The sequence below is a fragment of the Anopheles coluzzii genome, chromosome 2, assembly GCF_943734685.1.
Source record: "Anopheles coluzzii chromosome 2, AcolN3, whole genome shotgun sequence".
In the NCBI taxonomy this organism is placed as follows: domain Eukaryota; kingdom Metazoa; phylum Arthropoda; class Insecta; order Diptera; family Culicidae; genus Anopheles; species Anopheles coluzzii.
The window spans coordinates 6419409-6879412 of record NC_064670.1 but is presented as its reverse complement, the minus strand read 5'-3'; the positions used below and the strand labels follow the sequence as shown (position 1 = coordinate 6879412).

Below are 460004 nucleotides of genomic sequence, written 5' to 3'. Positions count from 1 at the left end.
AGCGATTAAAGGAATTAAAAAAACGCCTAAAGTTATGCAACACTCAGTGCAAAATTGCACCAATAACCCAAGATCAAAGCGTTTATAAAATTTGTTAAACACTTTACAGCTGGAAATGATGGAAACGACTCCACTCCCTTCAAATCAACCTCATCAATCGGTCAGCCATCATCGAACCGCCCCAAAAAGGTAATTGCCCCGAAGCAAAACGGAAGGTCGGACCAACTCCCTTTTACAACCTGTTTACTCATCGTTGCGTTCAGTTAGTTTTGCCCCGATGTTCGTAACTGGTAATGAGCGTACATCGGCCGTGCGCATCGATTCGTGCTTGTAAGTAGAACAAAGCAGGAAGAACGAAAACCGGGCGCAAACACCCTGCCCGCTCACCCAAGCGACCTCCGAAAGATCCTCCAAGACGCATGCTGCTTGTAACTTGTGTTTTGTACTTACATCATCCATTACCGGCGGTAGTACCTGTTGTTTCGGGCCACTTTCCGTCACGGCTAATTTAGCACGAATGAGAACCCCCCTCCGCTGTCCCCGCTTCAGCCCTCAAGCAGTAGGAAAAGCTTGCGGTACACGTGTGCTTCGCCGTTTGTGTGTTGGTTTTTGTGTCTCAAATTTAATTATACGCATTTTTGTGCATGTTGTGTTTTTTTAATGGCCTTATAATTAATTCATATTTTATTGTTCTCGCATTGCCCTACCGTGGCCGAGGGGTGGAGATCGGAGCTTGTTGTTGTCCTGTTTTGTGGTTTGTTCTTTTTTGTGTTTTGCTCTTCTTGCTGCTATGCTACACCATCATTTGCTATCGTCGTTGATAAGACGACTGACTGAAGGTGGAGTCGCGATCAGGGGACAGGCGTTTTGCATAACAATTGCATGTCAGTGTCGAAGCTGGGTGGAGACGCAGGTGTGTGACGCAGCGCAGAGTCGCAGCCCGGTGAAAGCTGTCCGTTTTGTGGCAGTGAGAGGTTGCTGTTGCTGATGATAGGAATCTTGAGGGTTCTTTAAGAGCTGTATGCATTTCACGGTACCAGATAATTAAATTAAGGCAACACATTCTTTTGGCAGCACATTCTACAACAGTGCGGTTAATTTATGGACCATACTTATCGTTTTATTGATTGATTTTGATCTTGATTGAAGCGCTACGTGGACACGGGCGGAAAGAATGCGTGTCTTTCTCAGTGTTTTTTGTGTGTGTAACGAATCTTCAATATTACAGCCACTTATTTGAGTCCTACGCTCTTCGTTCACGAAAATCAATCATCACTCGATTCGGCACCAGTCACATCCCAACTACCAATCCGTGATGCAATTAAAGTACCGTCAAATGTTCTCCACGACCCCTTGCTGCACAAAGACACCCTTCCGAGCACAAAACATACCATTCTGATGCGGAATGCAAAGGCAGAACAAGAGAATGAGCGAAATTATGATTAATTACACGATTGATAGGGCATTATCAGTCGGAAAAGGGGTGGAAAAGGGGGGCTGATGATTCTGGTGCACCGCTCAAAACATCGATCTGACAACTTACTCCTGTTTTGATGGTAAATGTCGTGCAATCGGCCCATTCTGCCTCGTTACCAGCATGTTCATTTCAGCACCACGTTCCTTCCACTCGAGAGCTCGCCCCGGCAGTCTCGTTACCGAAGCAGAGGCTGCCTTTATGAAACACTAATATTTATCTTAATTACGTTCACTCCTTCCCATTGCTCCTGTACCGAGGCGCGATCGTTCCACGGAGCAGCTGATGTGTGCTGCCCGTTTGGTTGCTGATTGTTGATCCACCTTGAATGGTTCTAACTTCGGCACAATGCTTACTCCCTCGGCACTGGTCATTAGATGTGATCCGGATCTGGTGGGGTACGAAAGGGTAACATCAGCTCGATGAACAATCAGACACTCCGCAAACACAATGGGGCAACACCGTCGAACTAAGCGCCAACAAATTACCACCAGTGCGGCAGCAGCAGCAGCAGCAGCGCAAAAAAACACCCCGGCCGGTGGCTCATTTGCATAATGGATTTTCTTATTGCAGTTGCACGGATGTTGGATGATTCGAGGGGGTTTTTTTTTTGTTGCGATCACGAATTGCGTATTATGCTCGCGCCACCTCTTCGCGTTGTGGTTTTTCCGTTGAATTCGAACCCGATTTTCACTGGTTTACACCCGGTCCATTCAAACGATCGGGCCACTTATCGGTCCTGCAATCGGATGCCGTTGTGGCTCTGCCTGGCTGGAATCGTGCTAGTACGCGCTCATTACCTTGCGTACAGTGCACCCTGTACGATCCCTGATCGGTGCGGGGATACGTGCGAGATAGCATTAAGCTTCCGAAAAAACAACCAAGGCTCAGTTGCTTGCTCGTTTGTGGCGTCAGGTTGTTAATTAACGATCATTTGCCATTCAGGGATGGTTTCAGAGGGAGGAAAAGGTGATAGGGAAGATGTTGATCGGTGTTGATAGAAGCAAGCTGGATGAGGAAAATCAATGTGAAAGAGGTCAAACGGCCTAGCATGAAATTATGGAGCAGTAGAGAGATTGATGTAAAGTTGTGATGAAAGAATCTGGATATTTTTTTGCATAATTTTTCATAGCATGATAATATCATGAGATTGATGCCCAACAATCCACACGAACAACGCAGTATTCAGCAATACATCTTAGACTCTTCTGATTTTACATCCTGCTAGTATTTGCTGCATTTCGTTGTTTCGTTCAAATTCTCCGAGTTAGGTACCAAGAAACGTGACATTAACGCTTCCCTCCAAAAAAACCCCAAGCTCACGCTCACACAGCTTCCTGTCCAACCGATCATGCGATTGAATGATTTGCTGACAGCCACTTTTTTTTTGTTTGGTCTCAATGACGACATATTTCAGCTCATTTTATTTCGAATGGGTCGTTCCGTCAATCATAGCATCTAATTAGTCTGAGCTTTAGCTTACCACAATCTCGAATCGGGCATCTACGGGCAGTTGATCGTAAAGCAGTGTGTCACGTCCAGTGTCCTTCTCACCGTCTCAATAACATACGACCGATCGCATTACAGGCCCATTTCTTCACCAGCTCCTCGTGCCCCTGCCCTGTCCGCTTCATCTGTCCCCACCTTTTCGTCACACTCGTACGCATCAAAATCAATCGTCAAATAGACTGGCTGGGAGACACAAACTAGCCCCTAACCCATTCAAAGGGGCTAACAACAAACGGCCGTGTTAAATGACCACTCCATTAAGATATCTTTCGCCCAGCCCAGTGTGCCAAAGGATAGGCAGATAAGCAGATGAATCCTAAATGGCTGTCCGGGCTTGTTGGGGTTTGCTGCGGATGAGTGATGAATGTTTTATGCCATCGGCTGGTAAATGAAGCAACGCGTCCCGGGACTCTCTGGCGCTGAGTTTCCGTTTTCACCTGCGGGCTGCGGGCTGCCCAATCAACGATTGTCAGCTGGGAAATGGGCTAGCAAACGGAACCGTTTTCATGGTGCAATCATTTGCCACAAATCAGTCACACTGGAGCTATGCCGTTGTGGAGTTGCGTGGAGTTGGCTGGACCATTGCTGGACCACATGCCAGTGATCGAATGGGGCAGATAAGAAGGCCACGTTCCAATCAGTTTTTTGTCTAGGAATTTATTCCATTTTTTTGGACACGATTTGTTCCTGCTAATTTTACTAGCCAGCGTGAGGCTGAAGAATGTTTACCCAGATGGGAAAGAGCTGAGAGCTCTCTGGAGGAAGTCAAACTTTTCACGACTAGTTTAGATGACTTCTTGTCAAGAGCCTTTTGCGGTGATGAGCTTCCATTCGCATATTGCTCTTCAATTTTAACACTTTAAACAACAAAATCCTCATCCTCACCAATCACACAGCTGGACAAATGGACTAATCTGTGCTGAAACGTTTTCACACCTTGCCAATCCTACCGGCTCGCTACCAGCCATAAATTGCAAAAAATGGCAGCACACACCACACACAAAGACCATACCCCCGGACCCCAGGGATTAAGCAGTCAAGAGCGGTTGGCGATGCATTTCCATAACAAAAGTCATACTCAATCATCGCCTTTTTGTGTCTGTTTTGCGTCCAGCTTTTTGGCAAGGCGAGAAATCGATACCCTCTTAAGCGTGTTGATTTAACACCTTTGGCACAAAGTGTGTCACACGATCCCTCACCAAAGCCCGCAGGGTCCGTGGCAGAAGCTGACTTTGTGCAGTTTTTATTATTTTGTGTTGTTTGGGCGAAGCCCAAAGCCACTCTCGTCCCTCCCTGGCAGTGACGTTTAATTGAGTGTGAAATTGAATTTATCTAAATCCATTGATTTGCTGTTAAAATAAGCATCAAATACATTAACCCAGCATCCATGGAAAGGTGCCCGCTCTTGACTTCTCCTTTGCAATGCTCGTCAAACGGCCCACAAGGATCACATTTCCCAAACGCGAGCCCCTAACGAGCCGCATTCTCTCGGGCCGCGGCCGAGCGATGAATGCCCAAAACGAGGTGCAAGTGCGAACGGCTAAAAACAACAGCCTCCGGGTAAGGAGGCCGCAAAGAGGGCACCCCAGCAATACAGAAGCGAACGCAACCGATCATCGCAACAACGAGCTCACCCGGCTCGCAAAGCACGGCACGGGGAGGGCAAAAATGGCCAACAGCCACTTGAGAGTGTGAACCAGTACAACGCCGCACAGGCGAATCAGCGCACTAAAACCCTGGGCAGTAAACTAAATTAGCATAAATTAAAATATAAATTGCTTGTCGAAGCAGTCGGGCTTGTCGGAGTAGTCGTCGTCGTCGTCGTCGTAGTCGCTCGGTGCGAAAATCGGTTTGGCCATTATTTTTAAGAGCCGATTTCGAGGCGAAATCTTTCACCAAAGTGGCGATAAGTGCGCTGGGCAGAGGACAGGCGCAGGGAGCGGACGGTAGGCAGCACCAGTTTTTGGGGCCCGGCCGGGTTTACAGTGCAGTGGCTGTGCGAAAGGCCTCCGGAGGGCTTTGGGTTTGTTAACACTGCCGAAGAAGTTAAACCAGAAGGGAAAATTGCTCCAAGCAAAACTGGTGACAGGGGCATAGGGCGGCTGAGAGCAAGAGAGCAAAAAGGGCTGTCTTGCCGCAAGAAACAAAACCGAAAAAAACGGTGTCAGCTAACGAGGTGCAGAAGTACGCTAACAGGGCACACCATTCGACAGGAACAAAAAACCTCATCACCGGAGCCACTACTTAAAGTCAACAAAACGACGCTCTTTAGCCTAATTCCAGCCACTTTCAGGCGTGTAGTGGCGCTGGTCAGCGCAGCATTCCCCTTTCGGAGCTGGTCGCTGGCAGCAACCGAACGATGATGGACGTTTTGGATGGTTTTCGGTGCCTAGCAACCCGGGGCCCAAGTCACGTGATGCATCGATCGCTTACGGGCGGAATGCATAATTTTGTGCAACCAGGAATGCAACGACATGGCGCCCGGGTTGCGCGGTAGTTTGCGTGCGCCAGAATGACAGAAGCAGTTCGATTTTGTAAACGGATGTGTTTAGAATGATTTATTGTAAGCCCGGTAGCGAAGCGTTAGTCAGAAGCTGCTGGGAGTTGTATGGGGATGCGTTTGATTTATAGATGCAGTGAAATGTGTGACCGTTGTTTAAAGTTTGCGGGCAAAATAGCTGCATAGATAAATATTTACTATGCATTACAACAATGTTGAATTTAGACGTTCTTGTGTAATGGTTTAAAGATTGCTTGTTAGTCTTTAGACACTTGATTATATGGAATTTCAATTTAAATATATTAATAAGCATATCAATAAAAAGAAACTTAATTTCACATCCTTTTTCCATCCTTTTTCACCCAAGCATCGTGCAATGTGTACTGATAATGATCAATAAAAACCGTGCCCTCACCCCCTTTCAATTACTTCCTCAAATATCAGTAATTAAGAGATGCTTACGATAGCTGTAACATGATCGTGCAGCGCTCATCCCGACAGCGTAAGGGAACAAACAGTTCAGCAAAAAAACCCGTTTATCCCTGCTGGAAAGCGTTTTGCCCACTACCCCTTCCCGCCTATGCACAACGCGGGCGAATATGTGAAACTAATTGAATCGTCCCGCTAACACCGAGTGACAATGTATCGCCTTCGCAACGGGTCTATCGACGGCGATCGAAGCAGCGATCTGCAAATTGTCCTGTAAAAGCTCAACAAGACTCTGTACGCGATCGTCTTATTATCACACACACACACGCACGCACCAGGAGATTAAATTTCAGCAAGAGCAACACTAAACCGGCGAAGGTGTGGCTTGCTGCCGACACGTTGGGGCTCGTTGTGGGTTCGTTAATTAATTTGTTTGGTTATTTTGCAGCCACGGGTAAGGGAGCCCGAAAGAAAGTTCTCTTACACGGTACAGCTCATCATTTAGCGCCTGTAGAGTGAACGAAAGAGAGAAAGAGGGCGAGAGATGGGTTGGGACACCTGAAACGGTGGTACAACTGACTGCAAAAACGTACAGCAGAAGCGTGTTGCGTGTCTGGCAGTCGTTCCCGGGCCGATCGCGAAGGCAAAGTGATTACTTTACACTCAAATCATAATAAGAAAGTTTATTGCCGAAATGATTCCCCCTACAATCGGCTGGAATGGTTTCGTGACCGAAGGAAATCACCTGTAGGTTCTGTAGAATAAGTGGCTGGCTGTGTGTCGGAGGGGGTTGAAGAGAAGCGCAGGGTTGAGTTTGAAGGGGAGGAAACTACAAAAGTGTTCTTGAAGATGTTCTTCAAATCTATCAAAATTCATATTTTCTGCGAAATAAATGCACAAATCAGTGTGAAGTATGCTATTAGTTGTGATTTGCAATGCGCATTGCATACTTTTAGGCATTATCTCTCAGTACAGTAAACTTCACAACATAAAACATTTAATTTAATAAAATAACCTTTCAAAACAGCACACTACAAACCATCCAGAACCATCAAGGTGGATACACCGGTTTTTACCCCAACGGTGGCAGTAACAAGGTTCTCATTTTCCTCCTTTGTTTTCGCTTCTCTGCTGCTGCTGCTGCTGCACTCCCCGCTTACTCGCTCGCACGCTCATGACGCTGCCTTCGCTCGATGACCCCGGGGGTAATTTGTAGCAGGGTAATTTATTTCGTATATTATTTTAACATTTCGATATTAAAAAAAACGAACCCACCAAATCCTTCCACCTCCCGTTACCGCCCCCGTTCGTGCAGCCTAAATGCATCGTTAATCGGTTCGCTCGTTTACACGCTGCTCCCTTACCCTCCTTGCGCCATTTGCACGGACCAGCGGGACAACACCGACCATCGCGCGTTTTTATCATCGCACAATTTATCATCATGTGCAAAATTATAATTAAGTAAATATATTGATTTTGGTCCCATCTTTATCGCGCTATGTGCCGTCGTGTCCGCTCGGGGAGTCCCCGTTGCGTCGGTCAGAACGGCCGGGCGTACGAGTACGGCACCGGTTGATCCGTGGAGCGTAGGAGGAACATTACTGATGGAAATGAGATTTATTCACTCCCGCCGGGCCAGTCAGCCCGGGCGAGGAACGCATGTGTGCAAGATTGGATGAATAATCCGCTCAAATTACCGGGACACCGGGACGCAGCGATCGATGCGGCCATAAACACACCAGCCAAATATTCACCGTAAAAAAATTACAGCTAATTTTGTAACATTTCATAAACCGAACGCCAGCGCTTGTTAACGTTCCGAAAACAAAATCCCTCCCCCCATCCCGGTGCCGAAATAGCCAGGCGAGAGGAACTTATTATAATATGACTCCTTTTGCCACGTATCAATTATTTAATATTTATAACTTCAAACAAATTTACCAGCGTAATTTATTACGTACAAAATATAGATTGTGCAATAAGCGAAAAATAAATAACCTTCCAAATTGATCCCCTCGCTTCCCTTTTTCTCGGGGTCCACTTACACAAAAAAACTGAAAGCTTCCACACACACACACACCGCATGTCTGAAGGGAGTCTGCAAACGAGTGCCCTTAAGCTGCACCCGTCCAGCAAGGGAACTGGTTCCGGAGCACACGCGGTGCTCGAAAAACTCATTTCTACCGTCCATCCCTTTTGGGGCCCGGGCCCTGGTGAGTCCATTTATGCCAAAGTAGGTTTTTAAATGCAAAAGTAAATGTTCGCCCGCAAACCGTGCACACGCATCACCACCATCATCATCATCGTCGTCGTCGTCCTGAGGTCCCTGAGGTGAGCAAGGAGTGAAAATGAACCAACATTTTCAGACCGAACGCAAGCGGCCGAGTAGTGCAGAGCGTAATTTATTACCCTAACAACAGCTTGAAATTATCGAACTTTAGTTTTCGACTCGTAACGCCTCCTTTCCGCAGGAAATGTGATAAACTGTGTGTTTTCCTTCGGCGCTGATCGGAACTTGGGGAGTAAGGGGTTTTTTTCGGGGAGTTTTTTTTGAAAATTGTGATCCTGATTCAGATTAGGGCTCAGATGGGAGTGGTAGAATGAGGAAAGGGAAGTGTAAAGAAGCATCATGTGGTTACCGCGAGTTTAGATTATTAATTTGGAGGTTCATTAAAAGGAATAGGAAGTTGGAAAAGAATTAAGAGCTCATAAAAGCTTTTATATCGGCTAAATGATAGTTGCAATGAGTAAATATCGTAAAACCTGAACAAAAATCAAGCAACTGGATTACATTTTAAAAACATTTTAAGATGTTTTACCACCTTAACTGTAAACCCCAAATTATGGAGTCGATTTCGCTTTCCTGCCCAGCTCACTAATCCGTTCCACGGGCAAACATTTATCGATCGGGGATCTCATTTTTTGCAATCCCCAAAAATGCCTCAAATTCAGCTTTCCATCCCGAAAGGGCATAACAGCAACAGCAAAAACCCCTCCACACCGAAATGTCATAAAATAATTCATCGTTTCGCCTTGCCCCGTTTTTTCATCTTGGTTTGGAGGATCGCGCTCTCGCGCGCACTCAAACAAACTCGCCGTTTCTAATGTGTGATCGCTTAACACAGGGACATTTCGAAATAAATTCATGATCAAATAAATTATACCATGATTTATGACGTCATTTGTGCGATCGAGAATGCGCTTTCTTGTTCGACCGTTTTTTTTTTTTTGTTTTTGAATGTTTTCGTTCGATTTGCCAGAAGCGAAAGCCAGAAAACATGTGTGCATGTGTATTGATTTTTGGCGTTTTGGGTTCTCTTGAGGAGTGTGGTTTGGTTTTGTGCTGTTTATTTTTATTCCCCTTTTTTTACTGCTCTCTGTCGTCTGCCTTCGGCTGTGTTAACCTTCGCGTTCTTCAAATACAAATGAGATGCCATTTTTTTATCGCGCTGTTTTTTTTTGCGTTTGTTTGTGCACTGCAGCCGCCCTCCTCCGTTTAGCCGACGCGAGAACGCCTTCCGTTGCACGGGTCGGTTGCTTTCAAATCCACCGGAGGCAATTTAGAATTTTCACAATCAAATTTGTACGCCCATTCATTTCAAATTGGATTTGGTGTGTGTGTGTGTGTGTGTGTGTGTGTGTGTGTGGGGGGGGGGGGGGTTCTGTTGCTTTTTTGCTCGCGAAAGAGAAGGGACCGAGGTCCGGGACCCCGTGCGCGTTACAACAAATATCAATAAATGAGGCTGCCACCATTGAATTGGAACAAAGGAAATCGAAGCCGGTGGCGTCCGCACGAGACGGCGCTGGATCGGCCCTGGAAATGGAATCATAAATTCGGAACAATCGAAATTCGGTCGAAAATCCGGGTGGAGAGAGCGGATCTAAGGGATTTAAGCAAAAAAGGGGTAGATTCGGTGGAGCGTTTGGGGTTTGATTAGGATGGTTGCTCGGTTTGTTTGCAGATGAACCTCAGATTGTAAAGGATCACGTAGTTTAGAGAAGGAATTTTAGAATTGGTTCCTAAAAAGTGTAAATAAAAATAACTTTTATCATAAATTTTAGAAGAATACAAGTATTTTCAGTTGCAGTATTTCACATAAATTGTGAATAAAGCTACATATACTGGAAAAGGAACGGAAGCTCCCGTTTTAAACAACACTTTAACCTTGCACGCAACCTCCAAAAAAGCTCACTTCCCCCATATCATTGTTCTCGTTTCGGCCCTTCCTTTCTAAATTCACTTCCTGCCTACATCAAGCGGGAGCGTAAAGTGGGAAACAAACACCCCCAAAAAACTTGGACCCCAAAACCGCGCTATCGCAAAACAGGAGGAAAGATTAAAGCGCAGCGATTACATTTATGCAACAAATTATGCATTGTATTATGACTTAAATTGGAAGCGGGCTGCACTCGGCATCCCGTTTGTGGCAAAGACAGCACACACACACAGAGCTATCGCTTTGTGCTGTGTCCCTTCGTGTCGCCTAAACGAGACCGCCGAAAGACGCCAAAGCGTTCCGTCGCGACCGCGTCGCGCCTGGCCGATTTATGACCTCCAGCGCGGGCGCGCGCACACACACAGCGAACAGCGACAACTACCAAATTGGGCCACATTGAAGGCGCTGGCGCGTTCGCGATTATTGTTCCCCATAAATAACCGTCCAAATGTGTGTAATTTCATGTCTTTTAACAAGTTAACAGTCAGAACAAATGGGGACCGATGGTGGGCACCCGGGAAGGCCCTTTTCGGTTGATGTTGATGCCGCCACCGGCCGCCCGAAATGTGCGTGGAACGCGCGGGTGCTAGTTCCTCTGTCATGTGTGGTGTGTGTTGCGTTTGCAGCAAAAGTGTCAGAAGTTGGTGGTTGGCGCTATCTTTCCGGCTGGAGCCTGGCTCTGAAAGATGAAAGCGGACCGAATGCTGCACCGAACGAGTTACGAGCGTTTTGGATGCAGAATAGGGGTCGTTAGGTGCTGTTAACAGCCGCGAACAGGATTGTGTTCGTTAAGGTGCACGATTCGCAATCCTTTTTGTTGCTTTCCAGGTGACAATTCATGTGAAACTTTTGTTTTTCGTTTCTGTTCGTGTTCATCGCTCTCTTCACTCAACTACTCAACCTTAGATTTAGTACTACAAACATCCACCAGAGAGCGTTGTTAAAAGGAGATGTTAGTACTGATAGTAGTTAAAGTAATCTTAACTTAAGTAACGCTTTAGGAAGAGCTTAAAAAATATGTAAATCGATAAAACTCTTTTTTTAACTAAATTATCAACTGCCAACTACTACCAGTAATCACTCACAAATGTATATTTCCACACATTTATCATAATTGATGCTCCACACAAACAACCCCTATCATAAACAATCGCTTTCCCTCTCGCTTGATGAGTTTCGCATATTGTGTAGCCGTTCGCACAGTGCAATCATACTCACCAAGTACAATTAATCAGCAAATTGGATGTCACTAAAGTTGATGATTGAATAACTGCCCATACAAGCAGGAGGTGCCCCACAGCACCGTCCCGCATGACTCATATTTTGCAATACGCCCATACGCCCATTCGTACAATCATAATAATCTACCTCGTTAACGGGGTACGGTAGCGATCGAACGAGGAGAGTCACTTCCATCCAGTGCACCTCGGCATCATTAACTTCATCGTCCACCCATTCCCGCTGTTTGCCAGTTGATGCGTGCCACACCAATGGCAATGGTGCAAAATAAAGCTGTTAAGCAAATTCTTCCTTAATGTGTTTCGTTTTGTTTCGGTGTCGGTTTTGCTCATTTAGTCGCGAACACCGCGGCCCTGCGTGAATATCAACCGGCTGCAGGTGCAGGTTCGTGCCTTACCGCGCGCCGAGTCTCTTTCCCCTTGATTAGCTTTATACGGGAGCGTGTGGAGGTGGACTCAGCTGCCACGGCGCTGCAAACGCTCGCTGATCGCTGCTGCTAGCGTCATAATTAAATGTGTAATGTTCAAAACATTCGCTTAGGCCGCGTTGCTACTTACCACGTTCCTCGCTTACCCAAACGCCCCGCACGCTGCAGTAAAAGATGGCTGGTGGCTAGATTGTGAACTACGGTGTGCGGCACCAGCCCAAGCTGTGCATGGTTTGCTAATTCAAATTTAATATTTATACTTCATAAGTACAATAATTAAGCTGTATGTATTAGCGGACGTAAGCGATCATTAGCAATCGCACGCATGCTGCCTTTCCTGTGCTTTATCTCTCTCTCTCACTCACACTGCCCGCTTTACACATGGCCTCCCTACACTAGCTGACAGTAAATACACTAAGCGCAGTGCGCTGTTAGTGCGCAGCGCCGCAGGTCGGCTGTGCGACGGCAGAGTGGCCAGCGAGTTTCCGATCCACTGACCACTGCGCCAGCCAGCCAAGCGGTGGCAAAATGGAGGAGAAAACCGAAACGGATACAATCAGCAAAGGAAGATTAATGAGTGTGATTATAATCGCATTTGAAAATCTATACCCCACCGACGCGGCAGACCCTGGCGCGAAGGTAACCGCGCTAACGCTACTGCGCCATCCACCACTTCTAGACGCCCGACGTTTAACCCTTCCGCGCAGCCCGTTGTTACGACCCTGGTGGCAGGAAGAGAGGATTTCCCCAATTTAAGTGCGAAACCGTGGAAAGCTGCAACCTTAGCCCGCGCGGAGCGGAAGCCAGTGCCAGTTTGCCCAACACCGGCACCGACCCATTCAGCACTGGACAACCCTTTTAAGCGGCTGTGAATGTGTCGTAAAATGGGTGGCTAGGTTTAATGCGCGATGTTGTAGCATGAGCAGCAGGGAGATGAAAAGGCAATTCGAGACAGGAAACGGAGCTTAACAATATCTCGGACCGGTTGCAATGGACTTCAGGGTGTGTGTGTGTGTGTGTGTGTGAGTACTTATGACAGTGGTGTGATTATGGTGATCGGATATGATGTGCATCAGTGGAAGCTTAACTGCAGCCGAGGGAAAGGTGGCGGTGGTTTATGAATATTCCGGTCACGAGAGCTGATTGTTAAATTGTCGAGTCCTTGTATTCCTAATTGCTGAATCTATAAGCTGTATTGATGATGATTTTTACCGATTGATTCAATAATATGGGGAACGTTTTGACGTTTGGAAATCAAACGTTTAGCACCTTGGACAGTTTACTGGTTGATTGCGAATGACAAACATTCCGTTGTTGATTTTTATTTGAACATTGCAGTGAGCTTAGGCGGTCAGCTTCCCGAAATAGAATTTCTTTTCCAATTTTCATTATTGGATTATTCTATCATTAGCTTTGACAGTATGATAGAATTTGTGTTCTCGAAAGCCTTAAAAGGTAAGTCGATTAGTTCATTTGTGTGTTTTTAGACCATTGGTACCAAATATTCAGGATCTAGAGCCTCACAAATTCACAATTCTTAATTCAGTTAAAGCTGTCAGGTAAACTCATTGAATAATCATTTTGAAATCATTACCAAACATCCTAAGAATAAATTACTGATCTTTCAATCATCATACTGATCGTTCAGAAATGGCTGCTAATTAAAATTCAAGAGCGATGGAGAGATATCTGTCCTAAAAGGCCAACTACGCTCCCTAAAGCGAGACCTTAACCGATCAGCTTTCCACACAACTTCCTTACAGTAGATTAACTTAATTAGGACAGGATCATAATTGGACTCTTTAACGATTGTTAACCATATCACAAAGAGCTGTTAATAATTTTATGATTCATTCGAACAAACACTCATCCGCCGGACACCCGAAAATCTAGCCTTCGGCTCTGGAACGTCCCTTTCGTTCGACGTTTCCGCTGCGAGGGCATTGTGCACAACCGTCATTATGTTGTACTTTTTAATATCATTTCATAACAATTTCATGTACGCACTTATGATGGTTTGATCTTTTTGGGCACCACAACAAGTACACACCCGCACACACACACACACACACACTGCTCGGGTCGGGTATTGAACAATCTGCCGAGGACGATCTGTGCTGCCCGTTTACTGCCGGCACGAGCCAACAATTATTTGTTCTCACCCTTCCAGCGTGAAGGCGTACGTTGTGCGAGGGAAAGAATGGGGAAGACTTAAGTTGTTTAAACAAAATTTCACCATTTTACGATCCATTGTTCGGGTGTTGGATGGTAATGGTGTGTGATGCGTGCACTTGTAAATGCACAGCAGCACGCAGCGCATTCGGTAGTCAATTTTATGATTGTGTCCTTGTTTTTTTTCGGATCTTCCTTCTCTCCATTAAAACGACACCCCAAAATTCATCCCCATAATTCCATCCCCATCCCGCAGCGAGTGCATCCTGCAACCGAACATTGTTCGATCGTTGCGTTTCGGGCATTGTTTTGTGATGCGTTGGGTTAGTTTACTAGTGGCACCTTTTAATTGTCCAGCCGAAATAAAACGACAGAACAAGTGCGTATGGCACGCGCAGGAATGAATAAGTAAGTGCATCGTTTAAACCCAGCCCGGGAAGTCCCAAAACACCGAGAGCATGTACAGTAAAGCCCAAGTAAACAAACAAACCACGAACATCACTCGGCTGGTGAAGAAGATGAAACAACGACGGAACGGAACGAATCGTGGCCAATCGTTTAAAATCATTTTCCAATTCAATTTATTGCTTTGACACCGTAAGGTTACGGCTTGTTTCGGTTTGCGGGCGTCGTTTGCCACGCTTCGGCCACCTCAGCCCCCCCCCCCCCCCCCATGCCACAAAGCCCCACTGCCCGGGCTCGATGATCGTGATGCAGCGATCATTAATCAAAGAAATATCGATCCTCACCCACGAGCCACACCATTCGATAGGTGCGGAAGGTTTGGGGGAGAGCTGCTTGAGATGGGCTCGTTTCTCAAAACCCGCCCGGAGCGAACGCAACCATCCATCCGCCCGAAAATGGTAAATCGAATCGAAAATCAAACAAACCTGAACGAAAATATCATTTACCAGGGTTGGGGGAATATAAAGCTCGGCTCACCACGAAATGCCGGTTTATGGGTTTCTTTTTCACTCTCCCGCCAGGTTCCCCTTGCATGATCCTCCGACGTCCGGTGTGCGCATTCGCGGTCATTCGCTCTTGATTCGCCCGGCACCCCGTGTCCCGATGTCCCCGCGAGGGGTGGGTGAGTTCGGGCAAAGTGTGAAATGGTTGCTGCTCACTAAGGGGTAAACCACTCGGGCTGAAGCTCCAGCTCCAGCAGGGATGTGGTTGGGAGTGGACGGGACGACGGTGGCGGCAAAGGCGAGTAAAACCAGGCCCCATTATAAAGACGCCTATTTGGACATTATCTTAATATCTATCTTATTGAAATATTAAAAGGATAAAGACGTCTTAAAGCCAGCGGGAGGCCTCCACCTTCGAGCGGGGCGGTCGTACGGGGTACCGAGAGGTACAAGCGAGGCGGGGAACGAAAAAACCTCCAAAAGCTGGCGGCCTCCCGCAGGTTCTGGAATGTGTTCTAATCGTTTGGCCATCAGCATCGGGGTTCGCTTCCACGCGCAAACGATTCGTGTCCAATTTGGTCCGGTGCGGTTACACCACGCACCACGGCCATTCGATGGCTCGCTGGTGGTAAAACATACATTTTCTCTGCTCTTGTAGAGCTACCTACCGTGGAAAGGGCAGGCCGGAGGAAATGGATGCAGCGAAGCAACAAGTAACACCCGAATGTTTTTGTACATTAAAAGATAAGAAGAACAAAAAACATGCCAAAATTCGAATGGATGTTGAACATGCATCCCGTGCGCGATTGGGAGAGAGAGACAAGCACACCGTGAATCATCGAGTGAAATGTTTGATCATATTTTATTCCCAGCCAATGTATCAAACTTTACATACATTTTATTCTCAAATTCTTATCCGAAAAACAACATCATTTTGGCTAAATTATGCATGCAATAGCGAATATTTTGTGATTTTTCCATGAATTTCTACTTTATTTATGATAACTCAACAATTAAATATCGATAAAGCAGTTTGTTCATGCCTTTTTCACTGCTTTCCTTTCACCCTCTTACCTTGGCAGCATGATCACCGATCTGCCCCATCGCCCCAGTCGCTCCATTGTGCACCAATGATACACCCAGCCCAACGCTGCGGGATACCACACGAGATGCTCACACCGTAGGAGCAGCCGAGCCGAGACACTCGCACACTCACAGGCCGCGGAGAGCGTTTTGCGCGAACATCATCGCACCCGATCAATCGGGCACGGGATGTTGATTTTCGTTTTGTAGCATGCTTATGACATTGTAGTCATATCATGACATCATATTTTACACCTCCCGCAAACCGTCCCGCGTCCCTCGCCCGGGCGGACGGGCGGACAAATAGCACCCCTTTTAATAGGTGCCAAACGAATGGACGCTTACAAAAGCCTAAACGTAGTCGTTCGTCGTCGTTCGTCGCTTCCAAGTTTGTGCTGCAACGAGAGAATAAGGATCTAACGGGTGGAGAGGGAAGCGAAACCAGTCAAACATAGACTCCATTTAACACGATGCTTAATAATGATGTGGAAATTAATATGTTGGATAGTAATCTCTTAATAACATCTTCCGAGAAGGAGTCCGCACATATGGAAAGGGCCACAAATCGTGATCGTCAGCTTTTGGGAGAAGACTCTTGGGGCATTGGTTTAAGGGGACGGGACAGATACATGGGACAGTCAGCTCCATGGGACATAGTTTAGTTATGATGGGTATCCACGCGATACGCGGGCGTTATGATCGCCCTCTCTCCCTGCTGCCCTTGGTCCACACATGGTCATTTGGACACGGTGAACCTTCAGTGGGGAGAGAGCGCGAAAAGAACGCTTCGAGACTGAGTTTCATTCTTTGCATATCGCGCACCAACGATCATCTGGCCGGACAGTGCTGCAGGAAACGGTGCGATGAATGCCTTTTGTGTGCAGGACCAGTGTGTACGATTCTCATTGCATCGAATCACACCGCACCAAAGCACCGTGGTCGTAATATGATCAAATTAGTTTTGATACGGTGATAACGCCGAAAGGTTTCATAATTTTCCACCATTCTTTCACTGTCCATTCACTTCGCAGTAGGGGGATCGTTTCGTATAATCACCCCCAACTCACAGACACACACACACACACACTCAATGTCTACAATGTCCCCACGGTGTCTCGCAGTGACCAGAAGTTGTCGCAGAGGGCGACGGAGAGCTGTGAGGCTGAGGTTGGGCAGCTTCTTCAGGTTGCAAGCAATTTAGCGTCGCAATGATGCGAATGTGACAGGGACATGATGTACGAACCGTGTCGTTTGCTTGACGGCTGCCGGTGTCTGATGTTCCCGGTTTTCGAGCTGCACGTCCGCCCGGACCCGTACTGCCGTGCGTTCGTTTTGGGGGGCGAGGATCGACGCGAGCACGATGACACGTTGGTTCACCCCGATTGTCAATTGTGATTATTGTTGCTACAAGCGCTGGGTGACAGGACAGGCTTCAGGGGTGTCTTTGGGCTTTACTCATTCGGATGCCTTGAAGGTGAAAACACTTCTCTCGCCTGTTGATCATGGTGGAAGTTCTTGTGAATTTACCAAATCTTTTCTAAAAACTCTTATGAAATTATGTTTATGTTAAACAATTAAACATTTTAACTCTATTTTGATGTCTTTTTCAATAAGAATTTCTTACGCTGACATCCATAGACATTGGAGTACTTATACAGCTGATATTGAAGATGCAGATAGACTAAGAACCAAAAGTGGAAACCAGCGCTCGTTCTTATCATATCATTTGACAACGATTCGAATGATTGTATAAACATCTTCAGATAAAAGGAAAACCTCCACGCTTGTTCCTTCAAGGGTTACATTCACGCGCCCTGCGATGACAAGCGCTCAGCGCTCTCGTATTCAATGCAAATGAGTACACTTACTCCGCACTTATTAGCAAGTAAGCGCAATCTAATAAAACACGCCCTGTAATTATCCGCTTTCTACCATTTGCCCGACCACGCATGTGTCGTACACCGATCAACCGTGCAACAGTGTCATCGCTGTCGTCTCCGACGTGCTACAGGTGCCTTCGTGTGTGCCTGTGGGTATAGAATCTTATCTCATACTACGCGAACGAAAGTTGCCCTTCCTCGTGTCCTTCCTTAAGGTAATGAAAATGTGCTCAAAATGTGCAAGCGCAAGCATCTAATTAACGGTGGCGTGCGTGTGTAAGCTCTCGTACCAGTCCCAAAAAACCCCCACCAAAACGGTGACACTGTTCAGCTGCCTACCGTTTGAAGACATTGCAATAGACACGTTGATTGACGGTGAGGCGTTGTGCTGTAGTTCACGCAAGCCAATTATGGCTGCTGTTGATGGCTCTTTGCTCCGCGGGGACGAAGCGTATGCTTTCTTTGTTTTTCCGAAACGGAACCACGCTAATTCTATTTGAATTTACACCGTACAGAATTCACCAAAACACATGTTTGCCATGTTGTGCCGTGTTTCGTTCACTTTCTGCTTTCGATCTGACGCCAGCGACAGCTACAAAGTAATGGTAGCAAGAAAAGTAAAGCAGCTCATCAGGCAGGAAAGCGTAAAACGACCCGTCAAATGACTCATATTCAATACTGAGTTGTTCGCCTCAAGTTTGTTGCAATCGGGTCGTTTTTTACTGTTTGTTTTATTTTGCTTAATTCTATTGTGTGCACCCGTTTTTTTTTTTTTTCGTTATGTTCATCTGCTAATGCTTCCCACCGGTGCACCGTTGGCCCCCTGATGCACCGGTGGTTTCAACGGTTTCACACGGGTCCGTGTTTCATTTGCCCATAACTCTTGCCCAATTACAGCTGACAGTTTTAGGGGAGCCAGATAAAGTGTATCTTTACTCCACATCTTTCAAAAGCTGTTGGCGTGGCCCCCCTGCCAGCTCGGGAAACACATTACGGCAAATGTGCAAATTTCAGCCAATCCAGCCAGTCCCTTTTGACTGCGGGAATTCAGGCTTACCCGAACGCGAAGTAATCTCCGGACAACAGGCAAGCTTAAAGTAAACATATATGCATTTATGACGGAATTTACACACAAATTTTATCGCCTTTCGAACGTCTTCAGCTCCAGACCGGACCGGACCATGCCGTACAAACTCCAAAACTCTGCCTCTTTAATCTCTCAATCATCAACCGTCCGGCACGGTTGCTGCCCCGATAGGACGATGATTGTGAGCCACACATTTTCTTTAGGTCAGCAGCAGCAGCAGCAGCAGCTTGCAACCAGCTCGGGTTGCAATTATGACGTTCCGAGTTCGCCACTGCTTCTTGCTTCAGTGCCGTGCATGGCGAACTTTTATGGGAGGCTTCTTAATTAACCGATACAGATTGCTCCTAAGCAATTTCAGATAAGTCACTTCGGAGCCGATTCTTTCCGCAGCCAGTCCTCGACTGGCTCGATCTCATCGATCGGGTGAAGGAGAGCGCAGAGACAAGACAAACTTCCTGTCTGGCTGCTGATTACGCCACACCGCCTCATGAGCCTGATGATGGCGTCTCGGAGGCTCAGCGAACGCCTCTCAGCATTTGAGGTTTTAGGTACAAAAGCATGAAGAATTCACCTTTTCAAGTTGAGAAGAAAAGGCCACTCGCTTCATTTTATCGCTTGCTGGAAATCGTAAAGCCAAACTTCTGCATTTAGCACGGTATCGGGGAGTAAGCGCGACCAGCGTTCTCAAAACCACGGCGGTGCGAACGATTCGGAAGCAATTTCCGAAAAATCCGGGATCAATGCGCAGTTTTATGACGGTGCTGTAGGGACATAAAATTTCACCCATAACCGTTTGCCGGAGTGTGAGTTTGTGAGTTGCGGTGCACCTTTTAAACAGTATAGCACACGGATCTAATTGCTTCAAAATTGAAGGTTTGCAGCATTCTTGGCATGGGAATGGTTTGTGAACGTGGAATGTTAATGAGTTTTCCACTGCGTAAATTAAAAATTAGTCTTAAAAAAGGCGTTTAGTAAGACAAATAAGCATAAAATATACAGAGATCATTTTAGATAACAATAACCTTTCCGTCACATAATCATTTTTTCCGAAGGATATTGCTGAATTTGCAGCAACTGCACAATTGTTGTGGCCCTGCACCAGTACAATCCAACCACATTCGGCCATTACAATATTTAATTAGACATTTAAATACAACACATGCTGCAAACCATCTGTTACCTTCCCCACCAACCCGCTATTTATGACGCACACCAACACTCTGCTAAAATTGATTCCGAAACCATACATCAAATTCATTAACCACTGTACAGCACTCCGTACCTTTGTGTCTTTTGTGTGCTTCTCATTGAATTGTGGTTTCCGTTGTCATCTCGCACACAAAAACTCCGGGACCCGGGACATTTTTCTCTTTTCCTCCGTTTTCCAAACTGAAACAACCGCATACTGCCCCGGTGTGTGATTCAATTTTCGCTTAACGAATCTACACCGCAACACGTATTGCGTCTCCGGTGTCTCTCGAAACCTCAGAAAAACACACATACACAAACACACAAGCACACACCGCACCGCACAGTCAGACTCAATGTTCAAGTACATAGCGAGTGCCAGTTTCTCGTCCTCGTTTGCTCTTTCGTCCGTTCGTCCGTTTATAACGCAACCACACAACCCTTTCCCGCAACAGCAAATGTCGAATCCTTGGGCGGCATTCTCCGTGCTCCCTGTGTGCGTGAGTGAAATGAAGCAAGATCGATAATAACGATAAATGATATCAATAAAATGCGACAATTTTCACATTAAATGAACCGTACACAATGGCCGAGTGGGTTCGGCTTTATTAATCGAGCAGAGCTTTTGCTTGTGCCGCGAGAAAGAGCTGGCAAAGGACGCATCATAAACAATCACAAAAACCTCCCCGCTGATGATGGTGGTGCTGGCAGTTGGAGATTGCTTCTTCATTGAATCCTTTTCAATTAAACTTTAATGCGATGGTAATAAAAACCGAACCACAGCTTCTTTAGTCTTCTTTGGCTGGCGGTTTTGATGTCACCGTTTTGTTGTTATTATTGTTGTCTCTCGCTTGCGCTCATTTCGACGCTCAGCAAGCTTTCTTTTCCACTTAAGGACTTCATAAAGATGGATTTTTTTTATTTCTTCTCTGTTGTTATATCTCGGCTCATTCTTCGCTACATGAAATTGTACATGTTTAAATCGTTTTTTGTCTGTTCAGTAAAATCATGCCAAGCTTCACCAGCACCTTCGCCACACAAAATCGATCCGACCGCACCGACGCGGCCATTGCAATGCGCAAGAAAGCATGGCGTGTTTCGCACCCCGCGCTCCGAAAACCGCGCAATTAATTGCGAAGCGACCCGATAAATGGTGTGTTTGCCAAAGTGGATTTGATACCCGTTTAGCAGCTAGTGATGCGTGCATTTACTAAACCTCATCGCTCCCCTTCCCCCTTTTGCGTTACATTTCCCCGGAGTTCCCAGCATCCGTACGGCGAGGCGTGGCCATGCAAAAGCACATCAATTTACACCGCATTTACACCACTCTCGGTGCTAGCACAATTTGCACCTTGGCAGGCACGGTGGCTGCTATGTACTGACAGCGCTTATTTACCTCGCAAGCTTACTGGAAGGGGAACGCAACCCTCTCTACGTGTATGTATATGTGCTTGCCGTGTTACAGGGTTACGCCTACTTTTTCGAATGTAGAAAAGAAAAGCCCACCAACACAGACGCAGTTTCGATTGGGTTCAGCTTCAGAGAGAGAGACAGAGGGAAAGCTTACTCAACGAAACGCTCCCACCGTACATAACACGTTGGGGTTCGAAAATTGAAACATAAAACCCTAACCACGCGCTGTATGTACTGCAACCAAGCGGCTGTCCTAGCAGGCGCAGAATGAAAAGCGGAGCGAAAGAGAGTACAAAAGGAAAATATTGCTTCAGCAGCAGCAGCAGCAGCAGCTACGCTATTCAAAACGTGACGTCTTTCGTTTATCTGTCATTACTTAATGCTTGCCTTTATTGCTTGGCGCAAGATGTGTTTGCGACACTCTAGATCGCGCCCCAAAAGCGCCAAACAGTTCACACGAAACGTGATGATTTCTGGCGTTGGTTCGTTGTTGCCGGGAGATGATTAGATGTTTTGATTGGATATCGTTTTTTGGGGGGGAAGAAAGCGAAATACATTGCTTCAGGGACAGAACTAAACTAAGGAGATGTACGAAGCATTTTCAATCATCAAACGAGACGAGTTTCAGCAAAGTTCCAACACTGCTCCAAACATATGCTTTGCTAGGTTTTCTGGTATTTTTTGTTGATTACAATATCTTGAGTCGTAAAACAGTATTGATTTAAGACCAGCTTTACTTCCACGAACCTCTCCTCAGGTCTACAAAAGAAATAATAGCTTTGCTCAACCGTATCCCGTATGTAATCATTCTCATCATGATAAATGGGATTAAAGACCCATTTTCCAGCCCGGCCTTTTCTACACGCTTTTCCTCTGCACTTTCTGCCACTTTTGCCACTTAAAGCAACTCTACCATTTACAACCTCAACGCTTCTCTACGCTGCCTCAATGCCCCGCTCTCGGGCCCGAATATAATAACATAACAATTTGAAATCATTTCACCAAACACTTCCTCACGCGTCAGACATCCTTTTTCCGTGCCAAAAAAAGGTTCACCAGTATTGTAGTTATCGCACACTCCGGCCAGCTAGACCCGTAACGCTTCACGGGATTTTATTCACCACCTGGAACCGGGGCTATCATCCCGGGCAGCTCAGATCTGTATATAAATTTCCACCACCAAAGCACCAAACCAGCACCACTGCATCCGTATTACATACATTTGCACTGTACACCAGCATTCTCCGGGTGTAGCCCGGGCGAAAAATCGGTACCATTTGTTTTTTTTTTTTTTTGGGTGAAACTTTTCATGCCAGGGGTTACTGCACGCTGCTCCAGCAGTCGAATCCGGTGACCTCCACGTCGGCGCACTGCTCATCTCTCGGGCTAGGTTCGGGCTGTGCATTCCCGTCCTCGCTGCACCTCCGTGTTTCCCCCCCGCGGCTGTGGGAAGCAATTTTCGTTTCACAAAATAATTAGGGTTATTTATGTTCTTTTTCATTTTTCCGAATAAATTAACATCTTGTTAAGGAGGGCACTTAGCAATTACCCTGGCGTTCAGAATTTTCCGTACCGCTTTTCCTCCTTGCGCTGCGCGAACTCCAGAACGTTTTTAGACGCTGGCATACAAGCCCCCTTTGGGTAGAGTTCGATTCGGTCGGCTTTGGGTTCTGGCGATCTGTTGTCGGTGGTGGTGGTGGGGTGATAGAGAGAAATTGTTGCACTCTCTCCCCTACGAGCAGGAAAGCCAGGCGGCACCGAAATAGGCTAGATAACAGACGTTGATTGTCGACTAATTCTTTCCGACTGGTGGTTGGCAGCAGAGCCTGGTACTGGAGTGGAATTTTTAGACCGCGATAAGCGCTTTCCAGGAATTGTGTGTTGCATGTGGCTTCAAACCGTGCTGTCTACAATGTTTAGATGTGTATACGTTTTTACACTTTTGCTTCAATCATTACAGTTAGTTGCTAGTTTGTTTAATAAAACCATAAAAATAAAGCAAAGCTACGAGCAGATGCTCATTATGTGAAACAAATCTTTTGATTGTCCTTCAAACATTCAGATAATAACAACGTAGATAAAACCTTCCCATTAAACTCTCTTCTAGCAATTATTTTATTACCCATTTCGGTATCGCTTTGACAGAATCGGTAGCTAAAGACGGTAGCCTACCTTTCTTTCTTTTGCTCTTCCCCTAAAACAAAGCGAACCCAGTGAAAGGTGTTTAGTTTTATTATCATTCTAGCTGCTGTCTTATACGAAGCAGCTTCCAGCTTTCCAGAAATCGTTTCTATCTCTTTTTCGGAACCAAAAAACCAAACATCCCTCAAAGAGATCAGACCGATGATATCACCGATGCTTACCGACGACATTACGGCTGAGAATTCCTTTGCTTTATTTTATTACGAGCACTCTTTTAAGCGACTATAGTATAAAATCCTTCCAATCCGTGTTTTGGCCGAAGGATAGAGAATTACATACAATACGTAAAGGAAAGTTTAGCTCTATAAAACAGGACACAGCACAAAAGGACACAGAAAGCGTACACGTTCGGGTGTAAACTTTTGCCCACCGTACGACCAAAACTGAACCATTTCTGGCAAATGCGCACCCAGGACCGTGGCAGAAAATTAAACCATCTTGCGTACCGAGCAGTACAGTTGTCGGCTATGTGATAAAAATAGGAAGGAGAAGTTAAAAGTTTTCACCAGACAGTGCTTCTTGAGCGGATAAAGTATGGGTTTATTTAAGCTATGATTTATTGCCCGAGAGAAAAATGTAATAATGTTGTTTTCTTTAGCTTCTGAAGCCGTGATTGGAGCATTGAGTCATACATTGAGGAATAAGAGAAAAGAATAACGAAAGGTGTCTGATGTTTATGTAAAGTAGTTTGGTAGTTGGAACAATTTTCTTATGAGATGGGGAATAATTTTAAATGAACAAATTACCCTGGAAGCTGCTTTTTTTCCAACGCATACCTTTCAAATCCCTTAAATACCGTCGCCATAACCCTTATGACTCACACGCTCCACAAAGCGTTCCATTTAATTGAAATACCTCAACAGTGATGAGTAAACACATTCCGATTAGCGTTTCCCAGGACCCCACACCCCAATGCAATGCTGATCTGTACCGGACCGGGGAGCTCTTCTTTACTGTTTCTCCACCAACGGTCCTCAAATCCAATTTGTGTCTGAGGGCTCACTCTCCACAAATAATGTATACCCTCCGCTTTGCTTTCCCACCCTGTTCTTCTAGCTTTTCCAATTCCAATTATTGTAACGTCCCTGTTCGTAGCTTCACCTCGAAGCTCCCGGCTTTTAAGCAAACATTCGTACATGTAACAATACCACATTCGAGCTCGGCGCAGTGTAAATATTTTCCCAGTGATTAAGATTTTAATTGGGTTTATCGACTACCCAATTGCCCGATAGATGCTTGCCTTCCCCCGGTGTGTGTGTGTGTGTGTGTGTCCACTACCCAACCCATAGCGCCATCATCAACCCCGCCATCATGGGCCCGAAAAAGGATTGCAAATATTGAATCGTCCCAATTGCCTGCGATTAGTTGATGCGTCCTCCCGGCGACAAAACGGCACACATTGTTCACCCGTCTGTAATAGGCCAGCACCTTCGCTACCTTCGCTACCTATCATCATTCGTTTGGAGTGGTGGATGGTTTTGCCAACTCCTGTCTCGTCACCCTCGTCACCCTTCCACCATGCTTTTGCTGCACGACAAAACTACAATTTCGTAAATTGTGTTTCATTTTTGGACAGCGGACAAAATTTGCTTGCAATTATCCATTAGCAAACACACCGCACACCGACCGATTCGCCCCTGCTTTACAGGGCTAATTCAACAACGATAATCGAACCATCTTCATCATCATTCATTATCACCATCGCACCATCGTTGGGACGTCGTTATCGCGGCACACGTTGCACACAGGGGCACTTGAAACTATTTTGCATTTCAGTTTGATTATTTCAATGCCTGCAATTTGCCGAAAATCGCACTCCATGTGCGCTGCTGTGTGTGTGTTTTCATGCAATATAACTCGTTACGTACCTCGACATTGAGAGCTTTTAATTTAATTCAATCAATTAGAAAACTTTAATTGCGTCACGCTCTTTGGGCGCTGTTGATGGTCATCCAAAAATGGAAAGACAAACATAATAAGGGACAAGAAGTGAGAGTGGTGAGGTGTAGTTTATCACTTTCCAAAAATTCAATTTTGGCGTGAACATCTATGCAGGTAAGCCTTGCTTTCATTTTGTTTAGTTCGTTTTTTTATAATCAATCGTACGATGCTCAGCAAATGATTGATCATGTTTGCCTTATTTGTAGTGTAGCGTTTTTCGAGATAGTGTCATAGGTGATAGAGACAGGACTGCTCAAACCCGTGCAAGCTGTTTCGATGCGATCAAGCCGCATCTAATCTAATTAAAAGCTCGGAAAAAAGCCGAACAATCTGCCTTCCTTGGAGCTCGAGGGCACTGTAATAACTGGAACTGTGCGAAGGTTCCAGTGTGCTTTCAAAGTAAACGTAAATGTCCAAACAACCAATCCGAAGGACAATCCTGATGCTCGTCGAGAAAACTGTTAAGTCTACTCTGCTCTACTTTTATCCACTAAAAACTATTCAACTTATACCGTTTAATGTCCTTAAGCTGAACCTTAATTCTAGAATTATATTCTGCATCATTTTTTACCTCTCTTGCTGTTAGTAAAGAGCAATTCCGGTAGAGGGCAGAGCCGTCAAAAAGATCCAATTAAGATCGATCGATCTTTTAGGTCCTTATGCAACTTGAATAAAGGTAAACAATTACATGATTCTTCATACACTCATTAACTTTATTGTGTTTAGAATGTCGTTTGTAATATCTAAGCATGTATATCCTTATGTAATTGTATAAATGTACAAACTCCTATCATCAATATGAGCTCCTCAACTATTAATTTATTTAAAATAAAATGAAAAACGCTATACTCCCCAAAACACTGCCAAACCAATTTGCCATTCGCAAGCGCCCACTCTTAATGCATCACTCTGCTGCACAGCATGATGAAAAAGGCAGAGGAAAAAAACGACAAAACATTAAATTTCCATTTAATGTAATTGCTAAGCGACAAATGTCGCCCCGTGTGTTTCGCAGGCACCCAGCTAAACCCGACCAGAAAAACCCTGAGCCGTGCGCTTTTGCTCAGTAAAACGCTGCGTGTTTTTGCCTGCTCAAATTCATCTATTCAATCGCTACTCTTTAATGCGCCACTTCCAAATGGAGCACACAGCACACATAACGAGCAAAATGGGCCTGCGTCGCACAGTCCGCTGCGCCGCTTATTTTCACAGCCACTTATTCCCAACTATGCTCCACCAGAGGGCTGGTTGGGAAATGGACTACGATACACCGGAGGAGGGAGGAGGGAAGGGGGAGGGGTGGAAAGAGTGTCCACAAACGAACACGGAGTCGATCAATCTGCTCAGTACATTTGTTTTCGGCACCATCGCTCTTTAACAGTGCGCTCTGCCCTCTCTGTGTGTGTCGGGTGCCTGTTTGCCGCCTGCTTAATCGATCGTGAATGCAAAATCCAACAGCTTTCCTTCGCCCCCCCCCTCTCGGCCACTATTTTGCAGAAACAGAAAAGGAAATCAGAAATCAATAACTTCCAGCTTTATGCACGATTTAATTTAATCAATAGCTGCTCACCCCTTTACCACCCGCTTGCGTTCGGTCTTCCCACAACCACTGCATGCAAGCCCCATTGCGCTTTGTCACTTTGAAGGCGTTGAGTTGAGCAAAACGTGTGTGAGTGTGTGTGTGTTTTTCTTTGAAACCCCACCGTTTGCCTCCCATATTTGTCCAGTGCTGTGTGGCGGGGTAAGGGCCAGAAAAATCCGCACTGATTGGTCACTTTGGTACCAGACGCGCACAGACACACGCACCCCCGGACTAGAGCTGGCGTGAGAGCGCGACCAGAGAAGGTGAAGAAATACTGCGCTGGCCGTAGTAATTCCAATACAATTACGCCAATACTTGCCAATACCGAGCCCCCTCGCTGTTGTGTTGTGTGTACGAAGGGCCTAGCACGGGGAGAGCAGCGAGGGAGCGTTCCAAACATCTCCTTTTACGGCGCGCAAAGTGTACCGTGGCTTTCGGGGGGCTCCTGCACAACGGCAGCACAAGGGCTGCAGTGAGATATATGTTTGTTATTATTGTCATCCATTATGGTGCTCGATTGAAAATTATTGGCCTTTGCTGACGCTCTGCCAGTCGTCGTGCAGCCGATTGTAGCTTTCCACGCCATTAGCCATTCGCGATCGGGCGCGATTGAAAAATGATACAGTGGTGAAAATCGCCAGCCCGTATCCGTGGCGCAAAAGTCGTCCCAACTCAAAGGGACGTTGAAGGTACTTGTGTCGTGTGGATGCGAACCAAGCGAACCAAGCGGAGGAGACGGGCAGGATCCGGAAAGACGTAAACGTGAAGGTAAATTAGTGCCTCTGCTCCATCCTCGCTGTAGTGTAAATTATTCTACCGTGAGTGCAGTTTTCGCAGGTACAACGCGGACGACTGACTGAGCTGTGGAAAATGGTTTACGCAAAGGGGGAGGGAAGGGGAAAAACGTAACGCCAATGCCACGTCCTAACGGCGCACCGGCGTAAATAGAGATGTTTCCGATGTGGACGCTTTCCAGGATCTAGCAGGAAGCACGAAGGGGAGCAACAGAGAAGAGCTTCATCCAACCCATGAGTTCGCTCCCGTGGGTCACTTCACCTTCCTTCCCTCTTTTGGTTTTCGGGCTGAACACCACTGGCAGCCTAGAACGCGCACAGCACTCCCGTGATCGAGCGCTATAGATTACGGCGTGATAATGGACCGATAAATATGCCTCGGTCTGTGTCGTCCCGGCGGGATTGGCTCGGGCGACTCATAGGCCGTGATTTCTGCCCTCGAACGGGCGCGGTCGGTGAAACGATTTAATGATAATGCAAAGGGTTTACGACGTCTGACGGTGGGGATATGCCGGGATGCCTGGTGGTTGCTGCTCCCTACTACTGGACCATGAACCACGGGAAACACATGTTCGGCTTGTGGGCCTCGGGTGGAAAGGGACGCAGGTGACTAGTATCATGAATCGTGATGTGGTTGCAAGTCGACGCTAGGTGCTAATTTGCAACGGCTTCCCTATTCCCCTAGGAGGGTAGCCTAGTCCTTGCATTACATTGTATGTTTGAGCTGCCCGGATACGTTGTATGAATTCGTTGATTGCACTTTTGCATTTATATTGCTGGGTTAGAATTTTTTATGAAATAATTGACTATGTTTGACGCATTTTGTATCGAAATGTTTTTAAAAATTGATTAAGTGACTTGCCTTCCATTCAGTTTTCCATCTGGATCACTCCTTTTTCGTACAAACAACATAGCCATCCGGCTCGAAGGACCATTAAATATGACGTCATATTCATTTTGCAATGTTGTTATATTTCTATATCCCTTTGTTCTGATAATGTATAGATATTCCTCTGAGATTTGTACAATGACTATGACTATTTGTAGTAAGACTTGTCCATAAATTCTACTTCCAGAAAAGCAGATCGCAAATGCCTCTTATTGTTACATAAATACACTTGTTACAATACCTTTTCTATTCCAAACCGAACCACAATCCCTAGACCGAACCGTTCGCCCGCCCGGTCTAACGTACCGAGAAATCCTATTCTTTGCCCCGCCAACCACAAACACCGACCGCTTCCGTCCGCTTCCACTGAGGCCGCTGTATAGCATTACGGCAAACGGCAAAACTCCAGCTCGGGGTCCGTGCAGCCCGTCCGCGCCTAGTGCTTACTTTATTTATTTATGCACATTAATGCAGGCTCTAGGTAATAGATTAATAGCTTTTCGTGCTATTACAAGCATAATTTGAAGTCATGATAAAGATATCCCCCTGGCTGGGCAGGCGAGCATTTTCTTCTCCCCCCAGTTCGCTTGCTGTCGCTGTGGAGCGCTCTCTATCCACGGCAACGGTCACGGTTTTCGCTGCAGCAGCTTGCCGCAACCACCGGCCACAGAACGGGCTTTGCCCCCATTTCGCGATCCCGTAAGCTGCCCATGCACACAATCCGATGCCCGGGAACGCGAACCCGATCATCGATCACCATCGAACCATTCAATTATCACATTATTAAACGTTCACGCTCTGCCCGATCATCGTTTGTCGATCATTTTTCACCGCATGCCCGGTTTTGCAACTTGCACCCGTGCACGGTGCCGACAGTGCAGTTCGTGTCGAGCTTGTGGGCGCATCGTCCCGCGGGAAACGCGCCGCACACTAGCGCGACGGTGCCGCCGGGATAGTCGCCGCGACCGTGCACCGTGCACGATTTGCATCCGGCACAAGAACAAAGCAAAGTGGGGGAGGAAATGTGTGCACCGCCACAGTACACACGGTTGCAGTTTCGGCTTGCAACAAAAAAAAAAAAACGGTTCGGGCCGATTCCGAAACCGTGCGGTTTGCAACATTGTTCACGGCGCTCACGATCTGGCGGCCGCAATCGCGCTTTGGCTACTTTGTTTTTGCAGTGCCTCAATTAAACCGATCTACTAATCGCACCATGTAATTCGCCATTTCACAGCCTGCTGCTTGCTGCTGCTGCTGCTGCCAGCTTTCTCAGGCGGTTTTCCTCCTGGGTGCCTGGGTGCTGATTTTGCGCAAACGAAACTGACCTCACGACTTTGGCTGCGGACTTTGGTTAAACGGTTGGGAATGGGACAAAATGGTCGGCACTCGCTTAACGCATCCACCGTTGGCTGGAGTGTTGTTATTACGAAAGTGCTGCTAGCAATTTCTGCTAGATACTGGAGGGAAGCGTACACAAAGTAAGCGCTTCTGTCCATCGTCCAATCGTGGCACGCTGTGATAGTTTAGACAGCTTTCAGCGTATTGCCACGATTGACTCTTTTGAGTAAGTGCAAAAGGGAATTTTAAACATTCTGAAATCTTTTGAGAAATAACTGCGAAATATCTTGTTATTTTTATACATTTTCTGGATGACAAGCCATTGGAACAAAAGAAAAAGTGTTTCTTGAAAGCAGCAAATTGATTTTAATATTTTCCAATGCCATAAAAAGCATCAAATTAGCGCTACCAGGGCGGAGCAAACCCTTCCTAGAAACCTTCTAATTGCCGATCCGTGAGCTTCCTGAAATCGCGCAAAGTTGCGTCCTGCTGCACGATTCCGCTGCGCAAACAATGTACCAATACGCTTCGAGCGTGGCAGGGCAGAAGCTCTTATTTAAATAAACGAGTAAATTATATGATTGTTTTACTGCCGCAACAAAACGCAACCAACATCAACAAGAGAAAAACACACACATTACAACAGTGTTGCACATGGTTGATCCTTTCCCCCCCCCCCTGCGGTAAGCCGACTCCGCTAAATGTACCTCGCTAATTACTACATCGCGCCGATTGCCAGCGTGCCGTACGCAGGCAAATATGTATTCTTCGTAGCTGTTCGTTTGGGGTAGCTTTTTTGTTGTTGTTGGTGCTCAGGCCTTTTTCTCCCCTTTCTTATTTGCGCCACTTTCCACCGGCATAGATCATAAACGTAAAAGTTGCATTTCCCGTTTATGGTGCCCTAATGAAGACAGCACTTTTTTCCAACTGCGAGCCACGGGTTCGGCACCAAATCAAACTTGGAAATTGGACAAGCTCCCACCATGTGATTGATGCTGATTACTCCATCTTGTGAAGCGTGTAGGTGGAGTGGATACACTGGCGAGGTGGTGGAGTGGATGTGTGTAGAGTGTGCGGGGTGAGAAGTGCCAGTAACAAGCCGTGCCAGGAGGTACGGTATCACTTTCCCGCCGTGATTCCATCATTCCACCTCGCAGCTCGATCCTGTAATACGATCCGTATCGGTTTCGCTGCGTATGCTCGCGATCAACCCCGGACGAAAATCTATCATCAAACAGGGAATCACATTTTGTCGGCCATGGTTAACCACACAAACACACGGACACACGGAGGTACGTGCATTTTGATTGGATTCACCTTGCCTAACGACGTGTCCGAGTTAGGACCGTCAAACCTCTCCGGAACGAAACCTTCAAAATCCTTCTGTTCTGTATTCTCTGTCTCCCTTCCATATCCCTCTCACGTCAATTTTGCCCATCTTCTGCTTGAAGCTGATGATCGATTGATGAGCACCATCGCTTGAGACATTTCACCCGCCCATGCTTGCTTGCTTGCTTGCTTGTTGTGGTTGTTGTCGACATGTTATGTCATATTAAAAATTGAAACCGACCCGGCGAGTGTGTGTATGTTCGTTTGGTCAACATTTTGACTATTGATCGAATCATCTTCCTGCCCCTCTGCCAGCCGCAAAAACACATTCCAATCGTGGAAGATGATGCCTCGAATGAAACCATTTCCGTTTGTTCCACCTCCATCCTTGGCTGCACAGCCGCTCGACAATCGATTATTCTACGGCGTGACAATTGGTTGGAAAGGTTTGAGCTTCCTTTTGAAAGGGGGAGGGGGGGGGGGAGGATGAAACATTCCCCACCACCGACACCGAGCGCAGGCTGGCCAGCCGTGAGCTATCGTGTTTCCTTCCCTGCGGTCAGCAGGTTCCAACTATTTCGGGGTGAGCTTTTTCTGTTTGTTTATTTTCCATTTCGATAATGATGCTTTTGGGTTGCTCATTTTTTGATCATGATTGATCAATTCAAAGCCTTAGCTTTTTTCTTTCTCTCACTCTTTTTCTTTCCATGCTGGAATGTGCGATGTGAGGTGAGCGCGCAGGCGCAAACGAACCACGAAAGGAACGCGGGGCGAACGCAAACAAATAAAAATCTCATTAAATTAAGTTGATTATTTGATTACGGAGCGATGAATTAACATAATGGTTTTGATGGCTGAGGGGGAAACAAATTTTTCACCTGATAACGAGGCTAGCTTAGAAGCACGGCGTACACGGGGCCCGGATTGAGATATCTTGCGCGCGTTCACGTTTAGGCTTATGTTTATGAAAGATTTAAGTCATGTTTCGCGATAAACCCAAGCACACCACATGCAAAGCCGTGCGAGGACTGCGGACACGGGTTTTATCGCTCGATTAAAATATTTAATTTCCTGTCAAGCTGAACGCTTTGGGTATGATCGAAGCGGTTCCTTATCTCTGGCTTTACTCCGACTCGCGTGCAGCATATTTTTGTTTTATTTTCACACCATCTTGCACCACTCCATTGCCCATTCCTTCTCGCCCCATTCTTTATAATGCCACAAATATTCAAATGAGCAAATCGAGAAAGTGATCGATAAGTCCTCGCGCTCGGCCCGGGACAGTACGATCGCGCCGGGTTTTCATTCCTCTTTGACGCTCAACGCGAAGAAGAAACCGAGCTCTGCTCAAAAAAACAGAGGTTGTTGGAGAAAGAAAAAAATTGCACTCCATTAAATGCGACAACACAACACCAACGTGTGTGGACAAAAATCGATTCCCGTCCCTAAAATCTCCCTCCCGGGCTTCCAGGCCTGTTGCTTTCGGTCCACAGCGCACAGTCGGGGTGCTAATTGGAATCTGAATCTGAGCATCCTTTGCCCTTGTTTTTCTTGTTTGTTTTTTCTTACCAACTCCCTTCCCTCCGAGCCGGTCCAACACGTCCAGCAGGAAGAAGGAATGTGTGTTTCTCGATACTGCTCTCCCGATATCCGCACCCGTGTGTGTGAAGATCGCTATTTGGTGTTGAATTGAAATGTTGTTTCGACACCTTTTTTGGACGAATTCGATTCGGACCTGGGACGGCCACGAGACGAGGATGAGGAGTCATTTTGTAGCATGTCGTTTTGTTGAAGGAGTGCGTTTTTCTTTACCCCCTTTTCCCCCCAGTTTGGATAGCCTTGGATAGCATGAAGCAATCGGGTGAGAATTTGTGTGTTTCGTTTCTCATTTTACTTGATTTATTCCCGATCGTGGCCCGTTTTTGTTGCTGTTGTTGTTGTTTACCAGCCCCACCGGTGCTCTTAATCGCAACGGTATCCCCGGATCCAAACCGGCGCGGCCAATCGGTGGAATGCCCTCGTCAAATGTTTTTACTTTTATCGGAATTTATCTTAATTTAACAAGCTTTAAATGTGAGAAAATGAGAATAGTTTGAATAAATCAGCGAAACCGAGCGAGCGAAGCGGATGATGATGGCTTCGATCCCATTGGACCAAACCAAACTTTGTCTCGATGGCTAATTGATTGGAGTTTTATAGGAGTTCATTTATTAATTAAACCCGCTCCCAGAGTACTCTGCCCGGGGATGGTGCTATGGGATCGGGCAAGAAATAAAAGCACAGACAAACGCTCACACACGCGCTAATAAAGAAGATTGGTACCGGAAGGTTTGTGGCCAGCGCAGCCGTGTACGTATCCGAGCGATCGCGATTCCACAACAGCAACAGACGGTCTGTCTACGCCGGTCGGTCGAAGCATTAGTGTTTGGTAGGATGCTTCCTTCCCTCTTCCATCCTTTACTCGTAACGATCATACACGATCGAATTCCGGTTTGCAATTATGTTTTCGCCAGTACACCGCCCCCGGGGAGAGTGATTGGGGCGGGTTAGGGCGAATGGGGATTTTTAAAACAAATAGCCCATGTTGACCACCCGATGCAACGGTTGGGATGCGTTCCAATCACGGACGAAGGTAGCCTATTAAAAGCGAACGGTGAGGCTGAACCTTCCGGCTCAGAACACATACGGCAGACGGTCGGGACCGTTGTGTTCCTTCGCACTAGTCGGGTGTGTTTGTGTGTGCTACATGTTTGTGTATTGGCTGTAGCACGGGTGAGGGAGGAGGGTTTTTTTATGCTGCGGTATCCGTCGGCCGAATGTCGAAGATTGCGCAAGAGAGATATCATAATCGATATATGCGCGGATTGTGTTTTATTTCGCTCCTCTTGTATGCTTTTTTTGTTTCTCCCCATTTCTTTGGTTCTTGCCAGCCTCTGTATTCTGTTACACTCTTGTGCTGTGCTGTGTCTCCATCCCTTCCACTGCTCATTCTTGTGTGCTCTTCACAATACAATCTCGTCTGTCCCAGCAGCCGTTGCCGTTTGCGCGAACGGTTCGTGAATGAATCCGAATGAATGGATGCACGCGGGCTTGCTGTTGCCAATCGATCTCGACGATCCAAACTACACACACACACACCGACCGCAACCCGCCCACCCCGCAACTGCCAAGAGCCGCGCCGAACCGCGAAACAGAGCGCGCGCGGTGAAACGTGTGTTTCCCAATAACAGAAATTAATTGCATAAATTTTATTTACTTTTTACGTGCCCCCGAGAAGCAAGTCCGCCAAGGTTCAATGCAAACCGCGACGGTGGTTTCCCCCTGCCCGAAAGATTCTACTACAGCTCTTGCAGTACTGTACGGAATCGGGAACCGGGGACGTTGGACGGTTTTGTGCCGTTTTTCTTCGTACAAATAATGGCATGTTTATCCTTATTTTCGATTTGAATTGAATGAAGATAGCTGGCTTTAACCAAACAGGGAAGCAGGGAGGGGGGAGCTACGAGAGCGGGGGCCGCTACAGCACTACCTTCCAGAGGACGCGGATCAGCGCGAGCGCGAGTCGCTCAGCCGTGCGAAATTAGTGCAGAAAAACTACGCGACTAATAATTTAAGAAGTGCGGAAAAGATAATCACCAACCGCCTTCGGGGCGTTGTTTTTTGTTTTTGTTTTTGTTTTTTTTTGTTTCGTGCCGGAACGTGAGCCGCAACTTTGAAACGGACTTGAGAGGCAAGAGCTGCCGAGCACAGGACGAAAGGGTTGGAAAGCGTACGATGCGCCTTTGCACACCGGAAGCAAATAATTGATCACACCGAAGAAGCGACGTTCTGTGTTTTGTGTGTGAAGCGATGGATCAACCTAAAACCCAACAGTGTTGCAATTACTTTGCGATGCAATTTAATGCGTAAAGCTTATTAATTGTGTTACCATAACCGTGATCTTCGTTTGACGCATTTTAAAGCTGAAACTTTGCTTATTGACCGTGCTGTTTCATGACTCACGCTTGCTTGTCTATTTCAAAATGCCCAAATTTAATCCATTTCTGTGAGCTCGATCAATCTTAAATCCTTTCTTCATAAATAAACAAACCCATTGTCGGTAGATCGTTCCTTGATATTCAGACAACCAGCAGCAGCAGCAGCAGCACAAAAACAAAAGCCATTGCTTAAAATCTGATTTAAAGGTGAAAAAGGGATGTTTGCGTCTGTGCCGAAAGGCTGCTTGATTTCGAAAACGATATAAAACATTCGTAACGAGTCGTTGGGGTTTTTTTTGTTTTGTTTTTGGCGAACAGGACGGTCTACTTTACGAGCCGCTCCTCGGCGCTCATTTATTACTCACTCAGGTATCATAATTAAAAACGGACTCGACTTCGGCCCTTGTCGGCGAACGCTTTGCCATCCCCAGAAGCTAGGCTTCCAGATGAGGACATAAAAAGATGAAAAATTATTTTAATGATGTAGCATATATCTCATTACGTGTGCGTGTTTGGGGAAGCGGACGGGGAGCAGATGAAAGAGGGAAGTAGGGGTTATCGTTGGTAATCTTTCCGTGAAATGGATACCGACAGGTTCTGGAAAACTGTAATAAACTAAACACTCTTGGTTGGGAAAGAGTATTTATTTTGTAGTGAAATAATGTGGATAAAGATGAATTTTAACTCCGTACTGCATTTTTATGCTTCTCGTTAACTTCACATTTTAGCTGACATGAGCAATGAATTTGTTCATGCAACTTTATTAGTGCCTTTATTTGTCGCAACCAGTAAGCATTCTCATAAACGCTTCTCAACACATGCTATCACGCACCATTTACATCAGTTCGCTTCTTCTAAACTGTCACCTAAACACATACCTGCCGTAAAACATAATATCCCAAACACGCCATTTCGAGACGTTTGTGTTTTCCCCGCAACAACATAACATTTAGTTCCAACATCCCTGTTGTAGTCGGGTTTGGCTTATTTACATTTGCTCGCCACGCCAGACCGAGCGCGGTACGCCGAGATTAACTGGTCGCGATAACCTTTTGCTGCTTCTTTCCAAAAGTTTGCGCAAAGAGCCATGCCGTCCCCGTGCCGACATAGCTGACGCGACTCAATTTGCACGAAATTGACCGCCGGTCTAATTAGATACTTTTCCTCTCGTTTTTTTTTGTTTGTGTGTTTCGGGCGGTTTTGCCCACCGTTTTGTGACATTTGATTAAAACGCCGGCCGTCACCGTTTATCGCTGTTTCGCGATAAAAAGCGCGGCACCTTTTACCACTGGGGCCTGCTGCACGATGACAAGACGCAACGCCACGCCATTCGTGGGAGAATGGTCTTCACGGTGATGTGTCAAAACAGATCGCAAAATGGTACTAAAGCGGGGCCTGTTTGTGTTTCTCTTTCTCTCTCTCTCTCTCTCTCTCTCACGTGGAAGAATATCTGCCAAGACGGTAGAACATTTGCACATTCTTCGCAAATGATTCACTCGGTGGCGGGATGCGGTGGATTGCGGGCTCCAAACGGGTTGGTTATGAATTCTTCCTTTTCCTGGCTTTCACCGTGCCAGCGGTTTGGACGGAAGGAGCGGAATCGGATCGAGCCTGTGTCCTCGTTCCCAGACTGCCTGTCTTCTATGGGGTAATTATTTTCTCAACGCACCGGCTGGATAAACGATTTCGCTCGGGTCACAGTTGCAGTTGCAGTCGTTTTTCATCACGCTCGTTTGTGGTAGCTCCTTTTGAAACAGAGGATGAAAGAGGCGCTGTTCGTGCGTTGAACACTGAGCACTACGCTCAGTGTAGGGACAGAAATTATGATGATGAAATTTTAATATACCATACATGTTTAAGCACTTTACTGCATTTAGCTCCCAACAATGTACGATGTAAATCTGTGTCTTTTTCCATTTACGTGTACTAAAAGACTAAAATTATAAGGTTCAGAAATTATAATTTGAAAAAAAGTATTGCCAAAAAGTATTCTTCATAACTGATTAAACAAAACAAATAATGTTTTCCTCTATTTCGGCCATTTTTGTCTTTTCTTACTCCACTAATCGTACTCGATCTTTCACTACACTTGAAACCATTTTAGCCCACAGTGCAATTGCACAACCAGACACACTAAACAACCATTGCACAGAAGCCTCTCTTGCAGCTTCAACACATCATTTAACACAGCCCGTGCACCGCATCCGCCGCTGACATTAGTTCGGTGTAATAAAGCATTTCGCGAAGGCTAATTAAAAGTGCGGTATCCAACACCGCAAGAAGCCTTCCTTCGGCCGTTTCAATCCGTTTGCTGCGTTTCAGTTAAGCAACCCTTCTTCCGCAGGATTAACCCGCCCTCCATCAGCCATCAACTGAAACATCCTTTTATTCGTTCACAGACGATCGTTCGATTGCTACCCGGTGCAGCAGAAGGTTTTTGGGAACGGAAAGCACGGAGGTGCCATCGCACAAGAGAATCAATTCAAGCGATCGTTTAAACCTTCATTAATTATCATTACGATGCTTCAGCTGATTTCGGGAGTAGATGCCGCCAAGAAAGCGGCATCACTGCGCCGACTCATGGAAAGCAAACCGAAACAAAGCTTGAAAGGTAAATATTTGTGTCCTTCTTCAGCAGAGCCTGCCTTTTGGGAGTACGCCGAGAACACACAGCAACAAACGAACAAAAACTTCCGAGGTTCCTCCAAGGTTGCTCCCAAGAGATCATGGTCCGTTGTTTGGAGTGGTTAATTCTTTGGAATCGCCAAACCAGCACCGGTAACACTTCATATTAATGATCGTTACAGTGTTGTTCAATACACCCAAAGATTGAAGAATTTCTCATTTATCTTCAAAACCTCCCCGGTGCTGCGGCGGTATGATATGGCGTTGTGCGGGCCCCGGGAATACCAACTCCCTGGAGGTAACCTTTTGAACCTGGGCTCGTTTCTAAGCTGAATATCCTTTTTTTTCCTTGTATAATCCAACCGGCCGGACAAAAGCGGGGTTTAGAAAGGCTTCAAGTGTGCTCTTCAATGCCGATCAGATAATGCTTGTTTGACAGGTTTTCGTCAATTATGCTTTTTTTCGGTTGGAAATTTTCTGGAAGAATTGAGCAAACGATTCCGGGATCTACCAGGGTGGGTTTTATTTCTGTTGGTTCGAAACCGTTGTAGGTCTAATTCTCATGGATACAATCGATCATGTTAAATACGATGGCTCATACCGTATTGTATGCATGAAATCATAATCAAAATGAGGATGAATACCAGAATCAATATAATAACTCAAGAATAAATATTCTGAAAATTCGATCAAAAGTTTTCGTTCCTCTTTGTAGGCCCTCATAAAAAGGTTTTCATAACTAAAAGCGAATTAATTGAACCAACCCATAACTCCATCATTTCGCGCATCAATTCACTTCACAGCTTCACTTGCTCAGATGATATTTTTAGCGTCACATTACAGTAATCAACCGCTTTCCCGAGTGCATTAAGCCCGACCAGTGCTTTCTTTCCAATGCCTTTATTAATATTTTTGCGCTCCACATCATACCGACACGATCGCTTTAATTGATTTTTTACTACTACCGTAAATAGCACAGCGAGATTAACACTTAACACGAGACTGAAATCGATTTTCCATCCATTTCATGCATCTTTTCACCCGCTCCCGCTCGAAAACTCATCATTATGGCTGTCATCACCTGCGTTAATTTGTATATTTATCGGCTCACTTTGGCACAGAGGCGATGCATTCCAAGTCAAAGGCAGCTGCAGCTTCTTCCTGTCTCTCTCTCTCTCTCGCTCAGCTGCGAAGTCACTCGCCCCGCTATGCGTCAATCGTCTCTGCACGCGAGGATCATCTATGCACCATTTTCCTAAAACCACCGTTCCAAATTATGATTGCCGATGTACCAGTGACTGCTGGTGAGCAATTAAACATTCTTGCGGCAGTTGCTGCGCTTACTGCAGACCGCCCCGGGGGCAACTTCTAACGATTCCTCAGAATCACACCGCATCACCACCATCATCATCATCGTCATCATCCTGTGGCTGCGGTACTCATCTGCAGTCAAAGCATGTCATCGTCACCTCGCGATAAAAGCGCTCACCTTCTGCTGTCACCTTCTGCTGTCCCGCCGGCGGTGGGCCACAGACGCGCCCGATTCCGCCAGATACCCTCGACACTCGGGAGTAATATCTCGCAGGGCACTTTACCCCGGCCCCAGACCACCCGAAAGAAAGTTAAATTGCCCCGAGAGAAAGCCTTAACGACAGTCATTTCCAAGTGGCTCACCGTCTGGAGCGCAAAACCAGACACCCCGATTCGAGTGCGAAGATGCTACACACCAAATCACACTCCAGCCCGCTCAATCAACCGCATCTGCTGCTCCTGCAACGGATCCGTTAGACGATGATCGTCAACACTTTGCTGGTACACGCTCTTTTTCCTCTAGTTATCGCTCTTTCTTCGTTAAATTTCTCCTAACAAGATGCACTTTTCACCGCGATCTCGCGCGTCCCCCGAAAGCCATCATGAATAATAATTGCTTACTTAATTTGAAAACACATTTCAATTTGTACCCAACAAGCCCACTCAAATGCATTCCCTGCTTTCTCACCGTCTTTCTCCTCTCAATTTTAATGTACGCTACCGGGCGGAGGGTACTGTAAGTAAAACCAAAAAATATATTAAGCACCACTTCTAACAACGGCCAAACAGGCGGCCCGTTAATTGTTGCCCTGTCCGTCAACCACCGACTCCATTGCGCCGCCCGGAACCACCGAGTTCGGTGTTGATGGGTTTCGGACGGACCCGGACCGAAAATATCGCCATCGAAAGATAGGGGTAAGGGCGGGTGTAAAATTATTGATAAAATGTGTTTGAAATTTTAATGCACTTTCCAAGCAGTCCCCATCCCGACCCGTGGACTCAAGGGTGTTAAATGTACGGGTGTTAATAAATTTTCGACAGTAAATTGTTTTTGTATATCATTGTCACGGTGTTGCTTCGGTTTGTTGCTTCTACTCTTTCGCCTAAGTTGCTTTATAGTGAGTGTGTGCGTGTGTATGGTACGGGTCGGTGGTGGGTTTTGTAATGTAATGGGTGTTTCTGCTTTCGTTCAACGAATGCACATGTGTCGCGGCCGTGCTGCCGCGCACATTGAGTTGATGATAATTTTTTTGATGATTATTATCAAATGAAGAGGCGCGTTTTGGGTTCGGACCACCGTGAAAGTGATACGTACACCATTGTCTCGTGCGAATGCTACGGCAACATTAAATGGATCCGGTTTGCGAATGTTTGTTGTCGAAAACGTTCGATAGTCAAACGTAATTTGGATATATTTTAAGGATTTTTTTTAAAGCTAGCGACAAGAAAAGAAATAAATTCAAAACTATTCCTGTGTTGAATAGGCTTTTTGGTCCTGGAAACTATGTTTGTTGAACTGCTGTTTTCACTTAAAAGCATTCAAAAATACCAGAATAATAAACCGTTTATCTACTTCATTCTCCTGCTTTTCTGTACTTCTATTCTACTGCCTGCAATTGATGCGACACACACGCTCCAATATTCAGTAATCAAACCATCCAACCATTATTCGTCCTACGAAATCAACAAGCCAGACGAGCCCTCCTCCTTACCCATTACACTGCTGAAAGGGCAATTTCCGTACAGTGCGTCACACGATGAACATGTCATCATTTATTCTCGTTAAAATCCGTTTTCCCATGTACGTACAACACTCCCAAAGCGGTTTCGGCGAACAAATGAGCGATAGCGTCCCATCCTATCCCGGGGACGGGATGACGCGATACAATAAAATCTTAAAAGGCAGCAATTATTTTACTATCCTCCGGATGAGCGCGACAATCGAGCCAGTTGGCCAGACAGTTGGCTTTATTTCCGTATCGATTTTCCCTACCCAATGGCTGGCTTGAATGGCTTGGTTTTACTCCAACCCCCACTACAGACAGTGTAATGCATTTATCTAATCGGCTACATTTTCAACCACTTTTCCACTATCTTCTGCTCAAGTGCCCCTGTCAGAGAGAGAGAACGTTGGTTCATTACTTCTGAGTTTAACGAAGAATAGCGTCGCTAATTTTCAAAAACCCTCGCCAGCTCAGAGGGGACTGCTGTTCAAACGATGTCGTTTTGCAGACCCACCGCGCTTCTACCATTTTATAGGCAGTGTTTAATTGCCTGGTTGGGATTTTCCAACCCTCCAGCGCTGGGAAACGATGCCGGATTGTGCGATCTCGTATCGTACCTAATAATAATTTCATGATTAAGTCTCAATAACTCTCTTTGTTCTATTATCGCTTCCCGTGCCTTTCCCTCGGTATTTCGAAACGAAAGCTAGCTCTACTCTGGGCCACGTGATGAGTTGTTAGGCACGACCCTTCGCAGTTCAATTCCGCGCTGCACACTAATCCTTGTGTTCTGGCCAATTGGAATCGATTGCCTTTTTAGGGGGATAGGAGGCAATCCGTCGGTAGACTCAAGCGCATTTTTCACACCTTTCATCTGACTTTCATTATGCTAGCGGGTTTAGTTTTGTTTTTGTATCCCCGTTAGCCTTTTAAGTGTGTTTTTTTTTCTAACATTGCCCCTACCGCATCATCCGTGCGCTTTGTTTTCCCCCTCTTTGTTACGCTGCCATTTTTGCGCTGCCAAACACAATTGAGCCTATTGGTGCGAACAATCAAAGCACTCGACTCGACTAGACCCAAAAACTGGCAGGCTTCGGGAGCTTTTGGGTGCGGTGGCTTCTACCAAACAATGGTCAAACAATAAACCAATTTTCCGAACCCTCCCAAGCATGATGATCCGTTTTTTCGGTTTGCTTACTTTCAATAAAACCATTCCCAAAATTGTCCTTTTCGTCGAGCAATGTGTTTTATTATTATGCCCAGACCAACAGCACCGTTCCAAATGACCGATCGGGTCGGGTGGATCTGCTTCCAGCAGGCCACTCGAAGCCCAGCCCAATAAGCATCATCCTGATCCGGCGTGCAAATCGATTCCAAGGAAGCCGAACAACAACAGAAAAAAGGCTAACGAGAATCGAAACATCAAAAAATCATTTATTAATTTATTGTTGCCGATTTTATGCGAAACGAAGAAACACGACACAGCGATCCGTACCGATCGTCGGCTGACCATAGAAACGTTAGCGCTTTCAAGAGGAGGGTTGCCTGTTTGTCTATTGTGTCGATTGTATTGTAGTTAGCGCGCTAACAATCGCAACTGTTCAACCTCCAGCAACAGATGCAATAGAAAGGAACGTGACAAATAGTGCCGTGCAAAACATGGCGGAGCGGAATCATTGAGTCGAGATCTATTTATCATTCGATTTTACGGCTTCTTAGCTTCCACTGCCGAGCAGGTAAGGATGGGACGGGATTAAATGAGGTCCCTGAACACACACACACACACACTTGAGAGCCGTATCATCTGGCGGCGGAGGCTCTAGAAATCGCAAACAAGGAAGCAACAGTTACAGAAAGGTCACAAATTAATTTGTATTTACCTTTCCAGCTCATCTTGACATTGCCACGCAGCAAACAAACTTTTATTGTCACGTTTATTTGGAAGCTCTCTGCCCGGACAAAGCGTCAGCGAGAGGCTGAACGCTTGTACCAACTTGGGCCCCGGATTTCAGCTGGATCATGTTGTTTTGTGGTCGAATTGACCCTCCGTTCGAATCGCTTTCCAAGCACTGTTCCCGCTGTGTTTTATGAATCTATCTGGAAGCCAGCGCACACCCGGTGATCATCCGGTGGTACCGTTGCCGTTTTTATAGGTTCCAGGTTCCAGTCCTTCCTCGAAATGGAAATGCATTGCTGTGCCTATGCAACGTAAGGCTCTCGGATGCGTGTGTGTGTGTGTGTATGGGTGCATTTTTTTATGTTCTGATGATGGCTGATAAATTGAGGAGGGCGTCATGATGTCTTCGTCCTTTTGTTTGCTCGATTCGGCCAGAAGTGCTGGCGTCTGCGGCAGCAAAAAAAGGGATCGTATTGATTTACGAAGAAACACCTTTTGTATTATATACCCCGAAATCAATGCAGTAAAAGAATGGGACTTTTGTTTCGGCAATTAATTGCATTTATTGCATTCATATTCGGAATAAATATACGCTGTTTTATGGGACTTTTTTTGAAGAATTTTGTTTTTTTGTAACGAATTTTAGATGCTATGAAGTTTGAAAGATTTTTGAAATAATTCCAAAACCATGTAACTTTAAATGCAACCAAAAGACTTCAAAATATAAACGGTTTTTTAGCTTTCATTCCTCAAAGACTTTTCGTTTTTTCACGCTTTCTTGATATCAAATATTAACGCAAAATAACAAAAACGATTTGTCCACAGCTTGTGCTGTCGTCGTCTCTCCCCAAAAGCATTTTTCACCGTCTCACGCTACCAAAAGGCAACTACCAGCCAGCCATTTTATTACATTACTCAATTCATTACAATTCATTTAGATTCAAATCGTGTACAATCTCCAGCCAGCCGGTATCCTAACCGTGCGCATCGTCACCGCGGGAAACATGATATTTTTCTCCCCTTTGCCGTGCTCGGTAGCGTCATAAACCGTCAAGCGCAATTTGAACGATTATCTCCCTCTAAGGACACGAGAGTGCCGCCGTTACGCCGTCACCAGCGAAACGTATCGAACGGCTCATAATTTCCATCGTTTTTCTTCCCCTATTGCCGCTACCTTGCAGCCACCAAAGCGACTGCAATCTGTGTTTTGCGCTGCGACAGAGAAGTTCGAGAAGCAAAACCTCCCAACGCAACGCAACCAACCCGGACCGGCCGGGGGGAAAAAGAAAGATGGCCAACCAGCGGCCGACCGTTATCCTGATTGACGAATCACCATTTTCATTTCTCCTGGGGTCGATTTCGGCATGTCGACGTTGTACGCACGCGTATAATGAAGTGCCACCGAGAGTCCTTCGTCCTGCGTCGCTCGCGTACGGTACAATGCGAGGGGCATCTCGCACGCGCACCCTTCCGACTATGTACCGTGTGCGCTGATAAATACAACCACCCTTCGGTCCCACCTCACATTTGCAAAAGCGCTCACACACACACACACAGACACAGACACTCAGACGTGCAGACAAATATCATCCAGCCGGCCGGGATGAAGCTTACCGCATTACGCTAAAGTAGAAAATAAATTACTTTTTTCCTTCATAATCGTAAACGTCCAGCCCAAGGTGAGGGAAGCTGCCAGCTGAATCGACACGGGAAGGGCTGCACCTAGCGAAGCACGGTGGAAACTGTCATCCATCATGCAAAAACAAATATGTAGCTAAAAATGTAATTTACATTTATATTTGCACACCATCTCGAACAAATTTGGGTATAGCTTAGGGAAAGGAGCCACGGTTCTGTTTCGTGCTCAAAATGGTTGCTCGAAGGTCTGACGTAAATCGTGTGCAATGGTTATGATTTAGGGATTTTGTTCAAGTGCGGAACAGATTAACTGTTTGACATACGTTTTTATGATGTAGTGGTTGAAAAAATTGGAGATGATGTTGAAAAGGGAGATCAATTGAGCTATTTTAAGAATTTAAAGAACGACTTTTGATGTAATAATACTTGTTTTTGTGCAGCACAATTTAGAGATTTTTTGTACAACTTGTTCAAATATTACATAGTTTATTATTGCTAAAAATAAAGCTAAAATTTCTTTTCAAGTTTCTCGCACTCACAAATATCTCTTTTTTATTTAAATATCATAAATGCGACGCAATAAACAGCACCACTATGCCACTTACCAGCCAGCCAGGGTTACCGGGAGCTAGGAGATTCGTCGACAGTTTATACGGGCCGCTGATACACATCGCCGTTTCAACGCATAATCATTTCCATTTGCATTCGAGCCTCATAAAACGATGGGTGTTTATTTTATTACACCTTCTGACCTCAATTTCTTGCCGCCCCACGATCGATACGGTTTGGCGTTGGAATGATGGTAATGATGAACAACGCCGGCCACCTCCCCAACCGGCACTGCGCGCGCGTTAAGTGTCTCGCTAGCTAGATTCATCCTGCCGATTGATCGATTTTTTCCGTCTTAATATAAAAGCAAACAACGCACAAGCGCCGATGCAAAAGAGGGCCGCAAGCGAAAGAAAACTTCCGCCAAGTATTAATAGAACGCAAGGAAGAGGCGCCCAAACGCCCGGCCGGGGTGCCGGTGGCTGCCGGCACCGGAACACGTAGTGCAGTAAAATTCAAATTTCCTGGCTGCCATCTTCTTTTATCCGGCAGATATAGCGGGGGGCAATTTTTACAATCCCTGTTTCATCGCTTTCCCGCACACCATTTAACGGGGATGCTCTTTTATAACCTTCCCCTTGTCCCTGTGTGTGTGTGTGTGTGTGTGTTTTTTTTGCCACCATCCGTTGCACAACCTCAATCTTTGCGCCGTTTCCAAACCGTGATTGCGTCGCAAAAGGATGGATGGAAAAGGAAAATGGTTGTAGCGTTAAAGTAGCCTGCTTTCCACACCGGTTTTCTGCTGCCAGTTTTGTCACCCTAGTTTCGTTTGGCCGTGCACGCAAACGAACCCGAGGGAATAGAAGCATTTTGGGTGTGGTGGTACGAACAATCAACTAAATTTGCTGCCAGACTACTTCCACCACGGGAGCCTTTGCACCGTAATACAAGGGATGATTTGCATTATTCATGCCTATTTGAACTAAACGGCAGCAAACATGTCCTTGGGGGAAATGTCGTCCTGATTCCTAATCGGTGTGGATAAGCGTCAGGAGAATGAAAGCGTCGGTCTTTGCCGGTCGTTCCTGGTGCAAGGGATCAAATTTTGCTGTAATAGAGTGGTTTAATATTGGCCAGATGGTTGCTAATCACGGCTCGGATGTGATAGTTGGTTGCTATAATCGATCATAAGAGTAGGGTTTTATTTTTCGAGGGGAAGAGATGACTGGAGCAATCCATAGCATTTTTGATTAGACTAATTCGGAGTACAATTTGTATAAGGGTAATCATATCTTGCCTTTTCCCAGTAGAATGATTCATCTAATTTTTTTTTAAGTTCAGCGTTAAAATTCCGTAGAAGACATTGTTTTTCAGGCTTCTGTTACATTCTATTTAAATTTCAACGACACAACATTTGTCCCACTAATCGACTTGTTAACTACAAATTAAATCGCTCCAAATTTGTATTGAAATTCCAGCCAGCTCACGTACAGCAGCGAGCATTTAAAATCTACACACCCTTTCGTTCAATGATCTTCAATGATCGCTGTGGAAGAAAAACAAAGACACACAATCTTAATTTGCCTTTCAAAGGAAGCGACAAATCTGTATATTTTGTAGAGCCCCTCCGTCTGCTCAAAACTCACCGAATTAAGTCGAAACGATCGGTTGTTACCTGAGAGGTGGAACGATGGGGAGGGGCTTTGAGGGGAGGAGATTATTTTTTGTTGTTCTTTACGGCTCGCTTCAGTAGGCCCTACGCGCCCAGTTCCGCTACCATTGCTCAAAGAGCCAAGATCCGCCCGGTTCGATAGCTCGATCTTGCGATCGGGTGCGCTGAATACGTTACAAAACTTGCCAACTCCTGAACCCGATCCATACGTGGGCTGAACGATCGTTGTTCCGTTTTTTTGTTGTTGTTATGTGTCGAAGAGGGCTACAGGTGGGCCTGGACGGAGGAAACACAAAATCCGTCGGACATGTGTTCTTTCGCACTAATGTCCCCTGCCAAATAGACTTTCAAATTCGCTCATCAAACCGTGTCTGCTGTCCGGGCGCGATTTCCGATCCGACCGGCCGTCGGTGGCATGAAGGATTACACACCACGCAGCCCGCAGCGTCTCTCCTCCTCGAGGCAGCGAGCCCTCGTGGAGCAATCGGTGAATGGAATTGGATGCATCGGAGGAAGCACCATAATTGAATAAAAACTTTTATTGTTCTTCACGGGCGCGCAGGAAGCAAACCGGGCCTCCCATAACTGTAAACGAGCTATCGGAACGAGCGACCTTTCGCCAGGCGGTACGAACTTCCGATCGCGCTGGCCGATTTCGGCGCGGTCGGTCAGGGGTGGACCGCAAGGATGCGTGGAATGCTTTTGTTCGGTGGAATCCGTAAAATCATTTAAATGGACGCATGGTCACATCGATTCCGCCACTACGGCTACGATTTTGGGGGCATCGTTTTTGTGCGAGGAATGTGTTGCTCTTTGTTGTTGTTGTTGTTCTTGCGACAGTTTCGCTTCGCACCTTTTCAGTTTGCTTTTTGGTTCGCGTGCACGTAGAAAGAGAAGATGTTTACAAAGAATAACAACAAAAAACCCCTCGAGATGAAAGGTAGGAACATCTTCGCACACACCGACTTGTCATGTTGACAGCAAGACGCGTTCGTCATGTTTGCTTCTGATCGGTTGATTGGTGTGTAGTTGCTCGTGCATTGTTGAAGCGTGTTGCCTGTGCTTTCGACCTGCACAACGCGCTGTGTTTAATGCTTGTGACGGACGTTGATTATTTTGCAATTTGGTTTATTTGTTCAAATAAAATTGAGGCTGTGAAACGAGACTTAAATTTTATACTTCAATCAAGGAATTATGTTCTATGCATGACTTATTGCAACTGCTCAAAAAAACTTCCCCCAGTTGACATTCTTCCTAGATAACTCTGAGCCATGTCTTGAGGTTTTGTTGCAAAATCTGCGAACAAATCGAGCGAAAGAAGGTGTCTAAGTAAGTTCATACTTACTTCTGTATCTTCATGCTTTTCTTCAATATTGTAACAAGCTACCTCGACATCAGTAAAATACCCGCCAGCACATAACACAAATTATCCAATCAATGTTGTCGAGTAAAACCGCACCATTGCATAAATCTTCTCGCACATCCCACCGTCGTTGCGTATAATGTATTCAAATTATTTCACGAGACATCCAGCAACGCGCATCGTTGCGCAAACACGAAAGCGATTAATTCATTCCAGACTCACATAAACACATCACATCACGCCCGTGCATTAAGGTACTAATAGCACACACACCAGGGCGAACATTGGATTTGGTTTTTGGAACTCGCCTAAATTCCCTTCCTTTTGGCGTTTCTCCTCAATGCCCCGATACGCGGTGCATCGTTCCCACGGGTCATAAGCGGGCAAATGGAAGGACATCCTTCTACCAGCGGCCACACGCCCACCTAGCGCATTCATGACGACCCACAGACCGCAGTCGAACAAACACGATAAATTTCCCTCCTGGTAGACGTCGCTGTCGTTGAGCTGTCGCCTGGGCAGTGCCGTAAAACTGTACAAACACGCTTTCAGACAGTCGAAGGATACGGTTCGCTTGGCAGGCAGCTACAAGGATCTTCGATTCCGCTCCGGGGCCCCTTTACTCCTGCACCCAGCCAGCGGACACATGTTGCTCGATTGGAAATTGAATCCTCTCGGACCTCCCAGACCGCTGGCTGGCTGGCCTGTGCCTTGATTGTTCTTCCATTTTGCCCCTTTGGAACCACCAACAAGCTCATTTCGGACAACACGACAACCGTTGTTTGGCGCTACGGTGTTCACGGTGTTCTTACCTCTTTGTTGTTGTTTTTTTTTGTGTTGTAGCAGCAGCGTTTTCTTTCTCTGCGGAAACAAAGAAAGACATCTTACATGTTTTCTTTTCACCCTCCCATCATTTGCAGGTGGGAATCGTTACCTGTGTTTATGTGATGATTCGTTTTCGGTGATGTTTTGTCCTTGTGGTTTTTGTACTGCGAGGGTTTCCCACCACCCTCTTCAACAGACAAACCCACACACACACACACATACACACATACTCCTTTGGACACTACACAACACAAACCCCTACATTATCCCATCCCAGTGGGAAAGAAATTAACTTTTCAACTTCCGACCGGAGCCTCTACAATGCATCCTTGTTAGCCGTGATTCGAAAGCCTCCTTGTGTGATGAATTTTGGTTTTGTGGCGAAGGGATGTTTTTAAAATGAAGATGTATCATTTCGACGACATGATGGATCGCTCTCGGAAATGGCAGCCAGTAAGCAGCAAACAGTGGGAAAGAACACTACTTCCGACAACTCCGGATACAGTGGAATTGTGCGATGAACAATTGTTAAACCTGCCCCGCATCGGCCAACGTTCCCCCGCGGGTGTGTTGGGTGCGAATGAGCGCAACCTCATTCTGTGGCACCATCTTTCGGACGATGCGTTTAAATTGAACTAATTAGAGCGCATTAGCTCCAGATGTTCCAGTGTAGAATAGGATTGCAGTGCCGTTTCGGTAGTCTGCCTGCTGTCAGAATGCATTTGTTGCAACTCCCGCCCCTTTGCACACTGATTGAGTGGATTACATTGCGATGTTTTGAGAGGTTGGTAGCCAAATTTTCATGACCACTTCCGTTCTCATTTCTGGTGTAGTTTATGATGTCTTGTTTTGAAGACTCAATTCGTAGAAATGCTGTACTGCAAGATATTGGAACGGATTTCGAGGCTTTAAGAGCGTTAATTGGCATATCACAGCAGCGTGAAATCCTGAAGTATGGACACCTTGTAAACACCATCATTTCTATATTGTTCCAAATAAACTAAACAGCTCAACAAGAAGAAATAGGCTATTTGTTTTCAAAACTCACACAAATGCGATTCTGATTTACTGTCACCAATCTGCTATTATTTGGATCTCCCGCACAATATCCATCCAAGCTACAAACCAAAAACGGTAATTGATTGTGTTCACATTTATGCAACGAAATCTGCAACCAACAAGATTCTGTTTTTCCCCTCCTTTCCTCGTATACTGCTTTCCTCTCATTCGTGCTCTTCCATCGGAGGCCATAAATTCAAACGCTTCTTGATGCGGCCACGAAACACCGACAGATCGCGATATATCGATCAACCGAGTGTGACCCTACATCCCACTACAATTCCCCTGTCGCTGCAACCCACGTTTGTCACCAAGGATGTCCAGCTGTGTGTGTGTGTATGTGCGCGTGTGTATACGTACAGCACAAAACAAAGGGCCCGCGCTGTCTACATCATCAGCAGAACATCAGTCACTATCACGCATCACGTCGAAAATCGTGATTTGCAAGACCGTGGGGTTGGTTTCGCTTTGTCCGGCGGAACACTCGTGGCCCGTTTTGTGGGCTCCGCTGCGGACGACACAAAAACAAATGTTTAACAAATTCTTTACATTAATTCTATTGTTCTCGTACTAATGGATTCAAAATTATTGATTTTTTCATTACCCTACGGGTGTTTTGTGCCGTTTTTCTCGTTTCTGGCCCGATCAGCTTAACGCTTTGGTTTGGACTTTTTTTGTTTGTTGGTACTGCCTTTGTTTCTTGTCGCGCAAAGGAGCAGCGGTTTTTGTGAGTGCATTTCCCAAATTTATGCTTCTGTCCGAAGCGAATCAACGATCAACGAAGCCGCCGCGGTACGCTTCATCACCGTCAGCTTTGGCAGCCCGTCAACCGGGTTGAAGGATTGCACCGGATGTGGCAAAACATTTGTGAGGATTTGTGGCTCGTTGCTTGTTAAATTGTTGTATTGAAGGTATTTTGAGCAAGGAGGATCCAATTCCGTTCGCTGCTATTTTCTCCGCGCACTTACTGGTGGAGGAAGAAACACTTCGAAGGTGTAAGGTTTGGCATTTCTTTTTGCATTTGTTTCACGAGAAGACATGCACAATTTAACTCTCGATTTGGAGAGCTATTGTAATTATATTCTAACCTTTATTATTTCCTTGGGTGAGCTTGCGATCTTTGACTTCAATATTCCTTCATCAAGGTGGGAATTGAACCACGTCTGGCTTAGCAGACACTAAAATGTATTATATTTAGCAAACAGGGCGATCCGAGCTCATAAATATAAGTGGTGAAGTTTTGAACGGTCTAAGAACTAAACGGTTTTTGTAGAAAATATACATGACAAAACTACTAAAAGATTTACTATTAATGTTCACCTTTCTAAGAATTATGAATTCATTCATTATAAAGCCCTACACAATAACTTAAGGCCCATTTTTCATGTGCATCAGTTAAAAGTCCCATTACAAAAGGCGAGTTGGTTGTTACAATAAAGCTTTACTGTAATGTTCTGCGTGATGTCGTGTAAACGTCTCGTTAAATAACCCATTCAAACCGAGCTTTATGATGCACAAAGCAACCAGCAGAGCGATTTAAAACATCAACTGCACTGCCAAGCCCCCTTGAGCTTGAGCTGCACAACGGAAGGCTGCATCCATTCTCTCTTCAACCACCCCGTACAAACAGCACGTCAACCGACAATCGCACACTAGCAGGACAGCTAGACACCGTACACGGATCAGCCCGCGAGCAGATGTTAATCGTCCTAATGGAACGAATTATGCTAAACCGAGCCAGGCAGCGAGCAGCGAGCATTTTGCACCAACGTTTTGCCCATCTTCGCGCACTCAAGGTGTCCGTAGCGTCCGGGCGTCATCATCAACACCATTAAGTGCAACTTGATCAGCGGCCCCGGTCTCGGATACCATAAACGGATCATCCGCGATCGAAATCCTGCCCGTGCATCGCCGCGCTGCCGTCTGCTTTGGCTGCTGGAGGAGCATCATGGTGACGATCAGCGTCAGCCGATTGGCAATAGATTTATCCGCCCCGCCCTCCGGTCTCACTCCCCGGGTTGAAGCGTTGATGATCACGTCAACTAGCGGGTCGGCAACGCGATACCGAGACCTACGCGCGGGACTGTGAATTATTCAATGTGAAAATCGCATCCCATTTTGCAGCACGATGTGCTAAGAAAAGATAAACACACACATAGGACAAGAGGGAAAGAAAAAAGCCTACAACACGTCAAGATGCTTCCTCGATTGGTGTATCAACGCACGCTCCCGACATGATAGTGTCAAATGCATGCCGTCCTCGAGACGGATCGGGCAACTAGCCCCGATCGCTCGTCATCGGTTGATCGCCAACCATTTCTAAAGCAAATGGTGCTCCGCGAACAACAGCATCAACGGCAAAGAAAATTCCCCTGCATACCATTGAATCTGTTCCTAATCATCGTTTTATTCACACATTACCCAGCTCCAAGCTCCGGCTCGCATTGCGTCAACAACCCAACGGGGCAGCACACGGCCGATGAGTCAAATAATTTTAATGAACTATATCTATCATCCGGCAGTTAAGCTAGCCCCATAGCAAATGATGCCTTATGCAGCCTTTCAAAATGACCCTCCGAGCAGCCACCCCGAATGTCTCAACACGCTAAAGATTGGAACCTTTTTCCTTCTCATTTCGGGTTGATTCTCTCGCCTAAACCGCTCATTTATATTCCTTAATTTCAGCTCAATATATACACACACGCGCGCAGGAAGGATTATATCGATGGTGAGGGATATATTGGCGATGTACAAGAGTTCAAGGGCGGGATGGGGACAGACGGGGGACGCTGGCAAGGCTTTGGGTTTAACGATTTCCAAATATTTTCCAAAACGGCTTCAGCTCTACCATTATCATTGTTCGGTGCTATTAAGACACCTCCTGGGCTGGTACATGGCCGGCGTACGCCGCTGTGCCTGATTGCCTTCATTTATCATGACGGTTAATCATCGCCATTTTCTAATTATATCCAATCCATTTGGAGGTCTTTTTGATTACTCTTTTTCCCTCCCACTTTCCCCCGCCGCACACGGGCGAGACCTCGCCACGAGACACGATTAAGCCGTTTGCGTTGGGCTTTCGTATTAATGCGTATGGTATTTGCTTTAATCGACACAGATTAGACGCAGAAAAATGTGGATGTTGACACGAACGGACACAACTTAATAATCGTGCCCGAATGTCGATAATCGTTGCATTCCACTGCTGCGGAATGTGTGTACGGCGTTGTTCGATGGTGTGATGGGGGCCTATGTAAATAATCTTCTATTTTTTATTGTCGCCTCACAAAGGCGGGAGTAATATCTAGGCAGTACTGATCGATTTGAACCAATCCACAGCGGACCGATAACGAAGAATCAATTTGGTATCAAATTACATGAGCTTCATTGCAATGGTGAGTCCTTTTTTTCCTGTGAATGCACAACACACTACAAACAGACTACAACACCATCGTTTAGAATCATACACATGGCTTCGTATTTGAATTCGAAATGTTTCGATTATGCTCAATTCCCAGTCCATGAGGTTGGGTTTTCAATATTCTACTCCTTTTTTGTTTTGTCTTTTTTTTTGGTCTAGATTAAGCTCCCCAGATTGCAAGGGCTCATCTGGGACGGAGCAGCAAATCGAATTGGATTCGTTCAATTTATAGTGCCATACCTATTCCAAAGAGACCAATACCGAAACGGCCTCCAATTTCGACGGTTTTCTTCCACAATTTCGACCCAACCAAACGATTGCTACCGATTACTTGTAGGCTTATCAATTGCCTGCTGGTGACGATGGTGCTTCATTTTCAGCACTTGTCCAATGTTAGTTAGTTTTCCCTACTGGCCAGAAATGGTTGTCTCGTATTATGAAATCGGCACAGTTTGGGTACACGGTTAGAGGATTATTGTATTTTTATAGAGGGGCCTTTAGATTGATTTTCTGCTTGGTGTCTATTTTAAACTATCAGGTCAGTTTGAAATCGATCTCTAGGGAGTGATTATCTGCAGGAATGTGTGTTTTTTCTAGATCCTTATTTATTGTGATCAAACATTATATTCGTAGCTATAAAAAAACACTTTCATATCGTAACAACCATCAATCCAATAACATAATAAACTGTGTTAAACAAAACAAACTTCCTTATCTCTTACCCTTATCTCTGAAGATAAGATTTTCAAAATATCATACCAATGATTCGTGATGCCCTCAGGTCATTATTACATGCTGTAGGAATCGAAACTCTTAAATTTTACAATTTTCATACACTATTCACTAACCATCGTATGCCTTCAAAAAGGCCCAAATACTTTATTCCGTTTGCATATATAGCTTCAAATAAAGACGAAGACACTCGCTCCTCTCTGCCTATCATAACTTTACATCACACTTCCAGCATCACGACCCTGCCATATCGAAACGCCCCAAAACAGGGATCATAAAGTTTACTGTAACATTTATTCGCTTCCTCTGCCCTTTTGCCTTACTGCACACGTGCACGGCAGCACGCAACCGAAACGCTTTCGAATGAATGAATGAATGAACGGTGTTGCTGCTCACAATCAATCTGTCCGATCGCATCGATTCATTAGCATATTCCATCCATCCGCTCCGGTCACTTCCCAATCACCTGAAATGGCTGCTCTTTCTCACCTCGTACGATCGTAGGACGCCGCTGCGGGTTCGGGGTTGAGAAAAAAGAGCCATCTCCTCATCCTATGATCGGTTGGAAATTAAAGCTGCCCATCCCGCAACCGCCCTTACCATTCGCACCACTCGAAACAGATGTAATCGAGCGTGTAATTTCCGGTGTACCATTTCGGGCACCTCATAACTTTTGCTGCTTCCCGAGCCCTAGACGCAGCAGCCAGTGGACGACACGATTTCCAGTTGATGCTGCCATTGATAGTGTCGAAAATTGCTCTGTGACCCTTTTTTCTCTCCCTCTTCTCTTCTCTGGAACATTTAAATCAGTCTGGAAGTTTGTGTATTTGTTCATCAATTTCGTTTAACGGCTTATCAGGTGGCTTTCGATCTTTATTATACCAGCCACTCAGCTGAATCCCTTTTTCAGGGGGTGACGTTTCCGCACCGGTTAATCAAAATATTTTGGACTCGAAACGTTTGGCACTGCCTCGCCAGCGGATCGTATCAACAACCGTGTCGAACGATCAGCGTTAGGCTTCGCGTGAGTCGCATTATCTCCATTGTACATTGCTAAGTGTCCTACCGGAGCGCATGTTGCTTCGTCCTGCGGTGAATGCAGTGCCAAGAACGATCGATCGAGATGCGTTAACCGTACCGGGAAGGAAATCAAACAGCACCAAAACAGCAATCGATCATCGGTGCCGGATTCCGATCAGTGACTGAGCACTGCACGAAGTCACCCGTACGCTCTTTGCCTCGCTTGGCCCTCCAGGCACTCAAAACAAACTCAGCCCACTGCTTGCGTTGATTACGCAATTAGGACTCTCCCTCTCTACCCTGTCTCTTCTCTCTCCAACCTAACCAACGAAAGAGGAGAAGAAAGTGCAAATTAAGCGATGGCACGGAGGGAACGCCACAGAACGCCACATTCTTTAGACCAAACAGCTCAATTGCGGTGTTAGCTCGTGTGGCTGCTCCCTGCCTTTGCCACGGTCATAATCGAAAACCGTGGCTAATTTGACCCGAGCATAATTAATTACCGGCAGACCCCTCGCCAGGGTCCGCGTTCTAGACGGCCAGTATCGAAATCCGAGACCGAGCGAACCACTGCAAACGACTTGCAAACGAAACAGGCCCGAGTGGGGGGGGGGCGGTATGAAGAGCTGATTGAATGGAGAAACAAACACACGAACCCACGGCAATTGGTCCGAGCGTATCAGCCCTTACCTTTTTTTGTTGTTGTTGCTGTCTGTGTTCAACCATTTAGCGGCCGCGTCAGCACCGTCAAAACCCGTGGCGCACACTGGATGAAGGCATAAAAATTAGCTTAAATACCGAGCCGCATCAACGCGAACCCCTGGACGGGTCCCTGCCACGGCCAGTCAGCCCACGGCAGTGCGGGAGAACAATTGAACAATCATTAATATTGAACGTGAGACTTAGGTAAAGACCTTACGGTCCGGGCCAAACGATCCAAAGCCCGGCATCCAACGGCAGGAACGGAACGCAACATTTAACAACATAATTTCCTTTCCCTCTGGTAGAACCTCGATGGAACTCGCAGGAGGGCGAGAAGAAGGTGCCCAACCGAATGGAATGGACAGCAGTGGAAGGAATCGGTAATGAAGATACTCTCCCCGAAAAAAAATACCCAAATCTACTCCGCCGCACACCCGCAGACCATCGGGGCCGAAACAAAATGGTTAAAACAAAGCTTGTTCAGCCCGGCCCTCCTCTCCACGATCTTTACATTCACAAGACGTGAAGAAATAACACCACCAGGTCTATCCGCTGCTCGGCAAACTAGGCAAGAGATTAATGATCGCTCGCGCACCAGGTTCGTTGTCTATTCCACCGCCCAAATCACGCTGCTCCGAAATAGTGCTCGGCCCGGATCGCCCCCAGGCTCGTTTTCTAACGTCTTCGTCCGCTGCGCAGGCACTACACTCATTTTGCTCAATGTTTTCTCACCCTAATGATCGTTTGATTGATGATCGTTTATTTATTTATTGTTATTAATTTCCTATCGATTTTACGCCCGCTGATCGCGTTAAACTCGATTTAATTGAGCGCAAAAGGAAACGAAACGGGGCAAAAGGTGTAGCCCAGCGCGCTGCGCCCATAGACCGAAAGGAAGGAAAGACGGTATGCCTGTTTTCCAGTTCAGCCGGAATTCCCCCTTCACTCCGCGGCCGTGCTGCGCTCTGTGGCCGTGCAAATAGCTTCGCAATAGCTTCCAACCATCCTGTGCGATCATTAATTTTTATTAATTCCTGAATGGCGCTGAACTAATCTTCCAACATTTTTTATTAATTTTCTCCCATCAACTGAAACACTACGTACCCTACGGTCAGACGTAAGTCGTCTTTGATTCGTGGTGTTGAATTCGTTTCACCGGCTCAGCACACTGTAACCCGGACGGGGAGGGAAAGATTTGCACGGTTCGGGCACGGCATTGGGGATGCAGTGAAGTGGTATAATTCGGAGTGAAAATGAAGTTGTTACGTTCGACAGGCTGCCAGCGAGAGGGTGGTGAAGCCAGTTCCAGTAATAATAATAAAACAAACAACTCCAAAACAATCGAAATCGATTGTGAGCGCTGTTTTGGGAGAAGCTGGAAGGCATTTCCCAGCCATGGTAAAATCGAGCTAATGATCCATTTGAATTCATTATGCTGAAGCCATTTGGCGAAGGTGATCAGAGGAGCAGAGCGTAGAGAGAAATAATAAACGTAAATGAGCTGGAAATTCCTTGCAAAAACGGAACACTCCAATAATGCTAGCTGAATGGAGCAATCAGCCCCGTTTAGCTAATTATAATTAGATAAACTTTTTTTTTTTTGACTGGCTAAAGTATATGCAACGACCGTGAAATTTCTCCCAATCAAACATTATTTTCATTTTCTTTTCACAAAGCATATTTCTACTCACAGCGCAAACTGTGTTACTTTGCTATCCTTGCAAACAAGTGGACTATGGTTTGCTTCAGTAATCGCATTCCGGCTCCACGCGTATCACCACAACACCGCATACTGGAGCTTTATTTTTACAATCAATCACGCGTATCATTCATGCTGAATTCCACCGTGCAAAGCCCTTTGCGTTGCTGCCTCAATCGAACCATAAGCTACCCCAAAACCAAACAAACAAACCGCACAGTCCGGGCTTTCCTAATCCCCGATCTCAATCGCATTGCCAAAATAAAACCCGGCCTGCCAACACACAACCGTCGAGCGCGCGCGCTAAGCTGACCCGAGCACCGAAGCCACCCCACACCCTTTGGCCGATGCAATCGAGGGCACGTATCAAATTAATAACGAGAAGATCGTTAGCCTGCTTGCTTTACCCGAAAAAAAACCAACGAACCCTTGCACCGGTGGGCCCCAGCCAGCTACGAATTATCTGTCTACCACGGGTTCGGGTTCGTGGCTTGCCGGTCGCTTAAGTCTTTCGATAGGTTTCGTACACGCCTGTACGTACGATATACGCGCTTGTCTTCGCGTGTTTCTGCCCTCCGTTTTATTACGAGAAGAAGTTGTGTTGATCGGTTGGTTGGTGGGGTGTGTTGTTGTTTTTTTTTCTTTCTTTCTTCTGTGAAATGTACACCATCATAATTTTCTCTTTTGAAGGCTATTATTAATTTTGACAGATCGCTTTCCGAGTGCTCCGATTCCTGAATAAAACCCCGGCAGTGTTGACCGGGGCCAATTTCTTCCATTTCGGTGTTAGCTGACCTTCCCCCCCGCCCTGTTAGCTTACCGCCACACGTCTGCCGTTGTTGCTGATGATCGCGAGAATGATGAGTCGTGAGTGGTGATTGAGCTCCTCACACACAAACGCGGGGAAGCAACGTCGGCGACAGCGAATGCAAGGGGGTAACCCGCACGCCCCAGGTACTAAATCGTTTCAACGGAATGTTCACAAAAGTGAAGGAAAGCACGCCTTGCTCGACGGTTGGTGCGCGATCGATTTGGCGGTTTTGTTGAGGCGAGCTTATTATCCCGGGGAGGGTGTAAGCACGCGCATCCCCCACCGAGCAGACTTTGAAGTGAGGGGAGGGAATTTGAAGGGTCAAAAGTTTGGAAGCTATCCATTTCCATCGTGTGATGTTGGTATTATTGCACGGTGGGTTTTGTAAAGCGATACATTTCAGCACGTCCACTTTAAAAGCTTTATTATAGCTTTATTTAACACTGAAGCTCCCTGTGGAAACCATGATATTATTTAATTTTATATCTAAAAGGAATGTTTTAGAAGGCTTACTACATTCCCGTTTTTGGTTTTTCATTCCCTAACAAAACCTTGAAAAAAACAACTTTTTTATTATCAATCCGTTAACAATAAAAAATAATAAACCCAATCGTTGATCTTTAACAAGGATAGTCTTCCCTTTTTCTTCCAAACAATGCTTGAAGTAGAACTACACAATCTCGCTCCCATTTCGAAAAGCACTGTCAACACTTCCTCCCGTCATGGGAGGTTTCCACGGCTGATGCGCCCGATGCTTTCGTTCCCTAATTTCACTTCAAATCGATTTAATGAACGAACCTGAACGGCCTACAAGCATCGTCATCATAATCGCCGTGATGAGAAATATTGTGACAGCTGATGGCACCAGCTCGCCCGATGTCCCGATGTCCTTACGCCGATGTCCTCCCGAAAGCTGCCACGAGAAATGTCATCACGGCTAATCCAATTTCATAACAAAGGATTAGAAATGGATACGCTTACTGCGTTGGTTCGAAGAGCCGTCGATGAAGCAACGAAAAGCGTTGCAGAGGAAAACAAAAAAACAATGCGTACGTTTCTTGCCGACCCTTGCCCCTTTCGGACGTACGATACGATCGTGGAGAGCAGCGGGGCCCAAATCCTGGACGCTGACTGACGTGTGTGCTAAGGGATCGGAAACATGGGCAATGGATCGAAAACAGAAGTGCAATCGTTAGGAGCTTAGCCCAAGTGTTCCTCTCTACCTGTGCGGTGCTTCCCAGAAGGAGCCAGCGAAATGATCCTCTAATAATCCTGTGTCCCTTCTTTTGCACTGATGAACCTCATAATTGGCTTCGTTCCTTTGGTTGAACGCACCCCGTCTCAGCTAACGCAGTAACGCAACCCTCCCCGGATTTTGATTGTGTTCTTTGCGCGTCTTCAGGATGGAATTTCGGGACGCGTCCCGAAGTCCAGTGCGCTTCAAACTGGGCTGATTTATGACATCAATCACTGGACTAGGCCCATGTTAGACATATTATTGTTTGTTCCTCTCCTTCGCTCTTCCAAATCTCTGCTGGAACTTCTAGCTCCTTAGAACTTCTGAACAGCCATCAGCAGTCAGCGTGAAGTGCAATCGAAACACACCAAAACCAGAGCTTAATTCGTTAACGTTACCATTACTACCACCTGATCCGTGGTGAAGCAACGGGTGGAAACAGAAATATGATCAGCTCGCTAGATATCACATTAATTTCACTCACTAACCAGCAAACGGCCAGCTAACGAAACGTGTGAAAGAGAAAAATCTGTACCAAATTTGTAGCCATAAATTTGTAACCAACTCATCCGGTTCCATATCTTCGGAGCTTGCCACTAATACAACAGCTTTCGAACCACTAGGTTCCTCTCTCTCCCTCTGTCTGTCTCCCTCTCTCTCTCTCCTACCCCTGGGGCATAAATTAATTTCTAAAGCCCCAATTAAAACACATTGTGTCATTCGCCTCATTATCGTTGATCGAACATCGCGGGAAGGAACAGGATTGGGACTTACCTTTTCCAACCCTTCCCAATACATCACAATAACTCTTCAGCGATAAAGACAACAACAAGAAAACATACCCAGCATGCGTTGCGATTAAAATCGACCAGCATTGGGGGCTTTGGCTGTCGTCCCCATTCCACACCGTCCAATCCACGAGGCGTCATCTCGATCGTTTGCCGGGGCTAACTAGCGAACGGGTCCAGATACCCCCATACGTACACCGTAATTAAGTCATCTTCTCCTAATTCCAATCAATTATGGGACCTAAATAACACACAAAACAAATGTCCTCTCCACGAGCCGATTCGATCACGGTGATCGTGATGGGGTTCCGTGCCCCAATAAGTATCACTTTTCCCCGTACGTCCCGGGCGCATCGGCTGGGGCTACTCGGCGGTGGGAAAACGTTGTCACGCAAAAGACCATATTGACCATTTGTACCTTTTTGCTCTCGGACACTCATAGAAAATGACCCATAAAATACACACTAGCGCACACAAACACATACAAACAAACAGAGATCCCTTTGGTGCTCGGGAAGGGAGAGATGTGGGAGGTAGGGTGGCCCCCGAAACCTCCGCGGGGGGAAAAAAACCTCCGTTCGACACGGGCGAGCTGATCTCGCCTAATCAGTGACAACACATAAATGTCGAATTATAATAATGCACATAAATTAGATGAGTCGCGCGCAGGACCTCTTCACGCTGCGAGCTCGAAACCGTTTCCGAAATGAAGCATAATAAAGAAATAACACAACACACACACGGAAACCAACGACACGATCTTTAACTCGTCGAGGTGCTTGGGGAAGGTTTTTTGTTATGTGTATGATTATTGTTGTCGCTGAGTGTCTGCCTCTATCCCGTCCAGCTCACCAGTTCATCTGCTGCCTTTGCCATGATTCAGCCACATTCGAACGAAATCTACCCACAGCTACCACTAACCACTAACAAACAGAAAATAGCAAAACGATCACAGCCTGAAACGAAGGAAACATCATAACTAATGTCTATGGGAAAATTAATAGGTTTATAATTGAATAAATTATTTCCACTATTTTATAGTCACACGCGATTGCGGACGGAGACACATGGGAAGACGGAAATCTGCCACACTTCTAGCACGAAAACGTACCGCTTGCAGGCCATTCCCATTACTCACCGCAAGCTCCACCGATCGTGTCGTGATGGCGAGGGAACGTAGCGGACAAGGGATTAAGAAAATCAAATTAATTGAATGATGGGCTGATTAGAATGGTGGAACCGTTTACAAACCAATATTCCTGCATCTAACCAGCGATGATGTGTGGTGTGCGGAATGGAACGTTTTGTTTCAGTGTTAGCAAGCCTTGAGGCATTTCCTTAATTGTAAATTTATCTGAGCCTTGACAAGAGCGTAAATAACATTTTCTAGTAAATAATGGATTATAACACTGTTTCTCTTGATTTCTAACGACTCCTCTAATATATTCACCAGCTAAAGCTAAATTTATTTACTTTCAAGCGTATTCAAATCAGTCCAGTGTGTCGGTTTTCTATTTCACCTTCGCATCAAATATGGCAAGCGTGTGATTTCCAATCCATCTTTTCCTAGATGCAAAAATTGCCCTCAATTGTCGATTTGCGACAAAACGTGCGAAACGTTTTCGTTTTCATCCCACATTCCCAAAACCCCACCGCTCGCTTCGGTTCCGTTAAAGGCTCCATCGGCAACCGGTCACAATGTGGAATAATTACGGTGCATTAAATTATAAACGATCGAGCCCGTCTGGAATGAGCAAACACCTCCACCAACGGTGCGGGGCGAAATTTCAAAGAAATGCGCCCTACCTAGCCGGCTGCGTACGGGGCACGGGATGAAGAAAGCTAACCCGCACAGTGTTAAACATATCAAACACAACATGTCTCCCGCTTGCCTACCGGACCGGACCGGAGACCGGAGAGCACTGCTGCTGAGTTAAACATATCAAACACAACATGTCTCCCGCTTGCCTACCGGACCGGACCGGAGACCGGAGAGCACTGCTGCTGAGTTTAATATTCATCGCCGTTTGAAATCAACGTCTCGACGAGCCGAAACGTCACTGTCGGGATGCGTCTCGGAACCTATCGAACTCACATCATCATACCCCCGTTTAATGTCGTTATTAAGAATTCATGATAGGAGACGGCCTCAGAAATGGTCCCCCATTCTCATTGCCCGGGGACAGCTTCACATTAATGTACGTGCACTGAAACCCACCCCAAACCGCACACTCGGTACGTGAGATAGTTGACGACACGCTCGGACAGGCTCGTGAAGGGAAATTTGAAGAAAAAAGTGTCATATTTTAAATGCCATCTAATGTCCACTTTAAATCAGGTATCGACGGTCCCGCCCGTCCAACACGGATGCCGTGAGAATTAAAAATATTGCCTCGCGTTTGTTTCTTCCTCCCCTTCTTCCGTTGATGGACGAACCTGCAATGGACGGGCACTTTACATAAAGTCAGGCGACAATTGAAGTTTGTTAGTTTACACTCATCGGGCTAACCGCACGGTACGGTTGCCACCTGTCCCGTGGAGGCTACAATGAGGTAAAGCCCCATTAAAACCACCGACCATAAATCTTGCAGGCTCATACAGTTGTTTTACAATCGCTTAATTGTTTGTTTATGTTTATTTCGCGCTTGTGTGCCTGCACATTACTGTACGGCCGTGCAGCCGTGTTAACCCGGCCCAAAAGACTACGCACCAACAAAGGTAATTGTGGCACAAATTCCGAACGCGAACAGAATATTTGTGCTGCGTCTGTATTTCGAGCCCTAGCCAAAGGAAGGAGCGAAACACAAACCAAAACAACAACAAAAAAAACGATCTTAAAAAGCAAAACAGCGCAGAAACGCTTTCATCATACACGAAAAAGAACGCTCATAAACGCTTTCCTCACGTATGTGTCCGAGCGATGTTGTCCCGATGTTGGAACAGTTTGAAACACGCACTACACTACACGGCTGGACGCCGCTTGTTTCGTCCTGGACGGTGTCGGAATAGATAATTGCATACGTCATTTACCTTACCCCTTCGAGAGAGAGACGAAGAAAAAAACAACAACATGCAGCCTTGCTTGAATGCTTGAATGTCTCGAAATGCCAGCGTGCTGCTGCTTCGAAACAATTCCAGCTAGTAATTAAAAGGAATTAAGCTTGCTCCACACACATCATCAGTGCGCACTGTGTCAACATGCATAATTGTTCCGAAGCCATTAAAATACACCCCGAACATTGCATTTCACACCATTTAGTCCACCATGCGCAAGTGCGTGTGCGTGACGTGCTTATGTGTGTGTTAAATCTGTGACTTTAAACTGTTTTTAAGAAAGGATGTTGTCGATGTTTCACTTAAGATGCCCAGCATTCACTGGTTTAGATATCTGTTCGAGCCAAGTACAGATACCCACAGCCATACGTTCCTCAACCTTACCTCGACGATTTTGGTGTGTCTTTTATGCGGTAGACACAAAAGCCACGGATATAAATTATGCCAAATTCTTCGCCGCGAAAGACGGGTTCGCATGACGAAATTCCTGCTAATCTAGCATCAGATAACTGGGCGACCGGAGACGCGCGGAACAAATTCATCTCTCAGCCAACAGTGGGACTGCGAGTGGTCGGTGAATAATTGAGGGCATTATTTGTAAGGGATTGGCGCAAATAAATTTGAAACTCAATACATGGTGATATTAATTAATTGCTGCTAATGAACGATGCCAATTATGGTCTTGTATTTCTGAGTATTTGATGAAAGTAACTGTACAGTTTATAAACAGTTTTGCAGGATATAAGAACTTGATCTTATGAACAAAAAAGGCAAAGAATCTTTTAAAGTTTTATATATCTCTAAATAAAGTATACCATTTTTAAATTAGGCTATATCAATTGAGTCCAGAATGTTTTGCCACTAACGCAAATCCAACACAACAAGATCCTTTTCTCCTACGAGTAACTTCAAATCATTTCTAAATCATCGTCTTCCCAGGAGAGTAGTATATCCTACCTGATGTGCTTATTATTTCCCACTAACGACATCAATCTAACCCATAGTGGCCCATAACTCACGCGCTAAATGAAGACATTCGCATTGCCGCGTTGCGGAAACGGCCAGTACAGCTTCGGTGCAGAAAAACTGCAACATCCGTGACCATAATGCACCGTTCGCTAAACATTCCCTCCGTCGGCAGCGTGCCTCTTTGCGTCTTTGCGCGCACCGTACCTCCAACCGTACCTACTGGAATGAAGTTGTCCGCAAAATTTGTCAACCGATCCGATGCTCTGCTCCTTCGCACAAAACCCGGCTCCGCTTCCCCCCTTCACGGTACCGTATGTTTCGTTAGCTTAATTGTTATGTTTTCTTATCGTAATGGCTTAATCGCATTAAAATGATCACCATTTTCGGTGCGGTTCAAGTTTCGCGTCTGTGTGTAGCGCTGTTTTTTTTCATACCTTTTTTCTTACCCTCAGATCGTATCACACGCCACTCCACGGTACGGTGACACATTTGTGCGTCGTGCCGTACGGTGTCGATAAATTTGCAACTCGGTGGATGTAAGCCGGTGGAACAACGCTCATAAAAATACTTCTCACGAAGCATGGGGCAGCATGGTGCAGCTCGGAATGGCAGAAGCAACAAACGGCAGAAGCGGGCCAAACACACGAGCCAGTGCTGCACAACGGCACACAGCTCGATGCAACAACTGCAACACCTCAGCCGCTGCAATGTGTGCACCTTTGTGCTTGAAAGCTCCAACGGAGCGTTTGGTGTAAGCGTGTGATGTGCAGTGAGGGAAGGTGTGCACTAGCTGCCCCGGACCGAGTGGAGGGAAACAATTTAATCATCTCTAATTTTCAATGTAATAAATTTTATACCCATTATCACGTCCATTCATTTAAAGCGAATTTCATCAATATGTACACAGCGTTGCTCGCAGTGCGTTTGTGCTCGCCCGCGGTGCAGCACCGTCCGGAGGATACATGCACAAGCACACCCTTTGCTGACAGGGCTTCTTGGACACACACACACACGTTGGGAGCGGAGAAGAAGAAGGACGTAATCTCCCCCTCCCCACGCTCCATGTAACGCCGTGCGCAAATAATCTGCACCTAATATTATAAACAAACCAGCATCGATCGATGGCTTTCTCGTATTGTGCATTCTCGTAGGCGCACCAAAACGCGTGGTGTGCGTACCCCCGTACAGCCCCGTTTTGCGCCGTTTTGGATAAAACAGATATTACACGTGTAATAAATTATCGCCTTTTCGTTCGTGGCCTGCCAGCGTGGTTTTGCTGGGAGTGCATTTATTGCCAGCAACCACCCTCCAGCGGCTCCACCAGTCCAGTGATCACGAGCCAAGGGGGGAGGCGGTTTTCCATTCGGGGAGCAGTAGTAGGAGTATGAGCAGCGCGCACTGCAATCGTAACCGGAACGGGCTGTCTTGTCGTGTTTGTGGCGTTTTTACGAGCCACCAATGTGCGCGCACATTGAAGTTTCCTTTTGCGATTGCCTCGATTTACATCCTCGCCCGCGTATCGTTTCGCTGTTTCACCGGACTCATGTCTTCTACCGGTACATCTGCCAGCGTGGCTGTCCGGAAGAAGAAGAAAAAGTGTTGAAATGTTTGCACACTTCACATGCTCAGCCCGAGCATCGATTGCTCCCGGTTCGATGAGCGGTAATTTATAATTCCTTCCAATATATCCTAAAGCTAGACCACAGCAGGCCGGACGCTGGGGATGGAATTCTCCGTACTCTCTGATAACGGACCCGGGAGGGAAATGCACAATACGTGTGCTTGTGCTTGTGTGCACCCCATTGCACCGGTACATGGGATGGGAGGATGGGTCCGCTTTTTTTATTGCACCTAAATGGTGTTATTTGATAGCGAAGGTTCGTTAAGCAAATACACCAACCAATAAATTCGCTCCGGGTCGCCAGGGTGTGCGCTAGGCGAGCGCTTGACCTCCTGGTCACTTGATGTGCGGACGGATCATGCCAAATTGATGATTCAATAAATGTGTTCATGGGTACAAGCGTACAAGCAACGCATAAAACAAATGGCAAACAAGGCATTTCAAGTTTGGTGCGATTTGTTTTAATTATAGAGAAGCAGTTTATTACAAAAATTGTTTAAATATAATATTTTCTTCAATGCATAGCTTTACTTTCCAATAAAACATTCAGTATTCATGGTGCTGTACAAATTATTATTATTAATTTCATTTCAACCGTTTAGGACTTCCATGAAAAAATCCATCAAAAACGCTCATCTTCTCCTTGTCTTTCTTGTCTCATTTCCGGAAATGTAAATTATCGCTTCCTAACGACGAATAATGCCGTACCGGGATTAACGACGCTCATTTCCAGCGCTGGTTAAACAAACCATTCCTCAGCGGACCCAATCAGCGCCTTGTTAAAGCTTACATTCCTGTACTGCACTGTATCCTTACTGACTTCAATTTACACTGCACCATTTGCAGTGTTTCTGTCTCTTCTCTCTTCTCTCTTTCCAGCCGGGTCGAATTGATGTGCTCGGGGCGCACACTGCGGAATGCATTCATAATAAGATATAAAATATCTATCCTAAATAGGTACGAAATGGAAATAAACTCCACTATAAAGCAAACGCACCCGAACTCCAGTTGTGATCGTGGTAAAGGGAGACAGAGAGCAAAAGAGAGAGAGAGAGAGAGCGAGAGGCATAATATGGAGACAAGCAGAAGCGAAGCATAATACAAAATTAATATGATGATTATTGGTGAGGCTAAGCGCGAAACGAGAAGAAAATGTTTACTTACACCCCGGAGCGAGTTAATATAAATAAATGAATATATTTTGTCGATTCTCACCTCGGGACACCTTCCAGGCATGCTGGATGATGTTTTTTAGTTTTCTTCTTCGTCTGTTTCTGTGTTTTCCCTACTCCGCGCGCCAGAGCGTGCCCGTCGTCCCAGTCTCCGACATTCGATTCCATTTCGCGCTCCGAGCTGCACTTGGCCACAAATAAGCGTCCCTGTCCGGTCAGAATAAAGCTCGAGCTCAGTTGCACTTCTTTCACTTCCCGTTCCGTTCCGCTCGACCCTGGTGCGCCCTGTGTGCCGTGTTATAGTGAGAAAGTTTTGATGATCATTTTGATGAGAAGCATGAGCTTGTTTGCATATCATAAAACTATCGACGATTTGCTTTCACAACCTTTCGCCGCCAATTTCTGCTGCGACCAAGTGGCGTGCTGGTAGCGTTTCTTTCTGGTGCGCAACGGTCCGGGAGAGCCTTTTACGTGCTCTGTCGCTTCATCTTGGAAATAACGAATGATGACTCAATTTAATCGTTGCCATCAGAGCTCCCCTTTCCAACATGGTTCAACATCGAAACAGATGGAAAATGTAAGCAATCAAACAAACAAACCATATCGAACCATTAGCTTGATCCACGGTGCAGCCCGTTTTCCCACGCGCGAATCTTCCCCACACACCCAAAAGTGGGCCGGTTGTTGAACCGTTTCGCAGCAAAGCTTTCCCTCCAACCGGGAACCGAACGGACGCAACCGACATGCTTTAATTACTTTCGAATCGCAGATATTGCATATTCTTGCCACAACCATCGCGCACACTATTTCGGCCTCCGTTTGTGGCGGCTTTAGCGCGGCATTCTGTAGCTGTGTGCTGTGTGCTTATAAATTCTGAGCACAGATCGAGCTAAACGGTCCCCATCATGTCAGGTGCGGGTATCGATGGGTGGCTTTCTGCTGGAGACGAGCTCGCAGACGAAACCCTCTCTCTCTCTCTGTAAGTTCACAGCAAGCGGGACCGTGTGAACTAGGGAGGATGATTTTTATAGAATGTTCGTTTGTGAGGTTTTCGAGCAGGAGAAATGAAGATGTTGTTTGCCGGTATTAAAAACTATTAAATCAATTATGGTCTAAATTTTGATGTTGTGAGAATCTTTGGGTGAGAAATTTCATGGAATCTGCAGGTGAGAATGGATCCAAGATTCAACATACAAATAGTACATTTTATTACATATCGCTGATCAGAGATGGCTGATTTTGAGATTCTTGAATCGAAAAACTCGGGATCATTATTTGTAGCATTGCTGTGTCAGCTTGTATCGCTTTGAGTTGTTTGATTGGCAAATTCATTTATTCATAAGCCATGATCACTGTTGTTAAGCATCACTTTAAAACCACAAAATAGAACGTTTTGTTTTTGTTTGTTCAGTTTTTAACCGATTCAATCTAAAGCCTTTTACTTCACTTAAACAAATGAACACAAAACTAACCACTGCAACCAGCACCGATTTACAGCTATAATGACCCTACAAAATCATCCGAAAAACCATCCTCATCAGCTGCTTAAATCCACCGCCGACTCGGTCCCCTCGCCAAGACTGTGCGCTTTCACGCTAAATGTCTCAATCCCATCGCCGGACCATTCGGACTATTCCGCTTCTTCCTAAGACCCACTTAAGTGCAGATCATTTGTCTTTTTCATCTCCCCGGTGAAGCTCCGGCATTGGACGGTACCGTAAATTGTCCGTACGGCTTCGGACCCCGTAACGAGGAAGGCGTGAGGCGTAGTTTTTAATGTCTTAATCAACCGCTGAAATCCATCACCGCTCAGTCACCGCGCATCACACTACGTCCACTACGGTGCGAAGCGCGGTGGAACGAGTTTTGTTTTGGGACAGCCCCATTTGATGGCGTCGTTGTTCGAGCCCTCCCCCAACGGTGGGTAGCTTTGGCAGAACGGCTCCAAGTAATTAAGCTCATGTTTCATGCGCTGGCAGGATCGCGAGCCGTTCACGCTTCATACCCGGTCCAGGCATTTGGGCACGGCGTGCAGCAGTGCTTCGTGTTTTCCGTTGGATCGTTTATCCGATGGAAGGTACTAAATGGTTGAAGCATGCCCAACACAGACAAAAGACCTGTGCAAGATTTATTTGTTGGTTTTATGAAAACAATAAGAACGAGACCATATCTCCGCCGTACTAGACAGGAAGTCGTTACAATATCGCTTCGCTAGAAATCACACCACTCGAACGTAAAAACCCTAATTCTACGAATTCCAGTGCGCTCACACACCTCCACTCCATTCAGAGTTCAGTCTTTGCTCCTACGCAGCCTGCGACACAGACTCCCGGCGTAATCCCCCGAGGATCCGGGGGGCATGAATCAATTATTCCATTCATCCAGGAAGCATCAATCTCGAGATGATCCTTATCTCGGACACAACTTCATTCATGGCTCGACCGGGCGCTACTCCCGAAGCACACGGAACGAATAATAAATTAATTTTCATTCAATTGCCGAAAGACGAGACTGCAAGAGGGAGCGTTCTCGGACGCATTGTAATACATGATACTTTTTGGTCATTAATACCACGGTAGCAGCAGCACCACCACCACCACCAACAACAACAAAGACGATCATGTTTGGAGTGTCCTACGATCGTAAGCACCCGCGATAATAATAACAATAACGACCATCGAACAACACGCGTTACGGCTAAACCTCCTCGGCTCCAATGTGTCTTGTGACATTTGAATGTGTTTTGAACGACTTTACCCTTTCTTGTTAGATTTCATTCATCGTCTTACCCCGTCTGAAGCGATCAAGGTGTGGCAATGATCCCAATTCCATTTCCTAGTTTAGTATTCTTGTCCTTTTCCCTAATGTGCAACTGTCCCCTGCCCGTTAAGCTTCGTTGTTCGAAATTTGAAATTATTATCATCTCACCTACAATATCAGCGCCCAGTGATCTTTCTTTCCCCTCTTCTGCTGGACCGTCCCTGCACACACACCAGCACGACCACGGCGGATGATATGTTACCCGTGAAAGGGGCGCTTTTAGCTTTATCTTACGCCCGTTTAGCTTTCGAAGAAGTGATTTGAATTACAAACGAAGTCCACCAAGCTTTCTTTCTCCGCCCGTCTGAAGATGACACTAACTTCGCGGAAGAAAAGATATCCCGCAGAGGCATCACAGAAGAGGCAAGAGGACGCATAGGGTACAAACACACACCGATGTTGAAGCGCAGTTAAAATTATGCCTTCATGCGTTTTACCGTTTTTTTTCTCTCTCTCTTCTTCCAAGAAGCTCCAAGTGTGACAAACAATAAAATTATGCACCACCATCACTACCTCACCCCGCCCGGACCGCAGCCCTGGAGCCCCTGAAAATGTACGCCCGCAACCATTTAGCGAGCCCGGGGACAAAAAGGTGGCATATAACACGGTGACAATTAAGATCAGCTCCGATGATAAACGCTTCTTCTTGTTGCCGTTGGGGTGCTTCGGGTTTCGACTCCGCATTGTCTGATGATTTGTACGAGGCTTGTAAGCCATGCCTGAAAGACTACGTTTGAACGTGTTGACGATGAAAAGGGGTTTCTTTGGAGTTGCTGCTTTATTTCATTTTTGTTATGTTAAAAAATAAAATACAAATCTTGCAGCTGAAAATTAATTTTATATTTTTAAATGAACAATGAAATGATGATTATCTATAAAAATGAATAATTTAATTGCTCAGGTTATTAACAACCTCATCTCAAAATGAAGCAATGACAATCAGTATAGCTTCACCTCTCCATGCTTAAATGAAAAAGAACCTTAAAAATTATTAAGAATTAAGTGCACCACATAATTGTGGTATTCACATCATTGAACACGAATCTAACTTGTTGACTTTGTGCACACAGGTAGCAGCACTCTTGTGTATGTGTGTGTTCCAAAAGCCCTTCCACACCATGACACGATATAAAAAAAACATCCCTCAGGAATGCAGCCCTCCCTTCGTTCGGTAGCAACAAACTACCCCATATTCCTCATCCTCACCCTGGCCTTCAGAAAGCTTCATGTAACGGCTCGAAGAAAATTGTGCAATTTTCTAATTACTACCGTCATCGTAAACGCCTCGCGGAACGGGCGTCTGCCTTTCCAGGGCACGCCACGCCACTTTGCCCTGGGCCAAAAACGAACACACACACACAAAATCGATGAGGTGGTCCCCGATCGAACCGAAGCACATCTTAAAACGAAGCAGCAGTAGAAAAAAAACTCCTCGTAAAAATAACGTTAAACATAAAAAAAACAACAGCTCAAGTGATGAGATTAGCTTCTTGAATTTAAGTCTCCTTTTGTCTCGGATGCACCAAAAAGATGCACGACTGTGGACGACGGTGGTGTCCGTACGGGAGCGTTGAGTGGCATTTAATGAGCAAACGCAACGGCCCTTCTCGAGTGAGTTTTAAAAAATTGAAAGTCAACACTTGACTTGCACCGGACAATGCGTGCGGTGAAGGAGTGAAGTGAACAAAAAGATAGAGAGGCTCAAGTAAACCAAAAAAAACGAACCTAGAAACATAAAACATAAGATGCATTCTCCTCCTCCAACACTCTTTCGCTTTCTTTCTCTGCCGTGTATTCAGCCTTTTTGCGCCTTCGAGAGTGTGTAGGAGTGTGTGTGTGTATGAATCGTCCCTTTTCGAAGCTACCGGAGCTTCCCAAGAAACAACCGATGCGTGCAATAGGTGCTTTCTTTCCCGAGATTGCTTGCAACGGACCGTCCAAAACAGGCCAAACTTGGGATTGACTTTTTTGTGCACAGCATCAGCATCTCATCACCACCACCACCACCACTCCACCGCACCACGTTAAATGGCGTTTGCCGGGCCGGGCTCTGCGTTCCCGGGATGCTTAGCGTTTTTGGGCGTTTTCCTTCGACCGAGGCTTAAAGTATATCATTATCTTCGCTTGCGATAATCCCGTGCCCGGGCCCGGCAGAAGGCTAAAAGTCAAGGGAACGAGTGTCCCGTTTCGTGCCCACGCCCCTACCGATCCAGTAGCAAATGCGACAAAGTGCCTTCGGAAGGATCGTGTTTTCTTTCACCGGTAGCACACCACCACCAACACCACCACCGGACCACCTCGATAGGAAAAGCCTAGATGGCCGCCCTTGCCGAATGCATCCTTGCCGAAGCTGTTCAGCGTCTTCGGCGATCGGACGGCGCAGCGTGATTTGTTTTATCTGCCTTTTGCTAGCTTACAGCCCTAAGAAATTGGCTCTTGTGATTAGGAAGGATTTTGGAAACAATCCGGGAGGAAAAAGGCCGTATGGTAACGTGTATGGGCGGTTTTTCTGGACTTTGAACGGATCAATCTGCCAGCGGGCGTCATACGCTAGTTTTCTTGATTAGATTACCGCCGTAAGCTTGGCAAAAGTCTTAAGATTAGCTAAAGCTCATCGTTGCACCCAGGGCAATGCCGTGCGACGCTTAAATGCACCTTATTTGGTGAGGATTTTCTTATCACGATAATTGTAAAACAAAAGGATCATACATGTCTCCCTCGCCAGATCGCTGGAAATTCCATTAAAGGATGAGGATCGTTCCGAGCGATGATTGATCGTAAATTATGGGATATACCCTTTCTTGCCTGCTTATTGTTATACAATTCATTACATCTTTTCAGGTAGTATAATGCTGGCGTAATGAGGAGAAGATTTTTTTACAGAAATTCAACGATTCTTGTAATCTTGTAAAGTAATCTTACGAACATAACAATTTACTTACAACTAATGAGATGTAATATGAGATTTAGTAAGCTCTCATTTTTTCATGTATGTTATATATTTTTATTTGAATAATTTCTATCAATGTCTATTGGATCTTCAAGTTTAAGTCTAAATACTGGACTCTACAATGTCTTACTACCATTTGCAATCTACATAAAAAGTGAAACGATACAATGTACACGTTACTGACCTACGCAATTAACATAAAAACACATTCACTACTAAGCTTTTACACGCCATACATCCTATCATTACTAATTCATTATTAATGTCCATGAACCATCGCGCAAGCGCGCAATCCCTCCTTCCTGACACTCCACCCAGTAAACCACCGCCTGCCCGCCATTGTTGACCTGATTGCAGAACGGTCGCTACAGGGCAGACGGCTAAAATAGCGCCGTAATTCCGGAAAGGATCCCGGACAACAAAATGAGATTAATTTTACTTTAATCGTAAACGGTTGTTGTTTTCTCCCTGCGCTCCACGATCATGACTAGCGTGCGATCACGCGATCATCAATTTGCGTTCAGCTTTCAAATCAACAAAACCTCCCGTGCCCTCCCGTGCGAGCGGGGGGAAAATCCTTGAACCACATATGATGAGCCCGAACCGATGCCGAGCGAGGGTCCCAGTGGTCGTGGCCAGTCCCGGGCAGAAGCTGACTTCTGGAAGCTACGCTCAAGGGCTCTTGGCTGGCATAATTCTACACCGGGCAGCTGATCTTGAGCCACACCGTTCGCTATTACCCGGCCCTGCCAGCTCACCTTCATCCACATTCCTCAGCCGCTCGCTTCGGCGCGTTGGCTATAATTTCCATCAATCTTCCATCTTTCCAACGATCTGCAGTCCGATTTAATGTTAATTGTACACATTTCCCAGCACTGCAGTGCAATTGCCGTGCACTGGTGTTGGCCATGATGTGCTCGATGTGTCCGGTAATCGGTGCCCAACGCCTCATCCCACCGGGAAAGGGACAGTCGCCCGGCCTTCTCCCGGCTGGAGTCGTTTTGGGAACGAAAGGGGAGCAGTAGAATGCTACCGAATCGCCTAAGACACACGGCACATGTACCGACTGCAAAAACGAGCTTCTCGTGCCCAGGCAGTTAGGGCCTTGGACTTCATTTCCTGTCCCAAAACAAAGTCCACAAAGGCTACAATGTTGCGATGCTCCTGCTGCAACATCAGTAATGGCCCCGAGTGGGAAGACGAGCGTTTACAAATGGAACTGCTTTAATGTCATGAGTAAAGCAAATCAACCTCAAATTACTGACGCACGGACAGAACGCCCGCGAGGATGCAGCATGAAACGGTCCACATGCCGAGATGATTTTATTCCTCCCCGTTGGTAATTACGTGTGATGGGCCAATTTAAAGAAACAGGGATGAACATGGTTGGATCTTTATAATATGCCCGTGCACATCATATCTTTAGTTCTAAACTATAGAAAGAATACTTAATCATACCAAAACATCAAGAGTTTACAAATCTTGCATCAGAATCAATTCCCCAAACCACCACACACTGTACACAAACGCGAAACGCCCGCTGTAAATGATTGTGTGAAATGTTAACACAATTTTCACCTCATTACCATCTCTGCCCTTTATTTCCCCGTTTTGTTTTCCCCCGTGCCTTTTGTACGCGAATCGTATCGTTTACTTTGCCGTCGGCTGCAAGACATTACACAGCACTTCAATCACTGCGCGACGGTTAAATAGCACACGGGCTCAATTTAGCCTACCGAATCACGATGCACTTTTCCCCTGGTGATCGATCGTCTGCAAACGGTGGATGCAATTTTGTATCGCTGCTTTATGTACTAATTTAAATTTTTATTACACTTCCCGGTTGCTCTCTGATCGAGCTGCAAGGGCCGAGAACGAGAGACACCCGGGCAGAGATAGAGAGGGAGTGAGAGGGAGAGAGAAAGAGACATCAAACGCCAACACGTTTGGTAGACTGCAAGTCCGGGGAAGCGACTGGCAAATCAACCCTCCAGAGATAGGTGGAAACGGTTTCGTAAATTACTCCCAACTAGCTAAGTACAGGCCTTGTCGGTACAGGAGAGAAGCTCAGTGCCCTATGTCCTCGCATTTCATCTCTGCCAGCGCCAAGCGGTTTTTAACTCGTGATCTGCACTATGTTCCACGCTTCTCACATGTAATGGACAACTTATCGCTTAGGGAGAAACTACTAAAAAATATATTTAAAATTATAACTTTCCCTTCGCATCAATTCCGTCTCCAAACTATTGCGGATCAAACTGTCAAACATTCACTAATTATTATAAACCAAAACTATCGATCAAACCAAGCGAAATGCTCCCATTGTTCACTAAAACCTCCCTGCAGCGTTAGCAGGAATCCGTTAGTTAGTTGGAAGCAGCACAACAGCCACAAATGGTGCAGAAAACAATCATGTTTGTTAAAATCAATTTGTAAATAACAAGTTTTCCTTCGTCACTTGCGGCACTCGGCGTCACGTCCTCGTCATCGTCGTCTGCAGTGAGCGTGGTTCCGGGCCCGGGAAAATGCTCTGCCCCCCCTTCATCCATCTCGAGGCAGAGCAAGGCACGATCAATAAATTACAGTGCGCTTTGTACGGGGCAATCAACCGGTGAGCCCGGAGAGCATTGGGTATCTATTGCTTGGGCATCAATTTTGGGCAACAAGATAAAGTTTGCACTAGATTGCGATCCGTTCGCTGCAGCTTTCAGCCCGAACTACACGTATCGGAATGATCATCCATAGTAAGATGCAATTTGTATGCGCTCTGTTTGATCTTGCATTGCTCGTCGGGTTTTTTACGGTGCTGCAACTGTTCAATTGATTGCAGCGGGAATTGCTCAAGACATTCCTCGTTCATGTTAACAGCTCTGTTTTCCATTCTAATTACCATATGCTCTCCAATGGTTTGGTCGCGTCCCAATTGTGTATTCTAGCCAATACTTTTGTGTACAAAAATGATCCTACCATCAGGACCCGCATGTCTCATAAATAGTTGGCCACCCCATGTCACCCTCATGCAGGCCTTTGTTTATCACAACGCGTACGAAAAGTGCTTTCTAATCGTGTCACACAATTATTATGCATCAAACGCAATAATGCAAGCCACCGGAAAGCAGATGCAACGGTCGTAAACTTTTCAATATCCTTCACTACCGCGACAGAGCTGGTGGTCGGCTGTCGGCTTACACTCTTTTTTATGGCCAAAAATATTCACCCGCAAGGATGCCGCTAGGGTTGTAACAGTTGGGCTCGTAAAATTTAAAGCACTCCACTCCCGTTTTGGGGAAGTAGCGTGCGTGAAGGACAAAAGGGTTCCCGACAATTTCGGGCAGAATGTTCATTCCCATCGTAAATCGATCGATCGTTGTTGCATCGTGACAGAAACGGCAACGCACATAGTTTGCAACATTTTGTTGCAGTAGCTCACTCAACCCATGCAAACGGATGACTCAAAACGACTTCCAAACGCGCTCTCTCTCTCCCTCTCTGTAGTCAAAGTTTGGATTGGTAGAAGTTGTTTTAATTAAATCATTCATATGCTGCCAAAGTCACTGACCTAAACGCGCCCATAAAAAACACATCGATGATGCACCAAAATCGCTTCGCCCGAACGATAAATGTTTTCTGCCCCGTGTGTAATAAAATCAAAAAACGTACTAAATTATGTGGAAATATTGTAAAACACAAACATGAATGAACATAAATTCGTGTGGACGGTTCCAGCGACTCGTACTCATACTCGGGCACAGCCAAAAGCCTTGGTCTCTTCCTACTGGCTGACTATTCAAATTCACATCGTTTTGAATTGATTATGCAGCGGTGAACTGTCAACACGCCGAACCGCCATGACCGGCACTGCGAGCTGTGGTGGAGCAAAGTGTACCCTCGTAAACCTGCCCCGCACATGGTTTATTTCATGTGACTTTAAACACAAACACGGCTATCGATTACACCTGCTGATGGGCGTGTGGAATGGTTTCGATCCGTGAGAAAGCGCCAATGGCACAGAAAAACAGGTGGGGAGGGCGAGTAACAGAAAAGTAATAGAGCTATAAAGAGGATGAAATATGTTCTAAATGTATGATGGACATGGAAATGGAATGGTTTTTATTGTGTTTTGTAAACTTAAGCTAGTGTTCTTGTAATAAAGGAAAACGTTTTTACTATTTTACTTTACCGAATGATTCTACAAAAGATAAAGATAAGTTTATATTTGTATAATAAAAGATTAGTTTCATTCTCCTTTTCAAACCACCACTTTCCATTAGTTTCATCTGTTTAATCCTCATTCTACATCTCACTTATACAAGGATTCCAGCCACTAATTAAGCTGTTACACTTCTCTCTCTTCACACCTTATCCTTTCGAGAGGGACAAGAAAAACAAAATAATGCCACGCTTCAGCTATGTGACAAATTCCCAACCCGAAACGATCGCAGCACACCTGAAATCTAATAAGCAAGGCCAATTATATTAACATCCCCCAGTTCTTAGAAAATACCCCGGATCGCAACAACTGGATCGCGCGGTGTGAAGACATCTTTTTTGGAGATCGAACACCAACAAGAGAAAAAAAACACTCCGAACAGCAAAGCAAAAGAATGCACTAACTGTAACAACGCGAACAGGAATTTCAAACCGTTTTCCCCGCTCCGAGTCCCAACACTGTCCGTCAGCAAACCGTGCGGTGCAATCGTGGGCCCAAAACGTTCGAGATATCACACTGTTTTATGGTCGAATTTATACAAATTTATTGTTCATGCTTTTTGGTGTTTTTGGACGATTTCCTTTATTATTTGCCTTTGTGTGTGTGTGCCCTGTGCTGCCTTACGCCACACGACTGCTGCTAGGGAGTGCTTAGGAGTGCAAGCATTTACAGCCTTTTTTGGGAGCAGCTCCTGCTGACACACGGTCCAGTTCCACCGGACGGTGTGTGTGTGTTGCTTCCGTGAGAAAGGCCTCGGACATTTTCAACCTGGCCCGGGCCCGTGGGGCAGCAGCAACACGAAACCCGCACGAACCAAACGAACCGTCCCACAGGGTGTGGAGAACCCAAAACAAACTAGAAGTGTTGTTTTTACCTCTTCCGAACATGTTTAATATGAGAACAGCAGGTCTTAACGAGCCGTCGGACCCGATCCCGCAGTCATCGATGTTTTTATTACACCCTCTCTCGCCTGCGCATGCAGTTCAGCCAGGCTCCGGTCGGTCCGGTCCCGGTAGTAGGCGCACCCGTATAGGTAACCCAATTGCCCCAAACCTGTCGCCCGACACCGGGAGATAGGGGGGGGGGGGGGGAATGGGAAGACTTGGTGAACATTTTTATATGAGCTTATTTTAATTTGCTCAAAATGAATCGCTCATTAAAGAGCGCCGATAAATGATTGGAACGTTCTCTTCTTAAAAGGTGATTGAATCGATCGAAGCTATGTGGTGGACGGAGAAGGGTCCAGGGATGGTGGATGATTCAAATTAGCCTCCGCAACCTCCGGTTAATGATAATGCCGATGCTGTTGATGTTGATGATGATGATGATTATGATGATGGGGAGGACATAATCAAGGCGAACATGCTTTCCCACAGTTTTGATGGACCGATTGACAGCGACACAGGAATGGCAGCTCGAGATGCGAAATATGGTCGACAACACGATTGGGGTGATTTTAGCTTTCTTTTGATGAAAAACTTGTCGATCATTTGCATATCACAGGGAGTTTATGGGACTGTTTTTTTATTGAGGAACGTGTTCATTCGCTCCGATCTTTCACGCCCATATAAATCTTGGACACTATCCCAAAAAAGAACTTCGAGACATAATAGTAACTAATTTACCCGTCCAAACAAAACAATGCTCAGCTTCATTAATTCAATTTCAAAGAACCTCAAACCGGTTGCACCAAAGCTTAGCACTCATTTAAATAACGCACCAATAAAGTAATGCTTCTCCGAAACGCTTTCCCAGCGATCATTAATCATACGACGGCCATGCGGTGTGTCCATTTCAATCAACCATCCGGCTTTATTGATGTGATCAGTGCGAGAAGCAACCTTCCTAGAACGATTATGATTTCAACATTCAACGACGGGTGACCCGCGCTGCACATTAATCAGCTTCCCCCCCGCCCATGCTCGCATCCGTAACCAATCTAGTTTCCTTTTCGATCGAAACTTAATAAACCATTTCCGACCTAAACATGTGCGCCAATGCTGTGCGAATCGATTCCCGCCGCGACGCATTACTATTAACTATTTTGCGAACGCGACCGCAATGTTTGATCAAGACCAGCTCGCGAACGCTCGCGGGCGCCTCCGGGAGATTGAATCGTACGTCGCTCGCTGAGTGGCTTTCACACATCTACAGCCAGCGTGCATGCGCATACAAACACACACGGTTCGCGACCGAAACGAAGCAAAACGGCCCCGTAATGGAGAATGATGACCGGGTCGTAAAGCGTTATTAATTGTTCGTCCACCATTGCCATGGATTGATCGGGGCGTCCGCTCCGGTGCGCGAGAAAATAACCAACACCGGAGAATGGTTGTTACGAAGCGTTGAAACTGTCCTGATTATGGGACATTTTCAGCTCGCAAATTGTCACCCTGTGTCGCTCGTTGGCTCCGGAGCCACCCGTCTACGAGGCGGCGTTCCATCGGACCGTCGTCCAGCCGTCCAGCCGTTGTAAAATGTGTCATAAAAGTGGGAAATTATATGCTTCCAGTGCCTGGTGGCGCAAACGTATGACCGTAGTGTGTTGGGAATTTCAGTGTGTCTGCTTGTTTGTTGGTGCGGACGTTTTGGCAGGCAACGGTGACGGCCGTTCATCATCGTCATGGTAAGGTTCGAGTCTTCAGTCCCGTCTTGACGCACGGAAGATACGGCGAACAGCGAAAAAACCAAATCTCATCCACCTCTGCGTGGAACTCCGGACGGCGGAGGATGGACAGCGAGCATGATGCACACACCGAAACGATCCTTGCACCTATAATTTCCAATCTTTGATAAATCTAATTATAATAAAAGATTAGAAAATCTAATAACAGCCCACTCAATTAGCCGGAAGATTAACGTTAAACATTTCAAATTAGACATCATTAAGTGTAATTTGCTGTTTATTGGTGCGAGCCTGCCTTTTTGCCTTACGCTGTTTGCAACCGTTTCCAGCGATCGTGGAGCGTGGAGAACAACTTCTAACTTTAAAGACGCCCAGGCGTAGGCACGGGATCTCGCGGGAGAACCGGGCGGACGGACCAGGCACCAGGCTGATGATTCTAATCCATTCCAAAACGTTGGCGCCGGATAGTTTTCGTAAACCCATTACCTCCAGCCCAAATGGATGTGCGCGTACGAGTCTTCTGGCAGATGGAGAAACGGGTGAGGCTGGGCAAAAAAATACAAACCTCACGAATGGCAGTCATAGAACTCGTGTGCGTCCGGAATTGGTCGTAGATGTTCATTTGGCTCACTACCAACTTCTGTATTTGCGGGCTGTTTTGGGGCGAAGCCTCCCATACGAAATACACCCTAGGTACAGGTGATTATTAGCTTTGGCTTGGGCTTGATTTATATCGATATATAGTTGCGGCCGGTTTAATGCTGCTGCCGTGCATTTAAAGGCGCTTGCCCGGGGTTATTCCCCCACGCCAGCCACCAAGCAACAATTCCGAATGGGGAAAAAAGTGTCTTCGCGAGAAGGTGGAGCGTGCGTGCGAAGCGGAAAACCATTACGTACACCATCCTCGATTATAGATGTTTATCGGCGATTAGGTGAATTACACAAATTATGTGCAAAGGCCTGTGAACGCAACTACACATTCCGGGGTTTTCCGGGTTCCCCATCGCCGGATGGGCAGGCTTTTTTGGTGAATGAAATCTAGCTAGCAACGCTGGGAAATATTTAAAACTATATATAGGCCACAAAAAGCTTACCACGCTTACTACACCTTCCAGCTTCATTCATTTTTTGATGCCTTGTTCAGTGTAAATAAGGCACAACAGGTTCCCGAATTATCGCCGAATCATTTCCATTTCCATGAGGCGAAAAACATTCGTTTCGACATCGTTTTAGCGGGGTAGCGCTGATTGACTCCTGAGCAACGAGATTGTCTCACTGATTGATTCATGCTGAAGTTGTAAATAATGTCAAACACAAATCTCATTAAATACGGATAGACGACGACGGTGAGCTAGCTTTTTTTTTCTGGGGGTTTAACCATTCTTAGCCAGTGTCAAAACAACCACAAGAAGGAACGAGCAACACAGATACCAAAAATGTGTGCTCCCATACACTAGATTAATGTGTTAAATTTATAATACACCTTCACTTCCCCAAGGTTCACCCATTCGGGTATGGGGAGCTCTCACTTCCCCAAACCCATCAGCCGGCAACTTCGTCTACCTGGAATGGTTCCACTTGTGCGCGCTCGATTGATTTATTATCCCACTGATTGGGATGACATGTGACTTTACGCTTCGAATTTCGATTGATGGAAATTGGCTCGGTTATTCAAATTACGCGTACGCAACCACGGGCCCCGGAGGTGTGGCCACGGGGCTCGTTTTCGGGAGTATACGACACACATACAAGAGCAACACAGCCCAACCATTATGTCCCGTGACAAATCATTCAATTAATTTTATTATTTAAAGTTTTGAAACATTTTATCTGCGCTTCGCTTTCGTTTCGTGCGCGTTTTCGTTCCTATTCATACACCAGCACGGTGCAGCCGAACCGAGCTGTCGTGAGCTTAATATCGACAGCCAGCGTAAGCTTTCTACGCGATACCGATCACGTGTGCGTTAATCATGATTGATCATCTGGCCGTGTTGGGAAATGAACTTTAGTTCTCTTTTTTTGTCATGAGTGGATGAAAAAGTGTAATTGCTTTTGAGTTATACTCAATATTAAGCTGCTGTTAAAGCCCTTTAAATGTGTCATTTGTGTAGCACATATATGTAATATGATATTTACTCAAACTCTAGCCATGCACAATTAATGTTCAGGATGTATTAATACCATTTAAAGAACGTAAGAAACTTAAAACATCGAACATCTTAAACAATCCTTAGATGAAAGAATAAAACCAAGCACACTACAAAAATCGAAACCAAGAAAAAAAAACATAACCAAAGGTATGAATGAACCTCATAAATAGTGCGCCAAGACTGGCGAACCATCGGGAAGGAGGCGTGCATCGTTTGCAGATGAAAACGATTTGCTCCAGACAGACGGCTCAGTTTGGTTGTGCTGAGTGTTATTTCAACTCGTTTCTCCCGCTTTGCCTCCTTGTACGATGGCTATATACTTACCAGTCATAAATCATTAATAATTACACACCAAACCGAAACGCGATTAAATGGTATTTAGCTAAACGAATAAATATTTGGCAACCGACGAAAATCGCCGAGCGAAGGCAGAACGCTGGGAAGGCTCACCGATCGATGTTGGAATTCAGTTAGTACTTCGAGGATTCGATAATAATTTTAACTTTTACGCCAATGCTTTCCCATGGTCATCAACGGTGCACAGACCCAGCGCACACAGAAAGTTTGTTCTGACGAGCTAGCTTTTTTGTTCAATTTTAAATGAGGATTACATGTAACCGATCCCTCGATCGTATCCTTGCGTCCCGATACCGTGCCCAACCAATACAAACCACCCGGAAAAGCACAAACTGTCAGCCAAATCCCATTAGCAACGGGTGGCCAATGGGTGCAGTACGACGCACCGATCCGGAGGCCACTTGGCTAAGCCGATTAGCATAATTGTATTAATGTTTGTTCGGGCCATTGGCAGTGGAAGACACACAAAAATGCCTACCACACCATTGATCTTGGCCAAAGAAGCAAACAAATTACCTCGGCCATCGTTGGGCACGTTGGGCGAATGGTTGCAAATGAAGGAACAAACACCAGTAAAACACAAAACACGATTGTCACAAAGTTCCCCAGGCATTCCCTCGCCACAATCAAGCTGACAATAAGAATAGATAATCTACTGACTCCGCCCTTCTTTACTGGGAGGATACACCAGATGACCCTACACGCCGATCCGATCGGTCCTACTCGACCAACAGAACCTGTACGGACAGGATGCGTACCTGTCGATACGTCAGAATATGCATCCTAGGAGTCACGCTGGGCCTTTAATATTTGGCAGCTTCTGCCCCGATGTGGAAAACCCCGATAGTTCTCGGTGGTGCTATAAACAGATAATGAATCCTCAACCACAAATTTGCATTCCAGTCCAAAAGCCCAGCATTCCTCGATGTAGGAGCTACCGGAGCCCAAAGGAGAAGGATTCTTCCGGTACAGCCGCACAAGTAAAGCATACATTGATTTACAACTTACACCTTAGCCCTTGCACCCTTATCGTAGCTGAAGGATAATGATCAAACGTCAATACGAATTACGCTCTTGCTATATCTCGGTTATGCTCAGGCTTCTTTAAACCATCTCCAAAAAGTACACTGGACTCACTACTGCTGCTGCTGCAGAGGAAAGATGCTGAACGCAAAGAATCACACCATGAAATTGATCGTACCACAGGACCAAACAAAACATTAACAAATACCCTCCGAAGACAGCAGGGAAGATCCCGGGGGCCGTGGGCCAGGCAGTGCGGAGGTGCGACCACGACACGGCCAACCAGATAAAATAAAGTTGTTCTCGGTCCAGCTTATTTCTTAATAATGACAGTCTGCTTTGTAATATGATAAATGAGCTGAAGATCGTTCGGGTTCCGATAGGTTAGTTAACCCGTTTCCGCTTGCGCCGTGTCGCCATCGGTTAACCTTCCGCTCCTTTACTCCCTCTCCATAGTCCGGGGGAGGCTGGTTTGTATTAATTTATTTGTTCGAACTCCTCTCCCGCCTAGCAGTCTCTCCACAATCCTTTTCTCAGCTCCTTCGATGTGACCCCAAAAAAAAAGCATAGTCTTGGTCGTGTTTGCCGTAGTCAGTCGCATTATGTGTTATGGCCGTGTTATGGTTCGTGTTTCGGGACGCAGGAGGTAAACAGGCAAACTTTAAGATGCTAATCGATTAGTTATTATTTGGATCCTCTCTGTGTTCCCTTTTCGGTGACCATCTGGGACCAAGGCTGGAAAGCGACGAGTAAATGAGCTTCTTAATGCATTTGTTGTTGTCCGACGACGCGACTGGCGAATAAATCAAACTGGAACCCCATACGGAAGGGTTCACACGGCTGAGGTGTTTTATGTTGAATTTGGGAATAGCGAACCGAGTAAATTTTTAATAAATTTAAAGCAAAGAAAAGAAACAAAACCCCCGACCGAAGGCTCTGAAAGCATTCGAATGTCATTCAAACGTCGTCGATACGGCCTATAACTCTTGCGGCTAATACCTCACCCTAAAACGGCGTCTATGCGTGAACGCATTCATCGTTTCTCCGATGGAAATGATACAAATTAGAGCAAATTAGATATTTCTTCTCTGCTCTTCCTGGAATTGATCCTAATACACTCTGCTGCTGCTGCTGCTGCTGTTACTGGCACTCAATTTGGTTCGGGAAGGAACAACGGCCAATCTAACCGGAGCTAACCCTTAGTTAGCGAAACGCCTTCCAGGCACCGTTTGCACGAGAAAAATAACCTTCAATTTTGTACACAGAAACACCGGAGATCCCGAAACCTCGCACGACTAGCCTGCCAGTGAACAGTTTGCCTCGTTTTTCGACCTGCAAACGAGTTCCACACGCTCTGCAGCGAATCCGACTGTGTTACTTTCGAAACACCAAACGTTAGAAGAAATGGACCTCATCGTTTATGATTAAATCAATATAATTTTCTGTATTTCGCCGTAATTGATTGCCTTAGAGTGTGCATTTGTGTGTGTGTGTGTGTGTGTGTGTGTGTGTGTGTGTGTGTGTGTGTGTGTGTGTAAATAAAGTGGAAAATTGTAACCCCAAGTGTCTTTAAACCGTACCATCCCTGGGACCGGGCAGAAGCAAGAAAAGCGTAACGTCATCGCCTAGATGAGTCACACCCAAAGCCAACAGGTCCAAAAGTTGGCACCATGGAAGTAATGGAATTTAAATTGCTCTATTCAGTCATTCAGTCCTCTATTCGCCTCAATTCTTCATCCCCTCCCCACTGACAGCCTGTGACGGCATGGCATTCAAATATCGGTGAAACAGGAGTGTTTGGGAGTAGCTTGTGTTGTTTAAATATAATTATTGTTCCTGGAAGTCGATTGAGGCTTGGGCAATAAAGCTAATCTGCTTGCTTTGCCGTTGGTTTTGCCAGGTAACACGCGCATCGCAGTACGTTCGCTCGAAACCTTCGTTCCGGGAACGGCCACCAGTAAGAGGCGACCTCCGGTGAATAAATAAAACTCCTACGTTGCTTTTTTTTTGATGGTGTCAAATGATAAGACCAACTCTATTTTAGCTCAACCGGGTGTGACTGCAAAATGCTAAATATGGTCACAGTGAGGTGCACAAAACACTGTTTGTTACTGGTTTGAAATGTAACGCAACTTGAGGAGCCTCTCCTAGTCACGGCACCAAATGTGTTAAATAGTGTTGGCTTAGATGGCAGTAGATCCCGGAGGTTTGGTGATCGATTGAGAAATTAAATAAAATAAAATTTAAAAACCTTTACTGACGCATTGATAACTAAGCATCTTCTTTCATCTAACTCGGATAATAAAGCGTAAAATTTCCACAAAAATGGCGCAAACTTTAACTCTAATTTTATCTGCACGCACTGTAAAAGCCTCGCCTATGCGCGTGACTTTGCACATGCTAGACGCAACACGGTCGGTGGCACCGAAACTATGAATTCACATTAGTTTATAGCTTTTCCGGGAACCCTGGCAATGGTATACGATGAACAGAAAACACACACACAAGCACACTTGCACCACGCCAACTACAGCTTGCGGTTGGTATTTGGCGTATGCCGCCCCTAAAATCCTCCATTAAATAGTCAATGAGCCATCCGATGCGTCCGTAGGCGCATGTGAACTGGCTACAAATCGTCTTTCCCCGTTCAAGCAGGTCACTCCGCCACCCTGCCTCGCTGCCCAACGACACCACCGCAAGTTCCAGTGTTGATGAAAATACTTTAATCTTCGATTTAACACCTCCACTAACAGTCGCGCAGCCTGGTACCACCGAACCGGATATCGGATGGGCAATTTTGTTTCCTACGGCTTTCCATCCTTACGCTGCCTGTTGTTACACATTGTGCACGAGAAGTGCAGTCCAGATTTGCAGTGCGCGCCGTGCACTCATCTGTTTCTCCGCTTTCGTACACTTTCGTACTGTTTTCCTTTTTTTCCATGAAGCGATGAGTTATGAAGTGTTGATTATACAACGTATTATAATTGACTTTTCTTCTCTCTGGTTGCTGGACTCTTTTCTCCCTGATCCCAACCCACCCCACCAGCTTAAACGCTTCGACCGAAGGGTGGAAGGTTTTTCACTTCATGTTTCAACACAACCGTTTATCACCCCCGTCCGTTTCGTGCGGCCAGTGCTGGTCGTTCCGGTCCCGGTCCTGCGTCGACGGTAGTGCCGAAGTGCGTGGCAAGAAAAATATTTAAGTTTCACATTAAATCACCAATATTTATTTATTGGAAATGTTATTAATATTTCCTCCATCTGCGGCACTTCGGCGACCACACCGGGCTGTCTCGGGCTGCGTCCGTTTGCAACCCGGTAACTAGTTTATTTCTTTTCTCCACTCTACCCTAATTTACACATCCAGCTCGATCGATCGATCGTGACTCCCAGTTTGGACGCGGACAAGGTGTCGGTTTTGGCGGATGAGGGGCGGGGGTTGTGGGGGCCATTTTTTGGCTTGTTTCTTTCTTTTCATATTTACTAACCAATTTCACTCCCTCGCCCATCGCTGCTGCTGAGGGGAAGTAGTAAATTTTAGATGATCGAAAATGAAACCCAAAACCCTGAAGTACTCAGGAAAACAAGCGGGTGAAATAATTTCCCTCCCCACCGGGTTCCGTGTTCGTCACCTGCAGGTGAGGAGAGCCCCACTACTGGCAAGGCATCTGGCCATCGAAGCTCCAAAAAACGCATGGTACCCATCGAGTTGTTACTGTTTCGTTTCTTACACTTTTCGAGGCACTTTTCGGTTGTTTTTTTTTTCTCTCGTTCATCTGTTTGTGTGTTATTTTCGCATACGGCCAGCATGATGCTGCTTTGGGGCTTTCGAGGTCCGTGAGATGAGAGTGTGGTATTTAAGCTACGAACGCAAGCACATACACACACACGCATACAGCCACAACCGCCCCGATGTGTTGCGATCGTCTTTGTTATTTTCGCAACATAAGCACCCAAGTCGGTTAGGGGTTGGTGTAAATTGCCTTATTGGGCGAATTAATTATAACAAGAGCATCAATTTTCGATTCTAAATTACAGGCTCTTAGTGGGGTAATTTTCGAAAACAGCGTTCCGTTCGCTTGCTGTTTTTGTTTTTTCTTCAGCCAGTCGTGTTCTCCCTGACCCGCTACCCTCCGCCAGCAAGGACTGCCTCCTCTTAAACCCTGTTTTGTTTTTTTGTTTTGTTTGGTGCCACAGCTTCACGCTCGTCGGGATCCGGGATGGAGCCCGAAATTGATTTCGACCGTTTTCCTCCTGATGGAACTCCCCACACAGGAACTTCGTGTGGAGCGATTTTTGCCTCCCTTTGGTTTTTTTTTCCTTCACCAAACTTCATGCCAAACGGTAATAACAGAAACAAGACTATCCTGCCCCAAAAACACCGAGTGTTGAGCATATTCTGCACTAATTCGAGTGTTTTGACTTTGAAAAGCGTCGTCCGGTGCAGGGCTAATTATAGGTGTTTGAGCCATACATCTATCTACACTTCTTTTCATGTTTCTTTGCCATTAAACGCCACCTTCAGTTGTTGTTTGTAACTGCGAGCCTGGACCCTCGCTGGAGTCTGCAGTTTGTATGATAGTTTGGGCGAAGCTTGTGGTTCAGTTCATTGCAAACGGGTAAGAATAAATACACTCACACAATGCCGTTTGTGATATTTGAAGCTATTTCATGCTAAAACTTATATCCTTTCAATTCACTATCAGGAATGTGTTTTATTTATGTTACAGTTTGTACAGAGTATTTGTTTTAAATGGACGAACTTTTGTTTAATTATGAGAACACAGTGTAGTACAACAAACAAACTTGCAGAGCAACGAAACAGATCATGGTAATAAATAATATTTTATTTACGTTACTTTGTTATCTATCTACCTCATCTTAAATCGCTAAACGGTTCGTTGGTTAACTTTACAAAAATCCTATCGTTTGGCACATACTTGTTGCGTGACTCAACGAACATGTTGCAGATGACAGCTAAATTACACACAAACTTATTGTTAGACTTCCATTTACTGTTCCAAATGAAATCCGTTTACATTTACTCCTTGAGTAGGACACGCGCTACAGGTCCTTTGTCTTCTGCATACGAGTCAATTCAATTAAATCCATTAAGCTAAACTACCAACGAAATACAACAGGGAGGAACTTTCATTACAACTGTGACCACCAGTCATTTCGACAATCGGATTAGTTGATTATCCTGACGTACAAGCGTGCTCACCAAGAGCACTCACACTCACACAGTTATCAGCAGCAGCCATCTTCGGCTGAGCGGGCTCTATTAATTGTCAACACGCAGTAATATTTGCTTCACTATACTCCACTCCATCATCCATGCTCCTGCTCGTCCTCATCACTGCCACACTCATCGTCCATTTCCATATCGATAAGCTCGTCCTCATCGTCCTCCTCATAGCCCGGGCTGTGGCGCCCATCTCGGCCACCCTCACCGCTGCCTCCGTTCGATTTGGCGTCCTCTTCCTGCTGCATCCTTTTGTGTTTGGTGCGCCTGTTCTGGAACCATACTTTGACCTACAAAGAAAAAAGGAAGAGTAAACCAGAGCTCCTGATCAGAACGTGAGCGACTACCCGAGAAATGGATGCTTAACCTCGATAAATCACTTCATTTCCTGCATGGATCATTAAATTTGTATGTGTGCCACGTGTCCGTAAACGATTATCAGTAGCAGTTTGGAGGGAGGAATTGGACGCGTTGAAAGCATTTATCTCACAATATAAGAATTGATATTGTATTCTTATGTTTTACATATTATTGCTGTTTTAGGACTACGTTGGGTAAATACACCACCAGCGTTCAAAAAGTAAACTAAAACTCTGTTTTAGCAACTCTCTCCTCATCCAAACCATTGCGCGAATCCTTAGCTTCTCCTCTCCCTGCTAGAAATTATCGCTTTCACCCTTCGCAACAAAACACCGATCCTACGCAACTAGGGGAATTGATACGCATTTCATTAACTGCTAACTACCTTATCCTCCATTTTATTACTACTCCAATTATGGCAACCCTCCCAGCGCAGGATATACCGTGCCGGAAGGACGGGACGGTTCATAATCAACCAACCACAAACGATAAATGCGCAGAGGAAAGTGGAACCGACAACAACTTGCCAAACTCAATGTTATTTCAGCATCCCTTTTCGGCACCGCCAACCGTTCCATGCCGTTCACCGCCATCGCCGTTTATTATGAGGGAGTTTGACGCGGTTTTTCATATTTTCCTCCCGCAAGTGGCTCGGTAATTCTCTAGAGAAAGAGTGAGAAAGCGAACTAGCACCAGAGAAGGAGAGTGAGAGAGGCAGAGCGAGTGAAAGATAAAGTAACGATTCGCCTTTCCGCCGACCCCGGCAGCAAATCGTCCTTATTTACTGGCACACTTTTGCCCCTAAGCGTGATACCCCATGGCTGGCAGATTGCGAATATTTGTTCAACAAAGTGCTAACAATTTATTTTATCTCTGCGTGCAGCAGAGATGGGAAAAAAGGGGGACACAAAAACAGGGGAAAAACGAGGGCGAACAGGGAAGGAAGTCGTCACCGGGACGTGATCAAATTTTGAACCAATCCAATAAAATGGAGGGAAAATTGCCATCATCATCCTCGGCTGCTGGGCTGCAGGGAGCGAGGTCGCGCAACGGGCTTCCTAGCACTGCCCTTTAGCACGCTTGTTTCGCAAAGCGGTGCACGTTCCAACTTTCGGCTAGGGGGTAATCTGTTTTGTGGCAGTGACAACTGTGGCAGTTCATTTTGCAGCTAGGGATAAAAACGTAATAAATGACAATAGACGTAACGGAAAGATGTTCTGTATTCAGTTACTCCTGTTCTGTTCGGCTGTAAGTGAGAAGAACTCATTCCTGGGTTAACATTTGCAGACATCTACTTTAACCCTATTTTGGAAGGCAACTCTATGTTTAAAACCAAAATAATCATTTCTTCGCTACAGTATTCTTAGGCTTTACAATTAAATAGAGTGTTAGAAATAACAGAAATAATTTTATATGCAATCTTTCAAATCATCCCGCTTAGCTTACCTGCGTTTCTGTGAGGCTTAGTGACTGCGCCAACGATTTCCGTTCCGCTCCAACCACGTAGTGGTTGTTCTCGAAGGCATGCTCCAGCTTCAGTAGCTGCGATGGCGAGAAGGCCGTCCGGACTCGCTTGGGTTTGCGAAATGGTAGCAAATAGCCTGCCGAGGAAATGGAAGAAACAGAGCAGTGCTGGACATTAGGCATCTTCAGACTCGGTAGTTACTTGGACGCATTACTCATAGTTTCAATTCTACCTCTTAAGCTAATCTTTCTTTCTCTCTGCTCCAAAAAAGGCAACTTTCAATCAGCTTCCTTAGAGTCCCAAACCCCACCAAAAGAGGCTCCATCTTCTCGAGGGCATTCTGCGATGATGGCATTCCAATGGTACCTTGGAGGCCATTCTCGTTAGAAGACTTACCCTTGCTGACCAGAACCTTCAACCAGAACTCCAAATACACCAGCAGGGCACTGCGTCGCCAACCGGGCGCAAACCGCGGCCACGAACGGGACGAACACTGACAGGAAGGTAATTTGCCTGATAATTCCCACCGACCGGACCGGACCGAACGAACCAAGCGACGACGCCCGGAGGGCACTGTCAGCTGTCCCGGGGAATGCGAGCTGAGCATCGAAATTCGAAACGCTTCTCTTTCAACCCCCGTTTATCCCTCGTTCTGGCTGCGTCACGTGAGCGTGAGGGCAGGGTAGATTGGGGCACAAACTGGCACAAACAGAAGAAAAGAAAGGGGTAGAAAAAAAAACTGCGTGCCACGATAATAACGTTTTCACGATTTTCTACGCTTGCCTCCATTATGTCCTAATGTTTATGAGGAGTTTACTTTGGCTGCGATGTGATAATTTACTAACAAGCCGATTTGATGGACGTCAGGACGAGAACTGTGTGGACGAGCTGGTGTGTACGTGTTTGTATGTGTATGTGTGTGTATTGGCTGCTTAGCCTATTCCGTTTAGGGGTTCTGCTGTGGTGGCGAGTTGCGTGCAAGATTTGATTTCGAGTAGCGGAAAAAGCGGTTCGTGCTCGCCTAAAGGTGATTCCGGCGAGCAGCGAAGAAAGCAATCCCAGAAAGTGTACGCCGTAATTTTGAGGCTAGCACGAGGTTTGAAGAAAATAAAGGAAAACGAAACAAAAAAAACTGCACTCGAACCGAACCTGCCTACCAATGCCCCCAAAACGTGTCTAGTTGATTTGTTTGATGATCTAATTTCTGACAAAACCAATTGAATGCGTGCCAATCGTGCGGCTAAATGGATGGCTAAATAGTTGATAGGCGTATGTGTTTTTAAAGCTTCCAAACTCCGGAGAGAGTGCTTATTGGAAACGCTATTTCTCTTTTTGCGCTTAAAGCAGATATTGAAATGCTTTCAATGCTACCCTTCAATCACTAGAGCGTACACAACCAATCTAAATCCAAGCCCCACCTACATCAGCATCAATCGGAAGGCAATCAACAGCCCAACAGGCTCGATTTGCATCTGCGGTTTCGCTCCATGTTTGGTATTTGGGTTTTCCTGTCCCTCGTCACGCCGCTACCTTCCGCTCCCTTCGCTCCCTGTGCACAAAAGCCGCTCAACAATGCTGCCACCGGTCCGCGGCGGAGTGCGCAACCATCGGTTGTTCTCTATAAAATACAATATAATTAAATAATTACACATCATTATGATGCATACATTTGCATCGATAAGGGGAAGGGAGGGCGAGACTGAAAGGGGGAGACGAATGAGATGCAGCACGGTAAAAAAAAAACGTATCTTTAAACGAGGCTACCACGTCGCTCACCCAATGCAGCCCATGCAACCAAGGCTCCACCACGTGCAGCGCCGTGAGCTGACCATCGCGGGCCATCATGCGCGCACCGCCGCTCGTTCGTCCGGTTTACGCTTCGGAGCTCTGCCCACGGTCCCCAATGGTGGGGCGGTACAGTGAGATGATGAAAACGAGAAAAGAATTGGTCTTTAATAAACAGTTTCTTAATCGGTTTCCTATCACAGCGAGGGCGAAAGGGAAGGAGAGAAGAGCGAGGGGACTAATTTATCGCAAAACCGTTAATGATCGCAGCAGACCGACTCGGGCTCGGGCCCGGGTGCAGTTTCCCTCCTTGCCCGCCATTATATGGCTGTTGCACGTTGCATCTCGCCGAGCCGGGCAGAAAACGGCAGCCAATCGTCCGATGTGTCACCCGGAGCGACTCCATACGTGCGGCACATTACCGAGCGACCATCGGGCCATCATCGGGAGCCGGCACGCTGACGCCACAGCCACCAGTCAAGGATGATTGTGATCGCTCTCGGTGTAGTGGTATCATTACACACCGTACCCATACCTCCTTGCACACACACACGCACATACATACACATGGCAATCACATGCTGCGTTTTATGTGCAATATTTTATAAACTTGTCACTTTGCTTGTCATGCCTAATGAGTTTTAATAAATAGTTAATCTACTAATTGGCACTAAACGCAAGCGTTAAGGAAAAATCGATCTGAGCGTCTGAGTGTGTCCGTGTGTGTGTGAGTGTTTGTGTTACGCTGTTGGGTTAATGTAAGCAAACCCGCAACCGGTGGCTGATTACGCACGCCCCTAATCAATGGCAAGTGGCACTGCTGCGACGGCAACCCAAGGCAACCGGTTTCCCACCGATCGATCACTCCGAGCAGGACTCCGAGCGGGGTACGATCAAACGAACGATAAGCGCAAGCAAAACCGTCGTCCCGTACCGATTGCGCACGTTTCGTGATGGGAAAGTGCGAGACGATCGGTGTTTGCAGATGTTGAGCCCGGGCGATGCAAACACACAATTTGCATGGCATCGGATTAAGTATGTTATTTAATGAAGTCATTCAATCGCAAGATGCTATCGGCTTGCGCGAAGCGTAATTGTGGGTTTTGGAGTTGTGAGGTTTCCGAAGAGAGTGATTTTATTTTTATCAAACTGTGAGATCTGCTGCTTGCCAGTGTGAAGAGTACAGTTGTCACACTTCCTCGATATTTGGACCTAAAGTTGGAAACTATCAACATTCTGAAGCATCGTTTGTCTCAAACAAAGTGAAAACTCTGTAACAGAAAGTTCGTCTTATTGAAAACAACGTGAGACTCAAAGTCGTCGCCTGCAAAAACATTGTGTGTCAGGATAGCTTGCGACCCCCCGAAAACGCCCGATCAAACTATGCCAGCAGGCGCATTAGCAAAAATCCATAATTCCGACATAAATGTACACAAATCGAGCACGCAAAACACTGCCTCCAACCCAAAATTCTAGCACTTCAAGAGTGCTTCAATTGCCCGTGGCTCAAACCATGCAGCCTGTCACCGCCTGTTCGCACAGGAGGGTCCTACGAAACATTCCAATTGAAATGCCAAATCGGGTTGTACGTTCCATCGTTTCAGTCCGTTTCCAAACAAATGTTTGAATCATTCCACACACAACAAAAAAACAGGCACAAAACCTGCAGCAAAACAAATCCTGCCCCACTGGAAGCTATTTGCAGGATTGCAGGAAGTCTTGGGGCACCCTTCCCGACCCCCCCGGGCGAAGCGCAAACAAATTCGAACCTGACAGAACTTCACTAGCTTTTGATTAATGGCTTTATAATTGAACACTAAAAGGCCAAATGGAAGGCGTTTTGGCCGTTGTTTGTTCGTTCGAGGGCCTCTTCACTTTATCCATGACCCCGTATTGCAAACCGTGCGCCACTCCATAGTGCACTGGAAATACTTTTTTTGTGTTTTCGTTTTGGCGAAGTACAAAAACAGGACACCGCTCGATCGATCGCCGACGGCTCTGTGACAGATCGAGGTTAACCGTTCAATTGATGCTAATTTCCGCTGCCCGGAACCGTCTGCCGGACGGCCGGTTCCTAAAATCTGCAACGGCCATTCCTAGGGTGCCAGATGTTGATGGATGGTGCGCACGTAAATGTCATCCTGACAGCTGTCCCCGCTGCCGCAACGCTCTAATGAGCCATTGGCGAGGTCGCAACATTGTCTGCTTGGCGCTCTGCGACCGACACACCGCAGTCGTCGGGTGAGATGCTGGCCCGTCCGCACGTCCGCCCGAAACAAAGCGAACCTCTCAGTGATTAATATCGCATTAGCTGATCGTCACATCACACATAACCAGCGTCTGCAAAACCCTGGGTGCATAATAATCGATCGCAAATGACTGTGAGTGTGTGTTTGCAAGTGCATGACACCGGACACAACAACAGGACATTGCGGTTGATTATTCCCATCATTTGCAGCTCTCCCTCTCTCTGTTTTTCTCTCTCTCTCTCTCTCTCTCTCTCTCTCTCTCTCGCTCTCTTACCCGAGGTCGGTGTAAAGTGTTCAGCAATTGATTCCAATTATTTCCTTCTACCACCGCACGAAATAAGGGAACGACGAAAATCTGCCGCTCACCGCGCCTGTTTCGCAGCGCCGCGGTTAAAAGCTGCGAAAACAGAAACTCCCTTTTTTGCAGAAAACACTGCAGTGTACCAGAGGGCGAGACCTTGCCACCACGGCGAAGGAATTAATTCGCAAATATTCGCACAAATTGAACAAGCACAAAGCAGCGCGCGAAAATGGAATGTGAGTCTGGTCGCCGGGTGTGTGTGTGTGTGTGCAGGAAGAGTGCTCAAGAAATTACCAACAACAACTGCAATTCCAGCTAGTGCAAACAACCTGGCCCGGGTCGGTATGCTTCCCTGTTTCCCTCCTCATTCCCCTTTCACACCCCATTTGCCCACCGTTTTAACAAGCAACCCTTTTTGTCGTTTCACTGCAAAGGCTTCAAATTGACCGCCAAAGGGGTGGCAGAGGATGAAGGAGAAACGGACAGAGAGAGAGAGAGAAAGAGAGAGAGAGAGAGCAGCACGACAGAGCGAAATGGCGACTCGATCGCATCGCATTAATGGCGGTGTAATTATAGCATGTGAGGTACCGGCCCATCAACATCCGTGCCGACCCGAAGGCGATCATTTTACTTCGATTGTCCATCATTTTGATAATGGTGTTTCCTTTCCACGGCGCGCTGACGTGCGTTACCTCGGCCGGTCCGTTGCCGGTCCTCCACCCGCACCACCGTCTCTCTCTCTCCCTTTACAGCCCTTGAAGCGGGTACGGACGGGGTTTGCGCGACGAGCTCTTCGCGCAAGGGCCCGATTTTAATGAGTGCGGTGCGTGTGCTGCTTGGTAAAGGCCCCGTGGTTAGGCAAGGAGGGCGAGCAAGGGCATCGATCGATCCCGCACACACACACACACAGCGACGTTCAGGTGCCCATGGTGGGTACCGGAGCTCGCTTAACGATGCTTAATTTGATTGATTTCGGTGCATAATGTGCACTAATCGTGATGCACATTACATGCACGTACACACACACACACACACAGGACACTGGACGCAGGACGCGAACGACGTGCTTTGCCTTTACGTGTCGTGTGTTTTCTCTTTCATCTTCCCTCCCCGGTTCCTTGGTGCCGGGACCGAAAAGAGTGGAGCCTCAAATAACGCAACGCTTAAATTAACTGCCAACCTTGCCGGCCCGGTATGCAGCCAGTGCAACCGCGGTGCGCGGGTACGCGGTAAGTGCAAACATGATAATTTCCATTTTCATTCCACTGTTCCGCGGGCCTTTGTTTCGCTTGCCTGCTCATTTCGTTTAACCCGCGTGCTGCTTGCCTCTTGCGGTGGGTTAATAGATTTGTAACAGGGTTTGTTGTATTTTTTATTATCTTATCAACCCGCGAATGGTTTAGTGTAAATAGTGCAATATACATGTGCGCAGAGCGGGTGAGTGGGGATTGCAGTTTTCCAATCATGCTTTGATGATTGAAAATATAACAATCAAGCTGAATTATATATCATTCTAGGGGATGAAGAGATCGATTCATGATGTCTTAGAACATCCTTTCAATAGAAATATTATTCTCAAGCAAGGCAGAAAGCATTTCATAACGTTGAGTGAAGAAAACCCCCTACAATTTCATTTGAATTTTCTTAATATTCTATCAACCTTCATTGAGTCCTAGTGGAAAGTAACAAAACGCTTCCTACGCTTAGCCCCAACTTGCACGTAATCGAACGCTCAAGTAATCGCCGCACGCATCAGTTGTAATCCGCACGATATCGCAAAACGGCCAGCGTTTAATTAAATTATCTCTAATTTGGTAGCAATTAAGAGCAATGAAGATAAGAGGAAATAATTGTGCCCACATGAGTTCGCTTGAGCAGACGCGGCAGCAACCACGTCGCGCCATGCCGGCCGCAGCACCACGATGGAATCTCGTCTCCGATCACGACCAGATCACGATCAATTGCTCGCGAAAATCACCCCTGCCCAGGCTCGCGCAATCATGCCCGTCGACTGGCAGTGGCTGACCAGCTCCGGCTTAATTATGATACTAATGAATTTGTTGTCTCACTGGTACCCCTGTACTCCCGCCGTTTGCAATTGCGCGTGTGGTTGCTGGCTTTGCTCAACACCATCACCAGTTGCACACCCGCTAGCCCAGGACCACGCGGGCGACCACTTGCTGCCGGTAGAATTTCGCAGAAAATTGATTTAATAATAATATGCACACAATCGTTGACCCCATTCGAGTGCGTCACGATCACGGCACGGCCGGCCGTGTTCCAATGAGGGACCGTTTTCCCTTTCGCCGGTTTGGAACGGGCCCCTCGAGACGCTCCCCGCACATCGGGGGACTGCTTGGATTGTTGGCGGCTTAGAGCAGCAGCAGGAGCACACTTGCGCTACTTGTCCAACCCCATTTCGGGAGATTTGCGTTTTTCACACTGCATCTAAAGCAAACAAACTCCCCCCCAAACGCGCGCGGCTTTGGCCGCACAAACGACGCTCGTGGCTCGTTTGGGTTGCAAATTGATTTGATTAGCCGCGCGGAAGGGAACGCGTCATTACCGGGCACCCGTTGGCAGCCGGTGTGTGTGTGTCTTGCGGATTTTGGTCCGGCACACCGTCCCCGCCAGTGCAAAGTTGTGCAATCATCATGCTGTGTGCCTTACAGCATGCGCAAAGACACACACAGAAACGCTCAAGCAAAACAGAGCTAACAAGCAGTGGTCGAGATCGTTCGTGCAATCCCTAATTAGCGACGCAAGTGCATCCAACGAGGCACTTTATTAATGTTTATTGTTCTTATCCGCGATCCGAGATCAGTGTTAGCTCAATGATACGTATCGTACTGAACTGGTTCGACCTGATTTCCTAATTACGATATCAAGATACCGGCCGGTCAGCCAGCCAGTCAGATGCGGATCAATTACGATCGTACCGAAAAAGGTCGGGACGTTGGAACGACTGATTGCTGAAATGGTCTGCCCGCTCCAGACCTGCACAGAGAGCATCGAGAGATCGATGCAATCAGACGTCATAAATTACCAATCAAACGATACGGATATCGTATTAAGGTATGGAACGATGAAGTAACACATGAGAGCGAGAGATCGAAAAAAAGCCCCGAAGAAGCAAACAAACAAGCTAACGATTAGAAAGGCTCGACTGTTATTGTACTGCCGACATAAAAAAACACAAACTGTTCCTCATCTGCCCGTACTTCGATTGATCCTAGGAAACCGCGCACACTTGCACAGCATCTCTATCCCTATCTAATGACCATAACTGTTACCAGCTGGCAGGGTTTGGAGGTGGATTAAAAGGTAAATAATAAAACTTTACCCACATTAATCGCGCTCCATAAATTTGTTTTATTTACCCAGGATCCGCTAGACGATCACCTTGCAGTCCACACTCGCGGGCGTTCACGGATCGAACCTCGTTTCCTCAAATGACACGTGTTCGGGGTGTCTTCACACGCCAAACCGTCCGGCAGGGAGGAGGAGAAGTCATCTTTCAACGCGCGCTGGAAGATGCACGCAAAACACGAACGCATCACAAAACAAATCTCCGACAAGCGAGCAACCGGACCGGCAACAAGTCCGGTGCATTATACGGACGACGGAAGGGGGTGGGGAAGGAAGGTGGACATAAGCATTGCGTGTTCACTCGGCACTCTTTTCTGCTGTATTTTTTTTTTTTTTTTTGGGATGAAACTCCTTGGGTCCAGCTCCAGCTGCCAACGTCAACTGACTCCAGGCCCTCCTGGCCTTCATGCTCAGCAACCTCGGCAACAACACCTTAGCCTCGGCACGCAATGCATAGGCCTTCTTCCGATGGCTTCTGAGTCCTCAGCAAAATAAGATCTCACTAATCATTTTTATTATGAGCAGGGTGAGCGCGCGATAAATGTGTTATGGATTTTAAACGCCCCCGCTTAAGTTAGGGGAGGGAACGTTCACCTTTTTTTTTGTTTTTTGCTCTCTTTCTCTCTGGTGAGGAGAGAGCGACAAAGAGAAATGAAAGGGAACATGCTCCGTCCAACAGCCTGTCCGATCTTCTGGACCCATCCCGAAGCCTAACGAGGTGGTAAACTGAACAGGCAAAGAAAAACAACAACGAACGACGGAGCGACGTAAATAGTCGAAAGCGATGGTCCAAAGATGCTCGCAGCCAGTTCGCGGTGCAGTTGTCCACAACGGAACGTGTGGCGTGTAGATTATCTTTATTTATATACGCACTGATATATGAAAACACCTTTTTGGCGGGCTGCCCGACCCCCACTCTCCCTCAGTTCCCGTTTGTCGTCGTGTCGTCGTCCCTGGCGTGCCTCACCGTACCGATGTAAACTAATTAATTATTGTCCGTTTGCTCGTTCATCGCCGCTCGTTTGTGTGGCTGTGTTTCTTTTATTATTTTTTTTTTTGTTTGCCTTTATGCTCTCTATGCTCTCGGGCAGGCCAGTAGGCCTTCTCTCCCCTGTCTGCCTTTGCTTTCCACCGACACTCCGCCCGCAAAGAACGATGCTTCTCCGAGGAGTGTGGCCACAGAACAGAAAATTTATATTTCTCACTTTTCGATGAGTAATTAGCTTGTTGAAGGTTTCGGGGCCAAGCTTCTACTGAAACTACTACTACTACTATTGCCGACTCCCTGCCACACCCTACCTTGTTAAATCTGGCGAAAAATGCATCATTTTTTCTTTTGCACTCTTGCCCGGAAGGCAAATTGCTTCGTTTACGCTGGCCTTTACACACGCTCGTGCGCGCTCCGCTCCAGTCCTGGCTCGCCAACCCTGTGCGCCACCTTAAGACACGCCAGCCAGGACAGCAGCATTTCGTCGCGCGTTAATAGCTACTGTCAATTATGCATTTCGCATACACACACGCACGCACGCACACCGAACACCTCCTACATGGTCGGCGAAGACGACATCGTCTGTTAGCCCTCTTGGTACGCGTCCATTGCTTCATTGGACTGTGCCGAGACTGACCGCATGTGTGTGTGTGTGCCTGTGTGTCGATGGTGGCAGACGACATCAAAACATGCAAGAGTTGGGACGGAGATCTTAACTTTACCGCCAGCGTCTCACCGGCCCGGGAATTGATGGTCGACTAATTGGAATTTTCATACGCACCGCGCGCTTTCGCCTTACAACACTCTTTCGGGGCGGAACAGGGAGCGTTTAGCCCGGGCGAAAGGCTGAGCGGTTTGCTAATTCGTTAGCTTTCCATGCCTCCCCTCATCCCAGGAATCCCGGCTCGGTGGACACTGGTTTTGTGCAAAATAATAGGCTTGGTGATGGTAGAGACGTGTCGATAACACCTTCGCTCGCACTGGTGCGCGGGTGCCCGACTAATGCGGCTAAGGAAATGACTTTTTAAGCTGGCGAGAAGTCAAGGTTCCGGTCCGGTTTTATGTAAAGTTGTTGAGGTTTTTGGAGGAACAATTTGTGGAGGTAATTACCACAACTTAATGTCAAAAGTCAATTGAGGAGCGTCCTCCTTTAAATGAGGAGGAAGGATTTACTTAAGAATCTCCAAATTTATAAGGAATACCAATTTATATATTATAAAAACATAAAGAACTGTTCCAGAGAGTACAAACCCACCTTCTTCAGCATTCAAATTACTTCAATCATTAACGTACTCCTCAACATACCTCGTTCACTAAAACTGCCTAAACCTACAACTTCAAGGCACTACAAAGCAGAACATGCAAACTATCCTACTTCACACTTCTATTGGCATTCCTACCCAGACTCGCCTGCTCGATTCCGTTGAGCCATAAATATTGATTTACTATTTTTGCGAACCCTGCCACCGTTCGCCGACACTTTGGCATGCGAAACAAAAAAATGGGACACCCAAATGCGCCAATATTGTATTTAACCAATGTCATCACCATATCGACACCGAGCAGCGAACAACAAACAATCCATCGAACAGGTCAGGTTCATCGCTAGCGACCAACTTTGCAGCAGTGTTTGCGATTATGTCGAGCTGATTTTATAAATGTGAAAGTGATTCAATGCGCACACAAAGAATCAATCACTTTTACACAGTAGCATTATGATTTTCCAAAAAAAAAAAACAGAAAAAAATGAACCTAAAGATTATATCCCAATGTGTCAGTCAGCTTAGACAGTCTAATTCCCATCATATATTCACTCCACTGTTCTGCTAGCCACTTCATTTGGTGCGACCCTCCAATGGGTAATGTGACTCCCGGCCCTGTCATCAACGCCCCCTGTTCTGTTCGCAATGTTCCGGCCGGCAAGATTTATGGAATTTTAAATGGGACGAAATGAGTACAAACCGTCTGCCCCGGCTCGGTGACTCGTTACACGCTCAATTATTGAACTTTTTCAGCGGCCTCAAAATCTGCATCCCTTGGCCAATACCAACGACCCTTCACTATCTGTTGCCCGAATCATCTTCATCTTTCACCATCGCCTTCACCGGTGCGTTAGCTTGTTTGGGACTTCGTCGACAACCGACGCCACCGACGGTTGACATTGTTCCCCATGAAACAGTAAATTATGTCCCATTGCAGGCAATGTTGCGTGTGAGCCAACGGCCTCGCTGCTCTACTTACGCCTGCGTCGACCGTGTCAGCATTTGTTTAAAGTGAAGAAAAGCAACATGTCCCTTTTTTCTTCTTCATTTCGTACACACGCACGTACACTTCGTACACTTTCTTTGGCCGCTATCACACGGTGGTCCTTCTGCAGATGTTCCGATGGGTCTAAATATGTATCAGTGTTCTTGCGTTTGGTTTTTTTCACTGTCACTTGAAAATACTTCCTTGTTATACCAATTAGTTATTCAACCTTCTCCGCAAACCTTCTTCGCGTGCGGCGCAATTCTTCCCACCAGCCCCCTTGCAGATGATCCCTGCAATATTAAACGTTTCATCAGTCGGGTTTTTCCTCCCTTTCTTTCGGCTTTCTTTCGGTGCTACCGGAACGGCTTTCTTTGATATGGACCGCCAAACTACACGGCCACCGCCAAAAAACTGGCCCGTGGCGACCACCATCAGCGATCAGGGTTTGTTTTCGGTGTCCTCGCCACTTGAGCCCTCTCGCAACGAGACGAGGCTAAATGGCGTCAAATTGGAATGATACAAAAAAAGAAAGAAAGAACCTTGCGCTTTTCGCCCGGGCGTCCGGATGTCTGGCGAAGGAAAAAGTGGAACGAAATTGTTGCCTTTTCGGTTCGGGCATGACTAATCAGAGCCCTGAGCACTTCCGGTTGCGCAATACGAGTCTTATTACAAAGGAGTATTGGTGTTGCTTAAGATTTTCAACTGTTGCTTATACATTCCAAAGTCTTTGTGAAGTTTCAAAAACGTGTTTGTGAAGTTTCTTTATCAATACCAGTATCATGTGTAGAACAGTTTAAAACAAACTGCTGTGAATAGAAATAGCTATATTTCCCATGAGGCTATATAACACACAATTATTCTCTAAGAAGGTGAGCCATATCCGTACGCAGCTTAGCACAAAGGATCGGCACAAATGGCCAAATGAACTATTGAAACTATTTAAATGCCAATTTTGACTCCAGAAATGGAGCAACTCTCAAATAGTCGCGCAAGAATGGTTCATTTTTCAGCTAATTAAATTCTAAAACCATTCATTGAGGTACTCTCGGCAACCTACCCCTCAATGCTCAATCAGCCGCATTCAACAATAGCGCATCATTATACCCGCAGCTACTTTATCCGTTTCTCTCTTTCGTTACAAAACCTTCGCCTCCCCTTGGTGTCTGCCCTAGCACTAGCAAACCCGGCAGCGCACGCAATCGTTCGTACTGTCAACTGCCTGTACAACACAGAGCCGTATGACAAACAATGTGCCCATGGTGTCAATCAAAATGAGACCATCAGATGCCGCATTCGGTCCTGTGCGGATGTGTGTCCCTGGGTTCCCTCTCCTGGGTTCCACCAATCGCGACATCTGTCCCGGGAACTTCAGTCCGCTAGCCGCTCTGACTCGGCCCCTGTTGAAGGTTCTCACATTAAACGCCGAAGTACGCGGTAGTTGCCCGGGACTCTAACGATCTGCTGCGGTGGAACGCGATCACGCTGTTGTCGCTGTTGTTTGTCCCTATCCCTGCAAACCCCTCACGAGTTGGGAGTGCATTCGAATCTATCACTCAATTAAAATCGAGCACACTTTAAAGTCGGGTACACTGACTTGATGCCATAAACTCTGCGCCCGCTCCGTGTTAATCCTTGTTAATAAACAAACCTCCGCGTTTGGGCTCTGTTTTCCCCGCTTCGGTGTGAGTTTAACGCCCTATCTGGCAGCAACGATCAAAAACGGAAACGACCCACTGAGATTTTGACGGACGAGGTTTTCCCCGTTTCTGTTGTTTCGCGCGACTTTAAGCTGATCGTATCGGGTGCGAAATAAGAATAATATTTATTTTTAATCTCACACCACGTACGGCGACCATTCATTTTGTTCCACGTTTAATGTTGAGAATCAATAGTTTTAGGCAAAAAACTTCATACTTACTGCCTGGAAACCGGGGTGGAAACACATTTCTACCGTGCCGGCTTAGCAGCCACGGATACAGTGGGTAACTTTCGCGCGGCATGTTGGCAGGATGGTTGTGCAGATGGGCCGGATGACCGCCGAACCCACCGTGCTGGCCGTGCACGTGGGCCAACGCCGCCTGGAACTGGGCGGCCAGAAACTGCTGGTTGTGGGCCGCCTGAACAGCCAGCTCGGCCGCACTGTTTCCGCCCATAAACGGGGGCAGCGGCTTCAACGGGTCACCGTTCGGTGCCATCGGAAACGGGCGTACCAAGCCGGCCGGTATGCCCGGCACCATGATGGGGCCTTTGTTCGTCGCTGGACTCGCGGCGCAGGGCGCTGGAGAGTGATGAGGTGATCGCGGATGAGCATTCCGAACACTCGCTTCACACTCGGGAGACAACCGTGTAGCGGGTGGTGGTGAACTGCGACTAGAATTGCTGCTCAAATCAATCATTCGCAACGAGCCGGACCGATTCGGAGTTCCCTCGCCGGGAAGGCTTGACGGGGAGTCCTGGCAACGCGCGCGGTCCGGCTCGCCGCGGAACTCCAGCGGTGGTGTTCCGGTCGATCCTTGCGCTATTCTTTCCCTCAGTGCAAACAGCTCACGGGCCTGCTGCTCCTGCTGCCGCTGCAACAGATAGGCCCGCTGGTGAGGTAAAGGCTGATGACATCCCGCCGGATACGCTCGGAACAGCGCGGGATGCGCTTCCGGTGGCAAGTGACTGCCATCGCCGGGTGGACTCAGGGGCCGCTCGGACGACTCGCTGTGCGGCGAACAGTGCGATGGCGGTGGAGGCGATTGCGACAGCCGCTTCTGGCTTCCGACGATCGACTCGATGCTGAAACCGATGCGAGGCTTATGTGTGGGCAGCGCCATTATGAGTGCCGCTGCCATAGGTGTACCCGTGCAGTGTCAACGCCTTCTTGGAGCACTCTCAATACTGTCTGCGGCTGTCAAAAAACTGTAGCACACTTTCAAACTTACTGCTATCACTTGAAGTTTACATGTTCAACTATCGCGCCATGTTTTTGTGTTCCTAAATGTTTCACTATACCATACTAAACTGCTACCAAAACACTGTATTATGTCGATACAGAGCACTGTATCGACGCAACTCACAAACTACACGCGAAACTCATTATGCAAACGTTCCACAGGGACTCGACACACACTCATAAACGCTCCCCGTGTGCCCCAGCTGGATGCAAATGAACAATGCCACATTCCAGTGTCCATGAATTCACTTTAAACATTACATTTCCACACGGCCACGCTCTAGCCACGGGGCCCGCAACGAACCGCGACCATTCGCGCGTCTTTATGGCTTGTGGGAGAAGGCGGAGGGGGATGAGGGCTTTTACTTGCCGATAGTGCGCCTACCAGCGCAGGCACTAGAACAGCAAAAACCACAAAAACGCCTGGCCACTACTTGCCATTACTGTGAGAGAGCGCAGTTACGTTCGCAATTCGAGCCATTATAACCTCATCAGCATCTGTATCTTCAATCCTTCAATCCATAGTAAAAGGATGATTTTAATGCTCTCACTCTCTCTCTCTCTCTCTCTCTCTCTCTCTCTCTCTCTCTCTCTCTCTATTTTCCTCTCTCACACACACACTCACAACACACTCGCTTTTTCACTCGCACGCACGCACGCACGAATGTGGCGCTCCATATTCCACGAACGCTCAACACATAATAAAAATGCGGCTCCTTTGCTACACCGGCAGCCCCCAATAATATCGGCCGTGCCGTTGTTGCGCGTTGGTCGTTAGCTCACGCAAACAATCGAACGTGCGATTGAACCCCCCCGTTCACGTGCGGTTGCTACGGCAACCAGGGGTGGCTGCCAAAACCAACACCGTCCGTCCTGCACACCATAAAACAGTGTCATTAGCGCTTGCTCAAAGTGTTTTTTTGCGCGTTCTGTTGCCCTGTTTTTGTTGTGTTGCTTCGCACACATAAAGCGCATGATTATTGCGCGAACACGCACACACACACACCCCTACCCGGTAGGGTGGTATTGAAAATAAAGCCTTACTCTCCCCCAACGGGTCGCCTCTTGCTGAGCGGAGAGCGCACGAGAGCGCAAAAAAGGCGGAGCTAAAACGGGACCGATTTCTCGGAAAGGGGGGAAAGCTTCCACACAAATCCGCCATTGGTTGGCCCGGTTGGTTGATAGTACTGCCGCTGCTGCCGTCCTGTGTATGTATGCCTGTGTACGCGTGTTTGCCTTTCGCGAAGGGCTGATATGTACTCCATTGCGTTGCTGGGATGAGCGATCAATTTAGCCCGTTGGATGCTGGTGGTACGCGAGAGTGTGTACCTTCTGTTCGCGGCGACTAGCGCGGCGGTTTGCGCGGGCAGGACGCTCTCGCGCTTAACAAATGGGAGGATGTGTTTTTTTTTTCCTCCTTTTTGCGCCTCGCCATAATGGCATATATTTACTTTATTTATTATATATTATTAGAAGCTTGTTAAAAGTTCATTCTATAATTGCTGCGACCGTGCTATGGGTGCGTTTGGAGTGTTTTATTTTCGTTATTATCGCCATTTGCTCTTTCGCACCGCATCCTTCGCATCGCTCATCGGCTGCAACTCGAAGCTGTGTTTGTTCTCCCGCACCGAAACAGGACATCGGCAAACTAGTGAGCATCCCCTTACGTTCTACAGCCTTCGCACGCCTTTCCCCATTGGCGTGTGTGTGTGCGTGTATCTGTATCTTCACTCAAATGGCGGATTGTTTTGCTGGAGCAAAAACACTACACCGAACCGGAATGAGGCGATGTCTGGCGGGCATCTACTAGCGAAACAAACGGATATTTCCCTGCCACGGTTGTCCTGCCGGAGTCGCTTTGTCCATTAATTCTCCAGTGCAAAACCATTTCCACTGATTGCGCAAGCCATTTTGATTCCGTTGCGCTTTTTTTGTCTCTTTCTTAGTCGCTTTTCTATTCCCAGCGATGGCGCATATCGCCACCGGTGGAGCCTAGCAATGAAGCGAGGTAAAATATAATTGTTGAGTAAACGAACGAGCAGCGTGGAAATTAAGTGACGCAATTAGGGAGTTGATTAGTATTACATTTTTATCCTCACTCAGCTTTAGTGTACAGTCATTATTTCGATGTACGTGAAGCATACTGATGCTTGGGTCGATTTCAGTAAGTATTTTGTGTTTCAATACCGCTTAAATGACAATTATATAGTTAGAGTAATTGTTACCAAATAAGATCTAATATAAAAATTTTGAACTTTGATTTTTATGTTGAAAAACAGCAATTAAAGCTATATCAATGAATCAACATTTCACAAGCATGAAATAAACAATTCAAATACCTGCTGAGATCTCATTTCGCTTTATGAACAACAGTTCCCTGTTCAGCGAGAGGGTTCACACGCAATTTTCCCACCTCGTGCTGTACCATTGTCAACTGCTGCTAACGCCACAGTCACACTGTCTGCTACGCCAGAGCCCACCAAGTCTCCCAGGACACTGACAGGTACCGACCGCACCATTTCAAACCCCTAGAGCAAAGCGAAGCACCTTCCTTGTCTCCTGCGACAAAAATCCTCCCAAAACGCTCAGGTATAGTTTTTTTTTTTTTTTTTGTACTCTCCTCCTACTGCCCTCACCTTCACAGAACACACTATCCTCTCCTCTATCTCATTAGAGCCCGTTTCACACCTTTCTCCATAATGAATAACAAACAAAGTGCGTCCTCCAGCTGAGCGCCGATGTCCTTTTCTTCGGAATTCCTTAACACAACAAGCAGAAAAGGTCGAACGCCTACGACCCGGTCCAATGTCCTTCCGTGAAAAACGATCGATTCGGGGCGTAAGGTGACCCGGGGCAGTGTTTCAACACCGAAACACACACTATTCTCGCCTCTCGTCGCACGGTACCTGTGCCTTCATTCCGTGCGATTTGATCAATTATTTTATTAATCGACAACCTGTTGCTCTGCTGTACACCCCTTGTTGCAACCCAGCAAATGTCCCGCGGCCCCGGGACACACAGCGGGACGGAACATTGACCAGAAGACCCAGCACATGTAACATGCTGCAAACAATCGTAACAATAGAGCAAAACGGACCACGGTGGGGTGTGCTTTCTGTGTTTTCGGTTTTGGGATGAAATTATGACGCTGCTGAAGGAAACGTGTATATCATTTCGAAAAAAAAAGAAAATACATCCCGCTAAGTCTACGGCTAACACATGGCCGCTTTATTTATTGAGATACACCTCAGAGGCGAAAGACGCGCTAGCGCCATGCGTTTAAGGACGGAAGGCACACCCTGCGGTGCGGTGGGATGAGCGCTTGCCTTTATTTCTTTTTGGAATTAATACATCCTTTTGCTACATCCAACCACGTCTGGACAATTAATCGACCAGCGGACAATGGCAGTGGTGGAATTTGTGGAAAAGAGCTCATGCGAAGGAATGTAAGATTAGCCCGTCTGCCCGTGACAGCACAGTTCGACAGCATAGCTTTGGTAAAAGGTATACAAATTTGGGATTGAAATATTCGAACTCTTCTTGCCAAAGAATGTGTTTTGATGTACCATCAAATGGAAACGTTTCGTTTAATAGCGTCAATTAATTATCCACGATAAGATGATGTTCGTCATTGAATAGAAAAATAGAAACATAATCTATCATTCTGATTTTAAATTATGGTTAAAGTTATTCATTTCTCATGAAAAAAAATATGGTTCCCATTTTCTCGTGCATATTCCAAACGTTAATTGGGTGCAATTTAATTTCATCGCAACGGTACGTTCCACATAAATAGGTCATTTCTTCCCACTCAATACCATTCGAAGCTATGATATCAATGCTCTCACCCTGTCTGAGCATTTGAGGTTTTGGTGTTCGGGTGCGTCCTTTCCCCCTTGTCCCATACCTTCCTGCATCCCCTGCAGTGCTCGCTTGCTTCGTGCTGGTGCAGTGGCGTACAAAACGATAATTAAAACATCACACGATCAGACATTTCGTTCGACCGATCCTAGCAGGCCATCCTCATCATCATCATCATCACCACCATCGCAACGCTGACCGCGGGATACGCACCTCCCCGGCACCTCGCTTTACACGCTTTGTTTTTTCGGGACGGAATGGAATGGAACGGTGTTTGCTCGAATAAATCAACGCCCGAAACATCGGCCCCGCAACGGATATGGACGGGAGAAAGCAGGCAGGGCAGCGCAAGGGAGAACTTAAATGAAATATGTATGATTGGCCGGACAATGGGAACAGCACGGAACGGCACAAGGCGGACCGGAGGCCCCGCAGTGACCAGCATGGTCAGCGCACGAACAACAACACATTATCACTTTCGGGGCTGGTTAACGAGAGCATTGCGACGGTGGAGGGCACTGTTACACTGCCAACAGGTCATGGGGTCCTGGAGGAATGCCAAAACTGACCGAAAGAAGAGCAAGAAAAAAAACACTCACACACACCGGGTGCTTCACGAATGATGATTTACTCCAACCCGCGGGCACACCCGCTGGTCCCAACATTCGCAGCGAAGGCGGGCACAACGCAACCTCACCATGTGGTGCAAATATTTGTTTAACTTCAAGGGAGGTCACCCCTCCTTGCACTGGAACATTAGCATCAGAGGGAGCGCTCGGACCTGATTCCACGCACACACACACACACACTAAAAATTAAATTCGCCCCATCATCTCCATCAGCATGCTGCGGAAACGTGAAGGGAAGTTTTCACAGTCGCCCTTCACGCGCCAACGAGTCTCCGGTGGGTATGTGTGCGCGCGCGGACACGAGACGAGACCCTTGCACAGGTACGGTGCGGTGTGGAAGAGGCCTGTTGGGTAAGTCACTCTGTTCACCGACGTCATAAAACTTTGCCGTTCATAATTGAGACGTTCAAACGCTTCATCTTGCCACATTTGTTTTATTTGCCATGCTGCGTTTGCCCATTTTGCCCCACTTCCACTGCTCGATGCAGCAGCAGCAGCAAAAAAGCAGTCCCGAGGTCGTGACAGCTGGAAATCTGATTTTACAAATCCACCGGGTACCGGCTTATTTATTTGCTTGCGGTCACGTTTCTCGCAACGCTGTGCAAACAACAATAAATGGAGCCACCTTCGGCTGCAAAATGGTAGCGCGAACCTTTTTTTTTTTTTTTTTGTTTACCGAATTTGGCCCACGTCCACGTCGGTGGAGGAAATTTAATTTTTTAGGAGATCTTAACGCAAACATTATGGGCTTTCGCCCGGGCCGCTTGCCACTTTAACCTTTTGCGCTTTTATGGCTCCACAAATCCGAGTGGGTTTTTGGCCACGTTTGTTCAGTATGTCATCGTGTCGGTTAAATGGGAAGAGGTGCAAAAGCACGGTATCAATCTCCCGCTTTGGGAGTGTTACTATATTCAGAAATCATTTTGGTGCCGTGACCAGGATGCAATCCGCTCCGCTAATCTGCGTATGAAATAGCTCGCTATGCGCGAACCATGTCTTGTTAATTAAACCTTCATTGATGTTATTTTTTTAGTCAACAACATCTACAAAAAAGAGGCATAATATCAACCCTTTTACGCCTATCTGTCTTGTCACAGCAGCTCGCTACAGTTCATTTGAAACTAGGGGCCCCACCATCAACCTTGTCTAAAATTAAGTAGCAAGAATGTAGCTCGCAACACGAACTCGCATGGTCACAAACAGCACCAACCCCCAAACCCGCACCGTTTATTAATCGTTAACGAGCGAAAAATGTTACTTGCTGTAAAGGCTTTGCACTGAAACTGGCTATGAAAACAACGAAAAAATTCCCCCCGGCTCGTAACCCAACCATTAAGTGCCACAACACACAACGTTATTAAAATTAAATGTCCACAATGAGTGATCTTTATGTCTTTCTGTCCGGCTTGCGTTGCCATTCCCTCCACGGCTGGACTCTGCAGGCCCTCCCGGATCAGTTCCTGCTTTTAAGGGGAGACACAAACCGCACCGTCCCGATCAGCACTCGACCACAGCACCGGAATCCATCAGCTCAGCTTGCGCACAGTATAATCAGCATAATTTAGTCACTCATTAAGTTTCATGTGTCGGATTTTCTTATCTAAATTTGATAATAATTTTATTGCTATTTTATTACCACTCTCGGTGTCAGACTCTTTGGCTGCCCCCTCCGCTCTTTTCCGGTCAACTCTTTCGCTCTGGCCGATGTATTGTGTGCACTGCGTTTACGTTCATCGCCAGTGAAACCTTCACGGCATCATTCATTTTTTATTTCCGTCGCTCTCCGTCCGTTATTCTACTTAATCTTTGCACCGGAGCATCCGGCGGGGGCATATAAAGCTGATACAAAAACACATGTGCGCACATTAGCACACCCTGGTCACAGACACACATTCAACACGCGATCGAGCGGATCAATACTGAAAACCCCCCAAAGCCACTGCATGTCCCATCGTCCCATCGGCTTTGTCCTTTTGTTTGCTGTCCCCGATCAGCGGACAAGTGCGTGGATCGAGCCAATGCGGCTCCTGATAAGTGGCTGTGATCAGTCTTCACCCCCCCCCCCCCCCCCCCCCCCGTCCCCGCTTGCAGTCCACATGTGCCCGGATGTGGCCGCGGCCGCGGGTCGTAAAAACTTTGGGTGTACCGCGTTTATGGCTTGTTGTGCGTCGGCTTGCGCGACGTTTGGAGATGATTTCGCCTCGAGATGGTTTGATGGTTGTGCGTGTCTTTTTTCCTCTCGCTTCAGGCCCATTCAACCCTGTTTACAGCCGATCCGAAGACTCTTCCGCTCGCGGGATTTTATGGCATTTTTATCAATTTCTTGTGTGTACACACGCCTCGGCCCCTTCATCTCCGTCATCACCGCCTGGTTCCCGCGAGCAAACCGTATGGAAAATGTGTACTGTGCAGAGCCCAAACCCCGTCATTAGTTAATTAGGCCGGCGAGCGGGGACGCCCAGTTCGGGCCCGCGGCAGCTCAGGAAGCAGCTCGCGCAGTTCGTGGAAGTTGGAGTTGGCCCCTCCGAAAAGGGCAAGGTTTGTGCTGCGTTTGCGCCGGCTGTTTGCGGGCGCGATCATGAGAATCGACATAATTAACCGTGAGTTTAATGTCTCTGTCTTCGCAGAAACCCGATCCAACCGGCGCTGATAAGAAATCGTCCGTCCGTCCGGCTTCAGCTCACCGTAGCCTCACCTTTTTCACCGAGCAATTGCCGAGTGCACACGGGGGACAGAAAAAATGGCTTAATTTAAGCACAAAACCGGTAACGCTTCCACTAATTATTTGCCGCGCTCCGGAACCCTCCGGAGTGGCCATCACAACCACTCTCTCGCTCAATTAGGTGCGGTAAAGTGTGAGCCACCGGACACCCCACAACTCACCGCGGCCCAGTAGCTTTGGGTGCTCGTTTTGGACATCGGTGTTCGGTGTTGATAGAACGCGAACGCGGCGAGTAATTGCAACTAGCCGGCGTACGAGTGGTGGTGGTACGCGTTGTCCCGAAATGCTTCCGACTTGACGACTTAGCTTGACTCAAGACTCAATCTCCACTGCGCGGAGTTGAATGAGTTTCTAATTAGGCAGATGAAGCGTTTGGTGGCTTCGGTGAAGGTGAGGAGACTCTCACACGTGGAATTCACGCCAATGGCTAAATTGCTGCTCGCGTACTACCTTGCTGCGTGGAGTTAATTGAGTACCATGGGAAACTACTTTTTTATTTCTTCATTTTCTTCTGCAAGGAGTTTTGTAAATTGGTCCCGGAGTACAGGTGGTACCAGGCATCACAATCGATTAAAAGATTTTCGATCGCTTCATGGCTTTTGGGAACACTATTTTCCTCACATTTGCCGCAGCGCGGTAAGCACGCGGTGGTATTGGGAATTGGGGCTCGATCGATCGCTTGCTCGGAAAGGTGGGAAAAGGCGTATGAAGCGGGTTTCTTTGGAGTGGATTTAAGCATTTTCTTTTAACAGTTTGACCATCAAACGGATGCGTGGGAAAATATTTCACCCTTTTCGTTGGAATTGGATGGCGATGACAGCTTGCTGTTATGGTTTGTTAAAGCAAATTATCTTTGTTTTTTTTTCGTCAACATCTCAACATCATCCTGGCAGTGCTCTCATCAAAAAGTTTTGTATTATTCGAACAATTACCTTCGGCTTTAGATCGTTGTCCGTTTTCAGAAAACGGTAACGCTCGTCACAAGTCATCTTGAAGACTGTGGTTGTCATTTGTTTTCATTCAATTAAAATCTCTTCGTCAATGAAAGCACTACTTGCATGGCTAAATTACGGAAGCACACAGGCATGAATAAACAAATATTTGCCCCGAAAGGTATCGCTCATCGCACACCTCTTTTTTGCGGCAAAATATAGCTCCAGTCAATGCATCACAATGAAAAAGGATTGCGTTTTTTGGTTTAGCTTTCTGGCCACTGCTCAACAGCGTAACCCATAAAATCACCATCCTCGTCACCATCATCATCATCATCATCATCACCATTATCAAGCTGAAGTGAAACTTGATGAGCACGGGAAACATTAACAATCTCTGGTGCGAAGGTTACACCAGGGCAGTGCGATTTTGACAAGACCCGGCTGTTGTTAAAGGGATCGTTTTGAGATGACCACAATCATTCCCTAAAGTACGGACAAAGAGAGATAGAGAGAGAGAGAGCGATTGAGAAGTGTTTCGACCCAATTGGAAAGTGCTCCAGCAGATCCTTTTCACAGCCTTCACAAGCCTCCTTCGCTTCGCTTTCTCAGGCTCAATATCCAATGGGGAATGATACACAAGCTCTCGTACACCGTACACGCCAACAGCCAGCTCACGATCAATTCTACCCACTTGGCGCGCAAAAAAAAAACAGAATGGCCCTTCCCCATGTTCCTGGACCGGTCCTGGATCTTTGCAAGAATCGTTCGTTCGCCCCGCAGGCGTCACGCTGACTTTTCGTCCCCATTCGTCGTCCGTACGGAGCGCGTCTGGGTTCTTCGCCGTTTCGATTACCGCGGAAATCCACCGTATTGCCTCATAAATATTTCATGTTTAACGTGTTGATTTATTTGTAAATAAGGCAAAGTTTATGCCCATGATGTTTTAATTAATAAGTGGTAAATTTGTGTAATTTTATTCTCGTGAGCGGTCGTGAGCGGGCGTACCGAACCGAACCCTTGGAAACGGGAAGGAGAGATGAAAATCAGGAAATAAATGAGTAAATGCGTCAGTGTAAACACCCTCCCATTCGGTGTGCCGCGGGAAGGGGAAGCAGAGACAGAGAAAAAGCAATAAACGGTCACGCAATGCTAACAAAAACATCCTCCATTACCGGATCGATCGATTGTGGTCATAACTTTAAGACAACCTCGCGGGCAGCGGCCATGTTGTCAATTGCGACGACACTATCACGAATGTTTGTTTTCGAAGTTTTGTTTCTTCTTTAAATCATACTCACCGTGCAATCGTGATTGTTAACATTCCGTCCTCTGGTTTTGCTTGTTCACTGTGCAATTTCATCACATAAGTCCCTACCCGTAAGCCGCTCCAAAACAGGAAGAAGAACGGGGCGCCTAGCTTAAAATAAGTTTATCACCCTGGCGCCACTTTGACATCATTTATCCAATTACTTTCAAACGGCCACACTCATCGTCTTCAAATTTTTCTCACCTTTCCACTCCCGCCTGGCAGACAGATCATCCCTTTGCTGGCCGTGGTAACCGTCCAGACCCTCACGACGCGCGAAGCCCCACTCGAACGCGGAAGACGCTGAGTGAAACCTCACGAGAGCGTACCGAGGGCTGTGGGAATTACATTCTCACCGAGGGCTCCGAGCTTTGTGCCTTCAACTTTGGACAGTATTGTAGCTGAATATGTCACAAACAGACACGCAGGTTGGTGGCGAACACTCACAACGGTTCGGTAATTGTTGGTTAAGGTTCGACGATTAAACTACAACTTTGGCTCGGCTTTGTGGCCGTTGTGGGCGACGAGGTCCCAAGGACTAGGTTCCCGATTGACATCCGATACGGTTGTACTGGGTGGAACCTTCCCCCCGGCGAGGTGAGGAAGGTTTGTGCGGGGTGAAAAAGGAAAGCAGTGATAATGATTTACAATCTCCCGTGGCGTCACACATCGCAATGATAATCACTGAAACCGTCTCGCGTGGCCCCGCGTGGCATTACCATACATTGCAGCCCACTAACATCATTTGCTGTTGGAGGAGGTAACATTTCGACTGAGGAAAAGCAAGAAGATCCGACTAGAATCCGGCGCATGGCGCTTTGCTGGTTAATTCCACCCGATCCACTTGTGCTTGATAGGTTTCGGGGTGGGGGTGAAGTAGTAGGTTCTAGTTCTTTTTTTTTTGTGAAACATCAACAACATCAGACAGATCCTCCAGCAGCAGCCACACAGTCGTAAAATTCAATCCCCACTTGTTAGCTTAGTGCGTTGTGTAATATTGCTGATATTGTTGTGTGTTCGTTGTGTTCTCAAGCAGACAAACGGCCGGCAAAAAAAAACATTAAGCCGGTCCATTGCTGGTCACCAGGAGGGCAACGTTTGTAGCATTATTCAACAAGATTAAAATTATGAACCTCCATAACCAATGGCCGAATGTTACTCTGTGGAGCTTTTTTTTGTTGGTCCAAAATAGATTATATTTGCATTTGAGGACCGTTTTCGAGCAAGCAATTAACGATCACTTTGAAGTTTGAGGTTAGGAACGAATCGTGCTGCGCTCTGTCTTGCAAGCTCATTTGTGTTTGTTTTATTTTCGGTTTACGCAAATTGATAATTAGTGTTTTGTTGATTCAGTTTTTTTTACAATAATTTTCAATCTTCTTTTAAATAATTCCCTACTTAGTTTTCGTGATGAGATTTTTATTAATTTTGGGGTTGTTTTTGGTTCGGATATTTTAGGAATACCCAAAACAACAAATAATGTTTGCGACAAGACATTTTACCACAATTTCTGAAGCACTCTGTACACTATTCCCCATACCATACGATCAAGCGCAACCTCTTATTACTCCTCACACACTTTATTTCCGTCAATTTACATCACTCAACCTAAAATTAGTGCCCATCTATCTAACACACCCACCCTTGCCCATCCAACATACGACCCGATTCGGTCTGAGATTTTTTGTCACGCACATTAACACACCTCCCACCGCAATGAGGCGAACCGTCCGGGGCCGGGCCAGCCGGGGACAGCCGAGAGAGCGAGCGAGAGAGCCTTGATGAAGTAGGGCTAATTAATTGCGCTTATCAGTGAATCGCAATCGCAATCCACCCCAACAGCCCGAAGGTTAATTTCCCTGTCGGTTTCATTCCCGTCCGCAACCGTTGCTGCTGACAGCATTGCGAGCGTTGAGAGGGAACGCAAAAGCGAGAGAGAGAGAGAGGGAGAGCAGCAACGAAGGCGAAAACATACATTAATTAAACAAATAAAGACAATTATCATCTAAATCAATCTTGACAATCGCGTTTTTGTGTGGTGATTTAATTCGCCTCCCCACAAAAAAAAAACAGACTAACAGCCCAGCTTGGTTACTAACAGTAATGAAATTGTCTGCCCTGTGTTGTTGGCATTAGCTGGAAGTGGAAAAGGTACAAAAAATACTAAACTCAAAGGTTGGAAGTGTCACGACCTTCAGCCAAGCTCAACCACTCTCGCTTCCCTCTCGCGACAGCACAACTCCATGTTAGCACAACTGTTAATCATTATCCAACGGGGGGGGGGGGGGGGGGGGGGGGGGGGGGGTAGCCTAAAAACCCACAGTCCAACAACACCCAAGCGCGACAAAAGTGAAAAGAATTTCGTTATCGCTGTAATCGAACTGACACATCGACAGCGTGCGGATTACAGCAAAACGGGTGACACTTTGCGACGATGTAAAACACAACCACCACCTGGGCGAAAGGGGAATGCGAATGAAAGGCGGGGGGGAGGGGAAGGGGGTAAAACAACATCAGTAACAGCAGCAGAGAAGAAAAGAAAAAACGCACAACGATTGTACCAATTAAAATAGCAGCAAAGCGGTCGATGGGGCCCTGAAGAACGCGCGGCCGGCAGACAGAGTTCACCGAAGTAAAATAAACACAAATGAACTAGACCAATTAAAGAATGGACTTATAACAAGCGCTTAATAGCAGCATCATAAATAAAGCGAATGTATACAGCATTGCGCGAGCAGCAATGGTGGGGTAAAAAGAGAGAGAGAGTAAAAGGGTGAACAAACAGAAGAAAAAGGGATCGCAAACCTTCAAGCAAACACAGAAACACACACAAAAACACCATTTGCGAAACGAGCCAACAAAGCTCTCACCTCACGGTTTTGAAGCTTAATTCGTTTCGATCGATAAATTCACTCCAGCTACCGGTCGATCTCGCGCTGCAGACGAAATGAAACATCCGCAGCATCCGCATCGACCGTAAGGGAAGCATGCGCTCTCTCCCTCTCTCTCTCTCTTTTTCACTCTTTCAAGGAAAAGCGAACCATTATATACCTTCAAACCCGGACGGCTGGACTACTAGACGAGAAAAGTGTGAAACGCGCAGCCAGGAGTAGCACACCAGCACGATCGGCAACACTTTTCCTCAACCCTGAGCAGGGAAGAGCAAAGCAATACATAACGGCGCACGCAACCAACGCTGTAGCTCCGCCCATTTGCTGCAACGCCGCCGAGCCCGTATCGCAACAATATGGCGCATGCGTGTGTGTATGGGTGCGAGCAGCCCGAAACAAAGAGCCCCCGAGAGCTTTGCGGAGAAAAACTCGCCCTGCCTGTACTCATTCCGAGTTATGCGTTCGCTGTGCGCAGACCGACCGATCGTCATTCCGTCTTCGACCGCGTGCGCCTGGTTGTGATCCATTTCGTGTGAGCCTGTCGTAAGGGTTTTTTTTTAACGTTTAGTGTCAATTGAAGCAAGGTGCATCATTCGTGCGTAGGTGTATGTGTGACGTATGTATGCGTGTGTGTGTCTATGCGTAATTTTGTGAAAGCAGCAATTGTGCTTCAGCAAGTGTGTGCGCTAATTGCATCAAGCAATACTGTTTGGGATGCAACATCAACTGAAGATTTTCCTGTGACGTTTCAGTGAGTTTCGGAAAGGAAACGAGTGATTGCTATAAAACGAAAAGCTATAACACAAGTGGAACTAGAGTAGAGCCCACCCGATTGCAGCTGTCTTAATGTCGGTGTGCGCGTGTTCCGTGCGGTGATGAGCGTTTGAAAAGTCGCGTAAAAGTGCCCACAAAGAAACAAAACAAAAAGAAACAACCAAAACTACCCGACAAAATTGAGTCGAACAAGCGTGCCAGCTGCCCCCCGACCGCCCCCTTCATGATCGACACGTGCCGCACGGAGGAGAAGGTGTTCAAGATTGCCACCAACTACAAGATGCCGACGCTGCAGCCCCGCATCGGTTTCAGCATCGACTCGATAGTGGGCAACACCACGCCGAAATCGCCGCCCTCGCCGCCCCACACCATCACCAAGCAGGGCGACACGACGATCGGCGGTGGCGTTGGTGGTGCTGGTGGTGCTGTCCCGCCCGGCAGTGGCCCGGGCGTACGGACGCCCAGCCCGCTCGCGTCCGAGAGCTACTCGGTGCGGTTGAACCGGCTGCAGAGTCTGTCGCCGCCGCACAACTACAGCATCACCCGGCTGCCCGAGAGCCCCCAGAGCCTGGAAGGCAGTCACGCCAGTGTCCGCTCGCTGGAGGCGCTGCAGTCGCGCCTCTCACCCCCCGTCAGCCACACGGTTAGCCCGGGCGCGGTGCCACTCTCCCTCAAACGGCCACGGAGCTCCTCGCCACCGGTATCGCCACCGCCGCCGCCGCCCGCAACGGGCGTCGTTGGGCTGGGTGGTGGTCCGCAGGGTGGTGGTGGTCCGGTACCGCCGGCCCACCCGGCCGGCCCGATCGTGGTCCCCGGCCTGCCGCCCGGTCTGGTGCGCCCGTTCCCCGTCAGCCCCTCGCAGCACGCGCCCGGTGCACACCCTGCCCAGCCCGGCGGTCCCCAGCCGGAGCTGAAATCGTTGCCCCCGTTCCTGCACACGCCCGAGATGGTGCAGGCGGCCCATAATCAACACTTTCTGGCGGCCCAGTTCCAGGCGGCCGCCCTTGCCCACGCCCAGGCGGGTCAGCCGTTCCCGCCGCATCCCGCCGCCGCCCATCTGCACAATCCAAATATGCCCCCGCGCGACAGCTACCCGCTCTACCCGTGGCTGCTGAGCCGCCACGGACGCGGCGTGTTCCCGATCGGCTTCCCAGGAAGTAAGTGTTTGTTTTTTAAGTATTTACAATCGCTCTCAAAAGTGCACAAAAATGCATCCACATCGAAGAAAAAGCGCGTCCTTTAAGGTACTTTCTTTGTCCAGTGTCTTGGTCTTAGTTTGATGGCCGTTTAATACATCCCCGTCGGCATTTTCTACCGACGCGTGTTACAAACATCTCGATTGCGATCCTCCTTATCGGGACTGGAACGGCTCAAACCGTTGTTTTGGCTTTATTTAAGTAGCCTAATTTTGTTGACTCTCTCTCTCCCCCTCTCCCTTACTCTCGCTCTTTCTTTTCTCGACAAACCTTTTCCTAACATTCGCTACAGAGGGAAAAAAGGGACTTTAATTGGAATCCCACCCGCGGGGGGAATCTATTTCTGATGACCCGTGGAAGATGTGTGTGTGTGTGTGTGTGTGTGTGCTGAAAAGGATGATGTTGAAAACCCTCAACTCCCTTAACCTCTTGCCAGGCTTCCAGGAACTCCCAGAACGGTTCTGAGGTTTGGCCACTTATCTCGAGTTCGTTTTGGTTTCCCTTTTTTCAAAAAAAAACCCAATTTCCAACGTGTGCCACTTCACACGATCGTTTTCAAGCCAAAGCAAAACAATGCACCTTTCTCTCTTTCGACTCGTTTTGGTGTTGTGCCGTTGTGTATCGGAATGATTGTTGGAAAGTTGATTCTGATCTAATTAAGATACTTTCTTACCTGCCTGCCTTCAGGGATGAATAGATGAAGCTGGGGGCCGATGGTTTTATGACCACAACTCTACCCTTCTAGCAATAAAAAAAAACCCACCGTGCTGCAACAGAATGTCCTCGCAAATGGTCGTGCTGTAAGCAATGCTTTACATCATTCGTTTGTTCCGGAAAATTGATGCGCTCGTAAAACTGTGACCATTTCAACGTTGTTTTTTTCATTTTACACTTTTATTGAGCTACACAAGTACATGCGGCCAAGTAGGAGGGGGAGGGGAAGGTTATAAATATTGTGAACAAACCCATCCATCCCGTTTAGCAGCAAGGACAGCTTGCATGCTCTGTTCTAGCTTCCTTATAAAATAAATAATAAATCAACTAATTAAAAGGGAAACGCAGCGATGACTGCCGTTTCAACAAGCTAACCAAGAGCTTGGGAGAGCGAAGATAGCTGCAAATGTGAAAGTGCGACGCAAAGGGGAGGAAAAAACCCGAAACACTTTCAATGTGTTATCGATGTCGTGTGCATGATTCGACAAGCAGCTTCCGATCGGGATTTGCTATCCATTGGCTTCCACGAGCTGTTAATAAAAGCTCATTTATCACTAATTTATCACCTCTCTCTCTCTCTCTCTCTCACTGTGCACGAGGATTAACACTCAACGAAGTTGCCAATGTATCGATACGTCCGACCGTTCCGGTTCGGTCTTCAATGCACTTCACCCCCTCCCAGTTCCCTTTTCCCCCGTCTCACAGCGCGATCGCGCCCACAACGTGCGCTCGTTCCTCATAATTTCATCGGATGCTGGTGCAATAAATCGAATTCCACAATTTATACGCATTTTAACGACTACGTCCGAGGGGTTTTGGATAATTTATGCCACCTTTTGTTACACATACGCACACCTTCCGTCCCGGACCGCGACTGGGGTGCTCCAAGGGGTAGCTCAAGCTTACCACGGTTTTGCTTTTGCACGTAGTTTTTCTTCCCTCGCTTCGTCTGTCTTACACCACCTTTTTGCACCACCCAAACATCTCTCCCCGCAGGCGCTTGTTAGTTTTGTGTGTGTGTGCGTCTGCCTTGCATGATTTTCTGCTCTTTTTTTCTCCACTCTCGCTCGCTGCATCCTCCAAAACCCGGCATAAAATCTTAGCCGGACTCCCCAAAACAACAACTCCCAAAAAATGCTCTCCTTTTCGCTTGGGGTAGGGAAATTTTTGCTCCGGCTGCTCCGGTGGAATTTTAAGTACAAAATTACACTCAACGCAGCGGAAACACTCCCCACCAATTACTCGCACATTAAACCAAACAAAACACAAACCGACACACACAGGGAAGGACACATGCGTGGCAAGTTGTTTACAAAATTCATGAAGTGCAAAACATGTGACCACTGTTGCGCAAAACGACCGGGTCAGTGTGTGTGAGTGTGTCGGAATGTGCAATGTTTCTTGTTGCTAAATTATCACATCACTTCTTCCGCCCTTTTTTCCAGTTTGAAAAGCAAACTCATAAACAGTTAGGACATAAAGGACGGCAAGCCCAGCCCGGAGGGGAAAGGGAAAAACCAGCCGTGCAAATATTATTGCAAAAAGAATTGGAAAAAAGGACCCACCCGGGATGCCACTTTTGGTGTTTTTGGTGGCAACTCCCAGCTTCCAAAAAAAAGCAATTATTATGCATCCACTTTTTCGGAAGAATGGGACAATAAAACTTTTCCATGCATTTATAATTATCCTCATTTACCCACTGCTTGTTTCTGCACTGTTTAATGAGCTGTAGTGGCAGCTACCAAACGAAAGTGTTTCAGAACACCCCCCGAAAAAAAAGACTCTCTCCATTCCCTTCATTATCGAGCATTCAAAATATCAAAAAAAAATACAAAAAAATCATCACCACAAATGACGAGACCTTTAGCCGGAGAGACGGGTCCTGCGTCTGCCTGCCTGCGCCTTAAATCAAGCCATTAATTTATGGCGATGAAAATAAATTAATGAGATATTTAATACCGATATCGTTCAGGGTTCCAAGACGAGCGCGACACCCTTTTTCTACTATTCTTCCTCTACCCGATCGGTGTGGTTCTTCGTTCCCAATTGTTCCCCAGGCCCCATGTGCTTTGCCCGGCAAGAGAAACGAACCCCGCACCACCTGGCCGGTTGGGTGGAAACATGAGATCCCAGGCTCGGATCTCGTCTGCTAACGCCACAAACGACAGCCTCGAACAACAACAAAAAACCCAGGGAGGGAGGCCGAACGATCCCAATCTTTCGCGCAGCTTCTCTTCATTCATAATTACACACCACACGACACAGCACAGCGAACGAACGAGCGAACACGCAACGGGCCGAAAAAGATGCGGGATAGAATTGGAGAAATCAAGCAGCTTCTTCTCACTCGATCACGCAGCAAGCAGAAAACGCTATCAAAAAACGAATCATTTTGCGCGAGGCTTTTACGGTGCAAGCTTGATCGGTTGGATAATCCGTTGGGCAAGCTCGAAACCATCATCATCACCATCATCATTGCCGCCCGTCACCGCGATCGTGTATGGTTGACTAACAAATTGATCTACCCCACAGCTCGCCGCGTTTTCGGCTGCGGCTGCGCCTCGCCTGCTGTGTCGCGCCCGATCGCTCGCAAACGCTCGTTAATTAATTATGCACTAATTTAGTTCCTCGGGTTTATGCTGCACAACGAGCATCGAACCGCAATGTGCACCACCCTCCCCCCCCCCCCCCTTGACGCACCGGTTCTGGTGCTCTTAATTGCTTGTTTTTTGGAAGGTGTTTACGTGTGCCGGTGCCTGTCCGTTTGAAACCGTTTGCGCATTGTGAGGTTGTGCAAACGTGAAGTGCACATCCGGTGGCGCCCAACGAAAAAAAAACAAGACATTAGAAGACAACTACAGCAACACGCAGAAAATGGCATGCATCGGATAGTGGGGTAGTAAAAAGAACACCCCGATGATGATGAAATATTCATTTGTGCAGTGTGCAGTGCCGCAAATACATCAAGCACTGCGTGGAGTGGCTTTAAAGTGGTGAACCTGGATGGAGGACTGAGAGTAGAGAAACAAAAAAAAGACAAAATAATAAACTCATAAACAGGCCAAGCAGAAGTAGCAGATAGAGGAGAGCAGCAAAGAAGCGGAGAAAAAACGTACCAAAATATTGTAGAGTAGAAAAAAAACGCGATGCATGATAAGGACGGCTTCATACTTCAAGACATCAGAAAAGCGGTCGAACCACACAAAACAAAAAAGTAACATAACCAAGCAGCAAGTGTATGAAACTGAGCAGCAGCAGCAAACAAGCAGCAAAGCCAAGGATGCGAAACGTTGCGGTAGAGGTGAGGTAGAAGAAGAAGCAGAAGAAAAAAATATGAATTTGAAATGAACAAGATCTTATCGAGCACCGGACTCATTGTTCTTAGCACTCACTCCGGGGCTCACGGGCACGGGACCAAGCAAATCAACGCGTGCTGAAACGCATGAAGAAAAGACGCAAGAAAAAGTGAAACCAATCATTAGATCACACGGATAACCGGCGTGGCCGTACGGCTTCGGAAATCAATCATTTCCCCCCCTGCGCTGGATCGAGCCTAATTAAAGTGACATGTATATGCGCACTAGAATGTGACGACGAACCCTCCAGTGGCCACGCGTGATCGTGCATGACATATCGGTACAATGTGTTTGCTTTTTTCCTCTTCTGTTTTGTGTTGCAAGTGACAAAACTTGCTACCAGAAATCGACTCCACACACTCAAACATATATCATGGTAATTGCGATCAAACTACACTGCACAGGAAGCTCGAGTTGGGGGGGGGAGGAAAAACAAACTTGCCTAATGATCGCACTCAAATCAACCGTGCTCAAATGTTGCACTGCACTAACAATATCGATGGCGATGGAAGTGGGAGTTCAAAATGGGTGGTAGATTTAACGCAAACACCCTACACAACTAATGGCCCCCCCTGTAACAACACAGCACAATTGACGGAAGGCGGGCATAAAAAAAACGACCATTTCAAGCGGTTCCAACCGAATGGCCCACGGTGCTGGTGGTGGCGGTGGAATTGAATTATCTAAATTAACTTAATTTTCAACTTCTCGCCTAGTCGCCCAGCCCGACATCGACATCGGCCAACCAGCGGGGCGGAGGGCAGCGATCGCGAACCCTTTTTTATATGTACAAAAAAACACCTCCTGCGGCGGCTTTCGTGCCCACCAGCAAGCGATCGAGCGATCGGCTTTCGGTCTCTTTCTGTTGCCGTTGTGCTGTGGCGAACGGAGAGAAAAAGGGGTGCCCCTGTTGTATCGAGTGACAGACCGTGACACACACACACACACACACACACAAAGTCACAGAGAGCCGGCGGTTCCGGAAAGGTGGTCGCGATCGCGTCACAGTGATACGATTATTTTAATTGAATTACACGCAGCAGTTTCAGCAGGTTTCAGCCGCTCAATGGCGTCGACAGTCGCGCGCTCCAGTAAACGGGGCGGTTGGTTTCTGTTATTTTTCCACCGTTGTTTTGTTGTTTATTGGCTACCACTACTGCACTACGACTGGCTACGACTACGACTTGCCTTCACGACCAGCGCCATTGCTTGGGTTTTAGTGTATAGTGGCCGTGGCGTTTTTTTTTATATCGGTGTTGACGATGCCGCTGCCCGCTGCCAACCAAACGGCTTTAGTGCTGCAACTGCTTGCGGGGGGGACACGTTGCTGTGTGTTTCGTATCGCGGGTGGAAAATGTATTAATTAGTGTGTGCTGCGAGTTGATTAAAAGGTAATTACGCTCTCCCGGTCGGTGGGTGGGTGTGTGTGAGCGTCTGTTACACTTTGCGAGCGTTGCGCCTGTCAACCTCCGCGATGACGGGGGGAAGGAAAATGCGAACACACGTAAATCGAGCCGTGTTGATTGCATTTTAATTGAGCGAACAATTCTAACCTCCCATGACACTGAGAAAGAAGATAGAGGGGGAGAAATCCGACAGTTTAGGGCAAAGAAAATGGTGCATTTTAATGCAAATGGAGTGCGCATCTACGCGCCACTAAAAGAAGCGTTACGCGTAATCCGGCTCGAAGGACCAAAACTTAATTTTTATTGCTTGTTGTGACAACAAATTGCTATCTCAAACGGTTTTCTACAACGCCTTCCACTAAATGCTCCACTAACTGACCATAAAGGTATGTTAAGCACAACCTTTCTCAATAGGGGGAAAAGCGGCTAGCAGATGCCTCATTTGCAGCGTTTAAACTCACCCAAACACAGCCTGTTAAACAACTTCGACCAGCCGGCTCTCTCTTCCATTAAAAACTCATTTACACATGCAAGGCGGAAAACAAACGCACGCTTGCTGTAGCGCTCTGGCTGTTCCCCAGCCCAACGGTCCCACGGGCTGTGGACGAACCCCTCCACCCTTTGCAAAAGTCCTTTTTCGCGTCTATTTATGCTCCACGGCGCACACATGCACACAACTCAATAAGCTTGCGGGAGCGGCACCAACACCCTTACCCAAGCCCCCCCCCCCCCCCCCCCCCCTCCCTCTACCTCAAAAACAACAGCCAGTGTGTGTGTGCAAGTGCAATATATTTACCCGTAATGATATATAATTATTTAATTACACGTACCGTGAACACTAGTTTGTGTGTTAAACGCACAAGAGCGCGGCCGTTGGGGCACACAAAGCAGCTGTTGGCACAAATGTTTCACACTGATTGCACCTACACATCGAAACCTTGCGCGTGTGTGTGTGTGTGTCTGTTCCAGTGTGCGTTTCCATTTCCATTCCGATCGCCCCTGTTTTTCCCTTGGGTCCTGGAATCTACCTTCTACCCGCGCGAAAACATTAGCCGCCTCATCTAGGCTACTTACGCGGCAGCGGCACTTTCGCTAACGCTTCTCCGACCGAGTGTCACGTGTCACCTCTTCAAACCTGCATACTGATAATCTCTTTTCTTCTCTCCCTCTCTCCCCAATCTACCGACAGACTACCTCATACCGTTCCGCAAGTCGAAGCGCGTCCGGACCGCATTCTCGCCCTCGCAACTACTCAAGCTGGAGCATGCGTTCGAGAGCAACCACTACGTCGTCGGGGCCGAGCGCAAGCAGCTCGCCCAGAACCTCAACCTCTCCGAGACGCAGGTAAGCATGGCACAGCCACGGTGGGGGGGGGGGGTTGATTTTCCCGTAAATCCAAACAAGCGAAAGGTCCTTTGATGTCGTCCTGTCCCGGGGAAGCCCCACCAATGGGTGCTGGGGATTAGGGAAATATTGGATAAAGCTTTATATGTAGCTCAGCAGAGGCAGGGCACAAACTAGAGTCTTACTAGCGTCATTTATAAGGGAGCTTATTAGGGGGCCGCCGCCATTCTCCCGCGCGCTAAGCAGGTCGCTCAGCCAGTGTAAATTAGATTAAATTACATTTATATCCCTACTTCAGTGCATAATTACTACAACGCTCGTACGCTCGCTTGCCGGCGCTGGCCAGCCGGTTGATCATTTGGTTGGCTTGTAATTTCCTCCTCCTCCTCCTCCTCCTCCTAGCGCGCTTGGCGGGGCATGAAAACACCAACGCCATACGCGATTGTCACCTTGTTGGGGTGTCCAATTGTGTCATATTACGCACCAACCAACCAGCCGTGCTGACCGAACCGTTGATTGACAGCGTTTGAACAGGCCGCCATCTTTTTATAGTAACACTCGCAGAGCAAGCATTTTAACTAGTACATCTTAAACTTATCCTTGAACAAAAAAGTTTCTCTCTGCAATTTTATTTCATGGTTTTAATGGTTGTCCTTCCTTCGTTTGCTTCCAGGTGAAAGTGTGGTTCCAGAACCGGCGCACCAAGCACAAGCGCATGCAGCAGGAGGAGGGCGGTTCCGGCTCGGGCAAGTCCACCGACGGCGACCACCAGAATCGGTCCGCCTCCAGCCCGACCGGCAGCTGCGACGAGGAGGACGACGAGGACGAGTTCATCGACATGGACGACTGTCCAAGCGATGAGGAAAACATGCACCACAATGGCTAAGCCCGCAAGCCACTGTGCGCGCCCGTTTCAGTGCCAAAATGGCGTCACAGCCGTGTCGCAGAGTAAAGCGGCTTGCAAAACCAGTGTACCAGTGATTCACGTGTTTCCACTAGCTTTGGCTCCCCCACTTTTGATGGCGCAAAGTTAGTGCGAGATCACCAAACCCCACGTCAAGCCAACGCAACCGGAGCAAACGGTGGAGCAGATACCCGCTCCATTGCATTGCAGCGAAAGTATTGAAAGTATTATTATTGTGTTTTTTTTTTTCTTTGTACATTTGTGAGTTAGAATTGCCTGGAGGCGGCTGGCACTACAGAACGGAAAACAGGGGACATCAACCCACACCCGCATTACCATTAGGGATTTGTTTGTTTTTTTTTTAGATGCTAACCTTTATTCTTGTACATAGGGCAGGCTGTAGGATAGTGCAAAGCGTGTTGCGAGAGCAGAGAGTTTTATTAGTCATATATAGTTTTGGGGGATCCATGCCCTTTACCGTGTACTGCTACTACTACTACTACTATTACTACTACTACTATTTGTGTTGCTAACTGAGAAGATGTAGCAAACCACTTCATACGAGGCTAACGATGCGTGAAACGAGAAGAAGTAAGAGAGAGAATTAGGGCGTTTGGTGTACATTGATTACGATTAGCACTAGAGTTCCATGCAGCTCAGACAAACGCCGATCTGCCACACAATCATGCCAGCAGAAGGTGGCAGAGCCGATGGTTGAGTATCCTGTAAATTATCGGAAATATTTAATAAATGTAGCTATAAAAAACGAGTACTATAAGGCTGTAGTGCAAAGCTGATACCCGAGATACCCGAACACAATACACCCAATTGTAATCGATCGTAATAAATATTAAACAAAGCATAACATTCCGTTTGTCAGTTTATTTGAATTGTAAGACAAAAAAATGCATTTCTGCATACTGTATTTTCTACTCTTTTGACATCTCTTTCGCTATAAAGGGGGCTTTTGTGTTGTACATCAATTTATAATGTGTCCATTTTCGCTTTCTACAGTTTTGCAGCTTACTTTTTTAATGTTTTCGACTCAATTTCCCCTTCTTATCTTCTCTCGTTTTGCCACTTTTCTATTTCAACTTTTTCAACACCCAAATGCACCCGCGATTAACAACCGGAAACATTCAATTGAATTTCACATCTCTCCTCTTCTTTTCTTGTCTTTCAATTTTCACTTAAGGATGTTCTGTTTTCTGTCATCCCTTGTTGTCGTCTTGTCTCGTTTTTTTGCACTCCTCTGTTCCCAACAATCAACGCCGATCAGCTCAAAACGGCTCAAATGCAGCACGAAACCACCAAGTCATTAGTACCGATCGACACCGTTTCACTTCGTTTCGTTTAGCGAGCCGGCTCCAGGACAGTTGCACTGCACTGCTCCCCCGGGGTGTGTGGTGGGGCGGAGAGGACCTGAGCCCTGGCGGCCATTCGGCTGAACATCATTTTGTGCGTTTAAAAGCACATTTCATCAGCAAACGAGCCTGATAATTCCCTTTGCCTTCTTCATCGTTTTACAACGCACTCTCCCATCCCCCGCTCAGTCTGTCCCCCTTTTCCGGACCCTACTGAACGAGACCTACCTAAGGGGCTACCGTTTTGGTTCAATTTGGTAGTGTAAAGAAATCATCCATCGTTTCACCACTACTTGCGGAGACAACTGCGTGGCGTGGCAAAATGCGTCCCCACTTACACTTACACGCATCATCGCGAGTTCTCGGCCATAACGGGGGGGCTGGAGTGGTTGGATGGCTACAAAACTTGCGCCTTTTTGCAGCAGGAATGCTTTCGTCCCTCCCCCCCCCCCTCCTCCCATCCCTCCCTCTTTCCGTTGCGTTCGATGGTGCTTGTTGCTTTTGCGCCTCGAGCACACCTAAACTGATCCCATTTTGCTGATGCCCGATTATCGTCAAGTACGCAAAGAACGATTACCAACACGCACACCGTGTGCCGGTAGGCGAGGGAGGTAGCGGGAAGGGAGTGTTCCCTTTTTTAAGTATCTCTAATCATCGACACTCAGTGTGTGATAGAGAGAGAGACGCCGTTTTAAAGATTTTTGCACTGTTGCCCGCTCGGCCGGCACCGTTTAGGCCGCGCGAAAAAGGATGCTTGCGGAGGTTTGCGCAAAAATCGCATCGCAAAAGGGAGCGAAAACTAACACACACACACACATACATGTACGCACTCTCCGCGATGTGAGGGAAACTATTTGAGCTTATTTTCGTTCATTATCCACACTTGTTTGTAATTTGTGCGAGAGTAAAAAAAAACCTTAAGCACCCTTCGTTAGCCCATGCGCTCTGTGTGTGTGTGTGTGTGTTTGTGTGAGAGAGAGGATGTGTTGAGAACAAGGTGCGGGAAGGGTGGCAGTTGTTGAACGAAATGTTCGAAAATTGAACAACCAACAACAGAAATCACTTGCCGCTTGGACCGCTTGGAAGTTTGGCTGGTGGTTCGACGAAAGCAAATGTGCCCTCGGGGCGGGTGGAGAGCGCCGTGGCCAACAAATCGTGCCCGGGAAACTCGTGTCTAGAGCGGGGGGGGGGGGTTTGGTTGGGGGGTGTTGAGGGGAAGGATTGGTTGCGTTTTTTTGCTTGGTACTATTGCAAGTGTACTGAAAGGATACGAACAGGTTGTGGAATTTCAGCACAATTGTTAGCCTTTTTTTTTGGGACTGTTGAACAGCTTTTTGTCCAAAAATTTGCCTGCAATCTTTTTTTTTTTATATATATCTTGCCATCTTATCGTGTTGTATAAAAGATGATGAAAGTTTCCTTTTATTTAATTTTATTTAATTTAGTTTAACAGATATTATATCAATTTTATACAATTAATTAGTGGTTTTGTGTGTTTTTTAAATTTATTTTTTTAAATATTTTTGTCTGAACAATTTTATCATCAATCCTTTCCTATACCGAAAAACTAAATCTTGACACATGATGAAGTATCCTGGCCATCGGAATAATTGCATTTTTGGCCATCGGTTCAGTCCCGCGTATCACCGTGCCTACCGGATCAACGCCAAACCGAGAGCTGCATTTGCAGAAAACCTCCCTGCCTGAACTTCTCCACCCTCCACCCGCCACCCTCACTGCACGGTTCCGACCTGTGCCGTTGGTGCAACCCAGCTCAAATAACATAATTATACGTTATAAAGTATTTTAGATTATACGTAATATACAAGTGATAATCATATCTTTGCCGCATTCCCTTTTGTTTGGCGTGTTTCGTTTGGCGTTTGGCTCCCTCTCCCTCCCTCCCCCCTCCTCCCCCCCCCCCCCCCCTCAAAACTCACTCTCCGTGTGGCGTGGTCCTTCTTTATCTCCTTGCAGAAGGGTTCTTCTTATCCACGCAGACCCTCGGTTACAGTCAATCCGTCGTCACGTCGGAAGCGTCCACAAAGCCCCGTGCGCAATGGTGCCATTTTCCCCGTTGACAAACTGCACTCCAGTTGGTATGATATGTTTTCGGGACTCGTTTTAATTAACGACACACGCACACACGCACATTTCAACGCATGTGAGAGTTGTGTGTAGAGCCACCGTTTGGCGAAGATGATGGATTGGTCCCGATCTGGGGTCCTTTTCGGGGTCGGCCGTGCATCATGCAACGGACGGCCTCACAGTCCTCACCACTGGCGTCTAGGTGCGCCCTGCTACCAACGAAGCAGATCGATCGATCATTCCTCAAATGCTCGTGTGTGTGTGTGTCCACGTGGCCATGTTCATTATGTAGCTTGTGAACAACATCATTCTACTGCAATCACACTGCCCCGTACCTGGCAACGGACCGTGTGCAGTCTATTTAACCTAATTAAGGTCGATATTGTGCACGGCGAGCACATGATTGTGCTCATGTTGGTAGCTGCAGCTTACTTCCCGTTAGACAATGCGGCCCTAAATTGGGCCCTCCTCCCCCTCCGGCACCAATGTCACCTTGATCGAGTGAAATCGAACGCTTCCATCCCGATCGAGTACCAAACGGTCTCGGTCGGTTTGGCCGGAGGGAGTATCAAACTCGGAGTGGTATCGATGGACAAGCGCATTCATAGCGCACTTAATTACTTGCTCATTATCGCTTGAGTGTGACGTAGACGCAGGCAGCCACAGGGTCCGAAACCGATCCGGGAAAGTTGATCCAATTGTCCAGCCGTGTCACCCGGGCTCATCATCATCATCATCAGCATGAGCGCTGTGCGATTGTTTCGCATTGCCACTGCGCATGTCCCTTCTTGTGCAGGCCGTACAAAGCGGCCACTTATTGACCTTTTTTTTCCTCCTCTCCCTCCTCCTGATCGGCCAGTCCCGGTCAGTTACGGGCGGTAAAATGACTTTTCCGTCAGGTTGCAGCGTGTGCAGCGGTAATGGAAACCTGTCCGGCGGGCTTTCGAGCGTTATGGGAACGCTGATGAGGTGTCCCCGCTCTGGGCGTCCCGTTGCGCTGCGTTCAATGCGTACGTCTTGTCAATTGTTGCAGAAACGGTGAGGGTATTTACCAAAAATGTCCCATTTTAAGAGATCCATTGTGCGTTGAATGGTTTGATATCGTAACCTCCGGGCTGAGGTACTGCTACAACAAATGGTGGGAATGAGTGTAAAAATGCGAAATTTATTGCTGATGTTAAACATCTCCCAAGAAGTCGTAAAACATTCCAGTTGATGCTATTTTTTCTCTTTCAAATTTTCTCTCTTCAATCTCTCTCTGGTTTTTGGGCTAAAGATTGGCATGGCGGTACCTGCTGTATGATAAACACGCTACCAGTCGGAAGCAAACGATCCTCTGCAATCAATCCCTGGGAAAAGCCCACAGCTCGCATATCTGCGTAAAACCACAATTATGATGATTTTATTATGGCTCCGTACAATTATCATAATCGTTTTACATCCACCTACAAAGCGACGATGAAACCCAAACGCTCTCGCTCCTACCCGCGCACTCTACCGCTCAGGCACGGTGCTCTGTGCGCTCTGGCTGAAGTCGTTCGATCTTCTCGCGACCTGCCGCATGCTGCGAAAAAGGGCACCGGTGGGAGGATCCCCGCACACGATTATGTCCCTCGCATTGTCTTATCCTTTTTTTTTTTTGTACTCTCGCACGGTTGAGGTCACTCCTTAACTCCTTTCTTCTACCACCCTTTCTACATGCCCCGGAGGCTGCCGGGCACAAACCTTTTGTCAATGTTTGTCGATTTTACGCTTCAGCTTCGAATTTTTAATGCAATTAGCAAAAGTAGATTAGAAATGTATCCTTTCACCCCACAGCGGACCGACCGAATGGACCGACCGACTGACTGGTCGGGGTGGCAGGTTGTGGATTGTGGATGGTCGACAGGCGTCGAAAGCCATGCACCTTTTTGCTGTGGCTGTTCGATGCTGCTGCTGCTACAGCATTTAATAAGATTTTGTAGGATTTTCTCGACTGAGCAATTGTACAGAGATAGGATTAGATGCAAAAGGCTCTGCTACCGCTCACAGGGTATCGATCCAGTAAGGCTGAGCATACATAGGGATATATATATATTTTTTTTTTTGCTGTAAGCATCACTGCATTTCTTTACAGTCGTTTCCCCTCAAAACGCCTGTGCTGTGGACTTGATTTATGACTTTTTAACTGACGATCAGTGAGGTATAACTGTCAAGCTACATTAATCCGCTTGACTCTTAGTGGAATGGATTAAGAAAGCTGAGAAGGGTAGGACAGTTTTTAAGGTTTTCAACATTAAGTAACTATAGAAAATATTAATTTCAAGAACAACATTATCGTAAAAATGAATAAAGCAGGTTTTTTTTTGTGTGCAACATTTTTTCAAAATCAAGGAAAGAATCCCGACCTAACAGCATCCCCGCGATGGGTTGAAGCCCCGAATGGGCTATGCCTTCCATACTGACTACGTCCCTAATGAGTAATAAGTAATAAGTAAAGTAATAAGTCACTAATAATCAAGCTCATTAGTGGTATGCCAAAAAAGAAGAAGAAGAAGAAGAAAAGGAAGAAGAAGAAGAAGAAGAAGAAGAAGAAGATGAAGAAGATGAAGATGAAGAAGAAGAAGAAGAAGAAGAAGAAGAAGAAGAAGAAGAAGAAGAAGAAGAAGAAGAAGAAGAAGAAGAAGAAGAAGAAGAAGAAGAAAAAGAAGAAGAAGAAGAAGAAGAAGAAGAAGAAACAACTATTTAAATCATTCTCATTAATACTCTCAACCAATTGAATTACAAAAAGACATAACACGGAAAATGCCGTCAACTGCCGTTTTGAAATTTGCCTCTGTCAAGAACTCAACTCTTGTGCTTAAACGCTTACAACCGCAAAAATCATCAAAAATGTTTAAAATGTTATTAAATAAATTCGATAACTATTTCAAATGCCTTGGCATACAAATTTTTTATATTGTAAAGGTACATCTCTTCAAAAGCTAAAAAGAAAGCAAAAATAACCAATCATCAATTCACTAATGGATTCCCACTGTGCAGAGCGAAACGCATTTTGTATGCTTAGACCGCGCTCTAGCAATTGTATGGTACGTCCGCATTTATTCTACATTTCTTTACATGTTTCACCGTTTGTGATATTTATTATTCTTAATCATCAAGTTTAGATATCTGTTTATTTTTTTATTAAATAATTTGTGATTTTGCGAAATTATGTCGGTTAAAACATCGATTCAAAACCACTCTACCCGATCGATTGAGCAAACATTCTTGCGCGATGTGTGTGCTGTTTGCGTGCACTGTCATACGGTTGCTAAGGCGCTGACTTAATGCTCGAGCGAAATCCGTCTTTCACGCAGCAGAGGAGAGAAGGACAGAAAAAAAACTAGTCAGAAAACAAAAACGCAAACAACGAGCAATCTCGGAGCTCCCGCAGAGTGAATTCGTGAAATTGCAGGTATTAAAACAGTGCGCGTATTGATCGCGTAGTGCGAAAAGGGTGGTGCTGTTGTAATTGTAAGCTAAACATGCTTCCGTAATCGTGTGTTGTGTTTCCGTCCATCGTTGTTCGTTCGTTCGTCGTCGCTGTGGTGCCAAAGGCATTCCAGCACGGGCTCATTTGTCTTCTTCAGGCCCATTGGAGGATGCCCTTTAACGCCCTGAACGCGCACTTATCGCGGACGGCCTGTGCCACATCCCACAGAGTGCGTTTTCCACGTACACGGGTGGTTCAGTTTGGGTGGCGTCCGAGTCGAAAATCAAAGAGATTGCATTTTTCTATCGACTGCTTTCTTCCGTCCATGACGTACACACACATACACCGTCACACAGTCACCCGTCATCCGCCAGTGGTGCTGTTGGGACGGGCGGAAAGACGCAGATAAGCGCAGTGTGTGTGTTGGTTTTCTACGTCGTTCCCTCATAGCTAATGACCTGTTTTTTTCCTTCTTCTGCTTCTTCTTCTTCTCCGTTGTGTTCGTCACTACGCCACTTGTCTGTGCATTAGAAGAGCAGCTTAGACACGGTGCGGTCACTTTTCCTGCCCCAAACCTCACTGTAACCTCGCACTGTGTGTGTGTGTGTGTGTATGTGTGCATGTATGTATGTGTGTTCCATCTCAGGTCAAGGAAGTTCTGTTTTATTTCGCGAGTTTTACAACCAAAGCAGCTAACCAGTGCGTGTACCTGTGTGTACCTGACTGTGTGCGTATACTTTTGTTGGTGCTGAGTATCCGTGTGTGTGTGAGTTTGTTGGTGAGCAATAGAGAAATAGATAGGGAGTGAGAGAGAGAGCAATAAAGGTTTATTGCGTTCTGTTTAAATAATCTTTTTTTTTGGTTCCGTGACAACAAGAAATGACGTGTGTGTGTGTTTTGCTTTGTGTGTCGCCGTAGTGTGATCATTGTTGCATATCATTCGCATGATTCGGTTCTAAGCGCCAGAGACAAACTCGTTGTGGAAAGGGCGTTGGAGGAACGCAAAAATCTCTCTTCCTGTCCCAATCTACTGATGACGTAAAGATCCGCTACCTTCAGAAGTCAAAGCACAAGAAGCACAGTGCAGAAGAGGAGGCACACGCACTCGTAAACAGCATTTGCATGGCTGCTGCTGCTGTTGCTGGCCCATTGTGTGTGCATGTGTGTTTTTTGCAATACGCGGAACCTGCTGGAAGGAACGGAGGCGCACAACACTAACAAACGGCTCGCCCGTGACTCACTAACGAGTATGACGAGTGGGGTGGTTTCGATGAAAACAAAGCCTGGCCTGGGCTAAGAATAATAAGAATAAGCAGGAGAGAGGGAGGAAAAACCATCGATATCGAATATCTCTAGCCTACGGTCCTTGGCAGCTAGCGACAGTGAAAATATCCTATAAGTATTACACGAAGAAAAAAGAAAAAATCCTATAGGTAGTACAAGAAAGTGCAGTGCATTCCAATTGCGTTTCCAATTGGAAATCGTCACAAATCAAAGTACGTCGCAGAAGGGGTTATTTCTTTTTGTTTGCTGGCTCCGTCTGCAGCCCCACAGACAACTGTTGTTTGTTGTGTATGCGAGGGTATGTGTGCAAAGCGTGCATGGTGTACCCCCAACTCATCCAAGGGCTGCTGCTACGCAATGGTCCGTAGTTCTTTATGTCTCAATATGTGCACCTCAAGACCACCACCACCACCACCATGCGCTCTTTGTTATGGAATTGGATGTGGATGAGGGGGAGGGAGGCGGTGGAGGTTAGGTGCTGTTGGGGTTTATTAAGGGCCTTCAAGTGACTAACAACAGCTCAGCTCAGCACAAACAACCACAAGAAGGAAATATTCGCAAACAAGCAGTCGCATTTAGCATGGAATGGATGATGATGGTGGAATGTTTCGCTTGCAGCACAGCTCTAGTGGCGATAACAACCGACCCAGCCGACGGAATCAATGTGTCACACGCCACAGCCACGAAGGGGAGGCGATAGGCAACAATGCACACAAACACAAGCACAGCTCATCATAATTAATGTAGGAAAGAACACATACACACCATAGAAAGAGGGACGGTTGATTCATCAAACATGCTGGCTGATTGGAAAACGACCGCTTCACCTAAATCCTCCATGACGACGAAATCATCGCAACAAAGTAGCCACGGAGAGGTGTAGTAAAACAAACGGGCAAACTGCATTCCCAAGTACACGCGCCACCACGGACGTTATCGTTTGTTTGTTCGTCTACGATGTCCACCCGCGAAAGATCATCCAGCCTACCAGGATGTTGATACTTTTGTGTGTGTGGTTTTTTCTCCCTTAATCTACTTCAGTGCACGACCACCATTCATTGACGGGGCTGTGAAAAGTATTGGTTCTAATAATAATGCGGGCTCTCCCTGTGGTTCAATGAACGCATCGGATTTTGGGACCGATTAAATCCAATCGTATACACAATAGGACGAAAAAAAAAAGAATAATGATTCATTACTGATACCACTACCCTACTATCGCAACGCGACACACACACAAAAAAGGCGCTTTGTTCGACTTTTTTTCCTCCCTTTTTATGAGATACTTTATCAAATTACGCAACCGAACAGTACAGAAGACGGTCGAAATTCGGTTGTTTCCTTTCCTTGATTTGAATGGGACATACTTGAAATCTTTGTATTACAGCCGACGAAACGCGTTCTGCTGATGCAAAAGTTATCTTAAATGGTCGTATTTAATCGCTGCTTTAGCGTTGGCGGTATAATCTCCTCTTATCTGCTGCTCCAATCGTGTGAGACCTTGCTCTAATGTTAATACTTTCCACTACATTGTTCTTCTTTTTAGACAGACTGTGTGCAAACTTACCGTACCAACTCAATAGTAAGCCGAAAGTGAGTGAAAGGTGTGCATTTTAAGATGGCAACCAGGAAAAAAGCGCTTCTGAAGGTGATCGTGCTCGGCGACAGCAGCGTGGGCAAGACGTCGCTGATGAACCAGTACGTGAACAAGCGCTTCTCGAACCAGTACAAGGCGACGATCGGGGCCGACTTCCTCACGAAGGAGGTCGTGATCGATGAGCGGGTGGTAACGATGCAGGTATGGCGGTCGGAAACAATCCCCCCTATTGTATTGTCCCCTAACCACTGATTCCGCTTGCATTCCAGATCTGGGATACGGCTGGCCAGGAGCGGTTCCAATCGCTCGGCGTAGCGTTCTACCGTGGGGCGGATTGCTGTGTGCTAGTGTACGATACGACCGCGCCCAACACGTTCAAAAATCTCGAATCGTGGAGGGATGAGTTTTTAATCCAAGCGAGCCCGCGCGATCCGGACCACTTCCCGTTCGTGGTGCTGGGTAACAAAATTGATTTGGAAAACCGAGCTGTAAGTAAAGAATGCATGGTGCAACTTAAAAGTTAAGGACGATCTTACCTATTTCTTCCTGCACCCGGTAGGTGTCGACAAAGCGTGCTCAGCAGTGGTGCCAGACGAAGAACGACATACCGTACTTTGAGACATCCGCCAAGGAGGGCATTAACGTTGATCTAGCTTTCCAAACCATTGCCAAAAATGCAATAGCCCAAGAAACGGAGGTACGGGGTGTTGTACACAATTCAGCCGATCGTTGCTCATACTCATCACCAAATTGTGTTTGTTTATCCCTTTTTTTCTATCACAACCACAGGTTGACCTGTACAACGATTTCCCCGATCAGATCAAACTGAACACACGGGACAGCCGGCCACGAAATGGGGACAACTGCTCGTGCTAATATTATCGAACTAGTAAAATTGACCGCCCTCCTTCTGACCCAATAGCAGCAGCAACAACACTGCACGAAACAAACGGTGGCACTTTCGGTGCCGCCCTCAACCACAATAATCACAGCAACCACAGCAGTAGCAGCAGCTTGAGCATAAGCAGCTGCAACGGCAGCACCAGTAGCGACAGCATGAGCCACACCAGCAGCAGCGATAACGATAGCGACAGCACCAACAGTGACGACAGCAACAATAGCAATAGGCACGAAGCGGAGCACGGTGGTAGTGGTAGTGGTTGTGCTACTACCGCAATAGACGCAATTCTTCCGAGATGAAAAGAAGAGCATGCATAAACAAACAAACAAAAACAATCCTCTTCCAGCTTACAAACACACATCCTCTCAGAAGGCGGAAGGTTCTCAAGTAACCAAATCCCCCCCCCTGCTGCAACCCCTTAATATTATGTTCACCCAACGGGTGCGAGCATAATGGTTCGGGCGCTATTTCGCTGTATGTGTGCAGCATTAGCATGCACCGCATGTCGCCAAATTAATTTTCGCGATTTTCACTTGTTTCGTGTCGCCCTCTACTGGCTGGGATTTGGACTTGAGATGCAATTTTAGCTATTTAAAAAAAAAAAACAAAAAACAAATGATCGAATCTTCGATACAGGGCAATAGGCAAGAATGGTAGAGGTAAAAAACACATACACACACATAAGGAAATATTTACGACGAGAGGCTGCGAAGATCGCAATAAGCATTGCAAACCGTGATCGCGATGATTGTGTTCCATTTTTCTTTTCCGTACTCCGGTATTCAAAAAGGTTATACTCTACATGTACTAGATTTGCCTCAGCAAACGCTTGAAAGCTTGAAAGATGCAAAAGTGCAAAGAAGAGAAACTCCAGCTTTTGTGCGAGCTGTTGGGCGTATCAAGAGCTTTTCCCATGAATGATGATGGGTGGATTTGTATCAACACACACAATGAAAACATACTGAATGATCAGTTGTGCAAATTTGCCCACGAAAAGAAGGGCTTCAGCACACATGAGAGAGTAGACGCAGCCTAACCCCAACCCCCAATGGTCGATCTAGCTTCGCTTTCTTAGACGCGCTCCACGTGGCAGCAAAGAAGCATCGGGCGATAAGTGTTCTATGTGCGTGTGTATTTTTAGCGTGTTGTGTATATTTCCCCCGCCCTGGTAAATGGATGTTAAAGAAGTGTGTCACCAAACTGCCGTCTGGTGATTTGGCAAAGGCATTGTTACAAGCTAGCTAAATTATGCATGAGATCGCTGCACACGACGACGACGCCGTGTACACGTAGAAATCGAACCGCTCCAGCACGAAACTACGATACCATCCCCATAGACAGATGGCGTGTCGGCAACAGGATGAAAGAAGGACGGAATGTGAAGAACGGAGCGGCTAACCTCACTCCAGGAAACGTTAGACGACGAACCCGATGTGGATCCCTTTGCGGATCCCCAGTAAGTCGTGCGCAGACAGACGACGACGACGACGCAGCAGCAGCGAGTGTGATGTGGTGCAAGGGAACGAACACGGAAGAATGGGGGAGGAAAAAGGTGTAGAAATAGTAATGCCGTAATTGATAATTCTATCGAACATTATACATATTACATTATATAGTAAAGAATGAAAATTATATCTCATAGAGAAAACCCCCGCCCCCCCTCTATTAACCCCAGCTACATTATTAGTGGAAGTATAATTTCTCGACCTCGATCCTCTTTGAAAACAACGTACCCCACCCCGCATACAGGCTTGCTCTGGAAAGGAAAAGAAACTGGCAATGAAATGGTGTTGTTTGCTCCCTGCACACGATAGAGAGCGAACAGAGAATGTGCATCCGATGCAAGTGCTCCCCATTCATTCCATGTTATATGTGTGCGTGTGCGTGTGTATGTGTACTATCACAATCTAGCGGAGGTAAAAGAGCAACTGTGTTGCGTCTTTTGCTTCTCGCAACCTCACTTCCAGCATCACGAACCAAGGTTGTTAGAATTGAAGAAGTTGCTTCGCCATCTCTTCTAGCGCGTGTTGCCCGTTATTTTGTTGCGCGGTGTTTAAATCTTTGTTTCGTTCGTTAAAGTTAAATCAACGCGAAAGTGCAACCCCAGTCCCAGTGCTGGTCCTTCCCGTGTGTTTGCATAACTTTGAATATTTGCACAGCTCGGGACGCGGGAATTACGATAATGTGCGAATAGAAACGCCACACAACCTACACATGCTTTCAAAATTCGAAGTGCACCCACGGCAATTAGATAAACGAACGGTATGCTGTAAGTTCCAAAATTGCATTAGCGTAACATTTGTAACAGGATGTGCGGCAGATTGTGAAGCAAGAATTTTGATTACGCTGCAGAAGCCGGAGAGGAGGGTGTAGAGCGCGGACAGACGGTATAGGGTGTATAAATCGGATACCGAGCACGGTTCCACCACCCGGAACACATACACACATTCGTAACATTTTAGCTATGAGAACTAAACGTGATCGTTAGAATGATTAATGGAGGGCGATAAACAATGGAAGAGTGTAGCTGAACAAAACAAACAATAAACCTTTATGATAACTGATTATGGTAAAATGGTGTCAATCTTTTGTACATTTGAGTAAGAGACGGTCCCGTGATACAGTCGTCAACTCGAACGATTCAAGAACAAGCCCGGCATGGGTTCAAGCCTAAAATAGACCGTCCCTCCGTAGCAATCCGGTTGCGTGGTAATGAATTAAGCCTTGAAAGTCTGTATTTGTTTGTAAGCCGACATGTCCGCGAAGGGCGTTACGCCAAATAGAAGAAGAAGAGTAAGAGAAACTTCCTTGACTTGAGGATTTCATATCGCAATCTTAATCGTAGTGAGCATTATTGACAAAGAACAATGCTTTGTTTCGTATTCAGCATCTTTTACTAGCTTTTTTTTATTTAATTTGCTTTGCTAAAACAATTAAAACTGATTCAAACCCCCTGCCCTGCACGGTGAGCACCAATACAAAGCCTGCAACGCCTCTTCAAGCGCCTCTTAACAAGCACTGACAGCGCTCGCGCTATTAAGGGGCGCCCTCTTCGTGCGCCCGTACGCGTTTGTCGCCTGGGTCGGTGACGTTTTGGAGAAAAAAAAGTCGCGAACACATCGACGGTGCGTGCAAATAATCGTTTTATTTCATGGTTTCGCCGACCAACCCGGTGCCACTGCCGCGATGGAGGAAGCCAAACTGGCCAGCTTGCTGAGCAACGTACGAAAGTCGAACGACAAGGGCGCAATCTACCGCAATTTGGTCGCGATTCGGGCGAACTTTGTGACGAGCGATGGGGGAATCAAGCTGTTCACGGCCCAGGACGGCATCAACGTGCTGGTCGAGCTGCTCAGCAAACCGTACGAAAAGGTGATCGAGGTGGTGCTGAGCATACTGGGAAACTGCTGCACCAAGAAGGAATGCTGCAAGCAGGTAAGCTTTCGCGTGAAAATGGAGATTTTATTTCATGTTTTCGATTGTGCATTGCACGGGGGAGGAAAGCGGTGGTGCGCCAGCAGAGAGGGTGCATGTGAAAAAGTGGGTGCGTTTATACTGATCGATCCGTTACTTCCATGTGTCAGGCGTTCGAATGCGGAATACTGAAACCGTTGATATCGATCATTTCCAACATTCCGAACCCGAGCATCCAGTGCCGGGGCTGCCGGCTGCTGGGCAATTTGGCCCAGCACGAACCCATCAGCTACAAGATTGCCCGGGACAATGGGAACACGGCGTACGCGCTCAGCACCATCCTGAACGAGTCGGACAACAAGGCGGTGCTGATAATGGTGATCCGTGCCATTCGGCAGCTGTGGCGTGAAAAGTCGCTCCGCACCACGCTGATGGAGCAGGGTTGCATCGGAAAAATTGCGTACCTGCTGGTGCGCTATGCACAGATCGATTCGGAAACGGAATCGCCCCCGGCGCCGGACATAAAGCTCTCGCCCACCGGGAGCAGCAGCGGTGGCAGCAGCAGCAGCAGCTGCAACCACGACGAGGAGAAGGTCGTCCTGAAGCACTGGCACGCCCCGGACCGGATGGTGACGAAGGAAAAGTTCAACAACATCGTGCGCAACATGGAGCACAGCCAGCTGTGCGATATCGTCGGGTACCAGGTGATACAGAACTATCGCTGGAAGGATCGGCCCGACTTCCGGCTGCCCGAGTCGGACGAAACGGGCAAGCTGTTCGAGAGTGCGCTCAAGTGCTTGCAGATGATCACGACCACGGTCGTGCAGCAGGTCATTGAGGAGATCTACGGGGAGGCCGGGGCCGGGCTGCACTGTCTCGTGTACCTGTGCGGCGAGACGAGCCCGTTCCGGGCACTGTCGCTGAAGGTGGTCTCGAACCTGGCCGCCAATCCGGACGCAATCGATCGGCTGACGGAGTGTGGTGTGATCAAAATGGCCGCCGATCTGATCATGTACGCGAATCTGGGTAAGTGAGAGGAAGCTGAGCTGTAAACGCTTTGGATTTAGTACAATTAGTGCTTTCCTTTACCTCCCATTTGCAGATGAGTCGGAGAAGCGGTACTGCATCAACATGATGTGTCTGCTCACGAAGGAAGCCTGCAACCGGGGGCACATCCGGCGCAGCGGCGCACTGCAGTCGTTCATGAAGATCGCCAAGCAGTCGCACGAAAAGCGCGAGCAGGCGATGATACTGTACGCCCTCTACCAGTACCGGTTCGACAGTTTGAGCAACGAGATACTGCTCAGCAACGGGCTGGTGAGCTTTCTCGTGCGCATCCTGAACGGTATCATCGAGGACAGGGAGGTCGCACACATACGCCACGACGAGGAGGAAAGCGAGCGGGTCTCGCACGCGAGCGTGTTCAGCAAGCGCCGTGCGACCTTCGCCAAGGCGGGCAAAATGCGTCGCAGTGATTTGCTGTTCCACTACAAGTCGGGAAATGGGTACCATCAGAAGCAGCAACAGCAGCAGCAGCAGCAGCTGTTGCTGCTGCAGCAACCACATCACACGGCAGCGAAGCAATCGAAGCTGGATCCGTACTGCTCAGCACCGGAATCGCCCGACAGTGGCAGCAGTGGGTATGCGAGCACCAGCTACGGAACCGTGCGAAGTCCTTCCACGAGCGTTGGATCTAGCCCGCCGCGCCTGCCGGAAGATGAAGCGTTCGAGGACGACACGGAAGTTTACTCGCCCGTGTGCAGCGATCACGAGCAGGAGGATGAGTCGAGTGGGGGCAGTGGCGAGCCAACGGGTGAACAAATGGCTGCCAGCGAGGCAAGGGAGCAAAACGAACAAGCGGAGGAGGAAGAGGAAGCTGACCCCGTGGTGGACGGTGCGGAAGAGACGAACGATTTCGACATGGTCGCGTACCTCATCGAGGACAGCTCGAACGCCAAGTGGCTGGATGCGGCCGAAGAGCTGGAGGACGACAGCACGGGATTGAAGGCGACGAAAACTACCACCAGCCACCACGCGGAGGACTGCATCGATGATAATGAAATGTTCAAGATCGAGCTCGAAATCGCCACGGCCAAAACGTTCGAACGGTACCCGATGCAGCCGACGCTCACGCTGCTCTGGTCCGTCTCGAAGTCGTTCCCCGCGATGGAGTTCGTGCAGGCGGACACGCTCGAAACGCTGCTGAAAATATGCAAGCACGCGAAGAAGCCGCGTGGCCGCGCGTTCCAAACGCTCGCCAACATACTGAAGCACGTGAACCACTTTCTGCCGCTGCTGAAGCAGGACTTTGTGTTTCGGCTGCACGAGATGAAAACGCCGTACCCGGCGCACGGTGCGCGGTGCTGGAGCTGCGACGAGATGCGCACGGCCTGCAACGATCTGATGGCGCTGTTCGGTTCGGTCGGCGAGACCGGGTACGGGCAGGGCGAGATTGCGCACATCCTGCGGACGGGCGAGCGCGACCTGAAGCTGCGCGTCGCGATCATCGTGCTGTTTGTGGTGCGCGATACGCGCCTGCTGCACAAGCTGCTGTTCGACATGAAGGTGCTCGAGATGGTGATGGACTTTATACTGGACGAAGGTACCAACGGGCAGCAGCAGCAGCAGCAGCAGCAGCACAGGTTAAATGGCATTGCCTGCAGCGCTATAACGCGGCTGGCACAAAACCTGTCGATCGTGGGCGAGGAGGAGGACACCGGCACGCCGAGCGAGAAGCTGGAGGAGAAAGAGTTCGACAACACGGTCACGATCTGCGACGAGTCGGCCACCAGCGTGGACGAGAAGGTAACGTTCCGCGTGCGCAGCAGCCCGACAGCGGCGCCGGAAGCGGTGCTGGTCAGCAAAGCGCTGCTGGTCGAGGGCAGCGAAGTGTTTCGCCGCATGTTCGAGGCGGATCACTTCATCGAGTCGAAAAACAACGAGGTGCACCTGCACGAACCGATCAGTGCCGATGGGCTGCGGTACTTTTTCTACCTCGTGCGGCTGCAAACGCTCAACAAGCTGACCGGGATGGCGCCGCCGCCGAAGGTGATCGAGGCCAGCCTGGACGCGCTCAGCCTGGCGCAGAAGTACCTGCTGCCGACGGTGGAGAAACCGGTGATGAACATCATCAAGACGCTGCTGAACGATGACTGCGTGCTGAACGTGTTCGAGTGGTCGCTGAAAAACTACAACCAGGAGCTGCTGGTCGCCTCGACCTACTACTTCCTCTACTCGGACATTAGCGGGGCGGCAAAGTGCAAGCTGTACCGGGCGGCCAACCGGTCCTGCTATCGGGACGAATGGCGACGGCTACTTACCGAGACCATCCTGTACCGGGTGCAGCCGAACGCGGAGCTTTAAACCTTGGTTTGTCTCTCTCTCTCTCTCACCGTCATCACCCGTTTTCTTTTGTACTGTGATCGAAGCTTCGGTGGTCGCTGCCATCGTGCCCCTTCCCTCCCTTATCGCCCTGTATACGCGCATAGGCATAGTTTGCCGGTTGAAAACGTTAAACGTACGCTAGCTTTAGTTTGGTCACTTGCCCTCCTCCGGCTCTATTTTATAGTTCTTTACTCCTTGTGTAACAGCAAAGTACACTGCCATCCCAGTAATCGTTCTTAACATCAGGCATCACGTTGAGTACAAAACGGGGGATTTTGTAAACATTCCGACTTTTTCCTACCTTCTTTTGTTTGTTCTTTATTTCTTTGCCAAGTTAGTTTGTTTTATAAATAACTTTTACTTGTGTTATTATTTCAATTGAAAGCAGACAAAATAACAGACTGCCTTTTTACATTTTTTCTCTCACTCTCTCAAATATCTTACCCTCTCCTATCAATGAACGCCCGGGCGGTCATCTAGTAGCGTATGCGTTGTTTGTTTGTTATCCCCCAGAAAAAAAAATCGAGTCCTCGCAACATTGGAAGGACACGTGCGTGTAATTACGAACAAAAACTATCACAATGAATAATACACCTTCCTTCACTCTATTTGAATGTTATGGAAAAATCAGCAAAAAAAACCGTTACTCTTTACTACCTACCGGAGGAGGCGGAACGTACCGGTTGTTTATCCGATGCCCATACTCGAACGAAATGCGCAAATCACCGAACCCACTGCGCGGCAGAACGCCACCAATCCATTCGATCGTAAAGTGGTACACGCGCTCCGGATCCTGCTCGTGCTTGTAGCGGCCCAGCTTAATGTACGTGCTGTACCGTTGCGGCCGAATAGCTATTGTCCGGCTCGAAGCACCCGCACCTTCTCCAGACGAGGAATCATCCTGCTCGTCGGCCAAATCGTCCGCGGCAGCAGTGTAACGACCGTCCGCGCTCCGGTGGAAGCTTTTTTCGAAGCAAAGCTCCATCTCATCCGTGCGAAACGTGTGCCGCAGCGTTTGGTGGTGAGTAAACCTGTACACCTGAGGGTGATTGTTGCCGCTCTGTCGGGCTTCCCCCTCTACCGGTTCGGGTTGCCGCAAACCATGGCCAGTGGAAAAGCGGGCACGCAGGCAGCGGAAGAAATCCTCCTGGATGCGAAACGTTTGCACATCCGGTCGGCCGTCCGCGGCGTAATCGATGCTCGAGTTGAGCTGCTCAATCACCGACCCAAGCCAACGGGTAAAGGACAAACTGCAGGCGGTTGCTTCGTAGGGGGGAATGGAGGCGCCCTCGAGGTGGTCCCCCTTTGCCGCACGCCGCAGCCGATTGAAGATGACGCCGTTCGATTCGAGCACCTTCATCAGCTTGCGGGCGCTGTAACTGCCCCGTGTTAGCTTCGCCCCGTCCATCCGGGCGCACCGCTTGAGGGCCGCCTTTTTGGTCGTAATTTGTACCGCCTTTCCCGGCAGCTCCTCTCGCCTCTCCTCCGATTCCTCCTCTGGTGCACACTCGATGTACGAAGGGCAAAAGTCGATCCGATCCGTCGGATCCAGCTCGTCCATCAGCTCGATCTGACAGTCCAGCAGCTCGAGGATTTCATCGCCCCCGGCGAAGATGCTGCCGAGCCCTGGGTCGGTACCGTGGTCCTGCTGCTCGTTCAAAAATTCCATTATCGTCGAGTCCAGCATCGACTGCATCGGTCCATGGTCCTGCTCGAGCAGGAACTCGTAGGACAGGGGCGGCTTATCCTCCCGCACATCCAGCACGCTCGGACATTGTTGAGGGTTTATCGTTTTGGCGATAAATTGTTGCAACAGGCTCGCCCATCCATGCTTGGCCGGTGCGCTCAGCAATCCGGCTGCAACGGCCGCCACGTGCCAGCATACCGGCGGGGTCGTTTGCTGTCCCTCGGACGACTTGCAACAATCACAGTGAAAGTGGGAATATTTTTGGTTCTTTTTCAGTGCCGTTACATGATGCACTCCGTACACCGTTTGGGCACGTCCAACGGCAAACAAATCATTTACCACACGCTGCACCAATGAGGGTGCAGCGGGTTGGGTTTGTTTTTCCCACAGAGAAAGCTTCACATCTTCCGACACGCTCAGTGAATCGATCGCTCCTTTTAGCAACGGTAAGGCTTCGGCTGTTACTTTACAGCCCAAAATGAGCTGCTTAATCCTATCCTGATGAGCAATTTTGCGACCATCGAGGTGAGACAGGGAAGTGATTGTGCCATCCGCATCTTTACAGCACTGGACAATGTGTCTCGTCCCATCGGCAAGGCCAACACTGTACAGATGGCCGTTGGAATGGTCCAACTGTACCGCAAAGTGAGTGGATGAAGGGCTGCTTTTAGCGGAAGTACTCGGCGTTTCCTTTAGCTTTTGCTGGCAGGATCGATTTTTACATTTCGTAGCACGATGCCCGTTGAACGTTCCACACTGGGGACATTTCCTTATGCCGCGCATATTCGCCCGATGGTCAAATGTTAGAGACATCTTTAAAGGGAAAGAAATTTGTGTAGATATACGCCAAACTGCGACGATTTTAAATTTACTTCCGGACGTCTGGATGTTTGTTTACATGGTTTGTTTAGAATAGATTTCCCGGCAAACAATGCGAGGGTTGGTGAGGTACCTCTCGCTCTAATTTCTCTAGTCTAATCTAGTTGCCTCGCTTCCTCCTATAGCGATTCTGTCGAGCTGAGCTTTCACGTCCCTCACCACCGATCTCCTTCCTACCCCTCGCCTAAGATCGTCTGACGTCTCGCCTGACACCTTTCGTTGTGTTGGTGCTATGCGGCTGCTGTCACCGTAGAAGTCAGGTTGTGTGTGTAAAAAAAACGTAAACAGTGTTGTTGGCTGATCAATTTTGGTAAGTTTTTTAATAATTAAGGTCTTAATTTTACGTAAGTAAGTGCCATTTTAGCAAAAGAAAGTGGTAGAAGTCCTGCCCAATGTGTGCTGGCTCCGTCGGAAGCGTTACGTGCATGTACCGGCGTAGGAAAGTGGTGTGATGAACAACACAGCACAAGACAGCCGGTAAGTGTTATCCAGCGATTATAGTGATAAAGAAACATTATTTTAATAGACTATGGCCTCTTTTAACTTGCAGATATAATGCAGAAATGATATGGGCCTGCCTCAGGTGTTTGCGACTGTGCGCTGTGTATGATTGTGTATGATTCGGTAAGTTGTAAGTGGGCCACGAAAGAAGAAGAAGATTGTTTGGCGAAGCTAGCGACTAGGATGCTAATCGTGGTGTTTATTCCTTTTTTGCAGCCAATTTTCCTCTATCCGTGGAACGTGGGGTTACGAGGAACCGTTCAAGAGGATCCTCCGGAAGCTGTACGGCGACGAGTCGGGCTCTACCAGCACAACACGCTAGAGGCCTAGCCGGCACCGGGTGCCCCGATTGCGCCGTCAGACGGTGTAGAGCGCTCGTTCACAACGTTCGGGACAGAAATACAACCCTTCGGATCATTATCCTCTGCCTCACAATAGCTGCAGCAGCAACAGGACTGAACCGACCGCACTACTGATTGCGGTCAAATTTCCTGGCAGGAGAAAAAATCCCACAAGTAAGTTCCTTCTAGATGCACTATCGCTACATCTAGATATGTTGTTTTATCTTCTCTCTAAAACAAATGTTTTATATTCCCTCAGGTGTATCGATTTCATCGACGGCCGCTCGCTGGCGGCACCAACATGCCACTGGATAACCCTGGAAAGGCGACAAACATCACGACATCACGTGAATAGTGTTATTGAGTTTATTGAACAAACTTGATGTTAACGAGTAAAGTTTAATTTTAAGTGCGCTTTAGGGCATAAATCGATATGCCTAATTTTAAGTTAAGTCTTTTGACATGTGCGTGTGTGTGAAGGGGCAAAATAAGCGCTAAGCAAACTAAGCGGCCATGTAGGGCCCCGTGGTCTTGAGGGGCCCCAAAAATGGAACCCACCCTCCACTCGCAAGTAAAATTGCTACTCAAACCTTCTCTATCATTTACCTGCTAAACGCTTCAACCAAACCTACATTTATGTGACTGATTAGGGCCTCCACTCGTATGTGCGGCTTTTACACATCATTTAAGATAAATAAATCTAGATTATATTCTCATAAATCACTACGCATTTTGAAAGGGGGAATAAAGATGATGACATATATTTAGTTTGTTAGAAGGTTTGTATGCACGTTCACTAGCTGATGTTGTCTGGATTTTTTGCGGACTGCATTTCGATTACATTGGTTTAACCTGGTGGATCTGGTAGCTTGTAGCGCACCATACTCGCCTGTCCGCGATGGCTAGGCCATGTCATACCCCTGGTACTGAACGATCCAGCCCATAGTCGTTCGCAAAGACATACAAAAGGAAGCTGTTCATGGTGTGTCAAAGCATGTGTAACAGATGGTAGAAGATGGGTACCTGCGGGTAAGAGAGTCCATTTCTATCGTTTTATTATCGGTTGCTTACACGTTCAAATTGATGTGCACAGATTACGGCCCAATCCTGAGGGCTCACCGTTGAAAAAGGTGCTGTCAGCGTGTGATGTCCTCAATGAGGATCTTGACACGGAACCGAGAGTGGTCAGAGTGGTCAGGATACATACAGTGGCGGATTAAGGGTATCGGTGGCCCTTGGCGGTAAGACGAGTTGAGGCCCCCTGTAAATGGTAAATGGTGGTCCGGGAGGATGGGGGGGAGGGTGTTAGCGGCATTAAACTGGCTGTTGAGAGTTTGAACGCCGTCGGGGGGCCCTACGATCATCAGTCACAGGCTCTAAAATTGATTCGCCAGCCTCGGGGCCCCAACGTCCATCCTTCCGGGGGCCCTTGTCGCTGGTACTCTGTCCATACGGCATACTATAGAATGGCGATCTACGGGGCCTCTTAATCGGCGGGGCCCCAGGCGACCGCCTAGTCCACCTACCGTTAGATCCGCCACTGGATGAGGATGATAATGTCATGCCCGTCATAGGTTCAAGCCTCATATAGACGGTCCCCTCGTAGTAAGGACTGGCCAGCCGGATGTGTGGTACTAAAAAGACACAAAAGCTAGCATTGGCTGGCATGACCAGGTAGATGGATACGGCAAATAGAAGAAGAAGAAACAGGAAAATGGAAAGCAGCAGTCTGTAGAAGCTTCGGTTGAGACCTTTGCTGTTAAAAAAGAGGGAAATGTCGTTGCATGTGGATGGAATGATGAGATTGTGGGTGGTTCGGGTGATGAATGGTTGAGAGCGGAGATGAATGAATTGGCGAAGCCAGTTTACCTCTTTCCATGCGTTGTATGAGGAATCAATGAAAATAGTCAAATCGTATTGAATTGTGGGTCAATTTTCGAGAAAATCAGGATAGAAAATAATTGCGACATTTTTTAACACATGAATACATTATCTCATACGGCCGTTAAAACCAGCTTACATCGGGTTGAGATCACCATTGGAGTATCACACTTGATAAAAAATCAAATTTCCGGTACGGAATTATTCCTTCACTTTCGCTCGTTTGAAATTGGCTTCATAACCGTTGATCGACATGGCGATCAAATGGCCACATCAGAAACGGCACGGAACGGCAACCACCAGTATAGCACAAATATTGCTTCAACACCAGAATTGATCGGCTCTCGCATCGTCAAGGTCACAGGTAAAACCAAATACACTATATATATATGTACCAATCGCCAATTCAAGATACAACTACAACCCTACCATATACCAGTACCAGCTGATGAGCTATCGCACACAAGCGAGCGGCGCGCGAAAATAAGAGGAAGGGGCCTGAAGGAAGAGAAGACAGGGGAAGGCACCGGGAGAGAGAGTGTGTGTGGTCAAAATTTTTGGCCATTTAAATTTTGTCCACCAACACCGTTGCATTTCGGAGCTTTTTTCTTGCCAGAAAGAGATAGCCATACCCTTGACATACAGCTGTCTCGCTCATATGACACTTCCAAGGCTCGCAAGCTCTTTAATGCGAGGGCTCTGGAGCAGTGAACTTGTATGGCGTGCGAGCCCTCGCGCGCCCTCGCAAATCGCTGTCACTTGCACTGCGGGTTGGCCTGTCAAAGCGCGATGACAGTTGATACGAATTTCGAAGATGAATTTCGAAACGGGTTGGCACATGGGGTTCGGAAACGCGTCATGATTTTGTAAATCTGCGCTGTTATTAAAAGTAAAAATGATATTTTTATACAGCTTAACATATTTCTTACCTTCGAATTTCCTCAAAATATAATAAAAACTTTGCAAAACCGTCTAAATTATGCAACTGTCAAAACAAGCAGTTTTCAAATGATGCGTTGAGCCAACCCTGACCGTTGTTCGAATCCAGAACAACGAACTCTGGAACAATAGCTGTCGTTCTCGGGAATCTGACGTCTGCAACGGCAAGAAGAAGCATTGAAAGAAAAAAAGAAAAACGCCACAACCGGACCAAAAATTACACGCCGCAACGCCTCGCTTTTGTTTTTCTTTCCGTTTTATCGCCCGGCCGCCGGTTTTGCCGTCGGAAATACACCCCGGAAAGGTGCTTCGCAAGGACTAGCAGTGCAAGCGCACCGTGTGCAATCGTTTCTACGACGCTAAAATGATGTTCCGTGCGGCCCTAGTGGCGGCAGTGCTGTGTGGCCTTGGCGTGCACCTGGTACAGTCGCACCCAGGTTCCAAGTCGCAGGTCATTGAGCTGGATGAATCGAACTGGGACCGAATGCTGACCGACGAGTGGTTGGTCGAGTTGTAAGTATCCCCCGCCAGCAACCCCCTCCTTTCCGCGTGTTGACGCACCGCCGCAAATCGCATCGCAGACTCCCCGCGTGGTGCGTGTGTATGTGTCTGGGGCGGCAGCTACGTAGCAGATGCGCATACTTGAAGTTATTCACCCCATCTGGTAATCGTTGCATTCTTTCCCCTCACACACTCTCTCTCCCTCTCATTCCCGCCGCACAGCTACGCACCATGGTGTCCGGCGTGCAAAAGCCTGGCCCCGATCTGGGACGACCTTTCGACGTGGTCGGACGATTTGAACATCAAGACGGCAAAGGTGGACGTGACGTCATCGCCCGGCCTGAGTGGCAGATTCTTCGTCACCGCGCTGCCCACGATTTTCCACGTAATTAATGGGGAGTTCCGGCAATACAAGGGACCGCGCGACATGAACTCGTTCATGTCGTTCATCGAGGAAAAGAAGTGGGAATCGCTCGAACAGGTGTCGGCCTGGCGCAACCCGGACTCGATCCAAATGTCGCTCGTGTCGCTGTTCTTCAAGCTTTCACACTTCCTGAAAGTAAGTAGAACCCGCTGGCGGGTAAGTGTCCGTGGAGTGGGGCCAATACTTTCCTCGATTTTTGTGTGAACGCTCTGCATGAATTTCCCTCGCCCTTTTTTCATTTATCTTACCCTGTTCCTCTGTGTGTTTGTGAACGTCCTCCTTCTCGCCTTCTCTGTTACAGGAACTGAACACGATGCTGCTGAAGGAGTATGGTCTGCCCGTCTGGGGCTCGTACACACTGTTCGGCATCGGCACGGTGCTGCTCGGTGCGATCTTCGGGCTGATACTGGTCTGCATCATCGACTGCCTGTTCCCGCCAAAGTCGGGCCAGCGGCAAAGCTTCTCCGAGCACAAGCAGAAGGTGCGGGCGGAAAAGGTACCGGAAGAGCTGCGCGGCGACGAGCTGGTGGATGAGGACGAGGAAAAGCGAACCGCCGACGATGATGGCGAGTACGACGAGGAGGAGGAAGAGGAGGAGGACGTAGAAGAGGACGAAGAAGTTGGTGAGGCGGAGGAGAAGGAAACTTCCGAGGGCGAAAAGTACTCCGGCAGTGATGATTCGGACGATGAGCAACAACAGCCGCCGGCAGCCGCCGCCGAGAAGAAGAAGCCGGAGGAGAAAAAACCCGCCGCCGAGCAGCCGGCAGAACCGGTGGTGGAGGAGAAGAAGGAAAAGACCACCACCAGTCCGGACGTAAGGAAACGTAAGCCAAGAAAGGCTGACTAAAAGGGGATTTCTTAATTGAGGAAGAAAGTACCGGTTGACGAGCGGTATATATTGAGATGAGAATGGAATTTCCTTTCCATTCTTCCATCTAAACAGAAAAGATTCATTGCAGCTCGCTCAGCGGACGGAATGGATGGTATGTTTTGCTATATGTTAAGGCAAATCTGGTTTGCACTTGTGTGTTTCTGTTCACAACTGTGCAGCGCAAGCAAACGCTCCTCTCATTCGATTTGGCTGGCACACAGAAACAAGGGGGAAGAGCGAGGAGAGCGTGTTTGTGTAAACGTTAATTGCATTTAATTTTGCACCTTTTTCTATCTTTAATAATACTTTCCAATACTTTCTACATTCGTTAATAGCATCCTTTTTTTTGCTCTCGCTCTTTTTTGCCCCGTTTACGATGTTTGCTTGTAACGTAAGTGTTCGGTGTACATTTAATATAGTTGTTTCTACTTAACGGTAACGATAAGCTCCGCCGCCTTTTTGTTCTACGTTTTTCGGTAGTCTTTGTATTTTTGCGTTTAGCTTATCTAAAGGAAAACGTGAAAAGCCACTGAAAATGCTCGGCAGACTATTTGCCACGAGGATTCAACGAATGAAGAAGAAACAGGTGAAAATCTCATACATTTAACCCCGTCACGATTCGTGTTCAGATAGTGAGCAATGTTGGCAAAAGTCCTTGTTTTTTTGCGACATTCAGCAGTTTTTCTTATGAACTTTTCAATTAGTTGCTTTATTTCTTTAATGTGATCAGTGAATTCTTCATTATTAAAGCAAATGGTCTACACCACGAGCGGTCGTTAACCTTTCAGCCCCCAACCCAACCTGGGAGAGCTGAAACAGCATGAGTCACGAAAAGCGCACGAAAGAAAATGTAACTTAAAAATCATCACGAGATTGTTTTTTCGAAATAAAGTCACGAATCGCTAGTGATAAGAGAAACCAAAAGAGAGAAATGCGTTGGAACTCTGTAGCTGATTAGACGTTTTGATAAGCCGGATAGATAATATATCGTATGTTGTCATCGAGGTGTGTTGCAAACAGAAATCCGAACCGAATTGATGAAAGCTTTACCGTTTACCGCGTTTAATCTGTACGTAGAACTAATTAACAACTCCTGTCCCGACAAAAACCCGTTACCTGTTTGAATGACTTGTCCCACCCCTCCTTTTATCGCTCACGCGCTAAAGTTCCCTTTTAGTTGATTAAAGTACACCATATCGGCGGGACTGATGGAGGGGATGAATTTTTTAACCGATTCTTTGAAATCATCCTCCGTCACGATCACTTGATCCGCATTCAGCCCTTCGTCGATGGAGTCTGTAAAAAAGCAGGACAAAGCTGAGGTATAAGTTTCCCCCCCTCAAAGCACGCCGCATTCATCCACACTTACCACCTGCGATCGCTTCCTTTACCGTTCGGCGGACCGCACTTAACCATGCGTTCGAACAGATCGAGTACATGTCCGCACCGGTCATGTCCTGTTTGAGGCTTTCCGCGATCTTGCGCAGCGTAAGCGTCTCCGCCAGCCGGAACCGTCCCGTCACGGCCCGCAGCACACTTTCCTTGTCCTCCACCGTACAGCTCGGGCCCACGTACAGCAGCTTGTCGAACCGCCCCGGTCGCAACAGTGCCGGATCGATCAGGTCGGGCCGATTGGTGGCGGCCAGTATGAATATCTGCTGTCCCGGATCCTTCGATATGCCGTCCATCTCGCTCAGCATCTGCGACACAACGCGATCCATAACGCCGCCCGAGTCGCCGCTCACGCCCCGATTCGGTGCCAGCGAGTCCAGCTCGTCCAGAAACAGCACGCAGGGCGAAGCGGTCCGGGCCCGGGCAAACACTTCCCGCACGTTCTGCTCGCTCTGGCCGACGTACATGTTCAGCAGCTCGGGCCCTTGCACGGACAGGAAGCTTAGGTTGCACTCGGTCGCGACGGCTTTCGCGATCAGCGTCTTGCCCGTGCCCGGTGGCCCGTACAGCAGGATGCCCGACCGGCGCATGTTCTTCCCCATCAGGTGTTTGTGGCGCAGCGGCAGCCCGATCGAGTTTTGTATCTCCGACTTTAGCTTGGCCAGTCCGCCAATCTCCGACCACAGCACCTTCGGCACCTTCGGCGCACCGAGACTGTCCGAAAAGGTGGACTGCATGTGGTCGAGCGATGCGAGAAAGTGGTTCAACCCTACCCGGCCGGTGTCTTGCGAACGGCGCCACGCTTCCAGTGCATTGCCGTACAGCAGCTCCAGGTCGGCCAGCGTGAAGCCTTGGCTTTGCTCGGCAATCTTCTGCAGCTGGGCGACCGGAAGCCGATACCGATGGCCAAGGGAGATCCAGCGCAGCAGCTCCAACCGTTCGGCCGTGGTAGGTGCATGCAGCTGTATCACCTCGAGAAAGAGGGAGGTCAGTTTGGGTGTGTTGGATTCCTTCTGGTTTGCCACGGCCACCACCACGACCGGGTGGGAGTACTGGCGCCCGAAGAGCGTCATCAGTTCCGCCTGGAACGAACCCGTAATGCGCTGATCCTCGTGGCCTTCGTTGTCCACACCGAACACTTCGAAGTTCTCCAGACAGATGATCAACGGTTCGCACACCTTCGCCTTGTTGAAGGCGGTGCTAAGCTTCGTCTCCGTTTGCGAGCTAATGGAGGTCATGATTTCGCTACAATCGGCATAGTAGATCGGTATGCCGAGCGCGCTGGCCACGGACCGGAGTACGGCCATCTTGCCGATACCACGCTCACCGCGCAGCATAAACACCGGATAGATGCCGTTCCGCACCAGGCCATTGTTTTCCATCTTCAGGTACGCCTGCAGCGAAGCGCGCAGCGAGTGGAAGTATTTACGCAACCCAAACGGACAGCTTGGTCGCATGTAGGGTCCGTCGAACCGTTCCGGCAGCAGGAAATTGTTGTACGTCGTCGTTTGCTGCAGCGTGGTAAGGCTTTTCTGCGCAATTCCGCTCATCTCGAAGGCACCCGCCGTCGAGTCCAGGTTCAGGCACTTGAACCACAGCGACCGCATGTGCACTAGGACGGCAAAGTGCTTCGTGTAGAAGGTGTTGCCCAGAAAGCGCTCCGTCAGGGGCACCTGGTAGGTGTGGTTGCGGTAGAGTAGCCGCGGCGTTTCAAAGTACCGGCCGAGGATAAAATCCACCATGTCGGAGCTAAGATCGTACGGCGTTTGGTAGAGGAAGATGTTCGCTTTCGCCACGATGGCGGGCAAATGTTGGCCCTCGGTGATGCGCTGCAGCCGGGCCCAGTACCGTTCACCGGTGTGGCGCGTGTACCGTTCGTTCAGGTTCTCGACCAGATTCTCCTTGACCCAGAGTGCGTTGAGCGGGACGTCCGCATGCGGTGCTACCTGGCAGAGCAGCGACACGTCCTGCTTGTTGAGGATGATCGAGACAAGGCTTTTGTCGTGCGGCGTTGGTTCCACCTGCTCCGAGCATTTTGCCACCTTCAGCACGAGATTGATCCAATTGATTTCCCGCTCGACTACGTACTCCCGGAAGACGGTGGGCGATACGAAGAGGGTGTGTTCCGAGGCGACCAACTGGTCGGACTGAAGCTGCTCGAACAGCACGTTCGGTATGGGCTGAAGGTAAAAGTCCAGCAGGCGCAGTTTCAGGTCGGAGCGAAGCTTTTTCAGCCCCTGCAGCAGCACAAACACCGGGAAGTAGTAGGCCGGATAACGGGGGTACCGTAATCGGGCGATGTACAGCAGCAAGCGCCATCGTTTACCAAGGGTTTCGGCCATTTTTCAAGAGCTCAATTATGCCACCGGAACGTAGTTTGGGTTTCACTTCAGTCGGATACTAGAGCTAGGCTAGGAAACTATCATCGTTGCCGGAAAACTATTGCAATTTTTCGCACGCAAACGATTCCATAAACGGAATAAAAACAATGCACGGGGCACAGCTGATAGCTGTCATTTGAGCTGTCAACACGTGGATTTTGTTTTGAATTTTTGAGCATGCTTTGACCGTTTCAATATGCAAGGCGAAGCAGATTTTATGCATTTGTTCGTTATTTTATTACAAAACCCACATTAAACCGTTCCCATTTTGACAAATAAATAAAGCACCTGAGAAAAATGCCCTTGGCAGCAAATAATAAAAATGGAAGAGAGTAATATTCGATCAACAATCAACAAGTTACAACGCCACACCTAATCAACGCCACACCTAATCAACGCGCTTCGGCCCTTCCCCAACCTTGGTGTGAATGATGTAACGCAACAGATTCGGTTCCTCCGGTGCGAACGAGTCCAGCACAGTCGATGGAATGGCTGCCATCGCCGGTTCATCGTTCGGAATGCCTTTGTAATACTCTTCCGCCGAGGTGCCGGTGAAGGGGAAAACACGCCGTACAATAGCCGACACTTCCGCCACATCCTTTTCCAGCAGAAACAGGCACGCATTCGGACCGGCATCGAAGCTGTAAGCCACCTTTACCGGTGCGAGATTCGGTTCGGCGAGATTGTTGATCTGATCCACCATACGGATGATGGAGCGTGACACATCGTTCAGGTAGAAGCACGGCGGATACGTGTCGAGACAGATCGCGTGGAACTGATTGCTGTCCTTCATGGCGATGCGGCCGAATGTGTCAAAGTCTTTCTCAGCGATAGCCTTTAAAAATGAAGAACAAGTGAGTTATTCGCTTCATTCACGCCGCAAACCTTGCCACCCTACCTTTTGCACCAACTTTACGCGCTCTGGGACGCACACGGAAGCACGATGCTTCAGCAAGTCCGAGGTTTTGACGCTGGTCGCCATACCGTGCGTGGAAGCGGTAGCTTTCTTGCGATCACTAACCACCAGTATCAGTACATGCATATCCGGCCAGGCCGAGGCCGGTGCCAGCTGGATTGCCAGCGAGTCGGAACCGTCGGCGCGTTCCCCGCGCGCCCACTGTACGTACCCCGAATGAAGGCTGCGACAGGCGGAACCACTTCCCATGCGTGCTATTCCACTCAACTCTTCGCTCTCGACGCCGTACAGTGTGGCCAGCGTGTACACTGCAAGGGGAAAAGGAACCATTTGCATGAAGAAAGCAAGAGAAAACAACGACGAAAGAGACTCGCAACTGACCGAAACAAGCATACCCGGCCGCACTTGACGCTAGCCCTGCCGCTGTCGGGAAGTTGTTCTCCGACTCGACGTGCACGTTCCACTCCAGCATCTCCGGCTTCGAACACTTTCCGGACGCTTTGGCGATCCGTTTCACTACAACAACAAAAGTATGTTGTTAACAAGGTCACACAAAAAAGGTAAAGGCCCCTTACCCTCCTGAAGGCATCGTTGAATGCGTGGATTTTCAAACGACTCCTCAACACCATTCAGGCGCAGCACATTCTTGCTGATCTCGGGCCCGGCAGTGATCGTTGTTTTCGTGCGTAGCTAGAACATAAACAACAAAACCAATAAGCATGGATATGGTAAGCGCTAGGACTGCTCCATGCATTATTCAGCATCCCAGTACGCCTCTCTTACGTGGTCCGTCGAAAGGGTGACGCTGATGGAATCGTTTATCGGCAAAATCAGGTCATCGTCACGCTTTCCCCCTAGAAATGTGTACAGGAGAAAAAAGATGAGCTGCTCCGTCCGGACCGTCCGACCGAGATCGGGTCAAATCGGCTATACGTACAGTATTTTATGATGGCAATGTTGACCGGTGCGATGCACGTGACCGAGGTGGACATGATGAACCCAATGCAGCACGTTAAAAACTCAAAAAACTAAGAAATAACACAGAAATCCCCTACACTGCGAGCGAGCAAGCTTGCACTCCGGTTTGTATTTGTGGTCCGGAACTGAGCGTTTAGCGTAGTAGGTTCAGTTCGTAGAACAGCTGTCACGGAGATAAACAAACGGGTGACGTTTCCGAGAAAAGAGAGCACGTTTGCTGTTCCACATTCTCTCGCTCTCCCGCGGTGATTTTAAATGCGCGCTAAAAGTGTGTTTATTTGTCGTCTTTTGCCACGTGGTTTGGTATTGCAGAAATCGTTTCTAAATGTTTTCTTTCGTTTTAGCTGTTTAGTGTAGTATTTTTGCATTTTTAAGGAACTGGAATCCATTAGTGTGCCATATTCGATTGGCATTAATCATAATTAGACATATGAAGGACGGACGTTTTTTTTTTCTCCTGCCAATAACATCAACAAAAAACCAAATCCACTAATTACGTACGCTGACTAGCGAACCCGAGAACCTTTTTTTTCGGATGCAATTAGGAACACTAACCTTTCCGCTAGTGAACTCTGCTTGTACACATATATAAAAAGCTTTATTTTTAAGACAATTATTCTAACTATTCGTGGCCCACAGCTTGCCTTGCTCAGCTAGCTACCAAACGCGTGTGTCCGTTGCTCTTGCAATACTATGTGACTTCTGCTAGGTAAGTATCTTCGCCCTTCGAATTTCTCTCCCTCAGTTTTTGCTTCCCTTAGGTGCGAAACACACATTTACTAAGACATCAATATAACTTATGTACAATCACAGCTCCAATAATTGGGAGGGGATGGCTCTGGCTTGAAGGACTTTATCAGACGCGTGCAGTTTCCTTTTTTTGCTTTGAGATACCAGACGAGATGAGGTGAGACGAACGCTGAACAATTCGCTTCTTTTTCTTCTTCTTCTTCTAGTGAATAAATAACCGATGGCGATGAGATGATGCAAACACTATCAATAATAAATACTATCGTGGATGTAAGTGTTCCCCTAGGGTGTCATACAGTGCAGGTTTTGCGCTTGTAACTGCTAAACTTGGAACGAGAGAAATATGCCCGGAATTCCCCCCGGGAAGATTGAACCCATCTCGCCGAGTTACGTCTGTATCCCATAGTAAACGTACTCTTTGCACCAGGTCATCGTGTGATCCTCATTGTTGCAGCACATCGGGAACACTAGCGACGACTTGGTCACCTTCGAACAGCGCTGGCAAAGCTCGTTTATGTCCTCCTGTTGGTGATTACGGAAAAAGTGGAAACAAAGACATTAATCAGCTGCATCTTTGCTGGAAGTGGTGCGCAGGGACAACTTACGTCTTCGTAACACTGCTGCACACGTTTGTAATCCGCGTCGTAGAAATCTTCATAATCTGCCGATCTCCGGCGATGCTGATGGTCGGCATTGTGATGGTGAGGCTTCCTGCTCTCGGCTGCTGTCCTGCTGCGAAGCAGATGATCTATAAGACGCAGTTGTTTGCTGTGCCGCACGCTCGACGGTCTTGCCGAGGCGTGTGAAATAAGGCTAACCAGGCACACCAGCACCAACACTACCCGGAGGGAAATCACCATCTATAAGGGAGAGAGATAGAAAAAAGGAAACGATCAGTCTTTGTACGGCATGGGATGAAGAAAGATGCAAATCATCCAACGATGCGGATGATCAGTCCGAAGGTTGTGGGAACCAAAGTCCAGTGTCACGCACACACCAATCGCACCGGGCATGTCAAACTCGGGGGTCACTTTGTGAGTAAACAAAACAACGCCATGGTTGGTTACTTTTGTTGCTTTCGTGCAACAAACCATTTTGATAAGCTGGTTTTGTTCCTAGTGCTGCTGGCAATCTACTGGTGAGTTCTGAATCATCTGTTCGGGATGGGTGGGAGTCTTTGACCCTGGCACTATGCACAAAATGCCACCCACCGAGGCCGGCGGCCAGTTCGAAATCCCACCCTCGCACTGACATTTGCACGTCTTTCAACGTGCAGCATGGCGAGATGGTGATTGCAACACTCCCACATCCGCGTCGGTTGATAAGGGGTGTGAGGATCGATGGCCGTTAAAAAACTTCCCCATCCGTCACCGGTGTGATCGACAGGGGTTCGTCACCATGCTAGATGGATCGTGCTCGGTTCGTGGTCGTAGTCGGTGGAGATTCCCAATCTTAGACCCACAACAAGATGGGGGGGGGGGGGGTCCCACTGACAGACACTCCCATAGAAGGTGGCGAAAAGTAGCGAAGAATCCGCCAGCATGACGACAGCGATCCACTGTGATCACACCGCGTGGGGCATGTTTTGCGCTGGTGACATGGCTACTAGCATCCCCCCGATGCACTACCCGTGAGAGCACCATGCAGATAAGCACCATGCGACCGACAGGCCGTGACACAGTTTTCCCCTTTTTCTTCGACACGTTGTGCTGGTAAACAACTCGATTCCCGGCAGGATCGCAGACTCAACACATGCGCGCACGCGCTGTCTCCGAGTGGGTTCGCTCGATTTGTCCAAACCTTGTACACGCCAGCATCGGAGCCACATCAGCTGAGTGATGTGGTACGGGATTTATTCATGACATCACTTCTTGCTCCTTCCGTAGGTTATCGTTCAAGCTAAACGAGCACAAATTACATCACTCTCTCTTTCTTTCTCTTTCTTTCTCTCACACTCACACACTCTCTCCGGTGATCTCGAAGACGATCCGCAGCAAGATCCCGAAAAAAGCCCCCAACCACCAACCAGTTGCTAAGGGCACCGCGGAGAGCTTGTTGTGATCTTCGTGGGATTAAATTTGGTGTACCCATGATCAAGCCCAATCTTTCAATTTGGCACCAAAGCGGTGCCGAAATCTGCTCCTGCTTTCATGACGTCTCCGGTAAGAAAGACGGCATTGGACCAGGCATTGTGTAGAACACACCAGCTGCGACACTACGTCACACACAATGCGACATTGGAGGCTTATCAACGACCGGATCCGGAACTATCATCATCTTGGGCGTGGTGTCGGGCACGCGGTCATGATAACGGGCCACGCTGACACACTGATCCAACGATCAAAACAATCAATCAGCCAAGGGCGCCATAGCCGGCCAAGTGCATCTCGGGGTGCCCCACCGCGGGCCGTTGACCGCCATTGGTTGCGTTTAGTGACACTGTCACCGGGCACGGGGTCGAGCGCCTGCCCGGAGGCCATTTCTCTAAACAACTCGGTGATACGGTGCGATGTGACACGGTAAACAACTAAACACATTCTGTGCTGCGGTCCTCACGTGATATGGTGGCGCTCGGATGCCGCCCGCGATGAGATCACTGCGCTGATAAGGAAGAAGATCAGCACTCGACGATAAACAGCCCGGCCCGGTAATCACGATCGAGCGAGGTGTGTGTGTGTGTGTGCGAATTGCAACACTATTTCATCACATTGCAATACAATTATCAATCGCGCTCGTTTTGGCTTCTGTGCAGGCCTGAGCCCTGATAAGGACACCGCACCATCAACTGGGCCCGCCTGGGCTAAATTTGAACGGCAAAACAATAATAATGACTCAGTCTGGCTGCAATTAGCGCTCAGGTGTTCAATTGCTCATACAATTGAACGCTTGTCAGGTGAGCTGGAGGCAGGATAAAAGAAATCTGAGTCTGACCGTCGTAGGTCGCACAGAGGGGTTGACTCATGTCAAACCACTCGTCGATATCATGAACCACGGGTCGATAATACACAGCGACGGTCGTTACGTCGCTGCTCGTGACCACGCTTTCGTCAGACGGATGGGGTGGCCAAACTGATGGGATGACACACCGTTCCACTTGTCTAGCTTTGATGACTAGAAGAGGTACGAGCCTCCTTACTCGTTGCATTTCTTTTTCGCGTGCGCGTAGATAAGCGAATTACGCACGCAGATTTGTTTGGTTTTTGCACGTGAACATGTTTTGTGGGATATATTTACGATCTGGGTATTTTTGTACCAAAGACAGCTTGACGTCTTGGGTCGGTATGGGTTGATCGACTACATTCAGTTGTAATTTACTGATCAACAAGTCACTGATTACTAATCATCTGCGCTTAGAGTCACTAAGACCTGCTGATGGTTAACAGCAAAAGGGAGGAAAAAGACAAACAGCTAATCAAAGCAAGATTCCTTGAATTCCCTAGACAGATGATAACCATCTTTCCTGGGAACTCTTGCAATCTCTCCCAAACCCACCGATGGAACAATCCAGAACGATCGCTAGTGCTTGTTTTAAGCTTGAGTTTCAATTTGTTTAACGTCTTCCAGGATATTTTTAAGAACAAAATTCCAAGTCAAAACGTGATCACCGATCACCCTATTAAATTGTTCAACATTTGATAATGTCGATATCTCTGTTAAAGTGCTCTTCATTGTTAATTATTCTCCCCACATGATCGTAGTTGTTCGTTCCTTTCTTTGTTACTTTCGATCCAGCTATCTATACAATACTTTGCTGCGTATTCTACTAGTAATGCATACCTTTTTGCTGCTTTTGAACTCCATCGCTGAATGTGTACTCTTTTGCACTGTTTTATCTTTCAACTGCAAAATGTCCTTATTGAACGCACTTCGTTTATATGGGAAAATGTCTCCTTTTTCTCTTGCAAACAATGTCCACTAGCACACTTGAGTCACACTTGAGTCCACCGAATTAATGGTTTGCGAATCCTTTTGGCACACGCTATTGCTTTCCACCAGGCGCTCGCGACACACTTTTTCCCAAGACCGACGCCGAGTACCGTCCCGATCGAATGCTATCAATGAAGTGAGGTTGCTCGTTGACGGTAACCGGCAGTACTATTTATTTATACACAACCGGAAAATACCGCCCATAGCTACTTCCACGCGCTCCTTGGGCACCTTGCCGTCCGTTGCTCGCGCATTAGCTCGGTTCGCGCTATCTCGTTCGCCTGCTGGGTGCTGGGTGTGTGTGCGTGCGAAGGAGCGCACTCGGCCCAGGCCTGTGATTGGCTGTTTGGGGTTCTTTCGCTGGCACCCGCTGGCTCCCCGCGCTTATCGTAGCCGTGGAGAAGTAAGTGTAGCTCAATTTTGTTTTTGAGGAGTACCGACCGCGTGCGCCCCTTCGCAGCTTTTGCGTCCTCATCTCGGGAGGTCTCGTGAGAGAATCGTGATCAATAGCACCGTTCGCTCGTGGGGTGAATCGCACCCTTTTTCTGAGACGCGTCCCACTGCACGACACTTGATGTGATGGTCCCCCCGCCCCCCCTACAACCGCCACGAGTAGCCCTAAATATTGCGCGACTGATTCGGATCACGTTGCAGTGGCGGGCACTGATCTGTGCGCACTGATTAGCACGCAAGGGAACTCCCTTTTTCGCATCGCTCAACAATTTCACTCCATTGCATCACGAGGCGCCACAACACGGGGACGCGGCACGGCAAACGGGCAAACGATGGCGCTGGTTAATCGAGAAGATGAATGGAATTCCTTTCCCTGATTGTTGGAGAGAACAGCCAGGCCAGGCCAGCCAGCTTTTACTACACGGAGTACTACGGCTCGTCGCCAAACAATGTTGCGCAGTTTATTTTGCGTTATAATCTTCGGTCCGGCGATAATGCAACACACGGCTCAACCTTTGGACGGGCGTCAAGTACAATCGAATAAAATACTACTGCTGCTTTTACTCGCACTTCAATTCATCGCGTACGATCGTGCCTATTTGCGCGGGATACGATCGTAGAAGCATTAAATTGTACGTTGACAGACTCTCTGTGCACAAGGTCAAGCATTTGAATAGTCGTTAGCGCTGTTATGCTATGCTGCAGGGTTTGGCCCTGCTGATTGACGCGCAGAAGCTGGATCAATTATTGCAACACCGCGCGATGGGAACAACCATGCCATGATCGATTGGGAAAGGTTCGAACACGTGAAGGTGTCACAACAGTTTAATTACCTTGGACTGTGGACATTCCCCCACGATTTCTGAGTACCTGGGGGAAACCCGGAAATTCCCCCCCGGGTCTCGGTCACATGATGAAAGTTGTCGTGCAGTGCAAGAATTACGCTCGACAGCGGGCCACTATGCTGCATCTGTCCTAGTTGAGAATTGAAAACAATGCACCAACTCAGATATAAGACACTTGGGCACATGAGTTCACACCCCAACTCCCCCCGGGGTTTTGATGGATGAGATAGACAGTGATGCAAAGAGATGTCTCCTCACTGTCTTATCATTGTACGGCGCTCAAGTGGGCGATCCTTCCAGCATTTGACGGGTGGCTGATCGGAGACGACCGGTGATGATGGTGATGATGATGCCGCAAGGTATTCATCACAGGGCGCACAGAATCACATCACGATAGCGCACTGATAAGCTAACAATTCGTTATCGAAGTCATGGGTTTTCTACGATGACGTCGGTGTGACGAGTGACGCACGGCGGAAGGAAATGTTTGAACGCGCGGCTAGACGCTGCCATTTGGGAAAAGGGGCGTCCTCGTGACCCGACTGCCTAGTCACGGTTTAGGTGTTGGGAGCACAGTTTTGCCCCACTTCATATCTGATAATATCTCTGCAAAGGTGGATGGATATATGGCACACGGTGCCTTTCTTTTGCTGGGGAAATCCACCAAACCTCTGACGTGTTTTACGTGGTAACATCAACAAAAAAAATGCATTAATTTTATAAATTTTCCCCCATCAAATCACCCATTTTAATCTGTGTCTCTCTGTACGCGCATGTCTGCGACCTATAAGCTTGCCAATAAATGTCGGTCGTGATCGATAAAATTGCATGGCCTTTCCCACCCCCGTCGGCTTAAGTTTGCGTCAGTCATATTGATAACTCCAGGGGACTGCCCATGTGAAGCTTTGCGAAAGCTAATGCGACCTGTAAGCCCTTTTAAGGGATTGTTTTGGGGGATACCCACGATTGATCACTTCTTTGGAATTCGCTGCTTCCGTTATCAGTGAGGGCGGTGTGTGTATGACTTACCTCCTGACTTATGTCATTCGTCCCGTCGGTGTCGTCGGTTATTTTTCCGTCCGCGGTGGTTTGATTATCTCCATTGCATAAAGTATTGTGTAAATACCCCGGAAGGCGCAATCAATTAGTCAGTGGGTGGGATTAAGTAATTGTAGTAAGTTTAAGCGGAACAATTCCGCGATTAGCGATTACTGGTAATTGTGTAATTGATAGCATGATGAGAGGTGATTTTTTCTGATTGTTTGCACTGCAGAGTGGATTTTATTGAAATAGAAATTTCTTTGGAAACGTATCGAAGGCAGACAGGAAACTGTCTGAATATTTGAGCAAAACGGAATTTGGCTACAAAAAAGAAGAGACAAATCCAATACAAAAAAGCACGATCTTCACGTGAGCACGAGCAACCTTACAGTGACAAACAAATTTAATGTTAACATCTGTATTTTTTCTTTTCTTTTAATTATATTAATCGAAGTAAACCTGAAACAGTTGTGAGGTATTATTATATAGTGTGCTCAACTTATTTAAAAAAAAATGCTGCTGAAACAATACAAGCCTATTTAAAAGCAAACCCTCAAGGGTTGATCGTTCCTGTCTACGTGAGGATCACCACGTCTCTCGCTAAAAACGATCGAACGCCGCTAACCCTGCCGCAAAAGCCAGCATTGAAGGTATGCCCACCAACCACCAAACCGGCTCAGGATTTTGTGGCATTTCCGCAAGCTGGCGAGCATGTGCCATGGTGCAGCGTTTTCTCACGTGATCACCTTTGCAATCTGATGCAATACGGCTGGTCCGTTGCTAGCCTACCCACACCGGTGCGGTGAAAGAAAGTGGAGCGGCAGGTAGTCCGCATGGTCATGTTCAATGCTGAACGATTTCTCATGATGAGACAGCAGAAAACATGTTTGAACGAGAAATTCGCAACCAGCCCCACCTTCCTCTGTCCAACGATCGACCAAGTGGAGGGGAAAAATCATACCAACGACCAGGCGCATGCTCGAGCCCCATCGAGACACGTTCGCACGTTCGCACAACACGGGGATAAGCAGTTCAACGTGCGAAACATACTGCCTCAAACACACAGCAGCAAAAAAAAGGTAAATAGAATTCTTCGAAACCATTTACAAGTTATTTCGTGTATGAGTGTTTCGGCCACGCGGATCTTATCGCCCCAGCCGCCAGCGCCGGCTCCCGGCCGCAAGCGAACGAGATGTGAAGAAGGGCGATCGTTACGATGGGACCGCAACGGAATGGAATGTTCGCGGCACGCTGAGGCGTGTCCGGCTGCCCGATTCAGCCCGGGCTACAGCTGATGATGATGGTGATGAGTAATGCTGTGGTCCTTTGCCGACGGCAACTGTCGGACGGCTAACGAATTCGCAACAGCTGACCGCACGCGACCAGCGCAAGATCGAAGATCGCAATGAAAGAGAAGGCGAGATGGTCCGCCGGCGATCGTTGGACCTGTCTGACTGTTTGGAGTTCGTAGCTGCCATTGACACAATTTGACGAGACCACTTGCTATGATCAACCGCGCCACTGACCAGTGGTCGACGACTTCTGGTCGACGCGAGGAAGAACACCACGTAGAAGATATGCCTCGGTGATCAACTCACTTGCGCAGAGATGATGGCCTTTTGCGGAGGATCATTTTTGGTAGCGGTGTTGCTAAGGGACCTGCTTTGGCCGGCAGACGAGTAGCCGCGGCAGCAGCGTTCGGCTTGGGTAATGACGTCGCATGCTTCCGGCGTCATCGTGGCGGCATCCGAACAAAGTGAAGGCGATCTGCCCCCTTCTCGGGCCTCTCGCATTGCGCCAGTGTGACGTTGGCCGAGCACATGTTTTATGGGACACGTTTTAACATGTCGATGGGGTATTTGGGAAGCCGGTTGTGCAAACAGGATGTGGACTGTGCGGTGTATGTGACGTGAACGGTGATTTTCGGTTTCAATTTTATGATAGCATTCTGAGGAAGATCGGAAGCGTGACTAACAAGCTTGCTGTGCAAATGAATGAAGGTGAACATCTGGCAGTAGAAAAAATGACACCTATTTCGCAATATCTGAGGGCGTGTGAATTCATACGACGGTCGTTTAACAGCTTATAAATCAGTATTGGGGAATAGCTTTAGAATGCCTTGAACATCTTTTACATGGAATTAATTGAGATTAGAAGAAATTATGTTATTGACAGTTTATTACAGCATGCAGCTGCCTTACGAGGTTTTAAGAAGATTTGAATAAGATTATCGTGTAGATATATTAATTAAAAGATAATTGGAGTACCTGGCAAATAATACGTAGTAGGAATCCTGTTTTATCGATAGATTTTTGAATTACATATGTTTGCCTGGGAAGCAACATGTAGATAGGAAAAAAAAGACATAATGTAAAAACTGTAATATTTAAACAATTCTATGAGATATTCGGCAAATCGCTAGCATTATTGCATTTTACTGTACATCAGTGCACACAACATTGTAATAGATGCGGTTGTCCATGAATGTAACCAACAAAAAAAAAACTATATGACTGATTATGACATGTTCGGGGAAACCTCTAGCTGATAGGCGCCAAAAGCAAACACCACCCAAAATGGACAGCTGTAACGGGCTGCTTGCTGTGAGCCATGCCCACGGAAGGTCATCGTGATTTTGCACTATCGCACACGATCGGAACCACGATGACGATGACAGGCAGGAAAAAAGGGGGAATGCCTCATGTAATGGAACCCCTTTTGGGACAGTTCGTGCTTAATATCAGAGAATGCGGAAGGTACAAAGGCGCTTATCTACTATGCGCTTCGAGGTATTTCAGGCAGATAACCTTATGCTTAATTCTCATGCTGCTTATCTGTAGTGTTGTTTAGTTTTTTTGTTTCATTTAGTACAGATAGACCTATGTTGTTTGACCGAGTTTTGATAGAGAGAGTTTTTTTTTGTATAAGCACGGCATGGTCAAATCAATTACGTGCGATGTGTTTCTTTATTTTAACTTGATCGATTTATTTGTATTCATACTTTTCTATTGCTAGTGCGCCATATATTGGTAACGTAAGCCTTAATAATACTCACATTCACAAATAATACTCACAGAACTGCTCGTGTAAGACGTTGGTGAAATGTGAATGTGCGTTGAAAATTATTTCAACGGATTACCATATTTATAACGACATTTATGAAAGAAACGATCGTGTGAACCAACAGTGTATAGGTGCCTTTAGCCAAGATTATTTGGATTTTTCGTATGGGCACGGTCAATCGAGTCTTCCTAGCTAAGCGATGTTTTCACGTATCTCTTCTCTCTTTCATGTTTTAGCGTTCTCTTTCAACTTAAGCTTCCTTCCTGCTCGATCTGTTGTGCATCAACAATGGGCAAATGTTCTACCCTTTCTCTGGCAGAAAAAAAATATTATAAATAATTATGTTTTTCACACCGTTTTGCTCTAAGAATAAAATACAAACAACATACATACTAAAATACTTAAGCTTTAAAAAATATTGCACCATGACAGATTATACAGTGCGAACCAGATATCCGTTGGCCCTTTTTACAACCTATGCAATGTTTTTTAAAATGAACAATAGTCTGATGAATAGGGATAGAACGGCGATCGACAACGTACGGCTCGCGAGCCGCATGCGGCTCTTTGATTTAGAGATGGCTCATCCTAACGTTTAATATATTTCATATAGCTTTCACACATTTTTACACTCGGTTTATCTATTGGGCGCTTCCTTTGGAATATTTTGTAAAAATTGGCTCTTTCAATCATAAAGTTTGTCGGTCGCTGAGATTGAAGCGTTTTTATTGTACATATATGATCTATGATATATGATATATGATCGAATTCATATTAAGTATTTTGTCAGTACCTAGAGCGCTTTTGTGTTGTTAAGAAAATCGCCTTCACAAATTGTTACGCTAACTATTTTTGTGTAAAGAAAATACAGAAAGTAATGATAGTTAAATTGTAAAAAATTAACAGCATAATCATCCGGCATATATGACAAAACAATGGTATGATGCATAACATTTCATTTTTGACTAAAAACACAAAACAGCTATCTGCAAAATGTAAAAAAATATCATATCAAAGCTCGTGCCTCGTGTAGGTCGTTGCCTGAAAAATATTTGGAATAAATAGGCTCAACGCAAGACATCTACTTACACGAGTTTAAACAATTGTGAAAAAAATTCTAGCGTGCTTAGTTTTACGCAAGAGAACATGCAATATATTGTAGCGTCTTCTCCACAGTTTAACAGTCTGGTCACTGCGTGGATCGTTTTCAATCAACGGTTTTTTCACTCTCATTTCCTGTGATTGTTCTCTCAGCAACACCCAAGTGCCACAAATCCACTAAACGACCACTAAACGCCTTCTAAACGACTCAAGCTCTCTACCTAAATGGAATATATAAAGACTTCGTTTAGCAGACCCCCCAACCCCAGATATACCCACGTATCTGACCACACGACCATTTATACAGATTTTTGCTCAGAAAGTTAGAAGGCTATATAGGTCATGATAAGAAGAAACTTGTCGAAACACTTTGCAAGAAAAGGATAGCAATATAATGATTAGTTTTAATACGCCATCTATTGATCAAACCAATGAAGCTGTGGAGCTTTCATTTTTTTCTATGGATATTCAATTTTCCAGTCGTTTAAGCTTAATCTGTGGCGCTTGGGCTATCAGTAGAAAGTATAGCAGCGGGAAGAAAGAGAGAGAGAGCGCATATTGCAAAAGCGGCATTAATTGTCAGAGGATCAGAAAGAGAGTGAACGATCGTAAGCTAATGAAACGCTCTATCCGTTCTCATATTGTGTACTTTGCTCTCCGCAGAAAACCAGTCAGCGCTCAGAGTGATAACAGATTTTTTTAAATTCCCAGTTCGAATTGGAACCCATGTTCGAATGCTCTTTGGGCAGTGGCGCTGCACTATGGGAAACCTGGTCGTCCATAATGAACTATGGGATCCGCACGACCGGCTCAAAATACGAATCTCCCCCCCGACGACGACGACGACGACTGTGGAGAGTCGTGAAATGAATAAACATTCATTCGCTTTATTTAAATCGTTTTGTTTCAGCGCGTATTCGCTTACAACCTTTGCTGCACTGCGGGCGCTGAAAACAGTACGCTCGCTTCAATCTCAACTCACCCAACCAAAAGGTTTTGGTTCGTTGACGGACATCTTCATCGAAACGAAGGAACAGATGTGTGCAAACAGTGGAAGAATAAAGTGTTAAATTGTGCGCTTGTGGAGAAGAGGTAAATGTGAAGCCGTCCTTCGCTCTGTAACAACCCGACTGCGCTGTACGGGTGAAGTGGGCAACCATTTTTAAACTGGTGACAGAAAAGTTGTGTGCGGTTTTGTGGTGTTGAAAAGGAAAAAGGAAAACAATTACAAGCCAGGAAGCACGTTTGCCTGCCAGCTCCGGGATATGGTGCGGTACGAATACAGTGCGCTGGAAAGCGAACGCCTCAATGCACCAGAGTGCTGCCCGTGCAACAAACTGCAGCAATCGTATGGGATGCAGCGATTGACTGCCGTGTGCGTACGAATGGTGGTGACATAATAAAACGGCAATTCGTTACTGAATAGATGGAAAACTAGAAGCAGCAGCGCCTTTAAGCAAACTGTCCCACGGAGCGCATTCCCTTTTATAATACTTTTCCGCAAAGAATAATCGATAGCTTGCGCCGCTAGCCAGCGAAAGCAAAAGACAGCTGTTTGCGTAGAGCATAAACAGAAGAGCCAAACAATCGTGCAGTGCGTTCAGTGTGTGTGTGTATCGGTGTGAATGTGGTTGTGAAAATCGATGCGTTTGATTATCCTCGCAGGATCCAAGTGACCTTGTGGAGCAAGAGGAAGTTAGTTGGCACGAGAGAGCACGCAATAGCAAGCGGAACGAAAATGTGGTGCCTGGTGAATCTCCCGAACGGGACAACGTCCGGCGTCCAGTGTGACCCGAAAAGGATCAGCCAGGAGTGTCTGGAGAAGGTAGGTAGAATGCCGGGAGGGTCCGCAAATTGAAACGAAAGACACCATCCAACTGTCCCATAAATGGACTCGCATTACAACAGAACTTCCCTTAGTCTTCCGATGGCTCAAGCAAGAAGTCAGCGAGTTGCATCCCCATGCATCTCCTGTGCAAAAAAAGAAACCCCACACAGCTGATTGGCGGCGGCGCCTGCCAGTCTGGCCGTCGTGGCCCGAGAGATTACTTACTTTTTCTGTTGTTGTGCGCGGTCTCTCCTCCCGCTGCTGCTGCTGCAGCAAGTAAAACAACGGCGAAGGGCACACACAGACACACTCGCCTCACCACAACGCACCCTCGGCACAGCAGACGCAGTGAGTTAGAGCGCTCCGGGCTTGCAACGCTTGCTAATGCTGGGCGGGCGGGTGCCGCACGAAAGCGGGGCGGTGCAATAACCTCCTCCACCTCTCCCAACCGCAATGCACTGCACTCTTTCCTCTGTCTCTCTGTATCTCCAACCGCTGAGTGAACTTTAGCACAACTTTAGCCTGTTGTGTTGGGGTGCATTGCACCTATCGCCGTGCCCCATCCCTTCATGTCCCTTCAACTCACCGGAGGTCACTAAAATTAGTCACCGAAGGGTGTGTGTGTGTGTGTGTGTGTGTGTGTAGTCGGGGACCTTTTTTTGTTGTTTTTGCTTTGTGGCGGCGTTCACTACTTGTGAAGCGAGTGAAATGGGGGTAATGGTTACGGTATTTGCCGATTTGATGCTACTACTTTCTCTGCCTGCGCCGCTCGGTACGAACAAATTGAGACGTGCTGGCTGAATTTGAGGGGGAGGGGAAGGGGGGGGGGGCTGGGTCCAATGTAATCTTGGGCCTGGGTACAAAGGTTCGATTTGGCGAAACCTCATTAGCGAACGAGAGAGCCCGGTGCGCTTCCTCGCGGTGCATGATGCAACCCGAAGATCGAGCTGCGTGAGAACACGCACGCACGCACACACGCGGTCGTTTATTTTTGTAACTCAACCATTGTTTGATGGTAGCAGAAGGGTGTGAGATGAGCTGTTTAAACTTTTAACGTAGCGTCTTTAAACCTGAAAATGAAAATTTTTGACATTAATTGATGAAACTTAGAACATCTTCAAGACCCTTCAAGATCAGCCTAGCTCAACTCAACTCATTTCCTAGTTTGTTAGAAATCCACATTAAGGTGACGTTAAGGAACTCCGAAGTTCTCGCATAAAATGGCTAATTAATTTTAACCTAAAATAGCCAAGATCTCTTGATAATTGTTAATTGTCCCCTTGGAGCATCTGATGTACCCACAGCCCACCAACAATCCCACCCGACGCCTTTGTGCCACTATCAAGCAGCGACAATTTGCATTAAAGGATAATAAACGCTTCCCCGCCTACAAAATACCCTTATCGCTCGGTAACGACCTAACCGACCTGGCCTTTGTAATTATATTTACTCCGTTTGCTGCACCGTTTGTGTACTGGCGCCCCAATCAAACATCCGCACGGGTTGAAGGTGTTTAATGTATGTCGTTTTCTCCCTGGCGGATGGGGATTATCATCCGGATGGGGGTGGGCACAACCCCACCAATAAACCTGTCATACGACAGGGGAGGATTTTGCGGCGCGCTCCGTTGTATTACCGTTGCAAAATAGTGCAACACCTCAAGGTAATAGTTAACTTAAACCAGTGTGTATTGGGTGTGGGAGGACGACAGCCCTAATCTTTTGTACATGATGGATGCATTAATATCTAAGGTGTGTACACCATTGTACAAACATTGCGCAATGTAATGGCATTCTCGGTACGCCGTTGACAGTGATAAACTATCACGAGGACGCAACCAGCCAGAGCCTGAGTGGGATGATGATGGTACACGTTCTAGAACGAACGGCTTGAGCGTTCCCGGTTTCTTGCGTAACTATTCCAATAAGCGGCCCTGGAGACGAAGCCACACAACCCGATCGGCCCGGGAGGGAAGTTAGAATGCAACAACCAGTTCAATGTCACTCTTATCAACTGGTTGTCCGTGGTGGTGGTAGCAGTGGCGGTAACCTCACGCTTCTAACTGAACCGAACTTAGCAACAAGTCGGTAGACTGTTGCCCCCGCCGCGGTCACTCACCAGTAGTAGTTGGACGCATTTATCCTCGACTCAATCTTGGAGCTGCGATTAAAGGCTGCAATAAAAAAGGATTGGCTGCGCACACACACACGCACAGTTCAAAGGCGTAGGCTATGGGCTGTAGATGACCGAAGGCTTATCGTTGACCGCGAGCAACCCGTTGGGTGGGTGGCATTTATGACATCGCCCTCTATCAGCTTTGCCTTCTGACACTGGGTTACCAGGGGGGGAATACCGTAAGTCGATTCTCGTGACGTACGATCGGTGATTCTAGCAACGATGATGGTTTGCCTTGCTGGCCTGGGAGGGCAATTAGTACCGGGGTGAGAGGATGATAGACATTAGGGTTGATAAGGCTAGGAACTGGGGAAGTAAGCTCAGAAAATGGTCGTGTCATTGGAGGAATATATGGAGCTTAATTCCCCAGTCAGCACCGATGTGACCTCGTCCATTAGCTGCAATCTGTTCCGACAGATGACCCGAGGCAAGCCCTAAAACGCGATAAGAGATGTCATTAACTTTCATTACTTCAGCTGTATAGGACAAAGAGAAATTAAAACTTTGTCACAGAGGTCTGGATGCGTCTTGTTGCGTCGCTATCAGCAGACACTTTCTTCATCCCGTAACGACCACCCATGCCCGTGGTACACCACTTGGTTGATAACCGCCCCACGACTCCTTTCGCAACTGTATGACATCACTGAAAGGTTATCACTGGAAAGCATTCTACAGCTGAACCACTTCCTTCCATTAAAAAGAAAAGCTACAACTGCATCTCCAAGCAAGACGCTTCTGGGATCTCCAAGCAAGACGCAGCCGACGGCACGCTTCTGGGGTGAAAGTTATCGCGCTTTCCCTCTTTGTCGGCTTGTTCTGTGGAGAGGGTTGCTCGGCACGCGGTTCATCCAGAATTGGCAGGCCCTCTCACTCAGGCACTGGGTCGTTACTATCAGCAGCCAGAGTGCACGTTGGTGTAACCTCCAGGGACCTCCGGATCCAGCGAAACTGTATTCAATGGAGGCACTGTTTTTGGTGATAAGAGCATGGGAAAGAAGGAACTTGCAAAAAAGGGGTGTAATTTACGGAAACATCATCACCAAAATGTGTTGTGGCAGACCACCAGGCATTCCTTTCGGACGCGTACGCAAATGGATCGACATCATTGGATTGTATTAGAGTGTTGCTGCTAAAATTAACCGGTGCGAAACCCGCCGTCGTCTTTATGGAGACGGTCAAATTTTTGCAAACATTTCGATCCATCCAGAGCGTTTTGCGCACTTCCCGCCGTTGGTTGTAGGCTTTCCAATTAGAACTCCAATTGGCACCTTCCCGTGGCCGCAGTGGTGCTAAGTACTATGTGTCGTTTGTTTAACGAACGAAGGCGACAGAGAGAGTCGTTTTGGGCAAACAGCGTAAACAAATCCGCCTAATGATATTAGCCTAATGATGGGACCGATGGACACGGCATCAAATAGTGCTGAATGAATGAATCAATGTTAGCGTGTCGTGCTTTCTCGCTACGAGCTTTTTACCTTAATCAACCGAATTGTGTAAGTGATAAATTGAGTCTAACGAATGAAAAACATGCTGCTCTCCTCCGCTGCTCCGCTTTATAGACAAACGCAGATCGCGCGCAGATGATCGTCACAACGTTCACCGCGGGCCCGCGGTGAATTGATTATGTCAATTGCGAACTTCCCCTTTTCTGGAGCACACAACACTACTCGCGGGGCCGGCTTTACGCGCTCGATCATCGCGCTACGCCAAACAAAGTGTTGTTTGTCGCACATCTACTACCAACATCCACAACACCGGTAGCTGCAAATTGGCGAAAACATATCATATCGCCCTAGTTCTCCCGGGCCCGAGGGGTTGGCAAATATTGTTATCGGCTTCTTCCTCTGTGTTGTAGGGGCCACAATCTGATTGCCGACACCTCCAAAATGCGTAAGATGTCCAATTTGTTTTTCTCTGTTTGGTGTGAAATGGGCTGGGGGGAGGTGGGGAACTCAAAAATTGCGTGTGCTATCTTTATCCCTTTATTTGTTCGGCTGTCCTTGATGTGGGGACGCGAATCTTGTGTTTGTTTTTTTTTTCGCATTGAGTATAAGAAACGTGCGCGAAGACGTTGCTGGGGTGTCGGGTTGGTGTATAATTGCGCCGCAGTCGTTGCGTCTTCTACAAGAGCTGTCACTGAAGATGGAGCACTAAAGCTCTATCGGGATGTTGAGCACCAGTTCAACGCCCATATCAAGACTCCCATACCAAGACGGCAGAAACGACAGGTCCCACACTTCACCTCAACAGGCTCAACATCTAAATCATCGGCAGCGGTAGAGGGAGGCCTGATAAACGACGACCGGCGATTTGGTTGCCACAAAAGGCAAGGCTGGTAGGTTCTTGAGGGAAGGAAGGTAATGAAAAAAATGCGTTATCGGTTCGCAAAGGTGATTGCCGCGCGGCGGGGTTTGTCGTTTGTCGCGACTCTATACTGCGCATTAAATCGCCCTTCGGCTTTGCCGGTAGCGCAATTGGCACGCCGATTGGGAGTAGTAGCAGCTATTTGGTGACAAGCACAGACAAACAACCCAACACACACGTACACACAAACGGCAGGGTAACAAATCCGGCAATAACAACAAAATAAAACACGCCTCGCCCCAGCTCCGCCGCACTATGGTGGCCATCTATGCGGGTACGGGTTACTTCACGTGCGGCGCCGCGAGTTGACCATCCGAAAATGACACCAATACTCGAAGGAATGTGGTTATACGAGAACGGCAAGCGGACAGAATAAGAAGCGAAAAAAACGCATTTGAATTACAAGCCACCTACAGAACAGAGTTCTTGAGACACACCTTCATTTGCTGCGTGTTGTTTTTTTGAGCGGAGAAACTCGCCATTTAGGCATAGAGTGTTGGCGGCGGCGGCGGGTCAGTTTCGGTGTTTGCTTGAGTAATTGGCGAGACTTTTCTTTTTTTTGTGCGAGGCGTTTATCCAACGCAAAACAGAACCAGGTTCATTAGCTAGTAGGGTTCGTCGTCTATTGCGCGCTTGTAGGGAAGCGTGCTTTAGGCCCCCTACTAACGAAAGGACCCGCACGGCACAGCAGAACCAGTGTGAAGATAATGAGGTAGAGCTTTGTACGGCCTTGAGCTCAACCAGTCGACCAAACCCCACGGTCTATCACGACCCGCTTCCATGAACTCCACGGTATCCTTTAGTTTTTAACCTAATGGTGGTTGGCAGTAGGAAGTGAACGCCATCTCACCTGTACACCACCGGCACCCGGCTAGAATTGATTAGCTAACGTAAAACCGAAGCTCTTGCCATTGGATACGAGTTTTTGTGCTGTTGTTGTTGCTGTATGCCTAACTAAACTGCTGTTAGTTAGGTACGCACACGCGACAGGGCCAAGCATATGGCAATGCTCATTTAACTGGCTAATGAGTACACCACACATTGAGGAATTCATTACAATATGGACAACTCAACGTCGTCGCTGTATTCAACAGCTCGGAATAGTACCTCACCTACCTATTATAACGATGGTAGGAGTTTGTTTACTCAAAACCTCACAAAGTCATACAAACTCCCCGCTTTACTGTGTTACGAGCAGAAATTACAAGACGTTCTACACCGAAAGGTCATCGGAAGGTCCGTCAGCTACAGGTTGCTCACGGGGTTGGCATTTGGAAGAATATTTCCCAATGCCCTGGAGTAAAGCAATTGATTGCCTCGAATGTAACCGGCCGAGAGCACAGGAATGTTAACAAATTCTTTGTTGTTTGAGCTCCAATGTAATGTCTGGCGTTTGCAACCAAAAATGTTTTTGCAAAAAATGTAAGCAACCAAATGGTTGGTTCTTCACTTGCATAAGCTTCACTTTTCTCTGTCTCTGTTGTTAGTTAACTGTTGGGTTTTTTTGTAGCTCGGGGACGTTATCACACCCACACACCCATCATAATGGAATAACCTTCCACGGAACGTTTCAAGGTGGAATTAAAGCACGCCCCGTAGCCTGTAGGTAGGGTCTGAGGGTTTGCGTAAGCTTTTGGGCAACTTCTACCCCAAAACCACCACCACCACATGCTTTGTTCATCGAGCTTACGGTGTGGGAAGAAGATATTGTAATGGGCACAAAAAAGAAACCTAAAATCCTTCCCTTGGGGAAAAGCCATTCCAGCTTATCCGCTTCTGTCTGTCTGTCTGTCGGCCGTTCCATTCGTACTTCGATTGCAGCAGTACGCAGAGGCATCATCTGGCACACTCGAACACTCGACGCCCAGTGTGTCTCACAGGAAATGTAGTTGAATAATCCCATTTTTACCCTGCCCCGCCTTCCCACACACACACAAACACACACACGGTTTGATTCCACTAACGGTAAACAAACCCTTCCACAGCCCGGAAGAGGAAAAGAAATCCAGAACCAGCGAGAGGGAGGGAGTGCTTTGTGTTGCTACCGTTGTGGTGGGGTGTAAAAGATCGCAATCCTCCATTGATCGATCAGTCCGAGGCCCAGCTGATATATAGGCTATCAATGTAATTGAGGCTGCTGATTATTGGTTACCTTCTAAGGTTGCATCTGTGTGCAAACGATTGAAAACCACCGTAATCATCATCTCGATGCTCTTAATACACTGTCGCTGGGCGCTGGCTTGTGATGGGTATGATGGCGATCGGATTGTGGACGTTAGCGTTTGCGCGCGCGTCATGTCGTCCGTCCTGCCCCCCCTCTTCAGTGGGTTGACTGACCGCACTGGCCATTGTGGTGTATGTATTACGACTGTAACTGTGCGGAGCTGTGTGCAAACTGCATGCGATTTTAGCGATGACATAGAAAAGCCCCGTTGACGACTGCAAACTGCAAAACATTCTGCATCAAACTGCGGTCTACGAGGGTGTGTTTGTGTGCAGAGAGTGGGATAATGTTTTACTTTCGCTGCAGCTGAAGACGCAAACGCGTTGTAACCTGAAAACAAAATTCCTTCAATATTGTAGCTCTGTGTCAGCGCTCGCAGTTCGCGCTCGGGTAGTGGCGCTTAAAACAACCCGTCTTGGTACAATACAAAATCGAATCCGAAATCATACCCTCGCCCGCGTGTGTATGATTTCGTTGTGATGCTGCTCTCGATCTTGCCCCAAACAGGGACAGACTGCTGCTGTCGTGTACTTTTCATTCGACGGAAAACACAAACACACAGCATCGACTGCAACCCCGACCCCTATCCTTCCCCGAAGGAGGAAGGCTCTACGGGGGTTGATCTTTCTCTACTGTGCGCTGCTGTGTGTGTGTTTCCTTTGGTGTAAAATGTCGTAAAAATAAAACTTTATTTTTATCTCCACGACCTCGCGGTGACGGGGCGCGCCTGACTGGTGTCGGGAGGGGAGTAAAAGGAAAGCCGTCTCAAGAAATGTGTGTCCGGTGTGTGTGTGAGTGTGAGTGTGTTTTTTCTCGACATCAATTTTCAGACTTTGGCACTCCCGGGGCTCTCGGGCTGTGCGAGCTGAATGAGAGTTGAACATATCATACGCGTTCTACGTACGAAAATGGCAGATCGCGATCATCTTTTATTGCCACTGGAAGAAGAAAAAAAAAGAAATTAATTCAGCCTTTGTTGCGCCACACAGGAGAATGCAATTCATGTGGATTATGCATTTTATTCACTGCCTTCCAGCGCGCTTTGCTGTACAACCGACCCCAAATCGCAACGAGTGCCTCTTCTCACGCGCACTCTCCGTCCGAATCGTACGCAACTGCTAAAAGGCTAAAATATATACATTCGCGTACAAACGCCGGTTGATGCATGCAGGGGCTGCTGTTACTGCTGCTCGGTGTGTGCACAAATGTACGGGGGTTGGTGGTGGTGGTGGAGAAGCGTGCGCGGTTGAAGAGGAGGCCGCCGCATGCGGACTTTGGACCCGGCACGGAGATCACTCGCCGACCATGTGCTCGAGCTGGGCGATGAGAAGGGAAATGCGGCGTGCACGAACGCTCGACAGGGACGGCCTGTGTACGGCTGGTTTGCCGCGTCTCTCCTCGTACGGGACAAGATAGCAAAACACACAGGGCAGCACCACAACAGCGCGCTCAGCCAACACAAGATATACACAGTCAGATAGGTGCGAGTGCGCGCTCTCTCTCACTTGCTCTCTCGCTCTGTCGGTCGATTGGGGCGCCTCTTTGTGTGAGTAGAAAACGTGCAAAAAATTATGGCATTTCAGTATGTGGATACCCGCGCATGGCCCGTAGCAAAACCGAGAGCAAACAAAACAAAGCCCACACGCATACTAAACCAAAAAAGCAACCGGCCGTTGCTGTGGATGCTTAGAAAGAAAGATAGAGAAAGATAGAGAGATTGAGCAGGAGAGAAAGAAAGGGGATCTTTCACTTGAACCAGAAGATGCTGTTTTTTTGATAGCATCCATTAAGCGCCCAGCAAGCAAGATCGTTTATTGGGATGCATTAACACTCACACAGCGCCCGAACTCCCGACGTTGCATCGGGAAATGGGGTTCACTTTCCAATGTTTACTTACTGTATTTTTAAAGGCATTAGCTCGTACGCCAGCAGGATTTAAGGTGGTTTAATATCGCTCTTAAAAGCATCCGCTTTTAACAACAAACAAGCTCCCTATTGGCTAGCAGAAAGCGAACCTTTTGGTTGGCGCCTGACCTCATTTACAAACATTGGAAAAAAGTTGAACCTTGCAAAAAATATCCTCCCCCCATTAAACCAGGAACTTGGCAAAGCCCAAACCAAAAACTGTCAGTTTCCAATTGCAACCCCAATTGGGTGATTATTTGCACACACACGCGAATCTGCCACTGGCTGCTGAAGCAAACAAATTTTGCTAAAATGAAAAGAGAAAAAATGGAACAAAAAGTTTTGTGCTTACCACACCTACATTGGCAAGCAATTGCATGGCCTGCAAGCGCAGCGATTAAATGCTCTTGCCTGTGATTTGCCTATGGACGAATAACTTTATTTTTTACCTCCTGTACGATGGAAAGTGTACGAAACAAAAAAAGAATAAAAAATGTTGGCACTCCAACATTGATCCACCAACTTTGAACATTGAACAACAAAAGCCGTATCGATCGTGATGTCAGCATTGAGTTCCCTTGGGTACCGGGAACCGGTTTGTTTGAAAAGTGAGGTTAGCGTTTTTTTTTTGTTTTGCTCCTTGCGTCGGCTCGTCAATATTCCTGGATGGATATATGTACTGCAAGAGGGGCTGAAGGTTCCGTCCTGGGAGACCTTCCACCGCAAAAAAAAGGTCAGTAAGATGAGACGTGCCTGGTGGGCCTAACGATCTCGCTCGAGAGAATTCCCCCCTTGGCTGGTGGAGATTAATTCGAGTAGAGGATTGCAATTGCAGCACCGCTGCGGGGCCATGCATTCGCACAAGGTTACGGGAAGGTACACGCGGTTGTTGTATTGCGCGCGTTACGTGACTATCGGCACGAGCGTTCTGAGTGGTCGCGTACGGCGAATAGTTTTGCGCCGTTCTCCTTTCCGATGTTCAAACATTACCACGCTATGTGTTCACGCTCATTGTTGAAAAAAGTCGAAAAAACATCTCAAACATGTGTACTCCTTGAAATCTAAATCCCAAGCTTAATTTACAATTAGTGCCTGCCTCTCCTGCTTGTCATCTTGGTTGCTTATCGATAATTACACGAACCATTGCATTCCCGCGGAAAACCCGCCTAATTGGGCACGACAAAATTGAACAAATTCGCTCAATATAAACCCCCGTGTTGTCCCGTATTCCAAAAAAGCGTGGTGTCATCCGGTAAATTAGCTCACTAATCCCGTATCTCGTAATCCCGCTCCATGTGTGGTGGGAGCAGGAATTTTCGATTTCAAGCGCCCTTTTTTGCTGCTGCTTCTATAAAAACAACAGCTTAATCAGACGTGCCCACACAAAACAGTTATCCTGTTGCAGATTTGGCTACTTTACACGGTGACCCCCATGTACACACAATCGTGACCCGTGGTACGGGGCGGCACGAGACTTGCACTAATCCGGTGTCCGTGCCTACATATTATGCACCGCTCACCTTCACCCGATTTTGGCCAAAGTACTTAGTCACTTGGTTGATAAGATTATTGAGCGTTGATTAGGTGGCACAGACAAACACACACACACAGACGGTTCGTCGGGTTTTCGGAGTGTCGTACCGGAGCACACCGGATGATAATGGGGACATTTCCCTCTGCATAATCCTCGGGCTTTTGTGTGGAAATTGATCCATCCGTCCAGCGAGGGGAAGGCCAGAGCTTCCTTCCGGACTTATCTTTGAGCGGGGCCTCAAACCGGAGCCGGTATGTGGTGGCAGATGTGCTGGGTTGTCTCTGGTTAATCCGGAATACTGGCTTTCAGGTTTGATGAATCAATCATTCGTATGAAGTCGTTAGTGCTTTATTTCGTAAATTTAGGCAACGTTTTCACACCTTCATATCTACGTTGAACTTTGGATCCGATGAACTACCCGGTCTTCCCCTTGTGTGTAGTTGGTGAAGACGACGAACGCCGTGGTCTTAGGCGTGACTCGCGCGCTCTACACGTGTTGGCGTTCGTCATGCTGAGGGAAACGTGCATCATTAAGCCGGTCCCACACGTCGAGTTTAGCAGAACGTTCATTACAGGCTGATAAGAAATAAGTGCAATTTTAATTATGATTACTTGGCAATTTATGACTCCCTCTAACTTCAAATGATTAAGTAGGTTGACAAATAATTTTTCTTTGTAATATCATATGTTGGAACAATGATTCATTCAAAGTGGTACCTTGCTTGGACACTTGAAGCAAAAACATGGCACGTTTTATTTGCATTTGCTTAGCTCAAATGTTCAACTTTGTCTTCTTCTGCCCTTTTCACCTTCTATTTTGTGAACCAGGGCATCTTGGCAGGTTCATGGCGGTTGCGATGTGTTTCATTTGGCCGGTCAAGATTCGCAGTGGTTGTACGGTTCAGTTTAACCGGTTCGCTGGGTATCGATTATTCAAGCCACGGCCATATACACCGTACGGCTCGGCATTAAGACAAACACAAGGTTTTTGTAGAGCAGTAGTAGCAACGGAAAACAAACCATACCAATGCAGGGAGGAAGATTTGCATTTCTAATGGTAGAATTGTTAAATCGTTAGATTCGTCAGCACAGGTGTGGGTCGTACTACGCGTGAAACAAACAAACGAACATTTCTTTTCTAACTCTCCAGTTGCTCTAGCTCCATTAAGCTGTCGGACAAACGCTACCAGCAATCCATCGCATATGACGTTTGTTCTAGCAGCAACATAATAATCGTCCTCAACTAAGTTGTGGTAACACACGAACAACTCGTTGCGTCAGTAGAGAAGAGTTGCTTCGGGTTTGTGTTATCCTGCCTGGTTGGTGGGGTGAGCGATAATTACATCAATTCTGTCCTTTACTCCCGCCAAACGACCGCGAATGGTCAAACTGTTCGGGCAAAGAGGGCAAACGAATATTTGAACGAATCAAGTGATTTGTCACGGTAAAATAAATACTTCCACCAGCGACAGCGGGGTGCTATATTGGCAGTAGTGGATGCTTGCAGAAACGATTGACAAACAAAAAGAAAGGAAAGGAACACCACTGAATATGAGCATGATGTTTTGCCAGAAGTTTCGAATTTATCCTGCACGTTTACACCATCCCACCCACCGCCCACAAGCTGCTGTTGAGGATGATGATGATGATGACATTGTGAAATCAGCGGAACAGCTGCCATATTCCGGTGGAATAACCGGCGTGTTTAACCTTCAATTAGGACGATGTCAACGGCAGCGGGATGAACCGTGCCGCCATTCCCCATGATGCTAACAGATCACTGGTTGGCCCAACAGGCCAACTGTGTAACGAAAATATCGTTGGACCAGAGAGATTGGACTTTGTGCCCCACTTAGCAAAGGCAAAGAGGGCAGGGAAGTCTTGCACTCTACTTATCAAATGATTCCATCTCCGACTGGATCGCTCTGCGTCCAGCGTTGATCGATATCGGGATAGTGAGACATCGCCACTAATTGGTGATCGGTGTACGGCGAGAGCACGTGCTGCTCCATATGATCGCAGCGTGACTCGCAGCATCTGACGTGCACAGTGAGTGTGTACAGTGTGAATTCCAACGATGATGTCATCGACAGAGCAGCACCGATCGTGCTTGATCGATCGCTGTGTGCTCCGCGTGTGGACTTGCACGGCTGTGATGGACTTTGATCGATTTTCTCTTTCTTTCTTTTTCGACTCGTTCAGCTGTGTGTCTCGCCTCCATTTGCGGTCGCCTAGCAACAGGGCAGCTTCACCGGCACAAGAGCGTCGATACATGAGTGCAAAAACTCTGTTCGTTGCACTGTGTTCGGTTTCGGGGTCCATGGGTTGAAAACGTGATGTCCACTACGTCCTACCAGCGTATCTCCTTTCCTCGGTTGCCCCAGTGCTTAATCCACACCGTAGCTTATGACCGTTTTTTTCGGATGTTAACATGTGTATGCGTAAAAGCCGGTTGAAGATCTTTGTACGATCGCGATCGTACATAGATATGTGCCACCAGCCGGCGGAGACTTGCGCTGGACCAGCGCCGTTTTTTTTCGCCTCTGTTTGTTTCTCTTTGTGTGTGCAGATTGCCTCCAACTTCCCTTAGCAGCTCTCTAGTCCGTGGCGTTTGAACGCAGCAGCACGAGGGCCCCAATGTGGCTTCTTTTTATGCGTTGGCGATTAGTTCCTTCCTATTTCATCCGAACGAACACTGCCGGCGGTGCCCATTCGCAGCAGGAAAGAGAAGGGAAGGCTTACACATCTCCAAATACGGTCGCCGATTGCGGCGCTGTGTACAGGTGCTGCACACTCGAACGCGAACGTGGTGTGTGTGTGTGTATGCGGCACACAGTGAAACAAAACAACGCGCCGCGTTGCCATTCGGTTCGCTGCTTGAGTGGGTCCAAAGTCCAAAACACCGTTCGCCGTGTGCGGCCGTATAACCGCGTGTACAAAGTCCAAAGTTTTCATAGTTTTGGAGAAGTGTAGCAGCAGCAGCAGCACCACACTACTACCGGGCGGCGGATAAAGCGCAAACGAAGCGATGATGAGCAACCGGTACGAGGTGAAAGAGACGGCGAAACTATGAGAAATGTGTGCGTGAACGGGCAAGCTTGAAGTTTGAAAAAAATTGACACATATTTATCTTGTTTTTTTTTGTGCAGATTCTAAAGGGTCTTTTGCATTTTACAGTACACGAAACCTTTATCTTCAAGTAATCTTTCAGACACTTGACAGAAAGCGAGAGCAGCAACTGTGAGTGAGCCAGATTGAAGACGTCTTCTCGTGGCACTGTGTCATTCGGTGTTTGAAGGACACCCATCGATTCTTACGCAAGATGGTCCCCGCTCAATGTCAATGACGGCATTAATGCACGGGAAACATTCAACCAGACATTTATCTGCGGGTCGAAACGAAATAACCGAACCATATGGTGCAGCAACGCGCAGCGAGGTCTTTGTTCTTTGGTACTAAAGAAAACGACTCGTGGCAACGTTTTACAGCTCTGTGGCCCTAATTTGTTGCGAGTTTATGGATTCGTTAGCTTCCCTCTAGAAGACCGTCTTTACTTACGCCTTGTTATGACGCATAGCAGGTATTGGAAACCTGTTGTTTTGTTTTTCTTTCTATTTCCTCGACCATCGAAACAAACACTTGACAGAGCACGGGCACACGGGGCTATCTCCTCTTCAATTGCTGTGGCTGCTATTGTCGAGGGCCAATTAAATTCCTCCCACAAAGGTCGGTGATTTCCCCCGCCGTCTTCTATGGAGGTGGTAAAGAAGGTGCCTCACCATCGTTGACTCTGTTACTGTGTTATCGACTGATAAGCTCATTTCGTTCAATTAAGGCAAACAAACGGTGTGTGTGTGCACGTCTCCCATGCCTACCCGCAGATACTAGAGCTCTGGTCGCGGTGTACAGAAACAAAGAATCACAAGTGCGCTCACTCCCACCTCCCCCTATGTCCAAGAAGTGCGTGGGCCATTTTGTTTAATATGGAAGACAACGCACGTACTTATGGCCGTACGGAAAATGTAATAAAAAAAACAGAAACGATTGCTTTTAATATGCAAACCCAGGCGGAAAGAAGACAGTGGGCCTCCTCTTCCCCCTCTCCAGCACATTGTGAAAACAAACAAAGGTCCAAAGCCCAGCCGGCATATTTTAGCGTGGTGTGTACTGCGGCTCACTCGCTCGTAACGTTGGAGTCGAGTGTTGGTACTGCTGCGAAGTAGGCTGTGGAGGGATTGGGTTTCTATCCATGTACTCGAACTCTGTCGTCAAATGTAAACTTTCTTTGTCACGCGGCGGGTAATTCAAAAATGTATTTCTTTCGTTACTGTCCGCCATTATCAAGCCAGCTTAAGGACAAAGGATATCGCCTATTGCCTGTTTTACGGTAGTATTCAGAGTTCTTGTTCGCATTAAGAGCAATTGCCTCCCCGAAACGCTTGTGGAGCAGAAACGACGTGACCCAGCAGCAGCAGCAGCAGCATCGTAACGATGTCTAATGGAGGAAGCATAAATTACCATTAATCTCATCCCGGGGCCACTTACTCTACAAACGGCGAATGGGCACTAGTAGTAGTAGTAGAAGTAGCGGAGACAGCACTTTCTTGGCGCTCCCGGACCAAATGTGGGTTATCCCACGCGATGTGCTCTCGGTTGTTGTGGCACACGAAAGGGCCATAAACATCATTGGGAAGGTTAGCTACCACCAACGTTCTCCAGCAGTGTTTGTTGTATGTTGCAGTTGTAGTTTCTCACTCTCCCGCTCTCTTCGCACCTTGAGCAGCGAGAAGAAGACACTTTTACGATGGCTTGTTGGGATGTGTTACTTTTCGGTTACGGATCTCGGTGGTGGAACTTGCCAGAGCAGAGCAGCAGCCGTTTTTTGTTGTTTTGCTGCGCCATCCGAGAAGGTGAAACTTAATTTTGCTTCACCAACTCCAACTCCAACTGTGCACAGCCACACACACACACACACACACACACACACAGACTCTTCCTATCCCTGTTCCATAAGCACAGCCGTCGGGGGTCGTCGAGGTGTGGGCTGTGGGTGTCGACGACTTACGGTTGTTTCGGCGCGATTCTACACCAAAACCGGTACGTGCCCTCTGGCAACAGCCGCAGCAGAACTGGTTTTAGTGTGTCTTTTATTTATTTAAATCGACTCTTATTTGTATCCGTTGTATGTTCTTTTTTTTGGTGAAATTTGAAAAGCAAAATACGAGGTTGATATTTCGTAAACATCCTCCACGACCGTCCGCTCAAAACGGAGGATTTTAGCAATATATCCTCTCTTTTGGTCTTCCGTGGGGAGCACGAAGCCACAACCGTTTTTGGGGATTGTATTTTGAATGAAAACGTAAACTAACGAAGCAGTAAAGTCACGCAGGGAAGGATGATTTAGAGCCATCCCTGCCGAATGGGGCTTAATATCCGGCCTGCGACACACCTCAACATGCGTTTACATTGAAAGTTATTTCGCTTCTCCCCAGCGTGAAAGTGTTTGTGTTGTAACGGTTTCGCTTTTGTTGTCTTATACGGTTGCGTAAAAAATATCATCCTCCTTTCAGAAGTAAGCTGAAGATGATCTTTAGGACCCTCCTCTGCTTCATTGATTGCAATTTACGCTCAATCAACGGAGAGGAGTTCCTCAAGCACACACAGAGGAGCAAAGTTTAAAGAGAAACGAAAGCTCTCGCGTTTTGAACCAAGCCGCGATGCATCGAATATCATCTGCGCAGCCCGTTTATGTAATTTAAATAATAATTCCCCACTCGAGACATCAGTCGAGGATTCTCAAATAAAAGCGACGCGACGCGTTTCTTTACAGTGCACTCTTCTCCCGGGACGCCCGGGGGTGTAATCTTCATCAATAGCCAATCGAACCCTGTTTCAAGATGGCGAACTGGCAAGGTAAATATTGATCCTCGACCGCCGCCAACCCATGCCCTCATATCGTGTCTGTGCGCGCTTGTTTACGCGACTGATACGCTGTTGAGTGATCGGTAGAGGGAAGGTAGTTTTTAGGCCCAGGGTGCTCCTGATAAGACGGAACCGACCGGACGGTATTAATTACCTCGAGTTTGCTGCTGATAAGCAATCGGACAGAGTGTCTGGGAGTGCTCCAAATGTAATGCTTGAAGCTGTTTTGAAAGACGGAGGCACAGCGTTGACTTAGAACACGAACACAAGCTGTTGCAACCGTGGAAAGAGCTACGCGCCCTCCTTTCCTTGGGATATATGTCTCTGTGTGCTAACAGCAGCAGATGAACAAACGATCGTGTCTGTTGTTGGGTGGGGAATTTCGATGAGAGAGACCTAGCCCTGGCAGGGTATCCGGGTCTGTTTTGTAAGCCCCATCCCCATGGTGAAATGAAGAACAAAGCAATGTCTCTATTGCGTCGTGGTGTGCAGCTGGTTTGAGTCTGTTATCAAACCTCCTAGGGGTGAATGTATGATAAAGGCGACATAGGCTCCCTGTTCCTCCCCCCTCCCTTGGTGGTGATCAATTTGAAGACGATCGTTTTGCTCTGGGAACCTGCGAGAACTGTTTATTTCATTTAAAAACAGGCTCAAGGAAATATGAACATGGCATTGGGAGTCATCGAATAACAACACTAATCCGTGTATCTTTCCTTCCCCTCTTGCAGGTGTGTGCCGATCTGGGAATCATCTGCGAGACCGACTACTTCGGCCTGATCCCGGTCCGGGACGGTGACAGTGTGGCCGATGTGGACGAAGGCACGGCAAAGCAGTGGATCAATCTGCGCAACCCGCTGCACCTGTATACGAACGATCGTACCCATCCGATCGTGTTCTCGCTGCGCGTCAAGTTCTGGGTACCGGCCCACCTGATCCTGCAGGGCAGTGTGCGGTCGCTGTTCTTTATGCAGGCCCGCCAGGAGCTGTTCGACGGTCATCTGCGGCCGTCGAGCTGGGCGAATGCGGCCTACCTGGCGGCGCTGCTCCTGCAAGCCGACGGCTACAAGTACGATCCGGCCAAAGTGCCCAGCACGAGCGAGATGCTGCCCAACGGTGCAGCCTCGGTGACGTCATCGCTCGAGCGACGACCAGCGGCGCAAGGACTGAGGCGTCCCTCGAAACGCAAATGCTCCGAGCTGGAGTGTAAGCGGGGCAGCGTTAGCTCGCAAACCAGTGGCGGCAGTTCCGTGCCGAACGGGGGGCACCAGCTGGACGAAGGAGCGCCAGCGGCGGGCGGCTATACTGCCGCGGGGTCTCAGTTGGGTGGCGATGGAGCCAACGGCAATGCACCAAAGAATATCTATCATCGGTACGGTGCGCTTCGACCTGCATTTGGTGATGCGGACGAGGAGGAGGAGCAGGAGGAGGGCACGGTTGAGCCGGTTCCGCAGCCGGCGAACTTTTACCAGCTGATTGCTCAGGAGCACGAGAAGCTGTCGCGCATCCGCATGACGGCCACGTCGGCCCAGTACTGGCTGCTGGAGGAAATCTGCAGCCTGGCCGGATATGGGGAGGAGATCTTCGAGGGCGTCACGATCGCCGAACCGGTGGTTGTGTGCAAAATCGGCGTTAGCCCCCACGGGCTAACGATCGTGAAGGACGACGAAAAGTATAGGTAAGTTGGGAGCATATTCATTCCGACAGTGTGCATGGCCTAACCCGAAAGTGTTCTCCCGTTTGCTCTCCGCTCCACTTTTGCAGCGTTCCATTCACCGCAGTTAAGGCGGCCAAATCGATTAAGCGCTCCTTCCGGTTGACGTACATGAACGAGAACCACGAGGAGACGTACGTGGAGCTGAAGCTGCCGAACCACCGGACGGCGGCCTCGCTCTACCGAGCAATTACCGAGAAGCACGTCTTCTACTCGTGCGAAACGGTGCGGCCCATCGTGACAACGCAGTTCATACGCGATCTCAAAGGCACGATCGTGTCGATGTTCAACGAGGACACCGAGCTCGGCAAGCGGTACGTGTTCGACATACAGCGCACCTGCCGCGAGGTGTACGATGCCGCCCGGCGGACACTGCACGCCCGCGGCATCGAGATCGCGCCGAGTGCCGAGGAGCACGCGGAGACGCCGGCCGCTGCCCTCGGCCGGCTGGAGGAAACGCTCCGCAGTCGGCAGGACGCGTCCGGCCAGCTCGAGAAGCTGCTGGACGAGCGGATACGGGAGGCGATCACGTGTCCGATCTGTGCGGACGGCGAGATCGATACTACCTTCCTGCCGTGCGGGCACATGACCGCCTGTCGGGCCTGCGCCGTACAGTAAGTATCGTGGGGAAGGAGGAGTTCGGTGTTGATTGTTGACCTGGAAGAATGTCCACTAACCAAAGCGTTCTGTTTTCTTTCCTTTCCTTTCCGCAGATGCGACCGCTGCCCGTTGTGTAGGGCTAACATCGAGAGTACCAGCAAAATCTTTCTGCCTCCACTGTTGCAGTCACGCAAGGGTACGATTGCGAGCCGGCGACCATCGGAAACGGCTGCAGCAGGTGTTGTTGGTGGCGCAGGCGGTGGTGGTACTGAGCTGGCTGGTGCCGTTGCTTCCAAGGCACCAGCCGCCGCACCTTTGGTACAATAAAACGAGGTCGAAACAGCGCATTAGGAGCAGGCAGTATCCCTTAGCGCCAGCGTGCGCGCATCATATCGCCTCGTTTTTGCGAGGGGAGTAGCAAGATAATGTTTAGAAGATAAGCGAATTGGTGATATTATTTGTTAATCGTACTCTGTTGCGGATGAGGAGGAGGGGGCCCTGCTCTCCGGGGGTGAGGATGGATGGTTTCGTGCTGGATGATGGGAGTTAGAGTTAGCAGTGAGATACAGGAGGAAAAGAAATGATAGAAGTACGAAGTACGACATCAGGAAAAGATATATAGTCAATGAATCAATGCAAATCTTTATTATTACCACTAGTGTGCGTGCTCTGTGCACTTGTGCGAGCGCATGGTGGCACACGCCTAGGTTTTAGCACGTAAGCTGTTAAGTTTATTGATCCTAATATTGGTTAGTTTTAAAATCAGTGATACTTTTACCGTTTTTTTTGCTATGTACCTTGTTTTAGGAATCCAAAAAAAGAAAACATCCAATAGTCAGGACTACCGTTTCGTGGCAAGTAGGGGAAGAAAAGAATCAGCGTGCTAGAAGCGCACTTGCGTATCAGGTTTTATATTCAGCAGACCAGTTAACAATTCAATGTCGTAGTATTGATGTTAAGTATTTTAATTTCCCCTTCTCTAAATTCACCACTACCTGGTAGCCATTTTACCCCTTTAAACAGAAGTAATGCAGCAGCTCTTTAGAAATCCCCTTTTAGTACCCTTCTCGGTTGCGTTGTGTGCTAACCACATATCTTAAATGCATATATTTCCTGTCGATTGCATCGAGCACCAAGTTGATTACCATGTGTAAGATATTAGTAGTCGTTAGTGGCCAGGTCCTTCCAAGAAGTGCCAGGGCGCATACAATAATTGATGGCATTCTCCAGCTTACGTTAACGCAATAAAAACAAACAAACCACAACAATAATGGAATTAAATGTTATCCAAACTCGTCCAAATGAAAAATATATTTGATATGTGTGTGTGTGTTAATTTATTTGCTTGTAGTTTATTTCATAATGATGACAATGTGTTTCGAGCCAATGTTTTTACACACACGCTGTGAAAGCATGTGAGTATTTGTTTAATCGTTGCAAATGTCGTTTACTCTTTTTCGGTTAAACCTTCTTACTTTATCATAAGAAGAAAAACGTGTATTTGTTAACCTTACAAACAAAATGTTAGTAGAAATTATTTCAACGGTCGAAAGGAAAATAAAAATAACGGCTTAATCGTAAATATTCAAATGCAACTCGTTTCGAACATCAACTGACAGCTGTCAGATTCGATCACATTTCGCCCGACGCTTCAAAAACTTCAGGGCGAAAAGGGAGCCCGCTGGCACGCACACATCGACACACGGTTTCCCCGTACAGTTTCGCCATCTTGCGGACGCCTGTAGCAACTACATCGCGCTGTGCTGCTCTCGCACGCGGCACGGTCGGCCCCGGAACGAACCCCACTCACCTGGTGCCGTCTCGCTCCGTCCGCGTACATGCGGTTTCCGCACAGCAATGCCCTCGAGCCGTACGGGTGTGTGCGTGTCGCTGTCCGCGGTGGAACACGACAGAAAGAGCAAAGGAATCGTTTCGTCGCGGTTTCGGTTTGTTCGTCCGCATTATTTCCCGTTTTTTCCCAGCAAAATCGTGCAATAACCTAACAAATAGACAGTGCACGGTGCAGCGGACGTGGTGCATCGTTGGTGAGTGTGCGGGTGAAAGGTGAGCAGGCGGGGCAAACCTGTGAAAAAAGCGATCGACGAATCGCTATCCCGCAACAGGAAAAGCGGTGGTGGTGGTGCTGGTGCTGGTCGAACCTTTTTGACAAGCCGTGTGTGCCGTAGGGGGCGCGCACACACCATCGAAGATCGTAACGCGCAACGTAACACACAGATGCGGATTTCGCGATTCCGTAAGATCCGCGAAGACACCCAGAGTTGGCTGTCCCAGCTTCTTTCTGTACGCCTCTCTTCACGGAAAAAGGGGGTGGTGTAGTGAAAAACGACCGAGGGCAAGGTGTGACGGTCGAGGCCGTGTGATTTCCCCAGCAGGGCACAGAAGAAGGTGACGAAACAGCATGAGATTGTGTGTGGCAAACTGCAGGATATTCTCTCTACTCGCCAAGGTGTTTGGAGTATGTGTGTGTGTGTGTGTGTTTGTGACATGGCGCTCGGGGTGGTGGTGTGTTTGTGGCCGGAATTGGGCTGCAGTGTCGGAATCCGCAACCAATGAGGGACCGATCGGGACAGTGTGATCGCTGGGAAAGGGCCGCACATCGCCGCGACATCCGGAAGTGTAGTGTGCTGGTTCGCAAAAGGGTGGTAGTGGTGGTGGTAGTCGTCCACATTGCCCAGCTCTCGACCGCGGTCGGCCAAGTTCACACGCATACATTGGTGTGGTGGTGTGTCGCCATCTGAACGCCATCGTTCCGTGCCAAGCGGTTCGCTCGATTCACAGCCAGCTGCTGCTGCATGGGAGAGGTGGGGGGGGGGGGGGGCGTAGTACGACGTGTAACGTAGATGGCGATGCGTATAGAAGTGGGAACGGCTAGGCTGAGGGGTGGTTGAGGATGAGAGGAATAGAAAATAGTAAGAAGCACACGTCGTGGATCAGGGTGCAGTAAGGGGGTGAAGCAAGGGTTGGGATCCTAGTTGAGCAGGAAAGAAGCAAACAAGGGAAATAATCCAAAACGCGCAACAGACCCCTGTCGGAACTGGACTGGAACTGGTGGATGGGAACTCTGGTCCAAAGGGGGAGGGGGGGTTATGTTTTGCAAATGAAACAGACGGAAGTCGGTCGAATGACATTTTGTCAATCGTTAATCCACCTCCCCGGAGGTGAATCGAACCCTTCCTCTGCCTCTCCATTTCATCATGTGCGTCATGCTTGTATGTGTGTGAGTGTGTGTGTGTATGTTGAAAAGGCAACTGGATAGGTTTTGTGCAAAGATGGACAGGAAAGGCAGGGAGACAGGGGGATGCAGGGCATGGACATTTTTCACAACACACCAACACTGCAAACTCCGGCCGCTCTTGAGGATCAGCATCCTTCCGCTCGAACCAAACGGCGGGTGAGGAAAGTTGTCTAATGCGTGAGGGGGAAAGGGGAACTACACCGTATGCTTGGTGTGCAAGTGTGTGTGTGTGCAATGGAGCAGCACGAAAAGCCGGACGTGTTGGGCCGCGCGCAGTGTCCTTGCTCCCGATTGCTCTTGTTGTTGTGGTTGTTGTTGTTGCTGGTGTTGTGTTCGCCCCCCCCCCCCCAAAAGGAAGGATGCGGGGAACGAGGTAAGCGGCGCGCGGGTGCGCTTAGAACTGTCATCCTGTTTGACAGCTCGCCGTTTGTCGGCGTTTGGTCTTTTGTGCGTTGCGGAACTGTCAGCGGCAAACAACACGAAACTTTGTTCCTTTGTTGTGTGTTTTTTCCTCTCTCTTCTTGTTTGCACTGCGACTGGAGAGTCGTTGTTGGTTTATTTGTGTGTGTATGTGTGTGTGTGGGACATATTGAAGCGGTAAGCAGAAGGTGAGAATAATCAAGCGTCCCAGCGGTGTTTTTTAAACGGGCCGTTTTTAATTTTCTTTTATTTTTAGTTCAACAAATACGAATCAACAAGATTGCGAAATTACCCACGATGCCTTTCTGCACTAGGCCCATAGGACGGTGATTGATTGTTTGGGTGGTGGGATTTTGCTGCATGGTGGGCAGCGATTTTGACCTGAAACGAAAATTTCCCCATTGGAAAAGCAATTAACATTCGTTTGTCCAAAGAGAGGCTCTTAAGCATACTGAGCTTAGGTTAAGGAGGTTTAAACTTCTAGACACTTGCCATAATAATTGTGCGTACTGTTGCACTCATCTGCTATTGTTTCACCGACAGTTGATACGCACTTGGGCGGTTGAATCGTTCTGATTGATTGACGTTTGCTTCATTTTGGAACCCACCTGACCGATTGGTTGTAGCTTTTAGTTGTTTTTGCTTGTCGTCCGGGAGGGAAGTAGGAGAAACGCAAAGCGAAAGAGATACGCCGGAGCAAGCGGGGCTACTACGCCGCATGACGTACTGTTGCGGGAAGTGGCAAAGGTCCTTGCGTTGTGCCGATCGATCTTCGACCATCACCACACCACAACCACCGCATCCCATCATCCTCTCTCCCCTCCTTCAAAGACAATTGTTTACATGTGCTTTTGCTGCTTTCAGTTCGGCAGCAGCAGCAGCAGCTTCATCGATCCGGCCCTTTTCTATTCGGTCTGGTGCAAACAGTGTAGCGCGCAAAAGTGTGGCTCCCTAGAGCGCGGTGCTGTAGGAAGTGTGGTGGTGTTGCGGAGTGAAGGTGTACCAGCAGCAGCAGCAAGAATTATCGTCGCAGTTTGCCGCAGTTGGCCCCGCTCCGTCGGTCGAAGTGGAGTCGCCGCGCCGCGAAGAAGCGTTCGAAGCGAGTGTGTGACGACGCCACACACATCTTTGTCTCTCCCGGGCGGCCTGGCAAACGATGGCGGCGATGCTGGTGTGCAATCAACATCGTAGTAGCAGCAGCAGCAGCAGCAGCAGCCGTAGCCGAGGCAACAACAACAGCAACGTCGTCATCGTACGCGGCAGCAAGCTGCTAGTGTCGTGATAGTGGTGGAATTGATTGAGTAGTGTGCGTGCGTCCCTGCATATGTGTGTGTATATGTGTGTGTGTGCTTGTGATTGCCGCATGGGCCGACAAGAAAAGTTTAGTGTTTGCGGTAGCGCCTGTGTCTGTCCACGCCTCTTCTCTTCCTTCCCCAACCAGCCAGCCAGCCTGCGCAACTAGTAGTAGTGCGGAAAAGTCCGGAAAATAAGCAGTGAATAGAAGAAGCAATAGAATAAGGAGAAGAAGAAGCAGAAGAAGAAAAAAAGCCCGCAGTAGTGTTACACACGCCTCGGAAACCTCGCCTCGCGTTGTAGAGCATCACGTGTGTGTGTGAGTGTGTGTGTGTGTGTATGTGTCTGTGCAGCAGCGTGTATGTGTATAGAGAGTGTAGTGAATTTGTATGTGCACCACCGGGCGGCGTACCATACTGCTGATTCGCGACGGATAAATCGCGGATCAATTCACAAAGAGTGAAAAAGAAAGAGAAAGAGAAAGAAAGAGCAGGAGAGAGTATTGTTTACCCAAAAAATATCGTTTGTGTACCAGTGTATGTTTGTGTCTGTGCCAGTGAAAGGGCCAGCGTGCACGGGAAGAATACGGGAAGAAAAACTTAGTGAGTGTGTGTTGTTTTTTTTTCTTCTGTCGTTCCCTCTCGCCTCCTATCTCTCTCCCCAGCAAAGAGCCGATAGAGCGTGTGAGTGTGTGTGTCAACGCGCGCGCGTGTGTGTTTGTGTATGGGGGGCGGGTTGTGTGTGCGCAGCGAAATGTATGTATGCCATGATAATGATGGCGGTTGCGAATGCGATGATTGATAAGAATGTTGTGCGACCGTCCGCATCGTCGTCATCATCAGCACAAGCAACAGCAACAACAGCAGCAGCAGCAGCAGCTTTATCATCAGCAACAGCCCCGTCATCAGCCACCACCCTTCGTGTGTGGTAGTGTGTGCGCGCGGGTGCCAAAGTCATCCAATTTATACCAAATCCCTTCGCGTCTCGTCGGCGGCTTAGTGGAGCGTGTGCGCGCGCTTGCGTTCGCGCATTAGTGTGCGTGTATTTGCCTGTGTGTGTCTGTGCCGTAACGGCCGGAGGAGAACGGCCTCTTTGTGAGTCGGTGGGCAGAAAAGGCAAGGCCCCAGTGTGATTGTGTGAGTGTATTGTGTGTGTGATTAAGGTGAATTCGCATGCAACAGTAGCTGCAGCAGCAGCAGCAACAACAACTCCCCATCGGTGCAACGAATATTGCTTACAAGCCAGCGCCAAACCATCAACACACACACATCCGGGGAAGCAGGAAGTGCCAAAGCACCATTTCCTCGTCCAAACTCCCGGAACCGACCGAGGTGTGTGCGTGTGTGTGGGGCACGGCTTTCCATTGGTGCAAACGACACGACGCCACATTTCGAAAACGGCCGCACGCGTATACCCAGCATTAGGATAGCAACAAAGTAAGCATTTTCAGAAGTTCCCTTTTCTACGTCATTGGTTTGTGGGCTGGGTGGTTAAGCTCGAGGTTTTCGGGTTGGGGTCGGGGTCGGGGGGAGGTTGCCATGTACACATAATCCGGCCTGCAGAGATGAACTACCTCCCCCCGCCCTTGGGGTGCCATTCGAGCCCGAATCGATGGGGGTGATTGTTTTTCCAGCTTGTTTTTGTTCGTTAGTCATAATCACATCTCACAACAGTGGTGGTTGTGCGCTGAGGGAGCAAAGCTGAACTGGAGGACAATAATGGGGATCACTCATGACTCGTGAAGGAGGAGCATTTTGTGTGTGTGTGTGTGTGGTACATAATAATCCGCTTTCAATAGGTTATGCTCAAACCGCCAAAGCGTTGTTGATACGCGCACAGTTCCGTTTCATTCTTGTAACGGGTTAAAGCAGCAAATGGAACGGAAGGCAACTTATGTACGGCACATTCACCTGGACTGATGGTGCCACACCCCCTGGAGACTCTTCTTCCCGCCTTTGTCCACTGTATAATGGCGTGATAACTCCCACATCATCAATAATTGACCACGCACGTGCGGCAACTCGTGTGATTTACTTATATTCAGAACAGAACAGAACAAAATACGAGAAGGTCCTCTGTATCAATGTTGTGCCACTCTTTTCAAAACGGCACAACAATTCCACGTGACACGTCTAGGCCAAACACGTGCTTTTGGTAATCGTAGCAAAAGATCTGACCTCCCGTTTTGTTAATGCAAATCTACCAAACTATTAGATGGTGGTAGTTTTTTTTCGGCAAAATGGAAATGCTCCACGGAACAAATTTGTGACGGAACCATTTTACTTTTCAAAGTGCTCCCATTAATTCAAGCTTGTGCGACTCTGTCTGTCGGAAGCGCCTGCTCACGTGTATGCTGTGCGTGAAATTGGATGGACGATTACCTCAAAAGACCCTCCAGAGCGTTTAGATAGGGAGTGGGCGTCCATAAAATTACGCCTCGGTGAGGTTTACTTGTTATCGCTTGATTTTAAATTCAAACTATCAACATACCTTGATATCGAATCTTTAAAGCATTCCTGCAAGGATATGCGAATCGCGAAAACTTTGCCAGCATGAGAGTTCCGTACTTCACATACTCAGCACCTGGCTGTCACTTGGTTTGACATACACGAGTTGCAACTTTGTTGCTGTTGCTAGCACAAGAGGAAAAGTGAATGATTTGCTGTCGAATCTCAACAATCAATATCGACCCCGGGAAAGGCTTTATGTAAGACATGTTTCTAAAAGTTTCACAACAGAGGGTTAAAGGGAAGAAGGATTAGGTGCTGGGTGACGGGATTGAAAAGCGCGATGGTGAATTTAAACAACGGGTTTGCTTTTCAGGTGTGGAATTAAGGAAAGATTGTTGCCTTTTCCTTCTTTACACGATTGGTGGGCTTAGAATATCCCTCTTGGCGAGACATAGCACAGTTGCTGGGGATGTTTCACCTACTCAGGCTCTTCTAAAAACACATAAGTCGAATCGAGATGAGATTCGAACCCCTACATTTGTTAATTCATCTTCTACTCCATGATGTTCTTCTAAGAAATACATCAAGAAGAAGAAGAAGGAGTGGTGTGCTCTCTGGAGCGCCCTTATGACTCTGATCCAATTCCAGCAATTGTTAGTATAATTTCGACTCCTGTAAATCGGAATCACCAGTTCCGACCGGGGTCAGAATCGTTTGGAGTTGTCCAGAGTCGTCCGAAGGTGTCTGAAGTCGTCGGGAGTCGTCTTGAGTTGTCCGGAGTTGTCCAGGGTCATCCGAAGTCATCCGGAGTTGTCTGAAGTCGTCTGGAGTCGTTCGGAGACGTCCAAAGTCCACAGCAGTTGTCCGCAGTCGTCTACAGTCGTCCGGAGTTGCCAGGTTCTACTCCAACAAGATAATTTACCGAGAACTGAGTCATCCAAACAACTCCGGTCTCCTCCGGACGACTACGACTTCGGACAACTACGACTCCGGAAGACCTCCATACGGTTCCGGGCAATTCCCGATAGCTCCAGGCGGTTCCGGGCAATTCCTGACAGCTCCAGACGATTCCAAAAGGCTCCGGATCATGCTGGGCGAACTTACCTTTCAGCGTCAACTCAGAAGTTTACGGAGTAGTACCGGAGTTGACACTGGATCTTTACCCATCACTACACCGAACATGCTGCTGTATTCCCTGTGTATTTTGCACCCCCACCCACCCACAGCGAGAGGATCTTTCTTTTCCACGAAGGAGAGAATCGCACAGCGTGTAGGCATCAAAGACCTTTGTGTCCTCTATGCTCTCTGACTCCCCTCGCTAGTGCCCACGATGCGCTGCGGTACGAAAGGTACGAAACATTGCATGTGTGTGTGTGTGTGTGGGAGTTTATACTAACAGTGGAATGTTTTCGCTTCGTTTAGAACCTTTTTCTGCGAAGCTCGTGTTGCTTGCATCTTCATTTCAGCTTCATGGGCGTATCGCAATGTTTTTCTCTTATTCCTCCTCTGCTCGAGCCATCTCTAAGGGTCACCGAGGAGGGGGACAAAAAGGGCAGCACCATGCTTTCTCGAATGTAACATTTCCCATTGGCGGATGCTGGTGGAATTGCAAAGAAAATAGACACTCACACACACACACGCCTTCAAAAGGGCTCCTTTGTGGCATTTCCCTATAAAAGAGCGCTGGGCTCAGTTTCTCCCTGCACACTGTTGTGTGGCGCTTTATGACGTCTGTGGCGGTTGATTTATTGACGGATCTGCAAAAGGGCTGCAGGGCTGCAGGGCCACAGTAGTGGGCGGATGAGGCAATGGGCCTATGCGATTATCCATGCCATGGGTGGTGAGAGCTCTGTGGGTGGAAGCAGCAAAATACCTGCATCATTATAGGTGCGCCTCGATGGGGGGTGGTGTCTTGAGGTTCTCTGCTGACTGTCGCAGACATTGTCCCCGGGTGCAGCTCCAATGCCGGGAAGAACACTTCTGATGAATAATGCAATAGACTAAGGGACGCAACGGGGGGGTAGCTTTTCCGGCTTGGTGACTCTGTGTGTGTGCGCGCATCACGTCGTTGGGCTATTGTTCTCGGTACATTGTCTTGTTGGAGTAGAACCTGAAGCAGAGAGTATTAATTTTTTTTAATAAACAGAACAGTGTTAGGTGTTGTACTTTCTTGACACACACGTCTGTCTCTAGAGCTGCTACGTCTTATGACGCGTGTGTGTGTGCGGCAAGAAGACAGACCAATGTGTGGACGTGCGATGGTTGCCGGAAAGAGTGGTCTAACATGAAGATGAACCCCTGCCCACACGGCATGGTTGCTAAGCGCCGATTATTCATCTTCATCTTCATCTCCATCCCCTGCCCTCCATAACGATGCGGTTGCGAGCGCCTCCAGCATATGATCGGATTGAAATTGATCTCCACTCTTTTGCCCGCGTTTTGTTCTACGATCGCTCACGCGCGGGCACAGTATGCTGGGTTGGTTGGAAGATGATGGTAAAGATCATTAGCCATCGGCAAAGGGAGAGGCCAAAGGGAAGGTGAAAACCATCCTCCACACGGCCACCTAGCCCTAACGTGCTAGCTCAAAGAACATAAAATTGTTAAACCGCCACTGCTCCCTCTATTTTATAGCCGGATCGCGGGGATCAAGCAACCCTCAGGCAGCTTCGAGAAGACGAGGGTGCGCAATAGATAATCCAACGGCTAGGCCCCAATAATAGAAGGGCGCCGAACGAAAGTAACACTCCACAGCAAAAAAAGGCAGCTAAAGAGCGATGAAAAGGCGCGCTTTCAGTTCGGCCCGAGCCCCTGTAATTGACCCTCCAGCGATGCTGGTGTGTGGACCCAGCGAACGAGGAAAAGAAAAGCAACAAAAACAGATTCCTGGAGATCTTGAAATTCATCTCTCTCCCTCTGCTGCCGGCGGCGGCGGCGGCACGGTGGCTTTTCAGGGTCGTCGTCCATGTTTTCTTGCTGCCGCTTGGAACGTCGGTCGGTTATGAGATGCTGCTGCTGCAGCGAAGGATGAGAAGAGGCGAAAGAGACGAACCCGCGCATCGCGTCGATGTAAAAAGCTCACCGCGCGCGGACCGATGATCGTTAAGGGATGGGGAAATGATCACAGAGCGCGCCAACTCGATCGGTCGGGGTGTCCCGGTGGAGTAGAATATAATTGTGTCTTTTTTTTTGAGGGTATCCTCTTTCATCAAGGCTGATGCCGGTGTGTGGGGTGGTTTCTGCCGAAATTGTGAAGTAATCAGTCCTTTCGTTTCGATCCATCACAGTCGGAATGAGTAAAGTGTTGATTTTTATTGATCTATAATCGTCATAGGAGGAGCGTTGGATTGGTGTTTATTTGTTGTTTTTTTTTTGGGTCAAAAAGACAATAAAAGTATTGCTTATTTTTCGGACTTTCCAAAACCAGTTCCTGTTATTGACAGTTGAATGACAGTTTATGTGTTAAATGTGATAGATATCAAAATAAATTCAATCTTATTTTAGTACAGGATTTGCATCCTGCTCCTCTACGACATTATTTCCTGGTCACGGCACCAATATTCATTGAATATTAATATTTTTATCGTCGTACATAAAATTGTATTTCAACGTGGAATATTTTCTCCAAATAATCTCCTACCGCTTGCTCCAAACAAAATCATTTCCAGATGTAAACTGCACTTACTATGAATGTTATCCTGGTCACGGCACCAGACAACCATTTCGTAATGCCATCTCCAGAATGCCAAAGCACTGTTTCGATGTGTGATAAAATGCTTCCAATCGATTCCAGTCCTGTCGGCTTCCCATGATATCAGCTCCTCGGGGAAGTGGGGAAACACTGCCCCCTCCCCCCTCTCCCCTCATTCCCATTTTCGGTGTTGTAACTCCACTTGGAAATGTATGCGTGACCGCTGCGCAAATAAACACGAATTGAGGACAGGTAAATATTGATGATTGAACACACGGATGCGCCCGGGCATGGGGTGCGCCGCAACGCTGACAAAGGGAGAGAACACCCCTTCACCCGCCGGGGTAAATGTTAGAAGAATCAGCGCCTTTGTGTGACTTCGGGCGTCGGCGTGAAGTGTGTTTGCCAGGGGTCGGCTGGGGGGGGGTTTTAGGAGGAGAATGTGTGTATCGAGCTCCTCCCGGGGTCCGGTTGTGGAGCGACTTTGTTAGTTGGTAGTTATACACTACTATTCATTCTGCTATGCGAATCGAAACGATAACTCTAACTTTCATAATCCATTAGAAATTGTTTGCTTTAGACGTCATCAAAAAGAGTTCCGAATTTCCGCTCATTGTACTCCCCTTTTTCCTTCAAAAGCGTTTTTTTTTTTTTGCTGTTTTGCTCTTGCCCCGTCGTGTGTGAATGCGTTAAGAGTATGTGTGCCGTTCCCTCTTCTTCCACCATCGGATGTGTGATACCCATTTCGCAAATGTGTTCCAATAAATTTGCAAACAATTTCCTTCGTTCCCGCGCCGGCCGCCGCCTCGATCACCCTTTTCCGGTGCCGGCTACCAAAGCCACGCACACACACGCTTACATTGAGATGAGTGATGTTTCTCATCCTCTTGCTGCTGCTCCCCATCCGCTCCGGGCTCCGGGGGATGACCTCTCGAGCAGCCCATTGGCCCTGCGCGTGTTGGATGGGGGGCGAGAGGTTTGCAATGGGCGCACGGGAGCGATGGGTGAAGGAAACGGGAACAAATTTAACATTTAGATCACGTTTACACACGCACTCACAACCACACACCTTGATAGAGTGTATCTGTGTGTGTGAGTGTGTGGAGAGCTAAATCGGGATGACCACAGAGCGGAACCGATGCGATTACAGATGCTGCTGGTGCTACTGCTACTGATTCTTCCTGCCCCAACTTCCTCCCGAGGCCTCTGTTTAAATTTGCACACACATACACACACACACACATGGTCGATGGAGCGATTGCAACCCTTGAGCTCACGTTGAGTGCCGGGTGATGAAAATGAAAACGGATCGAAGCCGCCGCGATGGGAAACGCGGCTTAAACGCACGGGGATGCAAACTTTGGGATGGATCCATATCCATTTCGCTCGTTACCTTCCCCATCCCTTGCCTACTCCGTTTACTTCCCCCTCTCTGACTCTCCATCAAGCCATTGAGGAGGGCAACCCTTTTACCGTGCCCAGGTCAGTGAGCTTTTCCTTTTGCTCTTATTAGTTCGGTTCTGTGCTCTTCTCTTTCCGTTTTCTCTTGCATTCGCTCTCTCTCTTTCTCTCTCTCTCTCTTGCTTCATGTGTTTGGCGATTTATTCTAGCGCAAAGAGAGAGTGTGTGTGTGTGTAGGGCTTCTGGAAGGGCCAGCCCGATCGTTCATCATAAGCAGGCCGGCACACACGGTCGGCTTGGGAAAGCTGGGGCCGAATGGAAGTTTATTACGTCCGTCCCTTTTCCAACGCCATTCCATTTGATCGTGTTGCGGTAGAGGGGGGGGGGGGGGAAGGAGGCTTGCTGTCCCTTTCCTGGTGGGGTTTCGCAATTGGCGGGGCACATGGTTTTAAAATCGTTTCCACGCGGCCAATTTATGTACGGCATTCTCGTTTGCTACACCTTCGCGCTCCCTCTTTCATCGATCGTGCAAAATGGGAAAAAGGAGCAGGCCCCGCTCCCGGGCGTTATGTTGGGCTGCAGGAGGGGGCCATCCGAAGCGTGTTCGCTTATCATGTTTTGCTGCGTGTGTGTGGTGCTTGTGCTTGCGCTTTTTACGCTAATCGCTTTTGGCTTCTTCACTTCGTAAAGCCACACCACGAGGACGAAGAGGATAGAAGCAGAAGGGTGGAACTTGCTTCAAGTTGTTGTTTTTTTTCTGCGTTTTGGTTTTGCTTACATATGATGTGGTCACAGTGTTTTCTTGTAAATTAAGTACTGTTGAAATTCTGCACCACCCTTACGAGGGTCATGGACATGGCACGTTTTTAATGCCCTAGCGCAGCTCACACGCCTTTGCTGGTGTGGGTTGCTGCTGCGATCAGCATTAAATGAAATGAATAATAGACATTTATGATGTGATACTTTTAATTTTTTTTGTTTCGCCCCACCCGCTTCAATGATTTTGCTTGACAAGCAGAGAACAATGATAGAACAAGCGGGGTTGAAGAGGGCGGAAAATGTACAGTTATTTCTTGGCCCTTAAAGCAGCATATCGTCAGTTCGCAGACATTTTGCAGAGGGCGTATTGGTTTTCCCTTATTGAGACAGCAAAAGTCGGCTGGTTACGACTAGTGATGGGTAAAGTTGGCTCCTAACTCCAAAAATTTCGGAACCGACTCTGGTAGGTCGCCTAACATTATACGGAGCTGTTTCGAATTGTTTGGAGCGGTTCAAAATCGCCCGTCGTCCTCTAGTGTCGGAGTCATCCGGAGTCGTCCGGAGTCGTCCGGAGTCGTCCGTAGTCGTCCGGAGTCATCCGTAGTCGTCCGGAGTCGTCTGGAGTCATCCGGAGTTGTCTGGAGCTATCCGGAGTTATCCGGAGTCATCCGGAGTTGTCTGGAGCTATCCAGAGTTATCCGGAGTCATCCAGAGTTGTCTGGAGCTTTCCGGAGCTATCCGGAGTCATCAGGAGTTGTCTGGAGCTATCCAGAGTTATCCGGAGTCATCCAGAGGTGTCTGGAGCTATCCGGAGTTATCCGGTGTCTTCCGGAGTTATCCGGAGCCATCCGCAATCATTGGGAGTCGTCCGTAGTCGTCCGGAGATGTCTGGAGCTGTCCGGAGTTATCCGAAGTCATTCGGAGTCGTCCGTAGTTGTCCTGAGTCGTCTGGAGTCGTTCGGAGTCGTTCGAAGTTGACCAGAACACCAAAGTCGGAGCGGTCCGGAGTGAGCCGGAGCCATCCAGAGTCATCTGGAGTCGTCCGGAATCGTTCGGAGTCTGCAGGAGACGGCCGGTGTAATGTTTTTGTGAACATTTGCAACGACTCCGACGATGTATACTCAGAACAACTCAGCTTTGGCTGGAGTCGAAATCGGACTAACTATAACTATATAGGAGCTGTGGGTGCGCTCCAGAGAGCTCATCACTTATTGCAACGAGCCGAGTTGTGCAAAATGTGAGCACCAAATGTTTCGGTAACGGTGAAGGTAGCATTATGAAGCATTTTGTAAATGTAAACACATCACAATGGCAACAAAACTTTTGTCTTCCATTAGTTCGAAAAATAAGATACATACTACCTTCGTTAACAAAACTTTAAAATAGAATAGAAACTCTTCATAAATAGTTACTTTATAAACTTAGTTTATGAAGAATTCTACTTCACAATATTTCATGAAACTTTGCTGACTAATATCAATATACTAATATAATATCATATTTCATAACCCATCCAATCTGCTCTAACCAAACTTCAGTGCAGCAGTAGTCAACACAACCATCCATTGCCATCTACTGGGGATTGCTAATCCATATGCCAGCCACCTAACTTTCAATCATAAAAGATCATAACTGACTGGCCCTTTGTCCCGAGCACCAAGAGACGGCGCCACCAACGTTTTGGGGCCAAGTCTAGCAGCAGCTTGCTATTGAAGCTCTTGTACAACAACAACAACAAAAAATGGCATAAATACGGTTTAAAGTCATTCGAAGCAAAATGAAAAGCCCTCTCCGCCGCGTCCCGTTACACGCTTTCCGTTTCCCCCCTTCTCTGTCATCGCTGCTCCCATTCTCCTTCCGCGGACGCAGTCGCGCAGCATTTCCAGCTCCGGCAGAAACCGTTGGAGAAAAGCCATGGAGAAAAGCGTACCCATTTCCATGTTACATTGTTTGATATTCTCTATCCAAGTGTGCGTGTGTTTAGTTGAGAGTCACTGGGGTTACTTTTTGCTTGGTTTGTGCTTTGGTTCTTTGCTTCCTAGCCGCTGCTCCATCGAGGCCTGGGTGTGTGTGTGTAAAACAAGCAAACTTTTCCCGTAACTCAATTTATATCGCCCAAGTGGCCGCTGTCGGTTGTTATTCTTCCCGGAGGAGAAGCAGAAGGAGGAAAGGGGAAGGGGACAAGCAACGTCGATGAGGTGGCCTAAAAGCTCTTTGAAGAGTGGGGGGCTGCTCGTGGGAAGTCACCAAGTGATGGGAGTCGGCGAACAACGAACTGTTGAAAGTGGCGAAGAATTCCTACGGTGCTGCCGCACGAACACGAGAGGATCCATTCCGCCGGGTTGGCGTAGTATTTGACATTGTGTAGCTCGTTTACTCATCCAATTATGTAGTGCCTTTTCCGCTTGCCCTCCCATCAACCCATCCCCGGGGTGTGAACGCCGCCCAGGGGTTCAAGGGTTGTCGAAATGGGAAGGATAAGAGTGTGATGAACCGTTTTATTCTTTCCTTTCCAGTCACACATAGGCACAGACACACAGGAGACCACGCAGGGACACAGTTTACATGTAGAACACAGTCCGGCGTCACCATAAACTATGCGAAATACACTACCGGGAGTGTGATAGAGAGAGAGAGAGAGAATGTTTTGGTAGGGGAGAACACATAAAATCGAACGCAATGGCATAGACACGTTGGCGACTATTGGTATGTGTGTGTGCTTTGTTTTGAGTGTGGCAAGCGGAGTGGGAGAAGAAAGGGGGAACTGTGATGACAGTCGCCAAGGAGAAACTTTCCATACGATAACATTACCCTGGGAATGGTGTCCTTTTGAGTTACAACATTGAATTTCAACCAGCTCTGGGGAAAGGAAATGAATTTTTTTTTGTCTGTGCGTTGGATTATAAGATATTTTGTAATTGATTCTATGGATGTATTTGTCTTTAAATCTCTATTTTCGTCCTCTATAATCCCCTCCGATCGTTTTCAATAGAAATATTTAATTATCCATTTTTTAAAGACTATTTCTTAAGCTCAGAGTTGATGAGGAGGAAGCAAATAAGAGCAAAATTATGCACAAAAATATAAAAAAAATAACAATCAGCGTGGTATCAGAAGGAAATGTTACCGCAAAACTATTGAAATTGGCCAACGGTAACATAATTGCGGGCGAGCGGAAAAAGGAAATTGTGCAAAAGACTGGCAAGAGCAACGATTGGGCTAACAACACGATGTTGGTAGCAGCAGGGCAGCAAGAGTAGGCATCCATTCCCGCCTAATCTTACCGGGTGTGGAAGGTGTGGTGCGCACAGGTGTGAAAATGGAAAACGCAAACGCTAAGAGCATAAAGATGTAATAGAGCGAGCATTGAAAGATGGCAGCAGCGACAAGTCTCCCCACCCGCGCTCACATTGCACTCGCACATGTCTTATTGAGGTTACGGGTCATGAACTGACAACAATAGATGTTGGAGCAAGGGAGAGGAAGAAAAAGCATCTCCTTTCCCTTATGATGGGCCGCCTTTTTGCCCACTTTTTGCGATTGTAAACGTCTGGGAGGAAATTATTGCGCGAAGGAATTGATAAGTTGCGGATGATAAGCTGCCCGTGCGTTTCCCTTATATATTGTTAGTTTAGCTAATTCTGATATAGCAACGGTGGGGAAACACACAATTCGTTTCTGCGTTTTCAACAGTGCAGTACAAAAACTGTTGAGTGACATTTACATATTGTGTGCACTTATCTATTCATCGGGGAGGGTTGCAGTTGAACGGTAAGGATGCTTCACCATCCCACTCTCACAGCCGAGGCATGATGTGTTTCCACATACTTCTTCCCATCCATTTCCAGCGCTGTCCGCCGTTGAATGTTGCCTAAATTGGTTCGTGTTGTGCCGTGGGGCAAGAACATGTTTCTGGTTTACCGCTGGAGCTCAAACCACGGCTCCGCGCTGCTCCGTGCTTCATCGAAGTTGTCGGGGCTTATGGTACAACTATAAGGTGGTAGCGAGAGGGGACAACAGGGAGAAGCAATAGTTCGAATGTGATGGAATCATAACCAATGGATGCAATTTGTTATGCTTCTGAGATACGATGGCAATGGCGGAAAGGTTGTACATCCTTTGGGTATAGTCCTTTCTCCTACTCCATGCTGCACAAAAAGAGAGAATCGATATATTAGGTCGATATATTAGAGCGACTATCTTCATTGGGTTGTAATAGTTTGATTTAATAATTGGTTTAAAATTCAATATTCTCCTAAGTTTGTTGCTGAATTGTTTGTGGAGGTGGGTGTAAATGTAAACCGACAATCCTCCAAAGAGACTACGAAGAAGCACCCATATGAAAATATCTTAAATTCCTTACCCTGGAATGTGTATGGTGGTGTAGCCAAAAGGGTTTGAAGAAACGAACGGTCTGGTTGGGGTTACAAAATGAAAGACGCCGTGTAAATCGCCCATCGGTCGGTGGTGGTGGTGGGCTGGCAAATGTACCACGTAAAGGTTGCGTCTGCTTTTCGATTCGCTTTATTATTGCGAGATATTTCAACCATTCCCCAGCGTCTAGGAGGGGGTGAAATACTTTCGATTGAATTCTGCGACGGATCAAACAACATCCCGGGCGATCGGGGGGGAAATGAAGGCCCAAGCCGAAACAAACCACACAGGGATTGTATTTGCATGGGCATATGGTATGTAAGTGTGTGTGTGTGTGTGTGTGTGTGTGTGTGTGTGTGTGTGTGTGTGTGTGTGTGTGTGTGTGTGTGTGTGTGTGTGTGTGTGTGTTTGAGTGCACCAAAATAAAAAGGCCCTTATGATTGAGGGCCACGCGTGGGTGCCGTTGCGAAGCAACTTCGCAATTTCGCCGTAAGGAAAAGAGATTGGAATTGCTCTGCATATAACAACCACCGCCGCCACAGCAGCACCGAACGAACATGATTGGATGTTGCTTGTTTCCTGGCGTCGTGTTGTGAGCCACAGCTAGTGGAAAGGATTTGCCGATCGACCAGGGAAAGAGAGAAAAACGCGGAGGAAGGACTTGTTTACCCGAATATGGCCCAGGCCAGCTCTGGGAATTGTTTGTTTTTATTATCGTTATTATTATAATAATGCTCGAGGCGTAGTGGGACACCGCCTTGAGAGCTTGTAGATGCTGATAGGCTGGTCCTGGAGACTTTCCCCGGATAGTCGTGTTTTTTGTAGGCAGGATTGTCGACAAACCCGAGAGAGCCTCCATATCGAATGTTGGGTGTATCGTTTGGGATATGCATATTGATTGGATTTTAAAATATCTCTCATGTGTCAAGGCATTCAATTATTGCATGACGGCGCAATGAGTTGAATGTATCATTGCTGCCGCAATATTAAATCCAAAATTTTTCTGTTGGTCCGGTCCACCCAAATTGTGGTTATTGACTATTTTCAGGATTGTAATGGTGTGTACATTAGTGATGGGTAAAGTTGGCAAAAATCCGGAGTCGACTCCGATCCGTTCGACTCCGGACGACTCCGAACGACTCCGAACGACTCCGAATGACTCCGGGCGGATCTAGTGGTTCCATTTTGCCGGATTCGGAATCGAACTAACAATAGTCGGAGTCGGATCGGAGTCGTGGGTGCGCTCCATACAGCACATCACTAGTGTACATGATTCTTCAGTTTAAGTTTTAGCATTAGTTCTGTAGCGGGATGCTTCTTAGTGAACTCTCTTCTACTTGCTCTTGGTTGGAATTGAACCTTCGATCTGTTGCGTGCAAAACCGTGCCCTTGTTCCCGGCACCATTTGTCCCCCTTCGTTGTAGCATGCAGCAGAGGTATAAAAGCCAACTGATTAGGCAACCAAATACACTTTTTTGATGTGTACATTTAACTAGGAAAAAACTTTCTTCTTTTGGATGTGTAATTTTATATGGAAATAAATATTTTGTGAAGTACATTTTTGATAATACAAACCTACTTTACTCCTTTTGTTGTTGCTCTCCATTACAAGACCCGTGTGACGTGGGTATGAAGGAATTATCCCCAACATTTCCACACAAAAAATAAAGCAATAAAAAAAATCCTCCCCAAGAAAACTCATGCTTGCGTGATTGAAGCACGCTGGGCTTTAAATGAAACAAAATAATCGATACACGGAACGCATTTAAAAAGTACCTACCGCCACTGTTTTGTGTGTTCCATTGTTTTTGTTTCCCTCCCTGTTTCGCCCTCGTTTTGCTCTCTGCAGCTGCGTTCAATTAAAACATTCTCTTCAGTGTCTGGCCCTGGGTGGGCGGCGGGCACTTGTTGAAGGTGCAGGGAGAGTACAACATTTTATCCCCCGGACGTGTTCGCTGCACCGCGCCTTGCTTTCCTCTTGATCTGCATCTTTTGCCATGGGAGCTGTGTTTAAATGCGAATTTCATTCAATCGCACCCCCGGGGGCCAGGCGGGGCCACAAATATCGCAAATATCTGGTGCGATCTTTCGGCACTAGCGCGCGGCGATTATTTGTTTGGTTTGGTTGAGCGTGATTTGCTGCGAGACAGGCTATGTAGACTTGCTGTTCCTTCTTCCATCTCTTGGAAAGCTTGAAATGCTTTGCCTCTCCCCCATTCAACTTGTTGCTTGAATGAAATGTGCACGGCGTTAAATAATGTTTCATTTTCATTTCCTTTTTTGTAATGTATAAATGTGTGTTGCATAGCATAAATCATTCCAACCGATTTGATTGTAACACAAAACACATTTCCTCTTCCGTGGTTCAACTGTTTTGCATTTCTTTTTTTATGCCATCTACATCAACATAATTTGATATGAATTGTTCGTGTGTCTGTGTGTGTGTCTTTGTGTCTGACCGTGGTTGCCACACATCGAAAAAGATACCACATATGTTTTGTGACAACCAACAACGGCGGGACGACGACCACCAACGGAAACCGACGGGACGACGCGCAGTACGAATTCTCAACATGAAAGCACCGCAAAAGTCCCTCCCCCCCTCCCTCCGCTCCCTTTTCCCCTCTCCGCCACCATCAAGACACAACAAAAACAAACAGCGCGGACCAAAACCCACCACTGCCTGCCAAAACTCTAGCGAGATCAACCAGCAGCGCAACAACAAGCACAGCAGCAGCAGCAGCGGGGGGATGCAAAGCAAACGTTGCAAAACAAACAAACAAACAAACAAACACATGCAGACACACGGAATGACCTCACAGTTCATTAGCACACAAGTTCGCGGCGTGGCTCTGGTTCGCGTCGCCGCGGAATCTCGTTATTAACGTTTCGTGCGGATTTGTGGGACGAAAGCGGTGTGGCGAAGAGGGAGTTTTTTTTCCCCTTCTCGAAATCACACATCAGTGTGAGAGTAAGAGAGAGAAAGAGCGATAGAGATACAGCAGGGGAGAGTGTGGGAGTTACATCCGAAACATTCGAATCGAATACCGACTCAATCATTACGGTCCTTTCTGCGTGATTTATTCTGGCCGCCGCGCTTCAGCTCGAGACTTACACAGGGTTTACCAACTTATTTTCAAGGTGATGACCATGTCTTTTTTATTTTTGGAATAATTAAATTCAGAATTACAATATTCTACTCATCATGCTTCTTCTTCTCCTAGTTGGCGTAACGTCTTTCGCGGACATGCTGGTGGCCTATACAGGCTTTCGAGACTTATTTCATTACCACGCAGCCGGATAGTCAGTCCTTGCTATCGGGAGACGGTCCATTCTAGGCTTGAACGCATTGACGGGCATGTTATCGAGTCGTTCGAGTTGACGACTGTACCACGGGACCGCCCCGACTGCACTCATCATGCAATAATCTTAAATTTCACATCTGATTGAATGCTAGAAGTATAGAAAAAGTTAAAATGTTTGGTACTTAAACATAAGAGACTTTTTACAGGACTCTTTTAACTCGTTGGTCGTGGTTGAGCAAAGGGGAATTAACAATGTAATGATAATAAACCATAATTTGCATGATTTTTGCGTTACCATTCGGAGAAACCCTGCAATTTTCGATGCGTAATACTGATCTAGATGAAGGAGCGCCGTTCCTTCGTGTGGGACGTGAAGAATCGGCAAGACGAAGCATCCGATCATAGGTCACTTTAACGAATGCCTGCGTGTGTGTGTGACTGTTTGTGTTTGCTCGCGTTTGTACACAGTTCTGTCCGATTTGAGTAGGTGGTGTCCGGGTGGAGGGACACCAAACGATCAGCATCCGCGCACTGATTTCATCCCAACCATCATCCCCTCCCTGGTCGCTTCTCTTCTCTTTCTTTCTGGGCAATGTAGAGGCGAAGCGATAGAAACAAAAAAACAAATCGATGCCAATGGCGCGCGTCCAACACTGATAACCTTTTTTCGGGCGGCTTCCATTTTTGCCGACGATCACACACACACGCACACACTGCGCCAATGTCCGTCTCTCTCTTTCTCTGCTGTGGGCGTACGTGTGTGTGTTTATGTGTGTGGTTTAACACTGGGGTCAAACCTTTTCTGTGCGATGATGGGCGCTGGAAGCAGCCGCATATGCCTCACACGGATCAACTGCCAGGGTCGAAAGTGGTGGTCCGGCCGCTTGATAACCTTATCCCCCGTTTGACCCCCGTTGCTCATTGATGGTGTAACAGAATGCTTCTTACCAGACGAATCTTCCCAGACGCATTTTGTGCCTATCATGGTGCGTGATTCCGTTGGTTTTCAATGCTTTTTTTGTGTCGATTCTTCCCCGCATTGCGATTTAGACTCTTCACTGTTGTGTGAATTTGTTCCTTTCGGTTCCTCCTCCGTTAATTCACTTGTAGGAATTTCATAACACATCCTCTTTATGACATTTTCAGTTGTTTTATTGCATTGCATCAATTAAAGACATCATGAGGACATCAAACACAATCAAATGGCAAGTTGTGACAGCTCGCACATGCTTTTGATTATGACACTCATGACCTCATTTTTGGGAGTTTTTGTGACGTTTCCCACACATTACTAATTTTCCCCTTTTTCCTCTCTTTCTCTTCCTTCCCCTCCATCGTCGCAGATTAGCATGGAAAAGGCAAAGGCGTACATCAAGAACGAATTACGTGGGGGCTCCCTAGCGCAGCCGGAGCCCCCGCCACCACCGCCGCACCATCAACACCACCAGCAACAACAGCAGCAGCAGCATCCGCAACTGCCTCCACAGCACCACCACCACCACCAGCCGCCCATCCCGAACGCCTCCGCCCATCCGTACCATCCGCACGCCCAGCAGCAGCAGCCGCAGCAGCAGCATCCTCATCTGCAGCATGGTCACGGGCCAGCGTCCCATCCGGCCCACCTGCTGCCGGCCGTACCCCAGCACAGTACGCCGGTGTCGGCGGCGGCCTACCATCCCCACCATCCGCCGGTCACCGGCGCCCGGTCGCCCTCGGTCGTCTCAATGGACGATCCGGCCAACATTTGCTACGTGTGCGGTGCGCACGGCGCCCAGGACAAGTACTATCTGCGGGTGCGCCAGAACCCGGACAACCCGGCCGAACCGCACTTCCCGCTGCTCGAGTCGCACACACCGCCGGCCGGCGTGCCGGCCTGGACGCCGGCCAAGGTGGGCGTCCGCTCCTGCTACCTGTGCTTCACGACCTTCGCCCAGCAGTGGGACTACCACGAGCGGGAGGGCAAACCCCTGGCCCAGCGGCTCTACTGGCTGAAGCGCACCGACGACAAGAACTACATCGGGGCGGAGATGAGCAGCCAGGGCGAGTACGCGGCCCAGGTGCTCGGGCTGAGCGCGGACCATCTCGGCGGCGGCATCCCCGCCGGCTACGGAGCAGCTGGCCAGCCACCACCACCGCCCGGCCCACCAGCCACTGGACGGGGGATGGGGCCGGATGGCCGTCCGCCAACGGGACCACCACTGCCCGGGCCGGCGTACTCCTCCCCACTGCCGACGGTGCCGCGCAACGACAGTCCGCTGCGTGGCAGTAGCGCTCCGCAGCGGAACGATTCGCCACAGTCGAAGGGCGGTGGGGAGGGAGGTTCCAGCACAACCTCGACCGCTCCCCCGTACCATCCGGCGAAGCGCTTCTTGGAGAATCATCTCGCCAGTCAGCAGCAGGCGGGCGCCACCACGAACGCACCCGCCACCAGCAACAACACCGTCCAATCGCAACCACCGGGGGCGGCGACGGGGGCTACGGCGCCAGCACCGACGTCACGTCCGTCGAGCCGAAACGAAAAGTCGACGACGCCACGGCCCAGCACGCACGACAGCCCGTCGCCGGTGCCCTCGCCGGCCGGTGCCAGCCTGCGCTACGATGGACGCAAGATGTCCTCCTTTGCGCACCACAAGCTCAAGATGGTGAACTACAACAATGCGGGCGCGGCGGACCACCATCGGAACCATCTGGGCGCGGGCGGCGGTGGTGGCCCGCTGTCGTCCTCGTCCACCTCCTCCCATTCGGCACAGCAACAGCAACAGCAACAGCAGCAGCAACAACAACAGCAGCAGCAACATCAATTAAGGCTCGAGGAGGAAGGCGCACTGGATCTAAGGAACTCGGCCACCGGCAGCATGCTCGGTGGCTCGTCGGTGGGCGGCATGCTGGCGGAGGAGAGCAGTTTGCGGGGCAGTGGCAGCAACAGCAACGGTAGCACCGGCAGCACCGGCACGGACATACTGGACCTCTCCATGCCGGACAAGAACTCGATGACGGAGGTGTGCTACGTGTGCGGCGACGAGCATCGGCGGGGGAGCCTGATGGAGATCGCGACCGTCAAGCCGAAGGACGTGAAGGACCAGGAGAAGCCGTACTTTCCGATTTTCGACGAAACGCACGCTCGGTAGGTGGCCGTAGTGGTAGTTTGAGCTTTAGTGTGTGATGAGATTGGTTTTAACGGACTTTTTTTTGCTTTTTTAGACCGGCACGATCGCGTCCGAAGGATCCGAAAGGAATGGTGCAGGCGTGCAAGGCGTGCCACCAGTATCTGCTCAACCAGTGGCAATCGTTCAACGTAAGTACTGCTGGTAAATGTACCAGAACCGTACCAGGATTAATGAACTTCGAAGACTTCCCGGAAACTGTAAAGCCCATCCGATTTTGTTCGTTCGCCTATGACTATGAGTGCTGTGTGTTAGCTTTGCTTGTTGTTTAGCATCAATTAACTAACCGGTTGACAAGTTTGTAGAACCTTCTCTGATCGTGGAAAGGTTTTGTTTGGCGTTCCGTTTGCCAAAGCCACGAATGTTTGCTTTGCTGTGATGGCTAAGCACAAGTACTGGCCGCTGCTACCACTCCTGCAGCTTTATTTGCCTCCAATATTGTAGAGGATGAGTTTCTTGATTTGTAAAACACACACACGCACAAAAAACAACCTCTCGTTGGTAGCAAATAGCGCACGGCAACCAAACACAACATTCATGCCGTGTGTGAGTGTGTCCATCCGTGACTGGTCAGTTTCTCGCTCTTGTCCTGGGGGCAGTTTTGGGCTATAAATAATTGCATAACCACAAAAAAAGCCATTGATTGCGCGAACTTAATGAATCATTGCTCGTTTCTGCACCTGAAACCTGACGGTGCAGAAAAGATATTTATTTTTGGGGTCAAATCAATCGGCAGTATATTTGGCTTCGACGGGGCTTGTTCGGGTTTGTTTTGCTACTCCCGTGAAGTGTACTTCCTTCCCCTCGCCCTTGTGTTTATCTATTTTTTACGTGCGCTTACCATCCTACGCAAGACTGTTCACAACCTTCGATGAAAAGTATAGCTGCAAACAATGGGTGGGGAAAACCCCCCTGTTATCCGAAGGTTGGTAAGCTATTTTTACAACTCATTAGCAGCCGATTTGGGATGGGAGAGGAATACTTTTTTTTTAATGTGAATTTTTTAATGTGCCTGTCCTGTCGAGAAGGATGACGTTGCGCTTATGGATGACACTCTGTTTCAGGGGCAGTCAGGAAGGAGCGGGACATTAAGTGTGTTATTACAGAGGTTGCTTCTACTGATAGTTTATCATTAGTTTGCAGCGTGTAACTCCGAAGCGTTACATTGTAATAACGATAGCTTCCTTTGCTAATTGTAGCGAGTTTGAGCTGTGCTTTGGGCGTAGCACGCTGTCCGCAACAAACCAGAAAGACAAAAATGTGCTAAACTGTTGGTCGTGGTTTGCGCTGGAAAATGATATGGGTTGCCATAATTTTCACATCTTTCCAACTCTCCTCCCCCCGCCCGCTGTTGGGTGCTGATGCTCATTAGCAACTAATGCTGCCTCGCGCAACCTAAGCCACTTGTGACGCGTGATCAACTGCAAACAGCATGTCGCGTCCCCCCACTTCGGTTCCGGTTCCATGCGATGAGACCGGTTCATTGTGTGTTGCGCGGTTGGCTCTGTACGCGTTTGTACGTGAGCTTTCGCGTCAAACACAAGAAGCTGTGGTGGTGTCTGGGGTTGTTGTCAATTTACACTGTCAATTAGCGGCGGGTTGGCGGGGGACGGGCGCAGGCAAGTGTGTGGGGTTCTGTTCGGTTCGGTACAAAACCTCCCGATCCGGATTGGGTTGGATTCGGTCGGTCGGTTGTGTTTGGCCAAGAGGATGTCAGATGAGTTAGCAATGAAACTGGTTTCAGTGTGATTAGAAGAAGCATCGGCTTGTGTTTGTGTGTGTGTGTGTGTGTGTGGGGTGGGGTAAGGGGGGGGGGGGGGGGTTGGGGGAATGCTCTGTTTCTCGTGCGCTAAACGATACGGGCCGTGTGATTGCAGCTCTATGAAAGAAGGAACAAGCATGACCGAAGAATGCAACCGAACTGTACCGAACAAACGATAAGCTCTCGCGAACTTTTTTCATTCTTCCTCGCTATTGCTTGAACATGTGAGGTTCACGATCGAGCGTGACTCATCAATTGGCACAACACATCTTTGACCTTTCTATGGTTACCGTGCGTGCGTATCTTTCCTCACTTTCGTGAACTCTCGCACAAGCTTTGCACTCATCATCAAGTTGTGGAAAGTGACTACGTTTTTAAGATGCATTATTCACATCTGTTTCTCTTGTAGTCAGCGGGAGATATTGCAGTCATTTCGGTAACTTGTTTAGTACGAACTTAAATATTAATATATTAATAAGATTAAATCTTTTCTCTTCTTCTTTTGGTTCAACAACCGTTGTCGGTCAAGGGCTGCCTGTACCACTTGTGGGGTTGGCTGTCAATGACTATTGGATTAACCAGTAGACTAGATAGTCAGTACTACGTATGGCGGCACGGTCTATTCAGGACTTGAACATATGACGGGCATGTTGTTAAGTCATACGAGTGTACGACCGTACCATGAGACCGGCTAAAAACATTAAAAAAGATATTAATATAACCAAATACCAAAAACCCCAAGCTAATTGTACGACCAAACCGGCCAATCAATTCCCAACATTCCGGATTTAATTGGTTGGCGACGAACCTTTTCGGATACACTTGCCTTTGAAGTCCAATTTTTAGAGCCAACTCCATGATATGCGTCCATGGCGATAATAATCATGTTTGCCGTAAATACCGCCCCAAAACCCTTCCAACCAGCGTACCCGTGAGTGGTGCCTTGTGCTTGTGTTGGAAAGATGTGATAACGAACGAAGAGCAGCAGTGTGTGCAATCTTACTTGCACCGAATCCGCGTGCCCTTCCATATGGCGCAGCAACTGGTAATGGACGTGTGTTTGTGTTTTTTCGCTCCATTCGATGGGCGCTTCTCGCGGGTCGAATCATTCTCGCACCCACACATCAACACACACACACAGAGGGACACTCTGGGAGATCTCGTCGACTTTACACTGTTACCACGACGGTGTGAGACGCGCACAGCCAGCCGCGAACGGGACCACCTTTCCGTTCCACACCGACACGATGCGATGTGGGGCGATGCGACCCCGGCGGATGCTTAGGACAGCGGCGTCAGCTGGCTGGCGCTTCAGTATCTCCCTGCCAATTGTGGGGTTCAAACACGGCTGCGCGGGCTCGAAGCGCGCGGAATATAGACCGCGATATTGACCCCTCCTTTTGTGATACGTGTTTTGTGTTGTTGATGAAACGGTTTTGCAATTAGTGGCACATAAAATTATGCTGCAGTGTGTGTTTATTTGTTGAATTGAGCTGTTAGTTAAATTCTAAAAGACTTAAATTGAAGCCTGTCTTACATCACTAAGAAGGTGCTTCATGATGACGCTGGTACGTAAATAACCGTTTAGTGCGCGTTGGTAATATTGTTTTGGAGTTTTTTCTTTGTTTTGGCTGCATCAACAACTTCTGAAGAGTGTCAAAGATTGGCACAAAAAATGAAAAAAAAAAAATTAAAAGAGAATCGTTACAATTTTCTAATCATTATTATTGCCATCAAACGGTTGCGCTCATGACGGCGTGCGATGTTAGTCATTGTGACCGTTTTGTTTTTGCTTTGCCAATGAATAAATGAAGCAAAAAAGAGATCCCGTGCCAGTCTCATCATCGTTGGCTTATCTCCCCGTTCAACACTCTCACGCTGTGACAAGCCAAGTGGCGGGATAGCCCAAGGGAGGAGGGGGGAACGCGGCAAAAGGACATGGGAAAAGGACCCGCCACGCGATAACACGCGCCAATGAATTTCGGCATTTTCGAACCGCTCTTTTCTCAGGTGGCTCAGCCTGTGTGGGATGGGTGAAGGAGAGATGGTTTGGGGGAGAAGAAGGGATGGGTAAATGTTTCTTCTTCTACTTCTTCTTCTTCTGGGAAGCGGTGATTGCGCTCCCATTTCCCTTATCAACCGCGGTTCACGTCCGTTGTTTGGGCGACCGAAAATCTTCACAAAACTACCACCACCACCACCCGGCAAAATGGAGGAGCAGAAGTGTGGTGCACTGAGTTGGGTTGGGTGGTGGTGCCTATTAGCTTCCACCCGTTATCGGCCGTACCGCGTGGCCGTGAACTAATACCATTTTCTCTTGTTCGCTGTGAGTGTGCGCGCAATCGTCTGTGTGTGTGTGTGTGCTGTCGTTCGTCGCTTAGATTGAATGTTGTGTTGTGTGCGAGGCGGCATTTTGTGGTGTGGGGGGAAATCCCCCTCCCCCCCATACGCAACCACAACATACCCCATCGTCCCCTTCAAACAGTTCAAACGCACCCAGCGGGGACCGGTGCGAGCCGGTTCGTCGCTTGCCAAACCGGTGCGCGAAACATGGGGGGCGGCGATGGTGGAGCAACCGAATCACCCATCCTTCGGTCGGGGATCGGTGGTGTGTTGGTTGGCATGGGCTGAGCCGGTGGGCACAGGGACGTTCATCCATCAAACCGATACCACCGGTGTTGCTGCAGCGTGAGAAATGTGATTAACTCTGGGGTGGGAAAGAGTGGCACAGCAAAGGGTGTGTGTGTGTGTGTGTTGGAAAGGGTAGTGATGGTGGCGCTATCGATCGATTCCGTTTACACGTGCTTTATGGTATCGGGCTACCCATTATTATTCGCTGGCAACACACGCAACCTGAAGCAGCTAAAAGCACTTGCAGCAAAAACCAGTACATTGAGCATTTTAGGTTAAGAGTGATAGGTAAAATTGTTACATTAGTCTCTCATGTGTTATCGAACGGTGGACATTGAAATTAAAGCACGAGAAGAAGAGAGGAATAGAGCATTGTACAGAATTTGTAAGAATAAAACGATTTAAACCATTTGTCTTATAAAGGTCGTAATTAGATTTGAACCCGCGTCCTGTACTGTTGCACTCCATCCGTCTCATATGATACTATCGCACCGATCTTCTGTGTCAGCGTTTGATTTCGGTTTTGTTTTTCCATCTACGTGCTGAGCACATTTTGATTTGTGAAATGTTGTCAACAAATGAACAAGCCTGGGATTTCCTTTTTTACGGAACGACTCCTTTTTGTAGGATCAAATTTCCCTGCCATGGATCGAAACACGCGTGTCATCAATTGTCCTTTTTTGTTTCAATGATGTGTGATACCACTTGTCACCTTGTCAAACAAACCCCTTATCTAACATTGAGTCAGACGCTTTACTCGCTTGCGCTACGTTTGCTTAGCAGAACGACCGGAAGTAGGGTTTCAATAGGAGAAAAAAGAAGCAGAATAAACAGCTAAGCTGATAAGACGCAATACGCAACAAAAAGGGAGTACAACTTTTCGCAACTTTCCCTCCCCATTCCTCATCCTCATTGGTGTGGCGGATACACATCACCACGTGTGCCATCGGCTGGTTCATCTGGCTTGGGACGGAAGAGGAGAAGCGCAATTAGCAAGCCTCTGCCAATCCCGGACACGGTCACTAACTTTGCGACTGATTATGAAGGTATACGTGTGTACGTGGATTGCAAATGAGTTCGGTGGACTTTCACCCCCCAATTCTTGGTGGTATTTTTTGTGTAGGATCCGTGTCTAGCTACATACGAATACAAAACAGCATCCAGGGAGGAGCTTTATACAAGCATTGGCAATGCTGTGGCGCACGTAGTACCATTATTTTGTTTATTTGCGTTTCAGCTCGTGCAAAGCAGGCACCGCGGTAGAAGAAATTCCCAGTTCGAGCGAGAGAGCCTCCACGGCGGAGCTGGTGTAACCTTGTGAGGTCAGCTTGTTGGCCATCTTGCATGTTTTCGTTTCGTTCTTTTTTTTTTGCTTGTCTGCGGGAAGTAGTTAGTGTTCTTTGGGTTTTTTGTTGTTATTTGCTGTGCTTAATTCCCATGATGCCGCTCTTATCAGCTGCCGGGAACGTTCGGAGGTTTAGCTTCTAGCGGCGCGCAATTGGAGAGGAATTTCCTCGACCCCCGTGTACAGGGTTTCGAATCCGACCAAGTACTCTCTTTCGCATTCTAATCGTTAATGACATCAAAGAGAAGCGTGAAGCTCGGAGCGTTTAGCGAAGGGAGAGGAAGAGTAGTGTTTGTGTTTTTGCCTGGAAGTGCTGTCCTTCTTCCTGGGGGTTGTGGTCGCGCCGCTGACCCCAAGCGGCGGAGGTCGTCCAAACATTCGATGATTGGTTGCTGCTTCTCCTCTCTCTCCAGTGTTGTTGTTGTTAGTTTGTGTGTATTGGTTGTCCGATTGGCTGATCAGCGGCTGTGGGGCTGCTCATCTCCTCGCTACTGCTCCTCCGGCTTATCTGTATCGGCGATCGCAATGGCACGTGAAGTGACCTGCGTCGTGCCCTGAAGCATCCAAAGGGCGACATTGGCCTGGGTGGCAGAAGGTGACGCGGAGGTCGACCCCTGCCCGTGGAGAGGTTATCGGATTGGGGAACGGATTGCGAAGATGGGTTTGGAATTTTGTGCGCAAGTGCAGTTGGTAGGAGCTCCCGTGTACGGGGAAAGAGCAGCAGCAGCAGCAGGCCGTACACAATGTATCTGTGCACTGCTGCGGATCAAGTGAAGAGGGATGGGATAGGAATCAATCGGTTGTCCCAGAATGCCGTTTTTTTCGTTATCTGATGGAGCTGCTGACGTGCAGATATGCTTTTTTTCAGGTTCGAGTTTTTACGTTAGCTCACCTGCATATGATGCCATCTTGTTGGTTGCGCGCTGCACCTGCCGCCAGCACACCTTGTCAAAGGTTAACCTTTTACGCGCAGCGCTTCCGCACGGGTGACGGTTGTAAGCTTGCATGTAAGGTTGTTTTTTTGTCGTTTGCATAAAATTAAGCATCACCGGAGCAGCGGAACGTAGCGCGACGCAAAGGTAGCAAACGAAACTTTTCAAAACGGGTTAATTAATAAGAAAAGGGGTCTTTCTTGTGCTGCTTCAGCTGCTGAGCGTTGTGAAATAAACGTCTTTTATTTTATTTTGTCTCGTTGGCTCGTGAACCATCTCACGTTTGACACGTGTAATAAATAAAGCAAGCAGGCATTCGTTAAAATTCTCGCTTTGCGAAGGCAATTAAACAAACTAATAGAAAGCTACATTGATAATAAGCAACATTTAAGCGTACTGCACGGGTACTGCACCTCCAGTTTTGAGTAGCTGTAACATGAGTTTATGATAAGATTATGTTACCTTCCATCGACGTTATGCGGAAACATGCCGTTAATATTCGGGGTTTTTCAATCGATCCGTCGGTTTCAACAAAAGTAAAACAATCTTTTACGTTGCCCAATTTGGAGGACGCGTCCATTGAACGGTATTCTCATTCGCGCCCATAACCGTTCAACAAAATTGTGCACCAGATGCCGAATGGTGATCGCGTTGTTATTTCCTCCTCCTTTAATTTGCACCAGATCCATAACGTTTGCGCGGTGTTTAATTTTGAGCAGCTCTGCTTTCTTCTTTGCTACCATCCCCCCCCTCCCCCCGTGCTGAACCAAAATTGGCAAAAAAAAGAAACCAGTTTTTGATCGCTTTCGTGTTCAGCCGCCATGTCGCCGTCATCGCGTAACGCGTCCGTAACGCTTCCTCGTAACGGGGAACGGCCGGTAGGCGCCATTTACGGCGCGCATAATGGCGCGTTTCGATGGCTCTGCCGAGTGTCAAGGCGAGGCAGACGAGACCTGTTGGGGATGTGTGGTGTGTGTGTGTGTAGTTCGCCAGTGATCTTGTGGTTTTTATCGCACCTGCCACTGATCATTGTATAAACACACCCGTTACTGTAGTGTTGCTGCTGCTGCTGGAAGTGACGACAAGCTCATGATGATGATGATGATGATGATGATGGTGGTAATGATGATGAGCTAGCTGTACTTCTCCGTGCGCAGGTCCGTGCTGCTTCAAGCAGCGCGAATATCATTAATGAAGCAAACGTCTTCAGCTGGCGATGATGGGATCGCGTGTGCGTGCGTGTGTTGAAGCCATCGCCGCCATCCCCACTATAACCACCACCACCACGGTCCATTTTCATCTTCGTTTTCGATGGAATGGCGGAAGTCGCTGCGAACTGAAATTCCGACGCTCATCGTCTGTAACGAGTGGTGGTGGGTTGCTTGATGAAGTGTGTGTGTGTGTGGTGAGCAGAATGGTGGGAAATTTTCGAGTCGATTATGATGATGGGTTAATGTTGGTGAACGATCGTTTAACCCTTGAATGGTTTGTGGGGAGATAATGTTTTGTTTTTAAGAATTTGTTAAATGGATTTTTTGTAGTAAAATTCAAAAAGCAGTGATTAGTTGGAGCTTTTTTTATATTGTTAAACATACCTTGTCTAAATAATAAATCTAAATCCTCTAAAGAATCATTAAATTCTGTCAAAAAACATTGATTATACCAAACTAACACTTGGTAAAGGTGTGTAAATGCCCAAACATTGTTTTTTTTACATTTCTGTAACGTTTTAACCCTTCATTTCTTGCCGTTGGTTGAGTCTCTACATCCCACACCTCGCGACCTCTTCCGTCCATCCAAATGAATCTTGTCAGATCGCTCGGTAATTATGTGTGATTGCTCACCAACCCCATGGTGTACCATGGACGCCTTCGGTCTGAATTAAGCGGATTTTTTTGTTTCGTATTTGTTTGCTGTGTGTATTGTTTGCTTTCCTTTCTTTTTTGTTGCTTTCGTTACGACTTTTCATTGTCATGTTGGCAGTGTGTGGCGTTGTGTTTTCGCCCAGCGTAACAACCCACGACACACGGATTGTGTTGCGTTGCGAGCCGCGGCCAGCCGTGTGCTATTTGTTTTAGTCGCTCCGCTTTTGCTCCCCTCTGGTCTGGTTGCTTCCGAATGTTTCGCTGGTGCCGACGGCAGGAAATAAATGTTGTACGCAAGGTTTTGTCATCCCTGAAATAGCTTCCCCCCCCCCCCCTAGCTTCACACGGCGGCCGCTCGGGACCGCTCGGTCAATGCCATTGTTCGCCGGGAATGTCGTTGCTCATTATTTAACACATTTCGGTGTAAGGTGGGTGTTGTTAGTAAGAGAGTAAAAGAGAGAGGGAGAGAGAAAGAGCACCGTAACGCACCTTTGCTTAATTTTTTGGGTTATTTAAACTGACAGCAACCAACCCAAATGACACCCAGAGAGGGTGTGGTGGGGTGCAATCTTCTTGTGCCATTCCCGCTTGCCGTGTTTCAACTTTCTAAGAGTTCACCCACTCTCTACACTCACTACGCTTGCAGCAGCTACGGTTGGTGGTGGCCAAATTTATCGCCAAACGCACGCGTGTGGGTCTTAAGTTCAACCAACTTTGTTCGCCTTTCCTCACGATTATTTGGACGGATGACTAATTTAGCATATATCTTTTTCGAACACACAGACACAAACAGTATTAGGGGGGAGAGCGCTTCATTTGTATTGTTTTACTGCCTGCCGCGCCATCTAGCTGAGGTCACGGAGGTCTTGCGCTCAGGCGCTTATTCCCGGTGGCAAATTTGCAGTTATTTATGGGTATTTAAGTGATGACACTCGTAGAGAGGCATGTTGAGCCCGAGAGCAGAGCAGTGCAACAGAAAGGCATTGGGTGCTTTGTGCTTAGTTTTATTTTTCTAGGTCGTTATTTATGTTTTGCGGAAATAATAAAATGTGTGTTAAAGAACGATAGAAACCTCGTGGCATTGGGGAGCTTCAGGCATTGGAGTAGGAGGACTGTGTCTGTTAAATTTAGAAGTGTGTCCCCAACACGTTCGTTCAGTTGATGAAAGGGACACCCTCTATTTGCGTACACGACCGCACACAGCAAGTTGGACCGGGAAGAAGATGTTACGTCACTAGATGCACTGCGATTCTTGTGGGGTACGGGGTCTAATCTGGGCGGACAATTGTTAGCAACGATTGTGACGATCCGTTGGGGATTTAAGTTTTCATTATTATTGATGGAAAGATAAGCGGATGATGGCGCAGTGGAGGAGAGCAGTCATTCCTCCGTGTCAATGTGTTTGGGGTTTTGGTGCCACATGCTACGGCTTATCAGCGTGATTATGGATTGGGAAGGGATAATGGGCATTACACGGAAACAAAACATGTGATGGGAAAATCCCAAAAGCGGCTTATGCGACGTCATGGGTGTGATGCGTTACAATATCTTCAACTTATTTCAATGTTTTTGGTAACGTAATCATTTACTTAAATTCATCAGATGTCGTATTGAAGGTCTTCCTTTTTCAAAAGAATCGATTCTTTGAGTCCCCAACCTTTTGTTACCCTTTTTGATTAAATGAAGATTTGCATGTTTGTAGATATTTTGTGTGCATCTTTCATAATGTAAGTGTAAAACAGGCGACCCGACGTAACCTCGTTGTATCTTATCTATCACGTTTTATGCGTCAAACGCGCCTCTCCCATCCGCATCGCGTTTCGTGGTGCTTAAAGACGAGGATAAGGAAGGCTGCTGAACCAGATGAACCAGTTACATCGTATCGTCCCCCCAGTGGAAGTTTCATCAAACGCCTTCTCTCACGTTATCTTTGCTGATGTTCCATTGTGCAGCGGGCTAATGATGTGGCTCCGGTGTGATGTTGGAGAGAGAGATGTACTGGGGGGGGGGGGGGGGGGGGTGATTGTACGTAATGCATATCTCCCTGACAGTGCGTGCGTGTATCTTCTTGTGTGTCGAGATAGTTTTATTACATTTTTACACCACCAAACCTCAACCCAATCCTTGGAGTAGATGTTGAAGAGTCGCTTGAATCAAACTGAACGGATGGGTGAAAATGTTGAAGGTATGTCCTGGTAGATGTAGTCCGTGCAAAATCCCCCTCCCCCCCTGCCCGCGGGTGTCTCGAGCACCAATATCCGTAGTCCTTTCATTTACATTATACAACGAGACACCCTTCTGCTACTACTATTGCCGCTGCAAACACACAACCCTTTTGCTGCTGTGTACGCGCGGGAGGTGATGTAATTGGACGGTTGGGACTGTGGGGCCGTATCTTTACCCCGCCCGCTGACTCGACTTACTCACTGAGTGTTTCACTACCACCACCACCAGCAACAGCAGCTCCAATATCCTCGACGACTACCGCCGCCGCCGTCTAAAACTTTCTCTACACGTCCTTCAGTAGTTAGACAACTGACGCGGCAAGTGCACACACAAACGATGGCAGACCGCAAATATCGTCCAACAACACAACCCCTTCTTCTTCTCCTCCCCTTTTGCAACACTTGTTTGCCCCCTCCCCGTCCAACATGGCGACGGCGGCAGCGGTTGTGCCCTCTCTCTCTCTCTCTCTCTGCCCTGAAGCAGCGCTTGGCAAAGCGTCCGCTCGATGTTTCGTATCTTCCACCCGTCCTTCCTCATTCCTCCACTACCGGTCCCATCCCCTGGGCCCTGGGGCGTATCGTTTCGGGCTGTGCATTGTTTTACAGTCGCTCTGAGTGCGCTGCTGTCCCCTTTCGCATCCTGCCCCTGCTCTCGCATCCGCCGAGACACACCCGCATCAAGCGCCACAGGGTCGGTCGGGTGGTCCTCGCGCGTTTGAGCCGGTTTGAAGTGGAACCAATTTAAATGAATCCGGAATGTTGTATCGTGTGCTGTGTGGTGCTGCATTACCGCCGAGCACACAGCTGCCCACCACCCACTCACCCAAAGCAGCACCGTCAAAACACACACACAGTACTCTGGGAAAGATCATTTGCGTTGCCCGAAACCGCGCAAATGCGGAGTGTGCTAACGTCAGCGGGTTTGACAGGTGCTTGATTAATTATTATTTTAAAGCATTTTACATTCTTATTTTTGGTTTCAAACGAGAGCAAGTGGGATATTAAAGCACTCTTTGTACGAAGACGAACAATGTAGCATGTTTACTTGTATTTTGACAGCTGTGTCAACTGTGTGGCTACTGTCAAACTGTTTAGTAAGACAGAGAGGAGAATCCTTCTGTCAAAACGCTTGCACCGCATCGTGTGCACCCAAGGTGTATGTATAGTAGTAGGTGAAGTGATTCAGAGCAAATTGACATTTCACGACTTGACATAACAATACTGGGGGTTCCGGTATTAACATCGGAGAGGGCTGGAAAGGAGTATAGAACATTGTATGCGATTAGACCTTGTAAATAAATACATCTTGGTGTAGATCAAAGTGTATGTAGACTAGGTGGTCTCGTCCCATATAATTTTACAAATAATTTCTGAATTAAACAAAAACTTCATTTGACAGAACGGGTGCAATGAGTATCGATAGGAATGGGTCGTATTTCATAGTGCTGCTATGCTACGAAGTAGACAATAGTCTCCTCATCGAAGATATTGTATCGATTCAAAAATGTATCTTAATTTGTTCAGATTTGATTTAGCTTACAATTTCATGTGTTTTGAAAAACTTTTATAGAATAGAATGCAGATGTTAAGAGTGTTTTATGTCAAATTTCCAGAAAGCCTGTTCGGGCAAAACTTTTCCTCGTCCTGTCAAAAAAGTGAGTTTTAAATTTGGCTATTAAAAAGAGACTATGAATACCACCTGGTCTACATACACCTTGAGTAGGACTAAGAGGAGTCTGCTGTCAAAACGGCTGCACCGCACCGTGTAGACAGTCCTTAACATCTCGTCTCCCCCAGCCGGCTTTGTCGGTTGGGTGTGTTTGATCATGTGCAACATCGGCAACAGCCGGTGGGAGAGAGGGGGACACGTTTGCTCGCCTGCTTTATGGTTTCTGCTGCTCCTCCATTCCATCGCTGCCCGAGGGAACTAAAGCGAGAATCGGTTTTGCGCGCTTTAAAGTGCAAACCCACTGACATCGAGGCGCAGCTAGTAGCTCCAATAGTGCACCCGGGCAGAGAAGGGAAATGGGATTTGGCAGAAGGTGAACTAGCAACAATTCCACAACTTCCTTCCTGCTCACTCTCTCGCCTTTTCTCTCTATGGCCAACATTCCCACTTCCAAAACCACTTCGTTTGCGCAGCGGTGATGATGATGGGTCCCCCCTTCCCATCGTCGGTGCCCTTTCCTTCCGTTTCTGCAATATTGCAACCGTGGTGGTTCATCAAACGGTGTGTCATTAGAGCGACCGGGGCGTGTGCGGATAGGCAAACATTATTTGATGCACGGGAAGCGGCTGGTGAGGGTGGGCGGACCAGCAAGTATCTATTTTTAGACAGCGTGGCGGTGGCACAGCTCTCTCTCTCTCTTTCTTTCACTCCCAGCCTTCATGCGTAAGGGGTTGGCGGGGAGTGGCGCAGGAGAAGGCGAATGGTTGAGTGTTTTAAAGCAAACGACGGGAATGCGGCGCTCGTGCAAGACGTTTGCTGTCCGCTTGCCTCTAGCCTCTCTCTCTCCTTCCGCGGGTCAGAAACTCGCGCACAACCACCCATTAAGGGTCTCTTGCCGACTGGCTTGTGAACTGATTGGGTCCAGCCGCGCGCTAACCATTTTAGGTGGCTGAGGCGAGGCAGTTGGGGAGGATTGGGTGGGTGAGGGTCGCAGAACAAGACAACCATGGGGGGTGGGGGGCGGCGCGATGGGAATTGATTAAGCGCCGAAGAGTTTACATTATTTATGAGCCCGATGAAGCTCGTTTGAGGAAGGGGTGGGAGTGCGGGAGTATGAGTGGGGAGGGCTTGCGGGTGCAGTCGAAGGTGAAGGTGGTTCGGATTTTGGGGCGCGCGGAGCGCAGGCAGCTCGAATGAAGAGGGAGATATTGTTTGGGGTCGGATTAAGACACTAAACGCTCTGGACCACCTTCTCTCGCGCGCTCATACACACACCCAACGGCTGGTCGTGTTCCCCCCACCGGGTTCGGGAAGGTGATGGTCACCATGGCGGCTGCGGCGATGGTTGTACTGGGGGGCTAAAGACAACAACACCAAAGACGGCAACGTTTGTTCATGCATATTAAGTCCCCTCCTCCTCCCGCCCGCGCCTATGCTTCTTCCCGTCCAGCATGACAGGGCGAGAGACACAGAGATGAAATGCTACCGATTTTAATTGGAAAACAAGCGTGTGCGTCGTCTTCTGTGCTCGGCGTGGTCGTCGCTGAGACTACGTTGCTCTGACAGCTCTGGTTTGGTGTCGGAAGGTAGAGAAGAGAGAGGAGCGGAGGATGGATTGTGGTAAACACGGAATCGTTTTGTGTGTTGTTGATTACAGATTCAGATGCATTATTAATATGGTTGATTTAATACCTAAAATGTCGACCATTTTGGAGGGCACCACCGACATCACACAGGTATGGAAGCGCGGGATAGACGCGGTTTAGCCACTAGGAGGATCAGTTGTTTGACGTAGTATGTGTGGTGTTGGTGTTGTCCATCGATGTGGGTGGTATATTGGAGTTAAATAATCAAAACTGGATTTTGAGCTGGTACCAGTAATTAACCACCTTATAAAAATGATTATTTATCTTTTTGAATCATGTGTGTGTACTCGGTGTCGAATAGATTTGAACTCTGAACCTGACGTACGCATAACCGATTGCTTGACATGGCACCATCAAGCCGTGCTATATTTGTGGTGTTTGAAGTCGACTAGTTGCTTTTGTGCCAATGAATATTACTATACAAAGATTCAGAGAATAGTCTTGCTGTACGTTAAAACCTGCCCAAGCATACCCTCTGTAGTTTTCAATGCTGTAATTTAAATCGTAACTCTCACTGAAGACAAAATATCACGTTTCGCGCACGTAATGGCGCCCACCATTCAAGGAAATGACTCGTTTCGTGTTCATGATTCATAAAATAAGCGTTTGTGTGTGAAAATATCACACACTATCGCCGAGCAGCAGCAGCACATGTGTGAGATATAAATCATGTTCGTTTAGACCGTTTTGGGTTAAAATCACACAACTAAACCTCGTCTTGGCTGGCACTCCACACACTTCCCAAACCACACGGCGCTACGAGGAGTGCCGTCAAGCATGCAAGATCTTAGACGGCCGATCTAGCGAGCGAGAGGTGTTGTGTGCCGATCCTTCCGTGTGTCTGTTTCGAGTCATCGCACGTCTTCCTGCCCGTCAATCAGCACAATTAGCAATTAATCAAAGGTTTTAAAACGGTTTGCGCCGGAGCGCTCTGGCCCCGCTTCACGAAAACGCTGACCGAAGCAAAACGCCATTAACCAAAGTGGTCAAGAAAATGGCCTCTCACAGCCGTCTGTCTCCCCCCCCCCCCCCGCTCGAGGGTGTGAAATGGAACTGGTTCTGGCCTGTTCGAGGGGCGCGCGGCTCACCCTCGACATCTTCCGCGGGACGCGACGGGAGAAGCGGAATTGCTTTCATGGACAAGCTTATTAAATGAATGAGTGCTGCTGCTGCTGCCATGATGGTGCCGCGCTACCGCTGACTGCCGATTGTGTTTGTTGCTATAAAAAAACTGCGCTACAAGACGGACGTTGTACACCCCTGCTACTCCACATGCTTCCACCCCTCTTGTCGTCCAAACGAAACGGGACGTGGCAGGTTATAGGAGGAAGTGAGACACAGCATAAATCCAGATACACACACCCCAAGGGTGTTGTGTTGTTCTAACTGCACGCCATAAAAACACAAAGATCGCATATCATACTGTTGCGAGGGTTGTCGGGTCGTGTGTGTGTGGGTGTGCTAGCTTTCGGGGAGGTCCACTGAAATGATCCAAAGGGGTGGTGGTGGTGGTGGTGGGCCCAAGATGGGCGTAATAAATGTGTCGAGTGTGGCGATGGTGGCGAAGTGATAAAGTCTCAAACGCCGCGGCGGCGGCGGCACCACACGACGACTGATGCCGCTCGCAAAACCGTCGCAAACTGATTCCACTCACGAAACCTCCCTTGGACCCCCCCTTCACCCGAAACCGTTTATTCGTTTGGCGTATTTCTGGCGTATGCGCGTATAATATTTGTCGCGTGATGTCGCTTATTTACGGTGGGAATTGCCTAACCCTCAAGTGGTCAAGAGCTAAGAAAACGTTTGTTACTTCATTTTGTTAAAAATTGTAATATTATTTTTATTTTATTTAATTAAACATTTAAAAAAAATTAAATAATATTATATTTTTTTCATTTTGTGCTACCTGGCATTACTCATAAACATCGCATCCAATTGATCGATTGCATCGTCATTGTGACATCATTGGCGAGGTTATTTCCCAACTCGTGCGGCGGTATCCGTTCCTCTTTATCATTGCTGCCATAAGCAGTTGGTCGGTGTATCGAAGGGTTAAACCCTTATTCTCCAAAACCGACGACCACCCCGTTAACACCGCTGATAAACACATTCTGTGTGTCCGGCTACGTCCGGTTTGATTTCGTGATTTGCTTGAGGTGTTCCGTTCTTATCAGCGTGATATCGCTCGCCAGCTTGCCTTAATCAAACGAGGTGGTTTGTTTGATTTTCTCTCTTTCTCTTCTTCTCTGTCCTACTCTGCGCCCCCCCCTCCCCTCTCTCCCAAACCTTCCATAAATCCAGGATCCACCACTCACTCTTCTGCAACGGTTGTGGGGGTAAGGGCTTTACTGAGCCGGTTTAAATTGGCAAAATCTAACCACAGCTGCGCGCAACTGGGAGGAGAGACAGTTTTTGAGATTGCCCAACCATCGTGCGGGGCAGCACCACACGATGAGTTTACCCATTTGCCACCGGATTCGCGTTTGGTGGTCGGTTGAAGCTGATAACAAAAAAAAAACGCATTGGTTTACCTTTGTATTTTTATTGCACTTTAGCGCGCTGGGTGGATTTTTCTATATTTGTCCATCTAAATGACGCGGTGTAGTTAAGTTGGCTCTTGGAGTGGTGTCACGCCAACGGGTGACGGTGATGATGATGACACATTTGCGAAAGGGAAGCATTTTTTTTATGTGTCATATCGTTTTCCTTTACCCTCCACAACACATCTTATCTGGAGCGTAATGAAGTGATATTTGGCTTCATGCAGCAACAAACACGAGTTATTTGTCGAGTGTGCGGAGAGGGAGGCGGGTTTTGTGGCATGTGACATCGGAGCATGAGAGCACTTCTGTTGCAGTTTGTTTCCTCCATTCGTTAATTACTACGTTAATCGATAAGGGCGAAAAATTGCGAAAAAATGTATATTAAACAAATACTCAAATTATCGCAAAATTTGTGCTAAAATTACGATGTTTTCTGCAAAAACGTGTATCGCTACATATCGGTTGATTGATCACAAAAAAGGTGCAAAAAACCTCGAACCCCCCAGTAACAGGTGTATCTCATTCCAATGTCAGAGCGTTTTTTGCGTTTTCTTCGCTTCTTCCTGCCCATACGAAAGCCCCGTTATCATGACGAATAACGAGCAGAGGCAATATAATTAATTTATAATCGTTTTTTTTTATAATCCACGATAAGTTGTAGGAAGCGGGTCGGTCGGGTCCAGTCAACTGTGTAGGAAGCTGATTCGCTTCGATTGCGAATTGTTCCGTGATGTGTGGAGAGTTTTTTTTTTATTATTTTCGCCATGCAATTCGTTTTTAGTAGACAAAGACCATAGGTTGAATTGAATGCATTAATATGCTGCCAAAGCGTTGCTAAAAGAGTTATTTAACAGTTATTTCGTGGCTTTCCCTTCCATAATTCATAGACCTCCCTGGGTCGATGTCGCGGGGTGTGACGTGAGCTGTGTATCATATCTGGTCGATTTGTTTTTAGTTTGATGTGTTTGTGTCTGCCACTTGCCCAGTGATCGCGATAACATTGGGAGCACTTACATGCCTGATTGCATGTAATTAAATTGTAAATCAAGTTACATTATCTCGAATTTATGGTCGATATGGGGAGCGGGAGAGGAAATTCCACCGCATTACAGCGGGAATTTGGTTTCCAGTTCTCCTGTATCGGATGACGTACTCTCTCGCTAACAGCGGTAGATAGTGAACCAACGTGTTCACTTCGTCACATCGCGAGAGACGCACGAGGTTTACGTTTGGTCCAATGTTGATTCGCTGAAATTTCGATCCAATCAAAACAGAGTTGATTAAATCGTGTGCCTAAGATATTTTAATTATGAGTAATGCGTCATCATCGCGTGCCAAGTGTACTTATGAAATGATATTTGCACTCCAACCGTTTTGTCTAGCTACAGCATTAGAAACGCATGTTTAACATATGTCTTTTTCTATCCCCTTTTTCCATCCCCCCACAGATTCGTTCAATACCCGAGGCTCAGCGGAAATATCAAATCCGGAAACGCCAAAACACTCAGGAACGGTCGGCCACGTTCGTGTGCTACACGTGCGGTGCCGATACGCCGTCCTCGCAACTACGCTTAGTGTACTGCTGCCCGAACGCGGAGCGGGAACCGTACTACCCGTTCATCAAATCCCTGAAAGCACCGACCAATGCTAGTCCAATAAGTCCACAAGGTAAGCGTAACAAAGAGGCAGCAACTACCTGCTTGCTTGCTCCGACCGTTCGACTAACGCTGTGCTCTTGCACGTTTCTGGTGTCTTTCATCTGTGTTTCAGGGATGGTGCAAATATGTTCCACGTGCAATAAGAAGAATGCCCACCGAGCGGAGGGGGGCACGGTTAGCAATGTGGACGAACGTTATCCGTCGCCGACGAAAATGACGTCTAGTGTGATAAATGAGGTTGTACGATATAAGGTATGTGCCACGCTGCCGGAGCAAACTCGGGTGAAATGTTGAACTAATCATGGTTGTGGTTTGTTTATTTCAGCCTTATGAATTTGCCTCCGCACTGCCCGGCGGACCGCTGCGGGACCAGAAGGGTAATCGAAGGGATTCAAGACCAAATACACCACCTCACCTGCAAGGGCCAGTGGAAAATGGCCACGGTCATCAGTAAGTAGTGACGTTAAGCAATCTGCGCCCCAGAAAGTGAAGATGTAGTGGCAGTAGGAGATAGAAGGAGAAAGATGAATAGTATAGTGAATAATGGAATAATATTGATATGTTAGGAAATTGAGTCGCACTGTAGATAAAAAATGCTGAGCTTCATGTTCCAAAAAGATTCAGAATCGCAGTATTAGGCACAGTACGCAAATAAAAGCCAATTTAGTGTTAGATTGAGCGTATTTGCGAGTTCTATTCGCTTCCTTTTTTGCAACTTGTACGCACGTGTTCGATACTTCATTTTCTCATGGCCGTTGCCGTAGAATTCTCACAGATTGGCGTGCTAAAACATTTGGACAGATGCGAAACACAGTCTTGTCTGAAAACAGCATCTGTGTAAAGATGCTTATGTAGCGAAAACAAGAAGTTAGTTTCAACAGATGCTTTGTGGTACAAGTCGCGCCAAGCAGCTTTAGATTTTTTGTATGTTTCCAAGGTTAGCAATCGAGACAAAAAGATGAACGTCATTAGGGAATGGCAAGAATGTTTTACAAAATAGCGACATTGTCGTGTCCCTTTGCGTGACATTGCTTAAGAGTACAGGGTGATAGTGCAGATACAGAGATATCGTAGTATATCCGTTTGGTATATTGTTGCATTGCAACGTATCACTAATATGAAAGACAATATAACTTACCTCTTCGTGTACCTTTTTTTGTAGATGTACCATTTGTAAGAATACGTTTCCTGCCACATCGATGGAGTATCTGTCCACCAGTGCCGAGCACATGAACTCGCACGCGATGCATTTTCCCTGTCTGAAAGGGAGCAACGACCAGAGCCGGGTGCTGGCGTGCAAGAACTGTGTCGAGAAGCTCACGGTCCAGTGGGAAACGATGGACGCTCAGCGCGTCCCGCTCGAGCACAGGAAGTACATCATCCCTTCGCCAACTCCCAACTCTGCCTCGATATCGCCGGGCGGCGGCAGCCTAGTTCGGCCGCAGTCTAGTGTCGGCGGTACGCCCCCGTCCACACCGGCATCCACCGTGCCGAGCACCTCGGTGTACTGTTTCATCTGCGGGTTGCATTCGGAGCTGAGCTTCGCCCGTTTGCTGTATGCTAACAAGGAGGTAATGATTCGCGTGGAGATTTACGCGGAGATTATTGTAACATTTTTTGTATTTTTTGCATTACATTTCGCATTGTTTATAGGGATCTCGGCCTTACTTCCCGTTCCTGTTGAAGCACAAATCGCCACCGAATGCGGAGCAATTGCGTGGTGACAGTTCGGCGCTGGTGTGTACCTTCTGTTACCACTCGCTGCTGAACCAATGGCGAAAGTAAGTATTCATTTAATTGTTTCTTTTGTGTGTCCTTCTGCCGAAAATACTTTTCAACTTCAACATTCCCTTTCTTTTTTTTTAGATACGAGGCACAAAGTAGCAACCCTCCACCGAGCGAGCGGGAGTACAACTTTCACGATTACTGCTGCCATCTTTGCGGCATTACGACGTACCGGAAGCGCGTACGGGCACTTCCAATACGGGAGTATCCGTTTGTCGCCAATCGTAAGTGTGATGGCATACTGCTGGAAAACGGTGACTATGCAGTGGTATGCCTGGATTGTTACGAAAGTTTAAGGTACGTTTAACGCGAAATGAAACATTCGTGCGGCGAATAGAATGGCAGGACTGATGTTGTTTGTTTCAACCCCATAGGCAACAATCGGCCGAGTACGATCGGTTTGGTGTGGCGATTGAAAAGCGAGAGTACAACTGGGTTGCTCAGCCGCCACCACCAGAGGACAGTCCGGAGGTGTCGGTAGCACGCCTACCGAGCGGCGAACGGTCCGACAAGGCGATCAAAAATGTAAGCCAACGAGTCGGTAACGCTGGTTGGACGGTTGAAATCTAACGGAGCAATTCGTTTCTTTTTATGGGTATCTTTCAGTCTCAGGGTGGACTTCGCTCGGCACCAAATAAGAAGAACTGTTCGCCGAAGGTCACGAACGACAAACGAGATGCACGTGAGTAGATTTTGTATTGCATTGTAGGGTCGTTTGGAGTATTCGCTAAAAATTAAGAAGAATTTTGTATGGATTGTGGGGCTTTATCAATTATTATCAATATTTCCAATTTTATTTCGACTGAAATTTGGTGGCGCTGATTTGAACTTTCAGCTTTGAAAACGATCCCGAAAGCTTTTCCCTGACAGTTGTATACTAATTTGTGTGCAATACACACTGCGGGAAGTTCGCAGGGCGGATATGGATCGTGTCCGAAATAAGCGGCATGAACGCAAAATCCGCTGCCACACGTGAGGGCGCCACCGGTTTTATCCTTACAGTGTTGCTTACAGGTTCGATGGTTCGCTGCAACCAACGAGAACGCATCTTGTTCTTGCCGCCCTTTCACCACGTCAAACGGGACTCCGTTTAGCGCTGTGCGAGGCAAGCGAAATCCTTTGTGTTGTGCAGCGGTACGAGCAGTACCCATCCTGCCGGTGGCAAGCGATAGCGGAAGCATAGAGAGGGAGGAAAGGAAACTACACGCAAGTGCAAGCGTGCGCGTTAGTGGCATCCGTTCGCAGTGGCCCTGCGAACGGAGCGACGGTAGCAGCATTGTTTGTTTTTGTTCCAATCCCGTTTGCACTGCACTCGATGGGGTGATATCCGCTGCCAGTCGGCCAAGTATCCTTTCTCGAACGCGGTGCCGTTGCCGTTGGTTCACCTTTGAAATGCGCATGTGTCCGCACGACGGTTTATTACACCTTCTACCCACCGTCTTCTTCTGCCAACACCCCGCCCTGTTATGGTATTCATTTATCCTTTCGTAAGGATACTTGTTCTTGATGCTCTCCCTCTCTCTCTCTCTCTCTCTCTCTCTCTCGCTTTCTCTTGTGGTGCGACGAGCAGTGATGGCAAATTGGAAAACGTTGTGTGCACACGTGCCATCATCTAGCGCTGTGTGCGTGTCGATGTGTTTGTGTGTCGTCATCTCCATCAATTTTCTCTGCCCTTTTCTTCTACCCCCTCCCTTGTCGCCCGCGTCCGTGCAACATTTAGGGAAAAGACAAGAGTCTGCGCAAATTACTCCGAAAAGAGTGTACAAATTACCATAAATTGGTAAGAAAAACCACAACACGAAATCGGATAAACGGGGGGACGCTTTAGCGCATTTGGTGTGTGTGTGTGTGTGTGTGTGGGACGGCGTGTGAGGTGTCGCTTGCTTGGTTATACCCGTGATACCCGTAACGGATGAGAGAGCAATAAATAGAAAGAGAGAGAGAGAGAGAGTAGAGGGAAGGCGAGAGTAGCCATATCGTCGACACCGTATCCGTTTGATGGTTTCTTGGAGCTAAACAAACAAAGCATAAACATAGCGCTTTGGTGCTCGTGGTCAGAGGCACACACAAACACACACACACACACATACACAAGGCGCCATGTACACAATCAATGGAAGAGAAGATGCAAGTGGAAATGAACCCACCAAACGCGTTGAGAGGGAACAAAGAGAAGCGGAGAGAGAAAGAGAAAGAGAAAGAGAAGGAACGAGCAGAAGGCTAAGGTTGTCTTTGTTGGTTTGCTACAACAACAACCCACAAATGGCAATAGCAAAAACGCTGTATAACTTTTCGGATTTTCAACCTTCTGCCAGCCCATAAGCTCGTGGAGGAAGAGGGGGGTGAGCTGAATGTGGATGGTTGTGGCTTTCCACGCAGTACACAGGGAGCGGAGTGTTTGGTGCGCGTTCATTTCGTATTCACCTTTTTTTCGCCTTGGAAAAGAAAGATCGATTACCGACGTGGTTTAGACTGGAAGGAAAAACATGAACTAATTTGTGCAGATTGTGCGCGCACAATCGCCCCCTGCGCCATTGCTCGCTCGGGTGGGTGAAGTTTATAATTCATGGGAAACACCGCCACACCTCAACAGGGGCGATATGCGAAGAAGGGTGTTGATTCGACAAATGGGAATTAAAATTTCCGCCGTCCTTGTGTTACGTGGGGAGGATGAAATATCTGCGTATTAATTTGCGACAAATACAGTCAATTCCGTGTGGCTGCACTGTGGGTAGTAAAAAGCAGACTCAAAACAAGATAATCATTTTCTACACGTCCTTTCAGTGCTTTGAAAAATCGTTCCATAAATCAGCAGAATCAGAGATACTGTTCTGTGGAATGTACCGTGATGTGAATGAATTGCAGCTTATGATAATAGTCTCGTTTGATAAATGTGGTTAAAATGAGAACCACCAGCCCCGTTAGGGCAGTGTGGAGCTGTTCCTCCACCATCCGGAATTATGCAATCATCGCAGCAATCATCTTATCGGATTATGACAAGCTATTTCCGAAGCCGGACACTTCCTGAATTGCGATCAGAAAGGATTAGGGTAGATATAGTGGCGTCGGACACGTTACAACTGCTCTCAGCGCTAGTCGGCAAACGGCAGCTTTCTTCGCCTTTACAGCTACACCAACCACCAGCCTCTGCATCAAGAACGGGGCAAAACACACAACATCTCCGACGACATGTTTTGCCACGCTCCGTAGCCAAAAGGAGCGATGTGGGCGGAACGTATGGGTTCACAAATCTTCTCGCAAAGCGAAGCCATAAAATGTAGTCTTTTGGCAGGCATCACCGCAAGAAGACACAGAACCATGCAGGGCCAAACAGTGCCGAAAGAGAGTTCCGGAAAAAGGCGGCGGCGGCAGCAGCAGGCAGGAAGAAGTTTAGTGTGTTTGGGATAAATATTTCACCGGAATTGTCCCCGCCCTCCCTGCTAAAAGTATGCCCGCTGGGAAGCGCAAGGGCGAGGGACGACTACGGAGATTGTTGCAGAAAACTTTGCCTCCTATCTCCCTTCGGCGGTGGTGGTGGTGAGGTGATGCTGTAAATGTGTTAAAAAGGTAATGTTTAGGGAACGAGGGTAGCGATGTTTAGTGAATAATTTGTTACGCTTTGTATGTGTGTAGAGGTGGGTTTGCCTGGGTTGATTCGCTGCCAGGGACTGGAACTGCTGGCAGAAGACTCCACTTTCTGAGTTGACCATTTAAGATGGATGCGTCGCCGCCGCCGCCTCCCTCTGTGGTGCCCGAAGCCGTTTCCAACCGTTTGTGGTCGTTTGAGTCACTTACCACCCAATCCATCTTTGCGTGAGATGTTGCTGCCGAAGGGAAACTAGAAACGCAGGCGAAGATACGGGCGTGAAAAGTCGGATGGTTTTGTAGTAGCCGCGTGTACCGAAAGGCACCTCACAGCCGGTGGTGGTTATTAGGCGTGCGTTTATTTTCACTTTGTTCTCTCTTTTGTCCGTAGGGTAGGCGTGTTCCGTGTCACTGTGTGTGTGTGTTGTGTGTAGGATTGCGTGGTGTTTCCGCCTAGCTGCACGACCCATTTGGGGCTGGTAAAAAGGGGATTGCATGAAAAAAAGGCGGACAACTTGGCCATTTCGCGGGGTGTAGGAACTCGGAAAATCCGAGCAGCTGCTGTTGTTGTGGAGGGTGAAAATTTTTGGATGGAGTGGGTGTGTGTGAGTGCGTATGTCTGTGTGTGTTATAATTTAAGGGACGAGTGGGTATGTAATCGAAAATGTAGTAGCGAGAAGATTTCATACACCCTCTCAAAGTGCACGAGTTTTGCTGGAGGGGGTTGACATAAAAGCATAAAACCTAATGTGACCACATGTGGTTTGTCAGTGCGCTGAGTCACTTTAGATATTCTACCGGAGTGATTTTGAATTAACGTCTTCATTTTTCGACGCATCAGAGCTTTCTTCCTCAAGAATTTGTGTCAACCGTAATATAAGGAACACCTTATACATGTCCTTAGTATCCTTCAAAGTTCTCCAATCAACCTATACCCAGCCTATACGATTGCGGTAGCAAAAGGCACTAAAAATGGATGCCACACAGAGCATCATCGGAATGAAATTAACATTGATTTTTGCTCGAATTGGCTGCACCGTGGCTAATGAAATCAAACCCACCCGAGAGTATCCTTATTAGAGCCGCCCCATTATACACGCTGCTCACGTCAACCCTCAAAACGCACACACACGCGCGCTCTCGTACACTTGATGAGTTAGGTACGGTTCGCTTGCCACTCTCGGATTTGTGCCTCTTCAAACGCACAAATGTTGTTCGTCCAAAAATCATTCCGCGTTCGTGTGCGGGCTGAAAATCGTACCCAAGTGCCCCAACCGGTAGGTGGTCTTACCGATAAACCCGGCTCTACCCAGCTCTCAGCACGCCCTAGCCTGCTGTGGAATGAACTGCGCTCACCGCCGGCACCGTCAGTGTATGATATTTGAGGGTTTCCGTTCTTTGTCCCTGGAAAGTGATTTCCCGCTTTTTACGGGATCAATTTTCCCCCCATCCTCATGGGGTAAGGATACGCGAGGAGGCGGCAGTCGTACGCCGCGTACCACCAGAGCCTGTTGTTAGCGCTTTCGTCGTGTTTGTGATTATCTGCGCTTTGGTGTATTTTATTGGCTTTGATTACCGTTCACGCGGCAGTAATCACTTTAGCGTACCGGGAAGCAGGGCAGGCATTAGGCATGCTGATCCAACCGGGCTTACCATGGGCTCTCCGTCTCTCTCTCTCGCTATCTCTTGGGGGATTTTCAGAAGGTTCCCCGTACACGCGATTCAGACGTTTTGTGCTGACGGTGCTGCTACATTCGCCTGGCAAGCAGAGGCACCTGGTGGCACCTTTATGTGGTACCAATGTTAGGATATTAGGAAGCGTCAGATAATGATGATCAAACGAAAAGGATCAACACAACACTGCAAGACAGTCCGATTATGCATGTTTACATTGGTTTGATTAAGTGCAATATGAGCAATGTTATGCGCATTTATTACCGACGGGTTTATGGTTTAATCTGACTGGATTGTGGATTTGTGGAGTTTTAGCAGCATGCTTATATCATCTGAAGGATTTGTGGCCGCATCTGGTCTCGTAGTGTCCATATCGTGCCATGGCATCGCATCTTAACAGCTCCTAACCCTAGATAAGACAAATCTTAGGGAAAGTTCATCAACCGACAATGGTTTCAGCAATTTTAACCGGTAGTGTCTTCATCCCCGACACAGCTGGGCATTTAATTGCCGATGATTATCTCCCCGTGTCTCGCTCTCACCCTGTGATCCCTCCGGATAGACTACACTATCCAAGCTTTGGCGCCTCAAACATGGCAGGAATTCCGTTTTTCTCCCCGCTGTTTCTTCCCTCATGTAAAGGGGTAAAGGCTGAGAACGGAGTTTAAAACATTTGCGGCAAGTGGCAGAGCGTTAGAATCTGCCTCCGACAAACAATCTCATTTTCGCTAAGAATGTGTAAACGACCACCACCGTACCTCATCCCCGCTCTTTTCCCCCTTTTTTGGGCGTATAGACTGTGTGTGTTTGGATGCTTGAGACGCTGGTAAGAAATATTTTCCGCCACCACGCTTTCCGTGTTGGTGTAGCACACGGGCGTGTCCGGGGCTAGGTGTGAAAACCTTTGAAACCTAGGCCGGAATTCTTCTTCGACCACCGGACTTCCCGAACCTGCCGGAGGCAAAGAAGGGGTCGTAGGTTGGCAGACACTACACACTGCTGCTACGTCGAGGTGTATTGCAAGGCGTTTGCTGGAAATTCCTTTTCCCCTCGATTGAGAATGGCAAGGCTTGTGGGCTGATGGGATGGCAACAGAATGTTTTTGAGAAACTTCAAAAATGTTGGCACTCTCTGCCAGCGGTTTCCGTGCGGGCGTTGTAATTTCACGAAGCGAAGGTGCTATAAAGCTGTACTGCTGTACAGTTGTGTACCTTTTGCTGTTGCAGATGGAATGCTGTTCAATTTGTGGAAATTATAATAGTAGTCTACTTACTCAGCAAACCAATTTTATAAATTCCATTCAATTATGTTTTACTGTGAAACTACACACAAAACATCAATTACCCAACCATGGTTGGCGGATAGTTCCGGGTAAGAAATAATTCCAATAAAACCCCAACATCTGGCACACCGAGTGCGGCAGTGCGCTTCTTCCCGTAGCAAACTTCGTTGGGCGCAACAAGACAGCAAGCAGCGTAGAGGCATAGCATCACAATCGTAACAATAGCTAATCAAATCAAGGGATTTAATTAGTTTTCATTTGCTTGCAGCAGCACGCGCACAAGTGAAAAAGGCTTCTGATGTACATGTATACAGGAATATGCGAAATATGTGCTGTAGGAGGACCGGTTCGACCGAATGAAACGGTCGATATTGGTCTCAGTTATGGGAAGGATATGAATGTGGTAAAAATTGTTACCATAGTTGCATGAAAGCTAGATAAATCTTTCTGTATGAATGAAAATATCCAGTGTGTAGCTCTGGCCCGGTTTCCAACTCAACCGATTCGACTTGGGGTGACGGTTGTATATCACTCGCCTACATGTGGTCCATCAATGCTTGTGGTGACTGTATTGCTTAAATTTGCAATTGAATTAATTAACATGCTAAACATTGCTATATGTTGTAGTGTTTTCTTCCGAAAAATATGTTTAATGTTTTCGGTGCAATGTTATTTCACCATTTTAAAAGCCAATATCAATGCTTTTGCAAACCCGTTACTAAACCAGAGCGGGACAAAAAAGAGACCCCGACCCCGTGCGAGCGGACAACAATGGTGGATGGTTGACATATCTCATCCATCCATCGTTGGTCGTGTACGCGCCTAGAGAGCTGTCCAAGTGCTTAAGCTTGCCTATGAAAACTGTTTCGAACGACACACGTTGGCAGCAGCATCCCGGGTGTCGATGCACAAAAAAGATGAAAGACAACACACATTGCCCGCGCGTTCAGTGTTGAGAACTGGCGGGTTTAGCGCTCGTCCCTAGCAGATCATCTCATCTTCAGAACACGGAAAACATGGCATTAGGTTTGGCAGAGGACGAACATTGCACACAGTTTGCTTGCATATCCAGTGTCTTTGGAATTGGGAAAGGTGGAATTATATCTAAAATAATTGATAAAACATTAAATAAGGATTTTTGGAGAAAGTAATTAGTATTTCTTCGCAAATGAAATGCATGCAAAACAAAATACATGTAAACAGTGATTCCACTAGACGAATAATTCTCAAAACTTGTCAATCACGCTGGTCAGACCTGTTCACCAGCGTACTGCGCTGGAATGGAGGCCTGTACCCACACGCCTCTATACCAGTAACCAATTTGACCATTTTCCGGAAGTCGTCATCGCATCGGTGGTTGCAGTTGCCCCTGGAATCCCGGGACATTCTTGGTACAATCCAGTACACCACCATTGCAGTTCACAGCAGTACGCAGAATTCGGTTGCCATGGCGTACGCGCATGGTGTATGTACCGAGAATCTGTACGTTGGTTAATGATAACTCTGAGCTACACTGCGCGTTCTGCTGATGACGATGGGTTACACCATACAGACGACGCTGGGAAAGCTGTGCGTCGAGTAGCGCAGTGCGAGAGAAAGTCATTCGATATCCAAAAATCCTATCAAACAGGAAAAAAATGCGCCTCCACTTGGTAACGCGACCTTTGGATTGTTAAAAGTTGGAAAGCGTAAAAAAGAAGAGAGGCAGCATGAAAGTGTGCAGAGTAGAGCAACGCACATCACTGCACAGCTAGCAGAAGCAGTGTGTCGGAGGATTGAAATAGGATGCGGACAAAGTGCGTGCATTTTTTATCAATCTGTTTTGTTTTTTTTTTTGACCACTCATGTAAATTTTTGGAGTTAGGCCGATGTTACGCAAGCATTCTGTGGGATTGATCTTGATTACCTCATGCAAGGGGAAATATTTTGCAAATTTTAGGATATACGGTTCTTGCTGTTATAGTTACGGATGATTTATGGGGAATAGTTGGTGTGTTAGTGTGGTAGTCAAAACGTGCTCTAGTGTGTACGAGACAACGATGCATACGCATCAGGCTACACGAGAAGTGCCTTTTCTAAAGCAATACTCATCTGGTTCGATTTACATTTCCAACAATTTTGATAGTATTGTTTACGGAATAATTTAGCGCTCAATGTACTATCGATGCCTGGTGGCAACATGCTTTCTTAAGGTTTATGTTCGACATGCTTTGTTATGATGCATGCCCTCTCCAGATGGGCATGCATGCACATTCAAATGATGCTTATCGTTCCAAAATCGATATAAATTGATGTACCCAATCCTGTAACATTCATCTGCCAGGAAGAGGCTCTCTATCCCTCACCGCTAGTGGCGTATGATCGCTCCAAAAGAGGTATTGATCCAACCCTTGTCCGGGCACCATCGATATCGACCCAAGTGCTACGGGGTAGGTTGCGGGAGTCATTTGCGCTTGATTTGATCCGACATAATGCGACTGGCTTATGAACTGAAACATTTAACTCAATTTGACCACACCGGGTGCGCTTAAGGGCGGGAGCAGCGAGGAAGAGAAGCGCCCTCCCCCAGCACCACCCGAACAGCAAAACCGGACGTGTTCCAATCAAGTGAAAGGCTAAACGTGCGATAAGAGCGTGTGTCCTTTTGGCCAAGTGTTGACCAGGATCAGCGACCAAAGATGCTATCGAGAACGACAATACTCTCTTTCGGTCCCCCGCAGCACCATTCGCTGGTACCGCTTCGTCCCTGGCGTCCGGCGTCCAATATCACCATTGTGTCCACTGTGCTGCGCTCGACCGTTTTTCCGTCTCGGATCACCGGCTTTCGATTCATGTATGTGCATTGCTGCTGTTTTCGGATGGAGGAGTGAGTGGCAGGAGCTCTTATAGACGACCCCGATGCTTGGGGACCTTCACACGGGCTTCTTCCGATGGGGCTCAATCGCTCGTCCAGCGAAAGGTTCTCGTGCACACTGTGCTCTACACCGCAACGAGCAGACGATGTCGTTATCGTTCATGTTTCGTACGCCACTTTATCCTTGGGCAAACATTCTGGGCAAGTGTTTTGTAGCAGCCATACACAGGAGTGATGGCATGTGTGTGTGCTGGGAAACGGTACACGTAACCAGTAACCTCAATCTTGCCAATGAGCCATTTCTGTTCGACGAGCACAGCACGTAGGTGGAGAAGGAAGTGATTTGCGCTTTGGCGTACTGCCGAGGGGAGCTTAAGGTGATAAGCTCAAAGACCAACAGAGCGCGAGGGGAGAACCCGAACTGAACATGCAAGCTCTGGTGGTAATGTGTGACCGGTACACGTCTGAGTACAGGAGGCAGGGAGGAAACAATCGTCGGCGATTCAATTAGGCGACGCAATAGCAAAGAGACACAACCATACACGTACACGGTGCTATAAGAGAGTGTGGGCAAGGGAAGAGTTTGGTTCGGTAGACAGAGAGGCAGATCCTTTGGGGCAAAAGTTCAACAAAGAGAAAAACGTATCCATACATACGGTGGAGCAAAGCAGGAGATGGGGGGACCATTTGACCGAACGAGCTCTAATGCGAGAGAATCGATAAGCGAACACAGCAGTAACACTCGAAAGCTAGCTACTGGTGCAAAGAAGGGAAACGAGCTTTTGACCGACGCTCGTTTTGCGTGTGAAGACTTTGTGTCCTTGTGGTCTCTTTATATCCCGACGCAAACGACGGTCTGACGAGGCAGCAAAATGATCAATAGCTACCATAGCAGAACGCAGGGGAGCGGCTATAATGCTGAAGTGTTGATTACATTGAATGAATCAATATAGAATTGGATCTGATTTGTTTTACAATATTGAGATGGTATTATTTATATTACTGCAATCGTTTCAAATCATATAATATTCTGTCGGACACGTAGATTAGATTACCTGGCACGCTTTTGTTTCTTATTGACTGTTAGCGTATTGTTTCCCAACAGTTATTTTGGTTCCTGGCCAGCGTCTCAGGTTTGTAATCAGCACGTCGTGAGTTTGATTCTCTTGATTGAGAGGATATCTTTTAATTGCTTTGATACATCTTCTCTTATAACAGATTCAATATATCTTGTAATGAGTATCACAGACTCATTATTGGGCATATGTATACAACATATGCTCAGGGACAAATACATTCTCTCCATTCAGAGAGGAAGACATAATAATACCAACATATTTTGGTGATTTTATTTAACTATATTGTTGTACTTCGTGTCTCGCATTCATTGCATTGCCCACATCGCTAGTTGGCGTGCCGTGAAGAAGCGTTCAACATTTCCATTTTGTCGCTATCTATTATTCTTACCCTATTTTATTCACTTTACGAGCTATGATTGCGCCACCTTATCCTTCTTTATCGTTCTGCACGCTTTCTTTATCCCTGTTGTTGAAGGAAGTAATTTTGCCGACACGAACAAACTCCATTTGTCCACTTATTGGCAGGGAGGGATTCAACAAGAAGCAACGTCTCTATGGGTGGGTGTGTGTGTGTGCTGGTACGAAGCCGGAAGGTGGAAAAATATGTGACAGTGTGTAATGCGGCTGCTGACTAAATTGAAACATTGTCCGGCAAAGTTGCTACCTCGTCTGCTGGAGCCTGTGTTGTCCATAAGTCTTTCCATAGAAACAAAAAAGTGTGAGACCGGGGGAGTTGTGTTGTGCTGCATTGTTGTTAGAAGTTTGCATTTGCCGCCGTGCTTCCGGTTCTTCCCGCAGGGGGTACTGTTTACATCGAGATTACCGAGTATAGTTGCGCTACGCCCCATTACGACGAAGCAGTGTTTAAGAGAGACACTCCGGGACAAAGTTTGCCTTACTGTTGTGTCTCTGCTTGAGTGCCGGCTGGACTGGCAGGAGGCAAAAATTATCCCCCAGAGTGTCGTTGGGGGAAGCATGTTGATATGGATGGTGGCTTGTTGTAAGACGTATCTAACAGAGCGGAGGCGAATGATAATACTGTCGGTTTACATTTCACTTGCCCAAATGCCGCGTGTAGTTGAAAGTAGACAAAAGGATAAGCAGATCAGAGTCCATTAAGCGATAATACCGGTAATTTGTGAAATGCTTCGTTCGACAGAATTGAATTTTCAGCTGTTTATTGAATGTAGTAATGTGTACGATGTATCGCATTAATAATGAGAAAAGGGTACTATTTATCATACTGATTGAATTGTGGTTGAGTTGCGGATTGTTGTCTTCGATTGATGATCCGGGTGGTGAACGTATGGCAAAATCGAAACAAATGAGGATTATCGCCTCTTTCACTCATCATGAAAATGAAGCATTGTTGTTAATATATTGTGATAAGTATTATGAAAACAATTTTAAAACATTCATACTATCAATCGATACTCAATTCTCTTAGTATGCCGATGGCTGCTCTCGTTTACAGCAGCACAATCACGCATAGTAATTACCGTGTCATATGAAAGCGAGGAACGCTTCACAATTGTTGCGATTCTGACCGCACTCCACACCCCGAAGCGACACTCAAATCAATGCATCGATGCACAGCCCTCTGCTGTGTGCAAATGTATGCATAATCTCCTCCAACTACTTAATTGGCTCTCAGCAATAATAATAAGCCAGTGTGGGCTTTCTCCTGCAAGGGAAAAAAGCCCATTTTTGGTGCGAAATGCAGCAACAGATTTCCCGAAACCCCGAACGGCGGTGTGGTGTCCTTCGGCTAACTTATTGTCCACTTACACACATATATGTTGAAGTATTAATATCCTGACTCCCGAAATGAATGGTGTAGGGTGGGGTAAGTCTCCTCCGTTGCCTGTGTTGACTGTGTCGTTGTGGTCATAAAATAATCGTAGTACGTACCCGCACCGCCCCTGCTCCCTGCATCATTTGGTGTATGGATGAATATTCCAATTAGTCTGCATTTATGCTGGCTGGCGATGGGATGGGGGTGAGAAAAGGCTCATATTGCACACCTGCCTGTCGCCTTTCCTGTCGTCGCCCGAATGTCACAACACTTTGCCCAGCAGCAGCAGCAAAACCGCTCATGGGGGGATCGGGTTGCACTTTTAACTGGAATGTCATTATTATTACTCCAGGAATGTGTCGGTGAGTGAGGAAGAAGAGTGTGAGGGTGAAGGTGTATTTTTGGCGATGAAATTGGTCAGGTCGTTCGTGCAAAGCTATAGGAGACAGGGCAGTAAAACAGAGTCAATAACTCCCAGGGCTTCGGGTCTGTTGGGGTAGGGAGTGAGGGTTGGTTGCGCTGTTTCGTCGATTGGGTTAAATGGTGAGCAACTTTCGGGTGCATAAATAGGGTTCAAATGGCAAACAGCAAGTGGTTGGAAGGTGGCAATATAATCCGGTAAAAAGGTCGTTGAAGTTCATGGTGTTGCTGGTTGGTTGGAGAGTGGTTGCGTGAAGTGGAGAAGCTTGTTAACGTGCAGTGATGATACTAATTTGAATCAATACCCCCAGCGAACCGGACACTCAGCAAATATATTTTAGCTAATACAGTTGCAAATTACAGTTGATATACACATACAAGAATTAGACTCTTGATAGTTGGGAGGAAAATTATGTAACTCAACATAATTCTGCCTATAAATTAACTCTAACGCTAAGAAACAACATCAGGAAAACGTTGTTAAATTTGTTAGTGAAATTAAAAGCACACTATTAATCTTTCGTCTGTCGGCGAACCTAACAGAAACCCGCAGTAATTGCTTCTCAAACAGTTCGTTCTACCATCGTGCGTACTTTCTGCTTGAGCAGTATGGACTAGTGATGTGCTCTCTGGAGCACACCCACGGCTCCGGTCCGACCCCGGCTGTTGTTAGTCCAATTCCTACATCGACAAAATCGGAAGGCGACTCCGGACGACTCCAGGCGACTCCGGACGACTCCGGACGACTCCGGACGACTCCGGACGACTCCGGACGACTCCGGACGACTCCGGACGACTCCGGACGACTCCGGACGACTCCGGACGACTCCGGACGACTCCGGACGACTCTGAACGACTCCGGACGACTTCGGATGACTCCGGATGACTCCGGATGACTTCGGACGACTTCGGATGAGTCCGAACGACTCCGAACGACTCCAGACAACTCCTTGCGATTCCGACTCCGGGCGCCTCCAGATGATCCCGAACGACTCCGAATAATGCTGGGTGAAACTCCCTTGCGGAGTTGGTTAAGAAATTATCGGAGTCGAATCTGGAGTGGACTCCAGGTTTTGCCAACTTTACCCATCACTAGTATGGACACTGTAATGTACTGACCGAAAGGGAAAAGAATTATGCTGCTGCACGGCGCCATTTCCTTCGCTTGTCGCTTCCCTCAGTTTCATGTGCCAACATGAATATGTCGTGTTTTCACCATTGACACTGCTAATGAAGGTCCTGGCAATAGTGAAAGAGAAACTCGGTTGTACATACACACTCACACACACACAGAGACATGGGGATGGAAAACCACTACCATCCCCTTCGGCTAGCAATGGTGCCGTCCCCCACAAGTGTGTAGTGTAAGCGAAACTAACCCAACAAAACCCACCAGCAGCGCGTCCAGTTAGTGGTTTTCCGTGGGCAAAGGAAGGTTGGTGTTGGTTCGGTCAGGGAGTGTGAAAATTGGCCAAATGGCCCCCCACAGCAAAGGTGGCGAAACATAATTTGCACACAGTGTAATGTATGGGTGTATGGGATGGAGTACGTATGTGTGAGTACGTACGGTCAACAACTTGTCGCTTTGTCACTTATTGCACACTTGGTTGGCATTGTGGTAGATTAGTTTTCTCCCCCTGGGTTCGTTTTCGGTGCTGGTAAAACATACCCCTCACAATACCACCCTCCCCAGTCTCATTCCCATTGCTATGCTACTTCCGACTGGGTGTCAGTGTCTTTCTGTGTGTCAGTAACTTAAAAGACCATTAAATAAATCTTCCATCCGAGAATTTGTGTTGCCACATTTTCACGACCTGCTTCCGCTTCCCGTACGGCTCGACTTCCGGTCCCCACCGCCCCTGGTACCCCTGGTGTACCAGTGTGGGAGGGAGAGGAGGAAGGTGGACCCTCCAAAAAAGCAAGGAGCAAGAAAGAGGTGTGTAACGACCGCGCGCCCTGCGACAGGTTAGTTTTCGGTTCGTTTCGGTTCGTTTGCAGCAAAAGCGAGCCGTTTTTTGTGTGTGTGTTGCTTCGATTTTCCAACCTGTAATGCCGGAAGAAAAATGGTGTATGGAAGTGTGGTAAGGAAGAGCACCGTGTGGGAGGGTAGAGGAAGAGGTGACCGTGAGGTACTTGACACCTTTCAACTCAATCAACGGTACCGCAACATCTCCCATCGTCACGGCCGCCGTGTCCGCCATGTATGGTTTTACGACTCCTACTCCACTATCCATACATTCACACACACACACACTTGCTCTCTTTGTCTTTCTTTCTCTCCCGTTCTCTCTCTCTTTCGGTGGGGTTTTGTTTTATTTATTCTGCACTCCAGACACGGTCCAATTTTCCCCGCCGGGCGGTATAGCGAAGTCGTGTTTTCCGTCTTGGGTCTTATGTACAAAAACAAGAGAGCGTGTGGTGGGGGGGGGGGGGGGGGAGCGACGCGAAAACAGAGATAGCGCCATAGCTTTTCCAGACACATTCTTTCTCGCTCATTGCACACACACGCACACACATATGCTCTGGCTTTCCCAAATACGATGAGCAGTTTCCCAATCTCGTCATGGTTGCTTTTTTGAACGACACACACACACACACGGACTCGCTACCCCTTTTGCTGTTGAGTGTTCGTATATTATCCTTTTTCCGCTTGTTGAAGTAGTACTTGCTGCTGATGGAAAGGGGGGGGGGAGGAGAAGTACCGCACTGTCGGGAACCGATCTGGAACATGGCTTTTCCCCCCTCGTCAGAGTCAGAGCAGTACTGGAGTGTGTTCTGTGTGATAGCGAACAGGAAAGCTGCCTGCTTCTTGTTTGACGAGAGACAGAGATAGAGAGAAAGAGAGAGACTCAGAGCGCAAGGGGGGGGCTTGGAAAAAGGGTGCAACAAAGGAGGTGCGCGCAATTGGCAAGGTGGCATCACAAAAGGGTCACATTGTGCGAGGAGGGTCCCATAAAAGTCAACCGCAGGCAAGATCGTTTTCAAATCATTTCCGCAGCACGAACATCATGCTTTGTCACTGGAGGGGTGGGGAAGGTGGGGAGGGGGTTTATGGAGGGTTTCGGTAGTGGAACCACCAGAGAAAGGGGAGCAAAAACGTAATTGAAATGCTGAAGCAATACCATGAGCGGTGGTACATGTGGAGGGCCAACACAAAAAAAGAAGACAAGATTGCTGCTGTCATGTTTGTTTCCTTTCGCTGTTCCGGAGGGAAAACACACGGACACACACACTACCGACATGCAAGCCAGAGCATGGTGAGTAGATTTTCCACTTCTCTGGGTGTGCATATTTGCTGTGTGCATACACACATAGGGACTCGTTCCAATGTACAGTGCAGAGTTGCTAAAGGATTTTTTGTTCTTGCTTGCCGGCGGTGTGTACTCTCGGTGTGGGGCCTCATCGCAGGTGTGAGACATCGCTGCCTGGCTGGCCTGTGTGGCAGGAGCGGTGGCCCAAACCAACGAGCCCGACGTTGTGTGTGGTGTATCCTTTTCAAGTGGAAAATCGCCGGAGCTTCGGTCGGATGGCGGTGATGTGTACCCCGTTGGAACGAGCTACGAATGATGATTGCCCGAATATGTTGCCTCGTGCTTTGGTAGCTTACGCCCGATAATCCGTGAGTCGCGCACTGTTAGAGCAATAAGCAACTCCCCCGCCAGTACATATAGTAGTGCAGTTGAAGAGAGAGAGAGAGAGAGAGAGAGAGAGAGAAGGAGATCGCAGATCCAACTACTAATACACCGTTAAGCTGGCCATTTTCTGCGGGATGACTCTCCCCGGGCTTAGGAGAAAAACCGCGGACTCGTCTCGTCTGTGGGTAGTGTGTGTGTTTATGTGTACATATTTCAACACACAAACCGGCGCTACTGTTGCTGGTGCACTCCTCGATCCCGCGATTCTTGGGATGTGGGCGATGGCAATGGTTCCGAACGGACGGTTGTGCTGCAACAAATGCGCAACGGTGTAAGAGACACACTCACCGTGACAGTGCTTCCTTCTCCGCGTTTATAGTGGAGTGGGGGCAAGAGCCTGCGGAGGGGGAGAGTATTACTCCACCTTGTCAGCTCGGTGTCCGTGTGTGAGCATGTGTCTCTATGTGACACTTACCTATAGCCTAGTAGTCACGACGACGATGACGATGCTTTGGTGATGACGCTTGACGCAACAAAGAACTCGTGGTGTTCAGCGCTCGTGCGCTTGAGCTTGTGGAATGAATTGTCCACCAGAGAGAGAGAGAGAGAGAGAGGGACGTTCAAGAAGAAAACCGGTTGGGGGAGGGCCTAGGGCACCGGACGAAGGGTTGTAAGTTTAGCACGGTAAACGAAACGCTATCGGTGGTGAAAAGTAGAATAAATACGCCGTGAACATGGTGCCAACAGTTGTAAGTCGATTTGCTGGTCGCGCTTCTTCTCCTGGCCTTTGCCGCGCTCACCTTGTTCCGGAAGAGTTTTGTTGTTTTTGTCAGTTTCCTTCCGAGTTTTGTGTGGGTGGGAAAATCGGCGTGAACACTGGCGAGATATGACGTTGATGGAGGGGGGGGGGGGGGTGGCATACACAGTGTTGCCAGACTTTGCTTTTTTGTTTGTTTTTGTTCTTCTCTTTTGTCGTTGCGTTAGTGTGCTTGTTGCATGTAGCGTTTCCTGTTTTTCCTGTTATCTTTTGAATTGTTTTTAAGTACTCTTTTGTTGTTAGCTTAATAGTTTTTTGTTTGATTAGCTCTCCTTCTTTTGCTTCTTCTGTTTTCTAATTTAAGAAGTTGTTTTTTGATTTTCTCTTTATATATTAATTTCCGTAACATTGCTTTTAAGCTTTACAGTTACCACGCTGGTTTTTTCATTGTTCGAACTTCTCAATGTGGATTGGATGGATCAGATATCTCGATGCTCTTTTTGTTATAACGGACTTGTGCTATTGCATCATGCCTGAAGTTTGCTCACAGATATTAGTGCCTTTGGTTGCGGCAACACACCAAGCACATGATGAGCTCTTGCTTGATCCAGAGCCGCCTTTTCAGCCTCGCTGTTGCTGCGTAGTCTAGGAGACGAGGAATGATCTCCCTAACAAAAAACCTGAACAAGTTCGTTAGTTAACCTTCGCTCGCATTCTACGCGTTTATCTATAGAACGTAGGGTGATGGCTCCCAACATCCCAAGCGGCGGTCCTGTGGTTTTGGGTCGTTGGCAACCCGTTTTTGCGAATCAACTTGTTCGACAGCAACATGTGTGTGTGTGTGTGTGTGTGTGTCGGAATACGGTTCTGCTAGAGATCCCTGTCGGAAACTGTGATATGCGCACACACAAAGCACATCATTGTGAGGCAGCTGAATGTCTCGAATAGACTGCTGCCGTTGCTTTCGCCGTGTGTATCCGCTTATTGTTATGTCCGTTGCTGTGCACTTCCTTTTTCCAACGGGGGCCAGATGATGGTATGATGGGGTGAACGATGCGATTTTTTTCGTTCGTTTGATTGTGTGCTGTCTATGCTGTGCGCTGGATCGATTGAGCAACCTGGATGGTGTCAGTCTTGGCGTACGCGGGAGTCAGTGCATGGCTGGATGGTTCTGTAAGCTAGTAGTAGATTGTTTTTTTTTTTGTGCCAGCATCACCTCTTCTTCTGAACTGGGAGTAGAGCATACGCTGTGCACACTTCTCGGCTTCTTTCATTTTTCGCGATGCGTTTTCTCTATTGTGTGCCAGCTAACGAGCAACCGAGGGAAAATACCACACAACGAGATGAAGGCACATGCGAACAGAGGAGTTCTTGTGCGTTTGTGTATGTGTTCGCGTGCCCTTTTGCCCACATTTTCCAACGAATTGGGCGACGGGTAACCAGGCAAAAGAAGGCGTGTGTCTGCCCCGTTTTCCGTCCGGAAGCGTTCACATTTTCACCGGAAATGGAGTGGCATTCTTTTTCAACCCCCGGTTAGCTTTCCAATTGGAGATTCCTGACGGTCGTTATACTATGGAGAAATAATGGGGAGTACGAAGAAAAAACGCATACACACAACTACTTGAACTTGTATTGCCCAATGATTCGGTGTTGTGCTTTTCCGCGCGTCAGAATGGAGGATGGGATGCTTTTCCTTCCTACCAATATGATCGAGCTACACCGGATATGGGGTAGCTTTTGGCCCGTATCGCTACTACGCTACTGCGTTTTGTGTTTCATGTGCCTTTACTGCTGCTGCTGCTGCTGCTGCTGCTGCTGCTCCCCGTGGTACATTTTAAAGGAAGGACCGGTAAGGAACGAACCTCAAGCAAGAGTTTATTAAATTGTTTCCTTCTATCATCCGACCGCTCTGACGTGCCAGAAAAATGGAAGTGCAGCAGCTCTCCGTGGTGTTGTGTGCAGCTTGTTTGTCTTTCCAATTTCCAGCCAGAATCAGTTGGCCGTCATCGTTTGGTGTTAGGTTCTGGAGTGGATATTTCTGAAGTACGAAGGCGACACTCCGAACTGGTCGTGTTATGTCTGGTTCGTCCGTGTGTCGTCTTTTTGTACGTAAGTCTCAGTGTCCTGCTCTCTTCGCCGAGGACCACATTCACTAACGAGCTCTCGGTGTGCACTCGCATGGGACTTGCAATATATCAGGTTTTTTTCACCCCAGTAAAGTTATCGCTATAGAGCGCTTCTCGAGACCTGTTGGGGTGAGGTAACATGTCATTCAACGTGTCAGTTTAACAAGATGGATCTGTTGCGAAGTATTTATTTTGTTGTTGAATACTTCAATGGTTAGTGTCTTGCTTGGAGAAACACTTCATGCAGCAGATATGGCATGAAGAGGCAGTATTTAAGGAGATGGATCTTCGGAAATACCCTATTCTGTCATATGTTTATGTAACCTTGTGCTCTATTTCTTGTTCTTACATACATTTGCCCTATACTGAGGACAATTGTGTCCTTAAGTATTTGCAATAAATGCCATTTCAAGTGCAAACATGCAGAATGGAGAACTTTCCACAACTTTTTACAAAAGTGATGCAATCAAACATTCTTCATTCGTTCCTCTTTTACGTTTGGCTGGCAACAAAAGTAGCGAACGCAAGTAGTCGTTGCTGGTGAAAGACGCAACAACAAAAAAAAACCATCACAAAAGTTTTGAGAAAGCTAAAGCGATTACGAACTGAATTACAGTGCACTGTAGCAGCATCCTTATCTCCTGCTTACAAACGCTTCCCTATTACGGAAGAGAAACATTGAAAAGTGATCACTATCTCATGCTCTTCCCGTCAACGTCTTCTTCGCTTCGGCTGCAAGAAAACGACCACGAGCCAGTGCTGCAGAAGCGCGGCCTGTGCCGTGAACTGGAGCTGCATCCCGCTCTCTTCTCCAAAGAATAACTCTACCACCAGATGGCGCTGTTCCAGCATCTCATCCCGTTTTCGTGCACTTTTCTGCAAGCGCGCGCACACAAACACACACTTCCGACACCTCAAAACGCACCGATGCACATGTGTGTGGGCGCGAGCGGGGTTATGTGGTCACTGTTGCTGCATCATCGTACGTCAGTAATATGCGGCCATGTTGTATGACCGGAGGGTGTATTGGTGTGCTGGTCTCTCTATTTTCTCAACTGCTGCACCAAGCAGCAGCAGCAGATCCTTTTGCTACCTCCACAATGCGCGCTGTGTGCAAGGACTTTAGCCCTCTCTTCTCCTCTGGTGAGGCACCGCCGGGGTATATGGGACCGGTCGACGTGTAGCATATGGTTTTCGGGCTCGCACCCGACGGCCCCGAACCCGGCACATGCACTCTGCTGCTCTCAGATCTGCGCGCCACATGGTCGTCGTCAGCAGGCAGCAGCAGCAGCAGCATCACCACGTACCACCTTCCAAGTGTGGTAGCTCCGTCTGCATCTTCTCCTTCTCCGTGTCTGTCCTCTTCTTTCCCGCGGCGTATATAGAAGACGGCCGCACACACATACGGCGCGGCTTCGGCTCCCGTACAAATCTTTCACCTTTTCGCTCTCACTCTCATTCTCTCTATGAAATGAATCACGCACACTGCCGTCGATGAGTGTATATTCCGTATTCTGCAAAGGAAAAGTAATGTACCCGTAAGCCGGGAAAACCCAGCAACCACAGCCACCACCACCACCTCCCTCGGCGGAGTGCACAGCTCACAGCTCTCTCTCACACATACGAACGCGCCCTCCGCGTCTTCTTAGGTCTCGATCTCCGCTCGCACACTCTGTTTCTCTGTCTCTTACACTCAGTACACACTCTCTCGCTCTCTCTCTCCGGTTGCAATAGCGCGACCCTTCGACGGCGGTGTTCGGTTGCGCGTTTCCTTTTGGCACGGGGAAAATGGAACTTCAAGTCGTCCGGTCCCTCAAGTTGGCCGGCAGTTTCTCAGCAGCAGCTGTCGCAACAGCAACGACCGAGAGTAGCAGCAGTCCGTCGCTGTGTGTGCCGTGTACGCGGGTGTAGTGCTGTGCGGATTCTCTGTCCGGGTGCCGTGGCGCGTCGCGCTTTTTTGCTGTGTTTGCGTTTGGCTACTCGCTTGTCCCCTTTACCGCGTGTGGAAGATGATGGTAGAGCGGGGGAAGATAGTGAAGGTTGGGCGATGATGATGATCCTTTCGGAAAAGGGGAAAAAAGGGGCCACAATGGAATTTGGGTAGAAAAAACGGCCAAATCCGTTCAAGAGAGAAAGGTTCTGCTGTGTAAAACCTCTCCACGCGAAGAAAGGAGAAAACAAAGTGAAAGAAATAGAATGATTTTGTGTGAGTGCGTGTACAATAATGGTCGGTTATGTTGGTGTTTCGGTTTAAGGGGTGTGTGTGTGTGTGTGGGTATTGAAAAGAGAGAGAGAGAGCAAAAGGATATCGGCAGATGCACACCAACAGCGCATCGTTGCAACGGCGGCGTGTACACCTGCGTCGAAATGCAGTTTCGAAATGCAGTGAGCACAAGCAAACCTGATGCATTCGTTCCTTCCTTATCGCGCACATGTCTGGTGTGGCGGAATGTGCGTTTGTGTGGTGCTGGTGCTCTCTGGGAAGAAGGATAGGCCTGTGTGTGTGGGGGCGTGAGCCAGATGCATCCTTATGCTTGCTGTGTGGGCATCTTTGGCATCAATGAAGACACACACCCGACGGTATATGCAACATGTGAAACAGATTCGCCCACAGTGACGTGAATGAAGTCGTATCGACTCAACTATACTGATTTTAACATACACAAAAAGTCTACTAAACTCTCCCCAAAAAGCGATTTCTGTGCAGTATTTTTCCCACTGTAACTCTCTGGCAACATTGTCTTTTTCTCCAAATTTCCCCAAAATTTCCAAGAACGAAGGCCAAGAAGTGGTATCGCTGCGTGCTGTAATGCGCCTGCGTGTCCTAAACACTCTCGAGGCACAGGGTGGTGTTTCTGTGTGCATAGGTGTCTTTCTGTGTGTGTGTGTGTTTGTATGTGTTTGCTGAAAAGGGGAGGCGGCCAGTTTTTGAGAGTGTGTATGCACAACTGCTGTAAACAAATAGTGGCACGCAGAGGCGGCAAAATAACAGCAGGCTCGCTATCGGCATCTCTTTCTCTCTTTCTCAATGCCACCTCGATTGGTGTGTGTGTGCCTCGTCGCGTCATCCGACACTGGAGTTTTGGTTTCGTTCCTGTGTACAGAAGTGGGTAAAAAGAGAGAGAGAGAGAGGGAGAGAACGAGAGAAGCCCACCCGTGAGTGAGTGAGTGAGAAGGAGTGAACCGTGTGATGCCACGACGTGCGTTTGAGAGAGTGTGTTTGGGAGAAGCAACAGAAGAAGCAAACAAAAAAAAACACGTAGATGAAACGGATAATATACACCAGTTGAGTAATCAAAGGCAACAAAAGCAGCAGCAGCGGCAGCAGGGAAAAGCAAATCATGTAAATCCGTGCTGCTAAATTATTCAGCGCGGTGAAAACCCCGTCAAGTCAAGCGCAGAGAAAAATGGAACCTTTGCCACTAGCCACCACCACCGCACAAAAAACACAGCATTCATCCGCCGTGTGGCATCATGGCCGGCCCCTACAGTGTTGCCAGTAACTAGATTGCACTACACATAGCGCGCACACGGGTGCTGCAACTCGCTGACGGTGGTCGTGTCTGCACACGGAGCACACGGAACCGCTACTGATGCTTGGGGGTAGTGGTAGTGGCCATGTTGATTTTGCCACCTCCTATCGTATGCAAAAACTTTGAATGGCACACACTGTGGGTGGGGTTCGCACGATACTGCAGTTAGGCTGGGATGGGGTGGAATGGATTGCGCGTGCTGTACGCAATGACAAGTTTTCCAATGAAATGATATACTTATGTACATAAACTGTCTTAAAAATTGATTTGATTGGGTGTCAACTTTTGAAAAGAGATTAGAGTATTTTTTCTAATTTTTAGAACCGCTTTGTGGAGGGTTACGATTGAACGTTTAATGATTCTATTGCGATTTGGCACTTGATAACGAAATATTAAATGTATTGTCTTGAAGGAGAGACAAACATGTGATGTGTAATATCTTACTTAGTCTTGTACTGTTTTGCACCCAATAATGCACAATAATGCTGTAGAGTTTGATCTGTTCTAAAAGAGTGTCCGTGATTGTAATCAATTTCCCTTTCCAGTGTGTGAAGTGTGAATATCTGTGCATAATCATGTTTGTGAAATAGTCAACAACCTTTAGCCGGGTTTAAAACACAATATTAAATCTTCTTCGCATTCTGTTAGTGTGTGCATACAAAACAATACACGGTTGAACCTGCTGCCAAACTGTGTTTTACCGTCGGCATTTTAACGGACTCTCGCTCTCCTTCGCTTGAAAACACACGATGATGGTGATGTTGTGATATCGCGGTCCACCGACGACACCGGGATCAATTTTCCTGAAATAAAACAAACAAAAAAACAGACTCGCCCGTCTGGCCCAGTAGACAGAGTGGGCGGCAGAGCCGACGGGGGAGGGGCACACATCATTATCATCGTCCCATCGTCTGCGGCAATTATTTGTGTCGGTCGTCCCTGCTGCTGTTCCTGCTGCTTGTTATCGCCAGCCACCCGCTTAACCGAATCCAATCAACATGGAATGGATACCACGAGGATTGGCAAACATTCATGCTCCAATACCACTACCCGGTAAGAGACACCACCAACAGCAGCAGTAGCAGCTACAACAGGTTTTGAATACAGTACGGCGAGGTATGGCTGACGAATGGCGCAACATGACAGCCATCAGCTCTAAAGCGGATTAACAACCGTCGGTTATAGCTGTGGGTGTGTGTGTGTGTAATGGTGAAGAGTAACAGATTTGCTACTTACATCAATGCTTTCCAAAGCTTTTACGAGCGAAAAAACAAAAAAAAAAACACTGCATCCGAAAAGGGATAGAGACGACTTGCTCGTCCGTGTATAGCCAACGTATGAAAGGGAATAAATTCCCTGGAAAAGCTTGGAATGTAAAATATCTACATTGCTCTCTAAGCTTCTTTTGCTGAACGTTCTTGGGAAGGGTTTGTTGCTGCGTGCGTTGGTAAAGGAAAAGAAACGAAGCGCCCGATTTTTGACCCAAAAGTCAATCGCTGCCAAGTGGAGGAAATCTCTATCCTACCTTCTGCTGCTCCGTGTTATTATGCAAATCATGAGCTCTTATGTGTGTGTGTGTGTGTGCGTGCTTTTTTCTCCCATTCTTCTTCTTCTTCTTTGGCTCAACAACCGATGTCGGTCAAGGCCTGCCTATACCCACTTGTGGGCTTAGGCTTTCAGTGACTAATTGATTCCCCCCCATAGCAGGATAGTCAGTCCTACGTATGGCGGCGCGGTCTATTTGGGGATTGAACCCATGACGGGCATGTTGTTAAGTCGTACGAGTTGACGACTGTACTACGAGACCGACTCCCATTACACTCGACAAAATGTTTGCCCAAGGAGCAGCAGCATCAGCAGCAGTGCTCAAGTGCAAACTTGCTCGTTTTTTTGTCGGTGGGAAGTGAAGAAAACACTGTCTCTTTTTGTGTGTGTGTGTGTGTTTGTTTGAAGGAAAAGAAACGGCAAAAAATGCCTTTCCAGGGAGGGGAGGGGGAGAGAAAAGCATCCGACACTTGAAGACGGTTAGAGATTTGTTCACTTTGTCGCGTTCCATTTTATGTTTTTCAAAGCATTTTCCACTTCACTCCCAGAGGGGGAGAGAGAAAGAGAGTATCAACCAGAAACCAGAAAAAGAAAGTTACACTGTGAAGCGCAATAGTAGACGCCCGCGACTGTTGTGAGGTTTGCTAGGGGTGGTTTTCTTTTATTCTTCCTTCCATTCCATTCTTTTGCGCGAGCAAAGGTAAAGCTCCTCAAGTGAAGATTGAACCGCCGGGGGCTTTGGAGAGGGCAAAAATGTTGGCAAAATAAGATGTCGGGACCCGTTCGTTGGTGGTGCCCTTTTCGCACTGACTCTGGTCCCTCTTTTTTTCTATCGGTCTTAATGTCAACCCACTACTGTTGTTCGGGAAAAAGGAAATACAGAGAGAGAGAGAGAGAGATAGAGAGAGAGAGGGAGTCTGAATTTCTGTGGCAAAACGTTCAACTTTTCCGACGAGCGTTTTTTTTCCCTATTATTATGATGGCTGCGCGTGGAGAGAGTGGAAAGAAAATGGGTAAATCCTAGAAAATTCCTTCCACGTGGGGGCAAAAAAAAAGTTTGACTTTCTTCGCCATATTTCATACTCCTTTTGTACAATGTTTGCAATCAAAATGATAGAAATTGCGAAGAAAGTGTAATATGGCATTTGAGGGGAGATTTCAACGACTCAGAAGCTCTAAGCAATGCTTTGTTTGCTTGACTATTTTTGCATTCAAATTTCGATTCAGAAAAAATGAGAAATATTTTGAAGGAAAAAAATCACAACAAAAATGGTTTCTCGTCAGTTTATTCGTTCCGAATATTCATTTTAATTAAATGAGCAATCTACCCTTCGAAACACGTCACGCACGTGCCTTTGTTCCACACACACATACACATACAGCTCGCTTCCTAAGCCACCATAATTGTACGCCTTAATACTCTGTGCTAATAAGCCAAAAGATTGACCGCATTCCGAACGGCAGACGGCACGAAGGTGTAGTGTAGTGCTGTGCGCAGAGCAGTGTGGCGCTGAATTATGGCTACAAAATCCTCACCACACACACACACATACATACACACACAAATCACATCACACCATTGCCCCGCCGCTGCTCCACTCGTGCAGCATATTTCCCATGTAACGCGTCCGGAAAATTGCTGTGAGGAAACACTGTGAGCAGCAAATCAGCACGTTCCGGTATGTGTTCACTTTTTGTTCTGCTGTTGTTGTTGTTGTTGTTGAACGATTGGTAAATTGCGTGCGAGTGGTGTATTCGCGTGTGTGTGTGTGTGTGGGTGTGTATTTATGTATAGGTGAGACAATCATGATTAGAGGGCTGTCAAGTGGGCAAACGAAGGTTTTGTAAGTGGAAAAACTGTAGCTAAGTACTGCAAAAACAGGGCTTTACCAGTGGGGAAACGAGCTAGAGAGAGAGAGAGAGAGACATTAGTAGGGAGAGTAGTCCTTATTCTGTGAGACATACACACTCACACACTGACTGGTTGGGTTAGGGAGAGAAGTGGATTTTGTAGGGGAAAAACGCTGTGGCTCCTTTTCGTTTATCTACATTCTCTCGTTGCTTGAGTAAATATGCTCTCTCTCTCGCTCTCTCGCTTCCTTGTTTCAAGCAAATGTTCATCCCTCTCGAACGCTCGGTCGCTTTCCGTTTTCTTCCCATTAAAAACTTCTTCCACACCCAACACACACTCTCGGACGGTGAAGCAGTAACGCGGTATACGGCCGAAGGACTTACGGGCTGGGGTTGCAGGGAGGAGAGAAAACTCGACACTCTAGCTGCAAACCCGGTTGCTCCGGGTACGTACGAAGTTTGCCGTTGTGTGTGTCGTCGTCGTCCCCCGCCTGCTGTTTATTATCCACTTGAGTTCATATTTAATTTGACATCGACACCATCACCATTAAAACGAGCGAGTCACTTCGGTTCACTAAGTGGGTGGTAAATACGCGCTGCCACCCCTCCCGCTGTTCCCTTCTGTTCCCCCTTCTGTTTCCTCCCTCCCGTTTTTTGGTGAGTTGGGGAAAATTTGCCCGCTTTCTGGTTTTGCTCTGCCGTGTATCGCCTCGCCGCGTGCGCTATTCGATGGAGACGCCCGGTACACGGCGCTCCTCTCTCTCGGTGTGGTGGCGTGGCTGGGGATCGATGGATGCGCATGGTGCTTTTCGTGCTCGCGTGCTCACCGGGGCGGGGGCACGAGCGAGATGGTACGAGAAATTGATTTACGCTGCGGAAACCGGATGGGCGTTTTTGTGTGGACGATGAGACTGATTGTAGACAGGGGGGGGGGGGGAAGGATGTTTGATGAAAAATGAAAATGCTTGGTGTGGCGCAAACTGTTGAAGAAGAAAGCCACAAGGGGCGGGGGGGGGGGGGGGTGAAGAGGAAGGGGGTGCTTCTTTTTCATCTTCGCATCCGGTCGGGAAAGGCGGATCGTTTCATGTCTCTTTTTGCCACGCCACCACCACGCCACCACCGGCTCTGTACATACAGTTTAACCTCGAACCAGCAAATAATCGTTCCGAGCACGGGGATGATAGCGAGACACGGGTGGATACGGTGAGATGATACGGATTTATCTAATTAGTGAGCTGATAAAATACTTCCCAAACCGGTGGGTGGGTGGATGGGTGGCAGGTCGGGTGTCATGCTCCCTTCAACTTTCAGCCATGTTTTGGTTTTGCACTTTGCGTGCCCCCGAACAGAATGTTTCACGCTGGTCGGCCAAAAAACCTTCTCCCCTTGTTGCCGCATTCCATCGCCACCTTCTCGGGCGTGTCGTGCGGTCGGGTGTGGGTGGGTGGGTGTGGGTGAACGGAAAGAAATACGACCGGATCAAGATGTGTGTAGGGTTTGTGCCGACGGGACTGGTGGGTGGGTGTGGTTTTTATTTGCGACCATATTTCAGCCCGGATTGACACGACGACGACGACGACGTCGTCAGGGACCATTTCGGGCGGTGCGTTGTTTTGTTCGTTCTTTGTTCTTTTTTTTGGGCTACGATTTGTAATCGTCATTTGTCGTCATGTTTTTGTTTTATGTGTCGATGTGTGTTTTTGTTTTTGTCCCGTCATTTCGATTTTTTGTTCTCTCGTTCGCTCCTCCGGTTCATCGTGGTGTTAACATTTTATTTCATTTTTATTACAAGCTGGGAAGTAATTTCCCTTTTCCCGTTGCCCCCTGTTCACGGAGGGCTTTTTTTATTTGCTTTATTATGTTTACCTACCGATTTTCCTTTTCGGTGTGTGTTTCTGTGGGTTTTTTTTCGTTTTATTTCCGTTTGCTCTCTTTTATCGTTCGCACCCTCGCAAGGGTGTGATGTGTTTCCCTATCGCTACCGATTTGTGTGTGTCCGTCTGTGTGTGTGTGTTTTGGTTTGTTTTCTTCTCAATAGTCCAAACGAAACTTCTTAGAAATCAGAACCAGCCACTCCTACGCGCCATGATGCCATGTCATGCCATGATGCTATGCCGCGTGGGAAGGAAACTGATCCGCCCCTGCTGTTGCTCATTTTCCAGCGTCGGTTGGGGTTGAGTTTTTCTTTTTCCATGTTTTTGACACTGTCCGTGTCACCGAGAAAGAGAGAGAGGTGGACAAAGTTTGAGCATCCAGCCAACAACAACGCCTCACTGTTTCTACATACTAAACACAAACACCAACCAACCACACACAGACGTTTTATTCTTCCTCTGCTCACGGTAATAGCCATCGTTGGGGGAGGAGGACCTTTTGTTGTTTGTTTTAGTTTGCTGAGCACGTTTAGTCGAAGAATTTGATTTGACTTATTGCGATGCGGAATGGTAAACTTCGATCGAGTATTAAATTGGAAGATCCGTCAATTGGTCAACCCAGCTCCGTTTGTAGCTGTAGAGAGAGCAAAGATGTCTGTTTTGCTTTGACTGCTTTGTAGTCTTCCATTAGGTATTGATTTGTTGAATAATTACACCCAAATAATACAACAGCAGTTTTTTAACCCAATTTGTTCCATAAATTCTTTTACTCCAACGCAACATTCCCACACAATCTTGGAACGAAAAAAAGATCAATCGATTGAAATCGTAGTCTAAAATTACCTTTACGGTCGTGCACCACCCACCACCCACTCGCTTTTGCCTTCCTTCGCCGCGGAGTTCTGCATTTCAAAGGAAACGGGAAAACACAAACAAATCAACAAAGTTCATGACGGGCAGTGACGGGTATCGGATCAGAACGAAGCTGTGTTGTACCACCCGGAATCACCCCGAGAGAGAGAGAGCGCGAGAGAGATTAACCGCTTACTTACTTACACCCAGCGGGAATGTTGTTGTTGGGTAACGTTTTCTTGGTAACATTTCGGAATCATGTGTGTGTGTGTGTCTGTGTATCGCTAAGCGGGGGCACATTACGGTCGGATATAGTCGTCGGTTTCCGGTTGACATGGCATGGATTCCTGTTCTCCGCCTGCCACTGCTGCCGATGATGCTACCTCCTACACTTCCTTGTCGGACACAGTTGTTGCGAATTCGTTTCGTTGTGTGCGGTTGGTTGGGTTTGCAAATTTTATTGCACTTTTCATCGTCAAAAGATCACCGCCCAGCTCGCAGAAAGGAAAACGGACGGGCCAGCATGCGATGCAAAAACGTCCGTTGGTGGTGTTTCGTCGTCGTCCTCGGCCCCTTGGCGCGAATCCAGCGTTTACCACTAGTCACAGCTGGCCACAAGCTAAATGAGGAGAAAGGTTGTAGTACCAGCCGACGACAAATTGTGGTCGCCGGTCGCCCATATATATAGTGTCACGAACGGCGGCCATTTCGAGTAAAAGAAGCGAAGCGAAATGGCGCATTCATCATGTCCAAGCAGCGCATTCACACCCCAATCCTCGGCTCGTGTCGTGACACATCACAAGCCCGCGCGCTGTGGTTTTTCAGCCGGAGGGGATGGGTGGGTGGTTGGTGTGGTTCCGTAGCGCTGGGGGAGGCGCTGCTTGGTGTCACATCGTTTGTCGGACGTTTTTCACAGCCTTCATTAACTCCGTGACAGCTTTGATCACACCACTCATCTGTCATAAAATAGATGGAACGGCATGGCGCGCTTTGGGAACACGACGCCGACACCGACGGGCAGAGGGGGGAGGAGAGGGGGGGGGGACAAAGTTAAAACCATTTCACCCCAGGCGGCCGGGGCGCGTTAAATGATTGTTTGTTTATTGCCGTTCTCAATTTTCATGGTATTTTAGTCATTCGTGTGTGTGTGCACCCTCCTGTGTGTTGCGTGTCTCACATTTTTCCGATCACCACACTCTCCCCTTCGTTCGTTTACTGTACGTAGGCTGTGGCGCTCGTTTGTGGTCGATTCAAATTTACACATGTTTGACGCAGGGAAGATAATTTTTCACCCACCGGGTGCTAGGTACACGGAATCGGGAGGAAGGAACCGGGTGTAAACCGAGTGCTTGTGTGGGCTGTTGCGAAAAATAGTACGAAATTTTATCAAGTTCCTCTTTCGTTACATGGATGGGGTTTGGTGTGTGTGGTCTTTTACAATGGTCTCACACGACGATTTTCGCTGCTCATTATGAAGATCTGCTGCTGTCGCGGAAATTGTGCATTACCGTGTTATAGTGGTATGATTAATTATTGTCAAGAATCGCATTCGTATCATTTCGCTTGAAATGTTTAGCTGAAAATCAAATATGATGGATACCATCTGCCTTACACAATACAAATGGTAGCAACACGATTGTTATGTCATTTTTCACAGCCAAATTGATGGTGCTTGTTAATGAAGCAATAAAACGGGCTTGCTACTGCCCATCAGCGTGACAGTCTCCATAGCCGTACGTCATGATCGTGGAGATATTGTAGAGACTTTAGATCGTTCCAGTGTTCGAATCCAGTTTTGGAATGTTCTCAATACTAAATGTTGTTTCTTTAATAGCGGATACTTCTCGAACAACGACTTCTCCAACACGTGTATTGCTGCACACATTTTACACAAATTCTGTAAAAAGACCTCTTTTCTTGAGTATTTAAATGGCGCGATAACTGAAGTTCGAGTGAGGGTAGCAATTATTTTGACATTTTCAAGTTGACAGTTCGCTTCGTGGCGTGTATTCTTGTGGGTGTTTGCCTTCCCGTACAACAGAGGAAGAATGTGTGTGGGTGATGATGGACAAACTCAGCTCTACTATGAGGAAAATGTGACTGTGTGTGTACAACATGGTGTTTTGTATAAGCGTGTGAACTCTCTGGCACGCCATGACGATTCTGCATGCCAACGCATTCATTTGGAGGCACATTGGAATTTAGGAACTAACCTCATCAAATATTCCACACCATTATTATTGACTTTCAGCCATTTCAACGACGTACACGCGCGTACACCAGCCGAAATGGAATTGGATGGCTAATGGAGGAACTGCAGAGCATATTTTTGTGATTGGATTTGTGTGGTGAAAATGGCATTCAAACACTACTGGCTCGGTTGCGTGTTAAACGGGGTGGCGTTTTGTGGCTGTCGTAAATCGGTCACCACGAAAAGCTAGTTTTCCAACAGCCACCGCTATTTCACGGGTTTAAATAAACGACTGTTTCGTGGTGTAGTTTTCACCGGTAGGACCACCAAACGAACGGCGGCGGTACGTGTTGCACGCCACTGTGTGTGTGCGCGCGCGTGGAAATGTGTTTCTTCCATCGGCTTATGAAGCAGTTCTTGCACAAGTCCTCCTCGAGAGGGGACTAGTGAAGAGTACTTATCGCATTTGAAGAAGAAAAATGTACCAACAAAAGGGCGGAGATTTGCCCGAGCACATCAGAAACAATTTGTTACCGTCCTCAAAACTCTAGCCGGGCGTAAAATTGGCAAATCATTTCCACAAAATCACAGATGATCAACTTTACTTAAATAGGCAAAACTCTTCCCCCGTTCCTTAGCTCTCTCTCTCTCTCTCTCTCTCTCCCTCTCTCGGGCTGTCTGTAAGCCAATCAACTTTATCGCTTTATCCCATTCCTGTAAATGGCAACACGCTTTGTTGTTGATGTAATCGGATACATCTCAACTGAAGATGGCTATAGGGACAGACAGGGACAGAGGGGGACTATTTGCTACTGCTACTACTACTGCTTCTCCCAATACAAAACACACACACACACAATGCTCGATTCTCGGTCAATAATGTTAAGTTGGGAAACGAGAATTTTATTCTTCCTTTCCCGCTCGTTTCACCCTCTCTCTCTCTCGCTTTAAATTTGAGTTGAGTTTTCTTCCACCAAGAGGCCAGAGATATGGGGTGAGGTTTCTGCTCAGCCTCCTCCTGCCCGCGCTGGGACTGGTTAGTTCGGTGTTAGTGTCTGTCCCTAAGGGAGCAGACCAGAAGATGCGGGCTTTGCGTGCGCTAAACACATTGGAAAGGGGGCTAGAGATGAGGGGCCGATGTTATGATGGAACAGCGACGACATGCGACGTGCTCTGGGCAGAGGATTCTCTTTCACTGCTCGCACCCCTGCTCGCGGCCTTCAGCTTAGAACCGCTCTAGACACATGACCGAAGAGAATCGATAAACCCGCCGAGAGTGTAGTGTGTGGGTTGTAGAATGTGCGTTTTTATTTTTATTACCATCTTTGCCGAGTTTTGTAAACACGCACACACACACACGCACGCCACTCACTTAAGTGCCTATATTTATCTTGTTGAATGGGATATATATATCGTTTTCTTACCCTGCATCCCTCTCCACACGCGCGCCCAGCTCCCTACAACAGATGCTTTATTATTATTTGTGTGTTTAAAAGACGGGTTTTGATCGGGCAGTTTTTTGTTTTAGAAGAGGATGTGTTCAGCATGTGTATGTATATCTTTGTTTCTGTTCTTTTTTTTGTTGCGCCCCCGGGGTTGTGCTTCATAACGGTGTAGGATTCAGCAATATTGCATGAGCATTTCAAATAAAAATTCTTCCCAAATTGCTGCGCCGACGAGGAAAAAGCCAATATGGTTTTGGTTGTGGAGGAGAGAGTGAAAAAGGGCGAGAGAGAGAGAGAGAGAGAGAGAGAGAAAGGGTGTTTAAGTAGTACACAATATTAGTAGCTAAGTTGAAGTGTCCCCGCGCGCGCCTGCGAATGATTGAGATGATGGAGATTTTGAAGTGTTTAATATCGTCGTCGTCTCAAGTAGTCCTATTACAGTCCCACCCGTTTGGACGGGAATCGATAACAGTAACAAACCATACACAAAAGGGCGTGCGTTTATCCATTCGACCACCGTGCCACTCCGGTGAATGGATGTAGAAAGTGGCTACATGTTCTAAACGAGCAGGATGCTCCTCCCTAAAGAAAGCAAAAGCAACCACAGACAATCGTTATGTTTGCTGGTTTAAATGATTAAGGGACAGAGAAACAATAATAAACAACGGTGGTGTCAACCCGGGAAGAAGAGTCGCGTAATCAATTTATTGGATCAGCGGCATGCCAAGTTCAACCAGACAGACACACGGGGTGCGGGATGGGGGCACATAACGAACACTTTCTCCTCCTTCACATCAGCATCATCATCATCATGCCGGTGAAATTGATTACGATAATCGAACTCAATTGACAATTGGTTTAATTGTTCACCATTGGGGGTTGTGCATGGTATGGTGATGGTCGAGTTTAAATTATACGAGCGGAACGTTACGGCTGAAAGGAAGGCGGGGACTCAAGGAGGGTGTGTTTTGAGCGCAAAATCGATAGTGAAGGCTCGTCTTACTTTTTAAAAGCAACTGTTACACTCTCACACAGTTCCGACAGACTGCTGGTTCTGGAATCTTTCCCCCATTTCAAAAAAAAAATGGGTTTGATTGAGTTGTAATTGAAGGGGCTCAAAGAACTAAAAGTAAGCCAAATGGGTGCATTGATCTCGCCGGAAAATGAACACATCAATAAAGCAGGATCTTTTGGAAGATTGAGTGAGTGAAAGAGTGAGAGAGAAGTGCTACGGATCGATTACTGTGAGAACTTTGATGCAATAGTGGGAACTAGGGAGGGTCGTAAGAGTCGGCAAGAGACTGTGTTGTTACACACAACCCTGATCTCCCTCTATTTTGCCACACCGGGTGTTCCGGTCGCATTGAATGCGTAATAAGTTTTCTTTAGAAATTGCTCTGCGTCCCCTTCCCGCCGATTTTGATGTCTGGCACAACACAGTATGGAAATTATGGTTTCTGTCACACATTATATCCTTCCTTGCACCCCCGGTTCTTTTGGGTTCCCAAAAACCTCGGCCAGAACCAGACACATGACCCAAATAAAGGGACCGAGCGCGCAGGGCTAAAGTTTGTATCCGGTTTTGGGCTCGCTGTGTGTATCCGAGAACAATTATCCTTAAGTGATTTTTCCACACTCTGTAAACGACTGTTGTCCCCCTGTCCGTGTCCCTTGTTCGCACCGTAATGTCCTTTACCGAGAAAACAGCGCCAGCAGCAGACAGAGGTCCTTGCAGACATAAACCGCCCAAGGGTATAATTCTATTAATCCTTCGCACCCAGCAGCAGCAGCAACGTGTGTCCTTTGCACCCAAAGTTGCCGCAAGGAAGAAGCAACTGTTGAGAAGTGGTTTCTCAACCAGTCCCAAGGGGCCAGACAAAGGACGCAAAAAGAAGCCGGGCTAAAATTGCGTATTTAAAAGGATCATTGACAGATTGGGTACATGTGCTTTGGTTGGTTGGTTGAGGGCCAGTTTAGGTTCGAGATTCCCCTTCTTGGGTAGCTAGCTAGCAAAAACACCTTCGACCTCAAACGAGTGGGGTTTGTAGCACACAAACACCCTTCAACGAAAGTGCCGGTTTCACCCGGTTTCCCGGATCAACAGCCCGGTTCTCGCCGCATGTGTTTCGAACCCGCATCTTGAATTCACTCCGATACGCGCAAAGATGACGCGTTTTGGTGTGCCTCCATGGGTGTCCTCCAAACACAGTGTAGAGAAGGGGAAAAAGAGGACTCCGAGGGAACTGGTACATCGCCGTCATATCGCCGCTTGCCAAACGACGAGACACGTGTTCACCACCGGTGGCGGTGTTCGTGGTTTAGCGCGTATTCACGGAGCAGCAGGCCTTGGTTTTTGGTGTCCTTTACTTGGAGGTTAAAAGGAAGGGAAAGGAACCGAACCCAGGCAAACAGCCAATAGTTTTGGTTCAATTTTTAAGCTGCTTACACACACTGAATGCTTCGCTGTTGTACCACCAGCAGTTGATGCCCGACAAAAGCTACTTTAATGGGGCGTGAAATTTCGCTTAAATGTTATTACACCGTTTCGCTTACAACGCTCGGCTCGGGAAGGTATTATCGAGCTTTCTGTTTTTTGTTTCTTTTTGGGTTGGGTTGGCTGTCTGCACGTAATCTTGGACACGGCAAAAGCCTTTGTTTGTGTACTGAATGATTTCGTCAATGACCTCGGTGAGAGAGAGAGAGAAGCCTTCGAAGTGTAGCTCAGGATTATCCTAAAAGCTTCTCAAACCAACTGTGCGAACTGTGCGATTTACTTTTGCCAGTTTGTGTAATTTTGATGCTGAAAGCAAAGAGCACAACAATGTGGAATATTTTATAAAATTGTTTAAATTAAAAGAATCATCTATGTGTCTCCTTAAATTGCCCCGAAAGCAACTTATAGTGAAGTAAAAGACCACCTACTCTAGCTCCAATATACTGTTCCCGAAATCGACTACTCGCTATCCAATTATTGAGGTTCAGGCTCCAACACACCAACCACTTTTAGCCGGAAAAGTCAGAAACACTCTGGACACCCCGAAACGTTTAATTACAATCCGTGTGCTGAAAGTTCCGCTAAATCAAATTACATCGATCGTACAACTCGGCAGCTGCACGGTAGCACCGCGGGAGTGCTTGGAAATGGATTTTTGGAACCGAACCGACGAGGGTCTCTTTGAATGACTTTTGCCGATGAATTCGTGGTAGTAGTTGCCGTTGTATTGGTTGCAAATTGGGCGTAGTGTACCACCCTACCTACCAGCTGTGTACGCTCCCACAGTAGAGGCAGCCTTTTCTGTATGATTCCCAATCCCGGACTGTTGGAAGAGCAAAACCCACAACCCACCCAAGCATCGAAGGGAAATTGTGAACCACGTTAGATTGGTTTCAGTTTTGCGCCATGATCGCACTGAGGGGAATATGGAGGCCAAGCACTTCTTGGCACATACCATTACACTGTTCCTGAGGACGACAGTGGTTAGAAGCAGCAGGAAGCGAAAGGAGTAAGGGAAATCCCAGCACAGTTGGTTGCTTGATCACGATACCGACCGAACCATGGGGCGAGATGGGATCGATGCAAATTTCAATTCATTTTACGATGCTCCTGTGTGGAATCGCCGGCGGTAGATGAAATTCTAGCGAACAAACGGAGAATTCCCTTTTTGTGTGTGTGCACATGTATATTGCCCAGGATGCAGTTTAGCTGCACAGCAAGCAAGAGACCAAAATCAATACTTGTTGAATTTGGTGCTGCCTCCCACTTCGGTGTGTGCGTTTACGACTGGTTGCGCAATTGCTCTTCCAATGTAGCGTAAATGTTACGCAAAAGCTTGTTGAACTCCAAGGCCTCTCTTGGGATGGATAGAAACTTCTGTTATTTACATATTAGAACATCTTTCCTGCTCTTTAACCTGTTTCTTACGCACTTTAACTAATCAAAACCATCATGCTTTTCCTCTTTTTTTGTTTACAGTACAATCGAAACTAGCACAGAAGCGTCCCGTCACTAGCCCAGCACCGCCCGTCCTGTCCTCCTCCGCCCAGCAGCAGCAGCAGCAGCAGCAGCAGCAGCTGCTGCACCATCCGTCTTCCTCGCCCCACTCGAACCATCTGCTTGGCGGCCCGAACCACCATCTGCCGCCGGGCGCCTCGCCCGGTTTGGTGCCGCCCCCGCAGCAGCAGCAGGCCCCGCTCGGTGTGCCGTCGGTGGCGCACGGGGGCGGATCGGGCGCCATCCACGCGTCACCCAACGCCCAAAACCCTTCGTCCGGTGGACGTAGCAGTAGTGGTGGTGGTGGGGGAGGTGGAGGTGGAGGAGGTGGTGGAGCAGGATCGTTTGCTGCCGCGCTGCGTAATCTCGCCAAGCAGGCGGACGTCAAGGAAGACGAACCGGGTGCAGGTGGTGGTGGTGGTGGAGGCGGCAGTGGTGCACCAGGGGGAGGAGGCGGATCGAGTGGAGGACCCGGACCGGGAGGTGGTGGAGGAGGCGGTCGAGACAGAGATCATCGCGATCGCGACCGGGAACGAGAAGGAGGTGGCAACGGAGGAGGAGGAGGAGGAATGCAGCTGGACGGTCGGGGCAACGCGATACCATCGATGGTGGTGGACAGGCGCGGGGAGGACGCGCGGGGGAACATTATTAGCGATGGCGGCAGGATACGAAGCGGTGATGGGGGGCGAGACAGTCGGGGTGGCGGCGTCGATGCGGCCAAGAAGCAGCATCAGCAGCAGCAGCGCTCCTCGCCGCAACCACCGGAGAAGGTTTGTGTAGAGAGTGGGAAGGAGAAAGAGAGAGAGAGGGGAAGAGTTGCTAATCGAAATGTTTCCAATTGTTTTCCTTTTTGCAGATGCCGCGCCTCAATCCGCCCAGCTCGAATACGATCCAGTCGGAACTGCTGGCACGAAGCGGATTTCAACCGTACAGACCGGTTGACGAACGGCTAGCCCATCCGGCCGGTGCGTTTCCGATCGATGCGTACTCGGCGTTCGGCTCCATTCCCGGCATGCCACCAGGTAAGTGGCCCTAAATCACACAAACAGATACGGAGCGTAAACTTAACCTCATCTTTACCTTCAATTTGCAGCAAATCTCTTCAACCCGGCCGCACTGGCGTACCACGATCCGGCCATCTATCTCGATCCGCGCTACCAGATGCTGCGTGCCAGCCACCATTCGGCCGCAGGGCACCCGCTCTACCCGTCGCTACCCTACCCGCCCAACCTGTACGGCATGCTGCCCGGCATGGGCATGCAGAGCATACACGAGCGCATGAAGCTGGAGGAGGAGCACCGGGCCGCTCGGTTGCGCGAGGAGGAGCGGGCCCGGGAGGCGCGCGAGGCGGCGATCGAGCGCGAGAAGGAGCGCGAGTTGCGCGAGCAGCGCGAGCGGGAGCAGCGCGAGAAGGAGCAGCGCGAAAAGGAGCAGCGCGAGAAGGAGGAGCGCGAGCGGCAGCAGCGGGAGAAGGAGCAGCGGGAGCGCGAGCAGCGCGAGAAGGAGCGCGAACGGGAAGCGGCCCGCGAGCGCGAACGGGAGCGGGAGCGGGAGCGCGAGCGAGAGCGCATGATGCACATGATGCCGCACTCGCTGCCCCGGCCGTTCTTCTCCATTCCCGGCCTGCCGCCCGGTCTGTCCGCACCGCTCGGGCTGGGCATGCGGCCCCAGGGCGGTCCGCTCGGGCTGCCCTCGCACCACCCCCTGCACCCGTCGCTCGGGCTGAGCATGGGACTGGGGCTGCCACAGGTGCCCCAGCCACCGGCCGGCTCGTCGCTCAATCTGTCGCACCCGTCGGCGGGCATGGTGCCGCAGCCGCCCCCGCCCGGCAGTGCGCTGGGCCACCCGTCGATACCGACCAGCCTGGCGGCGGCGGCCGCCGCCTACAGCCACAGCATCGCCTCCACGATGAGCTCGTACCACTCGTCGATGGCGCACATCGGCGGGCTCAATCTGTCCCACACGGCAGCGCTGGCCAACGCGCAGAACCTCAGCCTGGCCGGTCACATTCCACCGCCCGCCCACGGTTCGCTCAATCTGTCCGCGGGCGGGTCGCCGGTGGCGGTCGTGTCGTCCTCCCCGACGGGCGGCCACCATCTGGCGTCGCCCTCGCCCCACCATCATCTTACCTCACCGCACGGCGCCCCGCTCGCCCTCACGTCGAGCAAATCCGCGTCCACCCATCCGTCGCCGCACCCGGCCACCCGTGCTTCCCCATCCTCGCCCATCGTTGCCACGAGCAGCAGCGGCGGCGGCGGCAGCAACACCCCGAACAGTGCGGCCGCACCGCACCCGTACTACACTGCCGCCGCGATGGCCGCCGCTTCGCCACTGTCGCTCAGCAGCAAAGCGCCGCCCCATCCCCATTCGGCCCTGTCCTCGCACTCGCCCGTCGGTGCGGGCAGTCACCATCTGCACCATCTGCACCATCATGCGGCGCAACAGCCGCCGCCCGGGTCGCATCCGGGCGCCCAAACGCAACCCCAGCTCTCGCAGCATCCGCCCGGCGCGAGCGGGCGTAGCAGTGCGGTCATAACGCCGCCCAGCACGCACCATCAGGCGGCCGCGGTCGCAGCCCACCATCACCATCTGCAGCACCATGCGGCGATGGTGGCGGCGGCGGCGGCCGCCGCTGCATCCCAGGAGCAGCAGCAGCGGTCCTCCTCCTCCCAGCAACATCGAGGACCGGGGGCGGCGGCGGCGGCGACGGGACCACCACCACCAACGCATCGTCTAGAGCAACCGCCACAAGTGGTGGCTGCTGCTCCCACACAGCAGCAACCATTGCCACCGGCGCCCGCGGCGGCCTCATCTGCCGGGGTGCAACCCACGGAACACAGTGTAAATAGTACAAACGTCACTAGTATTAACAGCAGCAGCGGCAGCAGCAGCACCGCGGACAGGAACGGTGACACAAAATCGCGCTCACCCGTCGTCGCCGACGGGCACAACAGCACGAACGTCATCAAGTCGACCAGCAATGCGGACGAGACGGGCGGTGTGATTAAGCGGTCCGGATCCTCTTCACCCGGGGGCACCGGCGGCAGTCCGGCGATGCGCGTAGCAACACCGGTCGTGGTAGCCGGTGGTGCCGAAGCACACGAAACAACAAACGGCGGTGGGGGCAGCACGACGGCACCACTGTCAGACTCGCGCCCCGTCTCACGCAGTGCCAGCGATGAAGCCTCCAAGGATGGTATGGTGGCGTCGAAAGAGGAACGGACCGATGTGGTGAAGGACGACGGCAAGGAACCGGCGTCCGTTATTTCCAACGATAATGGACCGAGCGAAAACAACGGAACGCTCGACAAGCACCACGAGAAGGCTTCGACAGTCAACAGCAATGGCAATGCGGGCAGTGGAGGTGGACAGGCCAATCAAGCGGCTGCCGGATCGGACGGTGGTGCGGGCAGCCCGGCGGAACTGAGCGGGAACCGTGAGCGACGATCACCGTCCATCCCGAACAGCAACGCCGGAGCGGCCACACCAACAGCCACCACCGCAGCCCCGCTGGCGCCGACGACAGGTAATAGCAAGGGTGGAGGCGGTGTAGTACAGGGTGACACAGCAACAGCACTGGATGAAGTGGCACTCCCAGCACCACCAGCACCACCCACGTCCAAGCGCGACAGACGAACGTCCGGACCCGCAGTGTCGGACGCAGCGACGGAAGGTGCTGGTGGTGCTGCTGCTGGTGCCGAAAATGGGAAGAAAGGCACGCTGCTGCACGGTGCCAGCGAGCAGAAGGGGGAAGCCGAAAGCGTACTAAACAATGGTGCCCGGGGAGCGGCAGGAGGCGATAGTAGATAGTGTAGTGTAGTGTAGTGTAGGGGTCCAGAAACGAAGGACAGGACAAGGACGGCCGACGGCGTCTACTAACAAAAAAAAGAGGTTTTATCTCTAACTCCCTCTCTCTTGCATTTAGTGGTGGATCTGTAACTTTGGACGCAAAAACAGAGAAAGGGCACAGGGGCAAAGATCCTTTTTAAAATAGAAATTGTACTAAATTGCATGCAGTTCTTGCGAGAACGAAGGAGACAAGCAAAACACCTTCACAGAAAAGGGGCATACACGACTTAACACGAGTAGAGCGAGATATGATATGATGGAAAGAAAAGGAAAACGATCAGACGCGCTTCCTTGCAGTAGTTGTGAGCACAAACTTTTAGCGGCAAAATAGATATGTTTGTACATACCCTCCCAATAACGAGTAGAATCCTTTCTCGCTTTCGTTGTTGGATTGTCTTCGTCCGCTTTTTTTTGTTTAATGCAACGACAAACGATTCATCATCCTGTGTGGTGTACGTGTGTATCTTAAGATGTGTTCTTAAAACTGTGTCACACATACATACACACAAACACACCATCTCTCCCATCCATCTACACCACGTGGTAGTAGAACGTGGTAGGGACGGCAACACAAGAAAGGCAACATTTAGGTAAAGTAGTAGTTGGAGGTTTAGAAATAAGGTTGATAAAAGTAGGCTAGGAAAGTAAAGCGCAAGTACGAAAGAGAGAAAGAATAAGAAAACACGTAACCATGCAAAGAAGAGAAGAGCGAAAGAAAGGGAAAACGAAGTGAGAGAAAACAGTAGTACAATGATACCCTTTCTCTATCTGTCTTTACACTGCTCGATTGCTCACTCACTCACTCAATCTTTCTCTCTCTCTCTCTCTTTGTTGCTTCATCTCGACGAAAGGACGAACCTGACAATATAATATACGACGCTATGCGTGTCTCTGTTAACCGAACCACAAATATATCCTTTTCCTACTAGATCGATTCGTACTTTTTCGCTTCTTCTCTTACTTTGCCTCTCTTACATCCTCTCAGAAGATGAAGAGAGCGAGAGTGAGAGGAAAGCTACTGTTAGAGATGAATGTAAACAGTGTGTTTAGGGAGCAACTTGTTTGTGTACGATTATTATCACTACCACCCCCATTACATTTATTATGAGCGCTATTATAATATTATTTTATTTCTTCTATATGGTTTACTGTATCGTTAATCGCGCGCGTTGCATATAACTATGCTTGTAAAACGATCTACACACGCACACACATGTTTGTATGTGCATAGAGAAAAGGGAGAAATAGGAATAGAAGGAAACTACAAGCACATGCGAATAAAATTTAAGCATCAGGATATGTACATTCACTTCATCTAAGGGAGGACACCTAGGGCGTGTTAGGATAAGAAATGTTGCTTTAATTCTTTTCTAAAAAAAAAACAAATTAAAGAGAGAGAGAGAGACAGGCGAAACAGGCAGGAAACAAAGGGAAAGCAAAAATAAACAGTACAGCGCAAACACATTTCCTTACAGAGGTTTTTTTTTCGTTTTGTTTTGTTGCTTTTTTCCTTCCTTTTTGGTTAAATTAAGTCAGTTCTAAAATATATAAATTACAATTAGTACACGGTTGTCTGCGCACATTTGGAAGTAATGCGGAAAATGAAGAGAGGTGAGAAGAGAGAGAGAGAGAGGCATACATGCATAGATAGGACCAGTGAGAAAGGAAAAGAGAAGCAAAAGAGCAGCAAAATGTATGTAGTTAAGGACCACGCAGTAGACTGTGTAATAAGAAATGATAGGGTCAAATTTAGTAAAGAAAGAAGGGCAAAGAAGCGCCAAGAAGTAGTAGATAGAGCAATGAATTGATTAAAACTAATAAATTGCATTATGAAAGCAAGAAAAAGAGAGCAACAGGAGTAGCGAGAAAGAAAGAAAGGTAAAAAGAAAAGGATAAAAAGTAAATGATAGGAGGAAACAACAAAGGGACAGACAGAGAGACAGAGAGACAGTAACGGAAGAACACACACATAATAATCATAAAAAGCATACCAGCAGATATTGTTTTGTTTTGTTTTTTTTGTTTTTTTTTTTTTTTTTGAGAAACTGTTCGGAAAGTGTTAGGGTCGTTTTTTTCTCCATTTTGTTGATTAATTTTTTTTTTGTTTTTTTGTTTGCTTTTTTCTTCCTTCTCTCTACTGCTGTGCTGCTCCTCTCATTCTCGTTTTGGGGTTTTTAGTTGTGTTCTAGTGTTATTGTGGTTAAAATTTCCCTTTCATCTTCTTCATCTTCCAGACGACACGATAGCAAGCAAATCCTCACCACCGGCTGGAGTGGAAACGATGAACGGAAACAGTAACGGAAGTGGTGGTGGTGGAGGTACCAGTGCCGCACCCGCAACCCCGCTAGCATTGCAGTAATTCGGTATGGTCAGCAAACGGAGGCCAACAGAGGATGGCGAAGGTTCGAAGGTTCAGTGTCTAATAGGATTAACTCGATTTACTACTGGAAAACTACACTGTACTGTATAAAAAGGCGGATCGCGCTGGACAAATGCGCGTTGGACCGCTCTAGGCTAGTAAACAGCGTGTAAAGGAATGGGGGCAATGGATGGAGCGATAGGGGGAGAAAAAGCAAAAGCATTATCATTTGTGTAACACAGACCCACAGACACACACACACGGGGGAAACGAACCCATTTGTTGTCGGTGCGTGTAAAAATAAAATAAAAGGGCAAATAAAATTGTGATACAATAACAATGTGAGTAACAAACAAATGCACACACACATACACATGGGACGTGGGGCGGCACGTGCTTGGGCGCCATGCCGAAGAAACGATTTGTGTTTCAAGTAGTTACAGACACAAAGACACTGCGGCTTTGTACACATGCTTCTTGGGTCTTGGGTTTCTGTTCTGTTTGTTCACATGCCAACCACCAGCTGGGTGGTGGCGAGGTACGGTTGAGAAAAGTAGACCTCTAGAAAAGAGAGAGCGAGAGCACAAAAACAGCAGAAAGAAAGCAAAAAATAACTAAAAAACGTAATTTGTCAAATGTGTATTGTGTACGCGGTGTGTCCGGGGGAAAGGGGGGACGTAGAATCATTATCGAATTATTGCACAAAACTAACTAGCTAAGTCTACAAAACAACGCAAACAAATAAAAGTGTAAACAAAGTGGAAAAAAGGAAGAAGGAACAAAACCCATAGCAGGAAGCCATTTAAGTCGAGAAGAGAGATTAGCTAGCTAGAACTCGAAACGCGCGAGTGAGATAAAGAGAACAGCAGAAGTAGTAGTAGTAGATGCGAGTGAAACAAAGCGAAACAATGATTTGTGCTCTAATAGAACGAGAAAACAAAACAACAAGGAGGACAGGGAAGTGAAAGAAACATAGATCGAAAAAAGATAGCTAGAAATACAGACAAGAAGAGAGACTGACAGTAAGAGCGAGTGACAGGAGAAAGGCTTAAAACGTTGCGGGGAAAACGGGGAGAGAATGAAAGATTGATAGGAAGGAGCAAAAGAAAGAAGGAAAAAATGGGTTTTTTTCAGGACATTTACCAGGAGTGAGTTTACGTTTTCGATCGCAGCAGGCAAGGCCGGGCAAAAACGGGGAAGCACTCGGAATGAAAATGGCCTCCTGCGTCGTTGCTCAACAAACGTTAGTAAATTACCATCTCTCCCCAGAGGAGTTCAATAATTTCGTTTGTTTCGTCTATTTAACAGTGTTTAGTTTTATATTCTCACGCGCAAGAAAAATCTTTGTTTACAGGATAAGAGAAAGAATAATGTTTAAAATCGGCAAATAAACTCAACGGTGAAGTAAAAGCAAGTCTACTAACACACAAACACGAAACGAAAAAAAAATCGGATTTAAAAAAACACACACACACAATGGCACTGGTTTTTTTGTTGTAGTCGGTTTTGGTTATCGAATTTGAGCTACATGAGAAAAACGTTTTTTTGTGTGCGTATATTTTGGTTTCGGGTTTAACTTTCACAAAGGCATTAGTCGTGTGGTGTTGCACCTACACTGACGCACACACACACACACACCACGACGGACGCGAAGGTATATAAAATTTGGCTACCGAGTTTTCTAAGAAAACCTTGTGTTATCCTAGTGACGACGTGAGCGAAAATGTGTCTATGTCTGTGTTGAAAAATCGTCTAAATTCTAACCCTAATAAAGCTACCCCAACCACTGTTTGGTCTGTTCTCTTTTTTTGTTTGTTTTTTTTTTCAGAAAAATGGACAAAGTTCTATCTAAACACAACACACACACACGCGCGCGCGCCCTGCTTGCTTGTATGTAAATAGTATAATTGTAGTTGCACCAATCGTTCTCTCTCTATCACTACTACTACTACTACTACTTTGGCTCACGCTTTTGGGCCCAACCAACGCCTGCCTACTATGGAAGAACACGGAATTGACACGAAAGAGACGAAGTGTGTATATGTGAGAAAGAGTGAAAGAGATAGGTAGATTGTAAGAGAACGAGAGAGTGAGAGAAGGGAAAGAAGGGTTAATATGTGATGCGCCTTCTCCTTCTACGAACACATACACTACAGCCGCAGCTAAATGGCGTCCTCTTGCTGTTCGTCCTGCTGCTGCTGCTGTCCATGGCTTGGCTCCATCCACACACCACCGTCGGCTGCGTCGAACGACAGTAGAAAGCCCGAACGTCGTCCGAACAATCCATCACCACCACCACCACCATCAGTATCCGGGGGCTATTTAAACATCACGATCACAATCACCAGCAGCACGACGATCAGCACGAGATAGAAGTTAAAGTTGAAGCCGATCTCGTGCCATCACACCGACTCCTGCGCCATCCGGTACTCATACACGCTGCCGCGCTCCATGAACGCCTTGGACGAGCCGACCGACACGATGGCTGCCGCCGCCGCCAGCTGCCGCTGCTGCTGCTGGTCGCTCAGCGTCGGCCGCGGTCCATCGTCGTCGTCCAGCGGCACGCCGTACCCGCCGCCGCCCGGCGTCTTCATCGAGAAGATGTCGCCCGGCCCGACCTGTACCGCCGTCTTGCCGCCGATGTTGACCGCCCGATGGCCCGGCTGCCCGCGCGGCCCGGCCCGGATCAGCAAATTCAGCCCCGGCTTGCCGGGCATGCCGCCCGCCATGCCGTACGGGCGCAGCGTGCGCCGCTCGGTCAGCACGGACAGCGTCATCGGTTTGCGGAAGAGCAGCTCCCGGTGGACGCCTTCCCCGCCGCGGAACTGGCCCGCCCCACCACTACCATCCTCGCGCAGCGTAAACCGGCGCAGCACGATCGGATAGCGCAGCTCCAGTATCTCCGGATCGGTGATGCGCGTGTTGGTCATGTGCGTGTGCACACCGCCCGTGCCGTGCCAGCCCGGGCCGGCGCCACTGCCACCCGCGACCGTCTCGTAGTAGCCCCAGCCCTCGTCCCCGATCGTGACGTTGTTCATGCAGCCCTGCGACGCGGCGCACGTGCCGAACGCGGCCAGCACCGTGTCGACGACGCGCTGCGACGTCAGCACATTGCCCCCGACGACGGCGGCCCCGTCCGACGGGTCGAGGATGGAGCCGGGCGGTATGATCACCTCGATCGGCGCCAGACAGCCCTGGTTGAGCGGCACATCGTGCCCGACCATACAGCGCAGACAGTAGATCAGCGCGGACAGCGTGATGGCCCGCGGGGCGTTACAGTTGCCGCTCACCTCCGGCCCGGTGCCGGTGAAATCGCACACCGCCGAACCGTGCCGCTCGTCGATGCGCACCACCAGCCGGATCGGCGTCCCGTCGTCCATCTGCTGCTCCGCCTCGAGCACGGCCGACCCGGTGCGTTCGCGCGCTTCCTGCGCGATCGTGCGCAGCATGTCGCGCACCGCCAGCTCGGCGTTCTGCTGCATGTGGCCCATGTACGCCTGCACCACCGACAGCCCGTACGCGTCGATCAGCTCCGACACGAGCTGGATGCCCTTCTGGTTGGCCGCAATCTGGGCGCGCAGGTCGGACAGATTGTCGGAGAGGTTGCGCGTGCCGGCCGCCCCGGGGACACCGGGCGCCGGGCGCGTCAGTCGGGCCACGATCGCTTCCTCCTGGAACACGCCGCCGTCCACGAGCAGGAACGACTTGAATGCGGCTCCCTCCTGGGCGAGTGACGTCGAGTGCGGCGGCATCGAGCCGGGCGTTATCCCGCCAATGTCGGCATGGTGGCCACGCGACGCGACGAAAAACACCGGCAGCGCTTCACCGGGCGCAAACACGGGCGTAATGACGGTCAGGTCGGGCAGATGGGACCCGCCGGCCTGCGGATGGTTCGAAAGCAGCACGTCGCCCGGCTTCAGGGTGCCACCGCGCCGGCGCAACTGATACTGGACCGTTTCCTGCATCGCGCCGAGATGGACCGGGATGTGCGGAGCGTTCGAGACGAGCCCACCGTCCGGGCCGAACAGGGCGCAGGAGAAGTCGAGCCGCTCCTTGATGTTGGTCGAGATGGAGGTGCGCTGCAGCACGCGCCCCATCTGCTCGGCAATGCTCATGAACCGATGGTTGAAGATGCTCAGCTGCACCGCGTCCAGCCGTTCGTCGACCCGCGGCCGTGCTGCAGCGCCGGTGCCGATTTCGATCGTCAAATCGCCGCGCCGGGTAACGAGCGCCCGCGATCCCGGCTCGATCACGATCGTGGATAGGCGGTCGATGAGGATGGCCGGTCCATCCACCCGATGGCCGTACCGCAGCTTGGCACAGTCGTAGACGGGCGTGACGAGTCGACCGGGCGGCGCCTGTCCACTGCCCTCCTCGAAGTACGCCACGGTCGTCTTCTCCGGATAGATCGGTCCCGTCGCCTCCGCGATGTCCGGCTCGGTGAAGAGGGACGCCCGGCCACAGCCGCGCACGCGAATATCGTCCACCAGGATGCGTCGGCCCTCCAGCACGAAGCCAAACTCGCTCCGGTAGCGGTCGCGGAACGTGCGCCCAAAGTCGCCGAACCCGTACACGGTGTGGTCCGCATTCTCGACGACCCGGTCCGGAGCGCACATCAGCGCACAGTCCGTGCCCTCGTAGCGCAGGTGCAGGTACGGCTCGAGGCTGATCGATCCTTCGTCCGCCAGGGCGAACCCTTGCGCTTCCAGCTGCTCCACGCAGCGCGCCGATAGGGCGTGGAGCCGCTCCTTCAGCGCCGCTCGATTGTCGGGGCAGAGTTCCAGCCCGCAGGGCTCCTGCGTCTCGTACACCACGTCCGCCAGCGCCATCCCGTACGCGGACAGTATGCCGGCGTACTTGTGCATCACCACACGCGCCATGCCGAGCTGGCGGGCGATGCTGCACGCGTGCTGACCGCCCGCCCCACCGAAGCAGGCCAGCACGTGGCGCGACGTGTCGTACCCGCGGGCCTGCGTCAGCGCCCGGATCGGCCGGCACATGGCTTCGTTGGCGACGCGCACGAAGCCCATCGCCACTTGCTCGAGCGACAGTGGACCACCGCCGGCCTCCTCCCCGGCCGACGCCAAATGTTCGTTGATTTCCATGCGCAGCTCCTCGAACGCGGCCCGCGTCGCCTCGTAATCGAGCGGTTCGTTCTCGTTCGGGCCGAAAATGGTCGGGAAGTACTCGGGCAGCAGCCGACCGAGGATGAGGTTCGCATCGGTCACGGTCAGCGGGCCACCCTTGCGATAGCAGGTGGGTCCCGGGTGGGCGCCGGCCGACTCTGGCCCCACCACAAACAGCCCGGAGCGGAAGAACAGTCTCGAGCCGCCGCCCGCCGCCACCGTGTTGATGTCGAGCTGGGGCGCCTGTATCGTAACGCCGGCCGTCGTACTCTCGATCACGTGCTCGTACGTTCCCGCGTACCGCGACACGTCCGTCGACGTGCCGCCCATATCGAACCCGATCAGCGGTGGTGGCGGACCGGCTGCTGGGTCATCATCCCCGGCATCACGCATCCCGGTCACTGCGTACCCCACGACACCGCCGGCCGGACCGCTTAGAATGGCACGAGCGCCACGGAAGTGTTCCATCCTGGTGAGGCCACCGTCGCTCTGCATAAACAGCACGTCGGCGCCGCGCAGCTGATCCCGAAACCCGCTCCGGAACCCGTCCAGATAGCGCTCGACGTGGGGCGTTAGGTACGCTTCCGCGCAGGCAGTGAACCCGCGGGCAACGAGCCGGCACATGGGCATCGCCTGATGCGACAGCGTGACATGCTGGAAGCCGAGCTCTTGGGCGATCCGGCCGACGCACAGCTCGTGCTCGGGGCAGGCGTAGCTGTGCGCGAGCACGATGGCGAGCGAGTTGATGCCGGCGGCCCGTACCTCCTCCAGCTTGGACCGCAGATCCTGCTCGTCCAGCGGCACCATTTCCAGGTAGGTGGAATCGGCCGCACCTGTGAGCCGCCGCCAGCCGGCGGAGGCTTCTCCGAGCTGACAGGATACTTCCTGGGCCGGCACCAGGCGGGCATCGATCTCAATCACCTCCCGGTACAGGTTGGCCGGTTTTTGGATGTTCTGAAATGGAAGGAAAGGGAAAGAACGGTGGTGGTAAGTGAACCAGGAACTGCTGTTGTCGTGCACTCTTGTGGAAACAAAGCACATTGTAGGAGGATGGAAGATCTAAGATTAGAGCCACTGGCAGACAGAACAGACTAAAAGATTTAATTTATAGCAACGGGCTGGATTGCGATATCATCTTGGCTTCCGACAGCAGCAGAAGCAAACAGTTTGTCAAACAGAGACACAGGCAGATAAGCAGCCGTTTCTCATCAACGGCTTTTGGCGAGCTGACAAGAAGGTGTCAGAAGAGTCACGCCTCTTCTCTCCCCCAGCTCTAAACGCTAAATGCTTTCAATTCGGGCCATGGATGCGGTCCAAGAAAAATGCATAATAATGCATACAAATATGTATATGACTATGCGGACTGAAACGGCCCCTCTCCCCATACTCACCAGCTGGAAAATGTTCGGTCTCGCCTGATTGCCAATCTGCAGCAGATCCCGGAAGCCCCGGTTCACGACGAGCGCCACCGGATCGCCGGCCCGCTCGAGCAGCGCGTTCGTGGCCACGGTAGTGCCCATCCGCACCCACCCGATCAGCCCGGTGTCGATCAGCCCGTCCACCGTCAGCGCACGGCCCGTCTCCTGCTGCAGTATGCGCCGGATGCCCTCGGTCGGTGCGTCCGGATAGTTGGCCGGATCGACGGACAGCAGCTTCAGCGTGCGCACCGTACGGTCGGGCGTAATGCACAGCACATCCGTGAAGGTGCCGCCACGGTCGATGGCAAAGTTGTACTTTCCACCCTCCATTTCGCTGTGTTTTGGCACTAGTGTTGTTTTCTTCGCACGTTCAGTTCAGCCCCGGAAGAGCTCACCGAGAGGACTGATTAGACGCGCAGGCACAAAGCGACCAGCCGGGACACACAATCTGAAACAGAGCACTACACACATTAGACGGTGTGTCAAACGAGATAAGACAAGCAAAACAAAGCCTACCTCGATATATGTACTTCAGGGGGCCCCCAAGCAAGACGAAGCAACCACGGAGGGACACGGCGACTATGCGTTGGGATTGGAATGAAAAAACGACACGTCCGGGAATGTCGGAATACACACCAACGCCAGTATCAGCACAGTTCCCTCCCCTTTTGATAGTGTGTGTGTGTGTGTGTGTGTGTGGATGATTATTATGCAAAGGGAATCATCATCACGGCGGACACTGGACCTTCGTCTGTAGCGCTACCGCTCTTGCCTACACAATCAATAGTCCCTGTGGAGGAGTATGCAAAGAGAGAAGAAAACACATCACTTTACTGTTGCACACTGTTTTTTCTTCACACAATTTCTTACCTTTGCGTAGCTGCGGCTTCGATACAGTTGTTTGCACAGGGACACACTTGATGGAAGAGTGAGCGTTTTCGCGTCTCCCCTTTTTCGTCACCCTTTGACCGGGTTTGATCTCCTTCCAAGCAACAGTGTTTCTGCACTCTCTCTCTGTTTGCTGTCTATTTTGAAGCGAAGAAGCCTGTGTGTGCGAGTGTGTGTGTGTGTGTGTGTGTGTGTGTTATCTGTCGTTCTGTCAAAGATGTTTTTGTTTGGGTTTGTACAGTACGCGACAAACATTCGGCAGCATCATGAGCGGGAAAGTATTTTTGTCCTTTATCCTTATTGGTTTAAAATTGAAAATGTTTACACTAATACTCGTTGTGTTGTATTAGATCATGAATGAAGGTGTTGAAATTATTTTTAAACAAAAATGAAAATTTTGTACAAATTGAATTCAATATTACAGGGGTTTCCCAGGGGTTCTCATAGTTGTGGGACACTTCCTTGGCTCTTTCTGATAGGAAGTAAACCTCAAATGATATTGGAATTGTCCTACAAGTGTGCTATAGCGTCCAATTCCCATTACATTAAGTTCATTTCGCGTCAGAAAGAGTCAATCAAATGTCCCACAGCTATGAGAACTCCTGAACACCCCTGTATATTGAACCAAATAATACAATAAATACTAATGAAACCTACTAGAACGAAGCTACATTATTATGTGCATCTGATAAGTAAACCTGCACAATTCTACTACAGCATTGTCATCATGAATTTAGACCAAAAATTATCGCTTTAAAAGCTAAAAAAAAACAAATCCAGCGGCATCGCAAATAATTATTCGTTTGCAGTTTGTATTTCAATATTCTGTTTTTGTTTGCACATACGATAGGTACTACAATTTACGCTGCGCCGCTAGGTTTTTAGGTAGACTCTCTCTCTCTCTCTCTCTCTCTCTCTCTCTCTCTCTCTCTCTCTCTCTCTCTCTCTCTCTCTCTCTCTCTCTCTCTCTCTCTCTCTCTCTCTCTCTCTCTCTCTCTCTTCAGTGATGCCGTTGCTTGTGTGGGGAATTATATTGTGATGGTTTGGTGAATTTTAGTATTTTGCTGTCTGAACAATTGCATGAGTTGGTTAGTTTGGCTGGTGGGTAGTAGTGTATACTAAAATGATACGGATATATCAATGTCGCGAGATTACACATTTGCTGGTTGCTGGTTGGTTGGTGGTTAAAATTAACCGGAAACTGAAACAAAACCAAACCGACTGAACAATTCTCACTCTCCGACAAGGGAAGCAAAGTGATGTGTGTTTGCGTTTGCGTAGCCTCCGCATTTCGTGCGCAATAGAGTGTGAGTGTGGGGGAGGACGGGCATCGCGCCTCATCGTTGCTGCTACTTGCTAGTCCACTTTCGTTTGAGGTTAGATTTTAGTCAGCTACACACTACACACTACACCACCACGCTTTCACTACGGATGCATTCGTTCTGCTCTTTTTCTCTTACTTATGCTGCAAGGATGCGGGGGCGCGCGTGTCCCCACGTGCAGCTGCAGAGTTTGCATTGTTATTGTTTTTAAAATCTCTACTCTCTTCCGATGTCCTGTGTTGCATTTTTCCCTTTCGTATGCCGTTTTGCTTTTTTTTGTTATTGTGGTTGCAAATGTTTACATCTACCCTTTGTTTTGTTAGCTATGCTTGTCTTCATATACATGTATACATATAATCTTTCTTAAATGGTTTGCATTGCTTAATGCTTAATTAATTATTTGTGTATATTGTTCTTCTGCTCTCTCGCTCTCTCTGTCTCTTTATATATATGTTCTTGCTCGATCGAATCGTATTTTCCATACACTTTGTGTTGCTTTTGCCATGCGGATTTTCATTATTGTTGAGGGCGTTTATAGATAATATGTATGTATGCTTGTGTTGCTGATAAACTTTTCTACCGTATCTCGGAGCATAAGGAGCCAATGTTTCATCAATGTCCGTACTAATTGCTTCTCTAACTGCCTAACTTTTCTTTTCCTAGAGGATTTGCTTGGCTTGGCTTGGGAGGGGGCGGCTTAGAGTCTCATGCTTGGGCATTGATTTCAGTGAAACTACATTTTTCATCTCTATTTTATATTGGTTGCTTCCGAATCAACACAAGTCCCTAAACGGTGTGTGATGGATCCGATTTCTCATTCCACCTTCGCTCGTGTCTCAGTCCGCTACTACACTACCACTCCCTCCTCCTCCTCCAGTCCAATTGTTTTTTTTTTTCCACCTACACCTCTATCGCAGATAGAAATGTTCATTATATGTATATTTTACAATAAGATATATAGCATTGATTTTCCTTACACCGTTTTGCTTCACGCCCCTTTTCCCCCTGTTACATCCTACCAAACCTAATTCTTCCGTTTGATTATTTATATGTTTTTTTCCCTCTCTCTCTCTTTCTTCTCTCCCTTATCCCCTTGCGTCTTCGCGTTTTTGTTTTGTTTAGAGCAATAGAAAGGTCACAAATCAATCACAAAGCATTAATCCCGCTTTTCGAAACAAAAAACTCCACGCACGCTGCTTGGTAAACACGTTCTTTGAAATAGCCTAACAAACGGATGCAGCAGGGAAGGTTGTTGTTCAACGTTTAAATAAGGGGAACAATTATTTACTTAAGGAAAAAAGTGACTAACACTTATCCGACGACCGTGTAAAGAATCTGTAAAACAAGTCAAACAAACAGGTAAAACGTATGATAAGTTATTAGAGGTAAGATAAGTGTGTCTGTGTACGTGTGTGATGATGTGTACAAAACATGGAAAGCATATATGATAAAACAAACGAGGTGGCGGTAATTGTTGTGATTATACAAAAAGTAACAATTAATGTATGTGTGTGTGAGTCAGCTGTTGCGTGTTGGCACTCGTCACCTTATTTTTAAAACGCTTCCTACTTCTTCTTCAATCCATCCCCAGCTCCTAATAAAAACACACACACACGTACACTCCTCTTCTGGGTGGGGGAGGGAGACACGCAGGTCAGATTCGACACGGGAAGAATGCAAATTAGTTCGTCGCGGCGGTAACATTCTGCTTGCAGCAGCTCTCACTAGCGCGCGATGCTTCCGAGCTGCATTCGGTCGCCAGCAACGACTGGATCTGGCTCATGCTGGTGATCCGATCGCGCATCATCATGCTGGCTGCCGCGGCCGCCGTCACGTTCGTTCGGTGCTGCAGAAACGACGCATTGCCGCCATCTTCGCCCAGTGCGTTGTTATTGTTGCTTGTGCCGTTGTTCAATGCCGGGCCGGTTGCTACGGCACTGTTGCTCACGGCGGAGGACACCATCGTACTACTGCTGCCACCGGTGGTGGAAACGGAACTGGTAGCAGGAACCGTCATGGATGAGATCCGCTGGTAGCAGGGGCCACACAGTCGAACCGGTTGGTACAGCCGCTCCTCGGGCAGGTGGGCCGTATAGTCGGAACACTCCGCACAAAAGATCTGGCCGCACGAGCGACAGTGATGCTTGCGCAGCCCGATCCAAAACACCGTCTGGCACGTGGTGCACCGGGTGACCGCGTGGTCCGGCACCCACAGCACGCTGGTGCTGCCCCCGACGCCGCTGCTGCTGTACTGCATCTGCTGCGAGGAGTTGGCGCCCGACGACGGTGCGCTACGGTCGTCGACCGCTTCCCACGAGCAGTTGGACGCGTTTTCGTTCATCGAATCTACCATCTTGAAAGAAATTGGGAAGGCGAAGCGACGAAACATGATTAGTATTTGGTGTGAAAACGTATCGAAATCCCACTAAACAGAGACAGAGATATCAAAATGTATTAGTATAAATGCGCAAACGTTCTAAATAGCACAAATTCACAACAAATGAACATGACCAACGTTCATCCGAATTTAGGTTCATTTCGATTCATTCTGAAGTTCAGCGCCGAATGCGTATGTTCTGGAGAACCTGTTCACGTTCTATCCCCTCCTCTCACACACAGCCTCGATAGCGCAGTCGGTAGCGCGTAAGTCTCATAATCTTAAGGTCGTGAGTTCGATCCTCACTCGGGGCAGTAAACTTTTTTTCTCATTCCCATCAATTTTCTCCCGCAATTTTGCACACACACAACTCCCTTCTAGGCCTCAATCGAAACAATAATTTTGATTTCAACAAGGGTTAGGTTTTTGAAGGGTCGAGAGAGCATTTTTGGACCAATTCAAAGGACGGGGTTAGAAGACTCGTATTAGTTGATGGCGGAATGAAAGAAGTTAGTCAACATGCAACGAAGCAGGCAGTAAAAACAGTATAAAAAGTCTATGCAAAATCCATCACTGACCAGTTGGGAGGATAGTTCCGGATCATCATTCTCAACATCATCCTCTTCACCATCATCATCATCATCGTCTTCCTCTTTATCACTGCCACCTTCTTCGCAGCCACCACCACCACCACCACCACCACCACCACCACCACCACCACCACTGCCACTAACTATAATGTCAAGATCTTTTTCATCTTCGGAGTCATGGATGATGATAGTAGTAGTCCCATCATACGGGCTGCTGTTTGTGCCTTTCCGGCCTCTCATGTCAACTTGGCTAGCAGTTTCCTCTATGATACTACTACGACTGCTACTACACTCGCTTTCGCCCTCAACATCACTACTATCGGCGTAGTACTCGCTGATGGGATCCTCCAGGGAGAAGGACTCGGACGGATGCTTGAACGCTTCCCTTGCTAGAACCACCGACGGAGGACAGACAGCCATTCGCTTCTGTCTTGTACGCTCCAGGAACTGGCGCACGGTACGCCACATTCGCACGTTGTGCGCCAAGCGATGATTGTGCTTCAGTACGGCTTCATACAGGCAACGTTCCTTCGCGGCCGTTACGCTACTACCAGCCATGCTCTCTTTCTCCTTGTCCTTTTCTACTTCGTTCTCCTCATCGGAAAATAGCAAAATATGGTTACCGCTGTCTGGTTCTGGGGCCGCCTCGGACAGCAGACCGTAGACGGAAGCTCCCAACCAGGCACTGCCGGCTGCGGACATGCCAGTGACGACACCTTCAGCAGTGGTGGCCGTGACGGTCGTGGTGGCAGTGGTACTAATGGAGGTGATAGTGCCCATACAATCACTTCCGGCGCGTTGGCTGTTGTCGATACTGTGGTTGCTGCTGCGTGTGCCGTCGACCATGGCGACGCGGTCTTCTATCGCGGACGTGGCAGTTGCGGTAGTAGTGAAAGCAGCAACACTGGTAATGGAAATGCTCACCGGCACCTAGATGTGAGGGGTGGGGGGGGTTTGTGGGTATTGAATAGGATTTGGTACACTGTGAGTAACGGTTTGTAGTACAAACAGAGGGCAGGAGGGTGGCTGGCTGGCTCATGCCAGTTAATGGTGAATATGGACTTGCAACAACAGTTAGGCGCAGTCGGCAACAGGAGAGAAGAAAGTGGTAGGTGGAGAAGGTGGCAAGGTAAGTAGTGGTAGTAGCGCAGCCAGGGCCATGACAAGTTTACACGCTTGTGGTGGTGGTAGTAGTAGTAGTAGTCATTTAGCGTAAATTTTGTCGCTCGCAAAGCCAACAGCAGCAGGGTGAAGGTGGCTTGTTTTTCGTGGAACAACAGAGATCCATGAAAAGAGATGGGAAACGAAAGCGGGTGTTAAAATTTCACTCCTCGACGGGATCAGGCCGCGTCCCTCCTTTTATGGTCGTCCCTCGTGTGTTCATTAACAGAGCATTCCAAAAGAAGCAGTCCAACAGGGATGATGGTTCACAGAAGCAAGCAAGGCGATAGCGCACATGAACGGACTTATTAAGCCTTATGTGCGGAAGGCTTCGTCCCAAAAGAATGGTTCTTTTCGTTCAGATGGTAATTTTGGTAAGCTGTTAAAGCAACTAAAAAAAACAAAAGCGTCATGCCTCTCTCTCTCTTCTCGTTTGCACGCAGCACGCAGCAGCTGTCGTCCAAAAGCACAGTTCCAAACGCAGGACACCGAAAGAAATGACCCATTTTTATATTGTTTCCCAATTTTACGAGGAGATTGCCAGTAAATGGTTGATTGCGTGGGTCCTCGTGGCCCACATTCCCGCGGATGATGTTACTCACCGGATCGTCATTGCCGTACTGTGGCTGGGCGCTGCTGCTACAACAGTTCTGGCAGGTTTTCTTCAGCAATGCTAACCGCGTCGCGTACAGCTCGCGCTGTAACGCTTCCTCGCGCAACTGGAAGACACGTGAAGGAGTTGTTGTTATTAGCTTGATTCACACAACTAATCTTCTGCTACACCCTCGCTTACCCGATGTTCGTAGACGATCTGCTGGAGGCGTAGGTTCTGCTCGGAGAGGGCGTGGGCCAACCCGTCCGGACAGGAGAAGGTCGCTACCGGTGGCCTATCCGACGCGTACGGTACACTCGGTGGTGTTAGTGGCAGTGACCGGGCGCCCGGCGTCGAGAACCGGGAATGTGTGGCACTTGGGGATAAACTGGAAGAATGGAAGAGAGCGTCGATTAACATCCTTACTCCGATGGACTTTCTCTTTTAGTTATTTCCCCTCCTCTTACCTTCCATTGGTTGGTTTGCAGGGACTCATCAGGTCGTGCTTCGAGTTGGACGAGTTTCTTCTTCGTCGCTGTGGCATTAATGGAGGGTATCCGCCGCCTGCAGCAGCAGCAGCAGCACCGCCACCGTCGTTCGGCGGCTGTTTGCCATTGATTTCAAGCTGCTGGAACTGTGGCTGGATGATGATGCTTTCGTCCATCAGCATCATCGAGGTGAGCAGGTTGCTGTTAGTGGTGGTTTGTCCCGTCCCGGACAGCGGCAGGGGTACAGTCGTCGTCGACACGCTATTGTTTGCTTTTAGTTTATTGTAGTTAACGCTACTGCAGTTGCTGGAATTGCTGTTCTGGGCGAAGGTTGATGGCGGAACTGATCGACTTCCTCCACCTTCTCCTCCTCCACGATCATTTCCCAACGTAGAGTCCTGAGGATGCTGCTGCTGCTGGTTGCCATAATCAGGTTGATCTTTTGGTAGCGTATCGCCGGTCAACGCCAGCGTTGATTGATTTGATAATTTCTGCAAGCCAAGTTAATCGTGGTCTATAAATAAAAGGCATCTTCTCTAAACACCACACAAATGTGCGGTGCGAAATCGTACACTTACCCTATCGTAATCATGACTATCACTAGTAAAATCACATCCATTACTATCACCAGTCTGAGCTTTGGCGGCACAGCTATCGCCCGTGACCTCGGCCCCGCCTGCGTTGTCGCTTGGCGCCGTCGTCGCTTCCGATCCTTTACCATTAACAAGGCTCAGCTGACTGCTATCACTGTTTCCTACGGCTAAACTAATACTACCGCCACCGCTGACACCGCAGTGACTTCCCTCTCGCTCTTGCGTTGATAGTAGTGATGACTTCCGTCGCTCACGTACGTCCCGGGCCGCGTCACCGCCATCTGTCGTACCGGTGCCTTGCGTTGCCTTGCCTCCCGCTAACGAATGAGAGGTAGGCAGCAGATTTTGCTCGTGGTGCGTGCTTAAAGCGCTTGTATCGATCGGTCCCAACGGTGGAGGATATTGATCGACTGGCACCAGTGTGTCCGTACTGGTTTCTATCGATCCGTGCCACAGATTGGGACTAAGCGAGCTCTCGTTCAGACCGGGCGATTCTAGGCGGTTTGGCGAGGCAGAGTGTGTTTTGTCTAAAAAGATAGAAAAAAACGAATGTGTTACATACATTTCGATGTGATTTTTCATATTTCTTATATAAACATTTACAAAAAACGAGTTGTGCTTTCGATTGCTGTACAGATATTGTTGATCAAAATCTTAAATAATTATTCTGGCCTTTGATGTTTTCATTCAGTCTAATAAATCACATATTTTATACTATATGCTAGATAACTGGTCAATATAAAAAAAATCCTGTTCCTTTAAGGAAACATAACACAGACACTAACGAAAACTCAACGCAGATTTACTCACAATACACTTTTTGTATGAAAAAGAAAGTGGTGCAATAATTGTAGTCGTAAATCCACAATTACACAATTTGAGCAAATCTTTTTTATAGCCATTCCCCTACAATCAATATTTCGAAATTCATTGTAATGTGCGAAATTGAAACAAAAAACCATTTGGCTTATCAATAAAGCTCTTGTATTTTTTCCCCCATTCCGCATAATCACGTTCTTTTATGTATTATCAGTGAGCAGAAAAAAATGCTGCTGCTGTACGTATAATACGTTCTCTTGTCCAAGAATGCTAATTAAAAAAAACCCACATCGGTAACATGGAATCGCACCAAATGCTTTGGACTGCCTGTTTGCCTTTGATTAATCCGTGTATGTGTAATTTTGTGCTCGTCGCTGTTGGTTTTTCTTTTTGTGTTTTATTTCGCATGTATACAATCTGTGTGTCGGTACCCTCCTCTTTTTTGTACTACTAACTACTGGATTGATGGCATCCCACGGTGATAAGGGAAAGGTAATAAAAACGCGGTCAAATATTAGTAGATAGTCCCCCTGGTCAGTACCGCCAGTGTCTGGCATTGGGATGCGATCATTTGTTTGCAAACTTTGACCATTTGCCTTCTTTCATTCTCTCCCCATGATTTACATTTTTCCCTATGATAAGAGTGTAGTGATTTTCGTTTTATTTTTGCTTAACTATACCGCCCGACCGAATTATTAATGTTTCAGTGCGCAACTACGAGGCAAGACTAATTATTTTTTATATACACATTTTTGCGCACATTGAAACCATTGGTCCGTTTGCTTTGTATCCTTCGTCATGAACACACGTTCGAGCAAGAGAGCAGAAAACGAGAGCGAAACCTCAATCGAAGAAAGAGTCCGCACCATCGTGCCTGAAGATTTTGTCATAAATATCAGACGTACGATTGGAACAATCGGAGATTCAGTTATCCCTTTATGGCAAGGTAACGTAACGTCCGGAGTTCAGGGGCTCGTTCTCTTTAACTTGGAAACTGTTTTGAAGTGCAATCAAACACAACCAACGCATGCGTCAGTTTACCAGCCGATTGCACCCCTGCATGTTCCGTGGCAGAAGCAACGCTGTCTGCCACTGTCTGTATACTTCCAGCAATCGAAAGCAGCCGGCTCATCTCATATGTGTCGCCGCAGAAAGTGTTTGATCAGTTTGAACAGTTTATCGTATTTACCACCAGCGAAGCTGCCGTCGTCGGATCCACCGATGGTCAGATCGACGCTTTCCATCATCATGTCGTCGCCGGCCATGACGGGCCGCCCGATGACGGTACGATTTGAGCCGTGCAGGAAACCGCCACCGCCGCCGCCGCCACCACCACCACCATCCAGCACGTCCTTATTTCCACCGACCGTGGACGAGTGGTACGACTCGATTTTGATAATGCGAGCCGTATTTTCGTCGATCGTGTCCGGCCATAGTACAACGTTTTGCTGCTGCCTGGCCGTTGGACTGCTGCTCGACTCCCGGCACTCGAGCTTGGGCGAGCATCGCGACACATCCATCGTCGTCGTCGTCGTTGGCAGTTCCGGAACGATGGGTTGAAAGCGGTAAGGGTGTCCTGCTTCGCTACCAGCGTGCTGCTGCTGCAGCGTCGTCGCACCATTGCTGATGCTGGTGGTCGTAAAGGAAGGTCGAACATTGGTGGTGGCGGTTGGAATTAGTGTGGCTGCTGCGGCGGCCGCTAAACTGTTGACGCCACCAATGCTTCCGTTCGGGTAGAGACTAGAGGAGGTTGAGGAGGAAGAGAGAGGGTTGCCCGGTGTCCCGGCGTCGCCGTTCGTGTCGGCAGGGCAGCGCGCAGGACTGCGCCCAGCTGCTAGTAGGTTGCGCTGGTTCTTGATGGCTTGCTCCAGCTCTTCGTCCGATTGGTTCAGCTCCTGCGTGAGGCTTTGCAGCTTTTCGGTGGCGTGCTGTATAAAGGAACCGGCCGTTACGCCACGATGCAACAGGCGATCGTCGATGGAGGGCAGATCGGGCGAGGTCTCGCGGTCGGACGAGAGGTTGGAGTCGATTGAACTTTCCTCCTGCGAGAGGTTGAGCGTCGCTGGACCGCCCGTTCTATTGATAATGCTGCAAAGGGGGAAATCAATGCTGCTGCAGTCAAATCTTTTCCACCGGCGCCAATGCTGCGAGCGACTTACCTTGGATCTAGGGTCATGCTTGGATCGCTTGAGCGACGCGCCATGACGCCACCTGAGGTCGCCTCCTTGATATCGCTGTACGAGCGCGTCTTCGTCATCGATCCGTTCTGCTCCGGGCTGCAGCTGGCCGGCGATGAGCTGGCCATCGCATCGCCTACAGCATCCACTGAGGTCGATCCAATGCCGACGGCGATACTAGCAGTCGATTCCACCACACCGGGCCCGATACTTCTCACACCGACCGCACCGGGTACGACGACATCCGCACCACCGGTCGGCACGCTTGCCGTTGGATAGTCGGCCACCTCGGAGGCCGACGGTTGATTGTGGCCTCCCCAGCTGCCCAGGTACACTTCCGTCCAGAGGCGCAGATCGCGCACGTTGTGCGCCGGCCACAGGACGCGTTCGCGGTTCGGCATGTACAGGTGGTTCTTGTAGATCGGACCGGATAGGAAAGGCCACACGGAGAACGTACGATCGGGGACGCTGTTTTCCTGCCGCTCCTTCACCGTGTTGCACAGGAACGTTCCAAACAGGCACGAGTGCGAATGTTGCGCTAGTTTGATCTAAGAAAGGGGCGAAAAGCAAGCAAAAAGTGTGTTAAAAGCGGCGTCCATTCGGTGACCTCGGACGTCACACCACTTACCAGATAGCCCATATCAAACTCAAAGCTGCAGGGAAACTGGCGATGAATCTGATGGACGCAGTCGAGCCACTGCAGAAACACGGGACAGCGCTCGTTCGTCTCGTCCGATCCCGGACCGTGGCCGCACCGGTCGGCAAACTTATGCCCGAAGCTCAGCCACTCCCGCTCGACCAGCACGCGAAAGCCCTCGATCGTGCGGTAGTACGGATCGAGGCAGAGCTGCGCCGTGGCAACGATCTGCGGCGTGCGGTCCCACCCATCGGAACAGTGTACCAGCACCGGCCGACCGTTGCGCTCGATCGCGTGGCACACCACCATCGAGGCCGCCAGCAAGCCGGACAGATGCTGCAGCCAAAGCGTTCGCTCCAGCAATCCAAGCCAACTGAGGTGGGGAAAAGAAAGAACAATCTCGCTGTTAATACACTCACAGAGCAAAACAACCGGCAACCTGCGCCGGTCCACGCCACTTACTTTGGAATGTCCGCCTGCGAGGCGCAGAGCTGCCGCAGCGCATGAAAGCTTTTCCTGATTACGTGTATGTTGCCGAGGCTCATGAACTGTATCTCCGCACTCGGGTAGTACTCGGCGCATTCGCAGCCACCGCCCCGGGCCCGGTTCGTGACCGCGGACGTGTACGAGCGTGCGTCCACGATCAGTATCTTCTTCGGCTCGTCCATTTCCACCTCCTCGTGGCTGCCCTCGGGGCTGCGCGGTGGGCTGCCGTCGCTGGACGCTTCCGAGCAGTCGGTTTGCGTGCGCGTCCGTCTCGTACCATCGCCGGCCTTATCCTGCGTGCCCCGATCGAACGAGCACGCGTCGGACAGCGCCTTCAGCAGCTGCTCATCCTTCGAGTTGCGCCACCCGAGCCACCCGACCTCGGGCTGACTGCAGCGCGCGATCACCGCGCCGGTACGCTGATGGCGCCACACGACCGCCGGTATGCGCCGCGAGCTGCGAAAGCTGGCCACATTCTGCAGCGTATCGTCCGAGATGCAGGCCGGCACCAGCAGCAGCCGCGGGTACGACGGGCACAGCTTAAACTCCGCATTCGCCTGGCTGATGCGCCACGCACCCTGCAGATCGAACTGTAACCGTTCGGCCTCCCGCCGGAACTCGTCGTCGAACGAGCCGACGCGCTGCAGACGGCCGGCCCATTCGTTGTCCTGGTTGAGCGTGGGCGACTCGGAGGCCCACGCGTGAAACGGAAACGCAAACAGGGCCTCCAGCGTTTCGGGCACACCGATCGATAGCGTTATCCGCCGGTGCCATTCGCTGCACTGCTCCGACGTTGCAAATGAGCATCTGCGTACGAAAGGGGGAATTGGGGGGAAGAAATTACATATTGTGTGCTATTTCACACACACTCTGTAGCCGCAACTCCGAGCGATATTTACCGTACGGTGCTGGCATCTTTGCAGTTCACGATCAGATGGAACAGGTCACGCACTTGCGTCGATTCGATCAGGCCAAGCGGGACGGACACTTCGGCACCGGTGGTGTTCTTCTGCAGGAACAGCCGATAGTTGGACAGTGCCAGTATGCCTTCATCTGTCTGACCGAGATAGCGTACGGATTCACCGGCAACTGCAAACAAGATGCAAGATTAGTTACAATGTGTCACACCGTTTGCGTGTCACACCGACCGGACTACACTTACGCTCGGTAAATCGTACGGTGAGCTTTTCTTCCTCCTTCTCGAGGATCGGCTTCGGGAAGAGCTCAGCCGCCTTCACCATGCACATCGACGATTGCGGGGAACCGTCGCCCGAACCCTCCATGATCTATAGACGAGAGAAGGTAGAGATGCTTTAGTTAGTCGTGTAATTAAAGTGCTATCTTCTATGAGGAGGATCATATAATGTCCACAACGAAATGCTTATCTTCACTTGCGTACTGTTGCTAACGCCCATTCAAACCTCATCTTCTAGCATACGCATACGCATAATGCACTGTGTGTAATGCACCCCGGAGGCTAGTACCCCTCCCCGTTAAAGGAAAAGGTCGATGCAACCGCCCCGACTCGATAACAGGCGGGCCGTGGACCAAATGGACCATGAACATCGCGTGCGTACGGCAACAGCAGCAGCTGCAACGATTGCCCGCACAGACCACGAAGGCCCCCCACCAACAACAACAACATCGCGCAGTTGCAGAGGGCGGATGTGTTAGGAAGTGGACCAGCTGCCCTTATCTCAGCGCCTATCAACCGATCAGCTGTTAGGTAAACATACGCAAACAATGTGCTCCAGATGTGGAACGCACTCCGTGCATCGACTCCGTCGTAGCAGTAGTAGTAGCGCGCTATAGTGTGGAAAGTTTCTATCCCAGGGTTTGTTTGCGATTAGCACGATGCGCTGTTCTTTGCCATCTGCAATTAATGCGTCTGAAGGTGGCCAGAGGTTGGCGCAAACAGATAATAATCCTGCACCCGGCGCGGTAGTGCGAAGGTTCTCACTGACCTACGATCGCACCAGCTGCCCCGAAACAGGCCCTCGGCGGATTGTAGATAGGGTTTTGCACTGGTCCGCACGCACTTGATAGGACATCTGGCACGGAGGAGACTGTACCGCGAGGCACTACAGAGAGTTGGTGCTAGTACTCATGACGTTCTCTCCTCGGTGGCTACTTGATGCGATCGCACGATCATCCTTGTTTGGGCGAGATAGTGCCAATGGCCCAGAGGAAGTTGAATACATTTAGTAACCTTAACTAAGGAATTCAGCCCGAATTGGGACAGATGCAACAAAACATGACGATGCATGTTTCCAGCATTTTTTTATACCAAGCCCTAAGGTATGACCCTTTCTGAAAGATTCAATGATTGAGAAGATGGCTGATAATTACTTTTCTACCACGTCCATGGAGATTTTGACTCTGTTGACTATTAAAGAGCAGGAACTTCAGACCCATCGTTGACTCCTGGTGTGCTCTAGATTGTTCCTGCTGACGTATTTTGCTTGTCCTCCAGCAGGGGGAAAAACTCCTCTGCTCCTCTTCTTATCGCTCTGCCGGTAGGCTTTTTCACGTCCAAATTGACCCTCTATATTTTTGGCACTGGCTGCGCTCCAATGCTTCCCACCAGACCAGAACGTTCCGGGGGCGAGATAATTCTGCGTCTGTTTTTTTGCCTTCTTCTGATCGCTTTTTGATAGGCCGCGGCGTTCTTGTACTTCCAGTAGCAGCAGCAATCTTCACCGGCCGTCTTTATAACTTATGAATGAATACGACTCTCGGTTCTTTGGGCTTGATCTTCACAGACGGGAGAGCGAGGTACGCTCGCTTCGGAGGCTGACTTACGTTTGAGTTCCCGAGACCGTGCTGCTCGCGGTAAAATATGACCCGCAGTCGCAAGGAAGAGATGAAGCGAAACAGAGACACAGGACAGGAGAGTGAGAGAGCATGATAGGGAGGTACCCCGTGTATTATTTACACACACACACCCCGCACAGTCACAATCATTGGGTATACACACAACAATAAAGCCCGGGGGTTGCTGATTAGAATATGGGCGATTCTCTTCTCGCAGGCTGTCCCGCTCGTCCCCGAAAGGATGATGGCGGATGTAACAGAGGCAGACAGAGAGGTGGACACCAGCCGCGTCTAAGCTGTCAATTGAGAACAAAACCGTTCTGCGAAGGGCGTGTGGAAAGCAGTGGACGAGAATGGTAAACGTGACTATTCTCACATCGTCCCCAACGCACCCAGAGGTAGTAGTCGTTTATCGTGGGTAGAACAAGTGGAGACTCTTCCCATGGGTCTTCCCAAAAACCTAAACAACTAGCATGAGTTTGAGCTCTTATTTTAATAGATAGTGGAAACTTCCATCCAATCTTAAATGCCATCGATTGGAATTTTCCCTCAATGCCTACATTGTATCAATGGAAAATTGATACCTTAGAAGCTTGTTCGTTCTGGATCAAGCAAAATCAACAATAGACAGCAGAAAGTGCGTCATCTTGCCGTAGAGTGTGTGTTGGTTACGGGTAAACACACACACATGTACACGTCTCGGGCCGGTCGAAGAACAGAAGAGATAGAGGTGCATCCACGTACCTCACATCAAAGTCTAGACCGTTAGGAGCTGCAGCACGCAGAAACGTTGTGTTGTCCGCCCTTCGTACAGAGTTTAGAGCTTAATGAAACGTTTACGACCAGCATCATGCAGAGTGAGCACCTTTAAAGGTGTACATCTCATTTAATCCAAACCAGTCCTAAGATTCGACGGTATGATTAGAACCACAGGACAGCCAAATGTAGGTACACAATGAGTGTGCTTGGGAAACGTGATCAATCTTCAACCCTGTGTGACTTGTGCATCAGAACACACGTGCTGAACGAAACTGTCTTATCAGTTTTTAATAATGACCAGAAACGTGCGGTGGCATTAGTCAGACGTATCCTTTCGTTTGTTGTTCGGGATCGCAAACGGGATCGCCTTAGATTAGTAGCAGAGATTAGGTCACGTGAAGGCAGTGAAGGAATCATGATTTGTGTACCAAGTGTCTCTCTTATTCGCTCGACCATTGGAATACGCACAATGGAATCACAGCCGGTGCATCGTTTGCTTACGCATGTATACCTAGCAGTTCCTGAGAATTTCACTCAGCATAGCAAAACACATCCACAGCTTATCGTGGACCTTCACCGTCAGGAAGTAGCGTAGTGAGTAAACACAATCACCCAGAGAGAAATGCAATTCCGGTTAGCTACCGAAGTTCCGCGTAAGTCCCATTACGAACCAGTCAGAACCGTTGTGCCTATAACCCGGCGGAGAAAATCGTACGGCGTCATAAACGGAAAACATCTTCCCTGAAACGATAGCTAGGGTCCTCCCTCTGGGCTGCCGGACTCCTTATCTTGTATCTTTTCTCCCGACCGCTGGAGGTGTGACCGGTTGCGTTTCGCAAATAAGCACTTGCTTGCTGACTGCGCACTTAATCACACCTGAAGGTGTAAACGTAGAAGATGGAGATCGTGCATGGGTGGCACGAGGGGAAAGAAAAGCGTCGTAAATGTGGGCTCACACAACCACGCTCGTTAGATTCTGACTTGGTTTAAAAGGGGGAGTAGTTGTGGTTGTTGTTGTTTAGTTAGAGTTTATTAGCATCCCCTTCTTATCTCATCGTGCGATTGTGCAGCACTTCGTAAATCGTGCAAGATGCAGTGCTGCCACTGCAGTTTGCCCCATGCAAATACGACTGTGATCGCCTCTCTACTACATGTCAAAACAATGTACAAGTGAGAGATAAATCACAGGCCGCCACCAACCGCAGTGGGGGGGAAGAAAGGAGAGTGTGTTAATCAATTGAAACTCCAGCTGTCCGATGCAGTGAAGAAATCAATTCTCGGTATAATCAATCATGGGTAAAATAATGAATGTTGCTTATGGTTTATGAAAAAATCATACATACATTCTAGGCAAACAAGAATCAGCACGGGGCGGAAGCAGCGTGAAGCTGTGTTTCTACTTTCTTCAAGAGACGACGACAAGAGACTTACTTATGCATCATATCGTGTGATTACGTGACAAATTCCACGGCGGCAGCAGACTTCGGCGTGTGCAGCAACCTTCAAAGCAAACAAAACGAGATGCCGAAAATTGACATTGTTTAGGGAGAAAGTAGCGTTCTCTTTCGCTCCCGCTGCATGCATACTCCCTTTTCGAGGCGTTTGCGAGGAGTGCGTGACTTGGGTCACATTCCCAGTCCGAGAGTTACTGCTTGAGGGTGCAACTGTCATGGTGAAATTGGGGAGTAGTGTAGCAGCGAATGGAATTTTCCCAGAAGGAAAGAAAACCGGACGCAATAGAGGGTGCATATAAGTGCTATGGGGCCTAGGAATTTATCTAAACGGCTTGGAATGGGGTCCGACTGGATTTTAAGATATTTTCCTTTAGTGGATGGGATGGGGAGGGTTATAGTGCATATGTGCTCTTTTGTTCGTAACACTTTAACCACTCACTTTTACTCCACATGATAAGCTGTTCCATTTTTTCAATATCCAGGATATACGATACTTCAGTTAAGACTTTAATATCTTGAACAACAATTATCAGACAATGCTGCATAATGCCCCCTCAAACCTTTAACCAAAACAGACTCGTTTACTAACTTGCAAGCCTGAGACATATTGAAATGAATTCAAACAGACAAGAACCATTATCTGGCATCAAATCTCGCCTAGAAGGCCGCCTTCATACCGTATCCGGTTAATTGCAGATTTTTGCTTCCAATGCGTAATACAGCCCCAATTACTTATCAACTATCTCCCATTAGGAGCTTTGACACGTTCTGTAGCTCCTCTTCAACCAGTATCACATCGCTTGGAAGATTCAGCTCCAGTGGACCATACCAACAAGACGCCAACTTTCTCTGCACGGGCAGAGAATTTCCCCTGCACGCTGATTGTTTGGCTCCAGTCGCCAAGCCAAGATCAAGGACGTCCACTCGTTGTTTGGTAGGACAAGAAGATGCGCAATTTCTTTGGCGACCGTTAGTGTTTTGGTGTTTTTTTTTTGCCATTTTCTGTCACCAAATTGTTCCACCCCAAACCGCTACGAGCAGCAGACTCAGATGTGTCGTTATCAGCAGTTTGGTGGCGGTGGCGGTCAAATAGGGACAAATATAAACCTTAACGATAAGACGGCACCCGCCAGTGTGTGCGTGTGTATTTTGGTAAGCGAAACAGTGATAACAGCTTGTGTTGTGGTCAATTAGCATTTGTTTTGGTTTTGAGCATCAACACTTTTTGAAGCGAAAAAGGGGGATTTTTATGACACTTGATGCGCACTCTGTTAGTATGTGTGAAGCCTTTTTATTTGGGTACAATCACGCACGTCATGCAGCCGATAAGGCAATCGGGGCAAGGGGTTTAAAACTGCATTCGGCTAACCGTTTGTCACGAGACCCGAAAAAGTCGTCTGGCGCCAGAATTAGACACATAATCTCTCTCCCGGACATTCACAATAATTGCTTCTGTTTGTGTTGGTGTTGTGTTTCGCGTGCTTATGTTAGTATTTGTTCGGTTTTGAAAACAATAATGTAATTTGCTCCGGACAGCTCTTCCGGTGGTTAGAAGTGTGGCTTTGGTACACGTGGAAAACTCCGTAATAGTCACAGAGAGCGATTTTAATTTCACACATGATTGCTCTACTATATTACCATTCCTCGCACACAACAACCATTGCAAATCGGAATCTGCAAATTAAACTAAACCCCCTTCCTCCCTCCTCCGTCTCCCAACATACCGACGTTATCCATTTGGTTAAAATGCTCACATTCCACATTTTGCCTGTAACTATTCACATTCTTTCCACAAAGCGGACACACTAAAGCAAGCGATTCAGCACGCTCAACTCTCAATCGTGAACTGTGTAAATGGTGAATGTCAGACAAGCGTTACAACAAACTGGAGGGCAAAGATTAGTTCGTCCAAAATCGACCTGCCCCAGTAGCGTAAACCTCTCTATCACCACACAGTCTTATCACAAAGAAATACCTCGTTTTTTTAAAAGCTTGTCCCCTTTTCAGCAAATCCTGCCAGACTTTGGGGTGGAACCCGCCACTTAGATAGGACTCAAAACTGCTTGCATCGTGCATCGATACGGGGTGAGATATGGAAAAAAGATGGATTGCAGTTGCAGTTCTTGCAATTACGTTATCTCTTACCTGTTCCTATGCACTTTCGGCAAGAGTCGTTGGAGTTCCGAAGAAAAAGGATTATAAAAATTAAGTCTCAGAAATCGGACAGGGATTTTTGGAAGGTTTTTCAACAAGATTTCTGAGAATGTACAACATTTAGCAGTAAACACACATTACCTCATTGGTTTCTACGTAGGGCGTTGTCTGATCCAAGGTTTGATCGGATGAAAGGTAAAACTGCATCAAATCCCAGTCTTCTTCAAACTCCTGCTCCAACCTACAGCTGGAGGACGAATCCGTTCGAACGATCATCTCTTCGTCGCCGGAGCGCCACGACATTAATGGTTATGCAAAGTTACCAACATTCAACAAGGTTAGACAGCGACATCTTAAGCACAAGTAAAGCTCTTCAGGACATCAACTGATTCTACTTCAAAAGTTTGGTTCGTCCTGTAAGAACGGGTAAATAATGGCTCTGGTTGATGTGTCGTCCGGTGACCTTTCAAAGCCACTACTAGGCACTTTTCTTGCGAATTCCTTTCACCACACCACATTGGTTGAAAGGGAATGGCCGAACGTTAGACACCACACCATCATAAACAAGACACAATGTAAGGCACGGTTTTAAGATCACTCACAGCGAATTTCTTTAACTATCCAACATACTATATTCCACTAAATTGGGCATTTTCGACATCACATTATTTGAATCCTTGAATCTTCTTCCTACAAGGCCGGATATAGAAAACACCAAGACACAAAATATCTCCGAGGAGCAAGAATGTCCTCAAATACTTCACAAGATGCACACGACAGACCGGGGCGAGTCTTAAAAAAGCACAGCGAATTGAGCACACGTGGACAAACACTGCGCTGCGCGAAGCACTGCTACAGATCGACCGGCACACACCACAATATCCGGTACCCGAACCGGGTCCGTTCACCACCACGACGACGACGATGACGACCAGCGCCGCGCACAAGATGCACGATCTCTTTCGTGCCGTTCGCCGGCGAAAAGTCGACGGACGGACGGACGGTACCCAAACCAATGCCAACAACCGACCAGACCAACAACCGTCCCAGGGTACGGTGACATGCGGAGGGGTACCGACCGCACCAAAAACCGCACGTACACACGAACGCAGTGAGCGAAGCATGTACAGCAGCAAGGGATGACGACGACGACGACACGCCACGAATAGCGTCGTCCGCGGCCTTGCGACACACACCGGTCTTGACCGGCTGTCGGCGCGCACAAACCGAACCTCCGTCCCCAAAGATCTCGCACCTGAGTGGGAGATTGGAGAAGGAGGAGGAAGCGAATGCGTGATCGAGGTGGGAACCCAGACTGCACACACTGCAATCCGCATGGGGACCGCTCGCTCACTCGCTCGCTCGCTGGACGCGCATGGGAAGAAGAGGTGCGTGCTGGCCATGTTTGGTCACGGCCGAACGTTCCTCCTACCGGGCGTCCCCACCCACAGTCAACCCTTTCTGAAATCTGAGTCTGTGTGTGTGTGCGGAGTTCCGCGACACCAATACGAAAGCAATGGTGGAGCAAACACCCCACCCCACACAACATTGGTTATGCCGATGAATGTATGGGTGTTGTGCGAAAAAAAAAACGCCGTGGAGAGAGAAAAGTTTGCACAAACGGCCGCCCGCGGATGGATGGAAAAACGCGCAACGGGCAGAAATTGGTTCGGGGCATTATTGCGGCGGGTCGATGATCTGTTCCGTTTTCAGACATTCCAACGATTTGGCTAGAGAAGGGGTCGCCATCGTCGGTCGATACCTCCTGGCCGGCAGCTCTTCCGCCCAGCCAAGAGCAAACCCGGAGAAAAGATTGGCGAAAGGCTTACTATCCTCGTGGGGTACCACTCTCTGCAGGCTCGAGCAAAAGAGACAAGATCACCCTGAGATGATCGAGCTTTCTCGATCGGTGGTGTCCCGTTCAGCCGAAGGTACAGCATTCCAGTTTCTGTCGCGATTCCATTAATCATTCATGACGACACGCGTAGGTCGTGAAGGAGAAGATGGGAGTGTGAGTGTGAGTATGTATGTGCAAGTTCCATTTCCTTGGGAAAGTTTGTACCACGTTAGGCAGAAGTCGTGTTCGTTCGCAGGCTTATCTAATAATCTGACTTGTTGAAAACATGCAACTAGAATCTTTGAATCGTTCACAGTCCGCATGAGGTGCCATGTTTTATGGGGAAAGCACTCGAATTATGAAACGTGCCGCGGTGGTCCAATCGATAGGACATGCAGGCTGCAACAGAGCCAACCACATATCTATTCCCGTGCTGGATTACATCAAATTCCCTTGATCTTTGAGGTAAAATGACAAGAGTGAGAATGATTTTCTTCTACTCAAATTTAGCGTAAAAACATGTTGATGTTCATAAGCTTTTTCTCCAAAATTATCCCTTGTTACTGCTGATAATAACTTACCACCAATTACTGTCAATCAATGTCTGAAAGCACATGCACTTCGAAGACCCTTCCCCCTCATGATTAGCGGCTTACTATGTACATTTTGTTACTTTTCAAGCTAATAGCGTGTGTGGAACGCTGTAAAGGAATTCCCAATCCATCAAACACCCACCGGCCATTAATACTAATTAATCACACGAGGCGGGGGTTAAGGTATGCCCCGAGGGAGAGTGCAAATGGTGTTCGTTGCACCAATTAACCCTCGCAATGGGAAATAAAGCAAGAAATAAAGCTTTTGTACACACGCAAAACAGCAGTACCCCTTTCAATTGGCGTATGAGGACCTTGTTATCCAATGCCGTGCTAGAAAAGAATGCCAACTACCACAACAATCGTGAAAGTGATCGTACACGCGCACAATCCGAGTGCATTGGGAGGCGTTTTGTATTCAGGCAGTTTTTGCACAAATATGCCATCTACATTTCAAAACGAAGAAAGATGGTCGATAGCGCATCAAGAGGGAGCAAAATGAAAGCCCAAAAGGAAACAGTGGCGTGAGGAGCTACAAGAAACATGGCCCTAATATCAATCCATATCAATCGACGGCACAACTGCACAATTTCCAAACCGTGTACGTACGTGATTGAGTTGAAGAGCAGCAGCAGCAGACGTTTTTGTTTATAAAGGTCTATTAATGAAGAAATAAAAAGGAGGGCGCGCGCGTGTGCTTTCGATAGGGGATGGATGGGCATCAAACAACATCAATCCTGCTCGACGCTTAAAAGTCCGAATGTCTCAAGCATGACACGAAGTGCGCAGAGTGACTGCATCGCCGGGGTGTTGCAGCAGTGTGATGACGGTCTCTCTTTCTCGTGGACGCACTGCAGATACCGTCAGCGAAAGCAGGGCGAAACGGGGGGCTGATGGTGGTGGTGCTCACGTACGGGGAAGGAGACTCTCTTCGATGGACTTTCGCTTCGAATGTTTGCTTCTTGAGATTGAGAAGCGAAGCGGAAATCGGAACTTGGTGCATTTTTTTCTTCTCTTTTGCTCGTCATCTCCACCCAGGCCAGGTGGAGGCAGTACACAGAGACTTTCATTCATAAAAGTTGAATTGCCGGTCCCCGCGGAATGTGGGAATGTGAAGTGCGCTTGGGTGAAAGGAAAACTAGCTGCTTGCCACCACGTTCAATGAATTCCTGGTGCGCAACCTGGTGCGCGGGCAGCTAACAGAATGCAGCTCTCTTATACCGTGACGGAAGCTAAAGTTTTGAGCCTTCATATTATTTATTGGCGCTCTTTTAATAGTACTAGGAAAATTATTTCATAAAGGTAACGCCATTTTCCATATTTACAAACACTTTTGCTGTTCAGTAATCACTCGTTTGGAGTGTTGCTTAATCTTATTCAAACAACGAAGACTACGTCATTTCAAGCCCAACTGCAATCACTATCGCTTCAGCATCCAGATCTAACCAGATACGGTCACTGATGACTGCTATGAATCTAATCGTGTTCTTTCTCCCGTACAGACAGAACCAGCAAAACACCGAGCTGGGCCCTGTTGATGGTCAAATCCGCTCGGAAATAACAAACCAACCCGGGGCTCCCCGGGGCAAAACGTTTGTGCAGTGTGCACCGTTTGCTTATCACGGTCCAGCCCAAGTGGTGAAGCTTGCTATAAGCTTGCTAAACAAAGTGGAATAGTTGAGCGCCAGCCGAGCAACAATGTAAGGAGATTTGTCTATTAAAAGAAGTAGAATCTATTGCTTATAAACGGAGTATCGCAAGAAAGGCCATTTGTTCAAGTTTTATTTATAAATGATTTCTATTTGCATGAAATTCGAACCTACAGGCATTCCACGAACACACTTCTTCAACAAACAAGCACAGTTAAAAAAAAAAAAAACAAGCACTTTACCTCCGGGAGAAAATCAAAACAAGCTCCGCACATCCCACGCAACAAAATGGACAAGGCAACAAAAGCTACCACTTGGAAGCAGAACCGAACAGCCCGGAAAGCTGGAGAAAGTAAGTTCAATTCACCGCTGCTGCTGCAGCAATTGCCATTGCCCAGCTCATGAATAATCGATCGACGGCTATTTCGTGCATAAGCAATGTACCTCCAATTGCGAAGTAGTTTAATTTAGTACGATCAAACAACCATTGTGCAGTAAAATCTGTATCACTGTACCACGGCGATCGAAAGACAGAGCGTGAACAACTTAACGAAAACTGTTTCCTTGAGAAAAATAAAAAAAAAATAATCCATCAACACGCGATCGAGTAAATCAAAGTCGGTAGGAAAACCTTGAAAATTTGCTAGGAATTAAAACCGCCCTCCTGATCGGCAGGCAAGCTGCGGTACAATTTGATTTGCAAGCAGCACACTTTAATCGACGGTAAAATTATTTATTTATTTTGACCTCTTTGATGGTCACCGTACGCCGTGTTTGTGCTTCTGGGGGGTTCTGTTGCGAATTGTGCTAGACCTTGAGCCAGTCCAATTGCTAACTAAATAGGTTCGGAAATGATTTACTTTGCAGTTGTTTTGTTTGTTTCAATAAGTTTATAAAGTTACAACATTGAAGAATGAGATTCTTTTTAAGCATACTTTTTAGAACAAAGGTGTTAGTCACTCCGACAAATATAGCTCTGATTTCACGTTTTCATGCTGTCTCAGTTCAGTTTGAGGAAAATAAAACACCCATGCTGGAATTTCCAGGACGGAGTTTAAAACTGTAGTAAATAAATAAAGCTTTCCAGACAAACACTTGAGCAAACAAACGCTTCCCCCGGCTGTACCAACGGTTCCTCCGCAAACCAATGCGCTGACACAGTGGCATGTCTTGTTCGTGGAATGGGTAATGGTTCACAGTAATTCATCCACGGGCATCCGGCTTCCCACGCTTCCGGTCCCGAGAGAACGGTACAGCGGAGTGGTCGTCCCCATCTTGGTAGTCTTTTCCGATTACCTTTTCTCGGGCAGATGTTGCCCTGTGGGTGGGTGGATCGAGAGCGAAAGTCAGCTGCTGCAGCCCAAGAACGAACGCTGCGCGATGCAATGTGTGTCTGCTTCCCATGACCTAATTATTTGCTTATCCTCGCGGGTAGCACGGCAATACATCAATCGCCCAGCTCAGAGAATGGTAAAATGTTTATGTTGATCTTGCTCATTTCGTTTATACGCTACAGCAGCGCTAATGTTATCGCAAACACGAAAATAAATCGTCGCAAGCAATGGAAACTCGTAACAAATCACGTCAAACATTGTTGTTTGCAGTTGAGCAAGCAGCAGTTTAAGATTTTGCAGCTAGACTGTTGGTCAAAATAACTACACGCCAAGCTGTGTTACGAATAGTAATCGCTAATTGATTCATCGTTCGAGAGACAGCACAATGGAGCTTTGGGTAAGCGCTCGGTATGGTACACCAACGATAATGAGTTCGAACCTAATCGAGAGCACACGAGGCAGAATGAATTGCGACTCGTCGTGCAAATGTCTTCAATTTCGTAAGTCAAAAAATAGTTCAAACGTGTAATGTGGAAAAAACGAATGTTGATAAAAACACTACGATTTTTTGTTGCCCAGCACCTTCCATTACATCCTCAATAATTGCTTCAACTCTGTTTATCGATTACACAAGCACTGCCATGGTCATCATCTCGCTACTGCTGCTGTGCACACAAGATGCAATAGTTTTTGCACTTATCAGCTGCACCACACATGCTCATCAGCCCATCAAACACTTTAGCCGTGTCGATGAACTCCCCTATTTAGCACCACCCGATAAGCAGCCTGTGCGTCTTTCGATCGATCATCTCACGTCCAGCCGAACCGGTGCAATCCAGTGCGGCAAGCGAGCAGTAAGTGTCTTGCCGCGCTAACGCGAACTACAGGGACAGGAAGGGGCCGCCCTCGAGTGGTGCACAAACTATACACGTGACGTGTACCTGCAATGCAACGCAATCTAAATAGTGTACACTTTGCAATACTAAGTACAGATTTCAACTGTGTACACGAACGGGAGGGATGTGTTTTTGAATTCGTTACGAATCAGTTTCTGGAAGGAGGATGGATCGTTGCGAAATTCTGAAAAGCAATTACGAAGTTGATCAACAAACACATTTTACTACCCAGAATCTTTTATTCTTTATGACATGTAATACATGACATATAACAAACGACAAAACACTATACTAGACGTTATTACAGAAGCAACAATATATCAGCAAGTGTTGTAGGCGGTTGCAGCTTTTAATGAATATTGTTACGACATTACCTCCAGAATACCAAACCACCAAGGAAGCAATAAAAGGAAGGAGCTAACATCGTTAACAACACTTTATTTCTAAATGACTTTTAATAAAACATTACCAAAAGATTAACTCAAAATGTCAAGCTCCAAACCGCGGTAAAAGCAGGTTTAGTATGAAGCAATTCAGCGATCTCAAAAGAACCAAGGATTTCCCCTACAAAGAGACGGTGGTTTGTAAACGGCTCCAGCATTACCTCCCCCAAGCAAACCCCCGCCGGCAGCAGTGTAAGGAAGGTTTGACCGATCATAAAACGACCAACGTTACATACATTAACTATTCATCACGCAATACCTTCATTTGATAAACTGTTCCGATAGTCGTGACACAGTCGTGCTCTCGGGGCGCACCATCGGGCATACAGCACAACCAACACGAACTACGAAATGTCTCTCCAAGTACTTCCAAGAAGTTGGAGCACTTCCACACGTGCCGAGAAGTACCCCCGCGCCACTAGAAGCAGGAACACAGGTGCTTGAGAGTTACACGTTAGGTCCGACTGACTTCCTGACTTGCAGCTACTAATGGCGGGGCCTGTATGTCCACAGACTCGAGGGCACACAGCGGTGCAATGTTCTGATTTCAACGTCGGCGCAAGGCCAAAGCAACTGCTGCCTTCCCTTTTTTTTTTTGCTCTAGGGGTCGAATTGAGGTCAGTAGACTGAAAAAAGGGAAATCCGGAAAAAAAATAAGGCTCCACACCAAGACAGTCCCAGCCCCTGCAAGACACGGTGGAGAGAAACAACGCAACAGAGTTTGGAGAAAATTCAATTCCAACCAAAATAGATGGCCCTTTTTTTCGGTGGCTTTTACCGGATGACCCAGTTTTTGTGTGAAGTCCTCAGTACATAATAACATAATTGAAACTGCCTTCAAAACCTAAAAACAAACGGTCTCTGTCGGTTAGTGTTTTTCCTTCTCACGTTGCCGCTGCAATGCGACATCGTCCGGCCGTCCGGCTTGCTCTCACTGGGGCTCGATGATGGACCTAGACACTAACTGCCCAAAATCCTTAATCGACACGGGCATAAAACAGAAAACGATGGTAGAACTCATTGCCTCGTGCAGCGTCGTTTCAGAGGTAACATGAACTCTAATTCCAATGAGGTAACCAAACAAGGGCAGACCGTCATTAGGAGAAAATCCATTTATGTGCACTCGCTCCAATGCTTTCCTCTCCACCAACCCACCTGCTCGACGACTTGATCGGAAAGATCTCTCTTGTGGAACGCCACCAAAAAGGATATCATTATGAAGACGGCGACAAACACGGCACACAGAGAGCGCGTCGTGTCTTGGGAAATGTAGCCCCATTGCAGGTAGAAACAGTTGTTAGCCCCAACACTCCCTCCTCCACAGCAGCATGCTAGTCTGTGGACCTTGGAACGAGTCACCCTGTGTTGATGTGTACGCGACCTGATACGATCAATGAAACACATCAATCAATCACTCGCGTCACCAAAGAGGCGAGAGGCTTTTTGGGGACGAAAGACGAGACAGATCGTGGCATCTGGTAGAGCAACCGACAGCCGAGTAGTCGTCAGTGCGGTACTGATGGCAAACCGATAAAGTGCAAACAGATATGGCTTAATTACCTAATGATAGTGGCGATGACCAGTATCTCTGTAAGGCCTTGCGAAAAAAGATGTTAGATTTGTTCGTTCATTTCCATTTTCTATGGCTGCAACGTATTATTTGTCACAGGAAGTTTGTGCTGCGTAAGACGTTGTTTTGTAGAAAGTATTTGTCGTTTTTAAGCCTTAATTCTTCATGGTTTTGATTGACACATCAACCAGAGGCTAGTTCATTTTGGCGTGTTGGATAATCTAATGAAGGTTTGATGGCCTAAGTTCCGTATGTTATTGAACACATGCTTTTGCCAACTTGATTATCAAAACTGTCCCAAAACTATGAGCCCAGAGCAGAGTTTCAAAAGAACAATAGGACTTGTTTAACTTAGCCGCTTCTACTAGAATATTAATCAGAATCATCTTATGTGTACTTCTCATCGGATATATCATCATCAAAGAACAGTCATTTTCACATAATCGATCATGCAAAACGACGCCTAAAAAATCGAACCACGTTAGGATGGAGACATTCAAACGTTTACCGATTTCTTCCTTCCCTCCCTCGTTCCTTCTATTAAATCGTTCATACCGAACGATGAACCTCTTTTTGAAGTGTCCGCAAGCCGCAACAACGCGATAGATGGATGGCCTTGGAGTGGTGTGATTGAACATACAAACTCACACAGACACAAGGGGAGAAAAAGGAAAAAAACGTATGCACCATTGAACCACATTGCGTGACGAAATGGGACTGATCGTTGAGGGGTTTTTTTGGAGAAGGAAGAGAGGGTGAGGTGAGGATGTGCAATTTTTTATTTTAGTTATTGCCTCAGTTTGTCTATTTCGCATTATTTGCCAAAACGTATCCACAGATCGGATGCCAGTTTTGGCGTACCGCTTCCGGAGGGTCGATCGTACGAGAACGGGAAATCGCATCAGCATTAGAGTTCGTTCCCGGAACTCATTTCAAAGTGTGGCAGGCAGTAGTGCGCACCAAAAAAAAAAACACTACCACCAGAAGGCGTGTAATTTTTTCTTCTTTCGATTTTGCAAATTTCTGTGCCTTCATACCCCTTTTTCGTCTAGCTGCGATGGAGAGCAGCGGAAAAGGCTCGAAAATGTGAAGTTTCGTTTCGTTTGGGAGTTTGATTGAATTTCAGCTAAATTAGCGCTGCCGGCGAGGCGTCGACGAGAACCGCAGCCTCTAGAGCGCGCGTAAAGAATGCTTCGTTAATTGGTTGATTCGATTTTAATCGGTCCTCTCCTCCCGGTCGTCTCTCCACGTGCCCCGTGGTCGAGCGTGTTCCGGGATAATTAAAACCTAGCTCTCCCGGGCGGGCGTAGAACATACACACAACGCACATTAGGCTTTTCCTCTCTCCGCTCGGTGCTACTTTTTTGCTACACGATCGATGATGGAATAATTTTCCCGAAACTATTATTGCAACATCATAGAGGAAATGTGTTTTGGAGTTGCACTTGTATTTGATATTTGCTACAATTTAGGAGTTTATAGTGAGTGTTTCCTCCCATTCTGACATTCTATTCACTTACCTTCGTCAATAGCTGTAGATTCTCCGGTGGCAAAGCTTCAACGTATAAGAGCAGCTAAAATTCACCAACAATAATCCTTTGAGCATTTCTTCGCATATTTTCTGCCTTGTTGTCTTTGTTGACGAAACTCTAACGGTTGCCGAACGCAAGCATTGCCATCGGCTATAGAACAGTAGTTGCCTGATAATCGCCTCACTGAACCACACCAAATTTCACACACGACTGTGTCTTTGCCCTCAACAAAGACAACGTTGGTTTATTCCTTTTTTCACTGTTTTTTTTCACTGTTTTTGCACTTTTCACTTAACACACGTGTACACAGACGCTCTTCACCACAAGACGCTGGAGCGGTTTGCACTGATTTACTGATCCATCGAGATACTACCACCAATTCTTCAAAGCACACAGAGGGTAAAGATTCGACGCTTCACGCTCGACGAACTGCAAAATGGATGGAAATTTCACATTTTCATTATAACGATTGCGTCACGTAAATTAACGCTGCGGTTACGCATTGCTTTATCAAGTATAACTAGCTCTCTGGCATTGGGAAATCTATTCAATCACTTGCATCACACAGCACAGACCGCACACGGAAAAAGCGACCAAACTATCATAAAAGGACATGCAAGCACAGACACACACTCACACACTGCTGCAATGCTGCAGAATCCTTCCAACACATGGTGTTCTTCGGCTGCTGTCTGACAGCTCTCGAGGTGCGTTTGTTGATGTGTGTGTGTGTGTGTTTGTACTACAGACATCTGACATTTGTCATTCTGAAACGTGACAGCACCGAAAGGACACATACACACACTGGTGTGAGTGTTCGCTTGTCCGATTTTTCCACCGGAAAATTAAGAGTGAACATAGGCAATTTGTGACATAGAAAAGAGTTAATTGAAACGAATAAACAAGTGAGATGGAAATGGTATAATGACTTTTCCTTGACTCCATTTTCATTTCCTGCACACAATACACCATACACCATGGAAAATCGAAGGGAAAGCGTATAAAAAAAAACAATTTCCACATCAACCCACACCTCTTCACTCGCCATACACATTTGGTGACATTTTCGCTGGCGCCACCAGTACACAGGTGACGTAATAGAGCATGACTGGCTTAAATTATGAGCGTTTGGTAGAAAATAACCCTCAAACACACATTATTATTATATTTTTACATTTTCCTCATTTCGCTGTGTACAAATATGTATTGTAAAAAAGAATTCTAGAAAAATGGCTCTCAAAATTGCAACAGATAAAAACCAACACTCTCCTTCAACTCGGTGTGTGTGTACATGTGTTGGTGGTATAGCGTGTGCATCAGCTGGACGCGCTCGATGCCATAGCGGCGGCGGCAGCGGCGATAGAGAAGGCGTGTAATGGAAAACTACGGGGAAAATTCGAGCACTCACACAACACTACCACAGTGGTCTGTGCGTGGGCGCCGCGCGTGTGTGTGTGTGTGGGAGTATGAGAAAATGCAGCCAAAGCGTAGTACACACCTAAGCGCGTCGGAGGAAACAAAAAGGAAACGCCACCACACATAAAGCAGCAAAGCGCCCTACCAACGGCGCTGAAAACTCGCGAGAACAAGCGCCATCAACGGTTTCCCCATTTACCCAGCCGTGGTAAAAACACAAAGAATACACACACACACACACACACACACACACACACATAAGAACCATCCATATCTTCTGCCCTGTGGTGTGCTGCTCCTTCAATGACGAATCAAAGACAAAGGAGACAGGAGAATCGATTTGAATGCTTATTTGCATCAGCAGCACAAAGTAGAAGCATCTGAGAGCGTTTTCTTCTCCAAACTGTGAACTGTGTCGCAGTGTTACCTTGACACACACATTCTGCAAGAACGGCAAGACACAGTTACTCACAGGGAAAAGCCACTTGAACTAGCTGAAGAACTTGAGCGGATGGGGATGGATGTGGGCAGCGCGGCATCTTGGAAAAACAATGTCCTCCAAAACACCTCCAACGTGACAGATCGTCATGGGCCCTTTCTCCACACTCGGATACGGTAGACACCGACCCCGTGTGCTCTAGTGGTACAATATCACTACTATCGTATCATACGAAAAGCCTTGGCCGGCACACCGTTAGTAGACTGCTACTGCCCGACTTCATACCCCCTCCTTGCCTCTCATGCTGTTACATAACGACACGTGATAAGAATGCGTTCAATTATTCCGTATAAATTATCACCCAAGCGCGCCCCAACCAACACATCGGTTCTTGGTTGTTTGTTTTGTCCATGGCCTGCTGAATCTATAAAACTTTAACAACCCAAACAACAATGCGCAATTCTAGATGGACTTTTGTTGTTACGCGCGACCGTCGAACACCAACCCACCACCTTGGCTGGACTTTGATCGCACTACGCGCTCTGAAGCAATCCATCCGCGAAAAACGAAGCAGCACCAAAATGAGGCGCTAAACAACACAGCACCACACACACACGCACACGCAAAAAGTGCAAAACAGAGCGAATGTAGAACGAGGCGAGGGGTGAAAAGCGAACAGAATGTTGTTGGTGTGTTTGCGATAAATTGCAAGCGATTTGCTTCAGTCAGACAGGTGCTGCTTTTCCTTCTTTTTTGCATCGTCAAGTAACACACACACACACGCACACGTAAACCAAACCAACACACACACACATACACGTGCGAAGAAAAGTGTAAAATTAAAAGTAAAACAAAACCCACAAACAACAAATTACAAAAAAAAAAGGTTGAACGAGCTGATGTGCAAAGGAAACGGTTCGAGAGGCGCAAAGAACACTATCCGTTGCAAAAGGCGTTCGTAAAAAAGGCAAGATGAAGCAAGTTCAACGAGAGACAGTATCACCCCCCAAAAAGAGGAACAAAAAAACCATACAAAGACAATTTCCTTATTTTTCTTTACAAAACAAGCTTATTACGCTTTTACGGAGGGGATGATGTTGAGGGAAGCAGAGGCGGCAAGGCATTTGCTTTGTGCCCTGCAGCGACACTTACGCCTAAATGTACACACACACTTGCCAACGGAGGAATGCTTGCTGGTGGTGTGTTTCTGCTTTTTAAGCGCTGTGGAATGTTAATTTTCTTTTCTCTTGCTTTCTTACACACACGCGCGCTCTCCCTCACACACAAGTTTGCGGTAATGAAAGGGGTAAGAATGGACCGGCGATAACGGGGTAAATGGTTGGCGTAAAAATTCTACTTTTGATAGAGCGTTTGATTAACCACACGCCTTCGAAGAGAAACGCCATAAAAGAAGAAAAAAAAGGAATGAAAACAATCTACAAACTAAAATGGGTCCATCTGGGGGGGATGTATAGCTGCGGTAAAAATATCAGCAAGGAATGCATCATTTTCTTCATGCACCGATAATTTTAACCACTATGCAATTATCAAAAGCACAAAACGATAAGGAAAGAAACGGCAAAGGAATTTCTCCTCAATTTTCTTTGTACTGGTTGCGTGTGGGTGTGTGTGTAAGTATGAAATAGGGCTTTGTGTGTTATTTTGTGTTGATTTTTTCGGTGTTCACTCGAATCCCACCTCCAGCACCATAACAGCACAAGGAACAAGTTTGGGAGAAAACACACAAGTTCGATTACACGCTGACCGCTCCGTCTGCTAAGGGCATCCCCGTATCACACACACCCTTGTTCACACTAATGGCTGTGTGCGTGTGTGAGTGAGTGTGTGTGTTGGTATCTAGGATACACAGACACAACATCGCAGTGGGCTCAAGGAGAGTGCGGCTAGCAAGTGTATCGTGCTCTCCATCACCCCTTAAAAGGTTCCTCCTTCCCTGCCCTACACCACCACCCGCCCCCCACAAGACAAGACACATTCAGACAGTTGATTTGCGTTGTTTTCATTGCAAGCCAAGGTCGTTGTTGCTGCTGCTCTGGGGCATCAAACCGCTTGCAGTGTGCGTACACATAAGATAAGACACGGCTATTTCTCCTTTTTTTTTTCTTCTTCTTCTCTCTCTGCTGTGAGCACCAGAGCGTGTACGAACACACAGAGCGACACAATACACACAACAACAACAACAACAGCACACACACACATTTAAGCTGCAACGCTCTGCAAACGCTGCTAGCAAACGGAAAGGTGTAAACATATTACTTAAGGCTTATTGAAACATTGACCTCGAAAAGTCGGCCGACGGGTCGGGACTGGATAACGATAACAAACACAGCACAGCAACGCACTTTTTTTCACAACAAAGTTGGAGCAAAGTGAAGAGGGGTAATCCCCTCCTGCTGGAACTTTTCCCTAGAACTATTTTTCACATTCACCCGCCACTGGCTGGGGCTAGGCTAGTAGTTGGTGCGCCAAAAGGTTATCTTACTTTGTTCACCTTTCTTATTATGGGCGCCATCGTCAAGCTCTACCCTCCCAGCCCCACACTCTCACACACACACACACTCAGAAACGGCCCAAGAAAATAAACATTCAACGGCCCCGATGTTCCACCAATACACACACGCAGACGCGCACACCCGCGCGTCACTATTCAACAACCCCCAACCCCCAATCCTCCAACCACACTATCCCTTATATCAAAGGAGACGGCGTAAATGATCTCGCCAATACACTTTGTACCGCTGTGCAGCTGGCTTGTGTGCATGAGGGGGATTTTGATGTGCATTTGTAGAGCTGTGTGTGTGTGTGCGGTCAGTCAGGTGATGATAATAGTTTTCCCTCGGCAAGCTTTATCACAGATCATAAATTTGCAACATTTCAAACACTCACACACACTCACACTATCAAGCGTTTTCTAATGTAATCAAATGGTATGGTAGCGAAATGTAAATTGATCATCGCTCACTCACACGTCAAATGGAGGGGTTTGCACCGTTTGAAAACGGCGAAACGTCAGCATTTGGGACGGGGAAAAATAAACAAACGTATTCCCTTCTTTTCGCCATTCGGTACATTGCTCGCTGCTAGGGGTTTTTCTTCCTCTTTTTCTGCTTCGTTTGGTAGTAAACTTAAACGTCATTACCATATGCCCTTCCTGAGCCCCTGAACAACACGTCACACGGAAAAAAGGAGGCCAAAAATCACCTTCCAATGGCTTGCAAAAGAACACCGAATGAATTTTCTCCGTATTGGGCTTTGTTTTAACTTTCCCACACAGGCAATGGGGGGGTTGCGGTCGCTTTTCCTGGGGGAAATTTTGCACGACACAAACGGAAAAAGGTACTAAAAACAGTGCGCGTTGCAGTTTTCTTTTTGCCAGGTTCGATTGTTTTTTTTTACCTTTACACTGCTGCACACACACATACATTAACCTCCATCGCACCTAATAATAGCGAGGTGTGTTGTGTGTTGGTTTTGTTTCGCCTAGAGCTGCTGGTTGGTGTATTGGTGCGGGGTACGTCTTCTTCGCCCCGAGGGTGACCAATCAAAAATTGAAAACAAAGGAACACACCACACCAGCAGGCGACGGACGACCATGCCAGGTATGTACATTATTGGGGGGTGAGAAATCACCTACTGTGATGGAGCGGAAAAAGCTTTGCGAAAATTGGACAATGCTTGGGAAAATGATAAAAAAAAATATTGTAACGAGGAAGTTATCGATCCCTGCTTTGTTATGCTTTTTACAGATTGATTTATGCGTCATGGAAATTATAAACATTGTGCAAATCAAAATACAGCAATAAACACATTCGTCAGTGCAAGTGAGCAGCAATAACACACGGCGCGCTAGTAAAATCACGAAGAACACTAGGAAGACGTAATTTTAGTCACTTTTTTTCAACATCACAATGCACACACACACACATAAACAAACGCACTGCGCACTATTTCGTCGCACGTCTTACTACAGTGCACACACAAAACACAGTTCGTTAACCCACACACACACACACACACAAACACACATATTTACAAACGCTTGTGAATTTCGTACGAGCGACTAATAAAATTGTTGAAAATTATAATACAATTAACCGAAGCCGTAACGTCACACATTTTCCGTCCCTTTGTGCAAGGAAGCCGTGAAGAACTGTTTACTACTACACATACTATGTACCACTAACACCACCACCAGAAAGGAAAAACGCAGCACGCACTGAGCGTTTCATAGAAACGAATCGAACTGACTTTCGAGTGCAACCTCTTCCGAATTGTGTGAAGCAAAAAAAAACACCAGACGTTTGGATGAGCACAACCCCCCCTCTCCGTCACACACACACACACACTCCCACCCGCCCGCACCCACTTCCTTGTGTTCCTACGGACAGCACACTGCCGCCGACGAGCGAGTCAAAGCAACGAGAGATTTCACTACACCCGCCGTTGGCCTTCCGGACGGACCACTGCACATGAATGTGTGTTTTGCCGTTTTTCTTCTTGTTTCGCTCGCCCTTCCCGTTTACCAGCTGCAAAAGAAAAGATGGAAGAAGAACACACTTGGCTTACACACACTGGCTTTACGCAATCAGCGCGAGGAACACGAACGAGCGCAAGGGTGGGAAAAAACGCACACACACACACGCGCGCGCGCTGCACTTTGGAGCGCTGCACAGAAACGATGGCCCACACCTTTGCCGTATGTGCCACTGTGGAAATGTGAATGCACGAACCACGGCACGGAAAACAAACTAAAATGTGCGACAATCACGACGAAAACGCTTTTCACGCACGCGAGAGACACTTTGCTTTCGACCGATTTTCACGCGACGCGCTACAGAGCCACAGCCTTGACAGCCCACTTCGATCCGTTTTGTCGAACAAACGCGTCATTTCAGTGCCCAGAGCGCTGTGTGGCGAGAGTGTATTGTTGATTTTTTTTCTTCTTCTTTCTTTCCCCACTGCTGCAAATCAGCACTGGTACCGTGGTAGTGGTAGTGGTGCGATGTGCAGTGCAAAACAACACGAAAGCAAACGCACACATACACACGCCGATCCCGTACAACAGGGCGAGACTTTTTGACGTTCGAATAATTTTCGCTGCATCACGCTCATTTTCTCTACCCTTCCTTTTCTTGCCTACAGTGCTCGTTTCGAGGTGAGCTTCTGTGCTCCCATCCCCCACTTCACTCTGATCACTTCTTCAACCTGTGCCATTTGGGTTTCGTTGTGTTGGTGGCAATTTACGCGCATCATATACCAAGATGTGTATGCTCTCGCTCGTTGTATCATGCCATCTCTTTGGCACACATCGCCCAAATAACCAAATCGGCCTTAACCCACTGTAAAACCACTTCAAACCCACGTGGGTTAGTGGTGGTCGATTCAGTCGTTAACCCACCAAATTTTAGAACAATCGGAGCTGTCAGTTCTAATAAGGCGGCGCTCTAGCAGCAATCGAACACGACATAAGACACGAACAAACCCATATAATCATATGGAGGTGCACTGTCAGACACAAACAAACAAACAACACAAACCTCGAATCGAACATGTCAGTTGATTCTGTCTGTGATGTTCGATACCCACCTGTGCTGTGAGTACCTTGGCTGTCAAACGCTTCACAGCTACAGTAGATAGAATTCAATGCGGGACATTTTCAAGTTTTTTTACGTAGTTTGTCTCTTTTTCTTCTTAAAAATGTGTACAAAATATTTAGAATAGCTATCAATAATATTTGCAATGCTTCACAATCAATAATAACATCATATATACAGGTTTGAAACGTATAAAACTATTACGTGTACACAATGAATGTGTATGCACTGTATGTGTTTTGGCATGGACGTTTGTTTACATTTTTCAATAAAAAATTTGAAAGATTTTTATGTTATTTTTGATATGAATAACTAGTACATTATTTGTTGAATCTTCCCCCTGCAGATGAATGTTCATTTAAACTATGAAAATGCTTCATTTTCGAGATGATAAGATAGGCGTATTGCAGTGCATCATGACAGGTCTATAAGACATCGAACAGCTGACAGAGCACCTATCGAACAGAGTCGTGTTTGTTTGTCTCGTTCGATTGGTCCCAGAGCGCCGCCTAAGATGTATTGACCTTGCCCACGCTTGGCCCACCTTTTCCAAACATGTTGACGAGAAAAAGATGGAGCAAGTGCGAGCTAAGGTCAATATGCCGAACATGATTTTAACACATTGATTACTTTAACTCATTCACTTACATCACAACATAACTTCGGCAATATTATAAATCTATAAACTATGCACTGGCCAGCGAAATGAGAGAGTCCATTTGCAAGTAAACAAACACACGCATCCACATCTTACACAAACATGTTTCACAACAAATGAACTTAAACACACAAGTTTCATTACTTCCTTTACACAATTAAACACATTTTGGGGTGATATATGTCGAGCAAATGAATTACGCGTGCATAAAAAAACTGATTTTAACAAACATTGAAGTGGCTGCTTCTGGAGATGTGTGGTTTAACCCACCAATCTGACAGTTTTTTGGCTTTGTTCGATACAACTGGATTTTTAGTACAGGAAATTGGTGGCGTTTTCGGTATCTTGGTTAATTGGGCGGCGCGTAAAAAAACATAGACAAACCTTGTAACATATGTGAATTAGAAGTGCTCAATTTCGTTGATTATTTTGTATGAAAATCAACAGAATATGGGTACATGTGTTATTTTATCAATAGATGCAAGGTTTAAGATTACTGTGCAACGCATAGGCTCGCTCGCAGCTGAGCGAGAAATGATCAGGTAAAACATCTGGCAACAGGTAAGTTTGCTAAGTTTGCCAAAGAATAGAAAAAAGTAAAAAATTTGTCTATGCTCTTTACTCTTGATCCTTTCCTCTGTTATTGTGCTTGTATTTTAAGAAGAAAATTCTAAAATAAACAATAAAATTAAAATAACAACTTTCTTAAAGTCTGTGTCTCTTGCAGAAATTGATAGATTTGAGAAAACTAAAATGAACTTGATGAAATTAGGCAATTTTTGTCTGAGCTATACGGCTCAGAAAACGGTGATGCCATCGGACGTGGATGTCATGACAGTGTTGTCTGTTGTCTTGGAAGAGCAAAAAGAATAACAGGCTGAAATGGGAAAATCTTCCGGAACCTTGGTACGGAAAGAAATCCGGAACCTACTACAGTGAACCCTCTCTTATTTGACACCTCTCCAATTTGAAAAACCTCTCTTATTTGAACATTTTGCACAGTCCCTTGATTTCCAGAACATTTTTGTTCCTCTAATTTGGAAAACCTCTGAAATCTGTGTCCCTCTTATTTGTTTATGGTGTTGCCATGGTTATTGAATGATGTATGCTCAAATTGGCAATCCTGTTTGCAGTTTCCTATAGCAACAGTTAAGGCTGCATACTAAATGTTCTGTCTCTTTCTTCTTTGAATGGACCCTCAAAAACCCTCACAATGACTTACAAAAAGGCTCGCCAGCGAGGGAAAATCGCACCGATTTGGAGCGTTGGCGGGCTCACGAAAACCGGCCTGCGGGCTGCTGCCCTGTGGGAAACTGCCTTTTTGACACACAGTGTCGTCCGACATGGCACAGCTGACACAAACAAACAGAAAACCGTTTGGCAAGGGAAAACCGAAGCTGCCCGCAAGAAACGCTCGCAGGAAAATCTAGCGCGGCACTTTTGTCACGTGCAGATCCGAACGGCGGATCCAATGTTATGTAAACAAAGTGTCGAGTGACGGGTGCTGCAGTTCTGTGTGCTTGTGGTGCAGCTGATTATCGCGGGCAGGTGATAAGAGGTTTTGTCGAGTGGTTAATTAACGTGTTTTCTTTTGCCTTTGCCGCCTCTCACGTCACTGATCCGCTGACTAATAGGGGTGTGCTGAAGCGGTTAGGAAAGATAGGTCAACCTCAATCGGCACGATGTCAATTACCGAGAAGGATCTGTACCGGGACACCCCGGTGCGCTATCTAGGTATGATACGGAGGGTTATGATAGGGGCACACGCAACGGGGTTGCTTTGTTACATCATAATCCCACCCAATCGGAGAGCCGTTTTCCTTGACCCCGTTTTTTCTGCTTTTGGTGCATTGAAGGATACGCGAACGAGATTGGAGAAGCCTTCCGACCGGTCATCAAGAAGATCTTTGTGCATGCGAGCTACGCGGTGGCGATCAGCTACGTGCTAGCGGATACGGCCGACAAGTCCAAGAAGCAGTACGATGTACGTCTAAAACATTGCTTTAGTTGGGAGAAATTAATCCTTAATGCTTCTCCATCTCTTCCTGCTTCGCAGAAACCGGAAATACTGGGTGGAGGATTCCGTGGAGCGGCCGTTGCATCTGGCGACACGCTGTTGTGGCAAATGTTTGCCTCCGTCATCATACCCGGATTTACCATCAATCGGTTAGCATAGGAACAAGCAAAAGCAGGTTTATTTTGACATTTAACACACATTTTTTCCCGTCTTTGCCCTCGCCGCAGGATCTGCTGGCTGTCGAAAGCGGCCTTGAAAGCGAACAAGGTCAAGGGACCGGTCGGCAAGTGGGGGCCGACGCTGCTCGGCCTGCTGGCCATTCCGTTCATCATCCATCCGATCGATAGTGCGGTTGATTATGCGATGGATAACACCTACCGAAAGTATGTTAAATAATATCGCCTTCTAGCTCAAATGCCAAACGATGACGCTCGAACGGTTCTTTCGAACACGATGCGATCCACAAAAAAAACGGATCGATATGGACAATAGCCAAACTACCGATAGACACAGAACAAAGCGGAACAACACAGCACAGAAGGGAAGGGAAGGGAGAAAGGGAATTTCGCACAATAATTTTAGATTACGGCAGTGCCAGACGTTGCAACACGTGGTGCGGGTTACTATTTTCTGCTTTGCCAAGCAACGAGTTAATTATAGGGAGGAGTGAACTACACCTAAGCCAGTGTTTTGCTCATACTATTGTACTACTACTACACGATATAAGGTGCTACTACTAGACACCAATGTTTGTTACACTTCACTGTGATACGAACAGCAAGGAACAGTAGCAGCTGAGTTTTCGTTCGTTTAGGCACAGGGGACAGGACAGATAAGCTTACATGTAGGGTGGTTGGGATGGTCCCCCTCTCTCCCCCTCACAAAACGGTGCTATTTGAATGTCACAACAGTAAATAAAATGCCAACGCCTTGCCTCAGAAGCTGTGCCCGTTTTCAGTCGTAGAAAGGATAGGACGTTCCAGTGCGCTCCTGGCCGAAGCCGAGCTGAGTCCGTCGCGAACGGAACGTGTTCCGCACCCAACCGTTTGCCTGTTGCAGTCGAGAATGTACAAGATGCTTAAGCTTAGCGGCAAATTCTTTTACCATTGCATTGCGTCCGGCATGTAGGTGATAGTCGTTTGCATCATAGCGATCGGCGTCCGTTGGGCGGCCAAGAAACTGTATCGCTGTTGTGGTGGATGGTTTGGAGCCAAACTGTTGGAAGCAATTGTTTAGAATTGAAAATGAGAATGTAAAGAGCGTTACCATACCCAAAGTAGTTCGTTTCGAGCAGCGGTCAAATGGTTCGCTTCCACGTTTTGCTCCTTTCGATTGATGCATTGCTGCTTTCGCTTTGCACAGTATGGGCGCAGTGTGACGAAGTAGATTACCTCGATGAGTGAGATGATGGAAAAGCCCAAGAAGAGGCCGAGTAAGCCACCAACGTTCGCTTGAAAGAGCGGTAAGAGAGAGAAAACAGATTAAAAGCGCTAAAAGTGATACCAGCGAGGAATAGAAGTTACATAGAAAGTCGGTAAAGCCCACCAGCTCGCCCTTGGTAAAGCTGCGATAGTACGTATCCTTCACAAAGATGTAGACCAGCGCCAAGTTCTCCCTGCAAGCACACATTAAATGGAAAAGACACATCCGAGATTCCTCATTTTCGAAGCATTCCCTCTTTCCCCACTCTCACTTTGCATACACCTCGTCCTTCACGTTGTCCAGCAGCGTCTCCCGTATGCCGAACCGACCAACCTGCAGCTCGGCCGTGGTCAAATCCGGCACATAGCTAATCTCGAAGCACCCGGGCAAACAGGAGCAGGAAATGCTCGTGTTGGCAGTGAACGCAATCGAGCTGCGGATCTGCTCGTAACAGCGCGCATTCGCCCGGCTGCAGATCTTCGTGTCCTCGTACAGCTTCGGCAGATAGTACAGCACGCAGCCACAGTTCTCCAGTATCAGCTTCGCCTCGCACTCCAGCTCGCAGTTGTTGCGCGAGTACACGCTGTAGTAGGACAGGTTGGCTTCGCTCGCAAACACGCACTGCCGCTGCGCCTGGGCCACCTTCCGTATCTGGTCGGCTGCGTCGTTAATCTTCGGCGTGATGATGATCCGATTCTCCGTACCGACCGGGATGTACTGCGCGTAGTCCGTAATCTTGGGCGTTTCCGACGGGCTGTGAAAGATGATCTTAAACCCAACCGACGACGTAGAGGAGCAGAAGTAATCGCTCGCATTCGCATCCAGCACCATCGCCAGTCCCATCGCTACGCCCGGCCCGGCAATGAAGCGCGGATAGGACGCATTGGACGGCTCCTCGGCGTACCCGTTTTCCGGCGTCCACAGGATCGGGCGGAACCGGCCACTGCTGCTGCCCACCTCGGTGGGAAAGATGCTCGGTGCGGTCGCATTCCGAAACATGTACACCGTGTCGAGCGTGTTGAACGTGCAGCAGAGGCCCTCGTCGGTGAAGATGGACTGGAATATTTCCGAGCAGCGTTCCGGCTGCTTCGCATACCGGCAAGCTTTCAGCAGCGCCGAGCAGGGTTGCGTTGCCTGCGTGGTGGTTGGAAGGAATAGAGGAAGCTTAACTTACACACCCAGCACCATCCTCCGGGGGCAAACGTACACTCAGCAGCATCCGCTTCACCGCGGACCACTTCCCCTCGTACTGTGTGTCGTTGAAGTCGCCATCGATCGAGCAGATGCTTTGCAGCACCGTCTGCTCGAGCGTGTTCTGCTCGATGCGCTCGGCGGCCTCGCGCCGCAGCTGGTTCATGTTGCAGATCGTCACGGCCGGAAACGGTATGTTCCGGATGTGGGTCGCGATCGGGTTGAGGCCGATGATGATCGGCGACGATTGCCACTTGATGTACACATTCGAGATGAAGTAGATCGAGCAGGCGGTGACGACGAGAAAGGTCAGGAAAAAGTAAGCCCTGAAGCAGCAACAAAATGGCGTCCAATTAGTGTGCGGCAGTGTGGAGCTTCGGAGTGCTCGAGTGGGCATTAAACGTTTGTGGTGAGGTTAGGATTTTGATGGTGGACAAAATCAAGTGTCCGTCCTTAATTGATTGATCATCCTAAGTGTCTGTGTGTGTGTTTGTTTTTAATTAATAAATCACTAATCTACCTTTCGCAGAGCGTCAGCGATACGGTCCCGATGTACTTCAGCCCGTGGATGGTGGTGTTGAGGCAGTACTCGCGAAGATTCTCCGTAAACGAGACACGCTCCCTGCTGATTGCCGCTTTGATGCGTTGCTCTGCGGAGCGGAGGATGCATATTTGGAAGCAAAGTTCATAGCAGCTCAGGTAATGAGGAGGGGCGTTACTTTAACATCGGGTTTAAAGCACGGATTTCAATCGCACTTACCCTTATCGAACGCCACGTGCGGCAGGCGGTGCAATGGGAAAACGGGAGCCATGATGGCGTAAACTGATGATGCGTCGGTTGATTTTTTCCTCTCTGCCGTGACCACTTTACCACTGCAAACCACAACAAAACCATTCACCGAGTGGGTTTGTAAAGCATGCTTTGATCTTTTATGCAGAGCCCACTGCGAACCGTAATGGAAATGGATTGTGGCTTGAAATGGCTTTTTGGGGAGTGGGGAGACCACATACACACACACATACGCGCGGACACTATCGATTAATTTGAGGCTACCATCAACATAATATTGGAAAACGTGTTTGGCAGCTCTTTTTGGGCAATTTCTCTTGTAAGGCAGGGCATTGTATGCGCCAACGGTTATGTTTGCCCGTCGAAGCCCTTTCGATCAATACCGCAGCATCACATTTCTCACGTACGAGCACACATACATACATTGGAGGGTAATTTCCCCCCCTACCAAAGGTTGTTCTGCTGTGCGGGGAAAACACCTTGAACATCGATTTTGCCGCCGAACAATGCTCCTTCGAAGGGAAGTCCCTCCCAATGTAAGGCGTGTGAAATTGGTGGCTTCCGCCTCAGTGCAATAACCGTCCTACTTGCAGCGAGTTTATGGAGCACGTAGTGAGTGTAACATTATGAGTGTGTGGTGTGTGTGTGTCTTTTGTTCAAGAAGAATGCGGCATTGCTCCTGCCACCAAAGTTGCCAAATTTGTCTTGGCTTCCCCCTGCTGAGACCACATACGCGCGCGCGCTCTAACCTATGATGTTGACGGCGGCCTCCCATCAATTGCCAGCCCGGTAACAGCGGAAGGAAATTATTTGCATGTATCGACAATCAATCAACCACTCCGCCGGCGTCCTTCCGATATATCCTGCCCAGCCATACAGGACGCTTGTTGTGTGCTCCGTGTGCTGGCGAGATGTGTAGACTAGTGATGGGTAAAGTTGGCAAAAATCCGGTGTCGACTCCGATCCGACCCCGATAAATTCGGAATCGACTGTGGAAGGTAGGTCCCCGCTGCAATATCCGGAGTCGTTCGTAATCGTCTGAAAAGGCCCGGAGTCGTCCGAAGTCGTCTGGAGTCGCCCGGAGTTGTTCGGAGTCGGAGTCGTCCGGAGTCGGAGTCGTCCGGAGTCATTCGGAATCACCCGGATTCGGAGTCTTTCGAAGTCGTTCGGAGTCGTCGGAGTCGTAGTCATCCGGAGTCATCCGACCAACTTAGATCCTGAAAGACTCCGGAGATGACTCTGGACGACTCCGACAACTACGAACGACTCCGAACGACTCCGACTCCGGACAACTCCGGACGACTCCGGGCGACTCCGGGCGTCTCCTAACGATTCTAGACGACTCAGGACGACTCCGGACGACTCCGACTCCTAACGACCCTGGGCGACTCCAGACGACTCCGGGCGACTCCGGACGACTCCGGGCGACTTCGGACAACTCCGACTCCGGCCGGATCTAGTGGGCCCATTTTGCCGAAGTCGGAATCGGACTAATAGTAGTCGGAGTCGGATCGGAGTCGTGGGTGCGCTCCATACAGCACATCACTAGTGTAGACCACGAAGGTAACATTAATCCTTTGGTGTGATTCGAGGGACGAGGGAGAATGTCTAAGCAGCTCCACGCTGTGGATGTACGTGGAATCGAGTTTTAGTGGGGTTTTCCGCATAGATTGGAGTTGTGAACGTGTAACTGACGGTTGAAAGAATATCGTAAAAAAAAACCTTCCTAATTTCTAAGCAACTGTTTGCCAGTAAACGCAACTTTGGTTCAGTTGTAATATCCACATGTGGTTGCTTTTACAGCAGCAAATACTTTATACCCTCATTGAGCGCCAGGGCACCGCTAATACGCCACAAAATGCCGCAGTTTAATCGATCGAACCCCAGATTCCCGAACGACCTTTCATTAAAGTTTAATTTACAATTTTGTCACTTGGCCCAGCTCTGGCAGTGGAATCTTTCCCCCAGTCCCCACAAGAATCGGGCTTTAAAGTCATCATTTTCCAATTTTTCAGCTCACTGGGTTGCCCGTTGCCATAATCCATGTGCGGAGACCCGGGTCGGAAGGTAATGGGATGATACTGTCCTTCTTTTTTTTCTTTGCATCTCCTTAGCACGAAAACCTCGGCCCCGGTGTGTGTGCTTAGTGGCGGGCCGAGCCAATTTTTTGGCAAATTTTATCGAAAATATCGGTATGGCACCATCTGGTCCGGTGCGTGTGTGTGTGTGCCTGGGCGTTGGGTTATGATAGGGTTTGGACGGTTTTTTGGAACATTGAGAACACCTTTTTGCTGGTCCCTTCCGTTGGTACAAGGTATGTGTAATCTGGGGGAAAGGTGGAGCGATGGAGGGTGCTCTATTTGTGCTTATCCACAAACATGTATTTTCCACCTGGTGGCTGCAGCCGTTGCTGTGTGGGACATTTGGATAATTAAAGTTTACGGTATGGGTTGGAAGTTTTGCATGCTCTTGGGCTTTAAACGAGAATTCCAAATACCAGTGCCCAGGTTAAGTAGCTTTAAACCATTTAGAGCGCGTGTGTTTGTGTGTGTGTGTCTGTGCTCCTTTTTTGTTCACCCATCAACCGTGTAACGAACCGAGGCAGCGTTTGAACTCTTATCCCTTTGAAGCCGTTTTGGATCGAATTCACTCTCACGCGCCACGTGCTTGGGGAGGAGGCTATATATATATATCCCTTCGGTGGTGATTTCGACTTCCAATTACCCCCTTTCAACGGGGCCGGTCAGTAATGGCAAATAACGACGTGTGCCGCCTGGGAAAATGCATCAAAAGGGTCTCTCGCCTTCGCAGAAATGCTAGATGCTCACTCGCACACACACGATTCTGACTCGTTATTAAAATTTAATATTAAAACGAGCCGAATACAAACAAAAAAACAGCATCCAATCCTGCCAATAATGAACGCTTCGTATGCAGCACAAGTTTAACAGCTTAACGGGAGTGGAAGAGTTGCGTTAATTGAACAAGAATGCAGAAGATTTACAGTCCACTTCTCTGTGTGCATTGCGTACTGGTTGGAGGCGTGGAAAAGGCGAACAACAAAAAGGGGGAAAATTTGCTCGCTTTCATGTCCAACGAAGCAATGGAAAAGATTTAAAAAATAATTAAAATAAACCTAAAAATCTGCTGCAAAACGTGTCGAACGCTGCTGCCATCCTGGAAACAGCAGGAATGGAATTATGATTCAATTATGCGGCGAAACGCAACTGTCCAGCACACATCCTCACACATAAGAGAGCTTTTGCACTGTTATAATTTGGGCAGCTACTTGGAACAATGTAGCGGGATTAAAAACGACGGGAGTCATCTGTGTCTCCTCTTGCACATGGAATTAATGAAACAACATGGGAGAGTTCCACTCCTTTCGTACTTTACTGGTCGAATATAAACATTCCAGCCTGCGGTTAAGCCTCTTGAATTGCGATTCTGGAAACGTGCGCCGGGGGAGGATAGAATAAACGAACAATTCAAAAAGAAAGCAGAAAACGATGATACGGTGAACCACGGAAAATGGGATAAAAGCCATTTTTTAAGCACCTTTTTGGCTGGTAGTAAGCTGATAAACGGAATTTTAAGCACTAGAACCGCGAATAAACCAACTAAAAGCTAAAGAGCTTCGCGTTTTCTTTTAATTCGAGCCTTCTAACCGGAACCGGAACCGGTCAGCTACTGAGGCTGATCGCGTGCCCTTTGACTGGTTTTGTTGCAAATAGTGGACACGGACAGTGGAGAGGAACAATCCGCACTGAAGGGGCGAAGGGTGGAAAAACAAATCAAACCGATTTGAACCAGCGGGAAAAAAATCACAGAAGTTGCTGTTGGTGGTCAAAAAATGAAATTATATGTAAAACTGTAATACAAAACAACTACTCGAACTCTTCTATATATTTCTCTTTTACATTCTTCAAGGACACATCAATCGAGCTTTTTTGAAAATCCAAAATTCTATCTCCACTGAAAACTTGTCCGTTTTTCGATGCCCATTTCCCAACAGTGACCGTCCGGATGGCGTGTTACACAAAGTTTATCTTTGCTTATGTTTGCATAAACACGGCACTGAAGGGGGGGGGTTAACCCTATCCATCTGTCCATCCATCGGGAACGAATTGATGCGACCCCATGCAGTCATAACGATGCGGATATGCACTTTTCCGCAAGCCCGCCAAAGTGTTGGGCAGAGACAGTTTCGCCACCTGCGGCTCCGTTCGCAATGGGCAAACCGGACATTTAATGCTTCTACTTCATTTGTGGAGCGAACGATGTAATAGCAGTTTGCTGTAAGGACCCGGTTTGCCCGATATTTATCAATATCATCGTGGCGTGACGTTTGTTTGCGATTTTTGAACCTCCCATTCCTGGATTGGACATCAGAGGATCGTTCGGATGGTTGTTTGGAAATGTGGGCACTGGATTTTCATTTCATTTGGAGCATCCAAGCGTGGGGAAATGCATTGCGAGAAACTCTACCACATGGCCATTGGACTGTATGAGATGAGAAGGACGTCCGTCTCTCTGGGGATGCTTTTATGCCGTGTTGCCCATTTTAGCCTAATTTCCAACAAGAGACCTGCCCGTACCGTAAGTAAGCATGGCAGCTTGTTCAACAGGCAAAAGTGGTCGTCCTGTCCGGACATACCAGAACACGTTGCCCGTTGTTGGTTACTGTGACAAAGCACCACCGGTGTGACGATGCGACAGTGTGACCGAGAATGTTGGTTCCAGCAGTTTCTAAACCGTCACCACCACCGTGTATGTAAATATGGAAATGCATGTGTATGCACTGCTCCTGTTCGGTCGGTCGGTCCGGGATGGGAGTGAAAATTCCGCGACACGCTTTCCCGCATTTAGCGCAACCACATGGGCCGCGCCAACACAGCACAGGCGTCGTTCCGCGTGACCGTTTCATCCCGTTGGGCGCAGGTTCTTGAAGCAGGTGCTTGAAGTGCCGCCCTGCCTAGGTTCCCGTCGTTTACTTTCGTCATTAAGCCCTCCCCATGTCGTTTTAGGTCAACGGTGGCGCAGGCAGGTTTTTAGTGCCATGTGCTAGGAACAGATTTTAAGTACAGTTTTTTTTTCTATTCCTTCTTTCTGTAGCCTCAGCGCGCTTCTATTCACTGTCGTAAATATTGACACATTGGACTTTGGAGAGGAGCAAGCAAGAAGGCGCATTGTGTGCGGATGCTACCCGCTGTCTAGTATTTGCATCGTAATTTGCTGGCGGTGTGTGTGGTAGTAAGTGGCGTAGCACCCGGAGGGAAAAGCGGCACAAATTAACGAGCACTAATCAGTTAAGCGTGGTGTTGCTTGCACTAACGCCGCCGCCGGGGTTTGTCACGGTGTGATCCGGAGCGCGGTGTCGGTGATGCGATGTGCATAAGCCACATCGTGTGCTAGAGATGATGGTGGGGAAAGTGCAAACTACTTGTGGGCTGGGTGTGAAATTAATGAAAGAACTGTCCGCTGACAAAAGGTGAGGGAAGAAAATTGCGAAACAGATTTGCGTACAGCAGCATAATGCCCGTTTGCGTGGTGCGAGAAAATTCCCCAGAACTGAAACCTGCCATTAAGTCGGGTAGATGGTTTATTGTTATGACGCATCGTGTAGTTTATTTAAATTAATCTCCTTCATATTTTCTTGCTAAAAGTGAAAACAAATCGTTTAACCGAGTTCGTCGCTTAGCGCTTAACCCCATTTAGAGCAGAGTCTTTTTCTAGCCGCTCACCGGACAAAAACCATTCGCCCATCCGTTCCCTGCATAATGGGCGACATCTTGGCCACGTACCGCTCGAACACGTCAATGTCCAGTGGGCCAACGCGCACGTTGGTGCGATGCTGGCCGAACATAGTGTACCCGTTGCCACCGCTGCCAATCCACGCCGCAATCGCAATCCGATAGGTAGCGTTCACGTCCAGCGGCTCGTAGCGCGGAATCCGGCACACCCGGCACCGCACATCCACACGCTGGACGCGCTGCAGGGCAGGGCGCGTCAGGTTGAAGACGACACGCAGCCCCGCGAACTGCAGCACGTCGGCCGTATCGTACCGGCTGGCACTGTACTCGAGCGCGTCGAGCAGATACTGGCCGCGCAGCTCGAACGTATCGACCGTGTTTTCGTACGGGATGGCCGTCACCAGATCCTCGTACGTCAGCGTGCCGGGTGCGAGCGAGGTTCGGAGGCCACCGTCGTTGGTGATGCCGATCGCCGCGTACGTCCACTCGTGCTCGGCCTCTCCCCGGCCGACGTAGTAGTCGACGAACGCGTCCGCAACGAAGCTGCCGAAGTTACACTCCCCCGTCCGGCAGGCCGGCTTGGACAGGAACACCCTGGACACTCCTACCGGGCGTACGGCGAGCGCATCGACCTGAGTGCGCCACGGCACCAGCTCTCGCTCGATCTGTTCATCCTTGGGGAATGATTCGTCCAGATACTCGGTGTTACCTTCCCAGCGGACCGCTTCGCCACGCTCGTCAAAGTACACCACCAGATGGCCCAGGTACTTGGTGAACGAGCCGGCCTGTACGATCAACACCCGGCGGCCGGCAGCTTGCTCCACCACGAACGGATAGCTGCCCGCCGGTACGTCCGGCCAATCGGCCACAGTGCCCGTGTGCAGCAGGGTGTGCGAATGACCTCCGACAACGACGTCCACATCCGGGCACTCCCGCGCAATCTGCTGATCGATGGTAAAGCCACAGTGCGACAGCACTACGATAATGTCCACGCCGAGCTGCTTCAGGGCCGTCGCCTCCTGATTGATGCACTGCACCTCATCCAGGAAGCGGACCCGGTCCGTCATGCTGAGCGTATCGGTCGCGTGGTGTATCACTCCAATGATTCCGATCTTGCGACCACCACGCTCCAGCACGACACTTCGCTGGTACTTCCCCTGTAGCGTCGGCTCCTCACGATCGTCGATGTTGGCAACCAGCATGGGACTGTCGATAGCTCCCAGAAACGGTACCAGTCCCTCCACACCGTGATCGAACTCGTGGTTGCCGAGCGTCATTGCATCGGCGGGCAGCAGGTTCAGAAAGTAGGCAGTCACATTCCACCTCAGCAGCGTGTACCAGATCGTGCCCTGGAAGCTATCGCCCGCGTTCAGGTAGATTGGGTTCCGATCGGCGTACTCCTGCTGCAGCGATTTGACACGGGAGACAACCCGCCCATACCCGCCGATGCATCGTTCACCCTCGTCCGGTTTACAGCGCGTCGAAACTGTGTTCGTCTCCTCGAACCGGGCATGAAAGTCGTTCAGATGGATGATGGTCAGTGGGTAGAGCGGGTCGTCACTTTTCTCCGCCCTCCACGTTTTGCTAATCAGAACACCTTGCTCGGAGGCGGCCGCACAACACACACCACACACGGCCGTAACTGTCAAACAGATCCCAAAGCGTAACAAAGCTGGGACGGTCCACATCTTGCCAGCGTCGAACGACTACTGACACTCTGCTGGACTCGTTCTGTCTGTGTTGGTTGAGCTGGTGCGGGCAATTGTGTTGATAAGAGCAAATCAAAAACATTGACCGTCGAGAAAGGGGCCTGTGGAGGTATTAGAGACGATGAAATGTAACGATCCAGCACTCTCCGACGTTGGATGCCGTCGGGACTTCAAGGAATGGGGGTTCGTTTCCCCATTCTCACGACCTAAATAGTGGGGGTTTGGTGAACAAAAAAGAAGGTGTGATAGCAGCGTGACCGACGTTAATAACTCTTCAGTATCAGACGCTTTGGCTGCATGTGGTTGCTGATAAGCTGTGAACGTCGATTTCAATGCAGATTGATGCAACACCGGTGGTGGAACGGTTGAACGGGGTCGGAAGCACTTTGGAGATGGATGAGTCTAACTGCTCCCTTGCCTAGAGAAGGTGATTAAAGTCCACATACATCCAGTTAGGAAATTTGCATTCCCTACGCCTTGGATGTTATCAAACCTATAATTGATGGACAAAATACGAATCGATTACTCCGAAACTATCCTTAAAATGGGTTTGGGCCTGCGTATAAATTATTCTACCAGTCGCCGAATCGTATTCAGTGCTCCTCTTCAACTCAACGACCAGCAGGGAAGCTTCTCCAGGGCAATTCTCTCGCACGGAAGATAGGTAATAAAGAGCTGTATCTTCCAAGCGCGACTCGTTAGTTAATCTTCTCTTCCGCACTAAGTGGGCCTCAGTTGAGCTGTACACCGCGCACAGTTTACACGCGTCTTTGCTGCTTCCCCTTAACAACGACGCATCGCGACGCGTCCCGTGCGCTCGCTCGTGTGTAAGTATGTATGCCCAAACGGGTTATCTGCGTGTTGATGAGAGTCTCAGTTTTTTGTTACTTCTCCCCCGCGGCGATTGCTAGGGATTGGAGCTTATCACCTACCACATTGCTGAACGCTGCGCGTCCACTTGTTTGTGTGGAATTGTCGAGTTGTGTCAGTTGTGGACGGGAGAATCGTGCGAGCGATGATCTCGTTGCCGTGGTTGTTGACTGTCTGCTGCGCTCTGGCCGTAGTTGGCAGGTGTACAGTGTTGCATCAATCGGTAGACTCTGCTTCCGGTGTGCTTATAGCGAAGCAGCCCTCAGTGAGTGAGCAGCTGTTTCCTCTGACGATCATCCATCTGAACGACTTTCATGCCCGGTTCGAAGAAACGAACACAGTTTCGACGCGCTGCAAACCAGACGAGGGTGAGCGATGTATCGGAGGATACGCTCGGGTTGTCTCCCGTGTCAAATCCCTACAGCGCGAGTATGCCGATCGCAATCCGATATACCTGAACGCTGGTGATAATTTCCAAGGCACACTGTGGTACTCGCTGCTGCGCTGGAATGTGACCGCACACTTTCTGAATCTTCTCCCGGCGGACGTGATGACACTCGGGAACCACGAGTTTGAACATGGTATTGGTGGGCTGGTGCCATTCCTGGACGTGATCGATAGCCCGGTGGTAGTGACTAATATCGACGATCGGGAAGAACCGACTCTACAGGGGAAGTACACGAAAAGCGTAGTGCTGGAGCGTGGTGGGCGTAAAATCGGTGTGGTTGGTGTTATCCATCATCTCACAAACACGATGGGCATGACGGAGCGACTCCGGTTTCTGGACGAAGTAGAGCAGCTACGGATGGAGATCGGTCGGCTGAAGGAGGAAGGAATTCAACACATTGTGGTGCTTTCACACTGTGGTTTGGAGATCGATCGTATCATTGCTCGTGAACTTCCCGATGTTGATGTGGTCGTCGGAGGACATTCACACACCTTCCTATACAACGGTACTGCCGATGGGTTTCCGGATGACCCAGAAGATACGTACCCGATCGTGGTAGAGCATCCCGAGGGACGCACGACACTGATTGTGCAGGCGGCGTCGTACGCGAAGTACGTTGGACGTATCACGCTCTACTTCGATGAGGAAGGTAACATCCGTGAATGGGAAGGAAATCCCGAATTCCTGGACAGCTCGGTACCGCAGGATGAAGAAGTTCTCGCACAGCTAGCTCCATGGCGGGAGCAGGTCAACGTGCAGGCCAACCGGCAGATCGGTTATTCGGCGGTAATGCTCGCAAAACCCGACTGCGCTCGGGGAGAGTGTAACTTTGGTAACTTTATTACGGACGGGTACATCGACTACTTCGCCACGGAGGGCCAGAAGGCTCCGAAGCCCGACCAGTGGACGGAGGTGGCTATCGCGTTCAATACCGGTGGTGGCATGCGAACGTCACTGTTTGCTGGGAATCTCACGTTCGATGATCTTGTGACGGCGGTACCGTTTGAGGATACGATCGATAGCTTTGATCTGCTCGGTCGGGATCTGCTCGATGTGCTGGAGCATAGTGCAAGCCGGTACGGCACATCGGACACGATGCAGATGTCTGGCATGAAGGTGACGTACGATTTGCGCCGCCCTGCCGGGAGCCGGGTAGTGTCGGTGAGCTTACGGTGTCGCTACTGTTCGGTGCCTCACTACGAACCACTAGATCCGGAGCGTGTGTATCGGGTAGCGACCGGTGCGTACATACGGAAGGGTGGCAGCGGGTACACGATGATTCCTGCGAGGGCTACAAATCTGTTGATCGGTCCGGTGGATATTGCCGTGCTGGAGCATTACGTACGAAAGATGACTCCCATCGTTAGCGGAACTGAGGGACGCATTACCGTTATTGCAGAGTGAATAAAACGCAACTCGATTGTGAGTTCAAAAGCGCATTGTTATGAGAACTTTTATTTAGCTGTATACTGTAACTTTAAGGTCGCGTTCGATTGGATAGTGAATGTTGGCTTGAAACGTGGAAGGAAATTTACAATGTCACGACGATGGTTGTGGTATGTAAAAAAAAAGGGACATTACGTTTTAATGCAACCAGTAATTAATTTTGTGGCAGCCTACTATCCAACAGCCTTGACCATGAAGCGTTCCCAGCGGCTGTTAAATCCGAACGTATAGCATGTGCGTCAATCAACACGTCACACCGCTGCCAACTACACATTCATGCCATGGCGTGAACTTTCTTCGCCAAACTTTTCCCAACCATCTCATTACGGACCGGAGCGGAACCATTCTTTGGGAAGAATCTCTTTATGCTGTAGCTGGCAATGTGCTCGGGGGATTTGGGTCTCGTACCGCACCCGATAACTTTATTGAATTGAACAGTGATTTCGTGCCCTAACGGTTCGGTTCGACGTCGGCATCATACGTCCTTCCGCTTCACCCAGTCCAGACAGGCGGTTCGTTGTGTTCGACAGCTTTTGGGGAAAAGTTCCCCCACTAGATCAACAGCCAGCCGGCTCAAGCCATTGGGATGTTTTCTTGGTTATGAAACATAAACATAAGTTTCAGTCGCTTCGCGCTGACAAGGAACAATGTGAAGTTGAACTGGGGGGAGGGAGAGCGAGATATAGAGTTTGGGAGCTGCTAACAGCTTCACCGTTGGTAGATGATAAAGTTCCTTGCTGGGTATTAAAAATTTCCACTCGTTTGGCATCAATTTTTGCAACGTATTGTACGTGTTTCGGGGCCGTTTTGTCGCGCCACGACGTCCCGCTGGGTTACTTTTGTTTTAGCTTTCAAATTTGTTTCGAAGTTGTTGGAGGCATGGTTAGGAACAGGGGCAGAAATAGCTTGAGGAATGTTTTAAGGCTTTGTTGAGAGTGCTGTGTGTAGGATTTACACTGTGGTAATGGCTAATCACAAAATATTGATGTGGCAATATCACCTTTTAGACATCGTAAATAGTAAAAATATTTGAAAAGTTGCAACAAAAATAATAAATAAATTATTTTGGTTTTTGACAAACTAGCAAACAAATCGAAACGAGTAATGCAACGTTGCGTAGTTTGACAACCCTGCCACGAATCTATTCAGCTCTCCCTTTACTCTCTCTGTTTGTGTATCTCTCAGCAAAGTAAAGCACTCTCGATGGAGCAATACAGTGCTGTACATACCCAAGCGGCATCGCTGAGAGAGAATTGAGCTTTTCCCGTTGTTTCCCCCCCTGACATACCCACGAACGGTGTGTTTGTTTCTACGCGATGCGTTATTCTCTGTTGTTGTTGTTGCTTTTAACACTGTTACCACAAGAGCTTGAAGCAAGAAGCGTTTCACACCATCACCGTCTCACCCAGACTTTGGTGTTGTGATGCGTTTATTTGTACCCCCGCCCCTATGTTCTTCTTACCCTTACCGCGCACCCCATACATTCTGACTTAGAATTCAAATCAAAGCGAGATGGTCTAACTGAATTTGGAAAAGATGAGTGATGGATGTTTCATTACGATTGAGCACATATGTTAACACAAAATTAACAAAAACTTGAACTAAAGTTTAATGAAAAAAAATAAAGGTTTCCGGCATCGGTATAATGATATAAAAAATAATTATATTAACAACATGTATATAATGACATATATATATATATATATATATATATATATATATATATATATATATATATATATATATATACATATATATATACATATATATATATATATATATATATATATATATATATATATATATATATATATATATATATATATATATATATATATATATATATATATATATATATATATATATATATATACATATATATATATATTTTTATTTTATATATGTTGTCCATATAGTTATGGTAAGCGGTAATATATTTATTAAAATATACATTTATGTACATGTTACTTTTTTTTGAATATTTTTTAACATGTTTTTAAAACAAACTTACATGTTTATATTAAAAAAACATTATCTTGAAGAATTGAAAAATTAACAGAATATATTGTCTGTTTCACTTAATAACACTCATATAGGAATACAAAATATGTATTAATTAATTACACACGTGCATGTACATGCTTACTAGTTAGATTACCGTTGTACGTGTTTGTAATAAAATACATTTTTATCATTATTATGTTTATAATTATTTTTCTGATTATTAAAAAAACACTTATTGTTTTAATTTAAACCGCTTTGAAAATAGCAATATATATGATACAATTAGAACTCGCCAATTGCATTTATATCATATGTCTACAAAAAAAGATAGATTTTGTTTATTAAAAAGACATTTTTTATGCAACACGACTAATGTCTGCGTATTTTGTCATGTTTATTCTTTTATACAATGTGGATTAACTGACTTATTCTCATATTTATATGAACAACTCGGATTTTTTTGTATTCAATTGAAAAAGCAGACTTGCAATTGGCGAGGTTTGAATGTATTTCGCTTCGTCACATGACAGCTCGCATATCTGTCTAGTTAGAAACGTAAACAAACACGGACAACCGCCCGTAAAGATTGTGTGCAGAATAATCGTGAAATTTTATGTGAAAACTCGAGAAAAGGTAAGTGTTCTGTGCATATTTCAGTAAATAAACTATATTTTAATGCTTGAACACATTATTCCACAGGAAAAACATCATTTCATCCCGAAATTTGGCAACATTCGTCCGAGTATGGTTGAGCAGCTGTGTGTGTGTGTATGCCGACGGAATACGACGCCGGTAAGATGAAATGTTTTACTTTTTAAATCACAATGAATTGCAAAAATAATGCAGATTTAATGATATTGATCTTTGTTACAGTTTCTACATCAATCACTAAAGCCGGCTGTGATCGTGATCGGCACATTCTCAACTGGACCAACACACCGGTCGTTGTGTATCTTCAAGCAAACCAACGTTGCCATACACCACAAAATAGCATGGAAAGGAAAGTATTATAAAATAATATCACATATGAAAGCATTCTAATTTTTCCTTGTTATTTTTCCACTGCAAACAGGACATTGGATCACCGCATCGACAAGTGGTTTTTATGTGCAAGTGTTGTTAAGAATTGTGTTGTACGGTGTATTACGTGTTTTACTTTATTTGTATCGCTTTGCAAGTGGTACAATTAGTGCGTTTAATCGTTGTAATACAGCTAACATAAGATTTACTCGAGCATTAGAAGCAGCAACAATACATGTGCCTGACGCAGAGACAACAACGCCGTCGGCATCCGTTGATACCATCCAAAGTGATGGTTGAAATCGTATTTAAACGTGTAAAACCATGTATTGGGGCATGTAAGTATTGAATAATAGTTAAATAAAATACATTTTATCGTTGTACTGGACAATGTGCATCGAAATTAAAAAAAAGTGTGTGTGTTTTTGTTTACATCCGAATACAGAAACCACAACGCTATACTGTGGTTCGAGCACTCGCTAAGTAACGCTTGAGCTTTGAGCTTTCATTGAGCTTACATAGAATGTTACACGCTACCTGCTCACTAAGGACTGCTATCGAGCAGTGTTATGAGCAGGTAGCGAGCAGTAACGCTTCCATACAAAAATCGCGAAACGTAACGCTCCAATGCTATTTGGGTACTTTATTCCTCGTAAATTTTGAATATCGTTTTGCTTGTTTATAATTACATTTAACCCCATTTTTATTTTGAAAAGAAGGCATGAAAATAGTCTCAAATCAAAATTCATATCCCAAAATCACATAATATGTTTCCAAACATATTCGTCCCAGAAATGTATCATCCGTTGCAATCAAATGTGCAATACGCGTGAGAGAAACATCACACCAACAAAATGCTCACGCATTAATGGGTTCTCTCCATTCGCTCTCTCGATTCGATTTCCAACTCCAAACTCGACCACGACCAGGGCCCGATGGCTACACGCGGCGCGAAAGCAGTTCGTCTTTAGCCAACCGTCATCGGTGGCAGGTTTGAAAAGCGCTACACGGTGGTTCGTTCAGCAGGCTTCAGCAGCTTTCTTGGTTCTGGTGTTGTGTCTGGCGCGTCGTCTCGTCTTCGCATTGTCGCTTTCAGTACGACCGCAACGGTGGCCGCGTTCGGGAGGTGCGTTTCGAGTTTTCTCCTGCATTAGTTTAGAAAGCCGAGCGTTGTAAGTGTTGTGGTGCTCGTTGTTGTTGTTGTTGTTGTTGCGGCTGTAGAACCAGTTTTGTGGCCGTTTTGTGCCCGTGAACTGTGGACCAAACTGTCGAAGGAAGCTGAGATGATGGTAGAAGCGAAACAAAAAAGGTGGACCGATTGTGCGATTTCGGGTGTGTGTTTTGGTAGTGACAGGCTTCGCCCTTTTTCTGTACGAAAACCAACCTGCTGTTGCTGCTGCCGATCGACAATCCGGTTATAGCGAGGGAAGGAAGCAAGTGCGAGTGACATGTGCTGGTGGTGGTGGTGGTGGTGATGCTGGAACCCTGGACTCAAGAACGGCCGATGGGAACGTCAATAAACGCTGACATGCTAACGGGATATGGATCCCACTGCAAACGATTTGAGCGTTTTGGGGCGGGTGCGTTAGTTAGTGTCACTGATGGAATTGTTTCGAAATTGCTTTTCCTGCATTTGCGAAACATTCCAAAACACGATATACGCTTTATTCGAGCGTACGATAATAGCTTTCCCCATTGAATGGCTCCCCCATCCTTAACGAAGCGGTGCACGTGTTTCCAATTCGCTTGTGAATGATGTTTCGCGCGCGCCAAAACTTCCAACTTCGCGCGTGTCACTAACCTAGTACCGACCGGAGCCAAACCGGATATTGAACTTTTCCCTCCGCGTGGTCGTTTATGGTTGTGCGTGCCCTTGCCACCACTCTCTCTTTCTCTTTCCCATTGTGTATATGTTTTGTGTGCGTGCCTGCGTGTATGTGTGTATGTGATTTATTTTTGTTGGCAAAGCTGGTCTCCTTCCTGCATGGGCGTCTACGAATCGGCTGCTCGTACAGTAAAGGGATTTGGTTCGAAATTAGTTTCCACGGAATGCTCGAACGTTCTGATGCAAATTAGTTTCGAACCAACCAAGCTTTCCAAAGTGGGGGAACGAGGGAAGTCTCAGCTTTGGGTAGGTCGTCGATCGGCTCAGCGAAACTGGGCGCTTGCACCCCCCCTTTGGAGGGCATTCCGACGAGTGCAGAAAATGCAGTGATTTACCTGTTCGCCAACGTATCCGGCGGCCCTGCGTGGCCCTGAATACCCATGCAGTGTCTGTTTACGTACGGGCTGGTACGTACCAGTGCGCCGATTGCCAGAAGAAAGTCAACGCCGTATGCCGCAAAGACGCAAGAGCGCGCAAAAAAAAAAGCTTATCCGTGGCATGGAAAATCAGATGGAAGAAAACGAAATGGATAAGACACAACACAACCGGCGATAGGTCTGCGATACTTTGCTCGGAGCTGCTTGCAGTGTGAAAGGGGTAGGAATTTACGACACAGAGAGAAAAAAAAAAAACATAACAACAAAGAAATGAAACACCGTTCATTCGTCCGTTCGACCTGCGGACGTCTTCGCCGTTGCTCCGTTACTGAGATTGGCCAACGTGTATCGTAGCAGAGATTGTCTCGCAGCAAACCCGACGGCCCGTTATGTTAGAACAGCCCAGCGTAACCCGGAAGTCGGCAGAACGCAACGGTGCTTACAACGGAGAGCCTAGATCTAGATCACGCGGTAAGTACTGCCAAGTACGCGAATGCTATAATGAGGCCTTGTTGGAAGCGCTGCTGATGAATTCTTCGACGGAAAGTTTTCAAACGCACTGCTCATATCGGAGAAGATTGTTGACTGCTTATTTGGGTAGGAGTGCTGATACTCTGGTAGTACCAGTAATGATACAGCTTGTCATCTTCAATTCTAAGAGTAGTCTAAGCAAAGCCAAAGCAGCACCAACTTTATCACGACATCCTGAACCTCCTACGGGGTCGAATTAACGATAGCTGAGCGAAAAAGTTAGCAAGGTACAAATTATAACAACGCACTTCTCTGTGGGACGACTTCCTCGGCAGGAGGATGTTTGATCGTACCTCCTGGTCTCCAATTCGCACCCCGTGGAAAAAGGGACCAAAGCAAAATACTTAAGTTACACCCGACGGGGTTTGGTGTAAAGTTAAAACCGCAAACCCGTGTGGGATGGTTTGCTTTGCTGCTGCTTCATCAGCGCTGGCTTCTCGGCCTCGCCACATGTGTATCCCTGTGACGGTAGCGATGGAAAAAGTTTTCCCATCCCTTAATCGAGCGCCCGGCCCATCTTCGGGGCGACTCGGCGTCGGAAAAGATACAATTTCAAATCCTCATAAATAGTCGGCAGTAATAGTAGTAGTATCAGCAGCAGCAGCAGCCGTAGCAGTAGTAGAAGCACGGGATCGAGTTAGCAACACGGGGCGAGAGCTTGCAATTTAGAAAAGAAGGCTACACTTCCGCAAACAATTTGTTTGGATGGAAACTTTTTTCATATCGTGTCGTAGAGCAGCCTTTGTACATGCTGGGACTGGTTTCAGATTAATTTGAAAGTAAAGTTTTTCTCACTCCGAAACCACTGTAGCTTAAATTATGATCCTCACTGTAGATCGCAAGCATCGGTGTGCTGAGCTACTCTTTGCTAATGTGTAGAAAGCGTCGTTCGGGAGTGGAGTGGCGAACGTATTTTACGAGAATTGGCTTGCATTGAAAGAACTGCAATAACGATCGGGCTTGAAGCTTTCTTCGATTCCCCCTTTTTTGCACTTACCACTCGGTAAGATCATTCGAACACACCGGTTGCGATTGAATTGCGAACCGCGCAGTGCCAATAAATCACTTTCCCCAAAAAAAAAATCAGACCCCGCTTCGAGGCGCATCTTGGGCTTCTTATGATTCAATGGCTTTGTTGTCTGTTTGTGCTAGCCTTTCCCTTGCCGCTTCCGATGGCTAATCGAGCGACGATCACGATCCTCTACAGTGGGCCGGCAAGTGAAAGTGACAAGATTTCGCGATGCACACCCAATTGAACGCAATCGATCGACGGAAGTTGTTTGCGAAATTCGCATTCCGCTATGCGGTGCAGTTTCGCGTGTGTGTGTGTGTGTTTTAAGCTAGCGATAGGGAAAGAGAGAAATTCGAACTAGTGTGGACTGGTGGAGTAGATTTAACCGTTCGGACACATTAGCACCATTAACGATCAACAAGCTAATGTAGAGCCCGGCGACGTGTGATGCGTTGTGTGTGTGTTTTTGTGTGCCGAACTGGGGCCGGCAAAAGCAATAGAAACCGTTCCGACCTTCCGACATGCGTCGCGGTTCTCGCACCCGTAAAAGGCAGGTGCGTTTATTGCCGCTGGTCAATCCACAAATTTGAAACCGCGAAATTCAAACACAACCACATCGAAGGCTATCGAAAACGGTTCGGTGAAAACGAGTGACGGGGAATATCGTTTTAGGAGGTGTCCATCGTCATACCAAAGGAAAGAAGAAACAAAATAAAAAAGTGAACCACAATGTAGGGTACGACGTACCTTCGAAATGCCCGTCGGGGGCATTTGACACACTGGGCGCGAGGTCACAAACTATAACCCAAGCTAAACCTGGTCCTTCGACCCGGAGCGATTGGGCCAATGAACGGCCTAGTGTGCCGGTTCCGGAAATTCCACGTAAGATCTCGAGCTACTACTGCTAAGTGAGACTGTTTCAAGTGGTCGGTGGTTGTAACTGGAGAGACTCGGACGTTTGCATTGGAATGTCTTTTTCGTCCAAAGCAGAGCTAGAGTGGTTAGCGGTGAACATACGAACATGACCCGCAGCGTGAATGTTCCACAAGTGAACCGAAGGTTTTGCCGTAAGCATGGACAGGCCGGTTTATAATATGTCTAAACTTCTCCTACCCCGAACTATGCAGTAAGACCGCGACATATAGTAATGCATCAATTACGTACGTGGCAAGCATGGTTTGGGGGTTTTCGATGAATGTTATCCAAGAAATGCTTCATACGCTGCCTGCAGTCACGCTCCCCGCCTGGTTAACTGTCGCTCAAGTTCCACAAGACTTCAGGCAGATTCCGGGCGAGGTTTCTGTTGCTTTATTTTCGGAACACAATGCGTATTCATCCGCGCTCTAGAATGCGGAACGTTTTGTCAAGAAACTAATTTTATTTAACCACACCGGTCTTGATTAATCACCGTGCCCACCGTTGGACGATTGTTTGAAGGTCGCACATTACAGAGCCTGGACATTTGGACAGCCGGCGGAGGTTTTGTGTCGGATAGAACGTAAATGGTTTCAGTTAATTAAATTCGTAAAAATACATGGACGTTGGTTGTTCGGTTCAGTTGAACGCCGCCTCGGGAGAAACGATCGATCAAAGGAAACGACACTGTTTGACATTCAATTCTAGCACGGTGGACCGTTTTCCGATGCCAAGCAATTTAAAGTGAACCGAAATGGCTAACAGGCCTTGTTACTCTTTTTTTTTGTTACAATGACATGGATTACAAGCCAAAAGTGGACTACATTCAAATCATATTGATGCAGACGATCTTGATTGCCGCTTCATCTGCTGGGTCATTCATTATGCGGCTAACCTGTTTGCAGGTATCCATTGCACCACCAGCCGCTGCACCATAAATCTCCGACAAAATCAAGCCCTCGGTCAGCTTAATCGGGCCTATTTAAGGCTATATAAACACACCGATATGCAATCAATTTAGTTCACGCGCTCGGAAAGCTTTAAAAAACATCAAATAAGGCCTGAATAATTCACGTCATAAATCACGCGACGCATCGCGGATAGCATCAGGCCCTGGATACCTTTGGTTTGGGTGGAAAATGGGTAGAATTAATTGAATAAATTAAATTAAAATGAATAGCTCCCGGGTAGAGCATTTCAAACGCGTTTGGGCCCTAGCTGGGCAGTGTGGAGCTTTCGGAGCACGGTTGCATTTCCGGGTGATTTTATATCACCCCATCAGCACGGGTGGGACTCGTCCCATCCCAGGAGAAACATCATCAAATGATCAATAAAACTGAAGTGTGCTCGGGACTGATTAAAGCTTGGCCAGCTAAGCGTTCCTCCATCTCCATTTGCCGAGGGCTGCAAACACAGGCTCATCACCCTAAATGCTCGATGGCATTGGCAATCATCGCCAACGGCTCATTATTTATCAATTAATCATACCGCTGGTCCGATTCGAGCAGGCGTAAGCACTTACTGCCGCTTAATTAATCACACAGCTTCCAGCAGTATCTCGCCGCTGCTGCTGCTGCTGCCGCTGCACGGTTCGTTGTGTTTGAGGGACCGGATTGAACTCTCCCCATTCCCTAACATCAGCAACCAATAAAGTGCATCAGCAAAAAAAAGGCCCATCAAGAGGATGATACTGACAAACACATTGAGTTTGATTTACTTGCTCATGAATTTTAACGAATGCTCTCCCACAAAAAAGCCATTTCGATTGGCCACCACCCTGACACTCCCCCGTGGGAGCCGTTTGTCATTTCGCGCATTAGAATTCGATTGGCTTCTCGGTATTTTGGTTGGGCGGCGGGCCCGATTCTGTGAGCTTGTTCGCTCGACAGCTCGATGAACCGTTCCACAGCAATGGGACGGGGAAAATCCTTACCCGATAATCAAGCCTCCAGCCATCCGGATCGGTCGGGCAGCCGGTCCGATCCGTTGGGTGGGCGGCAAAGAAAGCAGGGATATACCTAAGGACAAACAAACTGCTAACATCGAAAGCAAATTGCTTCCATCTGGGGCTCTGGGTGAGGAGGTTTTCGGTCCTTTTTTCCCGCCCCTTTCATGCATTTGACCTTTTCCTCCCCCATCAACAGACTGTCCGTCTTTGTGTGTCGATTGGGGCAATCTTGTGTACTAAGAGAGAGAGAGAGAGAGAGAGAGCTGCAAGATCCAAGTGTGAGTGTGTATGTGTGTGAGGGATATAATTCGGTGCACTTCACTAGCGACGACAACCGGCAGATAAACGAAACGAGCATTACGTGAAATGGCAAGCACAAGGTGCCATTAGGATAAACATACACAAGATATTCCTGCGAAAGGAGTGATATCGAAGTCCATTCAAAGGGACTTCGGCCAAAAAGGACCACTTCAAACGTTCCCCGAAGCCCCCTGTTTCGCCCCTCGTGGTAATATGGTTTCACATGGCACCAAACAGGGGATTACTTCCTTCTTTGTTGACCGACCGAGCTAGACCACCTATTCGGTGGGATGGGATATTGGGGCGACCGACCGAAGTCGGGCAGCACTACCATGCAGTAATCCAAGCGGTTGGCTTTTAGTGTTCCTGTACGATATACGCTGCAGAGATGTTTTTGAGATACATGCACACACACTCACACACGCGTACTCATAGAGAGAAACAATTGAGTTGGACTGGGGAAGCGATAGAGATAAGACATCACGGAGGCAACGGCTTTGTGTTGGAGAAATCCTATCCAGCAATTCTGGTATCTCGCAGTACCCAGCCATGCAGCGCCTAGCCCTTGCAGCTGATGAAATGTGACCCATTGGTCAGTGAACGTTGGCTGACTTTAACGATGTCCAGGCAAATGCTGTGTTGCAAACGCCCAGAACACTCTGGGCACTGTCCACTTGCTCTGTGCTGGTCGTATGCCCCAAGGTTGCATCTCCTTGCCGGATGTATCGCCGATCGATAAAGTGCATTAAAGAGAGTGTGAAGCAATTAGAAATAAGGGTGTTATTGCTGTGTTGATGCAAGTTGTCCTATATTTATGAAGGATAGGGTCGATAGGAAGATCCACACTATCGAAGGATTATGCAAACTCCGGGTGCCAATGTTTTTGTTTTGGAGTTGAACGTTCCCTCACGTAAGGCACTGCTGCTAGGAGCGCTTTGCTAGAATGTTTCAGTACCTGCCCCTGGAGGGAGGGCGTAAAACGAGTTTTTCAAACCACTTTGAAGGGGACGGGGAACCACTGCCATGAGGCCGGAGACCGGTAAAAAGAGACACAACCTTGCCTTGCCCGCAGCGCTAGGTCCTTAGGTCTCAGGTGTTGTGGGGAGAGTGTCGTAGCGTTTCGAGCGCTTAAAACTTAAACCCGTACGTACGTTGTTTAGAGCGGTTTCGCTTTGCTGTTGGATTATATGTGGTCGTTTTTTAAGAGCGTGGTCTGCGTTTTTGCTGCTGCTGCTGCAGCAGCGTTTCGTGTCGTTTATTAATGGAATAACTAAGGCTGTGCAAGGTCGATTGGTTTAGTTGCGCTATGGTGGTGGTGGTGTAGCTAAGGCACGATCGTGAATACAAAAGCGAGACAGACAGTCGGCGAGAGTGAAGGAGAGATCGTGGGCCCTGTGATTCGCGAAAGCAACACCACTTCAGAATCGTTTCCTAGCCAGTAGTCGGCGATACCTTTAGGCACGGTAGGATGGCGTGAAGGAGCCTCCGTGACAGTCCAGTGGGTCCAGTTTCACGCGAGAGTCCGGTGCGGTGGATCCAATTGTGTAATTGCTTGTGATGTGTACCGTACCACCGGGTACGCGGTTGTGTCGTGTTTCTCGCGTGGCAAAGTTTGTGTACAGAAGACTTGGCATGAGAACCTTGGCGACGAACGAAGCCACTCTCGTGCAGGTGCTCTCGGTGCTCAGCCTGTGTAGTACAACCGGGAGCTCTGACGACATCTGTCAATCCGTTTCGGTCCGTCGTTTGTTTACCTAGCGAATTGTGAGGTTAAGATGTGCTGGCTGACCCCGGTTCGTGCCGTAGAGACCACGTGTGCGATTACTCTGATGACACGCTTTATGACTTTTGCACCAACAGACGTACACAGTGGCGGTGTAATGATGTGAGTTGTACTACACACATATTAGCCACGATAGCACGATGTGTTAAATTGTTCCAGTTTTTCATAACCAATTACCACCGTAAACCTTCGCTCTGTTTGTAGAACCAGGGTGATAGCAGTTGAGCAATTCAAAATTTGAAGAATGAATGTTTTATTACACTAGCTTTAAAGTACTTGCCGGGTGTCGGAAGAGGAATCAACCTTTTTCCATTGCGTCTGTAAGAAGTTTTCGGGTGACGTAAAAAAGGACCCCCCTGCAGGGCCACGACCCTCACCGGAACGGGAAGGACATCCATCCGGTGTAGTAAATGGTTGAAGTAGTCGAGTTGCACGCACATTAGGCGTCTGTCTTCTGTAGGTCAGCACAAATTAGCAGTGCCCCCTTGCAGACGCTTGATGGCGTTGCCAATGATGATCGTTTGCTGGTGGAAGTTGATGGAAAGCAGCAGAAAAAAAGCAGCTCCTAAAAAATCTACCACAAAACTCCGATCTAATTAAGTGAGTTGAGGTTGTTGATGTGATTTTTCTCTCTCTCTCTCTGGAGTGCGAGTTGTAACGAATTGTCATACACAGTCCACGGCTGGAGGTTGATGAGCGCTTAGTAGTCGTTGGGGGGGGGGGGTCATTGTGAGTTATGGGTAGAGATTTAAAGCAACCCACGGTTGAAGTGGCACGATTTGGGGTAGGTTGGCATTTTTTCCATTACAATCGCATTTGGGGAGTTGGGGAATGAAACCAAAGCCGAAGGTTTCGACTTTTAACTCGTCGGCTTACAGTGGGATAATCCTTCCCATTACGATTGTTTGATCGTTATCCTCATTACGCCTGCGATCCATTCGAAACACGCCTGCTTTTGCTGACAGCCGTGAAAAGTGACATCTAATCAGCTAGTGAGCCATGGTTTTTCTGACAACTTTCAAGCGCAAATCCGATATAACCGACCGCCGGTATGGTGGCGTGGCCTGTCTAAAGCGGATACCACCCAAATCCATCCGCTTATCTTCGGAGGGGTTTTTTTGCTCTGGGTTTACGTTCCCGGATCCGCCAATGTACATCATCAGCCACAGAAGTGGAGCGCACGCCGACGAGGGTGGTGATGATCGCATCTGTCCAGCTTTTTATTTTCCACGAATTTCCACGAACGCCAGCAAGCACCGAAAGGACCCCCGTCCCCGAGAAGCGAATGTAATAAATTAGCTCTAATCCACTTCCGAATGTGCGTTGGCGATAAACGAAGAAGCAGGCAAGGGAGTTTTCGGCAGAAAGGATGATGACGATGGCATCCGGTACGTGCCACTACACAGTTGGCCGAAATTGGCCCTCCTCCTCCCGTGCCGGTTCAGGCTGCGGTATTTATCATCTTCAGCAAATGGATAAGTCAAACGGAATACTCTGCGATGGGTGGGCCGTGGTTCACTGGTCGGGTGTGAAGATATGGACTGGGTTGGATTATCAAATCGTCGTTTGCTTTGCAGAGCCAGTAAAAAAAGGGGTCATAAATTGGCGGACTAGTATCAAGTAGCACGGAGGGCTTTTTGGGGTGGGAAAAATACGAGTTTTGAGGGATTATAGTAAGGGTTTTTTTTTTATTTGGAAATGCATTTTTTCGGAGCAATATTTTCAACAGAACTTCTGATTTTCTCCATCCTTCCCCCAAGAGTGTCATATTTATCCACTTATTTATTTCTTACCCTGCCGGTCGGTACCACGCTCCGGTCCGGTGTGCCTGGCCCGGAAAGACATGAAAGACTACCACCATAGGCCATAGAAAATGGTAATATTTTGGGAGGTGTTTCAGCAGGGTGTTGTGGTTGCATAATTTATGATTCTCATGAGCGTGATTATTTGTGCAGCCGGCGCGCGCGCGTGTACTTCGCGAGAAAGTGTATCGTCTATGTTGTTGAAAGCACATACACACACACAATGCCTGGAACTGGAGAAATAGATGCTCTTCCTCGCTCCCTTCCGATATGTTACGGAAAAAAGGGGGAAAAGTAATAAAAAAGCCACCCACAACAAGACATAAGCAAAAACGCACATAAAACCGTCCTTAAAGGAAGCGAGCGAGCGTGTGCGTGTGCCGGGTTTTGGGGTCTATCCTACCAATTGGATGGCTAGACGAAAGCAACGGAAAAAGAAAACTGCCCAAACACCACATCAGCAGGACAACGACACACTTTCAATGTCCCGGGAGAGCAAAAAAAAAAAAAAAGCGTACAACGGAAGCGCAACGGGGTGGAATCCAATTTTCATCACACTTTCGGGCGACTACACATGCACACATGGGCGGCAGGGCGCAGTTTGCAACAACATTCGGCTCATAATTCCGGTGCCTGTGGAACTGTGGCACTTGGAATGTTTTTTGTGGAATTCACTAGTGGGGAGGGGGAAAAAAAAGTCCATCCTGGAGCGCGAGTTCCTGCCTTTCAACCTTCCCAGCACTGGGAAGCGTAAGCGAGGATCAAAAGCGACAGTACGGGGGGGTGTTTGATCCTGCTGGGAAACCCGGGAGCCCAATAGGTCCCGGTGACAGGGCAGAACCCAACGGTATGGATATAAAACGAACGAGCTCCATGATGCCATTGCAGGGATGTTGCGCTGACGGGTGGATTCAAATTTTACGCCCATCCTCCCCCGCGGAAAGCACTCACCGCTCGGGAGTTGCGCTGGAGGTCGACTAAAAACAGACCCCATCGTCGTGTCAAACGTAGCCGCCGGCACACACCGGGAGTCGGCGATGCTTACACTGGGGTGAGGCGTACAAATCCTCCGACCGAAAAAGGGTGGTGTACGGCAACATGTAGGTATGCAGCGACTGTTTACCGCATACCGGGAGCATTACCACTTGTACCCTCCCACACGCTTTCTATTCTGTCGCGCGGATGCAAAGAATGTTTGACAACGAATGCTAGCGCCAACCGAATGGGGTCCACAGGGTACACGTGAATGTGCGTCGATGTTTCATCTTCGTAACGCTGTGTGTGTGTGTGTGTGGTAAAATGTTGGCGTAGTTGGGGTGCTTTTGGGGACTCCCACTCCCAGAGTATTGACGTTTTAAGCTGAGTTTGACGAGTGCTTTACTGCTTGGGGGACTTTAATTAAACTTTCCACGACTTGCCACCCGAAGTTGTTCCCGCTTTCGTGAAGGCAATGAGCTATCATGAAGGGATAAGAATTCGCCAATGAAGCATTTTATGTGTCTGGAAGTGGAAGTTTGCAATCGTTTTGCCCCTCTAAAGCACGAAAAAAAAACTACTAATGAAAACAAACAGTGCTAACCCCGTGTGTGCGTCATAAAAGCATTTCCTTTTATTGCGTGTACGATGTGCAAATTCATTACAATGCGCCGGAAATTATGCAGACGACACATCGTGCCAACTAACTGCATCTGTCGCCCGAAAACCGCAATCCGGTGGCTTACACTTCACCCAGAACTCCCCCGTTCCATGTGCACAGGGAAAAAGATGGTTCATCCCATTCTACTCCCTCCCCGCACTAGTGATGGGTAAATACAATTTTTTTCCGGAGTCGGATTGATCCGGCACCCCTCGGAGTCGGACTCGGAGTTGCTCCGGACTGTTTAGCGGAGGGGAGGGGGGGGGGGTGCGTACGGGAAAACCCTCGGACTCATCGACTCCGAGTCCGGATCACTCCGGATCACTCCGGATCACTCTGGATTACTCCGGATCACTCCGGATTACTCCGGATCACTCCGGCTTACTCCGGATTACTCCGGATTACTCCGGATTACTCCGGACTACTCCGGATCACTCCGGATCACTCCGGATCACTCCGGATCCGGAATGACTGTCCATTATCGTTTAGACAATTCTTGATGAGTTCATTGACTTTCAAGTCGTACATCTAATATGTACGAAAACTGATCCGGACTGACCCGGACTGATCCGGACTGATCCGGACTGATCCGGAGTGATCCGGAGTAATCCGGAGTGATCCGGACTAATCCGGACTGATCCGGAGTAATCCGGAGTGATCCGGAGTAATCCGGAGTGATCCGGACTGATCCGGACTGATCCGGAGTCGTATCCAGTTATGATCCGGAGCCGGAGTCATATTTTGCGCACCGGAGTCGGAGTTGATCCATGACTCCGCTCCGGATTACCCATCACTACCCCGCACACGAAAAACACTACCGGCCCTGGTTAGCTCGTGGTTTTGTTTGCTTTTTGCTGCACCTATCACATGCAAAAGAACGGCAAAAACGTGTGAATACGAAATGCCAAACCGTAGCATAAAAACGGGGTGGCCCGGAAAAGTCTGCGCGCGTATGTGTGTGTGTGCGTTATGCGTCGGGGTGACGTCTGGCAGTGAACAGTGATAGCGGGAAACTTTTGACAGCGGGATGTGAACATGACGGCATCAGGTACCAGGCTATGCTCCCAGCATTCGCCTCGTCTGCCTATTCCCAATTCCCCATCCGTGTGCGGAATGAGCTCTTCTGGCATGCGGACTGCAGCAAGCTGTCAGGCTCCTTCCTGCATGACGCTTTAAAGCTCGCTGCGAAGCCTGGCCGATTCGTTTAGCTGGCGGGAAAGTATCGCGTGAAGTTGGCATACATTATTTATGAATAATTTCTAGTCTACGTCACACAGCCCGACACGTTCGCGTTTTGCGGTTTGAGCCGCCCGACGTCTGCCGTTCACTCGTTTGCCTTTTTACTATTTTTAACCTTTAAGGGTGTGTGATAGAATGGATGGAAATGTACAACAAAAAATCGTCCAAAAACAGCTAAAACAAAGACAGCTGAAACATGCGCTGCTACTGACAGAGAATACACTCCTTGCTCCTGGTCGGCATCTTTCGCTTACACGGCTAATATTTGGCACGAAACAAGCGACAAGCGTGTCCCGGCTACAAGCCAACAATCCGCTCTAACCACCCCCCCGAGGGGGGGTGGATGTCTTCTCGCCGTGCCAGACACACGATGCTGTCATGAGATCAGCGTAAGCTAGTAGGCGAATTTGGTCGACACGACGGCACGTACTCTTGCAGACAAGAGAGAGAGAAAGGAAAGAGATCCCAAAAAACTCTGTGTTCTCTGTGCTCCAGCAGTCTAGTCGCATTCTTTACAAGCAGCCGGAATGCTTAGAACGGGACAGTTATTTTTCAGTTGCATCACAGGACCAAACTGCAGTGCAGCGTTACACATCTTCGGTTGCATCAAAGGTTTTTTTTTCGCTAATAAACTACCATTCTCAGTAGTAGCGTTGGAAGTTGAAACAACCCGACGGGAGGGAAGGAGCGACATAAAATCCCATTACGTCTGGAACAGTGAGCTGCTGCAAGATGGTTTAGTTCAGTGCGTGAACTAAAAGGAGCGGGAAAAAAGCTCCCGCTTTGAAGGGACACAGCTTCTTTCTTTCTTCGCTTTCTTCTTGCCGTTCAGTACTTTTCAATCTTGGTCGCTTGCACTGTTTGCTAAAGTTTAAATCGACTTTAAAAACTTGTTTTACTTGCCTCTATTTCGGACATGGAATGGAGCTGCTGCGGAAAACAGTGTTAGTGAAACGAGAGTGTATAAAAGCACAACAGCTACAAACCAAACAGATGGCTACCGAGAGCTAATGAGCTTTTTCGAGCTGTTTACACTACACAGCGCTCGAGGCGACGCGGGCCATTCGTTGTGGAGCTTGCTTGTTGGACGTTTAATTTGTACACCCGAGAGGACACGCACACTGCAAGGGTTTAACACAAAAATGCAGTTGCTTTCATGCAACTGCTTCAAGGAGTCTAATGCAACCGTCTCGGGGGGCGAAGGATAATCAAGTTTCAAAATTGTATAAAGTCTCTTAATGAGTAAATAGCCACGAGAAAAATGCAACATAAATTGCAGTGAAAAGAGGGTTCCAGGTAGATAGCGTAAGCTACAAAAAAAAGGAGTAAGTTTACTACTTCATGTAGCTGCCCAGCCGTGATTACATTCTTGTTCGAGTTTAAGCTTCTGGAGCAAGGGGGAAGCGTGGATGTGGAATTTAGTTTTCCTCGGTTTTTTTGTTCTCCTAATTCCCTCCACTATGGAAGGGATTTGTGAAGGATTGGCTTTTTACTACACCATTTTTTCCACATTTCTCAACGGCTTATTGCTCGCTGTTAAAAGGTTTGGTGAAAAATCGTACCAGCTCCTAGCTTAACGATCGTTGGAAAATGTGGACTGTTGCTCATTTATCTGAAGCTTTATTGAAGCTTATTGGCAGCCAGTATTGTTTTTTCCTTGCTTGCCGTACTTCCTAAACCCACCCTAAAACTAATGGACTATTTTATGAGACGGAACATGCTGCCGTATGTTGCTGGGGCTAATAAAATAAAAGCGCAAATGCGCTCGGTCACGTGTAAAACCGAGCACGCATGGAAAAGTGTATCCCATTTTTCATCATTCATCCTTCGCACCGAAGGACGATCATTTATTTCTGCTTTATCGTACTCGCAGCACCGTTCGTGTGTGTGTGTGTGGACACACACACACATGCTCCAACGTTCGTTGGGAGTCGAAAAAAAAATTGCTGAGCTTACTAATTTAGAAAAATATTACCAACAGCAAAACAAACTCGGTTAGCGCGGGGAAAAAGCGTTCACTGTAAATCTCGGCGGAAGTGTGTGAGATATTTTATTTTTGTTTTTTTTTTTGTTATTTCATTGGGGCGTGCTGCATGAAAGGATAAAAATGATTGTGAAAAAAAACCACACATACATTGGTGCCCTTATCCTGCTTCCGCGTACTGTAAAGTGGCAAACGAACCGCCTCGGCAAGCATCGAAAAGGGAACAAAATAAAACAAATGAATTCTGAATCCACGCACCCGGGGGGAAGCTGGGGGGGACAAACACATGCCGTTCCTTTCTGTGCCCCTTTTTTTTGGGTTGGCCTTTCTGGGTGCAAAATTTGTCCATTAATTTAATGACACCACAGCAATACATCACCGCCGTAGCGCGAATCTAAACCAGCGTGCGAAGGGTTAAGGTTTTGGTGCTAAAATAAAACCGATGGGCCACACACAAACACTCGGGATGGGATGTGTGTATGCACACTTTCTCCTCCTACGTGTTGGGATGATGAGGAGAAGTTGTTGTCGTTTATTTTGGTCCCGTCCTGGTTCGTTTTCAACAACGAGCCATAATTAATAATTCGCATGTTTTCCTTTTTTTTGGAGCAGGGAGACACATATTCACATATTCGCCCGTGCAGGGAACGAAACTGAATTGCTAACGCGAGAGAGGGTGTGAGTAAAATAATGCACAAACAAACAAGCTTTCCACTTGAATGAAGCTTTATATTTGGGGTTGGTGAAAGGGAAGGAGAAGGATGTGGTGTTGAGAAACAAAAAAGAACAGTCGCACGGCTACAGCACCGCCTTTGACTGCCTTCGAACGATACAAAAAAGAGTGTTAAAAAAAGAGAGCGAGATTGTCGATCTTCTTTCATGTGTGTATCTACTGGCGCTGCTGTTATTCTTACGGTTTTCCACACGAGCGGAAAAACAAGCCATCCACTGCCTCAAACTCCTCTTCCTCACCCCAATGTGCTTAAGTCCCGGGGAAAAGTCTTCTCAGTGCAGTGTGGCCACGTGCACGGCAATGCCGGAGCGAAAAGCACGTCAAATCGAATATAGATAAATAAAACGTAAAATAAAATAAACAAATGAACACTTGCAGCAGCCACTGTTGCTGATCGGTAGCGGGAAGGTGAAGGAAGGTGAAGCCAGGGGAAAGCGGGGGAAGCTGTGGTTTTGCGATGATAAAGTACTTGGGAAATAAAATAAAGCACACCCTTCGGTAGCTTATCCCACCCAGCGGGAGCTTTTCATCGGAAAGTGCTGAGTTTAAGAGGGAGAGAGAGAGGAAAAAAACCTCACTCACCCCCTCCCGTGCACCCGTTATTTAGTGTACCGAGATGAGCAGCAGTAACCCGCCCTTAAAAATTGGTTTGGTTTTTCCCTCCACCGTGAATTATGCTCTCGTGCATGATTCTGCTGCTGTACGTTTGTTCACTTTTGGGCGCTTATTGTGTTCGCTGAACGTGAAAACCCATGAATTGAATTCTCGGGATCGGGCTCGGGCCTTAACTCCTAGGACTGGCTCGCCCGGCGTACCCGGGTTAACAGCGAGTTCCGTTTCGCGCATCACCTCAAAAGCTCTCGGTTTGAATGTTTTTTTTCCCGGGGAAAATGTGTAGCATATACAAAAAATAACAACAACTACGTACTGGAAATGGCGTGGCGTTCGTAGCAGCGAGTTTGAGTGCTGTTGGTGCATAAAAATTTATGACTTATTTATTTATGCGATATGCACGAAGAGGTGAAAATACTTTCACACCCCCGTGACAGGTGGGACTGCCAGCGTCGCTTTTGTGCTAGGTGGTGGGAACGAGGGATGAAATTTGAGGTTTTTGCTGAAGGTCAAATGTACGGGGTGAAGTGAATGTTTCCAACAGCGAGATGCGAGTTTGCGTTCGTTGCACACTGTGAAATTGAATTTGTTTGCATTTTTGCTGTGGCATTTTTTTTCTATTGCAAATTATGTATTTATAATGAAGGTGTGAAGCAAACAGCTCGACCTGATTGCACTCAAATGTAGAGAAGTGTACGCTCCAATGCACTCAGGCACAACTGTCTCTTTCCTGTCATCTCACCGAGGGAAGTGACACTTTAAACGATAGTTTAATTGATGCCTTTATGCGCGTCTCCTTTCGAGCACTCTTGTCTGGCCGGAAAATGTCAACCAACATTACATCATCTCCGGTCCGGCAGGACACCAACCATAAGCCGGCAACTGCCGCCGGCTTCCCATCTACACTTAATAAGCGTTTATTGTGTGGAAAACTGTTCGCCACATCTTATGCTTTCGGCACCATTTTTCATCTAGCGGGCAGAGCAGATCTTCTAACGGAAAAAGTGTTTTCCGCCCTTTTCTTCGCTCGGAAGAGAGCCTTTCACCGAGCTAGCCGTGGGATTTATACTACGGTTTTTATCAGCGAATCATTCGTGTAAAGTTTTGCACTCGGTTGGAAAATTTCTGATCCGAGACCCACCGACCGACAAGTTATTGGAATCTTGTGCGCCCTTCCGGTTGAATAGCTCGAACTATTTCCCTTTTTGTTCCCGTTTTTTTTTGCACTGAACTTCGGACACTCGCCCTCTCGAATTGTGGACACTCGGCAGCGCACTGTAAGCGGGTAAAAGTTTTCCACCGCCTCAGTACTGAGCGGGCATTGAAGCGTTTGTCACTAATGTTGGGGAGTGGGAAGAAAATTGCTATTTAAAATTCGATCTCCCATATAGAACATCGATTCAATCAATAGCGCAGGCACAGCTACTTTCCTTCGGAACTGATTCGAGCCTGATTTCATCTGTTCAGCATTCCCGGGCGGTTTCGTTTCTTGCGATAAGATGACTTCCGTACTTGAAGATGTTTCGATGTCTTGCAGAGCAGGGCCCCGTGTCTTTTGATTTGCCGTTTTCGCATTATCAACTTTTTGATATTTTCAATCATTTTCCTGTTGCCCCTTCACTCTTCCCAGCAGCAAAAGCCACGGCACGTCAGGTGATAAGCGAGAAGGTGACATCACAGAGGAAGAAGAAATAATGGTGGCAAAAATCGTTTGATAAGAACCGCAAGCGAGTCAAGCCAATGCACGGGGAAGAGGATGCGAGATTGATACAAAAGTGGAACAAAGAATAGCAACGGCAAAAAGGAGAAGCTTTCTTCCTTCCGTCAATCTTCTTGATGCGAGCGAGGGAAAGCGTGTGCGCGGGAAATTTCTATTTGCATTTCAGCTCGAAGCAAAGTTCCAATCCACACCACCAGCGCCAGTTAGTAGGAAAGCAGTAGGAGGGAAGCGATTTGCATGGTACGGGTAGCTTCATTTCCGGCAGTGATGACACCGTTTCGATGGAAGGGCGAGCGAGTTCGTGAAGCCATTCTGTTTACATCGATCCAGAGAAGCTTTGACACATGTGAACCGGCGATCCAGCTTTTCCGAAAAGGTGTACGTGCGTGTCTTCAGATCTGCTCCCGAGCTCCCGTTGGTCCCGAGCTGCCTCTCCGGCACTGGGCGTTTGATCATTCCTTCCGGAGAAGCTCGGTATTGAGTCACGTTGTGTTTCCCCTGCTTTTGTTCGGATCCCGGTCTGTGGGTGTCGTCGGTGCAAGTCGGTGGTGAGAAAATCCTCGACAATCGTTTGCATTGAGCTTTTTTCCTCGGTATCGTCGGGGTGCTACCGCGGTGTCAGGTGAGGCAGAGTGTGGACAAGTTGTCGCACAAGTTTAAATTCAATCTGTCGCTTTACGTCTAGACGGAGATGATGCCGTTCTTTCGCTGGATCTTCGGATGTTGGCAGCGCGTGCGTGTGTGTGTGTGTGTGTCGATGGGGACGACTAGGAAATAGTTCATTTGTGGCGTCATCACACGTACCGGCGGTCCGTTCGTTGCGCGTCCGTCTGCTCCACTTTCCGACCGGGTAATGGTGATTGACCGACCGGGGGTTGGTTGGGTTTAATTGAATTTTCACCCGCAAAGGACAGCCTTGCCGGAGGTGCTGGAATTGCACTCCCCGGGAATAATGGGAGTTTCTGTTCCTTTAGTGTAGGGGATGGGGGGGGGGGGGCGACAAAAAGTTGCTCCGTCCACGTACACGACTAACGATCCGCCGATGGAATGAGAAAAGGAAGCTCCAACAACAAAAAACCCGGTATAGAATTGTCATTGAAAGCACTTCCGGACAACTTCCAGACAACTTTCCACGGATGCGATGCATACGGCAAAGTTGCTGGTCGCTTGGCCCGGAGCTTTTCTGGTTTTTTTATGTCTGTGTGTGTATGAACTGCTACCGGATGGTATCGCAAATTGAACGGGATAGTTTTCTTTGTGCAGCAGTTCAGGTTTGCATTCTTGCGTGGATCTCGTTATATCCGTTCCATTCGACAAGATTGGCTTCTTGGGGGTGGGGAAGGCGATGGGCAACTTCTTGGGCGACCGTACACCTGACAAAGTTTGCTGTTAGCCTGTCTGAATGAGACCACCCGCTCAAGTAGGAACATTGAACGAAACTATGCTCAGCACACAACACACAATACCCAAACATTCACCGCTAGAAGTGCGAGGAAGCGGGATGTCCTCGAGCGTTGGCCGTAGATCATTCCCCAAATTCCAGAACCATAGCAAAGCCCTTGTTTGTTGAGGTAATAAAACGGGCAATCGTTCGTTCGCCAGAAGCACTTCATCCCTACTGCTGCTGACTGCTTCTGACGTTTTATTACACTCCCAGCGGTCGTCGATCTTGTCCCGATTTCGTTCCCTCACGGTGCTGCCATCGCCGACCATTTGTCCTAATCAATAGAGATGGCGTCGCCCGTCGCCCAATCGAGCCAGTGGAGAAGGACTGCTAGGTCCGGGTGTTCGGGGTGCCTATTCGTTTTCATTAAATTGCTGCAATAAATTAAGATATCCTTGGGATATGGATAGGATTTACGCGTCGCCTAGTAGCGCGAGCGCATTTCCAGGATTTTGGGTGGGTGTTGGTGGATGATGGTGTCGGTGGTGGTAAGCGGGGATCTTGGTTCTGAAATAAAGGCCAGATTGTTTCTCCACCATTCTGTGCGGCGATGATGCATGACCGTATAGTTTCGTACCTTCGGCTTTTGTGCCTCGTTTGTGCGCCTGTCTTCAGGGCCAGGTTAAAGATTGGTAACGGTTTGGCGTTGCTAATCGCGCTAAAACATTGGGTAAAACACGGCTTTAATGAGGTGGAAGGTGACTGTGTTAACCTTGCACGGGATTTGCACACCGCTTCCTTACGCATTTCCGGTCAACTGCATTCCGATTGCACCCGTCGTCCACTGGTGCAACCGTTACGGTGCAATGGATACGCGATTGGATGGATACGCATTGACTATTGCGTCCCAAGAAGTACCAAGACTTGGTAATGTAACTGTTTTGAAACAATGTTTCGAGTGCGAGTTGAAGGATGCAGCAATTTATGTAACATCCGATATTGCTTCATCGCGCAATAGCTTGAGAAGTTACTGACCTGGCAGGTGTCTGGAGTAATGTAGGTTTACCCCGAGTCAGTTATCTCCAGATAGTATCTACGGCGTCGAGAAAGTATCTCACAAAGGCCCTGCAACTTTCGCCGACAAATCAAAGTCCAGCGCAAAGATTGATCGAGAGTCTACCGTATTTAACATAAACATTATCAGCCATCGACGTGCTAATAGGCAAATCTAAAGTGTGTGTGTGTGTAAAAAGCCGGCCACTTTCTTCTGACGCACCTCGTTCGGACCATTTTTCCCATGCTCCGCCCGGAGTACGATGACAAATATTCGAAAAATCCCCAAAAATTCCACCGGTATCGAGTGAAACCGATCGACACTTTCACCGCTTCTTCCCTTGTGTGCGCGCTGTGTGCCACACAGCGGCCGCAGGGAGCGAATGGGTCCGCAAAGCAACGTCAGCAAACGCCGGGGGTTGGATGGGGCGAGGAACTGCTACTACTGCTCGTACAGCACCGGACCGAGCAAACGGACCGAAACCGAACCGGTCATGGACGGCGCGGAACGCTGTGTGTTCGACCTGGCTGCGTGTGTTCGAGGCATCTCACACTGTATTTCGATCACTCGATGGCGGTCGGTCAGCTTGTGGTACGAAGCCACCTTGGAGTTCATTGTCAAGAGCACACACGCGCGCGCTCGCTGGTCGCTGAGTGGCGGATGAGCCGCGGTCATCTGCCTCTCCTGTCTGCTCAGAGAGTAGGTGTGCGAGTGAGACCGCACACAGTAGGTTGATGCGAGATCCGATCCGATCGGTTTGGCGTTTCACTATCAATTTGTGTGTCTCGAAAGCTTCGCCTGGGTCGCCGCACTTTGTTTGCGTATGTGAGTAGCCCGGTCAGTGATGCACTGACGTTTGCATATCACTTGTCAGTGTCATTAGACGCGTCCTGAGTGGCGTGGCGTGGCGTTTGGCTAGTCGGGCGAGGCAATCGTTTCCCAAAAATAAGCGAAATGTCACGTCCGATGATAATTTCGCCGCTGTTGTGTGCACCGTGCGCTCAACAGGCGTTAACAAATTCGGGACAACAAATTCGGGGTCCTGGATCGTGACGAGCTCGATACCAAACGCATACACACACGCACGACAGCACGTACGGTACGGAGGCAGTGTTTGAAGGTGTTTGATTGGAAATGAGCTTTCACTTCTATCGTTTCAGGACAAGATGGCGCTCTTGTGTTGAAGTCCGCCCTGCTCCGCGCTGACGCTTGTCACAGGGCGACATTTTAATGAATCATGACGGCAGCACCGGGAAGCGGTGTTCGCACCGTGGGTGGCAGGCACATTCTAATGATGAATTCTTTTCGCTCCAGAATTGGATTATACTTGACGCCGCTGTCCGGGCTGTGCTCGCTCCGCTGACTCGTGATGGAGCGTGTTATCGGGATCGTTATTTTTAAAACGCATTCGCCCCGTCCGGTACGCCGTCCGGGTCGTGAGTGGGATGTAATTGAGTTTGGCTGTCAATCTCAATTCAATGCATCCGCACACTCTACCCACCCTCCCGAGGTATCGAGTTAGACAAGAAGAGCGGAAAATGGAAACAAAAAAGAACAAGGACCGATACACAGCATCCGGAAGCTCAATGGGGCTGCATGAAGCTGTTCCGTATTCTGCCGGCGAACGAAACCGTTTCCGTCCGTTTCCGGCTCCGGCGAAGGTGGAGTTCACCAATCTTTGACGGTTCGGTGCTGTGAAGAGGTCCTCGCCGGAGAGTTTCCCCCTGGCATGCTATCCTGGTAGCGCGGCACGCGATGCTGCAATCGTTTTGCAATGTTCACATGGCACACATACACGTCGTCAGTTTATGCTGCACTTCCGGGCGGAGAAGAAGGCTCAGCGTACCAGCTGGGTGCACGGTATCACGGGATCGCTGGAGTGCCCTCTTCACCGTAAGTGGCATTTCAACGGGAAATAGTTTATTTATTTCTCTCTTCTTGCTGCGGGACCACGCAGCGTTCCGGGTGTCCCGATGCACTCCGGTGCTGGAGTTTCCCGTTTTGCGCACGGGGCATATTAATGTACCCGGTCGTTGTGGCGCTCGTGCTCGGATCGACACATTTCGGCGATGGCGAGACCAGAAGTCAGAATACAATTGCATTGCGAACAATGGCAAAAGGGATCGAATCGGTTTCGGGGTGTGTTCCTGTTTGGAATTGCGATGTTTGGAGTGGTTGGAGTTGAAGTGTAGCATCGTGAAGTGTAGCGGTGTGGTAATGTATAATTGATAGACTGCTGGAATGGCTGGCGGTGAATTCTGCAATGTTTGTGAACCGATGCAGACGGGGATATTGTTAGCATTTGTCACGGTATTTGAAACGCATTTTAAATAATAGCGAGCGTGTGGCATTGCGTGCGGTTGAAGCTGTTTGAAAATTTATGCTCAATTTTATGCTTCAAGTATTAGTTTCTAGCTGAACTGTTTTATATGTTGAAGAAATATGGCCTATTTCGAGCTAAGTGTGCAGTGAAATAGCTTTATCTGCATACTCCGACTGTACCCGTTTCGTATCTTTCATCCCGTAACAATGCTAAGTAGACCGAACCTCCACAACCCGAAACCGAAAAACACTTTATCATGACCCAAAACAAACCCACCATACTAATTGGTATCCACTCGGTATCGCAACGACCCTAAAGCATCCTTCCTCCGTTTGCTCCACTTATCTACTCCGCTGGTCAGCGTTCGATGTTCGACACATCCACAACAGTTCCCAAAAGTCAAAAATGCGCCCCATTTGGCGTCCTCGTAACGTTGCTGCGATGAATAATGCTAAGAATGATAAAGCTGGCAGGACTTTTTGCCCTCTCATCGCTCTCTTTGCGCACTGATCCTGCTTTACTATACCTCACGGCGTAACGTGTAAGACAGCAATAGGAAAAAGTCCGCTACATCATCGCTTCCCAAGCCCATCCCGTTTCCCGCTGGCGTCGGTGACTGCGGCGGACAAACTGCTCCGGCTCCCCAAACGCTGGGGCCCTGGGTCTTAAACTAATTTGCATGTGATTATCATTCGAGCAACTGCGAGAGAGCGCCGGCAGCGAAAAAGCTCACGTCCGAAACGCGACAACGCAAATGCAAATACAGCAAAAAGAAGGTCGCGTGAGAGAAGGAGAGAAAGTGAAGAGGGAGCTGTTTTTTTTTTGTTGGTTCATACATTTGAAGTAAAATATACATACTACACGCGAAAGTTTACCCCATTCGGGAATGAGGATGGGGTTCAGGGAGTGGTGTATGTATGTGTGTACATTTTGTGTGTTACCGGTCTTCTTTCTGTAAAGGGCGACAGCGGTGAGATCGGTGCTTCTATTTTTTCCCTGTTGTGCGGTTATGTTTTTGTGGGCAAAGAATCTCGCTGCCTGCAGGGCAGCTGCTCCGTTCAAGGTTGGATGGTCCATGGGAAGAAAGTTTGCCGTCTTGCAGGGAGATGGGGGTTAGAAAAGATATTTCTGCTTAGAAGCCGGAGCAAGGAGCAGTGAGAGCCTGGAATGTTATCATAATAGTATTCAGCGCCGGGGGTTGAAGCCCTTTTCTTCCTGCGTGTGCACGTGTGCAGGAAGATGTAGGATGCCTAATGCCTTGGAGAAACCGGCAGTCTTTAGTACCGCCACAGCAGAGTGCTGTTTCATCATAATCCTGGTTTAAATTTGTACTTTTTTGTGTGCACACACACACATACATACACACGCACGTGGACTCAAAATTGACGTAGTCTCGGCGATGATAGGAATTGAAGAAAGCAGCTTTGAGCGGTTGTGCTTATTCCAGTTCGCTTTTGAATAAAAAATTACTTCAAGATGAAAAAAAAGGAACGCCAACCTAGGGCCAGAGCCTTTTGTCAGGCGCTCCCCCCTGGTACGATATTGCATTTGCAAGGGGAGAAGCGTCTATATTTAGCTCCCGTTCGTTCGGAGCATTCTTATTGCCCAGGTGCTGAAGCGATATAACTGGCAGGCTTTTTTTTCATTATTTCATTTTGCTACGGAAAAATAAGAATGCAAAAAAACACGCAAAAATCACACCAGAAGCCAATTTTTAAAACCACCCTCCGAGAGGAATCAGCTACCAGCAACTATGGCAATCGCTCGCAACAGCATTCTTGGCGCTGTTCCATTTCCCTTTTTATTTTGATAACATTTTGCATATTTAGGCCTGGACCGTAGGTTGATCAATTTGAATAATGCTGCGTCGTGTCAGCAGTGTGTCTTCCCTCCCCACTGAGGAACAGTATTCGCCCACGGCAAGCGCGCACCACGATCGCGTATTGTGAATTTAGCGGTGTAAGGGAAATTTAATTTTACCTAAAACATGCTTACGAAGCTTCCTGGGGAAGGAAGGACGCGTAATTGTAATAAATATTTCATCTTAGGGGAGTTAATTTTGCAACTTCTTCAAGGAGCGATTCGATCGGGAAAATGACAATATGAGCAGGTGTAAAACATCTAGCACAGTTTTATGCATCAGTTTTTTTTAAGTTAGCTGTTTGTTGTTACGTTTTTATCTAAATATTCATCGTAAAAGACTCTGGCCAAAATGCCCAGCACCAAAAATGGACATCATTAAATGAAATGTACCACCAGAACGTCTTCCCCGGCAGCATCCAATCTTGGGTGCTGGGAAGTTATTTATCGATCCGGAAGCACATCGTTTGCTTTGATGATCGAACCAAGGAAATGGCTTTCTAATATTAAACCGACCGAACCTACCGACCGTTCTAGATCACCGGTTAGAGGGCGAAAATGGCTTTGAGGAGGGGGAGTTTTTTTGTTACGTCTTTCCCCATTTTTATTTTCCCTTTATTTTGTCTGCCAAATGCGGAAAATACAAATGGAAAACTCTGTGCGACGCGGTACGACGTTAACCATTTTATCATTAGGACACTGGTGTGGCGCGCGCGCGTCCTTTCACCTTTTTCAGGTTGAGTTGAAGGAGACTTTTATTTTGTCTGCCTGCACCCACCGGCGGTCCACATTTTCCTCGTTCTCGTTCCTGACTTTTGACACAATTTTGAAATGGTTTTCGTTGAAGGAATGGAGTTTTTTGTCTTTTTTCATTTTTTTCGATTAGGAAATTTTCTTCTAATTTAAATAATTTGCGACCGGAATGTGCGCTGAAGGATAAAGAGCGAAAAAGGCAAAAAAGACATTCAAATTACAAAAAAAAGCGCAACTTCACCCACACACCACCGATACAGCGCTCCGGGGAAAAAAGAGAGCAAACGTCGAGCGCAGAGTGTGGAAATGGGAAAATTTTCAACTTGACCGTCACGCACCGTCGGCTGCGTGAACTTTGCCGGCTTTTTTTTGTCTTGTTTTGCTGCGAACGAGAAACAAAAGCGAACCTGACCAACGCCGGTTGGTTCGGTGGGCTTTATAAATTTACATCCGCCAAAAAAGCCCCGTTTTCCTGCGCGACTGGCCTTTTTGGGATGGTTGGTTTTGTTTTTGTGTAAACTATTTTTTATTTTTGCCAAACAAATTCACCCCACTTTGCGGAGGAAAGAAGGGAAGGATCTTGCGCACGGGGGGGCTACAACAGTGGGAAGCAAATATTAGAACCGGCCCATTCTGTTTTATCTCTAATTCAATAAACGGTGTGGTGCCCTTTAGCAGAGCAACGGCTTGTGGAAGGTTTTTTATAAGGGAAGAAAGGAAGAATGGTTCTGCATGAGGGAGGAGTGGAGTAAGGGATCATATTGTAGTAAAATGTGGTCAAATAAAGGATAAAAATGGACCCCGATGGAAGATGAATTGAGCTTATTATGATTCCTACGACGGTTGGTGGTTTACGAGTTGTGGAACCGTTTTATGATGGTATTTTGCAAATCACTTGCATAAGGAGAATTGAAGCATAAAAATGATGTTAGTAGACATACGATTCTAAAACTAAAACATTCAATTTCAAGGCGAACTGGATCTCTCTGAACAATTCTGAACAATCTTTATCGATTGCTGCACGAGGCACTTTAAGGGAAAATTTGCTTTATTCTTCCACCGAAAGTTTCTCCGAAAGGGAAAAGACCTTGCTCTTCTAACAATAAAATGGCAATGTTTCAAATGAATTGAAACAAATTTGCTCTTATCATTCGTACCAAGAATCAGCATCTTCAATTGACTGACGTTGATTATCCTGGAAATGTATTTTTACCCCAACTGCAGCGGAATTGTGATAATCATCAGAAAATAGGGGTTTTTTTTCTTTCGAAACGGCACTGGATTTTTCCGCTCCATTCCGAGAGCGATTAACATCTCCAGTTGACCATTTCATGCTCATCGTTTCCATCCGATTGTGCTCGTTCCTTCCTTACTGGCCCCTTACTGGAATGGGTGGAAAAAGAACTGACCAAAGAATGCCCTGAAGCAAGTCCCCAATTCCACGATGAAGTGTTGCTAGAGCTAGAATGGGTGGTTGTTTTTTTTTTCGTTGTGTGTGTGTGCTTCCACTCATACCCGTCCGATAAGAGCGGCCCGATAAAAATGTGTCATCCGTTCGACACCGGAGCCGGAAACCCCGGGAGGCAAAGCGCTTTCGAAAGCTTTGAGGTTAGGGATTGTGAACCGATCTGCAAATCTGCTTTCTTCACCTCACGCTTTACCGAGAAACCATAGAGAGATGGAGAGAGAGAGAGAGAGAGAGAGAGAGCGAGTAGTCCGCATGATGATGGTGGTTTTCACACGTTCTTTTGCTTCCGTGTCGGCAGTATCATCGTCACCATTTCCGGTGCTCCCCGACTCCCCGGCTAGCAAACAACAACATCAACGAATCGGAAAAGAAAGATAAAAAAACGGTCCATACGCCCATTGCTAGGAGTGATGCCACCCCGCTTGGTTGGTATTATTCAGCAATCAATTGCCTAAAAAATGGTCTTTTTCTATTAGTTTGGGTTGTTTGGCCTCCCGCTTCTGCTCTGCCACAGTTTTTGTCACTGTGTGTGTGTGTCCAAGGGCCGCCGGTCATCGGTTTGAAGTGCCTTTTTCCGGTGTTAGAAAATAGAAGCGCCTCCAGGCACATGGACACAGGCCGAAATAGGCCATTTATTATTTTTGATTTTTTTTTTCGCCAGCCTCGACAGTTCTTGCTATTCTTACCACTCTCGAACGGCTTGGGAAGATGGACAGGGGAGGCTTTTTCTGTAACGGTAATCGTACGCGTCCAGCACCACACCGTTAGGTCTGTCCTCGTCTGAGTAGAATCGATGGGTTTTTGCCCGCTTTTTTTACTGCTTCCCTTAGCCACTCGACTGTTTCGGGGCGCACTTCTTTGGAGAACACTCTTTTAAGCTTACTTCTAAGTGTTGAGACGGGGGGGGACTGCTTTTTGACATACTCGGGGGAATAATGATAAACTTCCGGCGTAGCAATCATCATCGGCAAGAGCTATGACAGGCCGGCAAAAGAAACATCTGGCCGGTTCAAAGTATCAGAAACTATCGATTTTTTGTCGATCCTACAATTTTCGTATGCACTTGAAGAAAGCTCTCGAGTGAGAGAGAGAGAGGTTACTTGATGCAGAGGTACATTAAGTGCTTCAGCTCAAGCATATATTTCCCTGCCACGATGAAAGCTCTCCGAGGGTGAGCCTGAAGTACCGCTCAAGAAGTAAAACAAAGAAGAGGCAAACAAGTTTCTGGCTGTGTGGCGGTCTAATCAATCATTTCCTGTCCTGGGGCTCCTATCAGGAACTTTCACAACCCTGCACAAAACGAGCTCGGGGAGATGCGAAAACGTAGTCATCATACGAGCACACGGCGCCCCATTAGATGATCGGGAAAGATGATGGAGTCTGCAGGCTGAATCACACATTCAAAAGTACGATTATTGTATGCTGCAATTTTCTATGACTATAATTTGCCACTTGACTAGGCTCTCCCTCCCAACAAAAAGGTAACTATCGGGCCCGAGTCACCCGACCACTTTGGGCTTCATCAGGAGTGAGGCATCACTTGAAACAGCTGAAAATGCAGCTTGGAGATATGTTACCCGTGTTCCGGTGGATTACTGCATCCTAAACGAAAGTCCGGTAATATTACAGCCGGATCTACCGCACCGGTTTTACGAGACCGCGAGACGATGAACCCCGATGTGCAGACCGGATTCGTTAGCAAACGCCGCTGTGCCGGTGCGTCTCTATCCGCCATGTTGAGTAATCGCCATTGGCGGCGACCTCGCCAGTCGTCAGTGAGCGCTCGTACGCATCGGCTCGATCGTAGTGTGCTTTGTAGTGTGTGTTGTTGATCTTGCAGCGTCGCAACTGTCAACTGATGTAAAAGTGTACGTAGTGACGAAATCGGGAATCGGTAAAGAATACCAACGCCAACGAGTAAAGGTTGTGACCTAGTTTTGCTTGTAAAATCCTCGGCTTTCATGAAACTGATATGCTTTTTCAACAGAAGAGTTGTAATTGTTGACGCTTTAACTAATATGAATCTTGTTATGTTTTCTTCGTTTCCTTTCAGTTTCTTCCGTGAGTTGAGTCTTGAGGCACAAAAGAGAGAGAGAGAGGTGTGAAAAGTGAAAACACTGTGCAGCGGCATCGTGCTTGTGGTTCCGGCCTGCGAAGAATATCTATGCAAATTGTATACGCGTGCACAAACGTTTCTGTATAAAGGTTGAAAAAGAAAGAGCGTGTGTGTGAACGTTTGAGCAAAACAGTTTGGTGAAATTTTGTTTTCTTTTCTTTACATTTTGCAGTCTACAGAAATATTGGAGAAAGTTATTAGATCTATAGTTAATGAGTTATTCCCGAAAGTGATCAAATAGGAGTCGACAAGTAATTCAGTGCAGTGTATTGTATTGGTTCCTGTGCCAGCATCACAACCAAGAAGCAGTGCCAAGCAAGTGATATGATAAGTGTATCCGTGCGTGAAACGTCATAGTGCGTGGTATAAAACCGACAAAAAAAACGCTTCACATTCCGACACCTGACGAGTGTGAATCTTTGAGTGGTGTTCGTCTTACAGCAGAAAATTTGTTGTTGGAGGCACTAGGCCCCATTCATAAAAGCTTCTAGCAGGAAAAAAAGGCATTTGACATCAAACAAATTCCAGTGCCCAGCGCGTGGTGGAGTAGGAGTTGTACGCCGAAACAACCCAACATCCGGTTGTCATCAGCACCGGCGAGAACCGTTCCAACCAACCAACATCCCCAGCCAGCCGACAGAAACCTACCAGCACATCCACAAGATGAATGGTTTCCGAGTGCTCAATTTTGCACTGTTCGCGTTCTGCTTTCTCTGTGAGTAAACGGACTAATTTTATTTCTTCCTTCTCCCCTCCCCTTTTACACTCTCCTACGGGCACCCCTGTTCCTGTGTAATCCTGCGAGGAGGGAGATCTATCCCCAAAAATCCTGGATACTGGAAAGTTGTCCACACTGAGAGCCGTTCCAGACCGCCTGCGAGGCTTGGTTTGACTTGGTTTTGTGAAGCACAAATCCTCGCCAACAGAACATCCTCGCTTGCAGCTGTGGCCCGCTGGTTCCCGCTGGATCCGATCCGGATTTGAGTCCTTCCTTCTTCCCTCTCGGTTACAGTAGAGTATGCTGCAGCGATCCTTTTCCCTTTTACTCCCTTGCAACATCCCACCTCACGAGCGGTTGGGACAGTTTTGGCCGTCGGTGATGGTTTTTGTGTGTACTGGTTGTGTGGGGCCCAATGCTGGGTGGATTGCACACTGCTGCCTTGCTGCTCGAGAATGTTGCGTGTGAAGTATTGTCTTCGGAAGCAGTGACGTTCCGCACCAGCACTCACACACTCACGCATACAAACTCACCGTCTTCCTGCTTCCTGTTGAACCATTGCTTCCTGCACCTCCATTGCATTCCACTCCACACTGCTTCTGCCTGCACCAACGGACCCGAAGGGCTATGCGCTAACAATGGGATGGGTTTTTTGCTTTTTTGCCACCGCAGCGAATCTGGTGTCCTGTGCACTTGATTTAGTCTGTGCTTTTCTAACCTTAATCCTTTACGAGGCCCGGCAAAAGGAGAAAGAGCTTTCAGTTCCACTAACCAGTAAGCTTTCCGGTTTTCCTTTTACGTTTGCTGTCTGATTTTGTATACTCACACACCCACACACACACACTCTATAACACGTATTCCAGCACACACATTACAGCACTCCGGCGGCCACAGTGAGACGCGTGACCGCGCAGCGTGTGTGTGCTCACCTCTTTCTCCCACATACCGCTCCAGGAAACTAACTGCACTTTCGCTGCACTTTGCACTTACGCCGATTTACCATGCCTTTCGAATTTGCAAAATGTCGCGTGTGTGTTCGCTTGCACTTCACATCTGGGGGGGAGGTTTTGTGTTCGTCCCGCACATTGTTTGCAATGTTTCACAGCTTCACACAGCTGCACTGCAAGAGGAAAACATTGCAGAAGGGCCCAAAATGTGACGCGCATGGTGTTTTTTCTTTCTTCTTCTCTGTGATGTTGTTTCGCAGCATCCCGCACTGATTCGTTACCCTTCTCTTCATCCCCACCGATTTCATCATCAAACAGGCAGGGATTCCGCACCAACCGACGTCATTGCCATTTTATGCCGGCTCCCTAGCAAAGCTCCTCCTTTTGGTGTATGCATTTTCCGTAGCCGTACGCCTTTTGTGCGGCATCTTCTCACTGTTTTATGTTTTCCACTCACTTGGTTTGGCGTGACATCTGGCGTGGAATGGAATAAAGATTGGCCATTTGTTCTGTTTCGCTCGGTTGATTCTTTCATCGTGCTCGTCCGGCCCGTTTTACGTCTTGGCAGTGACTTATCTGGAAAAGGGGGAAAAATGGGAAAAGCAAGACTTTCTGACATTTCCCGTAATGCAACTCCTCCAGCTCGAATGCTGTCTGCTGTTAGCGTTATACGTTTGCTTGGGATGAAAAATAGAGCTTTTTCTAGATGAAAAATGCTACTCCAGAAGAGGACGTTTTTGTTTAAATTGTTATTCTGGGTGTTTAAACCCAGAGGTTTTTATTATATTTTTATTAAATTGATTACAATATATTACTAGAAGTGTTTGAAAGCATTCATGTGCTACCGTTGCCAGTCATTTCAAACTCCATGTATTCATTTTATTTGCTTCTCGATATTAGCTACCGTTATTGTTAATTATTATTGCTGTAACCACAATTACTTTCTTTAAAATGGTTCAATTTTCACATAAATTTCCTATTTGAATGCGGTATGATATTGTTCACAAACTATCTAACAAATTCTCTTACCGAGAGGCTCACACAAACAAACTAACTAGAAAGCGGCACCCCAAACCACGCACTCCCACTCATGTGCTGCGTGTTGTTTTCAAGTACAGCCGGGCACATTGCAACAACGCACACACAGACGTAGGCATTAATGAACCATACCGATGCCCTTTGCCGATGCACCCGGCAGCCTACGCAAAGTCGGGCAAACGGTTGGCGCGGTTTTCCGTTGGATTCCTTTCCCACCCGAATGGTGTGTGGTCACCGTCACGCGCAAAGTGCATCGGCGCAAACCTTCGGCAGCCTTGTGCGATTCGCACCGCTTCCATCTCCCCTAATGTAAGATTAATTAAGACTGGCTGACCTGTGGCTGTGGCTGGCTTTGAGACCAAGAGCACGCAAAACTGTGCATGTGATGCTGGGATGCAATACAGTCGGAATTGGGAATTAGAGAGCAATCGGAGAGTGATGAAATGAGTAGCTTTAGACTATCTCAATCACTGACAAGGAACGGGCAAACGCACCGGAGGAAACTTTAACGATTTAAAACCCATTTTACAAAAGGTGCATTAAATCATTGGACGGTAAAGTTTGTTGTTTTATTGTCTATTGCGATGTAGATGGTTTTATCGGTTCCATCCAACCGGAGCGAATGAACCATTGAAATGAGTCCTGTGCCTCACGGTATTGCTGGAGCACGACACCCGAACCTTAAATCACGCTTTAGTTGCTGCCTGCCTGCTACTTGGGCGCTTTATCGAGCGTAAAGCGGCGCTGCTTTGCAGTTCCATATTTCAGCTTCACCCAGTGCGCGCATTGCAATGTATGATAGTGATCGGGAGAAGCGGGAGAGCGATTCGCAATAACCATTTGCATAGCCATTAAACCGAGATCGACTAAGCACCGTTGGCTTGGAAGCGTTACGCGAAAGGAACGTTTTTCTTTCATTCTTCCCTTTAAACTCCAACTCAACCCAACGGCTCCTCATCCTTACGCTCGTTACGACATCACAGTGGTCACCGGTCGGTCGGTTCTGGTTGTGTTGGTGCTTTTTTTCCCCCGCTTCCCTCGCCCGGTGTGCCTTTTCTATAGCCTTGCTTTGTGGGCTCAATTCCATAAAATAACATTTTCATTACATTCGCGACTAGAAGCTCGTGTTCACTCGCAACCAAGAGTAATAGAGCCCATGTATGTGTGTGTTTTGAAACCCATCCCGGCGGATGTGAATTGATTCTATTTTTCCGTTTACTGCAGCTCGTGTGCTTCATTGGAGCGGTCAGTGGAGCGCTACACATGAAGACAAATGGCTGGAAATCCGTTCGAGAGCAAAAAAGGAACAAAAACAAACACAATGCGGAGCGCATTCCGTCCACCACCAGCGGATGGGGGGACCACCCGCCCCGAGGATTGCTGGGGAGACGGTTTTACGAATGATTTTCCCATGGCTTTGCTATCGAGCATAAATTACCTCACCATTTACGATCGGTCCTACTGCTTTGCTGTGGTCACCGGGGCAGCGAATGCGGTGTGTGTTGGCAGCTGGGAACGTGTGGCGGTGGGGGGGGGGTTTGAAAATCGATAAACTTAAATTTACATCCATTTGACGTTCGGTAGAAACGGGCGCGGGATTCACTTTCGCGTCCTATTGGCTGTGACACCTTGCGGCGGTGCTTTTATGGGACTGATCCTAATTCAAACAGGCATTATTTCGCTGGCTCTCCAAGGTCACCATGGCTACCAGCGCTTCAGTTGGCGCTTGAGTTGCGAAAGTATAAACAGTTTCTCAAACGTTTGCTTCCCACCCGGCCCGGGGGTAGGTTATAGTTGGGTGCTTCCGAAAACGGAGCAATCCGCGATACGACCATTTTCGAGCTTCATTGCTGTTGCATCAAACGCTCCGGTGTCATACGAGAGCGCTCCGTCGAGTGGATCCCTCCGCAGTCGAGTTTGCGGTGCGCTTCGAGTTGAGTCTCTCTGTAGCGCCGGAACGGGGAGCTCTAAGTGTGCCAATAAGCGGCAATCATTGATGGCTAAGTGAAGGAGATGTGTAGATTGGAGAAGGGTAATAGCCTTGGTGACAACAGGCCACCAGATTGGCGGTTTCATCCCATTACAAGTTTCTCGTACCAGGTGGACCCAACGCTCCTCCAATCGGGATGCATTCGATACGATGGCGGATAACGTCTAGTACCACTAGTGGTGGTACTAGAATCCGGGTGTAGTGTCAAGGCCAATGAAATGGTTAGCTAGAAGTAATTAGCATGTACATTACTCTAATAATGTATTTCCTTTCTGTTTAGTAGATCACACACAGACAGCTTGTTACGTGCGCACGGCACGAGGCTACTTACACATTCGACCCGACCTGAGAGGTTAGTCCGGTTCTGCCTAAGTCAGAGGTTATCATACAGTCCACCATCTTGAACGCAACAGTGTATACGCTCTCCGCTTAGTATGTGTGTGTGCGATAGCTACGCACGCCATACGTATACTAAGCGTATACTAAGCGCCTCATACGATCGTTCACGAGTGTGGTGCGTTGTGCGCGAGCGAGACCTTCAGCTAGTTTTACTTTCATTACCAACTCGCGTACAATTGGGAACTGGGTGAGAGATCAACTCACTGTTGCTGGTGTAACTACACCGCCGCACAATGCTGTTGCCGTATGTGCAATGCTGCAAGTTAACCACCCGTTGGGGTGGGTTTTTATTGAAGATCTCTATCACCGTGTGCGTGCAATGTAACGAAAGGGAAAACGAAATTATTTAACGCAAGCTCGTTTTGCTTTGTGGATTTTTTTCCTCTTCTTTCTTTTCGCTATGTTTGCTGATGAAGCTCGCAGGCATTATACACATATCTATTGAGCTTGTACACGCAAGGCGGGCAGCTGGGGCCACAGCTTTGGTGTGGTATGGCAATGCGATTGTTATGAATTTCGCGTCAAGATCCTCTCTATACGCGAGCACAGCGTCTTCCGTGGCCGTACATCGACCGGATGAAATGAAAGTCACTTGAGTGGCGGGCACGTGTGAGCCTGGCCGCCAATGAAAGTGATGCCCCAGATACGGTCAGGTGTGATTGTACTCGCGCTGGTGGCCTTTCACTACTCGTCGCCCCGCCTGTCGTTTGATACGGCGATCGTGCAGCGGAGTCTGCGCTGATTATGAAAAGCAAAAACAAAAACCATATTATCCAGGATTGATGGGAAAGGTAAGTGCACTCATTTCCCTTTCAATTTTCCGCGCCCGGTACAGTGAGTGTGGTTTAATTCGTTCGTCGCTTCGACCTCCGGACGGGAGGAGTTGGAAGCTGATCGCTGGCAGTTGAGGCACGGTTTTTATAGCCCGGTCATCCCCATTGGGTAGAGACACACTAACTTGGAAGCGTTGCACAATTGCCGCGCATTGCACTTGGCTGAGCTGGGCGGAGAAAACAACATTCACTTTTTTGTTCCTTCACAGCGCAGTGGCGGCCTGTGTGCTACTTACTTAATTGAGCCGTACTGCCATCGGTGTTTCTGTGTTTAAATTGTGTCGATGGGAGTGGTTGATAGTGACAAAAGTTTATTTAGATTTTCCGCCAAACAAAACCCTGAAGCAGCAAAGCGAGCCACAGGAGGAAATAGATGCGTATCGATGGACAAGGGCCCTTTTTGGCTTGAGAGTGGCGTGAAGCAACCAATTTACGTGCTCCCTCCCGTTATGATCACATTCCAGCTGCATTCTATCCTCCCCGGTAAAAGTTTGGATCTTGATCAAAATTGTTTGTTGATTTTGGGTAACTGTATCTAATTGTAAGTTCTCCCCAGACTCCTCGGCTGCTCCAGTTCCCGTGCCAAGCTCTCCAAACAAACTGATCTGGCTCATAATCGATGGAAGGTATAATTTTCACAAAGTGCCAAACATTCCAATGCCTCCGCAGTAGCGTTGGAGCGTGTCGATGCCGATCAGCGCAGGGTTGAGGTAGAGAGGCAAACCAGAGAAACAAAACAAAAACATTCCAAAACGGTTGGTAATTTGATCGTTGGAGGAGACTTCAAAAATTGATTTTCACTAAACATTTTGAGTAGGCCGAGCTTCCCCCTCGCTCGACTTTCGATGAAAGATGCCCCAGAAATGGGCTGAATCATCCTTCCAATTCGATTCGATTTCATCCATGACCGACACCTGATCTAGTGTCGCTGGTTAGCTCACTTGTGAACTTGACTGACGATGACGATGATGATGGTGATGGAAATCGACGGCCGGGAAGGTTAAAAGTGCCGGCGGTAAAGTGTTTCCAATGCACGCACGAGCCATCGTTCCGCGGAAATCGAAGAAATCGAGTCGATGCAGCAGTACACCCGTGAGCCATTAGTACAATTCCGCTTGGGCCGCTTTGAACGCGCCTCAATGAATCTCTCCCGGTTTGAAAAACCGATGCTTTCTTAATAGGATTTTAATTGGAGCACCGTCGAGCGGACTGGAAAGCCTTGATGACGACGGCTCGCTACCAAACACAATAGATCACCGCGAGCGAACGAGACCTTCGAGTGTCATACGAAGGGCAGCAGTAGCAGCGTGCAGGCCGCTACCGAGACACGCATTCTGCGATTAGTTTAGTCATGCGAGGAGGGATTTTGTGTTTTCGTTTTTGTTATGCTTTCGATGTGCGCGTCATTGCAAGCATTACAACACGTCCCGTGGTCTGGGGAGGGTGTATGGGATGACCACAACACACACAAACACACACACACGGGAAAAACACTGGTCCCGGGTAAGATGCCGGATACTGCCGGGTGAAACGTAAAATGTGAAAGTCGTAAAACCTCTCCCCCTCGGGTGGGCTCCAACACTTTTGCTTAAACAGCTTTCGATCCTCTCTCAAGTCCCAGTTCCTTCCCGAGCTGCGGGATCTTGAATCATCAGCGATTGCATTTGTACGGCGAAGGAAGCAGCACGTCTTCCTATCTCAGTGCAGTTGCGGTCTCCGGAGCCGTGGCCGGAAGATGATGTGGTAGTTAATCGAACTCAAACACGTCATATTGTCGCTTTCACCCTAGAGACTTGGGGGGCTCCGTGTGTCTGCTGCTGAGGAAATGGGAACGTCTCGAAATATCTTCTAACGGAGATTCCCGTAGAGACTTTCGGGCGTAATCCTGCTCGTTGCGCTGTTCGTTTAGGTTGGCTTGAGTAATCGGCATCCGGTGGCTGGGTCTAAGTGTGCAGACGGCACCGGGAATCATAGAAGCACCGAGATACGAATACCCGCCGGCAGTTTGGATGCTCCAATCACACACACACACCAAACTGATTGGAGCGGTACATTGAATATTGAACGCAGCATGATGGAATGTGGTGCAGATTCGTCTGCTATCGAACGATACGGAGACGGAAGCCTCCTAGGCCCCTTGCCGCTGCTTAGCCATTGAGCGCAATTATCAACCATTATAAACCAGTACGTGCAACAGCATTCCCCATGGAGATGATGGCCTATCTATAATGTTCGCTCGAATTTCCAATTTATGTCTCTATTTAAAAGGCCACGTTCACGTAAGCGTTAGGGGAGTATGCCGGATAATGCCGACCATCAAGAGCTATTTAGACGCGTGAGGTGAGATTTTACAAAACTGATGATTTATCAGGCGAGGTTACCACCGCCTCAACGGTGCGATGGTGATGGTGCTGATTGCCGGGTCTGTGGGGTTTGCAAACTGGTTTCTCCGGGTTGCTCGAGAGTCCACAATTATCTTAACAAGTGTGTGCCGTTCTCATCTCGCATCACTTCTGTGGGCAGCGGGAACTGGTATCAGGGGGGAGAGGGGAGGGAGAAGGCTTGCTCGATACATTGCCCGTGGTGTAATTAAATGCATAACTCAGGTTTTGCCTCCTTACTGTTTTACCTCGGTGTGTTCGCAGGCTCTAATTGCAGAAGTTTGAAGATCGACTTACTGCACACACCTGCAGATATGAGAGCTTGTGATAAATGCGGCATTGGTCAGTCGGTGGGCTTAGAAACTGTACCGAACTGTTTTCAAGTTATTGCGTTGCTGATTTTATTGGGTGTGTGCGTATTTTTTTGTTTGCTTTAATAATTTCGTACGCATTTTAACCTCATTTTCGCACACCCGTATCTCGGTCACTCGGTACGGCGATTGTCTGCGAATGAATCCCCGAAAGTGAACGTCCGTGCAACCCGTGCGGGAATCGAGGATAATTGGTCTAGCTTTCCGTGCGGCCTGATGTGCGATCGTACTACGTGGGCTTGATCATGATCATTACCGAACGCTTCCGAAAGCGATCGTTCGGACAGGCACCGCATGGCCCCGATGGTCCGATACAATTGCTCATCGTTTGTCATACAAAATTGTTATTTGCTGTAGGCAGCTGTGACATACACACGAACGCACACACACAAAAAATCCCATTTTTATTACAACCTTTCCCTGCGGGGTCGAACAATGGACAAATAATCTGCCGCACAGCAATCCTTTCTAGCCTTCCTGAGCTGGTCAGGCTACGCTACTGCTCCATCGGACGGTGCGTTGCCCTGACAGGTGCTCCATTAGGGCCACTCACAACGCACCGTCCGCGCTGGATAGAAAGCGATCAATCACTCGTACAACAACAAAGGCGAAAAAAAATAGCCATCGCAATCGAACGGTGCCGCCAAAGTTTGGTGCGTGCCGCAAATTCGAGCAATAGCAACCACAACAGCAACAAAGCACACATTTTGATACATTCTCCCTGCCTTATTTCGCTCCCGCTACGTCGGCGAAGGATTTGGCGAAGGATGTATCGGATCGGTGAGCGCCAATGACGTGAAGCAATCCGTTTTGTGTAATAAAACACACATAAAAAAACCATTGTGCCGACACGTGTGTGGGACGACGGGACGGCGCGCACGTGTAATGGTGCCTTGAATGGTAACTAATTGCCCACTATCAACTACCGCACGGTGACGTGCTTCTTTGTAGGTGCCACACTACGAAAAGAAAAAAAGAGCTATCCAGTAACAAATCACCTACGATAAAATGGATAGCTATCGGAGAACTGTTGGTGTCTATGTGTGTATGTATGTTAAAGGGTAGATTGCTTTATGAGGGCGCAATTGTTGTTTGGATGTTACAGCGTAAGGAGTCTCTTGGGACGCAGAGATGCGAAGATGACAGATAGCTGAGTGACGGGTGATAAATCTGATTAATTAGAGGTGTAATGCTTACTTTCAACACGTCACACGTTCTGGTCTGGGAAGCGTTCCGAGCGTCTGTGCCTCGACAAAGTTGTCCAATTCGCGAAGCCAAGGCGTGTCAAAGCAAAATTGACATAAAGTCATAACCATTATCACGTTAATAAAACTCAACTACTCAAAACAATTAATACTTCTGCAACTAATTACAGTTGTAGCAAAGTACAACATCACCACCTTCATCAGGAAAGTTACACACCAAAGAAAAACACCGCCCGGTAAAAGGATGGTGGCTAAAAATGATTCACTGATTGGCTCGCTGGCGAAAGGCAGAAGAAGTTCTATTCAATCTTGGATAATTACTTTCCACTCAACACAACTGTCAATGGCTTAATGGAAGGAAAGCTCAACTGCTAGAACCGCTGTACAATCGACCCGTTGGACGATGCGATGACTTTGACGTGCGTTAACTTTGTCCACCATACTTCCACTCCGACGGTGGAAATGAAGCATAAGTTTGTGTGTCGCTCACAATTCATCAACATAGCGGTTTTGTGTCCGTGTCCGCACATTGATTATGTTTGCTTTCTCCAGTTGCCGGCGGCAAACTTTAATTCTGGACGTTTGGCGGAGTGCGGGTTGCACGATACCGCTGAAAAGCGGGGTAAGCTACGAGCTCGTTTTCCAGTGCTCGAGTTCATCAAGAGTTGGCAAAATAAGCAGCGTAGCTTTACAAAGTACCGCTTGCAGCTATGCGCTCCTGAACAGCTTGGTAAATATTAGTTCTACTAAGACGAAAATGCTTCAACATTGAGCAAATATGTTGATATGGATACACCACTATCAAACGATACACTGCAAATAATCCTGTTGCAAGCATTCTTACCGCACCACACCGGCATTGCGCCGGAAGATAATCTCATTATTGTGAAATGTGATGAGCAGGTGAAACGCGCAACCTCCTCATTGGGAAACAGCCACCATCCTCTCAATAATAGACTGTCTCCTCGTAGAGCTCTGCTACTACGGTAACTTTGCGACGAACGATGGAGTCATATTTCTCCCGGGGCCGTCTATTCAAGGATTTGTGAGGTCAGGGGATGCTGATGGGACAAGAGCATGTACTCAAATAAAACATTCCATAAAGCGTCCGGTCACGAAAAGGCCTCTGTTATCCCACAGCTCCGAAGAGCTTCATTTTCGAATGCTTCTCATCAATGTTCCAAGGATTAGTGCGGTTCTGGGGTGAGACGTACTTTGCATATATGTGGAACATCGTCTACCCTACCAAAGTAAGTCACAAATACCGGGGGCAATATTTCACAACGCCCCCATTTCCACTACTCCAAGGGAAGCTCTGCGCTTTGCATCCACCTGTTCGTCGGTATTCATGAGCCCATCTTCAGGAAACCAACCAATCTTCCTGTGTGGTAATAATATTGATTGAATTTATTAGCGAACATATTCAACTGGGACTACTACGGAAGGGAAGCAAAACACCAATGGACTGAGTTCTCTGAAACGCTGTAAGGCCGAGTTTTACACCGAGCCACTATAGTCTGCATCGTTTAGCTCCATTCTTCCAAGGAAACTCACCGATACGTTCTACATGCCTTAGGCGCTGGAAATCGCGAAGAGCTTCTAGGAGCAGGAGGCATATGCCTGCTCGGCACGAGTTTACCGTTAGGGCATCTTGTGTGTGCGTGTGTGTCTGTATGTAGTCGGTCTCCTCCGGAACCGAACTAGACCACATATCTAACGGTACGGCGGCCGGACGGTCTTCCAACACAGTCTGCAACACATGTGTAATCGTAGAATCGTTGGCTTACACGCCCGTGTGTATGCTGCCATGTATTCAAATTAGACATGGTTTCATACACCTTCCTTCCCCGTCCCCTATCCTTCCCCTGCATCTTATTCGTGCACCGCTTTTGATAACATTGCAATTATGATGACCGTTGCCGCTACTGTTAGCCATCTCGTGTGGACCAAGAGATGTGGATCGTTAGCATTTTTTTTTATTTTGCTGCTACTTGTGAAGTGAACTACATTCCCCATGGCAGGCCATTTTTAATGAACTTCGCTGCCTGTTCATGTTCCAGTTTATGGTGTAACTTTGAAGTTTGGCGAGAACTGTACATTAGGCAAGGTCCGTACATAGGCTTGCAGCTGTGTGGCGCAAATTGGGCGGCTTTTGAATTTTTGATAGAATCTCTTCTGTTGCAACACATGATGCCTCACGGGTACCGTTAAGCGGGCAAATGGATATCGGATGATTTACGTTCTACGATGGTGACAATAAAGGGCCGGAAAGTTTTGACTGTTTGATAACGGCATGTACTTGAAGGAGCCTATAGTGATGATTGCCCCATTGGTTGTTCAAACGCCATGGAAAGATCTATTACAACATCCATTTTCCCAAAGAGGACACTCCCCAATGAACCCTCTTCTAATGTGAGAACAGAGGTGATTGTCCCGCTTTGACATCTTTCACTTCTTCAAAAGGCAGTTTATAGCACCGTAGTACGTAGATTTCATTATCTTGTGAACCATTTACTCCTCCGTGTGCCATTCAAAACCAGATTAAGCATGATTTAGGAAGACATAAACTCATATCGGACGCCACCCAGTGCCTTCTAGCGCTTGCAAAACGCCTTTAAAATCGCTTCTTGACACATGTACCATGATTTGGATACGTAATTAACTCACTACACTCTCTCTCTCTCTATCTCTGTGCTTCTCCCTCAACGCTAGCTGTAACCGTCTATGACATGAGGTAACATTTTCGGGCCAACGCCTTCAGGCATTTCAAATTTAACGTCCTTTCGCATGGTGTGTTCCCGGGGGTTTCATTTATCTCATTAGCCAGCAAGCAAAACATCGGGCGGGCTGCGCTCGATCGGGCTGGCCAGCTTTGGAGGAGTGTATGCCTAGTAAAGCTTCAGCTCCCGAACGGATTGCAAATGTCAACCTCGTCAACCCTCTGTTTGTGCGTGGCTGGTAATTTTTTAATTACTGTCACACTGGTTTCGATCGTAAGATGAAATTGTTTTCCCGCCCAAAGACGAACGCAATGGAAAAATGGTTCGCAATTTCCGTCCCTAATGACTTTGGCAAAGCGGCGCGGGACTTTACCATTCCCATCCCGAAGACGAGCAGTTTTATGAGCGCTCTTGTCCCTTTTCTTCCAGACCCAGGAACTTCTCAGCGCTCCGTGAATGTTGCCAATGTTTTGGGGGGGGGAAAAGGCGAAAGTTTACGGTGCAAAACCTTTCTCCTCTGCCCCGTCCCCGGACATCACGCTAATTTGATTAATTACCTCAACTCGAGTTGAGTTGCGAAAGCTTCTGCTTCCTTGTGTTGAAGCAGAAAGCCTGCCGTCTGTGTGAGTGTGTGTGTGTTTGTCTCGGTGTTGTTGTCGCTCCCCAAAAGGCGTTAGAGATGATGGGGAAGAAAAACACAGCAATAAAAGAAACACCCAGTGCCGTAACGATCTATTACGATTGCTTCAACCCAGTAAGTGCGTAATGTCCTGATGAGGCGTAAAAAAGAGTTATGACCATCCGCCTCGCACAGGACCCTTTTTCGGTGTCAGAGTTTAGTGCCCGGGCCGCCTCCCGGGGTTTCGTTGGAAATGACCCACCGGGTGAGAGAGTGAGAGAGCGAGGGATCACAGCACAGCATCAGCAACGGTCTCATTTGTGGTCTAGCCCGACCTCCCAAGGGTGGGTCACTGTGTGTTGTGAAATCACTCAATTACAGACACAAACACAGGGGGGTGGAGGAGGTTAGAGGAAGAAATTGGGTAATTTCGGTGACACCGAGAGACCTCGCCTTCGTGTTATGGTTACAGTTGCACTTTGCCAGCCTTAGATTGCGTACATCTTGCAGTAGTCGGCTCGGGCCAGAAGTTGCGCACACACGGAACATTGCCTACACCCTTGGCGTGTAATTTAAGATGCACTGTATGTGTGTGTGTGTGTTTGTATGTGCTCATACACGCATGTCAAAGTGCAAAACGGCGCCCACCCAGCGCTCCGCTCGGAACAGATCGAGTCATAAATCTTTTGCAGTCGAATGCACATGCAATGATGTATCGTGGCAACTTGTTTACCGCATTCGTGCAACACCACCATGCATCCAGTGACAATGCGTCAATGCTACTGTCAATTGCATTATTCCATCCCACCAGGCGAGATGCAATCGAAATTACAGTCACGCTCAGCATGCGGTCATAGTGCATGGGAGAGATAGAGAGACACACAATAAAAGCGAAAGGAACGCAATGAAAGCAGTAAAAGTGAAACTGCCGGCTGAAAAGAGAGAGGGAGGGAGGAGCTGGCCATGAGCTTGCAACTTGGGCACACCTCCCATGGGCACCGATGCAGCTGTTCTTCTTTGACACACTCACCCCCTTTTTGTCCACCTTTCGATCGAAAGTTTCGCGGTCAATCGCGGTGAAGGTGCGCAATCGGGAAGTAAATCACTGGACGGACGGCAAACACGGTTTCCGGTTGTGGCGTTTTGTGCCCGGCGCAAGGAATGGATGAAAGGATCAAGGTTTTTTTATAGCGAGTGAACGTGTCAAGGATTAACGAACCATCGGGAAGGTGAAAGGGCAAATTATAGTTTTGCCTTGCAAAATGGGATGGCACCCCCTCCCAGCAAGTGGGTGTGTTACATTAATTTTGATCGTTGATACTCCTGATACGAGAGGTCAAACATTCGCCCCACTTTGCACGATACTCCTGCTTGATTATTTATGCATTATGCTTGCATAGCGAGTGATAAGCTCCTCCGCATTACAACAGCATGCGCAGGGAATTCACATTTTGCCACAATATCCCCAACTGAAACCGAAGCCAGAGGCAATGCCGCGAAACACGAGTTGAATGGTGCAAAAACCGTTGACCGTGACGGCGAGTCTCCCGAAGCCGGCAGTGTGGCCTTCACGAGCCACTCAATAATTTTCGATGACCGTGATGGATGGATGGTTTTGCTTTCTTTTTTTTTTCGGACCATTCCGACCTCCCTTTTCACTGGATTCGCGCGCGCAAAGGGAATAGAGAAAGGAACGGCAAAAGATTGTTGCAACTCGCGAGCCCTCTTCTGCCCGTCCTAAACTTGAGAAGTGTGTGCGAACATGGAAAGCATAAAAAGGCGAAGATAAACAAATCATGTTAATAAACTACCCGCAACCATCGAGGGGAGGGCGGGGCCGGAGGTTTGGGGCCGGACGATCAAGATTAAAAGCTATCCTTAGCGTTATTGAAAGAGAACCCGGCTGGCAGCTTTGATCCGACCTCCCAGCAGCATCGTGCCGTGGGTGGAGTTGATCCAATTACTTCGATTTGCTCACTGACTGATGATGCGGACCGACTGGCGGATGAGGAGGGATTTGCTTGATTTTTGTTTTTTTTTGTTTCACTGACCGCCGTTTGTGCATTTAGCAGCGATGCGAAAAAAAGCGTGTTATTAATGATTATGCTCGGCAAGAAATATGATATGCAAACAACGTCATTATGAACCTGCGCGTATCATCCCACTGGGCGGAGTGTGTTTGTAACGTTCGAGTGTGCACGAGCGGCCAAAAAGATCATCAAATGGTCGGGCCCTTTTTGTGTGTGTGCAATGAAAACATGCGCGCCAGTGCTTTCCTTCCGGTTCATTGGAAAACGGAAAGGGGGATGTGCGAGAAGAGCTGTGTGTGGTAGTGTTTTCCCGCTTTTCCCCATTTCTTTCCCGAGTGCACACGCCCGAGTGCGTCGTTCGATAAGACGCTGCAGATGATGGATGGAACTGCTGGATGCTCTGGTTGCGCGAGCCGGGCCGGAAGCAGCCCGCGGACTTGCGAGCACTGGACAAGTGAAAGTGCGGAAAGGGGTTTGACGGAGCACGACGCTTTAATCGGTACCGGGGGAGAAGGCCGGCCCGGCGGCTCACGGAAAGGAAAAGGAATTATGATTGGCAGTTTTTGAGCACCGTCTTGTAGTATTAGTATCTTCGGTGGCAACGGTTTTTCAACGGTTCGCCTGTGATTCCCGGTGCGGAAAGATTGGCACTTCCGGACACCAGTGTGGTCCAACGACCCTACCAAAAAGGGTGCAGTGTTTGAAGAGGGTTTGAATCTTTTGGTTGTTACCCTTTTTTTGTGGGCAAATGGTTACACAGAGATCGGCGATACAAAAGTTCACACTTTGAGGGCGTTTGATCGATTTCAGTGCAACCGGAAAACGGGTATGAATTTAAATAAAGCTCTTACCAGAGTGCCTTTGCTGGTCCCCCAATGGCTTGTGCCGAACCCCAGGGGATGATTTTATTGATGATGGATGATGGCTTTTGTCACATGACGCGATGAACGATGATTTCTTGGGTTAAAGGTCACGCAAAGGGCTGCGAAATGCAATGTAGACATTGTGTTAATGATGCTTTAAGCAGAATTTATCGGTTGTTAAACCGATTTATGTTGGTGTGGCTGATGAACTGAAACACTTTAAGCTGTGTTACATTTGCACTGTCTAACCTTAAAGCAATAAACAACATAGCTAGACGTTAATGGCGTTAAATACTAATCAAAATCTATTGTTGAAAGAGAAACACTCGTTTTAGTCACCCTTTCTTTTCATAATCAACACTATTAGCAATAAATCTTTGATTCGATTTTCGCCCGTAAAACGGCAAACTTTGTTCTACGCCATCGGCAAACAAACAGTGAAATCTCCAATCCCTCCCTCCGGGCACAAAACTCCATCCCTTTTCTGGCTCATTGGTTACTCAGGCCAGCGGCTACCGAAAGGATAAGTGCCCGCGGTTTCTTCCCCCCTTCTCACAGCCAACTTCCCCACAATGCTCACCAACCAAAGTAGGAAAATAATTACGTATAATTAAAACTTTAAATAATGCACACACAGAGACGCCCTCTCGCTGCCAACAACGGTCCTGCACCGAAAAGTTCCTTTTTCCGGGACGCCCATTTGCTTTGTTCGACCATTTTCCCGCGCATGCAGCTTACTTTTGGTGCACTCGCTGGTGCTGCGCTGGGGGTAGGATTTTTGGAGAAAGCACAACTTTTCACTGCACTGTGCTTTTGCTTCCTTTGTGCAACGTTTGTCCATTAGATTGTTTGCGGCAGCTTGGTCCACACCGCTTGGTGCAGCAGGAAAGAAAAGTTCAGTTTTCGGAGGTACCAGCATGGTTTCGTTGGCGCTTTGCTGCCTGGATGTACAATTTCGGGGCCTGCGTTTCATTGTCCTTGTGAATCATTTAGACCGAAGGAATTTCTGTGTATGTGTGGGTGTGGTGTGCAGGGTGGTGCAGCCGGAAGTGCAGCCGAAACGGTTCGCCCAAATTCGCCCCAAAAGTGGTAAGCAGAATTTCGCAGCCGCGGGTGCGGCACCCAGGCAAACGGTGATCGGCAAACAAAACGCTGCGGACGTCCAATTGCACTCGCCAAAGTTGTGTTTTTGGCTTGTTTAACCCTTCCCCCCATTGCCTCCCCATGCCCTTGTCGGGACGGGTTGTGATTCGTGGACGCACGTTCCCAAATGAAACTTCCCCCAAGGCCGCTTCTGTCCGGGAAGCAGCTGTTTTATTATATCTTAGTCGTTTTTTTGTTCTCTGTCTGCGCTTTCGGCCACTTTTTCGAGGACCGTACGCCACAAACGGCACCCGAGCAAACTGCTTAAGAAAACTCGTTTCAAATTGGCGGCATCAGTGTGTGTGTGTTGGCCGTGGTTGTCACGATGCAGCAGCAGCAGCAGTGCATTCATAATGCAACCGTGCTGTAAGCTGCATCAAGAAGTGTAGCGCACTAGGTGAAAGGAATATCCTCGGTTCGGGGTCTGTATGCGCCTGCAACTGGCCCATCATTTATTTACCTTGCACCAAGGAGGGAAGCGAAGGTAGGTAGGGGCGCGTTTTATTTCTTGCGGACACAACTGCCAATGACGCACAGCAAGCATGCCGGCAGCCGTTCTTTTGACAGTTTCGCTGCTTAGTTGGAAGACTTGCTACAAAAGATCGTTGTTTTTGTATGTTGATGGAGCTCAATTTGCTGGTTGTTCCTGCCATTGCTTACCTCAGAAAAAAGGGGCTTCAGCAGCGAAGGAAAGCGTAAAGAAAAGCGATTCCAAAGACGTGAGGATTACATTGGAAGCACCCGTGAAGAAAAACAAAAGCACCGCGCCGTCCCTGCTTCAGGCCACTTGTAATGGATACGGATGGAGTTTACTTTTCGCCGCCTAACAATCGAAAAACCGAATCCTCCTTCCCGTGCCACCCCCAAAACACTCCCAACGACGACGACGTTCCTCTTCGCCCAGAACCCGTCAATTCCGTTCCGTGTGTTACTACGTATCGGAAAGTGAAATGGAGAAAATTGAGATGCCTTTTGGGTGGGATGAGGTGGCCGGGGGTGGATGGTTGCAAAAAAAGGGAAACAACATCACACCACCACAGGCCACCCAACGGGGGAAACGAAGAAAGTAATAGCACCGCAACGAAAACAAAACAAAAAACACATCCCTACAATATTAACAGCATTTCGTTTCCAATCGCTTAGCACCCTTGGCAAGAGGGAGCCAAGGGTGGAGGTGGGATGAAAATTTCCACAAAACATTCCAACGACCAGTTTCGGAAAAATAACGAGATGCTGTTGTGGTGCCTCGTTCGAAGCCTCCGCGGTCTGAGCATGGGAGGAGGGGGGGGGGGGGGCGTAAAAGCAGTTGATTGGGCGTGCCGAAAATCATTTTACGAACTTTTTCGAGGGGAAAAAACGAAAACGATGGGCTAAAGTCACAACCACTCGGAAGGTCCTTAAAGAAGGGAAAAAGAGTGATGGAGTTTGAGAGAGGGGGTGGTGGAATTGAGGTACAAAACAAATAAAGGAAATAGCAAACCCTGCCCGCCCTGCCATTTAGCTTTTCTCTTAGAGGCGCGCTGCTCCGTCCGAAACAATTCGCCGAGTGAAGAAACAATTGGGAGGACATTTTCGAAATTCATGACGCTGGGCAAGGTGCGGTGAGGTGGGGAAAACCTCATTCCTTTACCGCAAATTAGCTCTCGGTGCCAAATTCAACACCCACCCTTCCCCCCCCTCCCTGGCACAAAGGATAAACTTCCTGCCCGCTGTTTTGGTGGCGTCGGTTTTTCGCATTTGACAGTTGACTACTTGCAAAATTGGATAATTAAAATAGACGCTGTGATTAGAGTTTAACGCCACCGACATCCTTTCGCCACCTCGACAGTTGTTTCCGACGCTCGTTCGCGTTCGTATAAAGGGCCGTGATTTGCGTCCATCTGCCGTCAGCCATCATCATCATCATAATCGCCGGCGGAGAGAAAGTGTCGCGAAACAAAGCTTTAAATACAATTTTATACTTTTTTTTTATCGCGCCCTGCTTTCCCAGGGGAAAGCAAACACGGTGTGTCCACCCCGCAAGCGTCTCCGATTAAAGCACATTTTTGCTCAGGAAACGAAACACTTTTGCAATGCGGAGATTCGGGGCGCAAAGGCAGATTCGCCGGAAAATTGCCATAGCAATCGTGCCGAATTCCTGATTGCGATCTTCACAACCGTTCAACCGATGGTGTGAGACAGTGGGGGATGGCGCAACTGCTGGGAGAGTCGGTGCCAAAAATGCTGTGCTTTAGCGCCAAATGGGACGGAAACCTCCCGGAAAGCGCCTGCACCTTTTCACAGGCCTCTTGTCTTAGCCGGAAAATGGTTATTAGATCCGGTCAAAACGTTCGCCGTACCTTAATTAAATTGCCGTGGAGATGTAGGATGGAATGGTTTAGGGAGAGCGGGTTTCTCTTTTTTTGCTGCTGCTGTGATGTGGGGAGGAGTGGGAATACTGTGTGGCAATCGCCAGTGAAGAACTAATCAAATCTGTGTTGTGGATGGCGGCTTGTATGCATTCGAAATCGACAAGCAAAATCATATTTATCGAGATACGAGATAGAAGGAGCTAAAATTGTTGGCAGATCATGAGATTCCCTCATTCAAGCTCCAACAAAGCGTGATTTTGAGCTTAAAACGTTAGTTTTATTGAATACTGTACATAAATTTAGGCGTTTTGTGGTGCCTATTGCATACGTTTAGGCAAAGAATCAATGAGAACGCCTAAAGTTATGCAAATTCTGTTAAAATTTGCTTCTTTATGCACTTATTTAAATCCAAGCAAAAATTCACACAAGATATTTGCTCAAGAGAATGAACAACTGTTTCTTATCCCGAATCCGCATCGTTCGAAATAATAAAATTCAATCAGAACGGTGAACATTCTGAGAGAATGCTTGCTTCCAGCAGGACACGAACGCTCTGCTTTATCTTCATCTTAAATCCACTGGCTTGGAGGTTAAAGGTCAGCCCAGTTTGTGTGCTGTTGGCCCCGGGTGGCACACACACACACACACACAACAAATTGCTCGCCCGAAAATCACCTCCAAAACGATCTCGACGGATTTGGCCATAGCACGCCAGCCAGCCGCTCCGGGGGGAAACCGGGAATTGGGTCCAGCACCGCGCGCAAAGAAACCGCACCAACAACAACAACACCATCATTACCGATTCCGGTCACATGCGTTCCCATCATCAGCACTACACCGCAAATCATCAAAACGGACATTCAGCCCCGGAGGCTTCCACCCGGAGTCTCATCGCGCTCATTTCGTGACAATGACCGTTTGTGGCGTTTGATGAGCACGCGCCGGCCGCCGGCCGCCCCCTTGAGAGGAGGTATAGCTTCGTTACCAAAGTTTGCCGGTTTTGTAGCTTTTGGGAGGAGGTCCGCGTGTTGGAGGACGAGAGGGGAATGAGTTTTTGTTGTTTTTTTTGGGCTGTTTCTCGCAGCCAAATGTAAGATTGTGTGCGCCCACACGCTGTCCCAAACTAATTTGCTCCGTGACGAATGTTTACATTTGGGGGAGAGTTGATTCCCCTTGCGGCGGGAGTGTGTAGGTGGTACGGAAAAACTTGCCCCATGTTCCCAATCTCACCGGCCTGTCACACACATACACATACACATACGCACACAATTATCCATCGGGTCCGACAATCAGAGACCGAGCAAAGAGCGCAATAGGCCGGACACGAGTCGGAAGAAGCTTTCATCAGAAGCGACGCACGTTGTGCCCCACAGTACGCCCAACCCAACCTGGAGGTGTATTATTTTAACAAACGAACATGGCACATGACATAGGTAGAGATGGGAAATGGTTAGGGAAAATGGGCTCCCAGCTGAGCCCACTGATGAACTCAATCTTTCTCTCTTTCTCTCGGTTTCGCTCACGTAAGTACAGCGGGATTTGATTGATTTTTGATGAACGTGCGGCACCCAATGTGAAATGAACGAAATGAGAAGAAAACAATCGTTTGAGGAGCAAAGAGAGCGATGAGGACGATAAGAATGAGGCTTTCAAATGCAACCGAACAGGCCGATGACGTTCCCGTTTTGGGTATGCTACATGGCACCGTTGATGATGATGATGATGGTGACAATACGGACAGGTCATTATGTTTAATTTCAATTACAAACTCAATTACGAACGAATCAGCGAAATAAAAGGCATGGAAAGAGGGAATGGGAACAAGAATTGGGAGGAAAAACAAAGTTACGCCAAAGCTTTTTCTTTTTGTGCTGGACAACTTTTCTCTCTGTAGCTTTTGTTTCCTAGAATCCCCCCCAAAAAAAAAAGCGAACGAATCTACACAGATTTGCACATGGGAAACTTTACATTCTCGGTCGTAATCGCCCCTTTCCTCTGTGGTACATTTCCGCCCTTCCTTTTTTCGCTTTGGTCTGCTGGTGGACGGTGAATGCTTTTTGTGCTTTTAGCTTTCGACTTTTCAAAAGCCTTTCGATCGGATGTGATTTCGATGCAAATGAATGCAATGCGGCGGTAGTTGTTCTTTCTTTTCTTTTGCGACACAATTGCTAAATCATTCCAATTTGCTGCAAGCGTGTCCAGAACGCAGGGGCAGCACGGGAAGTGCTCGATGGAAGACTGTCGATGGATTGTAATTAATTTCATCCGTCTCCGTTGCGATGAATAATTTTGCAGCCAGTTTAATTGAGCATCCGCAATCCGCAATCGCCTTCCCGCATGCCCCCGTGGCTGAGCTGACATCTGATTGGAAGCGGCGGTTCAGCAGCAATAATTGAATCTATGCTTTTTAAACCATTTAATCCGCATTGGGCGCAGCGCGCGCGGCAATCAAAACCAATCGTCGGATTGCCATTTCGTGCCGCTTCGGCATAAAACCTAAAAGTACAACGAGAGCACACTTTCTTTCAATTTCACCCGAGACCATTTATGATTTGCTGGATAACGGAGCTGAATGCGCAAGTTTTTGGAATATTATTGGAATAATCCGCGGTACGTTTTGTGCTGCCAGGCTGCTGCGGGCTTTTGCTTTTCCGCAGAATTTGCATGGCTCTCACTTTCAATGCGCTGCGAACATCGTTTATCGTGCACGGTAAGAATGTGTATCCTTTCTCGGGTGCGGAGGGGGCGTTTGTTCGATTGTTGGTTCAGCTTCCCGATGCAAGCAAAAACGGAGCCGCTGGCTGGCACGAGTGGCACAACATTTTCCTGCGAACTCGTTAATCCCTTCGTGCCCCGCCCCGGGCGAATGTTTGCAGGATTTTGTGGGGTGGGAGGCGTTTGTGCGAGGATTAACATATTAAATTACATGCTTTGGGTTCGTTGAAATGATGCGCACAACGTACGAACCCGATCAACCGACATAATCGGAGGGCAGATGTTAGATGTAACGAATTAAGTTGCATTTTAATGGGAATAAATTGAACGAGTTTGTGATTTAATGTAAAGGTTAAGCTGGCTGACAGTTGTGTTCAATTTTCAAATTCCATGACATGGTTTAAAGCTTGTTACTACAGTTGTGATTTGCTTTGTTACAAATTGTGTAATTTCCATGTCTAATTAAAATGCCATTAGGATTAAAAACGCCTAGATGTATGCAATCTGAATGACAAAAATGCATTTTGATCTCAAAATTTACAACATTTCACAAAACATCATGTTATTCGTTATAATTCCTCAAAAAAGAAAATGGTGCATACATTCTACACAACCCTTCAGTTTGTTGATAGAGTCACATAACCACACAGTTACAATTAGCCTGTTCTAGAGAATAATTATCCTCATTATTGTCACCGCACGATTTGCTCCCATGCAGTTACTGAATCTATATAATCTAATCACATTTACCGACACCTTCCAATCGATTGCATTGCGATACCGAATGTGTACTCCCAGCCCAGATTGCTTACTCCCAATTTACTCCTTATCTTGCAGCAAACATCTGCAAACTCCCAGAACTATCAGCAACAATTCGAGCCAGACTGTAAACCGATGCATGAAACAAGTATCAAGTAACACTTTGAAGACACAAAGGCTCGGGCAAAGTTCTACTTCTAAACTTGTTGACACACAGACGCACACACACACACACACATACATAAACACACGCATACAAGCCGGTTTACAGCCGGTGTGGTACGATGGTGTTTTAGGTTTGTTTGCTGGTTGATTCTAATTGCCTTAGTTACTGCGTCGGTGTGCACAGATGTGTGTATTTATGTGGTGGTGTTTAGCATTAAGGGACCCTTTAACAATCGATACGCACACACTTCAGGTTGCAGCTCGGGCTGGACGGCAGTGGGCGTTTTGGGAACACTAGTGAAAACATGCACCTTTACAGCACGCGCACACGCACACACAAAAGCACTATCCAATGCATCAACCGACCCACACACACACACACGCACCCGCCACCCACCCTCCCAATGTGTTAATCAAAAAGGGCGATAGAGGGAAATGCATTCAACGGAATAAAGTTTCGAGCCAAACACGAGAATCTTTTATTTCGATCCTTGCACAGAATGCACATTTTTACACACCACTGGACTCACCACCCTGGTAACGGGAACATAAAAAGCACATACACCAACCACCCCTCCAACCACCCTTGTGTACTGCACATTTGGACCGGGGAAAAACTTTTCCTCGGGCACAGGAAAACCGAACCGGTAGCCATTTGATCCCTTTTTTTTTGTTTGCAAAGTTGCCTGTTTTTTTCCTCCACCCAGCTAGCGATAAAGCCAAGGGCAGGGAAATTGTTGTGCTTTCACAGAGCAAATGGCTTTCCCGACGGTGGCAGTAGAAAATGTGCTTCCGATTTTCCAAAATGTATTCATGCGTTTCCCTTCCTTCGAGGGAAAAAGGAAGGCTGGCAATTCCAATCGGTCGTCTGTTTCGTGGATGTTTGATTTGTTTGTTTTTTTATTCGCCTGTTTCCTCTGTTTGCCGATAATACGTCGAAACCGACTAAACTAAACCATTTCCATCTCTATCCTTTTCTTTATCTTTATTCTTTGATATTTCTTTTTTTGCTGCTTTTGTAAATTTTCCCTCGACTTATTTCCTTTTCTTTCTTCTTTCTTTCTTTTCTTTTCTTTCCGCTTTCTATCTTTTCTTCTTTTTTTTATCCCCTTTTTCTAGGCACAATCGAACAGTTAGAGAGTACCTGTGTTTTTGATTCCGATTTCGGTCTCATCCTGAACTGTGCCTTCAAAAAGTCCGGCCTGTTTCGGGTGCGGAATTTGGGCGGCATCAAGGCCCACTTCGGGTTAGGTATGTTTCGTTTCGTTCAGGTTGTGTGTGTGTGTGTTTTTTGTTTATTTTGGGCATTTGTTCTGTTCTGCTACTACTTTCTTTAATTTGTTTCCTTACACTCTGCGTCTCGGAAGGGTTTTGCTAGCGTGCATTTTCTTTTTCCGTTTGTTTATTTTTTCTTCTCAACCCGATCTTCTGATCCTTTTGCTTTCACCCGGAAATGGTTCTTTTCTAACTCGGTCTCTTCTTTTCCCTGATACCTTTTCCTTCCTAACAACCTACAATTGGGTGGCTCCGGTGTTTCCCCCCTTTTGAATCGGTGCAGGCAATTCTATCCTATTAGCTGTTAAAAGCAATCGGAGCGTTCTGAGAAATATAATCAAAGCTCATAAGCGGATAGGAAAAGTTGTAAAAGCTAAGAGCAAAAGGCCAGTACCTGTTGCTAATAGATATTGCTTCGGGACGGGTTTGTTTTTCATTCCTCAATTCCAACGCATGAAACACGTGTTTCAAATGGCAAGGGTTTAGCAGTGCAGCGGAATGTTTCGTCTCAATTTTCAATATCACCTGTACGGCCCTTATTGGAATTACTGCCAACCGATGAACTATTTTTACATCCTTCCAAGTGGGTTCGTATTGGAATACAGCTCTATTAGAATGGCATCTGTTGCAAAACAGTCTAGCGCGCCTAATGGATCAGGTAGAAGTAGTAAATTAAATCACTTGCACTCTCCGCTTTCATTCAATGGAATGGAGAATGCAATATGGTATCGTTTTCAAATGCGACCAAAGAGGATAACAATTTCCAATTTATTTTAGTGGTGGAGCAATTGGAAGCATTGTGTTTTATGTGAATGCTGTAATGCGATGGTGCCACATCATTTCAGTTTAATTTGCATTCATTGGATCACATAATAGGGAACATACTGGAATAAATAATAACTTGTATGCAAATCTCGTCGCAAAAGCATCGATTGAGACCTTCCTTCAGACGATGAAGACGTAGTTGTAATACTTGATCATCAATTTGTCTTTGTTATCCCTGCACAACAACAAGACTCTCATCCAAAATAGAAATCTGATCCCAAACGGCCCTATGGCATCACCGTTTGAGCTATCACAGCTAGACAGCTAGCGAAACTTACCCTTTTGGCAAAATCGACGAGCTCAATCTCCCGTGGGTCGTGACCAATCCAGCCCAACATTCCGACCTGTCTCCTTTCGTCGATTTTCGCTTTCACTGCATCATCGTGCAGCGAAAATGGTGTGTTGTTGCCATACACCGTACTTACCTGCTCATTGAACCGTGTGTACTTTCGATCAACCGCCGCCCGAGGATCATCCCGCCCCATGTAGGGTATCACAATCATCAGCCCGCTTTAAAATGGACACCAAATTTTGTAACGCATCCCATCGCAGATGGGCTAAGCTAACGCCAACCCCCGGGGTGTTGCGAGGTGAAAGATACTTGCGAAGCAACTCTATTTTCTCCCCCGGCTGGACGTCGGCTGGAGTTGCGCAGTGCCGGGTTAGCCGGGTCTCGACGGGGTCCTCACCCTAGCCACGGCGATACGGCGATATGACTAATGGCTAATCACCACTGACCCCGTCTGGCGAACCTCTATTATACATTGCAATCAACAATTTAAATCCAATATGAATAGTAATTGCAAGACAGCGTTTGCTATGGGTCGTAGCATCGCACTGGCGGAGTGTGGAATCATTATGGAGAGAGCAAGTGCCATTTTAGAGAGTCGTAAATCGGTCGTCGTTGAACTGGCATTAGGCTTTAGGGGGAATTTTGCTGAAGCATACAATATTATAATAAATATATTTTTGTGATGTTTTAAGCTGAACGTTCTGTCCTAAAATCCCAGGTTTTGAAATACGTATTGCCTACCTTTCAGGCGTTTGCCCATGCCCATGCGGCTGAGGGAAACGGTTTAGCTAAACCCATTTCATTAGCTTCACAACTGCTTAGGTAAATCGATTCCAACGGTTACATTGTTCGAAACTCGGCGCTCAATCTGGCTGCAATGTTGCACAATCTCCTATAAACAAATCTCACCCCCATGGTACATAAACACTGCACCTTCCTCCCGTCGAAGCATGATTTATGCAGCGCCACGGGCCCATCACACACAAACGACAACGAAGCTAATGCATATAAATTATCGCTCCACCAACACTGACTGTGTGTGTGTGTGCCCTCAGTGCGGGATTTATCTTGACACAATAACTAGCTAAGCCCAGCTTACGACACACGTCGATTGCAGCGCCAACCGAAAGACGACAATCCGGGCCCCGGGATCCTGCCAATTTAGCTGTGCGATGCAGCCTCCGATGTGTGTCGCTGGTCGCCGCTTTGCGTACACGCGCAATTGTTCGCATTGCATCGGCCCAACAACAGCAGCAGTTCAGGATTGCTGCTGCTGATGCACTGCACTGCACCCATCGATGCAGCTTCCCGCGACCACCACCTGACGTTGGCATCAAACCATCCAGCTGGAAAATAAGGCCCGTTTTCACGGTTTCGTGTTTACTCTAAACCGCGCGCATGTGTGTGTGTGTTTGTATGCCTATGCGTATTCGAAAGGCAGCGGTGCGTAATATAACCCCTCGACCCGCTCGGGTAATGCAAAGCAATTTAATTAGCAAACATATGACGATCCGAGCGCCGATCCGCTCGCAAACTAAACGTGCACCGTTTCGGTAGCGCTTATTTGCATGCATTTGCGAACGATGCAAATTCAACATATCGGTTTCGCGATTTTCATCTCCGGTTCTGGGCAGGAACCGCGCGCCACCGTTCCTTTATTGTGGCTGTAGATAAAGGGTTCTCGTGCGCCCGCGTTTTACATGATTAGTTTACCCTCGTCGGTTGCGGAGATGGGTCAGCATAATCAGCGGTTGTGAAATGAAACGATTTGCAATATTTAATGTGGCTTTTTTCAGTATTGCTTTCGGAAAAGGTATGAATTCGAGCTATTTAGAGGGTATTTATATACATTCAGGAGCTTCATTGCTCGTTCTGCTCCATGTTACTGACGTTTATTGACCAACAGCCGAAAAGTATGCAATTTGCATGACAAACTGCTCCAAAGCCAACTCTGCAGCGCGATGTTCTAGTCCAAGCACAGGGTTTTATTGTACAGATAGGGCAAAAAAAGTGATCTACCCCTTTGGACAGCCAATGTCGATGGTAGCAATTGAATGGTACAGAAGCTTTTTACACCCATAAAACCATAACAGCCGCTAAAAGACCAGCACCGAACGCAATTCTCATCAAAACGGACATGCTGCCGCACGTTCCGCTTTCAAATGGCGGTCGTGCAATAATCGTAATCGTTTAACGGAAATGAAATGGGTTTGCATTTTATGACCCCTGCGAAACCGGAACGCTTTCCCGTACCTCCCCTCCCCGGGGTCCGTGCGGGAAAAAGAAAGTCCTGGCTATGTTTATTCTTTTGTTTACCACGTTGTTGTTTTCCTTTTTTTTGTTCTATTTGTGTATCGGGGCTAATTTTACGACATTTTCTTAAAGCTTCACCCCATGCAACAGTGGCTATCGAGTAGCACAGCTTTTTGTTGTGGCGGTACGCTTATCTTCGGATATGTTTTATGTGTGCCACATCACCATCGTAAACTTGTTGATGTTTGTTGAGGCGTTCTTTGTATTTTTCTTTCTCTCTCAACTCGCGCGCAACATTCCAAAAGTAGATTCTCCATGTTTGTCAGCCTGTAAAAGCTTTGCCGCATGTGTGTGTGTATGTGTGAGGCTGCACACACGCATTTGTATTTGCTGAGGTGGAATAAGCCCCTCTGGTTGCAAACTTGCTGCCAGCAGAACGCGCAAACGAGCGCGGCTTTTTCCGGCGAGCTTTCGTCAAGGAGTGTGGTTTACTGTTAAGCGCTTTCTTAAGTACCTCAATCGTGGAATTATGCTCGCGGGGAAGGGTGGGCACGTGGACGCGAAGAGGGTGGGAATCGTTCGGCGTCGTGTAAGCCCGTGTGTCACAGTTGGCGCAACGCTTGTTAGCTGTTTAGTAGCGAGTGTCGTAACGCAAAAAAAAGGGAACCAATCTTCACGCACACACACTTAGAGATACCAATCCGGCTTGTTTGAACAGCTGCTGAACATACTAAATCGTTTTTCAAAACGTTTGCCAGTTCCAGATAAAGGCAGATAAATGGTGATGGTTCGCTGTAAGCCAAAAATGCCACCCACTTCTGGCTGCATAATCATTGCTCAAGGCGTTTAATCACTTGAGTGCAGCTGGAAGGACTCATTCCAATCCTGTCGTTTGGGCTCATGCTTGCGTGTGCGTGTGAAAAATCAATGTACGAAATTGGAATCCGTCTGTGATGAAAAATTAATCAGCCAAGGGGTTGGCTGAACGCAACGCGGCTACGATGACTGATAGCCATTTGCAATCGCTTCTCGTTTATCACTGTCACCCGCTGGGGGACTTCGAACGAAGACGCGCTAATGTTGTTTTATTCAATGTTGATTTAATCAAAGGTTGTGCCGGTGGCAGATGGCCGCTCCTCCTATGGTATATTAATAGTGCGGAATGGTAAATAGCAATGAAGAAATCCTACCGCTTGCAGAACGCCCGCATCGGTGGCAATGACGGTAATTTGCTTGGAGCAGCTAGCGAAGAGAGAAGTCAATGCTGCTCCTTGGTACAACATTATGGCTTCTTGATATATTTTCTGCGCGGTGCTAGAAATAAATATGAATCCCTATCATTGAGCTCTCTCGTCAGTATGCTACTAACTCTGTGCAGAACACGAACCTGAGCCCTCAATAGAGCTATGTTTGTTTAGGTTTCCATTCACCGGATAGGTCGCGTGTGTACCATCGAACGCAAATATTCACCCAGCAAAGCTCAAGCAAAACTCGCCTAGGAATATCAACTACATCTTGGGCTCACATATCAATGCCCTTTTTCTACTCGTTGCCTTCGATGGTGGCTCGATGATGATTTTTAGTTTCATTTGGATTCGCTCAGTACTTTATCGGGTCTCTTTCTATCGCTTCCTATATCATCCTAACCTATATCCACTGTACCGTAGTCGCCCAAAACGAAAAACTGCGAAAAGCACACACACAAAAAAGCACACACACAATAATGACCTTTGCTTGTTTACCCTCCACCCCATCCCCATGCATTCGATTCCCTCTATTTTGTAGGCTTCAGCGTTGGAGATGAGCTGGGACTGGCCGAATCGCTCGGCAACGTCGAGGCAAACAAGCGGCGTGCCCTCAACATTCGCACCGGTGCCAACAATATAGGCGTTCTGCCTGCGTCCAAAATGCCGGTAAGTGTCTCGGGGGGGGTGGGTGGGCTTTCACCGAATAAGACGAACGGCACGGCAAGTTCAAATGTCTGTGTGTGGCTCCGGGTAAAGGGTATTCCGGGCTGAGACCACACACACAGTAGGATGTAATGAGGGGGCATTTGTTTGAGCTTTGAGCTGCCCGGTGGTGGTGAGAAAATGATGAACAGGTTTGCCAAACAATTAGATGCAAATAGGAATCAATTTGTTACTTAATTTTGTGTGCATCTATCAAATATTGGTTATTTGTGTTTTGTTAAAGAAGAGTCAATTGCTGATAGCTAGAAATCATCCAGCAATGGACGAATTTTAGTCAAAATCGAAGCAAAAAGCAATCGATGCGCCTAAAAGTATGCAATTCCTTTAAAGTACATCACAGAAACGCCCCAAAGGTATGCAACATCATTTCAAAGCCATTTAAAAGTGTCGTAGTGCAGTTTGATTAGTCCATAAAGTTAGCTTTGCCAGCAATTGGCCTGTTTTTAGTTGCATTAAATATAAATATTTGTTTTTACACTTCTTTACAACAGAAGAGTGCCAAAAAACCCTCTCCCAAAAATGATACCAATTTTATCGTACAGTCACAAGGGCTGATCCTACGCGAATCGTTTGAAATTCAGCATAATGCGGGGAGCAAAAAAAAAAGGCTCAAAACTCCGCATGAAACACTGTTTTTGATCATCATGCCTCGCTTTGAAGTGGCATTATGCGGTGCAAAGAAAAATACAAAACTTTCCCAAAAATAGTACACTGCGTACGCTAGCAGAGCGAATAGTTTGCTAGTCGTTCTCACCAAAAAAAAACCCTCACCCCAACCACTCGCGGTGCAGCTTCCGAGAATTTGCTGGAAAAGTTTCCAATAGCTGTTAGCGATCGTAAAGCAGTCGAAAAAGTTGGTCGTTTAGGCTTCGCAGGGTTAAATTATCCAATGGGGAGTTATGCGAACCGAGTCTACCGAGCTCCACAGTTGGGCCCGGGACGAGCTGGGCATCTAAAGCGGGAAACAAGTTTTTTTGTGTGTGTGTGTCAGAAACCACTTTAAACCTTTGAGTGGCTTTAACGGGGTGAAGGTAAAAAAAAAACAGTTTGATGATAAAATATCGCTGCGAAACGAACGCGACCGCACGAGGAACGAATCCCCGTTGGAATGACGGATCGCGTTGATGAGCTAACCATTTTTCCGCTAGATTTCCATGGCACTGCCACCAATCCGTGCAGGATGCGCACACTCTACACACTGTTTCATCAGTATGCAAAGGCTTTCCTGTGCTAGTATGCAGCAGCCTTTTTCCTGTAGTGCCTCCTTTCTTGAACGCTTCCCGGCTGCCGAACCGAGCCACAGTGTGGGTGACAAAGTTATTAAACCAGAGGGGATGTGTGCATAGAAGCGCGCACGATGGAAATTACCTTCCAACTGGCGCTGGCGGGAGTAGTCGGGCGTGAAATGAAGCTACCAGGCATCGCCACTCCGGTGAGGTCGTTAGGCGGATGCACTCAACACACACAGACATACAAGGTAGCTTATATCCTTTTGCGTGCGTCTTAAAAGGGCTACTTTGTGCAGACGGAACAGTAGTGTGGATAAGGGCGACTGTAATGAGCTAGAAGCTGCCAGGTAAAAAGACCAATTATGCCGCTAGCCACGAACGTCGTGTGAGTGGTTCGCAAAGAAAAGCTGCGCTGAATGGGAAGAAAATATTTACGGAGTAATTCGCTATTTATAGAATGTGCACACGACCGGACCGGAGGCGACTCTCTCATCTTGAAACACTTCCTTCTTGTTCGCATTCATTGCCCATTGCCGGTCGGAACGAGGTTAATCTCATTCGCTTAATTTAATACTGGTCGAGCTAACGAAATGTAATTTCGAGTCAACACTCTTTTCGGCCAGTCAACCGTACAGCCGGACGTGCCCGTACACGTACACCGGAAGCTTTGTGGTCGCCGGAAACCACTCGCAGGCTGTGTGCCGCACGCAGGCACTCCATTTCCGATGACAAATTAATCCACTTCAGTTCCAATAATAATGAACTTCTGTTCGTGCCGTGGCTGGTGCCTTGCCCATTGGCTTATTCTTACTCTTTCGCTCTTTATTCTTTCATATCGTTCTCGCCTTTCTTTCGCACCCGCTGCCTCCGCGCAGACATCCTACCCATCCCTACCGGCCCCGATCGTCCCATCCCCGGGCGCTCCCATCCAGCAGAGCCGGCCCCAGGCGGTAACGGTCCGTTCGTCCGCCCCGATGCTCCCCAAGGGCGGTCTGCCACCGAAGGGCGTTCCCTCGTCCGCCTCGCCCGTGTACATGTCGCCCGCGTCCAGCCTGATGACGAAGGCCACCTCCCTGCCCCTCGGGGTGCCCCCCTTCCGTCCCATTCCTAAGCCGACGCCGGAAGCGGAGCCGGTGAGATTCGACCCGTCCGTGCTGCGCCGCAACTTTGCCCTCAAAACCGCCCAAACTCCCGATCCCTCCTTCCAGAGCCAGCTGATGAATCAGACCTCCTCCTTCCATCGGGGCGGTGCGGCGATCCGCACTGCTCCCGCCTCCCCCTTCCCCTCCGCTCCCAATCAGCAGATCATCTACAAGGAGCAGACGGCGAACCTGCAGGTGCAGAAGGTGCCCGCCTTCCAGGCCATGCCCGAATCGGTGTCCCGCATCTCGACCGGCCCGGTCGTACAGGTCGACAACAAGCTGCAGCCGTCCGCGATCAAGAACTCCATCATGAGCATTCCACCCCGGCGCCAGATGACCGGGAAGCCGGGGCCAACGATTGCGACGGGCAGTGCGACCACCGGAGACGCCGCGGAAGAGATCGACCTGATGGGCCACACGGTGGAGGAGCTGGCAGCGGCGGCCAACGTGAGCGTGGAGGTGATCAAGGAGGCCATCCGCGTGCGGCAGCAGGAGCTGCGGGCCCAGAAGCAGTACGAGAAGCAGCAGGCCGCCTTCGCACAGGCCCAGTTCCTGGCGCAGCAGACGACACCGGCGACGACGACCACCACCACGACGACGCCACGACCGCGCCGCTACCCGACCAACGCAGGACACAAGGTAAGGAGGGTGTGCTTTTCCAGGGTCGTGTCTAGAACCCATTACTACACGCTCTTTTTCTCGGGGTTTTGCAGGTCATGAACGCACCGAAAGAGTACTACCCGGTCGGCTACGACAAGAACTTCGATGACAACTTCACGTCCAAGGTGGACCTGCCGTACACGACGTTCAACTGCGGCGAACAGAAGCACTTCCCGGGGCTGTACGGCGACGAGGACCTTGGTTGTATGGTGCGTACTGGTTTTTCGCAAGCGGTTGAGCAAACAAACCACTTCCGTTTCGGCTTTCACCAGTGTACCGGGACAGCGGACGTAAAGCGAATGTAGCCCTGGGTTTTAAGGGCATTTTTGTTCCCTATTTCCATCGATTGAACGGGTTAATGCCCACTTATGGCGCTCGTTGCGCCAAAATGCTCCACTCCAATCGTTGCCCGATTGCAAACGGATCGGATACACACATGGTAAAATAGTTTGTACGGCTGCAGGGTATGCAATGAATGTTGCACATTCTGCAAATCACAATGAGCCGGAATGTGAATGCGTACTCGATACAGTTACATGAACTGCAGCGTAGGTAGAAGGGTTCATTTGGCACATGTTTCTGCATGTTTCATGCGCGCAATGGTAACAATAGCGATCGCTGTAAAATTGCAAAAAAAGAAAGCTGTGAGCGAGTAAATTTGAGCAAAAGGATTGCATAGCTTCGGGCGTTTATTTGTGTGCAATGCGTATTATCCAAGCAAAAAAACGCCCAGAAATACGCAGTTCACCCGAACGAATTGCCTTATAAGCGTATTGTTAACTATGTGTTTGCCTTTTTTGGTATAAAACGCATAAAAAGGGATATTGAAATGCATGCCATTTGCCATAAGCGTGTTTGACCTACATTCAGACGTTCATGTGAACATTTTCGATCCACTTTTTGACTCAAAATTCAACAAGGAGATTACTTTAATGACGGAGTTTAAGGGAGCTTACTTCCATGACTACTGATACGCGTTAAATGCATCATAAAAAGGCAACACAAACACACTGGCAGATGGTATTAATTACACAACGGAAAAAAGCTCTGTTCGTGCATCAACCAACATGTTTGCTGTTTTTTATCGCATCCTTACAACGCTACGGTTTTATGAATTGCTGCATTATTACTCGCTGCTGCATGGTTGCCCTTCCTCAACTAATCTGTTTTTCCTCTACTCCCTTACACCCCTTCTCTTATCTCCCTCCAAAACCCGCAGGTCTTCCACGTATGTGCCCTGACGGACGATGGACTGATCATGAAATCGTTCCTCTGCCCGGAAAGCACCCTGTTCGACCAGACGGTGCTGAAGTGCAACTGGTGGTTCTACGTCGACTGCAAGAGCAGCAAGAACCTGTACGACTCGAACCTGCCGGTGTCAAAGAGCTACCAGCTGATGAAGGCGCTATCGTTCTTCTCCTCCAACTACAAAAACCCGGGCGACTCGTCTGAGGGCGTCGACGTGGAGGCGCTCAAGAACAGCGTGGCGACGGCGGTCGCCGTCGGTGGGTCTGCCCGCTCGCTCGACAGCCTGAGCAGCAACACCATCGCCGGCTCGACCGGCGAACGCTTCCAGGACCTGGGACCGGCCGCGTCGGAGAGTGTGCGGAGCCAAAGCAACAACACAACGGTCGTCTCTACACCAAGCAGCAGCACCACGAGCAGTAGCAGCACCACCAGCAGCAGCAGCAGCAGCAAAACAACGACATCGGCGTAAATGGAAATGATTTGATTTCACCGATTTCCTCCACACTGCCACATGGTGTGGCCCATGGTGTGAAAACTGTAAGTGTGTGCGTGTTTGTGTGTGTGCGTGTGTATGCGAACGAACTCTATAGCAAGTAAGGCGTAATGGTTGTGTCACCTTCGGCAAAGCGGCTCCGGGCATCACCCACAGCGTAAGTGGCGGTTTTGTTTTTTTTTTAATGTACAATTTGATGGGAGGGGAGTGATTTAAGTGAAAACAGAAACCTACCCTCACCCTTTCCCCTTTCAACGGTGCTAGTGACGGAGGGGCTGGGGGTGGATGGTAACACACGCGGGCGTGCGTTACACTGGCCATTATGATTATTTCCATAGCTCGTACCGCCAGCGAGATTGCATACATTTTGGCGCACAAGCTTCGGTAAACCGTTTTTGCCCCTGAAAGGTACGCAATCTGTGCAGCGTAATTACCTTTCGCAAAGGCACGGAAGCCCCGTGTTGCGTTCCCTCTTTATACTGCCGGAACTGCATTCAAACTCATTCCACTCCAGCCAGTGCAACGCACAAACCCGGCGTGCTGTGGGTTTGTGGGTGCTTAATCACCTTACCCCGCTTGGCCCCGCTGTCCTGTGCGGATAGATTTTCAACTGTTCAACCGCATGGAGGGAAGGGGAGAAAAGTTCGGTGCAACAAGGTAGCATAAGTATTTATTAAACAAGGTGGATGCGGCACGAACCTAACTCTCATCCCGTCCCGTCACAAAGCGCTCACAAAGCGATTGCCATTCACGTGGGTGTGTGTGCCGGTGGATGATTCGGAGATTGGGTCTGAGCGTGTGTGAGTGTGTGGTGTGTGTCGGAGTATTAGAAGACTTTTGTTAGACGTTAGTGTGTTAGAGGTAATTGAAGGTGGGACAGCGTGGCACAGTTGCATCCGAAGGAAGATGGGGTGGTTTTACGTTTCACTGTTACTGTGCTAGCAGAGACCTCTTAGATTATTTATGGAATTAAGTTTGACATCTAGTGACTGTTTCTCGGGGTATATTGGCAAAACCGTCTCTCTTTGCGGCAGCAAGAGTCGGGCAGTAAGGTAGCTTAGCAGTAGATTCCATTGTTTTTTTTTGTTTTTAACGCGAGCGTAGCCTCATATTTATTTAACTAGCGGCGTAAGGTGCATGCGGTGTAGAGCTCCTAGTATCTACTTACTTAGCGTTCCGGTAGTTAAAACATAGCAATAGCAGCAACAGTGCTTCTTACAACCAGTTAGCTCGGTTCCGGTTGATGTAACGCTCTTCGATGAGGCAGATATACACGTTTCGTAGGACACAAACTATTGGCTAGTATCGTTATATGTATGTTGTGCTACTACTACTAGTACTGTGCGCAGCATTACACATTACACAGTCCGTTTTGGCTCATAGTTGTGTAGCACATCTGCGAACGCGCGCAACCATTTGTACGAGACGCAAACTCTCCTAGACACACCTACAAATTGCTCACTTAGAATCATGGTTATAGGTATGGTAAGATGGGTTACAAACTTTGGGTTTACCGCGTGGGGCCCGAAATTATTCAGATAAACCGAACAACAAAAAAACACAACTAGCGCGAGTACGAACCCGTAATTGTAATCTTCTCGTTGTGAAATGAGGTGCGCAAAAACGCGCAGAACTATGCCAACAGTTGCCGGATCCAGGGCAAACACTCTACTCAATCCAGTTGAACTATTACTGATCAAGTAAAACAACACATTAATTTCAAATTTAAAGTATTTTGATGTTCTTTTTTTGCGTCTGTAAAATATCCGAAAATTGTTATTTGAAGTTTGAATCCTGAACGGTAAGTCATCTGTTTTTTTAAGGTATATTGGTCAACGCTATTAGCTATTGCCATTGCTACGCAACTATCCTTGGTTAGTTTTAGTAGCAATAATTTAGAATAATTCCACAGAATTGCATTTACAAAATCTTTCCTATTTGTTACGCAAAAGACTCTTTTATAATAGATTCCACATATTTCTGTATCTTCCTTGCTTCAACTTATTCTCTCCCACAATACTTGTTCTTATTAAAGACGTTAATTGATAAATTGTCGGGTTTTGCTATCGCACTACTTTAGGCGTGCAGTGCAAATTGTTTAATAAAGCAAAACTTATTTAGCGCCTAAATGTAGACTTCAAAATGGTTCAAAATGGATTTTGTATGTGTAGAGCTGCTTCTTGCATACCCTTAGGCGCATGGCAGTTAAGGCTAGATTATCACCAAGGTTCTTTGGTTCCTCAAGGTTTTTTGGTTGCTTCATTTTTTGTTGCGTGTTCTCACGATCTTTTGGTTGTTTCGCAGTAGATTTGTTGGTACAATGGGACGATACCAATAAATCCTGGGAAATCCTGTATTTCATCAAATGAGTCGTTCCATGTTTCTTGTTTTATGAGTAAAAGCTTCATCTACATAAAAAACAAAATCGTAATAGGCCGAGGCTGACGGTCTGAATCTCTCCCTAGAGCTAGCCATAACCACGAATTTAATTTAATTTAAATATCCCATAAGTTACCAAGCAACATTCCAGTGAACTCGCTCCATATCATATCCATCTTGAGCGATCCACTGGTACGGGACGGCGTGTCGCAGTGTTCCAGGCAAAACGGCCTGCCGTATCCTTTCAAAGTCGAAAGTTTGCTTACCCTCTTTGAGGCGACTGGCTCTGGCTAACTGGCTTCATCAATCACCAACGCTTCACGAAGCACACCTTTCATCTCATTAGCCAGCAAATTGAGCTTAAGCAATTTAATTAAACAGTCAAGCACTCGACAGCTTGCCAGGAGCATCGACATCGATTTTGGGCCGTTTCGTCCACCCAAAAACAGATTAAAAATTAACGTAGCGTAGCAAATTTATTAAGCGTTTACAGTACACTTTTGTCGCTCTTTCGATTTTCATGTTTTCAAGTTCAAACGCTTAATGGGATTGTTTATTTTTTTATATTAACCAACGTGCGTAACGGTGTGATGAAGAGTAAATGACATACTGGTGTCTTTACTTGATGGAAACAATGTACTAAGTCTGATTATTTCTTGTCACCTGTTCGTGAGTATTTTATACATTTATTATTTCTTTATTTAAATTCTGTCCTAATTGACCTTAGCTACTTTAGAGTTAAAACTGCCTAATGCTCCGTAAGCTATATGGCCGACATGGCTGACGTCTTATAAAATGCATTCACATAGTTTGATGGCCCATTTCCTTTCGTGCAGCCCCAAGCTTATCCAACTAACGATAAATTATTGCTTTCAAGCGATCATTTCACCTTATCTAGGCATTATCAAATAATGACCCCCCGCGTGGCCGTGCTAATGTTCCGTGCAGGAATGTTCTTTGTGCCCGCGCGATCGCACGAGTTCCGCTAACCCACTGCCCGACGCGTGTGCTGCGCGTTCCCCCCTAACTGACCCAAATTTACGCAACGCAAATGGCGCAAAAGCAGGACCGATCGTGGCGCTACCAGAAGTCGAGTATCGGTGCGATCGAGTTTCGGTTGCGGACGATATCAAATCGCACGCATCAAAGGCACGTTTGCGGGACGAGCAAAAATCAAAAACGCTTCGGCGCCGTTATTGCCGGTCGATCGTTTCGTCGGGTTTTCCATTTCATTTCCCCAATGGGGCTGCTTCCGCGACGGTATTGCACTGCCCGTTTCCGTACGGGCGATCCGGCCCTAAGAAGGAAAGGGAAACTCGGTGAAAGGAAAAGCAAACCCCGCGTACCCCAGATACCCCCTATCGACCAGCTGCAACACGTTCGTTGGTGTAGGTGTGCACTGCACCAGCTGCACTTTTCCACACCCGGATGCATCGCGCCCCACTCACTCTATCGCACCCTCTCTCTCTCTCTCTCTCACTCGTGCTCCTCCCCGTTCGATTCCGTTGAAAGGAAGAGTGTGTTTCGATCGAGCGAACGAAGCCAAACCGATGATTACCGGGAGTGCTCGAGCTGGGAAATGAACAGAAATGGTGGTGGATGTATAAAAAGCCACATCGTCACGGAATGGTAGTTTATTCCTTCGATTGCCTTGCCAACGTTCAGGTCATCTTGGTACTTCAAACAGATCGGAAACATGAGTCCTTTAGTGAGTTGCCGGAGACATAACATGTACAAAATAGTCCTAATAACAATATCATTTTCCCCTTTTTTGTAGATGTTTTGTTCATCGCTGGCAATGGTGTTACTCCTTCTCCAGGCCAACGTCGTGCCAGCGGACGGGAAGTACGTCTACCACGATCAGGACGACGGTCTGCTCGATGAACGGTATCTCGAGGTGCTCGAAGGCCTAAAGGATGCCCAGGCAGCCGGCCACCTTCACTCGAGCGTGTCGGAAAAGTCGAAAACCGTTCCCGTGCCCGTGTTCCAGAAGGTCGGTGTCCCGGTACCGCACCCCGTACCGATTGCCGTCCCGCACTACGTCAAGGTGTACATTCCCCAGCCCTACCCGCTGCAGGTGAACGTCGAGCAGCCGATCAAGATCCCGATCTACAAGGTGATCCCGAAGGTGATCGAAAAGCCCGTCCCGTACACGGTGGAAAAGCCGTACCCGATCGAGGTGGAGAAACCGTTCCCGGTGGAGGTGCTGAAGAAGTTCGAGGTGCCCGTCCCGAAACCGTACCCCGTGCCGATCACCGTCTACAAGCACATTATGCAGAACGAGAAAACGCACCGTAACTGGCACTATTGAGCAGGAGCGTGATGATCGCGATGAGGGTCGATCATTGCGCGTGTGTTGGGCGCGGCTGGATGGGCGACCCTACTCGTTGGTTCATTCATTTGGACCTGGGAACCAAGTATGAGCAACATTTGCTTAATGCACAACCCGTATTTATACATTGAAAGCGCATGAATAAAGTTATTTTGTTTGTTGTTTTGTTGAATTGCTGTTTGAATCCTACTGGCATTTGTGAGCCAACCGTCAATTTGAACCGCCCAAAAGGGATCGAAAACGCTTGACATCTTCGAATCGAAACGCTTCATGCTTTGTGCTAAGTTTAAAACAATTTAAAGCATTAAGAAAACTTCCACATACATTTAAATAAAATCAGTATGCAAAATACCTATTTTTATCAGTTTACTGCAGGTTTTAATTCCATAAAACAAATAAAAGAAGCATTGCCGTTCGAACATCTGGTTCCAAACGTCAAACTTCGTGCCCGCATCGGCGAGACGGGTTCGAACATCGTCGGCTCTTTGTTGGCAGTGTGGCCAGATTATATTGGCAGATTTCGGCAGGAGCACTGTTCAGAACGCAACAATTTAAATTAAATCAATTATTTTAATGATTATCCTACTAGCAAAGAGAATGAAAAAGTGTGCGACTTTCAGACGAGGGGCATGTAGAAGCAGGGGGAGACGGTTGGAAATACACGGAATTACGCAGAGCCGCGAGCGTGTTTTGGTTTCCACACAGTTTTTGCACTCACACAATTACACATGTGTGAATGTGTGCGTTCACTTTCAGCCTGCGCGCTCAGTTTGGTTTTCTCGCAGCGGCATGGTGGTATCGGTGTCTCGCTCGCACTAGTACAGCTTGTTCGGGAAGAAACGGAAAGGAAGGGGTATGAGGAAAATACAATGAAACAGCGCGAGCGAGCGTTCTTTTCAGTGAGAGCGCCTCGTGTATTTTAAAGGCATGCAAGAGAGCGCCGGTCTGGTGGTACAGTCGTCAACTCGAACGACTTAATAACATGCCCGTCGTGGGTTCAAGCCCCGAATAGACCGACCCCCCATAGGTAGAACTGACTATCCTGCTATGGTACCAATAAGTCACTGAAAGCCAAGCCCACTTCACTAGTGGGTACAGGCAGGCCTTGACCGACAGCGACTGTTGTACCAGATGAAGAAGAAGAATGAGCAAGAGAGCACATTCTCCCTGTGGTAGCGCTCCATCCGCCATTCATTAATTATCAGCCCAAAACAACGGACTTCGGATCCGATCTTGGGCCGGACCCCCACCGTGTGTTTCTACCTTCCCCTCGCCTGAAAATTTCATTCTCTTTGTCTGTCTTTGAGCTTTAACCGCCGACAGCGAGATTCAAATTCAAATTTAAATGATTTTCTTTGACAAGCAATTCTCGGAATCCACGCAACTGACATTTTCTACTTATTATGAACATTAAATTTTAACGGATAAAAAGTGCCAGACAAACAAACGTGCATCAGCGCGTTAAGTAACAAATGTGGTTAACAATCCTTGAAATAGCATCCTAAGCGCCACAGATTAAGCTTAAACGACTGAAAAATCAAATATCTGTGATTTTCGGTAGGATAAATGGAAAATCGGTAGTTTTAGGGCGGTCATCTGTGAATCGGTAGGCATATAAAAAATCGGTAGGAATACAGATAAATCGGTATTTCTGGTCACTCTGGTTGTTGGCCAGCTGTCAAGCCGCTGACAACTGTCAAACTCTTTTGCCTCCACATTTTTCCGTGTTCAGCACGTTCGCGTTTTGTGCGTACAGAATTTAATCGAAAAAATGGGTTTCGCCAACTTGTGGTACTCGCATCCGCGTAAATACGGACAGGGCTCGCGTTTCTGGTGAGTGGAAATCGTTTTTGGGCCGGTTCCGGCGGCGAAACGGGTGTTTCCGACCGGTTCCCATTCCTGTGCACGTGTACTGCCGCTTCGCCATGTTGTGTGAGGCGGTGGAGAGAGAGGCCGCGATGTAGCAGGATTGTAACCAAGATTCTTTTTCCGTTCGTTTCAGCCGTGCCTGCTCCAACAACCACGGAATGATCCGAAAGTACGGTCTGAACATTTGCCGACAGTGCTTCCGCGAGTACGCCAAGGATATTGGCTTCAGGAAGGTAAGTTCAACTGCGAGCGTGTGTGTGTGCGTGCGTACGGTATAGGGAGCGTTCTGCTCGACGTACGATCTGTGCCGGTGTAGTGGTGTAATGTGTTGTTGTTGGTCAGTGTTTCTTAACCCGCTCGTCAACACCGAACGCAACTTCCGGCGGCAGCATTTGATTATAAATTCTAATATCAATGTTTTTTTTCTCTCTCTTTTTACTCTTGCAGCTGGATTAAATGTGAGAACACATATTTTCTCCACATTTCATCGCACATGACATCAAGATCGGGATATTTGCAGCTTGCTGGCAGTGAACGTGCGTTGGAATGAAATCGGCAAATAAATAACGTAAAAATCAACATCCGGCGTTGGAGTTGCCCTTCTTCTTCTCGCTTATGCCGAAACAAACGTGAACCGTGCCTGTGTCTGCCTTGTTGTGTGGAGAATCGTCTTCCCTTTGCCGCTTGAAGCGCTTGCTCATCGCTTGCCAAACACCCTCACAAGGGCGCTGTTCCGAGTTCAATGGAACCAATGCATTCTCAAGAGCACTGGACACAAGTGGAATCAATCTACCAGAAGGGGGAGGAAGTGGGGGAGAGGTTTAATTTTAGACCGTTTTGTTTAACTGCCCATGTTTAAACAGCTGATCCGCAGCGACGAGGACGGCCACGTTCATCCTACGCACTCGCGTGTGTGGGGGAGACAGCGAGCGGCTGTCCGACATTCGCTGCACGATTTTCTAGGTCGTGTTTATTTACATTAGTTACTTTCGAAGCGATAAATCGTCGCCGCTCGATACACACGAGCCCCGTGTGCTTTTGCCCGGGTCAATAATTAGTACGTGCGAGCGTGTCAACAAAACAAACGGGTCTCGTCGGTCGGACCTTCCATTAATTTGTACTGTCGTCGATCGGCGTAGACGCCACTCGCTGGCAACGGTTCAATACAAGCAGGCGAAGTAATTTAATCGCCGATGGCATCTGGCCGATGCGTCGTCTCACGCGAAAGCAAACAATCCCTTAATTGCGTGGTGGTGGTAGGGGCTTTTTTTAGTTGGACGGTGTCTTGAAACATTTATCCTTCCAAGGATTTGTATCAAAGGGTAAACATTTTTGCAACATTCCAGACACCTAATTGTGTACGACTGCCACAAGTTTGAAACTGTGGAAAGCACACAGCATGAGTCCGATGCATCACAGTTGCCATCGCCGAGAGCAGCGGGTATGATGCAATAACCGTGCTCATAAACCACCGCTGCACATGACTTTCAGTGTCTGTTGGCCACGGTCCAAACGGCGAACGGTTACACAGGAGGGTGCTGCCGCACCTGCTCGTAGCTATTCTGTGTTCTCTCTCACTCCTTCTCCCCAACCTTTTTTTTAAACGTATTAGCTTCCTGGTGATACCGATGGGAGGCCCGCGGCTTCAATCTCTGCCAGCTGATCGATCAGTCGATCCCCGTCTGACTTACGATCACCACCACCATGCTGCACGAGCATCGGCAGCGGAAACGTACGCGTCAAGCCGTAAACTGCACGGCGACCGGTCGAAGGTGTAAACAGCGGAAGGTAATAAATCGATCTGTGTGTCTGTGTGGCCAGTTCCGTTAAACCCGCTCCGAAAAATGCTCCGAAGCATAAATCTTTCCGGGTGAAATTTAAAAGCTTTCGCTGTCTATGTCCAGTCTCCTGCTGCGCGTGGATAAATAAACAACGCACGCAACGAAGAAGGGGCGTTTGTGAGCCACAGAGCTTCGCAGGGGGGTGGCAGCATTCCCGCTGTGAAGTGATTTGAAGACACACATTTAATTGTATGTCGGTTCGGATAAACAGCAGCAGACAAAGAACAAAGAACGGCGAGTGGCGAGCATATTTACATCGTAAGAATGTGGGCCTCGCAGAGGAGCAACAGCGCGCGTCAGCTGATGATAGATTGCGGTGCTAGTTCTAGCGTGTTTGTGTAACGTAATCGAAAGTGCTACAAAAGGGCGACGAGTGCCAAGCACGTTACGAAATCGAACTGCTGATCTTTCGATACTGAGCGATGTAATCGATGAGCGTTTTTGATGAATGATCAGTCCATCGAACTCATCTGGATGTTCTTGGCTGGTACTACGGGGACATCTATTTTGGACAATTGCATTAATTTTGAATTCTTCTTTTACAATCTTGGTCGCCAGTCTCCTTACACCATCGATTTCGAGCACTACGACAAGCACTACTTTGTGCTTCCGATCAACAACAAGGACAAATGGTACCGCACCTGCAACCGGCAGATCAACCAGCAGTGGAAGCGCATCCGAACCGAGCGGCTGAAGACACTCGAACACTCGCCGGAAATGCCGCCGAGCCTCATCATTGCCAGCGGCGAGAACGATCGCGTACAGGTCATTGCCCTGTGTTCCATCTCGAAAATTCCATCCTGCGCCCGGCGCTGCCTGCTCGAGGTGATCGCAACGCAGGAGTACCTGTACTACCTGAACATCGAGCACATCTTTGTGGCGCTGCGCGATCAGCACGTGTTTCGGGCCAAGTTCCGGTTCAGCTTTACGCGCGCCCGGGCGTACGGTGCGATACTGGAGCGTAACGAGCCGCGCGGCGTGTCCAAATTTATCCTCGCGAGCGAACCGCACCGGTACGTGGTGCAGCGGTACGAATCGTCGGAGGAGGAGCTGTACGCGCGGCGACAAAACTGCTACTACTACTACTACTACAACGAAGAGGAAGACGACGACACGTATCAGGATTACTATAGCTGCAAGAAGCGGATCGCGTACGATGTAAGTGCACGTGCTTTTTGTTATGCCGCGTCAGGTTCATTATTAACGTGTTTTCTTCCCCCCCTCAAAAAGGGTCCACCACCACCGACCTCGAATGAACCGTACCTGGTGGTACCGATCCACCGGCATCCGGAGCTGAAGGAGCAGTGCGTCCGGCTAATAAACACCGAGTGGCCCCGGTCGCGCATGGCCCGGTTCTGGAGCTTCGAAACATCCACCGACACGCTGCCGATCACGCTCGTGCTGACGCAGCTAATTGACGAAACGGTGACCGTGCTGGGGCATGCGAAAGTGTCGCCTGTGCCGGCCGACGACACCTCCGCCTACGTGGAATCGGTCGTGGTGGACTATCGCTATCGGGGGCGCGGCATCGGCACCCACCTGATGGAGGAGGTTGAGAAGTACTGCAAGGTGATGATGAACATCAACCACATGTACATCGCGACGGACGGGCAGGAGGTGTTCTACGCCAAGCTGGGCTACATCTTCTGCAAGGCGATCAACATCTTCGGCACGCGGTCGACGCGCAACACGGTCAGCAAGAAGCACTGGATGCGCAAGGTGCTGTCCGACTGGGAACCGTACCCGATGGGGTACGGGGACGAGGTGCCGAGCGATCCGGTCGGCAGCACGCTCGAGGTGGAGACCGGACCGCCGCCGGAGAAGCTGTGCGTCGACCAGCTCATCTGGAACATTCGCAACATCGTGTACAACCAGACGAGCGTGACGCTCCGGAAGCACAAGGCGGCGTACAAGGGCGATGAGATCGTGTACGATATGCTGCTGAAAATGCATGCCATTTAGGAGGGGGGGGGGGGGGTTAGTTAGAAGAGCTGGGAGTTGTTGTATTTGCATGCGGAGAATTATTAAAGAATCGTCCTGAAACACAACCTACCCGCCATCTTTTCGCCGCCGCATACTTAATCCAACCGCTCACCGGTTTCGCCCCAAAACGTCAAACGCAATTCAAATCGTGCGCCTGCAGACAGAAACGAGGGGAAACGAGGTATGCGAGGGATGAGAAGAAAGAAAGAAAAAAAAATGCACAGAAAGCGGTTGGATTAAAACGTTTGAGGTAAAATTTTCATTCGCAACAGAAAAAGGAAAACCCCGTGTGGCGTCGAACAATTGGTGCAAAGGGTTTTAAAACTGCTTGAAACGGAAAGATTTAAAGCCTCCCTTGCTAGTGATTTTGCGCTACTTTTGTGTCACGCGTCCCGAAAACGAACGTTAAATTAAACTTTGCCACTGTTTGGTGTGCTCGAAGTGTATAAATAAAACACATTGCTGCACGCCTACTGCTCGTTGCTGTGTGGTTGCCTGCTCCTGCACAACAGCAAACAATGTTTGGCAACGAACGGCTGAACGGCACCAGCCCTACCACCAAGAAGGAAAGCTCTACCGACCACCACCAGCAGCAGCAGCACGAGGAAATGGGCTGCTCTTCTGCCGGATCCACCGGGACGACCCTGCCGACCGATGCGAGACCTTCGTTCGCGTCCGTCTTTACGATCGAAAGCATCCTCGGGCTCAATCAGGACTCGATCCCACACAAGGCGGGAGCTGGCCCACTGCACGACAAGCTGCTGTCGCCCGTGCCGCAGCGGCTGGACGGCGGTGCGGCGTACGAGCTGGAGCAGCACACCAAGCAGAGCCTGTCCAACTACTTCCGCTGTGCCGGGGCCGGTACGCTGCACCTTCCCACCAGCCACCAGTCCGACGCGAACATGCTGCCCACGAACATACTTGGCAGTGAGTACTTCTATGGTGCACCGACTTTAATGTAGATGATTAATGACCTTTTCTTTTGTCCCCCTTTCCAGTAGCATACCCCTCGTCCTGCCACAACTATCTGCAGCCGGACCTGTTCGCCGCCCATCTGCACCAGCAGGTGGGGCTGGTCGCCTGCAACGGTAACTTCCGGCCCCGGTACCCATTTCTGAATGCGGACTCGCACATCAAGCGGAAGCGGCGCCACCGGACCATCTTCACCGAGGAGCAGCTGGAGCAGCTGGAGGCCACCTTCGACAAGACGCACTACCCGGACGTGCTGCTGCGGGAGAAGCTGGCAATCAAGGTGGACCTGAAGGAGGAGCGCGTCGAGGTAGGAGAGGGGTTGCCATCATCACCCCCGCCATTTAGCAGACGGCGTGGCGACGGTGCTTTAATTTTCCCGGAACTCACTTGTTGATTTTGTGTCGCCCGTGTCGCTCGGAGCAATAATGAATTCGACAAATTGAGTTACCCCGCGCGTTGTAATTTCCGGCCAAAATACGCCGCCGGAAGCTAAAAAACCAATCGATTATACTTTGAACGATGCTTTCTGTCTCTCTCTCTCTCTTCCCCCCGCAGGTTTGGTTCAAGAATCGGCGCGCCAAATGGCGCAAGCAGAAGCGGGAGGAGCAGGAACAGTTCTCCAACTACGAAATCAATAGCAAAATTCGAAAGCTCATCAACATCCCGGTGTCGGCGCAGGAGAAGCTGCGCCAGCTGCAGACCGGCATCTTTGCCAAGGACAAACAGCAGCAGCAGCAGCAGCTGGTGCTGCCGAAGTGTGACGAGCTGCTGAGCAACAGCAACAGCGACGCGTCGGACGTGGAGGTGGTATGATAAAGTGGGAAAGCGGTGGAGGGCACAAACAACCAAAACACTAACCAAAAAAACTGGTAAGGCGATCGAGAGAGAGAGACGGAGGAAAAGACAGAGAGAGAGGGAGGTCCTGGAAGGAACGGTGCTTTTCATTGTGGGGCAAGGGTGGCAAAAAAACGGGGAATATTAAATGTAAGACTAGATACGGTAGAGTAACAATTTAAATTAAATGCAAAACCACACCTGTGGTGCACGAGTCGACAACACGGCAAAGCAATTGGAAGCTTGTGAAAGCTCCGGGATTTAATCGTACCGCAAATCACAGCAAGCCCCCCCTGTACATGGACGCATCGGTGTTTGATGTTGTTTTTTGCTTGTTTCTATTCAATTCAGATGGTAATAGTCAGTCCGTCTGAAGCAAGAGAGAGCAAGAGAGAGTGAGAGAACGATTGGACAGTGCAGTAGCAATGACAGCAAGTGTCAGTTTTTTTCTAATCTTAGTACTTAAGCACACATTGAAGTAGTCGTAGCAGGCAATAAGTAATACATTTCCCCGTCTCTAGTGTAGATTTGCTGCTCCCGTAGAGCTGTTGTAGATTGTAAATGGAAATCAAAGCATTTTACTCACATTTGCAAAGGGAGTGAATCATCTCAGAGCTACCTACCTAGCACCGAGTACTACTCAACCTCAACCCATGCTAAGCTAAATCAAAATCTTCCCCTTCACAAATCCAGGCAGGCATAAATTCTACTTCCCGTGCAGCCCGTAAACTTCAAAAACGAGCGGGGAAAACAGTTGCAAACACACACGTGCCCGATACAGGAAGTCCATTTCGGGCACGTTTTGTGGCCGAGCTTAACCGAAACACTACAACGCACCACCATCATAAACCAATCGCAATTAGCTAATGGGGCCTGTGCCGGTAACGCCATCTTTCTTTCAGCATGCCACGGATTGGGAAAAGATTAAATTACGGGCGTCAATGTTTAGTTTAGGAGCTGCATAATTCACGCACACACACACACACACACACGCACACATGCATACTACCGCGAGAGACTGCGAGCAATGGGGGGAATGCGGGCAATGCTTCTATCGTGCAATAATTAATACTTACCTAATAGATATCGCGACAGTGTGTGTGTGTGTGTGTGTGCAAGTGCGTGTGTGTAGAGGAGCTAGTGTATAAAATTATAAAATTATCAACACAAACGAAGCAGAAAATTTGCAGGCTTAAATGAAACTTCCTCTTAATTCTACACCTCCCTCTCACAATTTCGGTTTTAGAAAGGTGTTCCGGGTGAAAGGAATGAAATAGGATAGCAATGTTCTACGCATTGCATACATTTAGGCGAACGTTGCAGCGCTATATCGCTAAGACGCCCAAATGTATGCAACGCCGTGCAACAAATGAAGCTTATTTACGTGCACCACTCGCTGGAGCGGGATAATGATTCGTTTTTCCGTGTTTGGGGATTGTAAAATAATACCTTGCCTGCCGTGCGCAGCTTATGTCTAGCATGTATCTGTATATGTATATGTGTGAGTGTGTCTGTTTGTGTGTGCCCGTGTGTACGTGCGTGGGCTGTTCCTCTTGTGGCCACTAAAACACAGCAGTAGCAGCAGGAGCAGTAGTAGTAGTAACGCAAACGTACTAAAACCAATATCCGAACGCAAATAATCTTCCCTGTTGTGCAAAAAAAACGACCCCTATCTGTGCGAATCCCGAGTTTAATAAACCGTCTAACAATATAATAGTAACACTCTCTGCTTGTGTGTGTTGGCGTTTTGTGCTCCATCCTTCCTTAACGAGCGCCTCATCCTCCCCGGCCTCAAACCTCAAACTCATCAAACAGAACAGAACAATCAGCAACAGATGACCAGTCCCAGGTCCCTACAGTCCCTTGTCCCCTTTTGATTCTCTCCCTTTCGTACTCGTATCAGCACGATGACAGTTTCGAAACCGTTCTCAACCGCCTGTCTGCTGCCCAAACTACTAAATGTTTAATGCGCCCGTAAGTCGCAGTGGGAATTGGCTCTGAAAGCGGGGGCCCGTCATCGCTCCGTCATTGGGGGCGTGGGGCCGTTTGGTGATTTGCTGAGATTTCCTGAGAGCTACCTCCCGGTCTCGGGCCCAGATTCCCCGGAAGAAGGGTACAGCACGGGCCCAACAGCATATTGCAAGCAAATTGACGACCGAAGGACCGATTTTCTTTACGATGGTATTTAATTTGATTTTTCCACTCTCCTCTAGTTCCTCCCGATGCTCGTTTTTGTGTGTCCTTGGGTTTGGGTGGGCGCGATCGACAAAAACACTACAGCTACACAGCGGTCGGCGTGTTGTGATAAAACCGGCGCTCCGCAATGACCGGACACCGTACCACGTGGAAGTGAAAAAATATCCCTGCGGGGCAACATCGACCATTGAGGCTCGAGGTCGAGCGCAAAGGGTGATAATGAAATATCACAAGTCTGTTTTTTGGAGAAGTTCTTTTTCTTCGATCTCAATCCCCCGCGCACGCTCTCTCACTCCCTCCCATGTCTATTGCCAAAGGGGCGTTTTCGGAATTCAATTATGGCAAATGGGAGGGAAGGGTGGAGATGTTCACCATCGCCGGATGAGACGCTTTGCCGACAGACCGAATCAGCTCGCGGAAAATCAGTATCGTGTTGTATTTGGTTGGTGTGTGTGTGTGTGTGTGGAGCATAATCCTTCTTGTGGGGCGCACATCATCATCATCATCGCCGGTACGCTACGCTAACATGCATCATCGTATTTATCCATCAAAATGTGCCGATGTTCGCTTTCGGCGATTCGAATCTGGCAAACTTAAACATGAACCCCTTCCCCCCCCCCTCCCCTTCCCAACGGCCCACGGGGGGCCGACCGATTGACGACAGCTCGCGTCTATCGTCGATCGAGTAGAGTCGAGAACGATGATTGAATGTCGATAAATATGTTCCCCCCCGCTTCCCCCCTCTTCCCTCCACTTGCTTCGATCACCGATTTTCCGAGGGCACATGGAGCTCGGAAATAAACACGTAGCTTGTTGTTTTTTCTTTGCCATCCATTAAATTTTGATCAAACAGTCCGTTCGGGTCCGCTGCCCGATGCTAGCGAAGTAATTCGGCACAATAATGCGCGACACACAGGCGAGCCGGACGTACGTAGGCAAAGTATGGACCGAGCGAGACGCTAACTGGGACCCCGGCCCGGTTTGACACCGCATTGTTGTTTACGGTGTTTGTTGATTTAAATTGAGCAGTAAACCTTTGGCTGATTGGACGGTTAAGGCGAGCGCGAGACAGTTTGGAAGGAATTGTGTGTGTTTTTTATTATAAATATCAGATAGGGATGCGAATGTTTAAAAATGCATAAAAGAAACTGTTTGTATATGAAAAATGAAATAACATCGCCTAAAAGTATGCAATTCGTGTGACAGAATTATCATAATAGGGCTCTAGATTGGACTGTTAATTCTAGAACATCTTACATTTCCACTGTTTACTGACAATTGCTTCATTCTTGTGCGCTTTTGTATCTGAAACTTTGCAGATATTGTATTTTATTTCAAGATTTAGTAAAAAATAATGCCTATTTGTCCTGCATTGTTTTAAGAGAAACTGAACAATATATTTACTTTATCGATTTTTTATTCATTTCTCTCCTAATTGAGTGTTTTTTTTTAAGCATAATTTGATATCAATTATTAAGGCCGGGCTACATTGATCGTACTCGCAAGTGTAATTTTTATTTTCACTAGCGCATCTGGCGGCGACCAGCGCAAGCTAGATGTCGGTATAATTTATGTGTCAAAATTATTCATGCTTGACCGTAGCAATAGACGATGCGCAATCTCAGATTGCGCATATATTTATCTGTCAAACGGGTCGGTTTGATATATTTATCTGTCAAAAAATATATATATATCTCGGACATATAATCTTGAAAATTTATGCGCAATCTTGGCGCAATCTGAAAATGTATGGAAATGACGTTTATAGCTCAGGGTTGGCTACGCGAAATGACATATGTTTTGATAAAACGAATATATGCGCAATCTGAGATTGCGCATCGTGTATTAATACGGTGATGTCTCATCAAGTTTTGAACAGGCTACTTGTATGCCGTTTGAAATGTTGATATACGCCTATAAATTGCAACAAAGTAGGCCGTTAATTGTTGTTGTTGGACAAATCGTCATTCATACAAAGCGCTAGGCAACATTTTTCCCCATCTTCCAACATCTATCCATCATTGGGTAAAATTATAGCCTCCTCGACCCAAAACGTTTTTTGACAGATAAATTATACCAGCATGTAGCTTCAACCCGCCACCGCTAGATGGCGTACGCGTTCACAAAAATTACACTACGGAGTACGATCAATGTAGCCCGGCCTTTATACTTTTTTAAAGGTTTTTTTTTTTCAATTTTCTCCTTTGTCAACGATCACGCATACATGTTGCACATCAGCAGGCTGAAAGGCTGCATATCAGACGGTAACTACGGTTAATTGATACCATGTCTACCTTTAAGGCCGGGCTACATTGATCGTACTCCGTAGTGTAATTTTTATTTTCACTAGCGCATCTGGCGACAACCAGCGCAAGCTAGATGTCGGTATAATTTATGTGTCAAAATTATTCATACTTGGTGTCTCATCAAGTTTCGAACAGGCTACTTGTATGCCGTATGAAATGTTTATAAACGTCCATAAATTGCAACAAAATAGGCCGTTAATTGTTGTTGGTGGATAAATCGTCATTCATACAAAGCGCTAGGCAACATTTTTCCCCATCTTCCAACATCTTTCCATCATTGGATAAAATTATAGCCTCCTCGACCCAAAACACTTTTTGACAGATAAATTATACCAGCCTCTAGCTTCGACCCGCCGCCGCTAGATGGCGTACGCGTTCACAAAAATTACACTCAGGAGTACGATCAATGTAGCCCGGCCTTTAGGCGTCAATCGTTGTGGATAGTAAAATGTCCTGATTTTTTTTTAAACCAAAACCCCCCATTTTCAAATTGTATATAATAGTACAGCAATTAAACTTAGTGTTGGAGTTCGAACGCGTTACGATCCATTAGGTTAATTGCATTACGAAAATGGCATAGTATGCGGCATAGGTGCCTCATCCGAACAGCGTTGAATCCTACCACTGCCCGCAAAGTATGCAATTTGCATCACAAAACCATGTAATTTGTGTAATTTAAATGTTATTTTTAGAAAAAAATATAAGAAAAAAGGGAAACATCGGTTCAACCTACCTTGCTTGTGAATGTAAGCACATTTTTTATCATTTTAAACGAAAATAAGTACTATCCACACGTGTAAGACTCCGACGAAGCAAAAAACAAAAGGGTTTTCTAACATACGTTTCTGTAATACCGGGCGAAACCTGTGGGTGGGTTGTCAAAATCACATACACCCATTGCGTTGCGTTGCACGGTTTTTCGGGTCAGTTGGCAGTCGATCGTGCCTGCCAACCGCAACCGGCCGAATAATGAAGGGATGCCGGTGCGATGCCCCCCCGTCTCAAGCCCCAGTCAGTGGTCCGTCCCGCCCCGACTAACAAAGCATCAAAGAGAAATGCGCTGCCCCCCCGTGCTTGATCTCGGGTACGCCAGCAACTTCTGGCGCAAGCAACGCACAAACGCACAAATTGAAAAACAGTGTTTCCAAGAATGGAGCTGAGACACACGCAACGCAACACACGGTGCAATATACGGCGTGTGTGTTTGTTTCAATTACACCCAAGGGTTTAAAGAGAGCGCAAGTGTAACCCTCCAAATGCGAAAGGTTATTGGTTGGTTGGTGGCTTCGCCGGTCAGGTGCCATTACTCACCGTCACGCGGCCACTGCGAAAGAAGTCCGTTGCCGTTGCCGTTGGACCGAACCTTGATCGTTAGGAAGTTTGCTCTCGTTTGATGTATTTCCCTCCGTCTGTCTGTCCAGTTTTTGTTGTTGCTGTTGTTGTAGTTATTGTGCGCCATTGCCGTTAAAAGCTATTGCGAAGAAGAAGAAGAAGACAAACGAACACTATCTATTGACATAACCGATCCCGTCCTCCCTCGATAATGCGAGCATCCATGTCCACTTGCTGGATGTGGTCCGGACTCCGGTAAGTTACGCTCCCAAGTGGCCCCCAAGCGGCTCGTTTCGCCAAACCCAAAACCGGCCTAAAAATAAATGGAACGATCTATTTGCCAGCGGCAAACAAACAAACTCCCGAACTGGGAGAGAGGAAAGGCCACCAGCTCACCTCCGCACTCCTCATCCCACACCAACTGGAAGGGTTAGGTTCTCGGTCAAATATTACCTCATATTTGGACACTTTGGGCGGCCGGGCACACACTGGGAGACGGTGCTTGCCGCCACCGCCGCCACCGCCGCCGTACACACAGCAGGGAAACAAAACTCATCGATCTTTACGTCACGGGGGAGACTGGGGAGTGGAATAGGAACACGCACGCAAAGTCTCGTCGTCGCTGGAATGTGTTGCTTCGGCACACACAGGTTCCGGGAAGGAGGGGAACGGGGTACATTGGTACTGATCGCTTTTTTTGTCTTCTTTCTTTCGTCCGGCCCCGAGGGAGCCAATTTCAGTATGACGAGGCGTGCCGCCATACTGCCGCGTGCGCGCGTGTGTGTGTGTGTAGAACGGGAACGAAAGTGTTCTTACGGGAGAAAGTTTTTCAACAAGGGTTGTGGTTTCTGTCCAAGTTTTCTTTTCATTTCGCCACTCGTCCTGCACCTTCCACCCTGCTCCTGCTCAGCGCGCTTGTGTCGGCGCCAGGGGATAGGAACCATCAATGTTTTCCTCCTCTTTAATCTTAGTTTTGTGTGTGTGTGTGTGTGTGTGTGTGTGTGTGTGTGTGTGTGCGCGCGCTTCTTCTCCCCTGTAAGAGATGAGAAACAACGCAAAAAAAGACAACAAAACCAAGAGGCACACGGTAGGGAATGGAGTAGCGCATACTTTCCACAGATTTTTCTTCTTTGCTTGCAAATAAAGGTTTTCCTGTTCACCGATCGGTTGCTGGTAAGCAAGGGTTTGTGGGGTGGCGGGGCAAGAACTAAAGAAAATAAACAGCAAGACGTAGGCCACCACCACCACCCTCTGCACAAGTCGCTGCAGGGGCGGTTCGGGCAAGTTTCGGGCAAAAGGGGGGAAGGTGCTTTTGTGCGAAAATTAGAAAACTCGAAATAACTCGTACAGAGGGATGGCTACGGTACGATTGGGGGGAGGGGGGTAGGGGGGGAAGGGGTAAGGCCCGTAAGGCCCATTTATAATTTGAAAAATTTCCCGCACTCTCTCTCCCTCTTTCTCTCGGTATGGCCGTTTGGTCCTGGTTTTACGTTCGCATACTTAGCGGGCAACGCAACGAGCACTGCTTTTCACCGGCTCAACCAAATGATGACGATGATGATAATAATGATAATACGCGGGTTTGACGATAATAGTGATGGCTTTACCCCTTGCCATCTCTCTACTTATTGGAAACGCATACCCTCTTTCATCCATTCTTCCGGCTCGTGTGTTCTTCCGGTACAAGCGCACGTACACTTTTCTATTTCTTTTTCTTTTTTTGCTTCTCATCCAACGCCTTTACGCCATTCTTTTGCGCGCCCTTTACGCATCCGCTCCTCATTGTTTGGGCCGTGATCAATTTCCTGTGTCCGCATTGTGCGTCGTCCGTCAACCGTGAACAAGCTTCCCTGCCGAGGCGACAAACCGTCAAACAGTGTGTGAGTCGACTTTTTGCCACACAAAAACACACACACACATCGAGCGGGGCACGTGCTGTGTTGGTCCCGGTAAAAAAAAAAGAAGAAACATCCTGGGAAGGCATATTATTGGTGTGGCCGTAATCCGCTAACGAGCTTCCCTTTGGCCTTTCCCCAATGTCTGTTTCCCCCATCGCATCACATTCGAACAAACCGAAACAAGACAAACGGACCAACACTTGCCCTCACCTCTCCCTCTCTCTCTCCTCCATCACACTCATTCATACAGCTTCCGTGTATGCACAACAGCAACACACACAAACAACTGTAGCCCATAAAGCTTTAGTCCGAGATCGAGTTTTTGGAGGACGTGTAGTGTTTGGGGCGGCCAGTTCCTGTGCTCTGCTTGTCGCTTTGTCGCTTTGGCGGAAAAAGCATCTGTGTGATTTGCTATTTCCTATTTTTTTTTCCCTTTTTTTTTGCTCTCTCCCTCTCCCTCTCTTTTGCTCGTTTCGTTTTGGCTCCCACAGAACGATCCACAGCCATGTGGCGGGTTGTGCTGGGTGTCCTTTTCTCGGTCGGTGAGTTACCGTTCGCGTTGAGTGGAGTTGGGGTTTTAGGGATGGCCGTGCGCCTATCTCTACGCTGGACGCGTTGCTCTGGTCAGTTGACTAATTTAGTGAGAGCTTTTTAATCCATTTTTTCGTAATTTGTAAAGGCATACGAATTAATCACCTAATTAGGTGTACATCTGGAGTCTTTTAGAGGGTGGGATGGTATTTGGTTGTTGGTAGATTATTATGTTGCCGCAAAAAAAACAGGAGCAGATAATTTGAGGTTGATCTTTAAAGACCTTTACAGACACATAATTACATGGGGAAGAAGCTTTAACATCAGTAAAAATGTGTCGTTACAGGACCCTTTAAAAACTTCAAAGAAACGACGAACAACAACGCCCGAAACTATGCAAAAAAACGCCTAAATTTATGTTATAAGTATGAGAAAACATCCTTTTACTGACCTTAGCACAGGTAATAATTATATTTAAGGTAATTTTCCAGATGCTTTGCTATCTCTTGATAGACTTCGAACCAACTAATTCTCGTCCTTGTACGTGCGAATAATGTTTAACATAAATCCAACTAACTGTTGCATGTCTACCAACACATTCCATTACCAGACTGCTCTCAATGTAGAATGCAAGCGAATAAAATCAAAACTTTTCCAGCCCCACACATCCCACTCCAATTAATGCTCTCCATGTTACTGTTTTTTTCTCTCTCCCTCTTTCGCTTCGTCAATCTGTCCCATGAAATCACTGGCAAAACTTTCCTTACATCTCGCACACTGGCATTCGCGTCCCAGACATTCCCAGCCGCAATTCAATTTGCAACTATTTGCCACTATCTTGCCAGGAAACTCGAACGAAAGACAAGTGCAAGAAGGAGCAAGAAATCGTGTGGGAGAGATAGAGGAGCGACTGACGCAAAATTTAGCGCAAAAAGGTAAGACAAACATCGAAAGAAAACTCGTCCAAACGACAGATGGAGGCGCATGGTTTGCAACAACCGGTCCCCCTATTATGCGTAATTGATAAATGTGATGAGTAAGTGTTTACAGGACGGCCACCTCGTTGGTACCTCCCACTTCCCTCCCCCCATGTGCCCGATGAGCAGCAAGAGCAGGCGGAGAAAAGCGCACATTACGCGCGCAAAGCGATTAATTACCACCACCAGCATCACCCCCCTTTCCCCTGTTAACGTCTTCCGGTCCAAGCGTCGTACGCGTGCCGATGGTTTTGCCAGCATCACCCTCCTGCTTTCAACCGGACGTCTCGAAGAAGAAGCGCTCTCTCTCTCTCTTTCGCTCTTACGATGGCGCTTGTACCGCCGATTGCTCCATGCATTGTTTCTCGGGATCATCGCGATGTTTACAAGCAGTCAACGAAAAGCACTAACAACAGCACCACAGCGAGCGCTCAACCGATCGGGTTTTCCGCTGAGTGACTTTGCCCTTTGCCGGAGAACTCAGCAGACGGCGAACCACACGAGCGTGTCAGTTTCGCTTCAGCCACGGAACGTATCGGACGCTCGAGCGAGTCGCTCTCGTCGCGTGTGCGCGCGTGTGTGTTGAGTACGTTGAGTCCGTCGCATGCCCGTCGCGAAGAGTGTTGTTCAGCCCGTCGAGTGGCGGGGTCGTGTGAAAAAAAGGCCGGTTTCGCTCCCATTCTGTTAAACACTTCCGTTGAACAAGCTGTAAAGGGAGCCGGAAAACGGAAAACACAAAAAAAGGTCCTGCACACACACACACACAGACACAGAGCAGAAGACAAGCATCATCCTTGTTGGGGCCGCGAACAAAGGAGACGATTACAAAAAGGCGATCCTTGTGTGCTGTGTGTCCTCCAAGAAGCAGCAGCAAAAAAGAAAAGGTGCCATTGAGCGATGATGGCATCGCCTCGACCACTCCAACCCGTATCGCCATTTTCATCACTCGAGTAGGTGGGGGAGGGTGGTGGCCCTTGAAGAGCACCGCGTACCCACCTTGGCTCGGGAAGCAGAAAATGGCAACAATGATCGTCTCCTGTTCCGTGGTACCGTCGAATATTCCACCTCCGTCGGGCATCGGGAGCATCGGCCAGCCTCGGCCGTGTCATATCTGCTTTGCCGTCATAAAAGAAGCGCTAGAAGGATGTGCTCGTTGCTAGGGCAGTGGTAGTAATGCCGACGACGGATGATTGCTGCTGCATGACCCCGTTTACTTTGATGAAGTTGTTCGAGGCGCGCGCGCTACTCTGTGTTTCTATGTTTTTATTGTTCCCCTCCCAACGACCCAGTGAGTGTGGCTAGTGAAAGTGCACGAAGCGCATGCAACATGTGTTAAGATATTATCATAATTACATCGTGAAAGTGTGCTGTGTGAAAGTGGGAGGAGAAAGCAAGCGAAAACCAAAAGAAGCTGGACCCAAATCGTGGAAAATAGTGCGCGGTGAAGACGGAGGTCGGACGCCGCTTTCATCTTTCCAGGTTGATTTATTGCACTCCAGCGGCGGCCGTGTGACTGTGACTGTGCACAATATCCATAAAAAAAGGACTCGGGCAAATCCTTTCCACGCTGCCCTCGATCGGACATAAACTGGACTTAAAGGTGGGTCGTAATGCCAGTTTTGTCGCCTCTCTAGCCGCACACACTTACAGACCACCAAACCGTAAACGAATCCCAAACACACAGGGACAGTTTAAGCTGACCATATTGTTGCGGGTGAGAGGATTCCAGGAGCAAAACCTCCAACCTGTTGGGTTTTTTGGTCGGTCCAGGTCGGTCGGTGTCAGCATCATCATCCTTAACCTTTGCAGCCCTTTAGTGGGGTTTTCCGTGCTGTTTGCTTGCGGGAGGATGGTGGTGACCCCAGCCGTTCTCCTCCTCAAAATTGCTCTCCTTCGGTGGAAATAGTTTGCCGAACAAATTGGCCCCCCCGAAAAACCCATTGAGAACCAATCGAGAACGACTGTTCGGCAGACCGCAGCAAAAGCAAACGTGTGATCTGTCCGCTCGTTCGAGCTCATAACCTCGTTGCTCGTTGGCTTGAGAAGGAAGAAGAAGAAGAAGGAGAAGGTGAACGGGGATCTTTTCCTTCTCGTTGTGGCAAGGGTAAACCCCACAGCACGACAAATCCCAACAGATGGTTCGGTCCCTTTTTCCAACATCCTCCACTCAATTGTTTGTCGTGTCGTGCAAAACTTTCAACTATGAAGTTGCGCAACTCAAGGGGATGTCCCGTGCGAGCGGTTTTGGGCGCAACAAGGCAAACGAAATCCCAGCACAGCCCAGAACGGCTCGGGAAAACAAATGCGAAACAACATTTCACTTAAAGTAAAACTCCTCAAAACCGCCCACCACCAGGGGGAGCACGCACGCGCTCGCGCTCGGTGTTTCGGTTGCGCGTCCGACCGGACAATGAAACTGTCGGCCAGGGGAGGGGGGGTTTCGTTTTCGGGGGCATGGCACCGAGGTTCGATCGGAATGCTGTTGCTGCTTTGCATTTTCAATTCCAGCCACCAACCAACAACCGCCCCAAAACCGTGCCGTCGAACCCCAGTCGAAGACAAATGAGACGAAAACGCGCCACGGAGCGCAAGAAGCAAAGGCAAAAGGTGGGACAGCCCGTCCGATCGGTCGGTCCGCCACGTTTTCCCATCGATATCCATCAATCATCGTCACATCCTGGGAGGCTTTACGGGAGGCTTTTGTTTGGGTTTGAGTCCTCCCCCCCCCCCCCGCACACACACACACACGGGGGATGGAGGCGAGATGGAACTCCAGCCCGGTGACGTCAGCGGAGGCGATTTGTCTTCGAGCGTTTTGTGCGGTGTGTCCTTTGAGCCGCCTGCTGCACGTCATCCCCGGCCCTTGGGCGGCCCCCTTGGGCTGCTCCTGAAACAACACCTCCTTTTCTATTCCATTAGATCGCATAAATTTTCATCCAAATGACAGCAGGGCCCGTGTTTGGTTATGGTGGTGCCACCGTGCATCACTTCGGATCCTGAGGAGGCCCGCGTGGCCATATGGTGTTGCCGAGAAGTGGTTTCAGAGCGGTGTGGCGAGTGGGAGAGACCCTTACCTCAAACGGCCCGTACCGCACACCGCGATACTCAGGTTTCGCCTTTTGCGCCCCCGTGGCAAGCGACTCCGGTGGCGCCTAGATTGCTGCTAACTTCACGATACGCTGAGCCCTTCCAGCACAACCGCCGTGTGTCGTGATGGTGGTGCTGGTGGTGCTGGGGCTTTTCGCCATGATATTGAACTGCCTTCCAACTTTCCCCACCCTCCCCCTGTTGGCAGATTTCTTAACCTTTTGCTCGCCCGCCGACCGATTTTTCCCGCTGACCTGGTTTATGAGGCAAAAACCGGCATTCCAACCAATGAAGGAGGGACCGGGCGTGCTTTTGCCCTTTTGTCCCTAAACCTTCCCTTCCTCCCACCATCACCACCACCATGCCAGTGCGCTGCCGCCAATAGTGCAGGCAAGTTGATTGAACCGAAAATCGAAAGTGGGCGCTTGCCAAACAAAAATAACAAATTGTGTTACATATGACCTGTCTAGCAAATTGCCTCCGGAACGGAATTGAATTCGATTTCGCAAAAGTGATACCCCGGCACCGGATGTGGTGGCTGGGGGGAGAAAGTGGGAGGAAAAAAAGTCTCCCCGGAAGGAACCGAACCCCGAAGCCGTGGGTAATGGTGCGATGTGTCCGTAGATTGACAGCCGAAACTATCGGCAAACAGAGAGCGGAAGCGACGAACGGACGAACCAGGAAGCCAAGGACACACTTTTACAAATTGCTAGCAACAGGAGTTTTGCTTTTCCATGACGGTGAACTCGTCAGACCGGAGGAGGGTGGGGGAGAAGAAGGGAGCGCCGTGTCGGGCATCCAGAACTAATGAATTGATTCATCTCGGCGGTCGTCGGTTGCAGCAAATTTGATCTTGCGGACGGTTTTTCGGCCATTTTTTCGCCACTCGACGGTTTTGTTCCCACATGTCGTGTGACATTTTTTGCTCTCTCCAGTTCTCATATGTGCGATCTATATGCGTTTAGCAATGTCGCCAGCAGGGCTCTTACGTATTTGCTGCTTTTTGTGCCGTTCGTTTCAATCTCGATATTAATCGTCCACGGTTGATTTGACGTTTTGCCGGGTGCGAGGGGGGGGGGGGAGCGGTGACGTCCATTAGGGTATGTGCGCGGCGGTATGGCATTTCGAGCAGGTCGTCGGTATCGTGCTTCCGTCATCTTTCGCATTTGCCTTTTTGCTGCTGCTTCTGCTGCTGCTGATATGTTTTGCTTCGGCTTTGGATCATAAAATGAAAAGTTTACTGTTTTTGGTGACGGTTAGCTGATCTTTAGATCGAACGTCGTCGTAAAGTCGTAGATCTTATCGGCGACATTCGGTGCTGGTTCGGAGCAACAAGCTGTGCGGGATCGCTCGTGCAGGCCGGAACAAAAGTTGCTCTTTTGTATGATTTATATTCATTTGGGATGGGATTGGGGTAGATACGCGCACATTGATATGGATTTATTGATTCACATTAATGCTTTGATTTCCGGTGGTAAAGCACGCTAAAACTAAAGTATTGTTTTACAAATTGCATACATCTAGGCGACATCTATGTGGGTGAGTTTTAGTTGCTCTGCAGGAAAAATAGATAAAAGTATGCAATCACTTGGACAAACTTGTGACGTACAAACATTTTCACTACACTCAGTAAAAGTAAATCAATTGGATAATCAATTCCTCAACTATTCTGTACAATATATTTGCAAAATAATGGAGTTTTTGTGATTTTTTTTTACATTATTTTCATACAGTTAAGAGCTTTTAATAAATAAAGTCTTTCTCCGAGTTACGCGTACAATGTGTTAATGTAATGACGACGATGATAATATTAATGTTACGCATTGCTGGGATATTCGCGTGTCTCGGATTTTTGCGTAAGTCGTAAGTGCCAAAATATGGATAATAATAGATTTTTTTATACTTAACGTTACTAAACAATTTCAAACATTTAGCAAAATTGCAAGATAATTGTGCAAATTTGACGTACGAATCGTCAAATCTAAACATTCGCGTAGCTCAGTTTCGCGTAACTCAAGGAAAGACTGTAAACTTTGTTACTACTATTTTCATACTACGAAACAATTTAAATAATTATCCTTTGCAAAAGCGAAATTCCAATTGCATACTTTTAGGCGCATACAATTCAAAAAGTCCAGTTCAGTTTTATTTCGTTATTTCAAATCGGTACATTTTCTCCAACCATTGTCAAATAAACACATAAATTGCATTTTTGCTAAAAGTTTAAAATCGCTAAAAACCGAACCGAAGAAAGGATTACCGAATTTCCTACACTAATTATACTATTATAATTAGTATACTATTATATTAGTAGTTAAACACATTAAAGCAATGTATTTAATCAAAAATGTATATTTATCATCAACTGTTTTAACTAAAAAAACGCTAGCAACTCCAAACTACGCAATACATTACTTGCGTTACTCGGAGAAAGACTGTATCACACTTGTACAAACACGCTTTTTACAAAAAAGCTTGTACAAATTCATCATTTACTTGCCTGCTCTGTACATCCTGTGAGCCACTCTATACATGTAAGCCGGCCAGCTGCTCGAACCACCCATCAACCACAGCCTAATTAACTGCTGCGTTACTGTAACGCTACAACAAGTACAATCATCCAGCTAATACGAGACGAGATGTTTGCTAATTACCATTTCCTGCCTGCTTGAAGATCCAGCTCATTGAATGAAATCGACCGACGACGAACGTATTTCCAGCGATTCCAGCTCATAATGGTGCAGGACGTTGCCTGCCCCACTCGTACTCCACATCGTTCTGTCCTACGTGCAGTTTCAATCCATCCTAAACCACTCCAAACCGAACGATGATTAAAGTTGTTAGGAATCACTATGCTCGAGTTTATTACCGAAGCACCGAGCGCCTGGCGTACGACGGTTTTCCGTGTGCGCCTTTTCCCATTGGTTTATCGTGGCTCGTGGCTTGTGGTTTTTGTTTTTATTTTTTTTACTGTTTGCTCCTTTGCCCACAAGAGGACGACGCACACGGGATGATGATGCTCTATCGTGACGGAACTCGGACTCGGAAAATGTGTCAGCAGCAGCAGCAGCAGCCGCCGCAAACGGCCACCAATCCTCATAAGCATAATAACAACAACAATAATAATAATAATGATAATAACGGCAGCCGCACGAAGCGGAAGCCGGAAAAATCGGTCCTTGTTTTACAAGCAATTTGTTGCACGGGGTTTTTGGGAAGGAAATTGCAAAACCTTCCCCCGCACTCCTACCGGCCAACCCATTTCCGCCCACTTTTGCTCGAGGTGGCATGGCACTCGGGCGTCGGGCGTTCCAAATTAGTGTTAAACTTTTAATGGCAAACGACAATCGTGTCGTCCCCGGTTTGCCGCTGCTGCGTCTGTTTGCTTTTCCACTTTTCCACGCTTATCGTGGTGTTTGTTTGTCCCTTGGCGTGTCTTTTTTTTGGGGAGGGGGAGGGACGATTTGGGTTTGGGAGGAGTTTATTACAACATAATCGGAGATAGTTTTACTCAAACAATCAACACTGTGGGTTCGAGTAAAACGACTCATTTAATGTCCCTCCCCACATTTCGTTAATCAACGCAGTGCGGGGTCCTAAAGAAGAGATTGAAAATGTACAAAAAAAAAAACAGACTGAGTCAACAACGCTATTAAACGCTTTTCCATTGTTTCTCTCGCCCCCTCCCCAGCAGAGAGTTACAACGCCCGACCGAACGATGGACCTGGAGGAGCTTGCGGTAACCCTGCTGACGGGTGGAAATAAATCGACTGCCGGAACCAGCAGCTGCTGCCCTGCCGGCACTGGCCTCAACGGAAGCGGCACCGAGCCGGGCTGGAGTGCGACATCCGCCGAGCTGGAGATCGCCTGGAGGGAAAGTTCCCCGCCAACGCTCGTCGCCGGACCGTACCCCGAGCCGAACGGAACCGCCGAAAGCATGTACGTATAAGCGCTTCTTGTTGAGTGAGGAAACAAAAAAAGCACACACCCACACACATACACAGTGCATAAAACTTGCATTTCCGCCCTTTCCCTGCTCGCTGCAAAGTTGGTGAATTAAATGCTGGCTGGCTGGTAAACGATGGCACGCGATTCGGTTTCACTGGTTGCCGTCCCATCCCCTCGCCCTATTTCATTCCTCCTTAATCCATGGAAGCATCCGTTGTTAAGTGGTTTTGTGTGGATTTACAGGCGTGTAAGCGATGGACAACTTTTCACCAAAGCTGCCGCCCGAAGCCGCATTTCCCACTCCAACCCACCAAGCCTGAGTCGCCTGTTTGCATGTGCAGGCAAGTGTAAGGTTGGATTAGATTAGCCCGGATTCTTTTCGTCCTTCCGGGCTAATGTGCATCCGTACAACGTTTCGTGTATGCGTGTGTGTGTGTGTCTGTTGTAGAGTTTTTCGATAAAAAATGGATACAAAACGATGCATTTTCTGTACGGAATCCCGTATGGGGACGGGTCTGCACGAAATAAAACTGCACATAACTAAAATCCTGCTCCCATTCCGCAGGGAAATGGTGCAAACCGGGAAGCTCAACTTATTTTTTCGTCTTGTTGTTGCTAGCCTTGCCATTCTTCGTTTCGAAAATGGTCGGATATCCTGCTGCCGGTAACGGTACCACACACAAATACTCACAAGGCACACACACACACAGACACACATACATCCAGTTTGTGAGTTGAATTTCAACGGGTATTATTATTTTACAACGACTTCCCAGCAGCACCAGCAGCACCAGCTTAAATGGTGTAGCATCCTTCGTTGGGCGCTATGAGAAGCGTGCACATTCCAGGCCAGAAGGATGCAGCTGAATGGGTATCCCCGCGCTGGAGTACGCTCTTCACGGTGCAACAGCGCAAACAAAAGCGCCCCGTCCGCTGGGCCGAGCAACGGTGTGGTGTTCCCCGTACAAGAGTGAAAGCATTAAGAATGGAAGCACCGTAGCTGCTGCTGCTGCTGCTGCTGCTGTGGGAAAGTACGCAGCCAGTTGTGAACGGTGAGCTACCGGGCGGCTCCATCCCTCTTGTGGGCCGCGTGCACATTGTTCTACGCGATGCGCGGGTTGCGTCAAGCGCCAAGCGTCGATGGGAAGCGTTATAATGCCAGCGTGTGAACGAACGGAAGCGCCCCGAGAAGGTCAGCCAAGCCGGCATGCAAAACGAAGCAAACAAACAAATTAGAAGGAAAGCAACAACAAAAAAAAATAGAAAAAAGATTGGAATCCCCAGCTCACATACTGTGCCGGGAGTTGGCCGAGGTCACAGGGCGACAGCAAGAAGAAAAACATCAAAACAGCACAGCCCGAGCACCGGATAAGATGCAGTCGAACGAGCGCATACTGCACATGCATTGCTGCAACTGGAGAATTCCGTGTATGTGCAGCGTCCCGTCGCCCTTCAATGGAAATTGCACCGGGAGCAGGAGGTTGGGTTGAGTGGGTGTGCCAGCAATTCGAGCACTATTCGAAACAACCTGTTTCTAAGATGCATCCAACATCCAGGTCCAAGGGGGAAGGAGCGTCTCGCGGGCATTCGTGTGTCGTGGTTGGTGAAACGAGGAGGCTGCACACGTACACGAGATGGTTGGAATTGCTACACAGTCGCACTAGTCGAGTCTTTATGATGCTGCAAACTATTTCATTTGCGATTACCCCATTTACGAAATGACTCGATACTAAATGGGTCGAGAGCACACGCACACACCCACACACACACACACAGAGCCATACATGGGGAGAGAAGTTTACCTTTGCTTCGTCTGGTTCTGACAGCTCGAACAGCAGCAAACGGCATCATCCTCCCAGCTGCAACAACAGACTTTGCGCAACCGTTCAGATTGAAATAATTGGTCAGCGTGAAGTGTGTTGAGTTGTGCATCTAGCTTATCAGCAAATGGTTCGCAAATGTGTACGTGCATGCGTGTGTGTGTGTGTGCATGCTACAAACGCCCGAATGTGCTCGAAAATCCCGCACGGAAATCGTAATCGGTTCGCTGTTACTGTTGCGGTTTTACCTTCACTTTTCGGACGTGCGGTTGGCTAATAGTAGCGGCAAGGTGGAGGGGCTGCAAACCATAAGTGGAAATTTTGGAATTTATTCAATTAAGCACACATGCACACACCCGCTCTGCCCGATCCTCTTTCCCCTCCCCAAAATCCAGGGGAACAAATTAATGTAGCGTAATTAATCGCACAGCAACGTACAACAACTTCTGCCACATTTTATGTGCGTTTTTCCGCATCGAGATGGTCCCAGTTTTATCGAGCTGTAGGGGGTTGGAGGTAGCGACGGTGGTGGCTGCTTCCCAGTAGTCATCCAGACTGTTTGGCAGTGAAACGATTGCTGAAATGTTTGCACCGTGCAGGAGCAGTGCCGGCATGCCCGAGTACTTTCCATAAAGCGTTTGTACTTAGCAGAGGAAAATGGGGTGGAGGGGTTGAGAGGGGTATGGGCAACTAATCCAATCAGCGATTTGTTCACTGTGTTGATAGGGAAACTTACAACGCGTTGTTTGGCAGCGGTGCGATTTGGTTTTGATTTCACTCAAGCCCTTTCTGTGCTGCCGATTTGCGATTAAATGTATACACGATTCGTGCTTCAAGCAGCTTCTTACCACCGGCACACGCTCAGCAACACTCAGCTTGCATTGTGTAGCGCACGAGGCCATAAAAAGCACCAGTTTCGATCAAACCGCTGTGCTTTATGTGCTGAATGTGCGTGTGCTTGGCGTGGGGAATCAACTTCACACGGCGGCAGCAGCAACCGTCGCACATGTTCAAGGACCTCGTGCGTTGAGCCTGAACAAAAGCGTGCGTTGACTTGGACTGGGTGGTGTATCACCACATCATAGGGAAAAGTTTTCCATGCAGGTTTTTTCTTCCAGGGCTTCAACCGTACCAAAACACACAAACAGGAAAGCGTGGAAAATGATTCCCTTTTTGGGGAGAAGAAAGGATCGCACGTTACGTCGATTATTATGTTTAAAACCATACACACACAAAGTCACACACACACACACACACACACACACACACACACACACACACACACACACACACACACACACGTGCGTACTCACGTTGGAAGTTGTTTTTTCGATTGAATTTTGACAGGTTTGTTTTTCGTGGGTTTACCGCTCTTCAAACTTTTGTCGAGTGCTTTAGCCGATGGTGTGAAGCGTGGTAAAAAGTGTCGGTTTGCTTGTTGAGTGTATAGTTACTTCCTCTTGATTAAGGCTGCAATGTTAACTGTTGTAGTATTTAAAGCATTTTGAAAAGAATTTACAAATTATATAATAAATAATGTATTAAATGCGGCTACAGCTAACAAAACATACACTTCAATTATGTTGCCCTCATTAGAGGGTTTTCCAGGAGTAGGACACTTCCTTGACTCTTTCCTATGTGAAGTGAACTTCATATGATGGAAATTGGACTCTATGGGATCCTTTTTGGACAGACTGCTTGGAAATTCCTATTGGATTTGTCCAACAAGTGTGCTATTTTTTGTTTGTCCAACAAGTGTGCTATAGAGTCCAGATCCCATTACATTAAGTTCATTTCACGTAAGAAGAAGTCAATACAGGGTTTCCCACGATTTATTGGTCAGTTCCCATGACTTTTTGGTACGTTCTCACGATTTTTTGGTCGTATCCCATAGATTTTAGGTTCGTTCCCATAATTTATTGATATTTTCCTATAGGATATCAATACAATTGGACCAAAAAATTCTGAAAAAAGACCAAAAAATCGTGGGAACGCACCAAAAAAATATGGGAACCCACCAAAAATTGATGTGAACCGACCAATAAATCGTGGGAAACCCTGTAAAGTGTCCCACAGCTATGAGAACTCCTGAAAAACGCTGTATCTAATGTTCAATTTCATAAAACAGGAGATTATTGCAAACCCACATATTTCTATAAAATTTTTAAAAACAAATAATTTGATAAACAAATGTCTGTTAATTTAGTTAATTAACTCTCCAAAGCGTTTAAAAAAAAGGATGTGAAATATTGATCGAAGCCTTTTTTAGAAATTAATGCTCAGCGCACGACTACCATAAAATAAGCTACCAGTAAGCATCCCACTCCTGGTGAATCCCCAATACAGGGTTTACCAGTCCAATAAACAACTGTCCACTTGTTTATAACAATAGTCGTTTTGAATAGACACCGCTGTCTACCACTTGCTCACACGTCAGATGGCGTAAGCTACTCTGTCCAATTGAACAACACAATTTTCGCCTTCGATTGCACAACGGTTGGATTCGGCACGGTTTCTTGCGGTTGTTGTATAATTAACAAAATTAATGTTTTAATTTATTGAAATGTATGGTTTATACTGCATATTTCTTGAATAAAAGAAACGTGTTTGAAAATGTTTTGTTTTTGCAAAATTTGTCAAAACAAAACAAACTGTGCCGAATCTGACAGTTGCTTATCGAAGGCGAAAATTTTGTTATTGAAATGGACAGAGTAGCTTACACCATCTGACGTGTGAGCAAGTGGTAGATAGAGGTGTCTTTTCAAAACGACTATTGTTATAAACAAGTGGACAGTTGTTTATTATGCTGGTAAACCCTGTAAGATCTTGCCCGGGAAGCAGAATAAATTTACATTTTTACAAAAAATGCAAAACAAGCTCTCTTCGTGCTTCACTTTCCAAGTTTTATTAATCCAATTAATATCCATGCGAACGTCCTTCTGCCCCAAACACGTCGATACACATTAAACGTTCCAAACATACCGGCCCCAAATACGGCCTCATGTTTGCAACATTTAATGGCGACCTGTTTGCACTGTGTCCATGTGTATCATCTTCCCTCACCACTCACCCAGCCACTCGTTCGCAAGTCAGTCTACTCAATGCAAGCTTAATGAATTCAATTCGCAAACATTTACTTGAAGCGCACCGGTAAAGGCTCGCGCCCCATTCGCTGACCATTCGCTGCCATCAGTTACGTACGCTGACTTGCCTGTTTTATTCTCTTCTTCTCTTCCTTCTCTCTCTCTCTCTCTCTCTCTCTCTCTTTACAGACAAACGATGGACTTTTTCTCGATACTGCCGCTCTGGCGGCTGATCGTGTGGAACGTGCTGTTCGCCGGCATCGTCATTACGGCCACCGTCGGTAATCTGATCGTGGTGTGGATCGTCCTCTCCCACAAGCGGATGCGCACGGTCACCAACTACTTTCTCGGTAGGTAATGCGATCGGTTTCGGAACACAAAACCCACCCGCGGTGGTCACCATCGGGGCAGGTGGAAATAGTCTTTCCGCTTGCGCAGTTTGGCGCTCGCGCTGTAACCGAAGCGCAACCGGTGTGGAAGCTTTTAATTTGCATTTTCTTCTGTTTATTTCCCTCCCACATGCTCCCTCTCTCTCTTATTACTCATACACTTCCGGGAAATGGTGTGCACTTGCCGGCTGCAGTTAATTTATCGATAGCGGACGCGATGGTGTCGACGCTGAACGTCACCTTCAACTACACGTACATGCTCTACCTGGACTGGCCGTTCGGGACAATGTACTGCAAAATATCACAGTTCGTTGCCATTCTCAGCATCTGCGCTTCCGTGTTCACGCTGATGGCCATCGCGATCGATAGGTAAGCATATGCGGGGCTGTGATGCTGGGAGGGTTTGCCGGTCGGTCAAAACCATGCGATGGACACGGTGACGTAAACGCGAAGGCATTGGAGCAAAAATATATATTTGTATGCTGCTGTTCCTATATCGGGTGGCAAAGAGCGCAACGCGGTATGGAGTAAGGGGAAGCCAGCGAACCGTTATCTCTCCCTTCGAAACGCAACGCCACCAGAGTGAACGACCAGGATGGGCGGGCAGAAAATAAAAATGGCAAAACTCAAACAAACAGGACGAAACGGAAAAAACATCCGGCTGGACCCGGAAAGGGCCCTTTTCGCATTTTATTTAATTTTTGCAAAACAAACCGATTCCATCATGCCACTCTCGCCCGTCCCCGCCGTGCGTGCCGTCTCCCTCCTCATGCGTGCGAGCCACCAGCCCAGGCGTTGTCTTGTTGTCGTTTTGTTGCTGTGTGTGCAAACGTTTCGCTTGACTTCATCATTTTATCTTCATTACTCTTACGAGAGAGCGCGCGCGAGCTCGTCTCCTCTACACGGCGCTTCTCTACCCTTGCTCCTCCCTATCACCCTCTTCCCTCCACCTCCGTATGTATGTCCTCCGGGGGGGCGGGCTGGGTGCCAAAGCGCTCACGATACCCATCCATGCAGGAATGCGCTCGCTCCGCGTGGCGTATGTTTGCGAAACGAGAAAACAAACGGCTGTGTTTTCTGGCGAGCTGGCATGACGGATTGGTCTGTAGGCTGAAGCTGAGGAGCGGGGAAAGCAGGCCGAAAGGACATTCGGAAAGGGCAGACAGCAGAGTATAATAGGCATCCAGGACACGTCCACAGCAAGCGCAGGCACCAGCGCAGCGAAACACGAGAACGATGACGACTGTATTTATCCGTTTCTGAAAAATTTACTTCTAAAGTGGTGTCTTAAGCAGCGAGGCGGAGACCTGGCGGGACGACGACCGCTTTGCCTGCTTGTTGCCCTTTCCCACCGTCACTCGGTTAAGTGCTTAAAGTTGAGCTTTAAAAGCGATTTTGCATACGTCGACGGGAAAATGGTTCGCATCGCTGCTCACGTCAGCTCACTCGCCCCGTGCGTTTCTCGGGCCACGATGTCACGTTGTCACGCGACGGGGTGACAGTGGAAGAAGGATTTGCCTTCCATTCCTACTTCGCTCCCTGCCCGCGGGGCGATGCGTTCGTTGTTTCAGGGTCAGCAATAAACATTCCAACTCGCGGAGCACTCACACACACTCAAAAGCAATGCCAAGAAAGCAATCTGTGTCTGGGGAAAGGCCGCTTAGCTTAGCGGTTGTTAGACGCGTGCTTAGCACTTTTTCTTGCTTCTTTTTTGGGTATATTTTTGTCAGCGATCTATTGTTTCGCATTTTTCATGCGAATGTCCTGCACACGATTGCTGCTTCTTTCTCTCTCTCTTTCTCTCTCTGTTTACTTGTAACACGCACTTCGGGATTTGATTCTTTCCTTCTCGTTTATGGTCCACAAATCACGCTGTTGGTGACGCGGTGATTAGAGTTGGCGTTTTGAGTAGCATTTGATGGCAGGCTGCCGGTGTGCGTGGGCCGCCCTGTTAACTTTACACCGTTCTGACACATCCGGTAATTGGAAAAGCCGGAAAAGCGTGATGTACAGGGCACAAGGGCCGCGTAGGCAATGAATTGTGGTTGTCATCTTGGTGTTTTTGTTCTTTTCTATTTTTATCATTCATTATGGTTTATTGTTAAGTGTTGTGACAGTGGGCCGAATTCTATTAACACTCAGAAAAGCATGCTTTATTGGTCTTTCATGTCGCACAGTACATTGTCTTGACACATCTTATGGCAGCTTTAAATGCAAGCTTTTATGGATGGCGAAGTGTGTTAAACGCTGTCGAAACTTTTCATCGACACCATGGAGCCGCCCAGTCAATGACAAGGAGTTTAATGATGCTTCAGAAGTTGCATTGTCTTCAAGCTGCTCATATGATACGTACGTTTAAAAATATCCCAGATGAGTAAATACAAACCCAAAAAAAGAGACGACTCTTTCTCCAATTTCAAGTTTCGCACCATTGCAAATGCTATCCGTACTCGTGGAGTGCATCGGTTTTTAATGATGTGCGTCAGATAAGAGTTTACTTATTTTACGTTCGTTAGTTTCCAATCCATTCTCTGCGCTTTTTTTCTGTTTCTTGTTACCGAAAACCAATGCATCATTACGCTGTCTTTGAGTTGGGCGAACTTTTAGCACTACTCGGTGGTATGAAACTTCATACACTGACTCCTTGTGAGGAAAATAGGTATCAAACCTCATAGACTGAACGAACTTCATAGCGCAAGATGAGTATCAGTACTTGGCAGTAGATAATGAATAGCTGAAAAGCGTTTGCAAGTTTATGAAAAGTTTTTCTGAGAGGCTCAACTTTGTCTATTACAAATTTCATTCAGCGTTACTACGTCTCGGTTGAGGTTAATATCGGTTTTATGCCAATATGATCACGGTTCAATATTAGACTCAGTCACGTTCCGCAGAACGGCAGCAGTCTAGAGTTTGTTTTCTTATTTTTATTTCAGAAATTCGCTCAGGCTGTAATGCTAGTTGAAGGGGCTTATGTAAGTGTGTATGAAGCTCTTCGAAAAGCGTTGTGAATGCTTGGAAAGGAAGCGAAACTTTTATTGCATTTTATTGAAGGAATACTTAGAAACAGATTATCATTATTCTAATAAGTCCATAACAATTTTATTTACATCAACACTTCCTTCAATTGTACTCATAAAGGGCAGTTAACTTTAAATTGCACCCCAAGTGGTAAAGAGCGTAACCTACCAACCTACCATCTTAATAGACTGCAGACGTTTTGGCGATCTGCTTCAACAGCCTTAGGTACTATATACTGTTTTCCAGGGTAGTTTCCAACGCTACCAACATCATTCAACGCTAGCGAGTTGTTATTCAAGCAGCAGATAATATGAAGACTGTGTCACGAACAAGTCAAATCATTAATGAAGTCTAAAGTTCAAGAGCATAAGCCCCAAATAGTTTGCAGCGACTAAAGTTAGGATGAGCAAGATAGGCAAGAGTTTCGTATTAATGAACTGTTTCGATCAATTTCTAACAAAACTATTTGAGCATCATTAAAGTAATTGACTCAATGGCTGGAAAGCTTTGGAAAGGGTTTCTGTGAGTGCTTGAAGAGCTGCTATTCAGGACCTTTTTGATCAATGCTCAATTTTAGAAGCACGACTGGAGAGAGTACCACATTCCCTTTACGGCTAACTCGCCGCACTGAGAGCGAGGACCGTCTCGGAAAACCAGCATGAAGCCTAAACTCCCAAACAACCGCCCCATCGCTTTTAAACAAATTAAACAGTAAAAGTAACATATTCAAATCCCATTCAATCATGCCAAGCACCGTACGAGCACCATTCAAAGTGTGTGTATGTGTGTCTGCATACGAAAGCCCGTACACCGAAGACTAATATGCAAACTATCTACTAATTGATCATTAACCTAAGCCGACGCAAACACGCATTTCCCCACGGACGGACGGGCGGGCGCCCACAGGGGACGAAGGAGGACGAAACAGGCATCCCCTTACGCTTCATAAATCTTATCTTTATCGCACCGGTTTCGGGTGGAAAAAAAGGAAAGAGTGGGAGAAAACACCTTCCAGCATCGTCACCTCCCCCCTTGACGTCCTGGGCTGCCCTTTTTTCCCGATTTAAAGGTTACCGAAGGGTACTTCAAATAAATTATCACAAGCACCTCTCCCATTTACACCCTACCACTGGCTCCCCACAGGACAGGATGTCGGATATTTTCGATGTCCTAGCGCACGACTTCCTCCTCTACTTTGGTTTGTCTGCCTTTTTGTTGCGCTAGTTTGTTTGGGTGCTAGTATTTGCCAGCGCTTCTACGAACACTCACCGCGGTGAGCCTGCAAGCCCTTCCCCAAGGCGGCCAAACGATCATCATCATCATCAACATCCCGAAACCATTTAATGCGCCCCGGTTCCCGACCAAACTATGCGCAAAGTAATAAATTATTCAAAAGCGCTCGAGAGTGCAGCGCATTTCCGACGGACAACTCATCTCGTTGCAAAAGAGCGTAGTGTCGTCTACTGCTTTCTACTCCTTTCTGCGTCGAATGCTCTTGAATGGCGGAAATGTTGAAGTGCGCGCTCGCTCTCTCTCTCTCTCTCTCTCTCTCTCTCTCTCTCTCCCTAGCTCCTTTTCGCCTCGCACAGCTCAAGTGATGAATATTTAATTAGGACAATTAGATGAAACCATCTCCCATCGCCAGCCCGGCCCAGCCAGCCGGTGCAACGATGCTTTTAAGCAGAATGCACAATTATTAGTTTTCCATGTTCCTTTGCCATGGGGTTGTGCTGCCTTTTTTTTGTGTTTGCTGTCCTATTCACCAAACATGTTCATTTCGCTTATCGTCCTGTTTTTTGTTTGGGGGAAGGAGTGGGTATGCAGCCTCATAGATTCGGTTTCAGTGCTTGGTGCTGCCGGTTTAGGGGTTTGGGGCTGTGGCCCAAAACTAATTTCAACAAGAAACCAATCTCTCCAATGGCCCGGAAGCGTTGTACGTAGGTCCACAGACAGAGAATCCTAACTCCATGCGGATGATTAAATCATTCGCTAAACCTGCCGGGCTGCCGGGGCCGTAATGCAATTGTACTAATTTAATACTAGGACTTGGTCTGGACTTCCAGCTTTCCCGCTGGAATGGTTCAACTACATTCTGTACGTGTGTCTGTGTTTATTTCTGCGCAAGGGTGCAAGAGTGTATTGAGCTGTTGGGGTATTCCGTGCACCCAATACCCTTAACTGCGGGTTTTCTGCAACCCGTCCGTTGCAGAAGTTTGGGCGTCAGCTTCTTGTTTGAAGTCAAAACCAGAAACCTAACCTAACAAACATGCATACACCTTCTCTCTCTCTATCTTCAATCTGCCTCGCTTCAAAACCAACAAGGTATGTTGCCATCATGAACCCGCTGAAGCCTCGCATGGGCAAGAAGGCAACGCTGTGCGTGGCGGCCAGCATCTGGATCGTCGGCACGATCATCTCCTGCCCGTCGCTGCTCTTCTTCACCACCTACCCGATGAAGGACCACATCCTGTGCTACGCCGAATGGCCCGACGGTCCCTCGAACCATTCGCGACAGGAGTATGTGTAAGTAGTGTTCGTGTTCGTGTGTGCGTGTGTGTGTGTGTGTGTGTGTGGTTGAGTGCATCTAAAGAGAGCTTTGGTTTGGTTTTGTGCGGTATTTTCGGCAGGTACAACATCGTGTTCATGCTGCTCACCTACTTCCTACCGATCGGCTCGATGACGTACACGTACGCCCGGGTCGGGCTGGAGCTGTGGGGCTCGAAGAGCATCGGCGAATGCACGCAGAGGCAGCTGGACAACATCAAAAGCAAACGGCGGGTACGTAGCAAGTACGGCCGTTTCATTTCCCCGGGAACTTTGGCCCATTCGCCCGGTCGCTTCGAAATGGACAAAGTTTTTCCGAGTTTTGAACGGTTTTTTAGGGGGGGAAGGAGGAGAAGGAAGGGCGGTACGAAACTTCAGCATCTAATGATTGAACTTTCCATCATCAAAATGAGCACGTTTGAATTACACCCGACAAAACACGGGACAGTTACAACCGAAAGACCGAAGAGAACGAAGTTTTGACTCCCCATCTCGTCATTCTTGCTGTTGGTTGGGTCATGGGCAATGGTCCCGCTCTGTCCTATTTCTCTTACCGACTTGACGAAACGTTTTCCCTCGGGCGCGGTAGACACACTCATTAGCTAAAGGACGTAACTAATGTCGTATTTTATTTCCCATTTTCCATTCCCATCCGGCCTTCCACCACACGCAACCGAATGCAACCGCGACGCCGCGACAGGTCGTTAAGATGATGATGATTGTGGTGATAATCTTTGCCGTCTGCTGGCTACCGTTTCAAATCTACTTCATCCTCACGTCCTACTATCCGGAGCTGACGAAGAAACCGTACATCCAGGAGGTGTACCTGGCGATCTACTGGCTCGCGATGAGCAACTCCATGTACAATCCCATCATCTACTGCTGGATGAACTTACGGTAAGAGGATGCACCTGGATCCTGATGCTAGATTTCTGGTTTACAATTACACGCGCCTGTCTATCTGTCTGTCTGTTTCGGTCCGCATAGGTTCCGGCGTGGCTTTCAGCAGTTTTTCCGCTGCTGCCCGTTCGTGCGCGTCACCCCGGACAGTGCCAGCAGCCACCGGCGCACCGGTACGTCCCGCTACTCGTGCTCCGGCTCGCCGGACCACCTGCGAATAGTAAGAAATGGTGTGCATTTTTTAAATGGGACTTCCTCGGGGGAATGTCTTTTGGGGCTAATCACACTTTTAACACGCGTTTTTTTGTTGTTGTTCGCTTTCCACGACAGATACGGAGCGGTCGTTTCTGTACAACGGTTCCCAGTCGCCCACCGGACAGCGGAAATGGCAAACCGGTAAGCATTGCCTAATCGATTCATTTCCATACCACACTCGATGCGGCAGCGGCAACGATCGTAATCTCGGGTTTCAACCATTCAACCACGCTGTGTCGGTGGTTGCTCTTTCGTTTCGTTGCAGGTCCCATGCGACGGGTGAACACGATGCTGACGAGCCAGATGCTGAATCAAACCACCAGCCTGTGCTGTGCGTCCCCGGCGGACAGCAACCCACCGGGCGGACCGGGTCGGCCGAAGGATTAGCAGCAGCTGCACGAGCTCGGTCGCGGGCTCGGTGGATCGAATCGTGCGTCGCGTCACCACCGACCACTGGCCCGATCGTGCCAATCGGTAGAGGAACTGTAAATAGGAGGCCCCAATGCACACACACACAAGAGACACGGAACGATGGGGGGCAAAAGTGTGCTCCAGCGAAAAGACGTTGGAAATGGGAAATGAAGTCTTTTAAGCTCCTAGCCTAGATTAGTGCGAGGTACAGCGAGGTTGATAGGGAAATTGGAAAAACCTCACGCTGTGTGTTTTCACCGTCTACTCGCTCTATCGCTCTGTCAGTGTGCGTGTGTGTGTGTGTGTGTGTTTTTATGAAGTGGAGATTGCAAATCTCGTAAATTAATTTGCCCACCGTGCACCGTAGTAGCTGAACCGCTGACCGAAGGTGTGTCATTCCACGACTTCATCTCGGGCGGGCCTGTCACAAACAAAAAACCCTCACCGAGCGGCAGAGGCACTGAGGCAAGATATGGATGTTCTCGTTTTTTGTGGTGCCCCACCCCTCCCTACAAGTATACGTAAGTTACATTCGGCCGACCACACGGAGCCACCGCGCCTCGGCAAAGAGTGTTAAGCTGATTAACAACCTTCGCCCAGGCGCTTTATTTATAGCCCCGCCCTTCCTCCGCAAAGAAAATCTTGCAACCCGCGGTCGGGTTATCTTTTCCCTCGGTTCTCCTAACGTTGGTGAACTGGACGAAGAGGAACTGAAGCAAAAATGGAATCCTGTTGTTTTATAACTCTTTTCCTTCGTTTTGTTCCGCCCGCACGTTGTTTTGTAGAAGATGAAATGGTTCCCAATCTTCCACTTTGAAGTGGGTCTCTCTCCGGTGAGTGTTCGTATTTCGGGAGATGCCCGGGAAGATTAGTCTCGCCCTTCTCCACCCCCCCGCGATAATAGTACGAGCGGTTTAGCCTCCCCTCCCTATCCACCATAGGAAATTAAATGGACGACCGTAAATCGAGAGCGATTTAATCGACGAAGATTTAGATTTGACTCCATTAATCACGATAAGTGCGAAACGGTGTACAAGACCGTTACTGTAGCAGGGGGAAAAAGCAGGGAGTGTGGCTGAGGTGGCCGCTAACGACCCACCCGCTAGCAAAGCTGTTTTTTCTCTTTCTCTCTCCCCCACACCCCTCTTCCCCCTTTGTGGTAGCACAATGAAAAACCTGGGGCTGTGTAAGCCACAAACAATAGACACACGAGTCAAAGGACCAATTTAACCGTTAAGCGTTACGAAAGCATAAAATCCGCGCGAATAGAGGAGGTTCACACAGAAGGAGTAATACCAGTAGTAGTAGGTAGCCCTACAAGCAAAGGAAGTGAATAGGGTGTGTTAATTTTTGGATCAACTGTGAACAATAACTCCCTTTCCATACACTCCCCCATTCAGGTGCTCCCCTTATTCCTGGGTAGAATAGACCTGGGAGCAAGTATTCGCGATACAGCATTGGTAATAAATCTTATTTGTGGCTCTCCACTGTGAATGTCGATAAACTGGTCTGTGGTTTTTGTTTTGTTTTTTTCAGTTCGTTCTACTTTATTGATACGCGATACGCGATGGAAAAGGAGTGGAAGAAAAAGGTAACGTATGTACACAGATACTGCTATATTTACAGTTCGGTCGTTTCCAAGTTCCGGGCGCACAGTGTCGTCTCGCTGTCCCGCTTGAGCTGATAGTTGGCGGCGTTGTTCGCTTCGACCCCGGCGAGCACCTTCCGGGCCTCGTACTGCAGACAGTTGTCGATGAAGAAGCCCGAGCTAAGCGATCGTTCGTACTGTGCGTCGATCGCATCCTTGCACTTGTCGAACTCGTCCTTCGCCCATTCGCCCTCCGGTGTGCCGCTGCCGATCCAGATCGGGTTGCTGCCCTTCATGCTGTGTTTGTTCGTGTTCGGTACGGCACCGAGCACCTCCTGGTACATGCGACTAGGGCCCGTGGAGCCTGTGACGAGGAATCGAGCGTTAGAAGGGAAGGTTTTGTGAGGAGACTCCAATGAGAAGCGCTTACCAAAGGCAGCTATCTTCGCTGCCCGTAGCTGTCTGCGGTAGGATAAACGCTGTGAGATCGACAGTCCTATTACAACGATCAGCAGCGCGCCGAGCAAAATGTTGGTCACAAACAGCCATATTATGTTGACGGACAGCTCGTCCATCTCTGCCGTTTGGACCAGCTCCGACGCTTGAGTGTCTAGGACGTTGAATTCCTGCAACGAGAGCATCAGTTCCGAAATCCGAAATGATTGTAGGCAGTGTAGATTTTACCTCGCCACCTCCAACTCACCTTAAACAGTCGATCAAGCTTCTCCACGTGCGTATCCAGCAACTGCAGCACCTGGTGTACCTCCAGCACGGAGTTGTTCTTCTGATCAACCAGATGCATAAACATGTCGCTCTTGGTCCTATCAACCGAACCGTCCGGATTCTCGTGCACCCGTATATCGTCAATGTTCACGATGCATCCACTCACATTGCTCAAGATCCTGCAACAATCACATCCAGAGTGAGTACTAACCCTGCAAACATTCCTACCTACCAAGCCCCACTTACTCGCGAAAACTTTGAATGTTGTGACGAATCTCGGACGGCCGTTGGCGCAGTATAAACTTTACCCGCTGATCCTCCCGTATCAGATAGATGAACACGTGCGCCCGATCGTGGCAGCCGTACGAATCGTTCGCCAGTACGGAAAAGTCAAAGTAGCCGCGCATCGACTTCTGGGGGAAAAAGTTCAGCAACACTTTGCCCGTGTCCGCCTCGACCAGGAACGGATCGCTGCGCAAATCGTCCAACCCCTCGGCAAGCGTTTTCCGCACCTCGCCGTGCCGATAGTACCGAACCAATCCGTTCAATCCATCGTCTTCGTCCGTGGCCTGTTGGGAAATTGTCGTAAGTGTATACTGGGGACTGTTTTATCTTTCTCATTTCTTCGGACTCACCTGCAGTTGCAGAATGGTGGCACCGAACAGCGACGACGTTGAGATTCCGCCGGTGAATATTTTCGACTCAAACGCAGGCGAGTTGTCGTTGATGTCGTTTATGTACACAGTAGCCTTTAGGAGATTGCCCGAGTGACCGGTCGTGTCCAACGATAGATTCGCGTTCGTGCACTCCTCCGTCGCCTTAATGTGCAGCTTGTACAGAGATTTTTTCTCCCGATCGAGCTCTTTCTCCACCTAAAACGATGATTTCAAAGATTGTTCACAACACTTCGCTCCTTTTTGAACCCCTCCCTCTTCCACACATACCGTTAGATCGTGTGTCACTGCATCCAGTCCAAAGTGTCCATCCTCGTTGCCGTGCACGATGTAGTAGCAAACCACACTCGCCGCCGGACCGTCCAGCGGGTCCAGATAGTCCTGGTCGACCGTGTCGGGCAGGCGTATTCGTTCCGTGCCCGGTGCCATGTGCTCCGTAAAGTTAAGACTGATTTCCTTGAGCAAAAACTGAGGTAGATTGTCGTTGACGTCCCGCACGTACACGATCAGATCGACCGTACTGCTGAGCGGTGTCGGTATGCCCTGATCGTACGCTTCGATGCGCAGATCGTACATCATCTGCTGCTCGCGATCGAGAGGCGCAGCGAGGCTAAGCTCGCCCGTCTCCTTGTCGAGGGAAAACTTGCGAAAGTTGCCCATCGTGTCCATCTTCAGTCGGTAGCGCACAATCGCATTTTCGCCGACATCTTCATCGTACGCGTGCACTTGGAAAAATGGTTTACCGAGCGTTGTGTTCTGAAGGAAAGAAATTCACAATTAATTCCATCATACAAAGAAGCCATTCCGTTATGTCCTATCATACCTCAAACACCTTCACGGTTGTATTTCCACTGGGGACCACAAACACTGGCGCATGGTCGTTGAAATCTGTCACACAGATGTCCACCGTCTCTCGGGCCGTGTTCGGTACGCCGCCAAGATCGCTCACTATCAGCTCCAGCGTGTAGTTGCCGTGGAGATTCTTTAGCGGACCGCGGGAATATATTTCTGCGTACTGGGCCGACACCTGCTGGATGTAGAATATCCCCGACGAGTCCACAATGTCGAAGCTCAGTTGACCGTTTCCATTGGTTGGGTCGTCCGCATCGGTTGCCCGCAGCTTCACGATCGGATCGTTGATGTTGTGGTACTCGGTGATCATACTACACCCGGAAGGTTTCTGGATCACGGGAACGTTGTCATTGTCGTCCAACACGTGTATCCTTGTATGACGGAAAGGGAAGAAAATGGATTAAAATTCTTGAAGCCAAAGCATTGTTTCTGGATTTGACTTACAGTATGTGCTTAAAAGCATTGCGACTTTCCCCATTGAGATAGCCGTAAGGATAGTTATCCCATGCCTCTACTGCCAACATGTACTCAGCTGTCTCTTCCCGATCCAATGCTCCCGCTACTCGTAGTATTCCTTTCTCCGGATCAATGCTAAACTTCTCCTGCAATTACAGTTCATGTGTTAATCAAACATCAAGATTCCTAATTTCCCAATCCTACCTTGGAGCTAACACGATCCAGTATGTACGTGATGCGTCCGAAATCCCCAGAATCTAGATCCTTCGCCAGTATGATCGCTATCTCCGCTCCCACGCTTGCATTCTCCGACACGTAGTAATCGTTCACGCTGTCCACAAAGTAAGGATTGTTGTCGTTCTCATCCAGCACCTGCACGAACACCTCCACAAAGGACGCTCTCGGCGGCGTGCCCGTATCAGCCGCCCGTACCGAGAAGTTCAACCAACTGTACTCCTCGTGATCGATCCGATTGCGCACCACAATCTCCCCGGTCTCGTCATCAACGTGCAGCAACTCCAGCACACCCTTCTCCCCTTCCAAGCTGTACTTGACCGTTTTGTTCTGATCGGCATCTTCGGCCACCACCGTACATACCGCCACACCGTACTGACTGTTTTCCGCAATGGAGTGCTTGTAGAACGGTTTGCGGAACTTGGGATTGTTGTCGTTCTCGTCGAGCACGGTGATCTTGAGGAAGGTGTTTGCCATCTGGTCACCCCGCTCGGCCGCTACGTCCTCCACCACACAGGCCAGCTTGATTTCGGCAATCTTCTCGCGATCCAGCAGCTTTGCTATCTGTTGAATGAGGCATGAATAAGCAATAGTTGAGCTTTACGTGGAAATATTGAGAAAAATCTTGCTTACCTTGAGCAGTCCATTCGTTTCGTTCAGTATGAAGGCCGCCGCAAAGTCATAATCGTCCAGCTTCACCAGTGCACCCTCCTCAGTCTTGCCCTCCGACAGGCTTCGATCGATGTAGTACCGCAGCATTGCACCCTCGTCCGGATCGGTGGCCATCAGCCGGTACACTTCGGTGCCGACGGGCGTATTCTCACGCACAGCCACCGCCGTAGGGCCGACAAAGTACGGTGGCTTATTGTTAACATCAGTGATCGTTACGTTCACCAGACAGGATCCTTGCAGCTGCTGATCTCCATTGCCACCATCGGTAGCGAACACCTCCAGCACGTACGTTGACCCCGAGCCCAGCGCATCGGGCGCGAGCAGATTCGGATCCAGCGAGGCACCGTGCGTGATCGATATCTCGCCTGTACTAGCTCCTATTACGAACCTACCATCACCACCCTGCTGTATCCGGTACGTGATGTGGTTGTTGGGAAAAGAACCATCCCCATCCATCGCGGTCACTCGCAGCACGGGCAACCCGCTCGGCGTATCCTCCGGTATGATGATCGCGTACTGTGACTCCAGAAAAACGGGCGCATAATCGTTCACGTCTTGCACGTACACCGTCACCTCGACCTGGGCAGTCAGCGGTGGCTCCCCACCATCCGCCGCCTCAATGGTAAGTGCAATGGTTCGCGTGTCACCACTACCGCCACTGCTTTCCAACCGTTCAAAATCAACTGCTTCACGCACTGAGAGTCTTCCCGTGCGCCTATCCACATGGAAGTAGTCGGAATGGTGAGCACCAATCAACCGATACTCTACCGCACTGTTCGGCGAGCCTTCTAGGTCGCTATCGCGCGCTTCCACCACGATCGGGGACTCAAACTCAAACGCATTCTCCTTCAGTCTCACCTCGTACCGCTTCTGCACAAACACTGGGGCATTGTCGTTCACATCGAGCACGTTCAGTATCAGTGGCACCGTGTTCCGATTGCCCCGACCGCCATTATCACGGGCCTCCACCGAGAGGTAGTGCTTTTGGATGATTTCACGATCAAAAACTGGACTTTCCGATGCCATAAGCGTCACCGTGCCAGCGTGTGGATCCAGATGGAGAAAGCTCGAGATACTACCAGTCAGATTCGTGTACCGTACACCCTCCGTGCCGAACAGGCCCGAATCACTATCCGTTGCTTGCAGCTGCACCAACACCGTACCGGCTGTCACATTCTCCGGTACATCAATTTCGTAGACGGGCTGTGAAAACTCGGGAAAGTTATCGTTCTGATCCAGCACGACCACCCGTATCTGGGCGGTACTGGTACGACCAGCGGACTCAACCTCACTCGCCACTACTGTGAGGGAAAGCTCCCGAACCCGCTCGTAATCGAGCATGGACGGATCCTTGACACGCAACCCGAATGTGGCCTCGTTGATCGCTCGCTTTGGAATCACCTCGAAGATGTCACTCGGCGGATGGAGCGACAGTCGAAACGTGCCATTTTTACCCTGATCGTAGTCAAACACCTCGTTGATGCTGCCGTCGATGAACCGGGCCAGCGTGTTCTCCTGTGCGTTCTCGCCAATCTCACACTCATAGCCGTCGCTTCGGAAGCGTGGAATTTCGTCGTTTACATCCGTCACGATCACGGTGATCTCCATTGTTGAGGAAGGCGCAGGCTGACAATAGAAGAGCAGCAAGACGTTAAAGTCACTACAGTTGAATATAGTATTAGATATCACAATTGCTTACCTGTAGCTTGCTCTCTTCAATCGCAACCACTTCCAGTATGAAAGCACCGTTGATGGGATTCTTGGAGTCCTCTCTGTCGAGCTTCTGTTTCGTTCGCAGTGAACCCTTCAACCGATCAATCTCAAACAGCTCACTGCCGTTGTTTGAAATCCCGTAAATAATTCGATTGTTGATTCCTCGATCGCCATCCACAGCTTTGACTGTTGAAAGAGAATAGATCATGCTTTAGTGTGATCAGGATTGTGATGCTCTAATTCATTCCAATTACCTCGCATCACTTCCGTTCCAATTGGAGCATCCTCGGATATTCGTACCACCGGTTGCGTTACCAGAAACTCGGGCGGCTGGTCTTCCACGTCCTTCACTCTCACGAGCAGTGCTGCAGTTCCAGTGTTGATCCTCCCCTTTTATATGACAGAAACCGATTATATTACCTCACTGTCTTCAACATTCATCTCCTATATCCCGATGTCCCCATACCTGTATCGCCCGATCCACTGCCAGCACATTGATGTGATAGAAATGTTGCCGCTCGTAGTCCAGGGCTCGGGCCAGCCGTACCACACCCTTCCCATTGGAAGTGGAGATCGAAAACACGTTGTTCTCCTCGCTCAACCCTTGGATGTAGTACACGACCTGCCCGTACGCACCCTCGTCCTTATCGACGGCCTCCAGCGTGGTCAAAATCCCCGGCGGACTGTCCTCCGCCACCTCCAGCACAGAGGCGAACGGTTTAAAGATCGGCTCATTATCGTTGATATCTTCCACCAGCAGCAGGAAGCTCTGCGTCACGAAGTTACCCTCACCGAGCCGCCCATCGGTGAGCGTGAGGATGAGCGTGTACTCTTCGCGTGCCTCCCGGTCGAGCTCGTGGTTGAGGTAGACGAACGCTTCGCTGGAAGTGTTCTGTTTCAGTCTTATGATGTGGCTGTCGGCACTCTTCTGCACGCCAAAGGTAAGCGGATCGCCATCCGCATCGTACCCACGCAGCCGGTAGATCAGCGTCCCCACGGGCGTCTCGGGGAACTCCCTCAATCGTATAACTATTTCCGCATGATCGTCGATCAGAAACACTGGCGCACGGTTGCAGCTGACCAGGGTGGCGCTTAGGATGAGGCAGAGCACTAGCTGCGTGAAGGAATGAGATCCGCCAGTTGAGCACCGGTGGGCCGACGGTTTGAGCCGGCAGACGGTTCGCTTGAGTATTTCCATCTGTAGCTTATCGGTTGAGCGATTCTGTTCCATGTTCGAGCGGCTTTCCGCACATCAATGAGCATTTACAGGTGTCTGAAAGTAGCAAGAAAAGAAACGCTCAAATGCTTTCAAACTAGTTTCGTGTAAAGTGATCATCACGTTGAGCTTCCGTTTTGCCCTGTTCTTAAATGTACCTAAATTGATTTCTTCAAACCTCTGCAAATGATTCGCAGCAACGACTAATTGCATCCTTGGGGAAAGTTTGAGCAAAAGAATCGTGCTTTGCTACCGAATAGTTTTAATTACGCCTTCTGAAAAGTTCCAGGCGAAAACCCGCCCCAACAGTACACAGCTCATACAACAGCCTCGGATGGTGCGGAGTTAGTGCTGCGGATGAAGCTGTAAAAACAATTCCCTGGAAATTGCTTTCGACCCGGCACGAACAGCACAACAAACACACACATACACACAAAAACAATCTTCTTTGCCGTTGCTTATTGATTCCCGGAACTGTGTACTGGTACGATTGAAAACTCTCTTACATGTAAGGCATCATGAAACATGATACACTTTACAGAAAAACTCAAACCCCCCCTCAGCACGCGAAAACTTTTCGCCGCTCGGGGTTTTTGTGTGTTGTGGTACTCTGGCCGGCCAAACTTTGGCCAAACTGGTCAGGGAAGGAAAGGTCTGTTACCAACTACGGTCTATGGTTTCCACTCCCTCCCACATCGGCCCGGTAGTAGAAATGTAGTTCAAGATCGGGTGCGATAGTTCATGTTTGCTTATCTTTCTCGAGGCTTCCAGCTCGGGCCTTGATGTAAATAAATCTTCATCTTCTCGCTCTTCCCTTTCCCAACGGGTGAGCATAGAGCGCCCCCTGGATTGGGGATAGTGCAACGGCACGTAATTACTTTTCGCCGTGGAATTCGCACACACACAACCACACATACACTTCACGGTCACAGACAATGAGGTGAACCGTGAACGTACGTGCGCGTCGATGAGAAGCGGCCTGAGTGAGTTGTGGACGATAAGAATCGTGCAATTGTCTACGTCGATGTGAAAAGCACTATTCTTAAAGATTCTTCACTGTATCTTCATCAAATGGGGTAATGGCTATTTGGCTACCATTTCCCACGGAAAACCATGTGATGCCCATGCTCGACTCGATCGCTTTGGCGACTTAGACGCATTGGCCGCATTGGCCCCACCTTGGCCCATTACAGGTACTTTAATTGGTGATACTGTGCAGCGGTTTTGGACGAGCAAGAAGAAAAAGGATCATGGCCCGATCTATTTCAGCGTTATCGTCATCTTTCTAATTTTCGCACACTGTAATTACTGCAGTTCCTTTTACCGTCTTTCGTAATCAACTCAAGTGAATGATACACGCCTCTTCTTGTGTGGCTAGTGGGCTGCCTGAGGGATATAATTACACGATGTGATTGAGAAAATATCAATGATTACGACCTAGAAAAAAACGTCACATGAGTTCTGTCTGTTGTCTGGTGATGGTGATATATATGAAACACATGTAGTAATGACATTAATCTCCCTAAATATACCTATTTTTGTACATTTTATCCTGATAAAAGAGCGTTTCATCGTGTATGGCTACCAATAACTAGAAACGGTCATTACAGGGTTTCCCACGATTTATTCATCGTATCCCATTGATTTTTGGTTCGTTCCCATAATTTATTGGTATCGTCCGATTGAATATCAATACAATTGAACCAAACATTTCTGGAAAATGCCCAAAAATTCGTGGGAACACACCAACAAAAATATGGGAAGCAATCAAAAAATTATGGAATCCAACCAATAAATCGTGGTAACTCTGTATGATTAAAGAGATTTCATTATTAAAATGAGCTGTCAGAGCTACCTTAAAGATCCGAATTTAAAGATAGTCTTATATGCAGCAAATAAGATTATTGCAGAAATTCTCAGGTTTGAAGAACCTGCCATTCAACCCGTTTTTTGCTAAAAAATTAAAGTGACTTTAATTCGTGAGGTTGCTTTCGTCACTAAACCATTCAGCTTGTTGGAGACTATTTTGGAAACGAAGCAGAAGTCTTGTTTGTCTCATATTGTCGTCACAAAATAGAATAAAACAAACAAGATCGTGATTCGCTATCAGAAAATTAGATTAGATAGACACATCCACGATGCCATCCTACAATCAAAGGTGTCTGCTTTTGGGCCTAGAATCCGTGGAAACTAATAGGCATTGTAATCTACGTTTTGCAGTTCAAGAATCGTCAAATTTTAAACAAAGCACGCGTCAACACTCTGTAATGCAGTAAGACATCACTCAACGCTATGATTCGATGTAGATTTACTCAACATTCCGGTCAGTTTGACTTTACCATGTCCATGCCAATCTTCTAAAACTCTGCAGATGTGAAATGTGTTTGTATCTAGACTTCAACTTAAACTTAAGATCTTTGTTAAACCGTTTACTGGGGATAATGATAAACAGTAACAACGACAAAACACCTCCCCCATTAAGTCGCAATGTTTTGAAGAAACGATGCTGCAAGATTGATTCATAACTTCAATGTCTTGACCGCGTTTAAGCAACTCTAAAGCAACATAGATCGTTATAAATTAAATTACCAGCTGCTGACCATTCTCACTGTAAATTAAAGATGTTGCAAGTTAACTGCTCCAGTCCCGGCAATGTTTTACACCGAAATGTCACCCGCCGAAAGCAGCGCGTCGAAAAATGTGTTCCAATTTGTGAACGGCTGCTATCAGAGGGGAGAAATAACAAACACACCAATCCCATCCCTGATGCTGATAATTTACGTCCTCTCCATTCTCTTCAAACAGAGACAAATCACTACCCATTTAATTGATCCCTCGTAGCAATTCTTCTTCACGCGGGCGAAACCCTTTTACGGTGTATGTGTGTGCCTTTTCCCTTCCCCTAAACCGAGCTCCAAACGAACCGTTTAATCGCATCAATCAACGGTAACCACCTCCAAATTGGACCACAAAGCCGGTAAGCCTAACCACCGCCCCCCCAACCCAAACCAACTCAAGCCATTGCTAATTCCACCGACTGCCCTAATTCCTAATTTTCCGCGGAAAATAAACACTGCGCCAACGGCAGCAGCAGCACCACAAATGACAGCGAGCCACCGACGAGCGCTCACGTAACTTCGCCTACTCCGTTCCAATTTTTGCCCGAAAGGAATGGCCGCTGCTTTCCCAACCCAACCCTTTCCGCTCCGCTCCCTGCTTCCCCGCACACGGCAACCGCACACCACCGGGTGGAAGGTCGGTGACGAAATCGTTGGCCCGACGGCCGTGTCGTACGCGCTTGGCGGAAAAGTGCTACACCACGCCGAGTCGACGTCGCACAAACGCGCTCGTGTTTACATGAGCACATTACAGCATTGCTCGAGCCACCCGCCGGTCGAGGTACATTATGCGATATGAACTCTCCACCTTCACCGCCAGCAAGCCACACAGGGGCTGCACAGGGTGATGAAAATGCGTGGGAAAATTAAAAGACTGGTCAACCGCACTTCATTTCCCGCACGCCTTCGGAGAGGACGGATGACGGGTGCGTGCCGGGTACGTGGGAAAATGTTGCGCTAGGTTGCGTTTTACGTCTTTGCGTCGCAGCAAACGGTGCGCGGTGAAGTGGATGTTCGGTGCGCATATCTTACTTCTCCAATCTTGCAAAGGGTGCCACATGGTTTGCGTATGCAAACAGAGCCGTCATCTGCAGTGCTCTTATCGTTGGTTTGTGTAAATTTTAAAACAGGCGGAAAACAAGAAGCTTCAAAGGGTATTTTATAGAGTGGCTGTTGTGAACTCAATAAAAATGTCTTCCTTTGAATGAAACGTTAATTTCTTGGAATGAGTTGTTAATGCTTCTTTTTGGCTGTTCGGTGTTATTTTCAGGACATGTCCAAGGTACCCAATTGATGCTAATTTGAAGCATAATTTGCTCGAAATTAGTTTGACCTGTAGGAACCTTTCTTTCTCTCTTTAACCGGAAAATTCCACGAAAATTGTCGTACTTCAACACTTGAGGAATGCTTTCCTACACCCACACGCTACATCTCAACATAAAATATCATTTAATCATGCTCATCATGCCCGCTCTCCGTTTGCGTGAGACAGCTGCAAAATTGCAACTAAATGCATTTCACCCACCTGAAGCTGCTTCCCCTTTTACGCCCGTCCGACGCTTTCAGCTCCACAAGCACGTTGTTGTTTAGCACAAACTTTCTCGCAATCACTCCCTCAGTCAGCAAGCTTTCATTCGCTGTAGCTTCTGTTTTTGGCTATAAAACACAAACACACACACACACACGTGTACACTTCTTACACTTCACTTTAAACCGATTACACTACCTCATTCTTTACCACTTCGCCTCACAACATCAACAAGAGCCCTTTAACGAGCATCCCACACACCGACCGGCGATGGGAAGTGGTGAAAGTCACAACATAGTGGTGCGGCCGCAAAATGGCTTATCAAAAACATAATTTTAATTCACCTTTCCTCCACCTTCACACTGCAAAAAGGGTGAGAAACTCGGCCCCGGTCGGGATGTTTTTGTTTTGCTATCCTCCACACTTCCACACGATCGAAAGATGATGGCAGCAGCAGCAGTAGCAGCACCGGGCCAACACTAAAGTGCACTCATCCCACAAACACACACACAAACACACACAAGTGAGAGGTAGCCCTTTTCGTTCCGCCTTTCTAGTGCACCGGTTTGGAATGCACTTCCACGTTTTTGCTTCTCTCGTTGGCTCGTTTTTTTTACTCAACCACTTTGCGCCAATTTTTGGACGCAAGACACGAACCCCACGGAAGATCATGTAATACGCGCTCCCGCACACGCACGCACCACCACCGGGTCAGTGACGCGTGTTACAGCGCCTCGCTTCCGTTCTGCTTCAGATGCCTCCGATCCGTTCTGGTCTGCAGTCGGCGTAGAACTCACCAAACTGCACTGCATCACCCCGCAGTGGCCAGTGCAGTCTTCTGCCACCGGCACAAGAAAGAGTTGTTGTTTTTTTTTCGGCACTTGCTTCACCTGTAACGCTGACTGCGCAAACAGGAACAGATTCGCGCGGACTGACTGTGTAGCAGACAGCAACACGCTGAAGGGGGGAAAAAACAAGCAACCAAGAAGAAAGCAACCGCTCCAGAGCGCACCACCGTGGCCGTGAATCTGCACCGAGAAAGCTTGGATGTTTGCGAAGGTACACACACACACGCACGCGAACACTCGCTCCGGTTCACCGCGTTTAGGTCACTCGGTTCCGGCACCAGGGTTTGGGCTTTTTGCCACCAGGTTGTAACTGATTCGGTCGTTAGGAAGGTAGGAAGGTTTTTTCTTTGTTTGTTTCCTACACTACAGCCAGCATACACCGCCACTGCACAGCGAGATACTGTTCACCACACCACTGGACCACACTTGGCTGGTTGCGATGGTAACGCCGCTTGATGATGGTTTTGACAGGATTGAAGCACTCCAGCAAACGACAACAACAAAACGAGGGAAGACTAAACACAGACCAGTCAGATGTCACAGACAGCAATAACTGCAATAAGCATCAACTGGACAGGTAAGCCCCCTTCCGGTATTCACCAGCAACGGCAACGCAGGGGGAGGGCCGAACCCTTCGAACGATGTAACACAAACTCCACGGGGCCCACGGGGTAGCTCCTGCCCGACAGTGTGACTTCTGGAGCATCCGGCAGATTCGACACCACCGATTCGACTGAGTCAGCTCAGCGACTCGTTGGAAACGCTCGTCCGGTCCCGGGGACCGTTTCCATTATTTTCCAACTTCATTTCCAAACGCTTTTCTCGCTCCCCCTCCCCCCGATCGGTGTGGTTCCCTTTCTACCACTCTGCCGGGTTAACCCTTGAAGGTACAAAAAGAGGGAAACGCTTCCAATAGTACAGCTGATGCTGCCCCTGGCAACGCGGCATCCGTTGCTTACTTTAATTTCCAGCACGATTCAGCACATTGGTGCGCGCACCCAAGAGTTGGAATGCTTCAGTGCGCACCTTCTCTCCTCCCCCTCCCCACTGTACTTCTTCACCCCATCGCTAGTGGGAAAAACGTACAGGCATGCAAGGCGAGAGTCAACAATGCGTAACGCGCCACGGCATCGGCATCCGAGCACAAATGGCACGCCGCATGAATTAAGTCCCCCCCCTCTCTTCCACACACGATTCTACACCGTTCTAGCAGCATAAGGTGTCTGTATGGCTGTATGTATGTGCCATGACCCCTCGAAAAACCCGATGCGTACCATATGCAACAAGGAAAGGGACGTTCCATCAGGTTAGGTGCGGGAGTCATCCCAACCATACACGCAGAGAGAGAGACATAGAGAGGAACGCAATTATCTCGCCGTATGGTGGGCCAAAAATGCAAATCAACCACAAGACTGCCAATGTGCATGTGTGTATGTATATGCGTGTGTGTGTGTGTAAGTGCAGATGTTCTTGAACCGGAGGCGCATCGCGCACCATTTTCGATGCTAATTAATTCAATGCCAACCGTTCCGTGAGGGCAATTTTGGACAAAAGTGACACCCGCCCGTCGGCAACAGGATTACCCGGGGGGAGGAATAATTCCACTCCATCCTTGGTGGTTTATAGGGCTTTCCAAAAACCGTCTCCCAGGCAAAGCAACAAAAAAAAAGATAGAAGAACACATGTTATCGACGCTACGACGCGCGCGCACGGCGAACAAGTTAATGCAAAAATGAAAACATGACCCAAACCCCAAAGCCCAACAACAATTATGTACCGTCCCACAACCAACATCCAGGGTTGGGTGAAAGGGCTTTTTGTTGATGGTGGTGGGACGGGTGGATTGTTTTACCTTTTCAGCGCTTTCGAAGTTGCATTGCAACATCCCCCCCCTCCATAAAGCCACCCCAAGTGGGCAGGTGTGTGTGTGGGTATCATAACCGTGCCGTAAACCGTAAACCTAACGGAGGCCGGTTTTACGATGTTCTTGGCACTGTTGGGCGACACCCAACACTCCCCACCCCCTTCCCCCTCTGCCACCGTTACATAAACATGTAAACATTGTCATGCGGGTCCAACGCGGCCGTTCCAGTTCTAATTGTGCTTACTCCAAAAGACTTCCGCGTAGTGCGGGAGAGAAAACTTTGCCTTCTCCACCACCTCCTCGAGTGGCCGGATTTTCCGCCTTTGTTTGTGTTTTTGGTGTGCGCTTCCGCCTGCTAATTGACTGGATGCCCGGACGGCCCACGGTCCCCGGTGGTATGGCACGAGCACTGTCCGGTCCGGTTGCAGATTGTTTTTCCGTCTGCTCCAATCCAGAGCCCAATTTCCCTGTCGGGGGCTGTTTGTGCTCTTTTGCAGTGTGTGTGTTTCGGACGCACGACAAATCGGTTGCGTCTTCAAGCGTTGCTGCGTCCTCGTGTTGCTTCTCGTTCCCGTTGCGGGGATTGAGGGGGGAACGCTTTGGAGTAGTGATGGGTATATCGTCTGGAGCTGCCGAAATCGTGTGGAGTCGTCCAGAATTGTCCGGGGTGGTCTGCAGTCTTTTGTAGTCATCCGGAACCGACTGTAGTCATCCGTAGTCGTCCGAAGTCATCCAAAGTCGTCCGTAGACGTCCGTAGTCGTCCGGAGTCGTCCGTAGTCGTCCGGAGTCGTCTGTAGTCGTTAGGAGTCGACGAGAGTTGTCCAAATCAAAGTCGTCCGTAGTCGTCCGGAGTTGTCTGGAGTCATCCGGAGGCGTTCGTAGTCATCCAAAGTCGTTCGTAGTCGGCCGGAGCCGTCTGTAGTTGTCGGTAGTCTCCAGGAGTTATTCGTAGTCGTCCGGAGTCATCCAAAGTCGTCCGGAGTTGTCTGTAGTCGTCCGTAGTCGTCCAAAGTCGAAATCGTATGTAGTCGTCAGGAGTTGTCCGGAGCCGTCCGGAGCCTTCCGGAGTTGTCCGTAGTCATTCAAAATCGTCCTTTGTCATCCAAAGTTGTCCGTAATCATCCGGAGTCGTCCATAGTCGTCCGGAGTTGTCTGTAGTTGTCTGCAGTCGTTCATAGTCATCCAAAGTCGTCTGTCGTCCGGAGCCGTTGGTAGTCGCAAGGAGTCGTCCAGAGTTGTCCAAAGTTAAAGTCGAAGTCGTCCGTAGTCGTCCGGAGTTGTCTGAAGTCATCCAGAGCCGTCCGGGATCATCCAAAGTCATCCGTAGTCGTCCGGAGTTGTCTGGAGTCATCCAAAGTCATCCAAAGTCGGAGTCGTCCAGTGTCTGCCTTCGAAACAAACGCCTGTACACGAATTACCCGCGCAAAGCATAAGACAAAACAAAAACACACACA

At 47.9% G+C, this 460004-nt stretch overlaps 24 protein-coding genes, 1 long non-coding RNA gene and 1 other non-coding gene across 57 annotated transcripts; 16 read left to right on the top strand and 10 right to left on the bottom strand.

Annotated features, from left to right (window-relative positions):
* Positions 1-88429: 88429 nt before the first annotated feature.
* LOC120951446 (homeotic protein empty spiracles-like) lies at positions 88430-105418 on the bottom strand. The gene is made up of 3 exons (XM_040370187.2): positions 103534-105418; positions 90655-90809; positions 88430-89138 (listed from the first exon to the last, which is right to left on the bottom strand). Exons 1-3 carry the CDS (start codon positions 104450-104452, stop codon positions 88935-88937), a joined length of 1278 nt encoding a protein of 425 aa, XP_040226121.2. The 5' UTR covers positions 104453-105418; the 3' UTR covers positions 88430-88934.
* Positions 105419-117067: 11649 nt separating this feature from the next.
* Positions 117068-127461, top strand: LOC120953534 (homeotic protein empty spiracles-like). The gene is made up of 3 exons (XM_040373569.2): positions 117068-118828; positions 125533-125687; positions 126361-127461. The coding sequence occupies exons 1-3, from the start codon at positions 117895-117897 to the stop codon at positions 126571-126573; spliced, it is 1302 nt and encodes a 433-aa protein (XP_040229503.2). The 5' UTR covers positions 117068-117894; the 3' UTR covers positions 126574-127461.
* Positions 127462-133346: 5885 nt separating this feature from the next.
* Positions 133347-139854, top strand: LOC120953535 (ras-related protein Rab-7a). 5 transcript variants are annotated; one of them, XM_040373570.2, is made up of 5 exons: positions 133347-133479; positions 136328-136579; positions 136648-136866; positions 136938-137075; positions 137168-139854. In XM_040373570.2, the coding sequence occupies exons 2-5, from the start codon at positions 136400-136402 to the stop codon at positions 137252-137254; spliced, it is 624 nt and encodes a 207-aa protein (XP_040229504.1). In that variant the 5' UTR covers positions 133347-133479; positions 136328-136399; the 3' UTR covers positions 137255-139854. The 5 variants fall into 5 exon arrangements, with proteins under 5 accessions (XP_040229504.1, XP_040229507.1, XP_040229506.1 ...); XM_040373573.2 differs by having other exon boundaries at positions 133364-133479; positions 136332-136579; XM_040373572.2 differs by having other exon boundaries at positions 133392-133538.
* A 374-nt stretch (positions 139855-140228) lies between these two features.
* LOC120953532 (uncharacterized) lies at positions 140229-144685 on the top strand. Its single transcript, XM_040373566.2, has 3 exons — positions 140229-140714; positions 140864-141719; positions 141796-144685. The coding sequence occupies exons 1-3, from the start codon at positions 140466-140468 to the stop codon at positions 144054-144056; spliced, it is 3366 nt and encodes a 1121-aa protein (XP_040229500.2). The 5' UTR covers positions 140229-140465; the 3' UTR covers positions 144057-144685.
* A 35-nt stretch (positions 144686-144720) lies between these two features.
* LOC120953533 (uncharacterized protein C2orf42) lies at positions 144721-147120 on the bottom strand. The gene has a single exon (XM_040373567.2). It carries the CDS (start codon positions 146575-146577, stop codon positions 144721-144723), a length of 1857 nt encoding a protein of 618 aa, XP_040229501.2. The 5' UTR covers positions 146578-147120.
* A 3312-nt stretch (positions 147121-150432) lies between these two features.
* On the top strand, positions 150433-152540 carry LOC120947513 (thioredoxin-related transmembrane protein 1-like). 2 transcript variants are annotated; one of them, XM_040362889.2, is made up of 3 exons: positions 150433-150818; positions 151029-151386; positions 151532-152540. In XM_040362889.2, exons 1-3 carry the CDS (start codon positions 150670-150672, stop codon positions 152075-152077), a joined length of 1053 nt encoding a protein of 350 aa, XP_040218823.2. In that variant the 5' UTR covers positions 150433-150669; the 3' UTR covers positions 152078-152540. The 2 variants fall into 2 exon arrangements, with proteins under 2 accessions (XP_040218823.2, XP_040218824.2); XM_040362890.2 differs by having other exon boundaries at positions 150434-150818; positions 151029-151365.
* Positions 152541-153139: 599 nt separating this feature from the next.
* Positions 153140-156003, bottom strand: LOC120947511 (peroxisome assembly factor 2). The gene is made up of 2 exons (XM_040362887.2): positions 153471-156003; positions 153140-153397 (listed from the first exon to the last, which is right to left on the bottom strand). Exons 1-2 carry the CDS (start codon positions 155833-155835, stop codon positions 153255-153257), a joined length of 2508 nt encoding a protein of 835 aa, XP_040218821.2. The 5' UTR covers positions 155836-156003; the 3' UTR covers positions 153140-153254.
* A 185-nt stretch (positions 156004-156188) lies between these two features.
* Positions 156189-157982, bottom strand: LOC120947512 (diphosphomevalonate decarboxylase). Its single transcript, XM_040362888.2, has 6 exons — positions 157728-157982; positions 157574-157644; positions 157366-157480; positions 157172-157306; positions 156773-157098; positions 156189-156709 (listed from the first exon to the last, which is right to left on the bottom strand). The coding sequence occupies exons 1-6, from the start codon at positions 157780-157782 to the stop codon at positions 156263-156265; spliced, it is 1149 nt and encodes a 382-aa protein (XP_040218822.1). The 5' UTR covers positions 157783-157982; the 3' UTR covers positions 156189-156262.
* A 357-nt stretch (positions 157983-158339) lies between these two features.
* On the bottom strand, positions 158340-162615 carry LOC120951128 (uncharacterized). The gene is made up of 3 exons (XM_040369665.2): positions 162296-162615; positions 159124-159378; positions 158340-159040 (listed from the first exon to the last, which is right to left on the bottom strand). The coding sequence occupies exons 1-3, from the start codon at positions 162317-162319 to the stop codon at positions 158906-158908; spliced, it is 414 nt and encodes a 137-aa protein (XP_040225599.2). The 5' UTR covers positions 162320-162615; the 3' UTR covers positions 158340-158905.
* A 7226-nt stretch (positions 162616-169841) lies between these two features.
* Positions 169842-190547, top strand: LOC120947759 (E3 ubiquitin-protein ligase MYLIP-A). The gene is made up of 4 exons (XM_040363402.2): positions 169842-170773; positions 187629-188575; positions 188662-189225; positions 189325-190547. The coding sequence occupies exons 1-4, from the start codon at positions 170687-170689 to the stop codon at positions 189536-189538; spliced, it is 1812 nt and encodes a 603-aa protein (XP_040219336.2). The 5' UTR covers positions 169842-170686; the 3' UTR covers positions 189539-190547.
* Positions 190548-190897: 350 nt separating this feature from the next.
* LOC120951690 (uncharacterized) lies at positions 190898-277492 on the top strand. 5 transcript variants are annotated; one of them, XM_040370526.2, is made up of 16 exons: positions 190898-191275; positions 193752-195616; positions 211504-213284; positions 213362-213455; positions 231391-231610; positions 231713-231852; positions 231926-232050; positions 232763-233171; positions 233254-233381; positions 233467-233682; positions 233760-233910; positions 233992-234067; positions 269857-270644; positions 270731-270896; positions 270968-273400; positions 275958-277492. In XM_040370526.2, the coding sequence occupies exons 3-16, from the start codon at positions 211510-211512 to the stop codon at positions 276080-276082; spliced, it is 6846 nt and encodes a 2281-aa protein (XP_040226460.2). In that variant the 5' UTR covers positions 190898-191275; positions 193752-195616; positions 211504-211509; the 3' UTR covers positions 276083-277492. The 5 variants fall into 5 exon arrangements, with proteins under 5 accessions (XP_040226460.2, XP_040226459.2, XP_040226456.2 ...); XM_040370525.2 differs by lacking the exon at positions 275958-277492 and having other exon boundaries at positions 190899-191256; positions 270968-275666; XM_040370522.2 differs by lacking the exon at positions 275958-277492 and having other exon boundaries at positions 190899-191275; positions 211509-213284; positions 270968-275666.
* Positions 277493-277618: 126 nt separating this feature from the next.
* Positions 277619-283676, bottom strand: LOC120951692 (5-oxoprolinase). 2 transcript variants are annotated; one of them, XM_040370542.2, is made up of 4 exons: positions 283497-283676; positions 283143-283416; positions 282600-283087; positions 277619-282162 (listed from the first exon to the last, which is right to left on the bottom strand). In XM_040370542.2, exons 3-4 carry the CDS (start codon positions 282954-282956, stop codon positions 278485-278487), a joined length of 4035 nt encoding a protein of 1344 aa, XP_040226476.2. In that variant the 5' UTR covers positions 282957-283087; positions 283143-283416; positions 283497-283676; the 3' UTR covers positions 277619-278484. The 2 variants fall into 2 exon arrangements, with proteins under 2 accessions (XP_040226476.2, XP_040226475.2); XM_040370541.2 differs by having other exon boundaries at positions 282600-283074.
* A 630-nt stretch (positions 283677-284306) lies between these two features.
* LOC120951691 (myotubularin-related protein 3) lies at positions 284307-318715 on the bottom strand. Of its 14 annotated transcripts, none has more exons than XM_040370531.2 (14): positions 318225-318715; positions 311780-312220; positions 295919-296042; positions 295656-295845; positions 294733-295563; positions 294262-294643; positions 293616-294181; positions 292646-293544; positions 290623-291164; positions 290024-290535; positions 289758-289944; positions 289567-289683; positions 287792-288733; positions 284307-287189 (listed from the first exon to the last, which is right to left on the bottom strand). In XM_040370531.2, exons 3-14 carry the CDS (start codon positions 296037-296039, stop codon positions 286518-286520), a joined length of 5961 nt encoding a protein of 1986 aa, XP_040226465.2. In that variant the 5' UTR covers positions 296040-296042; positions 311780-312220; positions 318225-318715; the 3' UTR covers positions 284307-286517. The 14 variants fall into 14 exon arrangements, with proteins under 14 accessions (XP_040226465.2, XP_040226466.2, XP_040226467.2 ...); XM_040370532.2 differs by having other exon boundaries at positions 318234-318715; XM_040370533.2 differs by having other exon boundaries at positions 318238-318715.
* Positions 287455-287527, top strand: Trnam-cau (transfer RNA methionine (anticodon CAU)). Its single transcript has one exon. It is a non-coding gene; the product is annotated as a tRNA-Met (tRNA).
* Positions 318716-321262: 2547 nt separating the features above from the next.
* LOC120951519 (mitochondrial fission process protein 1) lies at positions 321263-322877 on the top strand. The gene is made up of 4 exons (XM_040370290.2): positions 321263-321653; positions 321776-321903; positions 321976-322085; positions 322164-322877. Exons 1-4 carry the CDS (start codon positions 321602-321604, stop codon positions 322330-322332), a joined length of 459 nt encoding a protein of 152 aa, XP_040226224.1. The 5' UTR covers positions 321263-321601; the 3' UTR covers positions 322333-322877.
* A 13-nt stretch (positions 322878-322890) lies between these two features.
* LOC120951520 (pickpocket protein 28) lies at positions 322891-330837 on the bottom strand. The gene is made up of 7 exons (XM_049606997.1): positions 325310-330837; positions 325070-325199; positions 324566-324875; positions 323630-324492; positions 323460-323551; positions 323208-323386; positions 322891-323151 (listed from the first exon to the last, which is right to left on the bottom strand). Exons 1-7 carry the CDS (start codon positions 325359-325361, stop codon positions 322891-322893), a joined length of 1887 nt encoding a protein of 628 aa, XP_049462954.1. The 5' UTR covers positions 325362-330837.
* Positions 330838-330940: 103 nt separating this feature from the next.
* LOC120949347 (apyrase-like) lies at positions 330941-333256 on the bottom strand. Its single transcript, XM_040366605.2, has one exon. The coding sequence runs from the start codon at positions 332778-332780 to the stop codon at positions 331080-331082; it is 1701 nt and encodes a 566-aa protein (XP_040222539.2). The 5' UTR covers positions 332781-333256; the 3' UTR covers positions 330941-331079.
* A 127-nt stretch (positions 333257-333383) lies between these two features.
* Positions 333384-335558, top strand: LOC120949346 (apyrase-like). 2 transcript variants are annotated; one of them, XM_040366603.2, is made up of 3 exons: positions 333384-333465; positions 333527-333628; positions 333713-335558. In XM_040366603.2, exon 3 carries the CDS (start codon positions 333817-333819, stop codon positions 335521-335523), a length of 1707 nt encoding a protein of 568 aa, XP_040222537.2. In that variant the 5' UTR covers positions 333384-333465; positions 333527-333628; positions 333713-333816; the 3' UTR covers positions 335524-335558. The 2 variants fall into 2 exon arrangements, with proteins under 2 accessions (XP_040222537.2, XP_040222538.2); XM_040366604.2 differs by lacking the exon at positions 333384-333465 and having other exon boundaries at positions 333533-333632.
* A 2176-nt stretch (positions 335559-337734) lies between these two features.
* LOC125906734 (uncharacterized) lies at positions 337735-339280 on the top strand. The gene is made up of 3 exons (XR_007452086.1): positions 337735-338202; positions 338269-338361; positions 338443-339280. It is a non-coding gene; the product is annotated as an uncharacterized LOC125906734 (long non-coding RNA).
* A 260-nt stretch (positions 339281-339540) lies between these two features.
* LOC120949926 (proteoglycan 4) lies at positions 339541-404388 on the top strand. Of its 5 annotated transcripts, XM_040367568.2 has the most exons (8): positions 339541-339761; positions 368197-368739; positions 392391-392522; positions 397702-397829; positions 399991-400248; positions 400324-400896; positions 400971-401126; positions 402137-404388. In XM_040367568.2, exons 2-8 carry the CDS (start codon positions 368688-368690, stop codon positions 402632-402634), a joined length of 1797 nt encoding a protein of 598 aa, XP_040223502.2. In that variant the 5' UTR covers positions 339541-339761; positions 368197-368687; the 3' UTR covers positions 402635-404388. The 5 variants fall into 5 exon arrangements, with proteins under 5 accessions (XP_040223502.2, XP_040223499.2, XP_049461339.1 ...); XM_040367565.2 differs by having other exon boundaries at positions 339541-339715; positions 399991-400896; XM_049605382.1 differs by having other exon boundaries at positions 368255-368739; positions 399991-400896.
* Positions 404389-406655: 2267 nt separating this feature from the next.
* Positions 406656-407541, top strand: LOC120950428 (uncharacterized). The gene is made up of 2 exons (XM_040368433.2): positions 406656-406745; positions 406815-407541. The coding sequence occupies exons 1-2, from the start codon at positions 406734-406736 to the stop codon at positions 407346-407348; spliced, it is 546 nt and encodes a 181-aa protein (XP_040224367.2). The 5' UTR covers positions 406656-406733; the 3' UTR covers positions 407349-407541.
* Positions 407542-409053: 1512 nt separating this feature from the next.
* On the top strand, positions 409054-409817 carry LOC120951807 (40S ribosomal protein S29). The gene is made up of 3 exons (XM_040370745.2): positions 409054-409202; positions 409372-409471; positions 409686-409817. Exons 1-3 carry the CDS (start codon positions 409141-409143, stop codon positions 409692-409694), a joined length of 171 nt encoding a protein of 56 aa, XP_040226679.1. The 5' UTR covers positions 409054-409140; the 3' UTR covers positions 409695-409817.
* A 96-nt stretch (positions 409818-409913) lies between these two features.
* LOC120951805 (uncharacterized) lies at positions 409914-413127 on the top strand. Its single transcript, XM_040370743.2, has 3 exons — positions 409914-411026; positions 411638-412237; positions 412310-413127. Exons 1-3 carry the CDS (start codon positions 410943-410945, stop codon positions 413039-413041), a joined length of 1416 nt encoding a protein of 471 aa, XP_040226677.2. The 5' UTR covers positions 409914-410942; the 3' UTR covers positions 413042-413127.
* A 96-nt stretch (positions 413128-413223) lies between these two features.
* Positions 413224-417934, top strand: LOC120951806 (homeobox protein goosecoid-like). Its single transcript, XM_040370744.2, has 3 exons — positions 413224-413989; positions 414061-414341; positions 414590-417934. The coding sequence occupies exons 1-3, from the start codon at positions 413581-413583 to the stop codon at positions 414845-414847; spliced, it is 948 nt and encodes a 315-aa protein (XP_040226678.2). The 5' UTR covers positions 413224-413580; the 3' UTR covers positions 414848-417934.
* Positions 417935-424547: 6613 nt separating this feature from the next.
* On the top strand, positions 424548-443696 carry LOC120950453 (tachykinin-like peptides receptor 99D). Of its 4 annotated transcripts, none has more exons than XM_040368478.2 (10): positions 424548-425708; positions 430890-431134; positions 436236-436396; positions 436630-436804; positions 441776-441976; positions 442081-442231; positions 442698-442894; positions 442985-443117; positions 443228-443293; positions 443418-443540. In XM_040368478.2, the coding sequence occupies exons 2-10, from the start codon at positions 430914-430916 to the stop codon at positions 443433-443435; spliced, it is 1323 nt and encodes a 440-aa protein (XP_040224412.2). In that variant the 5' UTR covers positions 424548-425708; positions 430890-430913; the 3' UTR covers positions 443436-443540. The 4 variants fall into 4 exon arrangements, with proteins under 4 accessions (XP_040224412.2, XP_040224411.2, XP_049461380.1 ...); XM_040368477.2 differs by having other exon boundaries at positions 424549-425708; positions 442985-443070; positions 443418-443696; XM_049605423.1 differs by having other exon boundaries at positions 424549-425708; positions 430887-431134; positions 442985-443127; positions 443418-443696.
* A 1399-nt stretch (positions 443697-445095) lies between these two features.
* Positions 445096-459130, bottom strand: LOC120950452 (cadherin-23-like). The gene is made up of 14 exons (XM_040368475.2): positions 455835-459130; positions 450942-451748; positions 450730-450865; positions 450462-450661; positions 448724-450388; positions 448061-448654; positions 447845-448002; positions 447372-447771; positions 446819-447304; positions 446510-446746; positions 446121-446443; positions 445855-446053; positions 445582-445777; positions 445096-445515 (listed from the first exon to the last, which is right to left on the bottom strand). The coding sequence occupies exons 2-14, from the start codon at positions 451704-451706 to the stop codon at positions 445184-445186; spliced, it is 5691 nt and encodes a 1896-aa protein (XP_040224409.2). The 5' UTR covers positions 451707-451748; positions 455835-459130; the 3' UTR covers positions 445096-445183.
* Positions 459131-460004: the final 874 nt, after the last annotated feature.

Excerpts from the sequence above, each read along its gene's own strand:
- LOC120951446 (XM_040370187.2), bottom strand. The coding sequence starts at position 104,452 with ATGGCAGCGGCACTCATAATGGCGCTGCCCACACATAAGCCTCGCATC. Across the intron at positions 90,810-103,533 it reads TCCACCCCGGTTTCCAGGCA|GCTATTTGCTACCATTTCGC; the intron begins GTAAGTATGAAG and ends TTTCCTCGGCAG. Across the intron at positions 89,139-90,654 it reads TAAGCCTCACAGAAACGCAG|GTCAAAGTATGGTTCCAGAA; the intron begins GTAAGCTAAGCG and ends TTTTCTTTGTAG.
- LOC120953534 (XM_040373569.2), top strand. The coding sequence starts at position 117,895 with ATGATCGACACGTGCCGCACGGAGGAGAAGGTGTTCAAGATTGCCACC. Across the intron at positions 118,829-125,532 it reads CCCGATCGGCTTCCCAGGAA|ACTACCTCATACCGTTCCGC; the intron begins GTAAGTGTTTGT and ends ATCTACCGACAG. Across the intron at positions 125,688-126,360 it reads TCAACCTCTCCGAGACGCAG|GTGAAAGTGTGGTTCCAGAA; the intron begins GTAAGCATGGCA and ends GTTTGCTTCCAG.
- LOC120953535 (XM_040373570.2), top strand. The coding sequence starts at position 136,400 with ATGGCAACCAGGAAAAAAGCGCTTCTGAAGGTGATCGTGCTCGGCGAC. Across the intron at positions 136,580-136,647 it reads AGCGGGTGGTAACGATGCAG|ATCTGGGATACGGCTGGCCA; the intron begins GTATGGCGGTCG and ends CTTGCATTCCAG. Across the intron at positions 136,867-136,937 it reads TTGATTTGGAAAACCGAGCT|GTGTCGACAAAGCGTGCTCA; the intron begins GTAAGTAAAGAA and ends TGCACCCGGTAG.
- LOC120953532 (XM_040373566.2), top strand. The coding sequence starts at position 140,466 with ATGGAGGAAGCCAAACTGGCCAGCTTGCTGAGCAACGTACGAAAGTCG. Across the intron at positions 140,715-140,863 it reads AGAAGGAATGCTGCAAGCAG|GCGTTCGAATGCGGAATACT; the intron begins GTAAGCTTTCGC and ends TCCATGTGTCAG. Across the intron at positions 141,720-141,795 it reads GATCATGTACGCGAATCTGG|ATGAGTCGGAGAAGCGGTAC; the intron begins GTAAGTGAGAGG and ends TCCCATTTGCAG.
- LOC120953533 (XM_040373567.2), bottom strand. The coding sequence starts at position 146,577 with ATGTCTCTAACATTTGACCATCGGGCGAATATGCGCGGCATAAGGAAA.
- LOC120947513 (XM_040362889.2), top strand. The coding sequence starts at position 150,670 with ATGATGTTCCGTGCGGCCCTAGTGGCGGCAGTGCTGTGTGGCCTTGGC. Across the intron at positions 150,819-151,028 it reads GACGAGTGGTTGGTCGAGTT|CTACGCACCATGGTGTCCGG; the intron begins GTAAGTATCCCC and ends CCCGCCGCACAG. Across the intron at positions 151,387-151,531 it reads TAAGTAGAACCCGCTGGCGG|GAACTGAACACGATGCTGCT; the intron begins GTAAGTGTCCGT and ends TCTCTGTTACAG.
- LOC120947511 (XM_040362887.2), bottom strand. The coding sequence starts at position 155,835 with ATGGCCGAAACCCTTGGTAAACGATGGCGCTTGCTGCTGTACATCGCC. Across the intron at positions 153,398-153,470 it reads AAAGGAAGCGATCGCAGGTG|ACTCCATCGACGAAGGGCTG; the intron begins GTAAGTGTGGAT and ends GCTTTTTTACAG.
- LOC120947512 (XM_040362888.2), bottom strand. The coding sequence starts at position 157,782 with ATGTCCACCTCGGTCACGTGCATCGCACCGGTCAACATTGCCATCATA. Across the intron at positions 157,481-157,573 it reads TCACCCTTTCGACGGACCAC|CTACGCACGAAAACAACGAT; the intron begins GTAAGAGAGGCG and ends TTTATGTTCTAG. Across the intron at positions 157,307-157,365 it reads TCAACGATGCCTTCAGGAGG|TGAAACGGATCGCCAAAGCG; the intron begins GTAAGGGGCCTT and ends TTGTTGTTGTAG.
- LOC120951128 (XM_040369665.2), bottom strand. The coding sequence starts at position 162,319 with ATGGAGTTCAAAAGCAGCAAAAAG. Across the intron at positions 159,379-162,295 it reads AGTTCAAAAGCAGCAAAAAG|ATGGTGATTTCCCTCCGGGT; the intron begins GTATGCATTACT and ends TCTCCCTTATAG. Across the intron at positions 159,041-159,123 it reads TGCAGCAGTGTTACGAAGAC|GAGGACATAAACGAGCTTTG; the intron begins GTAAGTTGTCCC and ends AATCACCAACAG.
- LOC120947759 (XM_040363402.2), top strand. The coding sequence starts at position 170,687 with ATGTGGTGCCTGGTGAATCTCCCGAACGGGACAACGTCCGGCGTCCAG. Across the intron at positions 170,774-187,628 it reads GCCAGGAGTGTCTGGAGAAG|GTGTGTGCCGATCTGGGAAT; the intron begins GTAGGTAGAATG and ends CCCCTCTTGCAG. Across the intron at positions 188,576-188,661 it reads AAGGACGACGAAAAGTATAG|CGTTCCATTCACCGCAGTTA; the intron begins GTAAGTTGGGAG and ends CCACTTTTGCAG.
- LOC120951690 (XM_040370525.2), top strand. The coding sequence starts at position 211,510 with ATGGAAAAGGCAAAGGCGTACATCAAGAACGAATTACGTGGGGGCTCC. Across the intron at positions 213,285-213,361 it reads TTCGACGAAACGCACGCTCG|ACCGGCACGATCGCGTCCGA; the intron begins GTAGGTGGCCGT and ends TTGCTTTTTTAG. Across the intron at positions 233,911-233,991 it reads CCGACAAGGCGATCAAAAAT|TCTCAGGGTGGACTTCGCTC; the intron begins GTAAGCCAACGA and ends GGTATCTTTCAG.
- LOC120951692 (XM_040370542.2), bottom strand. The coding sequence starts at position 282,956 with ATGGAGGGTGGAAAGTACAACTTTGCCATCGACCGTGGCGGCACCTTC. Across the intron at positions 282,163-282,599 it reads GACCGAACATTTTCCAGCTG|AACATCCAAAAACCGGCCAA; the intron begins GTGAGTATGGGG and ends CTTCCATTTCAG.
- LOC120951691 (XM_040370528.2), bottom strand. The coding sequence starts at position 302,240 with ATGTCGTGGCGCTCCGGCGACGAAGAGATGATCGTTCGAACGGATTCG. Across the intron at positions 295,564-295,655 it reads AAAGATGCCAGCACCGTACG|ATGCTCATTTGCAACGTCGG; the intron begins GTAAATATCGCT and ends TTTCGTACGCAG. Across the intron at positions 290,536-290,622 it reads ATAGTCATGATTACGATAGG|AAATTATCAAATCAATCAAC; the intron begins GTAAGTGTACGA and ends CTTGGCTTGCAG.
- LOC120951519 (XM_040370290.2), top strand. The coding sequence starts at position 321,602 with ATGTCAATTACCGAGAAGGATCTGTACCGGGACACCCCGGTGCGCTAT. Across the intron at positions 321,904-321,975 it reads AGTCCAAGAAGCAGTACGAT|AAACCGGAAATACTGGGTGG; the intron begins GTACGTCTAAAA and ends CCTGCTTCGCAG. Across the intron at positions 322,086-322,163 it reads CCCGGATTTACCATCAATCG|GATCTGCTGGCTGTCGAAAG; the intron begins GTTAGCATAGGA and ends CCCTCGCCGCAG.
- LOC120951520 (XM_049606997.1), bottom strand. The coding sequence starts at position 325,361 with ATGGCTCCCGTTTTCCCATTGCACCGCCTGCCGCACGTGGCGTTCGAT. Across the intron at positions 324,876-325,069 it reads TCGCTGACGCTCTGCGAAAG|GGCTTACTTTTTCCTGACCT; the intron begins GTAGATTAGTGA and ends TTGCTGCTTCAG. Across the intron at positions 324,493-324,565 it reads TGAAGCGGATGCTGCTGAGT|GCAACGCAACCCTGCTCGGC; the intron begins GTACGTTTGCCC and ends ACCACCACGCAG.
- LOC120949347 (XM_040366605.2), bottom strand. The coding sequence starts at position 332,780 with ATGTGGACCGTCCCAGCTTTGTTACGCTTTGGGATCTGTTTGACAGTT.
- LOC120949346 (XM_040366603.2), top strand. The coding sequence starts at position 333,817 with ATGATCTCGTTGCCGTGGTTGTTGACTGTCTGCTGCGCTCTGGCCGTA.
- LOC120949926 (XM_040367565.2), top strand. The coding sequence starts at position 368,688 with ATGAATGGTTTCCGAGTGCTCAATTTTGCACTGTTCGCGTTCTGCTTT. Across the intron at positions 368,740-392,390 it reads GTTCGCGTTCTGCTTTCTCT|GCACAATCGAACAGTTAGAG; the intron begins GTGAGTAAACGG and ends CCCTTTTTCTAG. Across the intron at positions 401,127-402,136 it reads ACGAGGACCTTGGTTGTATG|GTCTTCCACGTATGTGCCCT; the intron begins GTGCGTACTGGT and ends CAAAACCCGCAG.
- LOC120951807 (XM_040370745.2), top strand. The coding sequence starts at position 409,141 with ATGGGTTTCGCCAACTTGTGGTACTCGCATCCGCGTAAATACGGACAG. Across the intron at positions 409,203-409,371 it reads GGACAGGGCTCGCGTTTCTG|CCGTGCCTGCTCCAACAACC; the intron begins GTGAGTGGAAAT and ends CGTTCGTTTCAG.
- LOC120951805 (XM_040370743.2), top strand. The coding sequence starts at position 410,943 with ATGCTGCACGAGCATCGGCAGCGGAAACGTACGCGTCAAGCCGTAAAC. Across the intron at positions 411,027-411,637 it reads GAAGGTGTAAACAGCGGAAG|TCTCCTTACACCATCGATTT; the intron begins GTAATAAATCGA and ends CTTGGTCGCCAG. Across the intron at positions 412,238-412,309 it reads AGAAGCGGATCGCGTACGAT|GGTCCACCACCACCGACCTC; the intron begins GTAAGTGCACGT and ends CCCCTCAAAAAG.
- LOC120951806 (XM_040370744.2), top strand. The coding sequence starts at position 413,581 with ATGTTTGGCAACGAACGGCTGAACGGCACCAGCCCTACCACCAAGAAG. Across the intron at positions 413,990-414,060 it reads GCCCACGAACATACTTGGCA|TAGCATACCCCTCGTCCTGC; the intron begins GTGAGTACTTCT and ends CCCCCTTTCCAG. Across the intron at positions 414,342-414,589 it reads TGAAGGAGGAGCGCGTCGAG|GTTTGGTTCAAGAATCGGCG; the intron begins GTAGGAGAGGGG and ends TTCCCCCCGCAG.
- LOC120950453 (XM_049605423.1), top strand. The coding sequence starts at position 430,914 with ATGGACCTGGAGGAGCTTGCGGTAACCCTGCTGACGGGTGGAAATAAA. Across the intron at positions 436,397-436,629 it reads GGTCACCAACTACTTTCTCG|TTAATTTATCGATAGCGGAC; the intron begins GTAGGTAATGCG and ends TGCCGGCTGCAG. Across the intron at positions 442,895-442,984 it reads TACTGCTGGATGAACTTACG|GTTCCGGCGTGGCTTTCAGC; the intron begins GTAAGAGGATGC and ends CGGTCCGCATAG.
- LOC120950452 (XM_040368475.2), bottom strand. The coding sequence starts at position 451,706 with ATGGAACAGAATCGCTCAACCGATAAGCTACAGATGGAAATACTCAAG. Across the intron at positions 446,747-446,818 it reads CAGTGACACACGATCTAACG|GTGGAGAAAGAGCTCGATCG; the intron begins GTATGTGTGGAA and ends TCATCGTTTTAG. Across the intron at positions 446,054-446,120 it reads AACATTCAAAGTTTTCGCGA|GATCTTGAGCAATGTGAGTG; the intron begins GTAAGTGGGGCT and ends TGATTGTTGCAG.